General features: G+C 43.9%; 4 protein-coding genes and 1 non-coding gene across 14 annotated transcripts; 1 reads left to right on the plus strand and 4 right to left on the minus strand.

Moving 5' to 3' along the window:
• Positions 1-21,034: 21,034 nt before the first annotated feature.
• On the minus strand, positions 21,035-119,071 carry HACD2 (3-hydroxyacyl-CoA dehydratase 2). Its single transcript, XM_037132286.2, has 7 exons — positions 118,859-119,071; positions 116,178-116,295; positions 106,001-106,019; positions 59,724-59,812; positions 34,314-34,435; positions 30,741-30,919; positions 21,035-24,044 (listed from the first exon to the last, which is right to left on the minus strand). The coding sequence occupies exons 1-7, from the start codon at positions 119,011-119,013 to the stop codon at positions 23,962-23,964; spliced, it is 765 nt and encodes a 254-aa protein (XP_036988181.1). The 5' UTR covers positions 119,014-119,071; the 3' UTR covers positions 21,035-23,961.
• Positions 119,072-132,644: 13,573 nt separating this feature from the next.
• On the minus strand, positions 132,645-132,788 carry LOC119039735 (U8 small nucleolar RNA). The gene has a single exon (XR_005080682.2). It is a non-coding gene; the product is annotated as a U8 small nucleolar RNA (small nucleolar RNA).
• A 1,591-nt stretch (positions 132,789-134,379) lies between these two features.
• On the minus strand, positions 134,380-318,740 carry MYLK (myosin light chain kinase). Of its 4 annotated transcripts, none has more exons than XM_037132246.2 (32): positions 318,721-318,740; positions 308,738-308,905; positions 267,265-267,472; positions 253,948-253,993; positions 252,810-252,975; positions 251,481-251,646; positions 250,243-250,261; positions 248,497-249,032; positions 247,722-247,928; positions 245,061-245,195; positions 241,878-242,030; positions 227,588-227,725; positions 225,352-225,549; positions 224,432-224,681; positions 218,507-218,578; positions 216,906-218,068; positions 209,195-209,311; positions 200,114-200,200; positions 185,877-185,927; positions 185,066-185,193; positions 183,021-183,174; positions 176,843-177,145; positions 170,135-170,167; positions 169,945-170,038; positions 168,556-168,759; positions 160,148-160,365; positions 157,796-157,919; positions 148,963-149,115; positions 146,277-146,400; positions 140,225-140,354; positions 138,663-138,794; positions 134,380-136,416 (listed from the first exon to the last, which is right to left on the minus strand). In XM_037132246.2, exons 2-32 carry the CDS (start codon positions 308,900-308,902, stop codon positions 136,166-136,168), a joined length of 5,925 nt encoding a protein of 1,974 aa, XP_036988141.2. In that variant the 5' UTR covers positions 308,903-308,905; positions 318,721-318,740; the 3' UTR covers positions 134,380-136,165. The 4 variants fall into 4 exon arrangements, with proteins under 4 accessions (XP_036988141.2, XP_036988124.2, XP_053519068.1 ...); XM_037132229.2 differs by lacking the exon at positions 318,721-318,740 and adding an exon at positions 315,877-316,041; XM_053663093.1 differs by lacking the exons at positions 247,722-247,928; positions 318,721-318,740.
• Positions 318,741-449,476: 130,736 nt separating this feature from the next.
• Positions 449,477-497,481, minus strand: CCDC14 (coiled-coil domain containing 14). 7 transcript variants are annotated; one of them, XM_053663095.1, is made up of 13 exons: positions 497,323-497,481; positions 491,830-491,885; positions 491,433-491,505; positions 491,112-491,181; positions 490,897-491,019; positions 486,876-487,118; positions 486,671-486,765; positions 485,054-485,552; positions 482,950-483,100; positions 464,482-464,564; positions 462,387-462,605; positions 462,179-462,311; positions 449,477-450,490 (listed from the first exon to the last, which is right to left on the minus strand). In XM_053663095.1, the coding sequence occupies exons 1-13, from the start codon at positions 497,350-497,352 to the stop codon at positions 449,557-449,559; spliced, it is 2,709 nt and encodes a 902-aa protein (XP_053519070.1). In that variant the 5' UTR covers positions 497,353-497,481; the 3' UTR covers positions 449,477-449,556. The 7 variants fall into 7 exon arrangements, with proteins under 7 accessions (XP_053519070.1, XP_053519069.1, XP_053519071.1 ...); XM_053663097.1 differs by lacking the exons at positions 449,477-450,490; positions 462,179-462,311 and having other exon boundaries at positions 462,508-462,605; positions 464,478-464,564; positions 497,323-497,423; XM_053663099.1 differs by lacking the exons at positions 449,477-450,490; positions 462,179-462,311; positions 464,482-464,564 and having other exon boundaries at positions 462,508-462,605; positions 497,323-497,423.
• Positions 497,482-497,538: 57 nt separating this feature from the next.
• Positions 497,539-508,925, plus strand: LOC119039677 (coiled-coil domain-containing protein 14-like). Its single transcript, XM_053663029.1, is given in 5 exon segments — positions 497,539-497,923; positions 502,160-502,378; positions 502,454-502,586; positions 507,895-508,082; positions 508,085-508,925. Coding segments are annotated over 5 exon segments (1,668 nt in total). The 3' UTR covers positions 508,828-508,925.
• Positions 508,926-531,302: the final 22,377 nt, after the last annotated feature.

Below are 531,302 nucleotides of genomic sequence, written 5' to 3' on the forward strand. Positions count from 1 at the left end.
AATCCCGTCATATTGGTTTAAACACCAGATAACTCTTTAACTATTACTAATAGCGCTCAGATTATTTTCTGGGCCATGGCTGTATGGTTCCTGCCCAGTACTCCCCCTCATCAAAGCTTTCCTTGACCGTTAACTCACAAAATAATATTGTTCGTGGCGTTTAAAAGTCCTGAACTCAGGGTCAGGGTCAGGTTACTCCTGACGATGGTTTAGTAGTTGGAACGGCTGTTCCCGATGTCCCCACGCCTCTCTCTCCGCCAGCTCTTCTGGTTTCCCTTTTAATTCCTCTTCTGAACTCACTTCTTCCTTTACAGCCCACTAGTGTTGAAATTCTCATTATCAAAGTGAGAAATAGGACTGATCTAATAAAATTTAAGGAACTGTCTTTTTACTTTAGGATTATGGTCTTCTTTTTGTTTGGTCTTAAAACATTTTTTTTTTTTTCCACAAAGTGGCGGTATCAGCATATCACACTGCATCGGTCAGGTCAGGGCTTATTTGCAGGTTTAGCAATCACTTTAGCTATTTTAAGCAGAAAAGAAATTAATACAGGGATTCAGGACTTCACGGAATCACTGGGAGGACTGGTGGAGCTGCTCAGGGCTTCTGGGAACACCTCCCCAAGTTGGGGGGGGGGACCAGCCGGCCGCGACTCCGGCGTCTCTGCTGCGATCGGGCGTCTGGGGAGCCTGGAGGCCACCGGCCCCGCCTGCCGACTCCCAGACCACATCACCCCGTCAGGGGCCCGTGTGCTCCACCTCAGCAAAAGGGGTGCCACGCGCCTGCCCCCTGACACCCACAGAACTAGAGTCTAGGCCCAGGATCTCTGCTACCACCCTCCCAGGAGAACCAAGTATCTTTACCCCTGAGCTCAGCGGGAGAAATGGCGGCGGCGGCAAAGCACAGGCCTGGCCACACTTCTGCCTTCCCAGGCTCCGGCCGGCACTCCCGCCTGGCGGTGGGCGTGTGGTGTGCAGACCCGGAGTTGTGAGGTGTGGATGGAGCTGCTTGAATCAGTCTACAGCATCTGTCACGGATGGTTCGTATGTTTTGTTTTAGTTGGTAATTCTATGGATTCAGTTCTCAAAAGGAGCCCCTGAAGGACAGAAATTAGACAACTTAGATCCATGCCCAAATGTCCAACAAACGTAGGAAGAGTTGTTCCTCCTCGTTACACATCACAATGTAAATCAGAACTGCAGTGAAAAGCACCACCACCCACCCACCAGAACAGCGAAGACAACAAGTGGTGGCCCCCCCATGAGTGCACAGGGATGCCGGCAGTGTGTGTGTCGATGCAGACACTTTGGAAGCTCCGTGGTGGTACCTACGACAGCTGTGAGTTCAGATGGCCTCTGACCCACGAATTCCACCCTGAATCCATCCAATAAAAACGTCAATGAGAATGTTCCTGGCGCCACTGTTTTTAAGAGCCCCACGCTGAAGACAACCCAAAGGTCCACGGACCACAGAATGAACAAGTGAGTGGGAGCATGTTTACACAGCGGAACACAGCAGAGCCCTGAGAGCCAACAAACCCGGATCACGTGCAGCAGCGTGGGTGAGCGCCGCACACGCACTGCGCCACGCCCAGAGAGACAGACGTGGAAGAGGCCCCCCGGTCACTCCATCCGAAGGAAGCACAAATGCAGGACCTCAGGTGCTAGCACAGTGGCCCTCCACTTGGAGGACTGGGAGGGACGAGAGGTGGATTTCTGGGGTGCTGGTCACGCTTGGTTTATGGCGGCATGCTGGTTACATCTGTGTTTTCACTTTGTACAATAAAATTTTATCTGGCTGAGCACAGAGGGTACAGGAATTTTTTATGTGTATGTGTACTTCAATAATATTTACAAACAAAAGCAGACTACTTAACTTCCCACCGTTCTCTTTCTGTAAGCGCCCTCTCACTTGGAAAACGATGGTTCCATTTATGGAGCACCTACTGTGTGCCAGGCCTTGCACAACCTCTCTGCGAGATGGAAAGTCATCTTGTAGACGAGGCGCCAGAGATGAGGAGAAGCTAAGCAGCCTGTCCAAAGTCCCTGGCAGACAAGTGGCTGAGCCGTGCGTCAGACCCACGACTCCACAGCCTATGCACGTCCTTCCAGCCCAGCCCGCGGCCTCTCCACTGTGCTCAGTCTCTCCTCCAGGCCTGCAGCCTGGCTGGTGTGTGGTCCTTTGCCCAGGACTTGGCTCCCTCCTTCCCTCCCTGTCCCTCTGCTCCTTTCCCTGAGCTCCAGGCTGCAAATGCCTAGCAGCTGCCACCTTCGCCAGGCACCCTGGAGGGCGACATGTTGTTCCTTGATGACTAGCCTCGGGGAGCCACAAATAGTTACTGTTGCCACATGGAGGTGGTCCAGCATTCTGGAACTTGTCCCTGCCCTTGTGCCAGCCCCCCCTGGGAGCGGTCTGGGCAGGGTTTGGGGATCTGCCAAGCCAGGGCCTACAGGAGCTGCACCGGATTTGCATCCAGGACCGGCCCCTGTGGTAACCTTTATTTCTTGGCTATCTCTGGGTAGGGTGGCTGAGAGTCAGCTGGGGCCAGATGTCTGGATACTCTCACCCTTGGTGCCCTGACTGGCTCACACAGGACATTCCCGCCGTTTGGGGAGAGGCCCCTCCCACAGGTCTTGGGAGTGGCGTGAACTGCGGCTTTCCGAGGGCAGTGCTGCCTCCTTCACGGCCATTCCCGCGTGGGCACCCCCAGGGCCTGGCACCCATGGGAGTGTCGGGTACTGAGCTGGGCAGGCCCTGGATGGACAATGCAGTCGGGAAAGAAAGAGTGTCCCCGCCCACAGGTAGCTTACAGCCTTGGTGGTGAGAGTGACCACTCAGTGCTGGGCACTGCTCAACTGGCTGAGGCCTGTAAAGAACTCTTGGAGGTAATACTATTATACTCCCACTTTATGATGAGGAAACAGACCGAGAAGCTTAAGTGACTGGCTGTGGTAGAGAGCCTCTAAGAAGGCCAAGCGCTGCCTCTTCCTCCTGGGCACCGTCTTGTGGCCTGGGCTTTTTGCCTTGCTTCTAACGAATAGAATCAGGTAGATGCCCCGGCTGGTGTGGCTCTGTCGGTTGGAGCATCGTCTCATGCACTAAGAGGTGGGGGCACATGCCCGGGCTGCACATTTGATCTCTGGTTGGGGCGCAAATGGAAGGCAGCTGATTGGTGTTTTTCTCTCTGCCTGAAATCAATAAACATATATTTTTTAAAGATTTTATTTATTTATTTTTAGAGAGAGGGGAAAGGAAGGAGAAAGAGAGGGAGAGAAACATCAATGTGTGGTTGCCTCTTGAGCTTCCCACACCGGGGACCTGGCCCACAACCCAGGCACAAGCCCTGACTGGGAATGGAACCGGCAACCCCTTGGTTCTCAGGCTGGTACTCAAGCCACTGAGCCACACCAGCCAGGGCAACGTTTTGTTTTGTTTTGTTTTTTAATTAAAAAAAAAAAAGAAGAATGTAGAAGTAATGAAATGTCACCTTCTCTTCTTTTTTTTTATGGGAACACTTCACAAATTTGCTTAGGAGCTATCCCTGCGTAGAAGCCATGCTAACCTTCCCTGTGTCATTGCAAATACGTGCTGCCAACGCGAGCACAGAGTGTCACTTCTGAGACTGGGTTATAAAGGGACAGTGGCTTCCACCCCGGGTGCTCTGTCTCACAGTCTCTTGGACTGCGCACCGTGAGGGAAGCCAGCCGCCAGGTCGTGAAGGGAAGCAGTCGTGTGGAGAGGGGCGTGCAAGTGAGCTCGGCAGCAGCTCCTTCTCCAGGTGAGTCCGAGGGGACCGCAGCTTCGGATGACATCTCGGCGGCAGCCCTGGGGGAGATGCTGAGCCAGAGTCCAGTGAAGCCACGTTCAGATCCCGACGCACAGAAACTGTGAGATAATCATCGTTTTAAGCAGCCAAAGGCTGGGGCGATTTGTTACATAACAATGGATAGCTAGTACACTTGTCCATAGTCACACAGCCCGTCTGGGTTAGAGCTGGAGCTCGACCCCACATAGGTCTGACTCCTAAATCCATGCTCTTTGCCCCTCCCCGAGCTGTTCCCCCTCAACGTGGAAGCAGCACAGTCACGCCTGAACTGTGCCGAGCCTGCCTGGAGCTGATGACAGGGCCGATAGCTGAGTGACCTTGAGCAGGACTCTGGACCCCTCCGTGCCCCGGTTTTCTCATACATGAAATGAGGATGACAGTGACGCTCTGCGTCACAGGGTTACTGTGATGAGAAGAGTTTATGTACGTGAAGCTCTTAGAACATTGTGAACACTCAGCATGAGTTAACCATTATTTGTGTTAGGTTGCATACAACATGCAAGTATTCGGTGAAAGAGTAGTTGGCTCAGACCAAGCGCCTGGGAAATTCAGTGTTCTCATTTACAAAGTGGAGGAAGCAGTGTCATCGTCTCTTGCTGTCCGGATTAGGCAAACTAGCACCGTGCCTGGAACAGATGAGAAGTTCAATGAATGGCACACTCGGAAGGACGATATGGACTAGTGTTGGAAGGGCAGCATGTGGATGATGAGTGACCACTGACTGCTGCTACAGTCCAGCCCTCGGTGACCCCGTGCACCTGGGGTGCGGGAGTGGGCTGGCGGGCCTGTGGTCCGTGGGAAGTCCAAGAAGTGGCCCGGACCCGCCCTCGTCCTTGGGAATGTGCTCCCGCAGAGAACTGGCTGCTCACAGGCCCTCCGTGCTCCAACAAGGGGGTTATGTTAACAGTCCCAAGAAGGAAATTGGTTCCACGAAACTCTCCCCGTCCCTGGGACTGAGGCTGAGTGGATCCCAGCACAAAGCACACCACCATTTCTCATTCCAGTTGGATCTTTCTTGCCATTGTGTGGTTTGTGCTCAAGATGCATTCCAAAGTAAATAAATAAGTAAATAACACAAAAAAAGATGGCTTGAACTCTGCAGCCCTATGTGGAAATATTTGCAGAAGTGGGATGACCATTTTTGTTCAAAGATTTAGAGATTTAGTGAAACATGTTTTGTGTAGCTTCCTTTGCCAATTGCTCGTTGAGTTTTCTGGGATGTCAAAGTGCCGAATATCAGAAAGGGGAGCCACAAAACACACGGCTCCCAAGTGATACTGGACATACCGGTACTTTTTAAGAAGTACAACTGCAGAGCACCCCACGCAAAAGACTTGAAGGCTGTTTTCTAAGATCATCTGTAAGCTCCCGTCTAGTTCTGGTATTGCTGATCTGCGTTAAGGAGGAGAGGGAAGGGGGGAGAAAATGGCACGGGGAACAGGGGTGAGACTCCAAGAACATCCCTAACAGCAAAGAGCATCCATCGCTGTCACGGCACCAGGATCGGAGAGCGAGAAGCTGTCACTTGTGGGAAGCTTTGAGAAGAGCAGCAGAAGAGCGTGGGTACAGAGAGAAGCTGTCGCACCCAGGCTGGGGGCAGCGAGATGACCCCAGACAGGAGGACTCCACACCCTGTGAAATCCCTGTGTGGGCTGAGCAATTTCTGGATGGGGCAGGCCCTGCCGACCCCAAGCCCAAGTCTGTTTTCTGTGTTTCTTTCCTTGTACCTGAGCTCACCCCTCCCAGCTTTCCAACCTGAGTTACACATTCAACAAATGCCCGTGAGTGCCTCCCACATGCCGGACACAGTGCGGGTGCCAGGGCACAGCCGCGAACAAGGCTGGACCCCCCGCCTTCCCTGAGCTGATGACCCAGAGGGCAAGACAGAAGCTGACTACAAACCTCACAGTGGTTTAGTGACACCAGTGTCAGGGCTCCCAAGGAGAACTACGGAGCAACAAGGGCAACGCAAGGGATGGGGACCCAGGGGGTTTCTGGGTGGGGACCCCTATCCCAGAGAGGGAGCCACAGGCAAGGCCTTTTCCTTGGATGCTGGCATATGTGCTGTGTGCTGTAGCTCACTTCCAAGTTCTGTGTTCACGAACTTGCTCCCTTGGTTGACTCACTGTTTGGGTTATCTTCCCTGTCTGTCCCCTGGTTCATGCTCCTCCAACCTGAGTGTGCCTTGCAGCCATCTGGCTGTGAAACACGGGGTCCTGGGCCTCACCCCACCACCCAAAATCCCCGCTCACTGTTGGTGAGGCCGATGCCACCACCTGTGATCATGCTTGCGAGGCTGCTGGCTCCAGAGTAACCTCCTGGACACCCACCTTCAGAGGTGGCAGCTCCCAGCCTGGCTGAGAGACGGGGTCAGAAGGCCCTGCCATCCTGTGACTGCGACGTGGGGGAGAAGAGCCTGGAGAGCAGGGCAGTCCCCTTCGTGGGGCGTGGGGACGGGTGGGGATGTGGTGGGGCGCGGATGAGAAACCATCACCTCCTGCCTTTGGGGGCCCAGCTCACACTGAGTGTACTTGTGGGAAAGTTTGGGCAAGGGCAGTGGGGGCTGTTGACTAGAATGTGGCCACACTGGGACCGTGGTACGTAGAACCTCCTCCACCCATTTGGGTGTTTCCCCTTTTCTCTGAGGAGCGGGGCAGCCTCTGGTCCTGGCTGCTGAAGGAGGCTCTGTGGTGTGGTGCGAAGGGCATTGACCGTGGAGCCGGGCCAGTTCGGCAGAACTGTCGTCTGCTCATGGCGTGGCCTCAACAGAAGAGTCCTTTCCTGAGCTAAGTCCTCACCAGAGCCGGGCTGGGGTCCCTCTGCGGTGGGTATCTGGCCCTCCAGAGTGGTCCCAGGCTGAGGCTGCAGACCCCCTGTGCTCAGCAGAGGCCCCCTGCTCTCCCACAGGAGGCCTCGGGCCGCACAGGCAGCTCTCGGGGCAGGTGGCTTCCCTTCCCTCTGCCTCAGGCCCCTCGGCTCCTCTGCAGGGCAGGAGGTTAGGCTGCCCGGCCAGGCTTTGCTGCCCCCCACCTCCTTCCTGCCAAGTATTTCTGTCTACTCTTCACTGGCCCACAGCCATGGCCCTGTTGATTAGTCAGGGTCCCCTCAGATGGGATGGCAGCAGGTTGGGGGCTGGGCAGCTTCTTAAGCCCATATCCTCATTGGAACAATGACTGGTTGAAGAAGACAAAGAGAAGGGTATGTGGGGATGTGTGTTCCCCCAGGAGGGTCCACCCAGCAGGAAGAAGGCTCAGCTGATGTCCATTCAAGCGTAGGGGGTAGGAGACTCCCAGGGAGGCCTTGAGGCCCAGTACGAGCAGCTTGGCCACAGTCCGCTCTGTTGTGTGCTATTCACCCCAAATACTGTGCCTCTTTGGCTGGGAATGCAGTCGATGCTGCTGGGTCCCACCCCACACTCAGCCCGTGCCAGATCTCCTGAAGCCCCAGGAGAGAGGAGCTGGCACTCAATGCCAGATGGGTCTGTCTGGGTGTAAGCGCCACAGGGGCTTGTCCATCTCTGCCTCGTCTGCGGACCCACCTGTGGGGACTCCACCTGCAGGGCCCCCCGGCTGCCATGGATGATACTAAGTCTACCAAGACATGATCTTCTTGGGGAGGAAAGGTAGCCAATCTCTCAAAGGAGAAGGGCCAAGAGCCTTTTCCTCAATGGGCTTTTACTGGGTTTCACTTTGCACAGGAGTACAGGTAAAGCTCATCAGTCATTGTCAGGCAGTAAGGAGCAAACGATAGATAGCATACAAAGAACTACTAGGGTTTATTCTGAGACAGGGACTGTTAGCTAAAGGGCTACAAAACTTTGGGAAACAAACTCATTTCCTGCTCGGACTCTTATCATTTAATTGAGAGCATTCTAAACAAAGCAGTTTTCTCAGGATTTTATTTATTCTTTCTTAGGCCTGATTACCCAGGAAACCTGCCCTTTCCAGCACAGAGCTGCACCGCCCTCTGTCATTGTTTCAAGCTTAAGTCAGGCAGGGGAAGTAAGGCAGCCAAGAGATTAGGAGACTTCTCGCAGACAGAATGAGAACTCAGGCTATGTCAAAGCCGAGGGGGGAGGGTCCATTACCCCCTTTTGCTGTAGCCCCCCCAAGTCCTTCCCTGGGGCTTCCATGTGATCGTGCCTGTCTTAGGTTGTTCGCCCCTTGGGGAATCTTACCCATCACTGACTAACCGATGAAGCATTGGGGGCCAGGAAGGGTGAAGTAAAAGGAGCAGAAGCAGTGCTCCCCCCAGGGAAATAAGCTTTGTCTCCTTAGTGGCTTATAGTCTGAAAGTCACTCACTCAGCCTTAGCCATGGGGGGGGGGTTACAGCTTCTGAAACCAGGCAGGGTGTTTCCCAACACCCACCCTCAGCACCTGGGTCTGGCCTTGAAGAGCTGCTCCCCAGTATCTGCTGAGCAGATGATGGGAGAGGAGGCGCTACAACACAGCAGCTGAGAGCGCAGGCTCTGAAATATGATGAGTGTGGTTTCAAATCCTGGCTCTGAGCTTACCAGTTGTGTGTCTCGGGCAAGTTCCCAGAGGCCGAAGCCTCCTCCTCTTTACCTGGGGAGCCGTGGTGGTAACACAGCACCTACTTCGCAGCGAGACCAGTTGTGAAGGCGTCAGCGTGGCCGTGGCCCCAGCACTCAGCAAGGGTCAGCTGTTCACATTGCTGTCATGGGAGGAGCTCCAGTGTGTGGTCTGGTGAAGGCTTTGGTGTGTGGTGGCTGGAGCAGGTTGAGGGGCTGGGAGAATGGGTCAGATCTCCAGGTGCCTAGAGGGGCTTCCTCGAAGGAGCCTGGCCGGTTGTGGTTTAACCTCTCCGAGGAGAGAGACTGAGGAAGATTTTGAATGATATGTAAAGGGCAGATGAGAGAAAAAACTAACACAGAGAGAGAGGACCAAAAGGGTTGGCTGGACTCCATGGAGGTCTGGGCGGGGGAGGCCTGTGGGATCTTCTGGGGACTTTGGAGTCCTTGCTTTGCTGCACATCCTGGCTTTTCTTTCTGCAGCTTCCGGCCTCCTCCCAACGCGGCTGCCCAGCTGGAGCCCGCAGGGTCAGTCCATCGCGTGTCTGGGGTGCTCTGCACTGTAGACACTGGTGCAGGGGAGACAGGGAGGGAACGGGAGCCTGTGAGGAAGGCGGGGGTGAAGCCCCTCTCTGCAGTCTGCGGTGGGGGCAGCGGGGGCAGCATGGGCCCACTTGGAGTGAACTCGGGCGCGGAGCAGGGGCTCTGAGGTTACCCCAGCCACGCCCAAGCCCTAGAGCCAGATGACCCTGCCTCAAGCTAAGGTGAGTGGGGGAAGTTGACCCCACCCCAGGCTTTCAGGGGTCCCCACACAGCATGCACCCTACATGGGCATTAGCAGGGTTGCTGTGCTTGTGAGGGCGTGGGGGACCCCGCACCCGGGCAGTGAGGGCTCAGCACAGGGCGGTTTTCACCCCGGCCACAGGCGCCTCTCGCCACGGAACTCACTTTCATTGTGGGTGTCAGGCCAGGTTCTCCAACTGCAAAAGCAGAGGTGAAAATGGACCCTTAGCAATTTTGGGGTTTTTGTTTTGAGTGTAGTGGAGATTTAGCAAACAGAGTTCAGCAGTATAATGAAATGACGTTAATCACAAAATTAATCTGCCACAAAATTACATATATGCTGCTATCATGCAAGGTGGTAATTAATCATAAATAGTAAACAGGCCACAGAAACAAAGGTACCTGTGTGCCTTTCGCACAGCCACGCCCATGGTGACTGCGGGTCTCTCTCTGGCTGGCTGTGCCCGGTGTGCCTGGCATCTGGGCGTGAGCTTGCCTGCAGGCCGGGCCCACCGCCCATACCGCACTTCTGGTGCCCGCCGCGGTGCCCCAGTTGGCCTTCCTACCATGGTGCCGTCACCCCCACGACCCACCCTGCACTCCAAGCGCGGGGTCCTTGGGCAGTACCTTCGGCTGCTCCTTTATTTATTCTCTGACCTTCAGGTTGCCGTCCTCCTTTAACTTGTCAATGAACGTCTGTGCTTGATCCTGAGTGGCAGGCTCAGTACCGGGTGCTGGAGAGACCGGTGACTGGCCCATCCAAATGGTCGGGGGGAACCTATGAGACTTCAGGCTTATCAGGGTGAGTTTTGTTTGCTCTCTGATGTCTCATACACAGATGATTGCTTGTGACCAAAATATTTTTGTATGACTCAAAAATAGATTTTTTAAATTAAAGACATGAATTCGATCCAGTTCTTTAATCCAAAGGAGCCAAGGGAATAGAAGAGGGAACTTCCCACTGGCCCCAGGCCCTGGGAGAAGCTGGAGGGGTGCACAGAGGTCGCAGAAGCAGAGGTGCGGGCAACAGCTCTTGTTGGGGTGAGGGGAAACGGCTAGAACAAGTTCCCAAGCATGGCGGTGGCGTCTTGAAGGAGGAGGGGTGGTAACAGCAGCTACCACGAACCAGCGTGCCGGGCCCTGCTCCAGGGGCCGCGCGCCTGGTAAGCCGTGTTTTGCCAGGCAGGTTTGTGAGGCAGGGCCACCGTCCTCATCTTACAGAGGAGGAAACTGAGTGTAGCAGACTGAATGGTCCCCCCAAAAGGAAAGGTCCAAGGCCTAACCCCTGGCTTCTGTGGCCGTGGCCTTATTTGGAAATAAGATCTCAAACATTTTTTAAGGATTAAGATCTCATTTTAAGATATGAAGATGAGGTGACGCTCTCATCTTGAGATGAGACCCTTTGGGACCCAGGGTGGGCTTTCAGTGCAGCCACTGGCATTTCCGCGAGAGGAGGGATGGAGGGAGGGCTGAGATGCCGAGGTGCAGAGAAGGCCGAGGTGCAGAGAAGGCCGGGGGAGGCGGAGGCGGGGGGTCGGAGCTGTGCTGCCACAAACCAGGGACACCTGCACTACCAGAAGCTGGAAGAGGTAAGCAACAGCTCTCCTCCTGAGCCTGCGGGGGAAGCAGGGCCCTGTGTGTTGCTTGAATTTAGCCTGTGAAACAATAAGCGCTCCTCTGGAGAACCATGGGCTTGGGGCCCTGTGAGTGATCTTCCCTTCCCTCCCCACCCCCCAAGGCCCTCATCCACATCAGGGAAGGCTACCCCCCTCCACCAGGGTGGCCATCAGCTGACCCAGGGACCTTGCCCCCAGACTTGCTGGCCCCTCTGGTGTCTGCCCAGGCTGCCAGGAGCAGCCTGGCTTTGGGAGTGAACGGGACCTGTGGTCACTTCTGGGGGAGTCCTGCAGGCCGATGGTGCCCCAACCTGACGCAAAGTGGTGAGTGGCAAGGAGGAGAGAGTCAGAGCAGGGACTCTGTGGGGTGGTTCTCTATAAAGTCTAGCGCCTTTGACCATGCTGACACCTTCCAGGAGCGGGAGAGGAGGCGGCCATCACCCAGTCTTGGTGGGGCCTCCTGTGCTGCTATGCTTCAGCCCCGACGCCCAGCCTCCAGCTGGGAGACCCAGATGGCATGCCTGCAGCCTCCACCAGTGCAGTGCCCGGTCGTTCATTTGGAGGAACGAGGGGAACACACAGCCTGAGGTTCTGACTTGTCCCACTGACCCAGCCTCCTGGGGTGGAGTCCAGCCTGGGCCTGACCAAGGTCATTTAGGGGCCAGAGGCACCACCACCTCTGGGCCCCTCTGTGGAGCAGCTGGTGCACGTCGACTATTTCCTGGGACCATGCGGCGGGGGAGTGGGTGAGCTTCCTGCAGCTCCTGGGAGGCGGCCACAGCCTCTGCTCTGCTCTCCACTGAAACACGCTCAGATCCCTTCCACCATTTAACAAGCTGGACAGGAGTTCGCGCCCCCCTCACGGCAGCCAGTGCACTGGGCATGGGGCTGTCCAAGGCGCCCCTGTGAGAGAGGTGCAGGGGAGTGGCGGTGGTAGAGATCGGAGCAGGAATCCAGCTCAGGCCTGGCCCCAGAGCTCCGAGATGCTGTCTCCAAGAAGCCAGGTAGGTGTTGGGGAAGTTGGTGCTGGGCCAGAATAGAACCTCACAGGCTGATAGTTTAGGGCACGAGAAAGGGGTGCAGAGGAAATAGGAGATAACTTGGGAAGACTGAGGAACACAGGGGAGTGGAAGGAAGGGCAGGAGAAATCATGTCTCCTTTGTGTCCCTGTGGCAGGGGTATATGCATGCTTTGTACCTGCTGTATAGATACATACAGGTACAGACCAGCGAAGCTAGGAGACCCGAGACTTGTGGGTTTATACATCCACACCCTCCTGTGCCCAGGCAGGGAGCAGAAGTGGACGCACGGCCTTGCAGGTAACTGGGGGCCTGCTGTGGAGGGAGGCAGCCTGCACACCGCGCCCTCACCGTGTGCCCCGCAGGACCGGGGCCCAGGGTTGCCAGAACTCCAGGTCTTTTTACAAGGGAAGCAGGAAACTAAGTTTTTAAAATGTGAACTCTCTTAATTTAAAAATGTTGGCGATCAAAACCAGTTAGAATATTATTTCAGAAAAAGAAGGGAAAAAAAGCCAGGTCCAGCCCACAGGCAGCCAGGGTACGACCTCGGGGCACTAGTTTCCACGAGGGTCTTGCTGCCCTACCGTGAACCCAGGGTTTCAGAAGACCACGGGGGGTGCAGGGGCGGGGCCGATTGGGAGCAGAGGGCTGCCAGGCTGTGAAGAAGCACCTGGATTTGCAGAAAGAAACAGGCTAAAACCAATGGATATATTGTTTCTTCTTCTTTTTAAAAAAGATTTTATTTATTTATTTCTAGAGAGAAAGGAAGGGAGAGAGAAAGGGAGGGAGAGAAACATCACCGTGTGGTTGCCTCTCATGCACCCCCTACTGGGGACCCGGCCTGCAACGCAGGCATGTGCCCTGACTGGGAATCAAACCAGCAACCTTTTGGTTTGAAGGCTGGCGCTCAGTCCACTGAGCCACACCAGCCAGGGCCAGTGAATGCATTGTTATCAGACGATGCCAAACAGACCTTGTGCCTTTGCCCCAGGTGCTCCTTCACCTGCTCTCCCTCAGCTCCTCCAGGAGGACAGGGGCGCAGCAGGCTGAGTGAGGCCGGGAAGGAGGGTTGCCTGGAGGCGGCGGGAAGCGCGCAGCCCGGTTGCTGAGAAGCGAATCACACTTCCCTGTGGTGGTGCGGTTCACACTTTGTGGGGAACAGGGAGCCACAGGAGCCTGACTTTTCTAAATATACCAGGCGAGGCAGCAGCGCCTGGCTCTGAGCCGAGGTTCCTGACAGGAGGCTGGGTCAGCCCGTGGGTCCCGCATTTGCAGGCTGCATCCCAGGCTGTGCTTCTGTGACTGGAGGGAGGGGGCCGATGCTGGGAGCTGGGACTCCCGCAAGGAGCCCCCAGACTGCCATTCCTGGCCACGTATCTGCAGGAACTCTGGGCCGGGTTGAGCTGTTATGACCACAGGGCACCCGCGGACCCTCACAGGACTGCCTGGCGCAGAGACCCCTGGTGGTGTCCTCCAAGTTTCCAGGTAGCGGCGGGGCCCTCAGCACTCCCCTCGGGGCCTAGGCAGGGCGGCCTTCCCCGACTCTACGATTTCCTTCAAAGTCTACCCCTGAGACCATGGCGTAGGCAGCCGAGGCTCTGCCTTCTCAGCGTGAAATCCCCAGTGCACACCCAGAAGTGTCCTGCAGGCTGGTCCTGGAGGCTGGGCTGCAGGGGGATGAGGAGTGGTCCAGCTCTGCCCCTGACCCCTTGTGTCCCTTGCTGACCTTGGCATCGGTTTCCAAGGCTGCAGGTGACAACGCCAGCCTGAGGCCTCTTGGGCTGTGACGTGTTGTGGTTCCCTGGTGCACGGTGTGGGCCGGTGGTTCGGGAGGGTGTGAGGGTGCAGATGTATTCAGGACAGTCTCCCCTGGAGCAGGTGGGCTGCTCATCTCTTTCGTGCTCTGGATGTGAAAGGAAGCAGCCCCAAACTGCTGGCAGGCTGTGATCCGTGCCTGGGGCTTCCAGGGAGACCTGGGCTTGATTAGGCGTCCTAAGGCTGGGGAGAAGAGGCAGAGGTGATCGAGGAGATGTCAGCTGCAGACTGGCCAGTGGAGCCCATAGCACATGGGCACCCACCTGTCCACCCCAGGCACCGAGGGGTGAGCCCTGGGCCGGGGCTGCTACAGAGAAGCAACCACCCGGCCGGCAGGACTTCCCTGTACGCAGCAGCCTCTCAGTTGTCAGCAGCTCGGCTAAAGAGAAGTGCCTGCGAAAAAGGCTGAGTCCCGAGGAATGTTCTGAGCTCAGCCCCTCGGTGCTCAGAGGATGCCGCACCGGGGGTCTGGGAGGCGGAGCCCTCCGTGGACCGCAGCCTCCCACGGGCTTCGCAGGGAACCTGGTCCAGGGAAGACTAAAAGTCTCTAAGGAGCCCACAGCTGTGCCTGTTCGTCCTGAATGAAGCCCCTGCCTCCCATCAGTGCCCCTGTACTCCAGGAACGGGGTGGTGGCTGGTGGAGGGAGACAGACCCCTGGGCTGCGGGGTCTATCACTCCTCAGAGGGGCCATGCCTGAGCCCCCGGCCAGCCCCTGCCTGATACACTGCCTTTCCAAGTTTCTTCAAAGGGTTCACCAGCCTCTGAAAAGACCCTGTGTAATCGCTGGTTTCCTGGCCGTCTCATGAGCCCCCGTGCGAGGCTAGGCCCCAGGAACGCAGTGGTACCTTCCTCGGAGAAGTCCCGGCCTGGAGGAACTCACGGCCATGACAGGCAAACAGGTGCAGAAAGGTGGCAATGAGGATGATTGGGGAAAGTGGGGGCATTGCCACAGTGACTTAGCAAAGGGAAGTACTGCATGAGACATACTGGAATGAAAAAACTCCTTACTGGTACCTGAAGTTCTCGTTTAGCTGGATCTCCTGGCCGTTTTCAGGCTGCCCTGGTAGGTAGGAGGAGCACTGGGCGAGGCCAGAGCTGCAGCTCAGAGCAGTACTTCCTGGCAGTGAGGCCGCAAGCCGTGCCCGAAGGGTGGGAAGGAATTAGGCAGGTGGAGAGGGAACGAGAGTCTTCCAGGCAGAGGGACCGTGATTAACAAAGGCCAGCAGGTGTGAGCCAGGTGTCCTGAGGGCCTGGGAGGCTTTCATGGAACCTGGGGGCTGGAGACAGGAGCAGAAGGCTCCCGGGACATGGTCGGGGTGTGGACTTCACACCCAGAGCAACAGAGTTACTGAGGGCAACCACACGAGGACACCTGCATTCTGAAGAGGCCGTCTGGCTGGCTGCCGTGAGAAGAATGGGTTTGGGGCAGGGCTGGAAGGGACAGAGCTGGTTGGGAGGCCGCCACTGCTGTCTGGCTGCGAAGGTGCGGCTTGGGCAGGCAAGGAGCAGCAGAGGGACGCTGACGGATTCGTCATCCTCAGGAGACAGATTTAGCAAGTGGTTAAAAAAATTAAGTGAGGGCCAGTGAGGATGCAGAATAGGAAAGATGACTCCCAGGTTCTTGGATTGAGCAGTGGGTGGACGGTGCTGTTCAGTGAGCTGGGGAGACCAGGTGGGGCAGATCCGTGGCAGCGGGAGGGGAGGATGGCAGTGAGTTTCATCCTGGATTGGCCGAGCTTAGGGGCTTACGGGACGTCCAAGTGCAGGCGTTCGGTCAGAGGCCGCCGCCGCCACTGCCTCGGAGGGAGCTCAGTGCGTGGCAGCCACACTCCTCCTCTCCAGCTCCTGCTTCAGGTGCCCCAGCACTTGGCTGCGCAGGGGTCTCTGCACAGGTGGCACTGGGGCTCCATCCCTCCCTAGCCCTCGGTGCAACGGGGTGACCCCTCCTGGTTCTCACCAGTTCCCACCACATGGGAATGTGGGCTTCTGCTGCCTCATCTTCTGATTTCTCTCAGACGGTCACATGACATGACTCAATTAAGTGTTGGCAACTGATTCTATTAAAAAATACATAACATGGGCCACACAAAACATGTCTAAGGGCACGGTCTGCTTTGGGGGCGCCGCTGGTCAGGGGCCTGGGGTTCGAAGTGAGGAGTTGGATAGAACTCTCAAGATCCCCCCGGCAAGGTTCTTTTGAATGAGGCCCTGCAGGAGAATCCCCCACAGGCTGGTTTACAAGCAGACCCCTGTGCTCTGCCTCCACTGAGTCAGATTACATAGGTCTGAGGGAGCCGCGGAGTCCGCCTTTGTCAAGCACCCTGGGTGATTCTTCTTTAATTTTAAAAATATTTTATGTATTTATTTTTTAGAGAGAGGGGAGGGAAGGAGAAAGGGAGGGAGAGAAACATCAATGTGTGGTTGCCTCTCCTGTGCCCCCTACTGGGGACCTGGCCTGCAACCCAGGCATGTGCCCTGACTGGGAATTGAACTGGCGACCCTTTGGTTAGTGCCATGCTCAGTCCACTGAGCCATACCAGCCAGGGCACGATGCTGATTTTAGTGCACAGTTTCGAGAGCTGATGGAGCTACCATCTGCTAGTGGGAGTGAGTGGAGCCAATGGGCATGAAGAGGTCGGCGTACAGGGCTGCGGGTCTCTTCAGGATCTCCTAGCCAGCAGCGGTAAGCACAGCAGGATCTGCTTTCTGCCCAGATGCTTTTCTGAGCTTCCCAGCCCGGGCCCCCACCAGCCTGGGCCAGCCCGGTGCCAAGCGTGGCAGCACACACCCTCAGTCAGGAGAGGCGGCGTGTTGGGTCAGCCTTTCTCCCTGTCAGGGGTGAGACCGGGGATGGAGGAGAATCAGGTGGGGTGAGGTGGGAGGTGCGTTTAGCAGGCTTCACAATTTCCTCTAGTCTGAGCTACTACCTCTTACTCGTTTAGGAAGCAGAAGTGTTCTCCAGGGTTTTGCCCAGCTTGCCAGAACGCTCCCTGGAAACTTAAGCCACGGTTGATCATTAATTACACTTCTTGTTGGCTGGCTCCCTATGATTTCCTTTGCATACACCTTCACTAGGGAGGAGAAATGGGAGTTCTGGGCCAGGACTGGGTATCACTGGTACCCCCCAGTCTACTCCAAAGTCATGCCATATTCCTAACATCCAGCTGAATGGCATCCTCATTTCAATCATAAGCCCAGGACTAAAGAGCATGTGTAGGATTTCATAACAAAGAACAGAGCCAGGTCAGTGGCATAGGAAGAGCCAGCCTGGTGAGGCAGGAAGAGACTCGGAGGTAAGAAATACAGAACTGCTGGTAGTTAACGCTTCCAGAGAACAGAAGGAGAGAGGATGGAAACAGTGAAGGGTGTGGGGTCAAGGCCAAGGGAGGTGCTTGATGGCAAGAGCTGGCAAAGAGGAAGGACAGAGGGACCAAGGTGGCTAGAGTGAGGTCCCTGAGGGGTGGGCGATGGAAAGATCCAGAGCACAAAGGAGGGGTTAGGTCTGGGTACAAAGTCACCCCTTCCATTCTAACATCAGGACAAGAAAAGGGAGCCGACGTAGGCAAGTTTATTTGGTGATGGAAACCTGGAAGATTGCTGTGTGATGGCCCCTTTCTCTGCGAAATTTGGGGTGCTATTCTGGTCTGAGAGTAAGTCAAAGGTTTAAGAGGAGATGGAGTTGAAAGGGAATGATGGACAGAGTGCCGAGGGCAGCCCCAGCGTGAGCGGTGCAGGGAAGGGTAGCGGCTGGATGGGCCCCAGCTTGGGGTTTTGCCTCATGGGTGCACTGGGAGGTTCATGGTGGTACTGAGAACAGTGGGGTCTGGCAGGAGGGGCTGGTGGGGGAAGTTGAGGGGTCGTGGACAGGGGAGATTGGGAAATGGAGGAGAGGAGGAAGAGAGGTGGAAGCTTCAGAAAAGCCATGTGGGCAGAAGAGGGCCCACAGCCCTGAGCTGCCCTGGCAGGGGGCCGAGAGCTAGTCCCAGTTCTGTCTCACTGTGTGGCTGGGGCAAGTCATGAGCCCTCTCGTTGCCTTGGATTTCCTTTCTATAGTGTTGGCTTCTCTGGCTCAGAAGGGTCTGTGTGGTGAGCTGATGCAGGGAGGGTGCAGCCCAGAATGAAAGGAACTCTAAAGCCTTGTCAGATAAAGGGGCACACAGGGACACAGCAGCCACCACCTGGTGACAGTGGGGAATGTGGAAGACCACCTCCCAAGTGAGCGGCTGACAGTGGACACTGGCATCCAGGTTCAGAAATGGGTTGTGGGCACAGGGGGAGTGGCAGTGAGACTGGTCCCAGCTTGTGGTTTTAAGCCCATGAGGCACCGTAAGGGCTGCAGGTCCCAGCCGGCACCTCGTATGAACAAAGTTCCCATCTGCTGGTAGACAGACACCTTTCAGATCCACCTGTAAGCAGCAAATGAGACTCCGGCTGGGGCTGCTGCCACCTGGGTTCTCAACCTAATAATCCATTTGCCCACCTCTGTTGCCCCTCTGGATGGGCCAGCATTCCCCAGGGAAGGCTGCTAGATTCATACTTTTCAGCCTTAGCCCTAAAGATGTTTCGAGAATAAAGGTCACAAGTAGCTTTTGAAAATCCTGCATTAGCATCCTTCCTGCCCCTCCCCATTCACAAACTGCACTCATATGCAAAAGTCTGGAAAGTCTACCAGGAGAGAAAAACCTTAATTTTGTGTCACCTTTTTCAACCACAGAACGCCCTTCCCCTAACATACCTGTATTTCCATCAGTGCTCAGAACTGATCTTCCGTGCATTTCACTCTGACATACACTAGTTTGTTATACAGGGTCTGGCACAAATAACACTCGTTTTTATTACAGTCTTAAGCATGTGATTCTGTAACACAGCGTCACACTCAAGCACACCATGTGACATTTTAGGTGAGATGTTCAAATTAAAACTATAAATGACGACACCTGCATTATCACCCTCCCAACCTCATCGTGAGGGCGTTGCTTCTGCCGGACCTGTGTAAACAAACCACCAGAGATAGACCATTACTATTGGCCTGCACAACAGACTAGTGTGGTTGTTGAGGACATTAGCTGATTTACACGTGCTTTTGGTTATCTACTTGGTATGTCCAAAATTGGTGTCATTTAAACAGCTCTCTTAAGGGAGACTTTAAGCCTGTTAAAGTGAGAATAATCCATGGCATGAATAGAAGCATTTTAAATCTGTGAGAAAACCCACAGTCCGAGAGTCAAGTTAATTCACACCCACGGAGTGTATTGGATATGCTGCAGACAAGCATTCTCAGGGCCAGACGTGGCCTTATAAGGTGGCTTGACATTTTCTCATGGCCCAGGCTACCCTCCAAAAATATCCAGAGACAGAAGAAGAGTGGGAACTGACCTCCCCAAACGTTTCGAAGAATAACAAGTAGGCTCTCTGTTAAACAAGAGCAGTAACACCTGCCTTCCGACTGGCTCCCGAAGCCCTGCGCATTTCAAAACCGAGCAGGTTGCAGGTCCAGGTTGCAGGTCCGTGCTGGGGGAGGGCTGGTAGCAGGCAGTAAGGAGATGGAGCGGCCCAGCACACGTCCAAGCCGGTCTGTTTGCTTTAAAAAAGTTTTATTTCCTGTGCCCCTCCAGAATATGCTGAGATCTGACTGCCTTTACTTTATATGGACAATAGAGACCCATAACTAAATTTCCTTAGTGTGTCTTTCCGCCCCTTTCGTATCCGTATCTTTGGCCGAAGCTGTTTCCCACACTCCTTTTATTCCCAGGGCCCCAGATCACTAGTGAGGTGCTGCCCCCCAGCGGGCAGCCGGGATACAACAGGGGAGGCACAAATGACGGTTGGGCTTTAACCGAGGATAGCATCTGGAAACGTGTTTGGATTGCACTCACCAAGGTCAAAGACAGCTTGCGAGAGAGCTGCCCCGGTAATGTCTATGTGCTGGAATTAGTGAGCAGAGTACAATGTCCAAATATTAAAGAGATTTATGAAATGGGTACTTATGTACAAAGCTTCTCACATTTTGTTTTTGCGCATCAAATGAGACTTTTAGAGTGAATTGCTGTTTGTGGGAAAACATTATTTTTAGTAATGAGACCTACCCCTGAGGGGTCTGTCTCTAAATTTGAAAAAAAAAGGGAGATTAAACACCTCACAGGTCTAAAAGAAAGTTGTCAAAACCCCCGCACAGCTCTCTTCTAACTAGTTCTCAGCTGCAGGCCGTGGAATGTTAATAGGTACGGCTATCTTTGGTAATGGTTGCTTAGAACAGTTTCTTCACCACTAAACTCTATGACAATGAGCCAGTCTACTTGTAAGGCTGGGATTAAAAAAAATAACAAGAACTTGCAAAGCTAGTCTTCCTTCTTGTTAAAGGCAGCGGAGCAGCACAGTGGTATTTTGGGAACGCTGTGTGAACAGCGAGTCTCTCAGTCACACTGACGGTGGTTCCTCAGGCTGGGCTCCTGTTAACACAGTGCACGTCACTGCCGCCAAACATGACAATGACAGATTAGAAAGCCCTGGTGTCCACTGCCACCCTCAGCTTGTAGAAGTGGTATTTTCTGGGTTGCCTCTACTATTAACTTGACCATCTGGCCATCATTTTCAGTTGCAATAATTTTATTTTTCTTTTCATAAATCTCAAACAGATTAGGCTCTGTGTGGGAGAGGTAGTTATAACTCTAACCACTGTGCTGGTAACATCTAAGCCGTGATTAGACGGCATTTAGAAAGAAAATGTTCCCCTTTGGGATCCAAATCACACTCGTGGACACCAGGGACCGTTAACCGTGAAGAAGCCCCGTAGACGCATGTGGGGGTCACCTCACCGCTGCAGGCAAATGACAAAAACCAACCAAAGAGATAACGAGAAAGTGCCCAGCACCGGGGACAGCAGCACTTTCATTTTGAGGTGAAGAATTTTGGGGTCTAGCACCCGCAGGTCCCAAGTGGCCGGACTGAGTTTCCTGTGGTGTCCTCACCACAACCTCAAGTGCTCGAAGCTGCATCTGGGATTGTTCTGCGTGTGGGGGCATTTTGGGGAGGAGGTTCTTAACCCCTTGACCAGGTAGCCGAACATATGACGAACATGGCTGGGCAACAGTATTTCCCCTTTCAACTTATGTTCGAACAATTAGATTAAAAAGAAAAAAAAACCATTGTAAGACAAGGGTCCTCGATCTTTTACTGACGCATTTCTTAGATTTCCTGCTCATCACATGAGGAATCCCTCTTGTCCCTCTGAAGACTGGCAGGAAGAATGACTTTTTGGAAACCTCTTAATATAATCTTTCTACTCTTCCTGCAAGTGCAGAACCCCTATGGGTAGCAGAAACACATTTTAACGCTGTCAAAGAAAGAGCTGGAATCTGTAGAGAACTGAAATTCTTCCATATTCCTACAATGCCACTTTCAGGCCAATTTGATGTGAAAAAAATCACTAAGACTCAACTGGTCAGTATTTCAGATCCAGGCAGAGCACACACCAGTTTATTTTGAAATGCAACACAGATCAGTATTTTATGAATACAACTTATTACTGTTAACATTATCAGGTAAAAACAGCTTCCAAATGCATGCATAGAAAGTTAAGCATAGTCTTTGAATGCCTTATTTCTAAATATACAAAAAATCCATTTAAATTATAGAATTTTAGTGAATCAAAGACCTATAAAATTACAATTTTGGTTTTCACAACATAGAAAAAATACAAAAATGACTGTATATACGGCTGTATAAATTTTTACCTAAATTTCCAAGGAGCAGTATGTACTGATTTTGATGCTTTATAATGTTTTATCTGAAACTCAGAATTGCAAATAATTCATAGGCTGTATCGCATAAATGCCAACCTTTTATCACAAACGAACAACCAAAAGCGCAAGTGGAAATGAGGGCAGCACCTCGTCCCAGCCTCTTTAACGCTAGGTCTTCTGCAGGGAGTTCACTTCAGAGGAACCCTGTCTGGGAGGACAGTTCTTCCTCCCACGACTAACCAACTCTCCATGGTGCCTTTGATAACTGCCTTTGCAGCTCGTGTTAAAAGAAAATCCCCAACCTTAGCAAACAGAACACAGCAGTATGCAAATCAGCAGCTGTGCCTGCAAAGCACTGCTGCACACCTCACAGAATTCTCTGCCAGAAGGTGGTTCCCAAAGGGGGGGGGGCTCTGAAACATCCCCTGGGGGCGCATCCAGGCAGATGATGTCTTTGTGCCCTGAAATGAACACGCGGTCTGACAAAATAACCACCAATTCCACCTTCTTCATTCATACTTTATAAACAGAAGGGACATTTGGTGGGGTTAGATGGTCTCACTTCATAAAAGGATGCCACCACTTCAAAGGAAGAATTAATTTATGTTGGAGCTAAAGAGACCAGTTATTGAGAAAGGTGACCGAAGGACATGGTGGTATGTCTTACTTATCTGCCATGGCATTTTAGATGTTTGATGTACAAAAATAACAGTGGGGCTGAGGCCCTTTTTGGGGAAGGAGTTGTTGGCTGTGCTCTTGTTGCCGAAGCTCAGTCGGATGCAACACCACCGTCTACAACCGGCTGTTTCTGTAAACGGTGACAAACTGTAAGAGAGGCCTGACCAAAACCAATCCGGGGAGCTTGAAAAACCTGCAGTTTTTATCCCACCCTCTACTATTTCAAAAACAATGAAAAAAATCTTACCCAAATTAATAATAAGTCTAATACAACCTAAACTGATTCTATTTTACAGTAGAAATACATTTTGGAAAATAAAAAGAGGAAAACCATGAAATAGAATCTTTTCCACATATTTTATCAAGTACCAGAACAGATTCTGATCTCAACACACCCAAGGTGAGTGCTGACTTTAAGAAGCAGAAGTTTAAGGTTCAATTTCAAAAATAACTGACTACGTGTCTGCCTGCACCAACTACACTTCAGTGTATGTTTTCTCTCATTTCGATACTGATGTTCAAGCCTCTATGAAAATAAGGAATTAGAAAATTAAGTTTCCCATTATTTCACTCTCCTGATATTAGCAATTATATTGTGAATAACTACTCTGTAAACTAGACTTTTAAAGATCAACCAATTTAAAAGGAAAAAAGGGCTCTACAAAGAATATCCTGTGTTTAAAATCTAATGCACATTTAAACTTGGGCCTCACATTTTCACCAACCTCTCCTTGAAGAGTCGTAAATGCACAGCTGAGCAACTGAACGGTATGAAGACATGATGTTAATTAGACAATGTTCATCTGACCGAAGCATTTCTTAGCTGCCCAGCACATGGGACAGCACCGCTGTAGCTCAGGACTGCCCAGCCAGGCATCTCACTGCCTCGGGACGTGTGAGATGGTGGGAATCAGAGAGGGCCACGATTAGGGAAAATTCCTGAACAGAAGAGTTTCATGAAAATTAGAAAGTAAAATGATAAGGGTGTAAAGACCTATTCCTGAATGTTCTTCTGGACTACATTTCTAAAGCAACATCTTCCATGCATTTCAATAACAGCTTCTCTATTCCTGTGCCTACATGGGTTTGGGGTCCATAAATGAGAACAGTGATTGGCAAATGCATTCCTTAGAGGGGTTCTGAGAACGGTACTGTGAAAGGCACCCGTCACTTACTAGCGATGCAACTTGCCCTTTCTGAGAACTGTCATAGTGTGAAAACAGGAGTGAGGCCGAGCCCCAGATAAGGTAGGTTCTCTACGGTGTACACATACTGACTACATTCAAGCATGTTTCTCAGTGGCAGGCAGTAATGTCTCAACTGAAAACACACAAAAGGGTCCTGGCTGTTTTCTGATTATGAGCACTAGCCCAAAGCTTCGCAAACACACAACTGTACATTTCACTCACTAGATATGAGGGGAAAGGTCGTAGCCGTAACCTCAGAGCATTCCGGAGAACAAAGTTTGCTGCTTCAAAAATACGAATAGTTTCCAGCATGCAGTCGGGCACTTTGGAAGGGAGCAACGCTACACACACCACGACCTGGAACGAAGCCCCACTGCGAGCCGGGCGTCGGCGGGGACGCCGGCACTCAGACCGCTGCTCTCAGGGCGTGTGGTTACGGGTCTGCATTTATCAGATGCATGACGGGAGCAGGAGGACAGAAATGCCGAACCCTTTCTAGTGCCACAGTACGTGTTGGGAACTCCTGGTTGAAAAAGCATGCCTAATGGACTGGCCAGGGTGCTTTAGGTAAGAGCCTTTTTTTTTTTTTTAATTTTATAAAATCCCAGGTCTGTGTGACACTGGATTTTGGTTTTTGTTTTGTTTTGTTTAGTATTTTAAAAATAGTTCTTATTTTCTATGAAACGTATTGGGAACTCAAAAAGTCTGCAGCATTTTTGTCATTGAAAAGTTTGTTTGTGGAGAGGTTCAGGAAACAGGAACTATTCAAATTTCTTGTGTTCTTCAGTATGAGAAAGGACCTTTCTTCTCTGGTGTATCATGTGGAAATATAACTGGGGAAAAACTGGAAGAAAAGAAAGAATTGGTTAAGGAGATCATTTAAAACTGCATGTTCTATCTAAAGCACAGGGACGTAAAGCCCTCTATAGCTTTCTGATACTTTATCATCCAGCAACCAAGGAAGGTACCAGGTGGGCCGGGGGAAAGCAAAGAGAAACACGAAGAGACCTACCTTCTCCTGCATTAGCCCGGTGTGGCAGACGCTATCATTACCAGTCAAGGTGCCACAGAGCTGCCACATAACATTCTTCACACTCTTATTACCTTTACATTCATTCTCTGATTTCACAACAGGCACGTGAAGAAGTCTAGTGATGGAGTTATTATCCTTATTTCAGAGGAGGAATTCAAGTCCTAGAAAATGTAGGCGACCTGTCTGGGGTTTCATCGCAAATCACTGACCAGCTTTTCGGCTCCCAAGAAAGCTTGTTCTTTGAGTGGGAAGGAGTGCTAATACATTTGATCTGAATACCACTAAGCCAAGTTTAAATGTAGAAAAAGTCTTCATTAAAAGAGCCAGCGGCTGGTGTGGCTCAGTGGATTGAGTGTTGATTTGCAAACCGAAAGGTCACTGGTTCGATTCCCAGTCAGAGCACACGACTGGATTGTGGCCAGGTCCTGGGTTGGGGGCGTGTGGGAGGAAACCAACGGATGTTTGTTTACCTCTGTGTCTCTTTCCCTTCCCCTCTCTAAAAATAAATAAGTAAAATCTTAAAAAAAAAAAGATAGTATCTCAGGAACCGAAGATTCTGTCCTTGGTCATTTATAGATTACTTTTCTTTAAAAAAAATTTTTTTTTGAGAGAGAAACAGGGTAAGGCAGGGAGAAAGGGGAGAGAAACATCAATGTGTTGTTGCCTCTCACATGCCCCCCACAGGGCACCTGGCCTACAGGCATGTGCCCCCACTGGGGATTGAACTGGTGACTTTCCAGTTTGCAGTCCAGGCGCTTGATCCACTCTGAGTCACACCAGCCAGGGCTGTAGATTATTTTTATAAGTAATAGTTCTCAGTCCTGGCCAGTGTGGCTCAGCGGGTTGAAATGTTGTCCTGTACACCATTCAATTCTTGGTCAGGGCACATGCCTGGGCCGCAGGTCCGATCCCAGTGAGGGCGTGTACAAGAGGCAGCTAATCAGTGTTTCTCTCCCTCCCTTCCCCCCTCTCTCTAGAATCAACAGGCATTTCACAGGATGAGGATAAAAAAAGTAATGGTTCTCAAACGAACTGGATGGTACGGCCTCCCTGGGGAGTATTTGGAAATGGCAGGGGCAGCTCCTGGGGGCAGGTGACTGGCATCCAGCACAGGGGCAGGACTGCTGAACCCTGCAGTGTGTGACGACCCTCCACAACTAAGCACTATTCCATCCAAGCGCTTGGAGTGTCCTCCTGGGAAATGCCGGTTTAAACTATCTGGTCATCACGAAGTTACTGTAAACCGGGGGGCTCGATTACCATGTAAACAACTCCAGTGAGATGGTCCTGGGGGTACGCTATCCTTCCTATCCTCCCCTTCTCCACAGGTCCAGTCTCTACATTTTAGACAATAACCTATATTTTGGGGGAGGTAATTTTCACCACGGCTAACTCTGAGAGTTTCTTCGTTTTTTAATGGCCTCCAAGTTGGCAACATTTCAGATAATGCTCCCCAAGTATTCCAAGACACCAGTGGGTTTGGGCACAGACCCGACCAACTGCAGAGGGGGCTCCGATGGCGAGCAGGGCTGCCAACGCCCCACTCACTGCGCGCAGGCAGAAAGTCATGCACAGAGAAGGCCCGGCTTGTGCATGAAATTCAACAGTGAGAGAACTATTTTGGTTTGAGAGCTAGAAAATTTGACAAGCTCTATAATCTAAAAACTGGAAGTAAAGATATAATTAAACCATAAGGAATGCTAATTGTAATCATTTAAAAATGTGGGGCCAGTCACATTTCCATAGATGTGTTTTAATAAAGGGAAACGTTGTGGCTAAGCAAGCTAAGGGCTTTTCCTCCAGCCGCATTCGATTACCACACCCCTTCAGGCTGCTGCAACCTCACCGCCAGGGCGGAGGGCGGAGGGCGGAGGGCGCTCGGGGCCCAGCAGCCATTCATTAGGCCTGCAGTGCGGTGAGAGCAGGATGGCCGAGCACACCATCACCTTCGTCCCAGTGGGCAAGACTCTACTGGCTGCCAGAGTTGGACGTCAGAACCAGAGGGCAAATGTGGCCCTTTCATTCTTTAACATCTTCCAGAGGTTTCTTAGTGAGTAGGAAAAGAAATGTGTGTTGTGGCGGGGAGGGGGTGGCAGGGAAATGGGGTGACTCTGGCTGAAGGTTCTTTATAGCTCTCGCAGTGACTTCTTGGTGACTAGAACTTGGATGACGCTGTCTCCAGTTGAATTACCCACATGTTTAGGCTGAACCCGGCTATAATGGCTGAAGCAATTCTGGATTTGTGGCTACTATTTTTACCTACATCGGGCTATAATGAAGACTAACCCTAAGAAGGTCTCAGCTTGACAACAGGCTATTCAGAATTTGACCTTCTGCTCCCCCAGGTCGGGACCCACCAAATGGAGATGGCTGCTGTACAATGAGAGTGCGCCCTGGTGTGCTGGGGTGGGTGTGGGGGCTTGTGGTGCTGCTGAGCCCACCTTCCTGTAAGGTGTGAGCAGCTGGAACTGCTCTCCTGGGCTAAGTTTCACTCTCAGTTCCTCTAGAACCAGGTGAGGCTATGCTTACCGACGACCTGGAGTGCCAGGCTTCTTGGGGCCCTCACCCTACACCATTGTTTCTCAGCCTTTTTTTAACCCCCTCTAGAACTAATTTTCACCAGCGTGGGGAGGGAACCTGTCAGTAGGACTCAGACATCTACTACGCCCTGCAGTCACTGCACATGGCAACATGGAGGGGAGGAACATCTTGCAAAGGACTCCAAGCATCCCCACCCACCAATATTCCTGGGGCCGGGGCTCATGGGCCACAGTTTGGGCTTCGTGGCATCACTGCAGATAGGTCAGGTGTTGCTATATATACAAGTAAATGTACACATACAGAAATGCACACATGTGCACGCACACACACATATGAGGTCTGTCTGGAAAAAGTCCAGCCCTTGTTAATATAAGGAGAATGGTTTGCGTGACGTTGATGTGACCTGGAAGCCAAGGAGAGTGGACTGGAATTTGCATGTGTGAATAATGACGACTTCACTGTACTAGTCAGTGGGGGTGGTAGACGCCATTGAGTGAGCATGTGTACTGTGTGGCTCTTGCATTTAAAATGACTGAGCGAGTACGGCAATGAATCTGCATCCAATTTTGTGTTATGTCTGAACGTTCCTCTGTGGAAACTATTCAGGTGATTCAGAGGCTGCGGCTGTGGGCACCTGGTGACTGGCAGCTTCATCGCAACAACACACCAGCTCACACATCGTGTCTTGTGCAGAGATTTTTGGTGAAACATCAAATCTCTCAGGTGACATAGCCCCCCTACAACCCAGATTTGGTACCCTACAACTTCTGGTTTTTCCAAAAACTAAAATCACCTTTGAAAGGGAAGAGATTTTAGACTGTTGATGAGATTCAGGAAAATAAGACGGGGCAGCTGATGGTAACTGGGAGAACTGTGTGAGGTCCCAAGGTGCCTACTCTGAAAGGGACTGAGGTGTCATTGTCCTTTGTACAATGTTTCTTGTATCTTATATCTTCAATAAATATCTCTATTTTTCATATCACATGGCTGGATGCCTTCTAGACAGACTTCCCATTTAATAAGATTAAAAGAAACTTAAGCTGTAGAAAGAAACCAAATTTGATAAAGAAGACATGTCAATAGCAACCCCTCCTAATCCTGCATTTCTTGTAATAAATACAAAATGTTGGAAAGATGCAAATGTACAGTTGGCTGGGAATGAACTGTACAAACTGCCCTCAATACTATCACCTAAACCACTGAAAACATCCAGGGCAACTGGCCCAGGCCAGAAACAAAGTGAGCGCCAGCCTCACTCTGACCTCACCTGACCTATCTGCAGTGAGGCCATGAAGCCCAAACTGTGGCCCATGAGCCCCGGCCCCAGGAATATTGGTGGGTGGGATGCTTGGAGTCCTTTGCAAGATGTTCCTCCCCTCCATGTTGCCATGTGCAGTGACTGCAGGGCGTAGTAGATGTCTGAGTCCTACTGACAGGTTCCCTCCCCACACTGGTGAAAACTAGTTATAGAGGGGGGTTAAAAAAAAGACCCAGCAGACATGATGGTGTGTATAGCAGGAGATCCGTCTGGGCTGCCATCTTGAGCTGGGTCGGAAGTCAGAGATTTCAAGAAAATCTTCTAATCTTTATTTGAAATAAATCCTTTTCCATTGTCTACAAAACTTAAGCTGCCTTAAAAAGGAGAAAGACTATAAACTTTAACCAAGCCAAATTCTTTTAACAAAAGAAGGCTGAAAAAGGAAGGGGGAAGGAACTGAGGTAAAGAAAGCAGACTTTTTAAGAAATCTGCCCGGACAGTAGGCTGGGAGCTGTGTTTTCTCTTCTAGCTCTTTTAAAGCCGAGAAGGAAACCCCCAGAGAACGAGGCTGGTTTTCCTTCAGGAATCCAGTCACTGGGGAGGGCCGTCTGTGCCTGACCGGGCCCCTCCTCCGTGTCACGAGGTCTGCGGGCAGAGGAAGGGACTGGGAGGTGCACACGGCCTCCGGTCGCCCTGGAGAGACGTCCAGGGACGGAGCTCCTCGTTCTCAGACAGACTGGAGATCCTGGTCAACCCTCAGGTTTCCGTCACGGTGGCAGCGTTTTGTTAGTGGTTTGATTTCACGAAACCCTCCTCGACCCTTTCCTAGTCACTCAAAATGGCACCTATCTTCTATGTAATCAAGAACTTAGCCCTGGCTGGTGTAGCTCAGTGGATTGAGCGTGGGCCTGCGAACCAGTTGATCGCGGTTCAATTCCCAGTCAGGGCACATTTGTGGGTTGCAGGCCAGTTCCCAGCAGGGGCCAGTTCCCAGCAGGGGGTGCACCAGAAGCAACCATACATTGATATTTCTCTCCCTCTCTCCTTCCCTTCCCCTCTAAAGATAAATAAAATCTTAAAAAAAAAAAAAAAAAAAAAAAGAACTTATGTTGAATTAAAGTAAATCTTGTGGCGCCCACTGACCAGGATAATGTGTTATTCCAGTGTGGCGAGACTGCAGCTAAGAATTGTTGCTCGAGAGACTTGAAGATGAAACTCTCACAGAACAGTATTAGGTAAGAAAACTACTAAGTTAATTTTTGTTACCCAAATTTTGACTCTTTCGTATTTATCTGTTTGGTAATCAACTACCTTTTACATTTGAGAGACGACCTTTAGCCCCCAGAGTCTCAGCACCGGAGAGGAGGGCCTGGTAATTAAACAGAGTGGGAAATGAACCACGGAGCAGAGCTGGGTCCGAGATCAACATTCACATGAAATCTGGATGTAGTGGGTTTGTTTAAAACTTACCCATGGGTTATATTTTTTATCTCTATTTTCTCAACTTAGTTTAGTATTCTTTTTTAAAAAGATTTTCTTTTTTAGAGAGAAAGGACAGAAGGGAAAAAGAAAGGGAGGGAAACATTGATGTGAGTGAGAAACATTGATTGGTTGCCTCTCACACGCCCCCAAATAGGGACCTGGCCCACAACCCAGGCATGTGCCCTGACTGGGAATCGAACTAGCAACCTTTCGGTTTACAGGCCAGCTCTCAATCCACTGAGACACACCAGCTAGGGATGGACGTAGGGTTTTTTCACAATGCATGAAATACAGTTTCCCACAGAAGGACACAGACATGTTGCTCCTGATTGTTAGGAAGATTCACGCGGTTTGCGCTGTAGGCTAAAGGAAAGCCCAACCCTCTTGTCTGAGTTTTACCTGAGGTGAAGGGGAGAATGTAGCACCTTACAGGCTAAAATGACATTCAGAGCCATAATGACTACAGGAATAGCTAAAGGAGTAAAAACATATGTTCTTGGGTAGAAGAACAGCCTTTTGGAGACGTGAAAACCAACACAAGATTTCAAATGAACATCAGAATTCAAGAAAAGCCTCAGCAAACAGGACTCATTTCACAGAAGCCTCAGGCATGCGTTTTTCGGTCTGTCATCAAGTGCGCAGACAGGCACGTTGACCACGCAACGGGGCCCTGCAGCAGGACCGCTGAGACACCGGACGCCACCCTGGAGAACCCCACGTTCTGTTCAGAGGGTGCGAGTGCTTCTAAACCAGAGCGGAAGAGGTATAGAAAATAAATAAGTTAATCTATTTTATTTTGTTATTTGTTTCCAGTTAACTACTGATTCCTTAAAAATGAAATAACTGTCCATTTTGATACAGTAAAGATGCAAAAAATCTCTTTACAATGTTTTTCCAATGCTATTAATAAGCAGTTTTTGAGAATCAGAAAAAGTCAAGGTAAGGCTTTCGCGGCTGTTTTTGGTTTTCCACTCAGTGCTTTTCCCCAACAGACGGTTCCCTGCCCTGGCATCCACTGTTTCAAACCCACACACACTGAGAAGGGCTGCATTTTGGCAGCTGTACAGAGAACGATTCATCTTTCTATGATTACTACCAGAGAAAATTCCTAATAAACTAGGTGTATATTTACCTGGATGTGGTGTAAAAACAACCAAAGGCTTTTCCCTCTAGCTATTGTAGAGCCTACTTTTAAAACGTAAACACGGGCACAATGGTTTACTTACGTGGAATGTAGGAGATCATTATCAGAATCAGGAATGCGTAATAGTCAAAGGAGAAGTTGTACTTGTTCGGTAGGCTGATGGAGTACAGGCCCGCCTGTCTGACGAAGGGCAGAGCCGCGTATATGGTGAGCAGCTCTCCTGACACCCCCATTGGGTACAGAACAATGAAAAGCGTGTACCTGAAACAAAACAAGAGTACTCATTACCGAGCCTTGAAGCCAACTTCAGTAGAAAGATGCACTCCCACCCTTCTAATCAATACCTCTCTTTAGAAAACTATCGTCTACACATTTTCCTGTTTACCCATTGTTTATAAGTTCAGGTTTTACAAGCCAGTTTTTGGAAGGGGCCTATAGCAGGTATATTTCTGAATGTTCTAAAATAAAATAAATGTGTTCCGGTCAGACTCAAAATTTGATCGGACTCAATAAATGACTCTTCAAAACGACTCCCTAAAATCACTAAGGTGACGCCAAATATTGGCGAGGTAGAGGCACCGAGGCACGGTTTACACCGATGCTGCCTCTGGGGTGGTAGTGGAGACTGCGCTTGTGCAGAGAGGTGGTGGACGGTACTAGCGCATGCGTCTAGGAATCCCTAACGACGTACAGCAGTACGTCTGTAGTCAGAAGAGACTACAGCACGCTCAGTGTGTGTACCCTGCTACAATCATTCGGATGTCTGTACATGCCTATGGTGAAGCTAAAATGCTGTCCTGTATGCTAATTTAAAAAACATTAAAAATTCATAATAGCTTTTGGTCATTATATATTTTTTCAATAAAAAAAACCCTATAATTACTATCAAATGGAAGAATCCGCACAATTTCTTTCACTTTAAAAGAAATTCTTGCCTCGGCTGGTGTGGCTCAGTGGACTGAGTGCTGGCCTGCAAACCAAAGGGTCACTAGTTAGGGGCATGTGAGATGTGACTGGTCAATATATCTCTTGCACATTGGTGTTTCTCTCACTTTCTTTCTCCCTACCTTCCTTTCTTTCTAAAAGTAAATAAATCAGTTCTGACTGGTATAGCTCAGTGGATTGAGCATGGGCCTGCGAGCCACACGATTGCAGTTCGATTCCCAGTCAGGGCACATGCCTGGGTTGCAGGCCAGTTCCTGGCAGGGGACTCACCAGAGGCAACCACCCATGGATGTTTCTCTAATTCTCTCCTTCCCCTCCTCTCTAAAGATAAATAAATAAAATTTAAAAAAATTTCTTTATTTAAAAAAAAGTAAATAAATAAAAACTTAAAAAAAGAAAAGAAATTCTCTATGTTTCCAAAAGAATACAGAGAAAAGTTCATCTTATGGAATGAACTGGAAGTTATTTTGAAGTATAGGTATTGCTAAAAAACCATCAGCTCAGATTTTAAAAAGCCTTTGGCTGCAGCATTATTTATAATAGTCAAGATACGGAAACAATATAAGTGTGCACTGATAGGTAAATAGATAAAATTTTATATATGTCTATACAATAAAACATCACTCAGCCATTAGAAAATAAAAAAATCTTGCCATTTGTGGTGGGCGGCCCTAGAGGACATTACATGAAGCACGTGTCAGACAGAGGACAAGTACCAAGCGGTTTCGCTTGTATGTGGGATCCAAAGAGCAGAACAGATGAACACACACAGCAAAGCGAGACAGACTCACGGACGCAGAGAACACAATGATGGCTGCCAGAGGGGACAGGAGCAGGAGGGCCAGGTGAAAAAGGTCACATGTGCAGCCCAGGGAAGGTATTTGATGGTGTTGGAACAGGGCTGCACAGTGACAGGGGACAGATTCTATTGTGTTGGTCACTTTGTACGGTGTATAAATAGCTGGAGAAGTCTGTGGTACACCTGAAACGCATATGTAACCCAGGGTCCGGCACAAATAATGTGCCCCCCCTTCCTAGTGTCACACTCAAGCACACCATGTGACATTTTAGGTGACAGGTTCAAATTAAAACTATAAATTACTACACCCACATTATTACCCTGCCAACCACACTCGAGCAGGCCTTACTTCAGCTGGACCCTGTAGTGTATGTCAACTATACTTTAATAATAAAAATAAAACATCTTTGGCTGTTTGTGGCTAACAGTAAGCACTGGGCTTCCAAACCCCAGGTACGGGGACTGTGCTAAGAACTCTGTGACAGTGCAAGGAGACATGTTCCCTGTCACCAGCCTCAGCCACACTAAGGAGGAGGGTGAAGAGGAAGAACTTCCGACAGGCCACGGAAAACAAGGGACAAAAGAATCATTCTCCAAGAGTACAATCAAGGCTTGGTCAATAAAATTTCCCTATAGCTGGGATAGACAGTGTTCACAATGCCTGCCCAGGTTGGTTAGAAACTGCTGTGTTCCCCCTTCTTCCCTTTTCCTTAATAAAAATGTTTATTGCAAAAGAAGAAAGAAAGAAACAAAGGAAGAAAAGAGAGTCCATATGCTTGAAATGTTGCAAACAACTGGTCTGTCTCTAATTTAATCATCAAGCTTATAAATTGTATAGGAACCCTTCTTCCTTCTATGAAATGAGGCTTTTGGGCCCCAAGGATAATTTTGCTTCTTTTGCTTTTTCAATCCTTCCCTAGTCTTTTTCTTTTTAAAGATCTCATTTTAATTATTTTTAGACAGATGGGAAGGCAGGGAGAAAGAGTGGAAGAGAAACATCAGTGTGTGGTTGCCTTTCAAGTGCCCCCAACTGGGGACCTGGCCCACAACCCAAGCATGTGCTCGGACTGGGGATCAAATCGGTGACCCTTTGGTTTGCAGGCTGGTGCTCAATCAGCTGAGCTACATCAGCCAGGGGCTCCCCTTGTCTTTTTCAACTCAGAAGACTACTTATACCCTGGCTGGTGTGCCTCAGTGGACTGAGGGCTGGCCTGTGAACCAAGGGGTTGCTGGTTCCATTCCCAGTCACTGCACATGCCTGTGTTTCAGGCCAGGTCCACAGTGGGGGGTTCATGAGAGGCAACCACACATTGATGTTTCCCTCTCTTTCTTCCTCCCTTCCCCTCTCTAAAAATAAATAAATAAAAATTTAAAAAAAAAACTGCTTACAACTATCTGGTGGATTACTTCAGATAAAGAGATGAACTGTCAGCCTTTATTCAATTCACAATAAATATTACTATAAAAATAATCAAAGTAAATAAACTGATAATAAGCTAAATAGCCTTCTAATGTTTGCTATTAATTAGAAATTAATTTAAGTGTCATAACTTGTTGGCAAAATCAAGAATACGAGAATTGGACTTAGTTTAAAAAGCCATCATAATGGCAGAAGCTCATCAATAAAATCTGATACGGAAAAAAAGGTGATGTTACATCAAATCTCCACTGAGATTTGAATATAATGGAGAGAATTGATTCAATAAAAATAACAAGTATAAAGAAATTTAAACAATATTTCTATAATCAAAATTAAGTTGAGTTCCTTATCCTGATGAGAACTACAGAGAAGATATCTACCCGACCCCTATTATACGATTTTATTTTGAGGAACCTAAGAGGCAGTATCTAGACAACATTGCAGTGATGGATCATTTCAAAAGTCAGTCTTCACCCTCTGTACTTCTTTACCTGGCCCATTTGATGAGGTAAGGCAGATGGTTTAAGAGACTGAATGTATAAAAGGAGTAACGGATAATTTCTGTGATTGTCCAGGCAATAACAAACAGAAGGACACTGTCTTCACTCTGCACCTAAAGGAAAAGGAAAACAAAAGCAAATGCATAAAACATTTTAACAAAAAGCACTCGCAGGGTGCCGCCTGGAGGCCCCCTCCCTCCCCTGTCCAGTACGGAGCCGGGAGATTGGTGTGTGGGCGCGTCCCGGTCTCTGTCCTCAGCGGCCACAGCCCAGACACACAGGCTGCCACCTCGGCTGTGAGGCTGCCACACAAAGGGCCACATTCTGTGACGACGACCGTGGAGAGAGCCAAGTGGAAAGACCAAGTGAGGGGGGCCCAGCTCACCGATGCATGACAGGCGCAGGACTGGGGATTATGTGAGCTGTTAGCCACAAAAAGAAACTAACATGACGAGTGTCACTGGCCAGCCTCTCACGGAGACTGAATGTGAGTGGCGGTCAGTGGGAGCCAAGAGGGGTTAGAGCAGAATGACAGAAGGGCAATCTGGTGGAGAGCTTGGATGCACTAACCAGAATTTTAACTTGATGTGCAAGACAACTAGAAACCTGAGGAAATTTCAAGGAAGGGGCGTGTGATGATTAAAACACAATGGAAGATGAAGCCAGTTCTCGGGGCAGTTTAAAATTAAGCGGGGAAGAGCGAGAGACCATCTAAACGGCGAGGCTCATTTACTTTCTCCCTCAGTGACTTCTTCCCCCAGACGAACCCTGGTTTAACTCAAGAATTATAGAGGCTCCCATGCTGGTCACAACAAGTAGCTGAAGCCAGAAGAGCTTTGGAATTCCTGACCTCCTAGGAAATTGTTTTCATGCAGAAAAACAAATAAACTATTTTATTTTATTTTATTTTATTTTATTTATCTTTTTTAGAGGGGAAAGGAAGGAGAGAGGGAGAGAAACATCAATGTATGGTTGCCTTTCATGGGTCCCCTGCTGGGAACTGTCCTGCAGGGAACTAGCCTGCAACCCCGGTATGTGCCCTGACTGGGAATCGAACCGCGATTGTCTGGTTCACAGGCCCGCGCTCAATCCACTGAGCTATACCAGCCAGGGCTACAAATAAACTTTTAAAAGAGTCCCTTAGGTGTTTTTTTGTTTTTTATTTAATTTTTTTCTTTTTTAACATGTTTTTATTGATTATGCCATTACATTTGTTCTATTCCCCCCCTCCGTTCCCTTCCACCCTGGACACCCCTCCCCCACCATTCCCCTTTAGTTCATGTTATCAGGATCCTCACAGAACTGTTTGGTTTTAGTCACAAATTAGAGAAACATATGAAAGCTAAACTAATTGAAATTTTTTTTTATATTAAATTTTGAAATGTTTTTTTTAAAGAGATGTTCTTACCAGATGCCTCAGGCCGAGAATTTTGCATGAAAACCTATTACTGTGGTTTTAACTTTCAACACCTCTGTCAGACCCACCCCGGCACGGTCTACCATGGTCCTCGGTGCTTGAAGACCAGTGGTAAGAAACAACCTGGCACCGAAATGCACTGAAGTTTCCTTGCATCCAAAAAGGGCAGTCAGAGTTGGAGGTGACTGAGAAATTCCACTGAGTAAATGAAACACATTTTAATTACAAGATGGACCTTACGTCTTTGCTCCTAACATCTGGTACAACAGAGGTACAACTAACATTAACTCTCGCTTCCTTGTATTTGCAATGTTAATGGTTTTTAGCACTTACATGCTTCCTTAAAAAGTGAACATAGAGTGATCCACCTACACAGTGAAATAAGTAGTCATTTACATACCTATTAACTACATAGTTCTGACAAAGAATTTCATAAATGTAGAGTGACTGTTCTCTAAAAACAGTAAGAATTGTACAGTGTCAAGAGCAAGCATACTTTGTGTTTTCCTGGTGCTCTCATGTTAGCCAAAGTAAAGGGAAAGCTAATGCCTCTAAAGCGTCCCTGTATCAGTTTTCAGTATGTCCCCAAACCCTTGCTTAACAACCATCTATACTAAAGTATAGTTTCAAAGCACACTTTGCTTTTTTGATGTACATTGCAATCGTCCTCCTCTTAAGTAGACATGTTTTTATAGCTATGGGCTGAGGCCTTGCTTAAGGATCTTCAGATTATAATATTTTGCACTATAAATGTCTTGAAAGCTGGGAGCATGTTTTATTCATCTTTTGATTCCCAAAAGCATTTTGTGCTTTTCACAAGTAGGAGCTCATAAACATTTGTGAATTCAATCCTATTCCCTGCTTTTTGATACTTGATAGCAGTTCCTGTGTAGTCTTAGTGGCCTTCAAGGAGACAGGTACCAAACAAACACCCCAAACCTCCCACTCCGATCCAGCCTGGAGGTGATCTGATTGACCCCCCCTCCACCCCTGTTAGTTTTAAACTAAAATAATTTTAACAAACCCAGACCCAGGATAGGTGTGAAGCAGTCTGCTCCCACAGGCCAGCTGCAAAGACCACGTCATAATTTTAAATAGACTGAGGATGGGGGAAATGACCATTTTGTACACATGGTATCTTCAGATCAATGGCAAGTGGAACACATTAAGAAGGACTCGGGTAAAGTCAGACATCAAGCTTATCTGATTTGCAGATAATCACCCATTAATACAAAACAGGGGCAGAATATAATGAGTTAAAACAGTAAAATCAATGAGACCCAAACACATATTTGTACACCGACATTAGTAGCAGCATTATTCACAACAGCCAAAGGGTGGAAACAACACTTATGTGCATCAACAGTTGAAGTAATAAACAAAATATGGTATATACAGACAATGGAATATAATTCATCCCTAAAAAGTAAGGTAATTCTAATGCTAGGGCATGGAAGAACTTTGAACATATTAAGTAAAATAAGCCATTCACAAAAGGACAATACAGTACCACTCCACTCATGCGGTACTCAAATTCAGGGAGACAGTCGGGGCAGAAGGTTGCCAAGGGCTGGGGTGGGAGGGAGTAGGGAGCGATCGTTCCAAGAACATGGAGTTTCATGTGGGAAGATGAAAAAAGTTCTGGGGACGCTCGGTGGTGATGGCTACAGAAGAGCAGAATGTACTTAACGCAACCGAACCACGGATTTAAAAATGGCTAAGATGTAAATTTTATGTTAGGTATATTTTACCACAATAAAAAAATTAAAAAACCCAGCAAGATCAAATCTAACAAGGCTAAATGTAAAACAGCATGATTCAGCAACAACACAGTGACTGCAGTACAACTTAAGAACGTAAGAAATGCGGAGTTTCTGGTGAACCATAAGCTTCATATGTGCCACGGGGATGTAGGTGGCTGTTCAAATCATCCAAGCAAGCAACCAACCAATATTTGGCTACGCTAAGAATCTCATCCCAATTACTCCCTCCTAAATAGATGAGACCCCATCTAATCTATTTAGAATGAGGTCAGAGTTGTTACAAGAATCCTGAGCTAGTAGAGCGTTAACTATAAAACACAAAAAAGGAAATCATGTACGATAAGCATAAGGACATGAGACTAACGGAAAAAGTAACAGGGAGTAAAATGCCTGGTTCAAAGTAAGAAAGACTATGGAGCAAACCAGCTGACGAACAAACAGGCTGCCTCATGAGGCCGTGTGCTCCCAGGCACTGAACATATGCAACTGAGACCGCTCAGGAGGAGCGGTGCTGGGCGGTGGCGGGTGAGGCTTCGGCTGCTGTTCTTGCGAAAGGGGTGCACATATGGAACCGGTATCAAACTGGCTCTCACTCACTTCCTTACGTGAGCTGGAGTTCTTTCAGTTGGAAAGAAAAATGGGTAGACACTTTAATAGTCCTTATAAATAATTTTCCTTTATCAAAGTAGGCAGGAGAGGAAAGGATAAACAGAAGGAGTCCCTGCACCCCCTCCACTTCAACAGTGAGCTCTCCGGGGTCCGGGCCTCATCTCAGAGGCTTCCTCAGCCCTCAGCCCAGGTCTGGACTCGAGGAATGTACTGCGTCAATGCCCCTTCACTTGAGTAATTCCCCTCCTCCCCTCCCTTCCCCTTTCCTTTTCTCTCTCTGAAAGCAGGTGTTGGGGACATTTTCTAACAAGCAGGGAGCACCCTTTCTATCAAGAGTTACTGACACGGAGAAAAGAATAGACAGGTAGCCTCGCTGAAGAGAAAACAAAGCCAGTTTAGTTTTGCAGAGGTTTTTTGAGGGGCAGAGGACTAAAATTATAAAAACTTCAACTCAGCTGCTTTTTAAATTAAGAACAAGAAACATGTAATTTTATTAATTTTCAAGAATAAGAGGTTTATTATGTCCACACAAAGATTTGCCCTCAGATGTTCAAAGCAACGTTACCTATAACAGCCAAAAGATAAAATGACCCAAATGTCCAGCAACTGGTGAATGGATATGCAAAATGGGATACACATCCATACAACAGAATATGACAGAATGAACCAGCAACACAAAGGAAATACTAGCACGTGCTGTACATGGGTGGACCTCAGAAACAGTACACTGAGTGAAAAAAGCCAAATGCAAAAGATCACTGTTTGTATGACTTCATGTATATAAAATATCTAGAAAAGACAAATCTAGGGGCTTAACAGATGCAAGTTGCCTGGGGCTGGGAGTAGGAATGGGAATGACTTTTGAAGGGCATGAGGGATCATAGTGTGGTGACGGGAATATTCTAAAACGATTATGGTGATGGTTATAAACTTGGAAAATTTACGAAAAGCCATTAAACTGAATGCTTATGATGGGTGAATTTTACAGTATATAAATTCTACCTCCAATAAGTTGTTAAATGTACATTGGTGCCTTTTAAAGGAAAAGGGTGGAAAGGATTTAGCAGGTTTACAAAGGAAAAGAGGGAAATGAAAGGGCAGGTTTAGGCTAGGTTGCCAAAAGTGTTTGGGAGAAGCCATATTTGGAAGATGAGCATTCATGACTGTGGTGCAAACGGAGCCGTGGGCAGGGCAGCCCTGCCCGGCAGGAAGTCCTCCTCTCCTGGTACGGTAAAGCCAGCAGGTCTCTGCCCCTGCTCTCCAGCAAGGGAGGAGGTGCTGGGTGCGCGTGGCTTGCATAATTTAGCCAAGGGAGTTTACATAAAAATTCATGCAGGAGAAACAAACAAGTGTGAGAGAAAAACCTTTGCACACAAATAGCATCATATGTTTGACTTCAAAAGGCTCAGGGAGTGTCAGTACATGAAAAGCTGTCATTTTTATTACACTCAAAGAAAAACAGATGGTGCCACCTAAGAAAATCACCATTGTAGAAACTATTCTTCTTAGCATTTGGAACCTGCTGCTTATCACTCTGGTTATTGCAAAAAAAAAAAAAAATCCCCTGATCATGTTTTATGTGTGTTTTTTCCTCTTCTTCTTTTAAAAAAAATTATTTATTTTTAGAGAGAGGGGAATGAAGGAGAACGAGAGGGAGAGAAACATCAATGTGTGGTTGCCTCTCATGTCCCCTACTGGGGAACTGGCCTGCAACCCAGGCATGTGCCCTGACTGGGAATCGAACCAGTGACCCTTTGCTTCACAGTCCCGTGCTTAATCCACTGAGCTACACCAGCCAGGGCTCCTCTTCTTTTTAAAAAAATTATTTAAAAGAAATCTTCACCTGAGGACATGCTTATTTATTTTAGCAACAGAAGGGTGAGAGAGAGAGAGAGAGAGAGAAACATTGATTGGATGCCTCCTGTATAAGAACCCTGGCTGGGGACTGAACCTGCAACTTAGGTGTGTGGCCTGACCAGGAACTGAACTTGCAAACTTTCGTGTACAGGATGACGCTACAACCAACTGGACCACCCAGCCAGGGCTTCTTCCCTCTTCTTAATAACTCTTTCATTGGTGAAGCAAAGGAATTTTGGCAAAATCAAAGAAGCAAGTACCAGAGTCTGTTCTTGGCAAAACTGTGAAGGGAATGTTCACCTTAGTCTGTTCTGGCTGCCACAACAACACAGACTGGGTGGCTTAGACAACAGAAACGTATTTTCTTCGTTTCAGAGGCTGAAGTCCAAGATCAGGGTGCCAGTGCGCTTGGTTCCCGGTGCGGCCCCTCTTCCTGACTGGCAGCGGGCTGCCTTATCACTATGATCTCCCGTGGCCGGGAGGAAGAGAGGAAGCTCGCTAAGGTCTCTCCTGTAAGGGCACTAGTGCCCACAGCCTCATCTAAGCCTAACCACCTCCCACTCTGGCCAGTGTGGCTCAGTGTTGGAGCATCTCCTGGGAGACTGAAAGGTCGAGGGTTCCATCCCTAGTCAGGGCACATGCCCTCCCTTCCCCCCTCTAAAATCAATCAATAAAAAAAAAAAAGAAAAGTATAAACTTAATCACCTCCCAAAGGCCCGTCTCCAAATACTATCACATTGGGGCCCAGGGCTTCCATGCATGAACTTAAGGGAACACAATTCAGTCCATGGCAATGTTTGAGACCAGGTGTCAGCAAACTTTTCCCAAAAAGGCCAAAAGAGCACACATTTTAGGCTATGTGTCTTATGTAGTCTTGTCACATATTCTTCTTTGTTGTTTTCACACCCTTTAAAGATGTAAAACCATTCAACAGTACAGGCTAGCTTGGACTCACAGGCCAACCCTGTTCTAGATCCGTCCGACCGGCCAGCTTTCCCCTCCTGTTCACTCCTGCACACGCCGTTCTCCAGGCTTCCTTTCCGGCGGCCGTGTGCTGTGCTGCTGGGGTGGAGGGTGGGTGCTGGCTGCGGGGAGAGCAGTGTGCCTATCGCCAATAGACACCGGCCACAGGAAGTTCTCCTGTGAGAACACGGATAGGCGAGTTTCCATGTTATGTGACCTTAACATCTTAGCAATCTTTTTGTTTATGATAAAATATACGTAACATAAAATTTATCACTTAATCATTTTTAAGTGTATAAATACGTGGCATTAAGTACATTCACCATGATATATAACCATGACATCCCTCTCCATTTTGACAACTTTTTCATCATCCTAAACAAAATGCACCCATTAAATACCATGGGTGCTATTTAGAGGGGTATAGAGGGGCTTCTCCCTCCCTCTAGCCTCTGATATCTACTACTCTAGTCTCAGTCTTTAAGAACCTGCTTATTCTAGGTGTATCTCATTTAAGTGCAATCATACAATATGTGTGTTTCTGTGTCTGGTTTACTTCATTTAGCATAATGCTTTCAAGGTTCACCCATGCTGTAGGCTGTACCAGAATTTCCTTTCTTTTTAAGGCTGAATAATAGTATCCCATTGTATGTAGGTACCACATTTTGTTTGTGGTATCCACAAAATATCTCACGGGTGTTTGGGCTGCTTCCCCCTTTCGGCTGGTATGAACGGTGCTGCTATGAACATGGGTGCACAGGTATCTGTTCTATACCTGTGTTCAGTTCTTTTGGTGCACACCATGAGTGGAATTCCTAGGTTGTATGGTGATTCTATGTTTAAGTTTTTGAGCAACTGCCACACTGTTTTCCCCAGTGGCTGCACCATCTTCCATTCCTGCCAACAGTAACGAGGGCTTCAGTCTCTTCACACCCTCACTACAACTCATTTCACTTTTGGCTGGATGGCAGCCCTCTTATGAGTGCAAAGTGGTGCTGCGGTTTGGATACACGCTTCCCTAGTGGTTAGTGATGTCGAGCATATTTCCATGTTCTGACTGGTCATCTGTATATCTTTTTTTGAGAAATGTCCATGCAAGTCCTTTGCCTATTTTTAATCATTTTTTAAAAAAATCTCTTTTTAGTAATTATGGTGACAACAGCAGTAAAAATAATGATACCCAATAGTAACTGAACTCTTACTGTATGCCAAGGACTTTATTTGCTTCAGTGAACTCACACTTACAGATGAGAAAAGAGACCTTATGGAAGTTTGAACTGAGGTTGTGCCCTGACACTGAGTAGTTTTAATTTTTCTTCTTGGTCTTGAGGTCTTAAACACACATGTGTACACATGCACCCCCACCTCCCCACTGTTATGGAAAGAGCACGTCTCTTGTGAAATCAAGAAACCTTTGAATACAAGTGTCTGGAGAACAGATGAGGTAAATGTGGTCATTTTCTGGTATCAGGAAAGACATTAGTTCTTCAAAAAATGTGACCCGCTGCTGAAGAGGGATCACTGGATAGAACTGGGGATGCCAGGAAGACTGAGTAAAACTCGCTTGCTGAAAAGGACTGAGGAAAGTATAAAAATTACATCCAGGTCATTGCTGTCCAGAGGCACATTTAATATGTCCATGAAATGACTTTTAGTTGTTAACTGACTGACCCAAGATAGAATCCAACATAAGAACTCGGTACAAGTGCCAATAAATTCCCTAAAGTTAGTGTAAATCTTTTTTCTTGAGCCCTGCTTTGCCAATAATCTTCACTGTTTTTTTTCTTTTAAGCCCTGTTTTATTTATATCATGGGTTTAACTTAATGTCAAGACCCCTAAAAATCTATCTCAAAGTTTGTTTCCATTTTCTATCTCTGCTATGCAGAACCTAAAATACAAAAGAAATGATATCAAACTATACTTACAAGGCCACTGTCATCAAAACAGTCTGGTACTGGAGTAAGAACAGATAGATACATAGAGCAATGGAACAGAACAGATATCCCAGAAATAGACTCATGTCTTTATGGTCAATTAATATTTGACAAAGGGGCCAGGAGCACACAGTGGAGTAAAAACAGCCTCTTCAACAAATGGCTCTGGGAGAACTGGACTGATATATGTAAAAATGAAATTAGACCAGCATCTTATACCATATACCACAATAAACTCAAAGTGAATAAAAGACTTAAATATAAGTTGGGACACCATAAAAGTCCTAGAGGAAAAACAAGCAGTAAAATTTCAGATATCCCATATAGCAATATTTTTGCTGATATATCTCCCAGGGCAAGGGAAATAAAGGAAAAATAAACAAAAATGGGACTACATCAAATTAAAAGGCTTCTGCGTAGCTAAAGAAAACATCAGCAAAATAAAAAGGGAACCAACCTTATGGCAGAACATATTTGCCAGTGACACCTTGGACAGGGTTTTGATCTCCAAAATATATAAAGAACTCAAATGACTCAACACCAGGAAGACAAACAATCCAATTAAAAAATGAACCTGAATAGACCCTTCTCCAAGGAGGACATACAGATGACCCATAGATATAAAAAACTACTTAGAATCACTAGTCATCAGAGAGATACAAATTAAAACCACAATAAGATATCACCTCGTCCCTCTCAGAAGGGCCATCACTAATAAATCCACAAATAACAAGTGCTGGTGAAAATGTGGAGAAAAGGGAACCCTAGTACACTGTTGGTGGGAATGCAGACTGGTGCAGCGACTGTGGAAAACAGTATGGAATTTCCTCAAAAAATTAAAAATAGAACTGCCTTATGACTCAGGAACTCCACTGCTGGGAATATCCCCTAAGAATCCTGAAACACTAATTCAAAAGAGCTTATGCTCCCCTGTGTTCCTAGCAGTGCTATTTACAATAGACAGTGTTGGAAACAGCCTAAGTACCCACCAATAGATGAATGGATTAAAAAACTGTGGTACATTTACATAATGTGATACCACACGGCAGGAAAAAAAGAAGGAACTCCTACCCTTTGCAACAGCATGGATAAAACTGGAGAGCATTATGTTAGGAGAAATCAGCCAGTTGTTGAAAGACAAATACCATATGATCTCACTTACAAGAGGAATCTAATGAACAAAATAAACTAACAAGCAACATAGAACCACAGGCATGGAACCGTGGAACAGACTGAAAGTGACTGGGGGGAAGGTACTAGACAAAGGACATGTATGAATGACCTATGAACACAGACAATGGTGTGGGGATGGGCTGTGGGAGTGGGAGGTGGGCTGGATAGAGGAGGGAAAGGGGGGGAAATTGGGACAACCGTAATAGAAAAAGTATTTAAAAAATAAAGGAAAAAAAAGAAAGAATACCTTCTAAGGCAAGCCTCTGGTTTTTCAGGGAAGCGATCATCCCAAACGTCTCAAATACGTCTTCGGGTGGGTGTTAAGATTCTCCGAAGGGCCTCTTTCCCTTCCCCTCATGGAGCAGCTAGCATGGCGGCTGGAAGCTCAAGGTAATGAGGAAGGTTGGGGAGCACGTGGGCTGTGGGCCTGCAGGCCAAAGACGTGGGGATGTGTGGGAGGCCTAGGGGGCTTCGCTCAGGTGAGAACCAGAGACCTAGCAACTGAGGATGAGGAGGTGAGTACACAGAGGTGATGGGTAGAAGGGATGACTGGTGTGGTGGGGAAATCAGTTATGTGGAGGAAATACGTAAATGAACAAATAAACCAATATATAGTTAAGAAATGGACTTCCCACTGTTGGAGAAGATCTCTACAAAATGGACCGGAGAATGCCGAGGTGCTGGATGGTATAAACTCAAGATTATTTATATACACACAGGTCTATGAATACTTTTAGATGTAATGTGTATGAGTACATATGCATGTATAATATGTGTGTATATATGTACATACGTACATATATGTATATCCTAGCTTTCTCCATTGAGAGAACAAGCAATAATATTTCAGTAGCAAGGAGCACCTCAACTGCGCAGACATTGGTTCCTAGATACCGTCCTCAACTGAGATGAACCAGGCTCCTCGGAGAAATGGCTGACTCCAGGGCTGGGCCAGGGGAAGTACAAGATGAGGCTAGAAATCTTTTTTTGTCAGAAAGTAAGCAAATGCTCAGCAAATGATGGAGACAAGTCAAAAGGACAAGGAGAAAGGCCTCCACCGGCCAAATCACAAACAATTTTCGCATCAAAGTAAATGACAACCCGCTAGATTATATAAAAATTAATGAGTCCAAGTTGATGTAAATAAAATAAACGAGTGGGGAAAGGGAAAGCTATTCTTTATAGCAGGACACCAGCTGACACATGTACAAGACACGGCGGAAATAGAGAATCGCCATGTGGTAACCATCAGAGGTGGCTGACACAGGCAGGAGTCATTCCCACAAAATACAAATCAACAGAAGGAGGAAAACGGTGACTTAGGGTGGAGAAAGCTGGGGGACACAACTCGGGGTGGGTGGCCGGGGCCAACATCACCAGGGGCCGGGGGGTGGTCATGGCACTGCCACCTCACACGCCGCCCTGAGAGGGCGTGATGCCATTCCCGTGGCATTCCTGTCCAGAGTGCGGGGCCGCACCCAGTTACAGGGGAACACTGGGCGGGTCTGGGTTGAGGACCACTCTACAGAAATTAAGGCCTTTGCTCTTTACAACTGTCAAGGACGTGAGAGACAGCAAGGCCTACAAAGCTCTTCCAGAAGGATGGGTCTATCACCCAGATGCGACACATCTGTGGCAGAAGCACCACTGCACCCAGTTGCTCCTTTCCCCTAGTGCTCACGTAATACCTGGAGTATAGAAGATACTAAATGAATAGTTGCTATTCTGGAAAGAAAAGACTGTTTGGCTAGTTGGTAAAACCCGAATGGGGACTGTTGTATCAATGTCGGCCTCCTGCCTGGAGCCGAGTGTCAGAAACACGTACGGCAGCATTCAGGGTGACAGGACATCAGGCACAGCTTGCTCTCAAGGTTCAGAACGAGACGAATGATAATGGGTGCATCACTGCAGAAGAGCAGGCCACAGGACAAATACAGTGACATGCCAACGGGGGGGACCTGAGTGATGGGAATACGAGAGTTTTTTGTACTGTTCTGGTGACTTTTCTGTCCATTTGAACTTATCTCAAAAAGCCATTTAGACACTAAGCACCCACTCTGTGGGCAAACACAGCCATCATCTTGCTTCTAGATGCACTGTTTTTGACATGAAGTCTCCGAATCTCTTGGAAGAACTGTGCTATATAACCTCAAAACAGACATTAGAGCATCCACAACAAAACACAGAAATAAGAGCACATGAAGACAGGGTAACTTGAGAAAGAGTAACAGATTTAATGCTGACCCTCGATTGGTACCAACATTACTATCATCTCAGTACACAGTACCCTGGGGGAAGGTCTATGAAACTGCTTTGAAGAGGGGTTAGCTCAGTTACAAGGCAAAATCAAATTTTTAATAAATGCTTTAGATTAGGGTAATAATGATTACGATAATAATAAATGCCCTTACTAGGGCTAATTATTCCTTAAGTATCGCAAAGGTAATTACGTATACATTTTCACCTGTTAACTGTAAAACTATTTTAATAAGTACAAAAAACATTCGTTTCTATGTGAAAAGTCATTATATCTGTTTTAAACCTTGGGATATAGAAAATTCAAAACACCCTAATTTGTCACTAACATATTTTGGGAAAGATTAGGTTACATCACAGCTAATATGTAGCTCCCATTGACTAAGCGCTAAGTGTCAGATACTGTTCTTAGTGCTTTATATGTATTAATTCATTGAGTCCCCAAGACCCCTCGGGAGGGGAAACTGGAACCATTCCTTCGGAACTGCCCCAGGCTAGTGAAGACCTTCAACTGGGGCAGATGAGGTGTGGCATGTGGTCCCCGCACCCTGTCCTTCCTCTGCCTTATCAGTTACCCCACCATATGGTATTACTGTCTGTCTGTTTTTGCTCCTGCACTATGCTGGAGCCCTGTGAGGGCAGCACCCATGAATTTCCTTTTTCATGTATCCTAGTGCTTAGCACAATACCCAGAGCATAGACGATACTGAACAGATATTTGCTGAATGAATGAGAATGAGCGAATGGACAGATGACCCATCTGCAGTCTGAGCCACGGCCTTGGGTGAGGAGGGCGGCTCCCCAGTGAGAGCGAGGCCGAGGCCCTCAGAGCTGATGCCCGTTGTGAATTCAGCTGAGGGCTTGGGCTGGAGAGCAGGACAATTCTGACCACAATCCTCACCCTTCCTATAATTTTATTAAGCTTTCTGAAGGAAAATGTAACTCATTTAATTCTCTTCTTAAGAGATTTCATCTTTGATAAGAAATTGAAATGTAACAAATATTGACACGTGGTGGTTTTTTAAAAAAGGATGTTTGGATCAGTATTAGTCTTTTCACATGACAATTCATGATTAATATTTATTAAAAGTCCATGACAGGGTACATGGAAAACAAACCAAAAAATACAATTCCTTTTTTTTATGGAAAACGTGAGTTACATATTTTTAAGGAGGGAAAAATATGCATCTGCATAGATTTTTAAAAAATCTACAATGACAAAGAAAACTGGCTTAAAAATTCTTTCTATTACAACACAATAACTGTGGACTATTTTTTTTTACCTAGTTAAATGTTTTGACCTACCAAAACAGCTCCTGGTCCTGAAATCAACTTTTCTGAACATGCAATGAGAAAACTGTATAAGCGTGCAATCCACAAACAATGCCCGATCAGTTCTGCATTTACAACCAAGTCAGACATGCAGATCCGAATGCTAAACTGTCCCCGTTAGTCCAGCTTTAAAGTATCCAGCCCATTTCCTGAAAAACAAGATATGTGGGTGGGAGGTTCCTCGACAAGTCTAGCCAGTCACTGCAGCTCATCTCTCCTCCAGTCAGGGAGACCTCCAGCCTGCACGTTCTGAGGCAACTTACTTTCTCTCTCTCTCAGCCTCCTCCACAGACTCAGCAAGGATAAGCGTGGCTGTTGCAGACTTAGGAAGACATATCAAGAGCTTAGCAAAGGGCTAGCCATTTAATAAATGGCAGTTATTCCATGACAAGAAAAATTCAACCCAACAAATATTTATTAAGTTCCTACTATGTATGCTAGGCAATGCTCTGACACAATACCAGCTGCTGGCTGTCTCTATGGCTTAAAAAGCAAGATAATGTTTTGTTTTGCTTTTTGTTGTTGAAGAGTCACCATCTCTCCTTCTTCTTGAAGGTTAATAATATACTTCTACCAACTTCAGGATGTCTATGCATCTCACCAGCTGCTAGCCTTTCCCAAAATTCTTCCTGAGTTCTGTTCGATCATCTCACTTTCAAAGAGCACGCTATTAACTGAAAAGTTTTCATGCAACTGTTTCCCTCAATGCAATTCAAGCATGGAGATCCCACCAGAATGAGATCATATTTAGTCCCAACCTTCATTATATTGTTTAATCCGGTCTAGGATCACAGGAACAGGTTACTGTGGCCCCAGGGGGAGGACTGGGCACACTCACTGCCCCCAAACCTCCAAATACAGTATCACAATATGCCCACCCAGCACGATAGGTCAATTGTGTGTCCAGAGGATGGGTCATGGTCACACATGTAACTGACATGTCAAAAGGACATGAAAATGGCCATGTATACGTGAAACCTCATGGTTCTTTCTGTTCTATTACGACAGGCTAATAATCGCAGAAATCTCAGTAGGACAGGACATAGAAACGAAAGCGATGCATACTGTCTCCTGGAGCAGAAGTATTAACGCCGTGGCCCATGGTCCTGGCCCACTGGGGTTCTCTTTGGGTATGTCCAGTGCTTTAAAAATATTTGGTCCCAATTTTAAAATTGGGAGAGTCCACATTTATGAAAAAAGTCTGAATTTCTGGATTTCTGCCTTTGCTTTAAAAAATTCAGACTGCATAACCCTGGGTGCATTTGGCACTCATTGGTTCTCACGCAATGGCACACGCACCCTCTGGTCACAGTTTCTCCCAAGCTTTTAAAGCCCATCTGTGTGACAGATGCCTGTTGCCAGGTTATGGCCTCTGCTATCAGTGGCAAAGTGCCACACAAATGTAACATCTGAAAAACTAAGGTTTGAAACTTATAAGATGTTATTTAAAAATTTGGTTAGTTGGATTAGTTTTTACATGTGAGGCTTTGAACATACTTTTCTTTGAGGTGATGGCCTCAACAAAAGATCGCTTAAACCTGACCCAGTGAGGCAGCACCAATGCTGAAGGCAAAAAAGGCACAATTTCCAGGTCTTTGGTTACTCTGGTAAAAATAAAGTAAAAGGGAAAAGGTGCCAAACTCATCCTGTTAAAAACAAACATTTATGGCAGCAATCTGAAGAGAACACAATCCTTTAATGCATCAAGCTTAACCGTTAGTTGTCCCCCCTCTGAAATGCAGAGCTCACTCTCAGCATGCGTCCACACGCGCACACCGAGTCACGTCTTACACGTTCCCGGACGGCACCAGGCTTCACTTCAGACTTGGAAAGGGTCCTCCTCTGGAAAATGCAGACACCTTAGTAACATACTTTACTTTATCCACCAGGCAGCACAACTCCTAATGAAACTTTCCGGACTACACCGGGCTTCTTCACATGGGTAAGTAAAAAAGGTTACTGAACCCTCTTCCTGGAAAAAACTGAAATATGCTTTATGTGCAGTGCACAAGAGCAGGGAGAACCTGACGATTTCTTCAGGATTCCCAAAGAGACCAGTTACCCGCTGCACTCACGGTGCAGACCAACTGTCAGGAAGGTGAATATGCTCGTACTCTTGTCCATTTATGTGTTTTTAATGAAGCTGTTTGATACTCCATATTCATGCTTAAAGTTGTATTTGAAAAGCTACAGTACATAACGAACCAGTCTGGCAAAGGAACAGGTAATTTAAGAGAGCTCCTTCTGCCATATATTGCAAGTTTTCAAGTGAATATTAATCAACGATTTAAAAATGCCACTCAGGGTACTGTGGGGCACAGGTGTTTAAAAACAGTTTACGGGTAACGATCTTTAACTTTCACTGACTTTGCTGACATACGTCATCTCGCCTGCACAGTGAAATGAGAACCTCTGAGCTCGTTAGGATAATAATGTTGGATATTCTTCTATGGTATCTTTTAACCGGGTAAGAGAGCAAAGGCCTGTGAAAGAGTTTTCAACAAGGGTAAACCTGGGGACGTGCCGCCATGGCGAGCTCGCTGCAGAGGCCGGGCTGTGGGCCTCTGAGGGGCCCCTGGGACGTGGTCTCAGCCTCACCAGCCTATCACCTGCCGCCCCTGCAAAAGACACTACCTACCACCCACACTGTTTCCCACACCTGAAATTAGGATTAAAAAAAAGATTTTATTTATTTATTTTTAGAGAGAGGGGAAGGGAGGGAGAAAGAGAGGGAGAGAAATATCAATGTGTGGTTGCCTCTCATGTGGCCCCCATTGGGGACCTGGCCCATAACCCAGGCATGTGCCCTGACTGGGAATTGAACCAGTGACCCTTTGGTTGGCAGCCCACGTTCAATCCACTGAGCCACAGCAGCTAGGGCTGAGATTAGGATTTGTATATCAATTTAATCTAGGGTACTAGATACACCCCCAGATTTAAAGAACACAGCATACCAAGCATACCAGACCTTTTCATTTCTTTCTTTCTTTTTTTAAAGATTTTATTCATTTTTAGACAGAAGGGAAGGGAGAGAGAAAGAAGGAGAGACACACTGACGCACGAGAGACCTGAGAGGAACATCTTGCCGCCCCCAACCAGGGACCTGGCCCCCATCCCAGGCGTGTGCCCTGACCAGAAACCGAACTGGCGACCTTTTGGTTCGAAGGTTGACACTCAATCCATTGAGCCACACCAGCCAGGGCTACCTTTTGATTTCTTAGAAAAATCATACAGTCATGTATATGTGAGATAAAACACATGAAACCTAATTGACTCAAATCAAGAGAATGGTAAATATCACACTAAATGCTACACATTGACAGCTGCACCGCCCAACAGGGTGACCTTCAGTCACATGATGCTATTTAAAATAAATGAAATGAAAATGCAGGTCCTCGTTCACACTGACCTCATTCCAGGGGTTCAACATGCATTCATGTACAGCAAGTAGTAGTACTGTGTTGAACAGCACTGAGGAGAACACTTCCACAACTGTGGGAAGTCCTACTGGACAGTGCTGAGAGAGGGAACACTAATTTAGAAAAATTTGTAAGGAACATGTTTCATCACTGCATTGCACCAAAAAGTTATTATTGTTTTGGCTTGAAATAAATGGCTTAAATAAGCACCTTAATTCATTTCTCCTTCAAACCATGGATGAAAACTGGTTTGAACGCCAGGATCCACTACTGGTAACTCACCACTGATGACACGCCTTGACCGCACAGCTCTGGGGAACAGAGCGCGCCCCACTGTCATCCTGCGTCCGAGCTGATGACATACGATAAAGCTGAAACCAAGGCTCCCAGCATGCAAGTCTCCTGTGCTTATCTGGGAAACTACTTCCCACCCAAGGTAACAATTTTTCCCTTCCTTCCTTCACTCTCATTCCTTTCCTAGGACAGTTTCCAAATGCCAAAAGTCAAGCGCCTTCGTTAATCTCAGGACTGCAAGCAGCCAGATCGGTCTCTGAACAGGCTTCCTACCATTGGTAAGTATTAGCAATACATACAGATGCTACCCAATGATACAGAAACATCTTATCCTTGAAGATGATGTGTTCCAACAAGAAATATCTGTCCGAAATTTCATGATAAAAATAGGATTAAAGTAGGAAACATACCGATGCATCTAGAACATTAATTAAGTGAGGGGGGAACAACAATATTTAAAAAGACTAACTGAGCTGTAAAGTGCTCTGGCAAACCTAAGATTTGGAAGTTCTGAAGCAAAGGGAACAGAAGCCAATAGCGCTCAAGCCTGAACGGACCAGGCATCGCCAGGACAGTCCAGAGTGGGGTCAGCTGGGCAGGTCTGCCCTGGCCTCCCCCCTGGAGTGAGGTTTCCCCAGAGGAAGGTGACTGTGCAGTGCTCTGGGGAGTGTGCTGGGTACAACTGCTCTCTCACAACGGAACTGACAGCAGGAATGGTGGGTGTCAGGTTCTGCTCCTGAGGCAACAGAGCAAAAGAAAAGGACCTAAGAAGCTTTTAAAGTGCTTCTCAGATAAGATCAAATTCAAGGAGTTCATCATCACCAAGCCCTTATTATATGAAATGTTAAAGAGACTTACCTAAGAAAAAGAAGATAAAAAAGATGAACAGTGAAAGGAGAGCAAACTCACAGTTATTAAGAATGACACCTAAAACAAAAGCAAGCTAAAAGGACAGCTAGATCAGGAACAGAACCACAGAAATGAAGATCTCATGGAGGGTTAGCAACAGGGGAGTGGGAGAAGGAGAAGGGGGGAGAAGGTACAGAAAATAAGTAGCATAGACAGCAGGTAGAAAATAGACAGGGGGAGGGTAAGAATAGTAGGGGAAATATAGAATCTAAAGAACTTGAGAGACATGGTCATAAACTAAAGGGGGGGAATGGCAGGGGTAGCGGGGTGCAGAGTGGAGGGGAATGAAGGGGGAGAATAGAACAACCGTAATGGCATAATCAATAAAATTAAAAAAAAAAAAAAAGAAGCTTTAGGAAGGGGTATCGGGGACAGAGTTGCCATGAGGAGCAGAGCCCAGAGGAGACAAAGATTAACTTTGAAGACAAATGAAACCAATTTCCTGATTTTGTGGAAAAATCCAGTCAACTACAGGGAGGGGGGAAAACTAGGCTTACAGTTGTTTCTACAGAAAATAATGCAATGATTAATTAATAAAAATACAAGAATAAACTTTTGCGTACTCACAACTGTAAACCTACTTTGCCACACCCTGTATTCAGTGACAGTGGGTGTGATGCTCTGCAGGAAGTGGTGGTAATGGTGGATTGCATGGTTTAAGTGTGCATTGTTTTTGCTTTTCAGCGAAACTGACTTAGTGTCCAAAGAAAGGTAGTAGAATATATTTTGAACAAAGGAGCCCCGGGGGGGGGTTGAGGGCCACAAAAGAACTAAGACAATGGGAGCCAGATGCAAAATGCTCTGTCAGAAATGAGCCTACAGTGACATAAAAAGATCTAAATATTTTCCAGTATCCCTTTCCAATATTTGAAATAAACTCTTCATATATAACTCAAGAAAATATTGGAAAGGGACAGACAGAAACATAGTAAGATAAAAGTGGATAATCTGATTTTGCCAAAACCACCCATGCAAAAGATAGGCAATGGCAAAACAAGCCGTCGAGCTATGAGGAGAGTCACTCCCTTTAAGTGTCCGTGGAAAGGGCCATTAAAGTGCCGCAGCACTTGACTAGGAGCTGTCTCAAGTTTGACGGTGCCTGATTAACCATCAAATAATGAGGTTTTCTATCTTTAGGGGATGCTAGTTTTAAGAGTGAAGGTGATGCAAATCCACCTACAGAAATATTTAAAATAGAAAGTAAGAGAATAAATGGAACAGAGTAGAAAATTTTAGACATTCAGCATTCGATGGGGCCAAAAGATACTGAACACATGCCAGTGGCCTTTGCTACCTGAGCGGGAGTGTCACTGTGCAGAGGGCGGTGGGCGAGAAGACTCCTGGTCCAAGCACAATACCCGAGGAGGGACGATGTGCCCCGGACACAGTGCTTCGGCTCCTCGCCTTGAGGATGAGCTACCCTTCCTGCCTCGATGAAAGGCCATGTTCACGGATACCCATGCAAGATGGGCGTGTGCAGGACAGGACAAATGCTAACAAGAAAAGCAACCTCGGGAGGTGGCGGAAGCACAAGCGCACTTTGAGCCCAGCTAGAGGACCCAGAAGAACCTGCAAGGCAACCAAAACAGGAACAGGAGGAGTGTGAGAGTTAGGATATGACTTGACTTAGTACTTTAGCTTTCACGAGAGTGAGAAAGAAGAGGAAAGGAAGAAGAGAAGTGTTCCATTTATGAAGGACGCAGCATTCCTCCCGAAGTGAAACTGCTTTATAAGGGATTTCAGAAGCTGCTTGGCAAAAAAAATTACATGCTAGAGACCTTGGTTTCTCTAAAGCAGTGAAAACACTGCTTGCTGTGTTTTCAATATATTTTTCTCACTTAATCTTCACAAAAAGCTGTGACATAATCAGGACAGATATTAGTATTACCATTTTACACATACTAAAAGCACAACTCAGGAAGCTAAAGTGCTGTCCTAGGATAAATGTCAAAATCAACACTTACGAACCCCTCACAGAAGTTATGGATACTAAACCTCCATGTTCTAGAATACTGAGTTTGAATCTTATAGAATGTAATAGAATTGTCCAAGGAAGGTGACATTTCTGGAGAAGTCCCAGAAAGAGAGATGGCCACACAGTGTCTCCTCATGTGGAAGTGACCTAAACAGTCTATCTGCCTGGTGGCTCCGGGCTGGCAGCAGGAAGCGCCTGCCCAGGACAGCGTTCTTCCCGGCAACCCACCCCCCAAAGTGAAGCAGCTGGATTTCTTATGCCTTTCTCTTAAAATCAAAGTTAGCTTTGTTTCTTCAATGTCATGATTTCAGATCTTCCTCTGCCTTCAAGGTGGGTCCCTCAAGCTCCTCTTAAATACACATGAGCCTCAGTTCAGCAGACGCTAGATTTTGGAGAAGGCACCAGAAAATACTTAGCACCTGTCTTTACTTAGCAGCGAAGGGATCGAAGGCTTTTGTTCTTCAGGAGTGAAACTATGGCTCTTGGACTTATTAGAAAGAATGGTAAGATTTGCTTAGGATTCAAATAAATTAAATAGAAATGTGAAGTGAAACCAAGAAAAGAGAAAGGTCAAATAAAAGCTTTAGCAAAACACACGGTATGTGAGAGCATTTCCAAACCTTAGCATTCATAAAACTATCCGAGGAGTGTAATAACAGCGGTGACTCTGGCCCCACTCCCAAGTGCGGGGTGGGACTGCAGTGCGCATCTTTAATAAGCTTCCGGGGAGTTCTGTCCCACACAGTCCATAAATCCCAAAATGAAAAACAGTCTGGGAACTTTCATGGAAAAAGGACAATTAATTGCAAGAATTCAGCACAGAGTCACTTGAGCACTAAAAAAAAAAAAGAGAAGCAAATAGGCAAAATGTTGCGGACAAGCACCAGGGCCTAATGATGTGTACACCTCACGCATAAATGATGGGACTGGACAGTCACACCTCAACACACATGTGACAGGACACAACTGTTGAAGAGGAAAGGTGCTTGGGAGTCCGAGGCAGGGGTGTCCACCCCATACAGATGATGCATGTCCAGCACATGAAACTAAGGATGTGTTTACATCACATTTGTAAAGGGTGAGAAAGAAACCTGGCCATTTATCGGGTGTGTGACAGTCACTCTGCCTCTCTAGCTTCTAAACTGTAAATGGAGGAGACTACAACCCACCTCAAGGATGGCTGTCAAGAGCAAATGATCATACTATACTTTAATAAGTTCTCTGTAAACTATAATGCATCAGATAAACAAAAACCATGTGATGATAAACTGTTGGAGGTTACCAACTCTCTTAAACACCGATGACAAGCTTTTGTAAGCACTTTGCTGAGAAGTTGGCAAGAATGGCGGACTAAGTGTCACTAAGCAGCACGCCCAAAAGACGTAGGAAACAGCTGACTGGTGAAATCACAGCATTCACAGACTATTCTAGAGCAATGCGAGAAAACATCCCTTTTTCCAATAGTGGCAAAGGGGGAGAAAGGAGAGAAGGCTTGGCATCCAGGACATAGTTCTATTTTATGTAAATTACCCCTGGTAAAGTATAGATGCACTTGGGCTACAGCCACAGGGAGAGTCTAGCAGCTTCTTTTTCAACTGCTGCTTAGGGAGGTGACTGGGGACTTCTGATCTTACACTAAGACCTCAGGAGAGAATTTGGGGTAGTTTCTTCAAAGAGGGCTGGTCCAGGAAAAGGGACAGTGGCCTACTTATGTGTCCAGGAATCTAAGGCTTGGCTTAGCTACTTTTGGACAAGAAAGAATAGATGAACTTGTCTGTTTTTAAAGGGGGTATGGGTGGTGTTAGTGAAAGATGGAAGGTGGTATTTCCTACTGCAGTTCATGTTGAAAAACGCCAAGCTTGCTTAATTCGACATGAAGAGAAAGCACAGACTCGAAGAGATGGTGAAAGGAACAAACGCCCGGGATGGCCTGGCACAGCAGTAGGAGCGGCCACCTCGGCCAAGTGGTGAGAAGGAACCAATCCAGGTTTGGGGGACGGGTGGGAACACTGGAAATGACAGAGGTCAGGCAGGACTGCTCATTCTCTCCTGTACCCCCGGGCTCCTCCTCCCAATCCGACCTTGTTGTTTTTGTCAGGAGCTGTACTTTACTCGTGTGTGTGTGTTTGTGTGTGTGTGTGTGTAATCTTTAAAAGAAAAAATGTGGGAAGGTTATGTTAGGTCAGGAGAAAGTTTTGAATATAGAGACCACATTTTTTCCTTTAATATGCTGCCAATCAAGGTGTCCCTAGCTGATGGGTGGGTTCTTATATGTCATAAAGAAAATCATCTGGTCACCTTTTATTTCTGCAACAGGCATGGTGACATTTATGGGGTAGAGAATTAAAATGACAAATGGGGAGAGCCTATTAAAAGGAAATACACCTCCAGTATGAAAAAAGTAGTACCTAGTCCTCAAAGGTATATGGGCTATACCTTGGCACATCATGTACAATTACAGAAAAACAAGGAATGAACATGGAAAACATGAGCTGGTCAGAGAGGACTGAGCAAGAGTCCACATCCAAATGCAATGCTGGGAACATGAAGCATTCCTGCCCACTTCAGAGGGCACTGTGCTATAAAAAGAAACTGAGAATGAGAGTTGTATGAAAAGAATTTGAACATTACTATGAGAACGTGAAATACACTTTAGAGACAGGAATAGACAGAGACACACACACCTGGATTCTTGTTGTTCCATGTATTTTTTTTAATGCACTCATTGGTTGATTCTTGCATCTGCCCTGACTGGGGATCAAACCCACAACCTTGCAGTATCTGGATGATGCTCTAACCAACTGAGCTGCCCAGCCAGGGGGAAAGTGAGATACATTTTATTAAGCAGCTATTTCTGAGGTCAATTTCCTTATGCACTAGTTATGTCGTTCCCATCATTAAACAAAGCTGAATACAAGGAAAATAAAGATATCTTAAAGATATTTCAGTAAATGAAAGAAGGAAATTTAGTAGGAAAGTCCTGGGTAATGTTGTATAGAACAAAAGGAGTTAGAGCTAATATGAAACTCTAAAGCAGGAAAATAGCATTTGGCTAAAAGGCGGGGCAAGGGACAGGCGGGTCACAGCAGACGGCCTCTGAGATGCCACTGAAACAGGCTTTTCAAATTTCCTATCAGTGACTGGGGAGGGGGCTATAAACAAAACGATGAATGAGTTCTGTCCAAAGAAAAGGGAAGTGAGGAGAAAAAACCTTGATCCTGAAAAAGACTGGGAACCCTACTTACATATGAATGGAAGTCAACTGATCAGTAGGGTGTATACAGAAGTGGTAGAAAGACAATGAAATTTACTGTATCACATTCTTATGAAAACAGTACGTTAATAATAGTAGAAAGCTGGTTAAATTTGGTTACAGAGAAATAATTTTGAACATTAAAATGTAACAAGTATATAACTTAAATTACTGCTCAAATTCGACACCATCTGTCGGGCAGTGCGGTTACTGAGGTCAATGGCCAGCTCCACGTACTTGTAATCCAGAGACATCTAATAGCTTTTCAAGCCAAGCAGTCTTAATGATTTGCCCAGGAAGTCCTGGCGCATGCCGCTAACAGTAATATGGCTAACAGGACTGCTAGAATTGTAAGCATTTATTTACTTGCTCTCCTGACTGCCAGAAGGGCTAATCAGCAGAAGTGGTCACGGAAGCAGAAGAGAGATGAAGCAGAGGCCACGAATAATCCATCAGCTGGAGCAATACCTGCACAATTAATACCTGACTGTACTGGCAAAGCGATTAAACACTCCATAGTCAACAGTCCTCTGTCTTCACATACCTAACGTTTCATTATTGAACATACACAATTATCTATTTAAGGATGTAAATGAATTACTGTTAGAAATGGGATACTTAAGACTATTGAGAAGTTAAAACTATCAATTAGTTTTAAAATAAAAAGGAAATAAGGGAGCAAGATATAGGTAAAAATGATGATGTGTATAAAGAGGTTACATGGTACAAGTATAGCAACTTTTTCTCACTCCATAAACAAAAGTGAGAACAAAGGGCAATATGTTACATTTGGATTTATTTGCCTGTTTTTCTTTTAACATTTTTTAAAAGAAGTGTGGTCGCTCAAAAAAAAAAAAAAAAAGACGTGATTGTTTTACGTTCTCCCTGCACAGAAAGTTCAGACATCTCCAGGAAATGAGAGAAGAGAGAAAAAATAAAAAAGCCTGTGCAACTGCAAATTCCATATGAATCCATATGAATTTAACAAAAATAATATCTTAGCTTAATTGATTCTGGTTAAAAACTCAGCTTTGTGCACTTTTCTGTTATCTGTATCATATGCCAATAAAAAGTTAGAAAAACTCCGTAGTTGAAATATAAATGAAACCATCAAAATAAACCCCCCAAATCAAAATATTTGAGAGGTTTCAGAAGAATAGAGGGCAAAGAACCAAAACAAAACAAAGAACAAACGAACCTAGAATAATGCTAATGGATAAATGCATTTCATGAGCCCCAAAGAACCCAATAATACTGGTGATAGGTTTTTGGAACTGAGAAACTGAAAAATGAATCCTCATGGTGGTTACAAGTATTTTACCTAAAGGTGACATTAGCAAGAAAGAAACGACTTTTAAAAGGCAAAAAACACAGCGAAACAACGCCCCCAATACAAGAAAATGAAAGCGTAGCTGTGAGCCTAGGTAACATGCCTCTCCCGCAGGCCTGCCTGGGGTGCTCCCACCCGGACCCCCTGCAGAGAGCATTCACCTCTCAGGTCCCCCCGGGCGCAGCACTTTGGGGGAATTCCAGGAACTGTGGTGGGCTGGGTGGAAACAACTTTGTATCTCCGGGTCTTAAAAAGATCAGACTGTTCTGTACAGAGAACATGTTGAAGGTTGCCAGAGGAGAGGGATGTTGGGTGAAAAAGATGAAGGGATTAGGAAGTACAAACTGGTAGTTACAGAATAGTCATGGGGATGTAAAGTACAGTGTAAGGAATATAATCAATAGTATTGTAATAACTATGTATGGTGCCAGATGGGTACTAGATTTATTGGGGTGATCGCTTGATAAGTTTTTTAATGTCTAATCACTGGGGTGTACAGCTGAAACTAATAATAATGGAAAAAACAAAAAATTACTTTAAAAAAGGAGACTGTTCTGGGAATGAATTAACCTCCCCTACTCTCCCAACAGTCACGCCATAAGGATGCAGCTGTCTGGATGTTAGTGTGGTGCGTACAAACGAGACGCCAGAGGAACACAGCTGGTGTGCAGACTACATCCACACCGCCCAGACCTCCACGGGATCAGAGACCGCAGAACTTCATCGTTTAACCAGCCCTCTCTCTAACAACACTGCAGATTTGGGGTATGTTTCCCACTAATCACCCAATTCCAACAGCAAATACTGATATGACGTGGAATTCCATCTCTAGCAATAACACACATATGAGAAAGAACAGCTGACTGGCATTTGTTAGTGCTGATACTATTTTATTCCAGTCTTTACCAACACTTACCTCTTTGACACTATGTGTTACTGCCCATATTAGAAAAACTCTTGACATCACCTGGAAAGAAGTCAGGACGACAGAAGATGGAACAATTCCTGAAAGAAATTTTAGGATGGGTAAATAAATGTACTATACTAAGTTTCAACATGAAATAAATTTTCTAAAACATTCAAATTTTAATGTTTGGACACAAAACCATCTTAAACAATGGAAACTTATCTTTATTGCTGTACAGACTATGTTTTTCAATGTAGTAAACATTAAAAACTTTTCCTCCCTGAAAACAATAATATGGTTAATTACAAAAGCAAACCATGGAATCTAGGTACCCTTCTCAAGCCTGACCAAGTAAAATATTTTTTACACTTATCATATAGGCAGAGAAAATAAAACCAGTGCTTAACCTTTAAAATTAGACACTGAAAGTTCATTTACAATATGGGTTTCAAAAATGAATAGGCACCTGTGGAAGAGAAATCAACCATTTTTGTGTCCAGTGGACGCTGGAAACTCCTCAATATCAGAGTTGATGTACTAATGGTTGAGTTGGTACCTTTTACAATTCACTTGAAGATTTTGCCAATAAGTGTAGCAAAATCAAAGTTTATCATCTTTATAAACCATTTCTTCTCACCTTGTTTATTACAGTAAGCACTGGTACAATTATCCTCCCAATGTCTTCAAGCTATAATGCTAGAATCATCTTTAATTATTTCATATAATCATCAAGTTCTGCTAAGTTTGTATTTCTTTGGCCTCTTCCTTCAACCACAATCTCTATCTAGAACTAGCCACTGCCATGACAAAAAATTCTCGCCTCCTTTAGGCCATCTTAGACCCAGCAATAAGCCGTATCTACAAGCATCATTTTCTGTTTGTAACTTCACATTGGCAAGGGACTATTATTAAAATAAAATCTAAAAGAGGAGCTATGGGTGTATGATCCAGCAGCCCCTCCACACCATTTCTCTCTGGCCTTTCTGCTGCTGGCACTAGACTTCCCAGCTCCCAGACCTCTCACGTCGCACACGGCCACTCCACACCTGCCAGGAACCTCTCCCCACAGTCACAGATTCTTCTCCCACTTTAAAACTCACCTTATCTTCAGTACATTCACTGGACTACCCCAGACCAATCTCCAAGCCCTCTAAAGTACACTCAGACTTCTGAACATTTATATAGTAGGACAAACTACAACTTGCCAAAAGACCGTGTACAAATCAGATAGAGATAACTGCCTCTATCAGTTTGGCTGTGAAAGGAAATCACTTTGTATCTCATTAAGAAAAAGAGAATCCATATTCTATTAAAATAAGTTTCTTAAAGAGGATTTGAGCTTCAAGAGAGATGGTTTGATTCCCAAAAGCGAGTAACATGGGTATGTTGAGCAAAGCTTAACAAATAAAAATGCTTAATAAATCTCTGTAAAATGAATGAAAAAACAGTATAACTGTATTGTCATACAGATCAATGGAATAAAGTTGGGAATCCAGAATTAAACCTTCACATTTAGAGTGGCATGATTTTCAACAAGGGTGCTAAGATAATTCAATAGAAAAATAATTGGGTTTTTTTTTTTCAACAAACAGTGCTAGGACAACTGAACAGCCCTGAGCAAAAGAATGGAATTAGAACACTTCCTTATGTTATATACAAAAATTAACTCAAAATCAACCAAAGTCATAAATGGAAGAGTTAAAACTATAAAACTCTTGAAAGAAAACAGATGTAAACCTTTGTGACCTTAGGTTAGGCAATGGTTTATTAGGTACTACACTAAAAGCACAAGAAAACATAAATAAATTGTGCTTCATCAAAATCAAACCCATGCGCTTTAAAGGATGCCCTCATGAGAGTGAAAAGACAACCCATGCGTAGGAGAAAATATCTGTAAATTAAGGACTTATATCCAAAATACATAAAGGATTCTGTTTAAAAAATTATTTTTAGAGAGAAGGGAAGAGAGGGAGAAATAGAGGGAGCGAAACGTCATTGCCTGAAGGAAACATCAATTGGCTGCCTCCTGCACGCCCCCTACTGGGGACCTGGCCTGCAACCCAGGCATGTGCCCTGACTGGGAATCGAACTGCAACCCTTTGGTTCACAGCCCGACATTCAATCCACTGAACTACACCAGCCAGGGGAAAAATTCTTAAAAGTTAATGATGAAAAGACAAGTAACCTAATTTAAAAAGTGGGCAAAGGATTTGAATAGAGATTTCTCCAAAGAATATGTGCACATAATCATTAGTCATCAGAGATATGCAAATTAAAACCATAATAATATACCCTTCACACCCACTAGGATGGCTATAACACAGAAGACAGAAGACAACAAGTGTTGATGAGGGTGTTGTGATATTGGAATCCTTATACATTGCTGATGGGCTTAAAATGCTATAGCCACTCTGGAAAACAATCTGGCAGTGTCTCAAAGTGCTAAATGATGAGTTACCACACAATCCAGCAATTGTACTCACAGATCTGTACATACCCAAGAGAAATGAAAACATATGCTCCACAAAGTTGTACGTGCATGTTCACAGCAGTATCACATCAGCCAAAGAGTGAAAATGATAAAAATGTCCAACAGACGAATGAATAAATAAAATGTGGTATATCTACACAACATTAGAAATAAAGTAAATGAAAAGAAAAAAGTAATAAGTAATAAATAAAAAAAAATGAAGTACTGACACACACTACTGTATTGATGAACCCTGAAAACGTTATGCAGAATGAAAAAGCCAGTGACAAAAGACCACATGTTGCATGATTCAATTTATATGAAAAGTTCAGGACAGGCAAACTATAGAGATAGAAATATTACCTGGGTCTGGAAGGTTAGGAGGAAAATGGAGTGATTGCCAATGGGTATGGAGTCTCTTTCTTTTTTTTAAAATTTAATTTATTTATTTTTAAAGAGAGGGGAAAGGAAGAAGAAAGAGAGGGAGAAAAACATCATTGTGTGGTTGTCTCTTGTGCACTCCCTACTGGGGACTTGGCCCACAACCCAGGCATGTGCCCTGACTGGGAATCGAACCAGCAACCCTTTGGTTCACAGATCGGCCCTCAGTCCACTGAGCCATACCAGCCAAGGCGATACGGGGTTTCTTAACAGAGGCAAAGCCTTTGTAATAATTGAATGTTTGGGATTTTAAAGACCCTTCTAAAAGAAATTTCAAGTAAAATAAAAAGGCAACCAACCGAATGGGAGAAGATATTTGTAAAAAACAACTCCAACATGGGGTTAATAGCAAAAATATAAAGAATTCATACAACTCAACACCAAATAACCAAACGATCCAATTAAAAAATGGGCAGAGGACCCAAATAGACACTTCTCCCAAGAAGATACACAAATGGCCAATAGATATATGAAAAACATGCTCAATTTCACTACTTATTAGGGAGCTACAAATAAAAAAACACAATGAAATACCACTTCATACCTGTTAGAATGGCTATACTCAACAATAGAGGTAGTTAGCATTGAAGAGGTTGTGGAGAAAAAGGAACCCTCATTCACTGCTGCTGGGAATGTAAACTGGTACAGCCATTATGGAAAACAGTATGGAGGTTTCTCAAAACGTTGAGAACAGAGTTATTCTATTCTAACCCCTCTTCTGGGTATCTACTCCAAAACTGTGAAAACATTTACTTACAATGACATATGCACCCCTGTGTCGTTGCAGCATTATCCATAGTAACCAAGACATGGAAACAACCAAAGTGTCCTTTGATATACGACTGGATAAAAAAGATGTGAAACATATATACAATGGAATACTGCCATAAGAAAAGAAGAAATGCTGCCATTTGTGGCAACATGGATGGACCTTGAGAATATCATGCTAAGTGAAGTGAGACAGAAAAAGTTAAGAACCATATAATTTCATTTATATGTGGGATGTGAAACTGAAAGCAACAAATGAACAAACAAGAAAAACAAACAAACAAAATTCATAGCACAGACAACAGTATGGTGGCTACCAGAGGGAATGGTTGGAGGATATTAAAGAGTAAAGGGGATTGAATATATGGTGATGGGAGATGGTTTGACTTTGGGTGGTGGGCACCCAATGCAACATGAAGATCATGCAGTGATGTACACCTGAAACCTATAGAATCTTATTAACTAACCAATGTTACTCCAATAAATTTAATGAAGATTAAAAGATTTAAAAATCATTTGTTTAGTAAGTGTGACTTTAAACAGGAATTTGGGAGGTCTGAATATTGCAATTTGGCTGAACACAGTTTTATTACTTATTTCTCTTTATTAAAAAGCTCTCTTTTCTAGGGAATATGAAAATTTATACAAGGGCTGTCCTGAAAAAGTCCAACCATTGTTAATATGAGAACAGTTTGCGTGATATTGATGTAACCTGGCATCCACCAGGAAAAGTGGACTGGAATGCGCATGTGTGAACAATGACGGCTTCACTGTACTAGTCAGTGGGGGTGGTACACGCCACTGAGTGAGCATGTGTGCTGTGTGGCTATCACATTCCAAATGACAGAGTAGAGCAACAAATCCACATCAAATTTTGCTTCAGGATTAAACATTCCTCTGTGGAAACTGTTCCGATGATTCAGAAGGCTTTCAGGGACAATGCAACGAGTGCAGCACAGAAAAAGTGTGGCACAAATGTTTCAAAGATGGTCAAGAATCTGTGGAAAGTGATCCACATTCTGGAAGGTCTACAACAAGCAGAACACCTGAGAATGTTGAACGTGCATGGGCTGCAATCAACAAAGATTGGCAGCTTAGAGTGCAAGAATTAGAAGCTGATCTGGGGATTCAAAAACTACCGTGTTGGACTTGTGACCAAGATGGAAATGTAGGTATATACACTTTACCTCCTTGCACAACCAAAAGAAGGACATCAACAATTTTAAAAACAAAAACAAACAGAACTACCAGAAAACTGAACGCTATGGAAGTCTGACAACCAGTTAAAGAAGACACATTCATCTAGACCAAAAGAAGGGGCAGAGATGGGCAGCTGGGGCTGAGAGGGCTTGTGGCAAGGAGGTGGCTAGAGGACCAGGGCAGGAAAGGTGGCGGCTAATAGACCAGGAGGTCCCACATTTGTGTGCAGATAAACTGGGAGGCACAAAAGGGGAGCAAGACAGACCACACAACCCAGGGCTCCACTGCAGGGAAATTAAGATTCAAAACCCCTGGCAGTAAAAACCTGTGGGGGTTGAGGTGGCAGGAGAATCTCCCAGCCTCACAAGAGAGTTCACTGGAGAGACCCACAGGGTCCCTGAACGTACACAGACCTGCCCACCCGGGAATCAACACCAGAAGGGCCCAACTGGCTTGTGGGTAGTGGAGGAAGTGACTGAAAGCTGGCTGAGAGCTGAGCAAGTGCCATTGTTCCCTCTCAGACCCCTCTCCAACATCCACCGCCATAACACAGGGATGCGTGTTGCCCCACCCTGGCGAACACCTAAGGCTCTGCCCCTCACTACTAATAGGTGCACTGAGACAAAGAAATATGGCCCAAATGAACAGATCAAAGCTCCAAAAATAGAACTAAGAGATTAAGAGACAGCCAACCTATCAGATGCAGGGTTCAAAGCACTGGTAATCAGGATGCTCAAAGAAATGGTTGAGTGTGGTCACAAAATACAGGAAGAAGTGAAGGCTATGAAAAGTGAAATGAAGAAAAATGTACAGAGAACCAACAGCGAAGAGAAGGAAACAGGACTCAAATTAAGGATTTGGAGCAGAAGGAAGATATAAACATTCAACCAGAACAGAATGAAGAAACAAGAATTCAAAAAAATGAGGAGAGACTTAGGAACCTTCAGGACAACTTTAAACATTTCAACATCTGAATTATAGGGGCACCAGAAATAGAAGAGGAAAAGCAAGAAATGGAAAAGTTATTTGAAAACATAATGAAGGAGAACTTCCCTAATCTGGCAAAGGAAATAAACTTCCGGGAAGTCCAGGAAGCTCAGAGAGTTCCATAGAAGTTGGACCCAAGGAAGCACACACCAAGGTACATCATAATTACATTACTCTAGATGAAAGATAAGGAGAGAATTACAAAAGCGGCAACAGAAAAGGAGACAATTACTCACAAAGGAGTTCCCATAAAACCATCAGCTGATTTCTCAAAAGAAACATTACAGGCAGGAAGGAGCTGGAAAAAAATATTCGAAGTCATGACAAACTCACAACTATCAACGACTGAACCTAAAACAAAAACAAAACAAAGCAAACAACCAGAAAAGAAACAGAATCACAGAAATAGAGATCACGTGGAGGGTTATCAATAGGGGGGAGAGAAAGGGAGAAGAATGGGGGAAAAGATACAAGGAATAAGAAGCATAATTAGCAGGCACATAAGAGACAGGGGGAGTTTAAGAACAGTATAGGAAATGGAGAAGCCAAGGAATTTATATGTACGACCAATGGACATGAACTAAGGGTGGGGAATGCTGGTGGGAGGGGGGTACAAGGCAGAGGGGAATAAAGGGGAAGAAAAAAAATGGGACAACTATAATAGCATAATCAATAAAATATATTTTACAAAAAAAAACTACTGTATCTGAGATTTTGATACAGGATCTTGGCATGAAACATCATGGCAAAATTTGTTCCATGGTTTCCGCAGCAAATGCTAATGACTTGATTCAAACCAATGAACCAGATTTCCTCAAGAAGTTCATAACTTTGAAGGGGACTGAGGCATCACTGTTGTATGTACAATGTTTCTTGCATCTTGCATCTTCTTCAAGAAATGTCTCTATTTTTCATAGTACATGGCTGGATACTTTCTGGGCAGACCTCATACATGCTTTTTACAAAAGTGCTAAAAAATTATCAGTTTTTTTTCTTAAAAATAAGTTTTGGTAACCAAAAACAAAGATTTACTCTTTTGGAATTTCTCTCCATTCTCTTCTAAGAATATTTAACTTTACTTTTTACCCATAATCTCTCCCCAGGTCCCTCCGGCCACCATCAGTTTGTTGTGCTTCTGAGTCTGTTTTTGCTTTGTTTGTTCATTTGTTTTATTTCTTTAGATTCCACAGATACAAATAAAATCAAATAATATTTGTTTTTTTCTGTCTGACTTATTTCACTTTGCATTAATACCCTTTAGGTCCGTGTTGTCAAAAATGGCAAGATTTCACTTTTTATTGATGAGTAATATTCTATTGTACATATGTACCATGTCTTCTTTACCAATTCATCTGTTGATGGATACCTACAATGCTTCCACATCTTGGGTATTGTAAATGAGGCTCAATAAACAGAGGGGTATATATACAAGGTGGGGCAAAAGCAGGTTTACAGTTGTGAGTACACAAAACAGAGTGTGTGTATTATTATCTATTAATTACTGTTTTATTTTCCATATGAACAACTATAAACCTACTTTTGCCTCACACTGTTCTTTGGGTTTTTTTGATAAATAGCCAGAAGTAGAACTGCTGAGTCGCATGGTAGTTTTATTTCTAAATTTTGAAAGGAACCTACACACTATCGTCCACAGTGCCTGCGCCTCTTTACAACCCACCAACAGTGCGGACGGTTCTTTTTTCTCCACATCCTAGCCAACAGTTACTTGTTGGTGTTTGATAGCAACCATTCTGACAGGTCTGAAGTGGTATCTCACTGTGGTTTTGGTAGGCATCTCCCTCACGTTCAGTGATGTTAAGCATCTTTTCGCATGCCTGTGGCCATCTGTATGTCTCCCTTGGAGAAATATCTATTCATATCCAGTGCTCACTTTTTAATTAGATTTTTTGGATGATGAGTTGTATGAGTTCCTTATATATTTTAGATATTAACTCCTTATCAAATCTATCATTTGTGAATATCTTCTCCCATTCAGTAGGTTGTCCTTCCATTTCGTCGATGGTTTCTTTGCTGTGCAGAAGCTTTTTAGTTAGATGTAGTCCATTTGTTTATTTTTGGGCCGATTTGTTTATTGTTTTTGCTTTTGTTTTCTTTGCCTGAGGAGACACATCCAAAATGATATTACTAAAACTGACATAAAAAACTTTGCTTTATTTTCTACTATGAGTTTTATGGCTTTAGTTCTCACATTTAAATCTTTACCCCATTTTGAGTTTATTTTTTCATATATCGTGTAACAGAGTGGGTCCAGTTCAAATTTTTTTTGCATGTGTTTGTCCACTTTTCCCAACACCACTGATTGAAGAGAGTCTCATTTCTCCATTGTGTATTCTTGCTTCCTTTGTTATAGATTAATTGCCCACACAAGCGAGAATTTACTTCTGGGCTCTCCAGTTTGTTCCATGGACGTACGAATCTGTTCTTCGTGCCAGCACTGCACCTAGTGCTTTGGTCATAGTGTTGTAATACAGTTTGAATCAGGGAGCATGTTGCATTCAGTTCCGCTCTTTTTTTCATGATTGCTGTGGCTCCTTAGGGTATTCTCCAGTTCAATATAATTTTTAGGATGATTTGTTCCGGTTCTGAGAAGAATCTCATTGGTATTTTGATAAGGATTGCATTGAACATGTAGATTACTTTGGTTAGTATGGACAGTTTAATGACATTAATCCTCAAGTATATGTTTAAATACAGGTCAATTCTATTGTTTATACTCTTTGTATTTTGCTTTTCTCACTTAATATTTCAGTGTAAAAGCATGACTGTTTTAATATACCCTCTACAGTAAATTTAAATCTTAATAAACTAGGGAGTAAGAAGCCAGTACATTTAAAACTTAAGTTAAGGCCCTGTTCGGGGTGGCTCAGTCAGTTCGGTGTCATCCCGTAAAGAGAAAGGTCGCTGGTTTGATTCCAGGCTGGGGCACATGGCTGGGGTGTGTACAAGGCAACTGATCGAGGTTTCTCTCACACTGATTGTTTCTCTCCCCCTCTTTCTCCCTCCTTTCCCCTCTCTCTAAAAGTAAATAAACAAAATCTTTTTTTAAAAAAATTAAAATTTAAGTTAGGGGATGAAAAGTTGATTAATGTGTTCTAATTAGGCTGAGATGCAGTGACCTCTCCGGCTTTGCCTGTAAGTGCTCGCGCATTGCCTATTCAGGGAACCTGCCTAGAGGCCCCTGAGTTTTCCCGAAATGGCACCATTCATACCAATTCTCACTCAGTTTCTATGGCATGTGAACCTACTTCAACCAGATCCTACCTTGACAACCCAGTCTCAAAAGCCTGCTCTACTGGACCTGTCAAAAGGCCAGCAGAGAAGGACCCTCATATAAGGAAGACCATCTGAAGGCCAGGAGCTCGCGTTTGTCCTGGAGTCAAACTGGACAAACAACAGACAGTCACACAGAGGGACCACATTATCTTAGTTCTAAATAGAACTGACATCACCAAGTTGGGTTTATTGTTTTATCCGGTGGATTTCATAAGACACTGTCCAAAATTATTACTTTAGCCTAGGCTGGTATGGCTCAGTGGACTGAATGTCAGCCTGCAAACCAGAGGGTTGCAGGTTCGATTCCCAGTCAGGGTACATGCCCGGGTGGCAGGCCAGATCCCCGGTAGGAGGCGTGCAAGAGGCAACCACACATTGATGATTTTCCCCCTCTCTTTCTCCCACCCTTCCCATCTGTCTAAAAATAAATAAATAAAATCTTTAAAAATGTTCATTCAAAAGAGATTTACTAAGCATCTAATTATTCATAATTGAATTTAAAAAATATTTTGGAGTACCTATTCCATGCTATACCAGGCCCTGTTCTCAGTGCTGGGGATCTAACAGTGAAGGAGACAGTGTCCCTAATCTCAGGAACTTACATTCTTTGGCTGTAATTGATTTGCTTTGGGACAGCTCTTATTGTTAAGACTTTCCCCTCAAGATGGTACAAGACTTCTAAACATTTGCAAACAGGGCATAGCAAGACTACCTCTTGGTTTCAGACAGATATCTGTCAGCAGTGTAAATCTTTGGCAATGGAAGGTTATAACTTGAGAAATAAATGGGAATTTACGTTGAAAGGGCAATGAATGTTTGAAGCAAAACATTAGCAGATAAAAGAAATATAGGCATGTGTGTATGTGTGTATAGCGAAAGCTATATAAAGTGGTTCGGGCAACTGTGACATCTTATTTCCCCAGAACCAAGGCAGTCTGAGGACTCCCCAGACAGCTGAGCCCGGCAAAGCTGGGCAGCACTGGAAACTCCACCTGATGCAGCCCTCAGACCAGGAGAGTGGAGTTGGAGACTGGCTATACATGACAAAGACCAGGCTGAAAGGTAGGTACAGGAATGGCAACACAGGTTGGGAGCAGAGTAGGACAGTGTTCAGATGGACCCCACAATCAGCGAAGGGGCCAACCATCAGGAATACAATGGAGACCAGACAATGGGGAAGGCAGGATACACAAAGTTGGAGTCAAAAATTAAAATAAATGATAGCAAGTAAAATCAGAATCTCCCACCCAAATACAGGATCCACTGAAATAAAATTAACAAAATTCAATAACAACAAGCCCTGACTGGTGTGGCTCAGTGGATTGAGTGCCAGCCTGTGAACCACAGGGTCACTGGTTCAATTCCCAGTCTATGGTACATGCCTCCGTTGCAGGCAAGGCCCCCAGTACGGGGCACGCAAGAAGCAACCACATATTGATGTTTCTTTCCCATTCTCTCCCTCCCATCCTGTCTAAAAATAAATAAATAAAATCTTTAGGAAAATTCAAAAACAACAAAATCACCAGCCCCAGCCAAAAAGAAACGGAGTGCAATTTTATGCTTTAAAGGCGCTAACCAAGAGAGGAAAGATTATTGCACACCTCTTACTCTACCTCCATCCCCTAAAAGTAAATTTTAAAAATCCCGAGAGTTTCCACTATGAGGACCAGATGATGAGAGAACTGTCCATTTCTGACAGGAGTGTGACAAACATGGAGCCTGGAAAGTGATGAAGATGGAAGGACACGTGACGGCCCAGGAGCCGCCTCACCAATGCCGAGCTTTTCAGGTTGGAGAGTTGGAGGGGGACTGGCTCAAAGGTCCCTATGGGAATGAGACATACTCTCTACAGGGCTGAGGAATCCAGGATGGAGCAACTAAATCGCGGGAGGGAAAGGGCTCATATGTTTTTACATAATTCATTTACACTGTTCAAAATTTTTAAAGTATAGAAAACAGAAAAGTTTTCCTCCCAACCCCATCCTACAATATCATTCAGGTGCCTTTCCCACAGGTAATCAATAATCAATTCCTTGTCTATCATTCCTGGTCTATATTTTAGATATGTAATAGCAAATATGTAAGTGAATATATAAAGATATATTTATACACATTTCCCCAATTTTTACATAATAGCAGCATTTTATACATTCTTCCATAGCTTGTTCTTCTTCCCTAAAAAAGATTCCAAAGATCTTTTTATATCTATATCTATATCTATATCTATATCTATATCTATATCTATATCTATATCCACACATAGTTTTAATTACTGAAACTTCATGTTTTAGTATCTGTGCATTTCCCCCAGATCTATCTCATGCCCTCAGTGTGTAGAAAAATACATAAAACAGAAAAACTCCAATCCTTAAACTGTAGCTCACAGAGGAAAACAATTAAATCTTAACTGCTATGGAAATGCAGTCAGGGAGAATTCAGTAACATCTATATCAGAGCGAATAAAATGGCTGGACACTTTAGTAAGGTGAAAAGGAATAAAAACCATACATACATAATGCAACAAAATAATTAAAATAAAGCATCTAGAGGAATGCCAAATATTAAAGCAACTAGAAGGAAGATAATAATTATGAAAAATAAAGACAGTCCAACATAGGGATAATTACTGTTCCCAAAGTAGAGAATCCAATACATGGAACAGAAAATGTATTCAAGGGTATAATCCAAGAAATGAAAGAACTCAATTTGTACTGAAAGAATACACTGTGTTCCGGAAAACAAGTGATAGTGAATGCATAAAACCAAGAAATTTCTTGGTTACAAAAATACTTCATGAATCCAGACAAAAAAAGCAAGTTACCTACAAAGTGGTAAGAAAATCAGCCTGGCTTCAGACTTCTCCACAGCAACATCCAATGTCAGAAGACAATGAAGCAACACTACAAAGGTCGAAGGGAAAGAAAGTGTGTTCAAGAATATTATACCCAACCAAAATAGCATTCTAGTGTAATGGCAAAAGATAAACATCATTAAATAATGAAAGAGATTGTCACACAATGCCTATGTGACTGACCTTCTTGAGAGACAGCTTCTGTCAGACATTCAGTCAAACAAGAGATAAGTCAAAATAAAGAATTGAGGAATGGAGAAGTTAGGGTAAAAAGGCCCATAGTAGGCAATGAATCCATTCAAATATAGCACTAAGACTTAACAATTACAGTAACTATGGTCATAGAACATAGTGTAAATACTTATAAACTACAATACCAAATTAATAATATAATTTAAAGGATGGGGATCAGGAAAGAGGAGATGTAAGAAGAAGTGACAATACTAATTTCCTTAACAGAATTCAGATATCACTGAAAACTGAAATATAGCTAAATGTAATTCTATCCCAAATTTTTCATAATCATTTTGTAACACTTAAGGGACCTTTTAGTAAATAATATGTATCTCATGGTAAAAACAATTTTTATAATTTTTATTTATTTAAAGATTTTACTTATTTTTGGAGAAGGAGGAAGGGAAGGAGAACAAAAGAAAGAGAAGCATCAAACTGTGGTTGCCTCTTGTGTACCCTCTACTGGGGATTTGGCCTCCAACTCAGGCATGTGCCCTGACTAGGAATTGAACCGGTGACCCTTTGGCTCACAGCCTGTGCTCAATACATTGAGCTACACCAGCTGGGTATTTTTATTTATTTATTTATAATATATTTTATTGATCATGCTATTACCATTGTCCTATTTTCCCCCTTCATTCCCCTCCACCCTGCACACCCCCTCCCACCCACATTCCCCCCATTTAGTTCATGCCCATGTGTCATAAGTCCTTTAGCTTCTACATTTCCCATACTATTCTTGCCCTTCCCCTATTTTCTACCTACTGTCTATGCCACTTATTCTCTGTACCTTCCTCCCTCTTTCCTCCTCCCACTCCCCTGTTGCTAACCCTCCATGTGATCTCCATTTCTGTGGTTCTGCTCCTGTTCTAGTTGTTTGCTTGGTTTGCTTTTGTTTTAGGTGCGGTTGTTAATAACTGAGTTTGATGTCTTTTTACTGTTCATATTTTTTATCTTCTTTTTCTTAGACAAGTCCCTTTAACATTTCATATAATAAGGGCTTGGTGATGATGAACTCCTTGAACTTGACCTTATCTGAAAAGCACTTTATCTGCCCTTCCATTCTAAATGAAAGCCTTGCTGGATGGATAGAGCAATCTTAGATGTAGGTGTTTGGATTTCAGGACTTGGAATACCTCTTTCCAGCCCCTTCTTGCCTGTAAGGTCTCTTTTGAGAAATCAGCTGACAGTCTGATGGGAACTCCTTTGTAGGTGACTGTGCCTTTCTCTCTTGCTGCTTCTAGGATTCTCTCCTTCAGTTTAATCTTGGCTAATGTAATGATGATGTGCCTTGGTGTGTTCCTTCTTGGGTCCAACTTCTTTGGGACTCTCTGAGCTTCCTGGACTTCCTGGAAATCTATTGCCTTTGCCAGATTGGGGAAGTTCTCATTTATTATTTGTTCAAATAAGTTTTCCACTTGTTGCTCTTCCTCTTCCCCTTCTGGTACCCCTATAATTCAGATGTTGGAATGTTTAAAGATGTCCTGGAGGTTCCTAAGCCTCTCCTCATTTTTCTGAATGATCATTTCTTCATTCTTTTCTGTTTGGTTGTTTCTTTCTTCCTTCTGGTCCACTCCATTGATTTGAGTCCCAGTTTTCTTCTCATCACTATTGGTTCCCTGTGCATTTTGCTTTGTTTCACTTAGTGTAGCCTTCATTTTTTCATCTAATTTGCAACCAAAATCAACCAGTTCTGTGAGCATCCTGATCACCATGTTTTGAACTGTGCATCTGATAATTTGGCTCTTAGTCGCTTAAAAGTATTGGCTCTGGGGCTTTGATCTGTTCTTCCACTTGAGCCCCCCCCCTTTTTTTTTCTGGTCTGGTCACACCTGTTACGTAGTGAGGGGCATAGCCTTGGGTGTTCACCAGGGAAGGGCTACCCAGTTGCTGGGTTGTGATGCCTCACGCAACCTGGGGTTTCCTGCCGCAACCCCTCTCCACTGGCCACCGACTCCGCCTCCTCTTATTGGTCTGGATGAATGGTTGTCAAACTTCTGTATAATTCAATTTTCTGTCAGTTCTGTTTTTTTTTTTTGTTTCTAAATTTTTGTTGTCCTTAATTTTGGTTGTGCAAGGAGGCACAGTGTGTTTACCTATGCCTCCATCTTGGCCAGAAGTCCTTTATTTATTTTTTAAAGTTCTCACCTGAGAGTATGTTTATTGATTTCAGAGGGAGGGGAAGAGAAAGAGAGAGAGACATCGATGTGAAAGAGAAACATCAAACAGTTGCCTCCCGAATATGCCCCAACCTGGGATCGAACCTGCAACCTTTTTGGTGTATGAGACAAGGCTTCAACCAACTTAGCAACCTGGCCAGGGCTAATTCATTTTTACTGCACCCTGACAAAAGAAATTTGTGTCCTACCCTAAGTGCAGTAGCAAAATTATGGCACTTCCCTAAGCTCTGGATTTATTTGGGGTTGGCATTTCTAAAAGATGTATTGAACGGTAAGAGGGCACTGCATTTTCTCTGCGTTAAAAGGATTGTTGTTACTAAGTGTATTTGTGCTTTATTGTTTACTAAATTGAAATGGGTACTTTAGGAGACAGAACCATAGGATATATACATAGTTCATGTTTATGAATTTTCCCTGAAAAAAAAAATTTTTTTGTGGGGGGGGAATCCATTTCACACTAAAACAAAAAAAAAAATGGGGAACTTCAAAAGTGTCTCATATTTATGGCCGGCTATCTGGCTTTTACTCTCCACTCCCCTGAAATGGATCTATACTTCTCTTAGACATTAGGAAAACTTTTAAAAAGCTGTAAAAACACTAAGATAGGTATTAAAATATAAGGTAGAAAGTTGGGCATGGGGAAAGTCAAGGTAGAAAAGGTTGAAACCATGGCAGAGATTAATACCTAAATAGATATAGAGAAGGCCTGTGTACTTACTTGGGGCAGATCACGGACTTGGCTCTGAGGTCGTCTACAACCAATACAAGGAAAGAAAACAGTTCAGGTATATAGCTCAGTGTACATAAAATATAACCAGGTGCTCTCTATATAACTTTGAGCCATGTCTCTCTATATTAAATGGCTTTAACCCTGACTGGTGTGGCTCAATTGGTTGTGAGTCATCCTCCAAAGCAAAAAGTTGATGCTTCGATTCCCAGTCAGGGCACATGCCTAGGCTGCAGGTTCAGTCCACGGTCATAGCGTGTTTGAGAGGCAACTGACAGGCGTTTCTCTCTCACAAGAGAGGATGCGTCTCTTCTTCTCTTTCTCCCTCCCTTCCCCTCTTTCTAAAGAAAAAAAAAAGGCTTTGACTATAAGTAGTTTCTGGTTTACTGGATGTTTTTTATACAGTTTTCTATTTATTTATTTTTTAGCATTTCCTCTGTTTCAGATGGCAAGCTGTCAAGTGTCTGCCACTGGCAGTCTGCTCTTCCTCTGCTTAATGAAGATTCTTACATGTAAAAAGTAACAATACATTGACTTTAGTTGCAGGGCTCATGGGCCTTTGAATGGAATGAGATCTTTGAGGGCTTTATCGAATACCCAGAGGCTTTGAATTTGTATGTTTACTTTTGAGGGCTCCACTCTTTAAGAATAAAGTTACTAGAAATCTAATCTCTGAATGAGAGCAAAATATTGACATGACAAACACGATATGTATTCCCAACATTTCTGAAGATAATATAAAAAAGGGGTGTCACATTTTGAAAAAGATGAAGACATAAAAATATTAGAAACTATTCTGTAAGAGGACAGTGAGTCAATTATAAGTCATGCAAACTCACTCAAATTTGTATATTGCGGTTAGCATTCCAAAGGCAAATTCACCAACCTACTATTTTATTTTTATTTTTATTATTTTTTAATCCTCACCAGAAGATACATTTTTCTTGATTTTAAAGAAAGAGGGATCAGGTGGGAAGAGGAGAGAAGAGAGAGACAGAAAATCAGTGTGAGAGAAAAACATTGACTGGTTGCCGCCTGTATGTGCCTGACCGGGGATCAAACTCCTCAACCTAGGTATATGCCCTAATTGGCAATCAAACCAGCAACCTTTTGGTGTAGAGGACAACACTCCAACCAGCTAAGCCACTGACCAGGGCTGACAACCTATTATTTTTATTGTTCATAGAACTCCAGGTGTTAGACTAGACTGCTGATAGCAGCTGTGAAATATAGATGGTCCAATACATATAGATAAATATAGATGGTCCAATACATTTCACCAGAGAGACCATATCATAAGTTTTTCTTTAAAAGAATTTATAAAACCATCAGGGCCAAATAAAATTGATAGTTGAACTCATGTTGATAGCCATTTTCTGCTAACTTGTGTTAACAATCCCTAAGTACCCTGGATACTGGATGACAAAAACACATTTTATTAGTATCTCTATTTTAAAATTTTATTAAAATTTGTCTTAATAATTCTTTCATGTAAAGCTTTTTCAAAAGGCTGAACCCACCCTGGTTGGTGTGGCTCAGTGGATTAAGTGCCAGCCTGTGAACCAAAGGGTTGCTGGTTTGAGTCCCAGGTAGGGCACATGCCTGGGTTGTGGGCCAGGTCCCCAGTAGGGGGTGCATGAGATGTTTCTCTCCCTCTCTTTCTCTCTCCCTTCCCCTCCCCTCTCTCTAAAAATAAATAAATAAACTCTGAAAAGAAAAAGGCTGAACCCTATCAAATGGTCACTTGAAATAATACAAGCTCTAACAACAAGGTTGAGAGAATAGTGTTATTCCCTTGTAACTTGAAAACACCATCACAGGATTTCACTTAAGCAAACCAAGAAGTATACTTGTCCCAAACGTGTTCTTTCTCAGAGTTCTATGGTACCATGTGGGTAGTGAAGGAAAAGTGAAGGAGATGAAGTTTAACTTTGTTAGAAGGTTGTGAAAGGTTTTCCAATGATAAAGATTCTCTATGTAAGAGCAAAGGACCACACTGGTTATTTAAATGTGGTGACCATTAGCTAAGAAAATTGGCTGTCAGAGCTAGAAAGGATCTAAGAAATCAAGTTCAACCCAATACTTGATAGATGAGGAAAGCAAGGATCAGAGAGGTATAATTGCGTATAACAAATTAATATTTATGTTTAAAATCTGGTGGTAACTCTTAAAGAAGGTTAGTTATTGGTTAATATATAACTAGAATGGAATTAAAATATATAAAACCACTATGACAAAGGTTAACATTCAGGATATAAAGAAAACTGTTTTCTTTATATATATATTTCTTTCAGGATATAAAGAAAATATATAAAACCACTATGACAAAGGTTAACATTCAGGATATAAACAAACTGTTTTTTCTTTAAAAAAAATCAATACTCTAATTGGAAAGTAAGCAAAGGGCATAGACAATTCATATAAAACTGAACTTTATACAGTAAACAAATACACAATTATTTTAAATTTCATAATTAACAAAATATGCAAAACAAGAGTACTTATGATTTTTATATGATTGGCTTAGTGGATATTAAAAATAGTCAGAACACATAAATGTTGGTATTATATTAAAACCACCATACTCATATTTTGCAAAGGGGCACAAACAATTCAATTTGACAATATTTTTCAGTTAAAATAATACATACTCTTTGAATTCATAATTACATGTGAAAATGTACACAAAGGGCATAAACCAAAGACTAAAAAGTCTATATATCAATAGAGTACTGGTTGAAAAATTATTAATAATATTTAAAAATGGGGACAACCTAAACATTCTCCACTAAGGAAGACATGAGGATACGTCTATTTTGATGAGATATTTTATACTAACTTCAAAGTATCAGTGAATACAACATGGCCCTGAAACATCTTGTATCAGAAGCAAGGAAGATAAAGGATGGCAGGGGAAGACAATCTAAAGATGTTCCCAGTGGCCAAAGATGGCCAATTTAATAATTAAAAAGAAGAGCTACGATGAACTGAATCACACCTAATACATTAAAATTCATGAGTTCACGATGATTAAATAAGAAGCAAAAACCTTCATTATCACTTTGACATGCTCTGGTTTTTCTCGTTTTGGGGAGAGCGAGAGAAGGGGAAGACAGGGAGAGAGAGAACACGCAATCTGTGCTCACACTAAGCATGCGTGCACAGTGTCTATCAGTACCGGTGCCTGCCTGAGTCAGGAAAATTCTATCTCTGGTTCTGTATGAGAAAAAGGGTACATAAAGTAACACAGAATACTAGCCCTCATTTTTAAAGAGTTCCTTTATTTACTTTTAGAGAGAGGGGAAGGGAGGGAGAAAGAGGGGGAGAAACATCCACTGACTGCCTTCCAGCAGGTGCCCAGATGGAGACTGAACTCACAAGCCAGGCACGAACCCCAACAGGAAATCGAACTGAGGACCCTTTGCCTTGCGGGACGATACCCAACCAACTGAGCCGCACTGGCCAGGGCCTCATTTTGTGTTAAATTACAGACTGATGTTAATAGTTCTCAGAACTGGATTTTTCCCCCTCAAAACTGAAACCTTTTTCTCCCTTTTGGATTTGATTAAGTATTGTTAGCTAAAGCCATGTGAGAGAGATGTCTGACTGATGAGAAGTACTGCTGCCTGATTAAAAACCAAACCCCAAACCTTAAAGAACAATAAAAAAATATTTTATGTGGGGCAAAACCCCTACTAACTTTCACCGGTCTTCTTTAGAGATTCTGAGAAACCAATACATTGTTCTGAAAACTGGTAAATAAAGAGAAAGGATCAAGCTTTAAAAAAAAAGTCACAAAGAATCAGGAAAAGCAGCAACCTCTGCGGAAAGGGGGAGGGAACTAGACAGCTGGAGAACCAGGGCAGGACAGGGACTTTCTTCTTGCTGTATATACCCTTTCGTATCTTTTGAGTGTTGTGCCTTGTGAATAAATTACCTATAAGAAAAGTTTGAAGATCACTATAGAGACTATGTAACAAAATGGAAAATAATTATACTAAAAGAAAAATCTTAGAAATCAAATGATAGCCACTCTGATTATAACAAAGTAAACAAAGTAAACACAGAATATGCATACAGACCAGGCCTGGAAAGAAACACAGAAAAGCAAAATTATTGACTAGAATTGCAGAATTTAGGGGTACATTTTCCTTTTCATTAAATGAATTGCACTGTTATATTATATAATGTTATTTGTTCAATAAATAACATTACAGGGGCATTTAAATGCAAAACGGTATTTTCACTCTCTTTGTTACCCAAACCTAAGCCTAGCTCTTGGATCCTTGAGGCAATAATCAAAGTACCAAGCACCATTTGGGGGCAACTTGACCCTTATTGTAGGTAGGAGATCTAAGAAGGATAAAAGAAAGGGTCAACTGAGGACTGTTCATAGAGTAGATGTTAAAAAATGCAATGACCGTGCCCCGCTCTATTTCCTCACCCCTGCACTAATGCAGGGGTGGAGGTGGCGGTGGCAATCACTGAGGAGGAGGCCAGCAGATCAAGGAAAGAGCCTGTTGACAGCGCATGAAAGAAACACTGAAAACACTGCTTGCAAGGAGGAGTGAAGCTTGTCAAAGTACTGCAGAGGCTGGGGAGTGAACAGAAGAGAAAGAGCAATTATAACCTGAACCTACAATTCCTCAGCTAAATTTAACTAGAGAGGTGGAATATATCTGCAGATGAAAATGATAGGCAAATGAATGCTCAGGTACAGAAAGACCCAAACCTACACAGAACTTTAAATGGTCACTATAAAAAAATCCTATTTCACTGCAATCATCTGCTATTAGTCTGATAATATTTCAACTGTGAGCCCCCCAAATAAATAAATGACCTCAGGGAGGAATAAGGAAATCCTAGGCTCAGAGCAAAAGCTTTTATTTGTTATAAGATAAATCAAAATTGGTAAGAATTTATTAATGCCAAACTTTTCCAGAAACACAACTTAAAAATTTTTCAGCTATAAATAATGAAAGTTAAATAGTAACTCTTATTTACCTTTTGAAGGCTGAAATAGTTATTTATCCAATGTTTTATGTCGAGATACCTCAGTTAATATATTTATTCACACTGAACTATGTTCACAAATAATTTCAAAATCTATTACCTAAATCCTAAAGTACATTACCCTAAAATACATGCTTAGAAAATATTTTACTCATTTATATTCAGAGAAAAATGAAGGGAAGGAGAAAGAGAGGGAGAGAAACATCGATGTGTGAGAGATCATCGACTGGTTGCCTCTCACATGCCCCCAGCCGGGGTACCAGGCCCACAACCCAGGCATGTGCCCTGACTGGGAATCGAACCAGTGATATTTTGGTTCGCAGACCAGTGCTCAATCCACTAAGTCATACCAACTAGGGCCACTTTGTATGCATAGAAATGTATATCAAAATGCTAACAATAATTACTTCTGGGTAATTACATTACTTTCTTCTTTTCGTTTTTCATATTAGATGAATTTCTTCTTTACAATGTTCATGTGTAACTTTTACATAGAAATAAGATCACTTTAGAAAATAAAGCCTTTTCACTTAAAAAACTTTCACAACTTGATTTAATATTGCCAATTCTGATAAAATAAAAAATGGGTACAATTTCAACTAAATAATGTGTAACTGTTTTCACACACAGCTGATTTATAATAATTTCAGCAAACATAAAATCACATACAGTCAAAAAATACAATGCAAATGGCTTTTGGAAGAGTTTATTCAAGTATCCCCTATTCTAATGAAGTTTTTGCTGGGAAGAGGAGATCATATATAAGGTCATTACTGAGATTTATGACCATGTATATTACTTAAGGTTAAGCCAACAGATGATTCTGCATCTGAAACCCAACTTTAAAAATACAAAGCAGATTAACTATTCATATGAAGTACTATAATATATCACTATTTTCTTTTCCCAAGTGGATGAACTCAACAGGCTCGAGACTTCGGCAGTCTTCCAAATCCTGTGTGGCAGCCACCACCGGTTGCTTATTCACTGTGCATTCTCCCCTGTTCCTTGTTAATAGAGCTCTTATCTTATCTGGGGTAGCAGTGCACACACCCTGCTAAAACACCCACTTCCTTGGAATCCCTTAGCATAGGAGGAAGCCCTGTGGTACAACGCTAATCAATGAAAAAATTAACAGAGTCTGGAAAGCCTTGCTGAGCAGCCACTGTCTACCTGGAGTGTGACATGATACCAGTAACTCATCACAGCTGTCGTATGACTACGGAACCGCATGCACCGAGACAGAAGTCACACACTACTGACGGCAGAGCAGAAAGACAGACTTCTTACCATGTGGGAAAAAGAGATCCTCGTTTGGATAAAGCACCCACGGCAACCAGAACCCTGGCCTGCGCAGCCAATGTAATACTCCCCACAAACTCGTCCTCTCACAGTTGGGAAAATGAACCCAAAATCTGAAGGGAATCTGGGTGGACTGGGCAAAGTCTAGCATGCAGGACTAGGTAACACTTTTTAAAGAAGCTATTTCAATTACATGTTGCAGCCATGAAGACTACTGGCATAAATAAAGAAATATGACAGAAATATGGTGTAACAATTCCTCTGGTTAACAATTTTCTTTGTTATCTATGAAAGAGAGTTCATATTTCAGAAAAATCACTGGCATATTATATATAAAAACAAAAAAAAACCTGCTTTCCTTTGCAGTTTTGACATGTGGTATTTGTATCTTTTAAAATCATCTTTTTTGGAGCCAAGAATGTGGCAACCAACGTCAGGTCAAGATCTACTGATATCATTGCAGTATTTATTCAGGTATGTGACTATCACAATAGTTGCTTGCTCTTTAATAAATCATTTTCTTTAAAAGTGTTGGATTTGTAATTATCCCATTCCCTTACAGAGGTTTGGGTTTTTTCTTTTCTTTTCTTTTTTTGAGGGGAAAGGAGGAAGAGAGGGAGAGAAATGAGAGACACCAATGAGAGGGAGAAACATCGATCAGGTGCCTCAGGTATGTGCCCTGACTAGGGACCGAACCTGCAACCCAGGCATGCGCCCTGCCTGGGAAATCTAACTGGCGACCTTTCGGTTTGCAAGACCATGCTCAACCAACTGCGTCCCTCTGGTCAGGGCACCTGTACAGAGGTTTTCAAAGAAAAACTCCAACCACAAGTACCCTACTCTAATTAAGCAAATCAGCCACAGATATGAGATGAAAATGTTATATGAAAGGAGGTAAATTCCAGAGAACTGGGAAATGTGTATTTTACTTCATTCTCTACAGTAAATAAAGTACTGTGAAGGATCACTCTACTTTGAACTCCAAAGAAATTTAGTAAATATATATGGGCTGAGTATGTGAACAAACCCTAAGAATAATGGGCAGAGATCCCACATCCCAGCACAGGCTCCTGTTAGGCCGGGAGGAAGCCCTTCCAGGCTAGACTTTCGGAGTGGACAGGGTTGCATTTTCCTCACGACGTGTCATTATGAGGCTCGAGTCCTCGCAGGACACCCTACTACAGGTGGAATCTGCACTCAGAGTCACCTGCTCACCCTCCTCCCACCGTGTATCCATGCGCCCTGAAGAACTTGCCAAGGCGACCAGAAACTCTGTATTAGTCGCTACCTGTTCCGGGGTGTCAAGCCCATGGCCCACATGCGGCCCAGCACAAAGTCATAAGTTTACTTAAAATCTTTTTTTGTCCTCATCAGTTTTTGTTAGTGCTTGTGTATGTAATGCATTGCCCAAGACAATGCTTCTTCCAGTGTGGCCCAGAGAGGCCCAAAAGTTGGACACCCTGATATTCTTTAGATTATACAGAAGTAAAGGGAGAAACAAATTAGGCTATATTGTTGCTCAAACTACAATGATACTTAACCTACTATTTATTGAGAGCATCATATGCACAGGCCACAGTTCTGCATCCTTTACTTACATTAACTAGTATACTTTGCACACATTCCCAGGAGTAGGTACTACTATTTTCCTCATTGTATAGATGAGGGACATGCGGTCCTGAGACAGTGAGTAACTCCTGCTAAACCCCACAGTCTGTATGAGTAGAAAACCAGAATCAAACGAAGGCAGTCAGGCTTCAGAGTCCATGCTCTTAACTACTAAGCCACACTGACTCCAACCATAAGGAAGTATAAAATCAGGTAAAACAAGCCTGTGCCCACAAATTCTTTGACATGCCTCCCTTCAAGAAGTAGAGCTTAGTTCTCCCCATGAGTGCAAGCTGGACTCAGAGACCTGCTTCAAACAAATAGAAAAAAGAAGTAACGGTGTGTGACATTGGAGACTCCATCATAAACACACTGTTGCTTCCTTCCTGCCCTGTCCGTTGGACCATTCATTCATTCTGGGGGGAGCCAGTTGCCACGCCAGAGGGACGCTCTAGCTGTCCTACACCAAGAGGACCAAATGGTGAGAAACAAAGGCTTCCTGCCAACAGCCACGCGAGTGAGTTATCTTAAAAGCAGATCCTCCGGTCCCAGCCAAGTCTTCCAAGGACTGCAGTCCTGGTTGGCACTTGACTGCAAACATGAGACAAATGGAGCCAGAACCAACCAACTAAGCTGCTCCTGACATCCTGATCTACAGAAACTAGGAGACAGAAAATGCCTGTTGTTTTAAGCCATTCAGTTTGGGGGAAATTTTAATGTATTAATAGATTGCCATTAAAATCTTTCACCAGAACCATAGTTTCAATATAAAATTATATTTAGGTAAGCTATAAATTGTGTAATTACTTAATGATTTTGAGCATCCATTCATCCCTGGAAGCAATAATCATTGTGATCACTGAAGCAGGGCAAACAACATATTCTTCTTATGTCCCTTCAAAAACCATAATATAGAGCCCTGGCCATGTACCAAGCTGGTAAGAATGTCATTTTGACACAACAAGGTTGCAGGTTTGAACCCCAGTCAGGGTAAGTACAAGAGTCAACCAATGAATACACGGGTAAGTGGAACAACAGACCAATGTTTCTCTTTCTCTCTCTCTAAAAAAAAATCAATAAAAAATTTAGAAAGAAAACCATAATAAAGTAAACTAATTATACTCTTAGATTCTACTCTGCTTATTTTATCAAAAATTAAACATATATTAGACATATAGAGGTACAAAAATGATTCATTCTTTAAATGGTCACATACCCTTTGGTTTTTCTCGTTTCTTATAGGTCATTTTCCTCTTTTCTTATAGGTCAATAAAGAAACAATATATTACAGCTCAAAAATCTATCTTTAAGAACAAGCTGTCTATTTAATTCCTGACAGTCTATTCAAGGTGCTAATCTGCCTTTATTTATAGATCTCTGAATCCTTTCTGAGCAGCTGTCATTAACAGAACTTAGGAGTTCAAAACACTCTTTATTTAACTCAACTGCCTCCTGAAATTATTAGTCATGCTTCTCAAGGCTAAAACTATGATAAAAGGTAAAGATTAACCAAATCTCAAGAAGGCTGTGAAAAAGAGCGACCCAAGACACGTCAAGATTAGCTGACACTCACTGATAGATATTCTTTTAAAGCCCTTACTCTTGATTATTCAGGTTCCTTTTGTCAGGTTTGACACTTTCTGGAGGAGTTTCTTGCACCAAGTTTTACCTGTGGCTTTCATGGCACTCTCCAGAGCTGTCCTTCCGGGACCCATGTACACTCCGAAGACAAATACAGGTCTACCTCTTGGTGCAGAAAAGAAAGGAAGAAACAGTGAACTGGCTTCTAGTCTAGCGGTACTTGATACGTTCTGCCTGCCCAATTCTCCTCTGGCCAGCACTCTGGAAATGGTGTTCTGACCGCGACCTGTCCCGTGCAAACATTAATCCTCCACAGGAGGAAGAGCGGGCACGTGACCCAGACCCACACCTGGGCAGTGCAGGCTCAGGAGAGTCTAAGAACAGGGAATGCAGAGGAAATACATGGGCAAGAAAGTGGGGAGCAGGGATGGAAAACATGAGCAAAAATCGAGTAGTAGGAAAAATAAATGGGAGTGAGGAATGGTAAGGAAGAGAAAGAGGGGTAGAGAGATTTCAGAGTAGGGCATGAGAGCAAAAAGAGACAGGGTGGAAACAGAGAGAGGAAGAGAAAGGATTTCCCTAAAGGAAAAGATGAGCAGAGGGAAAGTGGTGAAGAGGGAAAGAAGTGGGAGTCAAGGCTTATGTGTCCAGGTTTCTAGGTAAGTAGTAGAAACTGCTAATGCCACAGACAGATCCAGAGAACAGAAGAAAGAGCAGGCCGGGGGTAGAATGATGAGTTAAGTTCTGTATGTGTGGAATTTGTGGTGTTTGCGGAATAACCAAGTAGAGATGTCCACTGGGCGGCTGGGGTGGAAACTCAGAAGATAAATGCATCCCGGAAGGGAGCCACTGAAGGTACAGGAAAGGCACGGGGTGAAGCCACATGGGGAGACTGTACAGGAGAAGAAAACGGAGGCTAAAGTGAACACCAATGTGAGGGACACACAGAGAAAGAGAGCCCGTGACAGAATCTAAGGTCAGGTGCTGGTGGCCTATGGGATAGGAAAAGAGCTGAGAGGGAGACTGGGCAGGTGAAAGTGTGAATACTCTCACCTGGAGGGGCAGCAAGGGAGATGCTGTCCTCTGAGAAAGCCTGGTTCCCATTAAGGTAAGAAAGCTCAGGAAATATTCTGAGAAAACAAAGGTGAGCTTGTTTGCAATGAAAAATGTTCCAAAAAGCACTGTCACTTCTCCTTCTGTGCTCCTGTACTTTGAACTTATCTTTGGGCAAAGTTTCTGTCACAGTCTGCTTCATGTCTGTGTCCGTGATTGATAGCACACTGGGCCTACTGGTATTTGTGTTCTTGGTGCTTAGTCAGTGCAGCGCCTGCCACCCAGTGGAAACTCAACAAGCGCTCGGAGGTTCTCTAAAGGGCAACTGGGAAGTACGCATTAGTAAATGCCTTAAAATTTGATGTTACCTTTGACCTACTGCAAATAATTTATTCATTAGAGACAAATGACAGCTGTATGAAGATTTAGCTATAGGCATAGTTATAATCTTTACATTTTAAAATTACCTATATAATCAACAAACTGATCGCTGGTTAAAACTCATCATATGTTTATACAACTGAATACTATATATCCTCCAAAAATCTATTCAGATCAACAGTAACAAATAAAGCCATACAAAATCTATAGCCTCAGCAAAACTAAAAGACACAGACTCCCACTAAAAACCTTTGTGGAAAGTGAGGAGTTTGGAAAAAACACATGGATGAGAAAAGAAAGGCACAGAGAGCCTAAATTTAAACTGAAATCAGCCCAGAAAGAGGTAGTTTACCCTAAGTACAAAAATAGTGAAGAACACCTTCTCAATCAGAACACTAACTACAGGGAAGGGACTTAAGTATGGGACTCGAAAGACAATCTCAAAAAGGCATTGCAAGGGGCTAATATCCAAAATTTATAAAGAACTTATAATACCAAAAAAGCAAACAATCCAATTAAAAAACAGGCAAACGACCTGAATAGACAGACACTTCTCCAAAGAGGACAAAGAGATGGCCCATAGACATATGAAAAAGTGCTCAACGTCACTAATCATCAGAGAAATGCAAATTAAAACCACAATGAGGTATTATCTCACACCTGTCAGAATGGCTGTCATTAATAAATCAACAAACAAGTGCTGATGAGGATGTGGAAAAAGGGGGCCTCTTGTTTACTGTTGGTGGGAAGGCAGATTGGTTCAGACACGGTAGAAAGCAGTATGCAAATACTTCAAAACAATTAAAAATGGATCTGCCTTTTGATCCAGTAATTCTACGTCTGGGAATATGTCCAAAGGTACCTAAAACACTAATTCAAAAGAACATAAGCACCCCATGTTCACTGCAGTGTTAGTCACAACTGCCAAGGTATTGAAGCAGCCCAAGTGCCCATCAGTAGATGAGGGAATAAAACAACTATGTGACATTTACACAAGGAAATATTACTCAGATGTGAAAAAAAAAGAAAGAAAATTTTACCCTTTGTGACAGAATGAATAGACCTGGAGAATATTATGCTAAGTGAAATAAGCCAGTCAGAGAAAGACAAATACCATATGATTTCATTCATGTGGAATCTAACAAACAAACTGAATTAACAAGCAAAACAGAGATGGACTCATACACAGACAGCGGGATGACAGCTAAGGGGGGTGGCACATAGTGGGTGCAGAGACTGAGCAAAAAGGAAAAAGGACTCATGGACATGGACAACAGTGTGGTGACTGCAGTCAGAACAGAGGGGCACATAAGAGGGATAAATGGTACTGCAAAAAATGCAAAAAATCAAAAAGGCATTGCTTCTGGGGAAGAAATGGCTAAAAGGGGGAGGGAGAGGTACTTTTTGGTGACTGAATGTTGAAGTAAAAAGAATCAGGAGAAAATTTAGACTCCTGCAAAACACACACACAAGAGCTAAAAACAGACAAACAATTCCTACCTCCACTGACCTTCTCAAACAACAAGCCATCCATTGAAGAGACTATCCTTCGCTACATTTACGGATAAAAGTGTTCTCGAAATAGAAATCCTATAAACCAACTCAAACTCCCACCTCTATCCACACAATAAATAGATGAAAGCAATGGACAACTATACAAAAGTACTATCAGAAGAAAATTAAAAGAGGATCAAAACATTTCAGCAAATGAAAATGCACTCCAGAAAATAATCACAAAGGAAACTTTAACACAAGACTTCACAGTGAATTAAACATGTTCAAGTAAGTATTTAGGAATATAAAAATTATTTTTAGTGAGAAGTTCAAAAATGCAGAATAGAAATGGATGAAAGCAGACAGAGGTAAAAAGTTGCTTGAACTCAAGAAATAATGAAAGCAAAAGACAAAATCATACCTGAAATAAAGACTAAATTTCAAGGTGATGAAGGAGGTACAAATTTAAATGAAAACTTTAATAAGAACATTGAAGAAAGAGAGCAAAAATAACCAAGACAATAAAAATAAGATACACATACACACATACAAACACACATACATACACACAAGGGATCAGACAGAAAGTGGTTAAAAGAGGAGAGAGACAGACAGAATCCAACATACATATATCTGGAATCTCTGAAAATCAGAAATAGATTAATGAAACAGAACTAAAATTTAAAACTGTAATATCATAAAACTTCCTGGAAATAAAAGGTCTAAATCTACATATGGAAAGGGCATAGTAGTTACCCAGGAAAACTGTCCTGCAATGGTCAACTTTAAGGTACAGTCTAGTAAAAACTAAACTTTAAATATAAAAACAAAATCCTCAGTGACATCAGCAGAATGGAAGAACAGTGTTACCCAGCACTCGTTCCCTCACAGAAACGTCAATTTAAACAACTATTCATGCCCAGAAGTACCTTCACAAGAGCTAAAGGTTACAGATGGGAGGTTATAGCACCTGGGAAATAAGAGAACACTTACTGAAGAGGGTAGGAAGAGTTTCACATTGCCTGTGCTACCCTGAGCTCAGGCCCAGGCAGCAGGGCACAGGAAGAGATACCCTCCACATGGGGAGAGGAGTTAAGTGAAAACCCAACTTTGCCACATACCCATCACCAGGCCTATGGCTACGGCTTCGAGATACAGGTCTGTCTTAGTGCCAGACCAGCCCCTGCAGCCCCAAGGTCCAGGCTGGCCTCAGTAGATTCCTGGCACTGGGCCAGCCACCAATGACCTAGCATCTAGAACCACCTCAGTGCCAGGCAAGTCTCCATGGCTACAAGCTCTGGGCCAGGACCACAGACTTAGGACTCAGACCCATCCCAGTACCCAAGGCCCTGCAGATCCGGGCATGATTTAGCCATACCCCAGGAGACTTAGGCACCAGGCCTGCCCACTCATCGACCCAGGTACCAGGCCAGTCTTCTCAGCCTGACTGGTGAAGGGCTTTCCCTGCTGAAGCAGTGTGTAAAGATTAAAAGAGGCTCCTATTTCTTCAAATGTGCAGACATCATTGCAAGGTCATGATAATCATGAATAATAAGGAAAACATGACATTACTAAAGGCACACTATAAAGTACCAACCAGTACTATACTAAAAAGAAATGCAGATTCACAAACTGCCTGACAAAGAATCCAAAATAATTGTCTTAAAGAAGCTTTGTGAACTACAAGAAAACACAGAGGGACAATAAAACAAAATAAAATAAGGAAAACAATACAGGAACAAGATGAGAAAGTCAACAAAGAAACAGCAGAAAAAAAGAACCAAACAGAAATTCTAGAGCTTAATTAACACAGTAAGTGAACTGAAAAATTCCATAGAGCATTATAACAGAAGAGTCAACAAGCAGAAGAAAGAATCACTAAGCTGGAAGACAGGTCATCAGAAATTTCGTGGTCACAGACCACACAAAATGGAAAAAGAATGAAAATAAATGAAGCCAATGGGACACCATAAAGCCTATAGGACATCATACATTGGTTAATATATACACCTTCTGTGAGTCCCAAAGGAGCAGAAAAAAGGGTAGAAAGCTTATTTAAAAAAATAATGACAGCCCTGGCCAGGTGGCTCAGTTGGCTGGAGCACCATCCCATGCACCAAAAGGCTGCACATTCAGTCCCTAGACTGTGGGTTCAATCCTCCATCGGGGCATATACTGGAGGCACGTGACTGATGTTTCTGTCACATCAATGTTTCTCTCTCTGTTTCTTCCTCTCTCTCTAAAAATCAGTAAACATATCCTTGGGAGATTATTTAAAAAGAAACAAACTAGCAGTGAATTTCTCAGCAGAACCCTTGCAGGCCAGGAGACAGTGGGATGATATATTCAAAATGTTGAAAGAAAAGCTGCCAAATAAGAATATTATCCCAGGCAAAGCTCTCCTTCAGAAATGAAGTTAAAAATAAAGATTTTCCTTGATAAATAAAAGCTGTGAGATTCATTGTAACTACTCATGCCTTACAAGAAATGCTAAAGGGAATGAATATTTCAAGTTGAAATGAAGGGACACTAACATGAAAACACAAAAGTATAAAACTCACTATATGAGAATATAGTCAAATTCAGAATACTGTGGTATTGTAATAGTGGTACATAAATTACTTTAAATTCTACTATATAAGTTAAATGGCAAAAGTGTTCAAAATAATGATAGCTACAATAATATTTAAATCATACAAAATACATGAAATGTGTAAACTGTGACATGGATAGAGTAAAATGTGAGCGGAGTCAAAGCGTACAGTTTTTGTAGGCACAGGTAGGTGATTATCAGCTTAAGAGACTGTTACAAGATGCTTTATGTAAACCTCGTAGTTATTGCACAAAAAAACCTTCAGTAGACAAAAAATATTAAAAAAGTAAAAACAAAAAACCCAAAAGAGACCAATATAAAAAAACATCATAACACAAAGGAAGACAGTACAAGAGGAAGAAAAAAACTACAGAACAGTCAGACAGCAGTTAACAAAATAACAGCAGTAAGAGTATTAATAATTACTTAAAGTGTACATGGATTAAATTTCACAATTAAAAACAGAGAATAGCTGAATTTAAGAAAAAAGATCCAACTATACGCTGCCTACCATATATCACTAAAAGTGAAAGACTGAAAAAAAGATATTCCATGCAAATGGTAACCAAATGGGAACAGAGTCAGCTAAATTATATTAGAAAAAATAGGCTTTGAGACAAAAAGCATCAGAGAAAATCATTATATAATGATAAAGGGATCAATTCATCAAGAGGATATAACAATTGTAAATATATATGTACCCTACATCAGAGCACCTAATAAATAATAAAAATATAATCAAAGAGTTGAAGGGGGAAATAAACAACAATATAATAAGTGTGGGGGACTTCAATATCCCACTGTCAACAATAGGTAGATCATCCTGATAGATAATCAATAAGGAAACAGCAAACACCACAGACCAGAGGAATCTAACATACACTACAGAATGTCCCATCCAACACCAGGAGAGTCCAGATTCTTTTCAAGTGCACACAGAACATTCTCCAGGAGAGATCACATTAGGTCACAAAACATATCTTCAAAATTTAAGGAGAGTAAAATTACTTCAAGTACCTTTTCTGACCACAATGTCATGAAACTAGAAACCAGTAACTGGAGTAAACTTGGAAAATTGGAAGTCAAAGTGGAAATAAAAAACGTCTGAGACAAGTGAAAATGAAAACAAACACAGCATGTGAAACTTATGGGGTGCAACATAAGCAGGTCTAACAGGGAAGTTTATACCAAAAACATTTATATAATGAAAGAGAATCTCAAATAACTAACTTTACACCTCATGGAACTAGAAAAAAATCAGACTAAACCCCCAGTCAGCAGAAGGAAGGAAATAATAAAAAACAGAGCAGAAATACCTGTAAATAAAATAGAGACTAAAAAAAAAAAAATCAGTAAAACTAAGAGCTGAATTTTTAAAAAGACAAAACTGACAAACCTTTAGTTAGACCAAAAAAGTGAGAAGACTCTAATAAATAAGATTATACATGAAAACAAAAGAGACATTACACCTGATACCACAAAAATACAAAGGATCATAGAGACGACTGTAAATATTAACACGCCAGCAAGTTGGACAACCTAAAAGTAATGGATAAATTCCTAGAAATACAACCTGTTAAGACTGAATTGTGAAGAAACAAAATCTCAACAGACCAATAATGAGTCAAAGAGATAGAATCAATAATCATAAACCTCCTAACAAAGAAAAGCCCAGGACCAGATGGTTTCACTGGTGAATTCTACCAAACATTTAAAGAACAATTAATTACCAGTCCTTATTAAACTCTTCCAAAAAACTGGAGGGGAATACTTCCAAACCCATTTTATGAGGTCAGCACTATCTCAATATCAAAGCCAAATGAAAAAACTGTAAAAAAAAAAAAAAATTACAGGCTAACATTCCTAAGGAACACAGATGCAAAATCCTCATCAAAATACTTGCAAATCAAATTCAACACCACATTTAAAATAAAAATACTGTGATCAAGTGAGATTTAACTCCAGGACACAAGAATGGTTCAACATATGCAAACCAATAAATGTAACACACCACATTAATAAAATGAAGGATAAAAATCATATGATTACTTTAATAGATGCAGAAAAAGCATCTAACAAAATTCAAAACCTTTTCATAATAAAAAACTCATAAAAATGATGTATAGAAGGAATATATATCAACATAATAATGGCAAAAGGGACAAGCCTACAGCTAACAAAATATTCAATCGTAGACAGCTGAATGAATGTTTTCATACAATATCAGGAACAATACAAAGATGCCCACTCTTACCACTTCCATTCAGTAGAGTACTAGAAGTCCTAGCTAGAGCAATTAGGAAAGAAAAAGAAATAAAAGGCATCCAAATTGGCAAAGAAGTGAAATTGTTTCTGTTTGCAAATGACATGATCCTGTATATAGTAAACTCTAAAGAATCCACCAAAAAATGTTAAAACTAATAAATGAATTCAGCAAAGTTGTAGGATATAAAAATCAACATACAAGTGTCAGTTGCATTTCTATACACTAACAATGAACTCTGAAAAAGAAATTAAGAACACAACCTCATTTACAATAGTGTCAAAATATACTTAAGTGTAAAAGCTCTGGCTGAAAATGATAAAACATTGAAAAAGAAAATGAAGACACAAATAAATAAAAAGATATACTATATTTATGAATTAAAAATTAATATTAAAATGCCCATCTACCCATAGTGATCTTCAGATTCAATGCAATCCCTATCAAAATTCCAATAGCATTTTTCAAAAACAAAAAAAGAAAAAATTCGTAAAATTCACATGAAACCACAAAGACACCAAATAGTCAAAGCAATCTTGAGTAGAAAAGTAAATATATAAAAGATGGAGGCACCACACTACATAACTTCAAAATATACTTCAAAGCTATAATAATCAAAACATCACAGTATAGACTTAAAAAAAAAAACATATACAGACTAAGGGAACATAACAGAGCCCTAAAATCAATCCATACACTTAGTCAATTGATCTTTTAAAAAGGTGCCAAGAACACACAATAGGGAAAGGATAATCTCTTTCAGAACTGTTTATTAAGTGTTGAGAAAACTGAATATCCACCTGATACAGAGACCTGATCAGATCCCTGGGGAGGAATAGGGAGGAGTGGTAAGAGGAGGTTGCCCGAGGCAATGGCGAACAGATTGGCTGAGAAGCTGAATGCCTCCAGAGCACATGTATTTATGGGCCAGAAAGATTCAAATAAAAGGAGGGCAGAGAATGGCTCTCTGGTTCTTACTGGAGGATGCCTACGTGATCTCTCTCTCTCTCAAGAGAGAACTTGAGGCAAGGCAGCGGCTGGAGGACTGGCTGGCAAAGTGGGCAGCCCCACATTTGCATGAGGATAAATGGGGAGGAACAACTAGGGAGCAAGACAGACTGTGCAACCCAGGGCCCCAGCATGGGGAAATAAAGTCTTTAAAACCTCTGACTGAAAAACCTGTGGATGCTGCAGTGGCAGGAGAAACTCCCAGCCTCACAGATGTTCATTGCAGAGACCCACAGGGTCCTGGAGTGTACACAAAACCACCCACCTGGAATCAGCACCAGAAAGGCCTGATTTGCTTGTGGGTAGCGGGGGAAGAGACTGAAAGCCATCTGAGAGCTGAGTAAGCAGCACTGTTCCCTTTCAGACCCCTCCCTGACATACAGCATCATTGCGCAGTAACATGGGTTGCCCCACCCTGGTGAATACCTAAGGCTCTGCCCCTTACATTGTAACAGGTATGCCAAGACAAGAAAAAATATGGCCCACATGAAAGAACAGATCAAAGCTCCAAAAAATAGAACTAAAAGATGAAGAGATGGCCAACCAATCAGATGCATAGTTCAAAACACTGGTCATCAGGATGCTCGCAGAAAAGGTTGAGTATGATCACAAAATAGAGGAAAACATGAAGATTATGCAAAGTGAAATAAAGGAAAATGTACAGGGAACCAACTGTGACAGGAAAGAAACGTCACTCAAATCAGTGGTTTGGAGCAGGAGGAAGAAAGAAACATTCAACCAGAACAGAATACAGAAACAAGAATTCAAAAAAATGAGGCCCTAGCTGGTGTAGCTCAGTGATTAAGCACGGGACTGTGAACCAAAGGGTCATTGGTTCAATTCCCAGTCAGGGCACATGCCTGGGTTTCAGGCCAGGTCCCCAATGGGGGCCATGTGAGTAGTAACCACAGATTGATGTTTCTCTCTCTCTCCTTCTCCTTCCCTTCCCCTCTCTCTAAAAATAAATAAATAAAATATTTTTAAAATAAAAAAAAAATTAGGAGAGGCTTAGGAACCTCAGGAACAACTTTAAATATTCCAACATCTGAATCATAAAGGTGCCGGAAGTAGAAGAGGAAAACAAGAAACTGGACTTATTTGAAAAAATAATGAAAAACTTCCCCAATCTGGCAAAAGAAATAGACTTACAGGAAGTCCAGGAAGCTCAGAGAGTCCCAAAGAAATTGGACCCAAGGAAGCACACACATCATAATTACATTACCCAAGATTAAAGATAAAAAGATAATCATTTTTAAGGGTTTTATTTCTTTTTAGAGAAAGGGGAAGGGAAGGAGAAACAGAAATATCAATGTGTGGTTGGTTGCCTCCTGCATACCCCCTACTGGGGACCTGGTCTGCAACCCAGGCATGTGCCCTGACTGGGAATCGAACCGGCAACCCTTTGGTTCGCAGGTCTAGGCTTAACCTGCTAAGTTACACCATCCAGGGCAATAAAGAGAGAATCTTAAAAGCAGCAAGAGAAAAGGAGACAGTTACTTACAAAGGAGTTCCCATGAGACTATCAGCTGATTTCTCAAAAGAATCCTTAAAGGCAGGAAGGGGCAGGAAAGAAGTATTCAAAGTCATGAAAGGCAAGGACCTACATCTAAGATTACTCTCTCCAGCAAAGCTTTCATTTAGAATGGAAGGGCAGATAAACTGCTCCCAGATAAGGCCAAGTTAATGCGGTTCATCATCACCAAGCCCTTATTATATCAAATGTTAAAGGGATTTACCTAAGAAAAAGAAGATGATCAATAAAATGACCTAAAACAAAAACAAAAACAAAAACAAACTAAGTGAACAACCAGAACAGAAACAGAATCATAGAAATGGAGATCACATGGAAGGCTATCAGCAGGGAGGGGGAGGGGAGAGAAGAATGGGGGAAAAGGTAGAAGGTATAAGAAGCATAAATGGTAGGTACAAAATAGACAGGGGAGATTAAGAATAGTATGTGAAATGTAGAAGCCAAAGAATTTATATGTACAACCCATGGACATGAACTAAGGCGGGGGGGGGTGTTATATGGGTTGCAGGGTGCAGAGCAGAGAATTAAAAGGGAATAAATGGGACAACTGTAATAGCATAATCAATAAAATATATTTTAAAAAAGTGAAAAGGTTAGTGTGGGTGAGTATACAGGAAAAAGAGAAGCCTTGTACACATGCTGTTGGTAGGAATGTAAACTGGAACAGCCATTATGAAAACAGTATAGACGTTCCTCGGAAATTTAAAATAGAACTACCATATGATTCAGCAATCCAGCTTCTGGGTATATGTCCAAAGGAAACAAAATCAATCTATCAGAGAGATGTCTACATGTGCATGTTCACTATAGCATCATTCACAGCCAAGACAGGAGGGAATCGGCCTAAGTGCCTATTGATGGATGAATGAAGAAAATGTGGTGTAATATATATACAATAGAATACTATTTAGTCTTTAAAAAGAAGGGAACCCTGTCATCTGCAATGAGAGGGTGAACCTGGAAGTCATTATGCTAAGTGAAGTAAGTCAGCCAAGAAAGAGAAATACACCATGATCTTCCTTACAGGTGGACTCCAAAAACGTGTAACTCACAGAAGCGGAGAACAGAATAGCAGTTAGAAAAAGCCAGGGGCACTGGGGAAAAGGGGAGATGTTGGTCAAAGGGCACAGAGCTTCAGTTAGCCAGGAGTACTCATGCACAGCGTGGTGACTATGGTTAAGGACACTATACTGTGTACTTGGAATCTTTTAAGCAAGTAATAGGTCTTAAACGTTCTCATTATAAAGAAAAGATAACTATGTGAGGTGATTGGTATGTTAATTAGCTTAACTGTGGTAGTCATTTAATGATAATTGTGTACTCTAAATATGTGTCAATTAGATCTCAATAAATGTGGGGAAAAAACTTTAGGTTTTCAGGTAAAAAAAACCCAAATATCTTAAAAGGGCATAATAATGAAGTTGCTATCAGATTCCCCAAAAGAAACATCTAAGCAAGACAATAATGAAGTAGCATTTTCAAGAATTTCAAGGGAAGAAAATGTGAACTAAGGAGTTTATATCTAGCAAACCAGTACTTCCAATATTAAGGCTATAGAAAAAGTTTTAAACATCTATGACCCAGGGGTATACTGTACTCACAAGCTGTTTTTTATAACCTATTTTTGGGGAAAGGCAATCTGCCACGGGCCTGGGCAATCCTTGCATATTCCTGCTAGGTATGCCAAAGATGCAGGGAGCTGGCTGCTGTGGTACCCAGGTCATTTCTTAGCTTTGTGTTTGCATGGTATAACCTTAAGACACAGGTAAGTGTCTCCCCACAAAGTACACAGCAGGTTTGCTTCCACTTACTGTAAAGGCGCTAGGTTCCCTGAACCCCATGTTCCTCTCCTATGACACAAACCACCGCATGCTGTCAACATCCATGAAACGGTAACATGCTAACTTACTGAGATTACAAGTAGGGCAAAAGCTCAGACCCTCCCTAGTCTCTGACACTATTGGAGGATAAGTTTTATCCAAATAAAAGGCGATAGGAAACTTCAACAAAAGAGCTGACAATCAACATTTAATACATGTAATATGAACTTCAGACAAAAACAAAGGACAGGGCAAGGCAGAGGGATGTTACATGCTCTGACAAAGTACAAATAAAAACAAAGCAAGTAAGAAGATGGGAGAAGACGTGAATGGGAAAAACAAAAGTAGAATAAGCTCACTGACTGCTGTACGGGCAGTAGGTGGGAGTCAAAAGATATCTTTAAAAACTGACAAACTAGAAAGTAAAAGGTTACATAAAAAAGAGGACACAGGGCCTTTAAAAGGTAAAAATATGAAGCTAGCCACTAGAATGATGAAATCTTCTAAATATCAAAATAAATATAAAAGATAAAAGCAAATACATCATGTAGGTAAACACAGCAAATAGAGTACATGTAGCAATTATAAATGTGACAAAGGCCAAACACATCTGTCATATTAATAACTGTAAATGGGCTTAACCCACCTATTAAAGGATAGAAATTTTCAAATTGTCTCACCAAACAAGACCCAATTCAATGCAGATACAAAAGTGATTCCAAAAGATCACAAATAAGACATTTTTAGTGCTAAATGCCACAATTCACAATGAAGTCATAACAATTACAAATATCTATTTACCAAGTAACACAACAGCAACTACTTTTGCTCAATCAGAACCTACCTACAGAAGGGAGGAAAATTAGAAAAACATTAATAATCAGAAACCGTAACATTACCATGCTCAATGTAAAACAGGTCATACACACAAAGAATAAGTAAGGCTAAAAAAGATCTAAAAAAAATCCAGAATAATCTTATAATTATTGAATTTCAACCTTGATAGTAAATATGGAGTATAAAGTGTGCACTTCTTCAAAATAGGTTGTGGAGAAAAACTGACCTGGGAATAGCTTTATCTTATTTAGCAAAGAACACCATAAATGTCAAAATGAAAAGCCCAGCTAGTGCAGTAGGACAAGAAAAAAGAAATAAAAGGTATACATATTGGAAAGGAAGGAATAAAACTGTCTTTATTCACAGATATTACTATCTATATAGAAAACCCCAAAGAATATACAAAAATACTCCTGGAACTAATAAACTAGTAGAACAAGGGTACAGGATAGCAAGTCAATATGTAAAAGTCACTTGCCTTTCTATATAATAATAATAAAGAGCTGGAATTTGAAATTTAAAAAATATATAACATCAAAAAAGGAAATACTTAGGTATAAACCTAAGAAAATAGGTATAGGATTTGTATGTGGAAAACTGCAAAACAATGATGAAAAAAATCAAAGAGCTAAATATAGGGGGCACATGAGAGGCAACCACACATTGATATTTCTCTCCTACTCTTTCTTCTCCCCTCTCTCTAAAAATAAATAAAATCTTTAAAAAAAGAACTATAAAAGACAGCAATATTACCAAATATTCCTAAGCATTCATTCTTCCTCCTTTTATTAATACATTATTTAACCATTCAACTGCCACAGAATCATAAATCAAATAATTCTTTCGTTAAAGAGGACTCAAGCTTTCACCTTTTGGTTCAACGGAATTTACTAAACTCAGTCACTAGACGGTGTTTCCAGCTTCATTGGACTAAGGTTTTAGGTTTATTAACTTTAGACTCTCATAAACTATCTTACTGGAGAACTTCTGAAATATTTTCTTCGCCTCCAGCTTTTTAATTTAAAAAGTTCATTTTCATTTTAAAGATACCTTGTACCCTGTAATTAAGAAATATTTACTTATAATTTCCTTTGGGGCAATGTGGAAAGTTCCAAGTTTTCATTACCTCAAATATCAATCATCAAGTAATCAGGGAGTAATAGAAAACATCCATTTCTCTTCTCTCTGGTTAACTTACTCCTCAGTTTCAGCTATTGACTCATGACTATCTGTTTTTATTAAAGTCCTCCAGCAGTCTTGTCATTTCCAAGAGGAAAGTATCTCACTAATACAAGGGTGCCATCTAGTGATGTAGCGGGCAAATGCAAGTTGTAGAAAATGGGTGTGGGTGTGCCCTCTCCCATCTGCTTTCTGCTTTGGCTTTGGGAAGAAAAAATGGACTAAAACTACTGTATTTGAAGCAAATTCCCTAATATTCACACCTTTCATCATTGAGCATATTCTCCTTTTGTATTACTACCCAACTGACATTCATCTCTGAAGTGACATCGTAGTCAACAGCTTGATGGCACTTCAGAACGTTCAGCTCAAAGAAATGTCAGAGACCGTGTATTTATTACCTAGTCCAACGTCCTGTTCTTCACATGTGAAAACTAAGGCCCAGAGGGAGGATGTCTGACTTGCCGCACACTTAGTGCTTCCTATAGGGTTGGTTTGCCTTTGCTTGACTCCTGCTGGACTGGACAGCAAGATGCTATTACAGATATTTTAAGTATCTCAATAACAGATTTCCATTCAAACCTGCAAGGGCAGCAGAGGGTAAATTTCCCTGGTGTAGGCTCTCTTCATGGCTTTCCCTTCTGAACTCCAAGAGGGCATAGAAACCCTCAGGGATTATGTTTTTTGTCCAGTAATCATCAATGGAAGAGCTGCTACAGCTAAACTGAGTGTCTGCTAGGTGCCGATGCGCATGAGCTCTGAGTGCATCTCCCACTTTCCCTGCTTTGGCACTTAGGGCTCAAAATGAGCATGTCCTATTTCTTCCTTCCCTGCATCTCTGCACATTCATGCAGAGCAGGAAACTAACAGAGCTGGGCATTCCAGGCAAAGGAAATTATACGTACAAAATTATGGAGGTGTAAAAAGGCAAGGTTTATTCTGAGAACAGGGACTGCAGCTTTGTGTATCAGGAGCACAAGACACAGGTGCTAGAACTGTGTTCTTCCTCTTCTGCCTGTCTGGATGTGGGGAAAGGAACATCTGATCAAGATGCAAAACAATGAACAAAGAGCCAAGGCAGGGGAAGACCAAGTCAGGCTGGTGTGAAGGTTTTGCCTAATTTGGGAGATTATGGCTTGAACATGGTTACATGGTCTTGATACAGAGCCCTGCTGTCAGGATGCTGCAAAACCAATGTACTGAACAACTGACAAGGGGGGAACTGCAAGGAGGTAAAAGTTGACTTTGGAAACCTCCTGCCCAAGCCTCTAACCTCACCACTGCACACAGGTTGCTCTCCAGGAGCTGGGCAGGGAAAGGTTATACCCATTTCCTGTCTCCAAGGGCTCCTTCATCCTGCTTTTACAATCCTTGGGCAGAAAGCAATGTCTCGATCTGAATCAGAAATGTTTTTAATCCACATTAGTAAGGGAGCCAGAAAAGCGCGCTTAGGAAGGGGTCCCCAGAGTCAAGCATGCTAAGAACAGGGAGGCAGACAGCCAGCAAGGTCCACATGTCGTGGTGTCAGCTCCCAGCAACAGAGAGGGAGTTAGATCTCAGGATCAGAAACTCATACTTTGGGAACGTGAGTACTTTTATATTGTTTGTACTTTTGAGATTTATTTCTTTTTTGGTTCTCCCTATCTGGTAAAGTTCATTTAAAAAAATGTCAACTGAGCTAAGCGGAACCAAAGAAAGCAGTTACATTTTTGTGCTTGGGTATAGCCATGAAGGCTGGTGAGGCATGAAAGCAGAATTCCAGGTGAGTGAACCCAGAGGCCCTATCCTTGCCTCCAGGAAGCCTCCCTTCCGGAGGTCTCTTTGCTAAAACATGGAGGGCTCTGTGTCTGGTTTTAATACGTGATAGGACTTCCATTACAGTGACGCACTGTAAATGACTGACAATACGATGACCCTCCCAGAGTGGGTGCAGAGAAGGGGATGCTGCAGTTCAGAGAGGACTTAGTTCAATCAAACTGATGGGAGGAGACGGGGTCTTCTGGTGCTTGTCTCCCCAGCAGCTGCCCCCCTTTCTTCCTGAAACCACTTGTTACCACCTGTGTGAAAAATCAGCCTGAAGCCACGTGCTGTCTGCTAATATTAAGGTGACTGAATTTCTTAAAATGTGCCTGTAAAAAAATAATTAAATAAAAGGTGTCTTCAGTTTGAGAGAGAAGTGCAAGCTGGCACACACAGCAAATGTCTGAAGCCATGAATCCAAGATATCTAAATGAAAGGCCTTCTGTCCTTGTCTGTGGATGAAATCAAAGTGCTAATACTCAACTTTAGACATCATAGCCTCTGAACTATGACCAAGCTCCCGTTCAGGTATCTGTTCTACAGTTCTCAATCAAAAGAAAACTTCTAAAGTTATTCATTTTGACAGTATAATTCCCAACATGAAGGTTCACCAAATGCACACTGTCACATCTTACCAAGAGAGTCTTCAGCTCCAGTCCTCCTGCCTCTAAATTGTCATCCCAACAAAGGGGGAACCGCACTCTGAAGTGACCTGAGAACCACCCACTATGCCACATGGCTCCTCCACAATCTAATAATCTTGAACACAACATGAAAAAATAGATTATATTTCTCTCAGTATAAACTGTGCCACATTAATAAAGCACAATTCTTCTTTATACTCTTGTGAAAAACATGCCTTGAACTGGGTTTCTTAAAAAAAAAAAATCCCATTTCCAAAAAGGAAACTGTTGCATTAATAAAAAGCCCTACAAATCTTAGGTTAAGGACCGCAGTGACGGCACTTGAGAAGTCTTGTCCTTGCACCATCGATGGGAACAGACTTCGACGGAGCTGGGCCATGGAAACCTATTTGCGAGGGCAGAAGGCTCGACTTCCTCACGGAAAAGAGCCTCTCAAATGGAATTTTAGCTTATTGTTTCTAGACATTATTTTTGCCAAGTTGCGTAGTCACAACCATGAAGAAGAAGTAACTGTAACCTATCCTAAAAATAAGTAAAACTGTAATTTAATGAAAATAAGAATATGTAAGAGTTACACTCTACATAATCTAAATATTAAATATTACACTGGGACAGAATAAAACTTTTAACATCCTGTAACATCACACTGCTCCAGTTAGCAACAGCTACCATTCTACTGGGCAACTTTCGTCATCGCCTTGTTGCTGGCGCTGTGCTGCTTCCAGGCACGGTCCCACTTCATTTTCACGACTTCCCTCGGCGCCAGGTGTCATTATCCCCCTTTCATCAGTGAAGAAGTGAAGGCACACTAAAGCTGAGGGACTGCCTAGAAGTCACACAGCTAGTGAACAACCCAGGCCCGGCTTAAGTTCAGATTTTCATAAACCGCATGTAAACGACAGGTATCTCAAGGCTCTATAACAAGTTTCCAAAAGACCAAGTTGTTACAGTGAAAACTTTCAGAAAGCCACAGGAAAATAAACCATCATTCCAAAAGCAAACCTACGTTGTTTGAGTAAAACATAAAGCGTTGCCTTAGGCCAGAGATTTTCAACCAATGATGCACCACAAGACTCTTCAAAACGTGCGACACCCGACTATTTAGTCAGGGGCACGGACCTCGTTACCCGTGGACCGTCAAATGAAAAACAGCAAAAGCCAACACAACAACTGCTGTCTGGCGTAAATGAATCAAAATTACACCTATTTTTTTTTTTGTCAGATGGACAAAAGTAAATGTTTTGGTGTGCCTTTTGGTGTGCCGCAGAATTTCAGTAAGTTGTTTATGGGTGCCATGAGATGAAAAAGGGTGAAAACTGTTGCCTGTGGTTAATGCTAGAAACAGTCTATTTATTATTACTCCCAGCAATTTTTTTAAAGGAATGGAAAACATTTTGAAAAAAGTTTTGGAAAATTTCACACGGATTTGGTAAGATTATGACCAATGTTCACTGAGTCCCCAGTAGGTGTCATGTACTGCTAGGTGTTAGGATATAGAAACCCAAAGGAAACAGTTCTCATTCTCAAAAAACTCTGTGGCATTGTTGGATACAAGTACAGTGTTAAACCATAACACACTGTGGAAAATATAATAAAGAGCGAGCTGTTGGGTGTTACAGAAGTAGAGAATGGTGTCTAATGTAGCCAGTGGGTGGTAGGGGAGTCTCCTGGAGGACAGCAGCGACAGCTGTCAGCTGCAGGGGGCGGGCCGCTCAGTCTGGGCGGAGTGCAACACCTGGGCGTGACCACGGGCAGGCAGCAGTGCAGCAGCATGGCTCACGGGACGGGGCACGGGAGGGTTAGGGCTGCTGAAGCGTGGAGTAGGACACAGGAAAGGTCACAGGTAAGGCTGGGGAGGTAGGCAGGGCCCAAATCATGAAGTTTAAATGAGTGAAGAGTTGAAGAAGGGAAGTCACATGCTCAGAATTATTCTCTAAGTCCCTCAAGGGTTGTATGAAGCACGGACTTGGAGACCCAGAGCCATGGGTTGTAACTCCTGGCTATTCAGCTGATTAGCTGTGTGAACTTTAGCAAGACACAAAATCTTCCAAGCTTCAATCCTCCCAAGCCTTAAAATGTTGTTAATTATAAGATGAGAAGTAAATGAGATAATGAGCGCAAAGCACTGGACCACAGTAAATGTTCAACAAATGGTAGCTCTTATTATTATTAATATTATAAGCCTAGAAGTTCAGAGATCCATATGGGAGTCCAGATGAGACATACTGAGACCCTGAATAGAGGTAAGAAAACAGGACAGTGTGAGATTTCAGGAGAACTGACAAACATTGATAACCAGCAGATTACAAGAGTGTGGGTAATTGAGAATAAGGCACCACTGGTGAGCTCTAGGTCTAGCAAGAGTGACTGGATGGCTGGTGACTGGTGGTGCCCCGACAATGTGGGAGGCAGAACAAGTTTGGGAGGCTGAGTCATGTTGAGAAGGTGTGCATTCAGGAACGGGTACCCAGAAGGTCAATGCCTGAGCCTGGAGTCTGGGGTGCAGGTGTGGCTTGGAGTGAGAGAAGCAGGTATCACAGGCATCTCATACTATGAGAAGGGAAGGAAAAAATCACCCACAAAGGGTGTGTTCAGTCAGAACAATAACGAGCTAGATCTCACCCTGGGACACCCACAATTCAGGGGCAAGGACAGAAAGAAAAGGCCTGAAGAAAGACAAGAACCAGAGAGGACAAGGAAAGCTGGGAGGGCTCTTTCTGGTGAAAGCTAGAGGAGCAGGATCTCACAGAAGGAGTCATTGGCAGTGCCTACTGTACTTCAGAAGTCCAGTCAGTTCCCTGTGTCCTGAGAATTTGGCAGAAACTGCTGCTGATTTTAGACCAGGGGGCAGTTTTAGTGGGACAATGAGGACAGAAGCGTGACTGCTGGGTTAAGGTATAAATGGGAGTGAGGACGTTGACAGAGTCTACCGTGAACTTTTACAAGGTTTAAGCTTTGTAAGAGTTTATGAAGAGGAATTATATAACTGTAAGGGAGGAATGTAGGGTCAAAGGTTAAGTTAAAAATAATTTTTTAGGATGGAGCGCTCTGAGCGTTTTGTGAGCAGAGAAGGAAAAGGCAGATGACAAAGGGCGATGATGCGGGAGACGGAGTCACTGACAGACAAGGTCTCTGAGGAAATGAGAAGAAATTTTAAAGCACCAACTGTGTCAGAGGCACCCGTCGACAAAGCACCAGAGCAGAGTGTGACACGGATGTGAGTCTGTGGAACGCCTTCGGCAAGAGCACCTCAGAGGGGGGACCGAGTGTCCTGCACCCGGGCCTGGGTCTGCTCTGCTTCCACTGCACCACACAGAGCCTGGCACCCACCCGCCAGCCATTCGATAATGGTTCTGGTATGAATGAATAAATACTCTTGTCAGAAACTTTGTTTCAAGGGGTAGAAAGTTTTAGAGAATGAGAATATACTCTAAGACAAATAAAGAGAATGTATTTTCATATAATGAAATATTAACTAAAACAATAGTACACACAGGCTCAGAAAACATAGGCATCTAAGAGCTTTCTAGGTAGCTGAAAGTTTACAGAGTTGGGGAGAAACGGGACACAGGGCTCAACATGTGGAGAAGGACTGCAGTGACTCTAGAATTCTCTCTGGCCAAATAGTACCTCCTAATCTGCAAGCTTATACTTAAAATTCATTTAACAATTTAAGGGATGATTATTTTCACCTCAAAATTGGATGGAAAAGATCAAAAAGGAAATGTGTGTGAGATTATACATCAGCGAAAACCCATTCACCATCAAATGAAATCAAACGGGTCCTAACTCAGAATGGTCTGGGTCTAAGTGAGGTTCCACCATTTGCTGGCTGTGTGACCTGGGCTGGGTCCCTTTACCTTCTCTGGGAAAGCAGACCATGTGACAGATGAGTCCCCAAGTCCCTTTCAAATCGACTGCTCTAAGGTCTAAAGCAGTGATTCTTAACCTCTGAGTTAAGAGCAGTGATTCTCACACAATGCCTCTGAGAATCTCACAAAAGCTATGAATTCTACCCACCCAGCCTCCAAATAAACACAGAAAATGCATACAAAATTCTGCAAACCATTTGAGAAATCCCTGCCTGTACATTTTATTTCTAGTCATAAATAAACAAGGTGAAACTCTTCATAATGCAGATGCTTTGTCTTCCTTAAAATGAATGGGGTCAGCTACCATAGTGACCCCTACAAGACCCATGGCAAACACTTTGCTATTTGCCCACTTGAACTGTAAGTTTCTTCTTCTCTGAATTCCCCAGTGTCAAGTGTGGTGCCCTGAATATATTAAGAATCCATTTAATTTGTGAATCAGGGCCATAATGGTTCAAATACAGTACATAGTTCTTGAGTTTTCAGACCTGTGGCTTCTGAATTGAGTACCAAACTTCAAATCTGCCTTTTGGCAGTTGAGTCTGGATGCATGGCAACCACTATGACCTTACTATACAGGGTCTGTCAATTTCCAAAGTTGATTTCCATTTAATTAAAGGGGTTTAGCTACCCCAGACTAGAGGCTATGCCTCAGTTCCAGAGCAAAATTTGATGGCCCTTACTTTCTCTCCAAAGGAAAACACACTGTATTTGCTTTTAGCTTTCCGATCCTTCTCAGATATATTAAATATTCATCTGGGAAGTAGGCAATATATACAGCAATACCATTTTAAAGGTGAGAAAAGAGAATATAAGATTTCAGCGACAAGAGGAAGGGCTTTCTATAGCGCCAGGACCCCAAGTCACATTTTTATAAATAAGCCAGTGTTTTTCTGTTACCCTTGTAATAAAAAGGTAGGACAGGCTTCTTTAAATTGACAGAGCAACATAGCTGTGGCATTTAATAAAATGTTCAGTGATAGCGTCTAAATTATACTTGTGATTTTAGAAACCAAAACCCATTCCAATTTAAGCAATTTTATACATAAAAATTAAAGTTGATTTTTTAATAATAACAATCAAATCAGCCTATTTAAGACTTTAAAATGAAGCAGAATTCACAGCAGACAGTAAGAGGGATATCTCTATACTTACCTACTGCACAATGTAAAATCTAGAACAAAAAAAGGGGAAAAAAGAAAATTAGAAAAGATCAACAACATTATAGCTTTATCTGATACAAGCTAGCCTTTCAGGAAGAATAGAGCAGTATCTGCTGGGAGTACTGAATATGAAAAATAAACATTCCATTTTTAAACTTGGCTATGGGCTATTTAACAAAGTGCAAATTCTTATTCAGTTTTTCATTTGTTCATTTTTAGTTGGTTTATCTATAGTAGTAATCTCACCCAGTAGCGTACTGTACGTCAAGGACCTCTTTTATAACATATAAGCTTATAATAGTTTTGTAAGTATGCATCCCCCACATCTCCTGTTCTACAGAGCAGACAACAGAACATGGGGTCGGATAAGCCTTGTTGGCCCCTTTTGCCTGACAGGCCCTTCAACACATTCATTCATTCTACAAAGCTCCCCACTTTGTTCCTATCTTGTCTCATTTCAGGACATCCTCACAGGGATGTTCCTGATCTAATCTCTAACCATCTCCTTTGAGCTCTAGGCCCACATTGCAAACAGCCTGTGAAATCTCCATCCAGCTGTATCAGCAGTAGTTCAAATACAGCATGCCTCAATGGCCAGCAACCACCCTCTGAGTCTCTCAGGTTCAACTATTCTTTCCTTCCCCTCACCCCTAAGTCCAACTGGTTTCCAAGTCCTGCCTACTTCTAGCATCTGTCTTCCCTGTCTTTTTAATTTCCAGTGCCTTGGATGAGACTGCTATCTCTTCATCTCAATAGCCATCCAATGGGCTAATTATGTTCCTCTAAATCCCCTTCCAATAATCGTATATATGTCATTGCTTTAACCCTGGTGAAGGTGGTAAAGGCATAATTTGAAGCCATCTACAAGACTGACTGAATGACCAACGATTTTCTAAATGGTGAGACCTATCAGCTACCGGAGTGCACCTTAGAATTACATTTCTCTAGCAGACATCATGTTGTTTGATCCTAACAATTGCCTTAGTAAATAGGCAGGACAGTACCTCTACCAGCAGGTGAGGAAACCAAGGCTCAGAGAGGCTGCACAACTTGCCCAAGATAGTAAGTGATGCCTAGGGTCAAGAACCTGAGTTTTATTTTACTCTACTGATTTTCTATCATAGAATTTCATTGTACGTTAGTTTTATATAACAGAAGCCATAATCTGACAAGATTTGGCTAATCTAACACATGCTTGATAAGACTGCTCAAAAGCTATTACACAGTAGTTCCCCCTTGTCCATGGTTTCAATGACCCATGGTCAACAACAGCGTAAATATATTTTTTAGAAATTCCAGAAGTACAATATTTTGCCGTGTATAATGTGCACCCACGGTTTTCTGCTCATTATACACGGGATTATTATGCTCATTATTATCTCCATGGTATATAATCATTATATCCTTGTATAATGTGCATCCTTATTTTCCCCTAAAAATCTCGGCCAAAAAATGCACATTATACACAGCAAAATAGAAATTCATGTTTTAAACTGTGCACTGTTCAGAGTGGTGTGATGGAATCTTTCACTGTCCCACGTGTTCTGCTGAGGACGTGAATCATCCCTTTGTCAGGCATCTCCACACTGTGTGCTACCCGCCCATCAGTCACTTAATAGCTTTCTGGGCTATCTGATTTACTACAGTGATATCGAAGTGCCTGTATTCAAGTAACCCTTATTTTACAATACTTTACTTAGCAATCGCCCCAAAGCCCAAGAGTAGTGGTGTTGGTAATTCAAATATACCAGAGAGAAGCCATAAAGTGCTTCCTTTACATGAAAAGGTATATATGTATAGTATACAAGGACTGTCCAGAAGGTATCTAGCCTTATAATATGAAAAATAGGGACATTTATTGAAGAAGATACAAGATACAAGAAACAGTGTACATAGAACAATGACGCCTCAGTCCCCTTCAAAGTAGGCATCCTGGGACCTCACACAGTTCTTCCAATCAACATTAGTTGCCCTGTCATCAATCTCATTGATGGTCTAAAAATCTCTTCCCTTTCAAAGGTGATTTTAATTTTGGGAAAAGCCAGAAGTCACAGGGTGTCAAATCTGGGATGTAGGAAGGCTGAGTCACCTGGGTGATTTGATGTTTCACCAAAAAACTCTGCATAAGACATGATGCACGAGTGGGCATGTTGTGGTGAAGCTGCCAATCACCAGTTGCCCATAGCTGTGGCCTTCTGAATCATCTGAATCGTTTTTGAGGAGGAATGTTCAAGCTTAATGCAAAATTTGGTGCAGGTTTGTTGCTCTACTCGGTCATTTTGAATGAGACAGTCACATAGTACACATGCTCACTCAATGGTGTCTACTGCTCCCACTGACTAGTACAGTGACGTCATCATTGTTCACAGATGCGCATTCCAGTCCTCTCTCCTTGGCTGCCAGGTTACATCGATGTTGTGCAAACTGTTCTCGTTATATTAACAATGGCTGGACTTTTTCCGGACAGACCTCCTATATAGGGTTCGGTACTATCTGCAGTTTCAGGCATCTACTGGGGATCATCCCCTGTGGATAAGGGGGGAACTATTGCATTTCACTAAGTTTTGTGGAGGGGAGTAGGGGGGTGGGACTCGGATGAAAAAAATCAGGCTGCACAAATTCACTGATAACTAATAAAATAATTACTATACTACAAACCCTATAATTTTTTCTGAAATAAAACATTGCTAAGAATCTCAAATGTATGAATACTACAGGATGAGCTGAACCTCCTGCTGCAAAGTTGAAGAAAACTAAAAGATATGGTAGATTAAAATGCATAATGGCAGACATGAATGAAAAAACGCTTTAAGGCAAGACAGATGACAGTACCTAGACAGAAAACCTGTTCTATCCATGTATGTGGCAAAATATACAAGCTGCTGATTAACAACAGGAAACAACAGGACTTTGCAGAAACGATATATATAGTGCTTAAGGGCAATCGTGTTTTCTTTACGTGATGGAAACAGTGGGCCTATTAGACTCAGTCTCCCCTTTGGCATTAGTACCGATGACAGCAGCACCGAGAGCTATTTGGTTGTGCCGCTGGTATGTCTAAGATAAGGGGAAGTGGGATTTCTTCCAAGGCTGCCTGCCTTGTGGCTGTTTTGCATTTGGTTTAGTCCTCTCTCCTCCCTCTACTTTCTGGCATTCAGGGAAATCACCCTCAGCTAGGGAGTAACTAACAGTCAGGGTTTGAATGAGTGCTCCGATCCCAGCTGGACTCTGAAGAAAAGAGGCACCTCCTCCCTCTGGCCAGGGAAAAGTTACCTAATTCCATAATATATCATTACATGGATGATATTACATGGACGATCATTACATGATTGCTGCCCCATCTTCTGAGATGCTAGTAAGACATGATTTTTTTTAAAAGGCCATATCTAATGCAGGCTTAATTATAGCCCCTGAAAACGTCCAACAGTCTGAGCCTTGGAAATACCAGGGGCATGATTTTTTTCCACTGGACAGTTCAGCCTCAAACACTCCAAATTAATCTACCAGAATCCCCAACCCTTAATAACCTCCCATGACTACTGCATGTTATTAACTGGATTCGACCTAGCCTATGAATTACCACCCATCAGCATACTCATTTATTCAATATCTTAAAGGAGACTCCAACCTAAGTTCTCCTAGAACTTTGTCCCCCAAAGCTCTCCAAGAATTAGACCTTGTCAGTCAACATTAATAAACGACAGCTCACAAGAGTTGACTGCCAGGTTCCTATCAGGCTTTCCAACTTTAAGGACCCCTATGGGATTAATTTGTCAACTACTACCTCAGTCAGGCATGACAGAATGGCTATTTCTCTCTCACCAACATCACCGTACTATTACCACTTATATTGCAGCTCTATGCCAACTTAATTTAATCATTATTTTTGTTATTTTTGTCATATAAACAGAGAAGTTATAAATTTTGGAGTGACACAGAATTTTCACTGTTCGCTTGTTCTTACTTGTTTGCTTACTAGCCTCCTCCTCACTTTATCCCACCCTGGTGAGAGCTGAAACAGCCCATGGAATTCCATGTGGACGCCTAACAACATGTACCGTGGTCTAAAGCTGTACTGTCTGGTGTACTAGCCACTAGCCATAGGTGCCTATTTAAAGTAAATAAATTTAAACAGTTTCTCTGTCCCACCAGCCACATTTCAAGGGCTCAACAGACACATGTGACCAGTGGCGACCATAACACAGCACAGATTCAGAATGCCACCGCTGCAGAACGTTCCATCGGACAGTGCTAGTCTAAAGGCTCGGTTAATTTTTATTTTCTATTATAAAACAGTTAAATTACCCTTGATAAGATTCTTTCAAAGTTCTATTACTTTTTCTGGGTGTTTTCAAAATGTCTCTACCTATAGGAAATTTCATGGTCTGTTATCCAGAAACCTAATGCTTTCTCTTGGCTGTTTGAGGATTTTTTAATTATTTGAAGTCCAAGGATCCAAACAGTTTTACTATTACATTTTAAGGTCTCTTTCCTGCTGGAAATCACTTAGGTTGGTTTTGAGTTTTAAAATGTAACTAATTGGTGCCTGAAAAGGGAAGGGATTTTTTTCTTTTTCAAAAACAGCTCCTGTATAGAACTCCACATGGCCTCAATAACCATGTTGATGCGGTCTTTCAGTTCAGAAAAGTTTTCTACTATTTCCCCCAATTACTTATGAGTTATACATTCCAACCTTGTCTGCTTCTGGTGGCCTTACTTTTTGACAGACTGCATACCCTTAATCTATTTTCTAGGCACATTGGTTTTGTTGAATTATTAGAGTTTCACCACTTTTTTGCATATTTTGTTTTTCTCTTGTTCAGATAATCATTCATACATTAACTAGTCCACCAACACATACCATATTTTGCCACATATAATGCACTCCTGAGTATACTGCACACTAACGTTTTTGGCCTAAATTTTCAAGAAAAAACCCTTTTGCTTTAATTTTTTAATCCAGTTATTTATTTATATTTAGAAACAAAACCAATTATTGTATGTCAGGGTATTATTTTGCATACGGATATCATTATTGCTTTCTAGAGTTACACTTTTAACAATAACTATAAATAAAAGAATTAAAAACGTTTATGTAGATATGGAATAAGTACTACCCGTGTATAAGGTGTATCCTTATTTTTTCCTCAAAAATTTGGACATAAAAGTACCCATTATACACAGCAAAACAAGGTAGTATCACTGATGTGCTTGGTACTACTGTTCTGTAATGTTCTCTTTTACATTTCAAATGGTAAACTCTGAAAACTCCCAACAGCTTCAGCTCTGTAATCTCCTCTATCTGAGACTGTACCTGGGCACTCCTGCTCTTCTCGCATCTTCACCTGTCTTTCTGCACGGAGGCCTCCCTCCCTGCCCTGACTGCCACCATCAATATTTTTAGTTCTTTTAAAAAAAATTTCAGCACATTCCCTTCTGCAGCCACTAACTACCTAGCCTTTTTGAATACCACTAACCATCTGCTTCTATTTGCTTGAGTCGGCAAGTAGCGAGCGAGTGAGGCCTGTGTGGGTGGGCTCCTGTCTCCCACAGGCTCCCTTTTCCCTTCTTCTGTTGTGACACATTAATTACACCCAAGCTCTATTTTCTCTCTGGTTTTCATGTTGTTTTTGAAGCTGGTGTGTCTAGGTTTGGTGTCTTCCTGTCTGTGTTAGAGATCTCCAATTACTTGCTCTGCTGGCTTTGCAGAAGTCCCTTTCAGAGGTCTGTTTTCTCAAGACAAGTCTTCAGAATACAGGTATTTTAAAATGCATATACAGCTTATGTTTCAAAAGTTCCTCCTTAAAATTATTATTATTGGGAAATCAGCATGTTTCCAGAAGGAGGAAAACTATTACTGATGACAGTTATGGCCACAGATGAGTTCACAAAGCAAACTTGAGACATAATGTGCCAGAAGTATATACTGTATTAGCAATACCACAGAACCTAACCACATAGTATCTCTGTGGGGAGAAGAACCATCCAAAGACATTAAAATGGGCAGAGGGATGAGATGGGAGCCCTCTATTAATGAAACTTCAAGTTCTTAAGATTCTGCTATATTTATGAGAAATATCCATTATCAGTTTCTTGAATATTTCATTAAAGTATTTGAAGAGAGTCTGAGGTGATACATGAAAAGTTAGACCAGAATATAGACAAGGGGCTTAGAAAATGGTAGTGGAGAGAGGTGTGTTAGAAAATGTAATTAAAGTTCTGGAGAATTCATTTTAGATACAGCCCTACCAGATCACCTCCAGGAAAAGATCACATGTAAAATTGTTTCCTTTCCTTTCGGAAGAATTAAGGGACTCCCAAGCAACCGATCAGGAAGAGGCTGGGGAAGAAAGGGAGTTTCTGTGGCGCATTAGAGAGTCCAAGATGGGCAGAGGTAGGTCAATGACATACACAGATTATGTGTATGCATACACAGCATACACAGGTGTACATATGTTGAAGATGGCCTGTATCAGTCTCGATAATTAATGTCTTTGCAGAGCCATCCTTAATCCACTGGAAACCTCACTGTCAATCAGAGAGGTGCATCCAATCATAAGTATTTAATAAAAGCATCTGCTATAATTAGTCTTAGGCTAAATAAACATATTTAGCAGTTCAAATTCTCTCAAAAATAACTTTAAACGGACATAATGTAGCATCACTCTACTAATTTCTAATCTTTCACTCAACTCTAACAAAGCTGCAAACATGAGAATTTGTCCACACCTATGAATATTATGAACCCCCCAAAGTAAAAATGTATCCACAGCTTATTATAAATAAATAGCATTTTTTAAAAGTTAAGATATGTCACATACCATAAAATTCACCCAAAGTGTACAATTCAGTGGTTTTTAGTATACTCACCAAGTTGTACAATGGCTACCACTATCCAGTTCAAGAATATTTTCATCACCTTAAAGAGAAATCCTGTGCCCATTAGCAGTCACTCCCCTCAGCCCCTGACAACCAACAATCTACTTTCTGTCTCTATGGATTTGCCTATTCTGGACATTTTGTATAAATGGAAAAACACAATATGTGGCTTTTTGTGTCTGGCTTCTTTCACATAGCATGTTTTTGAGATTCATCCATGTCATAACACATACCAGTAACTCATCCATTTTTTAATATAGTGACACTGCATTTTCTTTATGCATAATGGAATCTTCAAACAGGACATATTTTTGCTACCTATGTTAATGAGCTCTCAGAATTAGTCAGTACTCAAGCAATACACAATGTATTTGTTCACACGTTGGTCTCCTGACCCACAGATTATCAGTATTTTACTTTCTGTCAATTTATAAATCATCTCATATACTATCATCTTCCTTGTATTGTGTCTCAATGCTTTTGTAAATACTTCTTGGTCTTTGCACCTAACACCCCCTTATCTAGAAATTGCCCCTTCTTTCCAACTTCATACAGGTGATGTGACCTTGCTTCTGTGTACACACGACTGGTCCAGGAATGAGCTGATGGAGCTGGATGAACTAGGTCCTTCACTGGGAATGTCGGACTGGGAATAAGATTCTGTTTCCAACTAGCTGCTCTCTTGACTGTAGGAGCTCCACTCTCAGGAGCTTTTCTGTTACCATTGTCTGCTATGCAGACTAAGAAACCAAAAAAAAAACAAAACCACAAAAAAACTAGTCTGCAGGATGACGAGAAAGAATTAGAGACAAAGAGAAAGAATAGCAGAGACGAGAGACTGAGCCAAAACTCCTGGGTTCCCTATGGAGCCCAGTCCCTGAGTGCAGGCCATTCCTGAGGCCCTGTGGCATCCCTGCACTTGGATTCCACGGAGCATCCTATACCTTATAATAAACCTCCCTTATTGTATGAGTTAGTTAAGGAGGTTTCTGTTATTTCAAGCCAAGGGCTCTATTATAATCATCTACCCAATAAGACTATAAGCTTTTTATTAGCAAAGGCTCAAACCCCACAGTACCCATGACAACGGCTCAAACACATACTTATTTACATTATCACCTGTGGAACGATGGGTAGTTATCTATAAAAAATACATATGACATTCTTAGATGAGTATGAACAAAAAAATTAGAATTTGTGTCCATTTTAGAAAAAGCTATTATTGTAACAAAGGAAGTACAGTTCTGGTAAGCCTCCTTTATTACCCCAGGGTGAGGAGTCTCTTCCAATCACTGCTAATGCTCTGCATATTCCTGGCCGTCTTCACTGCATTATATAGTTCTTTTCCCAAAATCAACACCCCGGATTTGCCACCTGTTTGATTCTCAGTGGGAATAACAGAGATAAAACCAGAAATGCAAATTATTTTCTTAAATCCCTATAAAAATTCTATAGGGATAGCCCTGGACTAATCCGTCAACATTTAAGATTTGGTTTTTGTATCACACTATTTAATGGCATTACCTTTCAAGGTACACTTAAATTTTTAAAACAATACCTCCAATATTATAAAGTCCTACAAAGATATATCCCCTTTAAATTGTAGAAGTATTCCAGCTTCTCAATGTACTAAGCACTGGGGCAGTTTCTGATAGTCTTGACCCCAAACTTGCTTCTTAATAGCTTGAGAGAACTGTACAGGCTAAGCTCTGAGAGACAAAAACTCGTACTCACTTACTACCACCCCTTCAACAAAATTCAAGACTCTAAGTTCAAAAAGTAGATTTGCTAATTTCCTCAGGTTCAAAGGATTAGGGCAGGAAGGGGCTTTGGAAATCTACTTTAACATAATTATTTTACAAATAAGAAAGCGAGAGATACACAACTTGCCCCAATTCAGAGTAAGTTGGTAAACCAGCATATGTAGAATAAGGGTATTCAGGCTCCAGGTGGGAGCTCACTTTGTCGGACCATCAACCAAAATCGTGTAAGTGTAGACAGTATGGAAATCTCTGCTTTCTGAGAGAGAACAAAAGCCAAAGACTGCAATTTTCTGCTTTCAAACTAGAGGATGAGAGTTTGAGCTATCACATCTCATTTCATGAAAGTAAATTTTTTTCTAAAATATCTTTTCTGATGTCATAATGGTAAGATCTCTTCAAACTCACGGCCTTTCACCATAACAAACTGTGGCAGTTATTGCCTCTGTGTGCCCAAAGCTATCCCTACTTCCCCCTTCCTTGACTTGCCTAATCATTGGCAAGAATGACTGGTCTAAGTAAGGCCAACCAGAGTCGTCCCCTAGAACTGTGACACAGATACTGAGAAAAATAAACTTCTGCCCTGGCTGGTGTAGCTCAGTGGATTGAGCACGAGCCTGTGAACCAAACAACCGTGGTTTGATTCCCAGTCAGGACACATGCCTGGGTTGCAGGCCAGTTCCCGGAAGGGGATGCAGGAGAGGCAACCATACATTGATATTTCTCTCTCCCTCTCCTTCTCTTCCCCTCTAAAGATAAATAAATAAAATATTTTTAAAAAATTTTAAATTAACTTCCTCCCTGTTTCCTACCAAGTAGAGAAGGCAACTTCAGCAGGAAAGTCTAAGACTAACATTCAACAGAGATAAGCAGACATAACAGATGGGAAGAATGTGGCAACGTCAAACCCTTGGTTCTCATTCTTAAGCTGTTTCCTTTGATTTTATAAGTTAAACCTGTATCTTAATCAACTACGGAAGCCAGGAAACTCATTTTTTGCTTAAAATAGCTTGAGTTGGGTTTCTGTCACTTGCAACTCACAAACCCTTATATACCCTGACACTACGAGACAGGACCAGAGATACATTACCCTTAATACAAGGAAATTAATAAGCTTTTGTGTAAATCTGTTACGCCTCTAGACAGGATCTATCATTTCTTACAAGTACCACTCCTAACACCCTACACCCAACAATTTCCTGTTTCCAGCATATGGCTGGCACTGGAAACACCTGAGTTTGCTAATATTTCCCTAAAATGTCCCTAGAATTTTTAAAATTCCCAATATAATCTTGGTTCATTTGAATTCCAGTCGAAGTAGAACATAAATTCCAGGTAATACAAGTTAAATGAGATTTTACTTTTTCTAGAACATTAAAAAGATGGTCAATGTATCAACATCATAGTATACTATAAGGCAAGTTTTCAAAACTTAAAGCAAATCCAACAGATATGCCCGCTTCAATATAATTTGGTAGCATGTTTGATTTTATAACAATAGAATCAACAACAACAAACCTCAGGACCTACCTCCAATAAGGCTCCAGTTTGGAAGAATTTCAAAGGCTTTTCAATGGAATAATAAAGGCTATGATAGCTACCCTTAGCCAGGTATGCTCTGACCAGGCCAACTGCTATAACAAGCCACCTAAAAAAAGAGAGAGAGAGAGAGAAAAATCAATCACAGAAAGAAAAAAAAAGGTAAGTAGGATTTAAGGTAATAGGAAGATGTGGTAATGACAGATATTGCTAAAGGTGACCTCAAGAATCAGTGTCCTGGGTCTGTCAACCTTTGCTCTCAAATGCCAATGCACAGAAGTGTTGCACCATACCAAGAGTGTGCCACGTAAGCATAGTGGCACCTCACTCACTTGGACCTCAGGCTTTTTGGCAACCTGGCCTGTTGAGAACAAGGCCAAAATGAAGGGAATAAGCGAAATTGGTCCCTGAGCAGTTTGATTAAGTGCCAGATTATCTAAGACAAGAGAAATAAAAACGCATTAAAGGAAAAATTTTAATGGCCGTGCAGTTAAAAAGTCTGTAATAATAATAGGATGAAGAGACGTTTTCAGCTCTTTTACAAGTATCTCACTGGAACATACCCATACCTTAAAATCTATCATTTTTAATCGCAAATTAAATAAGAATAGAAAGTTAAATTTCTTTTTAAGGAATAAAAGAGGTTTTTTTTTTTAGTTGAATTTCCCAAAATCAATTCAGTAAAGAAATCCAGATCAATACAAAATGCAAAACAGAAAAGCACTTAGGCATATCACAGTAAATGTTACATTTCTGTTCTACTATCCTTTTCAAAAATAAATTTCTCAGGAACATAATTTGTTTATGTTCCATAATGAAATGAATGGGCCTTAATTAAGGTATGTCACCTTGAAGGCAGTAATAGATTTACCTATATGTATAATCTCAACTATGTAATGGAGTATGTAAGTCTGCCAAATGTCAGACAAAGACATCAAATAGTTCGTAAAAGAAGAAATTAACTCCTTAATGATGTAACTGGTTCAGTATTAGCAGCCTAGAAAGAATAAACACCTCATTTTTACTCCCACAGACCCCAATTCTCTTCCTAGTTTAAGATGTCACACCTTACCCTCCACCCCTTTCTCTACAGTCATTGCTCAGGAATAATGACTTATTTTCTTCTTCCCCAATGTCCCTTAAAATCCCTCTCTAGGCCCAATGCTCTCATCAATGCCCTTGCTAAGGCAAGAACTTTACACATAAACACACAAGAGTACTGAATACTCTTTCAAAATCATTGTGAAAGTTTATGACACTGTGACAAAGAAAACTTGCATCTGTAATATTTCTTCACTGGCTTGTAAGTAAAGAGAAATAGGCTGTAGATCCAGATCTAACACTAACAAGTTCCCTGACCTCAAGCAAGTTAAGCAAGTCACAACTCTGAGCCCAGGATTCAACACCAGCCATTTCTCATACTAGCAATAAAGCCTATGATCTTCCCAAGATATGTGTGTGTGTGTGTGTGTGTGTGTGTGTGAGAAAGCACATGTCCTGAAAATGTTAATATGACATTAGCATTTATATTTTAAAAATGGGCGTGGGGGAAAGGAGAAAGGCATGTATCTGTTTTTACTTGTACCAGCAACTGAAGGATACAAAAAATAAGCTGTCTCCAGGGAGGGGATGTGGGTGGAAGGGAGGGCTGAGAGGGAAGACTTTCACCTTACGCCCTTGTACATATTTTTAATTTTGCACCCCACCTATTGTAAAAGTAAAATAAAATGGATGTACACTATGCAGTTCTTTCAAGTTTCCTTTATGTTTGAAACTTTCATATTAAAATGTTACGGAAAATGTTTTACATGTGAATCAAATTTAAAAATACACTATAAATAGTCTGATCCTGTGATTCTCCTCACCAAAAATCATGGATCAAAGACTTGGAGGAACCTTGGAGATGCCCAAGCCTGACTCTTTAGTATTGCTAGGGAAAACGGAGGCCAAAAGAAATAAAGTAATTTATCCAAGATCACACATCTAGCCAGTATCAAAACCAGCACTAAAAACTCACTGTGACAAAGAATGAACTGAAATGAGGGAGAACGAGAGGGTAAACCCGTTTGGTGGGTCTATTCCCATCCTCCTCAGCAGCTCTGCCTGCCACCTTCAGTGCCTTCCCCATCCCCATATATCCTAAAAAAGTCGAAAGCACAGTTCTGCTCATGCCACTGGTTAAAAACTTTGAAAGCCTTTCCATAACCTTTCAGACCATAGCTCAGTCTGCGTTTGAAAACAGCCGCCTAAATAAATGGTCGCTCTGCAGTCAAGCTTTCTCCACTCCCCCTGGGGGAAACAGGTCGCCATCCGTGACTTGACGCCCAGGCTCTCCGCGCTGCAGAAGCGCCCTGTACACCGCCCCCAGACCTGGACCAGTGACCAGCCCACCCAGACCTGAGCCTGGGCAGCCTCCCCCGTACCAGGTAACAGCACCGAACTCCAGCTCGGGGCACACCCGCTGCCTGGGAACTTGCTCGGCCCTCGCCCAGGCGGGAGTCTAGGCAAGCACCACGGCTGTTCAGTGCTCCGCTGCCCTCCGCGCCCAGGTGCCGGGTCTCCAGCTGCCCCGGCTGCGCGGCGCGCAGTGGGCCGGACCCAGCCGCCCCGCCGGCCGCAGAGCCCCCTCACCAGGATGGCTTGCTCCCTGCCTCCCCGAGCCCCAGTCTCACCCAGCCGTCATCACCACATTATAGATGACCAGGTACGCCGTGGCCAAAGGCCCCGGGCCCTTCTTCTTCCGCGCGCCGCTGGCTTCGCCTGCCCCGGCCCGGCCTCCGCTGCCTCCATTCCCTTTGGTCGCTGCAGTCGCCGATGCTGCCGCCATGTCAAGTGCCTGATGCCCGCCCTCCTAGGGAGAGCAGCACCGCCAGGACCAGGAACTGAGAGGAGGCAGTGGGAGGGGCGAGGGAGGAGGGGCTGAGGGCGCGGGGCGGAGCCAGGGGCAGCGCCCACGGCGGCCGCCATCTTGGAGGAGGGCAAAGACTCTCCTCGAGCTCCCGTTCCTCGCTTGGCGTCTACAGCCATCTTGGGTCAGGGTAATCACCTCCCCAGTGGCGCTCCCAGTAATGACTGCAGGCGCCACCTTGGGTTAGGTTGATGTCGCCTTTGGCTACCCTTTCCAGGCCCGCTGTTTCTGTCATCTGCATGCTTCGTCGTCTCTGCCTCGTCTCTCTTCTAGAACCTCCGCCTGTGTGTCGGATGAAGAGAAAACGGTGATTTCGTTCTCATTTCGACTTCTCCAACAGCCCTATCTATCTTCACCTGTATATAGCAATGGAGTAACCTGCCATTTTGGGCCAGGCAACTGACGCCGTTTTCGATTGCTGTCATCTCAGAGAATGGCTGGGACGGGCACCTCAGCCAGGTGCGGTCTGCGTTCTGCGTTCTGATCCTTAAGGAGTAGCCAGGTCGAAGATCTGGTCTCGGGAGGGGCCTTCCCTGCTTTTTGATTTTAAGCTACTACTAGTACAGTGGAGAATGTCAACGAGAAGTGTACTTTTACCAACCGATTAAAGTCCCCCGTGTGGCCTAGGATCCAGTGACATCCGTGAGGGCCCGGAGAGGGTGCCATCGTTTCTTCCGGTCCGAAGCCGCCGGGGTGGCCGTCGCTGAGGCAGGACGGGTCCGAGGCTGTTACGTGGTCGGCGGAGGGCGGGTGTGGATGGAGTGCGAAGCTCTACACCCACAGGGCCCCCAGATAGAGGGGTGTTGGCACACATTGAACACCTTCGTGCGGAGAGAAACGGGGGGAGCTTGTGGAAGCTGCCTCAGCTAGTCGATCCCGCTCTCCACTCACCACTGCTTTGTCTCGGGGTATTTTTAATTTGTAAAATTCCCTTACCATCAACTTTCACACACCTGAACATGCCTTTAAAGAAATGACTGCATACATGGTGGTATAAAATATTTACTTACTCCAGCAAACATTTATAGAGCGCCTAGGAGGTCACGCCAGGATTCATGGCGCTAAGTGAAAGAGACAAGTCCTGGATCTCCCAGAGATTGTGTAGAGGGAGCCAGATGAAAATAAATATATATTAGGGGGTGAAAAGTGATAATCAGACATTTACTGAGATAATCCAAGCCATAGTGATGAGGTTTGGACGGGAGTGGAAGCGATTGAGGTCATGACAACAGAATTGAATTCTGGATATATTTTAGGAGTAGAGATGATAAGATTTGTGAATATATTAGATGTGGAGTGTGAAGTGGAAGAGACATTGTGAGCAACTTGGAAGAACTGAGTTGTACAAGAAGAGATTTTAAAGAAATCAAGAATTTGGGTTTTTATGTGTTGAGTTTGAAATCTTTATTAGACATCGAAACGGAGGAGTTGCGTAGACAATTAGACACTGAGGTTCAGTGAAGAACTAGAGAGATAAATCTGAGAGTTATCAGGGGCATAATAGTACTTAGGGCCATAAGACATCCAGAGATTGGGACACAGGAACTAAACAGTTACTGGGTCTCATCCTTTAAGGCCCCACAGATCGTGTAGAGATCCTGTTTTCCTGACTTTAAAGAGCAAGTGGTTGGGCTCAAATTGCAGATAGTGATCAGTGGGAGAAATATTGCAAAAGAAAGAAAGAAGTGAGTCATTTTGCGGAGCAAATAATCACTCATCTAAAAGCTTCTTTGATCCATTTAACTGATTTTTTCTTTTCCAGATAACCTAAGTAGGAGGCAGGAACACTTAAAGCTCTCTTAGTTGGAAATCAACTTAAAACTCCTTGTGTCTTCTTGCAGTCAGTCAAGCTCACCTCCAATCTAGTCTCTACAGTAGAATCATAGTGATTTTCCTAAATATAAATTTGTTCATGTCTGCTACCTTTCCGCTCCTCATCCCCTTAAGATATCTAAATGACTTTTAGTGACACTTAAGATACAGTATATTATGGACATGGACAACAGTGTAGTGATTGCCGGGAGTGGAGGGTATAAGGGGGACAAATGGTGATGGAAAAAATAAAATAAAAAATACATTTATTAAAAAAATACATAAATAATTAAAGTAGCCCACAATAATATGCATGGTCTTGCTCTACCTATGTATTTGGTACCACGTCATACCCTAGTCATACTTGCTTATCTTAGGTGAGCAATGCTTCTTTCTGCCACAGGGATTTAGAACATGTTATTCCCTCTGCCAGAACAATCTTTAGCCCTAATTTTCCCTGAACTTCTGGAATACTGTATATTGCCATGTATCATGTGCTCCCGTGTAAAATGTGCACCCACATTTTTGGTCTGAACTTTTGGGAAAAAAACATTTAAATTTTTAATTTTAATTATTTATTTATATTTAGATACTTGTTTTTATATTATAAAGGAATTTTAGCATTTATTTTTGAACATACGAATATCATTATTGCTTTCTAGAGTTACACTTTTAACGCATAAACATAAATAAAAGAACTAAAAATACATAGATACAGAATTAGTACTACCCATGTATAATGTGCATCCTTATTTTTCCCTAAAAAATTTGGGCAAAAAATGCACATTATACATGGCAAAGGTAAATCATTCTCCCTGCTGTGGTCTTTATGTACTTGTTCTCATGACATATACCACAGTAATTTTATGTATATTCATGTGATTTGTCTCTCGAACTAGACTACAAGTGTTATTAGACAGGAACAGTGGTCTTTTCTTGGTGATGGTGGTTACAGTTGTTTGTGTTTGTCCCCCCCCCCGCCATTGTCTGACCTACTGCTTGGCAATATGACATCATATTAGTCAATCATGGTTTTTTGTAGCAAAGTAATTATTTAAGACTTAGGATTCAACAACAGAAGCAGAGTGCTCCGGCCTGCAGAGCAGTCAACTGGAGCTCGACCACCTACCTAGAACAAATGGGTTGGGGGGACAAGAGGCGCGAAGAATGGCAGCAAGACAAAAGATTCTGATCAAGCTGCAAACTTTATTTTTCCGAACTGGGTATATATATAGGGGATGAGGGAGAGGAAGGAGATTAGGCTGCTTGCTATTGGCTAGCTTGAGACAAAGAAGGGCCCGCTTATTGGTTACTTGGGTGCAACTGGTACTCGTGGACACCTCGTGTGCCTGTAGCCGATTGACTTGTGGAGCGCACAGGTTCCTGCAATCAACGCATTGTTTTTAGCTAGAAGCCAAGTGTAAGGTTCCCAACAGCAGAGCTCATCAGGGTCTTATGAAATTGATACAAGGATGCTGGGGCATAGTGTTTGTCTTTTTGCTAGATTGTTAAATGTAAGAGGATATGCTCCTAGCTCCATACAAACATCTACCCTTCTATGTGGAGACAGATTGTTGCTAAAAAGAAACCAAGCAGACAGGAGAGGGAATGCATGTTTTGGAGGCATTGAGTCTTAGTTCCAGTTCCTGATGCTTTTCCTTCAGTTTTATGGGTTATCTCATCCTTGCACAAGTAAGTCAATACATTCATTTTGCTTAATCAAGCCGTCCCAGAACAAAACCATGTTTCTTTTCCATTTGTTGTAACAGAAGTCCTGGAAAGTAATCTCATTTGTTTGTGTCACACGCATATCACTGAGCCAATTATTGTGGCCAAAGAGGATGAAATACATGGATTGGCCAGTTCTTTATCATATACCCATAGTTGGAGAAGTGGTGGCTTACTCAAAACTGTATGAATTGTGTTCATATATCCCCCAAATGTAGCTCTTCCCCAAACATTGGACTATAAGATACTTGAGGGCAGGTAATATTAATTCAGTATGTGTTGTTTTTACCTGTTGTAAATTAGTTTTCTTCTGACAGTGTACTATAGCAGAAACTCCCACATAAGTTGGGAGACTTTCCCATATAAGTTGATGTGCTCACTTTAGAAAACAGTTTGTCATTTTTGGAGGAAAGTCAAAGATACACATATCCCATGACTAATATTCTACTGCCAGGTAGATGCCCTTAAAAATCCCCTAACGTACACATACCAGAATATACAAAGCAGTGTTGTTTATTATAGCCACATGCTGAATATGACATAGCACCTATCCACAGTAGAATAAATAAGTATGCTTACAATGGGATATTTTTCAGCTATGAACAAATTGGAGCACTCAGTGTTTATGAACGTCATAAAAACTGGAACCTGAATGTCATAAACACTGAGTGAAAGAAGGAAGACACAAAAAATATACATAGTATGACTCATTCATCTTACGTTCAAAATAAGGCTAAGTGAAATTAAATTATTTAGGGATACATACACAGGGGTTAAAACTATACAGAAACACGAAGAAATGATTACCACAAGAGTCAGGATAATGAGTTCTGGACTAGAGCTGGCCACCCAGGAGCAGTTGATGAGGAGGCGCCTCTCTCCCTCGCCTTGTTATCTCCATAGAAAGGACAACTTCTGAACAAATGGGGTATATACTAATAAGACTTTCAGGTTCCTGAATGATGTAGATCAATTCTTGTTTGTTAGATACAAAAAGAATGTGCTGAAAGAACATTGGATAGCTCACAGAACTGATGGAAAAGATGGTGAATGAGGTTTGGGACACAGACAGGAACCATGGGAAATTAGGCAGCCAAAAATAGAGACCAAATCAATACACAGGAAGAAACTGGTTAGTATCCAATAGCTTCTGTCATTGGCATGGCTGCCATTGCACATTGGATGAGTCCATTATTTCTTCCTCTACCATCTCTGGAAGGATTCTAAACCACTATGTGTTTCTCTCTGTTGTTCACTCCAGAGTCAACATCTTAGGTAGGAACATCTGTTTAGAAGGAAGTTCACATAGTCAAATTCTAGAGGCAAGAGAGGTGGGAAAGGAGCTATTTGCCCACACTTGAGCTTTGTTGTTGGAATTCCAATAACAAAATAGAAAATGTATTTAGATACTGAGTGGCCAAAATGAAAAATGCCTCTCACAAGGAATTTCAGAAATAAATATCTGGTTTCCACATGGAGGAGGGAAAAGTAATATGATTAGTTAAGATCTATGAAATTTATTGGGCTGTGTTTTTACTGCCAGATAAGAGATTGAGCACAGAATCATTGAATTGAAATGCATCCAGGCCGGCTCTTCTACCTTTCAAGGCACCATTTTCTTTTTTCTTGTTTCTCCAGCTGTAATTGAGAATGGGAGGGGAATGTAATTCTGATCAGCCCAGTGCTATAGACCAGTCTATCTTCAAATCAGGAGATGATGGAGTGACCTCAATGCCACCTCCCATCTGGCCATTAACAGCCCTACAAGTGTATATTTGGGGTACCTGACCAACCATGAAGACAGTTGACACTGGATTCCTATTTGGCTGTGATCTATGTTCATTGTACAAAAACCTGGAGGAAAGGAGAGGTGGTGACAGAATTTAGTTTCTAAGTTCCACTCTAAATTTCCAGTTAGCTAGCTAGACTCTATCAGATTCTTCTTTTGAGAATTTGAACTTGGGGGAAACTGAGACCTGAGCAGATACAGAGAGAGGAGACCCTTTGGAGACAGAGACTGTGTTATAGGTGCCTTTGTACTTGATGACATTCTATGAACAGCTTCAGACCATAGGTCTTCCTGTTAATGATTAATAAATGTGCCAATGAAAATCTATCATTTTTATAAACAAATGCTAGTTAAAATAATGAGATAGATGCTCTCTTTTTGCTTATTCAAAATGTCAAAGATTATAATACAGTGGCAGAGGTATAAAGGCATGGATATTCTTAAATTTTCCTACTGGAAGTATAGACTGATACACTCTCTGGGAGGCAGCTTGGAAAATTAGGTTGCTGAAAAAGCTTGTTTGTCTTTTTTCTGCAAGATGATTCTAGTAGTGCTTAGTTGTCTTTGACTTCATTCAAAGCAATTTTGTTGGATTGTATTGTGACAGCTGTCATATCTGTGTGGTTAAAAAACTTATCAAAATTAGTGAAATTTTGTATAGCGATTTTAATATTGAAGATAGAAAATGTTGCATATTTTTATATGCAGCATTTCTGGCATATTGTGCTGTAGTATTGTGCCGAAAGAGAAAAAATGCAACTGAAACACACACACAAAAAAGATTTGTACAGTGTATGGAAAGGTGCTGTGACTGACTGAAGGTTTCAAAAGTGGTTTGCAAAGTTTCGTGCTGGATATTTCTCACTGGATGATGCTCCACAGTCAGGAAGAGCAGTTGAAGTTGATAGCGAACAAATCAAGACATTGATTGAAAACGATCAACATTCTACCACGTGAGAGATAGTTGACATACTCAGAATATCCAGATCAATAAAGTTATTGGTGAAAATGAAAAATGTGTCTTTTAGTTTACAGAAAAAACTAAACAGACTTTTTGGCCAACCCAATATATACCACACTCTTAAAACTATGAATGTCCTTTGACCCAACAATTACACTTCTTGGAATTTACCTTAAAGAATTTAACTTAAAAAATTAGTTATAAAAGCTCATCACAATGTTATTTGTAATATCAAACTGTTGGAAACATTCCAGATGTCCAGTAGTACACACAGGTTAAATTATGATAAGGCTTAAAATAGGATACTATTCAGACATTAAAATGATTCTGTGGAAACTTACTGTCAAATGATTCATTAAAAAGAAACGTGTGTGTGTGCGCATGTGTAAGTGTGGGTCAGGGTGGCAAAAGCAGCAGCCAGAGCAACATCTTATGCTGGCTTTCAAACCCCATACAGGATAACATACCAGATGGCATCTGCACATGCAGTGGGGTGCATTATAGCAGAGGGACCCCAAAATTAGGAAGTTTTGATCTTATATATGGCTCCTCATAACTTGCCTGTTCTCCCTTCCAGAGAGAGAAACCTTTATTCTAGGATGTAAGCAAGTCCTCTCCAGGAAGAGGAGAGGTCTTTATTATTCCAGACATCTTCAGGGAGGGAAATGTGTCTTAAGATTTACTACCCTGGAATAGCTCTGTAGTGGAGGAAAAACCTTTTTCCTCTATCCTCTTAGGTAGAGTAGCTGGGGCCCTGCAAATTGAAATGACAAAACACAGATTAATAGGAGAAAAAGTTTTATTTCATGTATGTTCTGGAGGGGAAGGGGTCACAGAAATGAAGTGAAAGCCCCAAAGAAGTGGTCATACCTGGAGACTTATGTATGATTTTAACAAAGAGCAATAGATTTGTCAAGAAAGGACAAAGGAAAGGGGGTTTAGGGTTTTGCAGAGAGTAAGTTGTGGGGAAGGTAAAAATTAACGGGAGATAAGGGTTATTTTTAGTAAAGTCTGTGATGTGTAGGTGGCATCTCTGGGCTGGAGAGTTTAGAGTCATGTCTGGTGTTTGGAACTTGCTCTGTCCTTCCTGGTATTAGAGAGAGGCAGGGAACACATTCACAAAGGGAGATTTGTGTCCTGCTTTGAGGCATATAGGGGGAGGATAGAGAGTTTCTTCTGCATCTGCTGTTTCTCACTTGCCTTCGGCTTAAAATAGTCCTCACGCCCAAGTGGCATATTTTGGAGTGGCACATTCCGATCCCCTTCAGCTTCTTGTACAAACATTCTTGAATTGATTGTAAATGCTTTTGATCAGAAGATCTGAACTGTGTGGAAAAGTGAGATGCTGAGAGTGAATCATCTACCAACAGTAATTCTGCATGCAGGGTTTAAGGATACTCTTTGAACAGTTCTATCACATTTTCTCTAAGCTTGGAAAAAGTTCTCAATAAAAAGTTGGGGAGATAATAATACAGAGATGCATTAGACACGGAAATTGTTTTGAATATATTAAGTAAAAAGTGGCTTATACATGGTATGTATAATATTTTTATAACAGGTATGAGTATGTATATCTACAGAGAAAAAATCTGGAAGGGGTATACCATTATATTATTAGTGCTTATCTTTAGTTGAATAAGAACATTTGTGGTTTTTTTAATGTCCATTTTGTTTGTATGTATTTTGCTTTTTCTTCAATGAGTGGTTTTGTGAGTAAAATTTCTTCTTTAACTTTATCAAAAACTAGAATCTCTTTCTGTCTTCTAATGGGAGTAGTTATCAGTGACTCCCGCAACCCCCAACATCTTGGATATACTTAAATTGCACTGGGAAGAGGGAGACAAGAGGGTGAGGAAAAGTAAAGAAAGCACAGGGGAGTGAGGAGAAAAGACCTAGGAGAAGAGACAGATCTGGGAGGATTTTTCAAATGAAATACTGGTCAATATGAACTCCTTTATTTACCTTCCTTACAAAATCAATAAATTTTTTGATGTTTTGGCATGAGTGGAATTTCTGCTGGGGAGCTCGAACAAAAGGAAGGAGACAACAGTGATGTGGGTTACATTTTGAGTGTTGCCTGGGATTTTGAAGTGCACTGCCTAGCTATCTGTAGGATTGAATCGTTAACTAGAATAGTTGTTCTCAGCTCTTACAATTATTGAAGATGATAACAAGCTTTTATGTGGGTTATAACTATTTGATATTGTCCATATTTAAGAGATTTGGGCACTAGAGAACAGGTCAATCTGTGATTCCAATTTAAAGTCTAAATTGTGGCACGCTCTCTCTCTCCAGAGCAAACCTGTGCCTTTTTCCCTCTCCTCCCTCCAGGCAGGGTCTCTTGGCCTTTCTTTTTGCCTCTGTAACTTGTTTCCTGAGCCCATGCAGCCAAGCTGGCTCACCTTTTCTACCTCCATGACTTTATAAACTTTCCCTTATAATTTGAGAAAATAAAAATAAAGTATAAATTGTGTAACTGATTTAGACTTGGGATTCAAAATTTAACTCTTACTAAATTTATAAACAGCATTGCATCATTTAAAAGAAATTAAGTCCCATTGTGTTTATACATTTAATTTACTTATTTTACTTGAGAAGGTATTTACTAGGAACTTTTCTGAAGAAATGAAAATGAAATGTGTTTATTATATTTATGAAGGCAGCTTAAAATGTTTAAGGGAATTGATCAGAGCAAAAAAACCCATCAAAAATGAATATTATATTTTGGTAGATTTGTAAATCTACCAAATCAGGTATGAAAATTGAATTTAAAAGTTTAAGTAAAAACTAGGGTTTAAAATTTGCAACACCGATAGGTAAACTATTAGTTTTAAAAACAGAATTGTTTCTAAATAATCTTTTATGTGCACAAAAATTGCCCCCAAATGCATAAATAGCCTCACTGACAAGTTTATGAGAATCAGACTATTTTATTGAGAAGTTTCTGCATGTCAGTCATTTCTCTGGACTGCCTAATTTTCCAAGAAAAAAACCCTCCAGTCTCTTGCATGTGCAGAAATAACTTGCAGCAACAGGGCTGGCTTCGTGGCTGCATAACTCTGCAGTCACACTTAGAGGGAACACAGTCTTGTTTTCATGCTCTACTGTCACTGCCTTGAAATCTTTAATACTTTTTGAAACAAGGAGCCCACATTTTTATTTGGCATTAGCCCTGCAAATTGCAGAGCCAGTCCTACCTGGCAGTCAGAGTTCTGGCAGCCACACCGTGGGAGATGGCTGGACTTTTCAGGGTTCATTATGTAGCTCCTTCCATCCCCCTGCTGTCTGTGTTTTCTGAGTTTCCTCCCTCCCACCTTTCGTTGTGTCCGTTGCCCACCAGACCACAGCTTCTCTAGGATAACTTTAAAAGATCCCCTTTTCTGCCAGGCTAGGAAGGACTGTCAGAGGCCACATGGGCTGGAGGAGGAGAGCGGGGTGGGTGAGTCGAATTCCCCTACTTTTGCCTTGTTCTGTGGCAGGATTCAGCTTGCCTTTTGAGGCTTTCTCCCTTGTGGACACTTGTAAAGTGGACAAAATGAAAACAAATTAATTACCAATTATTCGATTGCACATTTTGTCAACAACTCAGGTGTGTCATGTCACTTCTCTCATTCTTTGTCCTTGTGCTTTATGCCTTTTGTTCCTTTAGTTTTATTTTAGTGAGGTTTTGGGAGGCAAGAAATGAGATGCAGGTGTTCAGTCTGCCATGTATGACCACTCATCTCAATTGAGTTTCCATAGAAACAACCAGTCCTTTTTGAGGCTCCCCATTTTAGTTGGTTTATGTAACACTTAGTTAAATTATATAAGTACAAGTAGAACTAACATAAATAAATTTAAGAACAAACCCAGTTGATACTTGCTCAGTAAATACACAACTCAGTAGGAACAGAAGTGTGTGGGCATCAGTTTATTTTACATAGGAAATGAAAATTGTGGTTCAGTTTGGTGAGTTGAATTAAATGGAGATTAACAGAATTTCTGCTTTAACTAATTGAATATAAGACATTGATAAAGAAGATGCATTGTTGAAAGTCCAACAGTCTGGCTTCTTGAACAACAAATTTAATTTTAAAGAAGCTTATCTGTCCTTAAAAACCTTGAACAAGCAAATGTTTGCAGGTTCAGGATCTTTTTTGCACTTGGCCATGGATACTACTGATGTGTTCAGACCGTTGCCCTAAACTCTGGGACACTTGTCTGTCCTAACTTCTAATTGTCCTCTCCTACCTCTGTCTTGATCTCCTAGTTGGTCTTTTGACCTGCTTTGACCTTAAAGGCCTTGGTTTGCATCAGTGAATTGATAGAATTGATACCTTACGTTCCTTTCTGTGTCCCTGTCATAGGTACCTGGCCCCTCCCCCAACCTCCCCAGCCTCTAGATTTGGGGGTTTCTTTTTTTAAAGACTTTATTTATTTATTTTTAGACAGAGGGGAAGGGAGGGAGAAAGAGAGGGAGAGAAACATCAATGTGTGGTTGCCTCTTGTGCACCCCCTACTGGGGACCTGGCCCGAGACCCAGGCACGTGCCCTGACTAGGAATCAAACCGGAGACCCTTTGGTTCTGAGGCTGACACTCAATCCACTGAGCCACACCAGTCAGGACATTTTAGGGGCGTTCATAAGGGCAAAACTTAGTGGCTTGCCGCCTTAGTGACTTGCCGCCTTAGTGGCTTCCTCCTTTGAAGGAAGTCAGATTTAAGCTTCTCTGCTCTAACCCAGTTACCCACTCATTTATTCACTTTCCATCTTCCAGACTTCTGATATTTTTCATGTGTCTTCTCCCAAATTTGCCTTTGAAGGGTCTATACCTTTTTAAAATAAATAGTATTCCCTTACTCTCCATTTAATAGAGGTTTTAAAGGCACCAGTGTTACTGCTTGTCTTCAGTAGTTCATGTTTGACCTTCTCTGTACTATGATAGCTTCCTGTTTTCTAAACTCTTGATCTCCTGATTCTCTAGAAAATAGGACCCTCCATTTGTAAGATTTCCAGACAATTTTTAAAAGATATCTTTCCAGCCTTTTCCTGAGACTGCATAACAGAGCCCTATTTGATTTGAGGTTAATATGCAATCAGAAACAAGTCAATGTGAATTGGCTTTTGTAAATATCAATGAGAAATTGGGGAATTTGGTGGGGGGGGCAAGGTTAAGTGTAATTAGTTTAAAGTCAAGCTTACCTGAGAAATTTCCTTTTGATTGGCAAATAAGACTCATAAGGTCAGATGAACTTTTCTACTTTGAGTATGAAAAAGAGTATTTAGGAGCTGGGAGTTAAAATTTTCCTTAGAGCAAGAGGGCAGTTCTAGCCTTTCCTGAGGCTACAGAAGTTATTTTTTTTTTTTTTGTGCAATTGCAAAGGCACTTTCGGTTTCTAAGCTCCTTTATTGGGAGGTAGGTGGAATTTAAATAATTCTTTCCATCTTTCATTATTTAAAAGTATGTAACTTTTTCACATTTTTGTTTTGTTTCTGCAGAAGTAAAATCAGTTCCTTGAGGGCTATTAGAGGATTTTTGACATCTTAGCATCTCTGAGTGCTAGAAGAATAGGGGCCTACTATAAGGATGAGGTAGTATGCATGAGCTTATTTACTTTTTATAACAACCTGTGAGGTAGGAACTATTGTTACTTTAATTTTATAGATGAGGAAACTGAGGCACAAGTTGTACAACAACTCCAGTAAGAGGTACAGATGGAACTGACTCTCCTTGGCTGATTAATCAGGTTAGTAATATCTGACCCTAGAATACTGTAGCATTTGCTTTCAATGAACAGGTAAAGAGCTTTCTGGCCCTTGGCTGGGTCACTCAGTTGGCTGGAGCATTGTCCTGTGCACCAAAAGGTCATGGGTTTGATTCCTGGTCCAGGCACATACCTAGATTTCAGCTTCAATCCTCTGTTGGGGCATGTTTGGGAGGCAATTAATTGATGTTTCTCACATTGATCTCTCTCTCCTTCCTTTCTTTCTAAAAATTAAGGAGCATATCCTCAGGTGAGGATTAAAAAAAAGAGCCATGACTGGTGTAGCTCAGTGTATTGGGCATCATCCCACAAAGCAAAAGGTCGAAGATTTGATCCCAAGTTGGGGCACATGGTTGGTTGTGGGTTGGCCCCTGGTCGGGGGCAGTGCAGCTGATCAATGGTTCTCTCACACAGTAATGTTTCTCTTTCCCTCTCCCTCCTTTCCCCTCTCGCTACAAATAAATAAATAAATAAAACTTTTTTTTAAAGAACTTTCTGGAGAGGTAGATCTGGGTCTTCTTGGACCTTACCAATAGGTTATATGACTGGTTGCTAATAAATGTTTGATGAATTTGGCCTGAGGCTGTCTTTCACTGTAATACATCTTTCACTCCATCTGGAGCAAGGCTATGGAGAAGCCCTGTGGCTCAACCTATCTCTTGGCTATTGGAGGCTACTAACATCTGCCCCAAAGAAGCTCATAAATGTGAGCTTATCAAAGTGACTTAGGTTAATTTATAGCCTCTTTCTTCCTTAGTTATTTCCAGCTGTAAGAAATCTAGTCCCAGAGAGTCAGATAATATGAAGATTTATTACATACCTCTGTGCGGTCACTGCTGGGGCTACGGTCTGTGACATGAAGCCCTCCCTGCAATGCATGACCATTTGGAACACCGGCAAGGCCTATGGGCCAGAATTTCAAACAACCAGCAGGTAGAAATTTAATGTTGTCTCCAAGTACTATAGATCTCCTGGTTATTTCCAATTCCAACGGGAATGAAGTTCCAGTCAAAGCCACTGAAATTAAAATGATTGTAGCTCTCAGGATGGCTAACCCTTCCTTTTGGTTCACTATCAAGGACACTGCCCCAGTGACCCTGTCTCTCTCCTCTGTGTCTATCCATATGTCCTCATGGGGTGCTCCCCTATCTCAAGTAGATCCAAATTCCAGACACACAGATGATTTTTAGCCTAGCTGGTTGTTTCATATCACAAGTAATCTGGTCATTGCTTATGAATTGCAGGCCTATTTAGACTTTGTGGTGAGAAGCACAGAACTGGTACTTACTATAAAAATGTCTTAAAAAGTGAAAAATATATATGAATATATTAATGAAGATCAGTAACCTAAGTATTGAGTCTTTATTACCCAATATAATTGATGACACTCTAGACCATACTCCCCAGACTGATTTCACACAATCTTTTGAGAGTTTTGACTTCACAATAATCTGAAAAGTGCTATTCACAGTAAATTTTGGAGTTTCTCTTTGCTGATGGAACTTTATTTATTTATTTTTTTAAGGAGCAATCAGAATGTTGCAAGTCCTGATTATGCAGAGTTGCAGAGTCATTAAGCACGAATCATACAAACTCCAGTCATCCTGTTCCAATCTGCCCTCCAAACGGAGGGGCAGGTAAGGATGATCCCACCTCATGATGGAACAGTGCTGTCTGATACGACTTTAAAGTTCTAATCCGTGCTGTCCAATAAGGTAGCCACCAGTCACGTGTGACTACTGAACACTTGAAATGTGGCTAGTGCAACTGAGGAACTGAATTTTAAACTGTATTTATTTTAATTAATTGAAATTTAAATAGCCATTTGTGACTCACACTCACCATATTGGTCAGAACAGATCTAGAATCTAATCATGTCCTTATAGCAGGATAGTCTATGTTGCATCCACAAAGAGCTGTAAAATCTTGGTGATTGATACGAGCAAAGGTTTGTTTGTTGCTTGTGTTATGTGCGTTTTGGGGGTTGGCTGGGGAGCCAGGTGCATAACGCAGACACCTCCACATGCTGGCAGTCGTTACGGAAAGTGTTGCACCAGTTCTGAAGTGCTCTGGCCCAGAGGGGATGCACATCACTTCTGCTCACAGTTCACTGCCCAGGACTAGCCCCGTAGCACCGCTGAGCTAGGGGGCAGGAGTGCTGTCCTAACTGTGCGGGCTAGGAGCCTCAGTAATGGCTGCTACAGACATGAGCCTCCCTCTCAAAGTACAGAAAGGAGTTCCCAAGGGGTAAGGAAAGTACTCTTACTTACGTTTTCTTGGAAAGTGGAGAATTGAGTTTCTTTAGAATTTGATTATCCTTCACTTCTTGAATACTCATTGCACAGATTTATTAAAAGCAGGTAAAATATGAAACATTTTGATTAAAAGAAAAAGAGACTATAAAAATTAAGCTGTAGCTGACAGCAGTCAGCATGTCTTTTCAGTTACACGTAGAAATATCATTTCATAGGAAGCTCTGCAATGTAAGGAACAATCAGTGGGCTGTTCTTTATATGTTTGGAGTGAAAATGGAACAGAAGAAAATGTATCTGTTATTTTTCCTGGTACAGAATATATCTGGTACATTTTTCACTAGCCAGGAATAAAAAGTCCTTTTCTTTAAAAATAATAACTCACTAAGAACAATTTTAGATTGTGGTTGCATAAAAAATGAAAAACTTTAAATACTTATTAACTGGGCAAATTAATTACCAGTATCTAGGCCAACATTTGATGACATGCCTTGATTCTTTCTAGAATGTCTGCAGTACCATTTGGACCTCCAGACATGGGGGAGTGACCAACTGATATCTGACAACAGACTTCCAAAAAGCAGGAATGACAGTTTCCCGATAACAAATGCTTCAATATTAAGACATGGAAAGATAGCACTTGACTGAGAATAAGAAATTGCACCAAAGTTACAAATGCAAACCAAGCCCTGGTAAATATTATCAGCTATGACAATTTTGTCATATGCTGAAAATGCCATATAGATTTTAGCATTACGAGCATACTATAGATATCTAGAATGTAACTGAACCAAACTGATGCTCGAGAGAAATTTTGAACTAAGTGTGCAAATCAGGCTACTGAGTATGAACAAGAAGTACCTCAGTCACCCTGCTCCTTAGTGAAACGAAACCATGTAAGCCATTCAGGCAGCACAGCATCTGTTTTCAGTCCATCTGGGTGTCCTACAGCTGGGGGCGTGGAAGAAAAAGAAAGCTGCAAAGACTGAACAAAACGCATGCACTGTGGTATCCTTTATTTAAAAATTGTGAGCTAACTACAGTTGTAGTGTTCTCATTTACCATTCTGATGGCATAATAAACTGGGAGAACATTAACACAATTCCAAGAAGGCATCAAAAACCTGTAAACAAACGTACACACCACACATGCGCACATACAGATAACACACACACACACAAAGGTTATAGTCTAAACACAATTAAAAGTGATGAAGAAAAGCTCTGAATGCTCTAAATCAAATTAAAAAAAACCTTTGTTATAATAAACTGTGGCAATACTGTGGCTATTATGAGAAATACTGTAACTGTTTCAAAAGCAAAAAAAAAAAAATCCTGGCAATTTGAAACTAGCAGCAAAAAGCAGATAAGATAGAATGGAAGATAACATAAGGCTAAGTAATATCAAAATTCTAATGTTGATACTGTGTATGATTGCACTGAAGTAATTTAACATTGGTTCTTGAGGAACTATTAAAAGTCCCTTGAAATATTAAATCACTGCACTTTATAAACAGTGGAAAAGAATAAAGTATTTGGAATGTTACACACACACGCAGAGGAAATGTATTAGGCATATCAGTTTATGGTCTTTCTTTAAGACTCTCCTAAAATTTTATAAAGAAAAATTTAAGTGCCAATGTAGTGAAAAAAAGTTAAAAATTCCTAAAGATGCAAGTCTGAGTGCATTTATCAGGTCTAAGAATATATTTCAAGGTCTGGGGCAAGGCATGATGACGCACATTCAAGAAAAAAAAAACCATCGTGGAAACCACAAGGTAGGCAGAGTTCTCTGGAGAGGGCTCAGAATGAAGGTGTATTAAACTCAGACTATCCTGAAGGAGACTCCAAAGTCTGCAGAATTCCACAGCTCTTCATCAGGTGAAATTTGTTTCATAGTGGCCAATAAATAACTAAGACTAACTTTTCAGCAAACTGGTTTTTCATACAGACACAAAAATCTTTATCATACATGCACAGCTGATATTCTATAACAGCACAAATACGAATCCTGGTTTCAGAAGAAAAGCACAGAGCAAGGATTTTTTTCCCCTATTGGTTCTTATAAAAATGTCTGAAGCAGTTAGACATCTGCCAAGAGGGGATAAGTTTAGATCTCCTACTGATTTGGGAAGGAAGGAGGCTTTACTTTCTTAAGGAAGCCAGCCATCCATGAGCAGGGGACCTGCCTTCAGAATCTAAGTGTAATGTCCTTAAACTCATGCCCAGTTCAGATCCAGACAAACTGGCAGGTAGAAGGGGGTGGGGCGCAGGGATGAAACTCTGAATGTCTACAGTATACTTTGGCATAAAAGGTGCCTCATAAGTTAAAGTAGTCCGACTGCTTTCTGAATGAAGTGCTGCAGTCTGGAGAGGGCCCAGGTCTCTGGAGTCAGGAGCCAGAGAGAGAGCCTGTCTGCAGGGGCCTGGGGCTGAGCTGTGGCTGCAGGGCCTTACTTTTCATGAGTGCTTTCGGCTGGGGGATTTGTGACTTTGACCAGAAAAACATTTCTTTTGGTTGCTTTCTGTCTAAAATCAACTGGTCAGGCAAGTTACTGTGATTTCCCAAGATAAAATCTAGCTGTAGGTGCCAGCTAATTGAAATTAATGCCCTTCAATAACGCTGCTAAGTATGAACTGCTGTTGCTGAAGAAAGACCGCCCCCCCCCAAATGACCTAACTAGGTAATCAATCACACTAGGTGCTTTTACTGTCTTGGGTTTTTTGAGCTTTAGAGAAATAGTCTTTGTAAGATGACTTAGAAACTGCTTGTCTCTGGCTTTGTTTCACTCTTCCTCTTCTTCCTCTTCCCCTTCCCCTTCTCCTTCCTCCATGGTTTCCACAATGAGTTCCGCTGTGCAGGTGGCTTCTCCAAGACTGTTGACAGCCTTGCAGGTGTACTTGGCATCGTCATCCCCGCACACATCGCTAATGATTAAAGAACAGTTCCCATCCTCATCGTAGTCTATCTGGAAGTGGCGGGACTCCCTGATGGACTGGTCATCTTTGAACCAGACAACCTCAGGGTCTGGGTATCCTGCATCACGGGAGGGAACACAAATAGCAGAAACTATCATTCAAAATTTCATATCGATGCATTTAAGGAACTCCCAAGCTACCTCTATTGATTAATACAGTAAAGGGGAAAAAAACCATGATGTTCCTTTCCAGCAGCTGTTTTGATACTTACATTTGCATAGGGCACGCACTGTAAATACTGATGTCTGAAACTCCCCAGGAGGAGTCCGCAGTCATCTCATTTCCCGCCCCCTGGGGTTGCCCCACCTCCCACCTTTCTGCGGATACAGAGTACTGCCTTGAACACCGCCCCAGAGCCAGCTACGTGCCTAGTGCCAAATATGTTCTGGGATGAAATGAAACTTTTTCATCTTTTATAAAAGTTGAACTTAAATAAATTTAAATAAAAAGTGAGATTCAGGACAGATGGGCACAGGGGATCTTTTCGGGATGATGGAAATGTGCTGAAAATGGATTGTGGTAACGATTGCACATTTCTGTAAATTTACTAAAAATAATTGAATTGTACACTTAAAATGGGCGAACTATGTGGTGTGTCAATTATAACTTAAAGCTGATAGCAGCTCTATAAAACGTAAGTTAGAGGAGCTGATAATATTGCTAAGGAAAAGTAAACAGGATTAGTTTGATCATAAAGACATAATCTGCCTATAAATGATTGGAAATGGACCATGAATTAATCATGTTTCTGCAAAGTTCAGCATTAAAAAATACATAAACATACCTTTAAAATATACAATAATTCTAACTGACTTGTTCTTAAATTTTGGAGAAGTACTCTTGCAGGAAAAAAATGATAGACTCAACCAGAATAAAAATTACTTATCAGAATTTAAGAATTCTGACATTCTTTTCAGGTAGAATTTTGTTTCAATCAAAACAGCATCCTTATGCTTTAATCTCTCCTTGGGCTTTAGTTGAAGTTATGCAAATAACAAATAATCCCAAAGAGCTAAGTACAAAGATGACAGTCATTATGTTATAATAATTTTTTTTAAATAGAAAAGGGGGAAAGGAAAGAACTTCAGAAAACCCGAAGACAACGGTGGTGGTGTGAGTTACAGGCAGCGGCCGGAGGGCTCTCCGCAGAAGCCCCATCGGGGCACTTCTGCACCCGCAGCGGCAGCACACCGCGTTTTACAAAACTGAATGAAAAGGAAGGAAGTTTATAGTGGGCAAGGCATTTACAAGGTACTTTGATAATACAATGACACAGGTGAAAAATTGTTTTTTCACTCCTAACTTTGGGTTACTTTACCCAAAAAGCATTATCTAGTCATATTGCTGGAGAATCTTACCAAGAAGGAGGCATGGTTTGTTCTGACTGTGCCCTGGGCTGTGCAGTCTTGAGAAAGTTGCTTAATGAGCATCTGTGCTTTATTTGCTCAGACTGAGATGGGAGATAACCCTCCACTCTGATTGGCACACGACAGTCACATGCTCGAAGTCTGTCTTACTGTGCCCTTTATCTCTCTAGAATGTTGCAGTCTGCAGAAACTGAAATGCTTTAAGCCACCAACATTGCTGATTTCTCATGTGCTGTGCTAAGATCTCTTAAGGTCCCTTGATTCTATGGCTGCATTCTCCTGGCCAGCTAAGTAGTGTGAGGAAGATGGCAGAGGTGCCTGGATCCCAGCTTCCCTCAGTTTGAAGTCACACTGCGTGCTCTCTGCACTTAACAGTCCCACAACTTTTCCCTCAGCTCCATGACATTTTTAAAGGACTTTTCACATATGTCATCTAAGCATCCCAAGAGTCACTCAGGACATTAGACATCATCTTGCAGGTGAGGGCAGGAGGCTCAGAAGCATTAGGTCACCGCCCAAAGTCGCACAGCCCGCAGAGGAACAGCAGGGCCATTACTCCACGTCCCGTGCTCTGGGCCAGTCTTCCTGAGGGAGCCTCTCATGGGCACATATGCTCCCCAAAAACTTAAAACTTCATTTCATTAAGCACATTCCATAGTCAAATACTACTGTTCATGACAAACCCCTTTTAATTTGGGTCCAGTGGCTGATGTAAGTAAGTGAAACATTAGTGTGCCCCTGGGGATGTCACTGAACGGCACTAACCTTCAGATGGAGGAGCGGGGACATTGGGCCGACTCCTCCTGACCCAGTTTCCCTCATAGCCTGGCCGGTCCTAATTGTCCCCAGAACTGACACCTTGCTCAGGGCACACAGTTGAGGCCCGCCAGCCAGCCAAACCCCTTTTGTAGTTAAGGGAAGTGCAGCTTCCACTTACCTTCAATCTTGCAGTCAAATCTAGCAGCGCTTCCTTCCACAACTTCTAAATCACGAATTGTCTTGGAGAAATAGGGTTTTACATGGGGCTTTTCCTCAGCAACAGCCTCCAGGAAAGCTTGGGAGACATCTCCTAGAAGACAGGGGAGAAGATGTGGTCATATCTGTATTCCTGTTCTTTCCTCTTCCCTAGTTTAAAAAAGCTGACTTAAAAAAATTTTTTAAAGTAGCTCTAATTTAGCAAATAATGCATCTTAGAGGACTGAATCATCAGCACACCTTTCTCCTGGGGATAGGTTGGCCTGCTGCCAAATGGTTTTGGCAGAAGAGAAAACTGCGACCAAACTGGGGATGTGCTTGGACTACCCCTTTCCCTTATGCTGACACATTGAAAAAAAGAAATAATCTTCAAAAAGGATTTTTGGCTGTGTTTCACGCTGTTTCAGGATTCAGTTGAGGGCATCTAAGAAGGACAGAGCCACAGCAGCCCTTCTCATCAGTTGCCCCTTTGCCCTCTCACCGTAGCTGCAGGTTCTTCCCTGCTCCTTAGCAAGGAGGAGCCAGGTCCTAGAGGCATCTTTGACCTGCCAGTAGTTCTCGTCACCTTGCTTACATTGCTTTCACAGCATATGACAGCCAACGGGGATTTGGGGTTGGTCCAGGGAAAAGCTGGGACTTGGAGGAGGGGCTTGTATATCCTCTCTCCCGATTCTGGCTATTTGTGGGTCATCTGGGAGTGGCAGGAATGGATCAGGAGGGACAAGACCCATGTGCTGCAGACTCTGTCCCTGCCACATCAGATCACGTGGCCTCACCAACACTGCCTTTGTGCCAAAAGGGATCTTGACTCAGCTTTTCATCTTCGGATACCAGGCAGCAGCGGGTGGAGGGTGTCTCTGGCCAAACAAGACATCTCAAAAAAGTAAGGGCCAGACCCTGCGTGCATCTGGTGCAGGAAGGGGCAGAGGCATTTACTGAGGAGATGGATGGGGCAGCATCTCAGAGCCAGTGGGCAAGTAAGCAACCCCACCGGTCTCCGGAAGAAGCCCTTCCAATCACAGCCCACCCAGCTCAAATGGCATGTTTCAGCGTCATAAAAAATGCCAAATGAGTATGGACTATATGAGTGAATTTTGTTTAAATGGAAAACACAGAGACTGAAAAAACAGGATACTTTTAAAAAAGTACACTACTATATATGATTTAAGTTTTATGGTTGCCTATTAGTATATAAGTATAACTTTGGTAATGAGGAAGGAGGAAGCTTTTAATAAAGCCTTTGCTAATTCTTATGTAAAATACAGGGCAAACAGTAGTGAAGGTCATCTAGTTCTATTAGACGAATAATTACTTTCCCTCTGAAAATAGTTAAACCTAAGTTAAAACAATTAAAGACCAGTTAATTGTCAGAGCAACCTAAAAGTATTTCTGAATTTAATCCTTGTACATTATATTATCGAAAAACAGCCCCTCCCAAAAAAAAGCCCTCCTCAAAATGCCCCTCCTTCCCCCCCCTTCCTTTCTCCCCAGCTGGTTGGAGAAAATCTTCCTGTATTGTCTTACCTTCTGATTCTAGTTTTTCTGCATTGAGAGGGCTGGTTGGTGACCCTGTTGAGGACTTCCTGCCACTGAGCCCTGAGATCATTGCCATAGAGGACAGTCTTCCAATGGCTCTCACAGCATTGCCTGTTTTCTGGAAAAGAGACACTGGAAGTGGATTCAGGCAGTGTCCCTGGTTCCCGCTGGGCAGTGGTGCGCAGGGAGAAGAGCCCGGCCCAGGAGAAGCAGCTGTCCGTGGAACGAGGGCTTCCCAAGTACCAAGGTTCTGCCAGAGAAGTGAGCCCAACCTTGCTCTGCTCAGCACTATCAGTGTGTCAGAAGATGTTCAGAGAATGGAATGGGGCCTGGAACCAATGTGTGCGTTAATGTGACTAAACAAGGTCAACATGAGACAAAAACCCTTTTCATACTGTGCTTCAACTCCCATAAAAGGGATAGTTTATATAAAGCAACTGCAGGCTGAGACAGCTCCAAAGACTTATTGCTGGCGGGGCCCAGTGGTGCTGTTTCTCGTAAAACAATGCTAGTGGTAGGATTTTAATTGGTCAAGAAAACAGTTACTGCAGATCCCACAGGTCCTCATATAAAGAGGGGGTGCAGAACATACTACTGACCTTGTGCAAGTCTTTTAACCTCTTTGGGCTTCAGTTTTCTTCTCTGCAGAAGGAGTGGGTTGGACAAGACCTCAAAGGTCTCATTTAGTTCTGTTTATAATTCAGATACTTAAGAGATTTTGAGAAGCAGTCTGGTTGGCCCCCCTACAAGTCTATGAATGCTCAGTAAAGTTCTGAAGGGGTGTTCTCCCCCCATGTACACCCAGGCATCCGAAAGAAGCACCCAGAGAAATGCAAAGCAATAGCATTTTGGTTTTCTGAGGCAAGGCACCTTGGGAATGGACGGGATTTCTGCTGCAAAGGAGGCCAGAACTTCAGGTGAAAATTTCTCCACAGTGTGAAAATTCTACCAAGCATAGGATTTAGGTCGAGAGATCCCCAGTAATACAATGTGTCTGAGTTTCCCACCTTTAATGAAAGTTTCTCACCCCTTTTCTAAGGTCAATGGAATGACTAAGATAAGAAACTAAAGCACAACCAACTCCTCCCACTGCTGCACCCAAAGCATCTTCAGACACCTAGATGCTGTGCATCCAGAGCTCATGTCGCCATAGGCTGGCTGCTAAGCGAGTAAGGACACCGGCAAATGGCGTGTCCTCACCCACTGGACTCAGACTGTGCCAGAGCTATTTCCTTCCTGAATTAACATCATACACCCAAGTATTTCAGTAAAGCCTCACAATTCTAGACTAGCTGGAAAGCCAATATGTTTCAGTCAAAAGATTATTTCGAAAGTAAAGAATTTCAGGCCACTAAGGAACGATACAGAAAAGTGTGTGTGTGGTTTAAGTGGTGGCCTACTGCTGTGACCATGATCACTTTGCTGTTTCGTCACATGTCATCCTTGTGGCAGGCTATTTTCATGCACTTTGGACAGACATTTCATCTTGCTCTGTCTGTTCTCTGGCCATCCACCCTCTTGAATACATCACTGTGTGGTGTGGGTAGATTCTGGCCCTCTGGTCACTATGGTGAAACTGGGTCACTCGGAACAGAACCCAGGAAACCCCAGGGGGAGGTGATAAATGGGGAAAGAAGGTAAGAGATGATGATGGACCAACTTAACTCCATGCGGAGGCCATGGGCCCTGCAGAGAATAAGACCATCTAAAATCTTGCATGCTCTTCTGGAGGAGGCTGTGACATCAATCTGTTTGTTGTGCTAGCTAGAGTGGTGAGAGACCTAGCTCTTCCCATGGCAGCTTCCCTGGACCTCAGGAAGGCGAAAGAGTTGTAAGAGACAGGCAGCTGTCCATACGGAGTCAACACCAGGCTACTTCCTAATCAGCCACAATCTTAGTCTGCCCTTCTCCTCTCTGTTTCCTTTCTCCAATATGGATTGGTTTGCCCTGGCCAGGAGTATCTAAACTAAGAGAGTCTGATGACTGTGTGACCTTGTGCAAGTCAGTTTCCTTCTCTGGGCTTCATGTATTTGAACCAGAAGATTCAAATCTTCCTGCAGCTCTAGTCTTCTACAGAAAGCGCAGGCCTCATGCTTGTGAATATGCAGCAGGGAACACGCGCCTCGAGTCCCTGGGCGGCCGAATCCCAAACACCCGATGGTGACTGACAAGGACTGACGAAGTCTTTCCTCTTCTATGAACAAAATGACTAATATGAAGTTACCAGAACAAGGCAAGTCAAAGAGTTGTGATATTTTCAAGGAGGCTGCAAATTCACATGAACAAATAGAGCATACATGAGGGGAAATTTTCCGTCAGATGGTCCAATACAGCATATAATTTCTAGAACAGGGAGAAATGTAAGATATGCTTAATAAGGAAAAAAATTAAAATAAGCCATGCCAGAGTTCAATCTTTGGAAACTGATTTATTAAAAAATTGGTAGGGTCCCCTGCCTGGTGTAGCTCAGTGGATTGAGCGCGGCCTGCGAACCAGACAATCGAGGTTCGATTCCCAGTCAGGGCACATTCCTGGGTTGCAGGCCGGTTCCCTGCAGGCCAGTTCCCAGCAGGGGATGCACAAAAGGCAACCATACATTGATGTTTCTCTCCCTCTTCTCCTTCCCTTTCCCTCTAAAGATAAATAAATAAAATATTAAAAAAAAATTGGTAGGGAAGTCATTTGTCAGAACTGGAAAAGGAATATATCTGTATGTTCTAATCTTCCAGTTTCATGCCTTTGACCTGAAAATTGGTTGCTGTTTTACTTGATCAAGACCTTTGGGAATTTTTGGAACAACAGGATAGTGATGTTTTGATTTTCTAAGTTCCATCCTTGTTTTGAGGAAGCCTTTTTCTCGTTTGAGGGCAATGGCCAAGCCCGGGTTGCTGCGTTCCAAGCAGGTAGTGTCTGTACTGGCCTCTCAGATGCAGCAGCAGATTCCCTCCCCTGGGAGGGCCAGCAAGGGTGGCCACTCAGCCTGTGCGCCCAGGACTGAAGGGCTTCTCGGGATAAGGGTCTTTCAGTGCTAACGCTGAGTCATTCCCTGGCAAATGGGGCAAGCTGGTTGGTTACCTGACAGCCAACCAGCCGTCATAGACCCTATAAACACCAACAGCCCCAAGATTAGGGTTTCCTGTGAGAAGTGCATGATACCCCAACGTGATTGTCAAGTGTACCCTGTGCTTTATTGCACCAAAAGCTTTCCCCTCCGTGGCCCTTTGGTCCATACTGCTGGCGTGTTTGCAGTTCCCAGAAAATAAAGATGATTTCCCATGGGTCTCCACATTCCTAGTCCTTTGCTTCTAGTTTTGCATGCAGAAGCCCGGCTATCCTGTTCAACTTGCCCACCCTCAGTGCTACTACTCACCACCACATCATTTAAAAATTCTTTTGATAGACATGAAAGATCATACCCTCTTTCAGAATAACTTCATTCTATTAATCCTCTCTATAAAGCCTCGTGTATAGGCATTTGATTCCATGTTACTTCCTTCCTCCTGGGTCTTTCACGAACAACATACCAGAATGATAACGAGGAACCTTCCCATGCATCTGTAGAGCGTTCTGGGCTCCTGGGCCTGGCCGACTCCCCTCCCTCCAGCACAGTCCGCCCCACTGTCCTGCTGCACCACACCCTACCCCGCCACACAGAACCTCACTGCTCTGACAGGGAGCCCCCTTAGGAAAACATTTTCCTGAGGAAGCAAAGGAACACAAGACGGTCAGATGCAGCGTAACTATTCCCAGAGAAATCATGATTCAAGGACATTGTGGGTGAAATGGGATTTTGTGGTCTACTTTTGTGAAACCTAGCCACTGTTTGTGAAAAAATCATTTCCAAATGCTGCCACCTATATTAAAATGACTGTAAAATTCCTTCTCTGAATTCTGCCCTTTTCTTCCAGAAATTCCGCCCCTTACTTCCAGAAAACCCTATGACTAATAACAGTGTAAACCAGAAAAAATTTCAGTGATTAAAATACCAGCACAAATTATAGTTCCTGACCCATTTGACTAAAAAATTCCATCTGCTCTATCTCCCAAGTCCTTATCTCTCCTCCGTGCCTGCCCGAGGGCGGCTCACCCTCGGGTGAGCCCGTGCTTGCAGGGAGCCCGAGCTACAGGACAGCGAGAAGGCTGCCCCTCAACCCACAGCCTCACCCGGGCAGAGTCCAGGGACTCCCCCTGAGGACGGCCCCGCCCCCACCCAGCCACCCTATCTGTGCTCCAGAAATACTGCTATTTCTTTGAGCTGTATTGGCCATAGGGCCATTAATAAAGTGAACCTTGGATTTTTGTGGACCCTGTTTAGTTTGTAAGATCATTTGCTACTTTCCCTGGCTGTGTAGCTCAGTCAGTTACAGTGTCATTCCCATGCACCAAGGTTGCAGGTCCAATCCCTGGTCAGGGTATACCTATAAGAATCAAACAGTGAATGCGTAAATAAGTGGAACCAAAAAAATCAGTACTTCCCTCTCAGGCCCTCTTTCTTTCTCTCGCTCTCTCTAAAGAAAAGAGTATTTGCCACTCTGATATCACTGGATCCTAATGGCACCGGCAGACGTACTTCACCTCACCAGGCGCCTGAGGGGTGCCAGGAGATCCACCCAAAGCCTTCACGTAGGGTTGGGGGTGGGAGTCAAGAACGGGCACGCGCTGTGAGGCTGTGCTGGGAACGGGGTGGTGGTCCCTCACACCTGCCCGCCCAAAGCCTCTCATCTGTCTCCACTCGGGCGCTCCAACTTCACGTGCAGTTGGACTTCATGAGGGAACTGTGGTTTAGTCATCCTGGCAAATGACCAGTGTCCCAGTTGCCCCCAAAACAGTGAGTTCCTTTTTCTCTGCCAACATAGGCGAGTCTAAATGCCCTAGGTCCCCAACTGCCCAGCTGAAACTCTGCTCCCATCAGGCCAACATAACCAGGTGGGGCTCAGTTCCTGCCCCTGTGCCTTTTCTTCTGCCTCTGCTGTCACCCCCTCTTCTGTGTCCCAGCCCATGTTCCAGGGCCAAGTTCATCCTCTGGCCCTGGCAGCATTTGCTCACAACCGCATCCGAGTCTGGCGTGACTGGCCCCTGTCCACACTCACATATATGGCTATGAAGAGCTATACTGATAGTTTATAATTCTTGGTGGGTGTAATGTCCTTTTATGTCTATTTGCTTCAGTTCCTCCCTTACAATATTCATTCCTTGAATATAGAAACCATGTACCCTTCAGGAGCCCAGGAATTTTATAACACTAATAGTGATAGTAAAACTAATACAGTAGATGATAAGTTCTCTTGGTTTCCAAAGATCATTTTATCCGTCTGCTAACAATTGAAGGCAGTTTTTTGTCATTGTTAAGACTGAGTGCTTTGGAGCCAGGCTCTGGGTTTGAATCCTGCCTTTCCCACTGTCACCTAAGTGATCCCACGTGACTTTCCTAACCTTTCTCTGCCTAGTTTGTTTGAGAAGTGGGGATAATATAATATCTACCTCTAGGATTAAGACAGTGCATAGAAAGTGCCTTGAATGTTTTCTGACTCACGGCCAGCTCTCCATACACATTAGCTACTGCTGTCATTTTTGAACACGTGCTATGTGCCAGGCAATGTGCTAGAGGCCGGATGAAGATTATTCATATAATTCTCAGAGCAACGCTGTGACATTGCTACTGTCTCCACTTGACAGACAAGAAAACAAAGGCACAGCAAAGTTAAGTCACTTGCCTAAAGACACACAGCTAGTAACATACACTCTCTCTAAAGGGCAGGGCCGTGGTGTAGGCCACATACCTTCCCCCTTCACCACGGAGGAATGTGGAGCATCACACTACCTTTAAGGAGATCACGGTGCCCAGGGTTGCCAGGTGGTCTGAACGGTGACATTGCTCACCCTAGCTCCAAGACACCGAATGTCAGTCTTGGTCCCAGACTACTTCAGAAACAGACTGAAACGTTCTGGGAGTGAGGCTGGGGCAAGTTGGGAATGAGCATGGCTTGAAAAAGGTAAATATGAGGAGCAACATTCCAGTCCAGAGTGACTGACTCATTACCTGCCATTTCCTTCTTGCCATGTACTTTTTCATCCGGTCCTTGGAGAGCTTCTTGGCCTCCATGTTCTTGGTGTCTTTCATTAGCCATGGATGCTGAAGGCACTGGGTGCAGTTCAGGCGGCTTCTGATAGGGGCAGAGAGCAGAAGATTTCTAAGCAGGAGGAGACCTTGGAGATGGCTAGTCAGATCAGAAATGGGAGGACATAGGGCCCTAGTCCCACAGGGAAGAGCCCGGGGCTCTACTCCCAGTCCATCCACCATGACCAGGGTCATGTGCTCCTGGCTCTTTTCCTCTCTTGCCCTGGGTTACAGACTAGACACAGAATAGGTAAGGGTTAAGAAGGCCTAACTTCCAAGTAAGCAACTGGAGCCTCATGACCTGTTCTTGGGGTCTGAGAAGGGTAAGTGCTGGAAGGCAGACATGTCTGGGAATGGCTGGCACCACATTCCAGGGTAGGGTCACTGTGCTGGTCACACGGGGGTTGGCGGCTAAGGAGACCTCTCTGTCTGGTGGAGGGGTCACCCCCTCAAGTGAAACATTAGGCCCGAATCATTGAGAATCCATAAACTCTCAAGTCTTATGTTGAGGTTGAGTATCAGGTTGAGTATTTTTTTTTCTGTTAAAACTCAAAGTGCCATGTCCTACATACAACCTATGCATTATGACAACCTTAGAACTCACTGAAACTCATTTAATCTTTTTGAAAGCTCTGGGAATCCAGAAGCATTTTTAGGCCATCTCCTTAATTGTAATAGGACTAATAAAGCCCAAAGAACCAAATGTTAACATACATAGTAAAATGAGTATAAGTAAATTTGCTAAGAACAGCAAAATGTAGTGATCTTTAGATATAGGGATGATGAATTACTTTAATTTTCTTATATTCAATTTTCTATCATTTACATGTATTACTTTATAATAGAAAAAGATTTTAAAAAGGGCTGATAGAGGAAGAGTTTTAGTTGAAGAAACTTGCTAAATTTAAGAGTTTGTGGGAATCTAGTATCTTGATCTATTTGAAATCAGTTTTTTGGTAAGGACATTTTATGAGCATAGAGGGGCCAACACAGCTCATTGAATTCATACAAGGTCAGATGAGGAAAGAGGGTGCATATACACATAGTACCTCATTTACCAATCTTCAGTGAGTGAAGCCATCCTTGGACCGGAGGTACTGGGAGAGAGGGTCGCATTTCCCTGAGGCACCTTGGGAATGGGGATCCTTCACACTGGAAGGGACTCTAGATGCCCCACAGCACCCAGGTTTTCCTTAGGTCGTGCCTACTTCTGACACAAAGACTGTGACAGAAAACCACCGGAAGACCTCCCAGGGGAGGAGTTGGGAGGTAGCCTCCGGAGGAGCGGCCCCGAGATGGCCAGAGAGGACTGAGAGGCGGGCGGCTGACCAGAGCACCAGACGGAACCACGTCAGAGACCCTCCAGCACTGCTCCCTCAGCAACTGCACGCTCCTGGCCCAGGCTCCCTATTTCTCCTGCAGGGGAGCGAGCCGGGGGGGAACCCATGCATCCCGTGGCCGGGGCAACACCTAGGCTACTAAGTCACCTGGCGATAGCAGAGCCTCCGGCCTGCCCTGGGAGGTGGGCCGCCCCTCCCTTTCTCACCCTCTGTCATACCTCCTAATTCAACAGTACTCTTCTTGGGCAAAGCTTATCATTGCTTCTTGTTGCCAAATTAACTCCTTGGGGCCCGGAGGCAGGCTCTACCTCATCTGGCCACCTGCTTAGAGAGGGCATGGGACGCCCAACAGGCCAGCTGCTCTCAGCGGACACCCCCACTACTCCCTTCCCCTGGGGGGATTCTGCTCTCCCTACACTCACATAGACCTTAGCACCCTCCTTATTTAATTTAGCTGGTTCCCCTCCAGGTGGGTCCTTATCAGTGAATTCTGTGTCAGCCGCACTCAAGGCTCCCTCCAACCTCCCCTCCTCAGCTTTGGGCTCCTCTGCAGCTTCAACCTCCATTCATCTTTCAATGAAATACTTACTGAATGCCTCTGTGTCTGACCTTCCCTCACGGCCCTTTCCTGTGCGCCTGCACACTCTGGCCTCCCACTTTTCACAGCTGTTTGACATATTCACCCCCAGACCACAGGCCGGAAGGTGGAGGTGGGAACCTCGCAGGCTGCACTGTTATGAGGGGACGGAGACGGAGCCGGGAGAGGGCTGAGCTCGGTGCTCTGGGATCACGGCCTAACTTTGGCCAGTGGGAGAAGGTACCTGGCCATATTCAGGGAGGTAGTTCTTAAATAATTTAGATATGAAAAGCACCAAACCAGGAGAGTCTGGACATACGATCAGGGCCCACAAACAGGATCCTTCTCGTGCAACCCTGAGGAGGGGCTGAGGTTGCAGCAGGGTTTCTGCAGGTCACAACTGTGCCCAGAAAATAAAGGGGGCTGTCATTGTTCGTCCACAACAAGCAGCTGCTCTCCCCATAGCACGCGGCTAAGCGCTGCTTTTCAGGTGAGGTTCCGGTGTTTCCAAAGCCAAGTACAGAGTCTGGCACCGGGGAGCAGAGGTCTAGAAAGGCCCCTTCCCTTCCCCCCCACTCACAATGCCCACCCCACTCAGGTGCAGAGGGACCCACAACAGGCTAAGGAAACCCCTGCCTTCAGACACTCATCGAGTAGAGAAGCTGAAAAGATTAAAATCTCAACTCATTACTTCATGTCTTTCTTCAGCAAGTTGCTGATAAAATCTTTGGCATCATCGGAGATCTCATCGAACGCTTCGTCATCGAAGTCCCAGGTGGCAGAGGTAACGTTGGCTAAGGTTTCATTGTCATTGTCGCCCATGAAGGGGGAAAGTCCACTGACCCTGGGAGAGAAGAGCAGGAGAGCAGGTGAATTTTGGGGGGCTGGATGGCAAGGTAGATGACCCCTCTGAGAGAGTGCTAACTGAGGTCAAAGGTGAGGGCTGGCAAAGCCCTGCACCCCCAGATGCCCTTGTGCCTGGCGCTCCTCCCACCTGGGGAAGGAGAGAGGGTGTGGCTCCCCAGGCTCCTGCGGCCCGGCCTCCTCCTGGCGGAGAAGTCACCTGGTGACAGGTGACTTCTCCTGCAGCATCTCCTGCATCTGGACATCAGCTGTCTGTGGGGCCGAGGCTGAAGGAGTTGACTGTCATTTAGGACTTCCACAGTACACAGCACGGCCCTTCCTCCCTGTCTTCTATTCTTCCCCAAAGTCCAGGCTAGAGCTTCGCCCCACAGAACCTTCTCCAATGTCCCTGTGCTCCTGTCCCCTCACCACGGATGGTCGAGTGGTGTGCAGCACCTGCCGCTGCACCTGTCGGTTCCTGCTCTGGTCAGCAGCAAGCACGCACGGGCGCTCGGCAGGGATGGGCAGGTAGACGAGTGGGGGACTTGGAGTCACCAACGTGGGTTTAGCCGTCCATCTACACTCTTGTTCAGTGCACTGAGGCATTTAGGCCAAACCAGAAAGCTTCCATAAGTGGCGCCGGTGGAGGAAAGAGCACAGGCTGTTCATTCATGGGTGACCCTGGACAGTTCCCCTAAGCACTGTGTCACGGGTTCCCCTCCTCTGTAAAAAGGAGGTCCCACTACTTAACCACGGTGTGGTCGCCACTCCTGCCTCTCCTTTTGTCCCTGCTCCTTCTCCTCCATCATCACCATCACGGCAGCAAACATTTATGAGACATTTACCCTGTGCCAGGCACTGGACAAAAAGACTAAAATAGATGAACTCATTCAATCTTAACATCACCATATAATGCGGGTGACTCATTAGTTTGTTTAACAGATGAGGAAAATGAGGCACAGTGTGAGGTTAACTTGCCCAAGGATTCACAGCCAGTGAGATCTGAACCAGGTGTTACAACCACAGAACCAGCTCGAACTAGTCCTATCCTGTTTAACAAGATACTGAGTTGCTTTTCAGAGACAACAGACTAAAACCCCATGCCATGCAGCCAACACATGCACAGAGGAGAGAACGCTGACCTCCAGCTGCACCTGGAACTAAAATCTCCACACCCGCTGTCCGACACACATGGAACCAAAGGACTGGGCCGTGAGCGGAACTTGAACGCCAGAACCTTTTGGAAGTGAACTGCCGGTTGCCAGGGCAGATGCAGTGCTGGAGCCCCTTCCCACAAACGGCCAGGTTCCCAGGTCGTCCATTACAACTTGCCCCAGCAGCGCTTCTGCATAACCGTTCCCCGAGTCCCTTCAAAACCCTAAACTTCGTCCAGCGAGCAAGATGGTTTTGAGGCATTACTAAGTCTCCCATCTTCTCAGTTGCTGCCTTCTTGATCAATAAACCCTTCCTTAGTCCAAACTCTGACGTTTTGAGTTTTGGCTTTTCAAAGCATCGGGCACATGAACTTGGGTCTGGTGACAGCACCTCTAGGCCTGAGTCCTAAGTGCCACTTTACACGAACATTTCTATGGTGATGAAGTGAGTCCAGTGCGCAGACCCACAGGAGGCTTGGTCTACCTGAAGGAGCTCGATCCATGCCCCAGGTGCTATCCTTCTTCTCTGTGTAGTTCATCCCCACTGCCTCACGGATGTGTGATCTCAGGAATGACTCATTTGCCCATAGCTTAAGCCAAATAAAATTCAAAGGGTAAAATACTTCAAAGGTGAACAGAGCAGCTTCATGGCTTATTGGCCTCCCCTCTCACTTCTGAGCACTTCATTGTCCCAGCAAGTGTCCTCGCTCCACCCGCCCTGACCGAGGGCCGGCCTCAGTCTCACGGAGCCCCGCCCTGGCACGGCCCCATCGGGAGTCAGTGCTCTGCTGCTGTCATCTTGAACTTCTTGGTAATGTTTGAACAAGCCACCCCATCATTTTACTGTGCACTGGGCCCCACACGTTGTGTAGCTGGTCCTGCGCTGGCTCCACCTGAGCCCCAGGAGATGCGTCTGCGGTGTGCATGCCATCGGCCTCCCAAGTTAGGGCTTCACTACTGCCCCTTCTCCCAGGTCTTTGTGAACCTACCATCATACACAGCAACACAAACCGTTCAGAGCTGTTTTGGCAATTCAAGAGGCCTCAGCTTATGAAATGCACCTATACCTGAAAACCAAGTTTTGTAAAACAAAACCCATTGAAATACAGTGAGAAAACCTTGACAAGGAAGGTACCCTCTGGTAAAGCCTTTTGTAAAAAGAAGAAAGCTGTTGTAATGTGAATTATCTCACCCCAACCAATAGATTTGAGTTTTGATAACAGAGTTTTATGGATGGCATTAAAGTATCTTAAAGCGATTTACATTTTTAAGAATGCTTGGAGATCATCCTTTGCAGTCACATTTACAGTGGGGAGGGTGGGAGTTCCCCCGCTGAGGCCCCAGTCTCCCCTTTTTACCTCAAGGGTACTGGGCTAGGATTCCCAGGGGCTCCCAGCTTTCCTGTCTTTGCAATCTTGTGCGGCCTGTTAAAAAAAAGTAATAACAGGCCCCAAATGGACTGATTTGCCCTCACACCATCAAACCAAGATTTAATTGTAACTTCAGCCGCTTCCAGAAATGTAACCTTGAAACTGTCAGTCCGAAACTTCTCAATTAGCACTGCAGTATGAGAGCCCTGCTGGCCCCGCCCCCGCAGAAGGAGACCAGCTGAACAATCCTTCTTCTCCGCGGCTATGACTTGGCCCCACCCTCCTTCTGCCTGAAAACCCTTCCACTCTGTACATCCACCGGGAGCATCTCTCCATTTACTAGATGGGATGCTGCCCAATTTCTGAATTGTTCAATAATCTCAATTTGCTCTTCCCATTTATTCCACTGAATTTTTGTTCCTTGGCAGACCTAAGTCAGCCCTATCAGGAAGCAGCCTGACTCTTGCTTGTCGGCCACCCGCTTCCTTCTGTTTTTACATTTTCCACTGGAAACCTAGAGGGGGAAAGTCCTGCGGCACTCCACAGAACTGCAGAAAAAGCAAACAGCCCTGCTGTGGAATGCCAGAGGTCCCCTTCTGCAAACCTCCTTTCCTAATTAGGAACTGGAATCCTGCGAAGATAGGCCTTAACCTCCGTCCTGTTCACAGCCAGGGAGAGCTCCTCACCTCTGGCCCCTGGCGCTCCTCCTTCCCGGCAGCCCATCCATCTGACACGCCCCAGCTGGCGCCCGGCCTGCCCCAGCTCCCTGCCCACCCGCGCCCGCCCCTGCCAGGCTCTCCCCCATTAACGGGTATGTCTCTGAAATAAAACTTGGAATATGTGCAGAGCACGATGACAAAGAGAGCGCTCTAATTTTAGTAATGCTGTTTCTGGGTGGTGGGATTTTACAGATTTTTTTTTTAACTTTCTTCTTTGAACTTTTACTTTATTGCCAGGATTTACATAAGGATCGTGCATCTTTTTATTTAAAAAAAGTAACCTAATAACAAACAGAATAAACTTAGCATTAAAAACTCAACCACTCACCTCTCTTCCTAGTCTCTTGCCTAGTTTTTAACTGAAGGGGATCAGCGTATACTTCTCCAAATACTGCACAAGGATTGTTTTGAGCTAAAGGCAATAGCTCTCTCTCTTTCCTCTCTCTGTCTAAAAGCCGGACATATCCTTGGCTGGTGTGGCTCAGTGGATTGAGCACCGGCCTGCGAACCGAAAGGTGACCAATTTGATTCCCACTCAGGGCACATGCCTGGGTTGCGGGCCAGGTCCCCAGTTGGGGGGCCTGCTAGAGACAACCACACATTGATGTTTCTCTCCTCTTTCTCCCTCCCTTCCCCTCTCTCTGAAAATCAATCAATCAATCCATAAAATCTTAAAAAAAATAAATATAAGCAGGACATGAATTTCTCTTTGTTAAAGTGACATAAATTTCTGTTTGTAGAGAAGACTCTTACATGTATAACAAACTTGCCATACAGCCCTTATTTACCATACATTTCCTTGGACCTTCGCAAACTTGACCCTTCCAGAAATGCCAAGCCCCTTTTCCCTAGTCTAGCTACTTCTCTACAATTTACCACTTTTTGTTAAAATAGTATATAAGCTTCAAATTCGAAATGCCTCCTTGAGTCACGGTTCTTTATTGCTTATGCATATGTACGTAATTAAATCTGTTTTTTCCTCTGGTTTCTCTGCCTTTTCTCAGTTTGATTGGCGGCCCCCCACTACTGAACCTAACGGGCAAGAGGAAAGTATTTACTTCCCCAACATAACCAATGGATTTATCTGGTTTTCACAAATTGTAATCAGTGTGGACAAGTTCTTGGATGCTCTTTTTCTTCACTTGACATGGTCTTTCAACAGTGTATACCGAGTCTTCATGTTCATTTTCAATGGTCAAATACTAGTCTGTGTGCTGATGCTTCACAAAGGTCATGACTGCAGGGTCTTCTGATTTCTTCATTCTTAATACCTCACCGCAGCAAAACTTTGCCCGGGCGGTGGGGTGCTGAGGCCCGTTCTGCTCACAGGGCAGAACGGCAAGAGAGAGAAGGGTGCAGAGATGCCTCTTGGACTACACTTTCCCCACGGTGCTCGCCAAGCAGCAAACAGATGGTCCACTGCATGAGTGGTCAGAGCACCACACATCCGCTAGCAGCGCTATTGAGTGCGTAGAAGGAGTTCGTCTTTGACCCCCTGTTAGCCTGCAAGCACTGAAGTGTGTTGGGAGATCTGAGAGGGTGGGCAGGTCCCACAGGAAGAGCTGGGCATCCTATTGTGCACTGGCCTAGGCAGCAGAGCATCAGTGTCACGCTCACCACGAGCCAGGAACCCGGACGACAGAGCCTGCAGGTGGTGGTGGGCCTGGTGTTGGCGTGGGGTGAGGGAAGGCCACAGGGGCTGGACCCAGAAGCCATGTCTGGTCACCGGTGGAGAGACGGAGCAGCCCTGGGTGTGGCCCAGAACCCTCTGAAGAGCCCTGCGTTCAAACCCAAGTCGGAGTAGGCACCTGACACTCAGCCACTGGGACTTCTCCCCTGTTCATGGCTGCTGTTCCCAGAAGGCCAACTGGACAGGGCTCTGGCTCTCTGGACCATGGTGGGTGCCCCAGAAATGAGCAGAAATGGGAAGTGTGTTGCCGCACCCAGTCGGGAAGATGGTTGGGAGGAGAAAGCAGGGCAGTGTTTGCTCTTCCTCTTGGTTTGGGGGAGGAGAAAGAGAAGGAGTCCTAGAGTAGGCTGACGGCAGGGCACAGAGAAGGGTTTCCATGTCCCCAGGGCAGAGAGGGAACAAGTCCTCAGGAGACAGAGGAGAGGAAGGTGGGAGAGGGAAGGAGGTCAGGAAAAAGTCGGGGCTTAGACTTTCGTCCTCACGGAAGTGTGGCCTAGAGCCCTCCTGTCCCCTCTCCTCTCTCCTGCTAGAAACCAAAGGGGCATTTCCAACACCAGGAGAGTCTCCAGGACATTCACAAGATCCACTGTCTGTCTTCGGAGTCAGGGTGCAAGGGTAGGGGGCCCACAGACCTACCTGCTGCATCTCTACTCTGCCTGGAAAACCCAGGCAGGCGGTGGGGCCAGGCTCCCAGGGCCAGGGCAGGCTCTGCCCTGACCTCCCCCAGGGCTTTGAGGAGGAGTCCTCCAGCACCGCCAGGGAAATCCACGGAGGCAGCGCTGGCTGCTGAGGAGGTGCTCACCAAACATCCCCAACTCCCTGGCCACTCCACCCTTCCTTTCCAGAAAGGAAATGAGGAGTGCGAAGGGGGTTCTGTGGCACAAATGTGGGAGGTGGCCCTGACAGGGACTGTCAGACAGGCAACAAAGCTCCAGGGGGACAGAGAGTGCACAGGGTGCCACAGAACTTCTGGTGCAGCAGCAGTGGCCTCAGACTTGTGCATAGCCGGGACTGAAAGAAGGCAATCTGGCTGGCTCCAACTGTTGTTTTCGGCACCACGTGCTCCGCGGAGAGCCCCAGACCTGAAGGGGAGCTGCCAAACCTCAGTCCCCCATGTGAGAGCCAGTGGGAAAAAGTCCCAGAGGGCGGAGCGGCCCACGGGATGGCTGCTGGAGCCAGGACCCTGGGGAGGCCGGCGGGCCGTGCAGGGCTGACCTGCGTACCTGCCTCACACCCCTCTCCCCTCCCCAAGCCCCCTGCCCAAAGAACGTCAGGCTGGTGCCCCACTCATCAAAATCAGCTTCTCTCCATTTCAAAAGCTCTCCCCTATTTCTTGGTCTTAGCTTTAAAAATAATCAAGTAAACAATAGAGCTTATTATCCAAATTACTATGTTCCTCCAGTTAAAAGAATTTTCACTTTAAAATAAAAATGCTTTTATGACTTAGTAATTCTGGTTCTAGATTATGTAAACCCAACAGAAATGCATAAATACATTCATGAACACACACATACCAGAATACTTGCAACACCCCCAAGTGGAATCTATTCAAAAGCCCGTCAGTGTCGCATGGACACGTGAGTGGGATGAGGCTCACCCAGGGGACAGCACCGAGAAGGAGCAGACTGCAACCACAACATTGAGCAAAAGAAGCCAGATGTGTCTTTCTGTATGATTTTGTCTATAGCAAGTTCGAGAATAAGCACAGCTAAAGCGTGGCATTAGACATGGGATTACAGTTACATCTGGGGGGGTAGTAACCGAGGGGCACTAGGAGGGTCCGGGGGGCCCCAAGGGTGTTCGGTGTAGGATCTGGGTGTAGTTCACACAGCTGTGTTTGCTGTGAAATTGTACTGAGTGGTCTCATCACTGCTCTGCCCCTGACCAGCAGGGAGACCAGAGGCCTGAGTGTGCCTAGGACTGTCCTCGCTTTAGCACTGATGGTCCTGCATCCTGGGACACTTGCTAATCCTGGGTAAACTGGGGTGGCTGGTCATCCTCTCGGACAGTGGGGTGCGGACAGCCATGTGGGATTCTTTGGCCCTGGTCATGGCCATGCCGAATGAAGACCAGATTCCTGCCATGACCTACTCCCAGGTTTGTCCTGAGGATTAACAAGAGCCCATGTGAAAATCCGTGGCTACAGATGATCTCTATTCCACGTAGTGGGAAAGCTGATGGAGTCAGTGAGGCAAGTCTCTTGACGTCTGCAGGACTCAGAGGCCAAGCCGGCACCTGGGACAGCTGAGTCTGAACAGAGTAAGTCCTTTCCTCAAAATTCATGGGTCCCCCTCAGGACCCAAGATTCAGTGCAAGCATCACCCAGCCTGGGGCATCCCCAGGAGGGGCAGGCTGGACCCCAGTGCCCTGCTCTTCCTTATTTACCAAGGAGCTGGGACTCCAGATTTGGGCGTGGTTTTCCTAATGTGTCAGCACCCTTTTTCCTGGAACAGGGCTGGAGTTGGGAGAGGCAGGGCCCTCCCTCCCGGGAAGCTTCATCTTCTCTGCCGCTCTGGGGGAAGTGATGGGGGTGGGGTGAGATCGGGTGGGGAAGAGGATGGCTCTCCGGGTACAGAATCCGTGACACAGGTCCCACTGAGGCAGGCTGTGCTGACAGGCCACAGTGAGTAGTGCTCCCGAGCATGTGAAGGAGCCACACTGCACGAAAAGTCACTCTGCTTTGGTTAAAGCTTCGTAGCAGTGGTTCCCGGACATGGCTGCGTAGCAGAGTCACTGAGACGTTTATCACATGGGGTCTGAAGACCTCAGAGGTCTAAGAAAGCACTCTTGGAGGTCCTCCTCATATTTTCTATGAAAACACTTAATTTTTCCTTTTGCTTTAACAATAATTTTTCCCCCCGAATGATTTCATGCATGGCTACCTTCTGGGTCACCATCCCATGACACTGTGTTGCCACACAAGTCCAGGGGCTGCCTCTGAGGCCAATGGCTTCCTGCAGCCTGGGGCCTCAGAGATCAAACCGCGAGACCCCACCAAAAGGGTGTGTCCCAGAGCCCGGCACCCGGACCCTGCTGGGAACGTGGATTCTCGGGTACCCCAGACCTTCTGAATCCGACTCTGAAACCTAAAGAAAGGCCTAGTGACTCCTGCCTATCCCTGTTTGTGAAGCACTGGTCCAGATCACCGACCCTCTTCTTCTCCGGCCTTGGGAACTGAAATGGCTTTGAATTTCCACCTGACTTGCCAGTTCTGACTGCGTTGGCCTTCTGTTGTCTGTGGGCCTCGCCGCAGTCTCTGTCATCAAAAGTGCTGGCTAATCAGTCCACACGGGAGACTCAGAGAGGCGGTTGGCAGCTGGGGTCCCTCTGCAGTGAGGACAGGGTGCTGCCCTCTGAAGACAATGATGACGCCCACAGGAGATGTGCACCTGGGCTCCCTCCCTCCTCCCTGTGTCCCCACCTACACAAATGAAGGCATATCACATGGTCCCTGCTGCATTGCCACCCTCCCGACCAAAGGCCCCAGGCTGGCCAGCATCAGGGCTGGTCGGGGCCCGGAGGCAGATCCTGGTGTGTGGAGCTGGGTGCTCCCGTGGCAGTTTGAAGTGGGCTGCCGACCTCGTGGGAACAAGAAGAGCAGGCCAGGGGGCAAGATGGGAGCCTGCCGCCCTCCTGTCTCTGGGGCAGCATCCCCATCATGAGCCACCCTGGCCCCTCAAAAGTCAAGGCGGCATGCGGACCCTCCTGTGGGACTCTCGGCCCCCCCCCCCAGGTATCTGAGACTCACAAGATGTAGCAGATGACCCCGATGCTCCACATGTCTGTTGCATAGCCAATGGGCTCATAGTTGATCACTTCAGGTGCCACAAACTCCGGGGTGCCGAAGAGGACCTTCAGAGACCCTGCGTTCTCTGTAACCAGATGGAGGGGAATCAGTCGTCAGAACACCATGGAGGCCGCCCATAGTAAGCGGACACCCTCACTGGTGTGCCTGCGAGGGACGCAGACAAGATCCGGCCCCCAGCAGCTCTCCCCTTGGAGAATGACACAGACACTGGCCTCCCCACTAAAGAAGTTCAGCGACACTCCCGTGAGACCCACGAACTGAACTCCCCCTTCAAATGTCTTCAGGGGGGTGGGGCAGGACCGGAGAGGCTGCTAAGCCCCTCCCCTAAATGCTCTTTCCTGAGTCGTCTCTCCCACGAGTGCCTGGAGGCAGGGGCCACGGCTGGTGCTTGATAACAAACTCTAACACCCATTACATGCTATACAGTCTGCTACCTGCTCTAGAAGGACTTTCTTTTAAAAAATTATTTATTGATTTTTTTTTTAGAGAGAGAGAAAGAGAGAGGGAGGGACAGTGAAAGAGAAACATCAATTTGTTGTCCCACTTATTGATACATTCATTGGTTGATAGTTGTATGTGCCCTGACTGGGGATCAAACCTGCAACCTCTGCGTATTGGGATAATGCTCTAACCGACTGAGCTACCCAGCTAGGACTTATAAGGACTTCCCTGTTTATTATAATATTCTCAACAACCCTAAGAAGGAGGTATGACCCCCACGCTCCTGAGGAGGACGGGGAGGCCCGGGGAAGTGGCGTGATTTACCCGCCCAGTTAACTGTGGTGATCAGGACCTAAACCCAGGTGGCCTGACTCCCGAGCCACGTTCTTCCTGCCCCACAGCCTCGCCGTGTGTAGCATCTTGTCTCTCCCCACAGGAGCTGCTGGGAGGATAACAGGGGAAAACCTTAACCCCGAGGTGGTGCCTCCGAGCAATAAAGGACAAGCGATGTCCAGAAGTATGCACATAGGCACCAGCTTCTGGAGGACTTTTGAGCCCTGGGGGCGGCACCCCTCGGGCCCGTGCGCTGCATCTGCTCTGGTTTAACCTCAGAGCCCGTGGCAGGGGTTCTAAGACGAAGCACTAAATGGCTCTCAGGCCTGGAAGTTCTGCTCCAGCTCCAACAGGAACTCTTCCTGCTGCATTTTAACCTTCCCAGTTCTCTGGTCCTTGGTGCACCTCTGCTCCCACATACCTCCTCACCCAGGGAGGCTGCTGTCATATTCCTTGGACTCCGATCCTGCCAGCTCCCCAGGCCAGTCGTGCCCTATGTGTTTAAATGGCAGTGGCTCCTGCCCGGAGGCCCCGCACTGTGCCTTTGGCTGGACAGAGCAGAGCAGGGATATTCACCCATCCCGGGGGCGCCGAGCACCCGGGAGTCAGAGCCTGGCAGCACCTCCCTCCCTCACTTTCCTCTTTGCAACCTACATGGCCTCAGGTGGGAGCTCAGGCATTAGCTCCCTGCAGGGCAGTGAAAGAAAGGCCAGCTCATGCCAGCCCTCAGGCCCCTTGTTGACAAGGCAGTGGTCAGGGGCTGTAGGGGGGAAGCTGTTTCCTCAATTCCTGAGACATCAAAGAGCCACACGGGCCGGGTGGGTGGTGTGGTGTGGGAGGCAGACAGTTCATCTCAGGGTTGGGTATGACGGCCCCGAGATGCCACCTCCTGCCACCTGCCCCCACTGCGCAGGAACAGCAGATACGCCTCAGAAGCTGGGACTCGGCCTGGGGTCCTTATTCCCGTCCCAGCACCTCTGTGGCTCTTGGTGGAATCCGTTGGGCAAAGCTACTGTGAACCTCGTTTTCCTAGTCTATATACTGGGGCTCATACGATCTGCCCTGCCTACAGAGTCACACGAGAGGAGGCACGTGTAAAAGTGCTCTGCAAACTCTAGAGGGATACACATGTGGGGAAGCACCACCACCAAAGTGAGTTTTGCTGCTGAAGGCGCCGTAGTGAAAAATACAGAAGGAGACGACAACAGCAACGACACGTGCTGCACCACTCGCTCACCAGGCGTAAGACACTGCACTTCTCACTGCACCGGCATCGACCCATCTAACAGCTCTGTGAGGTGGGCTGTGCTGTTATCCCATTTTACAATACAGATTAGGACTTTGAGACTTACGAGTCACACAGCTAGTAAGTGGTAGGGGCAGGATTTGGACCTGAGGCATCTCCACAGTCCCTGACTTTAACTCCAGTACTGCGCAGTTCGCTCTAATACCCGGTGTGGGGGACACGGCCACAGCTCCTACACGCTGGTGACAACAGGAGAGGGGGATGGGCCTCACCCAGCCTTCTGGCCAGACCGAAGTCAATGAGCTTGATCCTGGTGCCTGTCTTGTTGACACACATGATGTTCTCGGGCTTGAGGTCCAGGTGCACGATGCCCTGCTTGTGGATGTACTCCACCCCCTCCGAGATCTGCCTCATGTACTTGATGCACTCGCGCTCCGTCAGCTCAAAGTCCTCATCGATGATGCGCTCGAACAGCTCACCCCCCGACACGCTGTGGGGACAGAAGGGGGCTGTCAGAGCACGGGGCGGCATGGGGAGACTGGCAGGAGAGCCCAGCGTACGGGGGTGCCGGGCACTTCCTGCAGCTTCCTGAGTCCCAGTCTTCCATTGTGCGAGGAGGGCCTCTGGTGTCCTGCCTGGGGGACTCCTCCTGCACCCACAAGGCTTCTGGGGGATTCAGGGGACACCTAGGCTGGGTCGTTTCAGCAGTGGTCATGAGCTGAGATATCCAGACACGATCTTGTTAGCAAAAGAGTGACCACCGGGAAGCTTCCATTCCCAAAATGACTGAAGATGTATAGGGGTCATTCTTGTACTCCAGCTGTGGCTTTAGTCATAGAGAATTGAAGCTTAAAATAATGCTACAGGAACAGGAAAGCGTCCTCAATAATGAGCCTCAGCAAATTCACTGGCTGTAACCTGCTATACTTAAGAGTTATGACCGATTTGCTCCCTCTGGCTGGAACTGTAGTATCAGCTCACTCCTCCCAGTCACAACTACCTTGTCTTGCCTGCTCTGTTGCCCAGGCTGGAGGTGTGGTACATCCTTCCTGCTCGGATGGACTTTGGGACCTGGCCACAGTGTCTCTGGGGCCCACAGAGGGCATTTCTGCTAAGGACTGCCCCAAAGGCTACAGCCGGCTGGCATATTGCCCTTCAATGCAAGTTCATGGCCTTGCTTCCTGAGTTAAAAGGGTCTTCTCTCTTCCCCTGTCCCACCCCTCTGACCCCCTTTCTTGTTTACTGCTCGGAAAATTGAAAGCATCAACTTGGTAACTTTTGTAGCATCTAGACATCGATAAGCTCTTTTCTACAATGACCCACAGGCCCGCTGCCTGGGCAAGGCTGGGTGGGCTACATTCTAGGCTGGTCCTCTTCCACAGGCCTTCCCTCCTCTAAGGGGCACCATCATGAAGAAAGGGGAAGCCGAGTTTGAACTCTGCCTTTCACAAGCTGTGTGACCTTGGGTGAATTCATCGCTCTGAGCCTCGGTTCCTTTATCTGTCCCTACCTCATAGAATTGCATAGAAATGAAGGAATCTTTGTATAGCACCACGCCTGACACACAGTAGGTGCTCAGCACATAATCACCAAGTGGATCTTGTTGGTGACCCTGGAGAGAGAGACAGATAGGGGCACACCAGGGGGCGCAGCCACCACAGCTTCTGTCAGGCTGGCCTCTGTCACCACAGGACAGCCTCTCGCACTTCTGGACCAGCTGAGCAGGGGAAGATCAGCTGCGCCAGGGCCGCTGGGGGGCGCCGGAACGGAACTGTAGGACCAACCAAGAAGGAGGTCCATAGGTGACCAGCAGGTGGCACCACGCTCTCCATTTCTATTGCTCTTCCCCTAGGCTGCAAGTCCAACTGCCATATTTTGCCCAAATTTTTGAGGAGAAAAAAAGGATGCACATTATACACAGGTAGCACTAATTCTGTATTTATGTAATTGTTTTTAATTCTATTGTTTATGCATATGCGTTAAGAGCGTAACCCTAGAAAGCAGTGACAATATCCATGTGCAAATAATACCCTGGAATATGATCACTGGTTTTGTTTCTAAATATAAATTAAAAAATTGAATTAAGACAAAAAATTAAACAATTATAATGAAAGATTTTTTCCCCTGAAAGTTTGGGCCAAAAACGTGGGTGCACGCTATACATGGAAGCACATTATACACGGCAAAATATGGTCATCTCTGTTCTTAGGTCACAGGCGATACTGAACATCTCTGCACCCCAAAGAGGCAGGAAACCAGTACCACCCCGCAGGGCTGCTGTGAAGGCTGCATGAATTAATACACCTGAAATGCTTATGGTAAATGCTCTATAATGTTAACTATCTTTTTTTTTTCATGTGCACTCGAAAAGAATGCATATTCTGCTGCTTTGAGGTGAAACACCTGAAGATATCAATTAAATCCATGGGATCTAGTGCGTTAGTTAAGGCTGCCGTCTCCTTATTGACTTTCTGTCTGGGGCATCCAGCCATTGAAGTCAAGGGGGTGTTAAATTCTCCACTATGACTGTATTTCTGTCAATTTCTCCCTTTCTGTCTATCAAGACTTGCTTCACATATTTAGGGTTTCCAGTGTTGGGTGTGTAAATGTTTACTAGGGATATGTTTACTATATCCTCTTGTTGGAGTGGTAACACCCTTTACCATTAGGTAGTGTCCTTCTGTGTCTCTCACTGTGGCCTTGGTTTTAAAGTCTGTTTTGTCAGATACGAGTACTGCTACCCTGGCTTTTTCACCCCTTTCCATTCGCATGAGACATCTTTTTCCCTTGCTGTACTTTCAGTCTGTGTATAGCTTTTGTTCTAAGGCAGGTCTCTCAGAGAGAGCAGATACATGGGTCTGGTTTCCTTATCCATTCAGCTACCCCCGTCTTTTTCTTTTTTCTAGTGGATGATTCTAAATGTATGAGATGTCTAGAACAGGCAAATTTATACAGACAGAAAGTATATTAGAGGACACCAGGGCAGTGGAGAGAAGGAAAGGGGGAGTTATTCGGTGGGAACACGGTTTTTGTTCAGGGTAATGAGAAAGATTTAGAAATACAACTTTGGCATAGAAGCGGCAAGGACCAGTGATGGCTGGAGTGGCAGCTAATTGCTCTGGAGCCCTTGCTGTGTGCAGGGCTCTCTGCCTGGGCTCTGCAATCTTCATCCAAAGGCAGACTTGGGTACCACTTTGAAATGGCTGTGTCTGGTCTTCAAGAGACACTTCAGCCTCTTGATCAAAAAGCCTTAATGAGTTTTTTTAATGTTTTTATAGTGGTAAAATATATATGGCATACAATTTGCCACTTTAAGCATTTTTAGGTGTACATTTCAGCAGCATTAGGTTCACAGCATCATTCCCTATGTCTTTTGATTGGAGCATTTAAACCGCGCACATTAAAAGTGATTATTGAAGCCGGCCAAGATGGAGGCATAGGTGGAAACACTGTACCTCCTCACACAACCAACTTTATGAACAACAAATATTTAAAAACCAGAACACAACCAAAACTGAGAGAAAATTAAACTGTACCGAAGTCCAACAACAATGCACCATTCATCCAGACTGGTAAGAGGGGCGGAGTCAGCTGCTGGCAGAGCGGGTTCATGCAGGAAAAAGCAGCCAGACCGACCCAGGAGCGCAGGTGGCAGTTGGCAGATCCCAGGTATGGGATGGCAATGGGCAGACACAGTTGAGGGAGCAAGGCGGCTGGCTGACCACGGTCACACATTCACGTGCAGATAAACCAGGCAAAGGAGTGAGCAATGAGACAGACCGCACAACCCAGGGCCCCAGCAACGGGAATTAAAGCCTAAAAGCATCAACTGGAAAAACTATCCAGGGTCGAGGTGCCAGGAGAGGCTCCCAGGCTCACAGACAGTTCATTGGAGAGACCCACAGGGTTCTGGAGGGTGCACAAGCCCACATATCTGGGGACTAACACCAGAAGGGCCCAATTTGCTTGTGGGAAGCAGCAGAGGGGACCGAGGTCTGAGAGAGAGAGCAGAAAAAAATACTATTGCCCCTCTCTGACCCCGCCCCCACATACAGTGTCACAACCCAGCAATGTGGGTTGCCCTGCCCTGATGAACACCTAAGGCTCTGCCCCTCATACATAGCAGGTGCAAACAGACCAAAACATTATGGCTCAAGAAGAACAGCTCAAAGCCCCAGAGCCAATACTTCTAAGCCACCAAGAGATAGCCAACCTATCAGATGCACAGCTCAAAACACTGGTGATCAGGATGCTCACAGAACTGGTTGATTTTAGTCACAAATTAGATGAAAAAATGAAGGCTTCACTAAGTGAAATGTAGCAAAATGCACAGGGAAACAATAGTGATGGGAAGGAAACTGGGACTCAAATCAATTGAGTGGACTATAAGGAAGAAAAAAACAACCAACCACAAAACAATGAAGAAACAAGAATTCGAAAAAGGAGGAGAGGCTTAGGAACCTCCAGGACATATTTAAACATTCCAACATCCAATTATAGGGGTACCAGAAGGGGAAGAGGAAGAGCAACAAGTAGAAAACTTATTTGAACAAATAATAAAGGAGAACTTCCCCAATCTGGCAAAGGAAATAGAATTCCAGGAAGTCCCGGAAGCTCAGAGAGTCCCAAAGAAGTTGGACCCAAGAAGGAACACACCTAGGCACATCATAATTACATTAGCCAAGATTAAAATGAAGGAGAGAATTCTAGAAGCAGCAAGAGATAAGGGGACAGTCACCTACAAAGCAGTTCCCATCAGACTGTCAGCAGATTTCTCAAAAGAGACCTTACAGGCAAGAAGGGGCTGGAAAGAGGTATTCCAAGTCATGAAATCCAAAGACCTACATCCAAGATTGCTCTATCCAGCAAAGCTTTCATTTAGAATGGAAGGGCAGATAAAGTGCTTCTCAGATAAGATCAAATTCAAGGAGTTCATCATCACCAAGCCCTTATTATACAAAATGTTAAAGAGACTTACCTAAGAAAAAGAAGATAAAAAATATGATCAGACATGTTTGGGAAACACTGAGAGGCCAATTGAAACCCACATCCTCTTGGTAGATCCCACTCAGCTGTCTCATACGAAATGACCTTTCCCCCCCTGCTTGCCACAGCCTTGTCTCTGCACCTTTAGGGAAAGTCTGCCTTTCCTTAAAGCTGTGTGTAAAGGTGCCTGAAAGAGGTCTGCCTCATACCCAGAACTTTAATCATACCTGGCGATGTCTGGCACAGACAAGGCGCCCGGAAATGTTTGCTTTTAAGTTTAAGATACTCAGAAAAAGCAAGCACCCATTACCTTCAGTGCCCTTGGGGACATCTGAGGCATTGAGTCATAGAAATCGGAATCACAGAGACAGTTACTGCCGCGTTTCTGGGGGTAACCTATCCAACAGATGTTCAGACAGGTTGAAACCTATTGAAATATACTTCTATATTTTGAAAACTATTCCTGTGTTTCATTTTCTAGGATGGAAGGGGGGAGTTACAAAAATAGGGTGAATGGTTCTATAGATTTCCATTCAAAACACTCAAGACACCCATGGTGGAAAGTACTGTCAGGAGAGAAGTCGCCACCCGCAGGGGTGGGGTGATGCCAAGGCCCAGACTGGTCCACAAGAAATGTGTGCTTATAAATGAAGAGTGAGTGGGTGAGTGACTGCAGACCTACCACCAAGGCTACGTACTCCCAAGGGACGAAATGTATCCCTCAGACTGTAGACCTCACCAGCCCTCACTGGAGGCTAGAAGGAATGGCGCTTCAGGAAACTGGGCGCCAAGCCCTCTAACTCCTTGTCTCAAAGAGGTAGCTGATGTTCTCTGACACATTTTGCCAGTGGCAGCGCCAAGGTGAGATGGGCCAGAGGTGACTCAGCCTAAGCTGCCCATCCGCGCCAGTGCGCAGGGTCCCACCACCACTTGGAAGGGCCCAAGTACTCCCAGAAGGCCAAGCCCAGACTCCGGGCCAGAAGCCCGAGGAGCCCCCGTCTCGGAGCAGCACTGCTACAGTGATGGGCACTTGACCTTCACCAGAGGCCAGAGAGGCTGAAGACACCAACTCCGATTCCTTGCTGTACCTGAAGCAGCGGAACTGAGGACTGGGACCCTGGAACACACATCTTTCCCCCTCTGTTACCAGGCACTGTCCTTCCCTGAATCCCAGTCTCTCCATCAGACGTGGGGAGTAGCAAATTGTACCACTGAACTCCAACCTTTTAGCTCTCCGAGGCCACATCTGTTTAAGCTGGAAGAAAAGTACAGGTCGAGTGTGAATCTGCTCTTGCTTCTTGGGTTGAATTCCTGTGAGGGGACAAGTTCTCACCCCCAAGTGCAGGCCAATCCTCTGGCATCCGTGCATGGAAGGCTTGCTGCTGTCCTTGGGGGGAGGTGCGGGGCGGAGGGATAGAACCCAGACCGCTGGGCCTTCTTACATTTTCTCCCAACATTTTCCATCCAGCCTGCCAACTCCCGATTCCAAGCTAAGTATGGTATTCTGCCCACGGGTGCCGCTCCGGCCTTACCCAAGCGGGGCTGCCTCCTACCCCCGTCCCTGCACGCCCTCATGAACTTGCTCATGGTCTAACTTAAGATAAGACATCTATTCACATGTCCCCACATGCCCACACTGCCTGGACCTGGCAACCTGGTCCGGAGTGAATGGGAGAAGCTGCACCCACAGGGCTGTGCCGAGGGCCAGGTCACAGACATGGCAGAATCTTTCCCGAAGCGGAGACGTAAGTCTGAGTTTGGGGCTGAAAACAGAGTTTAAGATATGAATAAAGATTTTCTTTGAATCTTCTGTAGTTCCCCAGAATTTTAGAACCAAATGGGAGTCTAATCCAAATACCTCTCCTACTAGGATAATTTACTAATTACAAAATCACTGCTAAATAGTAATAGAACCTGAATAGTAGGATTTGTTCCACAATACCTAGTTGGGTGTTAAAATGCTCACAAAATAATTTTCAGTGGAAAAAAGACCAGGATACAGAAAAAGTCAATGCATCGCACTATTAAGAATAACTCTGAATTACAGAGCACTGTGCCTACCATACACTATTCCGTTTAATCCCCACATTATTCATGGGGCAGTTTACATCCTCCCTTTACAAATAACATCATTAAGGGTTGGCATAGTTGCATAATTTATTCAAGGTCACACAGCAAGTAAGAGGCAGAGTTGGGCCCGAGGGGAGGGTTATCGGACTCAAGTCTGTGCCATTAACTACTGCGCCTTCCCAAGGAACATAAACGGAAAGGAACACATCAAAATGTTCTCAGATTGAGGGGAGGGATTCACACCTGGAGCCCAGGGCTGCCTCCCCGGCCTCCCCGGCCTCCCCGGCCTGGGAAGAATGTGCACACGGTGGCAGCATTCCTGCCAAAGGCCGAAGGCCCTGCCGTGGAGGAGCAGTTCGAGGATGCTAAAGGCAACTGCACACTATCTCTCAAAAATTTCAAACGCACGTCGACCCAGCCCTCCCACACTTCTGGGGATTTATCCTACAGATGTACACGGCACGAGTAAAGAACTGCTTGCTTATGAAAGCAAAAGCCTGGAAACCCTCCACCCTGCCGTCAAAGGCAGACGATGAACCGTGGCACAGGCACTCGAGGCTGCTGCGGGCAGCAGGGAGAATAAGGCAGGTGCTCACTGCGTACTGACACGGGACTGTCTCCAAGATAAACCGTTGAGTGGAAAAGAAGCAAAGTACAGAATCCTGAGTGCAAGTTACCTCTGTGTTAAAAGGTAAGAAAATGTGGATATATGTATTCTATCTGTTTGTATTTTCATAAAGAAACTGGAAAGATATAGACAAAAGCAATAAGATTGGTTCCTGGTGGGGTGGGTAGGAACAGGGTAAGATGGGGCAGAAGTGGGAACGCGACTTTTCATTGCATGTGATCTCATAGTTTTTGATGTGACAGTATATATTAAAGACAGTCAAATCAGAAAAAGGAAAAGAAAGGCTTAAAAAAACACAGACACTGTGGAGGACATCTGGCTTACTGACGTCGGCAGGTGCATTTTGTGTGTGATTCTCAGTGGGTGGGTGTGTTTGCACGCATGTGTTTGTGTGTGTGGCTGTGGGCCAGCAGCTCAGAGGTGAGACAGGTGGAGGAACAGGACGGCAGGGAAGCCTGGGAAAGGAAAGCCTTGGCTGGGGGTCACCTGACCCCTCCCCCACCTGTGTACAACCCAGCACAGGAAGCGCTACTGTCTGGAGAGTGAGAAGTGGAGACAGTACAGAGGAGCGTGGGCGGGGCACGCAGTGCACAGCAAGGGAGCAAGGGCTATGCTTCTACCTTCTGAGCTCCCGGCCTAGTCAGGAGGCTGCCCTGTCCCTCCCCTTCTACTCTAAAGCCACCTCTAGATCTGAAAGCCCTTGGAAGAAACCAAAGAGCACCCACAGGGAGCTGAGGGTGGAAAGGGCACAGGGGCTCTCAAAGAGCTGCCTGTTTGTTGTGAAAATGAGCAGGGGGCAGCGGTGGTCCGCAGGTCAGGCCCAGTGCTGTGCACGGGGCTCTTCTCAGTGGCCAGCACCTGGCCATGTGGGCGGGTGAGCGTCTTGCATGTCACGCCCCTGCTTGCAGCAGAGGGGCTGAGGTGGGACAGTGGGGGAGACACTCGGGGGGCTCCCAGGCCCATGGCTCCCGGGCTGCTGGGCAGCAGGCTACTCACATCTCCAGGACCATGACGATGTTGGCCTTGTCTTCAAACGCATCCACACACTGGACCAGCTTGCGGTGATGGAGGCAGTTCATGATGCTGATCTCCTCACGGATATTCTCTTTCTCTTTTGCCGAATATGCCTTGAAGAATTTCCCTGCCCAGATTTTTCCAGTTTTCTTTTCTACAAGCCGAAAGACCTGTCCAAATTTCCCGCTGCAGATGAAAGGAGAGAAAAGGCCAGTTTGGCCAAGCTTTCCAAAGTGGGGGTTGGCAGACTGTGGCCCGCCTGTTTACATAAAGTTTTATTGGAAATATGCCCATGTGTATGCACACTGCCTGTGGTTGCTTCATGCTTGAATGTACGAAGGAGTAGCTGCAACCCAGACCGTATGACCCACAAAACCTAAACTGCCCATCATTTGGCCCTTTATAGAATAGGTTTGCCAGCACTGCTCTAGACCAATGAAGGGCATTTCTAATACTGCAAACCTACTCTTTCTTTATCACTTGCCAACCTCAGTCTGTGCCCCACTTCCCCTCCCAGGCACCGGCCGGTCTTGCTGTTTCCCCAGGACTGTCATCTCCCCGGTGAGGCCTCAAGCTCAGCTGGTGGACTTTTTCCCCTGCCCCACACAGGGACCCATGGAGTTGGGGTGAGAAAGTCTTCCCTGAGTGGCTACCTTCCTTCCACTCCACGCTCCAGCACTGCCCCCTGGGGACAGTCCAGGGGAGCCCCCTCTGCCCACTGTGGGTCCTCTGACACAGCTCCCACTGATGGGCAGGCCCCGCACGTGCACCGTTGCGAGGTTGAGAACGAAAGCTGAGCCCCATGCCCCTTTCTTCCCCCTCCCGTACTCCTCCGGGAACAGTGTCAGTGGGAGACAGGCAGCTTGGGGTACTGCTGCTGGAGGGCACGGCTTGGCTGTGATGAGAGCTCGGGGCTGGGGTCCACACCCCGGGGAGGATTCGGAGTAAAGGGGGAGGACCAAGTTCATAAAGTGAGCCACAATGGGCAGCTGTGCATTCCGAGGGGGTGCGTTTTACTGAAGCCCTGAAGCTGTAATTGGTGAAGTGAGCACCGCTCGGGCCTGACTGCCTTCTGGGGACCTGCTGATGGGATCCCGGAGATAGTTCAATGCAGACCCAGTCGGGGCAGGACTCGCACAGGCCTCACAGAGTTGGGCCAGCGCGGAACCACACGAGCGGCTCCTGCGAGAGCCCGCGGTGGGTGCCACTCCGGGGAAGGCCGGCAGGTCAGTCCCTGCTGATTCTGCAGGAACAGCAGCCTGGGGAGTTGGAAAAGCCCAGGAGAGAACAGGAAGACAAGCGTGGAACTCAACTGTGGGATCTGTGCCCCCTCTCGCTGGGGGCCCAGAGGGTGCTTCCCACCCCACTTACGATCCTAGTCTCTCTTCGACGTCGTAGACGTCAGACACCTTTCGGTCGGTACTGACTGTCACCGTCCGGTATTCGACTTCGGGCTCCTTCTCATCTGCGGGGTGGGGTTGGGGTGGTGTGAGCCATCAGACCCCTTGCCCGCTCCCTCCCACCCCGAGTGCGCCCCTGAGGCCGGGCGGCCATGACTCACCATCATCTGACACCTCCACTTCGTCCTTCGGCTCTGGGGAGAGACAGGAAGGGCAGAGGGGACATGGGTGATGAGTACTGAAGGCCCATCGACAGCCAGCCTGCTGGGGGCCTGTCAGGGCTCAGACTTCCCAGGTGTGAGACCACCAAGCACAGAGCTCTGGGCATCGCCGTGGCCAGGGAGGCCGCGCTGCCACAGGGCCACAGGCGCGGGCGGGCGCTGGCCTCCTCACCCTGCAGCCCCGCCTGCCAGCTCCCATGTCATCCCTTCCTCTCCGTCGCCTAGTCCCCTACACACAGCCCTCTTCACATCTCTGCAGGTCCTCCGACTTTCAGAACCTACGCACGATAGTGACTGACAGTCCCTGCCTGCTCTGGCTCAAAAGTTAGCAACGTACGATTGCTACTCAGGTCAAATCCATGTATCCATTTACCAAGCGTTTTTACGGAATTCCAGCCTTGTACCAGGTGTCTGGTCATGTGAGGTGGGTATACAAAACGAAACACACAGAGGTGTGATACTTTCTTTCTTAGCACTCATATCTTAGCTGGAGAGGCAAAACCACATTTACTTGACACATCCGCGCCATGTGTCACCGAGGCAAGCGCGCGGCGTCACAGCGGGAGAAGGTGGCGCAGCAGGGGCGGCTGTGAAGTCAGAGTGGTGGTGTAGAGAAGTGCCCTTGAGTTCTGACTTAAAGGAAGTGACAGAACGTCACGAGGAGGTGAGGCCACCCAGTGAGACGGAGGGAATGTGAAGAGCCCAGCCCGGGTCCGGCAGCACACGCTAGAGCTCCCGGCTTCCCTCCGCCCCAGCACAGGTTCGTGCCTACAGCGCCACTCTGGCTTCTTGACCTTGGCTAAGTGTCTTTCCCTTTCTGGGCCTCCCTCTGTTTCCTCATCTGTAAAAGGGAGGAGTTATATTTTTAGGTGACTTCTGGGGTCCCCGGCTAGCTCTAGACACCGTGCTTTATATGTGCCTTGTGTCCCTTGGCCATGATGTGGGCTCGCTGCCGGCTGACAGGTGGAGCCGAGGAAGGCTCCTGGGAGACAAAGACTTGAGAGGAGTTAGAGAGGGAGTACAAGGAGTTAAAAGGTGCAGACATGTGTGTGCACATGCGTGTGACTAAGACTTGGGGAAAGGGTGTGGTTTGCTGACGCTCCACGCAGAGCAAGAAGAGGAAAAGAAGTGCACAGCACGTGGATGATGTCCCAGGAGGAAGATGGGGGACGGGCGGGGCAGGGGGGCTGGTGGACGCTGCCCAGCCAGGAGGCTGCGTGTGTGAAGGTGCTGAGCTCGGTGGGCCGTGCAAGTGGCGTGTTTGTGCCGGGGGTGCGGGCAGGGGAGGAGCCGTGGCTCAGCTGCAGACTGCGGGCCTCTCTGTTAGGCGGAGGACAGGTTACTGCAACCTAAACAAACAACGTGGAAAAAAGTAACGTGTTTCCTTATATAAAATAAGTGTCTCTCACTAGGAAACAGAAATTTGTGAAGTTTATAAACATGTGACGAGGGGCAAGGGAGACTATGATTTGTTCAGAGTTCTTAAAATGCTGTTGGTGAAGTAGTTTAAAAAAACTAAACTTGAGCAGGATTAGGAGGAATATTTTGACCCAGAAAGGAAAATGCCGTGAAAAACTTTAAAAGGAAAAGATGGAAAAGGTGGACAAGACTCTCAGACGAGTGGAGGGGTTTCACAGACACTGTCAGGATGTGAGGCTGGCTGATACGTCTCCTAGGTCACCCACTCGAGAGTCGAGGGCCACATGGTCAAACTCGGAGATGACCAGGACGCACCCAAGCACAAAACTCCTGAAAGGCGGAAACGGCGTCACGTGTCCAGGGAGAGTGGCATCAGTCAGCGTCTCAGGGGCGACAAGCCCTACGGTGTCTGGTTAAAACCCAGGCAGGAGAGCCCTTCTTCAACCTACTGCCGAGGACAGCAAAATGCTGTCCTGGGGGACACGTGCCCTGGCCACAAACAGGTGTGGCTTCTCTGCCACTGGCAGAGCCTGGGGTCTTCTGATTCTGGAACTTAGGCAGTTGGCACTTAGAAAGTCAAGGTGGAGCAGGAGGAGGAATGGAGGGCCACTGAAGGAAGAGCTGCCGGGTGAGGACGCTCAGAAGAGATGAGGCCTGTGCCTGGGAAAGAAGGCTAAACAGACACAAGTTTAAAAAGCCACAATTGCCCAGAATGAGAACGGCTGACAGACTTTTATCAATCAATGAATACTATTACTTGAGAGAAGAAGTAGTGTTATATCTCACACAAGAAGAAGGCTGTAGGCATACGGAACTCATACCCCAAGAGGTGCTGTACGAACAATAAGTAGGTTCAACAATGGTAATTTCAAATAGGACTTGAAGGGAAGCAAGAGATTCAAATCAATTCAGCAATCATTCACCGAGCACCCGTGGATGCCAGTCACTGGACTGGGCCTTAGACACACAAAAATAATAGTAACATTTCACTGTCAGAGCAGCAGGGTGAGAGAGGAAAGAGGAAACAGGATTTGGGGGGCCTGGCCTCTTTCAGAGGACCTGTCTGTGCCTTCCTAGGGAGGGAGCCTTGAGGGGCTTTCCCATGGCCTGTCCCCTGGCGGCTCCCAGTCAGCCCTGAGTAGGGCGTACGGCTGTAGAACGGGTGTCACCCAAGCCCCGTGACACCAGTTAGAAGCCCGACAGTCCGCCTTCTTGCCCTCCTCACAGACACCACACCTGCCTCTCACCTCCGGCCTCTCTCCTTAGCACTCGAGATGTAGAATGCTTTCCTGACACATCCGGTGTGGGGACCTAGGTCTTTCTCAGGGAATCCTTGCCCTTCTTTCTGGCTCGCTGCCACTGCAGTCTTCGCTCTGTGTGGCCTCAGACCAAGGCTGAGGCGGTCCCCTTCCTCCTTTTCCTTCTCGTCCTGCTGCCATTCTACTTGGGGGAATGGCCACAGGGCGGGAGCTGGGGAGCGACAACAGTCCCATCAGCCAAGCTCTGCAGGCACGAGGGGCTGCAGCAATGAGAGGTGACCACTCGGTTTCCAACTCTCCACCGAGGAAGGAGCAGAACTGCAGTAGGCAGGACTTCAATAAAACAGTGAAAATAATCTTCTATTCAGAAGTAGCAATGAAACCCAAGAGCTAAGTGGAAAGGCTCAGACAGATGTCTCATTTCTGCAGACAGATGAGCCTCACTGCTCTGGGGAGGGGTTTGAGAGAAGACAGATGAGAGAACAAGATGCTCTCAAGGCACTTACTTGTCTCAACAGCCCTGGACAGAGGGCAGCCACTTGAACGTCGAGGGCTGCTTTCCACCCATCGGTCACTAGAGGGCACCCCATCACCAGAGAGGGCCTCTGCAGGCCAACACAGCGGTGGGCTAGGACCGGTGAGGGGCACAGGGGGGGCTGCTGCTCTCTGGCCCTTGGGTTTTCAGCCTCTGCACCTCTAACTGTCCTCAGGGTTGCAAGGAGGTCCCAACCCCACAAGAAGCCTTCATCACAGTTGTTTGCTCACAGCTATTACACAACAGAACAAATTAGGATCAGGCACAAGGGCAGAGTGGATTTAAGAGCTGGAGTCTAGTAGTGTGGGAGTGTAGACCTAGACCTGGATGGGATTCGGTGTGTGTGTGTGTGTGTGTGTGTGTGTGTGTGTGTGTGTGTGTGTGTGAAGGGGGGGAGCGGGGAGGCAGCTGTGCTAAGGCAGGGCTTCTGTTTACTCAGTCTGGGGAAGACTGGAGGGGAGGCGTTAAGTTAGGGACCCTAGTCAGACAAATAGCTCTGGCTTAATGGGGCCCCCAGCCTCCTCCTCCATCATTTCCCAGGGTCCTGCAGCAGCGCCTGAAGCAAGGAAGGGGGAAGGACACACTGACTGGGTGAGTGAGTGCACAGTCAGGCCTGGGGGCCAGCAGGGGTGCAGCTGAGAGGTCAGGATGAGCAGAGGCTGATGCTGTAAAGGCAGAGGCAGGAGCCACAGTGGTGGCTGTGAGGAAGGTGACAGCAACGTGAGCTGGGCTCAGTGCATGGAGGGTTAACTGGCACTGCCCTCATGATGACCACCATCCTCACCGGTTCCACAGAATGACCCATCATGACCACCTGTCCCATCCCTCCCTGTCACACGCACATGCATGTGCCTGTGCACACCCTACTTCCCTGAGAGCCCTTCCCCTTTTAAAATAGCAAGAGATGACCTACCCAGGTTATAACTGACCAGTGTCTGAATGGTCCACAGAGGGATTCGCTTGGAACCCTCCCCTTCTCCCCCACCCCCCACTTGCCCTGTATCCCCTGACCCTCAGGTCTAACGCTGGCCAACAGTTCTGGCCTCCCCCTCTTGCCCCCTGACAATCCAGCGGGGCCCGAGGGTGGGGGCAGCTTCCAGTCTGGAAGCCCTGGGTGGCCTGGACCATTCCTCTGGATTGCAGGCAATTTCAACATTTCCTTTCGTCTTCTCCCAGCCAGGAGGGGCCCCAGGAGGCGTCTGGGGACCACAGAGAGGGGTTAGCTGGCTGCAGGGCAGGAGAGGCCACCTGCCCGGAGCCAAAAGGTCCCAGCCACCCTTCCCCATGGACTCTCCCTACAGCGCTGGAAGCTGCAGCCCTGGCCTCCTTGCCGCACCTCGGGTGGCCTCCGGTCCCCTGTGTGGGCTTCATCAGGGATTCTCCAGTTTCTCCCAGCTACAGCTTCTCCTTCCAGCTAGTGAACATCTTCTCATCGCAATGTTATCCTTTTTCTCATCACCTTTCCGAGAGGCAGGGAGTTCTCTTGGTGAAGAAATATGCTACAAACATGCAGACTGCAAGCTGGTTGCCTCTCCCAGTTCCCCTACCTTCACCTGCCTGCTCCGCACTCTCCTGGGCTCCCTGCTGTCTGGCCTCCAAGTCACCGGGAAGGCAGCCTGACTTCCTCCATCGGTTTGATAAAAGAAGCACAGGCTCTGGGTCAGTCAGCTTTGAGGTCAAGCTCCAGCTCGCTGTTTACAAGCTCTGAGACCTTGGGCGTAGCTTCGCCCATCTAACCCTCTTTTCCCCACCTGTGAAATGGAGGTGATGCCAGCATCTGCTTCACTGAGTTGGGTGAATGAAATAATTTATGTAAAATGCTTACCATATTGTTAGCATATAGCCAGTGCTTCATATATGTCAGTCTCCATGAATCATAATGAGAAACTTCTAAATGGTCTTGAATTTGTGTTCAGTTACCCAAGCCAGGGACTGGGAGTCACCCTAAACCCTTTTAATTTTTCCCTTCAACTCTCTACCCCAAAGTCACCAACGAAGTTTAATTCTACATCCTGGGGCTTTAGTTCATACCCTCACCATCTCTCTCCTGCACAATACCACTGAGTGCCAACTGGGGTCTCACCGACTCCAACGCCCCCTCCTTCAGTCCAACTTTTATATGCACACGAATCCATGGTGGGGGGCAGGGTGCATGATGAAAGTCCAGAAGGAATGGGGGGGGGTGTTGAGAGTCTGCACTCCAGCAAGCTCCCAGGATCCAGAGACTGATAGTCCAGGGAGCCTCTAATTCTCTTTCTAAAAAACTAGACTTGCGGTGATCACTCTGTAGTATATACAGATGCCAAATCAGAATGCCGTACACAGTAAAATAATTTTTAAAAATCTAATTCCCCCTCAAAAGGTGACATTTTAAAAGTCTTAGGAACACACAACTCTATCTATCACTAGAGTCTGTATACTACTTGAAATAAATATTAGGTTGCATAAAAAAAAAAAACCAAACAAACCACAGAGCTAATCTCATCTATCTGTGGACTGAAGACTTTCGATGCACTTGGCCATCTGACCTACACGGCCCGGTCAGCATTGCTTCACCTCGCACTCAGCCCTGGCCACATCCGAGCCTCTCACAGGGCTGTGCATTTCCATCCCTTTGTACCTTTGCTCACGCTGTTTCCTCTGCGGGAAATGCCTCTTCTTCTCTTCCCTGTCTCCCAGAAGCCCATTCCTTTTTCTAAGACTCGGTGTGAGTGTGATCTCCTCTAGGAAGCCTTCCTCAGCCTCCATGGCAAAATTATTCATGCTCTGCTGTGCCCCCATTGCAACTTGTCTGCACTGCTGGAATGGGATGTGGCCCTTCACTGTAGTGAGCTGTGTGCACTGCTGTCCCTCGAGTTAGATTTTAAGCTCCTTGTCTTATCTTTGTGTCCCAAGAACCCGCCGCTGAGCAGACACTCAAAGTGGAGTGCAAGAGGAGAGAGCTCTGGCCTCCAGACCATGATGCCCATGAACACTCCATCACCCCCTGGTGGCAGGGTGCCAAAATCGCTGGTTCAGTGGGTTTTGAAAGGCCGTGAGTACTTCTTTCAAAAGTATTAGTCCTGGCTGGTGTAGCTCAGTGGACTGAGCACAGGCCTGCGAACCAAAGAATTGTGGTTCAATTCCCAGTCAGGGCACATTGCCTGGGTTGCAGGCCAGTTCCCAGCGGGGGATGCACAAGAAGCAACCATACACTGGTATTTCTCTCCCTCTCTCCTTCCCAAAAGATAAATAAAATCTAAAAATTAAAAAATAAAAAATAAATAAAAGTGTGGATCAGCACCACAACCTTGGAAATCAAGGTCCCAAAGAGTCTGCCTGCCATCATCAGCGTCTTCCCAGTTCCTCTGAGCCCCGCTCCGTCCAGGTTTCTACCTACACGGGCTGGTTTACGCACACTGATTTCAAGCCAGCGACAGAGGGAAGGCAGCTTACCCTCGGGTTTCTCGCCCACGGCCGTGAGCTCAGACTCCTGGCTTGGCTCGCTGGTTCCGTACACGTTGATGGCGCGCACGCGGAACTTATAGTCTCGGTCAGGCAGCAGGTCCTGGACGTTAAATGAGGTGCTGCGGCACGTGGCGAGTTCCTTCCAGGTCTTGTCCACGGAGTCCCAGATCTCCACGCTGTAGGACTGCACGGCACTGCCCCCATCGTAGGAGGAGCCGTACCAGGACAGGGTCAACGAGGAGCTCCGGATGTCAGAGGCACAAGGCGTGCCGGCCGGGGGGTCTGGCTTATCTGCGGAGAGAGAAACACAACATCATCCAACTCTTCAGAGCTGCGGGGAAAAGACGTTTCTGAATTAGGTCTCCCCTGGGGGAGAGGCTCAGAGAATTCAGGCGACATCCCTGGTCCTGGCTTCGGTTCCCCCACCCACACAGTCAGGCCCAGGCGCAAACCCACCTATGAGAAAGCCCTGCAAACACCTATTTTCTCAGAGAAAACTTTTTTTTTTTTGGCTAGTTTTCCAGTCTACAAGTCACAAGTCATGATTTCCTGTACTTTGTCGCAGTCATAAACATATTTCTCAGTGTAAACAGATCTAGGAAGCTGCCCAGAGGCGTGGACTGCTTCCCATCCGAACTGTTTGGAGAGAGAGTTCTGTGTGTGTGTGTGTGTAAGCACGTGTGTGTGTCCTTCAGGCCCCGGGGCCAGTGACCTGTGACATAACGAGGGGTCAGACTCCAGCTTCTTTGAAGCTGACAGGCCATGCAGCGCAGTGGGCTCTGGAGCCAGACGGGGCAGGGCTTGGACACAGCTCTGAGTGACCCCCTTCACTACGTGTTGCTGTGCCTCAGTTTCCCCACCTGTAAAGTGTGGATAATAATAGCACTTGGATCACAAGGCGGTTATGAGACGTTCTTAGAAAAGTGACTGTATTGAAGAGCCATTACTGTCATCATTTGTGGTAGGAGTTTATTTCTGACTTTATAACACATTGAAAGTTACTCTTACCCCACCTCTTTTATCCTTGTAGGACTGGTATAGGATGAGGTAAGGAGTTTCAAGAGCAAACCACAGCTCCCCCGACTCAGGGCCAGAGGACGAGCTGAGGACACAGGAAGCAGTGGCTTTGGCTGGTTGCCTTCCCATTCGGACCAGTAATGCTGAGAACTAGGAACGTTTGCCAACTTCAAGGCAAATCATGGCAGTCAATACTTTAATGAGGTTCTCGAGCTTTGCTGATTTTGTCAGTTGCTGATTTGAACAAAATTTTCCTACTTGTCAGATTTAGTTTCTGCAGGTGGTTGGTTTAGCTACAGATGCCAGTATGTGGTAGCTCTGCACCCCCCTCCTAAGGCACTATGAGGTGCAGAGCTCCCCCAACTAACAACTACAGCCATACTTTATGCTGTGTGAATTTATGAGCTATGTGAACTCTAGCGAATTCCTTAACTTCCAAGACTAGTTTGTCTTTCTCTTAGGAGACATGGTGCAAATATGTATGTTCCTTTTAGAGGTTTTACAAGCATCATGTAAACAAACCTAGGCAACGTCCTTGATTTCTACTCTCCCACTCCTCAGCGAGTCAGGAAAACCAGAGAGTTTCTACAAACGACCCTGCACATGCGGGGGAAGAAAACATTTTGCATGTGTGCGTGTGAACACATACGTACACACATTCGTATGCATAGCCTTGCTCTGCCCGCCCCCACACCCTGCTGCTTCTACGCTGCAGCCAAGAACGCGCTGCCTGGACCCTGTCCACCTCCTGCCCCCCGAGCCTGGACCCCCCCAGAGGTGATTCTGGGACTGGGACACAGCCACTCTCTGTAGTCACTCGGAGGCCTCCCGTGGTGGAGCCACTTTCACTAGCTGTTGAATATGTTCTCTCAGAAAAACTGTTTGTTCTGAAAGATATATTGGTCTTTTTAGAAATATTTCTGGTGTTGGCTAAGATGTTTATTACTCTAAACTCTCTTAGAGGCAAGTGGATCAAGTCCTCTCAAGACCCAGCTACAAAAGTAAAAAGCCTAAAGAGGGATGAAAGACAGACACACTGCTTCCCACAAGAAACCCTGCACAATGTCTGACTGAGCACTTAGAACACTTAGAGTCCTGCGGGTTTAATGGATGCAGCACCCTCCACTGCTGCATCTTCTCCCCTCTGCTTTGGTCAAGGAGAGAAAACTTTGAAAAGTGTATACTGCAGAAGAGGTACTACTTGTACTCTCCCCTGTTCAGATGTCCCTGGGCTGAAAGAGAGAGAACTGATATATGGCATATGAGGTCTGTCCAGGAAAATTCCAGACATTGTTAATAGAACGAGTTTCTGTGACATCAGTGTAACCTGGCAGCCAAGGAGAATGGACTGGAATGCGCATGGCTGACACCTTCACTGTACTAGTCTGTTGGGACAGTAGATGCCATTGAGTGAGCATGTGCACTGTATGGCTGTTGCATTCAAAAACACTGAGAGAGCAGAGTAACAAATCTGCATCAAATTTTGCATTAAACTTGAAAATTCCTCAGTGCAAACTATTCACATGATTCAGAAGGCCACGGCTATGCGCAGCTGATGATTGGCAGCTTCATCATGACAATGGGCCCACTCATGCATCATGTCTCATGTAGAGTTTTTTTGCAAAATACACAATCACCCAGGTGACTCAAGCCCCCTACAGCCCAGATTTGGCACCCTGGCTTTTCCAAAAACTAAAATCACCTCTTAAAAGGAAGAGATTTCAGACCATTGATGAGATTCAGGAAAATACAATGGGCCAGCTGATGGTGATTGGGAGAACTGTGTGAGGTCCCAAGGTGCCTACTTTGAAGGGGACTGAGGCATCACTGTCCCAAGTATGTTGTTTCTTGCATTTTGTATCTTCTTTAATAAATGTCCCTATTTTTCAGATTATATGGTTAGATATCTTCTGGACAGACCTCTAGTATGTCACCCCTTGTGGTACAAGAGAAGATGCAAAATTTGGAGAGAGTAGCAGTAGTTCCAAGTGAAACTTCAGTGCTTTCAAGGAATTGGAAATAAGGAGTTCAGAAAAGACCCACATCTGAAGCGGCCTGAGATTGGAGGCCCCAACCCCCTTAAGACCTTGGGCTTAAGACCTTGGGCAGAGCCCTGTGCAGAGGCAGACCATTCAGGGATGAAACCCGTCAGAACAGAGCACCTGTGCGCCCGCCCTCCATCCCAGTGGCACAGCCACACTGGGGCTGGGAGGGCGACCAGGGATGGCCTGGTAAAGAGAAGGCAGGCTCAGTGTCTAGTGCCCAGAGCTCCAGGGTTCCTGGGAATTTTCCCATGGCTCCCTGGAGACCTGACTAATAGAATGGGAAACGCTGAGTCCAGGGGTCAGGTCTGTGATGGCACCCAGCTCCAGGATTTTCTGTTCAGCAAATGTTTGCACTCCTGACAAAATGGAGGATCTCAAGTCTAATGACTTTCACTTGAGTGACCGTCCTAGCGGGCTCTACCTCCTTACGTGTTTGACGATGCTCTGTGGCTGTGCCTACCCCACCTAGGTCTCCCTGCACAGGCACCTCAGCAGTTGCTTGCATCTTTCATAGAAAGGCAGGGGGCTGCAAGAGCTCCAGGGTCATCTACCTGGACATCCTGGCCTTTGGCCACTGGGAGGCTAAGGCACTTTTCTTACCAAGGATACTCAGCTAGCTCTCGGCAGAGCCAAAAGGAGATTACAAAAAATCTTCAGACCCTCGATCCAGGGGCCAGTTATTTTCTAGGCTCTCAGGCAGAATAAGACCAAGACACAACTTGCTTAAATCCAAGCCACACATTATGAAGGGAAATCTCCCACCGCTAAAAACCATGCAAGTTCCAGGCTCAGAAAGCATTGGGAGATTACTGGGTATTTGGGGTTCTTTCTATTTTGTTTTTCTCCTTTAAAGACATGCCAAGTGACCTGTTTTTCTCTTGCTGGACAAGTTACAGGAAGGAATTCATGTGGGTCGGGCCACTCTCTCCTGCCCACCCCCACCCCTCCGAGGTCGCTGCTGCAGTGCAGACGAGAGGCCCTCTGAGCTCCGCAAATCCCCACGCTGCCTTTTAATACACGATGACCAGAAGCCTTTAAAAGAGCTAAATGCCACGCCTTTAAACTAACTGGGGAAAAGGCGAATTTTTATTATCATTTATGAATTAGGAGTCATAGACTATCTGAAAAGGAAGTGGTTCTTTTAAGAACACGTGAGATCATATGGTACCATATGATCTCACCTTTGACAGGAAGCTAAAGAATAAAACAAACAAGCAAACAGAATAAAAACAAAGACACTGAAATAGAGAACAAGTGGGCAGCGACCAGAGGGGAGAGGGAAGGGAACTTAAGGGGAAAAAGGGGGAGGGATTTTGAGGAACAAGTATGAAAGACATAGAGATGAGGACTGGGGGGGGGGGGGGGGATGGGAGGGAGGGGGGAGACCGGGCGGGGGGGGGTGGGGTGGGATGGGAGAAATAGATAAAAAAAAAAAAAGTACTTGAAAAGTAACTAAATAAAATTTAATATTAAAAAAAAAAAGAACACGTGAGAAGTTTACTGACAAGCTGAAGTCATGTTAAACCAGCCTTATTTAGCTTGCCTATAGACGGGCACTTCCAAAGTGCCTGAAAACTATGTAGGGTAAGCCAAATAATTCCTGTCTCATCCCATACATTGTACATCTAGTTAATCAACCCTGATCAGATAATACACAAATGTCATTAGAGATGCACAGGTAAATCTAGGCTAAATCCAGGTTTCCGTTGGACTAACTCTAAATCCACGGGCTCTGAATGAATGTGGCTTTGCTCTTTGCATCAGCACAAGTCCTCATTTTATTGAGCAATTCTATTCTTAGCTCTGTAAGGGGGAGGCAGACAGAAAGCCCGTTCCCCTCCATTCCTCTCCCCTCCCAGGACGGCATTTAACGTGCTGCTCCTGCCAGCTGGCGGGCAGCCACACCAATGGCCTTGTCAGTACTGGCTGAGGAGAATCAGAAACTAGACCATAAAAGGCCAGAACTGCAGCTTAAGCAATGGTGATGGGGGAGGGGAGTGTGTGGCACTGAGTGGACCTTGCTGAGCGGAGGTAGGGGATACTGGTCACAGAAAAGTGGTTCAGAGGAGCGGACCCCAAAGTTCCCCTAACAGGGGCAGATGAGCGAGAACAGCAAGAAAGACTGGACACCAGTGCTTGCTAATGGGTGAGGCCGCGGGGCCAAGTCAACGCTGCAGGTACAGGTCTTAGTGTAAAGACAGACGGGTTGGGTCACTTGCACCAAACTCCCAAATCTCCGCACCCCTCCCCCCGCCCCCGCCACCTCACCCAGTGTTCCTGACTCACAGGAAAAACTATTGAAATAAGCCTCCAAAGTCACCAAAGACAAAAAGAGTGAGAAAAGCCCCCCATCCCCCCAATCTATTATAGATGAGAAACCTACTCTCTGACCCCTGGTACAACACTGGCTTTCTAGATTTAAAAGTGCTGACCTAAGGAAACAAAAGAAAGATCACATCAGTAAACCCTGGGACAGTGGGATGAAGGGGTGAAGTCGGCCTGGGGACGGGTACAGAGGCACCCGTAGGTGTGGGGCCCTGAAGCTGAGCAAGCTCCTGCCCGATGCCTCCAGTTCTCAGAGACGCTAGAGGCCAAGGCCTTCAGGGCGACAGGCTATCCCAGAGAATGGGCAAGAGTGTTGACCAGCACTGATGCCTTGGCCAAGCCTGGATCTTGTCAGAATCCTGACTGAGTCTGCGGGTTGATGTGATTTTCCTGCGATGCCCCCAGAATCAGGTGTGGGACTGAGCTGGCGGGGAGAGTGGTAGCCTAGAGAGGAGAAAGGAGTTATGGGTGCCCGTGGGAGAAGACCTGGAGGAGCTCGGGGTCTCCAGAGAATAGAAGAGAAGCCGGGAAGGGACTCACAGGAAGAGGAAACCACGGTGAGGGTGTGTAGGGTCTGGAGCCCTCGCTGCGTACGAGACACAGCAAAAGCGCGAGATCAGGCGGAAGGAAACGAAGTGAGAGTAGGGAGGCTGTGGGCAGAGATGCGGGTCAGAAGGACCAGGTCCCCTGGGAGATGAGGCCCGAGGTCCAGCGTCCTGCCTGGGTGCTCTCTACCGTTCCCATCTCCCCACTTTCAGGCCAACCCATTCCGGACTCACCGACCACCGTCAGGTTGACCTGGGCCTGCCTGCTGCCCAGCTTGTTCTCCACCAGCAGAGTGTAGCAGCCGCAGTGCTCCTGGCGCGCGGCCAGGATGGTGAGCTTGCTGCCGCCCTCACTGTTCTCCACCTTGATGTGCTCGCTTTCCTGGATCTGCGGGCAGAGAGTGGGCAGCTGCTGGAGATGCGGGCCAGGAAAGGAAGGGGGAGCTGAGTCCCAGCCCCACTCCCAAAGGGATGCAGCTGCAGGAGCTGTGTGGGGTTGGACTGCTCTGGACTCTGGGCTTCCTCCTGAGCCCCCTCCTCTGCTGCATCCAGAGCCAGGCCTTTCTGGGGGCCCAGATCTGAGGTAGGCATGGGGTGCTGAGCAGAGTTGGGGAGAAGGAACTCTGCAGTTGCTGCTCTAGACCAGAGTTTGGGAGCATCCTGGTCTCCCTCCACCAGGCTGGGATGGGACGGTGGGAGAACACATCTGAGCGAAGTCCACTTATAAAGCCCAGTCCTGTGGGTTCTGACTTCTGCTATACTGTTGAAACCAGTCACTAGCCACATGTGACTATTTAAATTTTAATTAAGTGGAAACAACCCAAATGTCCATCAGCTAATGAGTGGATAAACAAATATGGCATATTCAAACAATGGAATGTTATTTGGCCATAAGAAAGAATGAAGTACTGATCCATGTTACAACATGAATGAGCCCCCAAAAACATTATGCTAAGTGCAAAAAAGCCAGACACTAAAGAAAACATATTATAGGATTTCATTTAAGTGAAATGCCCACAATAGGCAATCCATAGAGACAGAAAGTAGGTGAGTGGTTGCCAGGTTTGGGGGAAGGGAAGGAATGACGGCTCATGGGTCTGGGGGTTTTGGAGGGGCTGACAATAATATTCTGGAATTAGATCATTGTTATGGTTGCACAACTTTGTGAGTACAGTAAAAAACACTTCAAAAGTGTGGGTTTAAAAGAGTAAATGTTATGGTGTGTTAATTATCTCAACAAAGCTATTATAATAACTTTTAATTACTTAAAATTTAAAATTCAGTTCTTCAGTTCCACTAATCACCGTTCAGGTGCTTAACAGCCACATGGATTAGTGGCTACATGCAGGAAAACAGACACAGAACATTTCCATCACCATGGAAAGAGACAGAGCTGAGACCGGCTAAACGTCTCTGAAAAGGGATGAGATTCCATCTTATTTCAGACATCGGCCCAGACACTGCCCGAGGCTAACTTGCCTTGGATGCTAACGGCCAATGTCTCCATCTTTTGAGACCAAACCTCCTTTCCTTCCTGATACTAGCCTCCCATATCTGGGCCTTAGGACAACTTGGATGTTTGGAAACAGAGCAACAGAGGACTCAGAAGAAATCTTCACCCCTTCTGTAGAGTTTCCAGTCCAGCACCAGCCCACTGTCCGGGGCCTCTGCTGAGCAGGCCTGTGGGCGCTCACCACAACATGGGACCTCCAGGTGCCGTTAAAAGCTGGTTGTTCAGCATTTCAAACATGTCCCCCCAGGACCATGATTATAAATGGTAGCTGGATTTCTGGCCCAGCCAGACAAAATTCTACTTAACATATAATTTATCTATCCAAGCATTCAGATTCACTTTTATCCCTTTAGCATGTGGTAGGTTTAAGCTGTTGCCACAGACTGGGTTCACTGGGCTGGTATGGAATCACAGAAGGCTGACAGGGCCTCCTAGGTCAGTGGTTCCATGTTCCTGAGTCTGAGGAGAATTCTAGACTTGAGTTATCAAAATCTGGTGGGAACCAAGTTTCTTGGTTTCTCTTTCTCCCTTCATACTTTTCTTCATTACACAAATAGTCTATAAAGCAGGTATTACTTAGTAGATTTGGGGGGAAAGGCGATGTTAAGAACTCAGGTTTGGTGGGTGGGTGATGAGAGGGTGGGGGTTCTCCTGTCCCACGGCCCCTGCGATGAGGGGCCATGCTGTCCCCAGTTGAGCAGTTCTCGTCCCCTCCAGCCTAGATGCTGTGTGGGTTGTTCTCAGGCCGCCCGCCTCTTCCACTGACCTGCTTTCGGAACTTCATCCAGGTGCAGGTGATAGGCTGGGTGCCTGTCACTTTCCCAAGCAGCTCCACGGACTCCCCGGCACGCACCTTTCGGTCCTCGGGAAACTGAACGATCTGAGGGGGCATGGCTGGAGAGGACAAGCGGGAAAGTAAGACCTCATTTGACACTGCTGACCACATTGGTCTGCTGTTCCTCTCATGCCTTCTGGAACCTTCCAAAACTGTGGTCAGTAATCACTGCTTCAGAACGTCTGAGCCGATGGACCTGCTCGGATCGTTCATCTCCTTATCCTCACAGTGGCCCGCACAATTCACGTGGCGTAATTCTCCGTGTGCTGGGCGCTTTATAATTTGTGTCTTACCCTAACTTTTTGAGTCTACATCCTAGCTCCATTATTCATTAAACAGCACCTTGCCTTTTAACCTCCAGGTGCCCCTGGCTGAGAGGCTCCATCTGGCCCATGTCCCAAATGTCTTTCAATGGGAAACAGACAAGGCTCCATACGACAGGGACGCACCGAGCAGAGCATGGAAACGGCACAAAGTGGATCACCTCCTTAGGGGCCGAGGGTCAGGCAGAATGTGCAGAGGGGAAAGGAGACGCACTGGTGGAGTGTGACACTGTGCTTACAGGGGAAGCAGGAGAAAAGGCAAGTAGTGGAAGAGACCATGGTGGCCGAGGCTCCAGGGGGAAGTTCAGCCTGAATAATGCAGAGCATGAATCAGGGAAGGGGGGCGTCTAGTAGGGCAAAGGACAAACCCCTCAGGACAGATGGCTCCCTTGTCCCCACAAGTTACTATGACCAATTACCTGCTTTCGGAGGTGTCTTGGGGGTAGGTTTCTTTTTCACAGTTGCGTCACCTGAAACAAAAAGTTCACAAGTCACTCTGTCAGTTCTGTTTTCTCACAAGACTCCTGAGCCCTAGGAGGACGCAGCCCAGGCTACCGGCCCCGCATGGGTGTAGAGTTCTCGCTGTGTGTGTGTCCCTCTGGACATCATGCAGTCACACAGATGCCCCCCCCCCCCCACCGAATGGACATCAGTCCTCAGCGGGACCTCTGGAGGTGTTCCCTGAAGCCTCCACTGACAGAAAACTCAAAAATGCTTAAGATTCCAATGTCCATTTCAATGATGATAGTCCCGAACTCACTAACTATGCTCTCACCCCGACTTTCAGGAAACTCAGAAAGGAAATTGTCAGATAAACCAACTAAAATTAGCCTTTGGTGTGGATCCAAGGGTCTCAGGCTTCCTTTGGGTCCCAGACTGGACTGCTGGCTTTCACTTTTTAAAATCTTTGTTGAATGAATGAATTTGTTCATTCATTCTTTGTTCAATGAATGAATGAACTAACCAATGGTCTCCGCCATTCCTACTGCCAAACAATTCACATTAAAAAAAAAAAAGATCCAAACAGACCAGATTTGTAGAGCAAACCTCATCATTTGGCTAAATAACAATGTGATAAATATGCAAAACTACCCTCAGCTATTTCCATGGTTTATTCTCATATTCCGTCAGCTCTGTTCTCAAAGCCATGCAACCCATGCACCCACATGAAATGAAGGTCCACACGCAGACAAACAGCTGCCTGTGAATGTTTGCAGTGGCTTTATTTATAATTGCCCCAAACTGGAAGTTATCCAGACAGCTTCAGCTGGAGAACAGGTGAACTGTGGTACCTTTATACAATGAAATTCTACCCATCAATAAAAAAGAGCTGCAGATACATCACATGGATGAATCTAATCAGTGATGTGTCTCCTCTGCTAAGAGAGGCCAGAATCAAAGGCTGCATACTGTATAATTCCATTTCCATGGCATTTAGGAAAGGCAAAGCCACCGGGACAGAGAATAAGTTCGTGCTTGCCAGAGGTGGGGGGGGGTTGGCCACTCTGAGGAGGCCATGTTTGGAGGTGACAAAACTGTCTTTTACTGTAGCAGCGGCTACGTGACTGTCTGTTTGTCGAGGTTCACAGCACTGTCCACTAGAAGGGGGGAACTTCATGTATGTAAGCTATACTTTAACACAAAAATGGGGAGAAGTTTTTTAGCCTGGGAGACCCTCCCGAACCACTCTATATCAAACACCAACCCTCCACCCCAGCACTCCTTACCATGCTCACCCCACTTTATTTCCCCCACAGCGTTTAACACCATATAACAAACTATTCATTATTTATTTATGGTTTGCCCTTTGCCTCCCCACAAAGTATTAGCTGTTTACCTAACGAGCCTGACACATAGTAGACACTCGATAACTATTTGTTGAATGAATGAATGAGTGGGATCGTGTTAACAATTCTTCATCCACAAAGCTTTGCCTCTGCAGATCACAGAGAGGCGGTGCTGTGCCCTGGACATGGAGCTGCTCTGTGACCACAGGCAAGGCGGCCGCCCTGCAGGTCGTCATGGGGCATAAGGAAAGTGGGAAGACTACTGCTACCCATCGGAGAGCCCTGGCAGGACTGCCGAAGCACCGACGCTTGCAGAAGCACACTGAGAGCAGCGTGGAGCTGCTGGCCAGCGGGTGCATGGTGGGGCCCAGGCTGAGGTCCGCTTCCATCAGGTTCGCCCTGGTTTGTCACCATGATTAATCTATCCACTCAACTCATAAAAGGGCTGACAATGTGCCAGGCAAATGCCAACTGGTACCTACTACTAGCCTGGGTACTGAGGAGAAAACCAAACAAATGTAGAAATCAGCCTCAAGAGCTTCAATGTCAAGACATGTGGTCTCTTTCTTGTGACAGAAGGACATTTATAGGACAGTTGGAAAATTTTGATGATGTCCAATAAACTAGATGATAGATAGCATTGTATCAATGTTAATTTTGTAGTTTTGATCCCCAAACTGATTTTATGAGATTGTCTATGTTTCTAGGAAATATACACGGAAGAACTTAAGTGCAGAGGATAACATATGTGCAACTTCCTTCCAAACTGCTCCAAAAATGCATGTGTGTGTGTGGAGAGGTGGAGAGAAAGAGAAATGGAAGAAGAGGGGAGAGGAAATGCGATAAAGCCAGCACGGTAACATGATGATATCTAAAGAATCTGAGTGAAGGGAATATAAGATTTATTTGTATTATTTTTGCATCTTTCCTTTAAGTCTAAAATTATTTCAAAGTAAAAGTTAAACAGAGAGTTTAAAAATAAACTTATCCAGCCAACATGACACGGTTGTCCCGATGAAGGAGAAAGAGCACCGTGTGGGATGAGGAGGTGGGGAGGCAGGCAGGGCTGAGAGGCTGACGCAGGTGGGCCTGAGAACTAGCAAGGGTCTGAACAAGGGACAGGGACAGAGGAAGAGCCCGGCCCACCGCTCCGGAGCAGGGAGGGGCTCAGAGCTGCGAGTCAGGGTGGTGGTTGCTGGAGGTTGGCCAGAGCACAGGGCAGGGTTAGACAGCGGTGGTGTGAAGACAGTGTGGCGACTTAACTTACGGAAAATGAACAACGCGGTCCCTCAGTCACGCCAGTCACATGTGGCCAGTGGCTATCACATCATGCAGACGCAGAACACTGCCATCCTCAGAGAGAGTTGTGCTGGACAGAGCCGGTCTAGAGGCCAAGTCCGAGTTATCAGAGCCCTCACATACACAGCGGTCTGACTGGCTGGAGGGCACTGGGGGGTCTCAACACTTTCTGGGGGAAGAGAATCCCCACTTAGGAGGCTGCTGCCATACCCTGGGAAGGAGCTGATCATCGGGCCCAGCTTTGGTAAAGGCAGCAGAAAGAAAAATATAAATACGGGACAGAAGAAAAGTTAAAAGAAGTAGCGGCTAAACAAGAGGGAGGTACAAAGATTCCTTAGAGAATTCTTGCCTGGACAAATGGGAAAACTGTATTGATGGATGACAGAGTTTGGGAGTGCAGATGAGTTTGGCCTGGTCCAAGTGAATGTGGCGGATGAAAAAATTTAATCTGTATGTAGGCAAAAGTCTGGACCAGAATTCAGAGATCGCAGAAAGGTTGGTAGAAGCCGCAAGTGAAACATTTCAGGATCAAAAATGTAATTTATAAGGCAAACTGTGAGGATGGGTCTGTTCTTTGGGGAACAGAATGCAATGGAAGAGGAGAAGGGGCTGTGGAAGGCTCCGAGAGGCGGACGGAGGATAGTCACCGCAGCTGCAGCGGACAGGAGGGCGGGGAGTGCGCCTCGGGCGGACCAGCGCCGGGTGCCTGCCGGGCGGTGCTGCGGAGGGCGGGTGCGGTGGGGCAGAGTGTCCGCAGTCACCACAGAGGAGGTCCTCAGGGAACAGGTGGGGAGTCAAGTCATCTGTCAGGAATTCCGGAGGTGAAAGGGACAAAGAGAAATGGGGTGACAGACTGGGAATGTCAAGCTAAGGCGTCTTCCAAGGTGAAAGAGAAGAGTGTGAAGGCTGGGAAAGGGAGAGCTCAAAGATGCCAGGCAGGAAGAACTTGAGAAAGCCAAATCCCTCGGGAGTGGATACTGGACAGAATAAGAAAGACCCGTGCACAGCTGAGCCATGAACCCTCACGCCTTTTCATCAAGGCTGCTGGGGGGAGGGAGGAGAGAGTCCGTCAGGGAGGGGAAGAAGAGAGGCTTCTACCACAGCTAGAATCCGACCTCCTGTGCGGAGGGAAAGCCATCCTATCAGAGGGACTCTGTGCAGGGCTGCTGTCGTGGGCTTAGCTGTGTCCCCCCAGATTCACAAGTTGAAGCCCTGACTCCCATACCTCAGAATATGACTAAGATGGAGCCTTTAAAGAGGTGATTAAGTTAAAACGAGGCTGTTGTGGTAGAACCTAGTCCAATCTGACTGGTGTCATAAGAAAAGGAAATCTGGACACAGAGGAAAGGCCATGTAGGGACACAGCAGGAAGGCGCCCACCTCAGGTCAAGGAGAGAGTCCTCGGCAGAAGCAGAACCTACTGACACTTGAACCTTGGAGTTCCAGCCTCCAGAACCATGAGACAACACATTTCTGCTGTTTAAGCCACCCAGTCTGTGGCACTTTCTTAGGACAAATAAATGCAGCTGTGGGTGGCTCTTGGGGCCAGGAAGGGGGCTGGCGGCCCCTGGGGTGGTGGGCCAGGAGCTGGTCAGGAGGGACAGCAGCACAGAATGAAATCACAGGACGTCGAAGTCCCGCCCTATCCTGATCTTGGCAGCCCCGGTAAACCTATGTACCAGACGCAGAGTCTGGACTAATACTCATCTTTCTGTGCTACAGTCAAATGGAACTGAAGGCCCAAGTTTTATGTTTTTCGTTCTATAAATTTGGAGCTTCTGCTGTGGGGTAGCATTTGAAATTGGTTTGGTTCCTCTCAGTAAAAACTATTTTATTTTTAAAAAGTTTTTAAAAAGATTTTATTTATTTATTTCTAGAGAGAGAGGAAGGGAAGGAGAGAGGGAGAGAAACACTGATGTGTGAGAGAAACGGCTCCATTGGCTGCCTCTTGCACGCCCCCGACCAGGGACCTGGGCTGCAACCCAGCATGTGCCTAACTGGGAATCAAACCAATTCACTGACCCACACCAGCCAGGGCAGTAAAAACAATTTTAAATGTTAACAATGTTTTGTATCCTATTTTATATGTATTTTGTATGACCACTTGCTGCAATCCATTCATTGTATTCTGGGCTTAGAAGAACACACTGTATGGATTGGAAAGGAGAGCCATCTGATGCTAAAATCTGGTTTCTCGAAGAGAGCTGGATTCGCCAAGTTGTCTCTCACCCATGGCCACATCACCCTTTAACCATTTGCTTCCTACCTCAACCAAACAAATGCAGGGCACCTTGCACTGTTTCTATTTCATGAAAAAGGAGGTGGGTTTGCATAAAAGTCAGATGACTTGCAGGGTTCATAAAAGCTCATGTGACCAAGTAGAAATACGTCCAGAACCAAAAACAGCACCTTTTCCCCACACTGCGGCTTGTCCCTGCTTCTCCCAAGGCTCTCCCCGCCAACCCATATCCAGTCACCAGTGCATGTCAACTAAAAAGCTCCTCTGTCTGCCCCTTCCCACACCCCCATCACCATTCTGGCCTTAACTCTACCACCTCCTAGCCCCGCCCCAATACATCCATCACCCTGAGGCCAAAGTTGTCTTTCACGAATGCAGAGCTATTGTCACTCCTGCTTATACCTCTCCAGTGACTGCCCACTGCCACTGAGGATCAAGCCCAATGCATCTTACAGGGGCCTCTGAGATCTGCCCCTGGCTTTCATCTCCCGCCTGCTTTCTTACTGTTGCCTCTGGTGGGGGAGGGGGCAAACACCCTCCTCCATGCGCTTGCTTGATGCTCATTATCAGTGGTTCTCAAACTCTAGTGTGCCTCTAGTGCTTCTCATGGCGACTGGGGACATTGCTAGAAGCACGGATTCCTGGCCTTCCTGGGATGCAGATGCTGCTGGTCCCTGCGCCACCTACTGGGGGCGCTGTTCTATGCTCCAAATGCCTTTCAGTTTCTGCGATTCCAGGCTTCTGTGGTCAGCTCTTGGCTGACTGATGCACACTCTTCAGGCAGGTCTCAGCTCATGGATCTCCACCACCATTGCACCTTTGATCCATGCCCCTCCAAGGTGGCCCTAACTCAGCACCCATCCCAAGGCAGTGCAATTGCAGAAAGCTGCCTCGACATGCATAAGCTACAGCACGCTCCCTGGGGACAGGAGCAGGACCCGTCTTGCTCACCTTCTGTATCCCCAGTGCCCAACTCGGTACCTGACACAGGCTTGAAAAATAGCTATTAAAGGCATGAGTGGAACCCCTGAGGACCTCTGTTAACTGGGGAATTCCCAAGAACACTCCTGGGCTCTGATGCTGAGACATTCGGTAAGTCCTGGGGCTTGAATCCTTGTGCAACTTTCCATGAAAAGGAGAAGCCTCCTGGCTTACCAACTAGATGAAATCTGCCAGGAGCTGAGCCTTCCACTCTAGACAGGAGACAGAGGCTGGAAGAAGTGAAGCAGCCCAATAAAAACATCATGGATCAAAGCTCTGAATTTGGGTGCCTCCAGGGAAACCTGGGGCAGGGCTGGGGCGGCCACTCTCCAGCTGTCTGCACAATCTGTCTCTTGCTGCTGCTCGGCCTGCGCAAGTCTGAACCTAGCCCTGGCCTCACAGACCTTTCTTCTGTTCTGGCAGGGAAGGCAGCACACCACGGAAGTTTCTAGACTGCTCAGTCTGAAGGCATCTGAGTAGTACATCTCTCCAGTGATTTGAAGGCTAAAGCATTTGGGAGATATTTACAGAGCTTGAAGGTGGGTCTTGACGGGTCAAAAGGTTCTGAGTTAATGAAGAGCAAAGGAGATTCGGGAGGTAGCTGCAACAGCTGATACAGAGAGGTCCTTCGATCTCTGCCTCTGTGGGGACATTGCTCTTTTTAGGTAGTTAACTAAAGATAGACATCAAAATCTTCACAATTCCCCAAATCAGCAGTAATTTCCTCCTGAAGCTCCTGAAAGGCTGAGTGAAGTATGGAGGGGATGCCGACCCTGCAGGCTGAGGCAGAGGAGGGTGGCAGTGAGGGGCTGGGAGGGGAGGCTGAACCCGCTCCCTGCACTGGGTAGGCTCAGGGCTCTGGGCCACTCGACAGCCCCCACCTCCCACCACGCACACACCAGGCCCATTCCTGGTCCTTACAGATCGGCGCAGAAATGTTGGTCATCTTCCCAGAATTAACATCTCCGGGCAAATTTCCTGCACACATCCCCTCATAGCAATGGCTGCCACATAAGAAGATTCCAGGTGAACACTGCTGCTCTTGTCACTGCAAACTCGCATTCCCTGGCCCCCGGGACACAGAATGTCAGGTTGTGAAAGAGGCAGCCAGCATGCCTGAGGCAGCGGTGCCAGGGCTGCTTGACTGGCACCCTCCAGGCCCTCCCTGGGGAGAGCCCGCCCTGCCATCCCGCTGGCTGGTGGGAGACAGTGGGTGGGACAGCTGGGAAGGAGCTGAAGCAGCAGCACAGGGCTGGGTCACGGGGTCACACGCACGCGTGGGGAGGGCGGCAGGGGGCACCATCGCTCCTCACAGACCAGTACTTCGCTTAAGAGGAACTGGAAATTGGTACCCCGTTTCTTTCACAGACATTTGTGGGAACACCCCAGCTTCTCTCCCAGGGTCCCACACCTTTCACTGTCAAGCGAGCCTCTATGCCAAGCCTCCACCTCCTTGCATTTCCTTTCAGCTCTTTGAATCCTGTCAGGATTTAACATTCCCCAGGACCTTGAAAGAATGTTTAAAAGAAAGATGATTTGAGCCTGGACCACGTGGCTTAGGTTGGTTGGGTGTTATCTCCCAAAGCAAAAGGCTGTCAGTTTGGTTCCCAGTCAGGGCATGTGCCTAGGCTGTGGGTTTGGTCCCAGGCTGGGGTGTGTATGACAGGCAACTGATCGACGTTTCTCTCTCACATTGACGCTTCTCTCCCTCTCTTCTTCCCTCCCTTCCTCTCTCTACAAGTAAGTAAAATCTTTAAAAAAGAGAGAAATATTTGATTCTAGGAAAACCTCTTAGGAAAACTGAACACTGCTTTTGATATCCAAAGGCGCTTTCAAGTTGATGACTTTTGGTTTCAGAGAGAAACACATACGTGAGGCCAAAGCAAGGATATCAGCAAGCATCGGAGTCTGGATGGCCCATCGTGGACGCTGAAGCCGGAGACCAATGTCAGAGGGGAGGCTGGGGCCAAGGCCAGGCAGGGAACCCGAAGGGGCGTTTGCCTGCAGCTCCCCACATCCTGGAAACACGGTGAAGGCAGAGACCCCTGAAGCATGTGAAGCCGTGAACTGATCTGAAGAATCAAATACTTGTTACACGCCTGCTTCAGGCCGGGCACGGAAGATTCAGAGACGGACAGGCCCTGGTGTCTGTCCGCAGGAGGGGAAAGTGCCCCATGGACGCCCGTCCACTACTTTACGAAAGGCCAGCGGCTCTGCAGACGGATAGAAAACGTTGCGGAGTCGGGTGCTGGCACGGCCTCGTCTGCATTTTCTAAAACCTTCTCGTAAGCTCTACTGACGTCTCCCACACAAAGTCCCATGCAGACTCCTCCCAGCTACAACACTCTCACCCTGGCCCTTCTGCTCACGGCCCCATTCCTCTCAGGATGATTCTGCTGCCACGTAACACAGCCCGAGCTGGCTGCAGCTTTGACCCCTCACACGTCGGGTGACACGGAGGAGAGTGAGCTGGCCTCACCTGAACTGGGTCACCTAAGAAAACAAGCATTCCATGGAACGGCCTGACATCAGAGCTGGAAAAGCCTGGGTTAGCCGAAGTAAGTCCCAGATTGGCAGGTGAGGAGAGCAAGGTCCAGCAGGACAAAGGCCTCTGACCAGGCCTATTTGTTCAGCTGGTGATAGAACCCAGACTTTTGGACCCTGCTGTCTAGCACCAGTGGCTATGTGGCTGCACCCTGTGCCTGAGCAGGCTTCCTCCCCACACCCGCTCTGCCTGGGGAGGAGTCTTGGCGACTTCCTCCGGCCTGTGCACTTCTCTCCTGTTCCTTCTCCAAAGGCAGGAGAGGACCTGCTCTGGGGCGGAGGGGTCGATGAAGTTCTGTGAGTGCTGCCATTAAACACCCATCGAGAGGGGAAAACCAGCCATAAAAGATATTGGGGCAACTGACAAAAATCAAGTACAGATGTGGATTAGATAGCAGTGTTGGTTCTATGTTAAAATTCCTGATTTTAATAACTGCATCGGGGTTATGTTCCTAGGAGAGGCATGATGAGATATTTAGAGGTCAAGGGTATGTATGATGTCTCTAATTTGTTCATGAATGATATGTGTACAAGGGGGGACCCCCCCCCAGAAACCAGAATTATCTTCTAGAGGGTGGGCCCCTTTGTAGTACCGGCTTCCCTGCTAGGTGAGCGTTCTAGGAGCCCATCTGTATCAGTGCACCAGCTGCTGGTGTTACGAGATGCCGAGTTTGGCTTCAGTGAATCTGCTTTGAAGACTCTTTGATGGGGTTTGTCCATTTCATGGTGGGTGATTTGTGAGTGCACCTGCCCACACCGTGCTGACTGGCGCGGCCGCTGTGGAAAGCAGTGTGGAGATACCTCAAAACATTAAGTAGGATCAGCAGTTTTTAACCCAAACAGCACGACCCCTGCGCCCCACCCTCCCTATTCACCTGATCTTTCTCTAAGCAACTTTTTCTGTTTCCCCAGATAAAAAAGTCCTTCAAGGCAAACGTTTTGCTGATGTGGAAGAGGTGAGACACAAAATGGCAGAAGCACTACAAGGAATCAAAATCGGTGAGTTTGGAAACTGTTTTAAGCAGTGGAAAAAGTCTCGATAGGTGTATTGCATCAAATGGAGAGTAATTTGAAGGTGACTGACGTTTCAACGTGTAAGGATAAATACATAATTTTTATAAATAAATTCCGGTTTTTTGGGTCCCCCTTGTATCTATATGATGAATGGTGAATATGTGAACATATACATAGTATATATGTATATATATGACCTATTATAAATACATATATAGTTGAATATATGAAAATATACATAATGATAAAACAATGGAACAAATTGTAAATAATTGGTGAATCTAAGTAAATATATACAAGTTTATTCTACTATTCTTGCAACTTTTCTGCAAATCTGAAGTCGTATCACAGAAAGTTATTTAAAAGTTTCCATGGAGAGCATGCAGCGTCCGCCCTGACAGGTCTCGAGGTCCAGGGAAGCTCACCAGCTGCCCCCTCCTTCGCCCTCAGCCGTAATGATGGGCGGGCCTTGGCCCCGCAGTGCGCAGACAGGAGCACTGCCAGGCCTATGCGGGCAGCACAACGTGTGGGGCTCTGAGACTACGGCCAGGCACAGGGTGTTTGCGCCTGGAACACAGCGAAACACAGCGCAGGGCTGGCCTCACAGTTCCACATCTTACTCGCTGTGAAACCCTGGGGAGGAAAATTTTGTTCTCCGAGGCTCAGTTGTGCTCATCTGTAAAATGGGAACAACTCAGAAAGGTGAGAGTTGCCTGAAGTGACATGGATTGAGAGCCTAAGAGGCACGTGCTCAATAAATGCTTGTTCTGGAGGATAAGCAGGTGGTCCTTGGAGCTGTGTACCCTCATGAGATTCATTCTAGCACATTGCAGTTTCTCCCTCCAACATGTTATCATCCCTCTACAACCAAGCCACACTCTCCTCCCAAACGGGACCAGAGTCTCCCATATCCCTAAATCTCCCCACACAACCCCATCCACACTCCTGTACTTGTGAGTTGGGGTCTCACGGATTCACACGTTCTTCTGTCAGTTTTCTTCCACCCCTGTGGCCATGCTCCCTGGGCTCTCAGGCCACAGCGCGGACAAGTGCTGTCCACTCACACTGACAGCTCACTGCCAGGACTGGACGTGGCAGCTGTGGTGGGGAGGGCATGCAGAAAAGGATCTGGCCACAGTCTTTAACAAGAAAACCACTCAGCCTGCCCTCGGCCACTGGCAGGAAGGATGGGTGTCCTGGTTGGATTAGGTACTTCCCAGCCCTCAGCAAAATGAACACACATACACAGCCAGGCCACTCCGGGACACGGGTCCGTGGGCTTTCTGACGCGATCAGCGATATCTGGGACTGGGGGTGGAGATGCTGAGAGGAGGAAAGCAAGTTGCAGAGGTGTGCAGATTGCATGCCATAATGGCATACGTAAATATGCCAATATTGCAGCCTTTCACAATGTACTCGATGTATTTCGATATTGTTTATAATATTTAAACAAGAGTGCAGGTATACACAACTTATGTAGTTAATAAAGAATACAAACTAACCCCCACTGAGAAAAGAACAGCAGTGCAGACCTAAAAGGTGCCCCCCTCACTTCTTGTCTCTGGGAAACTGCCTTCTCAGGGGGAACCAGGTTGGGAGGAGTCTGGGTGGGTGGGCCAGCAGAGGAATTCCAAGTGGCCACTGCTACTCATGGAGGCACATTCCCATTCTTTTGGGGGCAAGATGTACATCTGTAACCCTAACGTGAAGGCTCTCCACGTACAGCAAAATTCCCCGTCAGCACACAAGCAGCGTCTGCTAAAGTCAATCCAGTCGCGAAGGTGTTCATTTTCTATAGACATGGGGCACTTTCTGACAGCCCCACACCCGCCACCAAGCGCAGTGCGGACTGAGCCCCTTTCCTGCTCCCTCTGGAGGGGTAAGAACTGAAGCTTCCAGCCTCCCCACTGCGGAGCAGAACATCTTGCTCCCAGGGGCACGGGCGGTGACTGAGATACCCTGAGGACTGGGCCCTGGGGTGTTCACTCTTACTGGAGGCTGTAGAGGAGACCCCTCTGCTTCTCCAGACCAGCAGTACAGGGCCCTGGGCTTCCCTCCCAACAGCTGGTCTCCAGCCTGACCAACTGCACACTGGAATGGCCCAAGGGCTTAAACAGACACTAAAGCCCCAGCAGAGTCTCATTTACTTAGTCTGGGGTGCAGCCCAGGCCTCGGCGATTTCACATCTCCCCAGGTGAGTCTGACGTGCAGCCAGGGCGGCGAGGCCTGGCCCTAGAACTGGATGATGACGACGTGGAGTTTTCCACCCCCCTCTTCTCCAGGGCAGAGAGCCCGGGCCGGCTGCTCACTGTCTCCAGCTTGTATTTCTCTTTCCCAGTAATCCTTCCACCCCATCTCACCTCCCTCAGGACCTCCCTGGAATGGATGGACCAGCGCTGAGAACAGGAGGTGCTGACCTGCCAGCTCAAAGCCCATGCAACCCTGCTTGTTCCCAGAGGACCAGGGACGACCAGCCAGACCCCTAATTCACAAGTCCTTGAAGCTCTTCTAAGATCCTGCATCTCTTCTGCTCACATTTCCCATAACCAATAGAGCACAGGCATAAGACATCCTTTTGCAAGATAAAAATCATTAATCCACGTTTACTAGGTTTTTCTTAGAACTGTTTATGCACTTCCAACAACTCATTAAAGATCCACTCTTGATAATCCGAGGCAGACCCAACATACTGAAGGCTGAGCATCCCCAACGGCCTGGCTGGTGTAGTGCAGGGAGCCCAGACTCATCACTAGGAAGGGAAATACAATGCTTTGAGAAGAAGAATAAAACTAAGTCACAGAACACTGTGTTGTAATGGAAAGAAAGAAACTGTCTTCGAATTAATCAAGCTCAGTCCCTTCCCTCTATTAGTATGAGTATTTAAAAGCTTATCTTGTTTGTATTTTGAACACAGAAAGAGCCTGTGAGGAATGCTCAAAAATTCCATACCCTCTGTCAAGACGGGAGGATTCAAAGCATAGTTCTAACAAAATCAGAACAAGAATTAATCAGCAGGGGAAGCCAGGCCTGCCGCATTAAGACTTTGTGGACTCTGTACATTTGCCTTCCTTGGCCGCCTCCTCCACTACAGAAACCACTGCCCCCCCCCACATACACACATACAAATTACGAGGCAGGACCCCCCCAAAATTGGAATTATCCTCTAGAGGGCAGGCCCCTTGTAGTACGGGCTTCCCCCACTAGGTGAGTGTTCTAGGAACCCATCTGTATCAGTGAACCAGCTGGTATTGTTGTGAGAGGCTGTGTTTGGCCTCCATTAATTTTTTTTTTTTGAAGACTCTTTCTGCTTGTTTGCCCACTTCATGGTGGGTGATTTATGAGTGCACCTGCCCACACTGCGCTGAGTGTTCAGCAGCTTTTGACTAAAAATAGCATGACCCTTGTGCCTCACCCTCCCTATTCACCCGATCTCATCGCGAGCACCTTTTTTTTTGTTTTCCCCATGAAAAAGTCCTCAAAGGGAAATGTTTTGCTGATGTGGAAGAGGCAAAACAAAAATGGGCAGAAAGCACTAAAAAGGTATCAAAATCAACGAGTTCAAAAACTGTTTTCAGCGGTGAAAAGAAAGTCTCAATAGGTTACAGGCTCGATCCCAGTCAGGGCACATGCCTGGGTTGCGGGCCAGGTCCTTACTGGGTGCGAGAGGCAACCACACATTGATGTTTCTCTCCCTCCCTTTCCCTCTCCCTAAGAAAAGAAATCAATAAAACCTTAAAAAATAGTTTCAATAGGCGTATTGCATCAAATGGAGAATACTTTGTGAATAAAGTTTAAACATGTAAAAAGAAATACACAATTTTTATAAATAAATTCCAGTTTTGGGGGGTTCCCCCTTGCATATTCCCAATTGGGTTGGTATAAAGATGAATACATTGATACTATGAATTAAAACATTTTCTTTGACCTAAAGTTTATTTTTTCTTCTAATTTTATAAGATGTTCGGATTTTCCTGGGCCTGTGAAAGCACCGTGGACCCTACGTTTTATGGCTACAGGTAAGTGGGCCCCAGGGGAAGCTGAGACCCAAGAGAGGAAGAGTGAGCTAGTGTGCAGTCACGAGAGAACTCAGAGTGCGGGGGAGAAGGCGACCGCCCATCACCAGGACAGTGGGAAGAAGACAGTCACTGGCAGAGGGAGGAACTGAGTGCGACGGGAGCTCATAGGAGGGGGATTGCTTTCAGATGGAGCAAGGACGACTCCGAGGTCAGGTGGCTCTTCCATGGGAGCCTGTCCCATGAGAGAGGTGCCAGAACAAAGGTGTAAAGGAAGGAACACAGGGATGTCCAGCATACACTGAGGAGCTCAGTTTGGCTCCAGTATAAACTAGGAGTACAGGAGATGGGGCAGCACTCAGAAAAAGGAGCTTGAGGTCAATGTCAGAACGTGCGTGTACTCGTGTGGCAGGTGAGCCAGGGCAGGCAACACGGTGTGAAGGGTTCACTTGTGTGAGCCATGGGCTCCGGGGGGCTGCTGGGCACTCCAGCCAGGAGTGAAAAGGTCAGAGCCCAGTTTCAAAGGTCTACCCACCGGCAGGAAAGGCTCGCCCGGGAGAAGCTCTCATGGGTGTCATGTGAGAAGTAGAAAGGACACGGGTGTAACTGAGGGCAGATGTGGACGTGCCCCCCGCTGAGGCTGTGGGCAGGTCGGGGGAGACGGGGTGCCTGAGAAAGGGCCAGTGGCTCCATCTCCGGGAGTTCACGGGGCGATCGGGTGCAGGCCAGGCACCCCGATCAGTCCTGGGGTTGCCTAGAAAAGCTGAACAAGTACTTACTCTCTGTTCCCAGCACAGGAGGAAGAGAGCTCTTGGGCCTCCGGGCTTTCATCTCGGGGGCCTTGGCATTCTCACTGGCAGGAGCATCTGGAACAAAACAGGTGACCACACACATCAGTCGGCAGCTGCCCAAGGAAACAAGCCGAAAAGGCATCTCAGTGAAAATCCCACCCCAACCCAAATGAGAGCTTCCTCCCCTTCCTGGCCCCACTCTGAGGCCTTCAGTGCCTGCTGGGCAGCCTGCGCCTGGCGCCCCTGGGACCTTCTCCCACGAGACCACCAAAGAAGGAGCGCCGCTGCACTGGGCCTTATAAATCAGGCAGAGAGCGCAGTCGCCTGGGCAAGATGGACGGACAGGCTACCCTGGGAGCTAGTTAACACTTTCCCCTCCACGGCAGGCCCCTGCTGCCAGCAATCGCCTCACGCAGCACAGGAGGAGAGTCAGCGCCCCTCAGTGCACCTCTCCCCATCCTATCCCTTCCTGGGTGTTGACTGGTGCAGGGTAAACATTATGGATCTCCTGAAGTCTGCTCTGTGTGGAGAGGTCTCTTGTACAGAGGAAGGAGAGAACAGGGAGGGTCCTGCCCGTGGGCTCACGGTCTGGAGGCAGCTGTGGCCTCTGATTCTTGGACTTCCTTCTACAGATGGATGCTGACCATCAAACCTCCACACCTGACCGAGACCTGTGAGCAGGTGGCCGGCATGCCTCACCTGCTCCGGGGCTTCCAGACCCCTCCCCACAGGGGACCCAATGAAACCCCATGGCTGCAGCCTGTGGGCAGAGCTAAAATGCTGCGAGATGAGCGCACAAATCCTCAGGCCTCTCTTCCACCTCCCTCTTCCTGGGAACGCACACCATGGGTGACATCAGGGAAACCCTCCTTTGTCAGGGCGGCAGGTAGCATCGCCCTGCGTTGGGCCGAGGTGGGCCAGAGAGGCCCTCACGGGGCCCTGAGGAGACAGGACTTTGGGAAGTTGAGGGGAAACCACCCAGGGCCTCAGATAAGAAGCAGCTGGCCCGACAGCTATCACTACGCTCCAGCATTTTCCCCACAGGGAACTTTCTTCAGGGTTCGTGCTGTGAGGAAGCCTGCCCATCAGAACCCCTTCCTGTCCATCCTTTTCCTGCTCCCGAAGAGAGGAAGAAAGGAGCGGGCGGGACTTTCCAGCGCAGGCTTCGGCCACATTCCTGTGGCTTCGCCGGGAGGAAGGGCTCTCTTGCTCTCCCCGCCTCCTGGGTGGGCAGTCCTGGCTGCTCACACATGCTCCCTCCTGGGGTTTTAGGGTGGGCACGGGGAGCAGAGAACCAGGGGCTGGCACAGGGAGTCCTGGTGTTCCCATCTGGATGCACTGCTTCTCCTAGAAGGCATTTGGGTCTCTTTCCTGCTCCAGAATGTGGATCTGCCCAGACAAATCCTGCCCACTTCCTATTAGCTGGGCAATCCAGGGAGGAGGCCGGGGGCAGGCATTGTCCGGGCTCACAGCGGCAACAAGGCACAGAGGTCTCCAGGGCTCGCCCAGAACGATACACGTGCCACTACAGGAGTGATTAAGCAGAACTCGGGGCGGCCTGTGACGGGGCTGGGGTTGAGGGAGTGCAGCTGGAGGGATCCTTCTAGGCAGCACTTGAGGCCCAGGCCCCTTTGCTGCCTCCGCTCCCCACTGCACGTCGTCCTTCTACCACATTCCTTCCGTGAGGGCAAGAGGCCCCAGCCAGTGGGCCGGGGGTCCCCGCCGCCTGCAGCCGACACCGCCTGCACCTTGTCCCCTCAGCGGGTGGCTCACACACCAGGGTCCACGTGCACACAGGCAGAGGAGCAGAGAGAACAATGGGAAGAGGATGACTTCATTTTCTCACACTGGGTTTTCCCCCAGGCCTGGTGGTCATTCGCAGCTACAGAAAAATCCTCAGTGCCTATTTGTCAACCTCTGTGTCTCAACCTTGGCTACACTTTAGAAGTACCTGTGCCCAAGTACTACACTCCCCAGATCCTGGGTTAATGGGTCTGGGATGGGGCCAGGTGTCAATATTATCCAAAAGCTCCACATGATTCTAATATGTTGCTAGGTTGAAAACTGCTCTCTCTTCTTAGGCTGTGTGTGTGTGTGTGTGTGTGTGTGTGTGTGTGTGTCTAGGAGTGGGTCTGGGGCTCAGGGAGAGAGCGTATCGGGGACTATTGCAAGACACAGGAAAACCTGTCAGTGCTCCCCTCCATACGGGGCATTAGGGCTCCCAAACCGGGAGCATGGGGGAGGTCCATGCTTCCCTGGTCCGAGGCCCTCCCAACTGTCCGCCTTTCATGACCAGCACTTCTGCCAAGCACCAACAGCAATTGAAAGGTGTGCTGGCAATTTGTTTGTTTTCTCCCTTTTTAAGGACAAGGAGGAGAGGGCAGAACACATATAGACGTTTCTGTGATCTTTGGCTCCAGCGTTCTCTTTGCCATTTTTCTCCTGGCAAGTTCTGGGGCATCAGAGGAGGGAGATAAAAGAAGGATCAGGGTTTTTGTTTTGTCTTTATTGTTTGTTTCTAACTGATAGGTAAACCAAGGCATAAGCAAGTAAACGATGAGAGACCCAGTTTTCCTGGGTTCTTGAAAGAAGGGCAATAGGGCCCAAGATTCTTGCTCTCCTGGCGGGTTGTGCTGGGTTTGCTTCTAAACACCATCAGAGTATGACTGACAGGGGAGGGTTCTCGTTTGCACTCTTGGGATTGTGGGCAAATAACGCCAACTGCCTTGGGTGTCTCTTTCCACAGCTGTACAAAGGGGACGACATTTATTTTCTCTGCCTCACAGTGTTATAGGGCTCCAAAGACAATGCCTGCAACAGTGCTCTGGACGGCAGAAAGATGATCGTTTACTGTTAATCCGTCCCTCCTGTCCACATTCCTCGCCTCCTTCCAGATCTGCTTTAGCACTGCCCACCTTCAGAAAGCCCTCCCTGACCGGCACCCACCACACGTCTCCAGCCCCTGCCTCTGTCCTTGGCTCCTGGGTGCAGGCTTTACACTGACATTTGAGTGCACTTCCCTGCCATGGGCTTTGAGCCTTGTTTTTAGAAGTTCTGTGCATCTTATCTGTCCATGTGGCCACGAGGAAAGGGTTCATTTTCCTTTCAAACCAGGCGCGCTCCTGACTTAGAGCCCCTCTTTCCCCTGCAGCCACCCCCCGCCCCGCTACCACCCCCTGGGGGCTGTGCGTGCACCACAAGCCACTAGACCTCTGTGAGAACCACAGCAAGGAGTGGGCTGGAAGGACCATGTGCTTAATCAAAGCCAGCTTTGTGCTCACACAGCTGCCCAGGGGATAAAAATAATAGTAATAAAAGTTTAAGAGCAGCTTGTATTTTCTGTCTATTTTAATCAGTTGGTGATGAAATTGAACTCCATTTCTAGATCTGGGCCCCAGGGCTGGAGCCCTTTGCTGGTCTGGTTGTGCCCTGAAGAAGCGTGGGGAGGAAGATGGCAGTGGGGGGTGCAGGGGGCCTCCATATAGAGAGGAGAACATGTCCTTATATGGACAATGCCGCATCCCTTCCCTCCCAGGCTATCTCTGGACTCAGCCCTTCAGGGGCATATTTTTTCTTGTCTCCCCCAAGATGCTGGTTCCCTGAGTTCTTACCCTAGGTAGGAGGAAAGGTATAGGGGGGCTTTGGGGGAGGGGGTTGAGTTTCCAGAAGTTCCATGAGGGGTCAGGACAGAGGGCTTGGTCCCCCTCTCTTCCAAAGATCAAGCTGCAGGCTGGTATAACCGAGAGAGTCTCCTCAGGAAACGGCTGCTTTCTGGCTGCGCTGCTTGGTGACCGAGTCCTTGGGAAAGGGCTTGGGCTTTTCTGAGCTGACCTCTTCCATCAGGAAAGGTGAAACGGCACCCCAACAGAGGAGTGACTGGGATGCAAAGTCATCGCTGGCATTTATTGGGTACTTATTTGTGCCTGGCACAATGCTAAGTACTTTGTACGTTTGTTTCCCATTAAACCATACCATTCACCAATATTCAAGTGTTTTTGACCTACTAAAACACCCATTTTATTTAGTTCAAATGAAAACACATTAGTTGCCTGTGATGATATTGAGAATAAATGTGAAAACAGAAGCAGACTTATGAATATGGAAGGACTGAAGCAAAGGAAAGAAGGGTGGGTCGAAATCAGTTCCACCGCCATTAGAAGTGAGCATGGTGACAGTGGGTTGCAGTGTTTAGGAGCCAGGGCTTGGGTTTAAACTCCCACCCAGTTAGTTACTGGCTGTGTGGCCTTTGGCAAAGACTCAGTCTCTGTATGTCTCAAATGAGGCTTTTTTACTATCACTCTACTGAACCCCCTTGAAACAGTTACCCATGAGCTCCAGGTTGCCAAATCCAATGGCCAACACTCAGGCGCATTTTGTTCTACTTGGCAACAGCATCTGATGCACTGATCTCCATCCTTCCTTTCTTCTCTGAAAGACCACCACCTGGCTTCTGGGACATACCTCTCTCTTAGATTTCTTTCTGTCTCACAGGGACCATTCCATCTGTCTTTTTCACAGACTTCTGTCCTGCCCTGCTTCTCAATGGTGGACTCTGCTTCCTCCCCTGCTCCATCCACAGCCACTCCTTAGGGACTTCACTCAATCCCAGGGCACTAATGATCTCATATGTGTATGGCTCTCCAAATCCTGTCTCCAATCTTGGCCCCTGTCCTCAACCCAGATTCATCTAAATGCCTGTCTATGTGACATGCCCACCTGGATGTCTAGTGGGCATCTGACACTTCACATGCATGAAACTCTTGCTCACTCCCCTCCCCTTGCATTCTAATATCAGTAGGTGGTACCATCACCCATCCGCACACACTCCCCACAGACCATGAATTGCTTTTGACCTACCTTTCATTGGCAAATCCTATCAGCTCTACCATCAAAATAGATTATGAATCTGATTATCTGCCACTTCTTCCACTGGAGCCCAAGCTGCTATTGTCTCCTGCATGGACTATTGCAGCAGGTCCCAGAGGTCCGCCTGCTCTCTCTGCCTCTTACCCCCTCTGGGTGCAGCTACCACATGGCCACCTGAGTGAGCCTCTGGATGCTCAGTGTTGTCCCATCACAGTTAGAATAGAACCCAGTTCCTCTGTTGCAGCCCACATGGCCTGGCAGATCTGGTTGCTGGTCCCCCTCAACCTCCTTTCCCACCACTCTGCCCCTCACTCAGGCTCAGCCATCCTGCCTCCTTCCCTCCCTTCCTGCAGGTCTCTGTTCGGATGCCACCCCCTTAGAGGCCTCACAACCATCCTCTCTACAACAGCCTTCTTTTCCCACTACTCCACTTTGCTTTTTTCAAACATGTGATACTGCCTGAAATTTTACGATGTATCTCTTCATCCATATTATTGTCTCCCACTCATTAGGATATAAAATCCCTGAGAGCAGAAACTTGTTTTGTTCACTGCTTTTAACCTCAGCTCCTGGAGTGGGCCCTGGCCAAGTGGGCACTCATTCATTTGTGGAATGAATGACAGTGGGGGCACCCACTGGAATGTTACCTCCCAGCACACACATGCACAGCCCTCCATAGTCACACAGCCCTTGATCTCACCAGCAGCTGAGGCTGGATCCCCTTAACCAGGTGCTGCCTGAGCTGGGAAGGGCTGGATGAGCCAGTGAGGGAGTGGAGGTGTCTTGGGACTTTTGCCTTGGGATTTTGATTTAAAAAGGTCTTTGTTTTCTCATCTCTCACCTGGGTCAGAATAAGTGGGAATGGGTCACTCAGGCCAGGTATGCAAAGGACATCCTAGCAGGAAGGGCTGTTACTAAGGGAGGCCTGGAATTCTTGGAGAGTGGACACTGCCATGTTATTCATCAGAAGGGGGGCGGTACTAAGTTGTGGAAAGGTTCAGGCTTCAGAACAGACACACCCAGGTGTGATATTGCCTGGGTAACTCGTCTCTAACTTCCTGTGCAGGGTGGCTCGACAGGTGTGTGTCGAGAGACACCCAGAGACACTGCATCTCTTGCATACGGTCTGCGTGAGCTAGGAAGGCTGCTGACCCTCACGGAGCCTCGGCTTTCTTGGTGACAAAGATGCTCTGCCCAACTAATGCATAAACTAAAAATGCATAAGGCGGGCCTTGAAGGTCAGTCAGCCTTTTTTCTTCCTGGCTGAGTTTTCTGGCAAGTCCTTACCTACTCTGGGCTTCAGTTTCCTTCTATGGTACAAGTTGATGCTTGCCTCTGCTACACTTGAAAGGAAGGGCAATGTGGCCATAATCAAGAAAGGGCACAAGAGCGCCCCCTTTTCTTAGGGAGAAGACTCAAACAGCATGGTTGAAACACAGATCCGCTGCATCATAAAGGCTACCTCCCTTTGCCTTTACTGTGAGAGGGAAATGGTAGTGTGGTTAATACAGAACAGCCAATGAGCCAAAGTCATTTTATGAGGTCTTAAAATACATCATTACATTGGCCACAGATGTATAGTCCTAATGGTGTTTGGCACTGGCTGTGTGAGCGACAGTGCTGTTGGGAGCAGGGCCCCACTGAGTGGCAGGGGGAGGCCTGCCTGGCGTTGGCGTCAGCTCCCAGCCCCAGGGCAGAGGGACCTCACTGCCCCTTGTGAGAAATGCAGTCCAGAGGTCAGGCAGGCAGCTGCACATGGAGGGACACCGGAAGACTCCACAGTGACTTCCCATAATTTCCAAGGGTACATGGAAATTACCCACGGGGGTCTCTAAGTTAGGTGCTCTTGCCCTGGGAAGAGGGGAGAGCTGAGAAGATCAGGAGACAGACCAAGGACAGGAAGCCTATTCAGTTGACCGGAGAGCAGGAGGGGAAAAAGTGCTGAAAGTGGGAGGGGAGGGCTAAGGAGTCCATCACTAATTTGCCCAGAGGTGGTTCTTGCTGAGAAAATAAAGCCAAAAGTGGCAAGAAGCCCACCTGCATGCAGGGCGCCAATATATCTCCACATAGGGCAACGGGGAAAAGAGAGAGTGTGGAGGGGGTGCCCTTTGTCTCTTGGAAAAACCCAACCCAACCCAACTGACAGTCAGGTCTGTGGTCTCTGCTGGTCTACCTCAGATTCCTTTCCTCCTCTTCCCCAAACACCCAGCTCCCAATCTGCAGCCTGAGGCCAAACTCTGCAGAGGCCTCTTTCAGGAACTACAGATAAATAATCTGTAAAACAATCTAGATTAATGGAGAGAGCAAGAAAATAAACTAGAAGGAGCCCAATTTGTGGGCAAAAAAAACCCCCAAAAAACAAAAAAACCCATAAATTGCAGAATGGATTCCCCAAAACTTAAAAAAAAAAAGAATCCCCAAAGTATTCTGTAGGGGGAAAGGAAATTGTATTTTGAAACAAAGTTTGGTTTTAACTATAAACCATTTGCTCTTTCTCAAAAAGGTGCTGACATTTTGCAGATAAGGAGAATGAACTGCTGTCCTGCCTTCAGTGTAAACAGGCCTCAAGGAGGCTGGGGACTCAAAAAGCAGACAATCTCATTAGCAAGATGAGCTTCCTCCTAGATTCGCTAGAGCCAGCAGGGGTCCCACCTAAGTAACCGGGGCTGTTGGCAGTAAGCTTCTGGGGTCAAGTTCACAGAAACACCATTTTTTTTTAAACTGCAGCACCAGTGTGGAGAGAAGCAGTATCTGCCTGGATGGGCGACCGCCCGGGTCACACACAAGAGTAACCAGCAGCAGCAGACCCCACGCAGAGCCTCAGAACATGGGTTTCAAGCTCCCTCCTGAAGCGACCACACATCTTAACCATCACATCCGTTCCCTTAGGCTCCGAGCCCCTGTGGCAAACACATTCACAGAATTTGAGGAGGATGCATGATATTTGACGCTTTTAGTTTAGACTGTTGGCTGTTGACAATTTAATTTGTGTTGCCATCGTGTGTACTTTTTAAAAACAGTTTTCTTTTTAAGACTCTCCTTTCTTCTCTCCTGTTTATTATATATAGTAGATCTCAGCTTTTGTGACCAGATAATCAGATGATAAAATCTGGAATGGGAACAAGGATTCTATGTCTTATGGAATAACAACAAAAAAGGTTAGAGTTCTGGACCCCAAGTGATCAGATTCAGCAGTTAGAACAACAGAGCTGGTCTTCAAGATACCTTCTTTGATCACTAGTGTTTAGATAGTGTCACTCAAGGTTACTAGCCAGCATTTCAAGGGCAAGAAATTGTTTTCCCTAAACAACCTCTTAAAACAGTTGCAAACAAATAACAAAGTGAAAAGGAAGGGCACTGGGCTGCATCCTGAGACAGAGTTCTAGCTGGGGCTCAGCCCTGAATGGGCCGGGAAGCCTCACGCAGCTTGCCCTCTCTGAATGGCCTCGGTTTTCTGCTCTGTGCAGTGAGGGTGGTAGCCTAGAGCAGCCCAAGGCTGCTTTACTTCCAAGTCTCGAATTCTAAACCGCACACAGAGGGGAGAAAGAAGAGCATGCGTGTACTGCCTGCGTGTGTTTAGGGCAAATCCCAACTCCTCACAGGTTGCTCTTGCCCCTCATCACAGGGAAACTCCACTCAGACCTCGCAGGCCCTTCTGTCCCCACATGTCCCCTTCTGGCCCTTCTCTCCCTCTGCTCTTTCCTCCTCTGAGAGGCAGCGCTGTCCCCTCTGCAGAAATACACAGCCCCGACTCACCTCCTCCATGAAGTCTCCCCACTTGGACCCCACTGTGCTCCCTCCTCCTCACGGGTCTGTCCTGCCAGCACTGACGTCTGTTTGCTGCGGCTTGTAAAATACTATGCTGTCATTTTCCTGTGGGTGTGTCTTTTCTCCTCTTGCCCTGTGTCCAGCTTCCCTATTCAGCAGGGTTCTGCGGGGTGGGGCCAAGACCGGGGAGGGGCAGCAGCAAGGTGAGCAGCTTCTCCTCCCGGCCAGGAGTGGGGCTGAGGCCACCACACAAGGCCCCCACATAGGGCTCCCCTTTCCCTCCTTGCCGTGCTTTTGCTAAAGAGGGCTTTATACCCACAAGATGCCTTGGCTAGGCATGGCAGCCTTGGTTGCAGTCCTGCTCAGGTATGGTGGAGGGGGAGGGCGTCTGAGAAGTGGGGCTCTGTGTGATGGTGAGGGGTGGGCACCACCTACCGTCCACAGTGACTTGGCAGGAGCACTCAGCCTGGCCGGCATCATTCTTGGCTACACACTTGTACAAGCCTCTGTCCTCTGGCAGTGCCTTCTCGATGGAGACGGAACACAGGGAGCCTGGAGAGGAAGAGGAAGACCTGTTGAGTGGACCAGGTGTGGGCCCGATAACTGCCCTGGAACCCGAAGCACAGTAGGCAGGTGTCATTCACGTGGGCAGCCTCCGGGAGCCCAGGAGTCAGAGGCCCTGTGGGGACCAACCCCTTCACACACCACAGCCAGGGCATGTTCTGCTGGTAATGCAGGTCCAAAGTAACCAATCCTTAAATATACTCCCTCCTGGTACCCCCAGTCCCCCTCCAGAGAGTTCTCTTATGCAGACAAAAAAACCACACGGAAGAAGAAGAGGAAATAGTCTCTGGCATCTAAAACAATGGAGGAGCAGAGGAACACAGGCCGCACACTGGGGCATCACCGAGAGAGGTAAGCAGTCGTTAGGCACCACTTACCGGCCTGTGTCAGGGGCAGTGGTAGGTGAGACAGCTCTGCTCAGTTTAGCAGTGATTATGGGGTGCACCGTAGAAAAAAGTTTTCAGCAAAGAGGTGGGTGGGGGCGGGCAGGAGTCCTTGTTCAGCGGGGCACTGGCCCGTGGGAAGATCTGTTGGGAGAAGGTGGCTGCAGCCTGGGGCCCTGGAGCTGGCTTTCAGGAGTGGTATCTGAGCTGAGAATAGTGGCCAGTGAAGGGCACTGGTCTGGGAGAGGGCGCTTTGGAGCTGTCTCCCTTCAGTCCCGGGTCTTTTGGTCACCTCAGAGGGATTTCTATTCCCACGGACCCTCACCGGGTCTGTCTGTGCCCCCACACATCCTTCTGGTTGGGTGGGGTTGGAAGGCGGGAGGAGGAGCCGGGCTGGCCGTGCACAGGAATCTGGGGGCTGGTCCTTACCCATCCTGGGTCTCTCACCGACTGGCCAGATCTTTCTCTGGGGGACCCCCTGGTGGAGTCTCCCTTGAGGTGTAGGAGGGGCCGGCTAAGGACTGGGCCTGCTGGGCCAAGCAGGACCCTAGCTCCTGCCTTGAGACATTCAACAAGCCAACAGCATGATGTCCTGCCCAAAGCTGCCCCTGCTGCGGGGGAAGCAGTCATCACCCAAGTAGGGGGCGGAGCCGAGCAAATGTGCGTTGGGCTGCCTGGAGCCGCTGGCTTTGGCCACCTTCCTCCCCCCAGCACTGCCTGCCACTACCCATGCGCCCTGGGTGGGCAGAGCTGTGTGTATCCCGCCCAGGTGTATGTGTGGGTGCACGGCCAGAAAGAGGCTGACGGGCATGACTCTCAAAAGGCTTTTGATCTAAAAAGTACCCTCACTTCAATCAGACAGATGCACAGATTTGACCAACAAAAACAAGGATGTTCGGAGAGGGGAAGGATGACATGAGTTCTGCCCGGAGAACCTCACTAAGGCTGCAAGAGAAAGCTGCGTTGTAATAGTACCCTTTATTTCCTGGGACCTGGGTATGCCTTAGAGAAACCTTGGTTCTTGTTTATATTCTCTCTCTCTCTCCCTCTCTCTCACACCCTGAGCCCTTCCTTCTTACCCCAAGGTGCATTCCTTCTCTCTCTCTCTCTCCAGAGCATGCCTGTACCTTTCCCCCTCTCATTCCCTCAAGGCCATACCTTTGTTCTCACCTCTAAGCTCCAAGGACCCGTCTTTTTTGCCTCTGTAACTTGTTTTCTGAGCCCACAGAGCCCAGCCAGCTCACCTTTTCTACCTCTGTGATTTTCTAAGTAAACTTCCACTTGTATTTGGGAAAAACAAAAAACTAGGGGAACCTCAGTCCTACTGACCACCTGGGCAGGACGGCTGACCTGCGCCCTTCGCCCCCTTACGCAGACCTTGCCTCTGGGAATGGCCTCACTAGGCTCTTCCACGGCAGAGGCCAGCGGGTCGCTGTCTTTCACTGCATGGACTGAATCTGCAGAAACTGCGACAGAGAGGATTTAGGTTGGATTTTTAGGAAATCCATCCCGAGAACATGAACTGTGAGCCACAGGAATGGAAGAATGAGCTTAACTATCTTCTGTAGAGAGACATGTCCACTTATCTGGGAGGGTAGTAGAAGGCCGAGATGACCTCTGGCCCCAATTTGAGGCTTAGCGGACACGGACCCCAGCTCGAGATTTGCCCTCGGTCTGAGGCCAGGCCTCCGGGAGCACACACCCCTTCCCAGTGCACGGCCCCTTCGAATCCTCGATTGCCTTTTGGTTTTTAGTCCCCCAGCTGCTTCCAGCCTTAAACCAAAATGGCACAAACTGCAAAGACAGTAGTGAGACCACTTGGACAAGTAGAGCGTTTAGACCACAGCCCTTGCCCCCTTACCAGGGAAAGCCAGAGCCGGCAGCTTTTTCAAGCCACTCAAAGCCTGGACGTCTGGCCACATGCGTGGGCTGGAGGAGGGCCCCCAGGCAGGCTTGGAGCCTCAGCTAGCTCAGATTGAAGAATCTGGTATTTCCTGTAGGACAGCTTATTCTTGACCTCCAGAAGAAAAATGTTTCCCAGCATTTTTTTTTTTTTTTTTTTGAGAAGCCTCAGCCTGGTGGGGAATTTTGAGAGAGAGGTGAGGGGGATGGGAGTGGTGAACACAGAACCAGGAATCCGATGAATGGCTGAATGGCTCAGCTAGAACTGTCCCTGGGAGAGCCTCTCATGTCCACGGAGGCTGAAGCTCTCCACCTACTCCTTTCCCGAATGTGAGGGGTACAGAGAAGATGGGGTGTGCGTGGTGGAGGGAGTGGTCGGAAGCCTGGGAGACTCTGCTCCAAGGTGACCCCCAGTCAGCAGGGCCTGGCTCCCCTGGCACATCTGGACGGTGCAACTCTGCTCCAGGTCACCCCCTCGGGGACGATGCCCTGTTTATCACTCCTGACTACTCCCAGCCATAGATGGACCTCTCCTGCACCCTGAGCTCATCTTAATCAGAACATGCCTCTCAAGGCCATTGCTGCAACCTATGCCTGCCTCCCACACTGGCTCTCGGAGGGCAGTGACCACGCATCTGTTGTGAGTATTTTCCCTGGGCCTGGAATGCAATCACGGTCAAGAAAAAATATTTGCCATTCTGAGAATGGCAAAGGTGCATTTCTGCGGCAGGTGACCTGGTAAGATTTACACACAAAAAAGTCATGAATGTTTAATCAGATATAACCTACCATGAAAAAGATAATGTACAGGCACACCTTGTTTTACTGCACTTCACTTTATTGTGCCTCACAGGTTGTGCTTTTTTTTTTTTTTTTTTTTTTTTACAAATTGAAGGCAAGACTCTTTACCAGCAAAAAGATGACAGCTCATTTTCTTGCCATACCACTTACTTTATCACTGTGGTTTGGAACCAAATTTGCAGTATTTCTGAGGTGCACCTATAGTTTCTTAAAGGAGAAAAAAAAACCTTTTAACTCAGAGTTCTTTAAGTGGATTGTACCTACAATGAAAAGGGCTAGAACTGTGCCTCACACATAGTAGACACTACAGAAATCCTTGTGTTTTGTAGGATGAATTGGTACAGCTTTTCAAAAAGCTATTCCAAGATCCCGCACTGAAGGCAACTGAAAATGAATCATCTGACAACAGCAACAGAAATGAACCCTTGTTATTAGACTGGGAGAAATACTTGCCAGGAAAGGAGTCTGGCCTGGGGACAGAAAACGAGGCATAAAGATGGAAGCCCCTCTCAGGGGCAGCAGGCCTTGGCTCACTGGCCTCCCGCCCCCAGTCTGAGGCCTGGGGAGCGCGGCTGCAGCCCCGGAGGGCAGCCCAGCACTGGAAGTGAACACCAGGCCCCCTGCAGCTCTGGGGGTTGCAGGGAGAGGAAGGGCACCTCCACATGTCCTTCTGAGAATTAGTGGACACTCCAACTGACCGGACTGCCAGTACGCCTCCTCTGCTCTCTTTGGCACTAATCGGGGTGGAAATAATCTGTTTCATGGGGGCCTGCAGGCTACAAGCCCTATCCAAGTTACAGGTTCAGGGAAGGCCTTCTGAGACCTATAAACAGAGCATCCACCAGCAGGCGGTGCCCCAACATATATGTTCCTGTGGGGGGAGGAGAGCACAGGAGTCTCTCATGGCCACAGGCTGGTGTCACCAGTGTTGGAAGGCATCCTGGAGGAAGTGAGCCTTGATCTTAGAAGAAAAGACAGCGCAGGGTTCAGTGCAGTGGAGCTAGAGGAGTTCCAAGCCAGGGAGGTTGGGTGGAGAGGATGCTGTGGGGTGTGAAGGGCCAGGAGACCTGCATAGCCACCCCCTCTGTCTTCTGCTACAAACCACCTCAAACCACAGCTTCCTTATTTCTACTGATGCCTGCAGTGTGACTCCAGTCACCCAGGCACTGGTGCTCAGTGGTCATCCCCTCCTTCCTCTTCTTTACTGCTCTACCTCTACCCTTCGAGGCCAGGCAATAGGTTCTGTTCATTCTGTCCTGGCTTCCTGAACTGGTTACTTCCTGTCTGTGCCCACGCCCACCTACCTTGTTAGCTCAGGTCTCCCTGCCTTTCTCCCAAACCTCTTCAGTAGCTTCCTGACTTGTCTTTGAACAGAGTCCATCGAGTCCCCTAACCCCAGTTTTGTGTGCATTGCTCTTCATTCTGAACTCTTCCGTGGCTCCCTGCTGCCTTTGGAATAGAGTTCCTCAGCATGATACAGGGTGGAATGAGGCCACGCCTCCCTTGACAGCCCAGACTGCTGTGAGCAGGTCTGTGTCCGTTGCTGCTGTGTCCCTGCCTGGGAAGGCCATACCTTCCCTCTTCCTGGCCGGGAGCCCTGGCCTACCTTTCAGGTTCTGATTTAGGCCCAGCTCTCTTCCCACAGTGGCGCCAGCACTCAGCTCCCTCTCCTTCTCCCGGAAGCTCATCATAGGCTCTTGACTGGGAGAGTTTACTCACCGTGAGTGGGCCTCTGCTCTTTCTACTGCCAACAGACCCACTCACACCTGCAAGAGGGCCCTACTCCCTGCAGTGGGGCCTCCTGAAGTGGTCACTGATACCACTTTAAGGTAGGCTTTCTCCTGGATCCGTTTAACCCAGGATCTGAAGACTTGGAGAGTGGCGCTCTGAAGAAGGGATGGACAGAAAGAAAGTGGGGCTGATATTCCGAGACGAGGCACTTTCTCGACTGTGGCGAGATGGACGGGCCTGTTTCAGAGTCTACTTCCTCCGCGGCAGTGGAAAGAGTAGAAATTTGGCCCGAGCGCACCACCAGCCCTTCAGCCTCGTGGTTCTTGCTGACAGTGCTGAGGAGTAGCCATTAACATTTTTCCTTGCTAGACAATGCTCTTGGTGAGCTAATCGATCATGAAAGTTTTCTCAGCTGCACCAATATTAACTTGGTAATTAACTAGGCTAACAAGAATTAACTTGGAGGTAACGTGTCACATTAACTTCAAGATAATGTAGTCTAGGCATCAGAACTGCCTCATTCAAATCCCAGCTCTGTTACTAAGGAGCTGTGCAAACTTGAGCAAAGTTCTTAACTGGATGGGCAGTATAGTCGTTGGAGGATTAATGGACTGGAAAGTGTAAAATGCCTAGGACAGTGTTGGACACGTGGTGTTCAATAAAGGCCAGCTATTCTTATTTTCCACAGGAGAATTGCAAATACTTAGAATAGCTTTTAAAGTTGGATTTGGGGCTATCTCCATAATCACCTCCCATCGTCCCCTTCCCAGTTTCTCTCTATCTTCTCCTTGTGCTGGCCTTCTTTTAATCATTTCTTCTTCCTCTGCTTTTGACTGAAACAGTCCCTTTCAGATGGTTTCTGGAGGAGACGATGCTGAAGCAGCCAGGTCTCCAAGCCCTTTTACATTCAGTGACCCCAAGATACCACAGAGTCCAGGCGCTCTGGGCAAGAGCGGCCAGTGTCTAATGGCTCAGCTGTGTTTTTGAGACCGGGGCCAAGGTCTGCTTACATTGTTTAGTTGAGTGAATTGTTTACAAGTGGCTGCTGGTAGCTCTGCAGGTTCCGCACAGGCCTCAGAGCAGCTGCACAGCTTTGGGCACTGCCTTCGGCTGTCTGGATGTCAGTCTCCCCGGGTTGGTGCTACTGTGGACATCACATTGTGCAAGCCTGTGTGACCACATGTGACCACACATGTCTCAAAGATGTCAGTTGCCCCTGCCCACCCGCCATCCTGCCCGGAGATAACACCACAGGGTAATCTGGGAAATGCTCCTGAGTAAAGTTTTGGGTCAGTTTTACCAAGGACTTCCCATTTGGGAAGGGTGCACGGGGGTGACAGGGAAGACTGTGGCACCCCCTCCCCTGGATGTCTCGCCCCACCGTGGCAATCCTCATGCCGCCTGTGTATGGCAGGCTGAACCAACAGAGGCAGGGGGAGGGATGGAAGGACTTCTGGAGGACCCTGTCCATGTGCAAAAGTTATCTTGTCAATACATTAGCAGAAAATAAAACACTTTTCTCTCTCCTGCCCAATTTCCCCTTTACTACTTCAGCACTGAGGTTCACACGCTCGCTGTTCCAGATGGGCTGCCTGGGACGCAGAGTGAAGAGAGAAGCTTCGTCATGAGCTAAGGGGGCTACTGCTACCTTCAAGCGCTTCATTCTGCATTCGAGGGGGAAGGAAGGAAGTAGAACAGGGGTTCAGGGAAGGGGGGGAGAGGGGTGCAGTCGGGGGACAGGAGGGAGAGCAGCACAGAGTGTGTGGCGTGGTGTTTCTGACATCTCAGCTGATCTCGATTTGGCAGGACCTTCCTCTTGGGCCTCTGCTGTGGCTGATCTCTGCCCCTCAAGGTTAAATGCCCCTTCCTGGGAGCTTTGTACCCTGCCCTGCCCAGAGCCACCAGCAGCAGCCTCAGGCTCAGCCAGACCCTGTTTAGCACTGGCCATCAGAGTGCGGTGTGGGAAGTCTGCTGGCCTTGGAGCTCACACAGGCTTGGGATTTACAAAAACATTTCGAACCAAATTGAAGGTCCAGGGAAAATACCCCTCTCACGCCCTATTGCTTCTCTAGGTATAAACTGCCCCTTCCGAGAACTCCAGACCCCGAAGGGCCTCATATGGCAGGACTGAGAGCCCCACCTCTTCTCCCCACCACCCAAGAATGCGAAACAGCAGCAAACAAAAGTCTCATCCAAATTAGGAAGTGAGCTGCTCTGTCCACCGGTGAGTGTGTGGCACAGGGTATGTTTCGGGTTTTGACTCCCTCACAGGTCCCTTCAGACCCACAAGTTACCAAGACTTCAGCTGTTGTTGACCCCAGTTCACGGTCCCGTGCCGTCCAGTCACTGCGCACCCTTCTCCAAACCAAAATGCCGTTGCAAAAACAACGGTTATCTCTCAGCCCCTCGTTGGCTCCAGCCCCCGTGCTTCCATTTCCAAGCCTGTGAACAGAGCCCTCTTCAAGCAAGAGCTGTGGGGCACTAGCGCAGGCGCCCCATGCTCTGCGGAGGCCGCTGCTGGGGGTCCTGTAAGAGGGTTCTGCTGGGCAGATGCCAAGACCTGGGCACACGCCACAGGACTAGGGACACCACCCCCACCCCCAGAATGGTGGGTGTTCATGGACCCCGAGCAGGGCACCTATCCTGTGAGTGAGGGAGACTCAGAGGTCTGGGCTGTGAGTGGTGATCAATGAGACCGAGGGTCCATGAGCTGACAGTGACCCTCATGCCACAGTCCCTTCCTCCCCAGCCCCTGCTCTCATTACCTTCTTGGGAGAGGATGATGAACTTGGTGGTCTTGAGAGTCTTTCCATTCAGCGTCCAGGTGATGGTGGCTGGGGCATCAGAGGACACCTGGCACTGGAGTAGTAGCTTCTCGCCCTCTGCCACACGGACATCTTGTAGTTTCTCCTTGAAGGCTGGGGCTGTCCCTTGGCTTTCTGATCTTTTTTCATGATCTGTGGCTCCTGAATACTCCTGCTTGCAGTTTACATCATTCTTAACCTCCTTCAGTTCTTCTTTCCTGGCTGGTTTCAGGGTCTCGACTGGCGTGGCATTGCCCACAGGTTTGGGGGTCTCAGCTGGCTTGGCATTTCCCACAGGTTTTGGGGGCTCGGCTAGCTTGTTATTTCCCATAGGTTTTGGGGTCTCAGCAGGCTTGGCGTTGACCACAGGTTTCGGGGGCTCAGCCAGTTTGGTGTGGCCCACAGGTTTTGGAGTCTCGGCTGGTTTGGTATTGCTCACAGATTTCAGGGTATCGGCTGGTTTAGCATTGCCCAAGGGTTTTGGGGGCTCACCAGGCTTGGCGTTGCCCACAGGTTTCAGGGACCCTGAAGGTTGGGCATTGCCCGTGGACTTGGGACTTTCTGCCACCTTGGCATTCAAGGCCTCAGCACTGTTGCTACCATTCTCTGCTGGTAATTTTTTCTTGCTGCCCAGCACTGAGCGAAAATCTGGGGTGGCAGGTTTTGCAGGTAGTACCTTCTCAGGCACTGGGGTCTTGGGAGTCCCCTTCTTGGCCAAGACAGAGCGGAAGTCTACCTGCTGGGGGCTGTGAACCTTCCTCTCTTCCTCAGACACCATCTTTGGCTTCACTTGCCGCTGTAGGTTGGCACGGAAATCCATCTGCTCAGCTGGAATCTCCTTCAGTTCTTCTTCCGACAGGGTCTTGGTACTCACCTTCTTCCCCAGGAGGTCACGGAAGTCCAGCTGCTCCACCTCCTGCTGGCGGATGGCCTCCTCCGTGTGCTGCCGGGTCTCCACACGCCTCTTCAGCAGCCCCCGCACGCCTTCGCCGTCTTCCTCCTCTGGCCAACCCTGCCCTCCTGCTGGCCAGCCAGGCCTCAGGGTCCCGAAGCAGTCACCATCGCCACCGTCGGCACCAGCTCCTCGGCCACAGAGGCCCTCACAGCTGGCAGGCGCCCTCCCCCTGCAACCAGTGAGGGGAAAAAGGAAAATAGCAGGAGGAAAAGGGGCCGGGTAAAAAAGAAACGTCAGGGGAGAGCAAATCTCAGAGGGAGGGAGGGTAGAGAGGAGGGGGAAGGAATGGTGGGGGCTGGCCGGGCTGTGTTTATAGAAGGGAACATTGGTGAGAGGCGCTCGCTTGCTTAGTTGGTTTGTTACATTGGTAATGACTTCAGTAGCCTTATAAGGGTGTGTACAAAAAAAAAAAAAAGAAAGAAATTCACCCCCCTCTCCTCCCCTGCTCTCCCTCTCTCAGTCCCCTCCCAATCACTCCCTCTTGGCTTGGGCAGCCTCAGCTGGAGGACACAAACAATCGGGCGGCCGGGCCGGGCCTGCGGGGTCAGGAGGAAGGCACGCGGACAGTGGCATGGGGCCTGGCCAGTCAATTCCCGGGGCTACTCACCGTGCCGGGGCTCGGCTAGGGTTGCTCTGGAGCATCAGTGACACCTGGCAACTGCATTCGCCAACCTGGTTCCTGAAGAATTCAAGGGATCAGAACGGATGAAGAGGCTCTCTGGGCTGAGGGCCTTCTTAGCCTAAGGGCTGTGATGAGGGCAGGACGGGCAGGGGCTTGACCACAGTCTGGCTGCTGGCTCGAGGAGAGATGGGGCCACAGGCTTAGCTGTGGTCCCAACACGCCTGCCCCAGACCTAAGTTTAGGGCAGGGCCTTCCCCTCCCCTCATGCTTGGCTCTTCCTTTATTTTCCCAGCTCTTGTTGAAAAAGGGAAGAGAGAGACGACAGCTTCTGGACAACAGCTAAGATAGGCATTTGGAAGTAGGAATACTTTTCTGCAAGCATATTACAAAAATAATACAACCAATCAAGCCCTCAATGAATAAAAGAAGAGTAAAGACGAACCCTGACAGGGCTGTGATGCAGCTGCCTGGTCTCAAGTGTGCGGCCTTGGTCGGCCTGCCCAGTGACCTTCGGTTTGACTCTGCTCCCTTAATGTAGAGCTGGTCACCTCCCTGTCCCCACAGTGTCCCCCATACACTACTTCCTCTTTGTCTGCCCGTGAAATGAAAACACCCTCCAATTCACACCCACTGGCTAATGCCCTCAGTTTGGAACTTTTTTGTATTGAAACTTTTAGTGTCTCCCCAATGGGCGGCCCTTTCTCTTCTTCCTTCATATGGTGAGGGACCTGGGTCCTCCAACCCACTGTTAAAACTGTTCAACCTCTCCGAGCTGGTGGGTAACCGGCCTCTGCTCAGCGGACAGGCTGCCCCAGGCCCGGGAGCTGTGGAGGATTTACGGTGGCAGCCCGGCCCTCGGCCCCACAAGGCTGCCACCTGCTGGCCTTTCTGAGCTCTGACTGGGGAAAGGGTGGGAGGAGGGGCCGTCTGAACGCCAAAGGCCACTCTTCGGGGCAACAACCACCCGTTTCATACACAGCACCCTACAGCTTTCACGGTTTTCCCATCTGATGTCCTTCTTGTCTCCAAACATCCCAGTGAGGTATACGGACCATTGTGCTCACTTTAAAGGTAAGGAAGGGGTGCCCGGAGTTTATCTGAAGCATTGCTGGGATTCTGGGGTTTCCCTGCATTCTCTGCACACAGCCATCTTACTAGCACTTCCTCGGCTGACTCGTACCTTCCCTCGTCCCACAGATGTGCAACGACAGGTTCCTTACATAATCTATATCTCAATCTCATGAGAGCTCTGTGAGGTTGGGGCCAGCACCATTTTTATAGGTAGGAAACATGAGGCTTACAAAGGTAAAGTAATTTGCCGACACCCCCAGGCATGGGTCTACCTAAATCCCAAACCTATGAGCTTCCCACCCAGCCCTACAGGGATCATTAGTACAAATCTTTTCTGGGATATGTGTGCGTTTGTGTGTGTCTATGTGGTACGAACAGATCAACCACATGCATGGATTCACATGTATGTGGGTCAACCTGGTGGGCACCGGCACCTGAGGTCTGTGTTTGGGAACATGTGCCCAGGCACCCGTCCCCCACACGGGCAGACATCTGAGCCCGTGTCCCTGGAGTCACTGATGGGTGTGCGTACCTGCCTCACTGCCTGGCCTCCTTCCCCGTGCAGGGCTGGCTCTGGGCAGACACTGGCAGCCCAGGGCACGGCAGATGATTCTCATGGCTCCTGGGGACTGCTGCTCACTCCCCAGGACCAGGACCCACTTGAAGTTAGGAAAGGTTGCCCTTGCTGCCCTCACCCGTCCTCTGACCTGTTGGGTCCCCCTCCGGCCACCTTCCTCAAAGCTCAGGCTCTCAGGGGCCCAGATTCAAGGTTCTGGGAGCCTCATGCCTGGAGAGTCCGATGGCTGAAGGTGCTCCTTTGCTCGGCAAATAGGAAGAAAATAATGGCCCTGTAAGCAAATATCACTTAGGTGCCTCCATGGTGCCAGATCCTGGGCAGGCTGAGGTCCTCACAGCACCCTCAACACTCAACACAGAAGGCTATGGAACTTGTAGAATAACCATGAGAGGTCACCTCTGGGGAAGCCCAGCAGCCGGACACCCTACTTCTGCAAGGCTGCTGGGCAGAACGAGGCCATTCTTTCCCTACTTTTCTTTCAGGCACAGGGTGTGGTGACCTGGGGTTAGAGTGAAGCAGGAGGACAGGATGCCCAAGGGCCATCATTTCCTGGGAGCCCTTTTCAACATCTTCTTGACTGAGTTTCCTCCTGTCATAAGTAGAACGCAGCCCAGATGCAAAAATCAGGCGCAGACACTGACCAGATGGCCTTGCTTTAGCCCAGCCAAACTGCTCAGAAGCTTTAAATGGTGGGGCGCCCTGACTCCTGAGTTGGAGTACGCTCTATCTCCTCATGGGTGGACATGGGCAAAGGCGTCAGTTGTTTTCCGTTACCTGCCCTCAAGGAGGACAGCACAGGTGGCCGGCACTCACCCCACTCCCAGGCCTTCCCCTGAGCCACCTGGGCAGGCTGAGGGGCAGATGGACAGTAGAGCCTGGATTCCGTAGCTGGCCCACTAAGTGAGTCATCCCTAGGGGTGGTCTAGGGGGTCACTATTTCTGCAACCATATACTTAACTTTCTGCAAGGCCTTTAAGGCAAATCATGTTTTATTCAAAGCCCGAAAAGGTCAGAGAGGCCTTTTGCCTGGGCCCCATGTTAATCTAACCAGCTGGAACAGGTTTGGGGACCATGTTTGGTATCTGCATGTACTCAGTTATAAGCATGTGCAGGGGCTGAGGATGAGGCCCCCACCCCACGTCCAGCCCAGATGTCACCACAGAGGATATGGGGCTGTCGCCATGTAAGCTACAACTTTTATGAACAGAGCCCATTTTGCCCCCGCCTCCCACGCCTGAATAAGAAGCCATTCCTTGGGTACAAAGCCTTGGAGCCTGTCCTGCCCTAAATCACCCACCACTGGAGTGATTTTATATGCGAAATTACTTTAAAGATTTAATATCCTGGGAAGCAAAAAATTTTCAAATATTTCAGCTGGAATTTGGAGCTAACTTTTTGACATTCCCCCTTTTAGTTCAGGAGACAAGAGCTAGGGGAGGGAAGGGGAGGCAGAAACCACCCACTGTTTGTACCCCCAACCCAGCCCTCCCGCCCCGGCATCCTCTCTGCCACCCAGTCTTCCTCCTTGAAAGGCATTCTGTCCTGGGTCTAGGTCTGATTTCTGTCAGGATGAGAAAAGCAAGAGGGGAGCGAGGCTGCTGGCAGGCCTGGCACACACATTCCGCAGGAGAACTTTCCACTGACTTGCTCCTGCTCAGCCGGGGACAAAGCCAAGGCCAGGCCACCAGCCTCCCAAAGGAATGAAAAGTCTGGACTTTGGGGAGGGAAAGGGGGCAAGGCCTGTGGGGGTGGAGACTCCAGTGCCATTTCCCAGGTTCCCTGAGTTCCCCGTGCACTTGGGAGAAGTAAGGAATGAGAGAGCACCCGATTTAAAGACATAGATTAGGATTCTAATCTGGGCTCTGCTACTGGCCTTTGGGCGGCCATGAGCAAGTCCCCGATTCTGAGAGCTCAGTTTCCCCCATTACTAAATGGGGAGGCAGCTAGATAACTTCTGAAGTCCCTTCCAAGTGGGAAGGTCGAAGTTTTATGACTGTCCCCAGCTGGGCCCAGACAGTCTGCCTGCCGACCTCCCAGTGCGACCCCTTGGTGCCGGCCTGGCCGACGTCCCACAGTCCGTGCTTCGCTCTTCCCTGCCCTTTCTCGCTCAGCCTGTCCAACGGGCCCCTTCCACAGTCAAGCCTTTACTTGGTTTCTAAGCCTCGGCTTGTCTTCCTCAAAATGCCCCACGAAGCCCATCTCTTTTAGGGTTTCCGGTTTGATTAACACGAGTACTGTCCCAAAGCACTACTCCCCCATGCAGACGAGCTCTATTCCCACATATGGCATTTCCATGATGTGTACTGGCCTAGGAGACTGGAAGAGTATATCTTCTTCCTATTAGGGATGCAGATTTGCTTTTCTGAGAACAACTGTTCAGACACAAGGCAAAGACCATTGCTGCATTCCGAGCATACTGCTGCTGATGGCAGGATGACTGGCCAGCCTACACACATCTTACCAGCTGACCGCAGACGTGACATTAGCTCAGCTAAGACTTGTTGAGACCTGCCCAGCTCAGCAGAACTTGTTAGCAGATCCAGAAACTCCTAAGAAATAATAATGGCTATTTTTCAAAGCCAGTAAGTACTGGGGTGGTTGTTATGCAGCAAAAGCCAACTGATACAAGCACAGAGCACATGCCCAAAAAGGACCCAAGCAGATGGGGCAGGAACTAGATTTTGTGATTATTGTAGGAGCAATGCCCTTTCATAGCGGTAGCTTTGGCATGTGGCTAGAGAGCCTGTCTGTAGCTCAGAGCCTTAAACACGATGAGCTTGGTGGAGGGGAATGATTTATCCAGGAGAGCGAGGCCCCTTACCTAGTGGCTGAGCACCCCAGCCAGGGGTGTGGCATCATCCTCGGGATGTGGCACTATCTCCTACCTGCAGGGTCAAGTGCAGACAAGTGCTCTTCTTTAATGCTTACCCAACCCTGGGGGCTGGCATTCTGTCTCCATTGTCCAGGGGTGGCATGGAATTTTAGCAGCTAGAGCATTTTAATATTTTATTTATTTATTTTTAGAGAGGGAGTAAGAGAGAGAGAGAAACATCAGTGCCCAAGAGATACACTGATCGGTTGCCTCTCGGAGGTCCCCCAGTTGGGGGCCTGGCCCAAGAGTGTGCCCCGACTGGGAGATGAACCAGAAGCACTTCCTCTGCAGGCTGGCACTCGGTCCACTGAGCCACACCAGCCACGGTGGCTTAGAGCATTTTAAAAGTAGAACATTTACTGGATCACATTCTGAGCATGGGCCAGAAATGTCCTAGGCACTGGGAACATGGCAGGGTACCTTCATGGAGCTTACCTTCCCGGTAACCTGAAAAGACCTTAAAAGGGAGGAAAAAGGGAATGGGGATAGTTAACCTCCCTGTAGTGGTTTAAAAGTGTCTATGAATTTTTTCATAGACATTTTGGAGAGAGATTCTCCTCTCTCCAAAGGTGGAACTTAATTCCCCTCTTGAGTATGGACTGTACTTAGTGACTCACTTCTAACCAACATAAAATGTGGCAGGAGTCATGGTGTGTGTGATTTCTGAGGGTGGGTCATAAAAGACATCGCAGATTCCAGCTTGTTCTCCCTCTTGGGTCACCAGCACTGGGGCAACCAGCTGCAGTGTCATGAAGACACTCACGCAGCCACATGGAGAGGTCCACCTGGCAAGGAGCTGAGGCCGCCTGCCAAGGGCCCTTGGAAGTGAGCGCCCCTTGGAAGGGAGTGAGCCGTCTTGGAAGTGAATTCTCTAGCCTCCGTGAAGCTGCCAGCGACAGCGGTCCTTCCTGGCATCTTCTGCACAACCTCCTGTGAAACCCTGAGCCAAAAAGCCCCTAGCTAAGCTTTCTCAAATTTCCAGACCGTAGGACATAGGGGGTCATTATTGTTTTAAGATACTAAGTTTTGGGCTAATTTGTTATGCAGCAAGAGAAAACTAATACATTCCCTCTAGCTGCTGCTTTTCCCATTTTAATCCATTCTTCCCTCCTTCATGGTCACCATACACCAAATAATGGGAGAACAAAAGTCGGAATGTAACGAGACAGAGGACTCTGGGGAACTGAGCACAGAAGGCAGGGTTCTCCATGAACATCTGTCGTACTGCAGTGGAAGAAACAGAAGCTTGAAGCTTGTCAGCAGCACCTGGTCTGCACTCGCTTTACCTTGAAGCCCAGCCCCACATTATTTTGTGCTTCCTCTGGCTTCCAGTGCCAGGCTGGAACTTTGACAGGAGGTAGGAACTTGGGGGTGGGGCATGGGGACTCACTGAAGCAGGATTTCATACTGGCCAGCGTGCCAGGGCTGCACGTTCTTCAGGACCAGGGTGAACACGTCCTCATTCTGCAGCACCTCGAAGTGGCCAGTGTCTTTGGAGAGGGCTTTGCCGTCTCGGAGCCAGTGCACGGTGGGGAAGGGGTCACCAGCTATGGCACAGGAGATGAGGACGCTCTGGCCCAGGGAGGCTGTCACCGATCGAGGCTTGCTGATGAACCAGGGCTGGGTGCCATCCTGAGGCTCTGAAAGTTGGCAAAACGTTTGGTTAGAGAGGGAGGCCTTTCAGCAGAGCGTCCACTCAACACTCCATGGTGGCAAAGGTTGGAAGACAGCATTTAATTAAATGACAGTTTGCCCAGAAATTGCTTTTATTGGATATACAGATATAACACTCTTCTTAATAGCAAATCTGTCTTGGTTACATTCTCAGAGGATAACGGTAACACGTATCGTGTGTCCAAAGCACAGGGAGGTAGCCTGGAGTAGACAGGGGCACCAAGGGTCTACATTAGATGTGGTGACTGAGAGCTGTCACTTGCTTTGTGTGTGCTCTTCTCCCCTTCAGGCTGAGGCTCTGTAAAGGCAAGGACCCTAATAAGCCTATAACTCACGTCAACAGCCATCACCGTCGGGTTGTTACATGTATTATGAGACTTCTCTCCTAGCACTCTATGCAGCTGTCACCAGTGACCCACAGAGCACAGGGACTTTATGGGCAGGGCAGAGCAGCCTACTCAGCCAGAGCCTGAGGTGTGCAGAGAGGAGCTGCTCCCTGGGGCTGGGCTGGGACCAAGACAGCAGGGGGCCCATAGTGGGAACAGAGCAGGCTCACGTGGTTTCCTCACCTCCAGATTGCTTTTGGAGCGACCATGGCAGCACCTCCTCCCCCGCCCCCCCGCTGGCCAGCCTCACCTTGCACCGTGAGCACGGCCTGGGTGCGCACCTCCCCGGCGCTGTTCCAGGCCTCACAGGTGTAGGTGCCCGTGTCCTCCGGGAACACCTCCTGGATACAGAGGCTGTGCCGGGCGCCTCTGCGTTCAAAGTGGAAGTCCTCCGACTCCTGGATCTCGTTCCCATTGTGGAGCCAGATGACCTCAGGGGGCGGGTTCCCTGAGTGGGGAGGAAGGTCAGGGGACTGGTCAGCCGGGCACTTCCCTGGGGCGTGCGGCAGCCCCCCACGTGGTGCTGTGACACCGCACCACACTCTTCATGCTTCGGCTCCCCTACCGGAAAGAGACTACGTCTTCTACCTCACAGGTGTTTTGGGAGGTGAAGGGAGCTCACAGAGCCTCCTCAGCAGCCCACTAGAGCAGCAGGTTAGAAAGCGTCCAGCGCAGAGAAAGTGCTCAGATGCGTGCTCATTATAATTATTCAACAACAGATTGGGAAACTAGGAAGAATCTACAAGTAAAGAGAATATGGTTTCATAGATGAAAAAGAAAGCCCAGGAAGAATGGTTTTTAAAACTGGAATTTAAACTGCGTGACGATACCAAGTGGTTACTGGATCTTGGGGCTTGAAGTGACGTGTTTCCTGCCCGGTGCTGACTCACACCGTGCGTGAGCGTCTGGGCAGTTCAGTACGACTTCGTGGTGACTCCCTGATCATTCTTTACCAGAAGGGACGCTCCACGGCATTTCAAATGTTGTCTCAGGGTGAACATGGGTGCTGGCCCGTACAGGATTTCTGCACACGGCTCATGAAGGATATCATCTTCAGATTTTACTGTTCTACTTTCCAGTGCAGTTTCCAGCATTTCACTGAAGTATAAAACAATGGCCATCCGCGAGGGCTTCCTCTGTGGTGGGAGCTGAGCTGCTGCGTCTCATTCAAAGGCAGCGAGGCCTCGGGTCGGCCGCCGAGGGAGGCTCCTGGTGCCAGGCTCTGGCGAGGCCCAAGGAGGCAGGAGGCCACATCTGTCCCCACCAGGTGAGCCAGCACATGTCCGGGAGGCCAGGCACACTGCGCCTCTGGTTCCTGTGATTCCTGTGAACTCAGGGAGCGCAGGCACCGGCGGGGGCTCGACCCTCCGCCTGGGCTGTGGGGGGCTGCCTGCAGCTTGTGGGGGAAGGGGGATGGGTTCCCTCACAGCCCGTCTTTACTGCTTGTGCAGCTCAGGAGAAACAGAACTGAGGAGGGCTCAGTGAGATAAGTCAGACAGAGAAAGACAGATACCACGTGATTTCACTTGTATGTGGAACCTGAACAACAAGATAAACGAACAAAATAGAAACGGACTCAGAGACGCAGGGAGCAGGCTGCCGGCTGCCTACGGAGGAGGAGCCGGGGTCCGTGTGAGAAAGGCGAAGGGCCTGGGAAGTACAGTTGGTGGCTACAGAGCAGTCCTGGGGATGCGAAGTGCAGCCCGGGGAACAGTCAACAGTATTGTGACAACTCCGTGCCAGGTGGGTACTGAAAACATCAGGGGGCCGCTTCGCAGAGTATGACTGTCTGACCACCGTGCCATACGCCCGAAACTAAGACACAACTATATTGAGTGTAAACTGTAATTTAAAAAAAAGGATAACACACATGCAAATAAAATCCTTTTATAAAAATACTTCCCACTTTTCTGGCAATCGTGTGTGTTATAATAAAAATATAAATAACAACCCAGTAGGCATCAGAGAGACAGGTCATTGGCCAGCAATCATTTATACAGTGAACAGGGAACCTGACCCTTGGGCCTCCCTTACTGGCCACCGGCAAGGACTGTGACCTCTCACGCTGGGCTGCTCCTCACCCGGCCCCTCTTTGGGAAGAATCTCTGCTCCTTTTCCTTACCTTAAAATCTGAACAGAGCAACTGAGACTATCTTCCAAGAGTTGGCAAGCTCTCATGCCATCTGGCTTAGCACTGAGGTTCGGAATCACCCAGCTACATGGGCTGCACCCTGTTCTCACAGTAATCCCTCGACCCCCTCGCCCCACCCGACCACTCAACCTCGCATCCAGGAAATCCTGCCCAGAGGAAGCGGAGAGAGGGACCACGAGGCTCCACTCCTTCGGGGCCCACTGACCGGCGGTCCCACGCCGGGACCTGTGGATAGGTGGTCGGAGCGGGACCGTGCAAGGAGCAACCCCGGCGTCGCAGCCGCGCCCACGCCCACGTTCACATACACGCTAAAGAGCAAGAGGCAGAGACACACCTGACACCTGCACTGTCATGGTGACCTGGCTGCCGTCCATGACTCTGAGGTCCGAGAGGCCCTGCAGGAAACGGGGTGCGACGGGCTTGCTGGCGGCTGGGGGCAGGAGGAAGTCGCGCTCCTTGTCGCTCTTCTTCTCTGTGTGCAGAGGACAGAACGTGGATGAACATCTGTCCACTCCCCACCCATCTGCCAAACAGACTAAGTGACCGTGGGCACAGGACCATCAGGTTCAGGTTCCCAGCAGAAACCGAGCACGAATAGGTGAGGACCTCGGGGAGGCCCTGCGGACTGGGCCGCGGGGGTGCCCGTTTCTCTGCCTGGCGCGACAGTGCTCCTGGCAGTGGGGGAGCCGGAGGCCTATCAGGGCCACGCCCGGTGCGGGCTCTGGTTCCTCAGGAGAGCTTCAAGGCAGTGGGGTGGGGAGCCAATACTTGGCATCTTATGAGGTTTTGTTTCTTAAATGTATATACTTTTAAAAAAAGTATGGCCCAAATTCAAAGGGCACCAAAAAGTATGTGTAATGTCTCCCTTCCACCCACCCTCCAGCCATCAAGTATCTATCTCTTCCCAGAGGCAAATGATTTTTAATTTCTTGTTCCTCTTGCCAGAGGTGATCTACGTATTGAACGCACACAAGCAAATAGGCATGTTCTTTTATTTTCTTCTTCTTTTTTTTTAATAAAGATTTTTTATTTTATTTATCTTTTAGAGGGGAAGGGAAGGAGAGATGGAGAGAAATATCAATGTATGGTTGCCTTTCATGCATCCCCTGCTGGGAACTGGCCTACAGGGAACCAGCCTGCAACCTAGGCATGTGCCCTGACTGGGAATCGAACCGCAAATATCTGGTTCGCAGGCCCGCGCTCAATCCACTGAGCTACACCAGCCAGGCTTATTTTCTTCTTTAAAATAATGGTAGCACAGTACACACAACTGTTGCCACCTTGCTTTTTCACTCAGCAGTGTATCTTGATACCTCTCTATAAAATAACTGAAGAGCTTCCTCGCTGTTTTCTTAGACTTCCTAATGCTCCATTGCCATGTCATGAGATTTTAAGCCACCCCCCCCCCCAAGCAAGCCAAAGACACAGCATGCACCAGAATGGCTCACGTTGAAAAGCCTGGTGCTGGTGAGGATACGGAGCAACTGGAACTCTCCTACGCTGCTGGTGGGAGTATAAGGTGGCCCAGTCCCTTTTGAAAGCAGTTTGGCAGTTTCTTAAAAAGTTAAACATATATTTACCATGTGATCCAGTAATTCTACTCTTGGGTATTTATACAAGTGAAGTGAGAGCATATATCTATACGAAGACACGTCCACAAACATTCACAGCAGCTTCAATCTTAATTGCCCAAAACTAAAAGTAACCTGCCAATAAGTGGATGGATAGATAGACTGTGATACAGCCATACAACGGAGCGCCACTCGGCAAAAAGGAATGGGTGAATGGCAGACGTGAGCCCTACAACAGGGACAAATCTCACGAAAACTGCATTGAATAAAGGGAGCCAGACGAAGAATGAGCACATACTGGGCCATCCCATCTGTACACAGTTCCAGGAAACGTGGAACACAGCGACACAAAGCCTGGGGCGGTGGCTGGTGGGTTTAGGCTGTACAGGGGCGCGAGGCAGCACTTGAGGGTGATGGAGTTGTTTATTTCTGAAAATTGTGATGAAGGTTTCAAACTAAATACCACGAACATACGCAGTTTGTTATATATCGATATCGCCTCGGTGAAAGCCAGGGGTGGGAGGGATCTCTCTCTGAGAAAGTGGGGTGAGTGGGGAGTGCACCAGCTCTTCAAAGATGTGAACTGGAACAGCTGTTTGGGTTCAGGGCTGGCCCACTCACTCCCCACTCAGTTTTCTGGGGAGATGGATTAACAAATAGGTTTTCCCAGGGACTCAAATCAATGATTTGGAGCAGAAGGAAGAAATAAACATCCAACCAGAACAGAATGAAGAAACAAGAATTCAAAAAATGAGGAGAGGTTTAGGAACCTCTGGGACAACTTTAAGCACCCCAACTCCCAAATCATAGGGGTGCTAGAAGGAGAAGAGGAAGAGCAAGGAATTGAAAACTTATTTGAAAAGACAAAGAAGGAAAATTTTCCCAATCTGGTGAAGGAAATAGACTTCTGGGAAGCCCAGGAAGCCCAGAGAGTCCCATAGAAACTGGACCCAAGGAGGAACACACCAAGGCACATCATAATTAAGTTGCCCAAGATTAAAAAGAAGGAGAGAATCTTAAAAGCAGCAAGAGAAAAGGAGACAGTTACCTACAAAGGAGTTCCCATCAAATTATCAGCTGATTTCTCAAAAGAGACCTTACAGGCAAGAAGGGGCTGGAAAGAAGTATTCCAAGTCATGAAATCCAAGGACCTACATCCAAGATTGCTCTAACCAGCAAAGCTTTCATTTAGAATGGAAGGACAGATAAAGTGCTTCTCAGATAAGACCAAATTCAAGGAGTTCATCATCACCAAGCCCTCATTATATGAAATGTTAAAGGAACTTACCTAAGAAAAAGAAGAAGATCGGCTCTGGCTGGTGTGGCTCAGCGGACTGAGCACCAGCCTGGGAACCAAAGGCTTGATTCCCAGTCAGGGCACACATCTGGGTTGCAGGCCAGGTCCCCAGTAGGGGGAGCTCGAGAGGCAACCACACATTGATGTTTCTCTCCTGCTCTTTCTCCCCCCCTTCCCCTCTCAAAAGTAAATAAATAAAAATCTTTTTAAAAAAAAGAAAAAGAAGATCAAAACTGAGCAGTAAAATGACAACAAACTCAGAACTATCAATGACTAAACCTAAAACTAAAAGAAAAAACAAAAGCAAACTAAGCAAACATCAATTACAGAACAGAACAGAATGAAGCCCACACGGAGGATTATCCGTGGGGAGGGGGAGAGGAGAGAATGGGGAAAGGTACAGGGGGTAAGAAGCATAACTGGCAGGTTCAAAACAGACAGAGGGATGTTAAGAATAGTATGGGAAACGGAGAAGCTGAGGAACTTGCATGTACGACCCATGGACATGTAACAGGAGGCGGGGATGCTGGAGGGTGTGGGGGAGGGTGCAGGGTGAAGGAGGATAAAGGGGGGAAAATTGGGAAAGCTGTAACAGCATAATCAATAAAATATCCTTTAAAAAATAGGTCTTCCATTATTCTTGGAATCCTCCCAAGCTGGGCTCTGACTGGCCTCACATGAGCAGAAGGGGAAGAGGCAGCAAAGGGCTGAGCCAGAGACTATTTCCCACACAAACAGCCCTGGTGCAGGATGAGCTCACGTTGCCCAGTCTGTGGTCTTACCCTTTGTCCTGTGAGGCAGGTGGCTTTAACCTTCAATAATCCTTTTGTGAGTTTTTGTTGTTGTGATTTTTGCCTTTTGGCAGGGACAGATGTAGGGGCAGAGAGGGCTATGATATCTCTAACTGAAACTCTAAGCTTAGGGGGGAACAGACTCTGGTATTTTGGGTTCTTGTTTGCACAGGGCCACAGATAGGTCTTCCTCAGGGAGCATGTAGTTGCGGGGATTCATTTCCAGGGTGCTTTACATACCCGAGAAAATGTCTGCCACTGAATTTCCATCTCTCTGCACTGAAAACGAAACACAGCTCACTGCAGGCCTCTCCCGGCACAGCCTCGGGGAATGAGGATGGGGGAGCCCAGGAAGGCCTGGGAGCCCCGGGGACAATTCCCTCACGTCTGGTGTGGTGTGAAGGGCATGGACCTGAAGGCCAAGGGGAGTAGAGACAGGGTAACCCCACGATCCGTGACCAAAGGATGGGCTCTCAGGCCCCCCCCTCCCTTGCTCCCTTGCCCCAGCCTGCAGCATTGCTGCCTCGGACAGAGGGGCAACCAGGCGGCCTTGGCAAAGGCCCGGCAGTGGGCCGGGGGCCCGGGATTGGAAATGCAGAGATGGTGTTTCTCTGACCGGGCTGCAGTGGCCAGGAAAGCAGGGCGCCCCGGGAGAGTTGAGGAATTTCCTGTCATGCACAGACTGAGAAGGCTTGAGGACAAAATGTTTTTGCCTGTCCAGAGTCCTCCCTGTTCTCGCCTCTCTGCTATCTTTGCCAGGGTCCCCAGCTACATAGGGCTCTGCGCAGATATGCTCTTATTCCTAGGTCCTGCAGGAACCCCTAAAACTCCAGCTTCTGCCCTGGCTGGGTAGCTCGGTTGGTTGGAGTGTCGTCCCCATGCACCAAAAGTCTGTGAGTTCATCACCAGTCAGGGCACATACCTAGGTTGTGGGTCGATCCCCAGTGGGGATACATATAGGAGGCAACCAATCGATGTCTCTCCCTCTCTCTCCCCCGCTCTTTCCCTTTCTTTCTCTCTAAAATCAATAAACACACGACCCGCTGAGGATTAAAAACATTTTTCCAGCTTCCTCTCCTTCAAGCTGGTGTGGCTCTACTTCGGCCCCACCCTTTTCAGGGTCTTCCCACAGCTCAGTGTCCCAACCTGGGGCTCTGTGGCGCCAGGGGGACTGGGAGCACATCTGTGCCTCCCTCTGCTGAGAGGCGGCCTGGGCCCTGCTCCTTCCCCCATCCACCCCCCTGGCACCGCCCTGGTACTGGAGATCTAGGGTCTGAGGCCGGGTCCTGGCCTCGGGCCAATCGCCGCCTCTTTCTGAAGCTCGGTTTCCTCGTCTACATATGACGGTAATAATGGTGTCATTACAAGACTTCACAGTTTCAGAGATAATGTGCGAAAATGCTCTGTACAGCTGCTCACCCTCGGCGGCAACACCTGCGCAGGGCTAGCTGGGAGCCGACTCACACCTACGCGCTCAGACTCAAGTTCATGGTGGGTTTATCAGCAGCAGCAGAATGCACAGACACTGGGCCCTCGCCACCCAAAGATTACTGACTCCTAGTTATGTGATCTGAGGCAAATACTGTTTAGGAATACAAGTGCATGGCTTGAAAGTACTGTGAGATAACTCCAAAGTAAATTGACAACGAGCTTTCATTGCGCTCCCTCCAGGACAGAGATGAGGATGGACTTTGGGGAACAAACTCGGGGGCAGGCATTTGGTACCAGTGACACCCGTGCCCCCTGACCCTGCTCTTTCTTCCCTGAAGCCCCACAACAAGAACAGAGGGAAGATGGACATAACTGGGGGTAAATGTGCAGAAGGAACCTGCAGTTCTGAGACCTGCAGTTTGGGGCCACATGGGGTCCCCACATGGGGTCAGCCTAGAGCGACTGCGCATCTAGGCTGACAAATGGCTGAGTCATCCCCAACATTCGACCACTTCAGCCTCTTCAGGGGGTGAGAAAGACACCCAACCCTCCCTGCAGATGCACTCTGCACGGGGATTAAGGAGCCGGTGAGGACGGTGTCCGGGCAAGCAGCTTCCTTTACGCGGCCTGAGGAAAGCAGGCCTGACAGAATCCCGAAACCCCAGCAGAACCCCGACCCCGATTTCGCTGACTGAGAGCTCACAGTGCCCACCGGCGGCCCTAAGGCTCATGCCCAGGCCTTCCGGCAGTGAGGCCAAGATGTTCTGCAGACGGTCTCTGCTCAGGGAGCCAGCCTTCTTCTCCATGGTGTCCAAGGCCAGCTCCCAACTAAGACAAATGTATTACCCACTGACCCACTTCCTAGGCCCTTGACATGGGACAAATGCTAGAGCAGAGCAGGGACATGCCAGGTAAAAAGGGCAACACGTGTGCATTTCATTTAGTGCCAAAGCCAAACAGATGACTCTGGCTCCCCTGTGAACACAGTCTTGTGTGGACATAGATAAAATAAGGCGGATGGACACTGTTGATCTGAACTCATAGCTCTAGCCATGTGAGCTGAAGCAAACTCCCCACCCCCAACCTTCATGTTTTCTCCTCTAAATTGCTGATAATAGTTATCACCAATTGTGACTGATAATACCATATTGATAAATATTCTGTATATATCATCAGTATTGTGCATGATAAATCCTGCTGGGTTTTTAGATGATTAAAAGAAATAACACATGTAAAACAGCTAGAATACTGTCTGACAGGTAATAAGTATAAAAGTAAATGCTTTGTGCCTTTCATAATCACACTGACCTTTATGGTGGGGCAAACTCAAACTGACAAGAAGTACGATGAGAGAAGTCCCCACACCAGAGCTTTCCCAATTGTTCAGGAGGAGGGCTCAGAGGGTGCTGACAGTTGTAACTAAAAGAACATGATAACAATTCCTCACCACGCTCAGCGCTTCATGATTCTACAGGATGTTCACGACTCCGTTGAATGTTATCCTTACCTTCCTCGGAAGCAGGGGAGCCGGCGCCCTCATTTCGCAGTGGAGGCCACTGAGGCTCAGACAAGGAAGCTGACTCGTCCTAACACCCCAGGGCTGACGTGGTCAACAGGGTCGTGGTCTGGGCTCTCTCCCTCCACTGTCCTGAGAACAGAGGCCGGCCACCCAGATTCCACACGAGCTTTCTGTCATTGTGCTCATGCCCAGAGTTTCTGGTTGCCCTGGAGACGTGCCCTTCCAGGGTTGTGCTTTAGCTGCACCCGCCACTGTCCTGGTTTGAGGCAGGGGTAGGAAGGCCAGGCTCTGAGGCCCCCACTGGCAACAAGCCTCAGGGAACCTGCGCTTATTTGTTTTGGTGGCAGGGGGTGGTAGGCAGGCATTGGCTGTAGCACTCAAAATAGCCAGCGAGGGGTCCCTGGGACCCAGTGACAGACTTGCTGCCCGGCTCCAGTGACGGCCAGACTACATATACCCCAGGTTTTTCCCACAGCTGTGTCTCCTGCTGCTCTGCTGAGACCAAGGCCAGAGCTGGCCTTCTCTCTGGATTCCAGGAAAGGCTGAGCCTCCCCGATTTACTGGCCTAGGATTAAAGATTAAACATGAACGGATCTACTGCTCTGGTGCTTGGTCAACGACTCCATCCCCTCACTGACTCCCTCCACCACTAACTGGCGGCTAGCTGGTGGTGCACTGTTCCACTCTGAGAGAAAGCAGAAGGACCAGGCCTGTCCTCCAATGGGGAAGATGAGAACTAAGACTAAGAATGCTTACATGCAGTTTACTGACTGACAAGCAAATGATGCCACACAGACTAAAGCTGTCGACAAGAAAGGGAAATGGCAGGAGAAGGGGAGGATACAGGGAGGAGAGACAGGAAAGGGGAGAAGAGAAGGAATGTGAGAGGAAGATGGAGGGGGGACGGGGGGAGAGGGAGACATGACTTTCCATTCCACCGACCCTCTGACTTCCCTCGTGGCCATTTATACTGTTTTGACTCATTGGAAACGGTTTTTGAAGACAGTTCCTAGACATGAACTGAAACTTTAAATTCTTTCTCCGGTGAAGCAAAAGTGGCAGACACATGGCTTTTCGGGGTCCCAGTGCAGCAAAGCGAAAAGCCCAGGGGCTGGAGCAGTTGGAGGCCTCGCGTGGCTGCGTCTGAGCTGGGCTGCTGGGCAGCTGCTTCACCCTGAGCATCAGTTTTTTTCTTCCTGGGTACAGTGGCGTTAAGTCACCAGTGGAAAGTAGAATTGTCATGGGAATTAAAACAAACCAGCTATTTAATTGATTAGATTTTTCTGTCTAAACAATGTCCCTCATTAAAAACACTAATTACGTAATAGTGGTGTCAGTTAAAAGGACTCCACATGCATTGGTATTAGCTCCCTATTTTATTTTGAAAAGCTCTTGTTGAGGAAAGAGTTAAATACGCACACAACAGGTACAATTTACCTTTCTCATCAACTCTTGCACAGTAACCTGCGTAACTTGTTCCTCAAACCTGGAGACATGAGCCAGGCCTTTAACTTCCCTTGGGCTTGAAGTTAAGAAGCCCCTGCCCTGCAGCCTGTGTCGCCGAGCCTGGCTGTGACCTCGGCGTGTGCCTCTGCACTGCAACACTTCTCCTGTCCTTCCCCTCGGAGTCTCTCCTTTCCTTTCTATGGCTTTAGCAACAAAACCACCCGGGTTTCTCCTTAGAACTGTTTCCTCCTCCTGTCAACTGGCCAGCTTGCTGCTCCCCGAAGCCCCACACTTATGGGTCTGAGCAAAAGCACATGTTGCCGTGTAAACAGTTGAGTCTTCCTTAAAAATGGCTTACTACAGTTTCTCAGCTCATTCAAAACTTGTTTAGGATTAAAAGAAAAGAAATCATGGAATGTTACACTGAAAGTGTTTAAACAGATGACAGAAACTTAAAGCAGACAGCGTGTTGGTACAAAACACTGTTTTGATCATCTAGGGAGCTCCCCAGGCGCCCGCACGCAGACGACCTCCACCTGCTGCTGTCAGAGCCGTTTGCTAAGTCCCAGCCCCAGTCCGTCAGCCACTTACGAGCATCCTAGATTCATAGGTGATCATCAAGTGCAAATGGAGGTGGAATGGCCCCCTCCCACTTCCTAATACCATCCCCTTTCCTGATACTTCTTAGGCAGGAGGACACATGGGCCTCTCGGAAAGTCACGGGAAGGGAAAATGATGGCCTTTTCCTCAGATCTCCTAAGGATTTTCCTTAAGCATTGAACCTGAGTACTCTCAGTCATGAGTATGCAAAACACCATGTCAACAGCAAATCTGATTTACTCCAAACACTATTATACTATGAAAATTCGGTACAGCACCGACCGAAAGAACTTCTGGAAGCATAGTCCTCCCTTCTTCCTTTATCTGGTGCTCAGAATCCAGCTTGGGCTGAGGACTGAGGACCAGCTTCCTCCTTTCCCTAAATTCCAGGACTGGCCTAAGCTCCAGGGGGCTCATCGAAGGAAGGTTGGCACCACGCCCCCCGAAGTGGAGGCTGGCCTCTTCTCAACCGCAGGGCATCTATGCAAGGTGCACATCCCCCGGGAGGTACCTGACACTTCTTCCAACGGAAGTCCTAACCAAATACACCTACTTGGAGAAGCAGCAGAATGGCTACATCTGTGGCGCACAAAGAGTTCCTTCCCCCATAGCCTTGCTCTCTCTTGGCTTTCCTTCTCCCACTGACTTCTCCAGAACCTAAGAAGCAAGTGGGAAGAGAAGTGTGCAAGGAAGAGAATGAAAGAAAACAATGATGTATGACATCCTAAAAAAAGATCTCTGGTCAGTAATGATACGGTTGCAAGACGGGAAGCTGGGATCACTGCGACCACGGCCTTCTTTTGCCTGAGAAGTATCATCAGCCTCCAAAGGTGAAGGTAAGGCATCCAAACCGCCCGACGTTCCCTGCCCACGAGCGCCTGGAAACCACACTCTTTACGACACTCTCACAGCACGGATCGCACTGTGCCATTGGAAACACAAAGCTGTAATTCTGGATGGCATTCTTGACCAAAGTCTCCAAGCAAGTAATTGGTAGATATGACCTACAGTATAAGCAGACAGTTATAAATCTCTAGTTAGCAAAATGAGGCTCAAGTTCTATGATTTGGACTCAGATGTACAAATATATACTTGGAAGTCCTGCGACAGGAAGGACCCACTGCCCAAAATCTGCAGTGTTCAACCTGTACAGAACTAAACCATTGGTTTTAAAATAATTTAACATTTAGTTGCTTGCCTTCTTAGAATTTTAAGGATTTTTTGATACATTTTTTAAGGTTCTTAAAAAAAACACAAGTTAAAAACCAATATTTATCCTTCTCCTTCAATAAATTTCTCTTTAGCTAAAATAAGTATTTTTAATGTTTTCAGTGTTTTTAAACTCATGGTGGGCAAGGCGCTTGCCTTCCACCCACTGGACAGATCACACAGTGCACCACGTCCCCGGGCACAATTTAGGAGAGAGGAGGTGGCAGCCAGTGTCCTCCGGTTGTGGAGGCTGTCTGAGCGCAAAGCTGCCTCACGGTGTGGCCGTCACTGGTCTAAAAGGCGGGGCCTCGACTGCCGCCCTCATGGGGAACAGCTGACTTCACGGTGCCCTTGGTTTTCACTGGGAGCTCTTCATCAAACCAAACGCTCTAATAAATATGGTTATGAAGTTTCATTTTTTTAGAGATTATTTTTTCAACTTACCCATATTTTATATCCTTAGGCGCCTTTACAAAGCCCAACAGACCTTCAGTTAAATAAACACATCATTAGACTAAAGAACTATGTCAAAATGAGTGCAATTAGTAGGTTAGTAAATCTAGTCACTTAAGAATTTTAGCCTCAACAAAGACACTCCAGGAGGAGATAAAATGTTCTAGCCTAAGGAAGCCCCCACCAAGGACCCAGTCCAAATACACGGAAAACTTTATTCTCATTCAAATTTTCCTGGACGCTACAGGAAAATTAATCCTTTAGGCTCCATCCTGGGTCAGGGGGGAAGGCTTTCACCGCTTGGTTAAGTACTGGGGATTTTTTTCCTTGAGTGGGGAAAGAAGGAATATTTGGTAATTGATTTAAGAGCTGGTTTGTGGATCACCTGTGGATTAGTGAGCACTGGCTGAGCCACCAGGCAAGGGAGGAGGTGGACAGAGTGCCCCCGCTTGCACTGCTGGGGAAACTCACTGACCTCAGTCTGCTCTTCCATTCATTCAGCGAACACAAGCTCCCATGGCAGGCCCTGTTCCACATGCAACAGTGCATAGGACACGGTCCCTGCCTGCAGGCAGCTTGCAGTCTGGCGGGGAAGACAACTAGAGTAAAATCGGACAGAACGAAATGCTTTTTTCTTATCCCTAAATGCCCTGAATGCCGTGCCCCTGCCTCCATCTCTGAACGCATCCTCTGCTACTTGACCACCCGCTCACTTTGCTCCAGCCATACTGGCTGTCTCGCTGTTCTCTGAGCAGGCTGACCCTGCTCACGACTCAGGGCTGTGCTCCTGCTGTGCCCCTTCTCCACTTCGCTGAAGTCTCTGCTCCAAAGTCACCTCCTTATAGAGACTTGCTTCATCACCCAACTGAAACAGCATTCCTTCCACCCCTCTCTACTCTCATGTTCTTTAAAAAAAAAGATATTTATTTATTTGTTTATTTATTTATTCTATAGAGGGGAGAGGAGGGAGAAAGTGAGGGAGAGAAACATCAATGCGTGGTTGCCTCTCACATGCCACATATTGGGGACCTGGCCTGCAACCCAGGCATGTGCCTTGACTGGGAATCAAACCAACGACCCTTCGGTTCACAGGCCGGCGCTCAGTCCACTCAACCACACCAGCCAGGGCTATTCTATGTTCTCAATAGTTCTTTTCAGTGTTTGATTAAAGCAGGTGTTGAGTACTACCTATCTTCCCATCACGATATCAATGCCATGAAGGGAGAGCTTGTCTGTCCTGTTCACTGCAATTATCCCAGAACAGGCCTGGCACAAAGCAGATGCTCAGTAAAGACTTGTTGGTACATAAGCACAATGATAAGGAAGGCACAGCTGGTAGGAGAACCCATTCTGGGGTAATCAGAGAAGGCCTCCCAGAGGAAGTGGCATTTGTGAGAGGGAGTTAGCTGGATTTTTGTAGGGAGGGGTACCGAGGAGAAGAGGCAGAGAAAGCAAGGAAAAGTGGCTGCAGAAAGCATGCCAGAGTCCTGGGCCACTCTGGACGATTGCAAAACCTTGGCAAAAGGCGAAAGACGTGAGAAAGAGTCCCCACATCTGGTCCTCAGCAAAGTGTATGCTGACCTCTCCCACTGAGCTTGCCTCCCTAAGAGTAGCCCTCCGAAACGGCTCCGCCCCGGAACGACGCTTTGCTGGAGGGCGCCCTCTGGTGGCCTGATCTCCTAGGATAAGGTGCCTGAAACCACGGCTTTAGCGTCCAGCCTCCCTTCTCGGATCCTCTTCCCTTTACCCAAAACAGACAGACGGCTACCCACTGTGACAAAGTTGATTGTTTGGTAAGATAGCTTCTTAGACTTACATTTTAAACTTTTATTTTGTTTAAAGGTTAGGGCCCCATTGGACAATTGTCCTAACAACACACACTTACTGAGCATTTCCTATGTTCTGGGGACATTGTGCGTATTCATTCATTCATTTAACTCTCACAGTACGGGGATGACTGTCCGTGCCCCCACTTCACGGAAGGGAAGGGTGAGGCCTGGAGGACAGACTAGCAGCCCAGGCTGCGGGGCTGGTGAGTCGCAGAGCAGGGAGTCACGCCCAGGCAGCGGGCTCCGTATCCACGCTCCAACAGTGGCTGGGTGCCATGCTGAGGGTGACAGAGAGACTAGGCCTGGGCAGCGAAGGGGGAGGGCATAAGAGCGGCAGGTGCAGCAGAGAACAAATGCCTCCATTGCAGTCACCTCCCATCTCCTGAGTGGCCCTTGAAGGACTTGGAGCCAAAGGGGCAGCCAAGAAAGCACGGAAAACTCCAGTTTGTGGAGGGAGGATGGTCCGGGATGTGGACTCGAGGTCCCCGAGTGCCTTGGGGCTTGGAGCCAGGGTGTCGCGTTGCCAGGCCCGGCCCCCATCCTCGTGCAGACAGCCCCAGGGCCGCCAGCCCGGGCGCACGTGTGCATCTCTCGGCCTCCTTCACCATTTATGGTGTCTGAGCCTCTGGCCTTCACAGGTCGGTAAATCCCCACACTGGGAGGGGTGCTCACTCATGCAGGGCCGCTCTCAGAGCAAGTCCGAAGGGCCCGGCGGAGTTCTTGCCGGGGCCTCGGTGTTTTTGCTTTAAAACATGCTTGGACTGGCCTCCACACAGGGCCCCCTCCTCCCACAGACCTGGAGGCAAGAAGGACGGCTGCAAGGCTTCTCGTGCCATCATCCGGGGCCCCCACCGATAGCTGCACTATTAGCTCAGCTGGGGCTCTCTAATCGGATCTCAACTCTGGCAGGCGGGACAGGCACTGGATTAGCGGGGCCCCTGGCTGAAACCAGTGAGGGAGCAGCTCAGATGACGCACTCACTGAACGCTGTTCTGGCTCTCGGCTGTCACTAGACTTCGGGGTAGGTTATGCAAACCTCCAGGGAGAGCTCCCTGGTGGGAAGGAGCAAGCAGCCCCCCTGGACCAAGGAGACAAGGCTCGGACCTGGTCTTGTTTCCTCTTAAGTCCCATTACCACAATTTCCCCAGGCCCCTCAATGAGCCATGAAATGAGACCCATGAGGAAACGGGATAAACGTGTAAACCAGAATGCTGGCTGGCAGACGCCCAGCAGCCAGAGTCACACTCCTACCAGAGTGACAAGGGCTTCCAGAAGGGAGACCAAGTCACCAGAGATGACCCCATGCAGAGGCACCCAGGAGAAGCTGGCCAGTCCAGGGAGCATGTCCCCTGTTGGCAGGGAGCCTCAGGCAGCCAGCGTCGGCCACGTTGTCAGTCGGTGCCGATTCCCTTATCCCTAGGGGGCTGACTCGACCTAGTCCCCATGGCCAGCCTCCCACTTGGGGTCAGAGGACACACTCCGTAAAGGGCAGGCACAGAAATGGTCACGGGTTTGGAGTCATGAGAAGCTGGGTTTGGAGGCCAGCTTGACTTACTAACTCGGTGTTCTTAGGCAAGTCACATTAGCTTCTCGGGACCTGCAGACCCCGCTGTGTGAAGTAGGAAGAGCACCGCCCACCCCCAGGGCTGTTGAGGTCCAGATGAGAAAATGCCGGCGAGGTGGAAGTATCTGACACGGTGACGCGCACATGAGTTTTCCCTTGCCCTTTTCAGTGACACCTTCTCCTGTGGCCTTCCAGAAGGTGGCCACTCATGTCACAGGGGCATTCTCCCTGGGAGGCCGGGACCCTGGGGGGATGGGCAAGGAGGGCGAGGTCCTCCTGCCGGCCCGCAGCGCAAGCAGAGCACAGACCACCCAGGCCCGCCACACCCAGGTGCTGCGGCCCAGGCCAGAGGTGGGCTGGGCAGTCTGGCTTACCTGAACACCCTGGACCCCAGAAGCACTTCCCTGGGTGCTGTCACCACCACGGGTGCCATAGCCCAGGCAGCTCTGTCCTCAGCCTGGCTGCCCTGCGACTTGCTGGGACAAAGCACTTGGCAGGGATCAAGGGGATGTCTGTGATAATCGGATCACTGGACACCGGGCTGGTGATGTGTGAAAACAGGCCTCAGGTGGGGGGAGCAGGGGCAGACCCTTTAGAAGCCTCGGTGCTGGCACTCTGGTACCCAGTGCTCCCCAGCCAGTGAGGGGTCATTTGTGGGAGCCCTAAGTCTTAGTGGGCTAGGGTCACTCCCTGAGGTCATCTCTCAGTGTGCCATCTTCTTCCTCCCCAGTCTAGAGCTGCTTGAGCCAAAGGAGTCTTTGCCTCAGTCCCCGCACCTTTCCTCAGCCCTGGTGGGGTATGGTGGTGGGGACTCGCCTTTGCATGTCCATCTCCCACGACAGACCCCTGTCACCTGCCTGCTCTGGGGTGCAGTGCCCCTTTTCCGAAGCAGATGTGTTTGTAGAAGCTCCTACCATGGACAGTGACCTGGGCGCTGCAGGACACCTGCCCCAGAGGGTTCTCAGCCAGACAGGTGTAGGTGCCGTCGTCCTCCGGCAGCGCGTCCTGGATGTGCAGCGTAGCCACGCCGGCCTCGCAGGTGGAGCGAGCATACTGGATGGGCTGCCCTGTGGGGGGAAGCATGGGAAGGCTCAGCCAGCGGGCCCTGGGGGCCGGGTTCTGAGCAATGTCCCCAGAAAGGCTGCTGCTGTTTTGACTCTGATGCTCACCATCGTTGCTCAGATCCACGGAGAGCTAATGACGTGTCAGCCCCACCCCCAACCACCTGGGCAGAGGCTTGTAGGTAGAGAAAGAGGCAGGTGCCAGGGGGATGAAGGAGAGGAGTAACTGTGTGAGGTGGAGGAGCAAGACTGGGCCTGGAGGTCTTTAGAACGTGGGAGGGACATAGTTCTGTGCACTCTGTTTAAACAGTCCCCCGGTCCACACCCTGGACTTCATAGCCTTCTGAGCCTGGAACGAATCTTACAGGGTCATCTGGCCTGCAGCCCAGTCTCAGGCACACCAGACCTCACCCAGACTGAATGGATGGTTCCTGGATCTTTTCAGAAGTCACCAGAAACAATGATTCCATTTCCTATTACAGATGTTTATCAGAAATCTCGAACTAATGTTGCAATTGGGTGCATTTCTTCACGTGATTAGGTGCACTTTAGGGTTCATGAAAAAGATAAAACGGGGAACCCAAAACATCTCTGGCCCCTTCTTCCCAGAGGCCCTTCAGCCAGAAGCCCTTTATAGAATCCTGCCTGGGAACAGGAGCACGTGCTGTGAACCGCAGTGGTTTCCTCAATGCTATATGTTCCTGGGACCTTATCATTCCGAGATGTGGGCTTTCATTTCCAGGAGGAAAGTCTCATTACTGAAGATTCTGGCCTTAGAGCAGGAATGTGTCCATTCACTATACAGGAAGCAGCTGCCAGTTTCTTCCCGCGTCAGGCTGCAGGGTCCTGGTTTGCACTTCATACATCTGGGGGCGGGCCGTGGGGAGGGAGGAAGTCCAGAAGGAAGTGCCCTCTCAGCAAGGCAATGTTTTCTCCTGCACAAAACAACACTTCCTGTCTCTGTGACTGTCTGCGGAGACTACCCAGCATGCCACAGGCCCAGAGGAAAGAGATTCTGCCCAACCCACTTCACTTTGTAAAAGCGGGGCTGGGAAAGGCAGGTACCAGGATCCCGTTACTGGAAGGCTTGGACATGCTCTTCCATACCCTAAAAACTCTCTTGCTAGAGAACCCCAGTCCACCCAGTGACTGCCATCAAAGGGCCGCTGCTGTCCGTACAAGTGCTGGCGAGCTGTTCGAGAGCTCTCCTTTCCCTGGAGCATGACCCATGGGTCCCCACAAGATGGGAGGAACCGGTGGCTCTGGACAGGAGGCACTCAGGATTGGGAGACACGGGACTCCCAGCTCCAAGAAGGTCAAGCCCCAAGTTTCCGTAGCTGCCAAGGGAACTCAACTTGAGCACGGCTGTCCTCTAGTGGTGAGAGTGTGGAAATGCCAAGGTGCGCCCGGAAGAAGCAGGTGGGGCGGCTTTTCAGCCCAGAGCCCTGTAGACCAGGGTGGGTCAGCAAGCTACGACTCAGGGCCAGATCTGACCTGTAGCCTGTTTTTGTACAGCCGGAAAGCTAAGAATAGTTTTTATGTATTTTAAATGGTTTAAAAACATCAAAGGAAAAGATATTTCGTGACATGTGAAAATTGTATGAAATTCCCATTTACTGTCCGTAACTACAGATTCACTGCGACACAGCCACACCCACTCCTTCACATATTGTTTCCTGCTGCTTCTGTGCCTCGACAGCAGAGCTGAGTAGTTGTGGCAGAAAGGACAGGGCCCGTCAAGCTGAAAATACCCTCGGGCCCTTTATAGAAGAATTTTCTCGTCCCCCTGGCGCGATCTCAGCTCCAGATGGGAGCCAAACTCTCCTTCTCACACCACCGCCCCGAAGTGTCCAGCTCTGCCCCAGCCGCGGGAGGCCGCCTCCTCGCGGTCAGTCTGCGGCCAACAGGGCTCTGACCTCAGTGCTCACTTACCTACCAAGTAGACAACAGGTAAGAAAACTCCGCGGCACCTTCTCCCACTGATTGAACATAATTTCTGTCAAAACTTAACAAACTATACGAACAAGGAAGGTCCCCAGGCAACAAACACGTCCGTGGTGCTGCAACAGCCGGGGCCATTCGGGGCACAGATGACGGACCGCTGCTCCTTTAAGGAGCCTGTTCCTGTGAGAGCCCGGTGTGGGGGGGTGGGGGTGGCGGGCCCTGGCCTTCTGTCCCAGCCCTTCTCCTTGCAGATAAAGAAGCTGCTGCCCAGAGAAGTAAAGCGGGGTGTCCAAGGTCACCAAACCAGATGGCCCAGAGGACAGCCCTTGTCTCCCAACCCTTGGCAGCCATTCCCTCATTCCCCTGTTGATCCCCGAAGCAGACCTTGCTCAGTTTCATCTGTTTTATGCACTGTTCTCCATTCTAAAATTAGAGTTCTTCCATACTTTCGGGCTTTAAAGGCATTTTCCTTCTTCTTTTTTTAAAACAAAAGATGATTATATATGACAATTTTTTCAAAGGACCTTACTTGTCCACCCTACCCCCACCACCCGCCAAAACTGGCATGTTTCCATAGGACTAAAACATTAAAAAGAATTACTGGCCTATGAATCCCCAAACTACCCGCCACTAAATGAGAGACCAGGTGCTCTGAGTAACCTCTAGTACAGTTCATTAACGTGGTATATTTGTTCATTTGTTGACTGAACAATATTTATTGAGGGCCTATTATGAGACTAGCTATATAAAAAGGAACTAAATTGTACCCCTACGTGCAAGGCACTTCGTAACTGTTTTATATAAAGGGTCTAATTCATTTCCCAACTGCAGTCCTGGAAGGTAGGTGGCATTATTCCCGTCTCGCGGGTGCGGAGCCCAAGGCTCAGACAGAGCGGTAACCTGCCCAGCGTCCCCAGCCAGGCGGCCGCAGCCTCTCAGGTCCCATGCCCTCCCCGTGCCCTGTGCTTCCTGCTCACGTGCACATGGGTCAGAGTGATAACCGGCGATGCCGAGAGAGGACACGGGCAGGGCCAAAGGGGCCACAGGACGGGAGCAGGGGACCGGGGTAGGCACTGGGGCAGGAAGGCTCACCATTTAGCAGCCAAGTGATTTGGGGCACTGGGGTCCCCTGCACCGAGCACTGCAGCACAAAGTCCTGGCCCTCAATGACGGTGCAGTCCTTCAGGACACTGGACAAGGAGGGGGCCACCTCCATCGCGGCCAGTTCTGCAAGGGCAAAGAACAGACAGGCCGTTTCGGATCACAGCTGGCCCATTCCGGCAGACGACTACAGTCACCCCAAGTCCCGCAGGCAGACGCCTCACTGCCCTGGGCTCCCAGGGCTTCCTTGAGGCCTGGCTTTGGCTTTAGCGATCTTCACACTTAATTTCCCATTGCAGAGACCTGGACTCTGCGGCCCAGAAACTGGCAGGGGCTTTTCACTGTCACTAAACACTGGGGGTCTGGAAGTGCTCAGGACCCAGACCGGCCCTTCCCCGCGGGACTCGGGCGCCTCCTGTCTTGTCTTGACTTTTGCTATCCTGGGGCATCCCCAGAGCTCTTCTTCCCACCTTCCTTGGTCCTACTCTATTTTCTAGTGTTTTTTAAATCTTCTTTATGTCCCATTGGTGACTGCACAGTCTTCTCAATATCTTTTTACATGGAGAGACCACTTGTCCACTGGTGAGAACATTCCAGTTTTAAGTTATTATAATTATTTTTTTCCAGCTCCAGGACTGAATCAAACGACAAACTCACATGTGTTCTAGTTTTCTATCCCAGGCCAATGGCTCAGAACCACGGGGGCCCTGGGCTCTGCATTACTAAGTCCCCTCATTATGCTGATGCACGTTCCAGTTGAGGACCACCCAGCTGGACTCCCCAGAAGTCTTCTGCATGGGTGAACTGGGGAGCATTCGTAGTTTGGAGACCTTAGTTACGAACAGTAGAGACAGATACTCTCTTCCACAACAAACACGACACACTGTGGAAACGTCAGGGTGGCTGACAGCTGACAAAGTGTAACTGCTTTTGATCATTATTATAGAAGATAGCCCACCAGTACTTTTCAAGAGTAGCTATTCAATACCGTGATGAGAGGTAAGCCATATTATAGTGCAAGGGTTTATGGGAAAAGACTAATATTTCAGGGCTTACTATGTGCCTGGTACTTTTCCAGGTGTGACCGTAACACGGCCATGAGTTTGCTCTCTTTAGCTCATTTCACAGATGAAATTGGTCATTTCCCACAGTCGAACCCAATGGTGAAGCAAGGCTTGATGCCCAGCTCTCTGAGCCTATTCCACACTTCCTCCTCGAGACCAGAGCTCCCCAAAGGGGAGAGAGCAGTGGGCGAGCAGCTGGGAGTCAGGGGGATGCTGCACCTGACGGGGCCCTGAGGGAGGGAGGCACGGACCACCACGAGGGACGTGGGGCGGCACCACCTCCACGTCTGCCGCCGTCCGTGTCAAATCCCCTCATTAGAAAAACACCTTTGGGAGCCACTGAAAATAATACGGGTGTCCGTGTCAGACCAACATGGGTTAGAAATAAGCTATCTTTTAAAAGCCTGTGACCTTGGACAAGTCACTTAGCCTCACTGCAACTCAGTACTGGGTGTAACTATAATTAGTTTGTAAGATTGTTGGGATAACTAAAGGAAGCAATGCAAGTAAAACATTAACACAAACCCCGGCACACTGAACAGCCTTTTTTCTGGTGGGGGCTGCTAGAATCAGACAAAAGCTGTGCGTAGACACCATGTGTACTTGGCTGCGGGTTTAAGGATGAGAGAGAGTGGAGAGATACAGCACTGGCTAAAGAGGCAGTGGGCAGAAGGAAGATTTTTCTTTGCTTTTTCAGCACAGGGCAGTCCAGGGCATGCTGGTAGGGGAAAGAAAGAGGCCTCTAGAGAAAGGGAGGGGAAAGAAAAATTATATATTACAATCTTGGTGGAGAAGGGAAAGGATGGAATGAGAAGTCTCTCTAGTGGAAACAGACCGCTTTTCTGCAGCATCAGCAGAAAACAGAAAGAGAGAGAAACTTTAAAGAAAGATAGATGGTACATGAATATTTATCAGTTTTGTTACAATAGTGAAAAGAATGAAAAAACTCTAAATATTCAGCAATAAGACTGTGCCTAAATTAGGCACATTGTTTTAGAAAATATTATGTGGCCTTTAAAAATTAAGCTTTCAAATAATATTAAGTCATATAGAAAGAGGCTTAAGTAGCGTGAGCAAATTAGAATAGGAAGGTGTGCAAACAGCACAATGTCAATGTTGTTTTAAAAACATTAAAATATTTAGTTGATTCATAAGATCATATATTGTCTAAATTCCTCACAATGGACACACATTACTTTTATAAGCAGGTGTTATAATAAACGTAAAAGATGTGGGACCCCCGTCATCTCACATGACTTTGAACGTGTGTATTTAGGGAGCGTTTGGTCCCCTTGGGTACAGCAGTGAGTCAGGGCGCTCCTGGGACAGCTGAGGAACCTAAAAATGGTAGCTCCCAACTGGGCTGGTCACGGGGCTTGGGCATGTTTATTCTGAGGTGATTGATGTTAATGGACTCCTGATCAGGAACCACACTGTCTCGGAGCAATGACTTTGGCCTTGGCATGTGTGTGGGGACAAGGTTTCCGTGGGGTTGTACACCCTGGGCGGGGGGCTGTGGGCGATGACCTTCTGCAGTATATGAGGCCTCCTCGCAACAAGCCAGGGCGGCCTGGAGGAATGTACTCACTCTTCACGAGGAGCGTCCAGTCACAGGACACCTGGCCTCGGACATTGGAGGCTGTGCAGCTGTAGTTCCCACTGTCCCTTGCCCGGGCTTTCAGCAAGCAGAGGTAATGGGACCCACCATCTTCGTAAATCTCCACGGTGCCTTCTCGTCCCCTCACAGGGGCACCCTCCAGGAACCAGGTCACTTGTGGCTTCGGAATCCCTGAAACTGCAGGGCCAGGTGAAGGCCATGAGGCCCCCCGAGAGCACACTGTGCTTGGGAGGTGGAAGACCGGACCAGAGAGGGGCTTGGCCTGCGGTGCAGCTGCCTCCTGCTGGCGTCCACTTCCTTACCCCTCAACCCTCCACGTCACAAAAGGAACCCACCTAAGACAGAGGCAGGGTCCCTGGGGGGCAGGGATACAGGGTGACAGCTAGGGATTCAGGTAAGCCAATGCCAGCAGAAGACAGGAAAGAAGGGACCCTGTGGCTGATGTCTTGACAGGGATGGTGGTGGTGACGACCAGTCTCCCAGTCCAGGGCAGTCAAGATTAGGGCAGGAGGCTGGCGCTCTATCCAACAATGAGCAGCGGGGCACTGCTGGGTATTTCTCTACAACAAAGGACGTCACTAGACTGAGTCCTTCCTGAGAGAAGACCCCTGTAAAGTGGCTTCCGGGATGGGCGGTGTCCAAGGGGGGGGTGGGTACAGGAGGCTCAGACCACTGTGCTGAAGGAAGGGAGTGGCCACGCAGGGCTACGCTGTGGGGGCCAGTGACCACGGTCAGCTCTACTCACCCTCACATCTGAACTGGACTGTTTGATCTTCACAGACTTCCCGGCTTTGGGGTTTGCTCTCGAATTTGGGGAATGTCGAGTCCCTCCGGCTCTCCATGGGGATTTTCCTAGTAGCAACCTTGCTCACAACTTCTTGGGTTCCCAGGCCAGACGGTCTGGTGGGGAGGGCGGCTGGAGGCGGAGCAGCCAGCCGCTCGCGCTCTTCTCTGGAAGGAAGCAGGGAGCCGGAGACGGGGACTCTGTGTTCCGGCTGGACTTTGGTGGCCTGCAGGGTGATGGTGCTGGAAGTCTTCTGCAGGATGGGGGTCCTCAGGGTCTTTCTGGGTGAGTCCCCAGACGGCTCCGGCTTGGATTCCCTCGGAGGCTGAGGCTGGCTACTTGTGGCCCAGGTCGGGGAGCCACCTCTCTGGGTGCTGCAGCAGCTTCTACTGTCAGCTGTGGTTTCTACGCTGTCCAGTTTCGGCCCCTGTGCGATTCCATTGGTCACTTCCTTCCTGATATCTGAATTGGCTGCCTTCATTCCCCTCAAAAATGACCTGTGTGGTGGTGGTTAGGGCGGTGGTTTGGAGGGTGGGGAGGAGGACAGTGGGGAAGGAGAAGGAGGAATAGAATGCTCATCTGGTTACTCACAAGCATTACTCATCACAAGCACAGATTCCAGGGATCACAAAAGCCCACAAGTTAAGAGAAAGAGAGAACAAAAGTCTTCCTCTGCTATTTTCTCCATTTCCCAAGGCAGAAAACAAGCAGCCATTCTCCACATTTCCCTGCCCCTCATCCCCGGTCCAGAGCCTGTTCTTTCTACACTTACTAAATCTGCCTTTCTTCTCTTCTTCCCAAGTGCTACCCTAGTTCACACCACACGACACAACCAGCTTCCCTTGTCCGCCCTGGCCCTCTCTAACCCATGTTCCATACAGCACACATAGTCAGTCTTTGAAAATCAGAAAACACGTCATATCAGTTCAAGCATTAAGATTTTCCAACAGCATTTCCATCATATTAAGAACAAAACTGAGCTTCCTGAGACGGCCCGCCAGTCCGCCCCTATGTGCGAGAGCTCCAGCTGCCTCTTCAACCTCGGAAGACACTGTGTCCATACTTACCAGGCTGCAGTCACACAGGCGTCCCCCGGGGGCCCGCCTCTCATCTCCCCACGGTCACATACGCCTCCCCCTCTGTTTGGAGCACTTCCTCCTGAGCTCCTCTTCCCCTAGCTAACAGGACTCTTCATAGGCTTGAGCTTGGACATCACACTTGCAGGAGGGTTTCTCTCACCCTCTACCCTAAGTGAGTGCTTCTCGGTTATTCCTCCCCAGTCTCACCACAAGTTGTAATTACGTATTTGTGCGGCTCTGCTTAGAGCCCTTCCCAACACTAGACACCAGCTCAGCCTGCACCCCCAGAGCCTGGCACTGAACCTCGCATGCGGGAAAGGCCGCTCCTGAGAATGAGGAGCTGGAGGAGCCGTGGGCTCCGGCCTGCCACGTGGACAGTGTCCTTCCACAGCAGAGCGCCCCTCCTAACGATGCTGACCTGAGCAGACACCGAGAAAGACGATGGCACTGTGTCTTCGAGAGCCTCAATACTCATGGCAAGTCTGATATAGAACCCGGATGGCATATTACAACAGGAGAACGACACGCCCGCGAGCAACAACACCCTGCAAACAGTTCTCCCTCCCGCTATGACTCGGAAATTCAGGGCATTTCAAATGGAAACAATAACCGTAACGCCCAGACGTACCTACTGGTGTTGTCCAAACCTGGAAAAAGGAGAGGGGAGAGACACCGTGAGTGGGGTGTTTTATACACCTGGGCACACAGTAATGAGACAACAGTCTCTTCCATTTGAAAGCTTTCACTTCCTAAGCCCTCACTTTCCCCTCCCCACGGTTCCCCCTCCCTCACTCATTTCAGCTTCTCTGGCCCTGACCTCCGTGGGTTCACGTGAGAGGTGCTCAGGGTCTCTGAGCTCTGGAGACACGGTCTGTGCGTCCACTGCCGCCGGCTGCCCAGCCTGCAGCAGGCCCCGACCTGGCCTCCAGGCCGCAGCCGGGAGCCAGAACCAATGGGGACCAACAAAAATAAACATACGTGGAAAATTTCAAATCCAAACAGTCGAACTTACACCTGGCTCTAAAAACAAAGCCCCTAGATGATCATTTTTGACAAATACCTGCTATAAAATGCAAAGGGAAAGTGTATTTTTATTTATCTTCTCGAAAGAAACAATATTTTTTCCAGCCACGTTAATTGTTAAAATTTTATTATGGAAATTATCAAAGTGTCCAATAGTAGACAGAAGGATGTAACACACCCTGAAAGCCAGTGCTCAGATGAAGGAAATATCAATATTTGGCCAGTCTTATCTACCCACCTGTTTTGTTTTGGGGAGTTTTTTCTGGGAGTGTTCTAAAACAAATCCCAGATAACATAGCATTTTGCCACTGAGCACTTCAGAGGGCGACGGGTCTTTAATTCAGTGCTCCCACGGGTTAGGGAGCAGCGCCCGGAACCCTGCTCTCCCCGCCCAGCAGCAGGTCCTGAGCCTGTAGCGAGCTGTGAAGGCGAATTCTTCGGTCGAGCCCAGATGATGGAAAATGGAACAAAAACTACCAGCAGGTGCCATTCGTAGCACAGCTCGGGACTGTTTCACGAAACTCGTTTCAGGTAAATACATTTATATACAGAGGCATGTCCTGGGTTGCAATGAACATTTTCTGTTGTGAAAAATGCTTGGGGCCAAAAATAGTAAAGAAAGTGAGGAGGAGGAGGAGTGTCTGAGAAAGGAAGAAAACTTGGGAAAGAAAAATCATAGGAGAAAGGAGGAGGAGAGGTGAAGGTCATTGCTGGTTCGAGACTCTGCCTCTGGGGAACACACGGGCATGTGAACATGACACGCGTAACCCACAGATGCATCATGAAAAGGTAGGAGGGCCCCAGGAATGAACTGCGTGTTCTGGCCCCTCCGTCAGTTCCCACCTTGGATGGAAAGCTCGGCCGACATGGAGGCCTTCCCTGACCCGTTCGCCACCAGGCATGTGTACACGCCCACGTCGTCTTGGCTGACCTTGTGGATTTCCAGAACTTGCATCCCGTTCTTCTCACACATAGACACACGGGCACTTGGCTGCAGGGGAACGTCCCCCTGTGGGTGGCAACAGGGCAGCTTGGTCAGGGAAACCTGCTCGCCCGTTGGCCCTGTCCTCCCTCCTCCAGCCAGTCCTTGGGGGACAGACCAGGCACCTCTGCTTTGGGCTCTGTCAACATGCTTAGAAAACAGGCTATTTAAAAAAAATTTTTTTCAATTACACTTGGCATACATGATTATATTAGTTTCAGGTATACAACATAGTGATTAGATATTTATATGCCTTATGAAGTGATCGCCTGTTAAGCCTGGTATCCACCTGACACTGTATGTAGTTACTGCAATATTATTGACTGTATACTCCATGCTGCACAAGGGCGGCCTCTGAACAGCCCCTCTGCCCCGACCCGAGGTCTGTGTATGCAACACGGTGTTTGGTCGAGCTTAGAGCAGATGGATGCAACCTGTTTCCAAGGAGCCCTACTTTGAGGTGGGAAATCCTACATTCTCCACTTCAGTTCTCCTTTGCCTTCTTGTTCCTTTTATCCTTTTCCCAGGGTCAGTTCGAGAGAATTAAGACATAGTAATACATGTCCTGTCACTTATTTTAATCCGGGAGTTCCATCTGTGGAGAACTTGCTCTCCCTGGCCTTGACCCCAAGTTTTCCCTGAGGCTCCTCTGTGCCCTGTGTAACATGCAACCCTCCTCCTTCCTCCCTGCTGCCTTCACTTCCCCTCCCAATGCCTCCTCCTCCACCTCTGCCTTCATGCTGCCCAGACCCGAGAGGTTTATAAAGCACTTACACGTGGAATATTTTGAGGGAGGTGGGATAGCTCTGCCTCGCAGATAAGGAAACCAGGGTTCTAAGGGATCAAATGACTTGCACAGTATCACATGCTTCGTGAACCAGGGAGCTGTGGCCTAAACCCTCATCCCATGACTTCAGATTCTACTCTCTGGTGATGGTCAGGCCTGTGTTGCCTCTGAGGTCGGACACTGTTTTGTGAGTATGTGGATTACAGGACACTGTGGGCTGAGTAACAGAGGGAGAGCATGCAAACGAGGGCAAGAATAAGCATGGCCGTGAATCACACAGAGAACCACTTGTGGATTAAACTGAAGGGACTCATTAAACACACACTCCCATTAGTCCAAGGGTCTAATCCTAAACTTGCAGGGTCCCCAGGCCTGGCCAGAGTTGAAGCAGACAAAACCTCACCTTGAGCCAGGTGACCTGTGGTTGGGGTCTGCCAGTGATCTTGCAGGAGAATCGTCCCATCTGTCCTTCTCTGACCACTGCGCGGCCCAGCTTGGTAGCAAACTTTGGCGGGCACTCTCCCCAGATGCTAGGACAGGTCTCCACTGCAGGGGATATGAATCTGTCCCTGGAAAGAAGTCAGGAGAGAATCCAGCCCCAGACACTGCAACCATTCAGACCTTCCTCTCTTGGACCCCATCCAATCACTTAGGTTGAGGCCAGGAACTGGTGAAGGGCAGCCTTCCCAACTCTAGGCCTAAACACAGGTCTAATGCACCCGCTGGAAGAATCTGTGGCACCAAAACCTGTTTCCTTTACCTCCTGGGCATGTAGCTAGACTCCACTTGCTGGACTCCCTTGAGGAAGGGTGAATTCTACCTGAATTCTACTGAGTTCTGGACAAAAACCCGGGTTTTGACCAATAGACTCCAGGCAGAAGAGCTGTATGCCACCTCTACACTAGACCCACAAAACCTCCTGTGAGATTCTCCACATTCTGTCTTGCCCACTATTCTGGCCAGATACATAGGGCCCAGCAGAAGCTCCAAGGACTAGGAGATGATGGAGCCACAAAATGTCAAGGAGCTGGATTCCTGAAAAATAATAGGAAGGTTCTCCACATTTTCAAGAATATCTGAACTGACTTTGCTTGAGTAAGAAATAAACTTTCCCTGTGTTAAGCCATTATGATTAGGGGGTTTGTTTGTTATAGCAGCGACGGTTACTTATCTTTACCAATATAGGTTCACTTTCCATAAGGAGTGTCACATATTGATAACCTCTCCTAGGTCTACTTACTTAAATCTTTCAACCATTGCCTTGAATGTTAGACATTCCTGCAGACCATATGGCCATATAGCCCTCTTCCTTAGCATTTGGAATCTGGGACAGTCAAGGTGACCTGGGCCACAGAGGAGGCCAGGTCAGGAGGCACTTTGTGAATGACGCCCAATTTGTGTGAATCACACCTCAATAGGCTCCTGCTTTAGTTATCATAACCCAGGACACCCACGAAGATCTGCTTCTTAGACATGTTCTGTCAAGTCTCCAGGAAAAGCCAATCCAGCCCTCATCCTGGCTCGAGCATCCCAGAACTTACCCTATAGTTTTGGAGGCAAGCTGACCATACTTCTTCACAAAGCCCCCTGCAAGTAGGAAACAAGAAAGAGGCTTGAAGAGTTGGGACTGACCACCCACTTGGGGCAATGAGTCTGAGAGAGTCAACAAGGGTGGGTGGAATAATAATGGGATAATAACAGAAGCAGTGAGCCCTGTGGGAGAGGCGCTGTGGTGGGCACTTGACATACATCATCACATGGTTTCCTGTAATAATTTAAGGTGGCCGGTACACATCATCCTTCTGTTTTTTAAATAGGTAAGAAAAATGAGATTCAAAGAAGTCGCCCACTCAAGCCGCAGAGCCAGGAACAGTGTGTGAACGCCTCCAGGTCTGCCTGTCCTAGAACACTGAGCCACTCTGCTGAGCTGTGATGTGCCGCTGGAGCTTCCACTCTGGGGATTGCCCGAGGTGGTCCTGGACCTCTCCAGAGATGAAGGGAGGGAGTGGGGGAGGGAGAGGCACTTGCACCTCTCTCACCACACTGTTCATGTTGAACACAGTCAGTGCCCCATCTTTCCACTTAAGATGCAGCAAATACAGCAGTACCCATCCTGCTGGAATGAAGCAGATGACTGGAGATGGGCTACTGTGGAGTCTGCAGCTAAACAGCAAACCCAGGAAGGCAGCTGGGGTCAGCTCCTTTTATCCAGCTGCTCCTGCATGGAGGGACCATTCACAGTGTGATCCCGAAGTGACTATAACATGGTGGGGTGTTTTTGAGGGACAGGGATGGGGCAGGAGAGGCATTTTTGAGATGCTGGCCAGCCTGGAAGTTGCTTTCTTTGCCACAGGCTGAAAATGTTTATGAAACCCCACCCGAGGCACACATGGTAAGGGCAGAGGTCATTCCCTGATAGCAGCAGGCGCCGTAATGTGAGATTGCTGGGGGGTTAGTGGAAGAGAGTAAATGCTACCTGGTTCCATCTGTAAGAATGCATAGGCATGGAAGACGAAGGTCATGGCTGAGTGTTTCCCTTGGCCATATCTGGTCTTAGGTTCCAACAGAACCTTAGTGAAAGAGGGTGAGTAATAAACACCAGCATTACATTTAAGTGCAGTTCCATGTGGATTGTCAGTGACTATACACGCATTCTGTTTAACATAACTGTTTTAGTATGCTGTGTATAGTTTTCATTCCATTATGTGGGTTTTTGCATAATTCCGTTTATATGAAATGTTCAGAACAGGCAACTGCATAGAACCAGAAAGCCAATCAGTGGCTGTCAGGAGCGGGGAGGCGGGGCGAGGAGAGACTGCCGAGTGTGGTGGGGTTTCTTTCTGGGACAAAAAGTCTTGGAACTGGACGGTGGTGATGGCTGTACAGCCCTGTGAATGTACTTAATGCCACTGAACTGCACACTTTAAAATGATTGAAATGGTACATTTTAAGTGATATGTATTTTACCAGAATAAAAAATACCAGGCCAATATGGGTTACGTATGCCTTTAAAACTCTTGGTGGTTAAACATTTTATTTTTATTCCAGAGGGGGAAAGAGAGAGAGAGAGAAATATGAATCAATAGCCTTCCACACCTGCCTGGACTGGGAACCAAACCTGAACCAAATGTGAAACCCAGGCATGTGTCCTGACCCAGCATCGAACCATGACCCTTTAGTTTACGGGGCAACACTCCAACCAACTGAGCCACACTGGCCAGGGCACTAAACATCTTATTCCAAAGGCCAGAATTCCTGTATTCCTTCAAAAAATAAAATAAAGCGAAGATATGGCAGTTCCTTAAAAAATAGTGAAAGAATGCCATTTGGAGGTACTTCTACATAAAAATAAGAGCAGTTTATGGTGCGATCCAAGGGCAACACATTCAGCTGAACATGGAGTTGAGGAATGCTTGTTTTAATGAGTTAACACCAGAGGGTTTACATCTAAACAAAAAGAGACTCTGGGCGAAAATAACTAACAGTCTATTTATAGGCAAAAATGTGAAGTTTCAACTTGTCAGATAAGGCGAAATTAATTTTGTGAAAGCATGAAAATCTGGCAGAACAGTAAGTGTATGCAGGAAAATAAGTGGAAAGGGGATGTAGGTAGAGATGCCAAAAATAGAAGAGTAAGTTCAGAGAATTGGTGAAGGCAGGACTGAGTTAATGTGGGAAAAAGGCCAAGGCGCTGAAGGCATTTAAACAGTTGCCTTTAATTTTTTTTCAAGGACAAATAAAACAGAACGCTGGCAACTTTCAGCGGTGAAAGTTCAACAGTGGCGGGCCCAGCAGTTTTTGTCACAGGATACAGAAAGACTGAACTGAGACCGAGATGCTGCCGGAGGGACCCTTGACACCAGAAGAGACACAACTACTAATTCTGCCGGGATGGTGCGATTGAACCAAACCATCCCAGGCCAACCAGGGAGCAGTCACCCCGCTAGCAGGCAAACTCAAAGCGAACTTTAGGGTCTACTTAGACTATGGTTTTCCACTTAATTAGAACAAATAGCCGCTTTTTGTAACAAATATTTAGCAGTTCCCCCCGGGCCATCCTAGATTGAAGTTGGACGTTAACTACCCACATATATAACTTTGGAAAGAAAATATATGTAAAGACCTACCTAAAATATTAAGGAGAAATAAAAGGAAAGCAAATTACAATAATATTTATTTCAATATGTAAATGTTTAAGCATGGCAATTTCCATATGTAAATGTTCATGTGCATTAGAAGACATAAGGAAACAGTCCGGGTGTTTGCACCGGCTGATACGCATTTTTGGATTTCAAAGTGAATGGTCAAAAAACATACCGCACAAACAGTACAGGACAATGAGAGAGCACAGGTACACAGGTAGACATTTAAAAAATAAAAAGAAGAAAAAGAAGTGTTAGCCATGTTATCTGTCAATGATATCTGAATACAGGGAGAAAAATGACAAGAAAAATTGCATAGTAAAAAGGAAAGTACTGATAGAATAAGTAACAAGCAGACATATTATATAAAAAAGAAAGACTGAAATAACGATGAAAGATAACTTAGCAAGACCAGTTACGAACCACTGAAGTAGAGGAAATAAAAAAAGGCTAAGTGTGGTATCAAAAACAATATTCTATTTTGTGACATGGGATCTCTGAGACCTCACCTGTACTAAAACACTGATTCAGCCCCTATCACAAATAAGGCGCTGGCCCGAGCTTCAGCAGGGACGCTGACATACACAATAAAAGCTAGAATAAAATCTGACCATTGAATGAGAGGCCAAGTGTTTTGAAGCTGGGAAAGGGGACATTCTGGTGTTGAAGACTGTGAGTTTTCAACTGCAGATCACTGCAGGATATGAAAGGAGGGAGTAACAAACTCCTATCTGATTTTTTAAAAGGTATTTTGAACAGCAGTGCAGAGATTAGAGTGGGGTATGAGGAGAAATGAGGAGACCAGCTGGAATTTGCTCAACCGGTCAGGGTGTGATGGCAGCCAGGACCAGGATGGTGGCAGCAGGGACAACTGAGAACTGCACAGCCGCACTGGCGCGTGACTGGGGAAGGGCAGAGAGTACTGGAGGATGACTGGGGTGTCCTGGCTGTGCTCCTTCCCAAGATGTGGGCTGTCCCCTGTCAAGTTTCAGCTGTGTCTCCCTGGGGCCACCAGTCCCAGCCTATGTTAATGGGCCCCTGACAGGGACTGTCTGTCTCTGTGTAAACGGGGCCTCGTCCTACTCTAACTGTTCATTCTACAGTCTCTTCTCAGGCAGGGAGCTTTGGAGTTCGCTGTTGCAGTCTGCCCATGCTGGAATGGCACAGGTCCTCCAGTCTCATGCTGTCGTGCTCAGGAACACCTACGCCCATTCATACAGACCGCGGGGGTCATTCCAAGGCGCCAAGCAGACATTTCAGGAATTCTGTTTTGGGTTTCAGGAAACTGATGCATCACAGAATCAATTCTTAGGGGAGAAGAGCTGGTGAACTGGGTGAAAAGGGTGAAGGAATCAAGAAGTATAAATTGGTACTTACAAAACAGTCATAGAGATATAAAGTATAGGGCATATAGCCAGTGATATTGCAATAACTGTGCATGATGCCTGGTGGGTACTGGAAATATCTGGGAGAACACTTTGTAAAGTATACTATCGTCTAACTACTATGCTGTACACTGGAAACTAATGCAAAATACTATTGAGTGAGTGTGAACTGTAATTGAAAAGTAAAATAAAATAAATCAATTCTTCCTCAGAGGGGTTGAAATAAAATATCCGTCACTCAGAAAAACTATTTCCTGGTCATTCATGGGTAAGGCAGTCATGTATACTCTCCAATGATTCCAAAGAAATAGTGATGCCAAGTTTTGTTTTGGGGTACAGTTCAATAAATTATGGCCGATAACCTCCCCATTATCTTACATAATTACTCTGAGGAGGAAGTGAGGTGCTCTGCACAGAGAAACTAATTTCTTTTAGAGGCCAAGACTCCGTGTGCTCCCAGCTCCCTTCCCTAGAGTCGCTTTCCACTGTGATCCCCAAACACTCCGAGCCAAGTAGCAGGTATTTCCTCTTGTACTTATGTTATAAAGGCAACTTTGCATCATACTATTAGAAAGGAAAAACAGAAAAATCTACATCCAGTTTGAGCACCCCCCCCCGCAGGTGGACGTGGCAGAGTCACCTGGCTGTCGTCCGCTGCACAGGTGTCTGGCCAGAGCTGTGTGGTGGGCAAGTGCAGCGTACGGGAGGGTGTTGTAAGCATAGTTCTGGAGAAATTCGTTACATGAAAAAGAAGCCTATTTTTGTTGGGGACCATACAAAATGATGGTGTATCAAATACACACACACAGAATACCTGTAATAACTCCCAGGCATTTAGAAAAATAAAGGCATTTAAAAATAATGTTAAAGTAGATTCATGGAACAAAAGGAACCACACAGCATGTCCCTGTGGCTGTGGCTAAGGGGAGTAGCTCCTCCAGAGAACTGTAAGCAGGGTGAAGACAGAGAAACCACTGCCCGTGGGCAGAATCCAGTCCGTTCATACCCTGAAGTGGACATGACTCCAAAACCTGCCCAGTCTCATGCTCCAGCCCTTCTCCAGCCTGCTGCTCTGCCCTTCAGCTTTATTTCACACTCCTTTCTGCTTCCACCTGTCTACTCAAGCACCCTCCACACGAGGCCCTAATTCTCTATACTTGCCTCTCAACCACATCACCTGAACCAAAATCGGACTCATCCTTCCAGGACTAGCCCAAGTCCCTCTCCTCCACGAAGACGTTGCAAACCATTTCAGCCTCTAGAGGTCTCATTCTCCCCTGAGCATACAGAGCTGATGTGCCAGTCGTTTGGCAAATAAACCCAAGCTGCATTATGACTGGACTTGCGCTTCTACTTAACTTTCGTTTATAAGTCTTATCTGACCGACTACATTCTTGAGGAACGGACCTGAAAGAGTATCGTGTCTCCTACACAGTACCACACAAATGTGCCCTGTAGGTACATCCTGATGTTGAATCTTCATTGCAATACACCAACAAAATATGAGGTTGAGGAAGTCCATCTCCTGCGGACAATCATCACATTTGTTCTTCGGTCCCAGAACAAAGTTAACACATTCAATAAAATCGGATGAGTGAACAAGAGGCTAGAAATATGAGCAACTTAGAAAGGGCCAGGGTGAAGGTGGGAGAAGGGGATGGGGGAATGAGAGATGGGAAGAAATGATGGCAGCATCAATGAAAGAAATCAAAGCAGGGCCAGCAAGGGGTACTGGTGTGCATTACGGATGGAGAAAAGAGACAGAGGCAAAGTGGAAGGTGAAAGTAAGGAGAAAAGGGAGTCAGATAAAGGAAACTGGAAGTCATCCTGCAAGAATAGAATGAGACCAAGTACAATAATTTGTCATCTAACCCTTCGGTATAGCAAATAAGTGAGGCTTCTGCCAGGGCAGTCTTGACACACAACTATGTCACAGCAAAGACACTAGTGGGGCAAAAAGAATAATTGTCATCTCTACCGCATTTACATTGTCAACTTTGATGAGACAAAAAAGGAAAAAACTCTCAGAACATGTCCAAGATTCTGACTGAGTAAAAAAAATAAATAAATAAGGCATATGCCCTTAAAAAAAAAAAAAGAAGGGTCATGAAGGAATGTAATAGATTAAAAGAAGTTTATAATAATATAAAGGGAAACAGTTAAAGGTCTTTAAGAAGACAGGAAGTTTAGATAGAAGAAGATAGTATGAAAGAAATATAAGAACAAAAAGGAGAATCACAGCAGACATTCCTGAGGAATAAAATAATTTAAAGCTCAGCCAATATAAATAGACATGGGCTCAAAATACATAATGTCATCAATCCAATCCAATGTGAAAATAAAAGGGATCCGAGAAATCTGTCCCTGAAAAAAGGGTAGTGGCAACACAGATGGCGCAGGAGCACGTCCTACAATTTCAAAATTACTCAACAATGATGGTGCTCGTGGCGCCAGTACTGCTGGACTAGTGGTCACTAGGGCTACTCTTCTCCCCGGGATCACTCTCCCTTCTGCTGCCACATTCCAGGCGGCTTGCCACCTGACCCTTTCTCTCTCACATAGTCGGGGAGCTTGGATTACAAGCCAGTGGTTTTGTGGGGGTGCAAAGAGCAGAAGCTGCAGCACTGAGGCAGGGGGCAGGGAGGAGGCGTGCTTGGGGAGGGGAGGAGATGGGCTGGAGGCCAGCCCCTGGCAGACAGCTTGAGCCCAGACCTTGTTTTGAACAGGGGCAGCTGAAAGGCAAAGCAAGGACTGCAGCTCTTGGCAACCCACAGAGCCAGTGGTGTGGCAGAGAGAAGAGCAGAGGAAACTATCTTTCTGGGGCAAAAGCGCAAAAGCCAAACAGCGAAGGGGCAGAAGTGAGCTCCTTTCTATCATTTCATAGGCTGATGTGCCATGAAGATACCTAGTACGCTGGTCCCTCTGGTTTGGATTTGGGAAATATTTTCCGCATGGGAACAACCGTTTCTCAGTCAATTTCCAGGAAATCAATGCTTACAGATGGAAGACCAGTGGCAACCCCTTCCATTTTGGTGAGCTTCTTTGCCTGAATCAAATCAAGTCATTTTCCTCCTTGATACCCTCCAATGGCTCTCTATCATCAAGTCTAAAGGCCCTACGTGGTCCCATGCCTGCCTGCCTCTCCAGAGTATCCCCACCCCTCCTTTACTCACTCTGCTCTGGCCCCAACAACTCTCTTGCTGTTTCTTATTCCCAACTATGGCTACTAAACACCCCCACAACTCATTTCCTGACTTGTTGCTGCTTTCTCACAACTCGTGTGTGCGCGTTCCCTTTTTGCCTCTCCAACTGATATCATGTATCCACTGCTAACTCTTATAGCATCTCTTGTTACTTAGTTGGTATTCCCAGTAGACAGCTCAAAAAAGAAGAAATGTGTTGATAGGATTCCATGAAATAATACAGGAATATTATAACCAACTATTTAGTCAGTGTGATGGTTAATTTTATGTGCCAACTTGACTGAGCCATGGGATGCCCAGATATTCAGGCTTCATCCAATCAGTTAAAAACCTGAATAGAATGAAAAGGCTGACCTTCTCTTGAAGGGGGACATCAAGCTGGGACAGAGGCAGGAGGCTGTCCCCTGCCTCTCACTTGAACTGAAACATCAGCTCTTCCTGGGTTTTGAGGCTGCGGACCTGTGGACTGAGACCACACCATCTGTTCTCCGGGTTCTCAGGCCTTCAGTCTCAGATGGGAACTATACCCCCAACTCTCTCTCTGTTCCTCCCTGGGGTGGGCCTACAAGTTCATTTGGTTTTTCTGTACGATGGCTCCAGTAGTGCTTAGCTGTCTTTAACTTCATTAAAAACAGTTTTGTTAGATTGTATTGTGACAGCTGTCATATCAGCGTGCATTAAAAAAAAAACTTGTCAAAATTGGTGGGTTTTTGAGTAGCCATTTTAATACTGAAGATGGAAGAAAATATGCAACATTTTGGCATATTCTGCTTTATTATTTTAAGAAAGGTAAAAATGCAACTGAAACACAAAACAAGATTCGTGCAGTATATGGAGAAGGGACTGTGATTGATCAAATGTGTGAAAAGTGGTTTGCAAAGTTTCGTGCTGGAGATTTCTCACTAGACAATGTTCCATGGTCAGGTAGACCAACTGACATTGACAGTGATCAAATCGAGACATTAATTGAGAAAAATCAATATTATACCATGCGGGAGATAGCCAACATACTAAAAATATCCAAATCAATAAAGTTATTGGTGAAAATGAAAACTGGGTCTTTTATTTTATGAAAAAAAAAAAAAACAAAAAAAAACCACATGGACTTGTTGGCCAGTCTAACATGCAGGCAAACCTTGCTTTACCGCACTTCATAGACGGTGCGTTTTTACAAATTGAAGACAAGGCCCTCCACCAGCATAAAGATCACCAATCACTTCACTGCAGTGCTTGCTTCATCGTGACGGTCTGGAACCTCACCTGCAATATCCCCATGGTGTGCCTGTAGGAGCGATCTACCTTCTGCTTCTCTGGGAAACTGCAACGGCAGATACCAGCACTAGCCAGTCGGTTCTCAAACTACCGGTCCCAGAATGCAGCAGTATCAGCATCACTAGGAAACTTGTTAGAAACGAGCATTCTTGAGGCCATCCCAGAACTACTAAGTCAGAAACTCTGGGGCCGTGCCTGGCAGTCAGTGCTTTCGACAGACCTCCAGGTGATTCCGATGCATGCCCCCATCTGAGAACACTCTACTCAGCTAAATACATCCTGTCTGGGACTGAATCCTCCCTTGCTACTCAGCATGTGCTCTGTGGCCATGGGCACCACCTCCGGCTGGTTAGCACTGCACACAGTCAGGCCCCACTCCAGACCCACAGAATTGGAATCTGCATGTTAAGAAGGGTCCCAGGTGGCTCATGTGCCTGTTTGTTCACAAAATAGAATCCTATAAGGTGAATATGAGCCATCCTGAGATCTGGACCCCCTCGGGGCCTACCAGTCTGGCTTTCCCTGAGCGCCTGAGCTAATGCCCTTAAAATTAAACCTCCGTTACTTGGAATGACTTAAGTGACTCTCTGGTCCCTGAAACACAAAGGCCCTTCCCAGACTCAGATGACCGGGTCTGGGGCACCTCCTTCATGTCGGTGCTGCTCCTTATTCCCCCCGCCCCACCCCAGGGTCACTCTGCAAATGAAACCAATTGCCCAGAACCACTCACCACCTTGTTTATACTCGTGGGTTTTTCCTTTTCTTTCTCTGACTAATCCTTACTTTTCCCAATTCAGATGGGAGCCTCCAAGGCTGTGCTGCCCAGCACAGCAGCCAGTAGCCACTGTGATTATTGAGCCCTTGAAACATAGCCAGTCCGAAGTGAGATGTGCTGTGAGTGTAAAACTCACCCGCCAGATGTTGAATACGCAGTATCTCGTTAATAATTGTAATACTGACTATATGTTGAAATGATAGTTTCTTGGGTATATTGGGGTAATTTTATTAAAATTGATTTTACCTAGTCCTGGCTGGTATGGCTGAATGGCTTGGAGTATCACCCTGTAACCAAAGGGTTGCAGGTTCGATTCCTGGCCAGGGCACACACCTAAGTTGCAGGTTTGATCCCTGGTCTGGGCACACACGGGAGGCAACCAATCAATGTCTCTCTCTCACATCAATGCTTCTCTCTCTCCCTTCCTCTTTCTCTAAAAGCAACAAAAAATGTCCTCAGGTGAGGATAAAAAATAAAATTAATTTCACCCATTTTCTTTTAAGGTGGCTACTAGAAAACTTAAGATTATACATATGGCTCATGGTACATTTCTGTGGACAGTGCCGTGCTGGAGAACAGGACTGTGGCCCCTGCATTCGAGAGAAAGGTCCCGGAGGGCAGGTACCAGGTCTCTTCCCCGCTCTGCACCAAGACTCTGTGGCCAGTCCTCTGAGGCGGGTGAGTGTCAGGGCTGGTGGCCAAGAGCCTTTCTAGGGCTTAGACCAGGGTTGCATCCCACTGCATTAGGCCATGAATGGCCCTGTCAATAAGGCGCTTGTCCTTATGAAGGACATCGCATGTTTCTGGGCCCTGGTTACCCAGTTGGAAATCAGACAGGGAGAGGACTCTGCCTGAGCAAGATGGCTCCCGCCGTGTGGGGTCAGGGTGACTCAGCACAGGGACCCCAGTGGCTGCTTTCTCAGTCCTGTCCACAAAGCCACCATGCCCAGTCTCTCCTCAAGTGTTTCTAGTCCACTCTGCCCCCACCTTTGCCGGAGCCCAGGGTAAGTGGCCGCAGATGAACATTTATGCGTTGGCCCTTTAAATGGCCCTTTGTGTCTCCAGCCAGCTGTCTCTGGCAGAGAGCAGCCCTGCGCTCTTGCTCAGGCGGGGCCCTCCCCTCATCTGATTTCCAATCTCGTAACCAGGGCCAAGAAACACGCACTATCCTCCACGAGGACAAGTGTCTTGCTCACAGGGCCACCACTCCTCCGCTCTCCATGCAAGGATTTCCCTGACGTGGTTCTCGAGATGTTAATACCAGGCTCAAATACTACAAGGCTACTGATTACTGGGTGCCTACCCTGTGCGTATGGGGCAGCCATGAGCTCCAGCTTACAGAAAGAGAAATAAAGTTCCAAAATGTTAGACATTTGTGGAGCTCAAATACAAGACCATCCGACAGCACAGCTTTCTGAAGTTGAGCACTAAAGGGTTGCAAGTAAGGATCATACTCTTAATTCCAGAACCTCTGCTCTTACCAGGTAAGAAGCATAGTAGAAAGCTGACAAGAAGGCAGGTGGGCCGCTAGATTCCCTTTGTAAGAGTTGGGCTGGTCTGGCACAGTCCACCAGTTATCCGTGGCAGAAGGGAGCAGAGTGGATCTCTCTAGACTTATGGTCTATGGGCTGGTCCCAAAGCACACATCGGCTGGAACTGCCTTCGATGCAGAAGCAGAATGTGTACAGGCCATTCACATGGAAAGAGGCTGCAGCCTTTAGGCCATTCTATCTTCTAGAAGACATGCATCTGAAGCGATTTGGGCCTGAGTGTCCCCAAGTTAAAACCAAAGAGGACGGGGCAGGGCTGAGAGCCTGAGCCTTCTCCCATTCCGCTGTGCCTCTCCTGCCTTGCTTCCCGCCCTCCTGCCCTGACTAAAATTTTTGTTGCTTAGTTGAGACATCAGATCTAGCTTCCTCAACCATGGGAACTGGGAAAAAAAGGTTTCATGTTACCTAGGTTTTTTATACCACCCCTGCACTCATGACCTACTCAATTCCTTAAAAATAGATCAAAGAAAACTAGGGCTAGCCCAGATTTTCGAGACCACTGAATTCAAACACTGTTCTGCAGAAACAGGGGTCCAGGGTTTAAATTCACACACCTGACTGGTAAAAGGTGCAACCAGGACCTTGGACGCCTGACTCATAATCACTCTCTTCCCGAGCTCCGAACAGAATATCAGAAACAGGGGCTCATAGGCTGGATTTTTGTGTCCCCACCCAAATCCTCGCTGAAGCCCTAACCTCCCTCCCCTCCCCATGACCATGACTGTATTTGAAGACAGGGCTTATGAGATGGTGGTAAAGGTTCAATGAAGTCATAAGGTCAAGGCCCTAACCAATGGGCTGGTGCCCTTATTTGCAGAGGAAGGGACCATGGAGAGCTCGCTCTCACTCTCTCTCTCTCTCTGCCATGTGAGGACACAGCAAAAAGGCTACTGTCTGCAAACAGGAAGAGGTTCTTCGCCACAAACCAAACCCTGTTGGACCTTGACTTTGGACTTACAGCCCCCAGAATTGTGGGAAAATTAATTTCTATTATGTGAGCCAGGCAGCCCAGGTTGACTAACACAAGTAATTCTTATTTGTGGACCTCAACTCAAAGTTTGGGCATTGAAAAGTGCACAATGTACGGGGAAGAACAGCCCCAGAATTGGCTGCTTGAGGGCCATTCAGAGACCAACCGGGGCTACTTTCCATCTGGAATGTCCTGGCCCACAGGCACTTGAAGGTCATTAAAATGAACAGGTCACTCAGTTGAAGAATTTGTTGAAACTATCCAAACTATGCATATTCTGTTCTGTGAAACAGTCTGTCCTCCTAGGATGTAGGTAAACAAGAAAAACATTGGCCCAGGTGCCCCTTGCCACCTTCTGAACCTTCCCTGGATGCAGTGATCCTCATAAACAGTGTCCCCTGAAACCCAGTTAAGAGGACTGTTTTCTGAGAGAGGAGAGAGTAAGCCTCACCCTCTGATTTATAAGCCCTTAAAAAGGCCTGGAGGGGTTGAGGGAATCTTGTCATACTTCTGAGGGTCTGACAAACCCCCAGATCCCTTCAGATGCCAGGTCTTTTACCAGCCAACAGCCTGAACTAGAAATGTCCTCATCTGCAAAGCGGCTTCGGTATGTGGGGGATGGACTACCAGCAAAAGAAACAGCTTAATTTACGGTCAGATGCTTTTTTCCTGAAAGTTTATAAGTGAATAGAATTTTTTAAAGTATAAAAGAGAAAAAAAAAAGACAAAATAATCAGTGTTAACACATCGGTGTGTTTATCACATATTTTTCTTAGTTTTATACAATCTTTTATAATAGGCATCTATTACTTTATAATTATGATAATAAATACTGCTCATTCATTCTCTAAATATTTCAGCACCTATTGTGAGCCAGGAGGTTGTCTAGATGCTAGACAAATAGCAGTGAACAAGACAGAATCCCTCTCCTCCTGGACCTTCTGTTCAGAGATGGGCGATAGGGAGACAGCAGAATGTGAGCCCTGAAGGAAAAATTCAGGTAGAGGGAGAAGATGGGGAGTCCTGGGGGTGGGGTGGTCAGAAAGGGTATGCTAAGAAGGGGACGACTGAGCAGAGAGACCTGGAGGAGGTGAGGGTGAGTCAGGTGAAGGGCTATGGAAAGAGCTCTTCCTCTGGAGAGGAACCGTGGGGTGCAGGCTCTGAGGCCTCGCTCCAGGAAGAGCAGAGGGCCGGCACGACCCCAGTGGAGTGAGCAGGTGAGGAGTGGCAGGAGCTGGTCTGGGGGGCCAGGCGGGGCCAGGCGGGGCCAGACGGGGCAGGGCTGTGCGAGGAGTCTGGTCTCTGTCTCAGTGTGAGGTGAAGCCATGGGGAGGCTGGAGCAGGACAGTGAGGTCGTGTGTAGTTTGACAAACGCTGTCTCCTGGGATGCCTCCCTCGTTCGCAGGGACCATGTTTTTCCCATTAGATGAAAAAGGACCTGAGTTTAGGGACGGATGTACTTTCTCCTGTGGCTTCCTTCCCAAGCAATGGCTGCAGCAGGAGCTGCAGGCCTTGGGCAAGCGGACGGCTCCCACCAGGGCTCTCACCTCCTGGGACTCACCTTCCACCGTCAACTCCACTGTCACCTGCCGGGCACCACTACCATTGGTAGCTTCGCAGGTATACTTCCCCGAGTCCTCCTCACGGACAGCATGAATCACAAGGCTGAAACTCCCTCGGATGCCACGGTCCAGCAGGAAGCGGCCCCCACTGGCGATGGGCTGCCCACCTCTGTGCCAGGCCACGCGGGGCTCTGGGTAACCGCAGACCTTCAGGAGAAAGAAGAAAGGCTGAGAGCTTACATTCAAGGAGTTCTTCCTGTGTGCCAGGCACTGTTCTGAGTCCTTTACGTGTGTAAACTCATTTAATCCTCATAACAACTCTTGAAGCAGATACTATTTTCATCTGGACTTAGAGGTGAGGAAATTGAGCCGCAGAGAGTTTGGGTAGCTTTCCCACACACAGTGTTGAAGGTAGAAAGTATCAGAGTCAGGCATCCTGGCTCCAGGGCCCACTACACGAGTTGACTCTCCAGCCTGGTTGCACATTAGAATCAACAGGGAGCTTTGAAAAATGCAAGTGTGCAGGCCTTACCTTGGACCAGTTAAATCAGAATCCCACGGGGTGGGGATGAGCATGCAGGATCTAGACCAGTGCTTCCCACTCTAACATGCAAATGAATCGCTTGTTAAAATGCACATTCTGCTTCTATAGGTCTTGGGCGGGACCTGAGGTTCTGCAGTTCAGACAAGCTCTCAGATGATGCTGATGCTGCTGGTCCCCAGAACTCACGTTGAAGAACAAGGTTCTAGACCTGAGCTGCCCAGTATGGCAGCCCCTAGCCACGTGGGGTGAAGGAGCACTTGAAATGTGCTTGTCCTAATTGAGTTGCACTTTAAGCATAAATTATACACTGGGTTTTGCAGACTTAGTATTTAAAAAAAAGTAAAATATCTCAATAATTTAAAAGCATTGATTACATGTTGAAAGTATAGTATTTTTGACGTGTTGGGTTAAATAAAAATATATTGTTAAAATTAATTTCACTTGTTTCTTTTCACTTTTTTAATGTGGCTACTAGAAGCGTCCCTGCCACCTGCGGGCCTTGCCCGGTGTTTCCGTGGGCAGTGCTGCTCTAGACCGCTGTCTTCCTCTACTGGCAGGAAACTCCCAACCTCTGTTGAGTCTAAGGATTTTAAGGAAGCACTTTTCTAAGCATTTGATGCATCTGAGCCTCGTAGTGACTTGTTCAGATTGGATAGTTCCCCAAAGAGAGGGAAATAGAGATAAATTCCAAGAAAACAAATCTTTACACTTTGGGTTTTTTTTTGAAAGAAATTCCCCCAGGGCCTTGAGCCCTGAACGGATCAGGTGCTTCAGAGTGGACTGATCTTCCGAGGATCAGGGCTCAGACTGGCCCATTGATTGATACACAGCCTGGGACCCAGAATAGGGGGGATTTTAGTACTGGAAGTGCACTGAAGACAGCACAGAAATCTCTTGGGAAAGACGATGTTTGCACCACAAAACGTGGTGGCCAAAGCTTTCATCCATGTCTCCACGCCAAGACAAGAGAGACTGAACACAGGTGAAGCAAAACCAAAATTCCCTGGATGACCCCAAATGGAACTCACAATGAAAGTCTTCAGTGGCCTGTAGCAATAACCCTCCTGCCACCCCCAGGAAGGACAGAGGGGATGCCGCATCAGCACGCGGGAGAAAGGGGGTGAGGAGGCGGCCTGTGCATGCGCACTTGGGCAGACTAACACGTTAACTCCCTAAGCAGCTAAGGAAGAAATAACTGAGCGAGAAGCAGCAGCCGTCATCTTCAGACTGTGCTTGCTTCCCTTCCCAGGTGTCCAGCCCCCAGCGCACCACTGGACTCATTTCTCAGTAGCCAGGGTGTGGATGTCTTCCTAGGAAAGGAGTCCTGGAATCACAGGTGAAATCCTCACAGCAAGCAGCCCCCTGGTGGTCCTCTGTGCCATTCTGCGAACCTCACGAGGCCTGCCTCCCATTCTCACTCATCTGTAGTCAGGCCTTAATAGGAAAACAACCCCCCCCAAAAAGCCTCCAATCATTATTACCCATCTTATTTATGATTTCTGGAATCAAATGAACAAGCAAACACACAACAATCTCTTTCCTTTCCAAATCCAAACTATACTTAGGACAGAGCCCAGCTACCCACGAGGGAATGCTTATTCTAAAGTCACCTCCCCAGAAGCAGACGACAGAGGCCAAAGCCACTGCAGCCTCAGCAAGGCACTCATGTCCCACCTCAGGGGGACAGGGACCATATTCAGGTTTCACATCTATTATAATGTGAAACAAAGTACTGACAGTGGTTGTCTCTGGGTGTCTCCTCTTTTCCTTCTATTTAACTATTATTCTCTGATATTTCTGCGAACAACACCCTTAATTTTGTAAAATAGAAAAAAATTAGACTTCCGCCAAGATGAAGACGTAGGTGGAGGAACCACCTTGCCTCTGTGCACAACCAAATCTAAGAACAACTATTTTTAACAACAATCACAACCAAGCCACACGGAAAATCGACAATACGGAGTCCAAAGACAACTAAATGCTCAGCTAAACCGGTAAGAGAAGCGAAGCCAGCAGCGGAGCAGGTTAGCAAGAAAAAATTCCCGGGTGGTGCGCGGTGTGCAAGCAGACGAAGGCGCTGATCGCGGGCTAGCTATGGGAGCGCACAGGGAAGAGGCGCAGCGGGCTGTCTGTGGTCGGTCGGTCGCGCATCTGCGTGGGGAGAAACCAGTGAGAAGGGAAGCCTGTGCGGGGCAGCAGGCTCGCACAATTCCGGATAAACAAGCCCGGGGCGAGTGGTGTGACTGGACGGGCTAGGCTAGCGCCATTGCTCCTTCTCTGACCACGCCCCCACACACAGCATCACAAACCAGCGACCTGGGTCGCCCCGTCCTGGTAAACAATTAAGGCTTCGCTCCGCTTACTTAACAGCACGAATAGACCAAAAATGGCTCTAGGACAACTCAGAGCCCCAGAACCGATAGATCTAAGCGATGAAGAAATAGCCAGTCTTTCAGATGCACAGTTCAAAACACTGGTTATCAGGATCCTTACAGAACTGGTTGATTTTAGTCACAAATTAGAGAAACATATGGAAGCTAAACTAATTGAAATGAATGGTAATACAAAGGAAACCAATAGTAATGGAAAGAAAATTGGGACTCAAATCAAGGGAGTGGACCACAAGGAAGAAAAAAATGATCAAACAGAAAAGAATGAAGAAATAAGAATTCAGAAAAATGAGGAGAAGCTTAGGAACCTCCAGGACATCTTTAAACGTTCCAACATCCGAATTATAGGGGTACCAGAAGGGGGAAAGGCACAGCCACCAGTGGAAAACTTATTTGAACAAATAAAAAAGGAGAATTTCCCCAATCTGGCAAAGGCAATAGAATTCCAGGAAATCCAGGAAGCTCAGAGAGTCCCAAAGAAGTTGGACCCAAGAAGGAACACACCAAGGCACATCATCATTACATTAGCCAAGATTAAAATGAAGGAGAGAATCCTAGAAGCAGCAAGAGCTAAGGGGACAGTCACCTACAAAGGAGTCACCATCAGACTGTCAGCTGATTTCTCAAAAGAGACCTTACAGGCAAGAAGGGGCTGGAAAGAGGTATTCCAAGTCATGAAATCTAAAGACCTACAACCAAGATTGCTCTATCCAGCAAAGTTTTCATTTAGAATGGAAGGACAGATAAGGTGCTTCTCAGATAAGACCAAATTCAAGGAGTTCCTCATCACCAAGCTATAAATGTTAAAGGGACTTACCTAAGAAAAAGAAGATAAAAAAATGAGACAGTGAAAGGACAGCAAACTCACAGTTAGTAACAACCACACCTAAAACAAAAGCAAACTAAGAGGATAGCTAGATCAGGAGCAGAACCATAGAAATGAAGATCTCATGGAGGGTTAGCAACAGGGGAGTGTGAGGAGGAGAAGGGGGGAGAAGGTACAGAAAATAAGTAGCATAGACAGTAGATAGAAAATAGATAGTGGGGAGGGTAAGAATAATAGGGGAAATACAGAATCTAAAGAATTTGAGACACGTGTTCATGAACTAAAGGGGGAAATGGTGGGGGAGGGGTATGCAGAGTGGAGGGGAATGGAGGGGGGAATAGAGCAAATGTAATGGCATAATCAATAAAAAAGTTAAAAAAAAAGAAAAAAATTAAATGAAAATGTGTTTCATTTATATCAGTGTGTTTACATAATGAATGTTAGCACATTCAGTAACTTGTGGAGGCCCTCGAAAGTACTTAAACATAGCCATGTAAATAAAAACACCACACAAATAAACATTATGCACGTTTGGAGGTGACAAATGCCATGTACCTACATAAAAAATGTGTCATCTTGTGACACTATGTTGGCACAGAGGTTCATGTGAAGGCACATTAGACAATAATTACTTTGTTAAAGCATGATTCTTATCTGTTAAAGCATATTTTCAGGAAACAACTAAGGAAAGGAAACTCTTCCCTATAGAAGGAAGCCCTTGAGGAGCCTGGCCATGCAGTGAATTTGCAAAACATTGTTATCTTCTCCCCCACCCCATGACGCAGGAGCAGCCAAGCCTCCAGAAGATGATCCCCTAGCCTCCTGTGAGCTTCGGAGAAAGGGAGGGTACAGCACTGAAACTGGGCACAGATAAATCATTAACTGTACCCAAGGTGTCCTCAGCATTCCAGCAGCGAGTTCTCTGGCCCCCTGCAGCAGTGCCAGCTCTGGTGGCCCATCAGTTCCTGAGGCATCAATGATTAACTGGGGACATTGCAAGTGTTCCAGACCTCAGGGACACAGCTCCCTCTTTCCCTTTCTGTTTTCCTCTCATTGACACACATACACGCCCTAATTTCCTTCTGAAACGTTCTGTTAAAAATAAATACTTTAGGATTTTTAAATATCCGGAAACTGGCACCTCTTAGAAAGCTGCAGCTTGCAATGGGACTTCTGCCCACCTTGAACCTGAAGTAAAAGCAGGAATCTCTGTGGCCTCGCTCTGTTCCAAAGTCTGAACGGTTTGCAACTCCACTTCTTTTCCTCCCAATATGGGATAAACTTGGTCGGCCACTGCCTCACATTTAAAAAAAATTATTCAGCTTCAAGCAAACCCATTTTTACTGTCTGCCCACTCTCCTGGGCTCCTGGGTGGGGAAGGAAGAAGCGCCTGGGCCCACCTCCTTGGGACGCCTGGAACAGCCTTGCCCCCTGCCCTGCCGCCCCAGGCACCTTATCTGCCTCCATCACAGGCTTTCAGCCAAGAAGCTGCAGCTGGTATTTTTACAACCTGGTCCAAGGCCACACTAAAACCCCAGTGGTACTTTGCCTTTCAGAGGGCCTCCACGTGGAGAATCTTATCTGATTCTTGGAACATTATGAGGAAGGTGTCTTTGATTGGGTTCCCCAGAAGCAGAGCCTGAAATAGGGATTTAGGGAGCCCTGTCTGCAAACCCTTAGCCAGCAATCGCAGCAGCTGGAAATGGATGCGCACGCCTGGTGAAGGGGTCTGGGGGGGGCCCTGGGTGGGGCCCCAGTGGCATCTGCGGCAGCAGACAAAGCCAACCACAGTGTTGAGCCCAGAGAGGTGAGAAAAGGGGCCCAGAGAAGTGGATGACTCGCCAGTGATCTCACATGGGCAGATGACCTGGCAGATTGGGACCGTAGTATTGGTCTCCACGCTCAGTGGTCGCCTCTCTATGCCTCATTGTAAATGCAAGAAACTGCAAGAAAGAAATTCCTGTTGTTTAAGCTGCCCAGTCTGTGGTATTTGGAGGAACACATTCAAGTCTATAGCCCTGTCCAGTTATTCTGAGAAAATAGACCAAGACTTGCTTATGGCATGGCCATATCATACATGTGGGGAGCAGATATTGCTTTAATTGAGAAGAGATTGAGAGTTTATTAGAGATAGACACTTATCAATGCTTTAGGTTCTACAGTATTTGTCCCACCAAATGATCTAAGATAGACAGGGTTGGTGCTGTGTGCCCAGGACGGCCCTAGGAGAGTCAGTGTGGTGCAGTGAGGGGCCGGGGCCTGAGTGCTGGGGCCTGGAGGGGCTTCTCGGCCTCCTCAGAAGAAGGCCCCGCCCATCGCTGAAGCTGTCTGGGTCTGGTTCTGGGCAGTGACCCACTTAGCTTCTGGGGAAGATTCTCCCCTCCCCCTCCAGTCTCCTCTGGGTCCAGCCCACAGCCTTAGTTCCCTCTAATCCTCCGTATGCAAAAAAATGAGTGACCACAAGCAGAAATGCTCATGAACGTGAACAGACAGCCCTGACTTTTCACCATAATGAGTTTTTGGAAATGGCCCCAAAGAGGGTCATTCTAAGGAGAATCATGTTTGCCGCAGTAACCACATTTAATTGGAGGTTGTGTTCTTGAACAAAAGCCCAGGATCAAATAAATCAAGGCCATACTGACAAGTTGTCATAAAAATAAAGACATGGTAACTATAACCCCTATAATAATTTTAAATAGGAAAACTATGCTCCAGCTCTATAAAATGTCCTCAAAAACCTTTATGGCCTCAAAAGGCCTTTAAAAGGAATGGGGGCTCCTTCTGTGTGTGTTGGATGGTGAGGAGAAAGCTGGGAGGCAGGCGGGCAGCTGCTCGCTGCTAAGTTCCACCTACTTCTCCTACTCGAGGGACAGTCATTCAGAACCTGGTGCTTTAAAAAAAAAAAAACAACTTTTGACAGCTTTTCTTTGAAAGACCATAACAGAAAAGCAAGCTGGGGAAGAGGGGTACGAGAAGGTGGGGACCTCCCCAGATCAGAACCTGGTGCTGTCTTGAGATTTACTGAATGACTACAAGTGAAACATTCCTAAGGGCACTGAACCTCTTGATCGTTCTCTGACAACATGTAAAGGGTTTTCGGTCAACTCCGAGTTGCTACCAGAGCCCGAACCCAGAGCAGTGGCAGGTTCTCTGTCTCCACAACCCTTGCAAGACTCAGAGAAGCACATCTGCCTTCTCCTAAGACCGGTGAGGGAGAGAAAGAGGGCGATTTTGCCATTTTTGATGACCTCCTACATGTGTTTGGTTTCTGGGCGAGCTTGTCCCTGTATGCACACCACAAGCCCATACGGCTGCTGTGCATGGCTGGACAGGAGGGGCAGCTGAGACTCTGCCCACTTCTGGACAGAGGGAGGCCAAAAGGAGGGAAGGCAGGATTGATCTGAGACTGGGGTGGAAATGGGCTGCCCACCAGGACCCTGGGGAGTGAGAAACTACACAAAGAAAATGTCAGCAGTGAGACGAGAAATCCTTAGGGCCAGTCATGACAGACTTGAGGGATTGTCGATAAGTATTCATTTGAATCTTGTTGAGGAAGTGAATCGATGCTGGGAAAGGCTGAGTCTGGAGGAGGGGACACCAGGGAAACCTGTCTCCCCCAAGCCAGACAAAGCTGAGCCTGCAGCCTGGCTGCCTGCAGCACGTGACTCTCAGCGTCATCCCCTGTTTAGAGGCAGCTTTCTCTCTAGTAAATAAGCTCTATGATGAGTGACGAGAACAGAGCTGGTCACTTAAAAATTGAAAAATTATAGGGAATGAACCAATGGCACTGGGAAACTAGTTGCCAAAGAATCCTCAGCCCCGTCTCTGAGTATAAACTCACCCAAAGAATCAATGACCATGGAGGCACAGAAAGGAGAGTTAAAACACCAACACCCCCAACAAATTAGATCACAAAAAGAGCCTGAAAAACTCACATCCTGGATACGGAAGGAGAGTGGCGAGCGAAGGGCGAGCGAAGGGCGAGCGAAGGGCGAGCGAAGGGCGAGCGAAGGGCGAGCGAAGGGCGAGCGAAGGGCGAGCGAAGGGCGAGCGAAGGGCGAGCGAAGGGCGAGCGAAGGGCGAGCGAAGGGCGAGCGAAGGGCGAGCGAAGGGCATGACACGGCCGAGCTTGGGGTCTGCGTCTGCGCCAGCGACTGCACACGGCCCATCGGGCAGGCACGAACTTCATTAAGGCTTTGATAATCCCATTGCTGTCAAAAGCCTTCACTGAACCCACAGGTCCATCAGGAAAAGGCCACACCAGCTAAAAAGAGCAGTTAGTGAGAGGCTTAAACTGCTGGGTGCTCCCTGTTCCTAGGCCAGGGTGTGAAGCAGTGAGGATGAAAGTGGTTCCATGACAAATAAAACCATGATGCTGAGAACCATTCTCCAAACTGGCCCTGCAGATGCCACCTGGTCTTCAGGGACAGATGCCACAAGTTTCTCTGTGATCACCACTCTCACTCTCTGGCTCCAGTTTTCTTTCCCTTTGATCCAAGACGCAGACGTGCCCTGAGAACTTCTGGTTTCTCCCAGAGAGAGAGCCCAGGCAGGTTGCAGCTTGGGGCTACACCTCAGGTTTTCTGAATCTTCCAAAAACAAAAACGATCTATTTCCTTTTATCTAGATCAAGCTTAACAATGCATGCAACTTTTTAAATTCCTTTTTAATCATACAAGCACCTAAAAACTTTCGAAGCTGTCCAACGAAGAAACAGAATTCTAAGTGTCATTGGGAACCTCTCAGGTATTTTCTAAGTTCTCCCAAATTCATAGTTTTCATATAAAAACAAGGGTCCTTCTTTTTGAAGCCCCAGCCCCTGTGGGATGGCGGTGGGTTTCTGCCTCACCGGGAGCCCCTCTACGCAAAGTCCTGGGTTCTTGCCCCCCTCCGTCCCATGAAGGCTTCCAAGGACACACCCTCTGCCGCTGGCAAGGCTGGCTCCGGAGCTCACTCTCCTGTTTCCGCTACCGAGTTGAGATGTGCTCTCAAATACACTGAAATGTTAATAAGAGGCATGTGGATCATAGAGGTTTAACAAACCAGTGCTGTGGTTTGTTGTTGTTGTTGTCTAATTTGCGCGGGATCTTCTGCCCACCCTTCCCGATGTCAGCTGCACACCCCTTCTCTGAGGCGCAGCCCCGCCCCCTCCGCACACCACGCTGATTCTGGTTGGGTGCGAGTGGGCCAGCTGCCTCCTGGACAGGGTACCTGGGTTCCAAAAACGAGCATATGATCCAGGGTAGGCAGTCATTGGTAATTCTTCCCTGCAATTTTAAATTAGAATGAAGGGAGACCAAACTGTCTCTTTTTTTCATAGGGACCTCGAGCTGGAAAGATATAAGCCTGGAGCTGTCTGCAGCCATCTTCTCCCGTCCTTGCCCCCCCCTTGTCTCGCCCCCACCTGAGAAGAGGAAACCATCTGCAAAATAAGGTATCGCACACACAGCGGAGAAGAGACGGAGGCACGGTCTGACAGAGCTGTGGTGGCTCCACACCCACTCAGTTACACGAGGCAACGCATCTCTGTCGTCTGTACCAGGTGGAGCTGGTTTCTCCCTCCTGCAAACGAGAGTTCTAACTAATTCAGGGAGGTATCTGGCCTCTAGAATCAGGTTTGTTTGTGGATCCTGGCTGCACCGATCACCCGTTGCCTGACCCTGGACAAGGTACTTAACTTATCTGGCCCTCCGTTGACAATGGAAATGACTCTAAGATGGGGTGATATCAGTACTCACTTCCATGGAAAAGTTTATGATCAAATGAGATAGCACAGGTACAACAGCACACTATACACGCTAAAGGTTAGATCCATCTCTTCTTCAAAATCAGCGGCCCTAGAACGCATTCGGCTCCCGGCTCTGTTAACAGCCTGAAACTGCACCCTAAGAAATATCAGCATGGGTGAGCCTCGGGCTCACGTTCTTACCGACAAGCGCAAGGCATCACACCCTGATGAAAAGGAACACTGGGAGAACAACTTCTGCCTTGGCTGAACTAACTTACTCTTTTTTCCAAAGAGTAAACCCCGTTAGAGAAGTGATCGTTTCTATGTGGCATCGCAGGCTCATTTTAAAGTGAACACCCAGCCTGTAGTGCTGACTGCACTATCGCCCCCGTCCTGCGGCACCGTGTGCCCCTTTGAGACAGAGCCCATCCCCTTGACCTCTGCCTCCTGACTAATGCAGCCATGGAATGTCAAGGGCATGAGTGAGTGTTGGCAAAGAAAGAAATCTGGGGCAATAAATCTGGAGTTCCTAGCCAGTCATGGGTGGACCTGGAGAGAGAGAGAGACATACCTCACTGGCAGAAGGGTGGAGCAGAGGGTCTACTCCACACAACACCCAGCCCATTTGGTGATGCCTCCTCACCCCTCAACTAGCAGGGCCCAGACGACAAGACTCTGAAACTGGCCACAGATTGTACTGGGAAGGCCCTGTCTCATGAGGACTCTCTGGGAATATAAGGTAATTCCGTTTGAAAGCAGAAGTGGGCAAAAGTAACCCCAGGGCCCTAACAATCCAAGAACATCTTGATTTGGTCCCCTTGTCTTAAATTCTGATTTTTGGTCTCTTCAGGCAGCCCTCTGACCCAGCAGCTGCTCCATAGACACATCCCCGCATAAAGCTTGCATTCTGCTCAGATTCTCCCAGGTGGCCGGCTGGGAGGGAGGAGGTGCTAGCAGGTGGGGCTTTGGGAGTAGGACCCTTCGTGCCGCCTGCGCATCTCTGCAATGCTATCAAAAAATACCAGGCACCAGGGGCGGAAAGCGGTCATAAGACTTTGGGGCTTTGTGGTGGAATGGTCTCCCCAGACCCTACCTGCCCAATGCTGTCCTGATCTGAGTAGAGAATTACAGCAGGTGAGGAGTCAAAAGCTGCTGTTTGTGCATGCCAGTGTCTGCCTGTCCACCTGGCTGAAAAGCACAATCAAACATGGTTCCTTGAATCTCTTTTATTGTCACCAACACAGTACATATATACATGGTCAATGGGTACTGTAAGTCATAGCAACAACAACCGAAGCGGGACTCTGTTCCACCCACCCACTTTTAATTTCTACCTCCTTCTCTTTTTACATATTTTTTAGATTTTATTTATTTATCTTTAGAAGGGAAGGGAAGGAGAGAGAAATATCAATGTATGGTTGCTTTTTGTGCATCCCCTGCTAGGAACTGGCCGGCCTGCAACCCAGGCATGTGCTCTGACTGGGAATCGAACTGCGATCCTTTGGTTTGCAGGTCCGCACTCAATCCACTGAGCTACACCAGCTGGGGCTTCAATTTCTACCTCCTTGAGGCAATCATCTTCAACTCTTTTAGCCATTTCATCTGGTATTTTCTTCTGTATTTCTAAACTAGAACCTTTTACAACTACTGTTTTATTTCTTTAATATTAGACATTATTTCTTTTTTTTAAAAGATTTTATTTATTTATTTTCACAGGGAAGGGAGGGAGACAGAGAAGGAGAAGGAAAAGGAGAGAAACATCCGTTGCCTCTCACATGCCCCCAGCTGGGGACCTGGTCCGCAACCCAGGCCTGTGTCCTGACCTGGAATCAAACATGTGACCTTTTGGTTCACAGGCCAGCACTCAATCCACTGAGCCACACTAGACAAGGCTAGATATTATTTCTTAAGTGTCTGCATAGAATATGAGCTTTTAGCTCTCAAATTTCCCTCCACATAAACCCTTTTCCTACCTCTGATAATCACATCATAATTTTTATGTCATCGTGTTGGTGTTTGCTTCATTTTATCTTTGCTTACCACCAAGCTGCGGAATATATAACAATTAAATTTCTTGAACTTTTCATTTTTCATGGAGTTAATAATGGTTGTGCTTTTTGATTTGCTTAGTTTTTTTTTAAGAACCCCAACTTCTCAAGATAACTATAAAATTCCTCTTAGCAACGGCCAATTGCATCAGACGATGAATTCATCGGTGACTTTTATCTTTTTCTCCTTTGGAGATATCCCCGAAGCATTCTGTTATCCTTCTCCACTCTAAACTGCATGCTTCCTGGGCTCCATGCCACGACTTTCATCATGGTCTTGGACTGTCTCCGTGTGTGCACCATTTTGGTTGAACATCTTCCCCTCCAGCGGTTTCTTAAGAATGAATGAACAGAAGGCTAAGCTTTTTAAATCTGGCATTTCTGGAAGTGTTGTTATCCTTCCTTTATACCCAACTTACAGTTTGTCCAAGTATGGAATTACAGATGAAAAACACTTTTTTTCCAGATGTTTGAAGGCAGTGTTTCTGGCATACAGTGTTGCTGTTAAGAGGTGTAACGCCACGCTGATCCTTCACCTCTGCCCCAGTGTGTGTGTTCCTTTCAAACTTTTAGAATCTTCTCTCCCTTCCTGACAGTCTAAAATTTCGTGATGATTTGCCTTGGTGTCATCCTTGTTCACTCATTTGCCTTGGGTATAGGTCTTTTCATTACTCATTGCGTATCTTTCCATTTTGAGTTTTCATGTTTTGACAATTTTTCTCCACTTTTTTTTTAACATTCTCTTCATAGAAGTTCTATGAGTTGGACACTAGCCCTACTAGACTCACCGTGTACCTTTCTTTTCTCACTTATTTTCCACCTCCATCTTTTTGTTCTTTTCAGGCGATTTCCTTGATTTTATATTCCATCCAGTCTTTTGAACTTAGTTATTATTTTGGCTATCATTAACTTAAAAAAATCCTTTCTTTTTCAGTTTTTTAAAACTATTTTGAATAATCTCCTTATTTAATGGGAACAATATCTTACCTCTGAGGTAATTTCTGTTAAACTTTTCCATTTTCTGTAATCTTCTGGTCTACTTAGTTCCTTTTTTTCTTGGTTCTTTTTGTCTATTTCATAACAGAGGCTTCCCCTGGACATCTGATGACCCTTCATTGATCTTTTGCATACATGCGTGAAGAAGTTAAAAATTCCACACATCCTGGTGGGGACTTTTCAGACCTCCAGTGCAGTGAACGGGTAAAAGCCCTCAACTGTCCGTATCCGTGGCTCTCCTTTCTTAGAGGATCTGTGTCCACAAAGAAACTGCACTCTCCCAATTTCCTGCTTTGGTGGTGGTGGCGACACAGTAATTAAGTCTGTGTACGAGCATTTAGGACTCAAGGGCCAGCCACGCGGGGCCTGACGTCAGTACGCTGACGTCCACTCAGCCCCTCTCCCTGTAGAGTAGGACACGTCGGGCACCGGCAGCTGCACCGTGTGTCCCGGATCCCTCAATCCCTCCGGGCGTGGGGGAGGGGCGGTGGCCGGGCAGTAGAGCACAGAAGAGACCTGGGGCCCAACTGCTCCTTAGTACAGACACTGTTCGCCAGTCCTCCCGTTTTCAGCTTCACTCCATAACCCAAGCTTTGAAAGTACTTGATGCCTCCAATTCCTCAGCCTTTTCAGGAATTTTCTGGCGCAGGCGGGCCTGCTTTTTCTTGCTGCCCTCTCCGCTCACCACAGGCACAGCACAACGCAGAATGTGGAGACCCAAGTCAGCCAATCGCCTACTGGCTTTCGGTTGTTCATCCATTTGTTGACATCTCTTATCTGCTGTGGTCTCTCCCCAATTCTATCTGCCCTCATGGGTTTATAAGTTCTTATAAAAACTCACTTTAAAGATGTTTATTATTTTTTTAAAACTCAGAAAATAACACATTGGCAAGGATGTGGAGAAACTGGATTCCTATACTTTACTGGTGAGAATGTGAAATGGTGCAGCTGCTGTGGAAAACAGTATCATGTTTCCTCAAAACAGTACACACAGAACTACCATACGATCCAGCAGTTTTCGCCTCTATGTAAACACCGCAAAGAACTGAAAGCAGAGACTCAGAGAGGTATTTGCACACCCACGTTCACGGCAGCGTTATTCACAATAGTCAACAGGGGAAGCAACCCAAGCATCCATCAACAGATGAGTGGATAAGCAAAACTCGACACATACATACAATGTAATATTATGTAACTGCCAAAAAGAAGGAAATTCTAATACATGCTACAGCATAAATGAGCCCTGAAGATGTGATGAGTGATAGAAGCCAATCACAAAAGGGCTAATACTGTATGATGGCACTTATGTGAGCCACCTAGAGGAGTCAAGTTCATGAAGCAGAAAACAGAATGGTGGTTGCCAGGGGCTGGGGAGAGGGCAGAAAGGAGGAATTTTGATTGTTTAATGGGTACAGAGTTTCAGTGTACTTAATACCACTTAAGTATACACTTAAGCATTGTTAAAATGGTCAATTTTATGCTATGCATATTTGACACAATAAAAAAATCAGTGAGCATATATATATGTGTGCATGTGTGTGTGTGTGTATACCTATTTCTAAATGCTGTTTTGTCTTAATTATCTATATGTTTATCCTTTTGCCAAATACTATATTGCCTTTAGTACAGTAGCTTTATGTTAAGTATTAAAATGAGGAAAAAGAAATCTGAAAAAATACAAGTCAGATCAAAGTCACTTTGATTTAAACATTTTCCAATGGCTTCTTATTGCACTAAGAACCAATCAGCATGGCCCACCGGGCCCTGTGAAATCCGGCCCTGCCTGTTCTCTTCCCCTCTGTCCTTGCCCACTGCACTCCTGCCACACAGTCCTGCTCTCTGGGCCAGGAAATAAGAAGACAGCGGGTTCTCCACCCAGCGTGGCTCCCAGGCTGCCAGATGACAGGGGTAAGCGGTCACCCAGAGCACGTACAGTTGGCACTGCAGAAGCACGGCGGAAGGTCGGGAGAAGCTCAGCAGGAACCAGAGTGGGGCGGGAATCCCAGGCCGTGTCCACCACAGCCTCTGCACCAAGGGAGCTGTGCTGGCCTGACTGAGGGGACTGGGTTTGTGAGAACCAGCCATTCCAGTTTGACTAGACAAGCGATGGTTGCCGACCTTATGTCAGAGGCTCAGGGACCCCACACCGGGATGGGCTGGGGGAGAGGTGAGCCCAGAAGGATTCCAGGCCAGGGCAGCGCAAGTCCAGCCAGGATGGGCGCTGGGGCTCCCGCTCCTCCTCCAATCTCTCTCCACAGACAGTTCCGGGCTAACCAGCCCAGTTCTCTTCAGCTGTCTCAGCCTGATTTATTGCTCCTGTCAATTTAGTTCCATGCAGTGCAGTTCTTGCATGTATTGTTCAGGAATTTCAGGGCAGGGTCCCAGGCGACACAGGATAGACGGAAGAAATAAATGCCGATGAGGCACTGAAGGTCCTCAAATAAGATCCTATTGTGAGCAAGCCTTTGTATGTGGTGCTTCTCCGCGTGTTTGTGGGTGGCGTGTTGGTGGAGCGTTGGGGACAGGGGAATGCCAAAAGGGTTTGAGTCCTAGTGCAAAACACACATTTAAAGCAGATTTAAACATTCCAGTCTAAGCCATTGAAATTTATTTTCTGAAGAAGCATCTGGAAAAATGGAGGGAAAAGCTGCCCAGTTATTTAGTAAAAACAAAACTCAAACTTTCCTTTCCCCCTCCTGCCAATGTCCCTTTCAACTATGTGATCCTCAGGGAGCCACGGGGGCTGGGGCCCAGCTGAGCTGGCAGGAGCATCTTCGTCCCCACAGGAGGCTGGCCCTGTACCCTGCAGCCACAGCCACCGACTAGAAGGCGGTGCCTCCCCTCTTCCCAAAGCTGTGTTTGCAGGGTTAGTGCAGAATGCTTCAGCCTGACCAACCCCTGGCTGGTTAGGGTGGGATTCCAAACCAGCCAATTTGCCAGATTGCTACAGGAGAAACTCAAGGGTTTCTTGCATTGGGCGCTTTGCAGCCCAGACAGCCCTCCTCCTGGCCTCACAGAATATCCCTAATGGAAAGGAGGAGGGTCAACAGGCAGTCTGCAGAAAGCCTGGAGAAAGCCATCTGCTCTCCTTTTCTAGACATACAGAGCTATAAGAAAATACGTAAACGCCGCTGTTAGATAAAAGTTCTCATTATTCATCTGGTTTGAGGAGCCTGTAGGCAGTGCTCGGCCTCAGCCTCAGACCACCTGGCTCAGAGCATCCCAGGTGCAGCCTGAGCTGCTGTAGAAAGTGAGTGGATGTGCCAGCAGGCACCAGGGTCCGCTAAGTAGGGCCTTTCCTGCAGTAAGCAAGTCAGCTGTCATCACCTCCAGGCCTGAGGAATGAAGAAGATGTAAGAGCAGGAGGGTGGGTGTCAGTTCCGTGGGAGTATGAGAAAGTGGCAGGGAGATGCTATTCACAGGGAAGAATGGTGCCTATGGGGTGCCTTCGGGGGAACAGGCTGCCGGGAGAGGCCCTGGTGGCTCCTGAGAAATGGCCTGGTTTGTACTTTGTGGGTACTGGAAGGACCTGTAAACCTGCTGTGACCCTACCGAGCCCACTTCAGCCTAGAAGGGCTTAACATCTACCCCCACTACTCACCTTCTGAGGAGCCCCTAGACTTGGGACTGCTGGTTAACATTCCCTGCCACTCGCCAGCCACCAACTTCCCACAGTAGCCACTTCACTGATGCCGGTGCCTACCGCAGCCTGGGCTGGTCAGGGGCTTCTTGCCCCGGAAGCCACGGGGAGCCATGCCAGTTTGCAGCCCAGGAGAATGGGCACGGCTGGGGACCAAAAGCCCTGCATCAGCAGCAGCCAGACAGAGTGTGAGAGCAGTTTTTATTTCAAAGCTGTTTTCTGTCTTAGAAGCCTCACAGTGGGTGCAGGGCCAGGGTCCCAAATGCAAGGTTGGTGTTTTCCCTTTCCTTTCACTGGACCAGAAGAAGTGGGAAAAACTAAAGCTGCTTGGCCCTCACCTCCTTTTAAATTGATTTTGTTGCCCCTGGCAGGTCTGCCCCCTGAGTAGATGTGGAAGCCACAAGGCTGTCCATGGCAGGGTCTGAATTCTCAGCTCATCTGACTGTCCAGTCAAGTCACCTGAGGAGAGACTCATGGAAAAGGGGGAACACTGACCCATGTGACTCATCCAAGCCTTCTCTTTGGTGAAGACCCCTACTGCCACCCAGGGCTCAGGCCACTGCTGCTCCTGCCCCTGGCTAGAAGAGGGCCTGGTTTGTAAATGTACTTGCAGACTGAGTAGTGGGGAGACAGCTCCAACCCCAAGTAGGTAGTATTTATTTACAAAGCTGAAAAAAATCCTAAAGCTCGAGCTAAATGCCACTACAACCAATTCTCACTTATGTCCCTACTGCAAAAGATCATCGTAGCTCCATTTCTATTTGTCCACAGGCCGTCGTACCTCAGGTTTCTTCTCCTGATGCTGTCCTTTTAAAACATGCTAACAGACACTGTTAGGTGACTAAGAGACCCATGGCTAGTAGAACTGAGCAGGGAGCAATTCTGAGGTACTACCCCTCCCGCTCTCTGCCCACTCCACCAGGACTACTCACCCCCTCTCCTCCGAGACCCCCTCTGATCTCTCCCACCTCCCAACTTACAGCACTTACACTGTTATCTGAAGTGACCACATTTTTAAACCCACAGACATTTATCTGATCACACTGCAGACTGTTTAAAATCAGGCCCGTCCCGGAATATCTGGGGCAACTGATCACAATTACATCACCTTTCATATTTCTTTCTGGCCTACAGCAAGCACAGTGACCATATTTTCCATTAAAACAATCGGGACACATTATCTGACAAGAGATTTATGGGCAGCCTCCAGGTGCAAGAAGGAGTGGTGTTATAAGTCTCAACATCAAAACATTGGAACTGCAAGGATATTTGGATGACTTTAGTGGAAAAAATGAGAATACTCTAAGTGAGAGCGGCTCACAAAAACCTGAGATGAAAGTTTCTATACCAATAACACAAGTTATGATTTTGTTTATTTCAGACACAATTGGCATAACTCCCCACAAGGCTATGAGTTACTCAGGAAGGGGAACTAGACGTCATATCTATTTTAAAGTTCTCTCTATGCCCAGCATGGCTACTACAGCCCCACTGAGTGCGTGGTTGACTGATGTCCATCCTCCCCAGCTCAAGTGTCATTTCTGAGACACCTTTCTTGATCTCCCAGACTAAGTCATGCTGCTGTGCGCTCGTGGCACCTTGCATTCTTCCTTCACTGGGTCTCATCACAGTTTAAAACTCACTGCATGCATGATTACTGCTGCCTGTCTCAGAGCACTAGACTGTAACTGCCTGTGGAAGGAACTGCAACAGTTTGGCTCACCACTGAAGCACCAACTCCTGGCATACTGCTTGGCACATAGAAGGTGATGGATAAGAGTTTTTTAATTTAATGACAGGGTCTCTCTGGTAGGTCCCAGGACTCCGTATTTCTCCTTTACACTAACATTTTTATTAACTACTACTTGAATGAAGATTCCAAGGCTGTTCAGGAGAACAAAAGTTGGCATCGATATTGAATCAACATTCTAAAAGAACAAAGGCCATAATAAAAAGAAATTCAGGAGAGAACAATTCCTGTGAAGGCTCTAAATCCTCTAGACAAAAGTAGCAGCTCATGGGGGCAGCTCATGTGTAAGAGGAACTAGGTAAGAGTCTCCTAAACATTATTCAACCTTAAGCTGTTTTAACAGAGCTTGGTGTCTGAAAAACAGAGGCGCTCCATTCTGCCTGACTACCGCCGACAGGCTGCTCCCAGGCACATGCGCGGCAACTACAACAGGGCACCGAGGAAGGGGCTCACGATGTGAGGGGATGTCAGTGCCCACTGCCCAACTGGCACCTTACGGGTGCTCAAAAGATGTTCACTGAAGAACAGAGAAGACTAACTGATGGAAGTAAATATATTTAGCCTAGACTATAACACCATAAAAGAAGGACATATCAATTACACAAAGAGTCTATGTGCTGTGTAGCTCCAGAAGACAGAACAGAAATGGATGGGTCCAAAATCTCGGAAGGCAGATTTAGGCTCATAGAAGGAAGGATAACAACACCTGCATAACCAAAGGGACCAAGTATAACATGGCGGACTCCCACCTTCGGAAACATTCGTAATGAGGCCAGAGGACCATGCGGCTGGGATGTTGTCAAGGCAAGACTTCAGACCCTCCGAGATGCCTTCTGACCCAAGTCCTAGATTTCTAAGAATTGGTCAGAAGTGAAAGCATAAAATTGAGAGAGAACATGAAAGAAATATTCCATATATACTTTAAATAACCTTCGTGCTATAAATCAGAGCTTGGAATGATGTGTTCCTTGAAGGGTTTAATGAACACACCCACAAAACTGTCTGGGGCCAGGCTGTTTTCAGGAGGCCTTGTCTCAAACTTCCTAGTTTCTTTCATTGAACTTTTTATGTTTTTACCTCCTTTTTAAATCAATTTCAAAAGTTCCTATTTTCTTACAAAATATCTATTTCTTTCAAGGTTTCCAATGTGTTGTCAGAGTTGAACATAAAAACCCATTTTTTGTCAATTCCAGACCAATTGGTAGAGTCTCATTTCTAAGTTTTAAGCATATTTTCCAGATTCTTTGATTGGGCTGGCTGGATTTTTCCTATGTCAAAAGTAGCCCTTAAATTTATCTATTAATATTGTTTTTTCAATATTGTAATGAACTGATTTCTGTTTTTATATAAATATCTTGTTCCTGCTTCCCATTAGTTTGTTCAACTCTGATTTTGTGAGTTAAATTCTTGACTCATTGTTTTTAATATTTTGTTCAATAATAAAACATTAAAGGTTACGCCTATACCTCTGATATTAGCTTAGCTACTTATAAACTAACTGATACAGGGTGCAGCCAGGGGGGCCCCCCAAAAAAAGATTTGGAATGGTGTCCAGAATTCAAAGTGTATAGGAATATTGGAAAGACATATAAGATGTCCTCACACCTCCCCCCAGGGGGAAGAGATGAATAGAGCCAGGGCCATTGAGAGCTGTTTTGCATAGCAACAGTTTTGCAGTTAACCTCTGGAATGATTATTTAACATATCTATAACCTTTAACTGGTTTCATAGATATGTTAAATGGCTGTGGCCAAGTTTGGAGCCAGGGAGAAGGGAGTAGCTGGGACACAGATGGAAACTAGGGGCTGCGCTCCGGAGTGAGAAGGCCTGGGTGAGAGCTTGGAAAGGACTGGCTCCAGGATATGAGGGGATAACTGCCCAGGTGAGGAGAGGGCCACACCATTTGGGGCAGAATGGAGATTCCTGCAGCCAGGTGAAGAAGAAAGCCACATGCTTTTGGTGGAGTGTGGACCCCTGCAGCTTTTGGTAGAAGAGGCCCACGCGGCTTTGGGGTGCCCCCTTTGGCCGCGGGGCTTGAAGAGCAAGAGAGACTTGGACTGGAACTGGGTACAAAGGACTCTTGCCAGTGGACCATGAGAGGGTACCACAGTACTTTGGATTAACTTGAGATCCTGCACAGTGACACAGCTGATGGTGCCAGCGGCCTGCAACACAGACGTGTGCTCTTTTCCTGATTTACGGTACCTGGAGTTGGGACAGTGGGAGAAGGGAGAGCTGTGTGGGTATAGGTGTATACCCTAAAGGACTTTGATATTTTAGTGGAGGCGTTAGGCCTCAATAGCGTTAAATAAACATTTTGTTTCCTTTTCACAAATCTCTGGCATTGAGAGATGTCTTTCCAATTGGCAGCGGACAGAAGAGCCCAGTAGATATCAGTATTTTGTCCTTGGGAGGGGCCCCTGTTGTATAGCAGTTTTGGGCATCCCTAGGTGGGCCAAATATTGTATTGCCCCTCCCTCGGACCTCTTGTTCGGTAACATAACTACTCAAAAAATAAAATTGTTTTCACATCTAGTAGCTATCACCAGTTAGAAAAAGCATACACACATACACTTCATCTAGAAAAAAATTTAAAAAGTGCAACAGTCTAATATAATAAAAAATTCAAAACTTCCTAAATACCATGAGGTCTTGAATAAATAAAGAGAACTACTTTATTCTTTGATTAGTAATCAATGGGATTATACTATTAGATATGGCAACGGTAAAGAGCTACAATGTTTAAAACAATTCTTGGTTCTGATACAAGAATATACATACTGATTGATAAAACAGCCCAGAAAAACCCTAAAACAAACCTTATACATAATAAAAGTAACTTCAAACAAATGGAAAATAATAGATTATTCCAGTAAGTACAGATAATCTGGGGGGAAATCATACTTATAATTCCTGCCTCAAACAATACATAGAAACATTCATTTTGATTAAAATATGAAAAGCAAAAAAAAAAAACTGAGAAGAAATACAGATATAATCTTAGGATTCCAAGCCTGACACCAATGGCAGGGACAGTGAAGATATGTGGTCACTTAAATGTCAAATTTTGTACAAGGGTAAAATCACAACCAAAACTAAAAGGTAAATGAACTAAAAATATTTGAATTACATATAGCAAATAAAGGCAAAAATTCTTATAAAAACTTTATATGACTAAAAGAAGCAGATAAAAAGGCGTAAAGAATACAAACAAGAAGTTCATGAGACAAACATACAGAAATGTTTAATTTAAAAGTAGTTAAGCCAATGTAAAGTCAATGTGATATCTTTCATTAAAATGTGTTACTTTAATCGCTAAAGTGACTACTCGTGCTTAAAATGATTACTAGTGATTACAAATTCTTAAACATTGCTGATGTGAGGGTTGCAACATATTTTTTACCTAAAAGTAGCGTAGTAATGTTGATCTTAGTGGTTACTTTAATGATCTAGAAAGAATTATCAAAAGACTTAAAAAGATTCAGTAAGTCGAATGTATGCCTTTGGAATTATCAAAGATATCCATAATGATGGAGACAAGTTGAAGTTATTTAAAAGATCAAACAGTAGCCCTGGCTGGTGTTGCTCAGTGGATCGGAGCACCAGACTGCGAAGCAGAGGGTCGCTGGTTCGATTCCCAGTCAGGGCACATGCCTGGGTTGCAGGCCGAGTTCCCCAGTGTGGGGAGCACAAGAGGCAACCACACATTGATGTTTCTCTCCCTCTCTTTCTCTCTCCCTTCCCCTCTGCCTATAAATAAATAAATAAATAAATAAATAAATAAATTTTTTAAAAAAGCAAAGGAAGAATAAAAATAAAAATAAAAGATCAAACAGTAGAAATCCAAATATCCAAAACATAGTCCATTTGAAATAATTATGGTAAACAATAAGATAAAATACCATACAATTATTATAAATTATAATCTTGATGCATATGAGAAAATATTTAACTATTAAGTATAAAGGACAAACTTTAGTTGTTTAATATATATAATGGGATATTTAATACCCATAGATGTTCTCCCTATGTTATATAAAAGAAAAAACCATTAAAAGGAAATCTATAAAAAATAGTTATCTCTGGGTGGTGGGATTGTTTCCTTTTTATGCTTTTCTGTATTCTCAATCTTGTCTACAATGAATGTACTGTACCTTTTAAAAACTTACCTGAAGTTCAAATTACGCAAATTTGCTACAAGCACATTTCTATGAAAGTGAATTCAAAAAGAGAATGGCCGTGACTGAAAGTCGCCTCAGAAGGAAGACTGAGGGAATGAAGGGCAGGCCACACCGGTCTGTGAGAAATCTCGCCTGAAAGGCACCGCTAGAGATCAGCTGGAATTGCTTCTGCAGTAGCAGAGTGAGCAGCACGGGCTCTGTGGAAGGCCTTTTGCAGCAGGGGGCAGTAAGGCCTCTGAGCGGGTGCTTTGAACAGTGTCCTCATTCCCTAGCTGGTGCCCAGCAGGGCTGCTGAGAGGACTTCAAAGGACAATGGCGTCCATCATCACTTGCTGAGCAGACAGCCCACACCCCCGCCCAGAGAACTTTGCATTGGTTGACTCATCCTGCAAGGACTGAAGTCAGCAGTTAACTCCAAGCCCTGAAAGAAACACTGACAGGCAGTTCTGGCCAAATCCTCTGTCAGGTTTAACTGGTTTCAACCTTTGAGCAGGAGTCTGGAGCTGGGCAGGATCACCGCCCGGGCCCTGCTGAGGCTGCCAGGCCTTGGCAGAGTGCTGCGGCTGGGCTCCGTCCACAGAGTGCGGCAGCTCTGGGGCATGGAAAAGCAAGGGGAGGCTGGGCGCCAGCCTCCTCCCCAGCTGTTTTCAATAAGACTCCACTTCTAAGGTTCCTGGCAGACCTCTGGAAAGATCTGAACCAACTTCACATAATGTTTTCCATCAAACCCACACTTAAGTAATATTCTCTTAACTCATGAACTGCACAGGAAATCTTTTCCCTGTCACTTCTCAGCTCTTCTCCTGAGCAACCTACAAGCAGGTCAGGCCGAGGTTTACAACGCTTCTGCAGGGTCAGTGGAAACCACGGCGCAGGCCTAAAGGGCACTTATGGCCCCCGCCCCTACTACAGAAGGACGAAGGTTGGACATCTGGCCTCGCTACATACACGCCACCTCATGTACCTCATTTCATTTAAATCCTCTCTTTTAAGTCTTAGAAGGTCAGCATTACTATGCTAATTTTACAGGAAAAAGAAATAAAGTTCAAAGAAGTTAAGTAATTTGTACAAGGTCCTTGAATCCATACTTTTTCCACTAGAGCCTTGCAGGAGAGTCAAATTAGGATCTAGAAACGAGCAAGAAAGTTCCTGCCAAGTCTCTAGGCAAGATATTTTGTCAGCGGAGTATTCTGAAGAATGCAGGTAAGTACCACATCCTTATTTTGTAACTGGATAAATTAACGACTCTTCGGTGCCCTAGGATGGATCCCAGTTTCTCCACGAGGTCTTCTGAACGCTTCTGGCCTGTGCCTCTGTGGCACATTTTATAGTATCTGGTCTGTGACCGCGGAGCACAGGGTCCTGTTCATCCACGTTTGCTCTCTCCCTCGCTCCACCAAGGCTCACAGAGCGCCCTTCCTGGTGCTGTGCTAGACCTTTGTAGGAGATACGAAGGGGATTGAGGACTAGTCTCCACTCAGGGGGCACCTACTGTTAGAGGGGAGATGGAGAAGACTGGCTTAACACAGATCTGGTAAAACAAATATAAGGTACGTGAAAGTGTGTGCATGATGCGTTTCATCACCTCAGTCAGGCTGCATCAGGACCCGTGAAGGAAACCCGAGTGGTCTCAGAGGACCTAGCCCAGCCAGGTCTGCCCCACACCCATGTGCCAGTCAGCACAGCAGGCCCGGCCCCCACCTCAGGAAGCATGCTCTCTATCGGGCAAGATAGTATCCACCTATCTGAGACCCAATGCAGCAAACTGACAAATACACTTTGAATGAGGATATGATTCAAATGGAAAGATTAAAATGAATGAGTATGTGGGCCAAAACCTGTGCAGGGAAGAGAAAAGAACAGGGAGGGCAAACTGTCGTTCAGGACTTGACCCTGTGTGACTGGAGGAGGTGCCGAGGTTGAAACTCAGCGTCTGACGCCAGGAAGCTGGCACCAGGGAGTGAAGCTGGTGAGCGGACATAGACAGGGGTCTAGTGAAGGATTTCACCTCGGGGCCGACTGGCAGATACAGGAAGATACAGCAGACTGTCGGGCAAGCCAAGGTGGGAAAGAGCTGGAGGAGGGGCACCCGAGACGCAAGGTGTGAGTCTGCACCTCGCAGATCAGGGAGAAATGGGCCATGAGGATGGGTCCCGCGTCTCAGCCCTGACAGGGCAGTGAGAGGAAACGCCCACGTCTTTGTCTTAGGAATCCCCGTGAGGCAGACTAAATAATATTATGTATGGAACTGAAACTTCACTTATCAAGGTGTCCGTTAGAATTTGATTTACAAAAGGAAATAACAACTAATGGAGGAATGATTCAGTAAATGGTAGCATATCAAATTTAATGCAATATTAACCATTAAAATTATGCTGATGGTAATTTGAAAAAAAGACATGCTGGGTGAAAAAAAATAAGATACAATACAGTATGAACCATTTTAATTATGACTAAAAGTGACTAAGCACTTACTGTATTACCTGTGTAACAAGGACCATTCATTTAAACAATGCCACAACATAGGTAATCTACCCATTTTATAGACAGGAAAGTGACTTAAAGAGTTACTAGGAAAATTGCTCAAGGTCACAGCTCGTAAAGAATGGCTGATTCAGATCAAGTCAGACTCCAAGCCTGCCATCCTCCAGCAAGCCACCTTGTCCCTATAAATACTACAACTATTTACAGTGACAGCAAAAGAAACCCCCAGCTTAGCAAAGGCACATAAGACAGAACTACCAAACAAAATTATAATAGTGACTATGTAGCAAAGTAGAAGCATAAGTGGTTTTAATCTTTTTTCTACTTTTGCTTTTCTAAGCTTTCTTAAATAGCACATTGTATTTTTACTTTAAAACATTCCTAAAGTAAGATTTTTATGGTGGTATGGACAGATCAGTGATCCTAAACTTATTACTAATATAATGCCCACCATTTTATTAATCAACTACTATGTACTAGCACACTTCTGCCCTTGCATCAACCCTCCCCCCAATCACGCTGTAAAGTAGGAATTATTATCCCTAGCTCACCTGGGCCACTCGAGAACTCAGTGGAAGGAATTCAAACTCAGGTCTCCCAGCTGCAAAGCCTGCACTCTTCTGACTCTTCCCACTGCCCCGCTGCCCCACTGCTCAGAGGTCCTCGGTTCCCTGCCCTGACATTTTACGACCATGTGAGCTCTGACAAGCACATGCGTATAAGCACAGGGCTGGCACCGCCCCCTGAAGAAGTCAAGGTGAACTAGGCCTCCCATGGGTATTTACTTGCCTTCTGACACAGCTAAAATGCTGTCTCCCTACCCCCACCTCATCCCTAACACCCCGAAAGCTCATGCCTCTTACTCAGGCAGGGCACTGAGAGGTGCGGGGAGTGTGGCTGAACATGGAGCCAGGAGCTCGAGGGCCACAGGAAGAGAAGATACAAAAAGCTGGTGGAGGCCTGAGCCACCCTAGGAACAAGAAAGGTGGATGACAGTGGTGCGTCCTGGGGAGGCGAGGACCACGGAGCAGAGGACAAGGAAAGAGCAGGGTCCTCCACTTTTCTGTCCAAATAGTGTCCACCCAAGGACACTGTTTCACACCTAGACAGCACAGGAAATGTGCATGTACCCACAGGTACACACCATCCGGAGAGCTCCAACTACCTGCTGTATCCTGTGATTGTGTTTCCTGAGCAGACAGGTTTACTTTTTAGGGACAAATGGTTCTTCTATCTGACCATAATTTTCAGGAAGCTTACAGCCAAATTTGTAGCCCCTGTCTAGCAACTATGCAAGACTGTACAGCACTCATTCTTGGTGCTATTCTGACCCTGCACCAAAGATTTCCTCCCGTATTGCTTTTTTGATCCTTTACCTCCACCCCAATAGAGAATTTTAACCATTACAAAATTTAACCTATACGGGGCAATGTCACCCTTAAGGGGCTAAAAATTGGTTCGGGAAGACAGAGCAAAAAACTCCTACTTGTTGTGTATAAAGCACATATATAAATACACATTTGACACATAAACTGATAACAAGCATATCTTTGAGAATCACTGGTCAGTATGAGTCAGTCGGGTGCTCCAGCAGCCCATCAGTGGAGTTGAACCTCCCCCTGACACGAGGTCATCAGGCACACGGTCCTCAGAAGTCAGATCGCACGGCGCACAGAAGCCCAGCCCTCTCCTCTTCCGCCGCCTCAGCCGTTCCCACCTTCAGCGGAACCTGCAGCGGTGACCTTTGTTTCCATTTTTGGAAACCAACGGTCTCCCTTCCTTGGCTTAAAGAGCAACCTGGGTAGGAATGCTGTGTTCAAATGCAGATTCCCTGGGATCTCAGTGGGTCTGGGGGGAGAAACTGCACACGCCCCAGTGGATTCCTGTGGGCCCCACTGTGAGGACGCTCCACACAGCGTCCCCATGAATGACTCAGGCCCCTCGGTGCTAGAACTCACCCTGAACTCCAGGTAGTCATGCCCTGGGATAAAAGGGATGCAGGTGAAGTAGTGATTGACTTTATTTTATTATAAGAAAAGCTTTGCCTCAGGTAAGTCATTAATCAAGCACCAGCTTTCTTTGTGTGTGTGTGGGACTGAGCGGCACTAGGTCACGATGTTCACCATTTCTGGACACCAGTGACTCCCCTCTTCTTTCCGGACCTAATCGCAGCAGGCCTCCCTGTCCACTGGTCCAACAGAGTTGACATTTAATGGGGCGGTGCCTGCCCCTGAGTGGCCTCAACTCCTCACTGCTCACAGATGATGCAAGTCCAGCATGACAGGCTGTGGAAAGTATGTTCAGGTGCCTGGCTCCCTCAGCCTAATGCCTTTTAAATCAGGATCCAGATTTGATTTCCTTGCCTTTCTGGCTCCAACTCTCCCAAGGCTCATTTTTCACTCCCCTGTCAAGCTTCCCAGGACTTGGGGGCCCAGTGAGCCAAGTTCTTCACACTTCGCAGACAACCCTCCTTCCCGGGCCCTGTGTCCACCACCTAAGCTGCAGCACTTCACAGACCCCCGCCCTGCTCCCAGGGCGCCGGCCCGCCCTGAATCCTGCTGGGGTTTTCTGGGAGGGACGGACCTGCACCACTTAGAGAAGCTGCTCAGCATGTCGCCAAATGAGAGAAAATGAGTGGGTCTACTTCTCATCCCCTCCGCCACTCAGCCGGCTCTGCCAGGACACAGGTGTCTGCACCGTCACTGTGGCCTCGCCTACCGTATTTTGCCGTGTAAAATGTGCACCCATGTTTTTGTGCACATTACACATGGGATTATGGAATCATTATACTCATGTATAATGCACATCCTTATTTTTTTCTCAAAAATTTGGGCAAAGTGCACATTATACATGGCAAAATACGGTACTTTCATTTCAGAGTGCTCTTGGGCAGAGACGGGGCACAGAAACTGAACCCAAAGGCGCCATCAGGTCTGACATGTGGCGTCAGAACGCACGGCCCGCCTCCCCAGACGTCTGCTGGCACTCAAGGCTCATGTGTGTGTGTTTGGGGGGCAGTGACGGGGCAGGTTCACAGCCTTGGCTCTTTGAGCACCAATTCAGGAACACCCTCTGTCACCCACTTCTCCCCGGTTTACCAAACACCCTGCACAGAGCTGGTGTTTGCTGGACCGAGCTGACCTGTGGATCGCCCACTCCAGTCAGCCCTCCTGCATGTCACAACTTCAGGTAGCACTGGGGTCAGCTGGCAGGTACACTGATAAAACCACGGAGTCTCTACTCTAAAATCTTGTTTAAATTGTATTTTCATGGAATGTTAGAGCAGAGAGAGGCATCAGTCACCTAGTCTGACCCCCTAATTTATAAACACAGAAACTAAAGCCCAGAGGTCAGAGCGAGTCAGAAGCAAAGATCCAGGCACGTGACGGCCAGCCCAGTCCTCCTTCCAGTGCCACGCTATTGGTCCTGGGAGCAGCCAGACCCCATCATAACCACCAAGCTGCCAAGCAAAGACATTTACGAAAGAACACTGTAGCCTTGCCAGGCTGGCTGCAGTGCATTTAAATCCATCCTTGTCAGCTACAATCCAACCAGATCTTATTGAAAGCATCTAACATGGGCAGGGCCGTGTTAGATGCTGTGGAGAACACCAGAATGGGTAAGAAATTGTGTTCCGTTTCTTTGACACTCATTCTAGTGACAGTTACATAAATAACTAGCACATAAAGCCAAAGGTAATACATTATAAGAAAGCCCAGGTGATTCTGAGGAAGGAGACTGGAACTGGCAAGGAGAAGCTGGAAGGCCCTCTGTTAAAAGGGACATTTGCAAGAACTTGGTAGTTCTGGGGACCAGACCCCAGGTAGAAAGATGACAGAAGTCAGAGAGAGAGCGCCCAGGACCTGCCAGGTGGGGCCCAGGTTGCAAGGCAGTTGGGCAGAGCACTAGTCCACGGGACTGGCCCAAACTGTGAAGAACATTACATGCCAGGCAGGGAGTCTGGACTTAAAACTACAGACAGCTTCTAGGGTGAGAAGTGGTGCTTAAAGATAAATCTCACAGCAGATGAAGGCTGGAAGAGCCTGAGGGAGGCGCCCTAGGGAGCCCTGATAGGTTAGGTTGGCCCCATGGGTGGGATCTCACCTCTCAGATGAGGCCAGACATTCTTCAGCAGTGCTGCCCCTAGTGGACGGGCAGATTTAACTCAGGGAAGGTGATTAGGAGCCTGCAATCTAGTCGTCCCCGAGAGCACTGTGCTCTGGGAGTCACTGGGTCTCCATTCATACATTCCGTTCCATTTAATTCTGCCTGTCCTTCCCTAAGTGTTTAGAAATGGGAGATAGTAATTAGCATTTTCTATCCTCTAACACATGGAGAAAGCTTTGTGCACTATAAAATACTACACAAATGTAGGGTACATTATTTAAAATAAGATGTAATCAGAACAAAATACAAAGAAAACTGCAACACCAACATGTTGGGACCATATAAAATAATAAAATGTTAAAGATGGGAGCAACCGTCAAGATTATTTGGTCCAAATCTCAATCTGATTTATAGATTCCAGATACAAAAGTCCTCACAAATGACATTGCAGTGCTCCTTAAACAGGTTGAGCTCTAACAAATTAACAGTGCCTGGCTTGTGGTAAAGTGCTCAATAAACATTGGTTGATTGAATCAATCTTAAATAAAAGCAGAACATTACTTTTTAAAAATGATGCAGGAGATTAAAATTTAGAATATTCACAGATAGAACAAACAATTACTCTTTACTGGGCACCTACCAGGAGCTGGGACTCAGGTGTGTTTTTAAAAATGTGACATGTGAAATCGGGAACACACACTACAATCCATAAACCACTGAATCTCAGACCACAAAGGACCCTTTAGGGCCAATTAAATCAAGATTTTTATAAGAAAGAATCTGAGACCCAGGGAGGTTTAGTGGTCTGTCAAAAGTTTTAAGGCAACTTTGTAGGAGCCAGAACCCCAGTCCAGTGTTCTTTCCACATGTTATGTTAGTCATCTAATTAAACTTTAAATTGTACAATGCAGAATAGAACCTTCCTAGAACATGGCATTGAAAAAGAATACAATGGGCTGGAAGAGAGAGAAAAGGCTTCAGGGTGGAGGAAAAGTTTAATTTTCTGTTACCAACAATGATAATCCATTAGTTGCAAGGTCATCAATGATGGGAATCAGGATTTATTTTTATTTGTTGTCTCAGTGTCCAGAGCACAGAGGAAACTCAACTCATGTTGTCCAACTTTTAAGAAAGGAAAGTCTAATTATTAGCTCCATTTAAAGTTAGAAGGAAGTTGCATGTTATAAGGAATGTGAATGTCTTGAATTCTGCAGAAATTCTATCTATGTGAAAACATAAGCCACCTTAACGATACCTGCCATTGCCCATGTAGATGTCCACTGATGAATGCCAAACCGGGCACTTCATACCCTCTCCTTTGGGCCACCAAGAGCTTCTATTAGAATAAGAAAAGCCTAATCCTATGTCTCCATCTGTCACTGCTCATTCTGCCACACAACTTGGTTTTCATTTCAAGGCAGATAGTCAAGATAATTTGAAACATGTTTAAAAAAATGAAAATGGCTTTTGGCCCAGCAATCCCATTTCTGAGACTATATCCTAAGAAACCTGAAACACTAATTTAAAAAAATATATGCACCCTTATGTTCATTGCAGTGTTATTTACAATAGCCAAGATCTGGAAACAGTCCAAATGCCCATCAGTAGATGAGTGGATAAAAAAGCTGTGGTACATTTACACAATGGAACACTACTCAGTCATAAAAAAGGAAATCTTACCTTTTGTGACAGCATGGATGGACCTGGAGAGCATTATGCTAAGTGAAATAAGCCAGAGAAAGAGATCATATGATATTTGTCTTTCTCTGACTGATTCCATTCATACATGGAATCTAATGAACGAAATAAACTGACAAACTAGAAACAGAGGTGTGGACATAAGGAATAGACTGACAGCTGTCAGAGGGAAGGAGGGTTAGGGGACTGGATAAAAGGACAGAGGATTAAGAAAAAAGCATACTCATCTGTATGCTTTTTACATGCTTTATACGCTTTACATGCTTTTACATGCTTTATACGCTTTACATGCTTTTACATGCTTTATATGCTTTATACATGCACATGCACACATGCACACACACACACACATAGACAAGTAGAAACCAGAGGGAAGTGGGGGGGGGGGGTAGGTAGAAGTAGGCAAAGGGGAGGGAATGGCAACAGAAATAGACTTTGCTTGGGGTGATGGGCACACGATGCAGTGTGCTGATGACTGATGTTTTATTGTGTTGTACACTCGAAACCTGTATGGTTTTGTGAACCAATGTCACCCTTATAAGTTCACTTAAAAAATTAGTAATAACAGGAACCTAAGGTCTTAGTAGAGAGACAGATCTATCTAGATAATACCAACCTTCTCTTCCCTAATAGGTGAACTATCATTGTGAAATTTAATAAGTACAAACACTAAAATAATTTGCAACAACAAAACCATTCTATCTACATGGTTCCAGATCTTCTTCTAATTTTAGGTAGGAGACATCAATGTTCTCATTTGGGGGTGATCATACCATGCACGGTGTTCTTCCTTTTCTCTCCACTTCATATTATTCACACACATTTCCATGTATGGATATAGCTCCCAAAATGACACTGCATAATATCTGCCACACTGATGTGTTTAATTATCTCCTTTTGAGCACAAACTAGTTCCTTTTTTGTTATTTTACATAGTGCTCTGAACATCTTTGCACCAACTACTTTGTTCTTCTCCTTTCAGAGTTAAGTTATAGTATCAAAGGCAGAACTCTTGGCAAAGCGGATCAAGGGCTCTATTTTCCCTGTATTGTTCTGCCCCATAATGGCTGAACCAACAGTCAATGCCCCCGGAAAAGGAAATTTTTGCCTGTTTTCTCACAGCCCCAACAGTGACATCTTTTATTTTGCTAGTTTTTCAGGTACTTTCAAGGTATTTTAATTTCCATACACAGTCACACCTCAGCACTCACTGCTTCAGACCTCATCAAACCCAGTACTCATCACATTTGGATGAGAAAAAAAAGTGTTTCAGCACCTGGCGTTTGCTCACTACTGGTCAGTTTTGGCACTTGTCAAGAGTTCCAAAATGAATTAACAAATTAACAGTGAGTACACTGTGGTACCATTGTATTTAATTGCTCCCACTTTACATAATGTATTTAAAATGGTACTATACATTATTCTACACCAAGACTTTTGTCTACATTTCTTTTAATGTAAACGTGTTTGACCATTTACCAAATAGAATCTGGACATGGAACTTAGATGTGCCAAGCCTTTTTACAGGCAATTGTATTGTGTTTTTTAAAAATTACAGAAGTAATTTTTATCTACTGTTAAAAATTCAAGTGATAAAAATGTGTATAAAGTAAAAGGGTGAAGTTAAGAGTAAAATAAAAAGGCAAGAGGTTCCTATCCCTCTTACTCTTCCCCCTGGCAATAGTACCACTTCCCAGATGTAGTCATTGAAATCATCTTTGCATTCCTATCATTAAAAATCAGTAATTTTAGATAACATACTCTATATCTACTTCTCAATTTAAGAACTTAGACAACACTTACTGGATTCCCACTCTGAATGACGAGGGATTTTGCTGACTTACACGGCTGGCTTCCCTCTCACCTGTCCTGTTGTGATTTCTGGATCTCCAAAGGACATTAGTGACAAGATCACAAACACAAATTCCTACAGTGCCTGGCATGATACACAAGTATGTAAAGTAGGCAGGGACAAGAAATATCGCGATGCCCTTCCTGCCCATTTTTTGCCCTTCCACTATTAAATGAACATGGCTAGGGAAAAAGCAGTCACACTTGCAACACATGCTTGTCCGTGTGTGAGGTGATGATTAAGAATGGGGGGATTACAGCAACCGGGCAGGGACATGCTCAGCTGCAGGGGGAGTACACACTGACCAACTTTTGCCACGTGGAAACATCGCCAGATCTTAGTTTGGGGAAAAAAAACTATTCAGAAATGAATTGTGTATGTAAGCTTTTCACTTATAAGCCTTAACTCAAACTTTTTGAGAATACCACTGGCCAAACACAAAAGGTTTGTATGCCAAATATGGCCAATGAGCTGACCATTTTTGATTAGCTCATTATGGTTTTAAGTCATATACTCAAACCTGTTATTTGATCCATCTGTTTTCAATGGTATCTCTTCCCACTGTGTAAGATGAAGACATTAGTGCCCTTACAGTTTTCCCTTTTTCCCCACCTCTGCCTTACCACCCCTTTACTTTTGGCTTGTCAAAGCTTAACAGAGTTTACCTTCTGTAACTATAAGGGACACTTTTGAGCTTTGTCTGTGGGCTGATTTTTTTAAAAAAGCATTTTCTTGATAGTCATACTGCATAAATATTTTCTTCAAATATCTAGTGGCCATGAATTAACCATTCACAATCTACGACTAGAGAACTAGTTTCCAGTAGCTGGTGTGAGTTTTCCATCCCAGGGTGTAGTCCTGTCTCCCTGAGTGAGGGGCTGACTTGCAAGCTCCATGTACTGATTGGGAGACATCAATGGGCAGGCTTCACTTAGAGAGCTCAGGCAGAGAGCAACTGGGAGGACCACACACCCAACACAGCTCACCCAGGGCTAAAATAGACTTTCTTCTGAGATAGTGATTAGTTCCACAGTAGTAGCTTCTGTTTTCTCTGTGTAGATATGAAGCAAACACCCTTTAACGACTCTGACTTTTGCCCTATAGCCCACTCCTAGTCTCCCAATCCTCTCATCCCGAATATGTGACTATCACCTCTGCTAGAGCCTCACCCTCGTATGTTATGGAGGGCAGTGTTAATAGATCCTTCAATGCGGTCCCAAGAAAATCTCTTGTCCACTAATGTCCCCTCTCCTGATCTCAGTGCAATTCTGAATTTGCTCTCTTTAAAACCTTTTATGCTCATTTTAATAGCATATTTGTAGGGAGGCAGGGCTAATAAGTCTATTTATTCCAGCATTTTGAATCAGAAGTAGTCACCAACTGCTGACCATTGTAGTTTCGACAATACTTGCCCTGTCATTTCCCATTCCGCTGCTTTGCTTTGAATACTTCAGGAACTCACTCTGTGCACACAGGCAGCCCACCACCAGTCTCCTGGCCATGAGAATTTCTGGAACAGACAGCTACAGGAATTTGGGGAGCACATTCAAACTTGCTGAAGGTTACCATTCTTCAACAAAATGGAAGACAAAGATTCTTTCATCAAGAGATTGCATTTTTCTTTGAATGCATCTTATTCCCCAAGTAAACTCTCAAGAATTTAATGTCTTATTTCTATTGTGAATGGGACAATTTTTGATATACCTTTCAGCTGTGGCTCTCTGGTGTATGGGAACTGAATTAAATACAGCAGTGGTTTTGACCAGCCCCATCTGACAGCAGTTTTGGTGACGACAGAAAGGTCCAGCAGAATGTGCCGCCCGGCACAGTAGCTATTAGCCGCATGGGGCTCCTGAGCACCTAGACACGGCCAGCACAGCTGAGAGGCCAAACTCTTCATTTTAACTAGTGTTAACCTAAATTTAAAGAGCCTCGTTCTCACTGAGGAAACCAAAGGCAATAAATAATAACTGACATAATTGTAAACTGAAAAAAAAAGTGACTCATTTAGGTAAGTATTATGGAAATTTACAGTAGGGAGCACTTGGAGGTTAGAAACCTCAGGAGTAGATCTATGAGGTACATACATCTATGTGCTGCTGTAAAAGATAAATGCCAAAAGGTGTCAGGAAAGAAGAGCAAGTTGCAGATGAGTGTGCTTGTGTGAGCCCACTTGTACATATTTTCAAATACATGTATGTACCTATATTCATAGTCATATGTGGATATATGCTTATTTTTGCATAGAACATTTCTAGAAGTATAATCAAGCTGTTGATGGCAGCTACTTGTGGAGAATAGAAGGTTCAAGGGAAGGCACTTTTGCACATTGTTAAAATTTTTTGTTTTAAAAATACTTTAACATTTAAATCCCTTTTTATTTATAACAAAGTTATAGGCACAGAGATGATTAACAAATAATTTGTTTTATAAAGCCCAAAGTAGTCAACTCTTTCCTGTGTTATTACTCATGAATGATCTGATGTGATTATCAGGAACATTCCACATCCCATTACCATGACTCTTCTGTCCTCTAATGAAATGCTTTACAAAGAAAACATACTTAAGGAAATAGCCTGAAGGAGTTAGAATTTAAATTGGACCTTGAGGCTGGATAGAATGGAGGGGCATTCTAGATGAAGGCGTAGCTGGAGGGAAGGGGGAAGCGGGGATGCAGGCACGTGGGTGGGGAACAGTGCAGGTAGGGAGCGGGAGGGCGGTAGGGGAGGAGCCCCTGTAAGAAACCTGGACCGAATCCCTGTGAATCCCACAGGCAAGAACCATCTTGGTTCTTGGGGGAACCAAACGTTTATTGAGTGCCCATCATGTGGCAGGTATTGTGATAAATAAGAAACGGCTACACATCCAAGGAGCCAGATGAGACGTGTAAAAGGGATGGCATCATATAATATGAAGAATATAAAATCTGGACCCCAAAGTACTGCCTCTATCACTTACTGATGCCCCTTGGCAAGTTTTATAATCATTCTGAGCCCCTAGGTTCTTCCCCTATAAAAATGGGGATAAAGCCACCTTACTGTGTGGATAATATGACAGGTCATATGCTTATCACCCCAACAGGGCATCAGCAAACTCTAGTTCCCTTCCTATCGTACTCTGCCCCCATTCCCAACCCCGAATCGATAGATAAGGGAGCTAAAATATTTTTCCTTTCTCCACAAAAGTGAAACCAGGGCAAAGTTCCTGTATTATGTCTGAGTGGGCTAGGTGAGCAGGATATTACTATTGGCTAAAGTGGAAGCTGAGGAATGATTCAGACTTTCATGGGTCAGGTCTTCCTGGTTCCCATCCTCTATCGTCAAACAGACCTTGATGAGGCCAGGCTAGCCCTTGATCACGAGGCCCACGTCAGTAAACAGTGAGAACCCCAGACTGGGCAGAAATCCCATTTGGGTGGCACTTCTCAGGAGACACAAAAGCATCAGCTCATTTGATTCACAGCACAGCCAGGGCCTATCAACAGGTTTGCTTTTTCTGATAAGAATGAAGTCCAGGGCACAGGGGAAGAAATCCCAGTAATTTCAGTATTTTTGCCACCGTCTCTCTCCTCTCATACTTGACTGTGGTGAGGGAAGCAGCCCATCAATACTTGAGCCACCTGCATGGGCAAACGACACCTGGAGGAGTTCTGTTGAGCCTGTGGCATTTGCAGGACCCTGGGTGCCCCAGGGCCGGGCAGTGCTCACCAGGCTGTAGGACAGCGCAGCAACTACTCTCCCCAACCTAGTTGCATCCTGAACTGTGAGGGTCCTCCTAGGCACGTGTGGGTGGGTGGGGGACAAGAGTCCAACATCTAAGTTTCATCTACCTTCTCATCCCTGCAAGCAAACAGGTGTCCACTCAAGTCTAGCAATATTACCTCGTGGGAAGAGGCCCATACAGTCCTTGGAAGTGGGCTCATGCCATTTGGTGAAGAATTCAGGGTTCTGGTAACCTGAACATGGGGGATGGTACGGCTTTAGTAGGCACTTCCCTTGGGCAGACAGGTCCTCTGTTCTGAGGCTTTGGTACAGTCAGACAAGAGAACAGGAGTTTCTACAACATAGGCTCAGGTTGCCTGGGACTGAAGGCGGCATCGAAATATGGACCCAAAGTTTTATAAGTTCCAGAGCATAATCTCCTCAGGCTTTAGACTTGCAGAGTCAAAAAAGGAATGTGAATTTGGCCCATTCAGTAGACCCTGATCAAATAAAAGTTGTTCTATAGTGACATTAACTTACCAGTGGACCCCATGTAGGTGACTTCTACTCAGAAAACCTGTTGGTCCAAGCCCAATGGCCACAGCCAAAATGGAACAAATTCTTCCAGAATGCTTTAAATGCAAGGCCACGTTCAAGTCAGAGTAAGCCCCCCCCCCCCCACTGTGAGTAGAGGCGGTAGGGGTCTGACAGTAGCGTTTAGTTCTGGTCTGTGTACGCCTTCTTCCCTTTTTATCCCCATCATCTAAAGAGACAGTATCTACACATTAAGTGTTTATCAGTTAGGAATACTTTTTGTAAAAATTTCCTGTGTGAAAAACCACAAAGGTCCTGTCTGAGAAAGTCTTTAAGCCTTAGGATTTTTGTCTCTTAGCTGCTGGTCTTTATGCTCCATCCACTGCCACACCCCCACCCCTACCCACCCCAACCAAACCTTAGTATTCAGCTTTGTTGCCTCATGGTTTTAATACGGCTGCCTGAGCACCAGGTATCACATCCAAATTCAAGGCAGGAAGTGGGGAAGGGTTGGAATATGAGAGCAGCAGTGATAGCCTTTTCTTTAAAAAAGAAATCAGAAAAGCAAGAACTTTCCCAGAAACTCTCTAGCAGACTTTAGCTGGAACGTGTCACTGGGCCGCTCTTAGCTGCAAAGGAAGCCTCTGCAGTGGCCTCTAAGGTGGAAAAGGGTGAGGCAAAGGGCACTGGTGGTGGATTGTGTGTTGGCTGTCCAGAGTGCCTGCCACAAACTGAAAGAGCCCTGGTAGATGTGAGGGGCTGAGACCCACTGAGCTGAACACCTCACAGTTTGGGGCTTCTCAGAAGATTTGAACCTCAAGGGTCACCTATGGACCCACTTTAATGTCATCCAAGTCTTCTTGCTAGAAAAAGGGGCTCTCCTGGAGAAAAAGCTTAAGTCCTTTCCTAAAAAAGTGAATGGGCAGGGTGGGCAACAGTTTTTACTTCTTTTAGGAATAACAACAGAAGGTGAAGTTTGAACCAACTCCTCATTACCAGCTTCAGGAGGTGGTAGGAAAGAAACCTTTAAAACTTTCTCTCCTCTGTGGTGTCCACTGCATTTCTGCAGTGTTGGGAGGGTCCCTGTGCCCCCTTCAGAAGAAGCTGGATCACCCTAGTATCCTTCACACCCAAACTTCATGGCTCAAGCTATTGGTGGCAACTTCAAAGAGGCGAGGGGGCGGGGGGAGGAAAGCAGACAGAGCTCCTGGGGACTCTTCCTCAAGGAAAAGAAGGCCTCCTGGCAGCTACGGTGGGCCCAAGTCTGGGCCTAAGAAGTAGCTTGAAGGCTTAATTTTAAAAAGCCACTCACTTGTAAGAGAGTCTGTAAGAGCCCGGGTCCTGAAGAGCTGAGGCCCTGGGGCCACTGTGAAACGGACCCAGGGCTGGTCTGTACAGGACGAGCATCTGGGCCAGGACCTGGAAGGAGGAGTCGGCTGCAGGCAGGGTCAAGTGGCCGCAGCAATAAAGCCAGAGAACCACTGAGCACGCTCAGTGGGTGACCCCTTTCGGAGCTCAGTGTCCCGTAAGTGGCAGTCCCTGCTTACAGCCCATGTCGGTTCAGGTGGACGCCGCCTTACCCTTTCCTTCTCAGAGGGCTCCAGGTCAGGAACACCCTGATCAACTTCATCTCTGGTGTCAGACAACCAGCTCCCTCATCTGGAGTGATTTCAGGTGGCCTTTCCTTGATGCAAAATGTCCCTCTGTGTTCCTTGCTACAGAGATAACACACACTTGCAGCGTGCTAGTTTACAGAGCACTTTCTGTGACAGCCTCTCTCACTCCCTCCGACAGCTCTCTGGAACTGTCCTCCTCCAGTGTCCGCTGCTCGCCAGCCTGCTGCCCCAGTGTGGTTCTGGGTGAGTTCCGGGCAGGTCGTGAGGGGTGAAGGGGCTCTACAGGCTGACTTTTTAGGAGCACATTCATTCGGACATGTCGTTCCCACGTATCGTGCAACATCAACTATTTCATCAACACAAGCAAAATTTTCACATAGAAAATGCTGTACATTAAGAAGACTGCAGTCAAAACTGTGAATATATTAAATGCCACTGAATTCTTCAAGATGGTTACTTTTATGTTACGTGGATTTCACCTCAGTAAAAAATACTGCTACTGCACTTTTTAACTTTATAAAGTGCTTTTACGGTTTCCTTCTTCGACTCATTTTCTTTTTACATCCCCGGAGGCTAGAGATACAGAAACAACCAGTCGTTTATTCTGATAAGGAAACCTGTGTCCTCAGAAGGTGTGACCTGCCAGCCAGAGAACATAACGAGGAGCAGCAAGGAACCCCAGTGCGCTCACTCCTGGGCCGGAGATCATCCTTCGAAGGCTCCAAATCTAATAACTCGGAGGCGTGACTCCTCGGTGACCTCGGAAGTCACAAAGGGAGAAAGGGCAGCGACGTTCTGTCAGGGAGCGAAATCCTCTCTTCCTCCTCACATCTGTCTGCATTTGAAGGAGGAGTTCTTCTCTCAGAGGCAGGGGGCAGGGGGGTGGCTATAGGGATTCGGTTAGTTTACTAAGCCATTTGTTTAGAGTTTGTTTTTCATATCTTGTTTTTAAGTGTCAATTCCATGTTTTATAGTGTGTTCACAAAGCTGTGCAACCATCATCACTGCACAATTTCAGAACACTTTCATCATTCCCCAAAGAATTCCCCCTGTACCCAGTCACCCTTCCACTCCTCCTCCCCAGCCCCTGGCAACTACCAATCTATCTCCTGTCTCCACAGGTGTGCCTGTTCTGGACATTTCATACACCTGGAACCACCCACGACGTGGCCCTTGTGCCTGGCTTCTTTCCCCTGGCACAGTGTTTTCGGTGTCCGTCCATGGTGGAGCAGGCACCGGCACTTCCTTGTTATGGCTACCTAAAGCATTTCTAACTCCCCAGGGATTCTTCCCATTGCTTCTTTCCTTCGAGCTGTGGGCTGTTGGGGACCACTCTGTGAGGTTTCGGGAACTGTAGCCCTGTGAGAGCAATCCCTGAAAGGGGCTAGGAAGTCTCCCTGGAAAACCAGGTGAAAACACAGGTGGTAGACATGACCCGACTCTAACACCAAGGGTTCCCGTGGGGATCAGGCCCGATAAATACATTGTATCCTTTGGAACTTGCTCTGCTTTGTTCTGTATAGCCCTGGTGATGTTAACCGGATGCTTAAGTTCACGGCATAAGGAGTAGAGTCCTTATTCATGAAACATGTCTTAAGGACCCTCTGGTGTAGGTATCACTAACAGACCCTGGCCTATGACAAATCTGTGTGTTCCTTCAGTTGTTATCTATAGATAATACCTATTTTTGTGTGACTATAGCCTTTTGACATTGATTGATGAGCTATGCATGTATGCTTTGCACACCTACACATGCCATTCCCAGTAAAAGCCATTTGGGAGAAGGGCTCGGGGTGTTCTCCGCTAGAGGGAATCGCCACGCCCTTTCCTGCCGAAACAGCAAGATTTTGTGTCTGGGATGACTTATTTCTCATCCGAGGTGGATGAGAGGATTCTGTGGGCTGGAGTCCCTCGCACCGTGGGGATGTGGGGGGTCACAGTCAGGACCACAGAAAAGGGCCCTCATCCTGGTAGTGTCCAGAGAGGAAAAACAGACCCATCGTCAACATTCTCCACCATCTCCTTCAGGTAACAGACGTGACAAGGACTCTTATGTCACATCCACCAGCGAACAGCCTTCACCAGACAGGCCTGTGTGGAGCACACAGGGCCGTTTTCAAAGCAACAACCCCTGCGTGCTCTCCGGAGGACCACGCAGCCAAACCTGGCTCTTGAACAAAGGCCAGGCCCAGTGTCATCCGGGAAGAGGGACGTGCTCAATCCCTTCCTTCTACAAGCTGGTAGAGGCCTGCTCCTGAATTGTACTATCGACCCCTGAACAATACAGGGCCTTAGGGGCACTGACCCCCAACCAGTTGAAAATTCACATGTAATTTAATTTGGCTCTTTGTTTCTGTGGATTCCCAACAGCAGATCGAAAACACTGTTTTCAGTCTGTGGTTGGTTGAACCCACAGGTGTAAAACCCGGGAATATGGAGGGCTGACTGTGTATCTATTGAAAAATTAATCCACGTGTAAGTGGACCTGCACAGTTCAAGCCTGTGTTGTTCCAGGGTCAACTGTAGATTCACAGTGCAACCTACCAATTTCTCTCCCCTCAGTGTCTCAGTCGCCAGCTCCAATCCAAGTCCTCTAACTTCTAAAGCATTTCCTGGGGCAGCTCCCCCCACCCGCTGTGTTTAATCCCGACACAACGATTACCTGCAACCCCCCGACTTCCACGTGCATCTCCATGTCAGGCTGATGATTTGACTTCCTGGTGGTCCGAGCCAGTAGGTTACTGAAAGTCTCTCCAATTGGCCTAACACAAGTTATTCTGATAGCTAGTCTCAATGTTCCCATCTTCTTCTCCCTTCTAGTACAAGGCGGACAAGGGATTATCATGCCCATTTGCAGAAAAAGAGCTAGAGAACCAGTAAGGAAAAGAGACTAATATTCACTAGCAAAAGGTAACAGTGCTGATAAGGGGTCCTGGCTCCCATGCCGCCACGCTGGGTACACCAAGGAGACACACGAGAGGGTTAATTAACTAAGTACTCCTTCCAGGGAAGAAGGGAAAGAAAATTTATGGTCAGATGTTAATTGTCCATATTCTAAGGCACTTTTTAAAACCCGAGCTGTCCCCTTGCTGAGGCCCATCCACGTCTTCTCCTACAGTCGGGCAGCTCACACCCAGACGCGACCTACATTAACCACAGATTTCGGTGTCCCTCCCCACTTCCCACCTCAAGTTCTTCAACACGGACCAAAGTCAACCATAAACCAAGCAAAAGGAGCAAACTGGTATATATTCACATGATCTATGTCCCAAACAAACCAGGTCCTCTACCAGGCCCATTGCAATGAGAAAAGTCTCCAGAGGGAGTGATGACCTCCTCCCGACTTCCCCAACCTCCCACCCAGCCACAGTTCTTACCCTCCCTTCAAACTTGGCAGTGGCTCCTTCTCTGATGCAGAGGTTCCGAGGGGGCGAAATGAAAGCAGGAGCCTCGGTCAGGGGCATGGGGCCGGCTCGCGAGTGATCCACACCGAGGGAGCTTTCAGAAACGTGTGTCGAGGCAGCCAGCTTCACATCCCCCATCGTCTGAAAACAGGAAGGACGGTCAGGTCAGACGAGACAAAGCACAGCCCGGTTTCCTCCCAGGCAGCAGCAGGCCCAGTGCACTTGCTGGGCCCCGTGTGGCGAGTTTTACTGGAAGTAGGTGCCCCATGAGGTCAGGGTCCACCTGGGGCGCTCCTCTGGAAATGACAGGCTCTGTGTCTTCTACATGCAGGGCTGCCTGGGCGAGGCCCAGCTGGTCTCAGATGCCAGCTCCCAGGGCCATGCCCCGGCCTCTGCAAAACCCCTTGGAGAACTAGAAAAGGGGCAGCTGCGGTAAGAACAGAGAAACCAAATGGTCCTTTGAGTATCTGCAATGGGTATCTAAAATCAGTGTTTATTAGTCCTTGGCCCTTCAGAGTCAACATCTACATTAGGCACATGTGGTAGAAAGCAAAGCTGTTTTCTGCCTGGCCTGTGAGAACTCACGTGCTAGGGGAAAATGGGATCCATACTCTAAGACAGTAGTTTGGGATTAATATGACAAGGATCCTGACTGAGGTGGGCATTTGTGGTTGAATGAAGGGAAGGAGGCAAGGCTGGAGAGGACACCCTATTTCAGGGACTAAATTGTGAAAAATTCTCAAAGGTCATAGAACATCAGTGTGTTCTATGTTTTAAGATCATCTAGGTGAACTACATTTATAGCTGAGGTCCAGAGGGTAAAAGTCACTTGCCCAAAGAGACAAAGCAAAACAATCATATCATGGGCCAGAATGCCTCAGGTTCCCGACTCCCGTCCAGGGCCCCGCTCGGCCAGACGAGACGTCTACTGACACTCACTGGTAAAGTGAGCCGGAACAAAGAAACTTAGGATTGATTCCAGAAGTGGAATTAGTAACAGGTACGAATCTGAATTCTCGGTTGTAAACTACAGAAACTGACTCTGGCTTTCATAAACAGAGAAGGGAGCCATTAGAAAGACAGAGTTTGGTGGGGAGCGCCCTGCATTTGTAGGAAAGGCTGGAGCGCCAGGCTGGGAGAACGGGCAGCGCTGATGACAGAAGCTGAGTGGCGAGATCCCATCTAAGGTCACTGGACACCTGCAACCACCATTTAGAATAATACAGCCTAAGCATCCCTGCTCCAGGTTCCAAGTCCAGATGGAAGTCTCGCCAGGCTGGAATGGCTGCAGGTTGAGGACCACATCATATGCTCTGCAGAATCCATGGCTCCCGGCCTATTGCAGGAGTATGACAAACGTCTGCTAAATGGAAGGGGAACAGATCCCATGCTGTGAAGTAGATGAGCATGTACTTACTTTGTTTAAATTTAATAACGTCTAACATAAATAAAATAGAGATAATACTTTGAAGTTAAAGTTAAACTAACAAGGTCTGGCTGGGCAGGTCAGTCAGCTGGAGGTGTTGTCCTGACATGCGAAGGTTATGGGTTCAGTCTCCAGTCAGGGCACATACGAGGAGCAACCAATGAATGCACAAGGAGAATAACACAAATGGAAGTTTCTCTTCTCTCTCTCTCCCCTCTTTCCCTTCCCCCTTTCTCAACCTCTCTAAAAATCAATCAATAAATTTTTCAATAAATTTTTTAAAAAGTTAAAATAACAAGAACCTAGATTTGATTATTAACAGAGCACATCTTTGTTTGGCAAATCTAGCTTTCTCTTTCACTAGTAAGATATTAGCTTTGCAAAAAAAATCCCTTCCAAATGATAAGACTCACAGGTTCACTGCAGCAAGTAGTAATGAACGCAAACTTTATGTAGCACTTACTCTATGCCAGGGACTGTTCGAAGCACTTTATAAACAGCAGCTTATTTGCTCCTCACCACAACACTATAACATAGGTAATTCTATTATCCTCATTTCATGACTTAAAACCCAAGATGCAGAGAGATTAAGAAATTTGCCCAAGGTTAAATTAATCGGGGGCAGACTGGCATTGGAACCCCAGTGTCTGGCATCGGAGCCCTAGGCTTAACCACTGGGACCTCTCGCCTCTTGCAAGCAGTAAGAGTTGGCTGGTGGGAAGCGGGTGTGAGCCTGGGGTAACAAGAGAGAAAGTTAAAAGCTACTACCAACATACATAAAAATTAAGATTTTCTGTATGTCAAAACATACGGTCAACAATATTAAAAGATGGATGATTACCTGGGATAAAATGTTTACAAGAAAAACAAAGGACTAGGACACTTAACATATAAGAAAATAGCCTGACAAACAAGTGGAAAGCAGCTGTGCCTTGGACGGTTCACAGTAGATGGACAAATGACCACTACAAATGGCCACTGCCTAGCCACAGTAAGAACCCAAGAGTGCAAATGAAGGACGAGCCATTATCTGAAGAGCCATTATCTTAAAAACTAACCACACTGATATCTAAAAGGAAAGACAAAATGCCAGTGAGACTGCCATGCGGCAGCTGAGGGGAATATAACCCATCCAGGGGGATGTAAGTGGTGTGACCTTTCCAGAAAGAAGCTTGGCAACAAGATTCCAAATTCAATGGCCATCTCTATCCCCAGTAATCCTACATCTAGAAATGTGTGACTGGGAAACAATCAGAAATGCAGTCCCAAATCTATATATGAAAGTGCCGATCACATTATTTATAGCCAAAGAAACAGAGTAGTAAATCCAGTTAAATTGAAATAGAAAAATATTTCTTTAATATATAGCAGTGAGAATGGGTTAAACACAGTGGAATATCAAGCAGTTATATTTGCATATACTTACAAGAAAATAAGGACAGAAATTAAATAATATAGAAATGTTAAACTACAATTAAGTTTTACTACAGAAAATGTCAAAGATGCAGAAAAGCAGAAGGACAAAAATGAGCACCTCAAACCCCTGCCTCCCAGACTCAGCGATTAGCATTTTGTCCTGTTTACATTATTGTGTTCGTGCATGCGTTTGCAGAATGATCTCAGAGTGATCAAGATCCAGTTTTAATGGCAGGAATCATGATCTATTCATTTACTCAATTAAAATACATTTATTGATTTCCAGACAAGAAAAAAGCTAAAGAAGTTCATCCCAACCAAACCACTATTAACAAGAAATGTTAAAGGAACTTCTTTAAGAAGAAGGAGAAAAAGATAAAAAAAAACATGAATAATAAAATGGCAAAAACTACATACCTATCAATAACTACTTTAAACGTAAATGGATTAAATGCTCTAATCCAAAGACATATGGTGCCTGAATGGAGAAGAAAGTAAGAGCTCTACATACGCTGCCTACAATAGACCCACCTCAGATTGAAAGACACGCACAGGCTGAAGGTAAAGGGATGAAAAAAGATATTGCAGGCAAATGGAAATAAAAAAAAAAAAAAGCTGGAGTAGCAATACTTGTGTCAGACAAAATAGACTTTAAAACAAAGGCTATAACAAGAGACAAAAAGGGACATTCCTTACATAGTAGCCATGATATGAAAGCAATCTAAGTGTCCATTGATAAATGATTGGATAAAGATGTTATTTATATGTGTGTGTATGTATGTATATATATACACTCAGCCGTAACAAAGATTGATATCTTACCATTTTCAAAAACACAAATTGACCTAGAGGGTATTATACTAAGTGAAATAAGTTGGAGAAAGATGAATACCGCATGATTCTACTTATATGTGGAATCTAAAGAACAGAATAAACAATCAAAACAGAAATAAACTCATAGTTACAGAGAGCAAAACTGATTGTCGCCACATGAGAGCGATGTTGGGGGATTGGGTGAAAAAGGTAAAGGGATTAAGAAGTAGTTACAGCCCTGGCTGGTGTAGCTCAGTGGACTGGGCGCAGGCCTACGATCCGAAAGGCTGCTGGTTCAATTCCCAGTCTAGGGCACATGCCTGGGTTGCAGGCCAGGTCCCCAGTAGGGAGTATGTGAGAGGTAACCACACACTGATGTTTTTCTTTCTCTCTTTCTTAAAAAAAAAAAAAAGAAGGAGAAGAAGAAGTTACAAAATAGTCACGAGAGTTAAAGCACAGTACAAGGAATATAGCCAATAATATTGTAATAACTATGTATGGAGCCAGGTGGGTACCAGTCCTATGGGGGATCACTCTGTAAGTTATACAAATGTCTAACCACTATACATACACCCAAAATAATATTGAATGTCAACTGTAAATGAGAAATTTTAAGAAATATTAAAGACCTATTTATTGAACACCTACCACATTCCAAACCACGTGGTAGGGATGTGGAGTGAACAGTCCTGTGTGTGTGGTGTGGGGGTAACATGGGTAGGGAAGGAATGGGGTTCCCACATCCTGCAGAGCCACCTAGGACCATGCCCCAGAAGGGACACTGCTCCCCCTGCCCTCCTCCGCTGCCACTGAGAGGGGACAGATACACTCTGTGCTCTCAGAGTTGGGGGAGTGGGTGGAGGTGGGGATTGGTATCCTGAGGGTCACACCCTGCCATAAACCCAGGGGCACTGTGACTTTCTAACTGTGAGCTGGACAAGGCACTTTAACTCTCTTGGCATCAGTCTCCTTTTCTGTAAAATGGAAATGATGACACCAACCTTGCAAGGTCCAAGGGAGGGTTTGAAGAGAGTGTACATGAAACACATAACATAGCACCAAAGGGCCTCAGTAAGAGGCAGCTGTCAACGTCATCATCCAGCTCCGGAAGGCAACCCAGTTTCACCAGCTTATAGGACACAGACCATTTTCACCAGGGACAGAAAGATGCCTGGACCAGCCTGATTATTATCTGCAAGATAAGGGTAGCAGGGTGGGATTACTGTACAATGGCAGATGGCAGAACTCTGGGAAAAGATGGGAAGAAGGATTGTCAAGTCTCTTCTAGCAGCACTGTTCAATGGCAGGGTTTATGCCTCTGACACTGTACTGGGCACTGGTCTTAGTCTCCACAGCCCTGCAAAGCATTCTGACTGCTTTTACAAATGAGGACACCGGGGCTCAGAGAGCCAACTCTACTTGTCCGAGGTCACATAGCTAAGAAGTGGAATCCAAGCCAAAATCTGGCTGCAGCCGTACCCTGGGCCCCATGACCCAGATGAGGAATTTCCTGCTATTTCCAGTAAAGGGGGATGCGGAAGGCAGAGGCCATTGGAGAGAGGAGTACTGGGAACTGCAGAGAGGAAGAGGACAGGCCATGCACCTTCCTTTCTGCTCTCAGGCCTGGCCTGGGAAGTCACAAGACTCTTTTGCCTCTGCTTTCAGAGGAGCTGGAAACCAGAAGTGGGGACATCAGGCTCAGGACCCTCTTGCTCCAACGCCTTCTGAGGTCCACCTATACCTCCCAAAGGCCCCAGATACTATCATCAAAAGGAACGTGCTTGGCCTCGAGAACGCAGAAAACAGAAGTCATTCAGCCTTAGGGAAGGCCTGGCTTCATGATTAGAAAGAGAACAGGCAGGTCAGTACAGCCAGAAGGCACCCAGTCCCCTGCAAGGGAGGTTACTGAACTACCCTGCAAGCAGGACCAAAGCCCAGTCCCACAGCGGCCAGATACACCAAACAGCTCTGCTCAGCGCATCGCCCCACCCACTGCCATCGGCAGCATAAACAGATCCTGTCCACACTGTCAAATAATGGCTACTGACATATCTGGAATGCTCTATCAAAATAAATAAATAAATAAAACCCAGCCATCCTTGTTCCCTTCTAATCCCTTGTCCAGCCTGGTGACCACATTCCCATGGAGAATACCACCCTTATCACTGCTATTGGCAGAGCAGTGCTCAGTGGCTGGAATTAAACAAACCAACTAGAGGGTTTTATTCAGTAATGATCAGAGGACAGAGAAGTAAGAAGAGAAAAAAATGGAGCTGGGTATGGGTAAAACAGTGGTGCTCTGGCCTGGTGGCTCAGTTGGTTAGAGCATCATCCTGATGCACCAAGGGTGTGAGTTCTAGAGCCCGTCAGGGCACATACAAAAAGTAACTGATGGCCCCAGCTGGTGTAGCTCAGTGGATTGAGTGCGGGCCTGCAAACCAGAGGATCACGGTTTGATTCCCAGTCAGGGCACATGCCTGGGTTGCAGGCCAGTTCCCAGCAGGGGACGCACAAGAGGCAATCATACATTGATGTTTCTCTCCCTCTCTTCTTCCCTTCCCCTCTAAAGATAAATAAATAAAATCTTTTTAAAAAAAGTAACTGATGAATGTATCAGTAAGTGGAATCAGTAAATGAATCAAACTCTCTCTTTCTCTCTCATTCTTCCTCCCAAACGCCCCTTCCTCTCTCTCTCCCTAAAAACAAAAAATCAATAAAAAAAGAAAGAGGAGTGGTGTGAGGGCTGAAAGCAACCCCCCAACATGTGCGCGCATGCACACATACACACACACACACACACACACACACACACAAAATGCCTGGGCCAAAGCTCACTTCCAAATAAGGTTTCCACGAGTAACAGAATGTATTCATCACTCAAAGCAGCACTAAGTTAATTGGACTTTAATTTGAACAAAAGTACCATAAATTGTCTCTTGAACTCAGAAAGGAACACTTTCAACTATGGCCAAAACAGAGTGCAAAAAGATTCAGAATAAAAGTTACAAATCAGGAATCAAGTTATATGGCAGAACAGGTTTAGAGAAACCAGCTGTCCCCTTCCTTACCCAAAGTACATGCACTTTAAATGATAGCTGTCTTTAAGCACCAGATCAGTCAGCAGGGCATCCTGGAAATACCTTGCTTTTTCTGTAGGGAAGGGCTGCCAGTGCGCTCTGCACCGGCAGCCTGGCTGTCAGAGGTGAATCTATCTACAAGACACAGCACGTGTGAGAGACAGCAAGCCACCCAGGTGCAGATGCCCCAGGCAATGACAGCTCCACTCTCCCACCTTAATCCTCTCTCTGCCGGACTCAAATCCTGACAAATTGCCTAATTGCTCCTAATCCCTGAGTGGGCTACTTCTCTGTTGCAGGCTGTGCCAGGATGACTTGCTGTGACCCATGGGAGCAAACAGTGGAACAGGGCCACACACCAAAGAACAGACACGCCTTACCGAGGCCTCTTCCCTGGGAGCTCTCACACGAGTCGGGATGTGTGGACAGCCACGACGTACCACTGTACGCAGATATTCCTGTCCAAGGTCTGTCCGAGAAGGAAGAGAGGGAAGGAGAGCCAGGGACGGCGCAGAGCCCAGGACCAGACTGGAAAAGTTAAGGGGGGGGTTGACTTTGCTCGAAGATGTTGCAACTTGCCTTCCGCTGGGCAGCCAGCTTCACCCAGTCAGGGAGATCCGTTGTTCTCATCCACCCAGCTGGAGTGACCTTTGAAACCCCTGGCTGCCAGCGGCAGAGGCTCTCAGTGGAGTCCTGGGGAAACCAGGGGTGGAAGCTCGTGGGTTTTTACAGAGCTGCAGATTCCAGTCTGAGTGTGGAGCAAAGGCAGAATGCTGTCAAGCAGAGAGCTGAGCCCTTGGAGGGGCTGGACACACCCCCAGCTCTACATCTGGCTGGGAATACCAGTCATCCTTTGGCACATCTGGCCTAGAATTACCATCTAGGACTCATGGGACATCGCCTCCTGAGACTCAGCTCCTTCCTCCTTAAACTGAGAATGATCTGTTTGTGATCCCTTGAGCGGCAGGCAAGCCCAGAGAGCAGATGGACTGGGAAAACTCCAGGCTATAATTTTCATAGGGAATCTGGGCTGAGACTTCGACCTGGCTCTATCCACTGCAGTCATGCAGAGGACCCAGCAGCACTGGTCCTGATGCCCGGGGAGCTTCGGGAGCAGTCCCTGGAGCATATCTTTGTGCAAACTTCTTTAATGTCTGGCTTAATAATAGAAGACAGCTAAGTTTCCACATCTGTTTCTGTATCTAGTCTGCTGTGACATCACAGCATTTGGAGCTGCTGGGAAAACCCACTGTACACTGAAGAGAGAAGGCAAATGAAAAAGGCAAACATTCTATTACAAAAATGATTTGGGTCTCATGGCCTATGAAAAAGTCTCAAGGACCCCAAGGGCCCCCAGGGCACACTGTAAGAACAGTTGCTTTAGTCTAACGCTTTGCTCTCCTTGTCTGCTCTCACTTCTGCCCTCCTTAAAATACACAAGTGGGCCCTGGCCACTTGGTGAAGGGGTTGGAGCATTGTCCTGTAGACCAAAAAGGTTGCAGGTTCAATTCCAGGTCAGGGCATATACTCAGGTTTGATCCCCAGTTGGGGTACGTGTGAGAAGACACCAATCTGTGATTCTCTCTCACATCGATGTTTCTTTTCTCTCCCTGCCTCCATCTCTCAAAGCAATGCAAAAATGTCCTCGAGTAAGGAATAAATAAATAAATAAATAAATAAATAAATAAATATAGAAGAGTGCAGCTTGGGGGACAGGTGGGGAAGAAGGTAAATTAATATCCAATTTACTCCCATCTTTTTGTCAAAAAAAAAACAAAACAAAACTGTTGGACAAATATGGACAAGAGCGATTTGGAGCATGAAACAGACACTGATGAAGACACCTTTAAGTCAATTAAGTTCTTGGCCAAGAATTAAAAAACACCCAGATTCTGAAAGACCTTGAATGTAGTAGATATTTGAATATCTTATGGCCAGGAAAGGAGGAATGAATCCAAAAACAATGCTGTTCACCACTGAGGAATGAAGGTAAATCAGATCTAAGTCTTGGATGGAGGTTTCTGGGAGTGGACAACATGATGGGAAAGTCATTCAATTTGGGCAGAAACAAGGACAAGGATTCGGGCAAAATCATGCTCAGTGTGTTTATCAAATCTGTGAATTACACTAAGCAACTAGGAGCAGCTACCATGTTGGGTGTTAAATACACCCCTGAAAGATCAGCAAAAGGGACCAGAGCTTGAGGGGATGTTTAAAAGAACAATTTTTAAGGGCTTACACTTAGGCTCAAAAACAAGCAGTAAACAACTGCCAAGTACAAAATGTCTGATTGGAACTGCTCAGTGTAGACTCTGGTCCAGGTCAGATCACGTCAGGCCCCATGTTAGGCAAGTGCATCAAGGTCCACACATCGCAGTTGGCAGCCATGCAGCTGTGTGGTATGTGATTCACTGTCTCCCCTACTGGAGCACAAGCTTCCTCGGGTTACAAGACTGGTGTGTTTCGCTCACCGCTGTGTCCCTAATGACTAGAACACTGATAAGCAAAATTACTGATGAGTATAAGTTCTCATTGGATATTTGTACAATACATGAATGAATAGAAACTTGTGCTAAAAAGCTTTAAAAATCAACTCTAAACCATGACCCCACTTAATTTTATTGTATAGGGTACCTTGTGAGTGTTAAAGAGAGGACGTAGAAAGAGCAGTGGGTGGACAGTTTATAACAATATACTATCGACCCCTCTGGGGCCTACAGGCATTTGGTTTTAGGCACATGCCAGGCTAGCTCTAAACCTGGCGCGTAACTTGTACATCCTTTCTATTCTTTGGTTCTCAGTCTTCCTGTGTGTAAAATGGGCATAATGATGCTCTGCCTGGCATACACTCTCTGGGTTTCCTGCTGGCATCCCCAAGAAACTCAGATCCATATCCCTGGGTTCCCAAGTGAAATCACACAAAGCCAGCCTGCTCTGTCCTCTACAGCTGAGTTCTCTGAACATCAGGCAGCCCCTTCTTCCCTGTGGCTTCCTGGGCCTTCCCTCTTGGAAAACACATTGGAGGAGGGGCTGGGCTTCTACAGGCAGATGAGCTGCCCATGTCAGCCCAGCTACATCAGCAGAGCAGCAGACCATGGGTGGGAGGAGGATGTCTGTTCAGCAATACAACCCTGAATGCCCATGTCTTTGGCAGAAAGTTATTTTTAAGTTTTCTCCAAAGGGGACACACATATACACACACAGATCAAATAAAATAAACATACCCAACTGCACACACAGCGTGAATGAGCGAGGCCTGGTCTCCTGGAGCTGCTCTCTTCCTGTTGGGGTTCTTGCTAATTGGGGATTTAATGAGAACAGGCTGAGAGAAGCTTTCTGCAATAAAAGTCACATGCAAAAGAAATAAAAGCCAGAAACCCTGATTATAGCTAAATTAGCAAAATGCACATTCCTATCAGAATCTAGCAACAATCCTACAGTTCACTCATTTCATTAACAGGTATCATCCCTGCAAGAGGAAGTCTGGGGTCACGAGTGTGACCTTCTCAGATACTGGACCTCCTCCCTCTGGTCTGCTAAGTCAGGTGGGATGTGCCCAGTTTTTAAGCCCCATGAAATCACACTGTGAGTACTCAGGTAGGGGCAGCCCTGCCACTGCAGTCCGAGAGAGCATGAAAATCAACTCAGGGAACAGGAACAGAGCTCCGGGTTTCCATCCCCATGATGCACAATAGCAGGGAACAGACTGCTCTGCAGTCAGATGCTGTGTTCTCCGTTGTTAACTGTGGCCTGAGGCAAGTGACAATCTTTGAAAGTCTTAGTTTACTCATCCGTAAAATGGGGCTGCTACTAATAATCTCCACCTGCAGGGTTGCTATGAGGGTCAGCAGGGTGTATAAAAAGTGTCCCGGGGCCAGTCACTGGCACAGAATAAGTGCTCACTCTACAGTGGCTGCTATTGTTAACATTGTCATTGTTTTCAGATTTCTATCAAAATCTCATAGGAGAGTCCTAACCAGTGTGACTCAGTTGAGCATCATCCACAAAGCAAAACATTGTCAGTTTGATTCTCAGTCAGGGCACATGCCTGGATTGCATGTCTGGTCTCCAGTTGGAGTGCATGCAAGAGGCAACTGACTGATGTTTCTCTCACACAATGGTTCTCTCCCTCTTTCTACCTCCCTCCCCCCTCTCTAAAAATAAATAAAATCTTAAAAAAAAAAAGTCAGAGGACAGAAGAGCCTTGGCCAAGAAGGGAGCCGCACAAGAGAAAACAGGACAGCACACGAGGATAAATAGCACAGAAGAGAGAGACAGTGCCTCCAGTGCTTTCTATGGTGCACCCCAACCAGCTGTGTGTCCTTAAGACAGTCAAGTTCCTTCTCTGGTCTTCTCTACATGGCTTGAAGGGCCTCTATGGACCCTTGCTGCCCTAGTGCACCTGAGTCTTCAGGATCAGGACCAACTCTCCATAGGACCCCTGGTCAGGGAGCAAAGGTTTCAGCAGGGGAAGCCAAGCCCAGAACTGGAACAAGATGCTGTGGAACACCAGGGAGAAGGCAAAGACCTTCCTACTGTAGACTTCCATTAGGGGTCCACCATGCAGGGCTTCACAGGCCCAGCAGCCAAATCAGACAGGCACACCTGGTCCTCAAGGTGCACCTGTGAGATACCAACATAGGCCATGAAGCCTCTGAAGCCTGGGCCAGTGCTAGTAACTGGCACCTATGCAGTTATTCCAGCTTCTCAGCCTCTGGCCAGCTCCCAGGTCTGTCCAGGGAGGAGCTGGGGCTGAAAGACCTGAGTGGAAACCTCAGGAAAAAAAGGAGAAAGAGAGACAACCAATAATAGTTACTTTTTAGTGAGCACTATGTGCCAAGCTTTGGAGTAAGTACTTAAGGTGATTTATCTCATTTCACTCCTTAGCAGAGTGGCAAATTTTAACAGCAAAATTAATGGGGGAGTGTCATTCAATAAATGAAAGATATTTCTTTTCTTTCTATTACTTCATTCTTCCTCTCTCTCCCTGGATTCAGCCAATTTGTAGTAATTTGAGTTGTTTAGAGAACTTCTGGCCAAGATGGTGGTATAGGTAGATACACTGTGCCTCATCGGACAACCAAAAGAAGGAAAACAACAAGTTTAAAAACAAAAAAAATAACCAAAGTAACAGAAAATTGAATTGTATGGAAGTCCAAAAACCAAGGAATTAAAGAAGAAACATTCATCTGGACTGGAAGAGGGGCAGAGACATGCAGTGGGTTGGGCAGGACTCATGGCAAGGTGGCAGATGGAAGACCAAGTAGGCAGTCCCCCATTCATGTGCAGCTAAACTGGGAAGACCAACCGGGGAGTGAAACAGACTGCACAACCCAGGGTTCCAGAGATGGCAAAATAAAGCCTCAGAACATCTGGCTGTAAAAACCTGTGGGAGTTGTGGTGGTGGGAGAAACTCCCAACCTCATAGTTCATTGGAGAGACCCACAGGGTCCTTGAATGTACACAAATCCACCCACCTGGGAATCAGCACCAGAAGAGCCCAATTTGCTTGTGGGTAGTGAAAGAAGTGACTGAAAACCAGTCAAGAGCCAAGCAAGTGGCCCTGTTCCCTTGCAGACCCCCACCCCACACATAGTACCACAACACAGTGATGTGGGTTGCCCTACCCTGGCAAATACCTAAGTCTCCACACCTTACTATGTAAACAGGCACACCAAGACCAAAAAAATATGGCCAAAATGAAAGAACAGATTAAAGCTCCAGAAAAAATATAACTAAGTGATGAAGAGATAGCCAACCTATCAGATGTACAGTTCAAAACACTGTTAATCAGGATGCTCACAGAAATTATTGAGTATGGTCACAAAATAAAAGAAAGAGCAAAGGTTATAAAAAGTGAAATAAAAAAAATGTACAGGGAACCAACAGTGATGGGAAGGAAACCAGGACTCAAATCAGTGGTATGCAGCAGAAAGAAGAAATAAACATTCAACCAGAACAGAATGAAGAAATAAGAATTTTAGGAACCTCCAAAACAACTTTAAACGTCCCAGCATCCAAATCATAGGGGTACCAGAAGGAGAAGAGGAAGAGCAAAAAACTGAAAAATGATTTGAGAACACAGTAAAGAAAAACTTCCCCAATCTGGCAAAGGAAACAAACTTCCAGGAAATCCAGGAAGCTCAGAGAGTCCCAAAGAAGTTGGACCCAAGGAGGCACACACCAAGGCACATCGCAATTACATTAGCCAAGATTAAAGATAAGGAGAGAATCTTAAAAGCAGCAAGAGAAAAGGAGACAGTTACCTACAAAGGAGTACCCATAAAACTGTCAGCTGATTTCTCAAAAGAAACCTTGCAGGCAAGAAGGGGCTGGAAAGAAGTATTCCAAGTCATGAATGTCAAGGACCTACATCCAAGATTACTCCATCCAGCAAAGCTATTATTTATAATGGAAGGGCAGATAAAGTGCTTCCTAGATAAGGTCAAGTTAAAGGAGTTCATCATCACCAAGCCCTTATTATATAAAATGTTAAAGGGATTTATCTAAGAAAAAGAACATAAAAACTATAAACAGTAAAATTACATCAAACTCACAACTATCAACAACCAAACCTAAAAACAATAAAATCAGACTAAGCACACAACTAGAACAGGAACAAAATCACAGAAATAGTGGTCACATGGTGGGTTAGCAGTGGGGAGATGTAGGGGTAGGGGAGAGAATGGGGGAAAGGTATAGAGAATGAGACGCATAAATGGTAGGTACAAAATAGACAGGGGGAGGTTAAAAATTGTATGGAAAATATATAAGCCAAAGAATTTATATGTATGACCCATGGACATGAACTAAATGCGAGGTTGGGGGGATGGTGGGAGGGGGTTACAGAGTGGAGGAGAATAAAGGGGAAAAATGGGATAACTGTAATGGCATAATCAATAAAATATATTTTAAAATTTGGGGGTTATTCAGAAACATGAGTCTTGAGCAGGGGCAGTAGGTGGGAGAGCTGGTGGGTAGGCCTGGGAGGCCCACAGGGGTACGAGTGCGCTGTTGGTGTTGGGATGTTAGAGGGTTGAGGAGAGATCTAGAAAGAACAGAGAGGGGGAGTGAAGAGAAGGGTCACCCATCCGTGCCATGAGTTTCCCTGCTCCTCTCCTGGTCTTTGGAGAAGCCTAGGAAAGCTCCAGAAAAGAGGGCCAAGAAAGGAAGTAAGCCTCCTGATTCTGCTGATCACACCCTGACCTGAAGGGATCTCTGAGCAGCTTCTCTAGCTCCAGACTGGAATGTCCCATCCTTCTTTGTGAGTCACCTGAAGCACACACTGACCTTCACTTTTGGAGGGGATGTTGGCCCTGTGTTGATGATCTGAAGGGGCAGGCCCAGAGGCTCCTGTGCTAGGAGGGCCCTTAGACTCTGAGAGCATGGATGTAGGTGAACTGTGAGCAGAGCTCATGTGGCCCTTGCTCCTTTCCATACAATTTAGAGGAGATGCCAGCTTCCCCTGAGTTGTTCCTCCTGGGAAAACATTAGTTCTGTGGCTGGACTAATGCCTGGATGAATTGAGGGGAGAGAATGAGGACATTTCTGTGGGAGTCCTGCCTTTCCACACGAAAGCCACAGGCATCAGGCTAGAGCAGTGTCTTCCAAGAAGGGGAGCAGGAAGCACTGCTGACAGGAAGTTGCTGCAGAGATGAGGAATGCCGATAAGAACCAAGGCTGAGTTTGGAGACTATCTCCAGCCACAAGCATCCACAGCTCCTGCTGGACCTCCCAGGGCCCCAGGCAGTTGCCAGTACCTGCCTGGCTCCAGCATTCCCATGGCTAATTTGAGCTTCCCTCACTGAGAGGCCTAGAGATACCTTCCCCACTGTATCACTGCGCAAGAAAATGCACACAGCCAACCTGAGGTATCAACTCCTACTTGCTCCCCAGTTTGAAGGCTGGGGTTGCAATTGTTTTCTAATTACTCCCACCAACACAATCTGTCTTCTCTGGCTGAAGCCAAAGGACTGGCAAACAATGTAATGGACTTCTCATTTTCCTTCCACCCTTGATCAGCACTGAGTCAAGAGGGTAGGTGCACAGAGAAGGTGAATAAGGAGGCATCTGAGACTGGATGTCACTGACATGCTGGAGAAGGGAGGGTCCTAAGTCCAGGTGGGGTTTTTGAATGCAATTTCCCAGGTGAGTTTTTCCCATACAATTTTCAGCTTGGCCACCTCATCTAGAGAGAGTACCAATCATTACTCTAGGGTCAAGTCCAGGCTTGTATCAAGAACACAGCTGAGCTCGCCAGTAGTCCTAGCACACTAATGACAATAAATTGACAATCTAAGAGTAAGCTAGGTGGTGACAGCCAGTGGATTTCAGTGAATGATCTCATCACAGGCTGGATGTGAACTTGCTTCTGCCACTTAGTAGCTAGATGACCTTGTGTGATTTACTTAAGCTCTCTAAACCTCAATTTTCTCATCTATAAATCTACTTTGTAGAGCTCTGTGGAAATTAGAGGTAACTTCGAGTATCTAACACGAAGCAGATGCTCAGAATGCCCAATACATTGTAATATGCAATTTCTAACAATGCCTGGCACATAGCAAACACTCAACAAATGGTAACTCTCTAATAGTAACCAATTATGATTAAGAATCAGAGGTGTCATACTTTACTTAGATGTTCTAGTCCATTTAAATATCACTGCAGTTATAGCCCTATCTATCACTAAGAGATTACTAATTCACACTCTTATGCTGACTTCTTTTTATCAGTCACTTGTCAATGGCTAGAGAATAAGCATTGCTCTTACCCTCCCAAATTGTGATTGACTGTTAGCACAGTGGGATATGGCTGGATCAGAGAATGTGAGGGCTGGAAGGAGGCCTGAATCATCTAATTCAACCCCTTTCATGTACAGATGAGGAAGGGTCTAGACTGGACCTATATATCCTCAAAGACAGGAACAGGAATCTCTGAAGTTTGCAAGGCACAGAAAAATGGCCAGATGGTGCTGCACACCTAAGAGCAAAGGAACTAATTTGGGAAAGAGTGGGGCCAAGAAGAGTTTTGAGTAGATGCATAGTCATCAAGTTGATTGCGACTAGGCTGTGGAGGACCTAGAGGATACCAACACTCTCAGATAATGCTGCCAAAGGGGCTTCTATTTAAAATTAACATTGAAGGTACCTCCTTAGCACAGTAGGTAGCTCGTCAGTCTCATAAAATTAACATTGAGCTATTGACAACTTATGAAATGCTTTTCCCAATAAAGATCTCACTTCAGCTAGACTACATACTGAGACATGTTATAACCACATTTTATCGATGGGAAATCTGAGGCTCAAAGACCAAGTGACTTGCCTAAAGTCACATAGCTAATAAATCAGAACTAGAACCTAGTCCTTCTTATGCCAAATCCTGGCTCAGTTTGGTAATATGCTCAGGAAAGATTTAGCAAGATATGTTACATCTTATTATAATAAATACCATGCCCAACAGGAAATTTGCAGCATAACAACTGTGTTTATAGTCCCTCAGATTTTACTGGAATGAAATCTGATGGCTACAAATTTGACTAAGGTACTAAATCCCTTGCCCAGGGAAAGCCCCTTATATTTGTCCTAAACAAATGGATGACTTCACTTCAATCCCTCAGACCCGAGGGGGAAACCAGGCAAAGTGGCTAATCTCTAGAAAATTTATGCACCACCGTAAGTAGACATTCCTCTCCATCCACACTAAGATGCTCTCTCTTCCCATTCATAGGATAGAAATCTCTGTGTTCTCCCCCAAAGCTTGCTGCTCTTCTCCAGGCTCCCCTCAACTCCCCTCCACTGGCTGGGCATAACTGCGGACCTTGGCCTTGAGTTCTATATCAGAACTGCCAGGAGATGCCTTGGCCATGCGACAAGCTCTATGTTTCCACATGCAGTTCACCCCTTGCCCTCACCCACCCTCCCCTAATAATGAGGGCCTGTTCCCAGGACAGCCTCCAGCTGTGGATGAGAAACAATAGCTTAGTGTTTTCTGGAACTTACCTGAGGTGGGGGAGGGCTGCCAACCCAACCCAGCCAGGTTTATCAGCTCAACAGCCAAAAGTCAGGCTCAGACACAGGCCTCCTCCTCCTCCAGGCTTCTTCATTTTTTACTCCAAGGGATGCGTCATCTCCCTCACTTCTGCTGGTTGCACCTCCGCCTCCCACTTTCCACTCCCACTAGGGGCAGGGGCACAGGGGAGCCTGCCTCTCTGAGGTTCCTTCAGGATTCCTGGGTACCAGTCTCAGGTCCTGTGAAGGGGAGACTCGCTCACGCTAGGAACCTGGAATGTCAGGGCCGGGAGGGACCTTAGAAATGATGGGATCCCACCTGCAGCCACAGAGGGGTGCAGCTATGTGCACGTTGGGGATAACTGTGGCCATCCTGGAGGATCAACTATACTCAAAGATTTGGGGAAGCATTTTTACATTAAAACCAATGTGTACACATAGAATGTGAATGTTTTATAGAATGACAACTCTAAGTAGATTTTACAAATAACTATAGGACTTCAAAGGAATGCAATGCTTTCTATAAGCTGCTCCAGGCTATGCCCCAAGCCCCTACCTTCACAATACATGTTCTTTCTCTACTTCCCTTGAGGATGAAAAAGTCAGAGGACCACTGGTCCCATCGAACCCTCCTGTTTCACAGAAAGAAAACCTCAGACCCAAATGAATGAAGGGACTATGAACCACAATATCTACTGTCAGTAATAAAAATAACCCATTTATTGAATGCTTACTAGGGGCCAGGTACTGTACTGAGGGTTTTACCTAAATTATTGTAACCTTCCTTTTCAAAGTTAACTCTATAAGATAGGTATTATCTTCATTTTAAAAATGAAGAGAAGACTCAGCAGTTGAACAATACATCCAAGTTCACAGAGCTAACAATCACAGCTACTCCTTATCAGCTAGATTTGAACCCAGGTCTCTGACTCCAAGATTCAGATGGGGAAGAGCTGGGAATAGGCCAGAGTCCAAGGTCCTATCATCTCATCTTGGTTCTGCCACTAGATTATTCATAGCCACAGAACCCAAGGGGACCTTAGCTTAATTCAAAACCAAGGCCCAGAGAGAAGGGCCTGGCTTAAGGCCAGAGCCACTAAATTTCAGGGACAGAATCTACTTCCAGTGGGTCCTGGGGAAATGTCCTAACCTCTCGGGGTTTAGAAAGCCTCTAACATCCTTCTTGGATGTATCAATTTGTAATGTGACATGCACATCCGGTCAGTCTTTGTGAGCTGAGCACCTGCAGAGGGCTTCACTCATTTTGGTCTGCAGATAGTGGCTCAGACAAGCTACCTTTACCCTCTTGCCAGGTAGCTGGACAAGTATACTAAGAAAACTCATTTGACAATTGCCAGTCACTTCTGTTTCTGAAGTGATTAGCTAGTCTGCTACTAATTAGCTAATAAGACTTGCACACCAAGAAGTAGAAGGTATACAATAGTAGTCAAAAACCACAGCCACAATCATTTCCTCCCAGCAAGGAAATTCCAGAAGTTCATTCATCCTGTGGTTTGCATCTATAAGAAGCTTTTTCCAGATCTCAACTTCTTAGGCCATTGATTTTTGTCTAAAAAACCTACTCCATGGCTGGACAGAAGCATGCCTAGGAGATGCAACTCCCTCTTGATAGAATATTTATATTATCCTTGACTTCCAAATTGATCACCTACACCAATCAAGCCAGGTTTATCAAGTTTGTGCTCCCAGCAGAGCAAGAAGAACTTCAGCCTGGGGGTTAGAATGCACAGCCCACATACCCATCACTGTGTTTACTGAGCAACTGCAATGCCCGCTGCAACTATAAATAAGGTGAGGAGTTAAACATAGTGTGGCGGACACCACAGCCTCCCAAAGCAATGCCGTAAGCGCTGCCGTGACAATATGCACACATCCCTTACTTCTGACCTCACTCTGCCAGTGGTCTCCGTTTGCTCGCATGGTCTCTCCCCACTCACACACTGACTGCCCCCCACACCTGCCCCTGCTCTTCATTCCCCGTTGAAGTGCCCACTGTCTGTGTGAGGAGTTCAGTCTGCAGCCCCTGCAGCCACAGGTGGACAGGGTGTCCTTTGGTCTAGAGCTGGTGTTTTCAGAGCCTGGGACTGTCTGGGCCCCATTTCAGGCTTCGGCTGCAAGGGCATCCACGGGAACCCAGCCACATCCTCACCCGAGGATATGTTCACTGATTTGGGAGAGAGAAACAGGGGGTGGGGAGGGAGAGACAGCAATGTGAGAGAGAAATATCAATCGGTTGCCTGCCATACATGTCCCAACTGGGGATCGAACCCACCACCTTTCAGTGTATAGGACAATGCTCCAACCAACTGAACCACCCAGGCAAGGTTCTTTCTGGTTTTTAAATGACCTGTTAGGGGATTTTTTTCTTAGAGAAAGCAGTCCCCTGGGACTTCCCAGAGTCCATGGTCTGATGGGGAGAGTCGCAGAACATTGTACTGAAGAACTCTTGCCACCAATTCTGCTCCACTCACACCTATTAGTCAGGGCTTGGTTCCATCTCCATAATGGCCTTGTCCCTCTTGATTTCTGGGCCCAAGTAAGACCTGGACCTCACTATTGACCATACCTGTCCCCTCTGGCATGCTAAAATGAAATGAGGGAAAGATCAGAACTGTCTTGCTTACTTCTCAGTTTAAGCCTTCACAATGGTACTTTCTCTTCCATTAAAAGGTCAACTGTAGGAAGCAGCAATTTGGCACAAGTCATACTTGCTTAGGTGTCCTCCCTCAGTTACAAGGTTCCTGGCAAGTTTACCTATAGTCTAGCTTCCAAAGCAGACCTCTCTTATTTTTAAGTGAGGCAATGATTTCCCCCTTATGTCCTAACTACAGTGTTAAAAAATAGTTGCCAGGAGCTAAAGGGTAATTTCTTGCTTCAGTCCGGGAAAAGCCAGAAGAACTTGCTCTCACACTTACCACCAGTATCCTTTAACCAAACAACAGGGGGAAAGAAACACATCTAAAAAGGTTTAGCTATCTCTCCACTTCTGCCTTCCCTGAAGCATTTCTCTGTTTGCCCTGGTGCAGAGTGAGCAGCATCTGCCTGGCCTCTCCTTTGACTGGACCCCACTCCGAGCTGAGACTGTGAGGACGCGCTGCCTAAAGAAAGCCCCACACCTCCACTCTCCCAGTCCCACAATGTCCAGGCAGGCATCTCGGGGTACCCAGGGTCAGATCAATCCCCCTGTGGGCACAAGGGACCTCCTCAGTAATCTCACTGCATTTTTCTTGCAAGCACAAATGGTCACCTTGGTGCTCTGCTCAGTAATGGGGTTTCCAGTAAGGCAGTCTTGACAGAGTCAAGAGGACAGAAGGCAGACACCAAGAAGTAAACAGAGTCCACCCAGGCCACCCCCCTACTGGTTTAAAGTTATCATCTTCTACCATTTGAATGTATTCCTGCATTAGGCACACGGGCTTTTCTGACTATTGTAAGCCAAGAACTTCTCTAGGAAGCTATGCTCCCAGGCACATAAATAATGGAGAAGGCCCAGCTGGCAAATTATCTTCTCTTACTACTTCTGCTCATCAAACATGGTATTGGTCATATACTAGATTTGTGGGGTGGGTGAGGAAGGACACAAGGGGAAGAGGGACTCCTGGGTCAGAGTGAAATGTGAACTGTAGCCATATGCTGGAACAACTTGGAAATAACCACCTCGATTATCCTACAACTAATTGGGAGGAAGAGCTACATTCACATGTGGCACCTGGGTCACTTCTGCCTCAGCATCAGGGAATCAGAATTCAGCAGCTCTTAAGTGCTGGAGGCAACTAGGAGAGGAACTCGCCTCAACTTAGAATGTCTCCCTCCTTCCTTTCCAACAACTAAAGTGCCCACATGATGTATGATCCAAACTGGGACTCTCCTGGAAGTGAAGAGGGGCACTATTAATATTTATGCCAGGACTGTCCCGAGAAACCAGAATGTATGGCCAACCTAATCACTTCCACGGTCTCCCTAAGTCTAGACGTGGATGTGACTTCAAAGATGTCTTTCCTGGACACACTCACCCTATTCTTGCCAAGCTCATGCTTCACCTGCCCTCAGTCCAGGAAACTGTTATGTTATTTCACACTGGGTTACATTTGGACACGTTCTCATATGTGTCATTTTTCCTTTTCTAAACAGTGTCTTGGCAGCTGATATTTTTACATGACTTTATTTTAAAATATATTTTATTGATTATACTATTACAGCTGTCCCATTCCCCTTCTTTATTCCATTCCCCATTCCACTCCACCCTATACTCCCACTCCTACCCACACCCCCCTCACCACTTAGTTCATGTCCATGGGTTCTACATATAAGTTCTTTGGCTTCTACATTTCTTATACTATTCTTAACTTCCCTCTATTTTCTACCTACTATTTATGATTCTTATTCCCTGTACCTCTTCCCCCATTTTCCCCCCTCTCCATCTTCACTGATAATCCTCCATGTGATCTCTATTTCTGTGATTCTGTTCCTGTTCTAGTTGTTTGCTTAGTTTGTTTGTTTGTTTTAGGTTCAGTTGTTGATAGTTGTGAGTTTGTTGTCATTTTACTGTTCATAGTTTTGATCCTCTTTTTCTTAAATAAGGCCTTTTAATATTTCATGTAATAAGGGCTTGGTAATGATGAACTCCTTTAACTTGACCTTATCTGGGAAGCACTTTATCTGCTTTCCCATTCTAAATAATAGCTTTGCTGGATACAGTAATCTTGGATGTAGGTCCTTGACATTCATGACTTGGAATACTTCTTTCCAGCCCCTTCTTGCCTGCAAGGTTTCTTTTGAGAAATCAGCTGACAGTCTTATGGGCACTCCTTTGTAGGTAACTATCTCCTTTTCTCTTGCTGCTTTTAAGGTTCTCTCCTTATCTTTAATCTTGGGTAAGGTAATATGATGTGTCATGGTGTGTGCCTCCTTGGGTCCAAATTCTCCGGGACTCTCTGGGCATCCTAGACTTCCCAGAAGTCTGTTTCCTTTGCCATATTGAAGAAGTTCTCCTTCACTATGTTTTCAAATAAGTTTTCAGTTTCTTGTTCTTCCTCTTCTCCTTCTAGTACCCTATGATTTGGATATTGGAATGTTTAAAGTTGTTTTGGAGGTTCCTAAGCCTCTCTTCCTTTTTAAAAATTCTTTTATCTGCATTCTATTCTGGTTGAACATTTATTTCTTCCTTCTGCTCCAAACCACCGATTTGAGTCTCAGTTTCCTTCCCATCACTGTTGGTTCTCTGTACATTTTCATCTATTTCATTTTGCATATCCTTCACTCTTTTCTCTATTTTGTGACCATACTCAGCTATTTCTGTGAGCATCCTGATTAACAGTGTTTTGAACTGTGCATCTGCTAGGTTGGCTATCTCTTCATAACTTAGTTATATTTTTTCTGGAGCTTTAATCTGTTCTTTCATTTTGGCCATATTTTTTTGGTCTTGGTGTGCCTGTTACATAGTAAGGTGTGGAGACTTAGGTATTTGCCAGGGTAGGGCAACCCATGTCACTGTGTTGTGGTGCTGTATGTGGGGGAGGGGTCTGCAAGGGAACAGTGCCACTTGCTCTGCTCTTGGCTGGCTTTCCTCTACTACCCACCATCAAACTGGGCCCTTCTGGTGCTGATTCTCAGGTGGGTGGGTATGTGTATATTCTAGGACCCTGTGGGTCTCTCCAATGAACTTTCCCATGAAGCTGGGAGTTTCTCCTGCACCCCAACTTCTACAAGTTCTTTCAGTCAGTGGTTTTGAGGCTTTATTTCCCATGCTGGATCCCTGGGTTGCACAGTCTGTCTCACTCCCCACCCCCCGTTGTTCCTCCCAGTTTATCCACATGCAAATGTGGGTCTAAGGGGTCTGTCAGCCATGTTTCACCCAGTTTGCTAGCCGCTGGCTCGCCCACCCAGGTCCTCTACCTGCTGCCTTGTATAGCATCCTCACCACCCATGTTACCTATCTCCGCCCCTCCTACAAGTGTGGGTAAATGTTCCTTTAACTCCTTGGTTGACAGAGTTCCATACAGTTCAATTTTCTGGCAGTTATGATTGTTTTTTGTTTTTAACTTTGTTGTTGTCTTTCTTTTGGCTGTGTGAGGAAGCAAAGTGTTTCTACCTATGCCCCCATCTTGGCTGGAAGTCCTGCATGAATATTAAATTCACGCCAGTTCCCTTGTTCCATCTTCTTTTGTCACTGTTCATAAGCAATATTTGCTGAAAGTCTGGTCATGAGTAGAATTACAACTGACTTTTTTTTCTAACAAATACTATTATATATGTGTGTGTGTGTCTGTCTGTACACACACGCACATATGGTCTGTCTGGAAAAAGTACAGCCATTGTTAATATAATGAGATTAAGTTACACAACATAGATGTAACCTGGCAGCCAAGGAGAGTAGACCAGAATGAGCATACATGAACAATGACAACTTCACTATACTAGTCAACGGGGGTGGTAGACACCATTGAGTGAGCATGTGTACTGTATGGCCAATGTATTCAAAATGACAGAGTGAGTAGAGCAATGCATCTGCATCAGATTTTGTGTTAAGCTTAAACATTCCCCTGCAGAAACTGTTCGCATGATTCATAAAGCTTTGGTGATATGATGAGTGCAGCACAAATAAAAGTGTGGCACAAACATTTCAAAGGTGGTCAAGAATCTGTGGAAAGTAATTCACGTTCAGGAAGGCCTGCAATGAGCAGAACACCTGAGAAGGTCAAATGTGTACAGACTGCAATCAACAAAGTTTGGTGACTGACGGTATACAAACTAAAAGCTGATCTTGGGATTCCAAAAACTACTGTGTCCAAGATTTTGACACAGGATCTTGGTATGAATCATGTTGTGGCAAAACTCATTCTGCAGTTTCTGCTACCAAAGCTGGAGCTGGGATAACTGTGTGAAGTCTCAAGGTGCCTACCTCAAAGGGGACTGAGGCATCATTGTCCTGTGTACAATGTTTCTTGTATCTTCTTCAATAATGCCTCTATTTTTCGTATTACATGCTGGATACTTTCTGGACAGGCATCCTATTTCTATTTTTTTCTAAATATGCACTTTAAAAAACAAAATTAGATATATACATTATCATTGCCTTTATTTCCATACTTTTCTTCAAGCTAAACCACAAACTTTTTTCTGGTTATGGCATACTTTTCATAATCTTATTTTAAATAAGATTTAAATATTAATATTCTATTAATATTCCATCAAATGGGTTCACCAAAATTTACTCAATTGTGCCCTAATATTTACCATTTGAGTTGCTTCCAATTCTATTAAAACAACACCACAAGTTACAATTTCATGAACATAATTTCTCCATTCTAGATTATTTCCCCAACATATATTTTAAGAATTCCAATTACTGAGTCAAAGTGCATGAAATTTTTATGGCTCTTAAATCTGGGTCCTCTTGATTTCTGTCAACTTACATGGCTCCCCAAATATTTTACTCTTCCTCAGCCTCAGTTTGACCTTGAACTCCATGATCTGGGGCCTGGTCTCAGGCAAGGCCTAGGTTTAGGATTCCCCCACAGTTTGAAGGGATGTGCACTCAAATATCAAACAGGTTAGGCAAGGTTTGGGAAGTGAGGCAAGCACTGAGCAAGACAGGAAAGGATCCAACCCCAAGGAGTCATGAAGTTCAAAACAATTGTTATCAACCAAAACATGAGGCCTCTGTCCTCTCCTATATAATCCTGCCAGTGGGGCAGCTCAGGAATGCCTTTGGTAGTCTTTTGCACCCAGCTGAGTCCTGCCCTCACCAGCTTCACCATCCTCTCTTCTCTAAGGTCTTCTCTGTGGATCTATGACATGGGTTCATGAGAGCTTATCCAGGACAAAGTTCCCACCAACCCATGATAAAATACAAAAAAAGAGGATGACGTTGAGTTTTTCAGATAGTTTTATATATATATACTTTAAAAGGTTTTCCTTTAATCTCAGTTTATGTTCTTCATACTTTTTTGGAATTAATGTATGCTATCATTTATTTGTAAAAATTACATGGTTTTATTTAATGAGCAGTTTGTTCACTCACCACATATTTTTTGAGAGCTCACTACCCGTCAGGTGCTATGTTAGAGCCTGGGAATCACAGTAGTGAACACAGCCCACAAAGGTTCCTGTGGTGTGAACCCTGAGAATGAGCTTTTGTATCATAATTTAAGGGCCTGTTATTAAGCTTTTGATTGCCAAGGCACCCACTTCAAAGACAATCATCTGGAATAAACATGTCGTCAGCGTCAGGAAAAGATAAAGACTAGATAAAGTCCCCTTGTCTTTAGAGAGCTTAGTTGGCTTAGATAACTGAGCATTTATTTAACAGCTTGCTTTTCCTACTCTTGTTTTAAATTCACCAATAAATAGTGAACCTGTGAACCCTATGCACCCCGATCTTGATCCCAGTAAAAGCAGAAACCCAGATTCACGCTTGAAACCATTTTCTCTCTCTCTCCCTCCACTTCCCCCAACCTCTCTAACCAAGACCTCTCCCTGTGTGGCCCCAGGCATGCAATGAACCCTCCAGGACCTGTGAGTAATAAGTCTTGTATTTTCTAAGTTCCCTGATGGTGGTTGCTTAGACAGGTGGTTGGTGATGGATGCTGCAATCTTAATAAGAACCACAAAGGCCAGTCCAGCCACAATATTGGCTCAAGGATGGGAAATGTCTGTGAGGGCTTACCACAAGGAGTACCAGCGGGCCCAGGTGAGCATCCCGATACATTTCTAGCCAATAGCATCACTATCAATAGGGTGAGACAAACAGGAAACAGTGTCCTTGCCCAGAGCTTGAGCCCTGGCTGTGGTGGCTTTGTATTCACATTGGTAGTGCCTTCAAGGGGGCTCAGGTTTGTGTGTTTTTATTCCACCATGGCAGAGCCCCCTGCACAGTCAGTTTTCATTACATGCTTTCTGAATGCAGACTTTCATAAAGACACCAGTGCTTGCCAGAGAGATTAGTAGGGGCACTTGTTGTGTGCACAGCAGAGGCCAGTGGACAGTATGGGGCAGGGCATGAAGTTAGCCACGCTGCCTGGCTTCCAATCCTGGCTCTGTTGCGAGACCTTCAGTAAATTCTTTCATGTCTCTTAGGCCAGTACTCACTTCTCAAATGGGCAGGATGTTAATAATACTGGCCTCAAGAGGCTGTGAGTATTCAAGGCCTCAGCACAGTGCCTGGCACATTAGAGACCCCCAATAAATGAGCCCAGTTGTAGCAATGGCAACAGCATCAACTGGGTGCCAAATAAACCAGCTAAGAGGTGACTGTATCAACATTAAACCAGGTGAAAGGTCACAGCCCAGAGAACCCAGCTGAAATTAAAGATTCATTTGACTGGCCCAAAAGGCTAAGGATATAACAGGAAAAATTAAATCTGTATAGAAAGGAAGGGGAAAAAAAAACCTTATAAGGAGACCATTTTGTGTGGTGTGGGCCCAGCTCCCATTCAGAGATGCACAGGACCCACACCCATGGATAGGTTCTCCCGTGGGGAATCAGGCCTGCATTGTACCTAGGCCACTTTGAGACTTGCTTTTGCTAAAACTCCATCACCCTGAATTGAGGCAGAAAATGTTTACTGCACATCTTTAAAGTAACTTCCTAAAGTCTGTGCTAAACCTTCCAAGGAAGAGTGTAACCAGTTCAACCACTTTTCCCTTTGCATTTGCAAATATCCTTCTTCTGTGATGTAATTAGCAATATAATCTCCTTTGTTTTCTGTAAAAGGTAACCACTTAAAGCAAACCTGTGCATAGTAAATGAGGACCATCATGTAATGTGCCCAGAAAACCAATAAAGGCTTGTTAAGGCAAGGGCTGAGGCTTTTTCTCCCCTTGAGAGAGAAGCCATGCCATCCCTTTTCTCCACAGGACTCCGTGGTCCACGTGAATTTGTTGTGTCTCATCGACAATGTCCCGAGCTGGAGTCCACATCAAAACCTAACCAATCTTTCTCTTCCTTTTCCACTGATATCAATGATAGAAACTAATAGGATTTCATTTATGTCAGTTATGAAAATACGGCAAAATTTTCCTGCCAAACCCAGGATACTCCCATGCTGGGCACATGCCAGAATTCAACCATAAGTGACCAAATGAGGTGAGGAGAACAGAACTGGGAATAAACACAGTTCAGAGACCTCCCCAAAATATGGACATTCCACTGACAGGTACTTCTGGGTTCCACAGAGAGCTCTGGAATTGAAGAAGTCTGAGGGAGGGTGGGGCAGGGTTGAAAACAGAATGCTGGCCACAACAAGCAGGACAAAGGTCAAATTTAGAGGGGTTGTTCTTAGCTCTGTGACTGAAATGGAATGATGTAGAGATTTAATATCAGTGGTGCAGATAAAATAATGTCAGCAGACCGGATAATTAAAAATTTTTGGCTCAATTATTCAGTCTCTCACTTTCTGGAGGGAGGTGGAGAGAGGAAGGAGATGGGTCCAATAAACCAAGAATTCCTCAGGGTTTTAAGGATATTTTTAGTAATCCTGACATCTGGGAGAGCAGAGACATTATTTCAGGATCAGATCCTAATCATGCCCTTTACTTTGGGCTAAACATCTCTCTCTAAAACTCTTTGAGGAAAATGTAATTATTTTAAAGATATGCACAGGCTAATTGGGACCGCATTTAGGGAGTCTTTAGCATCCAACAGAAAATGTTTCTGGCTAAGTAGAACAGATACCATTAAACCAGTTACCACCACTCCTGTTCCTCACCGTCTCCCCAAATTCTTTTCCCCACATGCCCAGGGTTCCTCCCTGCACCTGTATCTGAACCAGACCTGCTCTTTTCAGGACTGGAGCTGCCCAAGACCAGCACAATGACCATGGGTCCACAGCCAAGGCCTTTCGGAGCAGTGCTGGACCCAACTGCCTGTTCCCTCTCACTTTCTAAAGTGTGGGCTACTGACAAAGAAAGAGTGAACCACAGAACCATGGGTCTGGTTAAGAGATCATGGAGATCTTCTAACTCAACCTTCTACCCAGCAGAGGAGCTCTGTTCTGTCTTACACTGAGCAAAAGAGAGCTTGGGGGGTGGTGGTGGTGGTGGTGGTGTGTGTGTGTGTATGCGCGCACAATTGCTAGGCCTTTTACACACACAATTGCTAGGCCTCACAAGCCATAAAGCTGCTGTGGTGCCTTCAGGCTGGCATCAGGGAAGAACCCAACCCATCAGAATTAGAGGCAGGACTTAGCCATGACCTTGGTGGGTTCCTTCATAAGATGGAGCAGACCCACACATGCCAGGAGCTGCAGGCCTCATGATGCAGCTGAGATGAATTCCTCCAGCCCACCTAGGATGGGCCAGGATGTCCCAGAGTTAGGAAATCCTTGTCACTCATGCAGGAATACTCTCTGGAGATGTCTTACAGTGGAGAATTCTCAGAAAGGGGACAGGAAGGAACAGCAGGGGAAGGAGTTTGGGTCATTATGTTCAGCAGGGTCTACTCTATTAGGAAGTCTACAGCACCTCATTCAGGTCAACCTCTTCTATCATACAGCTTCTGTAGAGAGTAAAAACAGGGGTTTTTGGGAGGCCCTTGATGGATCCTAGCCAGAGCACCCCAAAAGGTAATCATCCAGAAAATCTTGCAGGAGATAGTTTCCCCCTCACAAGCAGCCCATTCCATCATGAGCTGAGCCATGATATGCCTCCCCTTCCCTGGTCCCAATTCTGCTCCTTGGGACCACATAGAGTAAACTCTATTTTTCTACAAGACATGCCTACAAATATTTGAAGACAGTCATCATTTATCCTTTCCTTCTGCAGACAAAACACACTTAGCCTCTTCAGCTATTTCTACTTGGCACTGTTTCCAAACCCTTCCACATGCTCTGGTCACGCACAGGTTTTACCATGACACCCTTGGTATGTATGACCCTGGGAAATGAAGAAAAAAAAAACAGGAGTACAGTGGTTAAATGCACAGGTTTGGATCCCAGCCCCATTATTTAATGTGCCTCAGTTTCCTCCACAGCATCTGATAATCTTAGTTATGAGAATTATGTAAGTCAATTTATGAAGAACTCTGAGAACTGGCATCTGATAAGCATCTAATTAAGTTTTAACTATGTTTTTAGCACAACACTTAGCATATAAGAAGCATGTAATACCTACACAAATCCTGCACCTGGATATTCCAGTTTCATTACTCACCAGCATCCTTACTGATAAAACAATACCACCTCTGAGCTTTGATGAGGTAAGGGGTGAGGACTCTCCTGGTCAGTGGTGGTGCATAACAAGAAGGCAATAAACATTAGCTTCCTTGACCTTTGCACTGATGCTGCAGTTGGGAGCCATTCTCCCTGGGTCTCTCACAGTTCTGCGCATCTTGCAAGTCGACGTACTGACTGCCTTTGTTCCAAACTATTTTTTCAAGAATATCTGTATCATAAACAACTTTGGAAGAAGAGAGGCAGTGTCTACCTTTGGAGCAAAGTGCAGGCGCATTTGCTGTTCATTAGAAAAGATTTGAATCCTGGCTGTGTGGCTCAGTGGATTGAGCATGAGCTGTGAACCAAAGGGTCTCCAGTTTGATTCCCAGTCAGGACACATGCCTGGGTTGTGGGCCAGGTCCCCACTGGGGGCCATGTGAGAGGCAACCACACATTGATGTTCTCTTTCTCCCTCTCTCTCTAAAATATAAATGAATAAAATCTTTTAAAAAAAGAAGAAGAAAAGATTTGAGTTCCTTAAGCTCAGGATTTCTCTCCGCTGTGTGTGCAGGTACCACCTGGTCTTCTGCATCATCCTATGGTGATTGGAGCTCATAAAACCAAGTCAAGAAAATGCTGATGCCTGGTCACTGTTATTGTTGTGAATCAAAGAACTTTATCCACAACCCATGGGTCTCATTTCCACTAGCAGTCATGAAACTGTGGCAGAATATCTTGTTAGCATTCAAGTAGGAGAAATCTCAGATCTTCCATTGTTATCAACAATGACCTAGAAAAGAGATGGTGGCAAAAGAAACTCCCTCAACCCCCTGCAGTCTTTATCTTAAACTATCACCAACCTCATTATATTCTGTCCATGGCTAACTGATTTTTTAAAAATTATAAGTGAAGGACTTATCTATTTATTCCCTTATTTATTCATGTTGATTTTTCTTCTTGATTTTAATCAATAGTTCCATTCATCTGAGGTCTTTCTAAAGCTTTTTTGGGGGGGGCATCTTTTGAACTGAACTTGACATTTCCCCTTTCAAGTTCCCTTGTCTGAGACACACAGACCCTAGTCTCTCCTCCCATTCCACTTACTTCTCCTGCCATACCAGGTAGACTGTCCATCTAAATCTAGATTCTCATCAATAGTGTCAGACACTGGGTTTGTACAGGGGTGGGCAGAAGTAGGTTTACAGTCATTATTACACAAAATATTGTTATTTATTTGTATTACAACTGTAAACTTACTTTTGCTAATGAAACTGATAACAAGCTTCTACCTTCACTGGATTTGTGTGTAAAAGAATCGTAAGTTCTACCATCATCCTAGGACACTCTTCATTCTCTCCTCACCCTTCACTGAGAGCACTGAGCACATCTTTCACACTAACCACTCCTACTCCCCAAAAGGTGGGAATGTGTGACCTCTTAGATATGACATTGCTGAAGGTCAGCAGGCCTCCAGCTATTGTAGTTTGGAAAAAGAGGTAAGAAGACCTACATCCTTCTGGGAAATGCTAAAGCTGTAACCCAGGGCAGGCTGAGATCTGAATGGGGGCAGAAAAGCATAAATACTGCCATATATATGATCCAGACTCACTCAGGCATTACGAAAGGAATACAGTTAGGGGTAATGTTACAAAATACAGTATCAACTCATCCAATACAATTTCAACTCACCCCAGGCAACTTATGGGAGGCTGATAGATATGGAAGCTGCAGGTGGTTCTAAATCTTCCATGAGTTATTGGGATATCGCCTTTTTTAAAATCCTCACCTGAGGACATTATTTTTTTCATTGCTTTTAGAGAGAAGGGGAGAGGGAGGCATAGAAAGAGAGAGAGATCCAACCATGTTAGAGAGAGAAGGAGACAGTGTTGATGAGGAAGGGGTAGGAGCTGTCCCACTCTAGGCAAAGAGGCTAGTGATGTGTCAACTCTGAGTAGAAAGGATTGGGTGGCAGAGAAGACAGATAGAAGGAGCAGGAAGGAAACAAGCATCAGATTCTGGATTTAGGGGACTATTCACCCTGTAAATGTAGCCAGTAATACAATGCCAACCTGAGGAAGGGGGCACTAACAGGTCAGTATGAGCTCTTTGAATGGTCATTGTTGATGCAGTACTTGGATTCTCTACTTCCACCCCTGCCAAGTATATATGATCCCTACCAGGCTGAAGAAGGATGGGGAAGCCCCTCATGGCTTACCTTGGAGGTACCTGGCTCAGAAGCACCATGTCAGGTCCTGACAAAGAGCAGAGTCACCATGGGACCTGAGTCTGGGGAAAATGTCTACAGGCAGTGCTTCAGGACAATCATGGCTTCTTCCCTTGACTGGGTTCCACTGATCTGTATCTAGGCAGGAAGGGACCTTAGCCTGAAGGTCTGGCTGTCTTTGACTGGGGGAAATACCCATGAAGGAACAGCCTAAAAGACCATTAAGGGATGGGCACACTGGGAGTTAATCTGCATTGAAAGAGAGGATTTTTCTGGCAATTAGGAGTCTGGTATATGGTTTGGATCCTGTCCTTTCTCTTACATAGACATGGTGAAACAAGAGGACCCATAGGATTATAGGAAAGCACAGGAATAGTCTCTGGTTGGGGCACTGTGAGAGCCTTGGAGAGATGAGAAACCATCTCAAGGAGGCAGGACCAGAAGTTGAGAGCCCTGTACAACAGAAAGGAGAGCTGGATGTGGCATGCAGTTGGGTCTCTGGCCCTGCAGAGTTTAAACTGGTAATAAGCCTGCAAGCCAAGGGTCCGTCCCCTGGAGTTGTCCTGGGAATCTTATTACTAAACTTTGCTGGGTGATCCCTGATCGTGATAAAGCCCAAGATAGAGCTGTTTTTATTCATTTTATATCCATTAAAACCATCAAAGATTAATTATTTTTCAAAAGAAAAAAAATACTGCCACAGTTCTGCAAGTAACTTATGACCAGATGTTGAGGTCTTGCGATACCCTGTCATTCTTTAAAATATTTTAAGAAATCTTTAGAAAGTAAGATTTATTTTAAGTAAATCTTTAAAAAAAACCCTCAAATTAAAAAGATGGATAACAGAAAAGCATTGTAGTTCAAGAGAATTATTGGCTTATTTATTTTTATTTCTTTTTGAAGAGAATTGTAAGTTATAACCTAATACCAGATGTTAAGACCTAGATTTACCCAGTTTTGTATTGGAGAGGGAGAATAATTATAAAGTGCAAGGGAGAAAACTATGACTATCACTGGTAGCTTCCTTGAATAGTCATTGGTACCTACAAGCTATCATGCACATGAATCCTTGAAATGAAATCTGAAAATGAGTGAGGGTGGTAGTGGTGGTGGCGGGGGGCAGTGGTAAAGACCACATTCCAGCCCTAGCCAGTGTGGCCCAGTTTTTCAGAGCATCATTTCATAGACTGAAAGTTCATGGGTTTGATTCCCATGAACTTTCAATACCCAGGTCTCAGGTTTGATTTCTGGTCGGGGTATATACAAGGAGGCAGTCAATGCCTCCTTGGGAGGCATTGAGCAGGTCCTGCTCTTTGTCAGGACCTGACATGGTGCTTCTGAGCCAGGTACCTCCAAGGTAAGCCATGAGGGGCTTCCCCATCCTTCTTCAGCCTGGTAGGGATCATATATACTTGGCAGGGGTGGAAGTAGAGAATCCAAGTACTGCATCAACAATGACCATTCAAAGAGCTCATACTGACCTGTTAGTGCCCCCTTCCTCAGGTTGGCATTGTATTACTGGCTACATTTACAGGGTGAATAGTCCCCTAAATCCAGAATCTGATGCTTGTTTCCTTCCTGCTCCTTCTATCTGTCTTCTCTGCCACCCAATCCTTTCTACTCAGAGTTGACACATCACTAGCCTCTTTGCCTAGAGTGGGACAGCTCCTACCCCTTCCTCATCAACACTGTCTCCATAGTTCCATGGATGACAACTCCCAAAGTAGCCCCTACAAGAAGTTCTCTTGCACCTCAACCTCTACATAGCACAACTTTCCCAGCAGGCAGTTAAATCACAGCTTTGAATGGTTCCAAGTGCCAGCAGAACCCTGACATGATCCCTGGCTTCAGTGAGTTTCTGGGCAAATAGGGGGAGATAAGCCCCATGAATATATGAGAAACCAGGAAATCAGCAAGAGGACATTATTCCCAGCTTGATGATGTACTTAAATGTTCTTGGCTACACTGGCATGGTTAATCACCCCCTTCTTATGGAAAGACTTTATTCTCTCAGTTTCTGGGGTGCTGCACGCTACTCTTTTTTTTTTTTCTTTCTATTTCCTCTTCCTGGTCTCTAAATGATGGGTAGGCTCACTCCCAAGGGGATCAAATCTAGTCCCATGGTTTTATATACCACCCAGAGGCTGAAAACTCCCAAACACATTTCTCCTCCCAACCTCTTTGCTATCTTCCAGAACTTCACATACAACTGCCTACTCCACATCTCCAGGGGTTTACCTAACAAGATCTCTGAAAATTTTCCAGCCACATGTACTCCTCCTACAGTACTTCCCACCCATCACCCATCTAATTACTCAGGAGTATGAGTTCCCCTTTGCCCTCTTCCTCCCTTGCTCATTCTCTCACTTCACTCCAATCCATAAGCAACTCCTACTGGCTCTACCTTTAATATAATCACTCCTCACTACCTCCATGCCACTAACCATCCAAGCCACCAGCATCTTGCTCTTAAACTAGGCATCCATCAGCAAACTGCCTTCCTATTTCCACACTTGTTTTCCTGTGGTCAGTTCTCCACACAGCAGTCAGATAGACACTCCCTGACTCAACACCCTCCAATGACTGCTCACTATACATAGAATAAAATGTAAACTCCTTATCATAGTTTATAGGCCATACCTCACCCAGCCATGCCTATTGCTCCAAACTCACCTGCTATCAAATTCTGTGCCTCTCCATCTGCTTTAGTATTTGCTGTTCCAATCACACCAAGTGCATTCCTGCCTCAGAGCTTTTGCAGTGGCCAGTTTTTCTGCCCTGAATAGATTTCTAGATCTTCTTAAGACTCACTCGGTCACTTCCTTCTGTTCTCTGCTCTCACATCTCACCTCTACAGAGGCCTGCCTTGACTCTTTGATGATCCTATATAAAATAACTCTCTACCCCAATCCTTCCAACCTCTTCCCATGCTTTAGTTTTCTTCACTGCCCATTAGAATCAATGCCAGATGTTACTGTCTTTCTTTTTCATAAGAATGGAAATTATGCAAGAGTAAGGAGTATGTGATGAACCTCTGATACATTAATCAGATCAATGTTAACCACATTGACATGAATTACATTCTTTTCTTGGGAAGGGGAATGAATTTTTCATAGAAAAAAATAATATAAGAGATGGTTACAATATTGATCAAGGCCCTAATACCGACTTTCAAAGACATACAGTAATGCCCCCTTATCCAAGGGGGATATGTTCCAAGGCCATCATTATGAAACTATAGGTAGTACTGAATCCCATTTATATAGTGTTTTTTTTCTACCTTTTGACTTAAAAGAAGCATTCTATGGCTTCTCTTTGGGATATCTAAATGCCCAGCATCACAACTCTTGCACTTTGGGTCATTATTAAGTAAACTAAGAGTTATTTGAACACAAGCACCACAATACCTCAAGAGCAGATCTGGGAAACCAGACAGCTACTAACTGACTATGGGCAGAAAGCAGATACAGCATGGATACGGTGGACAAAGGGATTATTTATGTTGCAGGCTGGATGGAGCTGGACGGCATATTTCATCAAAACAATACACAGTTTAACACTTATGTATTGTTTATTTCTGGAATTCTCCATTTAATATTTTTAGATCACAGCTGATCATCAGTAACTGAAACTGCAGAAAGCAAAACTGTGGATAAGGGAGGACTACTATGTGATTAAACCCCATACTTAATTACAAGTTATATGTGAAGCAACATAAAGCTCTCTAAAATACATGTGCTTTCATCAAAAGAGAAGAATCACAATGAAGCCTAGGCGAATACAATTTGATGTGATAGAGTATCACACTTCATTGTCCAACGTTATTTTATCAAAGGCAGAGTGAACATGTTCATTGAGGTCATGGAGCTCAGATAAGAGATTTTTCACAGGTACCTCTGGAAAAAATGTGTGGAGGAGACTAAAGATTACTTGCCCTTTTGAGAAGTCTGTCAAGGAATATCTTTTTGTTTGTTTGTTTGTTTGTTTTAAATATATCTTATTGATTGTGCTATTACAGCTGTCTCATTTTCCCCCTTTTATTTCCCTCTGCCCTGCACATCCCCTCCCACCCACATTCCCCCCTTTTAGTTCATATCCATGGTTCATACATGTAAGTCCTTTGGCTTCTATATTTCCTATACTATTCTTAACCTCCCCCTGTCTATTTTCTACCTACCATCTATGCTACTTATTCTCTGCACCTTTTTCCCCTCTCTCCCCATCTCACCCCCCTGCTGATAACTCCATGTGATCTCCATTTCTGTGATTCTGTTCCTGGTTTAGTTGTTTGCTTGTTTTATTTTTGTTTTAGGTTTGGTTGCTAATAACTGAGTTTGTTGTCATTTTAATGTTCACATTTTTTATCTTCCTTTTCTTGGATAAGTCCCTTTAACATTTCATCAGTAAGCTTGGTGATGATGAACTCCCTTAACTTGAGTTAAAGCAGTCTGGGAAGTACTTTATCTGCCCTTCCATTCTAAATGAAAGCTTTGCTGGATAGAGTAATCTTGGATGTATGTCCTTGACATTCATGACTTGGAATACCTCTTTCCAGCCCCTTCTTGTCTGCAAGTTTTCTTTTGAGAAATCAGCTGATAGTCTTATGGGCACTCCTTTGTAGGTAACTGTCTCCTTTTCTCTTGCTGCTTTTAAGATTCTGTCCTTATCTTTAATCTTGGTTAATGTAATAGTGATGTGCCTTGGTATGCTGCTCCTTGGGTCCAGCTTCTTTGGAACTCTCTGAGTTTCCTGATCTTCCTGGAAGTCTATTTTCTTTGCCAGATTGGGGAAGTTCTCCATTATATTTTCAAATAAGTTTTCAGTTTTTTGCTCTTCCTCTTCTCCTTCTGGTACTCGTATGATTCAAATATTGGAACGTTTAAAGATGTCCTGGAGGTTCCTAAGCTTCTCCACATTTTCTTAAATTCTTGTTTCTTCATTCTGTTCTGGTTGAATGTTTCTTTCTTCCTTCTGGTTCACACCATTGATTTGAGTCCCGGTTTCCTTCCCATCATTGTTAGTTCCCTGTACTAACAATGTTAGTTTTCCTTTATTTCACTCAGCATAGCCTTTATTTTTTTCATCTAATTTGCAACCATAGTCAACCAATTCTGTGAGCATCCTGATTACCAGGTTTTTAAACTGTGCATCTGATAAGTTGGTTATCTCTCTGTCACTTAGTTGTATTTTTTCTGGAGTTTTGATCTGTTCTTTCATTTGGGTCATTTTTTTGTCTTGGTGTGCCTATTACATAGTAAGGGGTGGAGCCTTAGGTGTTTGGGCAGTGTAGGGGTGACCCACACTGCTGCATTGTGGTGCTGTATGTGGGGAAGGGGTTCGAGAGGGAACAATGGTGCTTGCTCTGCTCTCTGCCAGTTTTCAGTCACTTCCCAACCCACAATCAAATTGGGCCCTTCTGGTGCCAATTCCTGGGTGGGTGAATTTGTGTGCATTCCAGGACCCTGTGGGTCTCTCTGTTGAACTCTCCTACGAGGCTGGGAGTTCTTCCTGCCACCTCAACCCCCACAGGTGTTTTCAATCAGAATTTTGAGGCATATTTTCCCACACTGAAACTCTGGGTTGCGTGGTCTGTCTTGCTCCCCGATTATTCCTCTCAGTTTTTCTGCATGTGAATGTGGAACCACCCAGTCCACAATTCACTACCTTTCTGGGTCCACTAGCCACTACCTTGCCAAGAGTCCTCTCTGCCCTGCTGCCTGTCTCCGCCCCTCCTACTGGACTGGATGAATGTTTCTTCTTTAACTCCTTGGTTGTCAGACTTCCACACAGTTTGATTTTTTGGCAGTTCTTTTTTTAAAAATTTGTTGTTCTCCTTCTTTTGGTTGTATGAGGAGGCACAGTGTGTCTACCTATGCCTCCATCTTGGCCAGAAGTTTAAAATATGTCTTGTTAAAGGTTCCTACATCATTTGTGAGTGGCCCATCAGCTCTTAAGGGACTCCAGAGAAGGCAGCAAGCTCTAGACCACCTCCATACTGACAGGTATGTTGTACAGCTTTGCTCAAGAGGCCTGATTTCCTCAACGAGCAGGAAAAGAAGGACTGGATGATTTCTGCAGTCCCATTAGCAAGTCTGACTGTCCTCTCTTCCTCGTTGTAAATTTCCCTGTCATTAGCACACAGTTGGTAATCACACAGTAAGGGCTTCTTGCACAGCCTACTCCTCAGCACCAAGGGTTTTACCATCATCCTGATTTCAGCGAAGGCAAACCTGCCTTTTTAAAAAGGGACTTGCATTAATGTTTCCATCCTTTGATCTGCCTCTGCTGCTTCACAATGTGCCTTAAATATTTTTGCCTTTTGGGGGAAAAGTGCTCACATATATACATGTTCACTTTGATCTAGCCTCCCATGAATACTAACATAATGCCTACCATATTAGCCACAGGTTTTGTATTTTCTTTCAGGCACTATTAAAACACTGCTTTCTCTCTCTTTAAAGATTTTATTTATTCATTTTTAGAAAAGAGAAAGGGAGAGAATGAGAGGGAGAGAAACATCAGTGTGTGGTTGCCTCTCACACACCCCCTACTGGGCACCTGGCCCACAACCCAGGCATGTGTCCTGATTGGGAATCGAACTGTGACCCTTTGGTTTACAGACAGGCACTCAATCCACTGAGCCACACCAGCCAGGGTGTTTTTTCTCTTTATCAGCAACCAAACTTATAGTTGTTTAAAGTTCTTTTTTAAGGTTTTATTTATTTATAGACAGAGGGGAAAGGAGGGAGAGAAACATCAATGTGTGGTTGCCTCTCATGTGCCCCCACTGAGGAACCTGGCTTGCAACCCAGGCATGTGCCCTGACTGGGAATTGAACTGGCAACCCTTTGCATCAGCAGTCTGGTGCTCAATCCACTGAGCCACACCAGTCATGGCTATTTTCTTAACAAAAGAGTAGAACCCACGTACTTACTTTTGTTTTCAAAGTAGTCTAAGAAGCTATTCTTTCATTTCAGAGGGGGCTATAGTTCAAAGCAGCTTTACAACCTTGTGAGAATAACCAGTGTTATAAAAGCTCAGGCCATGCTTCCTTCCACTAGTTCCTCTTTCTCCTCCTTTTCCTCTCTTTCTTTATTTAAAACTGGGTGTAACCCTGTTCCTTCTCTGCCAGGAGACTGAACATGCTGCCTGCAGGCTATGCTGCCTGCTGATCCCTGGACTGTTATAACTGTGAGACAAGAGATGGTTGAGGATGGCACAGGAAAGCCATCTTGCTCATGTGCCCAAGCTACAGAAAGCAATGGACCCCTACCCCCAAATTAGACATACGAGATCCCAAAAGATCGCTCACATTTTTGAAATATTACTGAGAATATGTACCATTATAGCAGCCTAAAGAAGGCACTCACTCAATATTACGTTCAGATGGGACTTCTCACTGAACAAAGCAAAGATGACCAAGTTCGTGCAGCAGGGCTCAGGAGATCCTGGTCAGATATGTAATATCTCAGTCCCACAATTAACACAGAATTTTCTACCTGTGCTCCAACCCCAACTTGCTTCCTGTCTGCTTGCTAAAGAACCACACAGTCAAAATGAAATAAAACAAAACAGTTTGTCAGAGTAGCCTCCTACAGCAGCAGGTGAAGGAAGCTGCTGGTAGTTTTGAGCAATGGAGTGCCACAGTTTGGCAGTGTAAACAGTTCTAACAGAGGTGAGGGCACCCAGCAGGAGCTCAATCAACCTGGTTTCTGGGCAGGCTCCAATGGTGGTTCCCACCACCACCCAAGTTCTAGAATTATGACCAGCTAAGCCAAGGTCAACAGGTTATGCTACAGCATGCTGACTTCACCCACACCTGCCTGGGCACCTGGCCACAGACATCTCACCTTGGAGGCACCATTCTCTCCTAGCTCACAGAGACACACAGTTCCTCTCCCTGCAGCCTCCTCGGGGTGGACTGAAGAGGAATAGTTGACAGCATAGTTTAAACTGCTCACTCACCGTCTCCCTGCTGTTTATTGTGGCAACTGGGCAGAGACGATGAGGAAAGAGATCTGTTTCCCTCTAAGCTCGGGAAGCTCTCAGCCAGGTAGCTCCTGAAGTTGTTTTGAACGGCAGCAGAGGCAGCCGATTTGGGAGCCTGGTGGAAAGGAAACAGGAAAGCCAAGTCAGGGACAGACATGCAAAAGGGAGTGGGAGCGGCTGGGAGGAGCGCATCACTCGGAGAGGCTGCATGGGAATGTGCAAACGTCCCAGAGACAACTGATGCTTTTATTGCCAAGAGTAGGGGGTTATAGGTTTACAGTTTAGAACAACAGTTACATGGAAAATCAGAGTGAAGTGCTTTCTTCCTTCAGAGAGGACACATGTGGGAGAACTGAGGAGGATGGAGCTGGGATGAGGTGCAGGGTCTCCAGAGAGGCCTGGGCAGGGATGAGGGAGGAAGGTAGGTGGCCATCAGAGCCTCTTAAGGGAGCTGGCTCCTGGACGATCCAGGGCCCAGCTCAGTGACAGGGCCCAGGGAAGCAGGGTCTGACAGGCCAGGAGCAAAATACCACACCTGGGAGAGGACTGTCCTCAGAAGTGAGTAACCCACACTCACTGTCCCAGGGCCCAGCCCACATCCTCTGCTCCCCCAGAACCCCCACACGGGAGCCCATAAGGCCCAGACCTCAGCCTGGCCCTGGCTCCTGCAGTTCACCCCTTTTCCTCCCTTCAGAAACTTCTGTTTCCCTCCATAGCAGATTTTACATACTTCTTCAGGAGGAAAGAAATGCACATAGAAAGTAGTGAATCCATTCTCTCAAAGGTACAAATACCTTGTCTCTGAGCCCTTTATGTGCTATTCTTCCAGGATATGTATTATGGTAATTTGTGAAGGTTAGTTTGCAACGCTGGAATAAATCAAGCTGTTGTGGTATAATTTCGGCAGAGACGTTCACACCAAAAGGGCCTTATCCCCTAAATTACACAGGAGATCTCAAAGGTGGAGACCCTAGTAGGGCAACGGTCCCCCCAACACCTTGAGGTATTACCTTAAAGAAGAAATAGAAGTGACTGGCCATCAGAGGAGGGGTGGAACCCCCACCCTGTTGCAGAGCCCAAGCTAGGTGTTCTTTTCCCCCTGGACATCTTCAGCAGAAAGCTGAATGCCAGTTGCTCCTGGGAATCTGTGCTGTTACAGGACAAGTGGGAGTTGAAGCAGATAGAGTTTCTATGAGTAATGGTTTCAGTATCTCTGATAGGCTAACGAGCTGGTCCCAGCAGAATTTCTCTCGGCCAGCAAGACCAGCTTGGGATTCTCTACCCTTAGTGAGGGCTCACGCATACCAGTGGCTCTTAGTTCTTCGATCTCAACTCCACCTCCAGCTTGAGCACACCTGGTACCTCATTCTCACCAGTCTTCCTTCCACTTACCACCAGCAAGAGGAGCCTCCTTGCCTTGCTGCTCCTCCTGTGCCTCAGGCCCACCACCTGTCCTATGCTCACATGAGAGGCCCTGGCTGCTCCACCACACCCCATTTTTTTTGTTTGTTTGTTTGTTTTTTCCTGGCTGATTAGGTCACTCTCGACTATGATCCTTTCACAACTCAACCTGTACCAAAGACCACTTCTATAAGAGCTTGAAGTTACAAGAAAGCGAAAAGTATTTATTTATTTCATTAAAAAATCAAAACTGTAAAAAAGCTGCAAACATATGCAAAATAATTTTGCAACCTTATCAAGCATTACACCTCTCCCCCCAAATACCAAGCCGCTCCATCAGGAAACGAGGCCTTCCACCAGGGCCGATTTCTACAGAGAAGGGGCTGAACATCACAATGGACAATTCCACTCTAGGGTTTTCACGAAGAAATATTCACCACTTGGTCACTTTTTAATATCAACATTTGATGGAAGCAAGAAAAATACTTTGGTACTCATTGTTAATTTGTTCTGACCAGTGGGGAGCAAGCAATGATTGATGAAGCATTTTCCCTCGTGGGGCTGCATCCTGACTCACACAAGTTCCGGCAAGTGCGATGGGTGTCGATCAAGTGCTGAGTGCCGAAGCATTTTTTTTTGTCAAAATGCAACAAGTACCAGGTTTGATGAGTTCTGAAGCCGACAAGTACTGAGGTACAACTTTATTAAAATATGACTCAGGATTTTTGAAGGAAGCTAAAGCAATGTGGTTTGGGCAGTGGTCTGGTTGCCTAATACAAGGTGTAGTAGTCCTCACCACCCATTCTGTGAGGAAGGCGGGGGAGGGGAAGGTGGGAGAAGGAGCAGCACTGGGAAGTGCAGCGGGATTATTAATTGCTCTAATGACTGAGAACAGGGAAAAGGGGCAAGGACACTGAATATCCTTCATTAAACAGAATGCTCAGTAGAAAGAATTGTCTAGTCTAACATGCTAATAGGGCCCCTGTTGAGAAACACCAGAAAAGGAATCAGTAATTAACACGACTCTCCTAATGCCTACTCTTAAATAACAATTAAGTCTTCACAGGAAGTTGACAGCGGTGACCACAGAATGTCTGCTCTGGAAGTATAGATGAAGGGACATGCCAGGCTTCTGATGTGTCAGTGCTGCTCATAGTGATGTGCATATCACCTTATGAGAGGGTTGGAGCCTGCCTGGGCATTGTTGGCTATGCCAGTGGAAAGGAACTAACCTCTCCTGTTTTTAATTGCTTCCCATATCTAAATGAGGACACAACTGGGACACCAAAACTGCACATTGCACATCACAGGAGAAACTATTTTGTCTAGAGCCGTGGTTCGCAAAGCGTGGTCCCCAACTAGCATCACCTGGGAACATATTAGAACTCTCCCAGACCAGCTGAATACAAACTCTTACGGGGTGTCCTGCAAACTGCCTCCAGGTGATTCTGATGCTGGCTCAAGTCTGAGAACCACTAGTCTAGATGGTTTGGGGGCTAAATGTGGCAAGTAGTCACAAGGTGTTTCAGAAATGCTGCCTCAACTCCTGTGCAGTTTCTACCAGACTATGAAAAAGATGGGGATGTTGCTGACAAATCATCTGAGGTGAAGGCCTATAGAGGAAAGACCTAAGTGAGGAGAAATTTGGGGAAAGAGTAAATTATCAGGGGCCAATCTAGTCTCAAGTCTGATTAGCCATCCTAGAAGGACCTTGTTTTTAATTTAATTTGTGTTTCTCTTACAGGGATATATAGTGAAAGGTCTTTCTCCTGCCCATGATCCTAGGTACCCAGCTCCAACTTCCCTTCCTCAGAGTTAGCTAGTTATGTCACTAGTGTCTTCCAGGACTATGTTATAAACATTCCTGTATGTTTTTATTCCCACTTCATTTTAAATACAAAGGATAGCATATTATCAACAATGTCCCACACCTTGCTTTTTTCACTTAATATGGTTCTGGGATTTTTCCACATCAGAAACATCAGGAACCCCCAAGTAGACTTTGAGTGTCTGGGAACACTCAACACTCTAGGGGCATGTGCATCTTCCCTGCAGAGAATGAGCATCTTCTAGGCCATCATGTGATTCTTGTGGATTTCTTAGTGAACCCCCTGTAAGGAAATGGTACTGAAATTCTCAGTGTGGAGAACCTTCCATAGGCTCTACATGAATGATGTTTTATAACAAAAAGAGACTCTCGAGTCATTAAAGTCTAACAGTAACACAACCAGACAGCACCAGCACCTAATGGGTCAGGCAATCTAGGCAGACACACAGTAGAGAATGAACACTGGAGACAATTCAAAGCAATAAGAGGACTTGAGATGCTTTTATCAGGTGAATAATCATATATCACATCTGATTTATAGGAATTAACAAAATATACAAAAGGATGAAGATAGGAACTAGGTAAAAACCCTTAGCAGAGGTCAGTTTTGAACACTGAGAACATATATATAACACAGACTACAGCATGTGTTTTAACACATATATAACACAGAATACAATAACACATATAATCCTTCTGCCAGCTTCAGTTATAGTAACGTTTTCTTCAGAGTTATATTTTATTCTGTCCTTCAGCACTGTAAGATGTCCTGTCTGTCCATGGTTCCTGACAAATTTTTATCAATGTAGCCTTTGAACCTAAAGCACAAGGATTTCTTTTTTATAACAGCTTTATTGAAATATAGTTCAGATACTATATAGTTTACCTACTTAAGGTGTACAATTGTTTAGGTATAGTTATGAAGTTATACAACCATCACCTCAATGTATTTTAGAACATTTTCAGCAACCTCTCATAAAACCCTGTACTGCCCATAACTTCCTAAGTAACCTAGCTATAGACAACGACCAGTTTACTTTTTGTTTCTACGGGTAAAGGATGCTGAACAGACTCATCAGCAGACTCAACATAACTGAGAAAACAAAATCAGTGACCTTGAATATAAGTCAACAGAACTGATCCACACTAAAACACAAATAAAAGAGTGTGAGGGGTGAGAGGAACAAAGAATCTAAGAGCTATGGGATAATATCAAATTGTGTAGCATATGTGTAATTGGAACTCTAGAAAAAGAAGAAATAACAACTGAGGAAGAAGAAATAATGGCCAAGAATTTCCTGGAACTTATATCAAACTACAGGTCTAACAAGGGCAGAGCATTCCAAGCAGTGTAAGTACAAAACAAACAATCAAACATACCTAGACACGTAATATTCAAACTGCTGAAAATAAAGGATAAGAGAAAATCTTAAAGGCAGTCAGAGACAGAGGGGAAAACATTTCATACAAAGGAAGAAAAATAAGTATTCAAACACACTTCTCATCTAAAATGATGCAGATCAGAAAATAGCAAAATTACATCTTAAAAATACTTTAAGAAAAATTGTCAACCAAGAATGCCACACCCAACAAACTATTTCTTGAAAATAAAGGAGAAATAAAAACTTTAAAAAATAAACAAGGAGATTTAAGAAGGTAACAGAGTAGGTGGGAAGTACACTCATCTCCTCCCAGGACCAAACTGGAAGTTCAACTGAATTATAGAATAATCAACCTGAATAACTAACTGAAGACTAGCTTAACAGAATTCTTATATGCAAGGATTTACAGAAGTAGCCACATAGAGACCGGTAGGAAGTATAAAAACATGAAAAAAGGTGGTCCTGCACCCAAGTGTGGTGGTTGAAAATAGGGAGAAATATATCAGCTGCAAAAGTCCACCCTGAAGAGCAAGGGGTATCAACTCCATGCCAGGCTCCCCAGTCCAAAGCACCAGTGCTGGAAAGAGGAGCCCACATAACATCTGGCTGTGAAAAATCAATGGGAATTGTATCAGGGAGAAACAGAGTCTGCTAGAGACCCAGGCACCCTCCTAAAGGGTCAGTGCACAAAATCTTGTTCCAGGGCACTGGGCTCTGGCACAGGGAAGGTGACTCAGAGCAGATGGAGTCATACAGAAAGAGGCTGGGTTGTCCAATTTTGAAGAGAAAGTTATACAAGCAGCTGCCATTCTTCCTGTGCTGAGTTCCTCTCCTATACTTTCCATAGATGTCATTTTTCCTGGATACAGCACTCTCTCTATGCTTCATCAGCTTGCGAGGCTGGGATACAATAGCTCTAATCTCTCAACTCCCTGTGGCTCTGCCTTGCTGAGCTTGCACCCTGCAAAGAAGTCTACTGTCTGTGGCCAGCTGAGGCCTGCCATGCAGACTTTCTTGCAAACCTCTCAAAAAGGTTCTTTTCCCACCCCCAGCCCCTGCATGCCCCAATTGGTACCACCATTTCTGTGCAGAGCCCTCTCTTCACAGGGCCAAATCTTAATCTGTTTTAGCCTGATGAACTCTACTGGCATCACCCTGACAACTCCATGAGACCCTGCCCCACCACAAAGGCCCCAGACAGGTGAGGGTTGGCCTTACTATACCATGAGACTTTTGCTGAGTGACCTCAGATCCAACGCTAGCACCAAGTATGAATCTCTATTAGCCTGGTAAACAACAGTTGCCCATACCTGTTGTCTCACTGAGAACCTACCTCATGTAACTCATGTACAATCAGAGGCTCTTTCAGTAACTGAGCCTAACAGGCAGCTGTCAGATGGAGGCAGATCTCAGGGTGTCTTGGGCCTCCTGATGACCAGCCTCCCAAGCTTAGTGCTGATAGAAGCGGGCCTTGTGCAATTTGGTCCCTCCCATGTACATCCAGGCCTTGCAGAGGCAGCCAAAAACTGTGGATCACTTTGTAGCTCCTAACAAATAATCCAGGACTGATCACAGGCAGCTTCTGACATTGACTCAAATCAAAATCCCTCCCAAAAAGTCGCAGAAGCAACACACTCAGTAGACAGTTCCAGACAACATCAGAGCACGACCCAATTAGCTCCACAAGTGGCACACCCAAAGGGAGTTCTTGGCAAGTAACCACCTGATCCTGCTGGAGTGAATTCCACTTTGTAGGGTCAGCCCTCACACAACAGCTCATATACTATAGTCAAGGTCAATCCTCATATTCAGCCAGCCTGAAATTCAACCTCACCCACAGGTGGGCCAATAGCAATCAAGACTCAATTACAACAGGAGAACCCACATGAGTCACAAGGAACATTACTGGAGCACCTAACTCAGGTGATGAGGAGACTGTGCCATTTAGCCCCATTGGACACCTACTATATAAGGCTACCCTACCAGGACTGGGAGACTTAATACATAGAAACTAATATAGAGAGACAGCCAAAATGAGAAGACAAAGAAACATGCCCCAAATGAAAGAACAGGAGAAATTCCCAGAGGAAAACAATAAATAAAATGAAGGCAAGCAATTTATGAAAAACAGTTCAAAACCATCATTAGAAGGATGTTCAAGGAACTTAGAAAAACAGAGAAACTCAGAGATAACTTAAACAAAGAGATACTAAGCATATAAAAGAACACATGAAACATTAAGAAAAACAGTGAGAAATATCTAAAATGAACAGTATACTACAAGGGCCCTGGCTGGTATAGCTCAGTGGATTGAGTGCCAGCCTGCAAACCAAAGGGTTGCCAGTTCGATTCCCAGTCAGGACACATGCTAGGGTTGTGGGCATAAGAGGCAACCACACATTTATGTTTCTCTCTCTCTCTTTCTCCCTCCATTCCCCTCTTTAAATATAAATAAAATCTTTAAAAAAGAGAATACGCTACAAGGAATGAACAACAGACTACATGAGTAGAGGATCTACCAGTGATTTGGAAGACAGGGTAACAGAGAACACCCAATCAGAGGAGCAAAAAAAAAAATTTTAAACATGAGGATAGTTTAAGGAACCTCTGGGACAACATCAAGCATAATAATATCACATTATAGGGATATCAAAAAAGAGAAGAGCAAGAAACCAAGAACCTATTTGAAGAAATAATGACTGAAAACATCCTTAACTGGGTAAAGGAGAATTCCAAACATAATAAACCTATTGAGGCCTACACCAAAACACAAAATAATTAAAATGGCAAAGGTTAAAGAAACAGAGAATCTTAAAAGCAGCATGAGAAAAATGCTGCTTAAGATTTGAGAAAAATGCTGCTTGTTACCTACAAGGGGGCTACCATGAGACTGTCAGCTGACTTCTCAACAGGAACACTTTAGGCCAGAAAGGATTGGCACAAAATTTTCAAAGTGATGAAGGGCAAGGATCTACAAACAAGACTACCTTACCCACCAAGGTTATCATTTAAAATTGAAGGAGGAATAGATCTGACCAAGATGGAGGTATAGGTAGAAATGCTTCACTTCCTCACACAGTGAAAAGGAGGATAACAACTATTTGGAAACGATAAACAACCAGAAGTGTCAGAAAAATCAAACTGCATGGAACTCTGACAACCAAGGAGTTAGAGAAACATTCACCTGGCCCAGTAGGAAGGGTGGAGATGGGAGCTGGACGGCCAAGCAGCTGGGCAAAGAAGATGTGCTGGCAAGAAAGTGGATGGTGTGAGTGAGGCAGGGCTGGCTGAATGGGAAACTGAAGACTCAAAACTATCTGTAAATTACTGCGAGGGTTGTGATGGCAGAAAAACTCTCAGTCTCACAGGAGAGTTCATTAGAAAGTTGGGATAGAGGGACTTCCGCCAAGATGGAGGCGTAGGTGGAAACACTTTGTGTCCTCGCACAACCAAATCTAAAAACAACAAAGTTTTAACAACAATAAACATAACCAAACCACACAGAAAATTGACAATACTGAGCCTGAAAACAACGACCCACTCAGCTAAACCGGTGAGAGGGGCAAAGCCAGCAGTGAAGCAGGTTGGGCAAAAAAGATCCCCTGACCCGGGAGGTGCACAGGCAGCCGAGGGCATGGATCCCAGGTGTGGGCTAGCTACGGGCGGACACAGGGAAGAGGCGCGGCTGTCTGTCTGCAGAGTGCGCAGATAAACAGGCAGAGGTGAGCAGTGAGGCAGACTGGGTGAGCAGAGAGGACCACCATTGCTCCCTCTCTGACCCCGCCCCCACATACAGCATCACAAACCAGCACCCTGGGTGGCCCCGCCCTGGTGAACAACTAAGGCTCCGCTCCTCATACATAACAGGCACAAACAGATCAAAACATGGCTCAAGAACAACTCAGAGCCCCAGAGCCAATAAATCTAAGTGATGAAGAAATAGCCAAACTTTCAGATGCACAGTTCAAAACACTGGTGATCAGGATGCTCACAGAACTGGATGATTTTAGTCACAAATTACAGGAACATATGAAGGTGAAACTAATTGAAATGAATGGTAAGGCACAGGAAACCAATAGTAATGGAAAGGAAGCTGGGACTCAAATCAAGGGAGTGGACCAGGAGGAAAAAAAAAACAAACAAAAGGATGAAGAAACAAGAATTCAAAAAAATGAGGAGAGACTTAGGAACCTCCAGGACATCTTTAAATGCTCCAACATCAGAATTATAGGGGTATCAGAAAGGGAAGAGGAACAGCCACAAGTGGAAACCTTATTTGAACAAATAATAAAAGAGAACTTCCTCATTCTGGAAAAGAAAATAGACTTCCAGGAAATCCAGGAAGCTCAGAGAGTCCCAAAGAAGTTGGACCCAAGAAGGAACACACCAAGGCACATCATCATTACATTAGCCAAGATTAAAATGAAGGAGAGAATCCTAGAAGCAGCAAGAGACAAGGGGACAGTCACCTACAAAGGAGTTCCCATCAGACTGTCAGCTGATTTCTCAAAAGAGACCTTACAGGCAAGAAGGGGCTGGAAAGAAGTATTCCAAGTCATGAAAACCAAAGACCTATAATCAAGATTGCTCTATCTAGCAACGCTTTCATTTAGAATGGAAGGACAAATAAAGTGCTTCTCAGATAAGACCAAATTCAAGGAGTTCCTCATCACCAAGCCCTTATTATATGAAATGTTAAAGGGACTTACCTAAGAAAAAGAAGACAAAAAAATGAACAGTGAAAGGACAGCAAACTCACAGTTATTAACAACCACACCTAAAACAAAAGCAAACTAAGAGGACAGCTAGATCAGGAGCAGAACCATAGAAATGAAGATCACATGGAGGGTTAGCAACAGGAGAGTGGGAGGAGGAGAAGGGGGGAGAAGGTACAGAAAATAAGTAGCATAGACAGTAGATAGAAAATAGATAGGGGGGAGGGTAAGAATAGTAGGGGAAATACAGAATCTAAAGAACTTGAGACATGTCATGAACTAAAGGGGGGGATGGCAGGGGAGGGGTGTGCAGGGTGGAGGGGAACAGAGGGGAGGAAATAGAACAAATGTAATGGCATAATCAATAAAATAAAAATATATATTTAAAAAAAAAAGAAAGAAAGTTGGGGTAGAGCACAGCAGGTGAACAGCATTGTTCCTTCTCTGACCACTCCCCAACAGACAGCACTACGATACAGTAAAGTGGGTTACCCCACCCTGACAAATACTTTTGGCTCTGCCCCCCTTACAATGTAACAGGTGCACTGAGACAAAGAAGTATGGCCCAAATGAAAAAACAAATCAAAACTCCAGAGATAGAGCTAAGTGCCAAGGAGATAGCCAATTTATCTGATACAGAGTTCAAAATACTGGTAATTAGGTGCTCATGGAAATGACTGAGCTTAGTCACAAAATGAAGGCTACCCAAAGTGAACTAAAGCAAAATATACAGAGAACCAACAGTGAAGGGAAAGAAATCATGACTCAAATCAATGATTTGAAACAAAAGGAAGAAATAAAAATCCAACTGGAACAGAATGAAGAAACAAGAATCTAAAAAAAAAGAAATGAGGAGAGGCTCAGGAACCTTTGGGACAACTTGAAACGTTCCAACTTCCAAATCACATGGGTACCAGAAGGAGAAGAACAACAGCAAGAAATTGAAAACTTATTTGAACAGATAATGAAGGAAAACCTTCCCAATCTGGCAAAGGAAATAGACTTCCAGGAAGTCCAGGAAGCTCAGAGAGTCCCAAAGAAGTTGGTCCCAAAGATGAACACACCAAGGCACATCATCATTAAGTTACATAAAATTAAAGATAAAGAGAGAATCTCAAAAGTAGCAAGAGGAAAGGAGACGGTTACCTACAAAAGAGTTTTCATAATATTATCAGCTGATTTCTCAAAAGAAACCTTGCAGGCAAGAAGGGGCTGGAAAGAAGTATTTGAAGTCATGAAAGGCAAGGACCTACATCCAAGATTACTCTATCCAGCAAAGCTATCATTTAGAATGAAAGGGCAGACAAAGTGTTTCCAAGATAAGGTCAAGTTAAAGGAGTTCATCATCACCAAGCCCTTATTATATGAAATGTTAAAGGGACTTATGTAAGAAAAAGAAGATAAAAAATATGAACAGTAACATGACAACAAACTCACATCAACAACCGGACCTAAAAACAAAAACAAACTAAACAAACAACTAGACCAGGAACAGGATCACAGAAATGGAGATCACATTGAGAGTTATCAGTGGGAAAGGGGAGGAGGAAATGGGGGAAAAGGTACAGGGAATAGGTAGCATAAATTGTAGGTAGAAAATAGATGGAGGGAGGTTAAGTAGAATATGGGAAATGTAAACACCAAAGAACTTATATGTACGACCCATGGACATGAACTAAAATGGGGGAACATGGGTGGGAAGGGGTATGCAAGGTGCAGGGGGACAGGGGGGCAGAAATGGAACAACTCTAATAGCATAATCAATAAAATATATTTTTTAAAGTGAAAAAAAAGGAGACTTGGGGTGGTGAACACACAATACAGTGTACAGACGATGTGTTATGAATTGTGTGCCTGAAACTTGTGTAATTTTTAACTAGTGTCACCCCAATAAATTCAATTTTAAAAGTTTAAATGAACTGGGTATACAACATTAAAAATTAAAGCAAAAAAATAAAAAAATAAGTGTTGATTAGGATGTGGACAAACGGGAACCCTCCGTGCACTGCTAGTGGGAATGCACATTGGTGCCACCACTGTAGCAAACAGTATGGAGTTTCTTCAAAAAATTAAAAGTGGACCTGTCCTATGACCCAGAGATTCCAATTCTGGAAATACATCCAAAGAAACACAAAAAACTGATTCAAAAGAATATATGCACCCTTATGTTCATTGCTGCGTTATATATAATAGCCAAGATTTGGAAGCAGCCCAAGTGCCCATCAGTAAATGAGTGGATAAAAAGGCTGCACTACATTTACACAATAGAATGCTACTTGGCTGTAAAAACCAATGATAACTTACCTTTTGTGACAGCATGGATGGACCTGGAAAGTATTATACTAAGTGAAATAAGCCATAGAGTGACAAATACAATTTCATTTATATGTGGAATCTAATGAAAGATTAATTAATAAACAAAATAGAAACAGACTCATAGATATAGAGAACAGATTGACAGTGTCAGAGGGGAGAGATGTGGGAGGCTAAGTGATAAAGGTAAAAAAACACCTCACAGACACAGACAACAGTATGGTGATTATCAGAGGAAAAGGGGGCTGGAGGAGTTAGAAGAGAAGAAGGGAGAAACAAATGGTGATGGAGAGAGACTAGGCTGCAGGTGGTAAACACACATGGAATATACAGACGATGTATTATAGGGCTATACACTTGAAACCACTATAATTATACTAACCAATGTCACCCCAAATAAATTTAATTAAAAAATAAAAACATCTCTATGATGAACAATAACAAGATAATTTAAAAAGATGATCATCTCAGCCCTACCTGTGTAGCTTAGTTGGATAGAGCATTTTCCCAATATGCCAAGGTTGTAGGTTCAACCCTTGGTCAGGGAACAAGCAATTAATGCATAAATAAGTGAGGAAAACAAATTGATGTTTCTCTCTTTCTCTCTCTCTCTCTCCTTTCATCTCTTTTTAAAATCATTTTAAGAAAAGCTGATCATCTTACTATATTACAAAAGAATATGATAAAATCCTATAATCATTAATGATTTTTAAAAAGCCCCCTTGGTAAACTCAAAATATAAACTTTGTTAATCTGACGGAATATTTAGAAAAAGTGGTCAAGATGGAGGTGTAGGCAGACATGGCTTGCCTCTCTGCACAACCACATCAAAATTACAACTAAAGGATAGAACAACCATTGCTCAGAATCATTAGAAATCAAGCCGAATGGAAGTCTGACAACTATAGAATTTAAGAAACCATATCCATCTAGACTGGTAGGAGGGGGGAAGATAAGGATCAGGTTGGTCTCACACCCACATGTGATAAAAATTCGAGAGGGATATCTCAGGAGCAAGGAGTTTCAGCCCCACACCAGGCACCCCAGCCCAGGATTCCAGTGCCAAGAAGATAAGTGGCTCCAAAAACCAACAGGATTGAGTCAGTGGGAGAAACAGCTGGAGCTCCAAGCAGTTCCTCTTAAAGAACCCACACACAGACTCAGGTACTCAGACTCACTCCCTCCGAGCTCCAGTAGCAGGGTAGCAGCTTGAAAGGCACTGGAGGTATACAGGGAGAAACTCAAAGGTCTGGCATCAAGGTGAGCAGAGGCCATTGTCCCTTTTCTAAACCCTCTCCCCAGAGTCAGCAAGTTGACGCCATATCTGAGGTTCCATCAACTGGGCTAACACTGTTTGACGCACCTTGAAGATCCCCAAGAGACTCTTCTCAACCCAACTTACAAGCCTACCCAAACTGCTTTGCCATATGAATGGCTGGTCTTGGCTCATGCTGTACAACTTCCTAAATCCTTTCAAACAAGCAACAGCTGGCTTCAGTGAGCTCCAGGTCCAGCACTAGCAGCAGCCAGGCTAGATTCACAGCTTGGCTTCACCTGCGAATCTTCAAGGCCAGCACAAGTAACAGCTGACTCAGATTTCTTGGTAGCTTGGGTAGGGGTGGCTCTGGACAAAACATGGCTGGGTGCTGACCTTCACCTGCACCACCTAAGTGTTCCAGGGCCAGGGCACCCAGTGAACACCTATAGACTATGTCAGAACACCAACCCCTTTCCCCTGCATATCTGATCCTTCACAGAGATCAGAGACTGGAGGTAAAGTGGTCACGGCCAATCATTGAAGCTGACTGGCTTGAGTAAATCCCTCCCATTGATCTGCCAACAGCAACCAAGGCTCAACTACCAGAGGAGGGTGTACTCAGCCCAAATGAAGGGTGCACTTCGAGTATCCAGTTTGGGTGACAGGAGAGCCTGTGCCACTGGACCCTACAGGATGCCACTACCTTAGGTCACACTACCAAGACATGGAGTCAAAACAGTTCTACCTAACACATAAAAACAAATACAGTGAGGCTGTCCAAATAAAGAGACAAAGAAACATAGCTCAAATGAAAGAACAGATAAAAAACTCCAGAAAAAGAGCTAAATGAAATGGAGATAAGCAATCTCTCAGATGCAGAGTTCAAAACACTGGTTATAAGGATGCCCAAGGAATTTAGCAAGGACCTCAACAGCATAAAATAGATACAGTCAGAAATGAAGGATACACTAATCGAAATAAAGAACAATTTACAGGGAAACAACAGTAGAGTGGATGAAGCTGAGAATCAAATCAATGATTTTGAACACAAGGAAGCAAAAAACAACTAATCAGAACAACAAGAAAAAAAATTTTTTTAATAAAAAAGGGTAGCATAAGCAGCTTCTGGGACAACTTCATGAGGTCCAACATTTGCATCACAGGGATGCCAGGAGAAGAAGAAAAAGACCAAGAGACTGGAAATCTATTTGAAAAAATAATGAAAGAAAACTTTCCTAATGTGGTGAAGAAATTAGGCATGCAAGCTCAGGAAGAACAGAGAGTCCCAAACAAGATGGATGCAAATAAGCCCACTACAAAATTCACCATAATTAAAATGCCAAAGGTTAAAGATAAGGAGAGATCTTAAAAGCAGCAAGATAAAAGCAGTTAGTTATTTACAGGGGAGTTCCCATAAGACTATCAGCTGATATCTCAAAAGAAATTATGCAGGTTAGAAAGAATTGACAAGAAATATTCAGTCATGAAAAACAGGGACCTACAGCCAAGATTGCTCTATCCAGCAAAGACGTCATTTAGAATTGAAGGGCAGATAAAGAGCTTCCCAGACAAGAAAAAACTAAAGGGGTTTATCATCAGCAAACCTTTATTATATGAAATGTTAAAGGGACTTATCTAAGAAAAAGATTAAAACTATGAACAATAAAATGGCAAAAAATACATATCTATCAACAATTGACTTTAAAAAACAAACTAAGCAAATAAGAACAACAGAGACAGAATCATGGATACGGAGCATTTTGATAGCTGCCAAATGAAAGGGGGGGTTTAGGGGAATGGGTGAAGAGGTTAGGGGATTAAGAAGTACAAATAGATAGTTACAGAATAGCAATGGGGATGCAAAGTACAGTATAGGAAATGGAGTAGCCAAAGAACTTATACACATGACCCATGGACATGAACAATGGGTAGAGGCCTTGCCTGAGGAAGTGGGGGGTGTTGAGTGGAGGGAAGCAATGGGGGAAAATCAGAACAACTGTAATAGTATAATTAATAAAATATAACTTTAGAAAAACAAAATAAAAAAAGTATCTAAGATAACATTATACTTAATGGTATAATACTAAAATTTCACCATGAAACTAGAAATAAGTTCATTACTGGTCATTGTATTGGAGATCCTAGCAGTACAATAGAGAAAAATAAATAGGAAAATTTTAAAAATAATACACAAATTAAAATTATCAGGAGTAAAAGAGATATTATTAATATGCTCCAGACACTAAAATAATAAGTAAATATTACATATGTGTGTTTGTATGCTAGTACATTTGACCCCTTTATGGTTACTGCAATTTCTGATACAGTGGTGTTGAGTGACATGAGGACAGCAATGGAAGGACAGGAATGGAAGAATTGTTTATGGCCAGCATGGGAGACAATGTTCCACAACAGTGTACTAGAAGGTACTTTGTAAATGCCAGTTCTAACAAGTGTGAAGTAATATCACATTGTTTTGATTTTCATTGGCCTGGTTACTAGTGATATTGAGCACCTTTTCATATATCCATTTGCCATTTAAATGTCTTCACTGAGAAAAAGTTTATTCAGATCCTTTGCTTATTTTTCTTTTTTTTTAATTTTTTTATTTTTTTAATTTATTTTTTATTGATTATGCCATTACATTTGCTCTATTCCCCCCTCCCTTCCCCTCCACCCTGCATACCCCTCCCCCACCATTTCCCCCTTTAGTTCATGAACATGTGTCTCAAATTCTTTAGATTCTGTATTTCCCCTACTATTCTTACCCTCCCCCCCCTATCTATTTTCTATCTACTGTCTATACTACTTATTTTCTGTACCTTCTCCCCCTTCCCCTCCTCCCACTCCCCTGTTGCTAACCCTCCCTGTGATCTTCATTTCTATGGTTCTGCTCCTGATCTAGCTATCCTCTTAGTTTGCTTTTGTTTTAGGTGTGGTTCTTAATAACTGTGAGTTTGCTGTCCTTTCACTGTTCATCTTTTTTATCTTCTTTTTCTTAGGTAAGTCCCTTTAACATTTCATATAGTAAGGGCTTGGTGATGATGAACTCCTTGAATTTGACCTTATCTGAGAAGCACTTTATCTGTCCTTCCATTCTAAATGAAAGTTTTGCTGGGTAGAGCAATCTTGGTTGTAGATCTTTGGTTTTCATGACTTGCAATACCTCTGTCCAGCCCCTTCTTGCCTGTAAGGTCTCTTTTGAGAAATCAGCTGACAGTCTGATGGGAACTCCTTTGTAGGTGACTGTCCCCTTAGCTCTTGCTGCTTCTAGGATTGTCTCCTTCATTTTAATCTTGGCTAATGTAATTATGATGTGCCTTGGTGTGTTCCTTCCCGGGTCCAGCTTCCTCGGGACTCTCCGAGCTTCCTGGATCTCTCGGAAGTCTATTTCCTTTGCCATCTTGGGGAAATTCTCCTTTATTATTTGTTCAAATAATTTTTCAACTGGTGGTTGTGCCTTTCCCCCTTCTGGTACCCCTATAATTCGGATGTTGGAACGTTTAAAGATGTCCTGGAGGTTCCCAAGCCTCTCCTCATTTTTCTGAATTCTTATTTCTTCATTCCTTTCTGGTTGATCATCTTTTTCTTCTGTCTGGTCCTCTCCCTTGATTTGAGTCCCAATTTTCTTTCCATCACTATTGGTATCTTTTGTATCAGCATTCATTTCAATTAATTTAGCTTCCATATGTTTCTCTAATTTGTGACTAAAATCCACCAGTTCTGTAAGGATCTTTATAACCAGTGTTTTGAACTGTGCATCTGAAAGACTGGCTATTTCTTCATCACTTAGGTCTATCGGTTCTGGGGCTCTGAGTTGTTCTAGAGCCATTTTTGGTTTATTTGTGCTGTTTAGTGAGCGGAGCGAAGCCTTAGTTGTTTACCAGGACGGGGCGACCCAGGTCGCTGGTTTGTGACGCTGTGTGTGGGGGCGGGGTCAGAGAGGGAGCAATGGCGTTCCTCTCCGCTAGCCCAGGGCATCCAGTCACTCAAACGCCTCGGGCTTGCTTATCCGATCCTAATTTTGCGAGCCTGCTGCACCGCGCGGGTTTCCCTTCTCATGCGCGCGACTGAGCGACCCACCGCGCCTATTCCCTGTGCGCTCTGGCAGCCAGCTCGCTGGCGATCAGCCCTCGGTTGCCTGCGCGCCCTGCGCACCGCCCTGGGAATTTTTTCTTGCTAACCTGCTCTGCTTCAGGCCTCGCTCCTCGTACCGGTCCAGCCGAGTATCTAGTTGTCCTTTGGACTCCGTATTGTCGATTTTCCGTGTGGCTTGGTTGTGACTGCTGTTAAAAATAGTTGTTCTTAGATTTGGTTGTGCACAGAGGCGAGGTGGACCCTCCACCTACTTCTCCATCTTGGCGGAAGTCCCCTTTGCTTATTTTTCAATCAGATTTTTTGTTGTTTTCAAATATTGAGCTGTATGAGTTCCTTATATATCTTAGATATTAATCCCTTATTAGATATATGGTTTAGAAATATTTTCTCCAACTCTGTAGGTTTCCTTTTCATTTTGTTGATGGTTTAAGTTGCTGTGCAAAAGCTTTTTAGTTTGATTTGGTCCCACTCATTTATTTTTGTGTTTGTTGCCTGAGTTTTTGTTGTCCTATCCAAAAAGTCATTGCTAAGACCTATATCAAGAAGCTTATGCCCTATGTTTCCTTCTAGTAGTTTTACAGTTTCAGGTCTTATGTTTAAGTCTTTAAAGCATCTTTATTTAATTTTTCTGTATGGTATAAGGGTCCCATTTTATTCTTTTTTAAATTATATTTTATTGATTATATTATTACAGTTTTCCCAATTTTTTCCCATTTATCCCTGCTCCACCATGCACCCCCCAACCTTCCAGCATCCTCCACTTAGTTCATGTCCATGGGTTGTACATGTAAGTTCTTTGAGTCCTCCGATTCCCATACCATTTTTGACCACTCCCTCTTTTATGCCTATCAATTATGGTTCTTCTTCTCTGTAACTTCCTCCCCATTCCTCCCCTCTGGCTCCCCAATGAAAACCCTCCATTTGATCTCCATTTCTCTGATTCTGTTCCAGTTCTAGCTATTTTTTTAGGTTCATTTGTTGATAGTTGTGAATTTGTTGTCATTTTACTGTTCATATTTTTTATCTTCTTTTTCTTAAATTTAAGTCCCTTTAACATTTCATATAATAAGGGCTTGGTGATAATGGACTCTTTCATTTGACCTTATCTGGGAAGCACTTTATCTGCCCTTCCATTCTAAATGATAGCTTTGCTGGAGAGAATAATTTTGGATATAGGTCCTTGCCTTTCACGACTTTGAATACTTCTTTCCAGCCCCTTCTTGCCTGCCATGTTTCTTTTGAGAAATCAGCAGACAGCCTAATGGGAACTCCTTTGTAGGTAATAACTCTTTCCTTACCTCTTGCTGCTTTAAAGATTCTCTCTTTGTCTTTAATCTTGGACAACTTAATGATGATGTGCCTTGGTGCGTTCCTCTTTGGGCCCAACATCTTTGGGACTCTCTGAGCTTCCTGGACTTCCTGGAAGTCTCTTTTCTTCACTAGATTGGGGAAGTTTTCCTCCATCATTTGTTCAAATAAGTTCTCGATTTCTTGCTGTTGTTCTCCTTCTGGCACCCCTATAATTTGGGTATTGGAATGTTTCAAGTTGTCCCAGAGATTCCTCAGCCTCTCTTCATTTTTTTGGATTCTTATTTCTTCATTCTGTTCTGGTTGGATTTTTATTTCTTCCTTTTGTTCCAAATCATTGCTTTGAGTCCTGGTTTCCTTCCTATCACTGTTGGTTCCCTGAATATTTTGCTTTATTTCACTTTGGGTATCTTTCATTTGTTTTTTTCATTTTTTAACCAAGCTCAATCATTTCTGTGAGCATTTTGATTACCAGGGCTTTATATTCTCCATCAGCTAGGTTGGCTATGTCCTCCTTGCTTAGCTCTTTTTCTGAGGTTTTGGTCTGTTCTTTCATGTTTACCCTGTTTAGCTCAGGGCCCCTGGTAAGTTGTAAGTGACTGGGACCATCGGTATTCACCAGGACAGGGGCAACCCCCCCTGCTGCACTGTGGCGCTGCCTGTGCGGGAGGGCCCAGAAAGGGAACAGTGCAGCTTGCCTGCTCATCTGCTCTTCTCTAGCATGCTTTTCAATGGACTCTTGTGTGAGACTGGGAGTTTTCTCCCACTGCAGCAACAGCCATAGTCCAAAGCCACCTCTGAGTCTCAGTTTCCCCTTAAGTCAGCCCCTCCTGTGCAGCCTGCTGCCTCACTGCAGCCAGCCCTGCCCTCATGGTTCACCGCCTCACTATGGTTTCTCTTGGTCACCGCCTTACCTGTCTAGTTGTTCTGTTTGACTTTTCCTTTAATTATGTAGTTGTCGGAGTTCCATGAAATTTGATTTTCTGGTACTTCTGGTTGCTTATTGCTTTTAGATTTTTTTCTCCTTTTGGTTGTGTTAGAAAGTGAAGGGTTTCTACCTATACCTCCTTCTTGGCTGGAACTCTCAATATTGTTAGCTATCAGAGAGATGCAAATTAAAACCACATGAGATACCACTTTATACCGGTCAGGATGGCTATCATAAAAAAAGCAACAATCTCCAATTTCATTCTTTTGCATAGGGATGTCTACTTTTCCCAAGACCATTTATTGAAGAGACTCTCTTGTAACCACATTGTGTATTCTGGGACCTCTGGTCATTTCTGGGCTCTCTATTCTATTCTACTTACCTGCCTGTTTTTATATTAGTACCATACTGTTTTGATCACTATAGATTTGCAGTATAGTTTGAAATCAGGAATTATGATTCTCCAGCTTTGCTCTTCTTTCTTATGATTGCTTTGGCTACCTCAGTTTTTTTGTGGTTCCATACAAATTTTAGGTTGTTTTCCTATTTTTGTGAAAAATACCATTAGAATATTGATATAAATTGAATTGAATCTGTAGATCAGTTTGGATAGTATGAACATTTAAACAATATTAATTTTTCCAATCCATGAACACTGTATATCTTTCCATTTATTATGTTTCCTTTCATTTCTTTTATTGATGTGTTACAGATTTCAGTGTATAGGTCTGAAATTGGTTAAATTTATTCCTAAGTATTATATTCTATTTGATGCTATTACAAATAGATTTGTTTTCTTAATTTCATTTTTGAATAGTTCATTGTTAGTGCCTCTAGCTCCTGACACAGGTTTTAATGAAGACTAGTTCCTTCTACAGGGCGGTACCCCTTTCCAAAAGCCACATCAATCCAGAGAGGAAAATCTAAACAAAAGCCCCACAGCAAGAGACAGGAAGGAAAGGAAACTATTCAAACTCTCTGCCTGCTCTCCTCCATAGCACACAATAGCTAAGTCCCTTACTGGAGAATCAGGGCTCCAAAGGAATCCCTCTGACCTGGTGTTTTCTGGTTGTTAAGCCTCTGTTTGAGCACAGTCACTATGGTGACAAGTCTGGGATGCTCTGCTCTGAGGGGGCTTATCCCTTCAAATATGCTTCTTGAGTTACCAACAAAAGAATTCATTGATCCTCAACTAATCTCATATTCTCCTGGGAGACCTCTCTCAGGGGGCACTTTCCCCCTTTGCCCCCACAAACCTCCCAGGTTTATACTCTGTTCAATCAATAACCACATTTATATAGTAATTTAGTTTACTTTTACCCACATCAGTTCAATTAAGCCCTGAGGAGTCCTCTTTAGTCACATGAGCCTCTTTCACACCAACTAAACAGAGACAAAGTGAGGACCTTGGTTTTAAGGAGTCCTCCCCAGAAAGGCTAGCTGGCATGGGCCTGATAGCAGGATTGGCACAGAGAAATGAGGAGTGGGAGGAGCAGGGAGCCAGCCTACTTTTTCTTTTCCAGAAGGAAGAATTCGTAATGGCTCATAGTCCTGACAGGCCTGATGTCTACCCCCAACCCCACCACTGAAGCTCTTCTCAGCTTATTCTAGGTTGCCATTCTATCTGGGTTTATACAGGGGTTTCCAACCTTTTGGTGTCTCTGGGCCACACTTGAAGAAGAAGAGTTGTCTTGGGCCACACACTAAATACATTGTGACAGTTAATCACACACACATAAACACACACACACACACACACAAATCTCATAATGTTTCAAGTAAATTTACAATTTTGTGTTGGGCCACATTCATAGCCATCCCGGGCCTCATGGAGCCTGAGGGCCACAGGTTGGACAACCCTGTTCTGCATTAGTCCCAGCCCCAGCTGTTCTGAGAGCAGCAGTCAACCCTGGGGAATTTCTCCTCCCTGCCTTCAGAAGGGTCTTCCTTAATCATGAGTCTTAGAGTCAGCCCAGGCTTCCTATAGCATAGTCATAAATGGAAAACTTTCCATTGTTCTCTACTCTATGACAACACTCTATTCTGGCCACCAAATTGTGTAGGTTTTCCTCACAACAACGAATTCTCAGACAGCAGCTAGGTGCTCTACACTTCAGCTCAATTCTGATACTTTCCACTTGGAGATGGTGTCAGATCCCACAAGACTGCCCAACTTCAGATGCCAATCAGAAGTTCAAGCTGTTACCTGTGCTTCTGAGTAACCAGCTATAAATCAGAGGTTCCCATGACCCACTCCTTGGGTTTAATCATTTACTAGGACAACTCAGAGAACTCAGGAAAATAGTTTATTTACTAGATTAATGGTTTATTACAAAGGATACTAAAGAACACAAAGGAACATCAGATGAAGTGGTATGTAGGATGAGGTCCAAAAAAATCTCAACCACAGAAGCTTGGGTGCACCACCCTCCAGGCACGGGGATGCATTCTTGTTTACCAGCCCAGGAGCTCTCCAAACTGTCCTTTTGGGTATTTATTGAGGCTTCATTACATAGGCATTACTGAATACTCATTGGCCATTGGTGATTAAGTCGGTCTCTAGCCCCTGTTCCCTCCCAAGAGTTAAAGAGGTGACAATGAAAGTTCCAACCCTCTAATCACTTGGTTGGTTCCCCTGGCAACCAGCCCTCATCCTGTGGTTATCTAGGGGCTTTCCCAAACTCATCTAAACTCAGATGTGGTTGAAAGAAGCAAAAAATACAAAACAAAAAAACCCCTCCTACTCATCTTTGTGCTCTAGAGCTTTGAATGAAAGATACCCTGTAGTTTTTATCACATAACAAATTAAGGGGTGGGGGGTGGACACAGGAGGGAGGTGGGGAGGGCTGGGGGGTGGGCTGGGATGGGAGTAAAAGGCAGAAAACTGCACTTGAACAAGGATTAAAATATAAACAAACAAACAAATAAATAAAAATATATATGTAACTGAAAAAAAAGAAGTTACAAGAGATTTAGGGGCTACTGCCAATAATCATGGACAAATTCATTTTATCACAATATCATAATAGGCCTACCTCTTATTAGCTTTATGGTCTTGGGGAAGTCCTTTAATCTTTCTAAGCCTGTTAACTGATCTGTAAGATGGGAGCAATTACATCTATCCAGAGGACTGCAGTAAGGATTGAGAGACAAGATGCATTACACAACTCTGATTCCCTCCCCATGCTAGCCCACTCTGCTCTCAGTTGTAGGCAATCTCTAATCCTAAAAAGATTATAACAAAGAAACAAAAAATGCACCAAACTCACCTTGACCTCTCCAGCTCATGTCTCTGTCACCTAAACCATTCCTGGGTAATATATAACCTTTCTCCTCAAACAAATAAGGGAGGCTATTCAACCTCATTTGTCTTTATTATGAGAGGCAATGAGGTGAGAACAAAGATCATCCTAGGAGATAAAACTTCTGAGTTCCAGCCCTCACTGCTCACTGAGCTCCTTAGTCTATCTAGCCTGCGGATATTTCTTTTGAAATAACTTCCCTGCCTTACCTCCCTGTAGAAGGGGGTTGGACAGGGTACTCTGTTAGGGTTCTTTCCCGCTCTAAGATCTCTGAGGACAAAGCAACCCATTAAATTAGAATAAATCAGGATTTGCAGAGACTACTCTTGTCCTCTAGGAGTGTTCTGAAGCAGGTCAGATAGATGTGCAGGATACAACCAGACCAGAAGCATTAAATCCAAGGACTGACCACAAGTGCCTGTCAGAAGTGAATCCACACAGGGACAGAGCTGAGGGTAGATAGTCGTGGCGGGAGCTGATCAGGGAAAATAGCTGTGAGGGCCATTTAAAAAAAATAAAATCCCGTCCCCTTCTTTTTAAAATAAACATTCTATTTGGGAGTAACTTTAGATTTTTAGAAAAGTTACTAAGACGATACAGAGAGCTCCTTTATCCAATTTCCCCTGATGTTAACATCTTACATTACCACAGTACATTTGTCAAAACTAAGAAACCAACATCAGCAGATTACTATTTACTAAATTCCAGGCTTTATTTGGATTTCACCAGTTTTTCCACTAATGTCCTTTTCATGTTCCAGGATCCAATCCAGGACACTTCATTACATTTAGAATAAAACATCTTTTAATGGTGAAAGATTTCTAAACTAGAGGCAAGCAGATCCTTATTAAAAAGAATATCAGATATACTGGAGCTCTTTGTGAGCTCTCTCTTCCCATTTTCATGCCCTTCCCTTTCTCCCCAGAGATTGCCACATCCGCAAACTCACTGTTTCTCACTCCCAGGCACGTTTGTGTGGGCTCCTAAAATGACAGCATGAACAGTATATACAGGGTGGGGCAAGAGTAGGTTTAGAGTTGTTTCCACACAGTTGTATGGAAAACAGTACAGTAATTAATAAGTAATAATACAAGTGAGTATGTGTTTCTCATGATACAGGGTGCAGCCAGGGGGGCCCCCCAAAAAAAGATTTAGAAAGGTGTCCAGAATTCAAAGTGTATAGAAATATTGGAGAGACATATTAAGATGTCCTCACCCCCCCCCCCCCAGGGGGAAGGGATGAATGGATCCAGGCCATTGAGAGCTATTTTGCATAGCAACAGTTTTGGAGCTAACCTCTGGAGGAATGGTTATTTAACATATCTATAACCTTTAACTGGTTTCATAGATATGTTAAATAGCAGTGGCCAAGTTTGGAGCAGAAGGGAGAAGGGAGATGGAACTAGCAGGGACTCAGGATGGAACTGGGAGGACTCAAGATGGAACTAGGAGCTGCTCTCCGGAGTGAGAAGGGCTTGGACTCAGAATGTAACTAGGGGCTGCGCTCCTGAGTGAGAGGGCCTGGGTGAGAGCTTGGAAAAGACTGGCTCCGAGACATGAAGGGCCCCCGCTTGGCCAGATGAAGGGAGAGCCACGCGGTTTCAGCAGAGTGAGGACCCCCCTCTTGGTGAGGTGAAAGAGGGAGCCACGTGGTTTTGGCAGGGTGCGGACCCCCTCTTTCCCAGTTGAAAGGGAAAAACCACGCAGCTTTGCCAGAATGGAGATCCCTGCAGCCAGGTGAAGAAGACAGCCACATGCTTTTGGTGGAGTGCAGACTCCTGCAGCTTTGGTAGAAGAGGCCCACGCGGCTTTGGGGTGCCCCCTTTGGCCACAGGGCCTGAAAAGCAACAGAGACTTTGACTGGAACTGGGTACAAAGGACTCTTGCCAGTGGACCATGAGAGGGTACCACAGTACTTTGGATTAACTCGAGATCCTGCACAGTGACACAGCTGACGGTGCCAGCGGCCTGCAACACAGACGAGTGCTCTTTTCCTGATTTACGGTACCCGGAGTTGGGACAGTGGGAGAAGGGAGCACTGTGTGGGTGTAGGTGTATACCCTTAAAGGACTTTGATATTTTAGTGGTGGCATTAGGCCTGAATAGCATTAAATAAACATTTTGTTTCCTTTTCACAAATCTCTGGCATTAAGAGATGTCTTTCCAATTGGCGGCGGACAGAAGGGCCCAGTAGATTTTAGTATTTTGTTTTTGGGAGGGGACCCTGTTGTATAGCAGTTTTGGGCATCCCTAGGTGGGCCAAATATTGTATTGCCCCTCCCTCGGACCACCTCTTGTTGTTCGGTAACACTCATACTCATAAATGTAAACCTACTATTGCCCTACTCTGTATTATTTTCAAAGCTTTAAAATTTATATAAATATTATTCTTTTTATATCCTTCCATAGCTTGCTTCTTTCATTCAACATGGTTTCTGAGATCAATGTGTTAAGACTTAGTTCTTTTTAGTGCTATGCATAATACGTATAGTATTTCTTTTTATGAGTACAGCACTATTATCCATTCTCCTACCAATGGACATTTAGGCTGTTTCCTATATTTTGCTGCAATAAACATTTGAATGCATGTTTGCTGATGTACACAAGATTCTCCATTCTAGGACTGGAATTTCTGGGTTAAAAGGTGTAGCCAAATTGTTTCCTACAGCTGTGCTCTGTTGCTCCACATCCTCATCCACACTTGGAAGTCTACTTATTTTACAAGGTAATTGGGCAGAATAGGCATCTTTATAATGAGCCTTCCAGTTCATGAACACAGCTTTCTTCTGTATTCATTTAAGATTTTTCAGTAATTGTAATTTTCTCCGAAAATATTCTTGTACATGTTTTAATGAAAAGTACTTCTAGGTATGTTGAGGCTTTTATTACTACTAAAAATTGATCCTTTATCTATTAATTTTTCTAGTTGGTTATTATTGGTAAATAGGGTTTTGATATGTTGATTTAGTTTCTATTGAAATTTGCAAGCTCTTACTTTATGATTTCCACTAAAAAACTCCAAGAAAATCATATTGTATGCAAGTAAGGACATTTTCATCTTTCCAATATTCACATAATTTTTTGTCTTATTGCATTGTCTAGAACAATGCTTGATATAAATGGTGAGAGAAGACATCCTTATCTTTTTCATGACTGTACTGAAAAGGAGCCTAGAATCTTAGTGCTAGAAACAGTTTTTACTGTAATATTTTGATGGATGTTCTTTATCAAGTTAAGGAAATTCCCTTTTATTTCCTGAGAAGGAAATAAAATTACCTTAATTTCCTGAGAAGTTTGTTTCAACCATGAATGAGTACTAAATTCTGACTAAATGTTCTAAATGTTTTTTTTCCGTATCTTATAGATCATAGGTATTATTAATCTCTTAATATGGTTTGTTACATTAACATATTTTCTGTGTTGGACCATCTTTAATTCTTTGCATAAACTCTACTGAGTCAGAATGTAAATATTTCAAATAGATTAGCAAACATTTCATAAGCATCTATTTTATAAATGAGACTGATCTATAATTTACTTTCTTGTATTATTCTCATCTGGTTGGGGTATTTAGGTTATACTGTCATTATAAAAGTAGATAGTATTTCCTCATTTTGTACTCTTAAACAGGCTGTGAAATACTATATACTCTTAGAAGCTGAACAAACTATAGGTATAAATCATCTAAGGCTGATACTTTTGTGGGGAAAAAGTTGTTTGGCAATCAGTTTAATTTCTTTAATGATTGTTGTTTTATTGAAGTTTTCTGTTTATTTTGAAGTAGTTATAGCAAATTATATTTGCCTAGAAAACTCTATATCTTTTCCCAAATCAAATTTTGGCATAAACATTTTTAGAGTATAATCTTATGGTTTTTATTATCTATTTCATATGTTTAGTTGTATTTCCTTTTCAAAATATTTGTGGCTTTTTGAGAAAAAGGTATTACTAGGAATTTCTCTATTTTATAATTTTTTAATCTTTCAAATTGTTTTATATTTAATTTCATTTGTCTATCTTTGTTTCCTTCCTTCTACTTCTCTAAAGGCTTATTTTGTTCTTTTTCTAGTTTCTTTTTTCTTTTTGTTTTATTTTCCTTTTTAAATTTTTGTCCCCTTTTCTTTTCATAGTTTCTTGACATGGACATGGACAGCAAACAATAATAGTTGCCTACACAATATTTATCCTCCTTTTGTTCCCTACTAATGAAACCCAACTTAATCTGGGAAGGCGAACTAAGAAACAAACTATACTTCCCAGCTTATCTTGCAGCTTTTGAACTACATATGATACAGTTCTTACTAATGACATGCAAGTGGAAGTTGCTGGGTAGGACTTTCAGGAAAGTCCTTTACATAAAAATAGCTGACTTAGCTAGTTCATGCCTCTTTCACAATTTGTCCTTTCTTTTCTCCAGCATGCTTGGAATATAGATAAAAAGCTGGAGGCAAAGCAGTCACCTTACAACCATGAAGCAGCAAGCAGGTGTTTGAAAGCTAAATGTAGGTGACTGGAAAATTAGAAGAGCCTGGGACCTTCATGGCAAAATGGAGTCTCCCCATCTGACCTGGATTTTCTACGTTCAAATTTCTGGTTATATGACAAATGTTAATCCTTTAGTTCATTTAGAGTATCTTTTACACATAGCCAAATACAATTAAACAGTGTGCAATATTCAACATGTTTTTTCATATTTTAAGTCTTAATTAATGCATTTAAGGCCATAAATTTTCCTCAGAGAATAGATTTATTGACTCTACCAAGAGATCAACTGTGCTGGTGGTCCATACCAGAAAGACCACCTGGCCAACCCAAAAAATTGCAATATAGGTAAAAAATGGCTATGCTTTAAGTCTTAAATTTGAGGTGCTTTTTTTTAATGCAGCAAAAGCTAACTAATACAGATATTGGTTTCAAGAGTGGGGGTCAGCCATAACACAGCTGTATTGGCTTTGGAATAGGAGGGCAGTGGCTAGAAAAATCTTTAAGGGAACAGCTTGGAAAGAGTGGAAAATGGAATGAAAACTGTTACGGTGGCTTGGAAAGTGATGATTTCTGTTATGTAGGAATAGAACAATTGGTAAAACTAAAGCCTGAAGTAACTTGAATAAAAAAAATGAACCCAATGAACTTTCAGTTACAGCTGAGTAGGTCTCCATACAGAAAATGGAGATAGTTGGGTGTTCCTACTTGCATATGATAAAGTATGGCAAGACAAAGATGAGCTAAAAAGGGAAATGTTCCATTTGCAACCAGAATTTAGATTAAATGCATAAGGCCCAGGACCTGCTGTGTTACAAAATAAAACTGTCTCTCATTTCTAGTCTCCCCATATTTGATAATCTTTGAGTATGAGATTCTTAAGGTAAGAGAAGGATTTTGGACAAAGGGCAAATCACCATTTGTTAAGACCCCTGAAAGATTTAAGGAAGTACCTAGTATATCTTCTTAGCTAGACAAGAAAAAATATTAAGAGCTTGAGAGAAGCTTAACCCCAAATCGCTGTGAACAAATCTACAGGAGAAAAACCAGTTGCTTTTGTTCAATGTGGTGGACAATAACTTGTGACATAGAAATTGCAAAACGTTTTTAAAAAAAACCATACCATTCATCCATCAATGAATGAGTGGATATAAAAACTATGGCACATTTACACAATGGACTACTACTCAACAGAGAGAAAGAAGGAGCTTCTACCCTTTGTGACAGCATGGATGGAACTGGAGAGCATTACGCTAAGTGAAATAAGCCAGTTGGTGAGGGACAAATACCATATGATCTCGCCTTTCAATGGAACCTAATAAACAAAACAAACAAGCAAGCAAAATATAACCAGAGACATTGAAATTAAGAGCAAACTGACAGTAACCAGAGGGGAGGGGATAATGGGGGGAAAAGGAGGAAAGGTTTTTTTCTTTATTTAGTTATTTTTCAAATACAGTTTTCTATTTCTCCCACCCCAGCCCACCCCGCCCTGTGCTCCCCACCTCCCTCCCATTTCCACCCCCCCTTAGTTCTTGTCCCTGTGTCCTTCATACTTGTTCCTCCAAATCCCTCCTCTTTTTTTCCCCCTTAAATTCCCTCCCCTCTCCCCTCTGGTCGCTGCCCACTTGTTTTCTATTTCAGTGTCTTTGTTTTTATTCTGCTTGCTTGTTTGTTTTGTTGTTTAGCTTCCTGTTAAAGGTGAGATCATATGGTATTTGTCTTTCAACACCTGGCCTATTTCACTCAGCATAATGCTTTCCAGTTCCATCCATGTTGTTGCAAAGGGTAGGAGCTCCTTCTTTCTCTCTGCTGCATAGAATTCCATTGTGTATATGTACCACAATTTTTTGATCCATTCATTTACAGACGGGCACCTAGGTTGCTTCCAACTCTTGGCTATTGTAAATTGTGCTGCTATGAACATTGTGGTGCATAGGTTCTTTGAAATTGATGTTTTAGGATTCTTGGGATATAATCCTCGCAGTGGAATTGCTGGGTCAAAAGGCAGGTCGATTTTTATTTTTCTGAGAAAATTCCATACTGTCTTCCATAATGGTTGTACCAGTCTGCAATCCCACCAACAGTGAACTAAGGACCCCTTTTCCCTACAACCTCTCCAATATTTGTTGTTTGTTGCTTTGTTTATGATAGCCATCCTGACTGGTGTAAAGTGGTATCTCATTGTTGTTTTAATTTGCATCTCTCTGATAGCATCTCTTCAAGTGTCTCTGGATCTTCTGTATGTCCTCCTTGGAGAAGTGTCTGTTCAAGTCCTTTGCCCATTTTTTTTAATTGGGTTGGTTGCCTTCTCAGAGTGGAGTCGTGTAAGTTCTTTGTATATTTTGGAGATTAAACCTTTGTCTGAGGTATCATTGGCAAATATGTTTTCCCGTACAGCTGGTTTTGGGAAAACCAAAACAAATTGGTGTCTTTTTAATTTAACACTGTTTTCTTTAGCCACACAGAAGCTTTTTATTTTGATGAGATCCCATTTGTTTATTCTTTCCTTTATATTCCTTGCTCTAGGGGACATATCAGTAAAAATGTTGCTGTGTGAAATATCTGAGATTTTCCTGCCAATGTTCTCCTCTAGGACTTTAATAGTTTCAAGGCTTATATTTAAGTCTTTTATCCACCTTGAATTTATTTTGGTGTGTGGTATAAGTCTGTGCTCAAGTTTCATTTTTTGCATGTAGCTGTCCAGTTCTCCCAACACCATTTGTTGAAGAGGCTATCTTTACTCCATTTTATGTTACTGCCCCCTTTGTCAAATATTAAGTGACTGTAGAGAGTTGGGTTTACTTCTGGGCTCTCTGTTCTGTTCCATTGGTCTATGTGCCTGTTTTTATGCCAGTACCAGGCGGTTTTGATTACAGTAGCCTTGTAATACAGTTTGATATCAGGTATTGTGATCCCTCCTACTTTGTTCTTCTTAAAATTGCAGCTGCTATTCCGGGTTGTTTATGGTTCCATATAAATTTTTGAAGTGTTTGTTCTATGTCTGTGAAATATGCCATTGGTATTTTAATAGAGATTGAATCTGTAAATTGCTTTGGGTAGTATGGACATTTTGATGATGTTAATTCTTCCAATCCACAAACAAGGTATATGTTTCCATTTGTTTGTGTGTTCCCTGATTTCTTTCTTCAGTGCTGTGTAGTTTTCTGCATACAGGTTTTTTACCTCCTTAGTTAGGTTTATTCCCAGATATTTAATTTTTGTTTTTGCTATATTGAATGGGATTTTTTCCTTGATTTCTGCTTCTGCTGATTCATTGTTGGTATACAAAAGTGCCTTCAATTTCTGGATATTGACTTTGTAACCCGCTGTTTTGCCAAATTCAGTAATTAGTTCAAGCAGTTTTTTGGCAGAGTCTATAGGATTTTCCATGTACACTATCATGTCATCTGCAAACAGTGACAGTTTTGTTTCCTCCTTTCCTATTTGGATACCTTTTATTTCCTTTTCTTGCCTGATCGCTGTGGCTAAAACTTCCAAAACTATATTGAATAGAATTGGTGAAAGTGGACATCCTTGTCTTGTTCCTGATCTTAGTTCACTGTTGGTGGGATTGCAGACTGGTACAACCATTATGGAAGACAGTATGGAATTTTCTCAGAAAAATAAAAATCGACCTGCCTTTTGACCCAGCAATTCCACTGCGAGGATTATATCCCAAGAATCCTAAAACATCAATTTCAAAGAACCTATGCACCACAATGTTCATAGCAGCACAATTTACAATAGCCAAGAGTTGGAAGCAACCTAGGTGCCCGTCTGTAAATGAATGGATCAAAAAATTGTGGTACATATACACAATGGAATTCTATGCAGCAGAGAGAAACAAGGAGCTCCTACCCTTTGCAACAACATGGATGGAACTGGAAAGCATTATGCTGAGTGAAATAGGCCAGGTGTTGAAAGACAAATACCATATGATCTCACCTTTAACAGGAAGCTAAACAACAAAACAAACAAGCAAGCAGAATAAAAACAAAGACACTGAAATAGAGAACAAGGGGACAGCGACCAGAGGGGAGAGGGGAGGGAATTTAAGGGGGAAAAAAAGAGGAGGGATTTGGAGGAACAAGTATGAAGGACACAGGGACAAGAACTAAGGGGGGGTGGAAATGGGAGGGAGGTGGGGAGCACAGGGCGGGGTGGACTGGGATGGGAGAAATAGAAAACTGTACTTGAAAAATAACTAAATAAAATTAAAAAATAAAGTATAAAAAAGGCAAAGGGTATCTGAATGGATAAGAACACATGACCTGCACATATGCTGCCTACAAGAGACTCACCTCAGAACAAAAGACTTACATGGACTGAAAGTGAAGGATTTGAAGAAAAATATTCCAAGCAAATGGACAGGAAGAAAAAGCCAGGGTAGCAATACTTGTATCGCACAAAACAGACTTCAAAACAAAGGCCATATGAAGAGACACAGAAGGACACTTCATAATACTCAAGGGAAAAATCCATCAAAAGACATAAATATTGTAAACACATATGCATCCAAATATATAAGAAAAAGCTTGGAGGACTTCAAGAAAGATATAGGCAGAAACACACTTATACTAGGGGATTTTAACACCTCACTGTCAACAATGGATAGATCTTACAAACAAAATATCAACAAGGATATTGTGGAACTCAATGATACATTAGATCAAATGGACTTAACTGAAATATATAGAACCTTTCATTCCAACGAATCAAAACATACATTCTTTTCAAATGCACATGGAACATTTAAAAGGTAGACCACATGATAAGACACAAAACAAGGCTCAACCAATTCAAGAAAACTGAAGTCACATCAAACATTTTCTTGGACCCCAAGGGTTTGAAACTAGAAACTAACCTTGAAGAAAAAACTCAAAAACATTCAAACTCATGGAGACTGAATAGTATGCTATTAAACAATGAATGGGTTGATAATGAGATCAAAAGAGAAATCAGAAAGTTTCTGGAAACAAATGAAAATGAACATATAACAGTACAAAACCCATGGGACACAATGAAGGCAGTCCTGAGAGAGAAGTTCATAGTGATAAAGGTCTACCTAAAATACATAGAAGCATTTCAAATCAACAACCTAACCCTACATATACAAAATCTGGATGAGCAACAACTGACAAAGCCCAGAGCAAGTAGAAGGAAGGAAATAACGAAGATCAGAACAAAATTAAATGACATAGAAACTAAGAACAATTCAAAGGAACAATAAATCCAGGAGCAGGTCCTTTGAAAAGATAGACAAAATTGACAAGACTTCAACACAAGTCATTAAAAAAAACCAGGAGCTGGCCCAAACAAATAAAATCAGAAAAGAAAGAGGAGACACCACAAAAATACAAAGGATTGCAAGAAATTATTATGAACAACTATACGCCAAGAAATTTGAAAACTGGGTTAAATGAACAAATTTCTACAAACATACAATCTTCCAAAACTGAATCAAGAGAAGCAGAAAGCCTGAATGGACCATTAACAGCTGACAAAATTGAAGCAGTTATCAAAAACTCTCAGCACACAAAAGCCCTGGACCAGATGGTTTCACAGGAAAATTTTACAAAACACTTAAGGAAGAGATAACCTCTATCATTCTCAGACTATTCAAAAAAATCCAAGAAGAGGGAAGACTCCCAAACACTTTTTATGAGGCCAGGATCATCCTAATCCCAAAGCCAGATAAAGAGACAACAAAGAAAGAAACTACAGGCCAATATCAATGAAGAACACAGACACTAAAATCCTCAACAAAATACTGGCAAACCACATCCAGCAATACATTAAAAAGACCATGTAAAAATACATTAATATACCATGATAAAGTGGAATTCATCCCAGGGATGCAAGGATGGTACAATATTCACAAATCAATAAATGTAATATATCATATAACAAAAGGAAAGACAAAACACATAATCATATCAATACACTCATAAAAAGCATATGATAGAGTATAGCACCCACTTATGATAAAAAAAACACTCAGCAAAGTAGGAGAAGAGAGAGCATACCTCAACATAATAAAGACCATATATAAAAAATCTACAGCCAACATCAATGGGCAAAAACTAAAAGCTTTCCCACTGAGATCAGGAACAAGACAAGGATGTCTGCTTTCACCACTTTTTCACCACTATTCTACATAGTTTTGGAAGTCCTAGCCACAGTGATCAGAAAAAAATAAATAAATAAAGGCATCCAAATTGGAAGGAAGGTAGTAAAACCATTATTGTTTGTAGATGACATGATAGTGTACATAAAAAACCCTATAGACTCCACCAAAAAACCACTAGACCTAGTAACTGAAATGGTAAAGCAGTGGGATACAAAGTCAATATTCAGGAATTGAAGGCATTTTTGTACACCAACAATGAAATGTCAGAAACAGAAATCAGGAAAAAAATCCCATTTGATATAGCACCAAGAAAAATAAACTAGGAATTAGTACCTAGAAATAAACCTAACCAAAGAGGTGAAACTACCTGTACTCAGAAAACTGCACAACACTGAAAAAATAAACTAAGGAAGATACAAATAAATAGCAACATATACCATGTTCATGGATTGGAAGAACTAACATCATCGAAATGTCCATACTACCTAAAGCAATTTATAGATTTAATGCAATCCCTATTAAAATACCAATGGCATGTTTCACAGATATAGAACATCTCAAAAATTTATATGGAACCATAAATGGCCCTGAATAGCCACAGTAATTTTGAGAAAGAAGAACAAAGTAGGAGGGATCACAATACCTGACATCAAACTATATTAAAAGGCCATGGTAATCAAAACAGTCTGATACTGGCATAAGAACAGACTCGTAGATCAATGGAACAGAATAGAGAGCCGAGAAAAAAGTCCAGGTCTCTCTGATCAATTAATATTCAGCAAAGGGAGAAGAAGCATAAAATAGAGTAAAAATAGCCTCTTCAACAAATGGTGTTGAGAAAACTGGACAGCTACATGAAAAAAAAATGGAACTTGACTATCAACTTACACCATACACAAAAATAAACTCAAGATAGATAAAGGATTTTAATATTAGTTACAATACCATAAAAGTCCTAGAGGAGAACATAAGCAAGAAAATCTCAGATATTCCATGCAGCAATATTTTTACTGACATGTCCCATAGAGCAAGGGACATGACGGAAAGGAAAAACAAATGGGATCTCATCAAAATAAAAACCTTCTGTATGGCTAAAGAACACATCAGGAAAATGAAAAGGAAACCAACCATATGGGAAAATATATTTGCAAATGATACCTCGGACAAGGGTTTGATCTCCAACATATATGAAGAACTCACACAACTCTACTCCAGAAGACAAACAACCCAATTAAAAAATGAGCAAAGGACTTGAACAAACACTTCTCCAAGGAGGACATACAGAGGGCCCAGAGACATATGAAAGGATGTTCAACAACACTAGCCATCAGATGCAAGTTAAAACCACAATGAGAAACCACCTCACACCTGTCAGAATGGCCATGATAAACATATCAACAACTGACAAGTGCTGGCAAGGTTGTGGAGAAGAGGGCACCCTAGTGCACTGTTGATGAGATTGCAGACTAGTACAGCCACTGTGGAAAACTGTATAGAATTTCCTCAGAAAACTAAAAATGGATCTGCCTTTTGACCTGGCAACTCCTGTACTGGGATTATACCCTACGAATCCTGAAACACCAATTCAAAAGAACCTATGCCCCCCAAATCATAGCAGTATTATTTACAATAGCCAAGTGCTAGAAACAGTATAAGTGCCCATCAGCAAATGAGTGGATCAAAAACCTGTGATACATTTACACCATGGAATACTATGCAGCAGAAAAAAAGGAGCTCCTGCCCTTTGTGACAGCATGGATGAAAGTGGAGAACATTATGCTAAGTGAAAAAAGCCAGATGGTGAGGGACAAATACCATATGATCTCACCTTTAACTGGAACATAATCAACAAAAGAAAAAAGCAAGCAAAATATAACCAGAGACATGGAAATTAAGAATAATCTGACAGTATCCAGAGGGGAGGGGAGAATGGGGGGAAGAGATTTCAGGAACTACTATAAAGGACACATAGACAAAACCAAGGGGGAGGGTGGAAAAAAAGTGAAGGAGGTGAGTTTGGCTGGGGTCGGGGGGAGGAGTTGGGGGAAAATGCAGACAACTATAATTGAAAAATAATAAAATAATTAAACAAAAACTTTTCTTTTTCTTTGGAACACTTTGTGTGTTGCCTGGTAGTTTTTCCAGAATTGAAATTCACTTGCTTACAACCCTTGAATAAAACTTCATCATTTAATTCTAGTGAAGCCTTCTGATTCATTTATGTTGGGTTGGCATATCTGTGTATCTCCTGGGACCTGCCCAGAAATGGTCTAGGCAGCAAGTGGGACAAGAAAAGACAAAACTATCTTGGCACTAACCACCAAGAGGTTACTTAGTATGCATGCTTATTTTTGATTTGCTTTTGCCAAGCCTATCCTAACAGAGCCAGTTTTTCATTTATCTCCCATACTCATTCAAATATTTATTGATAATGATAACAACAATAACAGTTTCTTTTTAATGGGGACTGTTGATATGTATGATATATTTTATACACCCATTTAATCTTCACAACAGGTAGTCATGCAAAATAGACAATGTTATCCTCATTTTTCAATAAATGAAACCAATTTAAGAAGTTCAGTGCTTTCTCAAAGTCACACAGTCTGGAGCTTGAATTTGGATAGGACTTGAAAACCCATACTGTTTTTGCTTTGTAATCTGAGGACATCTATTTTTTGGTATCACTAAATTGTGTGTGAATAGACTATGGGCCTAAATTTTCAAACTGAGGCAATGCTAGCATAAAACAGCTCATGCTAGGGTTGCCACCTAGCCTGAATGTATTAATTTCCCTTTCCACCACAATTCTACTGTTTATGCTTCTAGGGCCTGGGGTCCAACCACTCTCAGTTACAGGCAGAATGCAGAGGTCCCAAGAACTTTTGGGTCCCTACTGGTACTAGATTATTGGCCCTTCTCAGTTAGTGCCCTGGAGTTTGGTAGTTTTCTTGCTGCTACTACTGATGATGAAGCTCTGAGGATCTGTCTGCTTGTCGAGCTTATTTTTATCACTTGTGATGGTGCCCAGATCCTGTGGTATTGGCCTTGGCCCTGAGGATGGTATAATAGGAAGAAAAATGCAGAGTGGAACTTGAAAGGACTGAGAGGTCTCCAGAGTAGGAAAAGCCTCAAAGTACTAAGGAAAGAAAAATTGGAGCTGATTCCCCAGAAATGTGAGCAGGCTCTAACATTTCACCCACTCCTTTGGCCCCTTTGGTCACTTCCTGGACAGCCTGAAATAACCACAGGCATCAGGTCACCAAAATGTTTCCCCTGACCCCATACTGAAACCAAATGTGCTGAGCACTTGGTACACATTGTTTCATTTAATCCTTACAACATCCTATGATGTGCAGATAATAGCATCTCCATTTTATAGATGAGAAGAACAAGGGAAAGAGAAGTTTTATAATTTACACAAAGTCATGTGACTTGAAGATGGCAGAGCTAGGATTTGAAACTAAGCAGTTTGATACAGAGGCTGTATTCTAAACCACTATAGAAATAGCCTCACGGCACAGACCAGAAAAGGTAGATATAAAATCTGTATGTGTACATAGTTAGTTGTAAAGATTTGAGGGGACTGGGTTATGACAGCCCCTATTTTGACTGGTGAAAGGGCTATACTCGTTGACCTTTCTATACACTTACTTCAAAGGGATGCCTGATCAGTTGTAGGGGACAGAAGAGTCCTTGGCACATAGCACATTTTACTCGTAACACTCATTTAATAAGTGTTAGTTGGTATAGAAGCCCTTTTAGATAACCTCCACTTACCAGGACCACCCTTTTCAGCAACATTTCCTGTTCCCTCTATACAAGATACTGACTGATGCCACATCACGCTGAATGGTTAAGGCCAGTAAGTTATTTTCAAGTTCTCTAGTCCACCTGCACCCTTCTGCTCCCTCCAGGTAAGCTACCAACTGGCCTATCCCAACAACCACTTGTGCCAGTTCTATTCATTAAATTATACAGCTAACTTTACATATAATTCAGCCTGACTCAGTCATGCTGCATGCCAGCCAGTTCCAAAAATCTAATCCATGTTCAAAAGATGAAGCTGTATTATAACACAAGATATTACAAAGACTGTCCAAATATCACTATCATATAAAGAGCTTCTGTAACTCAAGAAGAAAAAGACAAATAGTTTCATAGAAAATTAAGCCAAGGAATAGAATAGGCAATTCACAAAAAGCCAAAAAACATGGAAACATTCCTAATGTTCCTACAGCTAAGTGAAAATTAAACTAACAATGAGTTATTTATTACCTATCAGGCTGACAAAAGTTTAAAAGACTGATATCATTTGGTTTTAGTAGGGTGTAGGTATCAAACTGTTACCAGTAGTTTCCTATAGGTAGTAGAAACAAAAAGTTCATATATAGAAATAAATGTTTAAGGGATGGGATTATTAGTGTTTTCAGATGCATCTAGGTAGACAGAAGAACTCCCCCTCAGAAGAAAGTAAGAATGGTACCAAGCCTTAAATGCTATTCTAAAACTACAATTTCAAAAACATTTTGAGCAATGGCAGCGTCACTGTAATAAGAGGTGGTATTACATACTCTCTGAAGATGACTATTTTGACAGACATCAGTGGAGGATAAGAGGTGGTATTACATGCTCCCTGAAGATGATACAGGATGACTTCTGGTATGCTGATTAAAAAAGCCTTCTTCTGCCCAGGCTTGTGTGTTTCAGTGGATTGAGCACTGGCCTGCAAACCAAAAGGTCACCGGTTTGATTCCTAGTCAGGGCACATGCCTAGGTTGTGGGCCAGGTCTCTGGTTGGGGGCACGCAAGAGGCAACTGATTGATGTATTTCTCACACATTGATGCTTCTCTTTGTCTCTTTCTCCTTCCCTTTCCCTCTCTCTAAAAATAAATTAATAAAATCCTTTTAAAAAATCTTCTTCCAACTCTACAGTTCCATCTTAGACAGCATGGCAGAGCTCATGCACAGGACTCCTGACCGGAGGCTTGGTGTAGGCCATGCAGCCTACAGCAGGTCTGCTCTCTTACCGACTGTATCATCTATGGTTCTTCCTCTCATGCACAGGTGGGGTTGCACTGGGGTGGACTATTTGCCTCTCATTCTTGATCAGAGCACTGCTCTATCTTCCACCTCTCATGCTTGAAATAGGCTTGCTGTTATTTGAACCCTTCGGACACCCAGCACCTGCAGTAAAATAAAGACCCAGCTTCTCTTGGAGACCAACTGAGCCAAGGACACAGCATTCTATCTATACAATGAAATGCAGATTTCCCAATAAAAGGCAAAATTCTTGACTTCAGGAGTTTGAATAGGAAGAAAAGAATCCAGCTGGTTAGATTCATGGCACTGAAAAAAGCCCTGACTGAGAATGATGTCTGGGCCCAAGATGCTCTCATCTTGCCATGGATTGTTCAAATACTCACTCCCAGTGTGTTCCGATCCTCAAGGCAGTGCCCCGAGACTGCCTAAATTGGTCAATAAACACTGTGGTTCAGTCTTGCTGCCTCCTCTTCTGAAATTAAGAATATTTTAGCTGAACTGGTGGCCAGGCAAAATGTACAGGAGGCCATATTTAGTTAAAAACTGGTTGGACTTTATGTGATTATATGTTGAGTTCATGAAAGAAATGTCAATAATCCTTCTTCCTGCTCTATATTTGAAAGAGGAGAGCCATAAAATACTAGCCAGCATGGCCCTGTGGGCCTAACAGGGTAGGTTCTGGAGTAGGACTGCTGGTTTACACCCTGGCACCAATGCTTCCAGCTGTATGACTGCATGTAAGTCTTCTGAACACTCCATCTGAAATACAGAGGTACTTATAGCTCACTTCATAGGATCATAATAAGAAGCAAATGAGTTAATCCAATTAAAGTACCACCCTCCTAGTAAGCACTTCAATGTTAGTTATCAACCCTGAAAGGAAAGATGTGGTGGGTTTGGAGGGAATGCTAAAGGGCTTGAATGTCTGTTATTGGTTTGATGACACAGGTAGAAGGCATATATTCATATGTTCTGTCCAAGCTATCTTATGGTCATCTCATGTGTTTATCCATCTACACTGGCACTTACCATGTACCTGTGTCTGTGCCATCTCCCTGATAGATCATGAGCTCCTGGAGGGCAGGCAGTATCCTAATGGAGCACAGAGTCTGGTCCCCAGTAAACAGTCACCGAATACTTACTTGACTGATTCTGCGGGCTGTTCATATGTGGAGTGGACTGGATTCAAATTGTTAACAATACAGACTCCATCTAAACAGGCTTTTCTAGAAGTGGAGTTAGATATTGCAGAGCAAATTAATCAAAACCAGAGACAGATACAGATTTCTGTGATTCATTGGGCAACAACATACTAGAAGGTACCATCCCTCCCACAGAAAGGGGTGCTCTCTTACTGTCTGGGAGCTCTCTGTCACTCCCGGCAGGAGCAGCCTCTCTGCCTGTTGCAGAGCTCCAGGCCTGTGGGGACCCCACACAGAATCTGGGCCAGCAGACTGTGTCCTTCCTGAGGAAGTCTTTAAGGCCAGGTTGGCTCGGCACCAGCCATCTGGACTGCCTCCTCTGCCACCTTGGGTATTTAGAAACCAGCTCCCATTCATGAACCTAGCTTCTTACTCTGACTTCCTGACCATGTGCTCTAAAACTGCCCAGCTGTGCAATTTAAGCTTGAGTGTTCTGTGTCTCCGGAGGTCATTTGTTCATTCAGCAAGCTTCCCTGAGGGCTTCCTCTGTTCCAGCGACTAATCACATTCTTAAAATACTGAATATTAATAAAAAATGTCTAAACTTCCATTTTCTCTATCTTTAGTATGTGTCAGATACCATGCTGACTTAAATTCATTGTCTAATTTAATTCCATAAGGTTGGCATTATTTTCATTTTACAGATGATGAAAATGAGGCACAGAAATGAAGTGACTTGCTTGAGTTCACATAGCGAGCTACAAGGCTGGAATTAAGGCCTAAACCAAGTTCATCTGGAACAGAGTAGGCACCCTAATCACGATGCTTGCTAACTCTCCCTGTCGCAGTCTATTTCTCTAGCTTCATGACTCATGTCACCAACTCAATTTCTAAGATCTAGGCTAACTATATCTTGCCTATTCTACAGACTCTTCTTGACCAGGTATGTGACATGGTACAAATCCTGACACTAAACAAAAAAGACAAAGCTCCCCACCACTTCCTATTTGTTCTTCTCTTCTTTTTCTCTCCTCATAGCATGCATCATGTGACCAGTGCTTCACACTGTTCAGAAAACACTGGCCTTGATAGATATACTTCAAGATAGACACTTAGCAGTGCTATGCTAGCATGGAAAGCACCTACCCCCTTTGTTCATTTGATCATTCATTCATTCACTCTCTAGCTCACTCACTAAGTGCTTATTATGTGCCAGATAATCTGCTGGGAGCTGCAAAAGAGGCAAAATGACAAGGCCTGCCTTGAAGAAACTCAATTAGTAAAAGAGTGAGGTAGAAGAATAGTGATAACTATGTTAAGTCCTGATCTGAAGGTGGCAGTAGAAGAAACTTTACTCAAGTTGCATTCCAGAGGCTGGTGAGTGCGTGGTAGGATCTCTGCAGCAGTTTTCAAACATGGCCCCAAAGTCTGATACTGATCCTCTCAAAGTAGAGGGGAATCTGTGCTCCTTCCCCCTTGAATCTGGGCTGGCTTTTGACTGCCTGTCACACTGAAAATGACACTCTGTGACTTCTGAGGTCAAGTAATAAAAGATCAGACAGGTCTCACTTCTAATGAAGTGCTCATTCTCCAAATGCTCCTTCTGGGTATACTCTGTCTCAGAACCCAGCCACCATGCTATGAGGAAACCCAAGCCACAGGGAGAGGACACATGCAGGCACACTAGCAGCATGTGTCCCAGCTGGGCCCAGGCTTCAAGTCATCTCAGCCTAGTAATCAAATAGTAAGTGAAGAAGGTTCCAAATGTTTCCAGCTTCTAGCCATTTGAGTCACACCCAAGCCACCCCCTCATCATGTCCTGTTCAAATTTCTAACCCATACAGTGCTTGAGCATAATAAATAATGTGTTATTAATATTATTATGCTGGGCATAATAATGTTGTTGTAAGCTGATAAGCTTGGGGTATTTTGTTATCAGCAGTGGGTAACTGGGGCAATCCCTTCAAAAACAGATGCTTACTTATGGCAGAGCCCTGGGCAGGCCAGGCTGAGGGCCAGGAGCCGTCACAAAGAGGGACAGCCCTTAAAGATGGTCACTCTTACAACAACATTATTATTCCCAGCGTAATAATATTAATAACACATTATTAATATTGTACACCCTTTTTACAATTTTACCCCATTTACCAAGTTTGCTTCACCTTCATTTATTCAACATTTAACAAATATGTGTTGAGTGCCTCATGTGATAGTCACTCTTAGTATTAGAGGAAAATCTCTGCCCTCCAGGAACTTACCCTCTAGTGGAGAAAACAGACAAAAAGTGAGATAAGAAAATCAAATATCTACCCTGTAAGACCGGGACTAAGTATACAGAGAACACTAAAGCTGAGACATGAACTATCAGGGATGGAGTTGAAATTTTAGAAAGGGTGCCCAGGAAGGCCTCACAGAGAAGGTGACTTGAATCAAGTCCTGCTGGAATAAAATCTTGTTGAAAAGACCTGAGATGGGAAATAGCAAGCCCCACCTGGCTGTCCCCAACTAAGCATACTTGCCATGCCAGCGGCTCACACACAGTCACCCCGACAGATTCACAGCAATCCTTAGGATCAAAGAGCGTGGGCTTCTCTGAAATGTCAACTCTTGAATGAGAATTGTGTGATGTCAAAGTAGGAAGGGCCCTCAGAAGCTATCTAGTCTCAACCCCCCACCTGAAACTGAAGCCATGTGTTCCAGTTTGCCTAAGGCTTCACATGAGACCTGGGTATCTGCCCAGTCATGTGCTCTTCTTCCAACTTCCCACTGGCTCCTAGGAAACTGCTTCCCTTCAGTAACTACGCTCTTTCTCTCTTGGCTGCATCACCCCAGCCAGATGTAACTGATGCTCCACACTGTCACTAGACATAGTCTGAGACCAATCCCCAGGATGGGTGGGCTGGAGGAGTCCAAGAATAGAAGCAGCACTGCTCTGCCTGGTGTGGCTCAGTGGGTTGAGCTCTGACCTGCAAACCAAAAGGTTGCCAGTTTGATTCCTGGTCCAAGCACATGCCTGGATAGCAAGCAGGCCAGAGCCCTGGTTTGGGGTCTGTGAGAGGCAACCAATAAATGTTTTTCTCTCTCTCTCTTTCTCCCTCCCATCCCCTCTCTCTAAAAATAAATAAATAAAATCTTTAAGAAAAAGCAGCATTGACCCTAGACAACAATGCCAGCCTTCCCATCACTGTTGGTACTATTGCCCATAACATCTCCATCAACACACCCACCACAATGCAGCCTATGATACAGAAAATGGACAGTTTCCATTTTCTCTTCTTAGCCCCTCTCTTGTGGGTTGTCCTCCATAAAGGTGTGTTGAAGCCCTACCATGCCTAACCTGTATTAAATATGACCTCATTTGGAAGTAGAGTCTTTGTAAGGTCAGATGAAGTTACACTGGAATAGGGCGGGTCCTAATCAAGTAACTGGTGTCCTCACAGGAAGAGAAAAATTTGGACCCATACGCAGAGAGAATACCATGTGAACATAGAAGAGAGAAGGCCATATGAAGCTGGAGGCGAAGATTGAAGTGATGAATATACAAGCCAAGGAACTCCAAGGATTGCCAGCAAACCATCAGAAGCTAAAAGAGAAAAGGAAGGAGACTTCCCTAGAGCCTGCAGAGGGAGCATGGCCCTGTCAACACCTCGATTTCAGACTTCTAGTCTCCAGAACTGTGAAAGAATATATTTGTTTTGTTTTAGGCCACCCAGTTTGTGGTACTTTTATTAGAGCCATCCTAAGATATTAGAACACCCTCATATATAGTCTGGAGCCACCCGTGGTCCCCATATACAGTCTTTCTCCCTGAAATCCCAGAGCTCAGAAGCAGCTGCTGCCTCCCCCAACACCACTGCTTCGTATCTACCTATAGTGCAGCTGCAAAGACCTCTCACGGAGCCCTGCAGAAAGCAGTCTGCTGACCAGCTTGGTCTATGACTTGCTGTATAGGCACAACTGATTTTATAAGGTTGGCTCCAACCAGTCTAAGATCTGCTGCTCTTTTCATCTTCATTAAGAACGACTGACAGACTCATTGATGGACTGAGAGGTCACAGGGAAGTGCCACCTACAGATCACTCTCATGGGCCCAGTAGCAGCATGTTAAATGGGAATCATCACACTGAAAGGCTATTTGGCAATACTGAACAAGAGCAGAAAAAGAGGATCATACTTTTTGACCCGGTAGTGCTGGTCTTGGAATATAATTCAAGGAAATTACACAACAGAAAAAATAAACTATTTGGACAAACCATAACACTATTATGAGCAGTGTTACTCATAATAGTGGAATAAAAACTGGAAACATTAATTATGGAACTGTTAAAAAGAGCATCATAATAATACCTAACATTTCCTGAGCCCTTACTGTATGGCAGGCACTACACCAAGTGCTTTGTTTGGATTGCCCTGTTTAACCCTCACAAAAACTGATGATGTAGCTGTATTATTCTGGTTTTAGAGATAAAGAAAACCTGTTCAAGGTCACAAAGGAAAAGGTAAGAGACCTCTATTTTATGCCCTGTGCTTAGAGTAGTGACTCTACTGTGGCCATGTCAAAGTGGTCAAGTTCTTCTTAACTTCCCTAAGCTTTAGGCCATCAACTACAAAATGAGAACAAGAATAACATCGTAAGACTGACAAAGATTAAATGTAAAATGTACAAAAATATTAAGTAAGCTATAAAGAATTAATTAAATGAAAAGTACAGTCACTTCTTGATGACTCTGAATATTTTATGTCACGGGATTCTGACTGTAGTCTATTTTACATGCCAACTTGAACAGCTAGAATTTTATCTTTATGTAGTAGAGGATTAAGATTGTTTTGTAACAAGGGCTATTTCAAGCAGATCTGTGTATAATGCCATTTATTTTTTATTGTTGTCCTATTACAGTTGTCTCAATTTTCCCCTGTTGCTCTCCCTTACCCTGCTTGCTTCCCCCACCGGCTCCCATAGTCACTCCTCACCCTATTGTCCATGTCCATAGGTCATTCATACATGTTCCTTGCTTAGTCCCTTCCCCTTCTTTTTACCCTTATCCCCTTACTCCATTCCCTCTGGTCACCATCAGTGTGTTCCTTGTTTCCCTGCCTCTGGTTCTATTTGGCTCATTTTTTGTTTTGTTTTGTTCATTAGGTTCCTCTTACAGGTGAGATGGTACGGTATTTGTCTTTCTCCAACTGGCTTATTTCACTTAGCCTAATTAATGCTCTCCACTTCCATCCATGCTGTGACAAAGGGTAGAGCGCCTTCTTTCTTTCTGCTGTATAGTACTCCATTGTGCAAATGTACCACAGTTTTTGATCCATTTATTTACTGATGTTTTAAGGTACCATAATTTTGTGTCAGGGTGGCAAAATTAAAATTGTATCTAATTCTTGGTCCTCAACAAGTGTTATAAGCTCTCTAGTAAAACCTGGTTTGGTTTCTTCAGAGGGTGTGCAGGGTGGACCTGAAAGCAGCACTTTCCTTAAGTCACTGACTTGGCAGCAAAGGCAGAGTCTTCATTCCCAAAAAGCTGTACCCGGGGGTTTCAAACCACAGCAAGAGGAAAGCAGACACCCCAGGGCACACAAAAAGTCAGGGCATTGTGATGGCATTTGGAGGGGACTCTCCTCACCCTTCCCTCACTGGATGGTTGTAAGGATTGTGCACCATATTCTGCCAGCCCTGAGGGCCTATAAACATGTAAAGGAGGACCACTATTGTTGCCAGGTCCTAGGGACTGGGCACCATCAAATCCCAGGCAGTTATGCAATTAGTTCCACTGACCAGGGTCTGACACCACCCCAGGACCCCATTTTCGTCCCAGGGAACCAGGCTGAATAACAAGACAAAAGGGCCAACAATCCAAGGCATCACCCAGACCAATCAGTCAGCCTCTCCTTGCTCCACAGCAAAATGAGAGATGCAGTCTGAGTCTCTGCCTACCCTTCAGTCCAGAAGTATCTGAGGAGGGAGAAGTGACCAATGCTGCCTCTCCACATACTAGTCTTCTAACAGATTTTTCCCACCATGTTTGCTATTCATTTTGCATTTCTCTGTAGACTTACCTACTACTCCCTGCTTTATATCTTTCGAAGTCTCTTCTTTCCCCCATCAGAAAAGAGAGTGTGGGGTTAATGTAACTCTCACATTCTGGGATGTTGTATATATCTCCATTTTAGAGATGAGTTCAGAGTAGTTAAATCATTTCCCAGGGTCACCAGTCTAATAAGTTGTTGAGCCAGGATTCAAATCTAGTTTTGTTAGCTGCAAAGCCTAGACTTTTCCCATCAACTACATATCCTCCTCTCCCAATCAATGAGGAAATGTTGCTGAGACAGACTCTGCAATCTGCCTGTATAAAATCTGTCTAGTGTACCTTGTCACCAAAGCACTATAGCTGACCATATAGCTGACCACATACATGAAGGTTAAGAATGCTCACACCCTGGTTGGTTGGCTGAGTTGGTTGGAGCATCATCCCATAACCCAAAGGTTGTGGGTTCAATTCCTAGTCAGGGCACATACCTAGGATATAGATTTGGTCCCCAGCCTAGGCGTTTTGGAGGCAACGAATAGATGTCTCTCTTTCGCATCTGTTTCTCTCTCTCCCTTCCTCTCTCTCTGAAAAGCAATGAAAATATATCCTTGGGTGAGGATTAAAAAATAAAACTAAAAAAAATTTAAAAAACAGTGCCCATATTCAGGAGCCAGCTGGGCTGGCCCCTCCTGCTGCACCTCTTCCACACAGAGGCACACGCCTCTGTAAAAGCAGACCATGGCCCTGGAAGGCGTCAGTCAAGCTCTTGCAGAACACTAGCACTGGACTGGGATCTAGAAGCCTGAATTCCTGGGCCCGGCAGCCACTGTGCCAACCACAACCCTCAGGAAGAGGAGAGAGTAATTAGAAAGCAGTGCCCCACAGGCAAAACTTAAGTCATGTTTCCAAAATGGTCTCCAAAATGAGAGATCAGCCTGTGCCTATAGTTGACAGCACTTGGGCCCAACTCTTCCACACAACCCCCACTTCCTCCGGGCCCCTGAGGGGAACACAAGGGGAATTCAGCAGAGACACCATGGACACACATGGTTGTTTCCATCCAGTACAAATGCTGCCAAACCATCAACTACATGCTTGCTTGGATATAAGAGGTGGTACTGTTGTGGTCCTGCTCCTGAGAAGCTCATGGCTCAGTGACAACACCAGCTAGGAAGCAAACACAGGGCCAGTAGAGAACAGATGCTCTAAAACTAAGTGGAATTTATACTGGGACTGCAAGGCTGGTTCAACATTTGAAAACCAATCAATGTAAGTCACCGTATTAGCAGAGGCAGCCTATATCTTAACACCAAAATAAGACAGACAACAAAGAAAAAGATTGATATCCTTCATGAACACAAAAACAAAAACCTCAACAAAATGTTAGCCAATTGAATCCAGCAATATACATAAAGCAGGGGTGGCCAAACTCTGTCCAAATCCAGCCCACTGTGTATTTTGTAAATAACATTTTATTGAAATATAGCCATATCCATTTATTTACATATCATGCCCTCATGCTATGATGGCAGAGTTGAATACTTTTAATAGAAATGGTATAGCCTGCAAAGTTGAAAATAATTTACTATGAAAATAATTTACTATTCAGAAATTTACTAATTTCTGAAAATTTCTTTTCAGAAAGAAATTTGCCCACCCTTGCTCTGACTTTTGGGAGAGAGCACTATCACTCACAACACTGCAGCAACTCCAAATCCCTCTGCTCCCTGCTCTGTATTCCAGACTGGGAGGCAGATGAGCATTAAGGTACCAAACTATCATGGCTAGAAGACCAGGCCACTGCCTTCCATGGGAAAAGCAGTCCAAGGTATAATTTCTGTTCCTCCCTCCCACTGGTCTCATTCTCCAGAAATCTCTAGAAGAATGTGGCACAAGCTATTACTAGAGCTCTCATAATAAATGCTTAGCAGTTACTGGTTCTATATCTCTATGTCTCCCTTCCCAGTCCAAATGTCCCAGAAAAGGAGGTCTTGAGTCAATTATCTAAGCTTCTACTTCAGCAAATGAAGCAAAGGAAGAGCACCTAAACCAAGCAAGCAGGAGAAAAAAAAAACAAATAAAAATTAAACCAATGAAATCGAAAACAGAAAAATAAGAGAGAAAAATCAATTAACCAAAAGCTGGTCTTTTGAAAAGATCAATGAAATTGACAAATTTCTAGACTGACTGAGAGCAAAAAAGATGCAAACTATCTATCAGGAATAAAAAAGGAGACATTACTACAATCCCTAAGGACAGTTAAAAGTTAATAAGTGAATATTGTAAACAATATTTGCCCATTAACTCCACATGTTAGATGAAATAGACAAATTACCCAAAAAACACAAACTATCAAAAATCAAAAAGAAACAGATAGCCTGAATAACCCTATATTTATTAGAGATTAATTTGTATTTAAAACCCATCCTATTAAAAGAAACCAACTCTATGTCCAAATGACTTCACTAGCAAATTCTACCAAAAATATAAGGGATAAATAACAATTTTACACAAACTCTTATAGAAAATAGAGGGGAAGGGAACACTTCCCAACACATTTCATGAGGCAACCTATATCTTAACACCAAAATAAGACAGACAACAAAGAAAAAGAGATCAATATCCTTCATGAACATAAAAACAAAAACCTCAACAAAATGTTAGCTAATTGAATCCAGCAATATATATAAAGATTAATAATATACCACATCCAATTGGAGTTTATTCCTGGAATGTAAGGCTGGTTAAACATTTGAAAATCAATTAATGTTATTCAGCATATTAATAGGCTAAAGCAGAGGCTGGAAAACTCTGTAGTTAGTTTTTATTAACAATAATTACAGGAATACAGCAATATCTATTCATTTATGTATTGTCTATGGGTGCTTTCATGCTACAATGGCAGAGTTGAGTCAGAGCAGAGACTATATGAGAGTTGAGTAGAGAGTCAAAGAGCAGCTTATAGGCTGTAAAGCCTAAAATATTTACTATCTGGCTGCTATGTTTTAAATGTTTGTATACTCCCAAAATTCACTTGTTGAAAGCCTAATCCCCAAAGACGATGGTATAAGGAGAGAACTTTGAGAGGTGTTTAAATCATGAGGATGGAGCTCTCATGAATGAGATTACTGCCTTATAACAGATCCTCTAGAGAGATCCCTAACCACCCTCCACCATGTGAGGACAACAATGAGAAGATGATGGCTATGAGCAGGAATAGGACTCTCACCAAACTGCAAGCATGTTAGCCCCTTGATCTTGGACTTCCCAACCTTCAGAACTGGACCAATAAATTTCTGTTGTTTATAAGCTACCCAGTCTATGGTATTTTATTGTAGCAGCCTGAACGGACTAAGAAACTTAATCTTTAAGAAAAAGTTTACCACCTTGGCCAGGTGGCTCAGTTTGTTGAAGCATCATCCTGTACACCAGGTTGCAGGTTTGATTCTCAACCAGGGTTCATACCTAGGTTGCAGGTCCAATACTCGGTCATGGCATGTACGGGAGGCAACTAATCGATGTTTCTCTCTCTCTCCCCCATTCTCCCTCTTTAAAATCAATAAACATATCCTCAGGTGAGGATTTTTTTAAAATCCTCTGTCTATGAGTTTGCCAACTCATAGATAGGAGAAAAAATATGATCATATCAATATATCAAAAAAACTTGAAAAAATCATTATCTGTTCATGATTTTAAAAATCTCATCAAACCAGAGGTACAAGGAATTTCTCCAATCTGATAAGGGACAACTACAAAACCTTACAGCTAACATCAATCATAATGGTATGAGATTGAATACTTGCCTCTTAAGATTAAAAATAAAGCAATGATGTCTATTTTCACCACTGCTATTTAACATCATTTTGAAGATACTAACTAGCACAATAAGGCAAGAAACATAAAAACCAAACAAATTGGATAGAAAGCAAAACTGTCTTTATTCACAGATGATATGATCACTGATACAGAAAATTCCAAAGAAACGACAGAGAAGTTGCTACAGCCAGTGAGTTTAGGAAGCTCACAAGATATGAGGACAATATATAAAAAATCAATCATTAAAAAAAGAAAAGCTCAGGGAAATAGTTAGGAGGCAGATGAGGACTGAAAATGAGTTCCATATCCCAGCCTCCTAAATTTTAAAAATTATATATTTTTATTTGTTGGTTAACTACCAATAATTCTATACTATTTTGTATATTACATATAAATTATATTAATTTCCAAATTTTGTATTTTGCTTTACTTTATTCTCTGATATAAAATCTTTGAAGATCCATTAAATAACAAATAAATTGTATCACATATACAGGCAATGAATGATTAATTGAATGATAAACAGAATTTTAATAATAGTACCATTTACAGCTGCACCAAAAATATGAAGTACATAGCTGTTAAGTCTAGCAAAATATGTTCAGTATTAATACGCTAAAAATGATAACATTCAGAAGAGGAAATCAAAGAAGACCTAAGTAAATGGACAGATATAGCTTATTATGTATTAGAAAACCCAGTATTGTTAAGATGTCAGTTCTCCACAAATGGATCTATAGATTCAATACAATACCAATTAAACTTCCAGGAGGATTTTACAAAGAACAGTAAGATCATTCTTAAATATATATAAAAGGCAAAGATCTAGAGTAACCAAAACAATTTTGAAAAGGAAGAACTAAGTTGAAGGGCTCATACCAACTGATTTTGAAACTTAAAATGAAGTTATAAAAATCAGCCCTGGCTGGGTAGCTCAGTTGGTTAGAGTCATTCCAATACACCAAGGTTATGGGTCTGACCCCCAATTCAGGGCACATGAAAAAGAACCAACCAAAGAACACATAAATAATAAATTGATGTTTCTCTCTCTTTCTCAAATCAATTTTAAAAAGTTATAATAATCAAAATAGTGTGGTATTGCTGAAAGGATAAACACATACTAATGGAACAAAATATCCAGAAATAAGCCCACATATACAGGCTCAGTTGATTTTCAGCAAAGATACAAAAGCAATTCAATAGAGGAAGGATATGCAAAAAAAGAACCTCTATCTATACCTTGTACCACATACAAAAAAAAACCCCTCAAAATGGATCAGAAATAAATATAAAACCTAAAATTATAAAATATTGTAAAGAAAGTATTGGACCAAAACTTAATGACCTCATATTAAGTAAGTATTTCTTAGATACAAAACCAAAAGAATACATTTTTAAAATTTGATAAACAGCACTTCATTAAAATTGAAAATTTCTCTGCAATAATAAACATTTTAAGAGCATGAAAAGACAAAAACTAGAAAATGAGAAAATATTTGCTAACAAAATATTTTGAATATATTTTGAACATATTGTTGGCAAATATTTTGTACCCAATAAAGGACTCATGTCCAAAATATAAAAAGAATTGCATCTCAAATCCCAATCATTAGGATTGATAAAACTGAGACAAAAGACTTAAAGATACTTCACCAAAGATAACACACAGATTGCAAATAAGCCAAACAACCAAGATGCTCAGCATCATTAGTCACTATGGAAATGCAAATTAAAATGACAATGACAAAACTATACCTATTAAAAAATCTAAAATTTTTAAATCTAATGAGTAGTAAAGGCCAACAAGGATGTGAAAACTATAATCCTCATGCACTGCTAGTGAGAATGCATAATGGTACAGCTACTTTAGTTTGGTATTTTATCATAATACACTTACCATAATACCCAGCAATCCCACTCATAGGTATTTACCCAAGTGAAAATATTTGAATACATATCATTTGAAAATGTATGTTCACATAAAAACCTGTACACTAAATATATGTATCAGTTACTTAGTATCACCCCAAACTGGAAACCCAAATGTCCTTCAGTTGGTGAATAAACCCATTGTGGTACTTCCACATAGTGAAATAATATTCAGCAATGAAAGGGAACAACTGACTGATACACCCAGTTACATGGATGAATCTCAAGAACAGTGTGTTAAATGAAACAAGGCTACACAACACTCCATTTACACAGCATACTGAAGAGGCAGAATCACAGGGTGGTTCCCAGGGTCTTCAATTGGTGAAGAGTTAACTACATAAGCGCGGAAGACAATTTCGGTGAGGATGGAACTGGTCTGTCTTGACTGTGGAGGTGCTTGTATGACTATATATGATTGTCAAAACTCAGAACTACATACTAAAGTGGGGAATTTTTGTATGTCAGTTATACCCCAATTTTTTTTTAAATAAGAGAAAAATGTCTTCAAAAAGACTCCATTATAATGCAGCATTGAAAAGAAAACTTATCGTGTACCTAAAACAATGCCTGTCACTTGACAAGCAATGGAATCAAAAGATAGAAACTGCCAAATTTATCAGAATAAAGCATAAACTCTTCATGCTAGAAAAAGTTGGTATAAATAATTCATGTGCAACAGATCATCATTGGCTACTGAACAATAATTTTTTCAAAGCCTTCAGTTAACTTTCAGGAGAAGATATTTAACTTTCAGCAATATTACCATATTTACTTATAGGGGAAGGAAAAACTCCTAAGTTTAGCCTAAAGGTGATATAGATAAAATCGTGGTATGGTTTATCATTCCTCTGAATTATTCTGTCAATTCTGAAGATGCTAAATGTGGCAATCAAAATCACGGGCACATACAAAATTGGCAAAGAAAACAAAGATAATTAATAGTTCAACCTCCCCTGGCTGGCATAGCTCAGTGGATTGAGCGCGGGCCTGCGAACCACCCGATCGCAGTTTGATTCCCAGTCAGGGCACATGCCTGGGTTGCAGGCCAGTTCCCGGCAGGGGACTCATGAGAGGCAACCACACATTGATGTTTCTCTCCTTCTCTCCTTCCCTTTCTCTCTAAAGATAAATAAATAAATAAAATAATTCAACCTCATTTATGACAATTTATAAAAAATACAACAAAATATTGGAAAGCAAAGCTAGCAGGGTATTTCTTAAAACTACATGTCATGACAAATATTACCCTAGGAATTCAAGGATGAATTCAAGGAATTAAAAAATCATGAACACAGCCTTGACTGGTGTCTCTCAGTTGGCTGGAGGTCATCCCACAAGGTGAAAGGTCACTGGTTGATACCCAGTCAGGACACATGCCTGGGTTTTGGGCCAGGTCCCCAGTTGTGGGTGTGCAAGAGGCAATTGATTGATGTTTGATGTTTCTCTCACACAGTGATGTTTCTCTCCTTCTCATTCTCCCTCCCTTCCCCTCTTTCTCTAAAAATAAATAAATAAAAATATATTTTAAATCATGAATGCAGATTATGAAAAACAGCATTTCATCTTGAAATGTATAACTCTGATAGACAACCACAGTTCAGAAGGATCTTAATATTTTGATTCTGATAATAATGAAGAAAGTGGTACACAATTTTGTGAATAAAATGATAATGTAAATATTTTCTAAAGTTCTGTATATTAAAAGAAGTGCTTTTTCCTTGAGAAACAATAAAATGATATGAATCTTAAAGTCTATGGTAACTTGGAATCGGGAAATATCATCTCCTTTTTTTTCTCTTCAGCTAGCCTGAGATGGTTTCTGTTGATTTTGAATAATCCTTCTTAGTACGCAAATCAAAGAAATAATTACATTGTGAAGAAGCAACCAGCACTGATTCCCAAATCTGTCTGACATTGGAAACACCTGCAGAGCTCTGTAAAAACAGAAATTCCCCTGGCCCACCCAGGTGCTGGGCGGTAGACTAGGGGGTGTGGCTTATTTATAAATGAAGCTCCCAAAAGGATTGTGTACCATCCAGATCTAGAATCACTGCTATGAGGAAATAGAGGCATTAGGCATGTCCTTCCTATAAAGTTTTTTTCAGTGTGGTTGTAGGTATAAAATTTTGGCATGAAAAGAATTAAATAAGAGATATAAACATTCAAAATAATACATGACTTGTCACATTCAAAAGAATTTTACAGGGACTAATTGCTACAGACATTCAAATAAGGAAGAGAACTTGAAGTTGAAGAAATTAGAGACAGCCCCTATTTAAAGAGTGGTACCTGACAGGTATTAAGAACATAATATACAAGGACTTTCAGTCAAAGAGGCAAGTGAAGAATATTCCAGGAAAGGATAAATTCATAGAACAAGTGTAAGTTGGGCTCAGGGACAAGTTAACAAGTCTCATTGGTTTGGAGGTCAAATTATGGAGGCCCTTGAACTTTGGGTTAAAATTGCCTTGTGAGAAGCTGAGAGCCACTAAAGGTTTCTGAAGATGACACTGTTAGACTTTGTTTTAAGATTAACAAAGCACTCAAGTGTAAAATGTGTTTGTGTCACAGAGAAGCCATAGTTAATAGTCCAAGTGTGAGCCAGTGAAGGTCTGGTCAGAAGCAACAGCAATATGAAGTAAAACCAAGGCTTTCTCTGATTGGGATAACCAGACCCGCCACAGGAGGAGGGCTGAGCACCTGTGGTCCTCTACCACCAGCTGGTGCCCTAGGTGGCTGCCCAATCACTACAAAAGGCCTAGAACTCCCTAAAAAACTACCAGTTAAAACGCAAAAGGGTAAAATCAGCAGCCATTGCATTAACTGTACCATGAGGCTCCACTGTGAAGACAGATGCTTTTGGTAGTAACAAGAGGCGAGTTACCAGGTACGGGCTGTGTTCCTCTGGGTAACTCTGAAACAACCTGTTCCCTCCTCATTCATATACTTATTTCCACAAGGTTGGCAACCAAGTGATTATGAAAATGACCACTAACCCAAAAATATCTAATGGGAACTTAACTTGGAGAATGGGGAAAGGAAGGAATAGGTCCATTTTAGGTATGATCCACGAACTGGCTTAGCAGGAAAAATGCATGAAGTTCAGGAGAAAAATTAGAATGGTTATACCTAAGCATAAAGAAGAAACTGGAGAAGTGAGAAAGATGAGTGAAAGTGTCAGCACAGGGCAAATCCTTTAGAATCTTTTGCTGAACACTCCCATCCACCTCATTAGCCAATCCTTCAACCCAGATGTCCAAGGACCTGTGGTGTGTAAGGCACTGAGGTACGTGTAAGGACACAAAGACAAACCATGGCCTCTGTCCTCAGGAGCTCATAGCTTAGTGAGACATCAAGCCTTATAACTACATCATAAGAAAAGGTAACTGAGCACTTGTTAACACAGCCCCCTCAGGTAAGCAAAGAAGGGGTTCCTCTCTGCATTTACAGATGCACACAGAGACCTGGATGGCACTGGAGCTAACTCCAAATGGTGGCCTCTTCCTGGTTTTCCACACAGCTTTGGAGAATGCTCCATCTAATCTAGCCCCAGAAAAGGAGAAGGGCACTCCTGCCAGAGTCATTGGAGATGGCCAGAGCCTTAAAGTGTTCATAAGGGTAAAAATTCCTGTGGTGGGTGGTGCATTTCAGAGTCAAGGCAGACCAAGAATATAGTGTCGGTAACAGGTATTTAGTCTGAGTCTTAGGTGGGATGGGGGCTAGGACTTCAGGGTAGGGAGTGTTTATGTGGACACATGGATACAAGGCACCTGGGGGCAAACAGATGGCAGTAATCACAGAGTCAGGCCAGATAAAGTAAGGTTCACCTCTGCTCCCCAGAGAGCCCCAGACTAAAGAGAAGAAACTTCAAGGACTCTGGAGAACCAGGTGAAGCATGTGATGGAACCAATTAGCAACCATTCCTCTGGCCTAGGTCAGGCCCTCCCACTCCCACAACCATCCTCCCCCAGGGTGGGTGATAAGATCCTGGATGATTGCACTTTTGCCCCCAGCCCCAATCATTGGGCCTCTTGGGCCAGGGTTTCCACCTCAGTATAAGGGAGGTGTCAGGTAGACTGGTCTCCTGCAGCCCTAACACTGGCCATTTCAGAACCTGGAAATGAGTTACAATAAATGAAGCATAAGGAAAGAACACAAAGCCCTAGAATCCTAAAACTCTTCCCTGGGGCTGTAGATTTGCTTCTCATAATTTTTGATCCAGTATAGAATTAAAACAAAAATTTTCCAGAAATATCCTGGGAAGCAGAGGAAAAACAAGCCTGGACTGAAAACCACCCCCAAAATAAATCTCAGGACAAGCAGGTCTGCATGGTTGACAGCTCACCACAGGGTCAAAGGTGCGGCACCACGTTCCAACAGAGGAGGAGTCAAGAGCTCTGAACACTGGAGGGAAAAGTTCCAGCCTCCCTTTCTCCTGGCCAATGCCTACCCTCCCTTTTGCTTATGACCACCTCCCACCTCCTCATCTTGGAGGCCTTTCCTGACCACTCCAGCCCATGAATTTCTTGCCAACCAAAAGTTCCCTAATTGAGTCTGTACCACAGAATTTGTCCCTGTTTTCTAATTACTTCATATCTGTTAGCCGTTTCCCCACAAAAACCCAAAGTCTCTGAAGCTTACTGCCTTTGGTTCATAATCCTCCACAGGCTAGACAAAGAATAGGTCCAGAGTTAATGTTTGTTAGCTGATCTATAGGTCATTCCACAGGCATAGAGAATAATACTTGGTATGTAGGATAATAGCTATTCCTTCTTTTGTGATTCTTTATAGTAACATATTCATCTAATTTTTATAATCACCCTCATTACCAGATGAGGAAACTGAAGTCATTCACCAAGGTTAAATACAATGTCCATGAACGTCTAGCTAGTCAATGAATGAGATGGCTCTGCATCCAAGTTTAACACCTAAAATCACATTCTCCCCTTGTGCTTCTTCCTCCTACCTAAAATCTGAAGGTGAGCTACTCTCACTAGAAATCTCAATCTCTGAAAACAAAAAAGATAGACATCATTTTCAACTATAGAACTGAGAAGTCACTCAGGCTCTACATTAGCAAATTCACATCAGATATGGGGGGCCAAGGGTGAGGAGGGGAGAGGAGGAGGGAATCAAGAAGTAGATCTGAAAGAGAAGAAAATCCTCTCCTCATCCCATTGCTTTTGTCTCCAGAGGGCTGTGCACTCAGGATCCAAGAAAAAAGGGGAGAAGAAAAAGGGAGACAAAAGTACCAACAGTGGTGAGATGGGGACAATGGGAAATTCGAGAAGCCGGATCTACACCACAATTCCCACAGCTTCCTAGTGGGGTGCCTATTATGAGCATGTACCCTCAGACACCAAGGGACAGTGAGCAGGATGGCAATGAAAATAAGGTGGTGTGAGCGTGTGGAAATCCAGCCTCACCCCCAACCCACCAGCAGTAAACGGGGCAGTTCTTACTGGCTCCCCTCCCACCCCAGCCCCACTGGGCAGGCTGTTACTGTCCATTCTGTCACTGTCCATTCAACATCAGCTGCAGCCCTGTCATACCAGGTGCGTACAGCAAGACATGAAGGACGCATCTGTTGGCTTATAGTGGCAAACACCAAGGTCCCCTCACCTTAAGATTATAAGGAAAACTATATTTATTTGCTCAAAATATTGGCTCAAAACAAACAAAAGCATGAAGCCAAAACTCAACAGAGGCAGAGAATTCACCTGTGGAATGGCACAGGTGGGAGAGGTGAGTGGCTCATGCAGCAGAGTCCGGCCCGGCACATTAACCTTTCTGTGTTTGTGGGGGTAGGAGGTAGACAAGTGAAGGAGTGGGGCAGAAGTCACATGGCACGGAGCCTATTCCAGTGGCATCCGCCATGTCCTCACTGGATTACTGGCTGGATGGTTCCTTGATTATGAGCCCACCTGCCACCCATGTCCACTTGGTGCATTTTCCTTGCAAATGGTCCTACCTCAGGTCCTCTGGGTGAGCTTTCTGTTGGTCAGAGGAAAATGACTCACTGGTCATATTGGGAGTGGACAATGTCTTCTGTTGGAAAAGGTGACTTTCTAATGGTTGTTTTCTAAATGTTATTCCATTTACAAAAAAGATAAGTCAAAAACTTTTAAGAACAAACATAATTTCCAATCAGTGTGTGTTGGTTTGAATTGGAGGAAGGGCATTTTAGGCTTTCAAGCGGCCTTGGTGTATATTTCCAGAATACCAAGAATTGTTCTTAGAAAGATAGTAAATAAAACTCCACATGTTCATGGGATCTCCCATGAACCCCAAACCTCAGGCTGGGCTACATTCTCAAATTGCCATCTCCTGACTCTTACCAGGCAGAGTCAACAAATCAACTAGGTTTGTTTAACAGACTCTAGACTCATATTTTGGGGGAAAAAGCAAGGGGTCATTATTGTAGCCACTGAGTACATGGTGACTCCAGAGCATTCACAATCTATTCCTCTGAGGCTGGAGAAGACCTCCCCAGCCAGGATCAAGAACCCTCCCTCACCTTTGGCACTGTATGGGCCCCTCTCCCCTCAGCACCACCTGGGGCCAGCTTCCTTTCTGACGAGCCTTCCCAGCAGATTCCCCTGCAACTGCCAACCGGGCCCCTCAACCTACACTGCAGTGACTGCCTCTGCCTAAGGTCACTCCACCTGACCTACCAATTAGACCAGGACCTTCCCAAGGGCCTGGTCTTCTCTGTACATGTCCCCCAATATCTGCCCCCGGGGAAACAGATTACTGATGGAAAGTCAGTAAACCTCACATGAAGAAAAATTACTCCAAGGCTGCTGCTAGACAGTTACTACACATGAGGAACCAAATACATTAATCCTTCACCACTATAGGTTGTTCTCCAAGCTCAGGCCTAGTGCTGCGTGAGGACCAGCATCCTTTTGTATGCTCAATCAGTGAGGAGGCAGACATGCACATCCTGGTGAAAAGGCTCTTACGTAAGCCCCAGAGTACCCACTACCTAATCCAGCACCCAGCATCCAGCCGTTCCCCATCCAGGGCCAACTGCCCAGGCTCCTACTCTGTGTACTCTGTCTCAAGGCTCTTGGCCCACTGAGGGTGAGAGACAAAGGGCCAACCTCATTCTGGGCACCTGGAGACAACATCCCATGATGGCCTAGGGCACTGTGGGGCCAGTGGCACCACCTTCTACAGTCCCTGCAGTGTGCAAGGCAGGGAAAGAGACCACGACAGGATCACAGAAAACAAGGAAAGGTCAAGAATTTAAGAGAAAAAAAGAAGAGGGGAAGGCAGAGAAAGAAAGTGAGAAAAACAAAAACTATTTTCCTAGAGCCTGAAATGCTTTCTAGGAACAAAATAAGGTTTCCACAAGCACCTACACTTCCCCCAGAGACTTGCATGGTGGATAGCTAATGCTTTGAAATGTGGGGGGTTCCCCAAATGATCTTCTCAAGCTTCCAGCTTGGAAGTAATTGATTGACAGTTGTGCATTTTGACCAAAAGGACTGCATTAAGGCAGGGAAGAACCTACGGCCCCACTTGGAAGGGGATGCAGCTCTACATCAGGTTCCCGAAGGCTGGAGAGAACAGGGCATTGCACGCACACCCTGCTCTTGCAATCTGAGGAGAGGACTGATGGTGAAAACCAATGGCCTGGCACTATGCCCACTGCCCAGCTTCCATCCAGCTATCGCCACGTCCATCCAGCTATCGCCACATCCATCCAGCTTTGGAATGGCAATAGCTACTTTTACCCCCTCTAGGCCCCCAAAGGGGCAGGGTCTTTCTCCTTTAGGTTATGATGTGCAGGGTACGCGCCACAACAACATCCTGGAAAACCTCTCCCCACCAGCCCATCTTTGCTTCTTCTATCAGACCACTCCTAAACTCAGTCTTTTGGCTCTTGAAGGATGATAGTGGCACAAGTTACAGGGAGTTCTAACTCGACTGCTGACACATCTGGGACTTAGTTTATTCAAAACTTTCCAACCTCAACCATCTGCAAACAAGGGTCCTTTAACCATGGAACCCTAGTCCCAGCACAGGAGGTGGAGCGGCAGAAAGATTTAAGTGGGGAACAGGGAGTGAGAGCAGCAAGGCAACGCCTGATGCCCCAGTTTTCCCTGGGACCCTGAAGCCGCCCTCACTGCCCTACCTTCTCGGTCTCACATTTGGGCCTGAAGGACCTTAACATTTCACCCCAGCCCCGCGGCTGCCGTCAGGGAGTCCTCCTGCCAGGGGCTGGGGAACTGGAAGAAGAGCCACCTCTCTTTCTTGGGGGCTAGCGGCCATTCGAACCCCTCAAATCAAACGCAAGTCCTTCGGATGACGCTAACAGAGACAACAGCATCACTGTCCCCAAGCGCCTCACCTCCTTAAAGAAAACCCAGGCTGCCTGGAGTCCTGGGGTTGTCCCTTTACGCGCCCTCTTCCCCAATTCCTCGCCACACACGGAAACCTCTCTCCAACAGGGGAGTCAGTGGCAGGCTTCCGAAGCAGGGTCTCTACCCCGACCCTCACCCTCGGGAAGTGACTCCCAAGGGCCGCTCCTGGACAAAAGCGTGGAGCAGGCTCACTCACCCGCGAGGCGAAGGCGGCCGGGAGCCCAGGCTCAGCGCTTGCTCTGCTGCCAGCTGTCGACCCAGGTGGTGCCGGGAACCAACGGACGCACGGCCCAGGCAGGACCGAGCAGGAAGGGGATGTGTAGCCCGGCAAGAAAGTGAGCAAGTGGGAGAATCCGGAGCGAATGCGCGCGAGTGGGAGACCAACTGAGAGCGCGAGCAACTGAGAGCGCAAAGCTCCAAGTCTGGACTGGAATTGCGGACCCAGGCTCACACGCGCTGATTTGCATTTCATTTGCATAGCACTCACGGAATGGACCTGCGGTCCTTCCCGCCACGCCCACCGCGCTCCTGGTGGGAGTGCCCAGCACAGAATCTACAGCAAAACCCCTCACTTAAAGGGGATCCACCTCACCCTTCTCCCGCATCACCACGACTCCTGGAACAGCGGCTTAGAGGCGGTCAGAGTTTTCTCATTTTCTTTTTTTAAATTTTCCGTGGATGGCCACTGGATACAGGACAAATGAGGACCACACCCTGGAAAAACTCTGCGAACTTTCAAATTAATTTACCTTTTCTTTGATGTGGCTCTATCAAACAACACGAATAATCTTGTAGACCCCCCAAATGAATGTTTGGGGTTGCTTTAGTTTTTGTTTTTTTTGACAAAGTATCATAAAAAGCGTAACTCGTTCTCTTTCAAGATTAGAAACAAGTTAACGTGCAATTCTGTTCAGTAAATGAAGAAATACAAAACTGTATAGGCAAGATAACATTCTCTTAAAATTCCAATTTTGGAGTTGGGTACACTACCCCTTACTTTCTACCTGCAAAACTTTGGGCTAGTTACTTATGATCTCTATAACTCAGTTTTCTTATCTCTAAAATGGGGAAATCTAAGTGTATTACAGGAATGTGACATATGGCAGTGTGGGGCCATATAGTTACTATTAACGATTACTTCTATGATACAGTTTACTTGGCTGACAGGCAACCAGATCAAGGTGAGGCACGAAGCTGAGAGGGAGAAGGGCCAAAGAAGCTTTAGAGGCAAATAGATAATGTCCTAAGATTAGAGCCAGTATCTCCAAGATTCAGACCAGGGTTTTCCATTCTTCTGTCAAGGTAACCAGACCCAGCTCTGAGAACACATTACTGTATCTTCTTTCTCCCCAGAAGATCCAACTTTGGATACACTTTGAAATCTCATCTTGGGAATGTTATGGAGAAATATAAAACATTCAACTCAGCCACTTCAAAGGAAGGCGAAGGAAGGAAGGAGAGAAGGAAGGGAGGGAGGGAGGGAGGGAGGGAGGGAGGGAGGATTAAACTATAAAGCAGGGGTGTCCAACCCATAGGCTGTGGCCCAGGATGGCTATGAATGTGACCCAACACAAAATTGTAAATTTACTTAAAACGTTACATTTTTTTGTGATTATCTGTTGCAGTGTATTTAATGCGTGGCCTAGAGACACCAAAAGGGTCGACAGCCCTGCAAAGAAAGCAAAATCTGTTCTGTGGTAGGAAAAGTCCCAGAGTGGGAAACCTGGGTGTTAAACTTGGTTCTGACACTAGCTTTGTGGAGCTTTCATGAGTCACTCTCTGGACCTCAGTTTTCTAATCTGTAAAATGAGGAAACTCCATCAGGTTTTTTTTTCAGGCATCTTTCAGCTCTGAAACTATAACCTCTGGGTTCCTTTGACATCTTCCTCTGTATTCTATTAAGAACCTCTCATTGGTTTAGAGTGTATCTACAAAGCCCTTTTAAAGTTCTCCTTCTCCTCCTCTTCCTCCTCCTCCGTTGGGTTGCCTAATATTTAGTTCACACCTGTTATGAAACATTTCATAGGTTTCCTGATCTCTTCACCTGGACTCTCTTTCCTTCTTTTCTTTTTTTTTCTTTTAACTGTTTATTCCAAGTAAAAGAGTACTTGTCATGCTTTTTATTGTAAAATAAAACACAGGTACTTAAAAGCCCACAAACAAATATATAGACTGGCAATGTATTATGAGGCAAACATCCTTTCAGTCACCACCCAGTCAACAACTAGAACTCTGCCAGCCAGCCCAGACGTCTTTCTATGTGCCCCATTCTGGTCACAGCCCCCTTTCTCCCTCCTCCCAAAAGGAACCATTAGCTTGTCTTTTGTATAATCACTATTGCTAGTTTCTTTCCAGTTTATCTCCCTTATACATCTTACCCATTTTCTAAAAACTTGAGATGCTTTTTAAGTCTTCTGTTGCAATAATCTGTTAAAGAACTTGGGCCTTTTGGGCTGGGGAGTTTCCCACACTCCGGGCATTGCATTTTCTTAGGGCAGTTCAACATATTCCTCTGTCTTCTGCACTTTCTGCAAATTTTCAGCTAATCTATAGGCTTCCTCAGACTGAAGTAGGATAAATTCTGCAAGACCAGAGCTCTGTGGCATGCTCTGTCCTCTTGATGTCTGCTATTACTGTACATTTTTGAGGTTAACAGCTGTTGGTGCTTCGTTCCTAGGTCCATGAATTCATTGAAGTTGCAAAATAATGATATTTTGATTCTATTATTTTGCTTTTACCTATTAGCTTAATAAATTTACAAGCAGATGTTTCTCTCATCTAGTATTTAGTTACCATGAATAAATTTATTAGGGAAGTCTAGATAAATGCTTGCTTTATTCTTTTAATTTACTCAGTTTTCAAGATAATAAATTGGTTCTCTGTCATTCTCAGAAGTTACTTATTTGGATTCTCAGTGTTATTATAAATCCCTGGATTTAAATATATTTGATGGATTTAATCTACTACTGTACAATTCTAATCTTCAGTAAAGCTCAAACTGTCCCATCTTTGGCTAATATGTAGCTTCCTTTGCTATCTAATATGACAATATGTCCCAGCCTTGTCTTATACTTTTGCTGCTTCAGACCTGGAATCTGCCATTTCCTCAAGAAGTTCTGGTTTCTATTGTTGAGATTTCAAGATGATGATATGTGCACTAGGGGCTTTCATTGCTATGAGACTGGTAACTGTTTCTAGCCCTTTTAATAGATAGAGATAGGATACTTCATGAGTTTATATCAATATTTCTAATTCAATTTCAGAACTACAGATTTTTAATTAACCTCTTCTACATAACATCTGGATCTCTGAAGAAATTCCACAAGGAAAATTCTGATTCTCAGGAACAGAGGGGATGATGAAATTAGAATATCCCACTTTGCTTATTTGCTTTATTTCACACTAAACTTATAATAATCTCAAAATAACAATATTAATACTACCACCAATTATGAATCTTGAAAATGGTTTTGCTTACATTTTTTATTTTATTATAGTTGTACTGTACTAGTTGTCAGCTTCTATAGCCATTGCATACTACAATCTTCCTCATTTAACCCTCATTTAATCATAGGTCTATAGGTAAATATATATTTAATGCTCCCCACTAGTACCTTATGTCTCTAATCTAGTCATTTTGGTTATCTGAGTACAACTCCATCATTACTGATTTTCTGTCTGCTGATATGTCCATTTCTGAGAGAGGGGTAATAAAGTCTCCAACTTTTGCACTGGATTCATCTATTTCCCCTTGCAGTTCAATCAGTTAATGCCTCACGTATTTTGTTGCTTTGTTGTTAGGTACATACATGTTAAGGATTGTTATTATCTTCTTGGAGAATTGACCCCTTTATCATTATGCCCCTCATTATACCTTGTAACTTCCTTTGCTCTGAGGTCTAGTCTGTCTGAAATTAATATAACTACATTTTTTAACTTAGTGTTAGCATAGTATATCTTTCTCCAACCATTTACTTTGAATATGTGTCTTTATACTTAGTGGGTTTCTTGTAGTCAATATATATTTGGGTCTTTTTAAAATCTACTTTGATAAACTCTGTCTTTTAATTTGATGCATTTAGACTACTGATGTTCAAAGTGGTTGTTGACATAGTTTGATTAATGGCTATTGTACAATATTTGTTACTGTTTTCTATTTATTCCCCCAGTTCTTTTCTGTGATATTGACTGTAAGAACCAAGTTGAGCTACTGAAGGTAAAACTCACAAAAATGTGGGCCCCTCTCTCTCCATGTCTGGATCCCCTAAATTTTTTAACTGTCAGATCTGTCCACTCTGAGCTTCCATCAGTTTGTCAATTACAGTTTAGGTTTTTTCCACCCAGGCACTGACTGGTTCCTTGGAGGTTTTTGCTTGTGGTTTTCTGCTCTGGTAAATTATGATTCTTTATATTTATTTCTCTGTTTCTCCAATGTTGAAAGCAGCAGTTTGCTCTGTGAGATCACTTCTCTTATAGATCCAAAAGGGGTTTTGATTTTTGTCTGGTCAGCTTTTTACTTATTAGGATGGAGATTTCCAAACTTCTTACCTGCCAGGCCAAAAACTGGAAGTGTCTCATCAACAGGTTAAATTTCCTGTTTTTTTTTTTCCTTTTTCTTTCTTTTTTTAAAAAAATAACCATTTAGCAAATGTGAAGTATATCCCACTGTGGTTTTGACTTGCATTTCCATGATGACTAAAAATGTTGAGCATCTTTTCATGTGCTTACTGACCATTTGTATATCTTCTTTGGAGAAGTGTATTCGAATTCTCTTGTGCATTTTTAAATTGGATTATTGGGAATTTTTGTCATTGAGTTATAGGAGTCCTTTATATATTCTGAATATATTCTGAATATCCTTTGTCAGATACATGATTTCAAATATTTTCTCCCATTGCATGGATTATTTTTTCACTTCATTGATTGTGTCTTTTTCTGCACACAACTTTAAATTTTTGATGAGATTCAATTTCTTTATTTTTTCTTTTGTTGCCTGTGCTATCACTGTCATACTTAAACTACTGCCAAATCCAAGGCCATGAAGATTTTTCTCTATGTATTCTTCTAAGGGTATTTATAGTTTTAGGTCTTATTTTTAGGTCTTTAGTCCATTTTGAGTTAATTTTTGTATATGGTGTAAGGTAAGAGTCCAACTTCATTCTTTTGCATGTGGATAGTCAGTCACCTTCCCAGCACCATTTGTTGAAAAGATTCTTTTCCCCATTGAATGGTCTTAGAACCCTTGTCAAAAATTGACTGACATGTGCAAGGGTTAATTTCTATACTGTCTATTCTATTCATTTGGTCTCAATGTCTGCCTTTACGCCAGTATCATGCAGTTTTGATTACTATAGCTTCGTATTAAGTTTTAAAATCATGAAGTGTGAGACCTCCAACTTCGTTCTTTTGTTTTTGTTTTGTTTTGTTTTTTGAGGTTGTTTTGACTATTTGGGGGAGGAAGTCCTTGAAATTTTATATCAATCTTAGAATTTTTTTTGTTTTTGCAAAAATTGGCTTTGGGATTTTGATAGGGATTGCAGAAAACCTGTAGATTGATTGTGATGGTATTGTCATCTTAATTAATATTGTCTTCCAGTCTACAAACACAGCAAGTCTTCTCATTTATTTAGGTTTTCTTTAATTTCTTTTAGCAGTGTTTTGTAGCTTTCAGTGTATGAGTCTTTTATTTCCTTGGTAAATTTATTCCTAAGCACTTTAACCATTTTGATGTTACCAAAAATGGAATTGTTTCCTTAATTTCCTTTTCAATTTATTCATTGCTAGTATATAGAAATAAAACTGATTTTTTTCTTTATTGATTTGTATTCTGCACTATTATGTCAATTTTATTTCACTTCCAAAATTTATCCTTAATGTGGAGTCCTGTCCTGGAACAGCACCGTGGATGGTCAGTTTCAAGAGTTAATGAGGGCTGGACCACACCAGTCCTTCTAAATTCTAGCCGGTAATTAGAGATCAAGAGGTTTTGCACAAAGTTATAGGAAATATATCAATTAAACTCAAAAACACCATGGTCCAAATGCACAAACCCAGCACATGATGTCTGGATTGTCAAAATAAGGAAATCTGCTTCAGACAGAACCTGGTCTGTTTGTTCCTGTAGACATTCTGAAATAATGCAATTTAGCCCCACTGCCCCAAAGCAAGGCACTAATTGTAGAAAATATTCCTTTGCTTGGTGAGGAGGGGTGTCTGTTTATCTTTACTGCGTTCCTAGGAAGTTCAGTCTGCAAGCCCTGGCCTCCATCTGTCCATGCACAGCCTCTGTACTTTCTTCCGATCTCTGGATCCCTTCTCTGGCCTGTTGCCCTTCATTGCTGGCTTCTTGTTAAGAAACCCAAAGGAGAAGAAACAACAGGGTAAAATGTCACAATTTATTAATCTCTCACAAGTGTTAAACAATAAATATCTCACCTTAGCTTATGAATTAAGTCAACCTAGATCAGCACTGGTGGATTAAATCTAAAGACTTGCTGGTTCTAAAGTTTGGTTGCATGTTGGACACATTGGTGAAGCTTTTAAAAAATACTTATACCTGGGTGCCACTCCCAGAAATGGATTCATTTGGTCTGGGGTCAGGGCTAGGAATAATTTTTTTAATTTAATTTTTAAATTTTAAAAATTTTGTTCAGTTACGCTTGTCCAGATTTCCCCCCTGTTGCTCTCCCCTGCCCCACCACTACCCACCCTGGACTCCCTCAGTCAGTCCCCACCCTGTTATCCGTTACCATGGGTCCTTGATACATGTTCATTGACTAGACCCTTCCCCTTCTTTCCTCCTTTATCTTTTCCCCCCTTTCCTTTGGTCACTGTCAGTTTGTTCCTTATTTCCATGTCGCTGGTTCTATTTTGCTCATTTGTTTGTTTTGTTGATTAGGTTCCACTTACAGGTGAGATCACATGGTATTTGTCTTTCACTGCCTGGCTTATTTCACTTAGCATTATACTCTGAAGTTGCATGCTGTCTCAAAGGACAAGACTTCCTTCTTTCTTTCTGCTGCGTAGTATTCCATTGTGTAAATGTACCACAGGTTTTGATCCACTCATTTACTGATGGAAAATTAAGCTATTTCCAGGACCTGGATATTGTAAATAATGCTGCTATAAGCATTGGGGTGCATAGGTTCTTTTAAATTGGTGTTTTGGAACTCTTAGGGTATAATCCCAGCAGTGGGATCACGGGATCAAAAGGCAGTACCATTCCTAGTTTCTTGAGGAAATTCCTTACTATTTTCCACAGTGGCTGCACCTATGTGCATTCCCGCCAACAGTGCACCAGGGTTCCCTTTTCTCCACAACCTTGCCAGCACTTGTTTGTTGATTTGTTTATGATGGCCATTCTGACCAGTGTGAAGTGGTATCTCACTGTGGTTTTAATCTGCATCCCTCTGATGGCTACTGATGTTGAACATTCTTTCATATGTCTTTGGGCCCTCTGTGTATCCTCCCTGGAGAAGTGTCTATTCAGGTCCTTTGTCCATTTGTTTTAACTTGAAGTCCTCCAAGGTTTTCCTTATATATTTGGGTGCTCCTATGTTGGGTGCATATATGTTTATAATGGTTATATCTTCCTGATGGGTGCTTCCCTTAATTACTATGAAGTGTTCTTTTGTGTCTCTTTTTATGGTCTTTGTTTTGAAATCTATTTTATCTGGTACAAGTATTGCTACCCTGGCTTTTTGTTTCATGTCCATATGCTTGGAATATTTTTCCCCATACTTTCACTTACAGTATGTGTAGTTCTCTTTTTCTGAGGTGAGTCTCTTGTAGACAGCATATGTGTGGGTCATGTTTTCTTATCCATTCAGTTACCCTATTCCTTTTGATTGGAGCATTTAATCCATTTACATTTAAAGTTATTATTTTTTAAAAGATTTTATTTATTTATCTTTAGAGAGGAAGGGAAGGAGAGAAGGAGAGAAATATCAATATATGTTTGCCTCTCATGAGTCCCCTGCTGGGAACTGGCCTGCAACCTAGGCATGTGCCCTGACTGGGAATCGAACCGAGATCATGTGGTTTACAGGCCCGTGCTCAATCCACTGAGCTACACCAGCCAGGGCTAAAGTTATTATTGATAGGCACTTATTCATTGCCATATTTTAGTATCTGTGTTCCTCTCTCTCTTGCTCTCTCTCTCCCTCTCTCCATTTCTCTCTCTCTCTCTTTCTTCTTCTCTCTTTTATAGCAGTCCCTTTAGCATGTCTTGCAGTGGTGGTTTGATGGAGGCATAGTCTTTTAGCCTTCTTTTGTCTTGGAAGGCCTTTATTTCACCAACTATTTTAAATAAGAGTCTTGCTGAATAGAGTAGTCTCGAGTGTATGTACTTGTGTTTCATTATCTGTAATATTTCATGCATATTTCTTCTGCCTTGTACTGTTTCTGTTGAGAAATCCACTGATAGCCTTATTGGGGCTTCCTTGTATATTACTTACTGTTTCTCTCTTGCTGCCTTTAAGATTCTCTCTTTGTCTTTAACATTTGGCATTTTAATTATGATGCGTCTTGGAGTAGGCCTCTTTAAATTCATCTTGATTGGGAACCTCTGCTTCCTAAACTTGTGTGACTTTTCCCCTCACCAACTTAGGGAAGATTTCTATCATTATTTTTTCAAACAGGTTTTCTATCTCTTGTTCCTTTTTTTCTCCTTCTAATATTCCTATGGTGGGAATGTTGTTATATTTCATGTAGTCCTGAAGTTCCTTTAAACTATTCTCATTCTTTTTGAGTCTTTTTTCATTTTGTTGCTCTGCCCAGGCACTTCTTTCTACCTTGTCTTTCAGCTCATGAATTTGGTCCTCTGCTTAATCTAGCTACCTTTTCATTCTTTGTAGTGTATTTTTTATTTCAGATATTGTCTTCTTCATTTCTTCCTGGTTCTTGTTCATAGTTTCTATTTCCTTTTTCATACCACTGTAGTTTCCACTCAGTTCCTTGTATCATCACCGAGTTCCTTGAGCATCCTTATAATCATTTTTTTGAATTATATGTCTGATAGATTTTTTGCCTCAATTTCTTGTATCTATTTTTCTGAGTATTCCTCCATTACTTTTGATTGGGGGCTCTTTTGTTTTCTCCACATTTTAGGTGACTTTTTTTGGTTTTTTCCTTGTCTCAGGATACTCTGCTCTGCTAACTGTCTTCGTGTGGTGGACTTCTGTGGCAAGAGTTCTGTGGGACTCAGTGGTACAGTCTCTTTGATCTCTTGATCTGGATGCTCTAGGGTTGCCCTTTATTCAGTATGTGTAGGCTTTCTTGTTGTACTTGGGCTTTGCTTGTTGGTGCCTTATTCATTGGTGGGTCCTCCCCTCTAGCTGGTTGACTGGTAGTCACAATTCCCACTGTGTCTTGTATGCTCCAGCTGCCCGACTGCTGAAGTGCTACTCCTTATGCAGCTGCAGAAATCAGGGCCAGCATGGCAGCTCTTGGGTGAGAAGTGCCCTCACCACTCCACATGCCATGGAACTGTCTTCTGAACTCCCCACCTTGTGCTGGCTGTCTTAGGACCAGCACACAGGCCCATGGCTTGAATAGAAATGTCTCTCTTTTTTTTTTTTTTTTGGAAGGAAACATTTTTATTTTATTTTTTTAAATTTTATTTAGTTACTTTTCAAGTACATTTTTTTAAATCTATTTCTCCCATCCCACCCCACCCCCACCCCCCCGCCGAAATGTCTCTTTTTATTTTCTAAATTCTTCAGTATTCCTGATGTGGCACCAGAGTTCACAACTACTTATAACTTAGGTAAAATTCAAAGAAGAAAGATCAGTTTGGAAATTAAAGGTGCTTCCATGTGCTGTTCAGTTCTAAAGGTTTTCTTTAAATACCAGCATGTTGATCAGATGCATTAACATATAAAGGTACACACATACCAAACTCTAGAATGTGTCTGTGGTTTATTCCTGTAAATATTTACTGTGAGTTAATTTTCTGTACTTTAAAACCAATTATCTCATGCATTATAATTAAATAATAGAAAAAGTTAGACATTAGCAAGGACTCCAGCCAAGATGGAGACATAGGTAGAAATGCATCACTTTCTCACATAACCAAAAAAAAAAAGGATAACAACCAATTTAAAAACAAAAAGCAACCACAACTGCCAGAAAATCAAACTGCATGGAAGTCCAACAATCAAGAAGTTAAAGAAACATTCATCCAAACTGCTAGGAGGGGCAGAGAAGGGCAGCAGGGCAGAGGGGAGGCATGACAATTGGCTGACAAGCAGGTGAGGTGGGGGCTGGCTGACCAGGTGGTCCCACACTCACACACAGATAAGCCAGGGGGAACAAATGAGGAGAAAGACAGACCACAAAACCCAGGCTTTTCCCAGTGGGGGAAACAAAACACCTAAAACCTTGGGCTATAAAAATCTGTGGGGGTTGTAGTGGCTGGAGAAAACTCCCAGTATCAAAGGAGAGTCCACTGGAGAGGCTTACAGGGTCCCAGAACATACACAAACCCATCCATCTGCAAATAAGCACCTGAAAGGGCACAATCCACTCATGAGAAGTGAGGAAAGTGATGAAAAGTGGAGTGAAAGCTGAGCAAGCGTCATTGTTCTCTCTCTGACCCCTCCCCCACAGACAGTACCACAATGGAGCAAAGTGGATTGCCCCACCCTGGTGAATACCTAAGACTCCACCCCTTACAATGTAACAGGTGCACCAAGACAAGGAAATATGGCCTAAATGAAAGAACAGATCAAAACTCCCCCAAAAAGAACCAAGCAACAAGGAGATACACAACCTATCAGATGCAGAGTTAAAAAAACTAGTAGTTAGGATGCTCACAGAAATGATTGAGCGCAGTCGCAAAATGAAGAAAGAAATGAGGTCTAGACAAAGAGAAATAAAGGAAAATATACAGGGAACCAACAGTGATGGGAAGGAAACCAGGACTCAAATCAACAGGACTCAAATCAAATCAACATTTAGAACAAGAAAGAAATAAACATCCGACCAGAACAGAATGAAGAAACAAGAATTTTTTTAAATGTGGAGAGCCTTAGGAACATATGGGACAACTTTAAATGTTCCAACATCCAAATCATAGGGGTGCCAGAAGAACAGAATAAGAAATTGAAAACCTATTTGAACAAATACAAAGGAAAACTTCCCCAATCTAGTGAAGGAAATAGACTCCCAGGAAGTCCAGGAAGCTCAGAGAGTCCCTAAGAAATTGTACCAAAGAAGGAACACACAAAGGCACATCATAATTACATTACCCAAGATTAAAGAGAAGGAGAGAACTTAAAAGTAGCAAGAGAAAAGGAGACAGTGACCCACAAAGAGTTCCCTCAAGGCTATCAGCTGATTTCTCAAAAGAAACCTTGCAGGCAAGAAGGGACTGGAAAGAAATATTTGAACTCATGAAAGGCAAGCACCTACTTCCAAGATTACTCTATCCAGCAAAGCTATCATTTAGAATGGAAGGGCAGATAAAGTGCTTCCCAGATAAAGTCAAGTTAAAAGAGTTCATCATCACCAAGCCCTTATTATATGAAATGTAAAAGGGACTTATCTAAGAAATAGAAGATAAAAAACTATGAGCAGTAAAATGACAACAAACTCACAACTATCAACAAATGAACCTAAAAATCAAAAACAAACTAAGCAAACATCTAGAACAGGAACAGAATCACAGAAATGGAGATCACATGTAGGGTTATCAGTGGGGAGGGGAAGGAGAGAATGGGGCAGGAGTACAGGGAATAAGAAGCATAATAGGTAGGTACAAATAGACAGGGAGAGGTTAAGAATAGTATAGGAAATGGAGAAACCAGAGAACTTATATGTACAACCCATGGACCTGAACTAAGAGGGGAAAATACTGGAGGGTGGGGAGGATGCAGGGAGGAGGGGGATAAAGGGGAGAAATAAATTGGGACAACTGTAATAGCATAATCAATAAAATAAACTTTAAAAATCAATCAATCCATCAATCAAGCTATTCTTTGGGGAAAGATATTTGACCACAAATCCACTAATAAAAATGTAATTCCAAATTCCAGAAAAAAATTTGACATTAATTTTTTAACCATAATAGTCACACATTGCTAAAAATGGAAGGAAGAAAAAAAGGAAGGAAGGAAGGAACAGAACAGAAGGTAGGAAGTAAAAAGTAACTGTAATCTTCCCCACAGCCACCCCCTACAATCCCTCAAGTACCACCTGTGTAAAGAATTTCTTGGGCGTCTTTCAGGGAATACTGTTTTATTAGATCACTTACTATAATGGTAGTTCTAAAATGTAGTTCCAACTGTTATTTTAAAGTTCCTGTGGTTATTATTATGCTAGAAACAAGTTTAAAATCTAAACCAATGATTTTAAGCTGCAGAACCTCAGGATCCAAGAAGATGATTGGGGTGAATGGGATGGGGTCTCGGGCCAGAACCCCAGGTTCCCACCCCCTCCTTATCCAGAGCAGCTCTACTTTTCTCTATCATGAAAGACCTGTAGGAAAGTCTTACAGAACACTTAAATCTACTGTTTATATAGTCCAAAAGAATAGCAACAACAGTTTAAATGAACAGACTCAATAGACTCAAATGACCACATTCTATCACTTCACATTCTATATATCATTCTTGCCCATATTCTACTACTAATAATCTGTGGGTTCTCTATTTGTACCCTCACACCCCTCAAAACATTGTAGATGTTTATCTTAGAAACCACAAAGGAAGTGCTATAAAAACCCAGCACAGCGAGGACCACATTTAAGGACAAAATAAGCACATAAAAATCACGGGTAAGAGATCTGTTTATTATTTAAAGCAAACTTAGGCATATTTTATATGTAAGACCCTTGATTTATAAATTCTATAATCTCAGTTTCCTGCATAATGAGAATCTACAGCTGGATGATGGCATCTATTAAAAATCCATTGTTTTGTGTAAGGGAAAATTGAAGGTTAGAGGGTAAATTATGCATTTCTGCCTCAGATTCTTTGTGTGGAAAGAATACAGTAGAGTGGTAAGATCTTCTGAGTCAGCCACTTGGTTTTTATTGAAGCTTTGTCATTAACAAGTTGTATGACCTTAAATAAGTAACTTAAATTTCTCTGGGCCTTAATGTCCTAATTGTTAGAAACAAGATAGGGTTGTTTTGATGGATGAATGAAAAGATGCATTGCAAAGCATATGAGCGAGTGCTTGACAATAATTTTTGTTCCACAAGTGATAACCAATATTCTGTGGAATATCAATATTATTGAATCATGCCATGCCAATTTTAAAATACTCTGGCCTCCAGTGGGCTAAAATTCTTTTCATTATTTGTGAAAACACAAAGTTAAAGTACATTTGTTGTATTACTTACCTGTAGAAATAGGGAACAAAAACAAAAAGATATTCATTGCAAAAACAAAACCACCAAACTACACCATAATGTTTTTTAAAAAGGAATTTCTAAGAGGTGTAAAAAAAAGAGAAGAAATTATTCTTTGGGACATTTTTGTTTTGGATTATCCAAGCACATTTAATAATGGTCTCCTACATGTTTGTTCACTGTTGGAACTGCTGTGTATTTAAGTCACATGAACTAGAAGGCTGAAATTAGGAGGCTGGCTAAAATAGCAGTGTTTTCAGATTTGTCTTCTTTATAGGTTTACTAAAGTCTCATCTTGTCCCTCCCCCTACATCTCATGAAAACTGTAACTAAATGGTCTTATAGAGATGCAAATTCACCCTGCCCCCCCCCCCCAACATGAGAAGAAGCCTTCAATTTGTTGTGAGTTGACAGGACATTCTGTCTGCAAAGTTCTTTCTTATGTCTATATAATCATTCATGTCACTAATAAAAAATCCATTCAAATTATGATAGTGACAAAGATTCTAAATACTTTTAAATAAATTTAACAAGATAGATTCAATATCTATATTGAAAAAAACTGGGCAAAAACTATTAAAAGACACCAAACAGGATTTGAATAAATTAAAATTCATATCACACTTCTGGAAGGGAAGACAATATAAAAATGTTAATTCTAGAAATTTTAATATACAAACTTAATGTAGTTCCAATTAGAGTTCCAACAGTTTTTGTTGGAATTAGCTAGAATGATTATAAAATTCATTCTATAGGAAAAGGATGCCAATGAATAGCTAATACAACTATAAAAATGTAATAAAAGAATGTGTATCTAGAGAGGGCTTAAAGTTTAAAATAAAACTGGACTGCCATATTATACTAAACTCAAAAATAAATTACAAATAAATTAAAGATTTTAATGCAAAAGACAAATAATTTTAAAACTTGAAGAAAACTATAGATAGTTTTCAGATTTGTCTTCTTTATAGGTCTACTAGAGTCTCATCTTGTCCCTCCCCCTACATCTCATGAAAACTGTAACTGAGAATACATGTAAATACATGTAAAATCTATTGTTTGGGGAGACTGTCCTTACTAAAAACCAAGAAACAATAAAAGACAGGTATATTTGATATATACAAATAACTTTTTTTCAGTATGGCATAAGGTACTAACACACAGTTAATAGCAATATGTCTGAAAAAATGTTTGTGCTACTATATTCTTGAAAAGGATTGCTTTTTATATAAAGCACCCTTAAAAATCAGACAAAACTAACAATTGAATACAAAATTGTACAAAAGATACAAAAGAAAAATTCACTAGTGAGTAAACCCTAAAGGCCCATCAAAAATGAATATGCTCATATGCTAAGTGAAATCAGCCAGGTGGTGAGGGACAAATACCATATGATCTCACCTTGAACTGGAACATAATCAGCAAAAGAAAAATGCAAACAAAATATAACCAGAGTCATTGGAATTGAGAACAATCTAACAATAGCCAAAGGGGAGTGGGGAGGGGAAACAGGGCAGAAAGGTTTTCAGGAACTACTATAAAGGACCCACGGACAAAACCAAGGGGGAGGGTGGAAGCAAGGGAGGGAAGTGGGTTTGGAGGGGATGGGGGGGAGTGGTGGGGAGAAAATGCAGACAACTGTAATTGAACAACAATAAAGTAATTTAAAAAATGAATATGCTCAAATTCACTGAAAATTAGAGAAATAAAAATGGAACTAACATAAAATTACTTGACATCTATCACACTGGCAAACATAAAACACCCATAGCAAAGTTTCCACTGTTCAAATGTGGGACAATGTAAATACCAATAAGAATCAAGGTCATTATCCTAATTCCAAAACCAGATAAGACACTACAACAAATTGAAAATTATAGGTCAATATCTTTTATAAACATGATGCTAAATCTTCAACAAAACATCAGCAAACAATACAGTAGTACATCAAAAAGATCACATGCCATGTGCCAGGGATGCAAGTTTGGTACAACGTTCACTAATTGATGAATGTGATACACCACATAAACAAAATGAAGGATAAAAGCCACATGATCACATCAACAAGAAGAAAAAGCGTTTAATAAAATCCAACACCCATTTAGGATAAAAACTCTCAGCAAACTGGGATTAGACAGAACATACCTCAACATAATTAAGCCATGTATGCCAAACCCACTGCCAGCATCATATCTAATAAGCAAAAACTACAAGCATTCTCCTTAAGATCAGGAACTAGACAGGGATGTCCACTTTCAGCACTCATATTCAATAGTGTACTAGAAGCCCTAGCCATAACAATCAGAGAAGAAGAAGAAGAAATAAAAGGCATCCAAATTAGAATGAAAGAAGTAAAACTGTCATTATTTGCAGATGGTATGAGACTGTACATAGAGGACCCCAAAGATTCCAACAAGAAACTACTAGAACTGATAAATGAATTCAGCAAGTAGCAGGATACAAAATTAACATCTAGAAATCAGCTGCATTCTTATATGCCAATAATGAACTAACAGAAAGGGAAATTAAGAAAACAATCCCATTCACAACTGCTTCAAAAAGAATAAAATACCTAAGAGTAAACCTAACCAAGGATGTAAAAGATCTGTACACAGAAAATTATAAGACACTGAAGAAAGAAATAGAAGATACAAATAAGTGGAAAACACATTACTTGTTTAAAGATAGAAAGAATTAGCATATTAAAATGTCCACACTACCCTAAGCAACCTATAGATTCAACACAATTCCTATTAAACTTCCAATGATATAGTTCACAAAACTAGAACCAATATTTCAAAAATTTTTGTGGAGCCACAAAAGGCTTCATATAGCAGCAGCTATCCTGAGAAAGAAGAATAAAGTTGGAGGAATCATACTACCTAATATCAAACTATACTCTAAGGCTATAGTAATCAAAACAGCATGGGACTAGCATAAAAACAGACACATAGATCAATGGAACAGTATGGAAAGTCCAGAAATAAACCCACATCTTTATAGTCAATTAATATTCTACAGAAGGAGCAAGCACATACAATGGGACAAATAGTTTATTCAATAAATGGTATTGAGAAAATTGGACAGATATGTGCAGAAAAATAAAACCAGACCACCTTGTTACACCACACACAAAGTGGATTAAAGACTTAAATTGTTAGATCCCAAATCATAAAAATCTTAGGAGAAAACATAGGCGACAAAATTTCAGACACAGCTCATTGTAATATTTTTTATCAGATGTATCTCCCTAAGCAAGGGAAACAAAAGAAAAAAAATAAAGAAATGGGACTACATCAAACTAAAAAGTTTTTGCACAGAAAAGGAAAACATCGAAATAAAAAGCCCACTGAATGGAAGATCATATTCACCAATAATATGTCTGATAAAGGGTTAATATCCAAAATTTATAAAGAACTAATAAAACTCAACACCAAAAAAAAAAAAACCCCAGTTAACAAATGGGCAAGGGACATGAATAGACACTTCTCCAAAGAGGACATACAGCCAGCCCACAGACATCTGAAAAGATGCTCAATGTCATTAATCATAGAGAAATGAAACTTAAAACCACAGTGAGATATCACCTCACTCCTGTTGGAATGGCTATCATCAATAAATCAACAAACCACAATTGCTGGAGAGGATGTGGAGAAAGAGGAACCCTTTTGCTCTGTTGGTGGGAATGCAGATTAGTGCAGCCACTGCAGAAAGCAGTATGGAGGTTCCTGAAAAAATTGAAAATGGACCTATTTTTGACACAGTGATCCACTTCTGAGACTATATCTGAAGGAAGCCAAAACACTACTTTGAAAGAACATTATCACCCCTATGTTCACTGCAGCATTATTTGCAGTCACCAAGATATGGAAGCAGCCCAAGCGTGCATCAGTAGATGAGTGGATAAAACAACTATCATACAGTTACACAATGGAATACTGCTTGACCATAAAAAATAAGAAAGTTTCACCCTTTGGGATAGTATCTATGGGCCTAGAGAAAAGTGTGCTAAATGAAATAAGCCAGTCAGAGAAAGACAAATACCATGTGATTTCACTCATATGTGGAATGAACTAACTGAACTAACAAGGAAAATGGGGACTAACTCATAGGTAAAGAGCAGGATGACCAACTAATGGGTGGGGCAGGGGAGGTGAGGAAATGGAGGGGTAGAGCAAAAAGGAAAAAGGACTCATGGACATGGACATCGGTGTGGTAACTGCTGGTGGGAGGGGGTGTAAGGGAACTAAATGGTAATGGAAAAATACAATAGATAATGAATTTAATAAAAGAAGTATGTTTACCATGAGGCTGTTCATAGGGGACTCCAAGCTGGAAACTAAGTGAATGCTCATAGCAGATTTGGTAGATTGGCCCACTGTTCCTCTAGTGAACCATTTTTGCGTGTGTGTCTTTCTATTTGGCAGAGGCTGGACAGCTAGAGGTGTATTTCCAAGATTGCCTTGAAGCTAAGGGTCTGATTGACATAGCATATTTGGTAGATTGGACCACTGTTCCTCTAGTGAACCATGTGTGTGTGTGTGTGTGTGTGTGTGTGTGTGTGTGTGTTTCTATTTGGCAGAGGCTGGACAACTAGAGGTATATTTCCAAGATTGCCTTGAAGCTAAGGGTCTGATTTACATTCACCAGTCAGAGGTAGTAATGCAGATCTGACAGATACAATATGGGTCTGGAGTCAAAAGTTCTGGTGGTAGCTTGCTGATCCTCAAGTTGCAGCTAAGGTGGAGGAGTAATTCTGGAACCAGCAGCTGGGACAGCAACTTTCTGACTGTGATGGATGTAGCAAGTCCCTTGCTGGGCAGGTTCTGTGGTACTGTTGTGGGAGGAGTCATTCCTGGAGGCCCAGTGTAAAGCCTGCTACTTGAGTCCCTCTAATGACTTTGTAAGTCTCAAATTCCCTACATTAAATCCCTTTCTACTTAAAATAACTTGTTTCCATTACATGCAACTGAACCAAATTTTTGAATAAACTGGGGCATTATATCTATCTCCCTATCATGGAACATTAAGCAGCCATTGAAAAGAATGAGTCAGATCCATAGTAAATGATTTCCTAGATGTCATCTAAAGGGATTTTCATAGGAACTTCTAAGGGTGAGAAAATCAAGACAGAAAAGTATAATATAACACATTTTTATAAAACAATAATCAACTCCCTGAAATTTATTGAAGATCACACACTGGATTATGGATATGGCTAGAAAATAAGAAAGGGGATAATAGAAAAAATAAGGTGGAAAGGAAAACTGTTGATAAAAAAGTATACACAAACTCATATGTGTATAAGTATTGTAAGTGTAAAGAATGCTTGAAAGGATCATCAACATAATCTCAGGATGGTGGGTTTCAGGTAGGATTTACTTTCTTCTTTACATATTCATATAATAATCAAATTTTTACAATGAGCATTTGTTTTTTCTATGATCAGAAAAAATAAAGGCATTTTATTGCAAAAAAAGAAAAATTAAAAAAGATTGTGATTTACAATAGTAGCAACAGCCAAAGTTCCTAGAAATAAACATCACAAAAATTTGACAAGATCCTTCTGGAGCATTATACAATATTAAAGGATTAGAGGTCTCAATATAATAAGATGGTAATTCATCAAATTAAACTATACACTCAAAGCAATTACAATAAAATCTCAAGAGGATTTTTCACAGAACTTGACAAACTAATCTTTCAATTTACACAGAAAAGTAAATGGCTCAGAATAGCTAAGACAATTTAGAAGATGAATAAAAAGAAAGGATCATCCTATCAGCTATCAAGGCATATACATTTGCAATAATTAAAAGTGCAGCATTGCACTGAGGTAGAAAACAGATGTGGGAAACCAACTAGAGAATGTAGACAAAGACCCACAGATATTGCTGAACTTGGCAAGTGAGAGATGACATTTATACATTAGTGGGGAGGACAGATAGCAAACAAACATGGGTTTCTGTCCTTTCAGAACCAACTCTAGAAGTGCTACAGAAGTGACAATCAAGTTAACAGATAATAAAGTATAATATAAAAGCAATGAGAGGTTTTTAGGAAGACAAGAAGTGGTTGCATTCTACTGTGAATATGGGAAATGGAAGCCTAGATCACAAGACTGCCAGGTAGTTGAAGGGTTGTGAAAGAACAATCTCATTGTATTTTCTTCCCTCCTCACATTGCTCTGGGTGAGTCACTGCTTACCTCATCATGTCTGTGGAGCAGAAGAAAAGAAATGCTGGTGCAGTATCACTGGATGTATAAATAACATGATGGCAGGGCTAGAATCTGGCTGGTGGGGAGAAGTCAAAAAGTGAAGATCAAGATCTTGACCTCTGAGCAGTCTGAATTCCTGTCCCAATCCTAAGGGAAGAGTTAATTGAAAAATAGCAGAGCTTAGGGAGAAGATACAGGGAAAGTCAACTCATATATGTCAATAAATAGGGGGTTATAAAGTCTAAACTGAAATAACATAAGTCATCAGTCTAAGGAAATTTGTTTATCACTATGACCTCCAGCCCACAACATAATGCACATTCTATAAACTCATCATGAGGAGTCTAAGTGATAGTCTGGATTTCAGTTACCATTCTCAGGTATACATTATGTATCACCTGTCTAGGTAACTAATATTCCCAAGAAAATATGAATGTACAGGGGGAAAGAATAATATAAACAAGATCCTCATGCTAAAGGAAACAAAATCAACGGACCAAAGTAGAATTTAAATATACATAATAAATATGTTTAACAAGATGAGAGAGTATTAAATATATGAAGCAGGAACAGGCGATTATAAAGAACAAACTGTGTGAATAATATGATAGTTGAAATTAAGAATCAATAAATAAGTTCATTAGTAAAATAGGTATAGCCGAAGAACAAATTAGTGAGATAAAAAAACAGATCAGAAAACTTTCCCCAGAAAAGTTAAGAATAGACACAGAGATGGTAAAAATAAGAGAAAAGGAAGAGACATGAAAGTTTAAAAATAGAAGCATAATAGGACTTCCGCCAAGATGGAGGCATAGGTGGATACGTCGTGCTTTTTCACACAACCAAGTTTAGAGACAACAAAATATTAGCAACAGAAAACACAGCCAGAACACAGAAAATTGAACTTTTCGGAAGTCTGATAATGAATGCTTCAGCCAGACAGGCGCGAAGAGACCAAAAATGGCTCAAGAAGCTCTCAAAACCCCAGAGCCCATAACTCTAAGTGATGAAGAAATAGCTAAACTTTCAGATGCACGGTTCAAAACACTGGTGATCAGGATGTTCACAGAACTGGTCGATTTTAGTCACAAATTAGAGGAATATATGAAGGCTAAACTAATTGAAGTGAACGGAAATGCACAGGAAACCAATAGTAATGGAAAGAAAACTGGGACTCAAATCAAAGGAGTGGACCAGAAGGAAGGAAAAAATGACCAAACAGGAAAATATGAAGAAACGAGAATTCAGAAAAATGAGGAGAGACTTAGGAACCTCCAGGACATCTTTAAATGCTCCAACATCCGAATTATAGGGGTACCAGAAGGGGAAGAGGAACAGCCACTAGTGGAAAACTTATTTGAACAAATAATTAAGGAGAATTTCCCCAATCTGGCAAAGGAAATAGACTTACAGGAAATCCAGGAAGCTCAGAGAGTCCCAAAGAAGTTGGACCCAAGAAGGAACACACCAAGGCACACCATCATTACATTAGCCAAGATTAAAATGAAGGAGACAATCTTAGAAGCAGCAAGAGATAAGGGGACAGTCACCTACAAAGGAGTTCCCATCAGACTGTCAGTGGATTTCTCAAAAGAGACCTTACAGGCAAAAAGGGGCTGCAAAGAGGTATTCCAAGTCATGAAATCCAAAGACCTCCATCCAAGATTGTTCTATCCAGCAAAGCTTTCATTTAGAATGAAAGGGCAGATAAAGTGCTTCTCAGATAAGATCAAATTCAAGGAGTTCATCATCACCAAGACCTTATTATATGAAATGTTAAAGAAGCTTTTTAATTTGATGAGGTCCCATTTGTTTATTTTTTCATTTATGATCCCATGTGATCTCATCTTTAACTTGAACCTAATCAACAGAAGAAAAAAGCAAGCAAAGTATAACAAGAGACATTGAAATTAAGAACAATTTGATAGTAAACAGAGGGGAGGTGGGAAAAGGTAATGGGAGGAAGGGTTTTCAGGAACTACTATAAAGGACACATGGACAAAAACAAGGTGGGGTAAAAGCAAGGGAGGAAGGTGGATTTGGCAGAGGGAGAGTGGTGGGGGGAATGCACAAAACTGTAAATGAACTACAATAAAACAATTTTAAAGTACAAATAAAAACATATTACATACTAAATAATAAAACCCCACTACATTATAACTAGACCTACATCCAAGACTGATCTATCCAGCAAAGCTTCCATTTAGAATGGAAGGACAGATAAAGTAGTTCTCAGATAAGATCAAATTCAAGGAGTTCACCATCACCAAGCCCTTATTATATGAAATGTTAAAGGGACTTACCTAAGAAAAAGAAGATAAAAAAACATGAACAGTGAAAGGACAGCAAACTCACAGTTATTAACAACCACACCTAAAACAAAAGCAAACTAAGAGAACAGCTAGATCAGGAGCAGAACCATAGAAATGAAGATCACATGGAGGGTTAGCAACAGGGGAGTGGGAGGAGGAGAAGGGGGGAGAAGGTTTACAGAAAATAAGTAGCATAGATGGTAGGTAGAAAATAGATAGGGGAGGGCCAGAATAGAATGGGAAATATAGAATTTAAAGAACTTGAGCCACATGGTCATAAACTAAAGGGGGGAATGGTGGGGGTGGGGGAGTGCAGGGTAGAGGAGAATGAAGGGGGGAATAGAACAACTGTAATGGCATAATCAATAAAATAAAAATAAAAAAAATAAAATAAAAAAATAGAAGCATAATAGGAATCACAGAAGGAAAGAGAAAATAAATTGCAAGAAAATATTTGAAGGGATATTGAATGAAAATGTTCCAGAATTAGAAAAAAGATGTAAGATCACTGATTTAAAAAGCTAATGGATCAATAACAGCAGACATTTAAAAAACAACAATACTGCTATACTCATTAAAAGGAAATTTAAGATCATCAAAGCCTGAGAAAATTCTAAAGGTTTTGGGAGAAAAATTATATATCACCTTCAAAGCTACAGGGATCTGCACCATGACAGGCTTGTGAATAGCAATGCTGGGAGTGAGAAGAGGAAGGTCTAATGTGAAAAGTGCTGAAGGAAAACAAGTGTGAACCTAGAATTTTATGCCACAACTTCATGTTTTAACTCCTGATTTTCTCTTATTTTTCAATTTTTGCCTTCACTTCTGAAATGGCTTAGTTTTTTCCTTCCATTTCTTTCCTCAGCTCGGCCAGTTCCTGATTCACCTCCCCCTGTTGCGTCATCTTGTGCCTGAGTTTCTTTGCTCAATGCACTTGATTTGAAGAAATAGCTGTTTTATTCAGTTTTAAAAATTCATGGCCAAATATTTAGTCGCAACTTTTATCTGCTTCATGGCAACATTTTTCTGATAAGTGTTTTTAATTTACAGTTTTATTATTCTATTTCTTTCTTTCCCCACCCTGAAAATATTTTAATATAGATCCTCTGATAGTAATCCAGATGACTCATCTTTTTGAAGCAGATAAAGAAGGTTTTTCTAGATCAGCTATTTGCAGAATTCTTTTGTGTAAGAAGGGCTGGCATTTTCCTTAAAAGTCAGAATTTCATGCATTAATTTATTTAGTGTTTACATCTCTACATGGAAATAAGCATCTATGTTTTCCCCTCAGTATACAGGCTATGGATCATCTTCCCAAGGCCATAAACTAAGGATTTAAAACTTTTCTATCCAGGTGAGCTATTCATCACTGAGAACAGTACTCTACTAGCTCTTTCTGCTTGCTGTCTGCAGCTATAGCATCCCCTTTCTGTTTCATCTCATAATCACCCTGCTTGATAACTACTGCTTTTGGCAATCCTTCCAGCTAATTTGTGGTTTGGTTTTAGAGCTCCCTCCTAGAGCTCATAAATGGAGTTTGTAGTCCTCTTGCTGGTTTTGATTTCTACAAAGGAAGGGGGCAAGGGCAACTTTATATGACCATCTTCACGTTGAAACGCGATGAAAATTATCATTTCAGTGTGAGGATAAAATAAAAATATTCCAGTCATTGGAGAGTCACTATACAAAAATGCCCTTTGAAAGTGACATCAAATAAATATGGAGAGTACTTAAAATAAGAATATTAAAGGCAAAGAAAGAATAGCAATTCAAAGCTAAAATTCTATATGATACCAAGATGGTGTGAGTGTATATCAGAGCCATGTGCCTAGTTCCCTTGGTGTTGTGAGCCTTATTCTTGGAAAATATAGCATTTTGAGATGGAGAGGGTCTTTGAGATTGTACCTCTTCATTTGGCAGATCCTGGGCTCAAGATCCCTCACAGGCACACTCTGACTCATTTGCCTTTAAATGATCACTGTGCAGTACACAGTAGAGAGCTAAAAAGTTACAAATGAGTGAAGGTCATGTAGAATACTAAGACAGAGTCACTAGGTCACAACTCCCAGTCCAGTGTTCTTGCTCTTCTAATACATCATTATTAAAATGAACTTGCCCATAGACTAAATTATTGTTGCCTTTTTAAATGTCTCATATTCATCAATGATTTTGCATGACTTTTTCTCACACTTTGGCCAAAGATACAAAACTACAGTTTAAATTCTCATACTCTTTCTGGGTAAATAAGAGGTTGAAAGAAGTTGCTTTTTGTGTTAACCATCTATTATTCCAGCAATATGACCAGATTATTAGACTGGTTGGAATGGAGGAGGGAAGAGGTGATGACAGTGATCTGAAAAAAAAAAAAGATCAGATCCAAGATGACAGAGGAGTAAGTGGAAGTTACACTAACCTCCTCTCAGCACCTGTCTGGAATTACAACAAAATTGTGGAGAAATCATCTGGAATAAACAACTGAACAATTGTGGGAGAGAAACCTTATAATCACAGACAGACAGAAGGAACAGCTTCAACACAATATGACTGGTAGGGAGTGTGGAGGAGTCATGAGAGGGCTGCCTGGGCTCCCACAGGCAGCAGCTAAAGTGCCAGAGGGATATTTCAGTGGATGGGGGTATTCCCCTGAGAAGTGTGGGCTAAACCTCAAGCTGGGTTCCCCAGCCTACAGCACAAGAGCTTGAAAAGTACACAGATAACATCCAGCTGTGAAAAGCAGCAGGGTTTCTCTCTGCCAAAGACAAATGGCTGGAGACACGGAGAGGGCCAACGCATAAATATTTGATATGCAGCCACTTACCCTGGGCTCTGGCAAAGTCGGGGGCAGAATGGATTAGAGACACTTGAAGAGAGACTGGGAACAGTGGCTGTGGGGAGGGAACTGAGAGAGCAACCACCAGGATCCTGGTGCTGAGTCATCCCCCATGCTGCAGGAGCCATCTTGCTCAGGTGGAACATGCCCCTCTGAGTGGCATCAGCCTGAGGGAAGCAAAGCCCTGCCCCCAGATATGACTCTGCCCCACCCTGTGGAGCTTAAGCCTGACTGCTGAGTGTAGAGTGACTAGATTAACAACTGAATGAGTCAGCCACAAATTGTAGATCCCTGGAAGTCTCAAACAGGCTGCGTAAGGCCAGACTGGGTCACCTTTGTATCACTAGAGGCAGATTCAGAAAGAAAAAACAGTGGTACATACTAAATGCTACCAAGACAAAATCCACCGTAGTCTTCTCAATGATTTGCAATATTCTTTCCTAAAGTATTTTTTGTTTGTTTTGCTTTCAACTTTTCTGGCCTTATATTTGAAGTATATTACTTGTTTGTTTCTTTTTAATACAATCTAGCAATCCAAGTTCTGGTGTGTTTTCTCTAGAAGAGAGATTTTTTTTCACATTTTTTAATTGTTCAAGTATAGTTTTTTAACAATCATTTCTTGTCCTTCAAGTTTGTGTATACATATTAATGTATGCACATTGTCACTATATTTTGTTATAGTTTATTTCAATTATCATATTTTGCTCCTCCCTTCTCTTACCCTATTTTATGTTCTTCTTTCCTGTTATTACTTTCATTAATTTTTTTCTCCCTTGGTACAATTTGTTTCCATTCCACACTCTTATTATTTCTCCCTCGTCCAGCCACTCAAAACCAATTTTCTTGTCAATGATGATCTCACATTCCTTTTCCTTAAAATACCCACACTATCTCAACCTTTATCAATCTTTGCTTGCTAGTTGTGCATAGAATAGCTATTGTTGCAGTTTTTTCATTTTATCTCTGGATCTTCACTATCTTTGTATTCCAAATCTCAAATTTTACAGATCCTCTCTCCTACTCCATTCTGTCTTCATCCTGCCCATTCTTTTTTATTGTCTCAAATTTTACTTTTTCCACGTCTTAGCCTGGTTTTTGTTCCTCACTCTTAGTATTCCCTCTCCTTTTATCATCTCAAAATCAATTCCCTTTCCTCTAGACATCTCTTAAGCTTTCCTTTATATCTTTTTTCCCTTTTATTCCCATCCCACTTATATTAATCTTAGCTCATTTGTTGTTCATAGTGCTGTGGTGGATATTTTTCTCCAGTTTGGTTCTATTTTTTATTGTTTATTTACTTTTTTACTTTTTTCTTTCTCTCTTTCACTTTATTTTTTTATTTCTGTTTAAACCTAATACTATATACTTCCCTTCTATTACTCCATTATATCTTCTTCATGTCTTTTTTTAATTTATGATATAAATTTCACTTTCTCTTTGCATTGTTCCAATTCCCTACTCTTACTAGAGCTCTTCCCTCTATCCTCTCGAAATCATTTTTCTTTCAGTCAGTCACCTCCTATTTTCTTCCCCTTTCTTATAATACTCTTAATCTCTTTACACCATTGTTAATACTGGTTTATTTGCTATTGATAGTGGGATTGTGGGTGGGAGTTATTTTTGCAGATGTAGGTTTGTTTCTTGGGCCGTATGGTTTTGTTCTGGAAGTAGCTGCACAACCACATACAAGATGTGGTGGGTAGAATGACCTTCGGTCAGCCAGCTGGAAGGAAGGACCAACTGAAGAACAACTCAACAATACTTAAAACCAATTACATCCAAAGAACCAAATAGACGGCTTAAAGGGCATTCCAAGAACATCAACTCCAGGAGAACTAGGACACTGCACTACTGAATCCCACAGGTCTCCTACCATAAAAGTTCACAACACAAAGACAGGGACGGAGTCAAAGTAGATCAGTTAAAGAAGAAGAAGCAAACAAGAACAGCCTCCCCTAAAATGGGGACAAAAAGAAACAACCCCCAATGAAAAGGAAAGGAGAAATCCTCAAAGAGTGCTAAATGTAATAGAGGCAACTAAACTATCAGGTATTGAGTTCAGAATAATGGTTATAAGGAAGCTCAATGAGCTCAGTGAGAATTACTAAAAACTACAGTGAAGCAACAAGGAACTTACTGCAAACTACATTAGCATGAAAAGGATACAGAAACCATCAATAACAGCCAGGAGGAAATAAAGAATACAATTTCTGAATTACAGAACACAGTAAATGAATCAAATGCAGGATTGAATCATGGAGCTGGAGGACAATGTAGAAAAAATTGGCAGACAGAGCAAGAAAAGGAAAAAATATTCAAAAAGTACAAAGGGGTTAAGGGAGCTGCAGGACACCATGAAATGTAATAATATCTGTATAATAGGGATACCATAAGGAGAGAAGAGAAACAAGGGATAGAAAACCTGTTTGAAAAAGTAATGACTGCAAACTTCCCTACTTTGATGAGAGAAAAAGTCACACAAGTCCAGGAAGCACGGAGGGTTCCAATCAAGATGAACCCAAAGAGACCCACTCCAAGACACATCATAATTAAAATGCAGCAAGGGAGAAACAGGATATAACACACAAAGGGGCTTTGATAAGGCTAACATCTGATTTCTCAATAGAAACACTACAAGCAAGAAAGGAATGGCATGAAATATTCCAAGTAAAGAAAAGCAAAGGCCTGCAATCAAGACTACTCTGCCCAGCAAGGCTCTTAATAAAAGTGGAAGGCAAAATAAGAAGTTTCCCAGACAAAAGAAGGCTAAAAGAATACACCTCCACCAAACCAGCACTGCAAGACATGTTAAGGGAACTGCTTTAAGAAGGTGAAGAAAAAGAGTGAGAGAGAGAGGAACACAGGTATAATGAGGGGAAATGGCAATGAATAAGTACTTATCAATAATAACCTTAAATGTAAATAAATTAAATGTTCCAATCAAAAGACATAGGATAGCTGAATGGATAAGAACACATGACCGGCACTATGCTGCCTACCAGAGACCCACCACAGAACAAAAGTCCTAAACTGACTAAAAGTGAATGGTTGGAAGAAAATATTCCAAGCTAATAGATAGGGAAAAAGTCAGGATAGAAATACTTATATCAGACAAAATTAGACTTCAAAACAAAGACTATAAAAAGGGACACAGAGGGACACTTTATAATACTCCAGGGAAGAATCCATCAAGAAGACATAAACATTGTAAACATACATGCACCCAACATAGGAGCACCCAAATATGTAAGGAAAATTTGGGATGACTTCTAGAAAGATATACTCAGCAACAAACTTATAGTAGGGGATTTTAACACCCCACTGTCAACAAAGATAGATCTTACAAAGAATCAAGAAGGATATTGTGGCACTGAATGACATCCTAGATCAAATGAATTTAACTGATATATACAGAACCTTTCACCCCAAAGAAGCAAAATGCACACTCTTTTCAAATGCATATGGAACATTTCCAAAGATAGACCACATGATAGGACACAAAATGAACCTCAAGAAATTCAAGAAAATTGAAATTATGTCAACCATTTTCTTGGATCACAATGGCTTGAAACTAAAAACCATCTCAAGAAAAAATTCAAAACAGTCAAATTAATGGAGACTGAATAACATGTTATTAAACAATGAATGGGTTAACAATGAGATCAAGGAAGAAATAAAAAACTTTCTCAAAACAAATGAAAATCAACATACAACACTCCAACACCTATGGGACTATAAGAAAGGAAGTCCTGAGAGGGAAGGTCATAGCAATACAGGCCTTCCTAGAAAAGAAATATTTCAAATAAGAAACCCAACCCTACATCTACAAAAACTGGGGGGACAACAACAAACAAAGCCCAGAGTGAGTAGAAAGAAGGAAATAATCAAGATTGGAGCAGAATTAAATGATATAGAGACTAAAAAAACAATTCAAAGGATCAATAAATCCAGGACCTAATAAACAAAAGAGGTTTTTGTTTTGAAAAAATAAACAAAATCAACAGGCCTTTAACCTGACTCATCAAGGAAAAGAGATGAACCAAATAAATAAAATTAGAAACAAAAGAGGACAAATCACAACAGATACCACAGAAACACAAAGGATTGTAAGAAATTACTACAAACAAATATTTGCCAAGAAAATAGAAAGCCTGGGTGAAATGGACAAATTGTTAGAAACATATGAAATCAAGAAAAAGCAGAAAGCCCGAACAGACTGATATCAGCTAGTGAAACTTAAGTGGTAATAAAAAAAACTTCAGGAACATTAAAATCCTGGAGCAGTTAGTTTTGCAGAAAAATTCTTAAAAACATTTAGGAAAGAGCTAACCCCTATTCTTAAACTATTCAAACAAAAATCCAAGAAGAGGGAAGACTCCCAAACACTTTTTATGAGGCCAGCATCATCCTAATCGCAACATCAGATAAAGATACAACAAAGGAAGAAAGCTACAGGCCAATATTGTTGATGAACATGGATGCTAAAATATTTAACAAAATATTGACAAACCACATTCAACAATATATTAAAAAGACCATACAGCATGATCAAGTGGGATTCATCCCAGGGATGCAAGGATGGTACAATGTCCACAAGTGAATAAAATGTAATATATCACATAAACATAAAGACAAAAATTACATAATCATATCAATAGATGCAGAAAAAGCATTTGATAAAGTACAGCTCCCATTTATGGTAAAAAAAAAACTCAGCAAAGTGGAAGAAGAGGGAGCATACCTCAACATAATAAAGGCCATATATGAAAAACCTACACCCAACATCATACTCAATGCGCAGAAATTAAAAGCTTTCCCACTAAGATCAGGAATAACACAAGTGTGTCCACTTTCACCACTTCTATTCAACATAGGATTAGAAGTCCTAGCCACTGTGATCAGGCAAGAAAAAGAAATAAAAGACATCCAAATTGGAAAGTAAGAAGTAAAATTGTAACTGTTTGCAGATGACATGATAGTATACACAGAAAACCCTAGAGACTCCACCAAAAACTACTCGATCTAATATATAAATTTAGCAAAAACAGTGAAATACAAAATCAATATTCAGAAATTAAATGCATTTTTGTATGCCAAAAATGAATATTCAAAACAGAAATTAGAAAAACAATCCTATTTTCTATGGCAACAAGAAAAATAAAGTACCGAGGAATAAACCTAACCAAAGATGTAAAACTACCTGTACTAAGAAAACTGCACAAAACTGAAAAAACAAACTAAGGAAGACACAAATAAATGGAAGCATATACCATGTTCATATATTGGAAGAACTAATATCATCAAAATGTCCATACTACCTAAAGCAATTTATAAATTCAATGCAAACCCATTAAATTATCAATGGCATATTTCACAGATATAGAAACATTTCAAAAATTTATATGCAACCATAAATGACCCTGAATAGCCACAGCAATTTTGAGAAAGAATAACAAAGTAGGAGGGATCACAATACTTGACATCAAACTATATTAAAAGGCCATGGTAATCAAAACAGTCTGGTACTGGAATAAGAACAGACACATAGATCAATGGAACAGAATAGAGAGCCCAGAAATGAACCCAAGTCTCTATGGTCAATTAATATTAAAAAAGGGGGCAGAAGCATAAAATGGAATAAAAATAGCCTCTTCAACAAATGGTGTTGGAAGATCTGAACAGCAAAATACAAAAAAAAAAAATGAAATGACCACCAACTTATACCATACATAAAAATAAACCCATGATGGATAAAAAACTTAAATATAAGGCATGACATGATAAAAGTCCTACAGGAAAATATAGAATGAAAATTTTCAGATATTCCATGAAGCTACTTCAATATTTTCACCAATATGTCCCCTAGAGAAGGGACATAAAGGAAGAAATTTTTAAAATGGGGCTATATCAAATTAAAAATCTGCATGGCTAAAGAAAACATCAGGACTTTGCCAAGATGGAGGTGGAAGATAGGTGGAAGTACTGTACCTTCTCACACAACCAAGTTTAAAAACAACAAAGTTTTAGCAACAAAAATGCAGCCAGACCACAGAAAATTGAACTACACAGAAGTCTGACAACAATGAACCCTTCAGCCAAACTGGTAAGAGGGGCAGAGCCAGCAGCAGAGCGGGGTCGGGCAGGAAAGATCCACCAAACCAACCCCAGTGTGTGACCCAGGTGCGCCAGCAGCCATGGCCAGATCCCAGGTGTGAAGAAGCGGGTGGACCCACTGAGGGCACAAGGCGGTGGACCCACTGAGAACTGATCGTGGTCACACATTCGTGCGCAGATAAACTGGTGAAGAAGCGAGCAGTGAGACAAACCGTGCAGGCCCCAGCGGCAGGAAGCAGCAGAGGGAACCACCATTGTCCCTCTCTGACCCTGCCCCCACATACGGTATCACAAACCAGTGACCTGGGTGGCCCCATCCTGGTGAACACCTGCGGCTCCACTCCTCATACATAACAGGCACAAACGGATCAAAACATGGCTCAAGAACAACTCAGAGCCCCAGAGCTGATAAATCTAAGTGATGAAGAAATAGCCAAACTTTCAGATGCACAGTTCAAAACACTGGTGATCAGGATGTTCACAGAACTGGTCGATTTTAGTCACAAATTAGAGGAACATATGAAGGCTAAACTAATTGAAGTGAAGGGAAATGCACAGGAAACCAATAGTAATGGAAAGGAAACTGGGACTCAAATCAAAGGAGTGGACCAGAAAGAGGATAAAAATGACCAAACAGAAAAGGATGAAGAAACAAGAATTCAAAAAAAATGAGAGGCTTAGGAACCTCCAGGACATCTTTAAACGTTCCAACATCCGAATTATAGGGGTACCAGAAGGGGAAGAGGAACAGCCACTAGTGGAAAACTTATTTGAACAAATAATTAAGGAGAATTTCCCCAATCTGGCAAAGGAAATAGACTTACAGGAAATCCAGGAAGCTCAGAGAGTCCCAAAGAAGTTGGGCCCAAGAAGGAACACACCAAGGCACATCATCATTACATCAGCCAAGATTAAAATGAAGGAGACAATCCTAGAAGCAGCAAGAGATAAGGGGACAGTCACCTACAAAGGAGTTCCCATCAGACTGTCAGCAGATTTCTCAAAAGAGACCTTACAGGCAAGATGGGGCTGGAAAGAAGTATTCCAAGTCATGAAATCCAAAAACCTACATTCAAGACTGATCTATCCAGCAAAGCTTCCATTTAGAATGGAAGGACAGATAAAGTGCTTCTCAGATAAGATCAAATTCAAGGAGTTCACCATCACCAAGCCCTTACTATATGAAATGTTAAAGGGACTTACCTAAGAAAAAGAAGTTAAAAAAGATGAACAGTGAAAGGACAGCAAACTCACAGTTATTAACAACCACACCTAAAACAAAAGCAAACTAAGAGGACAGCCAGATCAGGAGCAGAACCATAGAAATGAAGATCACATGGAGGGTTAGCAGCAGGGGAGTGGGAGGAGGAGAAGGGGGGAGAAGGTACAGAAAATAAGTAGCATAGATGGTAGGTAGAAAATAGATAGGGGGAAGGGAAAGAATAGTATGGGAAACATAGAACCTAAAGAACTTGAGACACGTGGTCATAAACTAAAGGGAGGAATAGAGGGGGTGTGCAGGGTGGAGGGGAATGAAGGGGGAAATAGAACAACTGTAATGGCATAATTACTAAAATATATTTAAAAAAGAAAACATTAGCAAAATGTAAAGGGAGCCAACTGCTTGGGAATATTTGCCAATGATACCTTGGACAAGGGTTTGATCTCCAAAATATATAAAGAACTCACATGACTCCACCCCAGAAGACAAAAAAAAAAAAAAAACAATTAAAAAATGGGAAAAGGACCTGAACAGACACTTCTCCAAGGAGGGCACACAGAGACATATGAAAGGATGCTCAGTATCACTAGTCATCAGAGAAATGCAAATTGAAACCACAATGAGATATCACTTCACAGTGGCCAGAATGGCCATTATAAAGAAATCAACAAACGAGTGCTGGTAAGATTGTGGAGAAAAGGGAACACTGGCATATTGTCAGTAAAAATGCAGACAGGGGTAGGCACTGTAGGAAACAGTCTGGAATTTTCTCAAAAAAACTAAAGATCAAACTGAAACACCTTTGACCCTTGATTCCACTTTGGGGTTATACCCTGGGAATCCTGAAACACCAATTTAAAAGAATCTATGCACCCCTTTGCTCACAACAGCATTATTTACAGTAGTCAAGTGCTGGAAACAGCCTATGTGCCCATTAGTAAATGAGTGGATCAAAAAACTGTGGTACATTTACTCAATGGAATACTGTGCAGCAGAAAGAAAGAAGGAGCTCCTACCCTTTGCGACAGCATGGATGGAACTGGAGAGTATTTAGCTACTGAAATAAGCTAGCTGGCAAAAGACAAATATATGATCTAATCTATAAGAGGAACCTAATCAACAAAACAAACAAGAAAGCAAAAGAGAACCAGAGACTTAGAAATAGAGAACAAACTGACAGGGACAACCAGAGTGGGGCGGGAAGGTGATAATAGGGCAAAGAAGGGAAAGAATGAAGTCAAGGAAGAGGTATAAAGAACCTATGGACAAGTACAATGGGAGAGAGGATTGAATGTGGGAAACGGGTGGTGGGCAAGACAGGGGAGAGCAATGGTGGGGGGTGGGAAATGGGACAAGTGTAATTGAAAAACAATTTAAAAATTGTTTAAATGATCATTAATTTTGTGGTGAAGGAAGAGTGGAGTGCGAGGTAGAGGTCATGATTCAAATAGGTAAGACCTATTTACTCAAATGTTTTTACTTTTTTAAAATATATATTTTATTGATTATGCTATTACAGCTGTCCCATTCCCCCTCCTTTATTCCCCTCCACCCTGCATACACCTCCCACCCACACCCCCCCCATTTTAGTTCATGACCAAGGGTAGTATATATAAGTACTTTGGCTTATACATTTCCCATACTATTCTTACTCTCCCCCTGTCTATTTTCCACCTACCATTTATGCTACTTATTCTCTGTACCTTTTCCCCCATTCCCCACCCCCCATTCCCTGCTGATAACCCTCCATGTGATCTCCATGTTCCTGTTGTAATTGTTTGCTTAGTTTGGTTTTTGTTTTTGTGTTTTCTAGGTTGTTTTTAATAATTGTGAGTTTGTTGTGATTTTACTGTTCATAGTTTTGATCTTCTTCTTCTTAGATAAGTTTCTTTAACATTTTATATAATAAGGGCTTGATGATGATGAACTTTAACCTGTCTTTATATAGGAAGCATTTTAACTGCCCTTCCACTCTAAATGATAGCCTTGCTGGATAGAATAATCTTGGATGTAACTCCTTGCCTTTCATGACTGAATAATTCTTTCCAGCTCCTTTTTGCCTGCAAGGTTTCTTTTGAGAAATCAGCTGATAGCCTTATGAGAACTCCTTTGTAGGTAGATTCTCTCTTTATCTTTAGTCTTGGCTAATGTAATGATGGTGTGTCTTTGTTCTAAGTCCTTTGGGACTCTCAGAGCTTCCTGGACTTCCTGGACCTCCTTTGCCAGATTGGGGATGTTCTCCTTCATTACTTTTTCAAATAAAATTTCAATTTCTTGCTCTTCCTCTTCTCATCCTGGCACCCCTATGATTCAGATGTTGGAACATTTAAAGTTGTCATAGGGGTTACCGAGTCTCTCCTCATTTTTTAAAATTCTTATTTCTTCATTCTGTTCTGCTTCAACATTTATTTCTTCCTTCTTGTCCAAACAGTTGATTTGAGTCCTTGTTTCCTTTCCATCACTGTTGGTTCTCTGTGCATTTTCCTTTATTTCACTTTTCATAGCCTTCACTTTTTCCTCCATTTTGTGACCATACTCAACCATTTGTGAGCATCCTGATCAGCAGTGTTTGGAACTGTGCATCTGATAGGTTAGCTATTTCTTCATCACTTAGTTGTATTTTTTATTAGAACTTTGATCTGTTCTTTCATTTTGGGCCCTTTTATTGTTGTTGTTATTTCTGTATACCTCTTATGTTGTAAGGGGCAGATTCACTAGGCCGGGGCAACCCATGTTGCTGCATTGTGGCGCTGCATGTTGGGGAGGGATCTGAGAAGGAACAATGCTACTTGCTCAGCTCTTCACCGGCTGTCAGTCACTTGCCCCACTACCTACAAGTAAATTTGGCATTTCTGGAGCTGATTCCCAGGTGGGTGGGTTTTTGTACACTCTAGGATCCTGTGGGTCTCTCCAACAAACTCTTCTATGAGTTTGGGAGTTTCTCCCACCACCTCAACTCCCACACGTCTTTCTCAGTCAGAGGTTTTGAGGTTTATTTCCCTGCACTGGAACCCTGGGTTGTATGATCTGTCTCACTCCCCAGTTGTTCCTCCCAGTTTTTCTACACACAAATGTGGAACCACCTGCCTTAGTCCTTCAGCTGCCACCTTTCTGCAAGTCCTCTCTGCCCTGGCTGCACATCTCTGCCCCGCCTACTGGTCTGGATGAATGTTTCTTCTTTAACTCCTTGGTTGTCAGACTTTCATACAGTTTGATTTTCTGGCAGTTCTAGTTTTATTTTTGTCTTTAAATTTGTTGTGCCCTTTTTTTGGTTGTGTGAGGCACACTGTATGTACCTATGCCTCCATTTTGATTGAAAGTTTCTATTTTACTTTTTCTAGTTTCTGTGTTATCTTACACCAATTTATCTTCATATCCTGAGACAGTTGAGTCTGATAGTATTGAATGTACTAAAAAAAACTTATCCTTGAGGGTCTGGGTTTCAAATTTTATTTTTTAAATTATTTTATTGTTGTTCAATTACAGTTGTATTTTCTCTCCATCCTTGCTTCCACCCTCACCCTTGGTTTTGCCCATGTGTCCTCTCCCCTCTGTCCCCTCCCCCTTCCTCTCTGGCTATTGTTAGATTGTTCTTATTTCAATGACTATGGTTATATTTCATTTGCTTTTTTCTTTTTTTTTTTTAATTTCATTTAGTTACTTTTCAAGTACATTTTTTTTTCTCTTCCCCCCCCCGCCCGGTCTCCCCCCTCCCTCCCATTCCCCCCCCCTGCTTTTTTCTTTTGTTGATTATGTTCCAGTTAAAGGTGAGATCACATATTTGTTCCTCATCACCTGGCTTATTTCACTTAGCATACTTATTTCACTTAGCTTATTTCACTTCACATAATGCTCTTCAGTTCCATCAAATTTTATTTTTAGTCATTTCATCTCTTCAGGAGGGTCTGTTTTGCTTGTTTTAAAGCTGCTTGCTTTTAAAATATTTGATTCTTCTCTCCTACCCCATACTGGGCCTAGAAGTCGCAGCCAAGCACAGAATAATCTGGAAAGGATGGCGGGGTGAAAATATGTACCTTGGCTCTGTGTTCCCTAATGAGCAGTGGGCAACATTCCTTGTTATAGACTCCAACAAATGTGTAAGTCTCTAGCTCCAAAGGGGACCACGTTTTCCTCCTGGATAGTGTGTGATAGCTCTGCATGTCTCCTAGAGATCTCCACGGAGATATGAGCCATGTTACCCTTCAAGCTGAGTAGAAGATGGTGCTGGGTTCCTGGAAATGTCAGAACTTAATGTGAATGCCAGTGTTAATGGGGAAAAAACTCATGTAACTTCTTTATCTACTTTAAAAATAAGTATAAATAGTGACTTAAATGGAATTGGCCAACTGACAGGTGGGAAAACTATATTACTAGCATTATGTCACATGCTAAACAGATTTTAACACTGTGTGCCTCTCATAAAGCAACGTAACACCCGAAGTGTCTACTACAGTGCACACAGGTGTGCATGTAGACCACCTATGCATAATTAGTGACAATTAGCATCTCCTTAATCTTTATTATTCTCAAAGCATTTTCACTTATTTAACTCTCACAGATCCCAGGGGAAATCCCTTATTCTTAGACCATGCTAGTCGAGAGAGAAATGCATGCAGCTAGATACTGGTGACAGATTTGGTGCCCAGGGTTTTAAATAGTTACAAGATTTAGCTGATGGTGGGAAGACAATACAGGGAAGAAAGCATGATAGACTGAGACTCACTACCTGGCTCAAAGTGTTAGCTGTGTGTCCTTGAGCAAGTGTCTAATATTTTTTAGTTTGTTCCTAAAAATGAGATTGGACTAGGTGATCATAAGGTCCCTTTAGCTATAAAAGTCAATGTCTATACAATATAAAGCAAAAATTACCCAAGATGTTTTTGTACCAGGAGTATTTCAATCTTCTAAGTAGGGAATGCTAATAGATATGGTAGTGTTCAAAAATCAGTCCAGAGATAGATGGAACTGTTAATAGAGACACCAGTAATATCACAGGTTTTTAAAAATCATTTATGACAAATAATGACATTCTTTCTTTAAATCTCTGGACTTGGCAGGGCCATCCCAGTGATTGGAGGAATGGTGTGACTACATATAAATATCCTGAGTAGAGCATTCATGGTTGACTAATTAAGGACATGTCCTGTCAAAATGCTAGAATACATGATTAAATATTGTTGAATCACAGTGATTAGAGAACTTTTAGTCAAACCCTCACATTTATAACTGGAAAACAAGGTTCATACAGAAAAACAGGACCAGGCTTCCTGATTGTCTAGTTCTTTTGTTTGTTTTTTAATCTCACCTGAGAACATTTATTCACTGTTTTTAGAAAGAGAGGAAGAGAGAGAGTGTGGTGGACTCTGGCCAGCAGAGTCTGCCTGTTATGGCTGATGACGAGAATAAATGCACAGGCAACAACAATCCTGTGGAGAAACAGGGAACGGCACCACTACTCTTTCAAGGGGAGAGTGCCTATGGTGCCTCGGCCACTCCCTCAAGAGGAAAGAGTGCCGACCCTTGCCTAGACAGGCTTTCATTGTTTTCCTCAGGTCTTACATCAAAGGTTTGTTATTTATTGCATAGAATATTATTGTCTACATTTTGGGTACAAAGAAATGAAACTAACACACAGAGGGGAATAATGATGAGTTGATTAGCTCTATCTTTTGGAAATTTTATACAGGCTTTGGATATTACCTTGAAGGTAGACAATACACATTTATTGTTTTAGACCAGGGTGATGGGAGTTTTAGCAAGAGCAAGTCATAACAGTCTGTATGCATTTTCTAGGCCTGATTCCCATGGGAAAACTCGGTCTGAAGGTCTGGCTACTGCCCACCAGTTCACTTCTGTAGGTTTTCCATACAGAGCTGAGTCACATTTGGAACACTGAAACAAACCAGTCCCCTACAAGAGAGAAGCATCAGTGTGAGAGAAAAACATCGATTGCTTGTATCTTGTACATGCCTAAAGTGGGGATCAAACCCGCAACCAAGGTATGTGCCCTGACTGGGAATCGAACCCACAACCATTTGGTCTACAGGACAATGCTCCAACCAACTGAGCCACATTGGTCAGGGCTCAGTCTAATTCTTTTCACCCTTCTTTATGGCCTTTAAGATATGGTTTCAAGAACACTTTCTGTTTGTAGTAAATTTGGGCTCCTCCTTTCAAGATACTTGAAGCCACTTGTTTGGTCAGAACCTGTCTTAGAGAAACTGCTGATTTCTAGGCGGACAGGACCTGGGCCCCCAAGCTGTCCTAACATGATGCCACTCAACACTGAGAATGACAATGTGAATATCTGAAAATGAAATGCAATAATATATGATGGCTAAAGATAGCGAATTCATCTCTGTCCAGTTTTAAATAATTTAAAATTATAATCTACCAGTATTCTGCTTGATAACATCACATCACGTCTCGAGCTCAATGCTCAGTGCTGGATTTAAATTTTAAGACATTAACAAACTGGAGGACATCAAACAAGGACAAGCATGATGCCGAGGGCTCTTTAAATGTTGTCTTAAGTCAGATTGTTCATTGTCCTCCAGTCTTCCAATCTTTGCCGACATTTACCCCTCCCACAAATTAGTGAGATAGGCTGGTGGGATAGATTATCCTTGCACTAGTGACATAGTTAAAAATGTTTCTGTCCTATCTCCTGTCCTAAATATTTAACAATCTGTGGCCTCTCCTCATAATAAGAAATAGTGTGCAAATGTTTGCTAAACAAAAGTGAATTTTGTTTCAGAAGTAAGTAAAAGGAATCAAGAATAAAAGCTACAGGGCAGCTAATGCAAGTTTAGATGTGCATTAAAAAGCTATAAAAGAAGCTGTTGCATGAATTTACCAACACCAGGAGAAAACCAAGTGAAGCCTAGGAGACCATTTGTCAGAAATATAGTTAGGCCTAACAAGTCATTAACTGCCTATTATATGATAGACACCAAGTGTCACAGTGGGTGTCAAAGATGAATAAATACTGGTCCCTGCCCTTAAGAAGCATAAAGGGTAGGAAAGTTGACAAACTGATACCTGCATCAGTAGAGGTATATACAAGGTACAGATGTACCTTGTATAGGTACTTGTATAAGTAGAGGTATATATATACAAGGTACCAGGAGTTTGAAGAATGAGTAAGAATTTGTCAGGAGGCTGGACAAAAGAGTGGTCCAGGCAAAAAGAATATACATGATGCGCTTGGCATCTTACCAGTAGTAGGTATCGATGTAGAACAGACTCCTTCTTTGGGTATGAGGTAGATGACTTCTAACGTCCTTTTGAAAACTCAACTTGCAAGCCAAGCCCTTCAGAGGTACATAAAATCTTACCATTTCTCTCTCTCTTTTTTTTTTCTTATTGCTGTGCAAGTATAGTTTTCTCTTCTAATAATTCTCTGGGAAGTCCTACTTCAGGCCAAATGCTTTAAATAAAATGGTACCCAGTACTCTATAATTGGTATACTAAAACAGTGAGGTGTGACAGTTGTCAAACTCATTTGTTTAAGCAATTCTGAGCAGAGAAATTTTAGAATTAAAAGGGTTGAAAAATGATAGCTGGCAAATCAAATTTATGTTTATTTATTGGCGAGCTTAAATTCTAAACTTCTAAACTTAATTTTTGAGAAACAGCCTCTTATCCTAATAACTAAAACTTAAGCCAATTTTGTCATTCTTTGTCCTCTAACCATTTTCCTTCACCATACTTATTCCATGTTCCTTTTCTTATGTCCTGCTGTAATGTCAGCTCCTTACGGGCAGAGATTATCTGTCTTGCTCATTGTATTCTCTGAGCCCAGACTAGAACCTGGCACATATTAGAGCTTCCACTTAACTCATTTGTTGAATGAATCTTTAGCTGGAGCGATGGCCCCCACAATATGAGCACTAGATACATACTTCGTAAGATGTGATTTGGCTGCATGCCCTTTCTATCTAACCAGGCCTTGTAATTCTGCTCTGTTCTCCATGCAGTTTAAGCAGATCTTCTTAACTTTTTCAACACTTGACACAAATGCCACCATGAGTGAAAGGTAAAGATTCCTGGAAGATTTGCTAAACTGCAAGGGTGGTTGGAGTCAGGGAAGAATGTGTACCAAGTAACTTGTCTAGTTTCTTTAGTCCTGCCCTTGGTCAAACAGAATCAGCTTCTGTCATCTTCAGTGGTAGTCACAAATACTAAATCTGTTGTAAATTTTCTGTACTACCACCACAGACCAGATACAAGGACAGGAGAACAGTGACGAAATGCTGAAAGATGGTTCTTTTCCATTCTACACCCAGTATCTACCAGGAGATACTGAATCACACTGGCAGAGGTCAGGGGATACTCCACATATGCTTCTCTCACTCTGGGACAAATGAAAGGACTGTGAGAAGGCTGTGATTTGGGACTAGACAGACCCTCTGAGACTCAGATGAGGTCATTTACATTGACTCCTGGTTGTGAAGATGTAGAGAAGGCTGCTGAAAGGTCACTCTCTCCTTATCCCACTCTCCACTTACAGTACTGTTATCAAGACTAAATTTGGAATTTGTTGACTTGGAACTTGACTAAGAACTTGATTTTTCATTTTAGCCCTGGCTGGTATAGCTCAATGGATTGAGCGCGGGCCTGTGAAGCAAAGGGTCGATGGTTCGATTCCCAGTCAGGGCACATGCCTGGGTTGCAGGCCAGGTCTCCAGTGGGGGACACATGAGAGGCAACCACACATTGATGTTTCTCTCCCACTTCTTCTCCTTCCCTTTCCCCTCTAAAAATAAATAAATAAAATATTTTTTTAAAAGAACTTGATTTTTCATTTGGTCACTCAAAGTGACCAAATTGAAAACACTGGAATCCCCTCTGATTTCCCCATCTCCTTCATTTTCTAGTAAATCACCAAGCCTACAGAAATTTTTCCATTTGTCTCTTTTTTTGTTGCCTAAGGCTTATTAATTTATGTCTGGACTACTGTAACAGCTTTCTATGTGGTCTCCATTCTCTCTCTCTCCTCTAATCCTTGCTGTTTACCATCACTATGCAATTTTAAGAACACGCTATTTCATCTGGTGGTCCTCAATTAAAATACAAAAGCACCACCACAACCAAAAATACCCCAACACCAGTGACATCACGTTTAATCATTACACCTCGGCCTGGAGCTTTTAACATTCTACACTTTGACCCCAACTCTTCTTAATGTGTTATCATCTATTAATATTACCATTATATATAATATTGACTTCTCTATTTTAGTCAGGTTAGTGTGCTTACCATCCTCTTAATACCCCACTCAACCAGCCCCCACATTTTGTGATACTGTTTATGGGGTCAACATTTTGAGGACACTCATAGGATTATTCAAAGCCTATACATTCTTTGAGTAAAAATGAAGCTTCTTCTTTTCTAGGTTCCCCCTTCCACGTTTTGGCTTTCCCCTTCCCTAAACTTCTATGAAACGCAATGTCTCTTCCATTTTGTTAGGGTCATATTCCACCTTGAAATTTAACTGAACTCTTATGTTTCTATGCTATATGACCTTAAATATGCATTCAGGATAAAGGTAAATAGAAGTGCCAAAGCTTTAAGAAACCATATGCTAACTTAGGATGTTACCTGTATTTTAGTAGACCACTTAATTTTTTTAAGAGGTGGAGTACTTCCATCTCAAAGGTTCATACAGCTCACCTAAAACACTAGCCTATAGCAGAGAATCCCATATAAGAAACACAATGCTATTAAAAAAACAAAAAGGAATCCTAAATGAGAAACTCTAGTTTGAATATAGTAAACTGTACCCAGGGACTCACTTCCAATTATCCTTAAGAGAATTGTTCCAACCTGCACCCTTCACCCAGCAGGGTAATAAGAGAACTGAAATTGATAAGTACTAAAATGAAATATTACTTATACTATTTCCCTAGTTATCTAAAACTTTCTTCTCTCAGCAAATGTAAATTTAAGAGGACCTATTTTTATAAGCTCCACAGTATCAATATATTCCAATAATAAATTTATGATTAAATTTATTTTTTCACACATAATTAATATAGAACATCATTCCTCTATACAAAAATTTAAAATATGTAGTCAATGTACCCAAGTTCTATTCTTAAAAACAGATGCTCATTTGTTTTCTCCTGAGCTCACTTCTCTAGAACACCGGACCTTAAGGATTCCTGGAGCCTCGCGATGTTGGCATCCAGTGCTGCAAGGCCATTTCGGAAGTCTTGTTCATCACGAGAAGTGAATGTTGAAAAAGAAGAGATGCTCCAGTCAGACGTCAAGTCTGAGTTTAAAAAGCTACCATCACAGACAGTACTACTGTTCACTTGAAAGCTGCCGCTCTGACGAGTGGAGGGGCCGTGACATGCGGCCGGCTCCTGTGGCCCTGCAGTGGCAGCAGAGATCTTGCAGATGGCTTCCTTTATTTCCTTGAGGAGCCGCTTGTCCTCCATTTCAGCTGTTGTGGGAAGTTTCTCACGTGCATCTTCTACTTCCTTTTTGGAAGAACAAACTCCGGGTGCACACGACCTGCTTTCTTTTTCTGAGACAGGTGCACTGCTGCTGGGCAGCGGTGGTGGACTTACACTGACCTGTGGCTGGGGGGATAATCTCTTAGATAGTGGTGATTTCCTTTTAGAAGTACTTCTGGCAAACGGAATATAAATGGTATTATCCAGATTGCAGTCACCTTCTATTAACATCGTAATTTTGCTCTCCTCATCAGAATCCTGTTTTGGAAGGGTACAAATGATTCCAGGGGCCGATGCTTCCTCCACACTCCTGGGGTCCCCATGTTGAGGGCCTTTGGAAGGCAGAGCGTTTTCACAGGGCCTGTCTGGCACTACGTTCTCCTCACTGTTGGTTTCAGAAAGTGGCTCTGAATGAATAAAAGAGGGATCTGTGCCTAACTTGTTTAGGTAGCTCATTATGGAAATTTGAGCAGGGATCGGGTCATGCTGAGGTTGTTTTTCATAAATTTTCAGAAGTGATTTGGTAAGATTATTCCCAGGCTTGCAGCGAGCAGTGTCCATACTAAGATCTGAGAGAAGCTTTGCCATACTGCTCTGTAAAGTTCTGTTAGAAAGAAATTTAGTACATTAGCTTGTTTACCCATTTCTTCCATTTACTTATATATGCCTCACCTTTAAAAGAAAGGATGAGAGGCAAGTGCCTGGTGTTTAATATGGGGAAAAGCAACTAGAAGCACAGTAGTATAGAATATGCTATGAAACAGTAAATTAAAATAATAAATGATGAAAGACCTTGGTGTGCATCAATTCTAATATTATGTCTAAAAATAGGGGCTTGGAAATTTTTTCTCTTATGATATGGAGATGCTTTATTCCTGAGAATCATTGCAAAATGGTGAACACACTACTCATCTGAGAGTGGATGCTGTTAGTAATTAAGTTACTAATCTCTATTGCAAATATATATTCAAAAGCTACTGGAGTAATACTAGAGAAAAAAGAATGGTTAGAACATTACCTGGCATAAATCAGTATATATAACAACCAGGTATCAGGGAAAATGTGGTTTAAGGAAAACCACACAGTGTTTGAAGTCAGACAAAAAATCAATGCAATCCTAACACTGTCGCTAGCTGTAATCTGGGACAAGTCACTCAACTTTTCTGAATCTCAAGTTCTTCAACTGCAAAAGGAAGATAACCTACTTTAGAATTACAGTGAATATTAAATAAGATAAAATAATAAAATATAAGGATAATGTGCTTAATAGTTTCAGGCTAAACGGTTGTTCCTTTAATGGCAGCTTTTATTAGTAGTCCTATTAAAGCCATTTTATACTAAGTCTATTTGAATTCAATGACATTATGTTCATATTGATGAGAAATATACCAACTTAGACTTCTTGTCAAGATGGCAGGGTAGGCAGACATGGCTTGATTCTTCACACAATCACATCAAAATTATAACTAAAATATAGAACAATCATCACTCAGAATTGTTAGGAATCTGGCTGAGTGGAAGTATGAAAACTACAGGATTAAAGAAACCGCATCCAACCAGACTGGTAGGAGGGGGGCAGATGCAGAACGAACAGGTCTCTCACGCACTTGTGGTGAATAAAAATTTGGGAGGGATATCTCAGGAGCAAGAAGTCTCAGCTCCATAGCAGGCACCCCAGCCCAGGGTTCTAGTGCCAAGAAGATAAGTCCCCACTACTTCTAGCTGGGATTGAGTCAGTGGAAGAAACTGTTGGAACCTCAAGCGGTCCACTTAAAAAACCCACACTTGGACTTACCTACTCAGACTCACTCCCTCTGAGCTCCAGCACCCAGGCAGCAGCTTCAAGCCCCACTCGCATACTGGGAGAAGCTGAAGTGTCTTACATCCGGGCAAGCAGAAGCCATCGTCCCCTTTCTGTGTCCTTCTCATGCAGAGCCATGGAACCAGCATGCTGATGCCATATTTGAGACTCCGTCAACCTCGCTAACACGGCCTGACTTACCTTGAAGATCCCCAGAAACTCCACCCCACGCAATTTACTAGCCAACCCAAGCTGATATGCCATACGAATAGCTGGTCTTGGCTCACATGACACAACTTCCTAAATCCTCTCAAACAAGCAACAATTGGCTTCAGTGAGTCCTAGGCCCGGCACAAGCAACAGCCAGCCTACATTAATAGCTTGGATTCGCCTAAGAATCTCCAAGCCCAGCACAAGTAGCAGCAATCTCAGATTGCTTTATAGTTCAGGAAGGGCAGCCCCCAAGGAAAACAAAGGTGGGGGCTGACCTTGGCTTGCAACATTGGGGAAACTCCACTTCCAGTGCACTAAGTGGACAGCCACAGACCACGCTGGAGCACCACCACCCTGTCCCTACACAGACAATCCTCCATGGAGGGTAGAGGTTGGTAGTAAGTGATCACAGCCAATCCTTGAAGCTACTGGCCTGGGTAAATCCCTCTCATTGATCTGCCAACAGCAACCAACAGGGATGTAGAGAGGGATCTACATCCCTCTTCAATACAAGAGGAGGGTGTACTCAGTCCACACAAAGGATGCACCTTGAATACCGAGCTTGAGTGGTAGGGGAGGCTGTGCCACTGGACCCAACAGGACACCTACTACATTAGGCCACAATACCATGACATGGAGTCAAAGCAGCTCTACCTAATACACAGAAACAAACAAGGAGGCTGCCAAAACAGGGGCACAAAGAAACATGGCCCAAATGAAACAAAAGTTCAAACCTCCAGAAAAAAGAGCTACTGGTAAAAGAAATGGAGATAAAGAATCTATCCAATGCAGAGTTCAAAACACTGGTTATAAGAATGCTCAACAAACTTAGTGAGGATCCCAACAGCATAATAAAACATCCAGTCAGAAACAAAGGATTTACTAATTGAAATAAAGAACAATTTACAGGAAAATAATAGTAGAGTGGATGAAGCTGAGAATCAAATTGGTATTTTGACACATAAGAAAACAAAAAACAACCAATAAAAACAAAAGAAGAAAAAAGAATACAAAAAAGTGAGGGCGGTATAAGTAGCTTCTGGGACTACTTCAAGAGAGCCAACATTCACATTAATAGGTGTCAGAGGGAGAAGAGAAAGAGCAAGAAAGGAGAAATCTATCTGAAAAAAAAAAAGAAAGAAAACTTCCCCAATTTAGTGAAGAAAAAAGACATGCAAGTCCAGGAAGCACAGAGAATCCCAAACAAGTTGGACTCAAAGAGGACCATAGCAAGAAACATCACAATTAAAATGAAAAGGGTTAAGATGCAGAGAGAATATTACAAGCAGCAAGAGATAAACAGTGTTACCTACAAAGGAGTTTCCATAAGACTGTCAACTGATTTATCAAAAGAAACCTTGCAGGCAAGAAGGGGCTGGAAAGAAGTATTCAAAGTATTATTGAAAGTATTATTATTCAAAGTCTTCAAAGAAGTATTCAACGTGAAAAGCAAGGACCTACAATCAAGATTACTTTATCCAGCAAAGCTATCATTTAGAATGGAAGGGCAGATAAAGTGCTTCCAGACAAGGTAAAGTTAAAAGAGTTCATCATCACCATTATTATATGAAATGTTAAAGGGACTTACTTAAGAAAAAGAGGATCAAAACTATGAACATAAATGACAACAAATACAACTATCAACAACTGAATCGAAAAAACAAATTAAGCAACCAACTAGAACAAGAACAGAATCATAGGCATGGGGATCACTTGGAGGATTATCTGCTGGGTGGGGAGGGGGAGAAAAGGGAAAATGGTGCAGGGATCAAAAAAGCATTGTTGGTAGGAACAAAACAGACAAGGGGAGTTTAAGAATAGTACAGGAAAGGAAGAAGCCAAAGAACTTAAACACATGTCCCATGGACATGAACTAAGGCAGGGAGGGAGTGCTGGAAGAAAGAGGAGTATCGGGCAGAAAGAGGCAAAGGGAAAAATACTGGGACAACTGGCACAGCATTATCAATAAAATGTACTTAAAACACACACACACACCAATGTAAAAAAAGATTAAAAGGACATCAACAAGTAATTTTAAATGATTACAACTAACCAATAAGGATGTTTTAAAAGTTCAACTGTTGGCCCTGGCTGGGTAGCTCAGTTGGTTAGAGCTTCCCAATACACCAAAATTGCAGGTTTGATCCTGGGTCAGGGCATGAACACATAAAAAAGTGGAATAAGAAATTGATATTTCTTTCCATCAAATCAGCTTTTCAAAAGTTCAACTTTTAATCAGAGAAATTAAAAATTTTAATGTGATTTTTTTTTGCCTATCAAATTATCATGGTAAAATAAAAATGACATTTGTTATAGAAGATTGTAGAGGCAGGTGCTACTAGTGTACAATGGTATGACTCTTCTGGAGAACATACTGGCAATACATCAGAGGATTTGGATATCCCACACATTTTGACCCACCAATTTGCACTTCCAGGAATTTATCCTACTGATATAACTATATGCAACAGGCTGTAACCAAAGATATATTTACAAAAACACAATTTATAATAAAAAAAATAGATGGACTTAACCTTTTTATCTTTAAGTATAATGGACTGATTTAGGTAAATTATGGTAGAACTACATCACAGACATTCATTCTTTACAATAACGAATATCAATGGGGAAATGTTCAGGAGGTTAAGTTAAAAAGAACAGGCTAACAGTAATCAAACCAGTCTGATACTGGCATAAGAAAAGACACATAGATCAACGGAACAGAATAGAGAGCCCATAAATGAACCCAAGACTCGATGGTTAATTAATATTCAACAAAGGGGGCAGGAGCATAAAATGAAGTAAAATTAGCCTCTTCAACAAATGGTGTTGGAAGATCTGGACAGCTAAATGAAAAAAAATGAAATGACCACCAACTTATACCATACATAAAAATAAACTCAAGATGGATAAAAGACTTAAATATAAGTTGTGAGCCCATAAAAGTAGAGGAGAACATAGTCAGGAAAATCTCAGATATTCCATATTTTCACTGATATGTCCCCTAGAGCCAGGGACATAAAGGAAGAAATAAGCAAATGGGATCTCATCAGAATAAAAACCTTCTGCACAGCTAAAGAAAACAGCATTAAAAGGAAAAGGGAAACAACAGTATGGGAAAACATATTTGCCAAAAATACCTCGGAAAAGGGTTTGATCTCCAAAATATATAAAGAACTCATACAACTCCACCCCAGAAGACAAACAATCCAATTAAAAAATGGGCAAAGGACCTGAACAGACACTTCTACAAGGAGGACATACAGAAAGCCTAGAGACATATGAAAGGATGATCAGCATCACTAGCCATCAGAGAGATGCAAATTGAAACCACAATGAAATAAGCACTTCACACTGGTCTGAATGGCCATCATAAACAAATCAACAAACAACAAGTACCGGTGAGGCTGTAGAGAGAAGGGAACCCTAGTGCACTATTGGCGGGAATGCAGACTGATGCAGCCACTGAAGAAAACAGTATGGAATTTCCTCAGAAAACTAAAACTGGAACTGCCTTTAGACCCGGCAATTCCACTGCTGGGACTATACCCTAAGAGTTCTGACACACCAATTCAAAGAACCTATGCACTCCAGTGTTCATAGCAGCACAATCTACAATAGCCAAGTGTTGGAAGCAACCTAAGTGCTCATAGGTAAATGAGTGGATAAAAAAACTATGGTACATTTACACAATGGAATTCTATGCAGCAGAAAGAGAGAAGGAGCTCTTGCCCTTTGTGATAGCATGGATGGATCTGGAGAGCATTATGATAAGTTAAATAAGGCAGTTGGTGAAAGACAAATACCACATGATCTCACCTGTAAGTGGAACCTAATCAACAAAACAAACAAAATATAACCAGTGGCCCTGAAACTAAGAACAAACTGACAGTAACCAGAGGGGAAGTGGGAAGGGATAGCAGAGGGGAAGAGAGGAAGGGTTGTCAAGGACTATGTGTAAAGGACACATGGACAAAGCTAAAGGGGGGTGGGATTAAGGGTGGGAGGTGAGGATGGCTGTAGTTGGGGGAGTCAGTCATGGGGGGAAAATGGAGACAACTATATTTGAATAACAATAAAATAAATAAATTAAAAAAAAATGAAATAATAAAGTTTTTTAAAAAGAAAAGAGAACAGGCTATAAGTAACATGCACACAATATGATTTTTGTAAAAACAGTCATACACACCTAAAAACACTCAAAGAAAATCTTTATACTAAATAGTTAGCAATGATTATGTCTCTGGATACAGAATAGGTATCCATTCTGTATATATCCATTCTTTTTTCTTCTACAAAAGAAAAAAAGTACTTTTTCCAACATGGCTTACACTCTCAGCTTAAACATGCTCTATTTTGAGTTCTGACTGCTTTTCAAATGGCAATGGCTTCTGCCATTCTTTCTCCTGCCATACCTCTTCCAAGAAGATGAGTTATTATTAAAAGAAAAAAATGCTATAGGAACATATCTTTAAAGGACTACTAAAATGAGTAATGACCCACTTATTGATTCAATCAGAACTGCATACTGATTGAACCAGTAAATTTTGAAATTTTTATTTTTATTTATTTTTGGAAAAGGAATACATAATTATGGTGAGGATTCTTCAGACTTAAATAAAAATGTTATCTTTGGTGTAGGGGAAAATCGGTGATCAAGAAAGGAAGGAAGGGACAATAACATTAATAACAGCTTAGTCTGTGGAAATTAATGTCGACGAGTAAGCTTCTGATGTATGAACAAAATGTGACTCATCACTGTCTCTAAAATTAAAAGAAAAATCTCTGTAATTAAAGAAATGAAATACATCAAAATTTTAAAACACCTAAACAGCTACAAAGTGACTATATTTGTGTTTGGGTTAAATGGGGGACAGCTGAATACACTGATTTTCAGTGCTTAGATAACTTCATGAGACATGCAAGGTTCTTCCTTGGCTAGTTATAAAAATATGCTCATTTAGATAACTGTCAGCTCTGAGAAGATTTAGTACTTCTTTACTGAAAATATATTAATTTCCCTACATTTTAATGGTTTTATAATATGTGTTACAGTAAAATCTAAAAAAATTATAAAGATACATTTCAAAATCACTGAAGGCTGGAGGAGAGAGATGTAGAGGGGGATATTGTTTAGAACTTGTATGCGTATCTGCCAGTTCCATTATCCCTCCCCAAAAAGTCTGAGAAAGGCACCCGGAAATTTTGTGCAATATCTTTACTAAGAGATTTTTAAAAAACATACAAAAGACATACACCTATCTGACTGAGGTACATTATTGTAGGGAAGAGGAATGAGGTAGATTAATGTGAAGATTTATTTCTCTATATTGTTGGATGTTCCTAATTTGCCTTTTAATATCAAAGTAAAATGAAAGTGGTCACAGTGGCTAGCTATAGTACTGGAGATGTTCCTAATTAATAGGATTACGTAGGGTGTCACCAAACATATTATATAAATAACCAACATGGATGAATTTAGATACGATTAAGTTCAAAGACAGATTTCTTGGGTTTTGCTTTTTAAAGAACAAAACAAATATTGTCATCAATGGGTACACGTACTTGAATTTTGAAGCTGTCACTCAATCTTCAGAAAATGTGAGAGTGGTACTAACCCTTAAATCAGACATTGTGCTAAGCCAGCCCACAAACAACTCTACAATCATTTACAGTTCATCTAACAGAGCAACTGGCAGTCATAAGGCAGAATTCACAGCAGCACAAAAATGAAAGGTCCTTGACAACAACAAAAAAACACTGACAGGAAAATTCTTAAGAGTCTTAAGAAAAGGAAAACAAAACACCTAAATACTGAATTCTTTACAGAGTCTTTTCTAAGAGCATATAATATATAATAATAAGCTTTTTCAGTTTCTATGCTTCTATGTTAGGGTAAATGTTAGGAAATGGGAGATATTCCAACCAAGATGGAGGCATAGGTAGAAGCCCTTTGCTTCCTTGCACAACCAAAAGGGGGAAAACAACCAAGCTAAAATCAATAAACACCAGAGGCACCAGAAAATCAGACCACATGGAACTCAAAAAAACAAGGAATTAAAGAAAAAATCAACAGAACAACCAGATCAGTAAGGTGGCAGACCATATGAGCCAGCTCAGAAAAACTGGGGCAAGGTGGAGGACCAGATGGGCAGGCAGAGATGGCTGAAAACAAAACTGAGACTCGGAGGTGGCTGTGGACTATGGTGGTTGCTGTGGTGGGAGGAACTCCCATTGTCATGAAATCCTTGGAAAGTAGAAAGTCAGCTACAGAGGAGGAGGCAACCTGCATTGTTCCCTCTCTGGCCCCTCTCCCACAGGCAGCCTTGCAGTGCACCAAGGAGGGTTGCCCTGCCCTGGTAAATACCTAGGGACCTGCCCCCTCCAACTTACCAGATGCACCAAGACAAAGAAATATGACCCAAATGAAAGAACAGAGCAAAACTTCAGAAAGAAAACTAAGCAAGGAGGAGATAGCCAACCTATCTGATGGAGAAGTTAATCAAAATCGTAATCAAAATGCTCCCACATCTGATTGAGTTAGATAAAAAATGAAAAAACAAAAAAAAGATATCCAGAATGAAATAAAGCAAAATATTCATGGAACCAACAGTGACAGGAAGGAAACCAGTACTCAGAGCAACAATTTGGAACAAAAGGGAAAAATAAACATCCAACTGGAACAGAATGAATAAACAAGAATTTGAAACAGTGAAGAGAGACTTACAAACCTCTGGGACAACCAGAAACGTTCCAATTTCCAAATTGTAGGGGTGTCAGAAGGAGAACAACAACAGCAAGAAATTGAAAACTTATTTGAACAAATAATAAAAGAAAAACTTCCCCAATCTGGTGAAGGAAATAGACTTCTGGGAAGTCCAGGAAGCCCACAGAGTCCCAAAGAAGATGGACCCAAGGAAGCACACACTGAGGCACATCATGATTACATTACCCAAGATTAAAGATAAGGAGAGGATCTTAAAGGCAGAAAGAGAAAAGGAGACAGTTACCTACAAAGGAGTTCCCATAAGGCAAGCTATCAGCTGATTTCTCAAAAGAAACCTTGAAGGAAAGAAGGGGCTGGAAAAAAGTATTCCAAGTCATGAAAGGCAAAGACCTACATCCAAGATTGCTCTATCCAGCAAAGCTATCATTTAGAATGGAAGGGCAGATAAAGTGCTTCCCAGATAAGGTCAAGTTAAAGAAGTTCATCATCACCAAGACCTTATTATATGAAATGTTAAAGGGACTTATCTAAGAAAAAGAAGATAAAAAAAATCAACAATAAAATGACAATAAACTCACAACTATCAACAAATGAACCTAAAAGAAAAGAAAAACAATGAAAACAAAAACTAAGCAAACAATAGGACAAGAACAGAATCAGAGAAATGGACATCACATGGAGATATTTCAGTGGGGAGGGGGAAGAGAGGAATAGGCGGTAAAATGTACAGGGAAGAAGAAGCATAATTGGTAGGCATAAAATAGACGGGGAGAGATAAAAATAGTATAGGAAACAGGACTCAAAGAACTTACATGTACAACCTGTGGACATGAACTAAGGTGGAGACTGCTGGAGGTTTGGGTGGCAGGGCAGAGGGGGATAAAAGGGAAAATTGTAGTAGCATAATCAATATAAAATACTTTTAAAATATAAATGAATGAATGAATAAATAAAATGGCTCCAGTTGCAAGCAAATCTTTCTTCATTCCTAACAGATGCTGGAAAAGGCAGACTGTCTACTTCAAAAGAATATGCGGGTACAAAGGTATCTTCTACAAAGGCAGAAAAACCTCTCAATAATGAGTCATCTTCTCTCCAAGAGAAGCTGTCCTTTCAAAGCAGTAAGCAAAGCTGAAGAGGGAATCCAAAATCTTGGCTCAGGTCCTAGCTTAGGCACCAACTAGCTATGAAAGTCAGGTAAGTTCCTTCATTTGGGGGGCTTCCATTTATGCTAACTTCTGGAATAATTATACTGTCATTTATTTTGAAACTATTCTTACACTTTTATTAATTTTCTTCGCAAATGTACCATCCATGTTAAATAGTTTTCAGTCCATTTTATCCTTTAAAAAGATGTTATCTCTGTACAAAGCACTAGAAAACGTTTTGTTGCTTGGTGATATGTCACTTTATATAGGTGATCACAAAGTCATACATACATATTCAGAACATAATATACAGTAAATGTTGTTTAAATAAGTGAATAAGCAAATAAATCTATCCATTTATCCATCCATCTCCCAGGCTTAGGCTAAGCTGAAAAATGCTAAGGTTTAGGCATGGAGACGTTTACAAGGGATAAACTATTTCATCTCAGGCCATGACATGTGCAAGACTGAAAGAAAACAGGCCTGGGAACTAAGAGATGTGAGTTCTAGTCCCAGCCCTGTCACTTATTAATATTTAGATTCCATGGTCCCAGTTGTCTCCACCCATGAAAATACTGATCTTAAAATCTTCCTTCCATAGATGAGGACAAATAAAACAATACATATGGAAGAGAGGGGACTTTTTAAAAAAATCAGCTTCTGATTTCATGCCCATAAAGAAGTTGGACTTTGTGCTATGATAAAGAACAAATGGTGAGAAGAAAAGGAAACTTCCAGGGACCAGGTCCTCTGCTTCATTTTCTGCTTGGGGCTGAGAATCAAGCACCTTAGAAGCGTGGAGATGCTCCCAGTAACCCCCAAGTGACCACAAACGGACCTTGGCCATGTTGACTTGAGGTCCTGTTACACTTTCCCAAATTGGCCATATACCATATATACTTCATTTTTAAGTTTAGTGAGACATAGTTTATATAGTATATTTAATATACCTTTCAAAAACATACAACTTAATATTCTTTAGTATTTCATAGAGGTGGACAACCATCACCTCTATCTAGTTTCAGAACATTTTCATCACCTTAAAAAGGAAGTCTATACCCATTAGCAGTTACTCCCTATTCTTCCCCTCTTTCCTCAGCCCTTGGCAACCATTAATCTACTTTTTATTTCCATGAATTTCCCTATTCTGGACATTTCATACAAATGGATTCACAGGATATGTTGCCTTTTGTGACTGGCTTCTTTTACCATAAATACTTGATAACAACTGAGTTTTCACTCAAAAAGTATTTTCAGAAGAGATGTTTTTTCTTAGGAAACCTTATAAAGACTTTCTTGAGAACGGAAATTCTCTCAATTACTTTACTTTGGATGAGAGTGGTATAAGCCAACATTTTACAAACACTGAATAAAGCCTAATTAATTATAGCACTATGTGGAAATAAGCAGTGTCTTTTATTTTTCCCACTGTTAATAATGTTTGAATGAAATTACTCTTTGAAATATGAAAGTAGACCGAAAGCAGTATTTCTATGCTAACATAGCTTATATAAAATGATCTGAAATGTTTGCAGAACTAAATTGATACATTAAATATTATATATATATTACTATTTTACCTATTTTCCTTAAAGTTTATGATTCAAAATGGATCCTCTGATTTCAAATACAAAAGAGACTGTTTGATATTCAGGATGGCTTTATATTTGGAACTATGAACTTCCAGAATCATTCAAAGGCATGGTCAGATGTGAAGATATTCAGGCCTAAAATAACTGACTTCTCTTCTGAAATCTTAAAAAGCACTTGAAAATCCCATTCTTAGCAAATACTTAAAGAGAAAACTAAACTTTGTAAGTATATATCATACGAAATTGGATAAGGTGATTTTGAGTAAAGCCTTGTTCAAGAATGTAGGAATCTTAAGGGGAGCTGCCAACTCTTTCATTTTACTGTTGAACGAGGCTCAATGAGTCTAAATGACATACCCAAGATCTTATGGCATGAGGGCTTCGTATGGTGAGGGCTTAGTATGGTAAGGGCTTCTCCTGTTACTTCTTTGTCCCACTATCAGCCCTATTCATGTCTCCATTTGACAGCTAAACTTACAGAGATTTATAACTTGATTAAATTCATATAGCTAAAACATGGTAGAGCTGGGATTCCACTCAGGTCTCTCTAGCTGTAGAGCAAGACAGCTCTTAACCTGTTTGCTAAACAAGGCTTTACCTCATCAGAGCCCTTTTCCTGGAATCACATGGTTTTAAAAAGCATTGATCAGTTTCAAAGTTTCTAAATTAATAATTGGGCCAGAATAAAAAATAGCAGAAATTAGCAAAAACACTGACAAAATAAGGGGGAAAGAGAGCAGGTCTAAAATGATGTCAAAGTTCATAGGTATACCTATTAGAAGGAGTAAGTTACTCAAATGTTCAATATTACCTCGTTAAGTCTCTCAGTCGAGTCACCTCGGCATCACGCTGACGTAATGTTATTCCCAATATCTGATTTTCCTTTTCAGTAGCTGCTAACTTAAACTGGCAGCTCCTCACATTGACTAAGGCTTCCTCCAATTCTAAAACAACAAGTGAGTTTCAGTTTCCTTATTCATTTTAAAAAATGTGACCATAACTACAGCTCAAATACATACCAATTTTAATTCTAGTTGTTTCAATGTCGAATTGCTGTTTATTTTCAAGTATAGTTTGATCTTTCTCTTTAAATATATCAGCAAATTTTTTGTTTTCATCTTTCTGATTTTCTATCACTTTTAAAAGCTCTTCATTTTTACTTTGTAGTAATTCCTGGCTCTTTAGTGACTCCTGTAATTGATTCTGCAGTGACTTATTCAATGATTGAAGGGAAAACACTGTAAGACAAAAGAGAGACAATTTAAAAATATTTTTTAATTGTTTCCCCAATTAAAAAAATGACAAACCTAGAAAAAAGCTGTTTTTAAAAAAGGAAAGGCTTAACTTTTTTTTATTTTGCTTAACAATTATATGCTTGAACAGTTTTATGTTAATACTAAACTTCTTTTTAAAAACTGTTTGGCAGAAGTCATGCCTTTCTTGTCAGTTGATATTCTGGATATTAAAAAATATTTTAATGAAAGAGTAATGCATGCACAAATTTTTAAAAATCCAATACCAATGATACCAATGACTCTCAATGAAGAGTCTGACACCCACTCTACCTCCACATCCCCCCCTAGAGGCAATTGCTATTAAATTTGGTATTAAATCTTTCTGGAAAATACTTTGGCATAAAATAAATATTTATGCCAAATGAATGAATAATGAATCATACTATAGCATACCTATAGTTTCTAACCTTGCCTTTTTTCTCCCATAGGATTTTATGTATTAGCACAGAGCTATCACATTTCTTTTAGTGGCTATAAAATTATATGACAGCATCCACTTAAAAGAAGCAGCCTTGAGTGAAGGCTTACTATGGCTGAGGCGCTGCAGGAGAATCCCGCCACATAGTGGTGAACAACAGAGACATGCCCCCTGCTCTCATGAATCTGGTAATAAGCATGTAATCACACGTAGCAATAAATGCTCTGAAGCGAACAATACATAAATGAGTAGAGAATAAAAAGGGATAAGCTAGTTAGAATGGGAACCACTGACCTTCTCACCTTTTATCTTGTCCTCCTATCTCCCTCTCATCCTTTGTACACCCATCATTTATTCAGAATGGGATCACAACATTCTTTTCCAAAATTACACTGGTGAGGCTGAACACTTTTCTGATGCATGTTCTGTTCGGTGCTCATATTTTTCTTATTCCAAATAATAAGAAACTGAGCCTTTGTCATATCATATAATACAAAAAGGTCCCTATTTCGTTGATACATTTTGAATGTATCTATAATTTTGCTGTGCAGAAAATAAAAAAAATTTCCAGGATCTATTTTAGCATTCTTTCCTTCGTGGAATCTGAGTTTTTGTCAGGCTTATGAAAAGTTTCCAAAATACAAAAAATAATAATAAGTTCTCATCTTTTCCTCTAGTACTATTAGTTTTTTTCTTTCATTTGAAGCTCTGTGATCCATAAGAATGATATGGCAATATCTATCAAAACTGCAACCATATACCCAATGATTCATCAATTCTACTGTTACAATCTGTAAAAATGGTAATACATGTGCACAAAGACATACACGCAAGATTTTCACTGTAGCACTGCTTGCATTGGGAAAATGGGGAAAGTATCTCAATATGTATCAACAGAGGACTTTAAATACATTATGATATAAGCACATAAGCAGAATATCCAAGTAGTTCTTAAAACAGAAACATATTCATGTATTTTGCTAGAGAAAAATAACACAACATGTTAAGTGAATAATGCAAGCTTCAGAAGAATATATACTGTACAAATCTCATTTTAAAAAAGAAAAGTACTTACATAGTTCTAGTATTGCCTGTTTTATCTTAGGTACTCAGTAACTATTTGTAAAATAAATGAATTATATATTAACAGAGGATATGTGAAAGAAAATACAGTTTTTTTTTAACAGAAATAGGAATACATTATTGGGACATGACATCATGGATTTTTAATTTTTGTTTCTGTACTATTTTAAATTTTAATAAGTATAATTCCTCTTTTTTTAATTTTTGATTAAAATGAAAGTCCACTTAAGACAAAGTAATTAAGAAAGCTCAATTCTTTATCAATATTTCCAAAACCACAAAGAATTTCACATCAGCTCTTAAAGTTCTTTTACCTACATTCGAGACTGCATTCCTGAGAACCAGATGCCTTTTTAGTTTTTCCTTGTTCTCTAAGCTGCTGGTTCAAAATTCTCAACTGCCTAAAAATAATAAAGAAATATAAATATGAATGCAAGAATCCCAAGCTCATTTAACAGTGTACATTTGACAGTCTGTTATAAGAGACAACACAAATGCTGGCACCCAGGAAGAGAGCAGAAGCCCATCTCATCCCCAAAGACAAAAAACCAACTGAACAAAGTCTCACTATCACTATTATTTACAGACCTATTAAAAGGCTAACTTCCCTGATTTTTCCCTTCCTTTTTTATTCTCTTATCTTTTCAGTGATTTCCTTATTATTCCTCTTTCATTTCCTATCTCTTCTTCTGTCTGTCTTTTCATTACTGTAGTGATGATCTGGTTTTTAAAAGACCTGTCATAACTATGATCTAGAATGCCTACAGGGACTGACTGCTGTCAGGCATCTATCTGCTTGGTTTGTCACACACTGATAAAACTGGGAAGCAAACCTCTGCTTCCGATAATTTCTATATTGAATGGAAAAGTTAATGACCTGTTTACTAAGTAAAGAGAATGCTCATAGGCAGCAACTTTCCCTACACATGAACTTCACAATATAGAGATGCTTCACAAATATGAACACACAAAAGGAACCACAAATGTTTCCTTTCCTTCTAAGAAGTTAATACTAAATAAAGGTTATCTCTAGTATCTTTCCAGAATTTTTGTTAATGAATCTAAAGTATCAATTTTGTTACTGAATCACATCATTTATGTGTATAAATTCCAGATGGATTAAAGAACTAAACATAAAATATACAAACAAAACCATCTATACAAGTTTTAGGTAGAAATCTACATAATCCTGAAGTGGGGAAGGCATTCCAAAGCAAGACTCAAAATCTAGCAAGTATCAAGGGAAAGAATGAAGGATTTAACTGTATCAAAATTTGAAACTTGTTCTAGAATTAACAGTCTGGAAGAAAATACCTTCCACATATATAACAAAGAAAGGTCCATACATTTAAAGCGATCCTACAAATCAGTAAGAAAGGCAGTAAAAAGTGATCAAAGATAAGAATGGGCAATTCACATAAGATACAGACACAGCCTGTAAGCATGTGAAAAATGCTTGGCCTCACTAGTATAAAGAAATGCTAGTTTAAGACAAGAGATATTTTGTGGCCAGAGGAATAGTAAAAACAAACGGAAATAACAATACTTGGTGAGGGAAATGTGGTGTACGGCACCGAATTATCTCAACTGGTGGGAGGCAATTGGTATAATAGTCACTTCGGATGGCAATTTGGCAGTATCCAACAAAATGTAAAACTGTCTCATAACCTTTGACAGAATAATTCTAACCAAATAGCTGTATATATGCAAAATGTCTGCAATCTTGTAACATACAAGGATGTTCATAATGGCAATATTTAATGATGAGAAGTTGGAAACAACTTAAAATGCTACAGTATTATAGTATATCCATGCTAAGAAATACTAACATGCGTATTTAAAAAAAGAGACAGAGACAGCCATATGTACTGACATGGAAAGATCTCCAAATTACATTAGGAAGTGGGGGAAAAAAATCCACAGCCGTGGCCCCAAACCTCCCTCCTCTCTACCACCAACCGACCATGGACACCACCGCATTTCCGCCTGAGCTCCACCTCCGGTCTCCCCCACCGCCACCCTGGTTGGCGGAAAATTATCTTCCATGAATCCACTCCCCGGTGCCAAAAAGGCTGGGGACCGCTGATTTACAGCACAACAGCATGATATAATTTCACCTTGGGTGAAATGATAACTTATCCTTAACAGAATTATGCTTTTCTAAAGTTTCCCCTTTATAACAAAGAGGGGAGATCTAGAAAAGGCAGTGCAGACTGGTAATCCATAACTGCAAATGGAACACTCGTGATATTGTCTAGAAAAAGAGCAGGCACTGAGGCCCTCCTATAACCCAAGTATCTGATAGAAGCTTTGCTTGACAATCTTTTTGTGTGTCCCTGGTTAGATTTTTCTCTCCTCTTCCACAACATAGCCAATTTAAACTTTTCATCACTCATTATAAACCTCTCACCCCTACCCTCCTCTTCTCAGTATGATACTTTCATATTTTCACTAAAAATAACATGGTTTTGGCACAAAAATCTGTTACCTTTCTGTACAAGTGTATCCATATGTATACTAATCCTCGCTTCTTTCTTCTAGTCTTAGAAAAAGAGAGCCTCGTCAACTCCCTGGACCCCATCTTTTCCTATGCCCTAAAGCACAAGTGGCAAACACAGGTGGCGGGCCAAATCCGGCCCTCCACCTTGTTTTATCCCACTGACACCTTGTTTCTACCCAGCGGCAGTGCAAAGGTCCTTGCCCCTAGTTAAGGAGTAGTTACATTTATACAGTCCTAAAATCGCATCTGGCCCTTTGAAAGGCAACTGTGAAGCTGATGTTGCCCCCGATGAAAATGAGTTTGACACTGGTGCCATTAGTACTGCTCTTATTCCACTCCTTTTATCTTTTCCACCTGCAGCTTCTCCTGCTTTACTGGCTCATGTGCCTGAGCTAAGAAATATAATAAACTGTTCTCATATTTAAGAAAACATTTCCTCCAACCTAACCATTAACTAACTGTACCACTAACTACTCTTCTTCACTCTCATTCTCAGCATTCAAGGTCAGGCTTTCATAAAATGACACATGATTTTCAAAAACTAAGTAACAAAAGAGAATTTTTAAAGAAAAGAATAGTTATGAATGCTTTTTCAAAATATTAGGAATTATATTTAAGTATGCTTGATTTTAACGAAGGAAAAGAACTGACATTTAGGCAAATATTTCTTTTTAGTTCATTCTTTTTAAATATATCTTTATCAAGATAAAACTGATCTACAATAAACTATAATTTATATATATATAATTTGATAAGCTTTGACATACAATATGTGAAGCCATCATCACAACTAAGATATTTCTCATCTCTTAAAATGTCTTCATGCCCCACTTCACAACATTCTTTACAATCACTAATTTATAGATGACTTTGCATTTTCTAGAATTTTGTATTATTCCTTTATGCAATATACAATTATATTATAAATGGAATCATACAGTACATATACTTTTAGCCTGGCTACTTCCACTCAGAATAATGACCTTAGATTTATCCATGCTATCACATGTACCAATAGTTCCTTCCTGTTCATTGTTGAGTGATATTCTACTGTATGGTACTGACAAACATTTGGGTTGTTTCCTATGAACATTCAAAACAAGTACATAGCTCTCACTTCTAAGTAAAACCCTAGGAGTGGGATGACTGCATCGTATGGTACCATTAATGTCTAAGGAGCTGAAAACTGTTTTCCAAAGTAATTGTACCATTTTGTGTTCCCACTAGTAAGTTGTGAAAGTTTCAGTTCCTCCACATTCACACTAACATTTTTAATTTTGATGAAGTCCAACGTTTGTCTTCTACTTATATTTTTGTTATATTTAAAAAATCTTTCTCAACCCAAGATCAGTAAGATTTTCTCCTGTTTTCTTCTATCAGTTCTGTAGATTTACCTTGTCTATTAAGATCTGAGATTTATTTCAAGCTAATATTTGTATAGTAGGTGGTAAAAAAATGTTTAATAGTATGGCTCTCCAGGAGGTCCAAGATGGAGGCAGAGTAGATAGAAGGTACACTCACCTCCCAGAACCAAACTGGAATCACAGCGAAAATATAGAGCAATCAACCTGAATAACAAGCTGAAGACTAGCTGAAGAGAAGTTCTATAACTAAGAATTTACATAAGAAGCAATGTGAAGACTGGTAGGAAGGGCAGAGATGCAAAAGGGGGTGGCCCTCCAAAGGTTCCCCCTGAAAAGCCAAGCTCACCAGCTGAGAGCAATCAGAGCCAACCACATATCTGACTATGAAAACCAGGAGGGTTTCTGTTTGTTTGCTTTCTATTTTGTTCATTATGCTAATACAGTTGTCCCATTCTTTTTTCTCCCCTTTATCTTCCTCTGCCCCATACCCCCATTCCCTCCAGCGTTCCCTCCCACTTAGTTCGTGTCCACCATGGGTCACGCATATAAGATCTTTGGCTTCTCCATTTCCTATAATATTCTTAATATCCCCTTGTCTATATTGTACGTACCAATCATGCTTCTTATTCCCTGCACCTTTTCCTCCACTCTCCCCCTGCACCCCATCTCCACTGATAACCCTCCGTGTGATCTCCATTTCCATGATTCTGTTCCTGTTCTAGTTGTTTGCTTAGTTTTTTGTTCTAGGTTCGGTTGTTAATAACTGAGTTTGTTGTCATGTTACTGTTCATATTTTTTAATCTTCTTTTTCTTACATAAGTCTCTTTAAAATTTCATATAATAAGGGCTTGGTGATGATGAACTCCTTTAACTTGACCTTATCTGGGAAGCGCTTTATCTGCCCTTCCATTCTAAATGATAGCTTTGCTGGATAGAGTAACCTTGGATGTAGGTCCTTGCCTTTCATAACTTCAAATATTTCTTTCCAGCCCCTTCTTGCCTACAAGGTTTGTTTTGAGAAATCAGCTGATAGTCTAATGGGAACTCCTTTGTAGATGACTGTCCCCTTATCTCTTGCTGCTTCTAGGATTCTCTCATCTTTAATCTTGGGTAATTTAATTATGACATGTCTCACTGTGTTCCTCTTTGGGACTCCCTGAGCTTTGGGACTCCCTGACTTGTATGTCCATTTCCTTTGCCCGATTGGGGAAGTTTTCCTTCACTATTTTTTCAATAATCAGCAGGGATTCTGTCTGCCAGGGAGGAGCAACAGTCTGCTAGAGAGACACAGGAGCCCACTTAAAGGGCCAACACACAAAATCTCATTCACAGCCACTTACCCCAGGATCCAGTGGGATGGGGGAGGGTGGAGTAGACTAGAGTTGTGTGAGGAGAGACTGGTGCTTGTGGCTCTGGGGAGAGAGCTGAAGGGATAGCTACCAGGATTCCTGGGCTGAGTCATTTCCCATACTGCAGACACCATCTTCCTAGGGAGAACACTCCTTTCCATATGGCATCAGCCTGGGGGAATGCAGCAGCCCCAACCTCTGGATCCCTGTCACCCACCCTTGCAGAGCTTGTGCTCTGCTGAGGAGTCAGCTGCCCGGGCCAGGGTGTAGCAGTGTGGGAAAACTCAGGGGGTGTCAGTGATTGACTGGTGTGGCTTTGGGGCTGAAGCCATTCCTCCCACTTTCCTATGAATCTGACTGGCACCTCCCCCTCATGGGAGATCTGCTAGCCCCACTCTCCAGGCTCCAGGTGGCCTCACTCTCTTGATTTCCAGTGGCTCTACTCTGCCAAGGTCTGGGCAGAATCTGGGACAGACTGAGTCGTGTGGCTCTGGGATGGGGGCCACTCCCCCCACACTCCCCAAGCCTGACTGGCATCTCTCTTTCATGGAAGATCTACTAGCCCTACCCTCCCAACTCTCAGTGGCCCTGTTCTGCTGAGATTGAGCTCCTGGAAGAATCTGGGACAGACTGAATTGTGTGGCTCTAGGATGGGGCCATGTTTCCCTCACATGCCAACTGGTGCAGAGTCCTCCTTTCATACAGCCAAATTTTGGCCTATTTAAGCCTGGTAAACTCTGTTGGCCTCACCTTGACAATCCCCCAAGGCGCTAACCTACCACGAAGTTGTTTAAGCACCTAGTGTGTGGTGGTTAGACTTGGTATCCCTAGGACATTTGCTGAGTAGTCTCAGACCCAGCACTGGCATGGCACTAAGTTTGAACGTCTATCAATCTGGTGAACAGCATTCATCCCTAGCTGGTGACTCACTAAGAAACTACATCATGCAACTTGAGTACCACTAGAGGCTCTGTCATGGCCTGAGCTTAACAGGTAGCTGGAAGGCAGAGGTAAAGCATCAGGCACATTGGGACTTTAGCTGACCTGTCCCTGGGCTCGGTGTTGGTAAAAGCCAGCCTTGATGTGCAGTATGGTTCTTCCTGTGCAAACCCAGGCCCAGCAGAGGCAGCCACCAACTGTGAATTACTTTGTAGCTCCAAACAGGTAGCCCAGGGCCAGTCACAGGAAGCATCTGACATTGGCCTATACCAGAGACCCTCCCAAGACACCCCAGAATCAACATACACAGTGGCCAGCTTCAGACACAGCAGAGCAGGATCCAATTAGCTTCACAAGAGGCATATCCAAAGGCAGATCTCAGCAGGCAACAGACCCTGTTGGGGCAAATTCTGCCTCATGTGATCAGCACCTGCACAGCAGTCTGAACACTGTGGTCAAGACTGACCCTCACAGTCAACAATCTGAGGGTCAACCCCATACACAAATGGGCCAATAGAAATCAACACTCAGTTACAACAGGAGAGCCCATATAACCTACACAAAGGACACTCCTGGAGCACTCAAATCACATGATCAAGAAGACTGTGCCACTGGATCCACATGAGACACCTATTACAGATGATCGCCCTATCAAGACTGGGAGTCATAGCAGATTTATGTAATAAACAGAAACAACCTCAAAGAGGCAGCCAAAGTGGAAAGACAAAGAATTATGACCCAAATGAAAAGAGAAATCTCCAGCAAAAGAGCTAAATGAAATAGAGGCGAGCAATTTGCCAGACACAGAGTTGAAAGGAATAGTTATAAGCATGCTCAAGGAACTTAGTGAGAACTATAAGGAATTTAGTGAAAATGACACCAGCATGAAAAGAGATATGGAAACCATAAAAAAGAACCAGTAAGAAATCAAAATACAATTATCTGATGAAGAATACACTAGAAGGAATAAACAGTAAGTTGAATGAAGCTGAAGATTGAATCACCCATTTGAAAGAGAAGGTAGCAGAAAACACCCAATTAGAGCAGCAAAATGAAAAAAATTTATAAAATGAGGATAATTTAAGGAACCTATGGGATAACATGAAGCATAACAACATCTGCATTATAGGAGCACCAGGAGGAGAGAGAGGGGAAGTAATTGAGAACCAATTTGAAGTAATAATGACTGAAAACTTCCCTAATGTGCTAAAGGGAAAACCCCACAAGTTCAGGAAGCACAGAAAATCCAAACCAAGATGAACCTAAAGAGGCCCACACCAAGATACATCATAAATAAAATGCTAAAGATTAAAGACAAAAAGACAGTGGTAAAAGCAGCAAGAGAAAGAGTTACCTACAAGTGCCCTGTCATAGACTGTCAGCTGAGTTATCAATAGAAACATTTCAGGCCAGAAGGGACTGGCATGAAATATACTAAATGATGAAAAGCAAGAACCTGCAATCAAGAGTACTTTACCCAGCAGGGCTATCACTTAAAACTGAAAGAGAAACAAAAGCTTCTCGGACAAGAAAAGGTAGAGGAGTTTGTTACCACCAAACTAGTATTACAAGAAATGTGAACGGGTCTTCCTGAAAAAGATGAAGAGGAAAGAAGAAAACAGAGGAACATAGTAAAGAATAAAGTGACAATAAATATGTACCTATCAATAATCATTTTAAATGTAAATGCTCCACACAAAAGACATAGAATAGATAAATGGATAAGAAACCAAGACCTATGTATATTCTATCTACAAGAGACCCATCTCACAATGAAAGATACACACAGGCTAAAACTAAAGGTATGGAAAAAGACATTTCACACAAATGTTTAAAAAAAAAGCTGGGATAGCAATACTTATATCTGGCAAAATAGACTTTTTGAAAAAGGCTATAGTAAGAGACAAACAAGGAAGCTACATAATGATAAAGGGAGCAACCCAAAAAAAGGATATAACCTGTGTAAACATACATGCATCTAAGATAGGAGTACATAAACATATAAAGCAAATCTTGATGGGCAGAAAGGGAGAGATCAAAGGAAATACAGGCATAGAAGGGGATTTTAGCACTCTAATGATATCAATGGATGGATCTTTCAGACAGAATATCAACAAGGAAAGAGCAGCCTTAAGTGACGCACTAGATTGGATGGATTTAATTGATATCTTCAGAGCATTTTACTTCAGAGCAGCAAAATATACTTTTTTTCAAGTGCACTAGTCTATTTTCTAAGATAGACTACATATTAGGACACAAAATGAGTCCCAATAAATTCAAAGAGACTGAAATCATATCAAACATCTGCAATCATAATGTATGAAACTAGAAATCAATCACAAGAAAAAAACAGAAAAACACACAAATACAGAAAAGCCAAATGTTATTGAACAAATGGGTTAACAAAGAGATCAATCAAAAAATCAAAAATACCTTGAAACACATGAAAATGAAAATACAACAAACCCAAATATATGGGACACAAGCAAAAGACGTCCTAAAAGGGAAATTCATAGTATTACAGGCCTATCTATCACAAGAAACAAGAAAAATCTCAAATTAACTTTACACTTAACTTTAACTTTACACTTAAAAGAACTAGAAGAACAAAAAACAAAGCTCAAAGTAAGCTCAAGAAAAGAAATAATAAAGATCAGAGCAGAAATAAACAAAATGGAATCAAAAAAATAATACAAAAGATCAACAAAACCAAGAGCTGGTTCTTTTAAAAGATAAACAAGATGGATAAACTTTTAACAACACTCATCAAAAAGAAAAGAGAGGACCCAAATAAATAAAATCCGGAATGAAAGAGAAGTATCACCTGAAACCACAAAGAATTGTAAGAAAATATTATGAACAACTATATGCCCATAAATTGGACAATCTGAATAAAATGGATAAATTCCTGGAAACATACGATCTTCCAAAACTGAATCAGAAATAATCAGAAAATCTAAATAGTCTAATTACAACTAATGAGATTGAAGCAGAAATCAAAAAATTCCCAGCAAACAAAAGCCCTGGACAAGATAGGTTCATAAGTGAATTTTACCAAACATTCACAGAAGAACTAACACCTCTCCTTCTCAAACTACTCCAAAAATTTCAAGAGGAGGGAAGACTCTCAAGCTCATTTTACAAAGCCAGCAATATCCTAATTCTAAAACCAGATAAAGACACTACAAAGAAAGGAAATCTTAAGCCAATATCCCTGAAAAACACAGATGCTAAAATCCTCAACAAAATATCAGCAAACCAGAGCAAGCAAGACATTAAAAAGATCATACACCCTGATCAAGTGAGATTTATCCCAGGGATGCAAGGTTGGTACAATATCTACCAATCAATAAACATGACACACTACATAAACGAAATGAAGAATAAAAATTACATATTTAGCCCTGGCTGGTGTGGCTCAAATGGATTGAGTACCGGCCCCCAAACCAACGGGTCACTGATTCGAGTCCCAGTCGGGGCACATACCTGGGTTATGGGCCAGGTCCCCAGTAGGGGTCATGCAAGAGGCAACCACACATTGATGTTTCTCTCCCTCTCTTTCTCCCTCCCTTCTCCTCTGTCTAAAAAGTAAATAAAATCTTTAAAAAAAAATCACATGATTATATCATATCAATAGATACAGAAAAAGCATTTGATAAAATCCATTACCCACTTATGATTAAAACTCTCAGCAAAGTGGGAATAGGAGGAACATACCTCAACATAATAAAGGCCATATATCAGAAATCCACAGCCAATATCATACTTAATGGGCAAAAACTAAAAGCATTTCCCTTCATATCGGGACAAGACAGGGATGTCTGCTTTTATCACCCTTATTCAATATAGTACTGGAAGTCCTAGCCACAGTAATCAGACAAGAAGAAGAAATAAATGGCATCCAAATTATAAAGGGAGAAGTAAAACTGTCACTATTTACATATGACATGATTCTACATATAGCAAACCCTCTAGATTCCACAAAAAAACTACTAGAACTAATAAATGAATTCAGTAAAGTGGCAGAATACAAAATAAATATCCAGAACTATCAGAAAGGGAAACTAAGAAAACAATGCCACTTACAATTGTATCAAAAAAATAAATACCTAGGAATAAATTTAACCAAGGATGTAAAAGACCTGTACTGAGAAAAATTTAAGACACTGAAGATGGAAGAAGAAACAAGTGCAAACATATACCATGTTCATGGACAGAAAGAACTAACATCATTAAAGTGTCCATACTACCCAAAGCAATCTACAGATTCAATGCAATTCCTATGCATATACTAATGGTGTATTTCCCAGAACTGTAACAAATATTCCAAAATTTTTTATGGGACCACAAAAAGACCCCCAATAGCCACAGCAATCTTAAAAAAGGACAAAATTAAAGGAATCATCTTACCTGATATCAAAGTATACTACAAGGCCTTAGTATCAAAACAGCATGGTACTGACACAAAAACAGACATACACATCAATGGAACAAAACAGAGGGCCCAGAAATAAAGCCATGCCTTTATGTTGAATTAATATTTGACAAAGGAGGCAAGAACATACAATGTAAAGATAATCTATTTGACACATAGTGTTGGAAAACTGGACTAATACATGCGAAAAAAATGAAACTAAACCACTTGCCTTTCTAGTTTCAAGTATCACTTTCTAACACCATACATGACAACAAACTCAAAATGGATTGAAGACTTAACTATAAGACTCAAAACCATAAAAATCTAGAAGAAAAATAGACAGTAAAATCTTAGACATTTCTCATAGCAATATTTTTTTCTATGTTTTCTTGGACAGAGGAAACAAAAGAAAAAATAGAGAAATGGAACTACCAAAAACTAAAAAAGTTTTGCATAGCAAAGGAAACCATTAATAAAATGAAAAGACAACCCACTGAATGGGAGATCATATTTGTCAATGATACATTTGATTAAGGGGTTAATACCCAAAATGTATAAAACTCAACACCAAAAAACCCTAAACGATCCCATTGAAAAATGGACAAAGGACCTGAATAGACAGTTCTCCAAGGAAGGCATAGAGATAGACGGCTATAGACACATGAAAAAATGCTCAATGTCACTAATCATCAGAGAAAGGCAAATTAAAACCAAAACAAGATACCATCTCACACTGGCCAGAATGGTTATCATCAATAAATCAACAAACAAGTGTTGGCTGGGATGTGGAGAAAAGGGAATTCTCATGGGATAGGAAACAGGATAGTGCCTCATGCACTGTTGGTGGGAATGCAGATTGGTGCAGCCACTGTGGGAAGCAGTATGCAGTTACCTCAAAGAATTAAAGGTGGCACTGCCTCATGACCTAGCAGTTCCACTCTGGGAATACAGCCAAAGAAACCCAAAACACTAATTTGAAAGAATATATGCAGCCCATCCTATGTTCACTGCAGCATTATTTATAACAGCCGCATTTGTAAGCAGCCCTAGTGACTATCAATAGATGAGTAGATAAAAAAGCTGTGCTACAGTTATACAATGGAATACCACTCAGCCATTAAAAAGAAGGAAATCGTACTTTTTGTGACAGCATGAATAGACCTGGACAGTATTATACTAAGTGAAATAAGCCAGTCAGAGAAAAGCAAGTATCATATGATTTCACTTATATGTAGAATCTAATAAACAAAGTAAACTATAGAAAAAATAGAAACAGACATACATAGAACAGACTGATAGTTGTCAGAAGGGAGAGGGTTGGTGTGATGGGTGAAAAAGGTGCAGGGATTGAAAAGAAGAGAAAAGAGAAGAGGAAAAAAAGAAAGAGAGAGAAAGAGAAAAGGAAGGAGGGGAGGAAAAGGAAGAAAGAATACTACCTCATAGACACAGACAACAGTATATGGTGATTAACAGACATAAAGGTGAGTGGGGGGAGGAAGAGGAGGGTAAAGGTGAGAAAATGGTAATGGAAGGAGACTTGACTTGTGGTAGTGAACAGAGAATACAATATACAGGTGATATTTTATAGAAATATATACCTAAAGCCTATATAATTTTATTAACCAATGTCATCCAAATATATTTAATAATAAAATATGATAATAATGTCTCTCAAATTGTTCCAGCACTACTTACTATAAAAGTTATTCTTTCTCCATTAAATTTCCTTGAAACCTTTAAAGTCCGTTAACTATGTTGAGTTTTTCAAGTATCTATTTGTCTACATTATTGCCAACACCACATTGTCTTTATTAATATAATTTTACTTTGAAATAGGATAGTGCCAAATTTGTTCTCCTTTCCCAAAGCTGTTTTGGTTATTTGAGATTCTTTGAATTTCCATATAAATTTTAGAATCACCTTTCTACACAATTTCCTGCTTGGGTTTTCTCTGAAATTACAAAGAATCTACAGATTGATTTGGGGAAAACTAAGATCTTAACTATAATAAGTGTTATAACCTACTGGTTTATCTCTCATTCATGTAGGTCTTCTTTAAATTTTCTCAGCGATGTTTTATAGTTTTCACCGTACAGGTGTGTGCAGGTCCTACACATCTTATATCCAATTTATTACTAAATTGTTCATTTTTATACTAATAGAAATTATATTAATTTTATATTTTATTTCAAATTGTTCATTGCTAACGCATACAAATGTAATTGGCTTTTGTATACTGATCTCATATCCACAACTTTGCTAAGCTCGTTTTTTAATTCTAGTAGCTTTTTTGTAGCTCCCATAGGATTTTCTACAAAAACTATCATGTTATGTGTACATAAGACAGTTTTACTTCTTTCTTTCCAATGTGGTTATCTTCTATTTCTTTTCTCAGTTTATTGCACTGGCTAGGCCCTCTAGCACAATGCTGAATAGAATATTAATCATTACTTGCTGGATATCATTCAAACATTTTTCTAGTATAGGCAGAGAGAAAATTAGCTAAACAGAATTTTAAGATAATGGGACACTTACAAACACTACTTAAAAATAATATGTACTGAATTTAGTATTATGTGATTTTAACTGAAGGAAAAATAATGAGTAAAAGCAGAACCCATTAATAAATTTTAGGCAACTATTTCTCAACTGCAAAAACAAAACAAACAAACAAACAAAAAGAACCCCTACAATAACCTAAAGTAAAATAAATAAAATTGATATTGTCAAGATTACCAACACAGTCCCACAGTTGTCTTAGTTTCAACGTTCATCTCTAATCTCCTTTATGTGAATTCATCTTACGGTTGACTGGACTTTGACATTAAACAATTTTTTTCAGAGTCCATCAGTGCTCTATTTCCTAAGTAACTGAGAATGTGACTGTTGTCTTTACACTAAAAGGACAGATGGGTCACATTTGAGATTCTTTGACCATATTTCCTTTCCTTTAGAACTTTGTAAATTATTTTCTATGATATGCAGGCAATGAGTATTGCTATAAAAAGGCTAAAGCCAGCCTGATATTTTTCTCTTTACACATGATTTGCTTTTCCTTTTGACAATCAATTGTTCCTAAGGTGTAGTAACTTCATCAGCATATCTCTTGATATTTATCATTTTGATAGTTTTTCGGAGATCCTGTATGTCCTACTGATCTGCGGACACATCTTTAGATTAGTAAATTCCCCTTTATTTATACATATTCTCATATTGTCTTTAACACATTTGTTCTGTTCTCTTTTTCAGGAACATTAACTATGCCAATTTTTCATTCTTCGTTTCCCTTCTATATGTATCATTTTCTTTATAATAATTTTTAGATTATTCCTTTTCTATTTTGTTTGCATTATTTCTTCAAATTTACCCATCATGCAATAAATATTTATTAGTCATTTAAATATTAATCATTTAACAAATATTTATTAGAGTGGGTGCTAGGCACAATTCTCAGCCCTGAAAATAATAGTAGCAAACAAAAGGGAAAATTTCAGCCTTCTCAAATTTATACAGACAGAAAGGGGACTAGCAGTTATACTGGGGGGAAGAAAGAAATTGGGGGATTAGTGTTTAACAGGTACCGAGTGTATGTTGGAGATGAAAAGTTTTCGATATAGATAGTGGCTATAGGAACACAGCATTGTGAATACATTTAATACAACTGAAATGTACACTTACAAATGGTTAAAAAAAAGATAAGTATTTTCACACATTTTACCAAAATAAAAATAAATTAATGTTATTTTTTAAAAAGGGTTTGGGAAGAGAAGTAAACTAATGCTATTAGAAGACTAACTATGACTTTGGTGGCAATTGAAGCAGAAAGATTTGGAGGGAAGGAAGACAAAACCAAAAACAAAAAAAATTTACTTCACATTGTTTCAAATGGGGTACTCACTTTTGTAATAATTTTTGCTTCTCTTTTACTTTCCTAAGCAAATCTCCTTTTAAAGTTTTATCTTCTTTAAGAATTCTTTCTTGCCCCAACTGGTATAGCTCTGTAGGTAGAGCACTGGCCTACAAACCAAAGGGTCGCCAATTCAGATCCCAGTGAGGGGTGTGTGAGAGGCAACCACACATTGATGTTTCTCTCCCTCTCTCTCCCTTCCCCTCACTAAAAATAAATAAATAAAATCTTTAAAAAAAAAGAATTCTTTCTTAATCTCTCTTTCTCTGCCTCTAAAAAGGGTTCTATTAATTTCCTGAAGACTATAGAATACCATTTCAAGCGTTCCTGGATTTTCTTTGGGCAATTCATCTTGTAATATTTATTCTTGATCCATCTTTGTCCTTTTTGTCAGTTTATGTACACAAAGATCTCTCCTTTTATAAATTATTCCTTCCCACAGCTTTTGCAATATCTTATTCTCCTAGTTTTCCTGCCATTTCCCTTAGTTCCTTCTCAGGTTTCTTTTACAGGTTCCTCTTCCTGTGTTAGAAAGCTATTACTCCCTAAAAAGCTTTACCCCCCAGCAATTGACACTGGGCTGTGTTCACATTTTATACCTTCTTGGTGAATCTATCACTTCTACACAGATAAGAAACCACTTGCTTTTAATCATTATTGTTTCTGGCAATGAAAACAGAGCTAGGTATATAGCAAAAGTTCAATAAAAACATGCAGTGAATAACCCCCAAGTCTACACTTCTATCCTGGATCACATTCCTATATTCTACTTGTCCCATACGTATGTCCAGATGGACTCTTAAATGGCACATTCAGCAGGTCTAAATCTTAACTCACTGGCTCTCTCCCATTACATCTTCTTACTCAAAAATAAAGTGAAATTAAAAATTAAAAATAACCTATTTTTTCTTTAGTAGCTTCCACCTGGAAGAATTACATTACCATCTGTCAAATGATCAGACCAAAAGACTGAATGCCATTCCTATTTCACTTCTGTGCTGCCTGAGTACATAACGGTCTTGTATTGGGGCCTAAAATCAGGGCATGGTCACGAATCCTAACTTGCCTTATAAATATTAAGGCACTCTCCTGTTCAATGGTTCCTACATGAAGTGATACCCCTTTAACCCACATCCAGGAAATCTGAGAATGTGCCAGGGCTTTTGGAGGTCACAATGAATGGGGCACTACAGACACTGTGAGTAGGGACCAGGAAGGCTAAATGTTGAGTTCCATGTCAGGAATCCCCCATAAAAACTGTTCAGCCCCAAATGCAGAAAATGCCCATTTGCCACAGAAACAATGTACCTAGCAATATATATACCTTTTTAATCCTAATCCCAGGCTATATGTATGGATTTTAGAGACAGAAGAAGGAGGGAGGGGGTGGGTAAAGAGAGAGACAGAGAGAGAGACATTGATGTGAGAGAGAAGCATCCATCAGTTGCCCTCCACAGGCATCCCAACTGGGAGCCGGACCGGAACCTAGGTATGTGCCCTAACTGGGGATCTAACCAGCAACCTTCAGGTGTACGGATGACATTCCAACCAACTGAACCACCTGGCCATATCCACCCAGCAATATCTTTAGGCCACCAGATGGCAGTAAACTCCAAGAAAGTCCTGATAGACTACTTTCTGGCTAAAAAGAAACATGTAGTTTCTAAAGGCCCAAACAAAAAATGTTTTTGTTTAAAAGTGCTGAAAAATATTTTTGAATAAACCAATGCATTCCAACTTTCATTTGTAATGGAGATTATAGATAATTCTTTCTAAATTAAGATTTCCAAAGAGGCACAGGAAATACTACACTTGTGCTGGAAACCTCATTCCGCTAAAAAGAACATATATCAGACAAAGTCTTCATTTTGCAATAACTTCATTTTTAGAAGGTCAAGTAAACATTGACAATAGTACACTATATACAATCTTTGTCTTCTGAGGACACAGAGTCAAAAACTCTGGTGCTGAGTCAGAGTAATTCCCTTAAGAACTCAAACTAACACCTTTTTTTTAAAAGATTTTATTTCTTTATTTTTAGAGAGGGAAAAGGAGGAAGAAAGAAGGGGAGAGACATGTGAATGTATGGTTGCCTCTCGCACACCCCTCACCAGGGACCTGGCCAGCAACCCAGGCATGTGTCCTGACTGGGAATCCAACTAGTGACCCTTTGGTTTGCAGGTCAGTACTCAATTAACTGAGGTACACCAGCCAGGAATAATACTATTTTTAAGAAAGTCATCTATTTTTTTTTAAGATTTTATTTATTTATCTTTAGAGGGGAAGGGAAGGAGAGAGGGAGAGAATATCAATATATAGTTGCCTTTCATGGGTCCCCCACTGGGAACTGGCCTGCAACCCAGGCATGTGCCCTGACTGGGAATCAAACCTCGATCCTCTGGTTTGCAGGCCCGTGCTCAGTCCACTGAGGTACACCAGCTAGGGCAGGATAATACCACTTTTTTAAAAATTGAAAAGAACTGATGGATAAAGTAATGAGTACCATTTTCTTAAGTATCATTTACAAATTAGCTCCTAAAACAACTCTAAAATGTTTTAAGGAATAGAAATTCACAAAAACCATTGATATGTTCCATGATCACAACATTAAAAGAGTATTCTGAGATTAAGTTCTGCTCATTTAAGAAGCCAATCATTTGATAGTCGTATCTTTAAAAACATGCTTGTTTATTTTAAATGGCTTTAGTATATTCTTTTGTTTCACAAAATACACCTAAATAGTGAAGTACGAATAAGTGAGTCTCTACTTCCTAGCTGAGGCAATTGAGGGCTTATTTATTTATTTATTTTTACAGAACAGGGGAAAAGAGGGAGAAAGATCAGTGTATGGATGTCTCTTGTGCGCCCCCTACTGGGGACATGGCCCACAACCCAGGCACGTGCCCTGACCTCTCTGTGCCATGGCTTCCTCATCTGTAAGTGAGAATAACAAAATACCTGTTTTATAAAGCTCTTGTGAGAATTTAAAGAGATGACCCATATAAATGTTATTAATACTCTGGTACATAAAAACCATCTAAAAATGTTAGAAGTAGAACTGGCTATGATTATTATTATTTATTCCTGGTTTTGATTATGAAAAACTAATGCTATTATTATAGGATAATTCAATTCAGAAACAAAGACAATATTATTAGAATTTAAACCCTGCAACCCTACAATATATATCATAGTATCCTGGGTCTAATGATTGTTAGATAAATTATCCTAAGCAAGAAATCTCATTGGGTGTCATGTTTTTGCAGGCTCCGGATCCATGAATTTAACCTGTTTTACAACTAGGAATCCTATTTGATTGTTTCCCAGTTTCTGGACAATGTGTGTGCAGGTTCCAGGTCCCATGTGGTACAACGTCTGTAGCTCATGCGATGTGACGCCCTCTCAGGGCACGCTCACACACAGGCTGCAGAAGCACCTGAAAGTTTGCTTCAGCTGTCTGCAAAGCACACTGATAGATAGATAGTGGCGCAGTGGCCTTGGTAGTCATCACTGGAACATTCAAATTTAAGGTGTTATTGATAATATGTAAGTGATTTCTGTATTTCAAGATTACATCCCTGCTTATATCTTTCCGAAAGAAATTAAGACCATAATCCCAATATAAGTTGTGACAGTCAAAAGAAATTGGAATCTTTTTCTAAGTCTGAGTGTAACGGGGCTACTGGTGCTCACCCCTAATGGGTTCTCCTCTCCTGTATGGAAATATGGGGCAAATTTATGTCCCACATGTTTCTGTTAGGCAGGGCCATGTGCCTCTTTTTAGCCTACAAAATATAAGAAGTAAGACTGTCACTTCTGGGCTGGGGCATGTAAAAGTCAGCGTGCTGTATCCATGTTCTCTTCTTCCTGGAAAACACTGAGACAACGGCCTTATGAAGGGAAACTAAGTCCTAAGTCGCAGGCTGAAGGAGATCCATGTTGGTCTTGGTGTGAGGGAGAATAAACTTCTGCTGTGTTATGCCAGAGTTTTGGACTCTGTCACTGCAGCATAGCCTAGACTAGCCTGATAAATACCCTGAGGTATCAATACTTCATTTTCCTATCTATATACTACCAATCAAGTGGCAACAGAGGTAAAAGAGGTGGGAGGAAGGATGTCCGAGTGGGCAGCAATAGTGGAAATGTCAGAGAATGCTAACAATGTATGGGAAATGGGGGACACAAAGCACAAACACAGTAACACAGTAAACCTAGTCTTCTTATGGAGCCCTGGACGTCTCATTTGGCACCTTTGTTCTGACCGTGGAACATCTCCGCATAGACACAAAAATATTCAGAGCAATTCTTACCTACGTAACCGAGCATTTTCACTCCTTAGCGGTTGCATGGCCAGTGCTATTTCAACTTGAATATTTGTGTTGCCACAAATATGTATCTCTGCTGGAAGCAGAGATACACATGCCTCCAATTCTGTAATCAATCTCTGAATTTCTGAATCCTCTACAAAAGGCAAAAGAAATAAGTAAAACCACAAGGTAAGTTAAGATTATTCATGTGTATTACTGAAAAAGAAAAATTTTCAGATATGTACATATTCGCTATAAATAAACCCACTTATTTCTAAATTTAATACACAAACCCTGTTTTCCTCTTTCCTGCTGCCTGTGTATTCAGAAAAATTCTAAAGAAATTAAATTCAGACAACTAAAGATTCATCTTAAATCACAGGATTATTAGTGATTTTTCTCGGTTGGCGTCTAATAGGAAGATAATGTCCACCTATCCCCTAGCTCACACTATCAAAGGACTACTGGATAGCTAGCTCCCTGTAATTGCTGACAGTATTCACATTTATGAGTCTTTGATTCTGTTGTAAATAATTTACTTTAAGTGATCCAATGTGGCACAATATTGAGGGAGAGTTTCTACTAAGATAAAGTGTTATTACTTAATTTTATAAAGGAGATCTAACACAACCAGCCACTCCTCATTTGATGTACCCTCAGAAGCAGTACCCGTCTTTCAGTAATTGGGGGAAGTGGATGGTTTTGGAGGTGGCAAACATAGGTAGAGTGTACATTTAGATCTTTTGTCCTTTTATTTTTCTCCTCTCACTTCCTTTCAAGTACTTTATATGCTGAAAACATTTAATAATTATAATATTAACTGATACCCAAAAGAGGTAGGAAGTATATTCTAAGTAACAAGACATAACTCCATGGGTATTTTAGCACCCGATGAAAACTATAAGTAAAGAGTAAGCAACAATGTGCAACTACTAAGCAGCCCTCTACCAATCCTTTGTACAGCAGTTTTGCTCATAAGTGTTGGGGGCAGTGACCTGGGCTCCCCTACTTTCTAGTGTTATAACTGTAGTCAAATTACTTAACTCTTGCAGCCTAAATTTCTTCCTGGTTAAACGGAAATAACAGTACCTCATAGGGTTTGCTAAGAGGAGTGAATGAGAAACTGTTCTCCAAGCCTAGGTTTCCTCATCTGTAAAATGGGAGCAATAACAGTACCTCATAGGGTTGCTGTGAGGATTAAATGAGATGATTCACATAAAACACTTAGCACAGTGCCACGCATATGGTAAATGTTCAATAAGTGATAGCTAATATTGTTACAATTATTGTGGTTACTATGATTAACTATTTGGTTGAGGGAACAGTGATTAAGTTGAAGGTCTGAAATTACATTTTATTAATGTATCAAACCTTTGGAATACATTCCTATAAATACACTTAAAAACTGATATTTTGTCTGTCAATCTGCAAATATTCAATCAGTGCTTCCCCAATCAACTACCATGCTTTCTAAGATGACAAATCTCTAACTCACTCTAAGAAAAAGTCATTATTTAGAAAACACATACATAATGCAAGCAAATGAACACAACCTGGCTCAAATAGCTCATAACTCCACCTAAGACATTTTTCTTGATTCAATCAAAAAATCCCACAAGTTCAATGAAAAGGGCATAAAAAGTTTTGGGTTACTTCTCACAGTGAGATCTGTTAAACATTAGAATAGGTGGTTAATAAAACAATGATGGGAAGAAAATCTCTGCATCTTCTTAAAATAAACTTGAGTCTCTTCCAGGGAGTTAATCATCTTTAGGGATCCTCTAACCCCTACAGGTTTATCCCTGCAAATTCTTTTTGCTTGAATCTTCTCAAGATCCCTTTTGACCAAGTAGAATGAACACACACTTGCAAATAAGACTGTTTGATATTCCCTAGTACATTTCAAATCCACAGTAGAGAAGTCAAAATCTAAAAAAAAAGAATAAAGCTAGCAGAACTCATTTCCTTATTAGCTGGAAACATATTTCTATGGAGAATACCACAAACTCCGTGATGATTATTCTAAATTTAAATGATGACTAAATAATATGGCATGGCTATATAGCATTAACACCACACTACAGAAAATTATAAGGTACTTATCTACCTTGTTCTGCTACCAGGGCTTTTAGCTCTCCCAACAAATACTTAATAATTCTAACTTTTTCAGCACTCTGGTTCCCATTTTTTGCTTTCTGGACACCCTTTATTCTTGAATCTCGCACATGTATGTTTAAATCCTTTCCTTCACTTGTAACCTCTCCAGTTTGTTCTTTGACACATTTTTCTTCATTAGTGGCCAAGACAGCTGACTGTGATAGAGCGGGACTTCGGTGTGTCTGACTGTCCGGATATGAATGCAACAGATTCATATATGTTTGGAAACACTGTAATAGGTCTGGTTCCTTACAAACTTCTTGTTGTGACAGAATTCCATTGGCAAGGTCCAGCTGCTGAAATGCTGGAATAGCTGCTTTGTCAGGTTTGGGCAGGCTACACTGAACTCCAAGACTACTACTAAAGGTATTCCTTAGAATATCACTACAGTTCACAGAAACTGTTTTATGTTGTGATGCGGACTGGTTGTCATCATCAGTCTGAACTTCCTAAAGAAAAGAAAAAAACAAGTTAACCCTTCAAAAATGTGAGCACTGGCATTAATTATAATAAATTCAAATCAGAAATATTAGAAAATGACTTCTGCAGGACGGAGTTATAGATTACCAGTGAGTAAGCTGGGTTTCCCCTTAGTACAATATTATAGCTGTTAAAAAGCTAGTTTATTCTGCAATATAGGAATATTATATATTATATATAAAGCCACACCTAAAATAATATTGTTTAGAAATACCACTCATGGTTTAAAGAAAAAGGCATAAAAAATTAGCCCACTTAGGGACTAAAACAAACTTCTGCTTTGGGAAATTTAATGGTAAGAAAGCAAGCTCAAACACACAAAAAGATTTCACACAGACTCACGGAAATGTTACAGTAGTAAAAGCTGACTGCTGCTTAAATGTCTGCCAGGGGGGAGTAGGGGAGTAGTCACACAGATGCAGTATATCCACTAAGTAGAGTATAATCAACTTATTAAAAATTTACACACTATAGATAAATATAAAAACATGTTTATAATAAAGAGTGAAAACAGCAGAATATCAAACAGGACACAATTTAATTATGACCATATTTTTTTAAAAACCCAGACTTAGCCCAGGCTGGTGTAGCTTGGTGGGGTTGAGCTCGGGCTGGGAACCAAACGGTTGCCAATTTGACTCCCCAGTGGGGGCACACGTGAGAGGCAAACACACATTGATGTTTCTCTCCCTCTCTTTCTCCCTCCCTTCCCTTCTTTCTAAAAATAAATAAAGTCTAAAAATGAATGAATGAATAAATAAATAAATAAGCAAACTTAGATAAAAACCAGAGAACAAAATCTACACAGAGAATTAAATGATTGGAAAGTTCTCTATCAATGTTAACAGCAATTGTGTTTGGTTGGTTGGTATGAGTGACTTCTTTTTTCTATTGAGCTCTTCTCCCTTTTTCCTCTCACCATTGTCTTTAATAAATAGGTAAAACGACTTGGGTAATGATATAACTGGGAAAAATAATTGGTCTTTATACATCCTGGGACATTAAAATATAATCAGTAACTTCAATTTTCTCTCTTGGAGATGACAATTTCTAAAAGCTACTTGTATAGTATATGAATTGTACCTACAGAATGAACCACTGGAGGGCAGGGAGGCTGCTGAGGTAACTGGATTGGGGTGGAAGTGGATAAGCCATGACTAGAATGTGGAGTTGCCTGGCAATCTAAAAGGTAAGAGAGATAAAAAAAGTCATTCACATCTCATATAACTTACAATAACCAGTCAACTTAATAACGAGTTTATATACATGATTTTAAAAATATTCATACTAACCAGGGCCAGAGCCAGACCCAGTGTGGCAAGGTACAGCAGGAATTCCATTAGGGTTGTTCTTTGAAGCCGAGTTATTCATCAATGACATCTGAGTCTGCACATGCTCACAGAGGGCTTGGTATATTATGGGTGAGTACATTCTATAATGATCTTGGAATGACCAATTTTGTGGCATATCTGAGGAGTCTCTTTCACTTCCAGCAGAAGTTTTATTAGGTATCTGTTTTCTATAATCTGAAGATACTAATGTGGAAGAAGGAAAAAATGTGGAAATATGATTCTTCAAAAACTTTTATCGTAAGAAATTAGGGAAAAAACTTTCAGAAGTAGCTCAACTCACTGTATGTTTTACAGAAGGGTTTTTTTTAGCCTCTCATCAACCATAAAGAAAATAACCTCAAATTCTTTTTTAGCTTGTAATCAATTAAGTTCTCCAGTCAAAATTATCTATACTATGTATTTAAAATCTCTTGTATCTTATTTATAAAATCTCCCTTGAATTAAAAGACGTCTCTCAAGGGTGTTATTGCTCTCTAAAATCCAATAAAACCTTCACCTTGCTCCTTATCTAGTTTCATGTTCTTGAAGGGAAATGAAATTTAAAAAGCAGAAAACTCTGTGACAAATATGATGCTTTAATGGTTTAAAAAAATCAATCAGAGCTTTGAAAACAATAATGGACGATCTACACATTGTACACTCAAACAAAATCCTAACCTGGCACTGAAAGTCTCCAAAGCCTGACCATAACCTACTTTTCCAACCATCCTCCCATCACCCCCAACTCAACTTTTTCATTCCAGTCAGGCCCATTTAGACCCCCCAACAAGCCTTTTTCATCCTCCTATAGCATTAATCAGAATGAATCATTTCTTCCAATGCAATTCTACCCACTGGACAAGGCTCATCTGCAGTGATCCTTGCTCATCTGTAGAATGATCTACATACAGTATATGGGTTACATTGTTAAGAGACCATCCTTCATGAGTCTCTTCAGCTCCTGTGTTTCTTGCTGACTATACCAAGAAAGCAAGGCATGACCTAAGCTCTTTACCTGGGCTGTTTCTCAGAGTGAAACCTTAGCTACCTGGAGAGATAAGTAGTATTTCCCCTGAGACGAGTACAGGCTTGCTTACTGCTTACTACCCAAAGCAATGTAATCACCAACTCAGTGGTCCTTAGCTGAAACTTAAACCTCTACAGCATGTCTAACATCCATCAGTATCCATCCCATCATGCCCATGGGAATTGGTGGCAAGGGGGAACCAAGACAAATATGCAGATGTACACGCTGCTTATTGCGGTATGAGTAATAGACTCCTTTGTCTCTGACCTAGGAGTCTTGTGTCTCCTGCCAGTATCTATGACACAGTAAGGCAAACTTACTAGCTTCTAAGAATAAAAATCAAGTTGGATCTGATCCAATGGGATTCTCAGCATTATCAAGGAAAGAAAGCCTGTGGTCAGAGTATATATGTTCCTTAAATGAAGTTCACTGTTTTTGTCGGGGTGCTCCATTCTATACAGCAGTATCTGAATCTCCGTCCCCTCATCCTTCAAGGCCAAGAAATGACAACATCTCCGATGCTACTAGCACTGGGTCAGTACAATGCCCTGTGGTTTCCCTATACCCCACTCACACCTTTGTAATGAGTTTCTTTCTAAATAAACCCTCCTTGAATTATCCAGAGTGGATTCAATTCAAGAAACACTTGACGTGAAGTGTTGCCATCTGTTTCCTATTGGAACTCTGAACAACAAGCAGTTTCTCTGGGATCCGAGTTGCTACCATGTCACCACTGTCAGCCATGAATGTTCCGAATGAGAATTCTTTGAGGAAGGGTGCCCTGGACAAGAAATAACCCACCTTGAGGAAAAAGTAGGACACTGGAGGAATAGACAGTTGGTACTACCAATCCTCTTTGTCCACTGGGCCCCAATACCTAGGCCTGAGCTTTAAGAGTTTAGAACAGGGGTTGCCCTGGCCAGGTGGCTCAGCTGGTTGGAGTGACATCCATGCACCAAAAGGTCACAGGTTCAATTCCTGGTCAGGGCACATACCTAGGTTATAGGTTCAATCCCCAGTCAAGTAATGGACAGTAGTCTACCGATCGATGTTTCTCTTTTTTTCTCTCTTCCTCTCTCTAAAAGCAATAAAGAATTTAAAATATCCTCGTGTGAGGATTACATGAAGAGAGAGTTCAGAATGGGGGTTAACATGCTTTTTCTTAAAAGGCTAGAGGATTAATATTCGGCGCCTAGTAGCCCAGATGGTCTCTATCACAACTACTCAACTCTGCTGTTACAGCACTAAAGCAGCCACAGAAAATACATAAATGAATTAGCACGGCTCTGCTCTGATAAAACTTTATTTATAAAATAAATAAAATACTAAACATTGCTTATGAACTAAAACTGACTACAGTATGCTGACCACAGGTTTAGACTACTGCTGACCAAGAAAAATATAATGTAAACCATATATGCAATGTAAAATTTTCCACTAGTTAATCAAAAAAGTAAAAATGGGGCCCTGGCTGGTGTAGCTCAGTGGATTGAGCACAGGCCTGCGAACCAGACAATCACGGTTCGAATCCCAGTCAGGGCACATACTGGGGTTGCAGGCCGGTTCCCTGTAGGCCAGTTCCCAGCAGGGGATGCACGAAAGGCAACCATACATTGATGTTTCTCTCCCTCTCTCCTTCCCTTCCCCTCTAAAGATAAATAAATGAAAAAAAATAATAAAAAAATTTTAAAAAAAGTAAAAATGGGTAACATTAATTTTCATGTTTTATTCAAATCAGTATATCTAAAATATTGACATTTCAACATGCAATTAACTTTAAATGTTATTTCTTTTTTGCATTAAATCTTCTAAACCTAGTGTGCATTTTATATAAAGCACATCTCAATCTGGATGCTAAATTTTCATCAGAAATACCTGATCTGTATTCAGATTTAATAAAATTTACAGCTGCAAAAGCAGACTCATGTACCCATGTTATTCCAAACATACTTAAATGTTTTCTAATGACTGGATCAAGTACCCACTTTCAAGTTTAAATTAATTAAAATTAAACGACAGTTACAATTCAGCTCCTTGGTTGTACTAGACATATTTCAAATGCTCAATGGCCATATGTGGTTAGTGACTACCACCCTGGATAATGCAGGTCGACATAATGTGAGGCTAAATGTAGCTGGTCTCTGCCTTACTCCTCTGATTCAGGGACCCTATGGAACATCAGTCTCCAGTCTAGGGCTACTGTACTGCCACACCTGATTTTCTAAACTGAACACCTTGCCTGAGCTGAATCTCAGCATGCACTGCTGTGCTAATGTTTTGGGCCCACCTGAGCTGTGGAACTAGCTCATCAACATTCTGGTCCATGTGAACTCCCATTGTGAAAATGTTCATGTCCCTTTTGGGCTATCTTGTTCTATAGGTCACCAAGGGACAACATAAGCAAAACTTGTGATTTCTAAGCTGTGTGCAAAATTATCACACTTAATTAAGTCAGCAAGTTAACTGTGAAGGTGTAAAATATCTTCGGCTACATTCACCGTCGGTCAGTAGTCAGTAGCAGGCCCTCTGTCCCTGGAATTTTACCTTCTTACGTACCATGCATTCCAACTGTGCAGCTCAACAAGTTGAGCTACCAAACCTACCAAGACATAGACATACACAACAATGCAGAAATAATAACCCAGTGAACTACTGATTATCTATGGAAACAAGTGGCAGGGAGAACAAAGATAATTCAACATACCTCCCCAATGGCATTCTGAGTTGTAGTCTTGTCTCCTACAAACCTAAGTCACTTTTCTACTTTTGTTCTTGGGAACTTGTTAGTCAACAAAGTAACTACCTGGCAATTAGAAGCTGAGTAAGTAAAGAGAGGCACACACACCTAAATAGCCAATATATGATTAAAATGAAAGACCAACTGCATAATCCTGATAAGTTTATCAAAATCCTCAGAATTAAGTAGTATATTTAAAGAAGTGTAAAAATACTTACAAATTTCTTTCCGGACTGAGGAAGGAAGAGTATGTTTTCCACATCCTTTCTGTTTAGATCCATACCTTTTGCCCTCCGAAGGTCTAGGGTTGTATCTATTTTCAGAACATGCTGTTTCTGAGCCTATTAATAATTAAAACAAAAATTCATAAGCACTGAGAGAACTACTTAAGTGAGAAAAGCTGATCAGCAAAGAAGCATTTAAAAAATAAAACCTGAATTTTCATTTCTCAAAATGTTCTGCAGCAAAGAAGCACAACCATCAAGCCCCTGTACAGCTTCAGTCTGTAAGGAGAAAGTCATTTAGCAATGTGTACATAAAATTTCAATGCAGGGAAAGAGAACTAATTGCAGAGTTTAAAAATTTCTTTTAGGAACAACTTAGTATTGGTAGAAAACATAGTTTCAAAGCAACAGCAAGTATACTTCTTTAAGACAATTAATACTTTACATTTGAATTTTTATTCCCAACTTTTAGCTTTTCCCTGAACACTAATTAAAATAATGTACATTATATCGATTCAGTTTAATCTTACCTGACTGTCTGAATCAGAATGGGTGGGATAGCCAGAATCTGCATTAAAACGTGATATCTTTCTTAAATGAGTCCTAGAAAATAAATCAAACAGTTTTACAAATACTACACATTTTCCCCCAAAATATATTGTAAGTAGTCCTTTTCTTTTTAGCAAAGGTTGGATAAGAAAACTTGTCCAAACATGTACAGATCAGATTTATACAGCACTTTATGAAGACTCAAACACTAGTAAGCACTAGAATGACCAACATGGGTAGCTTTGGAAGGCTCCTCTGGAGAGTTTTGTGATGGTAGAGACCCATCCAGTATTCTTGGGCAGGCTAAATTTAGTCCAGACCAAACACCTGAAAAATCTTTTAGATTTCCTGAAATCGTAATCTTCTTTGAGTACTTACGGCTTCTTTCCATTGGTCAGTTTAGCAGGTGCGGAGTGCTTTCCTGAAGATAACACCTACAAAATAATATATTATAGTAGGTATACAAACACTTTTCTATTATACTTTTATTATGCTGTCTTAACAATATCTGAAATACTACTTATTGTGTCCTTTTTTATTATGGTAAAACTTAACAACAAATTTACCATCCCTAAGTGTATATATTTCTACGGCATTAAATACACTCACACTGTTGTGCAACCGTTGCCATCATTCATCTCCAGAACTTGCTCATCTTCCCAAACTGAAATTCTGTACCCATTAAACATTAACTTCCCCTCCTTTCCGCCCTTCAACCCCTGGGAAATACTCTTCCACTTTCTGTCTCTATGAATTTGACTACTGTAGGAGCTCATACAAGTGCGATCATACAGTGTTTGTGTCCTTCTGTGACTGATTTATTTCACTTAGCCCATCTTCAATGTTCATGCATATTGCAGTAGGCATCAAAATTTCCCACCTTTTTAAGGGTGAATAATATTCCATTTTATGAACGGACCATGATACTAATTTTTAATAAATGTGATATAGTCTAAAAACCAACTCATTTGTTCTACATAAAACGTCAGCCCTGGCTGGTATAGCTCAGTGGATTGAGCGCAGGTCTGCGACCCAGAGGATCACGGTTCAATTCCCAGTCAGGGCACATGCCTGAGTTGCAGGCCAGTTCCCAGTGGGGGACACACGAGAGGCAACCATACATTGATGTTTCTCTCCCTCTCTCCTTCCCCTCTAAAGATAAATAGATAAATAACCTGAAGTACTTACTACAGTAAGTTGGACTAGACTCAATCCCTGTACGTGTTCTACGTTCCCCAAATTCTCTAAAACATGTAATTCAAGATATAGGGCAGAGTCCATAATTCTGATTCTATTTACCCACATTCTTTATAATGCCTGACAAGACCAGCACACATCATTCCTCTTTATCTACACATCGTTTTCTCAATTTTTCCTTTTAAAGTCATATAGCAATACTGGTTTTACTAAAATTTTATTTTAAAAGTAATATAAGTAGGCTACCTTTTTTGTAGAAGAAAAAAAATATGCCTTTGCTTTTTACATGCACCCAGTATCTTGACTGGAACAACTGCAGTTGCCTATGGAAAGGGAAACTGAGAATCTGGGGGAGAGAGCAGGGGATGCTTTCCATGGCATACCTTTTTATAGCTTAATAATTTTATACAAGATAAATACATTATCTCTATTAAAATATAATTTTCAAAAGACATGGTTAAATTCCCTACTCACTCCCTGATTTCATCATTCAGGTGCAGTCACTGTTACATTTATGACTTTTCTTGACATGTTTACATATTTCATCCCCAGAGAGCTCTGAGCAGTAACTGAACTTTCTGGAGTTATAGCATCTTCTACTATTTGTTTGCATATGTACTGCCTCCTTTTGCCACTGAGAATGCCACTGAGAATACATGGAAAAAGCTGAGTCACGTCTTTCCTTGAGATAATGGAATATGATGGAGTCACGGAGCCAGCAGTATGAACCAATATTTCGGGAATAAGATCCCATGTAACAGAGCGCTGCCGGTCCTCGCACACATTCGGGGTCTTTCTCTTCTGCATATCTATCTTGGTGTCCTAGCCAGAATCATAATAAAAATATAAACCATGGGGCTGTTAAGTCTAAAACAACTACAATTATTATCTTTCAAAAATTTTTTAAAAAGCACTGAAATAAATGTGTGGCATAACTGTGTTATACATAGTATTTCTCCAAAAATACACGAGGTTATATTACAATCAGGCAAAGAAAATTACCCAGGATAAAAACACCCTGCAACAGTAATTACCATGTTGACACATTGAGCATCCACTGATAACTCTTGCCTTAATTAACTCACTTGGCAAGTACTGATTTTTCTTACATCATTCCTTCTACAGTTGTTGGCACTTGACTTCAGTGAAACTTTTCCTTCTCCATTTACTTGTTACTATAGACTCACTGATTCCTCTTTTATTCAATAGGTTATGTCCAAGTTGCCCCAGATTCTATCAGTGTGAGTCTCTGCAAACTGCTTCCTGTATCTTTCAACATGTCTGTCCCCTTTAGTTTCTGAGCCATCCCTTACTTCCTGCAACAAGGGGCTCCAGGCTCTTTCTTTCTTCTAATTATGGTAAGAACAGTTAACATGAAATCCATTCTCTTAAATTTTTAAGTGTACAACACAGTGCTGTTAACTACAGACATGATGTTGGAACTGATCTTGCATAACTGAACGTTTATACTCACTGAATAGCAACTTCCCGTTTCCCACACCCTCTCTGCTTCTATGAGCCTGACTCTCCCATTGTAGGTGGAGTGATGTGGTGTTTATCCTTCTGTGGCTGGCTTATTTCACTTAGCATAATAGCCTTAAGATTCATCTATGGTGCACGTGGCAGAATTTCCCAATTTCTGAAGAATGAACAATATTTCATTGTGCGTATAAAGCACATTTTCTTTATCCATTCACCCATCAATGGACATTTAGTTGTTTCCACAATCTGGCTATTTTGAATGCTTTAGTGAACACGGGAATTCAAATATCTCTTCAAGATTCAGTTTTTAATTCTTTTGGATAAATACTCAAAGTGGGAATAATTTTTTGAGGAAATTTTATATTGCTTCTCATAGCAGCTATACCCTTTCACATTCCCACCAACAGCAGACAGAATTCCAATTTCTCCACGTCCTCACCCTCACTAACACTTCATTTTGGGGGATTTTGTTTTTAAATAATAACTATCCTGACTGGTATGAGATGGTATCTCATTGTGGTTTTGATTTGCATTTCCCTGATGACTAGTGATGTTGACCAAAATCTTTTCATATCTGTTAGCCATGTGTATGTCTATAATTCATATTTACAAGTTGCTCACTTTAAAATGAGGTTATTATTTATTTATTTATTTTGCTCTTGAGTTGTAGGAGTTCTTTAGATATTGTGGATATTAACCCTTTATCAGATATATGGCTTACAAATATGTATTTTCCCATTCCATAGGTTGTGCTTTCTCTCTATTATTCTTTCTGTTGTGCACAAGTCTCTTATTTTGAGGTATCCAGGCTCATCTTACCATTTCCTGTCTCAGCCCTGGTGTTGACTGTTTCACCAAAAAGCTGTGGTTCCTTTTACAGGACAACTTATTTAAAAACCAACATTTAGGCACTAGATATGCTCTTCACTACTGGGGCTTCCAATCCTTTTTCATATGTACTGTCACCATGACTCTATAGTTGTAATCTTAAATCTTGTGTTTGCACTTTTAAATCTTCTTTCCACATTAACATAGTCTTCAAAATTTGTTAATGATTGCATAGTATTTCTTCAAGTGCAAGTAATACAATGTGCCTTTGCTTTGCTTTCTGTTTTTCATAATGAAAAAATAAACCTGAAATAAACCTTCCCATATACTGAAAACAGCCTTTTCATATTCAGGATTAAAAACTTAATTATTTGGTGAAAGGTTATTTGTTGTTCAATGGCCCTTGTTACAACTTGTAAAACTACTCTCCAAACTGAATGCCCCAAAACACAATGCACTAGATAATCAGACTATTTTACCTCATATTTCCATCCACAGTTTACTCTGCTATTTGAGAAAAATACAAGCATTTCTTAGGAATCAGACTTACAAGCAGTGCAAGATAAAATTACATTTGTGGAATGATTTCAAGTGTACCAAAGACTTTCATTTACACTTAATCCACAGCCTGTGAGCTGATACGTTTGTAAGAGGTGGAAATCTAAATTTCAGAAAGATGATTAAACCATGCACTTCCACGGTATAGTGTAATGTGTAAAAGAACGGACTCTGGCCCCCGCCCTGTGGGTCTGAATCCTGTCTGCACTGCTAACCAGTTACCATTAGGGAAGTTACCAGTATCTGAACTGCAGGGAACTGCAGGGAAGTGATTTTTCTGAACTCTTCATCCCTCAATTTCCTTGTGTATAAAATGCTGAGGATAACAGTATCTACCTACTAAGGCTATTGTGAAAATTAAATGAGAAATTATATGTAATATATAAAAGCACTTAGAGTACGTTCACATTGCTAACTAAATGTTAGTTGCTATTATCATTAAGATAGTAGTGAACTAAGTTTTGAAGGTGCCTAAATTTTGTTGCATTTATGTCAAGTGTGAGATATATGTTTCACCAGGTTCTGTGACTTACTCTCCCCAATTCTTTGAGCAGAATTTTATAAAGGAGACTCAGAGAAATAAAAAGTACTTTGCTTACTGTCACTACCATAGTAGAACAGAAATTTGAGTCTGTAGACTATGACTACAAAATCATTTTATTACCCCTTGCTGACTGGGCATATTCTGAGTTGATTCAGAATAACACAATAATCTATAAGGATGGGTCTGGTCTGGAAGTACTGAGAAAGTCTTGAGCCAGGTCTTGAAAAAAGGGTAAGATTCACATTAATGGGGAAGACAGCATTATAGGTAAGTTAATAAAAGACAGAAGACCAAAAATTAAAGGAAGGCTGCATACATTTAAGGAAGAGTAAGATCATTCTAAGTAGCAGATCTCCCTCTATAAGAGTTGATTTGTTACCTGAAAATCCACTATTTGTCAGGTGCTGTCCTAGACCCTGAAGATGTAGATATAAATTGTGTAGTAACAGGGGCACATAGATTAGCGACTTCTCTAGCCTGAAAAGTGGTTTGATAAAGGTTAGAACAGGGCACAAAAGGAGACCTAAGAGGCACCCAAATAGTGGAGATGGGAGTGTTAAGCAAGGCTTCTTTCTACAAGTGGCCCTTGAGCTGAGACAGGAGATGGGAAGTGTAGCTACCAGAGATAGGCGTGCATTCTAGGCCGCAGAGAGTGCAAAGGCATGTTAGCAGGAGGACACGGTGTTGGATAATACTGGACTAGAGGCGGCGGCCGGTAAGAAATACACAGGCCAGAATCCAAAACATCTCAAGCCAAAGAAGTGAGATTTTATCTGGAAGAGGAAGTGCTCCAGTGTCAGATTTGTAGCAGAAAAGAGTCATTTAATTACAACTAGGAGTGTGTATCTGAGACAGGTAGGGCTAAAGGCAATGACACGAACTAGGCTTTATTTTTTAACTACTAGTAAAATACCAGCAATTGTGACGAAGGATCAGTTAAGAGCGGCACTTGGTGGAAGAGCCGAGAACTTGGATTTGATGCAACAATGTACTGAAGCTCGAAGATATTAGGTCACCAGACCAAGCGGCGGAGGCTGACCTCCAATTCCAGTCCTACGAAGCCAACGCTCTGGAGGTCTACAAGGATTAAAACAGTGTACATCTACCCACAGAGCGGATGTTTGGATTAGGTGTCTTCCCTACTTCTCTTAACCAGCATTTCCAGCGCGATCGCACTTTTGTTTTCTTTCGGTTTTCCACCTCTCCCGGCCTGAGAACCCCCTCCATTCCCACAGTGGACGCCTCAGATCCACAGCCCTCACCTGGCCCGGTCGAGATCCGGACCTAACCATCTCTCGCAGTCTCAGAGAAGCCCAGGACGAAGGAAGCAACACTGCACGGTAAAACGAATTAACCGCCGAGATCAAGGACCGCCCAGGGCCCCCACTCCGGGCTTCCGCTTCCGGAAGGAGCCAGCGAAATGCCGCGCTTCTTAGTTTGCAGCCCGCGGCAGACGCCTCCTGCCTTGCCAAAGCCGGATGTACTGGGCCTGCGCAATAGACCTCTCCCGGCTCCAGCCTCTTCCAACTGGCTGCAGGTTACGAGAAGGCGAAGAAACGCGAATGGGGCGGGGCTGGGGAGGGGCCAAAGTCGGCGGGGAGCGAAGAGGGGAGGGGCCAAGGGGGCGGGACCAGGGGGAGGGGTCCAAAAGGGGAGGGTCCAAAGAAGGAGGGTTCCAAGGGGAGACAGGCCTAAGAGGGGCCGGAGGCCACAGTCCCCAGGCCGAATACCGAGACCTGGAGGAACTAGCAGAGGCTTCACCAGGATTTCTGGCGCTGCGCCACGCAAAGAACTACCGGATTGTGCAACTGGTGGAGGATTGGCGCCCCCAAGGACTCGCGAGGTCCAGAGGAAGGGAAGCGGGTAGAGGGGCGGATGGGTTTGAGAAAGAAATGCGCTGGGCTTTTTGGGTTTCGGCTTTTGAGTTTTGTTAGGTGTCTTCTGTGACATTTTGAATGATTTTCAAATAGTCAATAAACATTAGTCATTGGTCTCGCTTTCTCTGCGTAATTCTAATGGCAAGTTCAAAATTGGTCACTGTGGCCCTTGATCTCAGAATGGTGCTCATCACCTGAAAGTTGGGATCTGGTTTTACTTCCATGCATAGTTGTCTACCCTTCAGCCTAGGTAATTACTGTGAAAGAACGACACAGTATTCTTACCATGGCACGCTGCACGAATTTTAATGGAAATTAGTCCTTGGTTATAAGGTATTGATTTGGGGTTAATATTTTAAATCAATTGATTTCATTTTTCTAATTAGGAAAAAGAGCAGCCTCTTGAAAGTCAATGTAAGTTTAATTGCAAACCAATTGCAATTAAAACAAAAACCTTGGAAACTAAAAGCTATCCACTAATACATTGCACACTCATAGTGAGTGATTTTGGGAATCTGGGTATTTAGTAAATTTAGTTTTGAATTAGATTAGACTGTGAAACCTCTCTCTTCTTCATCTCTCTCCTATGTGTTTAACATGTTCAAGAAATAAAAATCCCCCATGTAATCTCGCTACCCAGATCGCTGCATTCCCTTCTAGACTTTTCCCAATTGTGTGTGCATACATAAGTATATTGCAGCAACACAATATGATCCATATAACTATAACATGAAGGTTTTCTGTCATCAGTTCATCAACGTTGTTTCTTGCTAATCTACAATTACAAAATGGCTGCCGGGTGTTCTATTTCCCTACTCTAGAATTTTATGTCCCCAACTTACATTTTTTGTTTGTTGGGTTTTTTCCTCTTTGTTTTTAAGATAATAGCTTCTGTTTTTGTTTGTTTTGTTTTGTATCCCCCCAAATTTTTTACTGTGGTTAAATACATAAAATAACATACAATGCAACACATAAAATGTACCATTTGAACAATTTTTAAGTACAATTCCATGGTATTAAATAAATTCATAATGTTGTGCAATCGTCACCACCATCCATCGCCAAAACTCTTTCATTCTTGTAAAATGAACTCAATACCCATTTAATAATAATTCCCATTCCACCCCACCCTAACCCTCAGCACCTGACAACCATGATTCTACTTTCTGTCTTTATGATATTGACTACTCCAAGTACATCATATAAGTGGGGATTTATAGTATTTGTCCTTTTGTGACTGGCTTGTTTCACTTGTCTTCAAGTTTCATCCATGAAGTAGCATGTGGGAAAATTTCCCTCTTTTTTAAGGCTAAGTAATATTCTATTGCATGCATATACCACATTTTGTTTATCCATATATCTGTTGATGTACACTTAGGTTGCTTCCACATTTTACCTAATGTGAATATATCACTATCAGCATGGTACACCAATATGTCTTCCAGACCCTGCTTTTAATTCTTTTGGTTATGAGGCCAGAATTGCTACATCATATGGTAATTCTGTTTTTAATTTTTGAGGAACCATCATATGCTTTTTCACAGTGGCTGCACCACTTTATGTTCCCATCAACAGTGCACAAGAGTTCCAATTTCTCCTCATTCTCATTAACACTTTTTATTTTCTGTTGTTTTTTTAAATAGTAGCCATCCTAATGAGTGTAAGGTGGTATGTCATTGTATTTTTCATTTCAGTTGCCCTGATGATTAGTGATGTTGAGCATCATTCCACATGCTTATTGGCTATTTCTTTAAAGAAATATCTACCAAGTCCTTTTTGCATGTTCTGGATATTAAACTCTTATATGTATGATTTGCAAATATCTTCTCACAATCATTAGGTTGATTGTTGCCTTTTTACTCTGTTGATATTGTCTTTTGATGTATATTGTCTTTTGTGTCTTTTAAAAAACAGTTTTTTATTTTCATAAGGTTTTCAATTTATCCATTGTGTCTTTTGTTGCCTGCATCTTTAGTGTCATATCCAAGTAATAATTGGAAAATTTAATAACTGTGAGTTTGCTGTCCTTTCACTGTTCATCTTTTTTATCTTCTTTTTATTAGATAAGTCCCTTTAACATTTCATATAATAAGGGCTTGGTGATGATGAACTCCTTGAATTTGGTCTTATCTGAGAAGCACTTTATCTGTCCTTCCATTCTAAATGAAAGCTTTGCTGGATAGAGCAATCTTGGATGTAGGTCCTTGCCTTTCATGACTTGGAATACTTCTTTCCAGCCCCTTCTTGCCTGTAAGGTCTCTTTTGAGAAATCAGCTGATAGTCTGTTGGGAACTCCTTTGTAAGTGACTGTCCCCTTATCTCTTGTTGCTTCTAGGATTCTCTCCTTCATTTTAATCTTGGCTAATGTAATTATGATGTGCCTTGGTGTGTTCCTTCTTGGGTCCAACTTCTTTGGGACTCTCTGAGCTTCCTGGATTTCCTGGGAGTCTATTTCCTTTGCCAGATTGGGGAAGTTCTCCTTTATTATTTGTTCAAATAAGTTTTCCATTCGTGGCTGTTTCTCTTCCCCTTCTGGTACCCCTATAATTTGAATGGTGGAATGTTTAAAGATGTTCTGGAGGTTCCTAAGTCTCTCCTCATTTTTTTGAATTCTTGTTTCTTCATCCTTTTCTGTTTGGTCATTTTTTTCTTCCTTCTGGTCCACTCCCTTGATTTGAGTCCCAGTTTCCTTTCCATTACTATTGGTTTCCTGTGCATTTCCCTTCATTTCAATTAGTTTAGCCTTCATATGTTCCTCTAATTTGTGACTAAAATCAACCAGTTCTGTGAGTATCCTGATCACCAGTGTTTTGAACTGTGCATCTGAAAGTTTTGCTGTTTCTTCATTGCTTAGAGTTATGGGCTCTGGGGCTTTGAGTTCTCCTTGAGCCATAATGTTTTGCTCTGTTCATGCCTGTTATATATGAGGAGCAGAGCCTCAGGTGTTCACCAGGGTAGGGCCACCCAGGTCATTGGTTTGTGATGCTTTATGTGGGGGCGGGGTCAGAGAGGGACAATAGAGGTCCCCTCTGCAGCTTCCTGCTGCTGGGGCCTGCGCAATCGTCTCACTGCTCGCTCCTTCACTGGTTTATCTGCGAATGTGTGACCGTGGTCAGCCCTCAGTAGGTCTGCCCGCTACTCCACACCTGGGGTCCACCCACGGCTGCCTGTGCACCTAGTTCGAGCACCTGAGCCTGGGTCAGTCCTGTGGATCTTTCCTGCCCAACCCTGCTCTGCCGCTGGCTCTGCCCCTCTTACCGGTTTAGCTGAAGGGTTTGTTGTTGTCAGACTTCCGTATATTTCAATTTTCTGTGGTTTGGCTGTGTTTTTGTTGCTAAAACTTTGTTGTTTTTAAACTTGGTTGTGTGAGAAGGCACAATGTTTCCACCTATGCCTCCATCTTGGCGGAAGTCCAATAATTGGAAAATTTAATGTCATGAAGCTTTGCTCTGTTTTCCTTCTAAGATTTCTATAATTTTAAGTCTCACATTTAGGTGTTTAATCCATTTGTGGTTGATCTTTGCATAGGGTGTTAGGTAAGAGTCCAACTTTATTCTTTTGCATGTGGATATCCATTTTCCGAGTATCATTTGTTGAGAAGACTGGTATTGGCCTCTTGTCAGAAATCATTTGATCGTATATGTAAGGTTTTATTTCCTGGCTCTCTATCTATTCTTCTGGTCCATATGTCTGCTTTTATGTCAGTACTGTGCTGTTTTTGTTACAGTAGCTTTGTAGTAAGTCTGAAATAGAAGGAAGTGTGAATGCTCCAGCTTTGTTCTTCTTTTTAAAGATTGCTTTGACTATTTAGGGTTCCTTGAGATGTCAAATGAATTTCAGGATGAGTTTTTCTGTCTCTGCCAAACTGTCGCTATGAATGCAATAGGGATTGAATTGTAAATACTTTGAATAACATTTTTTGTTGAAATTTTTAGTATTTTCTACATATAAGATTATGTAATCTGTGGACAAATATAATATTACTTCTTTCTTTCCAACTTGTTGAAAAGACTGTCCTTTCCTTATTTAATGTTATCGACCTCTTGTCAAAAATCATTTGACCATATATGTAAGGGTTTCTTTCTGGGCTATCTATTCCTTTGGTCCATATGCCTTATAAATCAATAAAATTTAAGCCTTTCCTTTTTAAAAAACAGCTTTTTTCTAGGTTTGTAGTTTTTTAAATTGGGGAAACAATTATCTGATCTGTTTTGTCTTACAGTCTTTTCCCTTCAATCATTGGATACGTTACCACAGAATCAATTACAGGAGTCACTAAAGGGCTAGGAATTACTACAGAGTAAAAATGAAGAGCTTTTAAAAGTGATAGAAAATCAGAAAGGTGGAAACAAAAAATTTGCTGATATATTTAAAGAGAAAGATCAAACTATACTTGAAAATAAACACCAATTTGACATTGAAACAACTAGAGTTAAAATTGGTATGTATTTGAACTGTAGTTATGGTCACGTTTTTTAAAATGAATAAGGAAACTGAACCTCACTTGTTGTTTTAGAATTGGAGGAAGCCTTAGTCAATGTGAGGAGCTGCCAGTTTAAGTTAGCAGCTACTGAAAAGGAAAATCAGATATTGGGAGTAACATTACGTCAGCATGATGCCGAGGAGACTCGACTGAGAGACTTAACGAGGTAATATTGAACATTTGAGTAACTTACTCCTTCTAATAGGTATACCTATGAACTTTGACATCATTTTAGACCTGCTCTCTTTCCCCCTTATTTTGTCAGTGTTTTTGCTAATTTCTGCTGTTTTTTATTCTGTCCTTACTATTAATTTAGAAACTTTTAAACTGATCAATGTTTTTTGTAATTCCAGGAAAAGGGCTCTGATGAGGTAAAGCCTTGTTTAGCAAACAGGTTAAGAGCTGTCTTGCTCTACAGCTAGAGAGACCTGAGTGGAATCCCAGCTCTACCATGTTTTAGCTATATGACTTTAATCAAGCTATAAATCTCTCTAAGTTTAGCTGTCAAGTGGAGACATGAATAGGGCTGATATCGGGACAAAGAAGTAACAGGAGAAGCCCTTACCATACTAAGCCCTCACCATACTAAGCCCTCATGCCATAAGATCTTGGGTATGTCATTTAGACTCATTGAGCCTCGTTCAACAGTAAAATGAAAGAGTTGGCAGCTCCCCTTAAGATTCCTACATTCTTGGACAAGGCTTTACTCAAAATTACCTCAGCCAATTTCATATGATATGTACTTACAAAGTTTAGTTTTCTCTTTAAATATTTGCTAAGAATTGGGTTTTCAAGTGCTTTTTAAGATTGCAGAAGAGAAGTCAGTTATTTTAGGCCTGAATATCTTCACATCTGACCATGCCTTTGAATGATTCTGGAAATTCATAGTTCCAAATATAAAGCCATCTGGAATATCAAACAGTCTCCTTTGTATTTCAAATGAGAGGATCCATTTTGAATTATCAACTTTAAGGAAAATAGGTAAAATAGTAATATACATGTAATATTTAATGTATTAATTTAGTTTTGCAAACATTTTAGATCATTTTATATAAGCTATGTTAGCACAGAAATACTGCTTTCAGTCCACTTTCATATTTCAAAGAGTAATTTCATTCAAACATTATTAACAGTGGGAAAAATAAAAGACACTGCTTATTTCCACATAGTGCTATAATTAATTAGGCTTTAGTCAGTGTTTGTAAAATGTTGGCTTATACCACTCTCATCCAAAGTAAAGCAATTGAGAGAATTTCCTTTCTCAAGAAAGTCTTTATAAGGTTTCCTAAGAAAAAGCATCTCTTCTGAAAATACTTTTTGAGTGAAAACTCAGTTGTTATCAAGTATTTATGGTAAAAGAAGCCAGTCACAAAAGGCAACATATCCTGTGAATCCATTTGTATGAAATGTCCAGAATAGGGAAATTCATGGAAATAAAAAGTAGATTAATGGTTGCCAAGGGCTGAGGAAAGAGGGGAAGAATAGGGAGTAACTGCTAATGGGTATAGACTTCCTTTTTAAGGTGATGAAAATGTTCTGAAACTAGATAGAGGTGATAGTTGTCCATCTCTGAAATACTAAAGAATATTAAGTTGTATGTTTTTGAAAGGTATATTAAATATACTATATAAACTATGTCTCACTAAACTTAAAAATGAAGTATATATGGTGTATGGCCAATTTGGGAAAGTGTAACAGGACCTCAAGTCGACATGGCCAAGGTCCGTTTGTGGTCACTTGGGTGTCACTGAGAGCATCTCTGCACTTCTAAGGTGCTTGATTCTCAGCCCCAAGCAGAGAATGAAGCAGAGGACCTGGTCCCTGGAAGTTTCCTTTTCTTTTCACCATTTGTTCTTTATCATACCACAAAGGCCAGCTTCTTTATGAGCATGAAATCAGAAGCTGATTTTTTTTAAAAGTCCTCTCTCTTCCATATGTATTGTTTTATTTGTCCTCATCTATGGAAGGAAGATTTTAAGATCAGCATTTTCATGGGTGGGGACAACTGGGACCATGGAATTTAAATATTAATAGAAATTTAGTAACAGGGCTGGGACTAGAACTCACATCTCTTAGTTCCCAGGCCTGTTTTCTTTCAGTCTTGCACATGTCATGGCCTGAGATAAAATAGTTTATCCCTGGTAAACGTCTCCATGCCTAAACCTTAGCATTTTTCAGCTTAGCCTAAGCCTGGGAGATGGATGGATAAATAGATAGATTTATTTGCTTATTCACTTATTCAAATAACATTTACTGTATATTATGTTCTGAACATGTATGTGTGACTTTGTGATCACCTAAATAAAGTAACATATCACCAAGCAAAAAACGTTTTCTAGTGCTTTGTACAGAGATAACATCTTTTTAAAGGATAAAATGGACTGAAAACTATTTAACATGGATGGTACATTTGTGAAGAAAATTAATAAAAGTGTAAGAATAGTTTCAAAATAAATGGTAGTATAATTATTCCAGAAGTTAGCATAAATGGAAGCCCCGCAAATGAAGGAACTTACCTGACTTTCATAGCTAGTTGGTGCCTAAGCTAGGACCTGAGCCAAGATTTTGGATTCCCTCTTCAGCCTTGCTTACTGCTTTGAAAGGACAGCTTCTCTTGGAGAGAAGATGACTCATTATTGAGAGGTTTTTCTGCCTTTGTAGAAGATACCTTTGTACCCGCATATTCTTTCAAAGTAGACAGTCTGCCTTTTCCAGCATCTGTTAGGAATGAAGAAAGATTTGCTTGCAACTGGAGCCATTTTATCCATTCATTCATTCATATTTTTAAAGTATTTTATATTGATTATGCTACTACAATTTTCCCCTTTATCCCCCTCTGCCCTGCCACCCAAACCTCCAGCAGTCTCCACCTTAGTTCATGTCCACAGGTTGTACATGTAAGTTCTTTGAGTCCTGTTTCCTATACTATTTTTTATCTATTTTATGCCTACCAATTATGCTTCTTCTTCCCTGTACATTTTACCTCCTATTCCTCCCTTCCCCCTCCCCACTGAAATATCTCCATGTGACGCCCATTTCTCTGATTCTGTTCTTGTCCTATTGTTTGCTTAGTTTTTGTTTTCATTGTTTTTCTTTTTCTTTTAGGTTCATTTGTTGATAGTTGTGAGTTTATTGTCATTTTATTGTTGATATTTTTTATCTTCTTTTTCTTAGATAAGTCCCTTTAACATTTCATATAATAAGGTCTTGGTGATGATGAACTTCTTTAACTTGACCTTATCTGGGAAGCACTTTATCTGCCCTTCCATTCTAAATGATAGCTTTGCTGGATAGAGCAATCTTGGATGTAGGTCTTTGCCTTTCATGACTTGGAATACTTCTTTCCAGCCCCTTCTTTCCTTCAAGGTTTCTTTTGAGAAATCAGCTGATAGCCTGCCTTATGGGAACTCCTTTGTAGGTGACTGTCTCCTTTTCTCTTTCTGCTTTTAAGATCCTCTCCTTATCTTTAATCTTGGGTAATATAATCATGATGTGCCTCAGTGTGTGCTTCCTTGGGTCCATCTTCTTTGGGACTCTGTGGGCTTCCTGGACTTCCCAGAAGTCTATTTCCTTCACCAGATTGGGGAAGTTTTTCTTTTATTATTTGTTCAAATAAGTTTTCAATTTCTTGCTGTTGTTGTTCTCCTTCTGGCACCCCTACAATTCGGAAATTGGAACGTTTCTGGTTGTCCCAGACGTTTGTAAGTCTCTCTTCACTTTTTCGAATTCTTGTTTATTCATTCTGTTCCAGTTGGATGTTTATTTTTCCCCTTTGTTCCAAATTGTTGCTGAGTACTGGTTTCCTTCCTGTCACTGTTGGTTCCACGAATATTTTGCTTTATTTCATTTTGGATATCTTTTGTTTGTTTTTTTCATTTTTCATCTAAGCTCAATCAGATGTGGGAGCATTTTTTTTTTACTTAATTATTTTTCAAGTGCAGTTTTCTGTCTTTTATCCCATCCCAGCGCACTCCACCGTGCTCCCCACCTCCCTCCCACTTCCACCCCCTTAACCATTGTCCATGTGTCCTTTATACTAGTTCTTGTAAATCCCTCCCCTTTTTCCCCTTAAATTCCCTCCCCTCTCCCCTCTGGTCACTGTCCCCCTGTTCTCTATTTCAGTGTCTTTGTTTTTATTTTGCTTGCTTGTTTGTTTTGTTGTTTAGCTTTCTGTTAAAGGTGAGATCATATGGTATTTGTCTTTCAACACCTGGCTTATTTCACTCAGCATAATACTTTCTAGTTCCATCCATGCTGTTGCAAAGGGTAGGAGATCCTTCTTTCTTTCTGCTGCATAGAATTCCATTGTGTATACGTACCACAGTTATTTGATCCATTCACTTACTGACGGGCACCTAGGTTCATGTGGGAACATTTTGATTATCAGGGCTTTAACTTCCCCATCAGATAGGTTGGCTGTCTCCTTATCACTTAGTTTTCTTTCTGAAGTTTTGCTCTGTTCTTTCATTTGGGTCATATTTCTTTGTCTTGGTGCATCTGGTAAGTTGGAAGGGGGTGGGTCCCTAGGTATTCACCAGGGCAGGGCAAACCTCCTTCATGCACTGCAGGGCTGCCTGTGGGGGAGGGGCCAGAGAGGGAACAATGCAGCTTGCCTGCTCCTCTGTAGCCCACTTTCCAACAATCGCTTGAAACTGGGAGTTCCTCCTGCCACAGCAACCACCATAGTCCACAGCCACCTCCAAGTCTCAGTTTTGTTTTCAGCCATCCCCACCTGCCCACCTGGTCCTCCACCTCTACCCAATTTTTCTGAGCCAGCCCATGTGGTCTGCCACCTTAGTGATCTGGTTGTTCTGTTGATTTTTTCTTTAATTCCTTGTTTGTTGGACAGAGTTCCTGTAATTCTAAAGTAGGTTATCTTCTTTTTGCAGTTGAGGAACTTGAGATTCAGAAAAGTTGAGTGACTTGTCCCAGATTCCAGCTAGTGATAGTGTTAGGATTGGATTCATTTTTTTTCTGACTTCAAACTCTGTGTGGTTTTCCTTAAACCACATTTTTCCTGGTACCTAGTTGTTATATATACTGATTTATTCCAGGTAATGTCTAACCATTCTTTTTTTTTTTTTTTAGTATTACTCCAGCGGCCTTTGAATATATATTTGAAATGGAGATTAGTAACTTAATTACTAACAATATCCACTCTCAAATGAGTAGTGTGTTGACTAGTTTGCAATGATTCTCAGGAATAAAGCATCTCCATAGCAGAAAACAAAAAAATTTCCAAGCCCCTATTTTTAGACATAATATTAGAATTGATGCACACCAAGGTCTTTCATCATTTATTATTTTAATTTACTGTTTCCATAGCATATCCCATACTACTGTGCTTTTAGTTGCTTTTCCCCATATTAAACACCAGGCACTTCCCTCTCATCCTTTCTTTTAAAGGTGAGGCATATATAAGTAAATGGAAGAAATGGGTAAACAAGCTAATGTACTAAATTTCTTTCTAACAGAACTTTACAGAGCAGTATGGCAAAGCTTCTCTCAGATCTTAGTATGGACACTGCTCGCTGCAAGCCTGGGAATAATCTTACCAAATCACTTCTGAACATTTATGAAAAACAACCTCAGCATGACCCGATCCCTGCTCAAATTTCCATAATGAGCTACCTAAACAAGTTAGGCACAGATCCCTCTTTTACTCAGAGCCACTTTCTGAAACCAACAGTGAGGAGAACGTAGTGCCAGACAGGCCCTGTGAAAACGCTCTGCCTTCCAAAGGCCCTCAACATGGGGACCCCAGGAGTGTGGAGGAAGCATCGGCCCCTGGAATCATTTGTACCCTTCCAAAACAGGATTCTGATGAGGAGAGCAAAATTATGACTTTAATAGAAGGCAACTGCAATCTGGATAATACAATTTATATTTCGTTTGCCAGAAGTACTTCTAAAAGGAAATCACCGCTATCTAAGAGATTATCCCCCCAGCCACAGGTCAGTGTAAGTCCACCACCGCTGCCCAGCAGCAGTGCACCTGTCTCAGAAAAAGAAAGTAGATCGTGTGCACCTGGAGTTTGTTCTTCTTCCAAAAAGGAAGCAGAAGATGCACGTGAGAAACTTCCCACAACAGCTGAAATGGAGGACAAGCGGCTCCTCAAGGTAATAAAGGAAGCCATCTGCAAGATCTCTGCTGCCACTGCAGGGCCACAGGAGCCGGCCGCATGTCACGGCCCCTCCACTCGTCAGAGCGGCAGCTTTCAAGTGAACAGTAGTACTGTCTGTGATGGTAGCTTTTTAAACTCAGACTTGACGTCTGACTGGAGCATCTCTTCTTTTTCAACGTTCACTTCTCGTGATGAACAAGACTTCCGAAATGGCCTTGCAGCACTGGATGCCAACATCGCGAGGCTCCAGGAATCCTTAAGGTCCGGTGTTCTAGAGAAGTGAGCTCAGGAGAAGAAAAATGAGCATCTGTTTTTAAGAATAGAACTTGCATACATTGACTACATATTTTAAATTTTTGTATAGAGGAATGATGTTCTATATTAATTATGTGTGAAAAAATAAATTTAATCATAAATTTATTATTGGAATATATTGATACTGTGGAGCTTATAAAAACAGATCATCTTAAATTTACATTTGCTGAGAGAAGAAAGTTTTAGATAACTAGGGAAATAGTATAAGTAATATTTCATTTTAGTACTTATCAATTTCAGTTCTCTTATTATCCTGATGGGTGAAGGGTGCAGGTTGGAACAATTCTCTTAAGGATAATTGGAAGTGAGTCCCTGGGTACAGTTTACTATATTCAAACTAGAGTTTCTCATTTAGGATTCCTTTTTGTTTTTTTAATAGCATTGTGTTTCTTATATGGGATTCTCTGTGCTATAGGCTAGTGTTTTAGGTGAGTTGTATGAACATTTAAGATGGAAGTACTCCACCTCTTAAAAAAATTAAGTGGTCCACTAAAATACAGGTAACATCCTAAGTTAGCATATGGTTTCTTAAAGCTTTGGCACTTCTATTTACCTTTATCCTGAATGCATATTTAAGGTCATATAGCATAGAAACATAAGAGTTCAGTTAAATTTCAAGGTGGAATATGACCCTAACAAAATGGAAGAGACATTGTGTTTCATAGAAGTTTAGGGAAGGGGAAAGCCAAAACGTGGTAGGAGGAACCTAGAAGAGAAGCTTCATTTTTACTCAAAGAATGTATAGGCTTTGAATAATCCTATGAGTGTCCTCAAAATGTTGACCCCATAAACAGTATCACAAAATGTGGGGGCTGGTTCAGTGCAGTATTAAGAGGATGGTAAGCACACTAGAGAGAGAGAGAGAGAGAGAGAAGGAAAGAGATGCAGAGAAAGAGAAAGTACCTCTTCCTGGCTTTGTTGGAACACTGCTCATTCATTTACTTAGTGTCTATGGCTGCTTTGTGCTACAATGGCAGGGTGGAGTAGGTGTGACAGAGACCATAGGACCTGCCAAGTTAAAAATACCTACTATGTGACCCTTTACAAAAAAGGTTTGCTGACTTAGAGTAAAAACATCATAACTTCCTCTAATACTAGTGAGCTCTTTGTGCTTCTTCAGCTCTACGTTGTGCTTAATTATCCACAGAAACTATTATTCTGAAAGAAACCAAGGCTAGGGAGAAACAGTGGAAAAATTAGAACTGCAGCTTAGAGAATGACCAAAGCAAAAAGGCGGCAAGATACAAAAGAAATTGTAAAGCTGAAGAACAAGTCTGACTCTGGGGGGAGGTAGGAGGAGGTAAAGGGGGTGTAAATGGTGATGGAAAGAGACTGGACTTGTGGGGGTGAACACAATACAATGTACAGATGATTTATTTATTGTAGAATTACATACCTGAAACCTATATAAACGTATTAACCAATGTTAGCCCAATACAGTTTTTAAAAAATCTGAATTTCAGAAAATGGCTATAGATGGGAAATATACTCCTATATGTGTGTATTTATGTGTACAGAATCTATTCTGTATTTTATATATATTTATATTTGTATGTTTCTATATACACATTTTTCTGATTAGTATTTAGCAATACTAAAGTCACAATTGCCCATGCTAGAAGATTGATGTGTATAGTGCCCAAAAGAAATAAAGAAATCAATCAACATAACACATGAATAACAATAGAAATTTGAAATATGGAGAACAGGTGAATTTAGGGAAAGAAAATAGTTTAAGTGTTTCCATCATCTCCTTTTGATATTGACATGAGGGTACGGGCTTGAAAGTGGTATCTTTAATATCTCTATCCAAGGTGCTATATAATATGAAAGGGAAAGTCAAAGATAAATGCCACCCAATGAAACATGAAAATGTCAATTAAATTATTCTTGAGTTTTGCAGAGAAATTATTATTTTTAAGATTTTATTTATTTACTTTTAGAGAGGGGGAAGTGAGTGAAAAAGAGAGGGAGAGAAACATCAATGGGTGAGAGATACACATGCTCCCAACTGGGGACCTGGCCCACAACCCAGGCATGTGCTCTGACTGGGAATCAAACCAGTGATCTTTTGGTACACAGGCTGGCACTCAATCCACTGAGCTACACAAGCCAGGGCAAGCTTTTGCAGAGAAATTAAAGAGCCAGGTGAAAGCCACATGCCTCCTGCATTCGGCTAATTTTTTCCCAATCTTATCTTCTTCAGATTACTCCTCCCTACAACCCATGACACCATCTCACTCTATCTTGTACTCCCTACATACACACTCGCATGTACACACACATTTCATTCCATGCACAAGATTTTGCTCTTCATTCTCATGTATCCAGCAATTCCTGCCCTGTCCCCATCCCTAAGCTTCTGCTCAAAGGCACAGACATTGTTGCTTACCTACCCAAAATACATTCTGGCATGCCTTCTTACTACAAGGACTAAAATATTATTCAGGAGACTAATCTATCCACATAAATTATTTACTGCTAATATTGCAGCTAGGATGGCCATATAATTTGTTTCTTGTCATGAGATATGACTCAGAGAAAGTGTGCTAGAGAGTTGGCAAGGGGGAGTATTTGCCCTTCTAATATACACCCTGCCTTTCCCTTACATCCTTTCTTAAAACAAGGAGAGAACATCATCCTCCCCGACATGCCTTTCTTTTTGATCTGCTCTCCTTCCTTTCTTCTTTTTCCTGCCTACTTCACAAACAGGAGACCTGAGGTGGGGCAAGAAATTTGGGAGCATGAGGCAACAAAACAATGAGCTGAGAATGGAGAAACAAAAAGAGAAAACAAGCCTGGGACATTGATGATACCTTGAAGCTGTTGCATCAGGCTGGGACTATTTGTTATGTGAGAAGAATAAGCCTACATTTAGTTAAGGTCCGATAGTCAGAGTTATGTAATGAGAAGCCTAATGCAACTAATTGTCACATTCATACTCTTCCTTCTACCATAAGTCACTCTCTCCCTACTCCATAGCCAGTTCTTTTTTTTCTCTTTTTTTAAAATTAATTTTATTTAGTTATTTTTCAAGTACAGTTTTTTGTCTATTTTTCCCATCCCAGCCTCCCCCGCCCCTTGCTCCCCACCTCCCTCCCTTTTCCACCCCCCCTTAGTTCTCGTCCCTGTGTCCTTCCTATTTGTTCCTCCAAATCCCTCCCCCTTTTTCCCCTTAACTTCCCTTCCTTCTCCCCTCTGGTCACTATCCCCTTGTTCTCTATTTCAGTGTCTTTGTATTTTTTTTCTGCTTGCTTGTTTGTTTTGTTGTTTAGCTTCCTGTTAAAGGTGAGATCATATGGTATTTGTCTTTCAGCACCTGGCCAATTTCACTCAGCATAATGCTTTCCAGTTCCATCCATGTTGTTGCAAAAGGTAGTAGCTCCTTCTTTCTCTCTGCAGCATAGAATTCCATTGTGTATATGTACCACAATTTTTGGATCCATTCATTTACTGACACGCACCTAGGTTGCTTCCAACTCTTGGCTATTGTAAATTGTGCTGCTATGAACATTGTGGTGCATAGGTTCTTTGAAATTGATGTTTTAGGATTCTTGGGATATAATTCTAGCAGTGGAATTGCTGGGTCAAAAGGCAGGTCGATTTTTATTTTTCTGAGAAAATTCCATACTGTTCTCCATAATGGTTGTACCAGTCTGCAATCCCACCAACAGTGAACTAAGGACCCCTTTTCCCCACAACCTCTCCAACATTTGTTGTTTATTGCTTTGTTTATGATAGCCATCCTGACTGGTGTAAAGTGGTATCTCATTGTGGTTTTAATTTGCATCTCTCTGATAGCTAACGATATTGAGCACCTCTTCATGTGTCTCTGGATATTCTGTATGTCCTCTTTGGAGAAGTGTCTCTTCAAGTCCTTTTCCCATTTTTTAATTGGGTTCGATGTCTTCCTAGAGTGGAGTCTTGTAAGTTCTTTGTATATTTTGGAGATTAAACCTTTGTCTGAGGTATCATTGGCAAATATGTTTTCCCATACAGTTGGTTGTCTTTTTAATTTAATACTGTTTTCTTTGGCCATGCAGAAGCTTTTTATTTTGATGAGGTCCCATTTGTTTATTCTTTCCTGTATATCCCTTGCTCTAGGGGACATATCAGTAAAAATGTTGCTGCATGGAATATCTGAGATTTTCTTGCCCATGTTCTCCTCTAGGACTTTAATGGTGTCATGGCTTATATTTAAGTCTTTTATCCACCTTGAATTTATTTTGGTGTATGGTGTAAGTTGGTGCTCAAGTTTCATTTTTTTGCACGTAGCTGTCCAGTTCTCCCAACACCATTTGTTGAAGAGGCTATCTTTACTCCATTTGATGTTACTGCCCCCTTTGTCAAATGTTAATTGACTGAAAAGAGTTGGGTTGATTTTTGGGCTCTCTGTTCTGTTCCATTGGTCTATATGCCTGTTTTTATGCCAGTACCAGGCTGTTTTGATTACAGTGGCTTTGTAATACAGTTTGATATCAGGTATTGTGATCCCTCCTACTTTGTTCTTCTTTCTCAAAAGAGCAGTTGCTATTCGGGCTCGTTTATGGCTCCATATAAATTTTTGAAGTGTTTGTTCTATGTCTGTGAAATATGCCTTTGGTACTTTAATAGGTATTGCATTAAATCTGTATATTGCTTTGGGTAGTATGGACATTTTGATGATGTTAAGTCTTCCAATCCATGAACAAGGTATATGTTTCCATTTGTTTGTGTCTTCCTTGATTTCTTTCTTCAGTGCTGTGTAGTTTTCTGCATACAGGTCTTTTACCTCCTTGGTTAGGTTTATTCCCAGATATTTTATTTTTCTTTTTGCTATATCAAATGGGATTTTTTCCTTGATTTCTGCTTCTGCTGATTCATTGTTCGTATATAAAAATGCCTTTGATTTCTGGATATTGACTTTGTATCCTGCTGTTTTGCCAAATTCATTAATTAGTTCGAGCAGTTTTTGGGTAGAGTCTATAGGATTTTCCATGTACACTATCATGTCATCTGCAAACAGTGACAGTTTTGTTTCCTCCTTTCCTATTTGGATGCCTTTTATTTCCTTTTCCTGCCTGATTGCTGTGGCCAAAACTTCTAATACTATATTGAATAGAAGTGGTGAAAGTGGACATCCTTGTCTTGTTCCTGATCTTAGTGGAAAAGCTTTTAGTTTTTGCCCATTGAGTATGATATTGGCTGTAGGTCTCTCATATATGGCCTTTATTATATTGAGGAATGCTCCCTCTATTCCCACTTTGCTGAGTGTTTTTATCATAAATGGGTGCTGGACCTTATCAAAAGCTTTTTCCACGTATATTGATATGATCATGTGGTTTTTGCCTTTGCTTTTGTTTATGTGATGAATTACATTTACTGATTTGCAAATGTTGAACCATCCTTGCATCCCTGGGATGAATCCCACTTGGTCATGGTGTATAATCTTTTGGATATATTGTTGGATGCGATTTGCAAATATTTTGTTGAGGATTTTAGCATCTATGTTCATCAGTGATATTGGCCTGAAGTTTTCTTTCTTTGTTGTATCTCTATCAGGTTTTGGGATTAGGATGATGTATACAATGTCTTTCAGGACTAGACCTTTGGTTGTTTTCTAAGGAAAAATACAGATAAGTGGTTGGTTATTTAGAGTTTGCAACCCCATTGTCATCACCTTTTATTATGATGTCATTCTGCTGAAGATCTCAAGATTTCACCTGGACCTGTAGGGGACTAGATTTCCTTCTTTTGATTCTGTTTCTTAGCTGGCAAAAAGTGACTTACATTCAAATGAAATTAAAATGACACCATCTAAAAAAAACCCCACAGGAATGCCATTGTACACCCATTAGAATAGCAAAAAAATTTAAAACACTGATTATATTATCTGTTGGCAAGGATGTGAACCAACTTAAACTCTCCTCCAGTGCTGTTGGAAATGTAAAGTGGCACAGCCACTTGGAAAATGAGTGCATTCTTTTTAAAATATACTAGACATACACCTGTCATTTGGCGTAGTCATAGAACTCCTATTTACCAGAGAAAATGAAAACAAACACAAGTTTGCTCCTGAACATTCATATTCAGCTTCACTCAGAATAGCCCCAAACAGAAAACAACTTGAATGTCTCTCAACAAGAAGATAAACAAAATGTGATATAGTCACACAATGGAATACTATTTGGCAACAAAAATTAATAAATTATTGATATGCCAGTAAGATGAATGAATCTCAAATAATGATTCTGAGTGAAAAAAGCCAGACACAAAAAAGGATATCCTATAAAATTCTATTATGCAGAATTCTGAAAAGAGCAAACTTCCCCTCAGCTACAGAAAGCAGATCAGTCTTTCCGTGGGGCTAGGGGCGAAGGGAAAGGTGGACTGTAAACATGTACAAGGAAACTTTGGGGGAGGATGGAAGTGTTCTATGTATTGATCACAGGGGTGATTTCACAGGGGATGCATCAGTCAAACTTGCCAGTTTTATAAATTTAAAAGTGACAAAGAGACTTAAAGAGGAGGGGGAGTTGGAAGCTGAGAGCCCCTCACATTCCCAGAGAAGTTCAGAAAAGACTTCTTTCTTTGAGTGGGAGGCTGAGTGGGAGGCTGGAAACAGACTGGACCAAGTGCCAGACAGCTATGGTCAGAAGAAACCTCCCCTGTCCACAGGGACCATCTCAGTGGTGATCAGTCTGAGCCCTGTGAGCCCTGCACACATCCCACCTAGAAAGCTGTCACCTTCCCAGCCCATCTGTCACTTCTTGTAAGACTCTCCTTCTCCAAGAATTATTTTCTAATTTATCTCTGCCCATTCTGCATTCAAAGCATGGTTTCTACTAAATCATCTATATTTCCTTTCAAAGCTAGTTGTTGCCAACAACTATATGTGCTTTTTGGGTCACATATTATTACCAAATGTTGGAAAGGAAGTGGGAAAATAAGACCCTCGTTCACTATGGGTGCAGCCATTCTGAAGGACAATTAACTGCCTTAAAATCCAGCAAGTTGACCTCTGGGTATACACCTGGGAAAGTCTTCTAGGGAACACAAGGAGATGTACATAAGGAAGTTCACTGCCACAAGGCTGAGGGTAACCTACATGTCCATCTCTAAGGAATATACAAGTAAAACATGGGGTATACACACAACAGGATAATGGACTAGATTTTTGTATAAGTAACCTGAACTGATCTCAAAAACAGGTGAGGGAGAAATGTAAAAACAGAATGAGATTTATAGCATGATTCTATTTATGTATTACACACCCACATAAAACAGCCATGTATGTTTTTGCAAGGGTGCTCATATATTTAAATAAGCATCCATCAGTTGGATCAAAAGGACTATAATATATTACAGTGGACTCCTATGGGAGGCAGGCAGTAGATGAATTAGGAGTGGTGGATGAAGAAGGGAAGTGAAGAGAAAAATAAAATTAATTATAAAAATTCTTAAAAAGAGAGAAGGTTCTGTCCTGGCCAAGTAGTTCAATTGGTTGGAGCATCATTCTGTAGGCCAAAAAACTGCAGGTTCGATTCCTAGTCAGGGCACATGTCTAGGTTGTTGGTTTGATCCCTGGTTGAGGTACATATAAGAGGAAACTGACTGATGTTTCTCCCTCACATCGATGATTCTCTCTCCCTTTCTTTCTCTCCCTTCCTCTCTCTCTAAAATCAATTAAAATATGTTCTCTGTGAGGACTTTAAAAAGATAGAGAGAGGGTTCTTCCATGGATAGATGAGGATATTCTATGAACTAAAAATGGGGCTAATTCAAACATGTATAAAGGACATAAAAATTTTTTGAATAGAGATAAGTAGATACATTTTGTTTGTTTTTCACATTCAAAATGAATGAACTATTTGCTGGTATGATGTATTGGTTTTGTATTGCTTCCATAATAATGTACCACAAAGTTAGTAGCTTAAAACCACATATAGCTTATTGTCATAAAGTTCTATAAGTAAGAAGTCCAACAGAGGTCACACTGGGCAGAAATCAAAGGGTCAGCAGGCTGCATTTCTTTCTGGAGGCTCCATGGGAGAACCCATTTCCAGCTTGTAGAGGTCACCCACATTCCTTGACTCGTGGCCCTCTTCCTCCATCTTCAAAGCCAGCAAGGGCAGGTCTAGTTCTCACATCTGCTTCTCTGCTTCTGACCTCTTCTGCCTCCCTCTTTGAACTTTCAGATCCCTGTGAGTAGACTTAGTCCACCTGGATAAACCAGGATAATGTCCCTATCTTAAAATCAGCTGACTAATTCTCCTTTGCCATGTAAGGTAACATATTCATAAATTCCAGGAATTAGGATGAGGGTTTTGGCATCCATTTGCTCTGCCTACAATCATTTGGGCATATGGCAAATAGTGAAAACCACCTATTCTTTAGTATTGTGAATCAGTTGTTCTTCAGCCAAATGACAAGAATGACAAAAAACATGTTGAGTCCTACTAAGTGCCAGATCTCTGTGGTGAGAGCTGAGGTTGTAGTAGGGGTCAGAGATTGGGGATTTGGTGATTTTTCCATCCCTTTCAAACAGGATTGCCATTCTGGCTTATTTTAGCTAAGAGATAAATGAGAAGTGATCTGTTTAAGCTGTAGTCGTGACTGGCCCATGGTAACCTTGTAAAAGAGATATTTACATTCTTTTTAAAAAGAGCACCCTAAACCAATGCTCCTTAAACTTTAATGTGCGTACAAATCACCTGGAATCTTGTTAATGCAATTTTGTAACAGTAGGGCTGGTGTGGCACCTTAGACTCTGTATTCCTGGCAGGCTCCCAAGTGACCCTGCTGCTACTGCTGCCTCTCTAGGACACCAGTTAGATGACCCAGGCCCTAACTCAAATAAAGCCCTAATCCTGAGAGGTACTCAGTCTGACCCTGCCATCAACCCATCTTTACAAAAAGTGCCTCCTTCTAAGAAGTTAAGGGAGTCAATCAATTTGCCAAAACACCACACTATGTCACTAACAAAACATAAATAGCAGAGAGGACAATCTGCCTACTGGTAATGGCCTTGGCTTTCAACAAGGACAGTTTCTGACCAAAAACCACATTCATCCCCAGAGATATGGAGCATGGTTTTTACGATGCTTGATATAATGACGAGTTTCCTGACTCCTAGACCAGGACCACCAACAGCCAAGTTTTATGCCTGCCCAAGTAGTGACCCAGTGACCCAGTTCCTGGATTTATACCTATTGTTGGAAAGTTATAAGGTTTGAGCTATTTCAGAATTCCCCTAATAGACAAAGTAATAAAGTCTGATAACATTCAATTTATCTCTCTAATGGGGTAAAATTTCACACGCTAGCTCTTTCAGGGTGGGGACTGAGGAAGTGAGGAAAGAGGAGTAGGAGGGCAGAACAGAAGCAACAGAATCTCCACAAGTAACTTAGATAAACTTTATAGGGACCTCTGGCAGATGAGACAAACTTAGTAATGCTCACGGACCAATGAGAAGACACATTCTTGCCTCAAGGTGAATAATGTAATTTTTAAGGTAGAAGAATGCAAGTTTCTATTTATATATATCCCATGACTGTTCCTAATTAATGAGTGGGGGCAATATTATCTCATAGTACAGTTCTGACCACTGATTTGCTTTGGTGTCCCTATGACTTCTCCAAATTTTGTTTTGGTCTCAGAAAGACCTGTCACTCCTGGTAAATGAAGCAGAACCATACCCACAGTTACATGTCTTTTGTCATCTTACAGGCCTCCTTCCCACTTTATCTGGGGTGGGTTGTAGCTAAAAACTCTCTTGTATGGCCTAACTGCTGGAGCTCCCTGGCTCAGGCAGCACAGATTCAATACAAGTAGTACCTCTACAACACAGAGAGATGGTAGAAGGCACCAATCTCTGTAATACAACAAGGAATTACACTCTGGCTAGACCAGGACTTAAGGCTATCCATTCATTTAGCACCTAAACTGGATGTTTTCCATGAGAGCTGTTTTCTCTTGTAGAACAAGTAAAGTTGGGAGTGGTAACTATTCTCTCCTATCCGAAGCATTCACCCAAAAAGTAGAATTGCACATATTGAATCAACTAGATGCCTGGAAATGATGTAATGTTGTATGTCAAGTGCACTTCAATTGAAAATGTAAAATTGTATATCAAGAAGCAGCTTTTAAGACACAGACCTAATATCCATCACTCTATGGATATAGAGAAGGAATTCTAGATAAGAGAAGTAAATAGATAAAGATCAAATAGGCAGCTGGTGGTAGTCTGTGCTCAAACTCAGCTCACAGAGGTTAGTCAGATGACTTGTTCAAGGTCACACATGTCTACTTGATGGAAATACTGGAACTAAAAAACAGCTTCAACTACAAGACTTTTTTCCCCACCACAGTTTTCTTCAACCACAGTTAGAACACCCATTCCCACCTCTGACAGAAGGACACCTCATTATGCATTCACTAAATGTCTTTGAAGATACTCACTTTGAGTGCTGAGGATCAAGGTCATTATGGGGGAAAGGATAAATGGAACTAGATGGTAATGCTACTGACCAGGCCTGGCCTTTTATCTCACAGTCATATCAGCCTTCCCTCTAATACTATTTTTATGGCTTAAGATTTTTAATTATTTCCCTACCCAATCCCTCTTCTGGCCATGTGTGATTACTATTTGCTATTTCAAGTTTATTTCCAGCCAGGTAAATTTTCACTCTTTGTTCTAGCACTGGGATTTTCTCTTTGATTTCATCTCATCTGCCCCAGGGGGGCAGCTTACCTTCCCACCCTCTGTTCATCTCACTCAGTTCTTCCCACCTCTCCTCTTTCCAGCACTTTCATACTTTTCACTTCCTCACTCCCTATCACTCCTCTTGGAATGATGACACTTCTCCTGGAATCATGGCTCCTGAGTTTCTTGTCCTCACCAAAACTGGATGGCTTTCTCTCTCTGCTTAAGGGGGGAAGAGCAGTGAAACCCTCAAATGTCATCTTTCGTCTTATTTTCTATTTCCAGCACATATCCTATTTATAACTCTGCCTCCTTCTTAGCAGACTGACACGGCACTCTGCTTACTCCCAGAATAAAGGCAATTCAAGAACCAGAGGCAAGTCCAGGCTCCCAGGATTCTTCTGTACTTGGGCATTTGTTAGGAGCTTCTCTGTCAGAATTTGAGAAGTTTCTGCTGGCAGCTGTGCTCCCCTGAGCCCACCTTCTGCTGTCCTGGAAAGTCCTTCCATATGAGGTTTTCTTCCTAGCAGATTCCCCTTCCTGGCCATGCATGAACCAAGCTTATATTAATGGTGGTTTTTTATTCCCCTAGCATCCATTGACTATAACATAAAAAATATTTATGACTTCTGGCCAAGTTGGAGGAATAAGTAGACACACCGTGCCTCCTCGCACAACCAAAATTTAAAAACAACAACTATTTAAAAACAAAATAAAAACCAAAACTGACAGAAAATAGAATTGTATGGAAGTCAGACAGCCAAGGAGTGAAATAGACACATTCATCCAGACTGGTAGGCAGGGCGGAGTCTGGCGGCCAAGCAGAGAGGGGTTGGGGCACCAAAAGCGTTGACAACAGGTGAGCAAGGCACCCCAAATGTGCAAGACTGCCGTGGGCAGACCCTGAATGCAAGGTGGCAACCGGCAGACCCAGCGAGGCGGCAATTGTGAAGCGAGGCACTGCACACAAGGTGACTGGCTGACCTGCAGCAGTCCCACATTCGCACACAGATAACTGGGGAGCGACATAGACCCCACAACCCAGGGTCCCTGCTCAAGGAATAAACCCTCAAAACACCAACTGAAAACACCTGTGAAGGTTGAGGTGCTCGGAGAGACTCCCAGCCCCCCAGGAGAGTTTGTTGGAGAGACCCATCCGGTCCTGGAATGCACACAAGCCCACCCACATGGGAATCAGCACCAGAAAGGCCCAGTTGGGTTGGGGGAAGTTGACAGAAGAAACTGAGGTGCCACAGACAGCAGAGCAAGCCCCATTGTTCCCTCTCAGACTCCACCCCCACATACAGCATCACAATCTAGTGACTAGGTTGTCCTGCCCTAGTGAACACCTAAGGCTCCACCACTTATTATGTAACAGATGTGACAAGACAAAGAAATGGCCAAAATGAAACAACAGATCAAAGCTCCAGAAATAATACAACTAAGTGACAAAGAGATAGCCAACCTATCAGATGAATAATTCTAAGCACTGGTGATCAGGATGCTCACAGAATTGTTTGGATTTGGTCACAAATTAGTTGAAAAAATGAAGGCTATGCTAATGAAGGAAAATGCACAGGGAACCAATAGGGTTGGGAAAAAAACTGGGACTCAAATCAATGGAGTGTACCAGAAAGAAGAAACAAACAACCAAACAAAAAAGAATGAAGAAACAAGAATTCAAAAAAATGAGGAGAGGCTTAGGAACCTCCAGGACATCTTTAAACATTCCAACATCAGAATTATAGGGGTGCCAGAAAGGGAAGAGGAAGAGCAATGAGTTGAAAACTTATTTAAACAAATAATTAAGGAGAACTTCCCCAGTCTGGCAAAGGAAATAGACTTTCAGGAAGTCCTGGAAGCTCAGACAGTCCCAAAGAAGTTGGAACCAAGAAGGAACACACCAAGGCACATCATAATTACATTAGCCAAAATTAAAATGAAGGAGCAAATTCTAGAAGCAGCAAGAGATAAAGGGACAGTCACCTACAAAGGAGTTCCCATAAGACTGTCAGCTGATTTCTCAAGAGACCTTACAGGCAAGAAGGGGCTGGAAAGAAGTATTTCAAGTCATGAAAGACAAGGACGTACATCCAAGATTGCTCTATCCAGCAAAGCTTTCATTTAGAATGGAAGGGCAGATAAAATCCTTCTCAGATAAGCTAAAGTTAAAGGAGTTCATCATTACCAATTCCTTATTATATGAAATGTTAAAGGGACTTATCTAAGAAAAGAAGATAAAAAACATGTACAGTAAAACATGACAGCAAACTCACAGTTATTAACAACCACGCCTAAAACAAAAACAAACTAAGCAAACAAGTAGAACAGGAACAGAACCACAGAAATGGAAATCACATGGAGGGTTACAAACAGGTAATTGGGAGGAGGAGGTGGGCGGAGATCGTGCAGAAAATAAAAACCATACATAACGGGGAGAAAATAGACAGGGGAGGGCAAGAGCAGTGTGGGAAGTGTAGAAACTAAAGAACTTGTGACACATGGACATGAACTAATGGGGGGGGAATGTGGATGGGAGAGAGTGTACAGGGTGGAGGGGAATGAAGGTGGGGGAAATTAGACAACTGTAATAGCATAATTAATAAGATATACTAAATAAATTAGTTAATTTTAAAAAATATTTATGAAATATTTGTTGGGTAAAGAAATGTTGACATATTAATAATAGTTCATAGTAACTTTGTAGGAAGCCAGTATGGAATTATATAGCTGATTCACAGAGTGAACAATATATATAAAAATTCACATGTTAAAAATAAAAACTAGAAAAATAAAAATCGACCTGCCTTTTGACTCAGCAATTCCACTGCTAGGATTATACCCCAAGAATCCTAAAACATCAATTTCAAAGAACCTATGCACCACAATGTTCATAGCAACACAATTTACAATAGCCAAGAGTTGGAAGCAACCTAGGTGTCCATCAGTAAACGAATGGATCAAAAAATTGTGGTACATATACACAATGGAATTCTATGCAGCAGAGAGAAAGAAGGAGCTATTACCCTTTACAACAACATGGATGGAACTGGAAAGCATTATGCTGAGTGGAATAGGCCAGGTGTTGAAATACAAATACCATATGATCTCACCTTTAACAGGAAGCTAAACAATAAAACAAACAAGCAAACAGAATAAAAACAAAGACACTGAAATAGAGAACAAGTGGGCAGCGACCAGAGGGGAGAGAGAAGGGAATTTAAAGGGAAAAATGGGGAGGGATTTTGAGGAACAAGTATGAAAGACACAGGGATGAGGACTGAGGGAGGGGGGAGACAGGGCGGGGGAGGCTGGGGTGGGAGAAATAGACAAAAATGTACTTGAAAAATAACTAAAAAATTAAAAAATAAAATAAAATAAGAACCAATTTCATATTCTACCCAAAATCTCTGTTGTCCCCATCACTAAATCATTACAACTTAAAGAAGGAGCAACATTTACAGAGTGACTTCCGCTACTAGAATTTCTGCTTTGCTTAAATTATTTCACTTATTCCACAACTTCTGAAATGGGTACTATTATTATCCCAGTTTTTTGGGTAATGAAATAGACTCGGATAGGTGAGCAGCTTGCCCTAGGGAACACAAACAGTAAGTGGATTCGACCCAAGTCTGTCTGCTTTCAAAGCTCACTTTAAACGCCAAAGGAGGACTTCGTGCCTTTGGACGCACCACTGAAGTGGCATGTGATCACCTCCAGTTCAGCCTGTGTCCCCTTGCCTATTTCTTTCCTGCTTGGCACATAGCAGGTGCCCAAACAAATATTTGTTAAATTAAATTGTTGAATGTACCACTTAGACGCAGTTCCTTAACCTGGTATTAATTTAATATTTAGGGCTTGTCATAAACACTTTAGATGAAACCCAGCATCAAGCTTCAGAAGGTGATCAGAGGGGGGCACACGAGCCAATGTTCTCTGTCTTCACCAAGGAAAAGAGATTCGGGATGAAACCGTAGTAGGCAGGATCTGGGTTAGAACTAAGGGAAACACCGTCAGACACTGGGCCAGGCCACTGAGGAAGACAACACATTTTGTGTGCAGCTCCCCATGTCTCTGGGATGAGCCAGACTCGTGCCTGCTGGGCAGGCTCTGTTTCCGAGCAGAGACCCAGGAGCTGCTCTTTTGCACTTGTGGCCACAGTAAGAAGAGACTGCCACAGAAACTGCCCTCGTTCCATGGCTTCTTCTTCACAGAAATGGGGAGCTGTTAGTTCCCTGGATTGCTCTCTGATGTGTAGTTTTAATTGTATCCTTGCTTTTATGTAGACAATACAGTCATGTTCCCAAGAGGATGGCTGGGAAAACCTGCTGCCAGCCTCAAACACAAACAGGAGCCTGCAGAAACTGCTGCTTCATGGGCACAGGGAAAAGGAGATGAGGGAAGACAGATACCTCCAAAGGTGTGGGGTTTAAGCATGGTGGGATCACCACTCCTCATGCTCTCTTCTAGGAGGATAAACAGCAGCAATGTTATTCTTAGGAAACAGCCTGTAAACTGCGTCGGACATTGCCTTCGGGAAAGGGTTTACGGGATGGGAAAAAGCTACCATGCCTGCCCAAAGCTGTCCCTCTGACACCCAGAAGCTTCTTTACATTACTACCACTGTTGACATAATTATCTATTACCTTCCTCAAGTTTTATGCATGTTTCTGTACAATTAAGGTCATATCATATGTAAATTTTGCAATCTGCCCTCTTCAGTTAACCATGTAGTTTATAAGCCTTGAGAAAGAGGTACAGAAAATCCAGCCATTTCAGAGCTGAGGCTGACATCAGCAGAAATGTCAGCAGCACCCAGCGGTCCTGGGCCAGCCTCTGGGAGCTTGAATAGTCCTTTCCCACTCCTGGTGTGAGTCACCCGTATAAATAACTTCATGGGGCAGTGGGCAGTGGGCAGTGGGCAGTGGTTGGCTTTAGGAGGCAAAGATTTTTAAAAGGTTGTTGTTTCTTTAATCTTGTTTCAATTCTTTTTATTTTCAAAACTTTATCTATTTCTTACCTTTATGTTCAGAAAAATTTTTTTAACTGTTTCTTCTTTCTGCTGCCAAGACAGCAACAAGTCACTACAATCTAAATTAGCTGCAGAAAGGTAAGCTGCCCAGGCTCATCGTCTCCCAATGCCTTACGCTCTCCACCTGTGAAATGGGACCAGCTCCTTCTGAGAGGAAAGACTGCAACTCCATCTATGTCATACACAGGAGGTGTACGGGACAGGTAAAGACATCAGCAGCCCATAAAGAGGAAGGACGTTCATTTGCCTTTTTCATGACTGTAACCTCCCAACTTAAGTATCATTGAGAACAGATTGGAATCCAGGAATCTTTAAACCTTGAAAAAAGGAGTCAAGCTACATTCTTTTCCTATTGCCCATTTACAGGGCTGACTTACTCATTAGGCAGAGGAGATACAGTGCCTAGGGACCAATATACTTTTGAGACCCACAAAATGTTTTAACATACAATATTAATGTGTTTTGCTCTATACCAACATAGTTATACAATGTATTTTCATATTTGTAATGCAAGAAGGGCCCACAAAAGCCCAAGTGCCCAGGGTCCTTGAAAGTCCTAATGTGGCTCTGCTTGGCCTCTGTCATCTTCATTGTTTCCAGGCCCTTCCATGAAATCGTCAAGGCGGGTTGTGGACCAGAATGTCTACCACTCCTCTCTATTCGTCTTCTTCATCCTTCTGATACAAAGGAAATGGAACTTGGGTGTGCATTTTTGGCATGAAAATAACCAGAACCATGAGGTTAAACTGAGAACTTAGAGCAGAACAAGGCAACTGTAGACATAATTTAGCAGAGAGCAGAAGAAATAGCCTTTCAATTGCCCATACAGACAACCATTACAACACCGGAAGGATAAGAAGCAACAACTCTGGAAAATGACTTGGCATTTCCACCCCCTTTTAAGAATGATTATCCCTCATTCCTTAGCATAAGGTTTCTGTAATATGTAAACATCCCCCTGAATAAATCTAGTCTTTTTTTTCAAATCAGAGTTATAAATAAATAAGTACAATTTGCAAACCATTTGATTGCATCCCTGTAGTTTCCCAAGATTCCTTAAAGAGGCACTTACACAAATTTTGGCTTCATTAAATTTTTAAATAAAGTCTCGTGGTGAATTGTGGAACAAAAAGACGTTGGTAAAGCACATGTGTGGGCACAATGCAGCACCCAGTTCTAGACTCAGGGAGCAGTAGAACATTTGGTGCCTGCAGACTAGAATTTAGAATAAAGATGCAGCAGAGTTTTCAAGGAAGAGAATGTTGGTTTCAGGGGAGGAAGCCAATACAGAAACCCCCAAGTTTACTTCCAGTCCCTTGTCCAGCAGCCACAAATACACAGAAGACCATCGGGAACCAGGAAATAAGCAAAACAGAGCAGCTGAGCAGCCCAGCTCAAGTCCCAAAGCCCATGCCTCCATCAGTTCAATAATGTTGTGCAAAAGTCACTGACTTCAAGTCACCCCAAATACCTGTGCCACAAAAGACAACAAGGAATTTAAATTCAGAACACTTTATTTATAAAACCATTTTTTTCATAATTTGTATTGGTAAACCTTTATTGAGCACTGCACTATACAAAGAGTATATAAATGATGTATTAAATAGTCCCAACGCAAGAAGTTTGCAGTGTGGTTGGGAAGCATGGGGAATACTAAATGAAAATGCATCACAGTGGGATCGGGGCATAGATGCCAGATGGTCCAGGAGGGGTCCAGACTATTAAGTTCTGCATGCACGCCAAGAGAAGGGTAAATCAAGTGACTGACGTGTCACTGAGTATCCACAGGAAGCAGATGGCACACTCAAAGGGCTCAACTAAAACAGATTAACTACGAAAATACTGACTGAGGTGTGGGTGGAGTTAAGCCAGTATCACAGTGGTGAACTCAGGGACTTTCAACAATGGGGAGCAGTTACCACACTACCATTCTAGGGCCTGACAGGGCAGGCCAAGGGATGATGTTGCTGGAGACCCACTGAGAGCTGGTGCCAGGGGAGGTGGGATTCTAGACAGGGGCTGAGGCTGTAAAGGCAGAGCAGGATGCTCAGGGTGGGAGTTGGAGAGCAAATTCCTAACTTCTGTTCACCAGCTGATACCTCCCAGGGCTAAATCCAGCCAGAAACTGGAGGGGGGGGTGAGGGAGCCAGGAGATGCAGTCTGGGGACGCAGATCAGGAGAGAAGAGTGGAGAGTGGGCACAGGGGCATAAATGGAGACTAGCCCCACACGCAGGCTGGACATCTTGTGGGTTTTGAGAGAAAGGGGAGATTTCTTGGCATAGAAATGGAGGGAGGACATTTTGACAGAAGAAGACAAGCACACATAGGAAATGAGAAACGATGTTTTTCGGCCAGGTAATGTGTACAGAGCACATTTTCTTAAGAAGGGGCAGACTACAACTTTCAGGAAGGGTGGAGGACTAGACATAGAGGAGGGTTCTTAACCTCAGCGCTACTGACATTTTGAGCTGGATGATTCTTGGTTTAGGAGATTGTCCTGTGCATTATAAAATGTTTAGCAGCATCCCTGGCCTCCACTCCCAAGAGGCTAGCAGCACCCTCCTCTCAGTTGTGATAACTGAAAGTGTCCTCAGACATTGCCTTATGTCCTCTGAAGAGCATAAAATTGCCACCAATTGAGAAACACTGAGAGGGGAAAGGAAGGAGACTGTGGGCAGAAATCTGTTGGCATAGTGTAGACAGGAGATGCTAAGGACTTAGACCAGTGTGGGGCAGTGAGACCGACAAGGATGGAGGGATGGCACCGCTCCTGCCAATGAGGAGCCAGCAGCCTGTGTGGGGAGGAAGAGGGAGTGGTAGGGTGACTCTGAGGTTGGCAGGTTGGATAACGGGGACAATGATGTCTCCACTGACAGAGCCAGGAATGTCTGAGGCTGCCCTTAGGGAAAGATGATGTGTCCTTTGTGATCTTGTCCGAAGGAAGCCCAGGGCATTTTGACAAAGAACTGAGTTGAGGAGGGAGGCTGGGACTGCAAGTATCATTCTGAGTCATCCACACCGAGAGGCAGACTTCTAGATAGAAGTTCTCATGAAGGCAAGGTGGAGAAAAAAAAGGACTGAAGTTTTCCTTTTTCGGTTTTGGTTTTGGGGAGGTGGGGGGATGTTGTGCATAAGAGAAGAAGAATAAAGTGGGATAAAAAGAGGAGGCTCCAGAGACAAGAAGAGCAGGCAGTGTTGAGGGGAAGCGTGGCCTGAAGTCCAGGTCCCGGCCCACTTGCCATTGCATGTGCCCCAGCGACTACATCTGCCACAAGAGACCACATCTTTCCAATGTGTACAAAAGTGCCCTACAGGCTGGAGGCCGTCCTGAGGGGAGTCAGAGTCACCGCAGAAGCCCAAGTGTCAAGGACAGAGAAGTCTTGTCTGCCCCACCCCATTCTCAATGGTTAACGTTTCTCTCCTTTTTTAATTTACTCATTTTTTTTTATTTTACAGAGAGGGGAAGGGAGGGAGAAAAACAGGGAGAGAAACATTGATGTGAGAGAGAAACATCGATTGACTGCCTTCCAGATGCACCCCAACCACGGACTGAACCTGCAACCTAGGCATGGGCCCTGACTGGGAACTGAACCAGTGACCTTTTGGTTTGCAGGAGGATACCCAACAAACTGAGCCATACTGGCCCGGGCAAAAATCACTCAAATTCTTAAAGGAATAGATTTTGATTAGGCGGACATTTTTCCTTCGTGAGGAATAAACAGTTTGTTCTCGATAAGTTACTGATTATAGGAGGCGCTGCACCCCTAGAGGTGGAAAGACAAGAAGTAGAGGAGGAGGAAGAGGCCCAGGACCACAAAAGATAGGTACGCTTGTCTGCTCTCTGGTTCTCTCTGAAGAAAGATGGTGCATTTTCTCGTTGTTGTTTTCCTTCACAAAGATGCACTTTGTGACAGGCAGAATTCTAAGATAGCCCCAAGATTTCAGCCCCCTACTGTCCATGTCCTGTATAATCTCACCTGTTTATGTATAATCTCATCTGTTTATGTGTGGGCGGGACCTGTGAAAATGATGGGCATCATTGATAACTCTTATAATTAACATTCTTTGCAAAAGGGAATTTTCCAATGTAATTAAGGTCCCTAGTGGATGACTTCAAACTCCTGAAAAGGGAGATTATCCTGAGTGGACTGAACCTAGTCAGGTAACAACAGCAGACACCCTCTGTGGCAGGGAGAGAACAAACAGCCGTGTTGTGAGTTGCTGTGACAGGGCCATGTAACCAGGACCTGATGGTGGCTTCCAAGAGCTAAGCGCTCTCTCTGGCCAATGGCCAATGAGAAAACACAGACTTCACTCCTACAACAGCAACAAACCGAATTCTGCTGACCCTGAGCCTCTTACAAGATCGCAGCCCCAGCTCATACCTAGATTTTAGCCTAGTGTGTCCTTTTAGCACAGTATCCTGCCCTGTGGACACTGAGGTTATCTATTTGTGTTGTTTTGAGCTGCTAAATGTGTAACGATTTGTTACACAGCCGATGAAACTGATGTATATATGAGGAGAAATTACATACACAGGGTGGACTGGCTCCATGCACTGCTGAACCCTGGAACTGCACGGGGCCTGGACAGGCCTTCACTGTGGTGCAACCAGGGCCACTTCCCAGTCCAGCCCCACCGTGACCCAAACAGCTCACAGGATGGGGCTCCATCTCATTCTTCCCATGAAGTGGCAAACTGAAGATCTGAAAAAGAGAACCATGACTTGAGCCACTCAGGATAGGTGGGACTTCCTTTCTGAGCTGAGATGGTGGTGGCACTAACGCTGGTCAGTATCCCTCCTCCTGATGCCAGACCTACCCTTACTTGGCCAAATAGGACTTCAGCCTCCCAGATACAACTAGCGAAGCTGAATGACCCCTGAAGTATCACTTCTCAGGAGGGCCTCCTGGAGGCAGGTAGGAGAAGGAAGAAAAGTGGAAGAAGAGGAATGAAAGGAGCATTTTATTCAGTAAACAAATATTTATAGTGCCCATTATATGTGCAGACCTGGTCCAGGCCCCAGCAATACACAGTGAATAAAACAAAAATCCATAAACTCCAGTAAGCAAACATAGACAAATAAAATGTTTTTTAAAAATAAACAGTATGAGAGGGTCCAGCGACATATAAAAAATGCTCAGCATCAGTAGCCATCAGAGAGGTGCAAATTGAAACCACAGTGAGATACCACCTCACACCGTTGAGAATGGCCATCATATACAAAGCAACAAACAACAAGTGTTAGAGAGGTTGTGGAGAAAAGAGAATCCAAGTGCACTGTTGGTTGGATTGCAGACTGGTACAACCACTGTGGAAAACAGTATGGGATTTCCTCAGAAAACTAAAAATGGAACTGTCTTTTGATTCAGCAATTCCACTGCTAGGGTTACATCCTAAGAACCCTAAAATACCAATCCAAAAGAACCTATGCACCCCAATGTTCATAGCAGCACAATTTACAATAGCCAAGTGCTGAAAGCAACCTAAGTGCCCATCAGCAAATGAGTGGATCAAAAAACAATGGTACATTTACACAATGGAATTCTACACAGCAGAGAGAAAAAAAGAGCCTATACCCTTTGCAACAGCATGGATGAAACTACAAAGCATTATGCTAAGTGAAATAAGCCAGGTGGTGAAGGACAAATACCATATGAGCTCACCTTTAACTGAAATATAATCAACAAAAGAAAAAAGCAAACAAAATATAACTAGAGACATTGAAATGAAGAACAATCTAACAACAGCCAGAGGGGAAGGGAGAGGGGACAGTGGGCAGAAGGGATTTCAGGTACTATAAAGGACACAAGGACACAAGTGCAAAATCAAGGGGGAGGATGGAAGCAAGGGAGGGAGGTGGGTTTGGCTGGGGTGGGGGGAGGGGTGTGGAGAAAATGCAGACAACTGTAATTGAATAACAATAAAGCAAGTGAAATAAATAAATACATTTACTTGGATGAAATAAAATAACATATATAGAAAAAATACATGGTATGTAGTGATAGTAAAGCAAAGGAATATTGGGAAGGGATGCTGCTGTTCAACTTTCCATACAGGGGTCAGTGAAGGCTCCCTCAAAAGGTGACATTTAAAGATAGACTTAAAGAAGCTGAGGAAATCATGTTCCAGGCAAAGAAATGTAAGTGCAAAGGTGCTGAGACAGGAGAGGACCTAGGGTTTCTAAGGGATAGCAAGACAGCCAGTGTGGCTGGAGGGAAATGAGGGATGAGAAAATGACCAGTTCAGAGGGCCTTGCAGATCACTTTATCTTTCACTCCAAGTAAGGTGGAAGGCATCTGGAATCCAAACACAGGAAGGACATGATCGGTCAGGTTTTCAAAGGATTACTCTGGTAGCTGTGTACAGAATGGGCCATAGGAGGGCAAGGGGAGAAACCAGGAGATGAGACAGGAAGCCATTGCAGTGGTCCAGGTGAGGGGTAGAGTTTGCTTGATCAGGGCAGTGGTGGTGGAGGTGGAGAGAAGTGCTCAAGTTCTGGATACCTATTGAACACAGAGCCAACAGCTTTTTATCTGACTTATTTAAGGTATGAGAGTAAAGCCAGCTGGGGATAATGCCAAAGATTTAGTGTGAGCAACTGCAAGGATGGAATTGCTATTTGCTTATACAGGGAAGACTGAAGGAGTTGGTTTGAAAAGAAATAACAGGAGTGCAGTTTGGGACATGTTAAGTTTAAGAGGCCTCTTGGACACCATGTGGTAC

Source organism: Artibeus jamaicensis, unplaced genomic scaffold, assembly GCF_021234435.1.
Source record: "Artibeus jamaicensis isolate MK-2021 breed Jamaican fruit bat unplaced genomic scaffold, CSHL_Jam_final contig_3126, whole genome shotgun sequence".
Taxonomy (NCBI): domain Eukaryota; kingdom Metazoa; phylum Chordata; class Mammalia; order Chiroptera; family Phyllostomidae; genus Artibeus; species Artibeus jamaicensis.

What these genes read in the sequence shown, in the direction of transcription:
- HACD2 (XM_037132286.2), bottom strand. Translation starts at nt 119,013, where the DNA reads ATGGCGGCAGCATCGGCGACTGCAGCGACCAAAGGGAATGGAGGCAGC. An exon ending in TACCTCATCAAATGGGCCAG is followed by an intron (nt 30,920 to 34,313) that starts GTAAAGAAGTAC and finishes GTTTTGTTTCAG; the next exon opens with GTACACGCTTTTCATTGTTC. An exon ending in AATGATCTCCTACATTCCAC is followed by an intron (nt 24,045 to 30,740) that starts GTAAGTAAACCA and finishes CTTTTCTTCCAG; the next exon opens with TTTTTCCCCAGTTATATTTC.
- CCDC14 (XM_053663095.1), bottom strand. Translation starts at nt 497,352, where the DNA reads ATGGTTAGGTCCGGATCTCGACCGGGCCAG. An exon ending in ATTCTGATTCAGACAGTCAG is followed by an intron (nt 491,182 to 491,432) that starts GTAAGATTAAAC and finishes TTCTCCTTACAG; the next exon opens with ACTGAAGCTGTACAGGGGCT. An exon ending in GAAAATGCTCGGTTACGTAG is followed by an intron (nt 464,565 to 482,949) that starts GTAAGAATTGCT and finishes TATTATTTTTAG; the next exon opens with GCAGTTGAGAATTTTGAACC.
- MYLK (XM_037132246.2), bottom strand. Translation starts at nt 308,902, where the DNA reads ATGGGGGATGTGAAGCTGGCTGCCTCGACACACGTTTCTGAAAGCTCC. An exon ending in CTGCCAAGTTTGAAGGGAGG is followed by an intron (nt 267,473 to 308,737) that starts GTAAGAACTGTG and finishes TTTCTCCTGAAG; the next exon opens with GTCTGCGGTTACCCAGAGCC. An exon ending in AGTGGAGTTGACGGTGGAAG is followed by an intron (nt 253,994 to 267,264) that starts GTGAGTCCCAGG and finishes TCCTACTTGCAG; the next exon opens with GGGGCTTTGTGAAGAAGTAT.